The sequence below is a fragment of the Balaenoptera musculus genome, chromosome 5 (genome assembly GCF_009873245.2).
Source record: "Balaenoptera musculus isolate JJ_BM4_2016_0621 chromosome 5, mBalMus1.pri.v3, whole genome shotgun sequence".
NCBI classification, from domain to species: Eukaryota; Metazoa; Chordata; class Mammalia; order Artiodactyla; family Balaenopteridae; genus Balaenoptera; species Balaenoptera musculus.
Genome location: NC_045789.1, coordinates 38,532,549 through 39,094,520, shown reverse-complemented (window position 1 = coordinate 39,094,520; position 561,972 = coordinate 38,532,549). Strand labels below are relative to the sequence as shown.

At 37.9% G+C, this 561,972-nt stretch overlaps 3 protein-coding genes, 1 non-coding gene and 2 pseudogenes across 9 annotated transcripts; 4 read left to right on the top strand and 2 right to left on the bottom strand.

Annotated features, from left to right (window-relative positions):
* The first annotated feature begins 137,688 nt into the window (after window positions 1-137,688).
* Window positions 137,689-137,761, top strand: TRNAG-UCC. The gene has a single exon. It is a non-coding gene; the product is annotated as a tRNA-Gly (tRNA).
* Window positions 137,762-213,271: 75,510 nt separating this feature from the next.
* On the top strand, window positions 213,272-443,995 carry PTPN13 (protein tyrosine phosphatase non-receptor type 13). Its single transcript, XM_036853016.1, has 49 exons — window positions 213,272-213,757; window positions 272,059-272,178; window positions 297,155-297,333; window positions 305,295-305,360; window positions 307,478-307,663; window positions 311,363-311,450; window positions 322,272-322,838; window positions 337,896-337,991; window positions 338,704-338,797; window positions 345,046-345,268; window positions 349,972-350,046; window positions 350,168-350,342; window positions 352,544-352,697; window positions 353,114-353,252; window positions 354,200-354,352; window positions 357,320-357,502; window position 359,012; window positions 360,162-360,323; window positions 365,950-366,367; window positions 366,510-366,607; window positions 368,205-368,261; window positions 385,541-385,630; window positions 386,185-386,292; window positions 386,473-386,604; window positions 387,981-388,444; window positions 389,487-389,618; window positions 391,269-391,362; window positions 393,845-393,930; window positions 394,654-394,816; window positions 396,178-396,392; window positions 396,507-396,605; window positions 397,989-398,353; window positions 399,293-399,473; window positions 400,742-400,900; window positions 401,383-401,554; window positions 401,656-401,866; window positions 405,176-405,246; window positions 407,604-407,665; window positions 410,476-410,569; window positions 411,273-411,410; window positions 411,510-411,598; window positions 427,199-427,254; window positions 431,449-431,555; window positions 433,122-433,270; window positions 435,110-435,200; window positions 437,795-438,132; window positions 439,582-439,797; window positions 440,614-440,676; window positions 443,069-443,995. The coding sequence occupies exons 2-49, from the start codon at window positions 272,064-272,066 to the stop codon at window positions 443,162-443,164; spliced, it is 7,470 nt and encodes a 2,489-aa protein (XP_036708911.1). The 5' UTR covers window positions 213,272-213,757; window positions 272,059-272,063; the 3' UTR covers window positions 443,165-443,995.
* On the top strand, window positions 424,455-425,205 carry LOC118895634 (annotated as a pseudogene).
* Window positions 443,996-453,814: 9,819 nt separating the features above from the next.
* On the bottom strand, window positions 453,815-476,327 carry SLC10A6 (solute carrier family 10 member 6). Of its 2 annotated transcripts, XM_036853735.1 has the most exons (7): window positions 475,874-476,327; window positions 464,388-464,506; window positions 462,731-462,819; window positions 459,399-459,574; window positions 456,326-456,483; window positions 455,072-455,193; window positions 453,815-454,719 (listed from the first exon to the last, which is right to left on the bottom strand). In XM_036853735.1, the coding sequence occupies exons 1-7, from the start codon at window positions 476,284-476,286 to the stop codon at window positions 454,717-454,719; spliced, it is 1,080 nt and encodes a 359-aa protein (XP_036709630.1). In that variant the 5' UTR covers window positions 476,287-476,327; the 3' UTR covers window positions 453,815-454,716. The 2 variants fall into 2 exon arrangements, with proteins under 2 accessions (XP_036709630.1, XP_036709629.1); XM_036853734.1 differs by having other exon boundaries at window positions 453,815-455,193.
* Window positions 476,328-483,363: 7,036 nt separating this feature from the next.
* LOC118895696 lies at window positions 483,364-483,798 on the top strand (annotated as a pseudogene).
* A 30,047-nt stretch (window positions 483,799-513,845) lies between these two features.
* On the bottom strand, window positions 513,846-520,881 carry C5H4orf36 (chromosome 5 C4orf36 homolog). 5 transcript variants are annotated; one of them, XM_036853333.1, is made up of 4 exons: window positions 520,730-520,881; window positions 519,673-519,804; window positions 514,625-514,779; window positions 513,846-514,029 (listed from the first exon to the last, which is right to left on the bottom strand). In XM_036853333.1, exons 2-4 carry the CDS (start codon window positions 519,735-519,737, stop codon window positions 514,007-514,009), a joined length of 243 nt encoding a protein of 80 aa, XP_036709228.1. In that variant the 5' UTR covers window positions 519,738-519,804; window positions 520,730-520,881; the 3' UTR covers window positions 513,846-514,006. The 5 variants fall into 5 exon arrangements, with proteins under 5 accessions (XP_036709228.1, XP_036709225.1, XP_036709230.1 ...); XM_036853330.1 differs by lacking the exon at window positions 520,730-520,881 and adding an exon at window positions 520,198-520,465; XM_036853335.1 differs by lacking the exon at window positions 520,730-520,881 and adding an exon at window positions 520,198-520,465 and having other exon boundaries at window positions 513,846-514,207; window positions 514,627-514,779.
* Between the last annotated feature and the right edge of the window lie 41,091 nt (window positions 520,882-561,972).

The window sequence follows — 561,972 nt, the reverse complement described above, 5'->3', positions numbered from 1 at the left end:
AGTCATCTGTTAATTACTTATTCTTCATTTCTACTTCATTGATCTACAGAAAGAACTGACAAGTTAGGCAAGGTATTGTGTGATTAAAAGATTTGAAAGGTGTGCTAGGGCCGGAGATGTATAGAGCTTGGGGGTGACTGGTTTAAGGTTAGTGACAAGACAAAAGGGTGCCTCCTGCAGAGAGCGCTTTCCTGCCAAAAGCTGCTCACAAATCCCTACTTGTCAGAACATTATTCCATTTCTCTGGGGTCATGGGCAAAGGTCCGTCTTCTGTAACTTCTTCATGCTAACACAGGGCACTGAATCCTCAGAGTTGAAGATATCAACATGTGTCTGTAGCATTTCTTTGCTGACAGTTGTACTTGCCCATTTACATATATAGGCAGAACAAGCTACAATTACTTCGATGCCCACAAAGACATAGATTACTCTAAGCAATAGTGTTAATCCCATTCTCTTAAGGTCAGTTCCTGGAACTATGCCAGCCATAGACTCAGTATTGCTCAAGAAGGAGCAGTTTATGTCATGGCTGCAGTCTGGTCATCGTGCAGTTAGCTTTTCCCCTCTGGTGGTAGTTACAGTATCTATAAAACAACTCAGGAATATGCATCAGACATTATTGTCCTAATCATTAGCTGCTTGAGCCTGCTCTTTTGTGACTCAGGGAGGCCTGGGAGACTACAGCTTTTCTGTAAACAAGAAGCAAGAGACATGGAAGGGTCTTTGTACTTGGGGTGGGGGACGTGCTCAGGGTCCTGCTCAGTTTTAGAAGGAAGATGATGTGAAATGGCCCTGGGAAAATATGGCTATCTACAAGCCAAGGAGAGAGGCCTGGAATAGACTGTTTCCTCACAACCTCAGAAGGAACCAGTCCTGCCAGCACCTTGATTTTGGACTTCTAGCTCCAGAACCATGAGACAATAAATTTCTATTGCTTAAGCCACTCAATTTGTGGTGTTTTGCTACAGCAGCCCTAGCAAAACTAAACAATCTTCCAGCTTCTCTTCCTGCTCCCGTACAGTCTATTCTCCCCAGAGCAACCACAGTGATCAATTATACCATGTCTCTTCCGCATGCAAAACACACAATTGCTTCCACCACACTGAGAATAAAATGCAAATTCCTTATAGTGGCCTACCAGGCTCTGACTACTGGCTCCCTCACTGACTTTATTCTCTGCCCTTCTCTCCTTAGCTCCTTTCTGCCTCCAGCCAGCACTGGCCTCTTTGCTGTTTTTCAAAAAAGTCAAGAATGCTTCCACCTCATGGCTTTCGCACTTCTTGCTCCTCTCTAAAACACTCTTCCTTAGTATGTGCGTTATCTGTACCTCAATTCATTCAGAACTCATAGAAAGGGCTTCTAGGAGGACTTTTTGACAAGCCTCTCTAAAATAGCCACCCACATCACCTCTATCTCTTATCTGGTGGCTGTGTTTTTCTTTACAGCAGTTACCCCTTCCTGATATAGTAAATGTTTATGTGTTCATTTTCTGTCTTCCCCTCTAAAACATATGAGGATGGGGACAATGTTTTGTTTACTGGTATAGCCTCAGCATCCAGAACAATGCCTGACACATAGTAGGTACACTAGATAAATATTTGGTGAATTACTGAGTGCAACAATCTTACACATTTTCTCTGACATCCTTGAAAATGCTACAAAAAGCAGATATCATTCAGTCACTAAACATCTATTTGGCATTTCTTTTGTACCTGGGACTGGAATAGGCACCAGAGAGATACATATAAATCTGTCATGGACCCAGCCCTCAAGAAGCTTTTAAGCATGAGAAGAATGTAAGCATATTCCATGAATTAAAAGGAGAAAACAGTCAGTTCTACCTTACAGGTAAGAAATTCTTCATGGAGTAAGTAACAAGTAAATGTAAGCTTAAAAGAACTTTCCATAAAAAATAAGCAACAGAGGTAGACCTTCAAGATGGCGGAAGAGTAAGACATGGAGACCACCTTCCTCCCCACAAATACATCAGAAAACATCAAAAATACATCTACATGTGGAACAACTCCTACAGAACACCTACTGAATGCTGGCAGAAGACCTCAGACTTCCCAAAAGGCAAGAAAATCCCCATGTACCTGGAAGCCTGAGGGTAACCTACACACAGAGTTGGGGCCAAAACCAAAGCTGAACCCCAGGAGCTGTGTGAACAAAGAAGAGAAAGGGAAATTTCTTCGTGCAGCCTCAGGAACAGTAGATTAAATCCTCACAATCAACTTGAGGTACCCTGCATCTGTGGAATACCTGAATATATAACAAATCAACCCAAAACTGAGGCAGTGGACTTTGGGAGCAACTGTAGACTTGGGGTTTGCTGCCTGCAACTGACTTATTTCTGATTTTTATATTTATCTTACTATAGATTTTAGCGCTTGTTATCATTGATGGATTTGTTAATTGGTTTGGTTGCTCTCTTCTTTTTCTTTTTCTTTTTTTTATTACTTTCTTATTTTTTAATTTTAATTATTTTACTTTATTTTTTTTTTAATTATTTTTTTTTTTCTTTCTTTTCTCTGCCTTTTCTTCTGAGCTGTATGGCTGACAGGGTCTTGGTGTGCTGGCATGGTGTCAGGCCTTAGCCACTGAAGTGGGAGAGCTGAGTTCAGGACATTGGACCACCAGAGACCTCCCGGAACCATGTAATATCAATCGTCGGGAGCTCTCGCAGAGACCTCTGTCTCACCACTAAAACCGAGCTCCACCCAATGGCCAGCAGGCTCCACGGCTGGACACCCCATGACAAACAACTAGCAAGACAGGAACACAACCCCACTGATTAGCAGAGGCTGCTGAAAATCATACTAAGTTCACAGACACCCCAAAACACACCACTGATGCAGCCCTGACCACCAGAAAGACAAGATCCCGCCCCACCCACCAGAACACAGGCACCAGTCCCCTCCACCAGGAAGCCTACACAACTCACTGAAACAACCTTACCCACTGGGGGCAGACACCAAAAATAACAGGAACTATGAACCTACAGCCTACGAAAAGGAGACCCCAAACACAGTAAGTAAAGCAAAATGAGAAGACAGAGAAATATGCAGCAGATGAAGGAGCAAGGTAAAAATCCACAAGACCAAACTAATGAAGAGGAAATAGGCAGTCTACCTGAAAGAATTCAGAGTAATGATAGTGAAGATGATCCAAAATCTTGGAAATAGAATGGAGAAAATACAAGAAACATTTAAAAAGGACCTAGAAGAGCTAAAGAGCAAGCAGACAATGATGAACAACACAATAAATGAAATTTAAAATTCTCTAGAAGGAAACAATAGCAGAATAACTGAGGCAGAAGAACGGATAAGTGATCTGGAAGATAAAATAGTGGAAATAACTACCACAGAGCAAAATAAAGAAAAAAGAATGAAAAGAATTGAGGACAGTCTCAGAGACCTCTGGGACAACATTAAATGCACCAACATTTGAATTATAGGGGTCCCATAAGAAGAAGAGAAAAAGAAAGGGACTGAGAAAATATTTGAAGAGATTATATTTGAAAACTTCCCTAACTTGGGAAAGGAAGTAGTCAGTCAAGTCGAGGAAGTGCAGAGAGTCCCATACAGGATAAATCCAAGGAGAAACATGCCAAGACACATATTAATCAAACTATCAAAACTTAAATACAAAGAAGAAATTTTAAAAGCAGCAAGGGAAAAGCAACAAATAGCATACAAGGGAATCCCAAAAAGGTTAACAGCTGATCTTCCAGCAGAAACTCTGCAAGGAGAAGGCAAGTGTCAGGACATATTTAAAGTGATGAAAGGGAAAAACCTACAACCAAGATTACTCTACCCAGCAAATATCTCATTCAGATTTGACAGAGAAATTAATACCTTTACAGACAAGCAAAAGCTAAGACAATTCAGCACCACCAAGCCAGCTTTACAACAAATGCTAAAGGAACTTCTCTAGGCAGGAAATACAAGAGAAGTAAAACACCTACAAAAACAAATCCAAAGCAATTAAGAAAAAGGTAATAGGAACATACGTACCAATAATTACCTTAAATGTAAATGGATTAAATGCTCCAACCAAAAGACACAGACTGGCTGAATGGATACAAAAACAAGACCTATATATATGCTGTCTACAAGAGACCCACTTCAGACCTAGGGACACATACAGACTGAAAGTGAGGGGATGGAAAAAGATATTCCATGCAAATGGAAATCAAAAGAAAACTGGAGTAGCCATTCTCATATCAGACAAAATTGACTTTAAAATAAAGACTATTACAAGAGACAAAGAAGGACACTACATAATGATCAAAGGATCAACCCAAGACGAAGATATAACAATTGTAAATATTTATGCACCAAACACAGGAGCACCTCAATACATAAGGCAAATGCTAACAGCCATAAAAGGGGAAATCAACAGTAACACAATCATAGTATAGGACTTTAACACCCACTTTCACCAATGGACAGATCATCCAAAATGAAAATAAATCAGGAAACACAAGATTTAAATGATACATTTAACAAGATGGACTTAATTGATTTTTATAGGACATTCCATTCAAAAACAACAGAATACACTTTCTTCTCAAGTGCTCATGGAACATTCTCCAGGATAGATCATATCTTGAGTTACAAATCAAGCCTTGGTAAATTTAAGAAAATTGAAACCATATCAAGTATCTTTTCCAACAACAACACTATGAGACTAGACATCAATTACAGGAAAAAATCTGTAAAAACTACAAACACATGGAGGCTAAACAGTACACTGCTAAATAACCAAGAGATCACTGAAGAAATCATAGAGGAAATCAAAAAATACCTAGAAACAAATGACAGTGAAAACACAGCAACCCAAAACCTTTGGGATGCAGCAAAAGCAGTTCTAAGAGGGAAATTTATAGCAAATACAATACTACCACAAGAAACAATAAAAATCTCAAATAAACAACCTAACCTTACACCTAAAACAGAAGAACAAAAAAACGCCAAAGTTAGCAGAAGGAAAGAAATCATAAAGATCAGATCAGAAACAAATGAAAAAAAATGAAGGAAACAAAAGCAAAGATCAATAAAACTAAAACCTGGTTCTTTGAGAAGATAAACAAAATTGATAAACCACTAGCCAGACTCAGCAAGAAAAAAAAGGGAGAAGACTCAAATCAACAGAATTAGAAATGAAAAAGAAGAAGCAACAACTGACCCCACAGAAATACAAAGGATCATGAGCAATTACTACAAGTAACTATATGCCAATAAAATGAACAACCTGAAAGAAATGGACAAATTCTTAGAAAAGGACAACCTTCCAAAAGTGAACCAGGAAGAAACAGAAAATGTAAACAGACCAATCACAAGCACAGAAATTGAGAATGTGATTAAAAATCTTCCAACAAACAAAAGCCCAGGACCAGATGCCTTCACAGGCAAATTCTATCAAACATTTAAAGGAGAGCTACCACTATCCTTCTCAAACTCCTACAAAATATAGCAGAGGGAGGAACACTCCCAAACTCATTCTACGAAGCCACAATCACCCTGATACCAAAACCAGACAAAGATGTCACAAAAAAAGAAAACTATAGGCCAACATCACTGATGAACATAGATGCAAAAATCCTCAACAAAATACTAGCAAACAGAATCTAACAGCACATTAAAAGGATCATACACCATGATCATGTGGGGTTTATCCCAGGAATGCAAGGATTCTTCAATATATGCACATCAATCAATGTGATATGCCATATTAACAAACTGAAGGATAAAAACCATGTGATTGCAAGAAGGAAGAGATATGGGGACATATGTACATGTATAACTGATTCACTTTGTTATAAAGCAGAAACTAACACACCATTGTAAAGCAATTATACTCCAATAAAGGTGTTTAAAAAAAAAACAAACATATGATCATCTCAATAAATGCAGAAAAAGCTTTTGACAAAATTCAACACCCATTTATGAAAATAAACTCTACAGAAAGTAGGCATAGAGGGAAGCTACCTCAACACAATAAAGGCCATATATGACAAACCCACAGCAAACATCGTTCCCAGTGGTGAAAAACTGAAACCATTTTCTCTAAAATCAGGAACAAGGCTAGGATGCACACTCTCACCACTATTATTCAACATAGTTTTGGAATTTTTAGCCACAACAATCAGAGAAGAAAAAGAAATAAAAGGAATGCAAATCAGAAAAGAAGAAATAAAACTGTCACTGTTTGCAGATGACATGATACTATACATAGAGAATTCTAAAGATGATACCAGAAAACTATTAGAGTTAATCAATGAATTAGGTAAAGTAGCAGGATACAAAACTAATGCACAGAAATCTCTTGCATTCCTATACACGAATGATGAAAAATCTGAAAGAGAAATTAAGGAAACACTCTCATTTACCACTGCAACAAAAAGAAAAAAATATCTAGGAATAAACCTACCTAAGGAGACAAAAGACTTGAATGTAGGAAACTATAAGACACGGATGAAAGAAATTAAAGATGATACAAATAGATGGAGACATATACCATGTTCTTGGATTGGAAGAATCAACATTGTGAAAATGACTATACTACCCAAAGCAATCTACAGATTCAATGCACCCCAATCAAACTACCAATGGCATTTTCCACAGAACTAGAACAAAAAATTTCACAATTTGTATGGTAACAGAAAAGACCCCAAATAGCCAAAGCAATCTTGAGAACGAAAAATGGAGCTGGAGGAATCAGGCTCCCTGACTTCAGACTATACTACAAAGCTACAGTAATCAAGACAGTATGGTACTGGCAGAAAAACAGAAATATAGATCAATGGAACAGGATAGAAAGCCCAGAGAGAAACCCACACACATATGGTCACCTTATTTTTGATAAAGGTGGCAAGAACATACAATGGAGAAAAGACAGCCTCTTCAATAAGTGGTGCTGCAAAACTGGGCAGCTACATGTAAAAGACTGAAATTAGAACACTTCCTAGCACCATACACAAAAATAAACTCAAGATGGATTAAAGACCTCAATGTAAGGCCAGACACTATAAAACAGAGGAAAACATAGGCAGAACACTCTATGACATAAATCACAGCAAGATCCTTTTTGACCCAACTCCTAGAGAAATGGAAATAAAAACAAAAATAAACAAATGGGACCTAATGAAACTTAAAAGCTTTTGTACAGCAAAGGAGACCATAAACAAGAAAAAAAGACAACGCTCAGAATGGGAGAAATTATTTGCAAACGAAGCAACTGACAAAGGATTAATCTCCAAAATTTACAACCAGCTCATGCAGCTCAATATCAAAAAAACAAATAGCCCAATCCAAAACTGGGCAGAAGACCTAAACAGACATTTCTCCAAAGAAGATATACAGATTGCCAGCAAACACGTGAAAGAATGCTCAACATCACTAATCATTAGATAAATGCAAATCAAAACTACAATGAAGTATCACCTCACACCAGTCAGAATGGCCGTCATCAAAAAATCCACAAACAATAAATGCTGGAGAGGGTGTGGAGAAAAGGGAACCCTCTTGTACTGTTGGTGGGAATGTAAATTGATACAGCCACTATGGAGAACAGTATGGAGGTTCCTGAAAAAACTACAAATAGAACTACCATACGACCCAGCAATCCCACTACTGGGCATATACCATGAGAAAACCATAATTCAAAAAGAGTCATGTACCGCAATGTTCATTGCAGCTCTATTTACAATAGCCAAGACATGGAAGCAAGCTAAGTGTCCATCGACAGATGAATGGATAAAGAAGATGTGACACATGTATACAATGGAATATTACTCAGCCATAAAAAGAAATGAAATGGAGGTATTTGTAGTGAGGTGGATGGACATAGAGTCTGTCATACAGAGTGAAGTAATTCAGAAAGAGAAAATCAAATACTGTATGTTAACACATATATATGGAATCTAAGAAGAAAAAAAAAAAAGATGGTTCTGATGAACTTAGGGGCAGGACAGGAATAAAGACACAGATGTAGAGAACAGACTTGAGGACACAGGGAGGGGGAAGGGCAAGCTGGGACGAAGTGAGAGAGTAGCATTGACATATATACACTACCAAATGTAAAATAGATAGCTAGTGGGAAACAGCTGCATCGTACGGGGAGATCAGTTCAGTGCTTTGTGACCAACCAGAGGGGTGAGATAGGGAGGGTGGGAGGCAGACTCAAAAGGGAGGGGATATGGGGATATATGTATATGTGTAGCTGATTCACTTTGTTATAAAGTGGAAACTAACACACCATTGTAAAGCAATTATACTCCAATAAAGATGTTTAAAAAAAAAAAAAAAGGCAACATAAACATGCCCAGGGTAGCATGGTACAGGCTGGTGGTGTCAGACAACAGAAAGTACTTAAGTACTGTTGGAGCACAGAGCTCAGGGGCACAAGAACACAGTGTTTGCACGATGAGAATCAAGGTTCGATGGAAAAGCAGGGGACAGATAGCTTATTTAAGGAATTGGGAGTTTATCCTAGTGCCCAAAGTATTTTCCTAAGACCCAGCCTAATGGACACATTACTACCTTAAAGTCTGAAAGGGATGAAACCTAAATCTCTAACAATATGTATCACAACTCTGCTACCAGCAATACCATATTGCAAAAACCATTTTGCAATAACAGCTAAAAAGGAACCCCAAAACATGAAAACAATTTGATTGGTTGGGGATGGGAGCTTTTGGGTTGTTGTTGTTTGGTTTCTTTTAATTTTTCTATTAAAGTGTGGTTTGGTCAAGGTCTATTACATGTTGGCTTGGAGTCTCCAATTTTATATTTCCCAATCTTCTATGTAGGTCTGATTTCCCTGGCATCAACACATCTCTGGAGATAGCATGTCACAATTATTCGTTGACTTTTTTTGTTGTTGTTTATTGAATTTTTGTATCTTATTTAATTTATTTTTTTATACGGCAGGTTCTTATTAGTTATCCATTTTATACATATTAGTGTATATATGTCCTATATGTTGACTTTGCTTGGAGTAATTTAGCCCTAAACTATGCATTAGCCCCAGTTTTAACAAACAGAACAGGCCAATCATACTTAAGGACTGCCACTGACAGATTGATTTTTCTATTTTAGTCCTGAGCTTCAGGCCTTCTGCTTATCAGTTTTCCAATCACAAACCTTAGTGCATTTATCTAGTCTACTTGTTTTCAATTTTTTTAATGAAACCCTTTTTTCTTTTCCTCAGAAAAATCTCACACAGAGCCCAGTGTATAAAATCTGTAAAGCAATGTTTAATTCATTATAACTACATTATGCAGATTTAAATTTGTACCATTTGTTTATAGTAAAAGTGATCAATAAGCACAATGTGGCTTTTTTGATGAACCAGACATTTTCAGTCCTGACCTATGGAAAGACAGTTGCAGACCAGTCAATATCAGCATGAAATTTGGTTCTATAATTTTTTTTGTTGGAAAACACATTTCTTTGATGGAACTGACTCATAGATCCTGAGTTTAAAAAAAAATTAAAAATAGAGAATAGAGATCAAAGCAGAGCTAGAAACTTTATCCTATATCTCATTTACAATTAGCTTATGTAGGTTGGAGGTTGTAAACTCATCATTCTAGACTCCAGAGTCCACTTTAGTTGATAGTATGTGTTTTTTAATTAATTGCCATTGTTTAAAAATTGAAAGATTTTGCTTAAAAATCTGGATTTTTGGTTTCTTTTGAAATCTCTGAGGATCTGGAAATACTGGGACCATATTCCTACCTATGACTACTTTAGATGGTTTGCTCTTTCCAGATGGGCTTACACACAAACACACACACACACACATACACACTCAATCCCCACCTGGGTCCTATAGCATTTAAGTTTGTGTTCCCTGAGCATGTCCAAAGATGGTGGGAGAAGTTGTATTCCCTTCTCTCTGTCTCTACTCCATCACCGTAGTTCATCACCCCAATCCAGGCCACCATCAGGCTCCTCGTGGGCCACAGCAATAACCTCCTAATGTTCTTGTTCTAGGGCTACTGTCTCTGTGTAAGCCTATTAGTATTTACCCTTGGATCCATTCCTTATCCTTCAGCGACTCCTGTAGTCTGCATTTCCCAAACACACATGTTAGCTGTCTTCTGATTGTGTTCAGCCAATGGGAGACACTACAGGAGACTGGGTGGTGGAATAAAAGGAAAAGCCACTGTACTTGTGTCCCTCCTTTCTGCCTTATGCAGCATCTCTAACAGAAGTATCTTTCTCCCATGGCTCTGTCTCATGAATTTCTCACACAGGTTATCTCTTCTATTGGGAATAGTCTTGGGGTTCCAACAGGAAATAGATGGCACATTTGAAAAGGATAATTCAAAGTGGATTTACTTACAAAGGGGTTATTTACAAAGATGTAGGTATAGAGGAGCCACAGGGGATAGTGCTTAGCACTCCTAGACTCAATGATAAGAAGAGAATCAAGCAGAGTTTCCATTTCATAAGGAGCAGGCACCTTCAGGCAAGAGATACAGCCACCTGAAGATAACTCTACAGGTAAAGAGCCAGAGGGATAAAATCTCTGACATTGCTTTCCTCCCTCCACCGGGTTTCTCTACCGTGGCACTATTGATGTCATTTCGGGCCAGTAATTCTGTGTGGGGAGGCAGGGCTGTCTTGTGCATTGTAGGGTCTTTAGTGGCATTCCATTAGATACTGTGACAACTGAAAACGTCTCCAGACACTGTCACATGTCCCCTGGGGATCAAAATCACTCCCCAGTTGAGAACCACTGAAGTTCAACTACCTGTTGGTAGTCCATTCAGGTCAGCCTCCCAGAGCAAAGAGAAAGGTAGAGAAAGGGGGAGAGTGGATCCGGAGGGTCAAACAAAAGATATTCAGCACAACTCTTTGCTCTACATCGCCTGACCTGCCATTAACCCCCCACTCATTCTTCACTCCAGGTTTACACGACACCTACGCAGAAAGCCCTCTCCTAGCCAGCCCCACCACTTGCTAAATAAAGCTCTCACTCATTATTCTAACTAACTATTCCCTGTTTTTTACTCTCAGAACTTATCACAGTTTGCAATGATGGATTTTATGTGTCTGTTTATTTTTAATATCTGCCTCACCTGTGGACTGAAAACCTTTTAAGGATATGGACCATGACTGCTAATTCAACTACCACCTAGCACAGTGGCGGCATAAAGTTGGAGATCAATAAACATATGATGAATAACTGAATTTTGAATGAGTGTGTTAACTTGACAGCATATGTTAATGTGCTGGTGATTTTTGTTATGTTAAGTTTGTTTTGGATCACATTTGAGTGTTCTTGTTGTTAAACAAACAAAATATATTTAAAATACAGTCAAGAAATAAAATCTGACTCAAATATTCGTACAACTCTTACCTCATATTCATGAAAAATATTACGAAAATCTCTTATCTGGTAGAACTTCCTTATTTTATATATGAAACTAAGTTAAACAAATGAAACAGGCAAACCAGGCACACTAATAGTAATAATAAAAGTATTCACCAAAAAAAATGCAAAAGTTTCTGTAACAAATGTAATTTGAACTATGGAAAAATTTTAAACAGAGAAAAATTTAAAAGGTAGAAATAAAAAGTAATTATTGGGCATACTAATCTAGTTAATAAAATTAAAATAGTGTTTAAAATAAATAAGCTTACTTGTATACCCACAATAATAGCAGAATTATTCACAATAGCCAAAAGATGGAAGGAACAAAGTAATGTAGCAACAAAATGTGGTACCCATGCATATACATAGAATGAATATTATTCAGCCTTACAAGGGAAGAAAATTCTGACACGTTACAATATGGATGAACCTTGAGGACATTATGCTAAGTGAAATAAGCCAGTCACAAAAGGGCAAATTCTATATGATTCCATTTATGTGAGGTACCTAAATTAATCACATTCATAGAGACATAAAGTACAATGGTGGTTGCCAGGGCCCAGAGGAAGGGAGTTGTTTAATGGGTATAGAGTTTCAGTTTTGCAAGGTGAAAAAGTTCTGGAGATTGATTCCACAGAAATGTAAATATACTTAACACTATTGAACTTTAAATGGTTTAAATAGTGCATTTTATGTTATGTGTATTTTATGACAAAAATAAATGTTTAAAAAGGCAAAAAGTAAGTAAATATATAAATAAATGATATCACTCAAGATACTAAAATAAAAATAAGCAGTAACTACAGCAGTACAAAGACCATGGATTATCATTACCAAGACAGGCATACATTTCATCTGAGTCTATGACCCATCTAATTCCTGTCATGGTGATTCTGCTGCTCGCTAATGTCCGAGAACCACACTTTTAGGTCAATGTGGGAAGCAACAGAGAGTAGTGTTAAGGGCATGAATCCAGAGACAGATTGCCTTCAAATCCCTGCATCTTATACTTCTTACTTGCTGTGTGACCTTGAGCAAACTGCTTAACCTCTCTGTGCTTTATTTTTCTCATCAGTAAAATAAGGACAATGATACTACATATTTCATAAAATTGTTATAGAATTAAATTCAGTTAAGAATTTTTAAGTACTTAGAAGATACTCATATCCTGTGACTTAAATAAAATAAATGTAGTCTCAGACATACATCAGACTTCCTTTCCACAAAGGCCTGTTCCTTTATTTTCCTTCCCTTTGGGTACAAGACTGGAAGAATGCAAGCTTCTTTCAATAAACTGCTCCCTTAAGAGGTACTGAGTATTTACCTTAGGCCAAGCAGCCAGCAAGTGGCAAATCCATTAGCCTTCCCATGGTGCCTCTGTGCTGTGTGACCTGGGCAACAATGGCTGTCAGGATCTCCCTGCTGTCTGAGCAAGCTTTCCCCAGGCAAGGGTAGAACCTAACCACCTATTCTCTTGTTAACCCTTCAAGCCCTCTTTTTCCACGCAGCATAAGCTGGGCAGGTAGCTAAATGATTTATAAACTAACTTCCTTCCTGGTTTTTATTTTTACATTTTTCCATGGAGCATCTTAATGTTGGAAAGGCAACAGTTATTAATTTCATGAAGAATATGACCTAAGTGTGACCCAGTAAGATAAAATAAACACTGTACTTTCATGTCAATTCCAGATGAAATATTAACCACAAATAAGTAAACTAAAACACCTAGACATGACTTCAAAACCATGAAATTTTGCTTGTTTTCAATAGAGAATAAAATAATAAGTATTCCCTTCTTCAACTGTATTTTATCCTTTGAACACAGATTTAATATAGGAAGAAGATGCAGGAAATTTACTTTGCAAAAACTTTAAATATCTTTACAAAGAACTGGGTGAAGTACCAAAAATATAAATAATAAAAAAAGAAAACTTAGACAATCATAAATAGAGATGACATAATGTAGCTTACCCATAGTTGAAAGGCGAAAGAGCAAATATGTATGACAAAAGTGCATAACAGTTGTAAAGACTTAAACGGCCTTGTTTATCTTCTTTGATTAATTTTTAATCTTCACATCTCTTTGCTCTCATTTTTCAACAATCTAAAAGACATCATTTCTTTCACCATTGTAGCCAAAGTTTCATGGACTATTTAGTACTCACTAGTTTCTACAATACACTTAAACATTACAAGCATTGGAGAAACATGAAAGCTCTCCTGACATATCACAATTACTGTCTTTTATCTGGGTCATCTTTAAAATATAGAATGTTACCTTTGATTTTGTCTTCAGCCTGTTTATTCATTTAGCAATTTTTATTGAGTGCCTCCTATGTGCCAGGTGCTATATACCAGGAGCTGGGAAATAGCAAGAAGTTCCTGCTACATAAAGGTGACATTACAATAGCAGGAACAGAACAGTCAGGCCTTTAAGAAGAGAACTTCACATATTCAAGGCAGAAAGAATAACAAGTGCAAGAACCCTAAGATTGGACAGAGCTTGGTATATTCAAAAAACAACAAGGAGGCCGGGAAGGAAAGGGAGAACAGTAGGAAATGAGGCCAGAGGGGTAGCCAGGAGGAGGGGTAGCCAGGAGACGTGGTAGGGACTTAGAATTCTGTGTAATGGGAAGCCATGGAGAACTGAAGCCGGGATGTCGCGGGCCCTGGTTCACACCTACGGACCACTCTGGGAGCAGGAAGTACATGGAAACCACAGTGTAGATGAAAAAGCAGAGACAAAGAAACAAATTAGGTTGCTATTAGTTGAGGCAAGAGATGACAGTGAGTTGGATGAGGATAACAGGGGCAGATAAGAAGAGAAGTGGTTGGATTCAGAATATATTTTGAATGTGGAGACAGCAGATTTGCTGATTGTAGGAATGGATGCACGGGATAACAATAAATGAGTACTTTTTTTTTAAATGCGTACTTTTTATTTATGAATGTTTCATAAAAATTCTGACAGCTTATCTTGCAAAGTTTTAGTAGAGCAAGAAATGGTCATGCACACTTAAAAGTCATGTACTAAAAGAAAACACTAAAATTTTAACACCTTCCACCTAAGCTAAAGAGAAGGAAAAACAGATTTCTAAATAATTCCATCTAAATTGTTTTCTTATACATGTAATGCTCTTGGCATAACATTAGCATGGCAGGATTTATTTGGAATTTTAAAGTACATAAAAACAAAATTGTTCATACTTTGATTTTCAATCACTTTTCCTTTACAACTTATCTTTCTGAATTTTAGGTAAACAATAAGTTTCAATGTAACATAAACATTTCTATAATTAATGAATAGAAATATCGCCAAGCTGCTGATTAGCTACTGTGGAAACAATTGGCAAATTCCTATTTATTATTCAACCATTTTACTCTACCAGTCACTGTTGATTATTTTTACCATTCTAACAACCATTGTTAATCTACCATTTTAAAATCTAATGAAGCAAGAGTCAGCATTAGAAATGGCACAAGCTTTCCAAAGGATGTCCTCACACTTAGTGAAATTTCAAAAAAAAAAAAATTCTGTGTTTGACTTCAGCAGTGTTATTTCCTTCATCTCACTACTTTGATAACACTTCCTATATGCTTTGCCTTTTCTTTATAGTATGAACTATATAATCATTGGTCCTTTACAAATTAATCATATATCTTAATATGAACTGATAGAGGATAGTTATTTCTGAAAATCAATTTGGTTTCCACGAATTGTTGCTAACAAATTTTAAAATAACAAAAACAAATCTGAGATTTAAACTTGTACAAATCCACACACAATGAATATGATGAGCTCCCAAGAGGAGTAAGTTAAGAGATTGTAAATACAAAACTGAAAAGTTTGGAACACCCAACACTCCACTAGCATTACTGGGGTGTAATCTCCATGATGTCAGACTGAAAAGTGGTTATAACTTAGTAAAATGAGACAATCAATTGTATTATGTCTAATGTAAGGAAAGACTATGAGTAGAAACAGGATATTTAGACTAAAGCACACAAAGAGAAAGCCTTAGGGTCATAACATTTATCCAGCCTTAACCAGGTGAAGAGAGACAAAAGGATTGATAAAGAAAAAATATTTTTAAAATCCGCAATTCATCACTCAAGTTCTGCCCCCTGAAAGTACCATGCACAAAAGAATTGCATCCCACTTCATCATTTGTAATTGCATGTTTAATATCTGTCTTCCCCTGCTGGATTATAAACCCCATGAGGGGAGGGACCATGTCTGTGCACCACTGTGTCCGTAGTACATTCAGTCAGAAGGGAATTCCATTACCCCATTCCTGGCTGACATGGAATATATTTCCCCAAGCATAATTACGGCATCTCTCTGTCCCTTTACACACTCCTCATGTAAGAGAAATGAAAAATTGGGAAGAACAATTGGGCATTCTCCGTTGCACTGTTCTCTCTCTTGGGAGCTGCCTGCCTGCAAGAGGACGTTTTTCATTTCACCTCTAGGACCTAAGTCCCTGTGCAGGAAAGGTCTACCCTGGTCTAGCACTGCAGGGACCATGTGGGTAGGTATTTTTAAATCTGAGATTCAGTTCATTAGCCCACTTGGTTCTCTCACGAATCTACGTCCTCAATCTTGTTCTATGAGCAACAGAGGTGATACTTCGTTTCCATCTGCCTTGCTATTTTTTTTTCTTAAATTATTCAGATTCCAGACAGGGAGGAAAAAGCTCTTGAATCCCTACACATAGCACTATATCTGATTTACTGTAGTTGCTTAGCAAATATTTGTTGATTGACTGTAGAAATTACCAAAAAAGGTTGATTCTGCAATTTAAGTTCTCTGCAAGCAGGAAGAATTAGTATACCACAGGTTGAAAGTTGAAGGCTTAAGTATCCGCTATTGAAAGCCCACTTTTCAGATAAGATAACAGAATGGTCTGAGGCCCTGAGATCTAGGTTGGGCTAGGATACCGTATTGGGGTACAGGGAGATAGAGACTGACATATCTCCTAGGAGATCCTAGGAGATCCTATTAGGCTAGGAGACTGGTTTGGATATGGAACATCGCTTGACTCAGGACTTCAATAGACAGAAAAAGTGGGCTGTCTAAAAAGACTACTCAGTTAAAAGGAGGTACAGAAATTAAAAATCTAGGCATGAGGCCAATAGGATAAAAACCAGGGATGTGGAAGAGAATGGATTAGAATAAAAGCCTATGCAGAGGACAAGTTCTGGAGAAATAGTCTGATCAGACTTGCATATAGCTGCAGTGTATTTTATTTATTATAAATTCTATGACTGGAGCTGAGGTAGGGAGGGACAAGGAGGGAGTTGATTCAGTTGTACTTGTTTGGCTGACTTTTGGGGGGGTAGCAGTAATGGTCTGAGACAGGGAGGATGTCTCTCAAGCTTAAACAAAGAACTAAATTGCATTTTGCTTGAACAAGAAAAGATAATTTCCGGCCTGATTCAACTTAATTTTGCCAATAATTTTCTGCTCTGGCATATCATTACCAAAATACACTCATTAAAACAGCCACGTATTAAACTCAAAACAATAAATTAGGACTTCGTTTCACAATGAACAGCTATTTAGGTGCAAGCCTTTACCAAATCACACAGTATCTAATTTAATCAATTCACCCAGAATCTTGACTTTTAAAAAAGCATTTCCTGATATTTGTTCTGGAGGTTCAACTTTGGACCAGAGTGAGGCTCTGAGCACTTATCTCCAGACAGCTGACACTGCCTCTGCCACAGTGTTCTAGTCAATCTCTGCACATTATTCAATGAAAGTAAAGAAAAAGCCTTGGTCACCTTGTTTGAAAGCTATTATTTTATATGAGGAGAATATGGTGAAAGAAAAGTAAAAGAAAAAAGGCAGCTACATAGTTCATGTTGACATGAAAAGAGTAGACTGAACTGACTTTCTTCTCCACTTAGTGTTTTTCTAAGTTATTTTTTAGATTCTCCTAATACCAGTTGTTTATGTTTTTAAGTAGATCTAGCTGGTTCTTATCTACATGAAATACAATGTACAACTTGAGTATAACTAATGTTTAAGGCAGTTACTTAACATAGTGAGAAAGTCTTTTCTTTAAAAATTATTTTTAATATACACACAAATATGCAAAAAAGTTTAAAATTAAAAAATAATAAAGCTACTAAACAAATGGTAAGTTACCAATGTAAATTTGTGACGCTGACAACTATACTATAATCATGTTAGAAAACTCACACTATTTAAAGAGCCATAATGTACAATGTAACTTGTAATTTATCTCAAGCAGTTCAGAAAAGAAATGTGTTGGTGGAATACACACATGATTTATATAGAATATGCCACAGCTACCATATGGCATTGTACACTACTTATTTTTGTCTCTTAATGTGTATACATATTATAACTCTGACCAAGGATATAAAAGTGTGTATGAGTATTAACTTTTCCACATAACTCTAAAATAAATAACTACCAAATATTAACACCAAATACTACAAATAAAAAAGTGAACACAAGAAGAATCAAGCAGATTATGACAGAGTCAATTCAGTTATCTGGCAAATGACAGATGAGGTAACTTTTATTTATTGGTCTTTATGGGAATTTGGATTAAAAGAGCAAGAAACATAGTGTCTGGACAAGCCTCTTAGATAGCCTCATACAACAGAGGGCAGACAGCAAAGCAAGAAGAACTAAAATCCTGCAGCCTGTGGAACAAAAACCACATTCACAAAAAGATAGACAAGATGAAAAGGCAGAGGGCTATGTACCAGATGAAGGAAGAACATAAAATCCCAGAAAAACAACTAAATGAAGTGGAGATAGGCAACCTTCCAGAAAAAGAATTCAGAATAATGATACTGAAGATGATCCAGGACCTCAGAAAAAGAATGGAGGCAAAGATCGAGAAGATGCAAGAAATGTTTAACAAAGACCTAGAAGAATTAAAGAACAAACAGCTAGAAGAATTAAAGAACAAAAAAACAGAGATGAACAATACAATAACTGAAATGAAAACTACACTAGAAGGAATCAACAGCAGAATAACTGAGCCAGAAGAACGGATAAGTGACCTGTAAGACAGAATGGTGGAATTCACTGCTCTAGAACAGAATAAAGAAAAAAGAAAGAAAAGAAATGAAGGCAACCGAAGAGACCTCTGGGACAACATTAAATGCAGCAACATTTGCATTATAGGGGTCCCAGAAGGAGAAGAAAGACAGAAAGGACCAGAGAAAATATTTGGAGAGATTATAATCGAAAACTTCCTAACATGGGAAAGGAAATAGCCACCCAAGTCCAGGAAGCACAGAGAGTACCAGGCAGGATAAACCCAAGGTGAAACACACCAAGACACATAGTAATCAAATTGACAAAAATGAAAGGCAAAGAAAAATTATTGAAAGCAACAAGTGAAAAACAACAAATAACATACAAGGGAACTCCCATAAGGTTAACAGCTGATTTCTCAGCAGAAACTCTACAAGCTAGAAGGGAGTGGCATGATATACTTAAAGTGATGAAAGGGAAGAACGTACAACCAAGATTACTCTACCCCGCAAGGATCTCATTCAGATTCAACGGAGAAATCAAAAGCTTTACAGACAAGCAAAAGTTAAGAGAATTCAGCACCACTAAGCCAGCTCTACAACAAATGCTAAAGCAACTTCTCTAAGTGGGAAACACAAGAGAAGAAAAGGACCTACAAAAACAGCCCATAACAATTAAGAAAATGGTAATAGGAACATACGTATCAATAATTACCTTAAACATGAATGGATTAAATGCTCCAACTAAAACACATAGACTGGATGAATGGATACAAAAACAAGACCCATATATATGGTGTTTACAAGAGACCCAATTCAGACCTAGGGACACATACAGACTGAAAGTGAGGGGATGGAAAAAGATATTCCATGCAAATGGAAATCAAAAGAAAGCTGGAGTAGCAATACTCATATCAGATAAAATGGACTTTAAAATAAAGAATGTTACAAGAGACAAGGAAGGACACTACATAATGATCAAGGGATCAATCCAAGAAGAAGATATAACAATTATAAATATATATGCACCCAACATAGGAACACCTCAATACATAAGGCAACTGCTAACAGCTATAAAAGAGGAAATCGACAGTAACACAATAATAGTAGGGGACTTTAACACCTCATTTACACCAATGGACAGATCATCCAAACAGAAAATTAATAAGGAAACACAAGCTTTAAATGACACAATAGACCAGATAGATTTAATTGATATTTATAGGACATTCCATCCAAAAACAGCAGATTACACTTTCTTCTCAAGTGCGCATGGGACATTCTCCAGGATAGATCACATCTTGGGTCACAAATCAAGCCTCAGTAAATTTAAGAAAATTGAAATCATATCAAGCATCTTTTCAGACCACAATGCTATGAGATTAGAAATCAATCACAGGGAAAAAAACGTAAAAAACATGAACACATGGAGGCTAAACAATACATTACTAAATAACTAAGAGATCACTGAAGAAATCAAAGAGGAAATCAAAAAATACCTAGAGACAAATTACAATGAAAACACGATGATCCAAAACCTATGAGATGCAGCAAAAGCAGTTCTAAGAGGGAAGTTTATAGCAATACAAGCCTAACTCAAGAAACAAGAAAAATCTCAAAAAAACAATCTAATATTACAACTACAGGTACTAGAGAAAGGACAAACAAAACCCAAAGTTAGTAGAAGGAAAGAAATCATAAAGATCAGAGCAGAAATAAATGAAATAGAAACAAAGAAAACAATAGCAAACATCAATAAAACTAAAAGCTGGTTCTTTGAGAAGATAAACAAAATTGATAAACCATTAGCCAGACTCACCAAGTAAAAGAGGGAGAGGACTCAAATCAATAAAATTAGAAATGAAAAAGCAGATGTTAACCAGACACCACAGAAATACAAAGCATCCTAAGAGACTACAACAAGCAATTCTATGCCAATAAAATGGACAGCCTGGAAGAAATGGACAAATTTTTTAAAGGTATAACCTTCCAAGACTGAACCAGGAAGAAATAGAATATATAAACAGACCAATCACAAATAATGAAATTGAAACCATGATTAAAAATCTTCCAACAAACAAAAGTCCAGGACCAGATGGCTTCACAGGTGAATTCTATCAAACATTTAGAGAAGAGCTAACACCCATCCTTCTCAAACTCTTCCAAATAATTGCAGAGGAAGGAACAATCCCAAACTCATTCTATGAGGCTACCATCACCCTGATACCAAAACCAGAGAAAGAGACTACAAAAAAAGAAAATTACAGACCAATATCACTGATGAATATAGATGCAAGAATCCTTAACAAAATACTAGCAAACAGAATTCAACAGCAAATTAAAAGGATCATACACCATGATCAAGTGGGATTTATCCCAGGGATGTGAGAATTCTTCAATATATGCAAATCCATCAATGTGATACACCATATTAACACCTTGAAGAATAAAAACCATATGATCATCTCCATAGATGCAGAGAAAGCTTTTGACAAAATTCAACACCCATTTATGATAAAAACTCTCCAGAAAGTGAGCATAGAGGGACCTACCTCAACATAATAAAGGCCATATACAACAAACACACAGCAAACATCATTCTCAATGGTGAAAAACTGTAAGCATTTCCTCTAAGATCAGGAATAAGACAAGGATGTCCACTCTCACCACTATTATTCAACATAGCTTTGGAAGTCCTAGCCACGGCAAACAAAAAAGAAAAAGAAATAAAAGGAATACAAATTGGAAAAGAAGAAGTAAAACTGTCACTGTTTGCAGATGACATGATACTATACATAGAGAATCCTAAGGATGCCACCAGAAAACTACTAGAGCTAATCAATGAATTTGGTAAAGTTGCAGGATGCAAAATTAATGTAGAAAAATCTCTTGCATTCCTATACACTAATGATGAAAAATCTGAAAGAGAAATTAAGGAAACACTCCCATTTACCATTGTAACAAAAAGAATAAAATACCTAGGAATAAACCTACCTAAGGAGACAAAAGACCTGTATGCAGAAAACCATAAGACACTGATGAAAGAAATTAAAGATGATAGCAACAGATGGAGAGATATACCATGGTCTTGGAATGGAAGAATCAATATTATGAAAATGACTATAATACCCAAAGCAATGTACAGATTCAATGCAATCCCTATCAAATTACCAATGGCATTTTTTACAGAACTAAAGCAAAAAATCTTAAAATTTGTATACAGACACAAAAGACCCCGAATAGCCAAAGCTACTGAGGGAAAAAAACGGAGTTGGAGAAATCAGACTCCCTGACTTCAGACTATACTACAAAGCTACAGTAATCAAGAAAATATGGTACTGGCACAAAAACAGAAATATAGATCAATGGAACAGGATACAAAGCCCAGAGATAAACCCATGCACCTATGGTCAACTAACCTATGACAAAGGAGGCAAGGGTATACAATGGAGAAAAGACAGTCTCTTCAATAAGTAGTGCTGGGAAAACTGGACAGCTACATGTAAAAGAATGAAATTAGAAGACTCCATAACACCATATACATAAATAAACTCAAAACGGATTAGAGACCTAAATGTAAGACTGGACAGTATAAGACTCTTAGTGGAAAACATAGGAAGAACACTCTTTGACATAAATCACAGCAAGATCTTTTTTGATCCACCTCCTAGAGTAATGGAAATAAAAACAAAAGTAAACAAATGGGACTTAATGAAACTAAAAAATTTTTGCACAGCAAAGGAAACCATAAACAAGACGAAAAGACAACCCCAGAATGGAAGAAAATATTTGCAAACGAATCAACAAAGAATTAATCACCAAAATATATAAACAGCTCATGCAGCTCAATATTAAAAAAACAAACAATCCAATCCAAAAATGGGCAGAAGACCTAAACAGACATTTCTCCAAAGAACACACACAGATGGCCAAGAAGCACATGAAAAGTTGCTCAACATCACTAATTATTAGAGAAATACAAATCAAAACTACAATGAGGTATCACCTCACACCAGTTAGAATGGGCATCATCAGAAAATCTACAAACAACAGATGCTGGAGAGGGTGTGGAGAAAAGGGAACCCTCTTGCACTGTTGGTGGGAATGTAAATTGTTACAGCCACTGTGGAGAACAGTATGGAGGTTCCTTAAAAAACTAAGAATAGAATTACCATATGACCCAGCAATCCCACTACTGGGCATATACCCAGAGAAAATTATAATTCAAAAAGCCACATGCACCCCAATATTCATTGCAGCACTAGTTACAATAGCCAGGTCCTGGAAACCACCTAAATGCCCATTGACAGAAGAATGGATAAAGAAGAAGTAGTACATATATACAATGGAATATTACTCAGCCATGAAAAGGAAAGAAACTGGGTCATTTGTAGAGATGTGGATGGATCTAGAGACTGTCATACAGAGTGAAGTAAGTCAGAAAGAGAACAACAAATACTGTATATTAACGCATATATGTGGAACCTAGAAAAATGGTACAGATGAACTGGTTTGCAGGGCAGAAATAGAGACACAGATGTAGAGAACAAACGTATGGACACCAAGGGGGAAAGTGGCAGGGGGATGGTGGTGGTGTGATGAATTGGGAGATTGGTATTGACATATATACACTAATATGTATAAAATGGATAACTAATAAGAACCTGTTGTATAAAAAAATAGTAAATAAAATAAAATTTAAAACTTTAAAAAAAAACTAAAAGAAACATAGTGTCTGTGACTTACTGCCCCTGGAAATCCTGACCACTGACTTGATGTCACAAAAACTTGCCTAGTTTTCTTTGCATTTCCAATGTTATTGTTTAATAAGTCAATAAAATGACGGCCACAAAATCAGTGTAACAAAGCATTCAAATGATTTTTCATTATGTAACCTTAATGTAAGTACAAATATAAACACAGATAAATAGTAATAAATAATACAAATTATACCCATGACATTTCTGTTTTCAAAAGGAAACATAGATGAATGAAGTGTATGCAGTACAATGGCTCACCATTTTACTTCTAGCCCCAAGAACACTGTCTGGCACGAGGTAGACACATAATATATTTTTCTTAAGTGAATTAATGAATGAATAAAATGATAAAATATATGTAATATTCTTAGTGCAAAAATTAAAATATAGAACTCAATATGCTAACCCTTAACAACAAACATCCAACTATTTATTAATAATACTACATTGTTGTTAGTATGCACTATATTAAATAGATATTTGTTCTCCTATGAATGCAGTCTGAAGATGGGCTATTCTTCAAACAATGAGAATAGTTTCAAAATTGACAGAGACATATGTATGTCTGTATGTACACATATAGCATACACACACACACAAGCACAATTCCTCCAAGTTTTAAAAGTATTAAGGTCATACTTTTAAAATACTAATGTTGGAAAAGTACAAGCAAAGCCTTGAATTGTAAAGGTATAGTGAAACCCTTTACTTCCTTTTAACTTTGAACTTATTCTAGGTATTTCTAAAAGCAAGAAATAGTAATACTAGCTAATATTTATAAAGCACTTAATGTGACTCATATTTAATTTAATCCTGTCAGGTAGATGCTATTAATTCTCCTGATTTTACAAATGAAAAAATCAGGGCAAACTGCTCAAGATCACACCGCCAGAATGCAGCAGAATCAGCCTCGATTTCAGGTTCATAACTGTTATGCTATTCTGCATCTCAGTGGCAGATGAGATTCAGGTGATATGATAGTGAGAGACAAAGGATGATACCACTATGCATAAGGAGAGCTATGCTGCCTTCATACAAGCTCCCCAAGCAGAATAGACTATTGATACTGCACAGACTTTCAGAAAGCATGGAGTTCACAGACTTGCAAATTTACAGCCGTGGAAGTGGGTTGACAATTGTGGAAGCATGGCTACTTGGGTTACACTGTTGCTGATAGTTTGATCTTCAAAAGCATGTTCATTGGAGTGAGTCTGGCTGACTTTCAGTAGTAAGGAGCTGTCACTGGTTGGTTGGCCCATAGAAGTATATTCACCCAGGTGAGTTGTCATTGATTGATTAAACAGGTTTAAAACCAGTTCTGGTGGTTACTTGTTACCATGTCTAAAAAAACAGCTAGTCTTTTGCTAGAGGCATGGGAACTATAATTTTTAAACCTCCCTTTCAGTCCTCCCTCAGCCAAAGAAGCAGAAGAAACCGTCAAGAATTGTCCAGATCTTCATCACTGTTGTTCATGCACCGTAAAGACAACATTTTGTTGGTAGAGATGTGGTTTTCAGTTTGACTGTGAATCAGCATGATTTCTTTTTGTTTTATCTTTTAATCATCTAAGAAGACAGTGGTTGCATAGAAGCATTTAAGGTCCTAAGAGATATGGAACAACAGTGAAACAAACAAGAAATATTGAAAATATTATAAGAAGAGATGAGAAGGCACTCTGAAAATATAACCCTAGATTTCCCAGGCTTAACCAAGTAAACAAGTTCTTCCTGTGGAAAGTTGCCAGTGGAAACAACCTTGATTTGAGTGATGGAACTTTCAGCCCCATCCCCAAGCTCCCCAACCTCCCACGAGGGGAGAGGGGCTGGAGGTAGAGTTAAGTCACCAATGGCTAATGATTTAATCAACCACACCTAAGTAATGAAGCCTTCATTTAAAAAAAAACAAAAATTGACAGGGCTCTGAGAGCTTCCAGGCTGGTGAATATGTGGAGGTTCAGGGAGAGTGGTGTGCCCAGGGAGGGCGTGCAAGCTCCGTGCTCCTTCCCCCACACCTTGCTCTATCCATCTCTTCAATCTGGCTGTTCCTTAATTATATCATTTTATAATAAATAGTAATCTAGTAAGTAAACTATCTTCCTGAGTTCCATGAGCTGCGCTAGCAAATCAATCGAACCCAGGAAGGGGTCATGGGAACCTCCAACTTATAGTTAGTGGGTTGGAAGCAGGGGTAACAACCTGTATTGGGATTGATGTCTGAAATGTGTTTGGGGGGGGAATGGGGGGCAGTGTTGTGGGACTGGGTCCTTACCCTGTGGGATCTGATGCTATCTCCAGACAGTGTCAGGTTGACTTAAATTGTAGGACACCCAGCTAGTGTCACAGAATTGCTTGATGTGTGGAAAACCCACACGTCTGGTATCAGAAGTGAAGTAGTGATGTGGCAGAGCATTGAGAGTAGAGGGGACACACAGCAGGGTGTTGTTTCTTTGCAGTAGAATATAATTTTTCATCATTAAGGCTTGCTTGTATATTGATGGAGTAAGTCCATTTTCAAACAGCTCTTCTACTTTCTGAAAAGGAGACTAAAAATCCTTCAACATGAGGCAGGTTTTTTCTTCTATAGTTACAGAGACTGGAAGCACAAACACGCTGACACAATTTCACACAGTACAGTGTAAATGACAAATACAAGGACATCATCTGAGAGGAGATAGAGACAACACGTATGAGCCCTTTCAGAAGAATAAGGGTAAAGGGAAGAACTATACCTCAAGCATGATTTTACCTAATTTATTACACAACTTGTGGCAAGTTACCAAGCATTTGTGCCCTGAGACTCCCCTTAAAATTTGTTCAGTGGGAGAAGTTTCTCCTTTGCACCTAGGTGAAATCTACATCTCAGTTAGCTCTTGTTGCTTGTTGACTCACTCCTACATAATCAATGGTCAATATAGTCACTTTTAAGTAAAGAAAGTCTCAATTCAGAATTAGAAAGTCCAACCCGGTATAATCATCAATGCTTGAGTCTTCACTCCAAAAAGACAGTTCTCTTCATCCTCCCCCAGCACAGGCCTGTGGTTTGACTGTCTAAGGGAAGGAGTACGGGTTGGCTTCTGTCCTCTGTCCCCACTTACTTCCTCCCTCACTCTCAAGCCCCAGATTAGAATAGAGGAGGGAGATAAATAAAGGAGTTAGGACATTACCTGCTGATTGGCAGCCCAAACGCTGGGCTTGCCAGTTCTTTAAGGCTGACTCTCTCTCTTGGGCACAGTTGTGGGCTCCATGGAGCTTCTTTGACAGGGACAAATCCATTGCTTTTGGCTCACAACTCCCCACCCTCCCCCTAGCCCTTAGACACCATTCACGATCCACTCCACATAGACCCTCACCTGCTGGAATCCTATTGTCCTCCTCAGTGATCCTCTAGGCTGAGGTAGGACATGAAATGATGCTCTGTTGGCTCTCTCTCCCTGTGTGCCCATATCTGTGCATGTATCCATTAACCTCACCAACCACGAGAATGCAAGTCAACCAAAACACAGGAACTTCTGTCCTGCTGACAGTCTCCTCCAATTCCTCGAATGTTCTCAGACCTGAGGAAGGATACATGTCTCCAACTGTAGGGAACGTGTTTCAAGCACTCTAAGTGGTCTCTTGGAAGCTTCCTACCCTGGGCTGAAAGTGGAGGTAGCATGCTACCCAAGTCACCCAGGGAAAGGGATTGGAGAGTGGGGGCCTAAAGGCTATAGTTCTCTTCAAAGACATCTTTTTTTTAAATAAATTCTGTCTCGTCTCTCCACATTCTGATTCCTTTCAAATTCTTGCAACAACAAAGGTGTCAAAAAGTATTGCAAATCTTTTTTTTTCTTTGAAAATTCTGCATTTTTTTGGCTTATCACTTTGATAGGCAGATCTATTGCAGAAGTTTTCAATCCTATCCAACCCAATACGCACTTTTAATAACAAATCTTTTTATCACCCTCCTTTATTACCATGGAGTAAAATTTATAAATAACACAACCTACTTACATATATAATTTCAAAGAATCAATGCAATGTATCAACTGTGAAATAAAAAAGAAAGAAACTTTTATGTATACATATACTAAAATAATATACATTTCAGTATTTAAAAGTTCAGGCATGGCTCCACTAGAAAAGAAAAGGAAGAAGCCAGATGTTTGCCCTCACTTTAATGAATAAACTCAGATTTAAGAAACGGCAATGTTCAATTGAATATTGTCAACATTTCTTCTCTGTATTTCTCATTTTAAAATACAGGATAAATAAATATATTCCAAGTTGGATAGATGAGAGAGAAAGGTTCTTTCAACATGGATTCAACAGCTATAAATGCAGAATGATCCGTTTTAACAATTCGAATTCCACAAGTGACACGGCCTTCAGTAACATATTTTGAATTCCTTACCAACTCTTAGGAACTCTGAAAACATAAAAAGATTGTATAAAATCTTTCCTCTACTTACACAGTAATTGCATTCCTAGAAAATTCAGTATATATGAAAATCATGACAAAATATAAAGGTTTGTCCCTTGTGAGATATTGGAAAGTCTCACAGAATATGGGACAATTCTTCATGGTGTGCGCCTGTCTCCCACACTGCCAAACACCTAACCCTCTTCTTCCCAGAGAATTAAAGGCCAACTGGACCCCCAATCATTGTAACAACCAACAAAGACAAAAAAATCCAAAACCTCCATAACTTCTCCTGGGGAAGGGTGACATATCTTCTCCCATTAAAAATCACTAATCTGTTGTCTCATGAAGCCTAGAACAAAACTTAAATGTTACATCTCTTACATCCTGATGCAAGAAAAAGGAAGTATAAAATCCTTTGAGGAGAGTAAAGGAAGAAAACGTCTTGACCCAGAGAACAACTTTGCGTAGTTAACTGTGACTAAATGCTACCACCAGTTTTCAGCTAAATCAAGATAATTCTCCTCTCACTTAGCATATACCTGATATCTTACTTAAACTTTATTTAAACCCTTTGTTTCCAAAGGATAGAGGGTGCTGATTAAGTTGATGAGAAAAAGCAACTTTAAAATATATATATATAAAATGATGCTTTTATAACATTTCTCTACAACCTAATGTGACCAAAAATGCTAAATGTCTGAGTTAATAATGTCTCTGCTATTGATTTTCAGATATTAATATTTTTCTTGGCCCGATTTCCAATATTAGCTTTCATCATGTAGAAGAAATGTCTAGACAGGTGCTTAAAGCTGAAAACATATTTATAAAGAGCGGTACTCACTATTAGGAGAGGAAAAACATACCCCTTTGTGTACCTGTTTTATGCAATTCAGGAAAACAAAGTTCAAGTGATGAATGGTTTGACTTGAAATAGAAATAGAAATATATATTGCAGCATAACCTTAACAGCACATTATAAGGCAAGCAGATATATGTCTCTTAACAGGCTTCCTCTCCCTGACAATCAGCTACTGTGAGCTATTTTTCAAGAAGCTGCATTATGGGTGAACAGATAAAAGCTAATCTCTGCCCTTACATAAATTTCCTGCAGTATGAAGGCAAGGGTTAAAACAGTGCTTCTTGCAGAGTTATCCCTGGGCCTAGTCCTCTAATTCCAACTTTGACTTCAGTATAACCCTAGGGAAATCATTTAATCTCTTAGTTCCATCTGGAACTAGTGATTGTACTACTTTAGCTTTGTTATCCAAAAGCACTGGCAACTCAGCATTGTTTGATGTACATGAATAGCAGCTGCTGTATGTGTGTTAAGGCCCTTCTAGCTCCTCCCAAGCAGTCCAACGTTTAGTGCCTTCCAAAACACGTAGGGCCTGAAAATCAAGTTACCAATCTCTGTCACTGTGACTCTATGAGACACTGGCTCTCAGAGCATGTGCCCCACAATTGCTATCTGAGAAGTTTCATTATTCTATTTGCATTACCAGTGCAACCTTTTTGAAAATATTACAATATTGATTAGGAAAGACCCCTTTTTTCCACTTTTGGCTTCATTCTCAGACATGAAAGCCTATATACAAATCAGATATGAAATTGAGGAAGATGAAACTAGACATGTATAATTTGCATTCATGACTATTTGTATATTTCGTGGCTTCTTCCTTAAGCACAATTTTAGTACATAAAATTATATTTAAATTTCTTAAACTTGCATGTCATCAGAATGCAAGGCTCTATAAATATTATCATAGATCACCACTCTGATTGTAGTAAAAAGCTCTGCTTGAATAATTATCCTTTCAAATAAGAGCAAATGGAAACAATTTAGATTTTTATCTTCTGGTTATATTAGCCAGAGTAGTTCAATCTTTAGTAATACCATGCATATGTCTACATGCAAGTTTTTCAAGTATATTATGATTGAAGAATAATAGAACTATCTACTCTAAGCATTCACAACTTTTTTTGTAACTCCACATCAAGCCAAGTATGGAGTGGAAAATGAGCAGAGGCCCAATTCTATCGCTTAGAGAATCAGGCCAACTCTCTAGCCAATGAACTCTCTCTTTGGTGATCCTCAAATGAAGGTTTGAGTTTCTTAGGGATATAGAAGAAATTCCTGCATTGGATGTGAAATCGGACTGGATGAAGCTTAAAATTCATATGGAACAAGATAGATGGCACTGTTTATTAACATGGGGAGGGGAGATTGGGTCCTCTAGGGGAAAGCAATAAGAGCTGTGGCATGGACTGTTGTCTTTTGAATAACCTGAATGCATTCATATTCACCTCCTTCCAGGGCAACCATCCCTTCCACATTCTCAGCCCAATTTGCTTCAACTAAAACAAACTCTACTTCTGGGATCCAGGAACAAAACAGCCGTAGGCTGAGCCAAGCAGCACAGTCCATCTCTTGGCCACATTGGTGATTTTTTAGAGTGGGCACCAGATAAAAACTGGCCAGTCAGGACCAGTAAGCTCAATTCAAAAATTTTCTTTGCAGCATCACGAAAGTGGAGTATCTCTTAGCCCGGAATGAGTATTATCATGCTGTGAGACAGAAGCTCTGCAAGGCCAGCCAGCAGAGCCTGAAAATGGAGCCAATCTAGAGGGGAAGCAGAGTAGAAAAGTGGACTCTTAGGATATCTTTTGGGTTCTGAATCATGTCTGTTCGGTTATATAAATCATTAGAGTCTTCTTTGTCTATTGGAGTTGGATCTTTCATAATCTGGAAAAAGAAACAGTTTAACAGATAAAATAGGGATTATAATTCTCTACTCTGTCCTAGTACTAAGGATGGTGTCAGACACACAGGAGGTGCTCAATAAATATCTGCTGAATGAATGAACAAATTCCCTGAGCAGCAGGAAGGACCACAGTTTGGCTCAGAAGAGGAAAGGGGTGAAAAAGAAGTGGACAGGGACAATATGTTTGTGAGGGGATTGTATAGAAGGACAGGAGAGGTTTCTAGCAGTTATTATTGTAGGCAGAGAGAATAGGGGGTTCTCAGAGGAAGACAACCAGACATAGCCTTCTTGACATAAGAGAAGCCATTTTAGGCCTAAGCCATTTTGTGATCTAAGCCTGGCCACAATGTTTGCCCATGCAGAAGAGCAGGTCTCAGTAATTAATGATTTTAAGAGAACAATAGAATGTAAGAACAAACAGTTATTACCAGACTAGGGAAATAACCATATCGGAGACAAAAAATCAGTTAAGTCTCCTAGTCTTAACTGTTTCAAAGGTCAAGATTAGTCTAATGCACATACTTGAGCTGTTTTGCAGGATTCAAACCCTCTTGAGCACTCAACCACCAAACTACCTTGAGGCAGAGAATTGATAATGCTGGCCCTTACTGGTCCTCATCATTCCAATCAACTAGGACCTGGGCTTTGTCAATCTGTGATGACTTTTGCTCCAATTCTATGCTGAATTCTTCTTTGCACAAGCCCCTTCATGAATATGAAGGCACCCTTAGCTTAAAGCAAACTTTACTTGGAAACTAAGCTAAAAAACTTCCCTAATTTTGTTTTTCGGAGAGACATTGCTTTGGGAAATATCTCTGATGTTCTCCTTTCTTGTTGCAAGTAATAAAATCCTTCCTTCTCCTGCTCTTTGACTTGGTTGTATCATTTGGCTTGACACCCACCAAGAAGCAAACCCGGTTTTCAGGTAACATGAGTCTGAAACTTGGGGAGATGGAGGGAGGTATAAAGAGAACTTTTAGGAAGTTGTGCTCTATGATAAGCTACATATAAGAGTCCTATACAAAGCAAATATAACCTAAGTTTCTGTAGTCCATTGTTCAAGGTTTTTGGAGTTAGACTTATGTCTTTGACCGTGAGTTCTTGCAGAGGCTGACTTCAAGACAAAGCACACGCACCAGGTTTAATGAGGATTACCCATATGTATTCAAATTCTTTAAGTAGAAATTAAATTCAAATGTAGTGAGAAAAACAGGCATATTTTGATCTTTCATCAAGAGAAAAAAATAAAAGAAACTTTTTCCCCTTCAAGAACAACTTTGATTGGAAAGTTAGGATCATTTAACAAGATAATTCGAAATGCTTACCCAATAAGCCTATGGTTATTTACTTCAATAAATTCAACTCAAATTTTTGGCCATCTAAGTTCATTTCTTATAGGTTCCTCTTTTATATCAAATTTGCTTCTTTTCTTAAAGGAATAATTTACTAACCTTTGCAAATAAGAAAAAGAGGTAAATTAGAGAATCAAGAAATTGTATTTTATGTAAATTGACTTTGACAGTGCTACAGTTTTTATAATTGAGAAAAATATTCATGATTATCTATAACTAAATAATTTTTATGATCAAAAATAAAGTAATGTTTCTGATAGAACTACTACCAGGCAAACATTAACAAACTGAGTACTTTAAATACTGCCATTATAGCTTTTGTTCCATTAAGTAAAAACTTACTTCTGAAGGAATCAAGAAATATTTTTAGCTTCTTTAAAAATAACCTATCTATGTTGTGATGCTAATATGAGCATCCTTTATTTAATCTCTGTGAGACACTATCATTAAATCTGTGGGTCTGGTCATACTCAAAGGCTTTAAGCAGAATGATGGAAAATGAAAACTAATTTGAAGGCTCTCCATGACACCACAGAAAACAATAGAAACATGACTCTAAGTTCCATAGTAACTCTCTATTTGACCTTAAATGTCTTTTTACCCTCTTTATGTCTCACTAAGTCACATAGGTGAAGGACCTCTTTAAGGGTATTAAAGATCCACTCTATTATTTCAACATTAAGAGCATAACACTTAAAAACATGTGAGTGAAAAATGAGAACATCAGATAACTAAGAAGAAATAGGAATTGATGATATTTGGAGTACTTCTCTTTGAGCAAATAATAATATGCCATTTGTTCATACTTGCTTTATCAATATTTCAAAACTAAAATATTTTTTAGTGATTTATTTTTTTAGAGAGGATATATCCCAAAGAAATATATCAAAATTGGAAAACATGTATATTTTGAAAATAAATAACTATTTACCCTTTGTTTTGACTGATATTTTTACATTTAAAATGCTTTTTATCTCAAATAATATTTTAAAAGATTTGTAATTATTAACAGTGTATGAGTTTTACAAGTTGGGAAACCAAACCTAGTAGGTTTAAGGAGAATCACAAGATAAAGCAAACTTTACTTGGAAACTTGCAAACTCAGGAAACACAATTACCTATGGAAAGGGATATTGGGGGAAAATACTATAATTTTTTGACATTCTAACACATTTTCTACCTTGAGTAGAATCTCATGTATTTTAAAAAGGAAGTGAAATTTGGATCTACTATGAGAGAGCTTCCCAAACTTTACCAAATCTTGGCTCACATAGAAAACAATATTTACACAGTACTCTGGGATAATGGATGAGGTTGCTCCAAACTGAGATGAAACCAAAGGCTCTGGGCTACCCCAGGCACAACCCAGCTGCTCTAGTGGCTGAGGGGATTAATATCTCCACACATCTGTGTCCACTGTTGTGTGATCTGTGGGGAAACTTTGCTCTCCAAAATGAAAGGGCATATAAATCTTCCACAACTTCTGGAAAACAGCTCAAAGTGCACCCATTCACAATAATGAGTCAGTAAAAATCCACTACATTATTGCAACATTAAGTATTCTATACAAGCTAAAAACAAGGGCTGTTACCTTCATTTTATAATCATACCAAAAAAGAAGCACTCAATATTACAGCCAAGTCTAAATCCATATCTTTTGGTTAATACCCAATGTATTTAAAATTCAACTATCTTATATTTGGACAATTAACCAAAATTAATCTCTAGCTAGAAAGCAGATGCTTTCTCCTTATCATTTCTATTTTTCAGTTAGCCATTTTGAATAATGTAAGTATTAGCTAACATGTGTCAACATTTTCTAAAAGCATACTCTCATGTAGCAACCAAGAAGTAAGAAGTGTTAATGTTAATAACAAAAAATGCCAAGAGGAGGAACAAAAAAATACAAGATGAAGAAGAAGATGGTTAGACATTAAAACACCAGAAAATGGTAGTTGTAGAGGTTGGAGGAGATATAGCTGGAGAGAGATGAAGTTGCCACAGAGTGGAGTTAATGTTTCACTGTATGCATTATATTCTTTATATCTGTACATTGCAAGCATTTTTAGGGCAAACCTAAGTAAGCAATCCTTCCAACATGGAAGGCCTGGAGCTCCTCATCCAATATGGTAGGCTGAAATGTGGTTAGACCAAATTGTGATGAACCATATAAGTGTACAATACACATTGTATTTTAAAGACCTAGTGCCCAAAAATATCAAGGATCTCAACAGTAATTTTTATATTGATTACATATTGAAATTAAAATATTTTGGATATACTGAGTTAAATAAACTATACTATTAAAATTAATTTTACCTCTTTATTTTTTAACAAGGCTTCAAGAAAATTTAAAATTATAGATATGGCTCATATTATACTTGTATTGGACAATGCTGGTCTAGAGCATAAACTATGTAAGAGAAGAAAAAGATGAAATGAGCACACAAATAGAAAAAGAAGATGCTCTGGAATAGAGCAAGAAAGAGACACTTCCAATAAACACACCTAAAGAGTTTCTAATAATTCCTCAGCAAGAAGGAATTATAAATTAGGATGCCCACTGTGGTTGGCCTAACAACTTAACTGTGTGTGGTTCTCAGTCTGTAACATGGATTTAGTTATTCTAAATGAAATCTTTTGTTGTCACTTTTATAAATTCCTCCTTTAAGTATTGTGATAGATATTTAGATGATAGATAGATAGAGAGATAGATAGATACATAGATGATAGATAGATAGATAGATAGATAGATAGATAGATAGATAGATAGACAGATAGATAGATAGATAAGATAGATAGATCTCTACTCCATGGAGACAAACTGACAATTGCAAAAAAGATTCTGATGAAGAAGACTAGGCTAGGCACATCCCACCGCTGTCATCTTAGATTGAGTGTCATGTGCACGGTCTGCACATGGACTGCCCACCGAGCTGAGGTGTCAGGCACAGCCCCTGGCCATGGGAACACTGTCTGAAGTGCCAGGTGAGAGGCCTCTGCTTGAGGCACCCTTTGAGCAAGTGACACCAGACTAATCACAAAGGAAAAGAGAAGGGGAAAAAAGGTTAGACTTGGAGACCTTCAAGATGGTGGAGGAGTGAGACGTGGAGATTACTTTCCTCCCCGGAAATACATCTACATGTGGAACAACTCCTACAGAACACCTACTGAACACTGGCAGAAGACCTCAGACCTCCCGAAAGGCAAGAAACTCCCCCACATACCTGGGTAGGGCAAAAGAAAAAAGTAAAAACAGAGACAAAAGAATAGGGATGGGACCTGCACCAGTGGGAGGGAGCCGTGAAGGAGGAAAGGTTTCCACACACTAGGAAGCCCCTTCGCTGGCAGAGACTGCGGGTGGCAGAGGGGGGAAGCTTGGGAGCCACGGAGGAGAGCGCAGCAACAGGGGTGCGGAGGGCAAAGCGGAGAGATTCCCGCACAGAGGATCGGTGCCAACCTGCCCTCACCAGCCCGAGAGGCTTGTCTGCTCACCCGCCGGGGTGGGCGGGGGCTGGGTGCTGAGGCTCCGGCTTCGGTCGGATCGCAGGGAGAGGACTGGGGTTGGCTGCGTGAACACAGCCTGAAGGGGGCTAGTGTGCAACAGCTAGCCAAGAGGGAGTCCGGGAAAAAGTCTGGAGCTGCCGAAGAGGCAAGAAACCATTGTTTCGGGGTGCGCAAGGAAAGGGGATTCAGAGCACTGCCTAAACGAGCTCCAGAGACGAGTGTGAGCTGCAGCTATCAGCGCGGACGCCAGAGACAGGCATGAGACACTAAGGCTGCTGCTGCCGCCACCAAGAAGCCTGTGTGCGAGCACAGGTCACTCTCCACACCTCTCCTCCCAGAAGCCTGTGCAGTCCACCACTGCCAGGGTCCCATGATCCAGGGACAACTTCCCCGGGAGAATGCACGGCACGCCTCAGGCTGTTGCAACGTCACTCCAGCCTCTGCCGCCGCAGTCTCGCCCCACATTCCATACCTCTCCCTCCCCCCGGCCTGAGTGAGCCAGAGCCCCCTAATCAGCTGCGACTTTTACCCCGTCCTGTCTAAGCAAAGAAAAGATGCCCTCACGTGACCTACACACAGAGGCAGGGCCAAATCCAAAGCTGAACCCCAGGAGCTGAGCAAACAAAGAGAAAGGAAAATCTCTCCAAATCCAAAGCTGAACCCCAGGAGCTGTGCAAAGAGAAAGGGAAATCTGTCTCTCCACTGCCTCAGGAGCAGTGGATTAAATCTCCACAGTCAACTTGATGTACCCTGCATCTGTGGAATACCTGAATAGACAACGAATCATCCCAAAATTGAGGTGGTGATGTTTGGGGGCAATGATATATTTTTTTTTTCTTTTTTTCTTTTTGTAAGGGTGTATGTGTATGCTTCTAAGTGTGATTTTCCCTGTATAGCTTTGCTTTTACCATTTGTCGTGGGTTCTGTCAGTCCTTTTTTTTTTTTTTAGTATAGCTTTTAGCACTTGTGGATTTGTTTTTTGATTTGGTTGCTCTTTTCTTCCTTTTTTACTTTTTTTTATTTTTAATAATTATTTTCTATTTTTTATTTTAATAACTACATTTTATTATTTTTTTTCCTTCTTTTGTTCTTTTTTACTCTGTTTTCTTCTGAGCCGTGTGGCTGACAGGGTCTTTGTGCTCTGGCCGGCTGTAAGGTCTGTGTCTCTAAGGTGAGAGAGCCGACTTCAGGACATTGGTCCACCAGAGACCTCCCAGCTCCATGTAATATTAAACAGCAAAAGCTCTCCCAGAGACCTCCATCTCCAGGCTAAGGCCCAGCTCCACTCAACAACTGGCAAACTACAGTGCTGGACACCCTATGCCAAACCACTAGCAAGACAGGAACACAACCCCACCCAGTAGCAGACAGGCTGCCTAAAATCATAATAAGGTCACAGACACCCCAAAACACACCACAAACGTGGTCCTGCCCATCAGAAAGATGAGATCCAGCCTCATCCACCACAACACAGGTACAAGTCCCCTCCACCAGGAAGCCTACACAACCAACTGAACAAACCTTAGCCACTGGGGGCACACATCAAAAACAATGGGAACTACAAACCTGCAGCCTGTGAAAAGGAGACACCAAACACAGTAACTTATGCAAAATGAGAAGACAGAGAAACACACAGTAGGTGAAGTAGCAAGGTAAAAACCCATCAGACCAACAAATGAAGAGGAAATAGGCAGTCTACGTGAAAAAGAATTCAGACTAATGATGCTAAAGATGATCCAAAATCTTGGAAATAGAATGGAGGAAATACAAGAAACTTTTAACAAAGACCTAGAAAAACTAAAGAGCAAATAAAAACTGATGAACAACACAATAAATGAAATTTAAAATTCTCTAGAAGGAATCAATAGCAGAATAACTGAGGCAGAAAAATGGTAAATGACATGGAAGATAAAATAGTGGAAATACCTGCCACAGAGCAGAATAAAGAAAAAAAGAATGCAAAGAATTGAGGACAGTCTCAGAGACCTCCAGGACAACATTAAACGCACCAACATTTGAATTATAGGGGTCCCATAAGAAGAAGAGTAAAAGAAAGGAACTGAGAAAATATTTCAAGACATTATAGTTGAAAACTTCCCTAACACAGGAAAGGAAATAGTTAATCAAGTCCAGGAAGCGCAGAGAGTCCCATACAGGATAAATCCAAGGAGAAACATGCCAAGACACATATTAATCAAACTATCAAAATTTAAATACAAAGAAAAAATATTAAAAGCAGCAAGGGAAAAACAGCAAATAACATACAAGATAACTCCCATAAGATTAACAGGTGATCTTTCAGCAGAAACTCTGCAAGCCAAAAGAGACTGGCAAGACATATTTAAAGTGATGAAAGGGAAGAACCTACAACCAAGATTACTCTACCTAGCAAGGATCTCATTCAGATTCTACAGAGAAATTAAAACCTTTACAGACAAGCAAAAGCTAAGAGAATTCAGCACCACCAAACCAGCTCTACAACAAATGCTAAAGGAACTTCTCTAGGCAGGAAACACAAGAGAAGGAAAACACCTACAATAACAAACCCAAAACAATTAAGAAAATGGTAATAGGAAGATATATTTTGATAATTACCTTAAATGTAAATGGATTAAATCCTCCAACCAAAAGACACAGACTGGCTGAATGGATACAAAAACAAGGCCCGTATATTGCTGTCTACAAGAGACCCCACTTCAGACTAGGGACAACATACAGACTGAAAGTGAGGGATGGAAAAAGATATTCCATGCAAATGGAAATACAAAAGAGCTGGAGTAGCATTCTCATACCAGACAAAATAGACTTTAAAATAAAGACTATTACAGGAGACAAAAGAAGGACACTACATAATGATCAAGGAATCAATCCAAGAAGAAAAATATAACAATTGTAAAATTTGTGCATGCAACACAGGACACCTCAATACATAAGGAAATGTTAACAGCCATTAAAGGGAAATTGACAGTCACACATCATAGCAGGGGACTTTAACACCCCACTTTCACCAAAAGACAGACCATCCAAAATGAAAATAAATAAGGAAACACAAGCTTTAAATGACACATTAAACAAGATGAGCTTAACTGTTATTTATAGGACATTCCAACCAATACAACAGAACACACTTTCATCTCAAGTGCTCATGGAACAATCTCCAGGATAGATCATATCTTGGGTCACAAATCAAGCCTTGGTAAATTTAAGATAATTAAAATTGTATCAAGTATCTTTTCCGACCACAATGTTATGAGACTAGATATCAATTACAGGAAAAAATCAGTAAAAAATACAAATACATGGAGGCTAAACAATATACTTCTTAATAACCAAGAGATTACCAAAGAAATCAAAGAGGAAATCAAAAAATACTTAGAAACAAATGACAATGAAAACACAATGACCCAAAACCTATGGGATGCCTCAAAAGCAATTCTAAGAGGGAAGTTTATAACAACACAATCCTACCTCAAGAAACAAGAAAAATCTCAAATAAACAATCTAAAACAAGAAAAATCTCAAATAAACAATCTAACCTTACACCTAAAGGAACCAGAGAAAGAAGAGTAAAGAAAACCCAAAGGTAGTAGAAGGAAAGAAATCATAAAGATCAGAGTGGAAATAAATGAAATAGAAACAAAGAAAACAATAGCAAAGCTCAATAAAACTAAAAGCTGGTTCTTTGAGAAGATAAATAAAATTGATAAACCATTAGCCATACTCATCAAGAAAAAGAGGGAGAGGACTCAAATCAATAAAATTAGAAATGTAAAAGGAGAAATTACAACGGACACTGCAGAAATACAAAGCATCATAAGAGACTACTACAAGCAACCCTGTGCCATTAAAATGGACAACCTGGAAGAAATGGACAAATTCTTAGAAAGGTATAACATTCTAAGACTGAACCAGGAAGAAATAGAAAATATGAACAGACCAACCACAAGCACTGAAATTGAAACTGTGATTTAAAACCTTACAACAAAAAAAACCCAGGACCAGATGGCTTCACAGGTGAATTCTACCAAACATTTAGAGAAGAGATAACACCCATCCTTCTCAAACTCTTCCAAAATATTGCAGAGGAAGGAACACTCCCAAACTCATTCTATGAGGCCACCAACAACCTGATACCAGAACCAGACAAAGATACTACAAAAAAAGAAAATTACAGACCAATATCACTGATGAATACAGATGCAAAAATCCTCAACAAAATACTAGCAAACAGAATCCAACAGCAAATTAAAAGGATCATACACCATGATCAACTGGGATTTATGCCAGGGATGCAAGGATTCTTCAATATACGCAAATTAATCAATGTGATACACCATATTAACAAATTAAGGAATAAAAACCATACAATCATCTCAGTAGATGCAGAAAAAGCTTTTGACAAAATTCAACACTCATTTATGATAAAAACCCTCCAGAAGGTAGGCATAGAAGGAACTTACCTCAACATAATAAAGGCCATACATGACAAACCCACAGCAAACATCTTTCTCAATGGTAAAAAACTGAAACCATTTCCACTAAGATCAGGAACAAGACAAGGTTGCCCACTCTCACTGCTATTATTCAACATAGTTTAGGAAGTTTTAGCCACAGCAATCAGAGAAGAAAAACAAATATAAAGAATCCAAATCGGAAAAGAAGAAGTAAAGCTGTCACTGTTTGTAGATGACATGATACTATACATAGAGAATCCTAAAGATGCTACCAGAAAACTACTAGAGCTAATCAATGAATTTGGTAAAGTAGCAAGATACAAAATTAATGCACAGAAATCTCTTGCATTCCTATACACTAATGATGAAAAATCTGAAAGAGAAATTATGGAAACACTCCCATTTACCATTGCAACAAAAAGAATAAAATACCTAGGAATAAACCTACCTAAGGAGACAAAAGACCTGTATGCAGAAAACTATAAGACACTGATGAAAGAAATTAAAGATGATACCAACAGATGGAGAGATATACCATGTTCTTGGACTGGAAGAATGAACATTGTGAAAATGACTATACTACCCAAAGCAATCTACAGATTCAATGCAATCCCTATCAAACTACCAATGGCATTTTTCACAGAACTAGAACAAAAAATTTCACAATTTGTATGGAAACACAAAAGACCCCGAATAGCCAAAGCAATCTTGAGAGAGAAAAACGGAGCTGGAGGAATCAGGTTCCCTGACTTCAGACTATACTGCAAAGCTACAGTAATCAAAACAGTATGGTACAGGCACAAAAACAGAAATATAGATCAATGGAACAGGATAGAAAGCCCAGAGATAAACCCAAGCACATATGGTCACCTTATCTTTGATAAAGGAGGCAAGAATATACAGTGGAGAAAAGACAGCCTCTTCAATCAGTGGTGCTGGGAAAACTGGACAGCTACATGTAAAAGAATGAAATTAGATCACTTCCTAACACCATACACAAAAATAAACTCAAAATGGATTAAAGACCTAAATGTAAGGCCAGACACTATAAAACTCTTAGAGGAAAACATAGGCAGAACACTCTATGACATAAATCACAGCAAGTTCCTTTTTACCCACCTCCTAGAGAAATGGAAATAAAAACAAAAATAAACAAATGAGACCTAATGAAATTTAAAAGCTTTTGCACAGCGAAGGAAACCATAAACAAGATGAAAATACAACCCTCAGAATGGGAGAAAATATTTGTAAATGAAGCAACTGACAAAAGATTAATCTCCAAAATATACAAGCAGCTCATGCAGGTCAATATCAAAAAAAACAACAACAACCCAATCCAAAAATGGGTGGAAGACCTAAATAGACATTTCTCCAAAGAAGATATACAGATTGCCAACAAACACTTGAAAGAATGCTCAACATCACTAATCATTAGAGAAATGCAAATCAAAACCACATTGAGGTATGACCTCACACCAGTCAGAATGGCCATCATCAAAAAACCTACAAACAATAAATGCTGGAGAGGGTGTGGAGAAAAGGGAACCCTCTTGCACTGTTGGTGGGAATGTAAATTGATACAGCCACTATGGAGAACAGTATGGAAGTTCCTTAAAAAACTAAAAATAGAACTACCATATGACCTAGCAATCCCACTACTCGGCATATACCCTGAGAAAACCATAATTCAAAAACAGACATATACTACAATGTTCATTGCAGCACTATTTACAATAGCCAGGACATGGAAGCAACCTAAGTATCCATGGCTAGATGAATGGATAAAGAAGATGTGACACATATATACAATAGAATATTACTCAGCCATAAAAAGAAACGACACTGAGTTATTTGTAGTGAGGTGAATGGACCTAGAGTCTGTCACAAAGGGTGAAGTCAGAAAGAGAAAAACAAATATCATATGCTAACACGTACATATGTAATCTAAAAAAAAATAAAAGGTTCTGAAGAACCTAGGGGGAGGACAGGAATAAAGACGCAGACATAGAGAATGGACTTGAGGACACGGGGAGGGGGAAGGGTAAGTTGGGACGAAGTGAGAGAGTGGCATGGAGATATATACACTACCAACTGTAAAACAGATAGCTAGTGGGAAACATCTGCATAGCACAGGGAGATCAGCTCGGTGCTTTGCATCCACCTAGAGGGGTGGGATAGGGAGGGTGGGAGGGAGACACAAGAGAGAGGGGATATGGGGATATATGTATACGTATAGTTGATTCATTTTGTTATACAGCAGAAACCAACACAACATTGTAAAGCAGTTATACTAGTTATACTCCAATAAAGGTGTTAAAAAATAAAATATAAAAAAAAAAAGTATCTCACTAAAGACTAGATAGGCCTTTTTTCAGCTGACCTTTTTTATTTCTTTTTTTTTTTGTCTTATTTTTTTTCAGTTTTATTACCCAGGAATGTCTTTCTCAAGTACCTGGGAGCCATCTTTTTCAAATGTACACATCAAGGAAATAGCTCCTCCCTCTAACAGTTCCCACGGGTCGGTAGGAGTCTAACCTCAGTGGGCACCTTGTTCCAATTTGCAAAACTCCGTCCTGTCATAAAGGTATGAGAAGTTTGTTATTCCTCTGGATGAAGCCCATAAGCTAACAGATAGTCACCCCAATTACCAAGTGAAGTTAGGATGAACTATGTGTGACAATTGGTACTATCAAGTCCTCTTGAGGACTAGTCATTGTTTATCTTGATAACTTGTATGTAATGGGTTATATCTGCTTGGCTACATAGAAAGGAGAAATTTTTTTTCTGTTTTGCAATGTCTTAGCATATTGCTTGTGATTCACATCACACTCTGGTTTAACACTTATTCAATAATACAAGTGTTTCTGTCTCTAGTTTAAAAAAAGAAAATCTGGAGGCTTATATTCACGAAAAAAATTGCAGATGTTATTTTGTGTGAAGGGAATCATACAGGGAGAGAGAGAATGGTGTGGGGCTTCACCTGTTGTGGAGTATAAGTATTAAGTAGCCTGGTTTTCCTGGAATGCAGACCCATATAAGAAGTGGGTAAAAGTGTGGGAGACTTCCATTGCCAGGCAAAGAATTCTATCCCATGCGAAAAAGAGAGTTAATAAAATTTTGCACAGGGAAGAGGCATGGGTAAAGAGATCATTTTAAGGAAAGTAACCTAAAAGTAGTATACAAGATGTATTAAAAAGGTGAAGACTTGAGAGATCCACAAACAAATTAGGAGACTGTTGTAATATTCATATAAAGGAAGTGCATCTAAGACTACTTTTCCCTTTATGAGGCTGAAGATACCTTATAAAAATAGCTATGGTGGAACTTCTCTGGTGGCGCAGTGGTTAAGAATTAACCTGCCAATGCAGGGGACACGGGTTCAAGCCCTGGTCCAGGAAGACGCCACATGTTGCGGAGTAACTAAGCCCGTGTGCCACAACTACTGAGCACGTGGGACACAACTACTGAAGCCTGAAGCCCACATGCCTAGAGCCCGTGCTCCACAATGAGAGAAGCCACCCACAATGAGAAACCTGTGCACCGCAATGAAGAGTAGCCCTTGCTCACTGCAACTAGAGAAAGCCCACACACAGCAACAAAGACCCAATGTGGCCAAAAATTAATTAATTAATTAATTAATTATTTTAAAATTACCTATGGTGATATTCTGACAGCTTGTGGAATTCCACCAAACTTCACTTCCCTCCCTCCACTTTAGACCCATTTCTTCAGGTCTTACGTCCTCTGTTTCCACCGCTTTGTCTCTACTTAGAGTCTCACACTCTGCCTAGCATCTTTGTGAAGGAGTGCTCGTCAGGTTGGCTGCCTGCTCTCACTTTGGGTCTCACCACTGGAAGCTACCTACTGAATCATGCTTGGCCACCTGCACCAGCCCATCTTATCCTTCTGTTTAAAAAACCTGCCTGAATCCAGAGAAGATGAATCCGAAAAGAGAAATTGTGACTAATTTGATTCGGAGAAGTGGAGAGAGAAAAACTAAAGCTGACTTCAGTGACTCAGCATAACTGGCCATAAGAAATATGTCCGGCTGGCAGACTGAGGCGAAGAAATAAATCTCAGGGAAAAGTGTCACGGCCAGGGTAGGAGATTGAGGAATATCTCAGCGAGCCTCCTAAAGAAAGACTCTTGTGAGGAAATGGCAAAGTGTCAAGGACTAAGCCCACATTCGGGGTGAGGAGGAAGAAGCATAACCAGCAAGAAGATAGAGGATTGACAAAGACAAGAAGCATTTAGATAGTGAAAGCCAAGAAAAGAAAGAATCAACACTTAGAGGCACTGAAAACCGCAAAGAGGTCAATAAGAAGGACTGATAAAATCCCTCTTTTTCCTAATAGAATTTAATTTCCCAAAACATTGCTTGTTGTGTTAACAGTAGATAATACAAGTGGTAATCTTAAAATAAAATGACTATTAGTTCCAACATTACTTCTAATATGGAAATGTGTCTCTACTGGAAGCTACATGTGTTAGTTTAGCTCATTTTTAAAAGCTTATATATATATATACACAAAATGACTCCAAGTATTTTTCTATTTTCCAAATAAAAAGAAATTTACACTTTAGTATTTTCACTAAACTACTAAAAATATATCTCTTTTGTCTGTTGGAGATTTCAGTTTTTGTAAGATCTTTCTGCAAACGACCCAGTTTTATGACTTAAGCACCCTGCCTAACCTATGGCTTCCCTTCTCTTCTTGAACTCATTTCTTCCACAGCAATGTCACAGAGAGCTATATGTTAAATATATGTCACAAATAAAGATTTCTTCCTAGACTCAGTCTAAACTAAGCCATGCTAAAAATTCCTGCATTTCAAATATTTCTTTCAAAAAGTCTTTGTATATCTTTCCTTTTCAGTATTTTAGCCTCTTGTGGTTTAATCTAAAAGAATAAATAAATTTTAGTTATTCTTATTTATGGTATATTACTGTCAAGTTTGCCTTCTATACTATTTATCAAATATAATCCTAAAATTTCCCTTTTCTCTAAATGCAATGTATTTACATTCCCTTCCTTTTTTTTTTAAATTTATTTTGGCCACGCCGCATGTGGGATCTTAGTTCCCGAACCAGGGATCAAACCCACGCCCCCTGCAGTGGAAGCATGGAGTCTTAACCACTGGACCGCCACCATTGGACAGCCAGGGAATTCCCTCCCTTTTCTTTATTATTTTTTTAAATTTATTTATTTTATTTTATTTTTTATTTTTGGCTGTGTTGGGTCTTTGTTGCTGCACGCGGGCTTTCTCTAGTTGCAGTGAGCGGGGGCTGCTCTTTATTGCGGTGCGTGGGCTTCTCACTGTGGTGACTCCTCTTGTTGCAGAGCATGGGCTCTAGGCGCACAGGCTTCAGCAGGTGTGGCGTGGGCTCAGTAGTTGTGGCTCACGGGCTCTAGAGCGCAGGCTCACTAGTTGTGGTGCTCGGGTTTAGTTGCTCCGTGGCATGTGGGATCTTCCCAGGCCAGGGCTCAAACCTGTGTCCCCTGCATTGGCAGGTGGATTCTTAACCACTGTGCCACCAGGGAAGCCCCCTCCCTTGTCTTTAAATGTATATTTTTATTATGATTAAAGGACTTGTATTCAGAATAATTGGTCAGCCACTGTGGACTGGATTTTTAAGTCTTTTTCAAAATAAAAATGCCGGAACAGTAAGAACTTTGCCCAACACCCAAATTCCCACTTTCTCTTTAAATTCTCTTAAAACCTTAGACAGACACGAAGCCAGAACACATCAAATTCGACACTGTCTCTTGGTAAATAACAAGAATAATTACCATTTGTTGGGGGTCACTATGTGCCAGGCAATAGGCAAAGGCTTTACATACACTGTTTTATTTAATCCTCACTACTTCTTAATAGAGTGGGTAACATCATCCTTATGCAGAAAAGGTAGCTGAAGTTCAAAGAGGTTAACGCGAGCCCAATTATATCACTATAGTTGGGAATCTATATTGGAATCTATATTCAACCTAGCTTTGCCTGACTTCAGAGTGCATGCTTTCAAATATACACATGCCCTCCCTTGCAAATCATCCTAAAATTTGAAAAATAGTTATAAATATCCAATGTAAATGTGTTTGAACTTTGTTGTAGTTTTAAGTACCAAATTATATTGGTGGATGATACTAAAATGGCAATGATTATTAACCTGAATTCACCTAAGTAAACATTTTTTAAAAGCTGCATTAAAAATTGTATAGTTCATAAGACCCTCAAAGATGCAATTTAAATATTTGAACTAATTTTTCAAATTGTTTATTTAAAACAAAAAATTTGCTCTACCATCCAGTTAAGCAGATATTTTCATTATGTTTGCTGTAACTTATCCTCTCTATGATGAGATTACAAAGTCACTTAAAGACTATCTATGTCCTACTGTAATCTGCATGATATTCTGCTCAATGTTGGCATTCTGTTAATATTAACTAATAAAGGGATTTAAACCACAGAAACAAGCAGAGGGAACTAACTAGTTCTCAAACTAGAACAACATTACCAAAAAGCATTCAGCAGAAAATTAGTGCGTGAGAATGGTCCAAGAAAAAAGATGGAGAATGGATGGACCAAGATGCAGTTTCAATGAAAATAATCAGGAATCAATTTTATGATTTCAAAATATTCTTACCCACAAAGGAGATTTTTCTGCATGTCATCAATTCTAGTACTCATTTCTTTCACCTTTCAACATTTCTGAAATTAGATATGTCTTACACTTGACTTCAATCATAATCCTCAACGTTTTTTTTTCTTTCCTAGTGGTGCATAAAATAAATGGTACATTTACAATAGATAGTATGGTAGCCAGCATCCAAGATGGCTCCCAGTGACCCCAACCTCCTAGCATTCACAACCTCAGGTAGACATCTCCAACACCGTACCAGGGTGCTCTATGTAACCAATAGAATATGGTAGAAGTGATAGTATGTCATTTCCAAGATTAAGTTATAAAAGACACTGCTGCTTTTGTCTTGGTATCTCCTCTCACATCAGTCACTTTGCACTTTGAGGAAGTCCGCTGCTATGTCATGAACACTGCCACGGAGAGCTCACATGGCAAGGAACTGAGACCTTTTGTTAACAGCCAGCAAGGAACTGAAGCCTCTTGCCAACAAACTAATGAGTAAGCCATATTGGAAGCGGATCTTCCAGCCCTGGTGAAAGTATCAGGTGACCGCTGCATGGCTGACACCTTGACTACCACCTCATGACAGACCCTGAACGAGAACCACCTTATGTTGCTCCAGGTTTCCTGACCCTTAGACACTGTGTGTATTAATAAATGTCTGCTAATTTGGGGAATAATTTGTTAGGCAGCAATAGATAACTAATATAGATACTCTCTTAGATTCAATGAAATAGAATAAAGAAGATTTGTGGGAGGGATTTATTTAGAGAGACCTTAAGAGTACTGTGGGTCCAACCCCCCCACCCCATCATCACCAAAGAGAACTGAGAAGGATGGAGAGGTGCTTGTCCTTCATTTCACATCTATGAAAGGGGTTTTAATAGTACTAGCCAGAGGGCATGTAACTACTGCAGTTGGGCACACAAAGTGAACTGGACGGTGATTCCCACTTGAAGAGCCAATAAGCATGAAACCATGCTTGGCTGCTGTGGCAGGAAAGAGGGAAAAGTGGCTACCTTGGCTTGGCCTCAAGACCTCAAGCTTGTCAGGCCAAAAGATAGGTTGATACACTCCAAGGTATAGAGGAATTCCGGAAGTGGGCCACCTGAAAAAAAGAAGTGGCCTGCAGCCAATTAAACTTGGCAGGAGGACCAGCTGCAAGAGTCATAGGGCTCAACAGAGTGAGTATATATAAAGCAGATCAGCAGAAAACCAAGGCTGAGAGGGAAACTGCAGCAGGAAAAATAGAGCCTCACTGCCTGTGTCAGAAAAGATGCAAGGAAACTTCCAAATCACTCAGGAGAGGAAGATCCAGCATCAGACATCTGCCAAACCTAGAAAGCATAAAGCCATGCTATGGCAAGGTAAATTAAGAATTTTCAGTCCCCCTTTCCTTCCCTCCTTCCCTCCTCCTGCTCCTACTGAAGATCTTGTAAAAGCAGCTAGCTAGAGAGAGAGAGAGAGAGATACTTCCCCACAGCTAGCCCAAGCTAGAGGAGGGAAAAAGATTTTAATAACTGACCTAAGATACTGTTTCCAACTTAAAGTAAATCAATTATTTTACTACTGAGTAACCAGAAAATCTAGCTCTGTCCAGTTTTCATCCAGGGGCTAGGGAAGCACATTCCCCCCTGAAAAAATTGTAAAGAGATGGTGGGAGACAAAAATAAATTTGCATTTGTATTGCATCCCACAGGTTGTGCTGGTCAAACATACCAGCTCCACAAGTTTGGGAAATGTTGCATATTACAGCTCCCCTTTAGGGACACGTAACATATCTGAAAAACATATCAGTAAAGTTGCATGCTTAGCTTTCTTAAACCTGTATACCCCAAACTTGTTTGAGCATGGATCCCTTTCTGTTCACTTACAATCTAGGTTCTAGAATCAGTTCTTGTGCAAGTCACTTTGCTCAGTTCAGCCTGGATTTACCCATCTTTGAAATAGAGAGAGTAATAGTACCTATTTCATATATCATTTGAGAGCATGAAATAGTTCACTGTATATAAAGTACTTAGCATATAATAAGTATCCTATAAATGCTAAGGAGGGGGGAAATCTGCAGAAAGTTGGTACCTAGTTTTTTTCATTTTTTCAACTTGATCACTTCTGTCAAGGAAAATATTAAAGTTACATTAAATGATCAAATGTGGTTTCCAAGTCAATAAACACTGTCTATATCACCCTCGTAACTCTGCAACTCAGAGCTGTGTTGGTAGCTCAGGGTCTTGTACCCTCCTGATCTCTTGTTTCTCATAGTTGCCCTCCTTGTAGCTACACTCATGTTCCCATGGATCAAAATTACTTCTTTGTTTCATCAGGATATTCCTTCCTTCAGAGAGTAGGTGGTCTTTGAACTGCTAAAAACAAAGGCTTTGTCTTATTTATCTCTGAATTCACAGCACCTACCTAAGTCCTATTACATACAAGATATCCAAAGAATAATTAAGGAGAGAAAAAAGAAAAGGAGAGAGAAAAAGAAGAAAAGAAAGAGGGTTAAAATATTTTGCCTTAATATGTGAAAGACAGATTGCACAAAGTTCTCTAGCATACATTAACAGCTTAAACAAGTTGAACTAATTCACATAAATATAGCTCTCATTTTATATTTCTCCCTTGAATATGTTGGAAATTTTATACTCTAATTCGTTATTTTGGTGATTACCCTAAAATATAAAATGGATATTTATCTTAATATCAGATGATATAACACTCTTCCCTTCCTCTCACTTATTATAAGGACTATGAATACTTTAACTCAAGCTATACCTTCTCATCTTGAAAGCTACTGTTTTCCAGTATTTTAACTTACCTTCATCTTTTTTACCTCACAAACTAGGTATCGTTCCTGATGTCTAACATGCTCAATGGTTATTTAAATTTATGTACATGTTTACAATTTCTTTGCTCACGTTTTCTTCTCAGCTCTTCCTTCTGAAATTATTTTGCTTCTTCTTGAAGTAAATGTTCTAGAATTTCCTCTAATGAGCATTTAGTATACAATCGTTCTTGAGAGAGTTTTACATGGCATAGAATTCTAGATTAATAAAAATTTTATCTCAGCTGCTTAAAAGTTGTATTACAATGTCTTCTGGCTCTTACTGTTGCTGTGTAGAAATTAACTGTAAGTAATTATCATTCAGCTTTTAAGATCTTCACTTGCCTTTGAGGTTCTACATTTGCACTAGGATAGATCTCAGTGTGGATTCGTCTTTAAAGATTCTTCTTGGGCTTCCCTGGTGGCGCAGTGGTTGAGAATCTGCCTGCTAATGCAGGGGACACGGGTTCGAGCTCTGGTCTGGGAAGATCCCACATGCCGCAGAGCAACTAGACCCGTGAGCCACAACTACTGAGCCTGCGCGTCTGGAGCCTGTGCTCCGCAACAAGAGAGGCCACGATAGTGAGAGGCCCGTGCACCGCGATGAAGAGTGGCCCCCACTTGCCGCTACTAGAGAAAGTCCTAGCACAGAAACGAAGACCCAACATAGCAATCAATCAATCAATAAATAAAATAAATCTTAAAAAAAAAAAGATTCTTCTAGGGGTTCATTCTAGAATTTGAGTTTCATACCCTTCATCATTTTGTATAATCATATTATTTCTTTAAAATATTGTTTCTTCCCCATTTTCTCTAGTCTCTCTCTGGTACTCCAATTAGATATATATTATGCCATCTTACTCTATCTTACATATCATGTACCTCTCTTTCATAGTTTCCAACTTTACAACTCTATTCTTCAAGATATGTTACAGTTCATTATTCCTTTCCTTATCATGTCAAATCTGCTGTGTAAACAGCCTTTTGGGTTTCTCACAAACTTTTATATATACTTCATTTCCAGAAGCCCTTCTTGTTCTTTTCTTAAATCTAATTGGCTAGTTTTGGTAGACTATTGTTTTCTATGGTATTTATGATAGTATCCTGCATCTTCTTTAAAAATATTAAATATTCATACTTGCATTTAGTATCTGATAACTTCCAATACCCAGTCTTTGCTGGTCTGATTCTGTAGTTTGATATTTTTACTGGTCTTTGCTCATGGTTCCACATATATTTTATGATTTTTATTGCCTGCTTATATGCAGAGGAATTTTATCTGAAGGACAGCACTGAAGCTTGAGTTTACAATGAATTCCTCCAGAGAGATTTGCCTTTGATTTTGCTTAGGGTGTAGGAACACCCAAAGCCTGAGAGTACATAAGTCTTCAGCCAAAGGTTCTTCAATCCTCAATAGTACAGATTTGGGCCCCCCACCCCAACAACAAAAAAAAAACTATGTTAGGGCAGGCCTCATGGAGACTTCTCAGGAGACCTGTTTTCTCCTGCTTTTCCAAGAGCCATGGCAGAGATAGGCAAGAATCCCTACATACCCGCCAGGAGACAGAAATTTTTCTGGTCCATCCACTGAGGATATGGAGGATCTAGCTTTATGGCTCAATCTTTCACTTTGCATAAGTCCCAAGATTGGTCTCCCATAGCCCTTTCATAGCTTATTAAAGTGTCTCTGACTCTCCCTTGCCTTCTGATTCATGTCTTCTTTTCATTTCTCCAATAATTTCCCTTATTTTCCTAATGGATCATCTAAGCATTAATTTAAAAATATTTTATACTGGACTTATAGATGTTCTTTACAAGAAGAGTTACTCCAGATATCTAGTACACCATATTATCAGAAAAAGAAGTTCCTGAATCTATAAATAGTGATATTTCTGGCACTTTTACACAATATCAGCCAGTGTAGAAGGAACTGTCCTCACTGAACAAAAATACCATCAACCAGGCCCCCTCCTTTTTTATTTTTGAATGGGGATGGCTTTTCTTCTAAACACAGTGGAACACAGTATTGAGGAGATAATAGATAGATCAATAGATAACCTTTTCTCATTTTTTCAGTAACAATTATGACTTGTCTCTCTGCCATGAAAAAAGAGAAAAAAGTGCTATGATTTTCCAAAAATAGAAATGGCATATTTATGAGTCCTTCCACAATGTAAGGCTAAGGAGTTACTTCCTAACAATATTTTATAATTTATTTTTTAACACAAATTCTCCTCACAAAAAATTTCTTCATGAAGAAGGTATATTAATAGTAACCAGAATGCAGCCCAATACTACTATGTATGTACCAAATGATAAGGAAATGGCTGTGCATTATTGTTATCTCCAAATAGACTGTGGCTTCTTTTTCATTTGGCAAGATGCAAATTCAACCAACTCATTGCATTGATTCTGTACATTAAACAGCATTTTGTGGTTTGGGGTTTTTGTTTTTGTTTTAGCTTTAGAGAACTTCTGAGGAGAAAAACACTATATGTGAATAATGATATTATCATTCAACAAGAATGAAAAACTGCTTTCCTCTGTTTTGTATATTACTAGTATTCTTTTTTTTTTTTTTTTTTGGAAGATTATCTGGGCCTGTCACTTGCTTCCTCAGCACAATTGAACACATAATTACTATGTAAATTTGGATTTCCACATGCTTCCAGAGGAACATAGACCATTTGGTATTGGAGATTTTAAAACAGTAATCACTTGGAATACGGTACATTTGACTTAATCTGTAAAATGAAGATAATTCTTATCTGCCTTGCATGGTCTAGTATTAGGATTAATTACTTAATTTTGGATAAGTAATTTGAACATGAAAAGCATTACATAAATGAGAGTAAGTACTAATATTAAAACAGAAATTACTGAGCCATTCTGTAAAGAAGCACAGACATATATTCTGCTTATTATTATTCCATTATTATTATTATCATGTGTATTATTTGATCATTATCTAATAATTTCTGGATTTAAAAATATAAGACAACAAATAGATCTTTTTTCTTTAAGACCTGACACTCACATAGGTATTTTCCTTCTTTCACAAAAGTAGCATTGAACATGTTATTACCACTTAAATCGGTGATTCCCTAGTACAGTGATGTTGACCTGCTTCATAAAACATTGTTATATGGTTTGGCCCACTGCAATTTTCTTTTTTTTTTTTTTTTTTTTGGTTGGGAGAGCATTGAGAAGAAATAACAAGTCTCTTTTAAAAATTACTTGCTTAAAATAAAATAAAATTTAAAAATCAAATATATATAGATATTGCTATAACTTTAAAATCCATTCCCTAAACCAATGGAGAAAAAATACATTCCATTTTAATTAAAGAATTACAGATGTCCTACTATCTACCCATGCAGATTCCTGGTCATATTAAAAAAAAAAAAAACCCAAGAAATAATTATTGATTGAAAATCTAACATTCTGTAAGAAGAGAGGGAAGAACAGAACAAACATAAAACTGATCTGTTATTAAATGTTTCAATGACTCTTCATTTTCCATAGCATAAACTATAACTTTATCAGCACAGTACTAAAATCTTCATCATTTTTCCTACTGCCTAATTCTCAAACCTCAATCATTCTTTCCTTCAAAAGTTTTTAAATAGTTATTTACTGAGAATGTACTCTGTGCCAGGCTCTTTGTTAAGTGTTGGGAATACAAAAAGAGGGCAAGGGGGAGAGAGAGAGAATTCCTGACAGCACAGAGATAAAACTCTAGCGGGAGATACAAAAAGTTAACTAAACAAATGGTTAATTGTACATACTGTGTAGTTGGGTCAGGGACTACAAAGGTTATTACAGGATGCCACAAGGGCATATGATAGAGACCTAATCTGAGGGGTAGAAAAACTGTTCCTACAGAAATGCCACTTAAGCTAAGGTCTGAAAAACAAGAAATTATCCAGGCAAAGTTGCAGGGACATGAAGAGGGGCAGCTGACATTATGTGTGAAGGCTCTGAGGGGAACGAGGCCTGACACACTAGAGGAAAAGAAAGGAAGTGGCTAGAGATGGGGCTACAGGAGTAGGTGAGGGCCCAGATTAGAGAATACTTGTAACCAACTTAGTACACTATTTTAAGAGCAATGAGAAACCGCTGATGTATTTGAAGTAGTAGGTGTGAAATATTCACAAGTGTGTTTTTTAAAAAATCATTCTGGGGCTTCCCTGGTGGCTCAGTGGTTGAGAATCTTCCTGCCAATGCAGGGGACACGGGTTCGAGCCCTGGTCTGGGAAGATCCCACATGCCGCGGAGCAACTGGGCCCGTGAGCCACAACTACTGAGCCTGCACGTCTGGAGCCTGTGCTCCGCAACAAGAGAGGCCACGATAGTGAGAGGCCCGCGCACCGCGATGAAGAGTGGCCCCCGCTCGCCGCAACTAGAGAAAGCCCTCGCACAGAAACGAAGACCCAACACAGCCAAAAATAAACAAACAAATAAATAAATAATTTTTAAAAATTAAAAAAAAAATCATTCTGGCTGTTGTATGAAGAAAAAACTGACAGGGACAGGAATGAAAGCTAGGCTATTATTGTTAGAAGGTTATTGCAGTGGCTTAGGATAGAAAAGATGATAGGAAATAAAGAAAGAAAGGAGGAATAAAAGGAGGGAGTGTGAGAGGAAAGGAGAAAGGAAAGAGAGAAAAGAAGAAAGTAAACTCTTAACTTCAAATGTCAAGTAACAATAAAGAAAAAATATTTTCTATCATATTAAGCAAAAAACTAATTCCCACCACATATACACAACTTCTACAAATCAATAAAAGACTAACAACTCAATTTTTAAAATGAACAATGGACAGTTTATAAAAAAGAAAATACAAGTATTATAAAAATGATATGAAAACATGCTTATAATTAGAGAATTAAAAGTTAAAATAATATTTTGAGATTTTTTTCATCTATAATATTAGTAACATTGAGTAACATCAGTAACATTGAATGTCAGTTTGGGAGTTTAAGAAGTGTCGCATGACAAAATCGTTAAACAGGGTTTTTATTCAAAATGTTATATACTGTTCGTGGAAATTCACATTCCACTCTCACATAAGACATTTAAAAACCCTTCAGTAAAGAAATTACATTTAATTTGGCTTAACCCAGTGTTGCAGGCTGAGTCTTCAGAGAGCAAACTCTCTTAGGAAGCTTACTGGGGACTGGTCGTCTTCCAAGAGCTACAGCTGATAACAGGAGGTGCTGCTACAGAACTGCACTCACTCTTGCAGTGGGATGATAGGATCCCAGAAGAGCAAATGTCTGAGGGTGGCACCCAGATGCAAGGACAGGATGGCTTGACTCACAGGGATCAATGGAGATAGCAAATAAAACATAGGGTTCCTAGGGGGAAACAAATGGACAGCCAGTTAGGATAATCCTTAATTTATATAGTCAAGGAGATCGTAAATGGATGAGCAGAAGGCTGAACTCAGACCTCCAACAGGAAAGTCACGATCCTTTGCCCAATCTCCAGACCTGAGGCATTCTCAGACCCAGAACTCACTCACTTAAGTAGCAGCTGGGATTACATTAGGAAAGACTGTAAAAGACCATGGAAAATGTATGTAGTAATTCCCCAATCTTTCCCCCAGGGGACCATAGCAATTCACTCAGTTCATGATACACTGGAAAAAGAGAATACCCAGATCTTTTGAGGGCTGTTGTACACAGGGTCTGAGTTGATGCTGATACTTGGTGTCATTATGGAAATGAGATAATAAACGGAGTTCTGGCCAAGTCTGTCTCATGGTTTTCATTCACATGAGACAGACAAAAATATTAATTCATTGTCTCGATGTAGGGCTATACACCTCCTGCTCCCTGTTATAACGAAGGCACCTGCACCATCTGGACATTCTATAGAGCATCACATTAATTCACTATATTGATGATATCATATAAATCAGACCTGATTAACAAGAAGTAGCTAGTATTCTGGGTGCCATAGTGAAATTAATGTGCTCCAGAGGGTAGGAGATAAACCTTACAAAGATTCCAGGGCCTCACTGATCTGGGTCATGCTCAACCATCCTCTTCAAATTAAAGAGCAAGTTATTTACCTTGTATATCTTAGTATGAAAGAAGAATCACAACACGAGGTAGGACAAATTGGAATTATTTTTTTTTTTTTAAAGGTATTCCCTCAACTAAATTTGGACTTTATTTTTTTCATCTCCCCTTGCCTGGAGCAATCTATCATTGGTTTGGAGTATGTTGTTTCTTTCTTTCTTTTTTTTTTTTTTAAATTAATTAATTTATTTATTTTTGGCTGTGTTGGGTCTTTGTTTCTGTGTGAGGGCTTTCTCTAGTTGCAGCGAGCGGGGGCCACTCTTCATCACGGTGCACGGGCCTCTCACTGTCGCGGCCTCTCTTGTTGCGGAGCACAGGCTCCAGACGGGCAGGCTCAGTAGTTGTGGCTCATGGGCCTAGTTGCTCTGCGGCATGTGGGATCTTCCCAGACCAGGGCTTGAACCCGTGTCCCCTGCATTGGCAGGCAGATTCTCAACCACTGCGCCACCAGGGAAGCCCAACAATTTGGAATTTTAATGTAACATATTTTGTTTGGAATATAGCACCAACCCATTTATTGGGTGATAAGAGAGACTGCTAGATTAGAGTTGACCCCAGAGTAAAACATAAAAAATAAAAAGGTTTTTATTGAAGGTCCAAGCTGTGGTATAAGCAGTTCTTCAGTTTGGGCCAGATAACCTAGCAAATCTTGTGGCAGTAGACGCATCTTTGGTAAAGAAAGACACCAAGCAGAATTTGTGGCAAGCCCCCGTAGGGGAATTGCAGCACAGAGCCTTGGGTTCTAGAGTAAGAGTATATCATCTGTAGCATAGAATTAGGCACCATTTACAAACAGTTTCTGGCATGTTCCTGAGCTCTGGTGGAGTCTGAGCATCTGATCATGGGACATGAAGTCGTAACTGCAGATGATGAGCTGGATACGGTCAGACCTATCCCATTGGGTCATTAGATTAGGCTGGCTGAGACAGATATGGAGCCCCTCAAAGGAAGACTTGCCAACCAACAGTAGGAAGTACAGACAACTTCCAACTATCTGCTCCTTTAGGGTCTGCCTCAGCAGCAGAGAGACACTCAACCCAAGGTTATACTGTTCCCAGTGCCCATACCTAGTGACTGAGAGAGACAAGGGAGACAAGGCCTGGCTCTGGCAGCCTGTTGCAGGACACCCCAATGATACCACTTGCTGCAGAGCTCCCAACCAGGTCAGCCCAGGCCTTGGTGGACTGGGTGGAAGTTTGACTTCCTCCTCTGCCCAGTCTTGCTTCCTTCCACTTCATTTCACAAACACAATTCTTTTTTTTTTTAACTATTTATTTATTTATGTATTTATGTATTTATTTATCTATTTGGCTGTGCCGGCTCTTAGTTGTGGCATGCAGAATCTTCATCGCAGCACGTGAGATCTTTAGTAGCAGCATGCAGGATCTTTTAGTTGCAGCATGCGAACTCTTAGTTGTGGCATGTGAGATCTAGTTCCCTGACCAGGGATCAAACCCAGGCCCCCTGCACTGGGAGTGCAGAATCTTAGCCACTGGACCACCAGGGAAGTCCCAAATGCAGATTCTTTAAAAAACATCTTGCACCCCAAATTTTTCCTAGAGTCTGCTTCCAGAGAAACAATTCTGAAAATACTTATAAAATGGAAGTGATGTATCTATCTGGTTCAGAGGGCACAAGAAAGCTGCACAAACATGTGGCCCAGATTCCCATGTCATTCACCACTGCTGTTCCAAAGCCTCTCCCTCAGCTCACACCTAGGACCTCACTGGGGCTTGAGCGGCGGTAGGTTTCCCTGTGACCAGCTAGTGAAGAACAAAAACTAAACTTAATTCACAGATGGGTCAGCTTAGTATGTTGGTGCAAGCTGATAAGAGACAGTTGCTAGTTTACAGTGCTACTCAAGTTGATTCTAAAAGAGAGCAGTGAGAGGAAACACCCCCAGTAGGTAGAGCTCTAGGCAGTACATCTGGCCATCCGTTTTGCATGGAGAGAGGAGTGACCAGTGTAAGAATACACATAGTCTGTGTGAGGCAAATTGCTTACCTGTTGATCAGAGCCTCCCTCTAACCAAAGCTGATCTAGCTGCTATCACTGTGGACTGTCCAGTATGTTAGCAGCAGAGACAAATCTAAGCCTCCAATACAGAAGCATCCCTCATAGACACCAACCAGCCTATTGATGTGACATGGATAAAAGGGCAATGATTTATTTTGATCAGGATTGACAAATATTCCCAATATGGGTTGAGATCCCTCATAACATTGTTTGATAACAGATCAAGGGACCCAATTTTTAGCAAAGGAGGTTTAGTAGTAAGCCCATGATAATAAAATCCACTGGTCTAACACACACCTCACCATCCAAAGCTGCTGAGCTGATAGAACCATGAAATGGCTTCTTGAAGATACAGCTAAGGACCAGTTTAGAGATGACACCCTGTGAGGACAGAAGACTATCATCTAGGATGTAATATACTCATTAAACCAATACCCTTTATTTGGTTCTGTGTCTCCAAAAGGTAGAATATATGGGAACAAAGGAGTAGAAGTAGGAGTTTTCCTGCTCATGATCATCATTCCAGTAACAAACTTGAGGAATTTTTGCTTCCTATCCTTGAATCTTTAGGACCCATGGGTCTAGATATCCTGACTCTCAGTAAGTACTCACTCTCACCAGGGGGTACATTGAGTCCCACTGAACTTAAAGCTATAGTGGCTGTCTGGTCACCTTGTATTCCTTGTTCTGGTAGACTAGCAAAAGGAAGTTAATATACTGGCAGAGATAATAACTCTGGTCATCAGGAGGATAAAGGACTATTGCTACATAGTGGGGGCAGTAGAATTATGATTGATACTCAGATATCAATCATAATTGATATCTCTTAGTATTCCTATGCCAGTTTCAACTCTAAATGGGTAAATTCAGGAACTTTGGTCTGATAAAGACATGGTAGGCCTTCCCTGGTGGCGCAGTGGTTGAGAATCCGCCTGCCAACGCAGGGGACACGGGTTCGAGCCCTGGTCCAGGAAGATCCCACATGCCGCGGAGCAACTAAGCCCGTGTGCCACAACTACTGAGACTGCGCTCTAGAGCCCACGAGCCACAACTACTGAGCCCGCGTGCCACAACTACTGAAGCCCGCGCACCCTAGAGCCCGTGCTCCACAATAAGAGAAGCCACCACAAGGAGAGGCCTGCGCACTGTAACAAAGAGTAGCCCCCGCTCACCGCAACTAGAGAAAGCCAGTGCACAGCAATGAAGACCCAACACAGCCAAAAATAAAATAAAATAAAAAATAAAATAAAATAAATTAAAAAAAAAAAAAAAAAGACATGGTAATCAGGGGCCTAGACTTTCCAGGACTGAGAGTCTTGATCACTCTAGCATGCAGGCTATTAGAACTGGAGAAGTGCTAACCAGCAGGGAGAGAAGATGGAATGGAAGGTAAAAGCAGAAGATAATGAGTGAAAGTTATGATCTCAGGATCTACTGTAGCAACAGGGGCTGTAGTTTTTCCTACTAATCCTCCTCTTAGGTTTTCCAGAAATTGTGACCAACCAGAATCCCAGGGAAGCAACACTTGTACAGAGTGAGCTTAATGTGGGAAGCAAGTGGATTTCATCACTGCAAGGGGAGGACTGTTGATGCCCACCCAGATCCCTTTACTCCATTGGTGCCCCCAGCCCTCAGCTGTTGTAATTGCTCTTACTGGCTCACATTTGTCCCTTTCTCGAGAGAATTGCCCTTTAGCAACAGGAGCTCTTCCCCCATAGGATGTTAGGTACTCCAGAAACCTCAGCTGCAGCCAATCCACAGCTAATAACTGCCTAATACAGGAATACCAAAGGCTTCCTCAAGGTAGGACTAACCTTTTGGTGCAACTAATACTCTAGAACTCCCCATAGGATCAGGTTGAAGCTAGACTTCAGCTGAGAGCATATTCTGGCTTAGCTTTTTTCCCTTCTCCTATCCTGATTCTGTCACTCCCTTTCTCCTGAGAGTGTTCCCATAATAAATCACTTGCATAAGAATCCCCACCTTAGGTTCTGCTCCCAGGGAACCCAAACCAAGTCACTGCACCTCAGCTTCCTCATCCATATCTACTACTATTGACCTTTTGTTACAGAGAAGGAAACTGAGGTGTAATTATAAAATCCTTTTAAAAATGCTTAGAACATGCCTGACACATTAAATGTTCAGTAAGTGCTAACTATTACTCATACTCTGCAAACCTTTTGAAAAAACAATACGCACTTGCAAAATTTAGTTTGCTCCATTTTGACAAATTAGAGTCATAATCCCCTATCAGGCTCAAAGAAAGAAATTATCTCTCATTGCTTTCTCATAAAGAGAAATTTAAAAATTGCTCATCCACAGGTCCTTTGCACTGTGCAATACAGACCTACCCCCAAGTACTAGCTATGATATTTGTGTCTCACTTATCCAACATGTAGTTCTATGTAAGGGACCCTCATTAATCAAGGGTAAAGATTCCTCCTGATTTACAAACTTTCAACAAACTCAATTTTGTCTTAAATAGTTTTGTTTTGGGTATATATGTATAGTGATCTGGAAATGAGATAAACACAAAGAGAGAGCAATAATAAGCCAAATAACTTTCTAAAATGTTGTCCACCTAATCCTAAGAAATAAATCTCAGTACTTTAAAAGGATTACCTTTGAAATTGTACTTCAAAATTAAATTTACCCTGCCCTCAAGAGGCGAGGGTTTATGGCCATTTACTGAACACTCATGACAAATCTATCATTTATCTAACCTGTCTCATAAACTATTCCAAATCAGAGTAGCTTAAAATAACACACAACGTTTTTTGTTTATGTTTCTGTGGATCAACAGTTTGTGCTGGGTTCAGCTGGGTGATTCTTCACTGGTCTCACATGGAATTACTCTACAGCTACAGGAATAGACAGGTTTGACTGGAGTCTTAGTTTATTTGAGCTGCTATAACAAAACATCATAGGCTGGGTGACTTGAACAACATACATTTCTCCTAGTTCTGGAGTCTGGAAGTCCAAGATCAGGACACCTGCAGATATGGTATCTGGGGAGAACTTACTTCCTGATTCATGGATGGGCTGTCTTCTGTGTCCTCACACAGCAGAAGAGACAAGGGATCTCTCTGGAACCAGGGCACCAATCCCATTCATGAAGGTTCCACCCTCACAACCTAATCACCTCCTAAAGGCCCACCTCCAAATACCATTATACTATATTGGGTACTGGGATTTAACATATGAATTGGGCAGGAGGGACACAAAATTTGGTCTATAGCAACTGGGCTGGTTGGGCTAGCATGGCCTTCCTCCCATGTCTGGTGATTGGTATGGGCTATAGGGCCTCTCTCTACCTGGTCTCTCATTCTCAAGAAGCCTTCTTCACATGGAAGTCTAGGAGTTTCAAGAAGATAAGAACAAAAACTCATGGCCTCCTGGTGCCTAAGCACAGAAGCACCACAACATCATTTCAACCACCTTTTTTTTTTTTTTTTTGGCTGCCTTGGGTCTTCGTTGTTGCACGCGGGCTTTCTCTAGTTGTGGTGAGTGGGGGCTACTCTTTCGTTGCGGTGCGCGGGCTTCTCACTGTGGTGGCTTCTCTTGTTGCAGAGCTTGGGCTCTAGGCACGCGGGCTTCAGTAGCTGTGGTGCATGGGCTCGGTAGTTGTGGTTCGCAAGCTCTAGAGCACAGGCTCAATAGTTGTGGTGCACAGGCTTAGTTGCTCCACGGCATGTGGTATCTTCCCAGACCAGGGCTCAAACCCATGTCCCCCTGCATTGGCAGGCAGATTCTCAACCACTGTGCCACCAGGGAAGTCCCTACATTTACCACTTTAAAAGTAGAAAGCAGACTAATAAATAGAGCTTTGTGAACAAAGATAGATGGCAGCACTAATTACACATCATCTCATTTTCCCATCTGTGATCCAGGGTGAAAATATTCTCAAAGTCTGAGCCTTCTATTGTCAGGATGTATAGCTGATGGGATTGAGGATTGATAACCACTAGACTATGACTGGGCTGGGCTGGGCCCAGTGCCAAGGCTCCAGTTCAAGGAGTATCAAAAGAATAAGATTGATCTTGCTGTCATATAAATTAGTGTTTTTCAGATCATATAAATGAGCAATGAAATCAATTTAGGGAGCTACCACTAGTATTTCTTAAATGAAATGAACAAATTACAATAGAATAGAAACTATCTGTAATGTCACCACAGCACCCACAGGCTATGACTAGAGCTCAAATATTTAGTTATGTAGCCAGTCCCACTAGCTCCTGTCAACCAGAGAAGACTAGCTCTTCACTAGTCCCTTTTGCTCCATCTGTTAGATTACTACAGAGATTCAATGTTTATTGGATTACATCCTTCTAAAACCCAACTTTTGGAGTGGGGTCCTGATGATATATTGGCTTATTTGGTTAATAGTATTTATTTGGTTATAATCTTACTTACTAAGCTGAGCCAAATTCAACTAATATTAGAAACAAAGCCTTCTTAAAGCCAGTGCAACATTATCTAAGAGTCATTGTGCTTTTTAAATCACATCAGAGTCAATAACTAATCTCAAACTTAGTGATAAGATTTATACTAAATTCTTACCTTAAAGGAAATAATCAAAATATTTTGTTTAAAATTCCTGTACAGAAGTTGAAACCAACTTTCCTTTTTCTTTACCTTTCAAGATGAAATAATCCCATAGAACATGGCAAAAAAGGTCCTATTTAAGTAAGGAACTAGGGAATTCGTCAGTCCCTTCTACCATCTAAAGAGATATGGATACAGAATAATATCCCTCTTCCCTGGAGTTTGCACTTCTGGCAATCTCAGTCACTTTAAGCAAAACTAGACCCTAGATATAAATGTAAAGGCTCTAAGTAACTTCTAGATGGCCAAAATAAAAGTCACAAAATCTACGTGCTAAAATTCTTTCAGTTTAGTAAATAATTTTTACCTATTTTACATTTTTATTGATTTTCCAATCATAGCACACTTAAGGCAAAAAATGACGAAAAGGGGCTTCCCTGGTGGCGCAGTGGTTGAGAATCTGCCTGCCAATGCAGGGGACACAGGTTCGAGCCCTGGTCTGGGAAGATCCCACATGCCGCAGAGCAACTGGGCCCGTGAGCCACAATTACTGAGCCTGCGCGTCTGGAGCCTGTGCTCCGCAACAAGAGAGGCCGCGATAGTGAGAGGCCCGCGCACCGCGATGAAGAGTGGCCCCCGCTTGCAGCAACTAGAGAAAGCCCTCGCACAGAAACGAAGACCCAACACAGCCATAAATAAATAAATAAATAAATAAATAAATTAAATTAAATTAAAAAAAAGAATAAAAAAAAAAAAAAAACTATTAAAAAAAAAAATGACGAAAAGAAGTTGCAGTTAGAGATAAGCATAGTGATAGCAACAGAAATGGTAGCTAACAACCCACTAAGTTGAGAGATAGGAAAATTGTCAAAACTCTGGTAAGAGGACACCAAAAGGATAGCAGTGTATGGTCATTTAGTATAAGCACCAATGTAGCCTTACATATCTAGCCTACATACATACCATCACGAATGATTCTCACAAACATAATAATAATTGAAAGGAACCAGACCAAAATAAAAGTATATGCTGAGGGCTTCCCTGGTGGCGCAGTGGTTGGGAGTCTGCCTGCCGATGCAGGGGACACGGGTTCGAGCCCTGGTCTGGGAGGATCCCACATGCCGCGGAGCGGCTAGGCCCGTGAGCCACAATTACTGAGCCTGCGTGTCTGGAGCCTGTGCTCCGCAACAAGAGAGGCCGCGATAGTGAGAGGCCCGCGCACCGCGATGAAGAGTGGCCCCCACTTGCCGCAACTGGAGAAAGCCCTCGCACAGAAACGAAGACCCAACACAGCCAAAACTAAATAAATAAATAATTAATTAATTTTTAAAAAAAAAAGTATATGCTGAGTGATGCCACTTATTTAAAATTAAAAGATAGGCAAAACAGATCTATGGTGTTGTTAGGAATTCAGGTCACGGATTACCTTTGAGATGGAATCAGTGTGGGAGAGGACATAAGTTGGGGGGGGTGGGGGTGCTTCTGAATTACTAGTAATGTTCTTATTCTTGATCTGGGTAATATTTTCACTTTGTGAAAATTCATAGACCTGTACACTTACATTTTGTATGTTTTTCTTTATGTATACTATAGTCAATAAATTATGTATAAAAGAGGTGATTAGGTAAAAGTAAGTTAAAAATGTGATTATGCATTTTATCTCTGTGGTGATCATATTATAGAGCATAAAATTGGAAGTTGTGTTGGTTCAGGTCCCACAAAAAGCAGCTGGCAAGACAAGATTAAATATGTAAGGATTTTATTCAGGGAAATGCTTGTGTGGGAGACCTTGAGAAGAGAGCCAGTGAGGCTGGGAGAGCCATAACCACCATGCATTCTGTCTTGAGTGAAGAAGGAAAGGAGGTTGGGTGGAAGTGTCCTACACTGTGGTGTAGCCTAAGGAAGGTTCAGCGAGGCCATTGGAGAGACCCATGGCCCCCAGGAATGTGCCTGCCTTAATATCCCTTGCATGTTCAGTCACTGGCAAATGCAGCAAAGAATTTCAAGCACAGAAGCTGACCCTTTGGTCAAGCTCTTTGTGTTAGATGTATGCAATGTCTACTTTTATGACCACTACAGACACTTTGGCAAGGTATTTTCTTTTTTTTATTAAAATAGAATTTTTTTAGTTTCTAAATTTTTATTCACTTTTTAAATTTACATACAGTAAAATTAACTCATTTTTAGGGACATTTCTATGAGCTTTGACAAATGCATACAGTCATATAGCCACAACCACTGTTAAGAAATTTATCAATTCCCTCAGCCTAAAAATTCCCTCATGGTATAATTTTAAAGTGATCCTCTCATCCCATCCCCAGGCCCTGGCAACAACTGATCTGTTTTCTGTCCCTACAATTTTTCCTTTTCTAAACTATAAGTGAAATCATATGTTATGTAGCCTATTGAGTCAATGTTTTTGAAACTAATTCATATTCTTACATGCATCAATACTCTCTTTTTTATTTCTTTTTTTACATCTTTTTTATTTCTGAGCAGTATTCCACTGCACTGATGTACAACAATTTGTATCCATCTATCAGTTGTGAATATTTAGTTTGTTTCCCATTTGGGGCAATTACAGATAAAGCCACTGTAAGTATTTGCATATATGTTTTTGTGTAAACAGAGTTTTTTTCTCTCTTGGGTAAATATCTAGAAGTAGAATTGCAGGGTCATGTAGTAAGTGTATGTTTAATATTAAAAGAACTGTCAAACAGTTTTCCAAGTGGCTATATCATTTTTACATTTCCATGCACAATGTTGTTCCACATTCTTATAATCACTTGGTATTTGTCGGGGTTTTTTGTTTTTTATGTTTTGTTATAGCAATTCTAATAGGTGTGTGGTACTATCTCATCTTGGATTTAATTTATATTTCTCAGGTGACTAATGATGTGGAGCACCTTCTCATGTCTTTAGTTACTATTCACATATCTTTGGTGAATGTCTGCTTAAGTCTTTTCAAGTATTGCATATTTTAATCCATGGGGAAAAAATCTGCCTTCCAGCCCCAAAATTTCTATGCCCAAACATTTTCTGAGGTTCAAGTGTTTATTTTATATGAGAATAAAAACAAAACCTTTAAGGGAGATCACCTCATCTCCCTTTAAAATATGAATTGTTGACCGGAAACAAATAGACTGCTGACTATTTCCCTAGCAAAGATGAGTTCATTGGGGATCAGCAGAGAATTGCAATTTCGGGTCTGCAACCATGGCAAGCTACATACAAGTCCCTGCACTACAAGGAAAGGAGAATGTTTTTATAAGGAGGAAAATGAAGTTGGGAGGCTTACAGTAAACAAAGCAACCACGATTTTTCATTAGTTGAGTCCTTGCCAGGAAAGGAGTCTTTCTTTTTCCTGTTGGGCTCTGCTATCATCACAGAGTGTGAGCGCTCCTTCTTCTGGTCTCCCAACTGTATTTAATTGAGGTTTCTGTTTATTAATTGTTATATTTCCCTCTTTTGATCAAGATCTTTCTCTGAAAGCATCGCTGATGAAGAGTCAGGCTTTCCAGTTTCAGAAGCTTTTTCCCTCAATTGTCAAGAAAGACCGTTCCTGGTTGCTGTGTCTCACGCTGGAGGGAAAGTGCACAAATTGAAAACCTATTAATGTCACACTCAAGTAACAATGAGGAGTAGGAGGGAGAACTCTCAGGTACTTTTTATCTACATTTTTATCAAGATGATAGACTTTATGATCATCCGAAGCATTACATCAACATAAAAGATTTAGCAACAAATTCCCAGCAGGCCTGGTCAGGATGTCCTGGGAATGCTGTCTCATCAGATGTTGTCTACTTCAATTCCAGGAAATATTTATTTTCAGGTTATCAGATAATGTGCAGGTTCAGACAGGATTTGACATTTTTTTTAGCTGTGTCACATGGATCCAAGAGTCTATTCCTTGGAGTTTGTCAGCACAAGAGTTGGTTAGCAGTACCTAATTGGGTCTTTCCAGTGAGGCTGAAGAGAGTTCTTCGGGTGTTGTCTTTTCCAATAGGTGAAATCTCCAGGTTGCAAGGTGTGATGCTTAAGGTCTGCCTCACAATAGCACACCGTGAAAAGACTGCTCTACCAATACATGGTTATAGAAGCAATTAGGCCTTGCAATATTGGAGTATCTCTCCTTTCATCAGTTGTGAGTCAAAAGAAGAAGGAGTCAAGGCATCCAGTGACTGTCTCAAAGGATGAGAGCTTATGAGTTCCAAAAGGGGTGGATCTGAGATTTAGAGGGACCAATGGCAATGTTTTTGGCCACATTATTTGCAGGGCCTCTATAAATTTTGCCAGTTGAGTCTTAATAATGCCATTACTGCATTTGACTAAACCAGAGGTTTGAGGGTGGTAAGCACAGTGAAAGTGTTGTAAAACGAGCCAAACAACACAGACTTGTTGAAACACTGGGCCAGTAAAATGGGTTCCTCAATTACCATGAAGTTTGAGAGGCGTTCTCCAGGTAGGGGTAATCTTTCCCAAAAGGACTTTAGCCATAGAAGAAGCAGTAGCAGCCTGTCTGCAAGCGAAGACTTCAGTCCAGTGTGAAAACATACAGACTATGACTAAAACATATTTATACCCACTCAGTAAAAGAATCCATTTGCCAGACCTTTAATGGTCCATTTAGTTAGAAATGCACATGAGGAAGAAACATGGTTTTTTTTTTTTAGAAACATGGTTTTTAAACATAAAATCAGCCAGAGTCATCTGGGGGTAGAAGCGCCCTCAAAATACCTAGATAACTGGGATCCCATTTTCTAGAGGTTTTTCCTCTAGAGTAAAGAACAATTTTCAAAAGCTCAAACAATTTACAGCACAATGGCTCAATTCAAACAGCTTTCAAGCCAATAGCAGCTGGTCTTAAGGAGGCAGCTTGGTCCTGGAGGATCCAGGCTGAAGGCTTTTTTTAGCCAGTCTCCAGAAGACAGAAGTCTTCCAAAAGAATAGGCTAAAGGCTGAAAAACCTGAGAAACCATTTCAGAGAAACAACTCCTGTTCCTGAAGGAAGGTATGTATTCTTTGAACTATAAATTCAAAGAATATGTAATTCTAATAATTTATCATAAGGATATGTATAAATATATATATTTGTACACATATACATACCAACAAACACATGTACATTAAATACAGTGTTGTCTGTGATATAAGAATGTTGAAAATAATATAACTTCAACAATATGGGATTGTTGAAATAAAATATAATAAGTCCATATAATGGAGTATCATGTGGTCATTTAAAATGATGTTTCAGGTATAGATCTACAGATATGAAAAAAAGTATTCATGACAAATCACTATGAGAAGAAGGCAGATCACAAAAGATATTATTGTATGTTCCTTTTTGTTTTAGTATATGTGTGCCTATAAGTGTGCATTTGAAAATACACAAAGAGTTTTCATTGGTTATCTCTGGATAAATGCAATAACTGATGTTTTCCTCTATGTATTTCTGATTTTCTGTAATGAGTATTGCTTCAGTAATGGGCAAGGGGAGGGAATAAAACAAAACATACAGAGAATAAAAACATCATATTTATTATTAATAGTGATGGATGAATCATCAAGAAAAAGTTTAAATGTGTTTGGTATACTTATTAAGGAAGGCAGATTCATATTAAATATTAAAGTTTTTTTTCTTTATTGGGAGTATAATGGCTTTACAATGGTGTGTTAGGTTCTGCTTTATAACAAAGTGAATCAGCACTACATATACATATCCCCATACTCCTCCGCTCTGGTGTCTCCTCCCACCCTCCTTATCACCATCCCTCTAGGTGGTCACAAAGCACCGAGCTGATCTCCCTATGCTATGCTGTGCCTTCCCACTAGCTATCTATTTTACAGTGGGTAGTGTATATATGTCCATGCCACTCTCTCATTTCGTCCCACACTTACCCTTCCCCCTCCCATGTCCTCAAGTCCATTCTCTATGTCTGCGTCTTTATTCCTGTCCTGCCCCTAGGTTCTTCATAACCATTTTTTAAAATTCCATATATATGTGTTAGCATACGGTATTTGTTTTTCTCTTTCTGACTTAACTTCACTCTGTATGACAGACTCTAGGTCCATCCACCTTAGTTTAGTAAGTTTCATTTGTATAGAGAAAACCTCATTCTTATGAAGAAAAAGGAGATGAGGTGTATCTGTGTGTGCATATTTGCATGTATATGCCATGAATGTGTGCGTGCCTGTCTGTGTATTCTACAAAGTAAACCTGGGACTCCCTAGCCTTTTCCACGTAGTCATAGAGAATATGTGACACAGAGGGCAATGTTCTGATTCACCCCAAAGCCTGCACCAGCATTGGTAAAATATCTTTATTCTTATTTTAATACAAGCATTGAATTCACAGAGGAACTCGTACTTCAATAGTTTCCCTCAGTTTGGGTCAAAGAGACCTACTTTTGCATTACATAGTTACAGAAACCATATGAACCTTTTTTTGTTTTGTGTAAAGATTTTATTGAATTGATGCTATGTTGGGTCTTCGTTGCTGTGCGAGGGCTTTCTGTAGTTGCGGGCAAGCAGGGGCCACTCTTCAGCGGCGGTGCGCGGGCCTCTCACTATCGTGGCCTCTCCTGTTGCGGAGCACAGGCTCCAGATGCGCAGAGCTCAGTAGGTTGTGGCTCAGGCCCTAGTTGCTCCGCAGCATGTGGATCTTCCCAGACCAGGGCACAACCGTGTCCCGCGGCATTGGCATGGCAGATTCTCAACCACCTTGTTGCCACCAGGGAAGCCGCATATGAACCTTTTAGCCACAAAGCAGTGTCCCAAGACATGATAATTCACAACAGAAATTTTCAAGCTTCTAACTGTGGCTTTCATAGCTCATATGGTTGTGTAGATTTCTTTTCACTTAAAGCTAGAAAGATGATTCCTGGAATACTTTATCTTCTTTACCTTTTTAAAATAATCTCAGCCTAACTGAAACCAGAACACAAGCATTTTCTAAACAGAAGGTAGTTCCAAGTCGTTCGAAAACACTGTACTTTTCAAAGCAGTCTCAATGAAAGTCACAGTACTCTGATATGCCATGAAGCTCTAGTGATTTAGAAAACATGGACCAAGGTGTCAATCAGATCAGAGACACCACCCACAATAGAGGAGCAAAGAAGACCATACAAGCAGCGTATTCTAGGATGATTCTGGTCCCTCTATTGCCCCCTTTGAAGAGCTCTCCTGCTGCTTTCTGGTATTTGTTAATGAATAGAACAGTAGTAAATTCCATTAGGAGCTCGAAAACATTTTTATTTCATTCTAGGGCACAAAAAGGAGGTCTCCTTGGGAGTTATTAAAGTATGGAGACAAAATCAAAGAAGCTCAGCAAAAATTTCATATCCCCAGGGAATGATGATGGAAACCAAATCAGTCTCTGACCTGCTCCAAACAAATAAAACTAATGCTTGGTTTGTCCATTTTACCCTTGATCAGTATATCACCAAAAGCAGAAGCATCAGTGGCATTTTTCAAATTAAAACAACAGCTAGAGTAAGGAGTGCTAACAGATAATATTTGTTCTAATTTGAGTCAATACGGTAGAACTTGTTACAGTAATAACCCACACAATGTCATTTTTAAGTTCATCAAATTCTTAATATTTCAGTCATCTTTCATAGTAACTTTTATTTCATTTTTATTATAAAAATTTTAATGTATTAGAAATATATGTATATAATCAATTCAACCCTCACACTGTGTCTATGTCAAGAAAGAAAACTAAAGTACTGGGAAGTAATGAGCTTTCCTAAGGTCACACATAATTAACAGGTGTTAACACCTTTTGTTGCATTTGCTTTAAATCTTTTGTTCTTTCATAAATAAAATATTACACACATAGGCTGAAAGTCCCTGTTTTATTCCTCGGTGAATCTACTCCTTGAATTCCCAGAAGAAATCACTATCCTAAAGCTATGTACCTTTCTGTTACATTACTGTACTTTTATTACACCACATATGTATTCATAAAACAATATATAGAATTGTTTCTGTGTATCATTCTGCATTTGCTTTGTTTACTCTGTTTCTGTGACATAGCCACTTTAAATCATATAAATCCAATGCATTCATTTAGCTGCATTATAGTAGTCCATTATATGAATGTTCCACAGTCAAATTATTCTTTCTCCTATTGACAGATATTTAGGATGTTTCAAATTTTTCAATACTAAAAGCAATGCCACTGAGCAGACTTCTCATTTTCAGTCAGTCCTACCAGTGAGCTTGGAAGTTGGCAATCCACCCTAACAACAGGTAAAAAGTTGAAAATCAACAACTCTTCTGAGATCCATCAAAGAAGTGAGGTCAAAGGGCAAACTGCTGCCCCCAAAATTGGAGAAATGCATACAGAGAATTACAATTTACCAGAGCAGAAATCCATGAGCAGAAACTTCCATGAGAACCCGTGCTGGGTAGGAAAACCTGAACTGTAATTGAAGAATTGCTGGAGGCTCAGTGTGGACAAGCCCAAGAGTTAAAAATTGCAAGGGGCCTCCCTTCGGGTTCCCCACACTTTTATGAGTTTTACCATCAGGACCTCTACCAAGTTCTCACAGTGAAGAATGAAGGAAAAACCCCCTTGTGCTTCTTGCAGTGGGGAGAAGAAAAGTAACCATTTTTAAATCACTAGAGCATTCTGTTTTGGGGGGTTTTTTTTAATTTATTTATTTTATTTATTGATTTTTGGCTGCATTGGGTCTTCGTAGCTGCGCACGGGCTTTCTCTAGTTGCAGTGAGCGGGGGCTACTCTTCATTGCAGTGCATGGGCTTCTCATTGCGATGGCTTCTGTTGTTGCAGCACACAGGCTCTAGGTATGCGGGCTTCAGTAGTTGTGGCACACGGGTTTCATTAGTTGTGGCTCACGGGCTCTAGAACACAGGCTCAGTAGTTGTGGCACACGGGCTTAGCTGGTCCGTGGCATGTGGGATCTTCCCAAACCAGGGCTCAAACCCATGTCCCCTGCATTGGCAGGCAGATTCTTAACCACTGCACCACCAGGGAAGCCCCAAGCATTCTGTTCTTAACAAAGCTTGCCCTGCAAGAAACTATTTTACAAGACCCTAAACTACTGGGGTTTTATCAGAGCCTAATCTACTTGATGGAAAGGAACTCCAGCCATTCAACCCCAACTCCAGCCTCCTTTAGCCATCCTGTCCCCCACCTAAGGCAGGGGAAAAACTGAGAAGTACTTGTGAAGTTCACAGAGCAGGGGTGCAGGCTCACTAGACGACTGAGACCAAATCATAGGACTATAGAACACGTCCCCTCCCCCAACACCCTACCACCACACCCCTAAAGGCCTATTTACATAAGTTCCTTTTACCCCATACATCATATCTGGCTTTTAACAGAAAATTACAAGGCGTACTAAAAGGCAAAAAACACAGTTTGAAGAGAATGAACTAGAATCAGAACCAGATTCAGATATGGCAGGAAAGTTGGAATTATCAGACCATGAATTTAAAACAACTATGATTAATGTGCTAAGAGCTCTAATGGGAAAAGTAGACACATGAAAGAACAGATAGGCAATATAAGCAGAAATGGAAATTCTAAGAAAGTATCAAAAAGAAGTGCTAGAAATCAAAAACACTATAACAAAAATAATGTCTTCACTAGGCTCATTAGTATACTAGACACAGCTACGAAAAGTATCTCTGAGCTTGAGGATATGTCAGTAGAAACTGAAAGCAAAAATAAAAATACTGAAAAAGGGACTTCCTTAGTGGCGCAGTGGTTAAGGATCCACCTGCCAATGCAGGGGACACAGGTTCGAGCCCTGGTCCAGGAAGATCCCACACACCGAGGAACAACTAAGCCCTTATGCCACAACTACTGAGCCTGTGCCCTAGAGCCCGTGAGCCACAACTACTGAGCCCATGTGCCACAACTACTGAAGCCCACGTGCCTAGAGCCCGTGCTCTACAACAGAGAAGCTGCTGCAATGAGAAGCCCATGCACTGCAATGAAGAGTAGCCCCCACTCACTGCAACTAGAGAAAGCCTGCGCACTGCAACGAAGACCCAACACAGCCAAAAAATAAATAAATGAATAAATTTATTAAAAACAAAAAACAGAACAGAATATCCAAGTACTGTGGGACAACTACAAAAGGTGTAACATACATACAATGGAATACCAGAAGGAAAACAAAGAGAGAGGGGAACAAAAGCAATATCTGAAGCAATAATGACTGAGAATTTCCCCAAACTAATGTCTGACACCAAAGCACAGATCCAAGAAGTTCAGCAAACACCAAGAAAGATGAATGCCAAAATAAACAAACAAAACCCCCACTATGCCTAGGCATATCATATTCAAGCTGCAGAAAATCAAAGATAAAGAAAAAATCTTGAGACTTCGCTAGTGGTCCGGTGGTTAAGACTCCACACTCCCAACACAGGGGGCCCAGGTTCAATCCTTGGTCAGGGAACTAGATCCCACATGCCACAACTAAGAGCCCACATGCTGCAACTAAAAGAGCCCGCATGCTGCAAAGAAGATCCTGCACATGGCAACGAAGATCCCGCATGCCACAACTAAGACCCAGCACAGCCAAATAAATAAATAAATATTTTTTTTGAAAAAAATCTTGTTATATGTCAATTATATCTCAATTTTTTTAAAAAAGAAAAGAAAAAGAAAAAATCTTGAAAGAAGCCAGAGGGAAAAAATACCTCAGCTATAGAGGAGCAAAGATAAGAATTACATCTGACTTCTCTTCAGAAACCATGCAAGCAAGAAGAAAGTGGATTGAAATATTTCAAGTATTGAGAGAAAAAAAACGCCACCAAAATAGAATTCTGTATCCTCTGAAATTATCCTTCAAAAGTAAAGGCGAAATAAAGATTTTCTCAGACAAACAAAAATTAAGGGAATTTGTTGCCAGTAGATCTGCTTTGCAAGAAATTTTTTAAAAAGTTCTTCAGAGAGAAGGAAAATAATATAAGGTCTGAAACTCAGATCTACATAAAGAAAGGAAGAAGCGCTTCCCTGGTGGCTCAGTGGTTGAGAATCTGCCTGCTAATGCAGGGAACACGGGTTCGAGCCCTGGTCTGGGAAGATCCCACATGCCGCACAGCAACTAGGCCCGTGAGCCACAACTACTGAGCCTGTGCGTCTGGAGCCTATGCTCCACAACAAGAGAGGCCGCGATAGTGAGAGGCCCGTGCACCGCGATGAAGAGTGGCCCCCGCTTGCTGCAACTAGAGAAAGCCCTCACACAGAAACGAAGACCCAACACAGCCAAAAATTAATTAATTAATTAATTAATTTTAAAAAAATAAATAAAGGAAGAAGATCAGAGAGAATGAATAAGTGAAGGTATATAAAAACATTTATTTTTCTTATTCTTAGTTGATCTAACAGATAACAGTTTGTTCAACATAATAATAGCAACAATATATTTGATGATTATTGCTTATGTATAAGTGAAATGAATGACAGCAATGATACAAGGGATGGGATAGAGGAATTAGGATTACTTGATGTATTAGGGTTCTCCAGAAACAGAACCAGTAGTGTGTGTGTGTGTGTGTGTGTGTGTGTGTGTGTGTATAATGAGGAATTGGCGTATCCAATTATGGAGGTTGAGAAATCCCAAGATGTTATCTGTAAGCTGGAGACTCAGCAGAACCCGTGGTGCAATTTAGTCTGAGTCCTTAAGGCCTGAGAACTAGGGAAGCTGCTTGTGTAAATCCCAGTCAAAGGCAGAAGAAAATATGTTAAGTTGTCCTAGCCCAATCAGTGAGGCAGGGAAAAAAGGGGTGAATTGCTCATTCTTCTGCCTTTTGCTCAGTTCAAGCTCTCAACAGATCGAATGATGCCCACTCGTACTGGGGAGGGCAATTACTTTATTGAGCCACCAATCAAATATTAATCTCATCCAGAAATACCCTCACAGACACACTCAGAAAAAATGTTTAGTCTGACCACCTCTTGGCCAATCAAGCTGACACAAAATTAACCATCATGCTTGGTTATTATAAAGTACTTGCAATACCCATGAAGTGGTACAATGTTATTTGGATTGGTTGTCAATGTGCATTGCAAATTCTAGAGCCACCACTAAAAAAAGTAAAAACATGGTAGCAATGCCAGTTTCATAGATGCCATGGGTATTATTTGCCAAATGCTTTAGAAATTCTAAGATAAAATATATGAGAATTACATTACCTAACATATCCAGTAAAATTTTTATTTAAAAAAAAAATGCTACTGTGAACATCCTTGCATGGTTCTCCCTAAGCAGATATGGATGGAACTGCTGAGTCACATGGTCTTTAGGGGCATCTTCCACTCTGCTAAGCATTACCACATTATTCCCAAAGTGGCTCTACCAATTTGCACTCCACCAGCAGTTCTTGCTATTGTTCTCCATCCTTGTTGATACTTCTTACTGTCAAACTTTTAAATTTGGGAGTGTGAAATGATATACCTCATTTTAATTTGCCTTCCCATATTTATTAAATGTGGTTGATCGTCTTTTCATGTGTTTGTTAGCATAAACTTGCTCTTCTATGAATTACCTGTTCATATCTTTGTTCATTTTTTCTATTAGTTTGTTTTTCTTTTTCTTACTGAAGTGTAAGATTCCTTTATATGTCTTAGATAATAATCCTTTGTTGGTTCTATGTGTTATAACTAAATATCTCTTCTCAGTTCTTAGAACTCATCTTTCCACTTATTTATGGTGCATGTTAAATTTTTATAACATAAACTGTCCTTATAAGTGGAAGTAAGATACTTACAAAAACATGCTATATAAACCAGGCCTCTGAATTACTCTTTCCTGTGTTTACTGCTTTTGTTATTATTATTTATTTTATTTTTCTTTAATAAATAGTATGTGTGCATAGCACAAAATTCAAAATACACAAAATGATAAACATAAACAATAAATTGTCTTCCATCCTCTGTTCCCCAAGATACTTAGTTCCTCTCCCCTGATGCAAACACTAGTGCTAATTTTTTTGTATCTGTGAAGACTGACCATGTATTTATAAACATTTATCAATATAGTCTTTTTTCCACAAAATGATAATATGCTACACCATTCCATTCCTTGCAGTTTTCTTATAAAATACGTATCTTAGAAATACACAAATATTTGTATTTCTAGACAGTCTAGGATATCAGTACAGTACATAGAGTGGCTTCTTTCTTTTTCAAACCTTCCTAGAATTAGAATTCCACATGTATGGGAGAAACTGTAGCCTAGTAAGACTATGTCAACTCAAGAGCCTCAGTTTGAGTCCCCTCTATTTATTAGGAGCAAGTTAGTTGTCCTCTCTGTGTCTCAGTTTCCCATTTTGTAAAAAGAGGATAATAATTATTCTTACCTCATATATTTGTTGTGAGAGTTAGATTGTATATGTAAAGTGCATACTATAGTACTTGGCACACACTAATATCCAAAGAAAGCTCTTATTATCCTCACGAACCATATTTTATTTAAACAACATTCTATTAAAGGCCATTTAGGTCACTTCCAAATGTTTCTATTATAAACGATACTATCATGAATGTCTATACACATTCATTTTGCTCATGTATGAGTATACTTTAGGATCAATACATAGAAAATATATAGCAGGATCAAAGGCTATCTGAATTTCTCAGCTAGATATTGTTAAGTTATCCTCCAAAGAGTCTGTATCAAATTACACTCTCACAGGACTTCCCTGGTGGTCCAGTGGTAAAGAATCTGCCTTCCAATGCAGGGGACACGGATTCGATCCCTGGTCAGGGAACTAAGATCCCACATGCCGCTGGGCAACTAAGCCCGCATGCCACAACTACTGAGCTCGCACGCCTCAACGAGAGAGCCCACGTGCCACAAACTACAGAGCCCAAGCGCCCTGGAGTCCGTGCCTCACAACTAGAAAGAAGCCCATGCGCCACAACTAGAGAGAAGCCCACGCGCCGCAAGGAAAGATCCCACATGCTGCAACTAAGACCCGGCACAACCAAGAAAATAAATAAATAAAATAAATATTAAATAAATAAAGTCCTAAAATAAATATTAAATAAATAAAGTCCTTCTGTCAAAGACAAAGAAATCACTCCCATTTATTTTTAAAAAATTACACTCTCACCAGTAATGTAAGAGACTAAGTCTCCCTATGTCTGGTTAACCATGTATTATCAAACTTTTCTTTGCCAACTTAATATAGTGAAAATAAGTGGTATATTATTATGGTTATATATTTGTCTTTATCTTGAGTGAAGTGTTTTATCTGTTTGAGTCATTTTTATTTCCTTAGTAAAATTTCCTCACTTTTCTGTTAGCTCACAGTCTTTTTCTTTATTGATTTATAGGCTACTTTACATATTAAAAACAGTATTTTTATACAGTATATTTCAAATATTTTTCCAGTTTTATAATTTTCTATGTTTACAATATTTTCTATTATATTTATTTTTATGAAAGTAAATTAAATCATTGTAATGGATTTCAGAAGGGTTGTGTCATTTGTAGAAAGGCCTTCCAAACACCAAGTTTATAAAACCATCTTGCACAATTCCTCTGCTACATAATCATTCTAATATTTTAATATTTATGCCTTTGACCCATCTGGATTTACTTGGGGGTTGGGGGGAGATAGGGATCATGCTTTATGCTTTCTTTCAAAAAGCTATCCAATTGTCCCATGAGAATTTATTGAATAAAGCATCTTTTCTCCATTGATTTGAAATACCACTTTTACATTAAAATTCCATATATATTTGAGTCTATTTCACAACTTTGTATTCTTTCTATTCATATACCAGTACTACACTTAAATAATGTAGCTTTATTGTAGCATATACATATTAATATGTGATTGGCAAGTCCTGCCTAAATCATCTCTTTCTCTTTTAGTGTAGCTAGAATTTTCCACACTACAGTTTCTGGATCATTTTTCCACATGAATTTCAGAGTAAACTTGTTAGTTAAGACAAAACAGAACAAAAATTCTGTTAGTATTTTAGCTTAGATTTATAGATTAACTAAGGGAGAAATATCAGCTTTATAATATTAAATCTTCCTTTCCATGAACATGAAATGCCTCAGCATATTCTTTGTGTTCTTTAGTAATATTTTAATTTTTTTCACGTAGATCTTGTGAATTTTTGTTAATTTTATTTCTAGGTATTTCACCTTTTATCACTATTATAAATGAGCGTTTTTGTACTGCATCTTCTAACTGGCTGTTGTTTATTGTTCTTGGAGTATCATTTTGTTATCGCCAGATCTAATCCTCTATGAAATTTTTCTACCCCTGTAATCCATCAAAATCTTCTGAAGCTCTGGGCTGACCAAGAAGTACTAATCACAAGTACAAATGTCATCACAGTCATGAGGGTAACATATACCTCTTATTTATTTTATGAACTTAGAAAACAAATTTAAGACAAAGAATGCTTTATTCAAGACCATCAGTGATTTCAGTGACTCATGTGTTTCCATAATGTAATAATTTTAAAATTATATCTTAATTTACCATACTATGACATGAAATGGAAAAACTACCAGACACTAGTTCAACTTTAATGTGATAATATGACCTATTTACACAGCTTTGGGTATACCAAGAACAGTGGGCTCTCCCTAACATGACCTCCAATGAGTAATGCATGCCTTTACATAATCCCCTTCAGTGCAGAAGAAACTATGACCTGCTTCTTAGTCAACAGAATACAGCAAGGGTAATAGGATAATGACTCCCTTGGTTAGGTTACATTATATGGCAAAAATGATAGTATAGCCACTCCTGTGATTATGTTACATTATATAAGAATGTCTTTCAGACTGGAGGGAGAGATTCTCCTGCCGGCCTTGAAGAGGTATGCAGCCATGTTGTAAGAAGGCCACGTGCCAAACACTATGTGAGACCTCTAGGAGCTAAAATTACCCTGGCTAATTGCCAGCAAGAAAATGAGGTCCTCAGTCCTATTGTCTCAGAGACCTGAATTCTGCCAACAATCACAGGAGCTTGAAAAAGGACCCTGAGTTTCAGAAAGAAATGCAGCCCAGCTGGCACTTTGCAATCTTGTGAAGCCCTGAGAAAAGGACTTAGCTAAATTGTACCTGAACTCCTAATCTATGGAAACTGTGAGACAATAAATAATGTTGTTTTAAGCCTCTATGTTTGTGGTAATTTGTTGCAGCAGCAATAGAAAACTAATACACTATGTCAAATCCTGTCCCTGAACAGTACAACTACAAACAGTAAATATCTCTTATAGTTTAGCAAATTTATGGTGAGGTTAGTTCTGAGTGAAAAATCAGTATAGTATAGTTTCATTCTCTCTCTAAATTTACCATTCTGTAAGGAATTCCAGAATAACCCCAGATGCTCCAAACTCAAAACTTTGACATAACTCCTTCATACCACATACTTCAAAACCTAAGCTAAATATTATTCATCAGCATTCAGAACTTGTCTAAATTGTAATCTCTTATAAGTGCAAGAGTCTATTTGAAAATTAAAGTATATTAATTTATAACTGACAATGGGGGGGCGGAAACAGTCTTATTTTAGAATAACTGAAATGCTTCATTTATCTTTGCCTCTTCAGTTACCCCTGGGGTATAAATTTCAGTGCTTTTTTTATGGTCAGAAACAAAACCACAATAGCCTACCCATGGTTACAGCTATAATAACATTTCCATGGCAAACCCAATTTTCTAGAATTTCACATAATACAGCTATTTGAACACTTACAATCTAGCATATGGGTTCAGACTTGACATTTACTGTCTCAAGTCTTAAAACAAACTGTTCCATCTCTTTCAAAAAGAACATTAAAATGTTGGCTTACAAAACAATACATTGGCTGACCAAACCCTTTTAATGCTTGCAGTCCTTGAATTCAAAACTGTTTTTTTTTCATTAAAAGTTTTTTCTTTTTCTTCTCCCAATATTGTAAAAGGCTACAAAATTAGTGTCTGACATGTTATATGGATATAAATCCTGGTATATTATTCACATGTTATATGGATATAAATCATATACTAATTACTAATCAGTCACTCAAAAAAAAGGATCATATCCAAAGTCACAGTTTAGAAAGATCCTGTGAGTAGACAGAGTTTTCTGAAGAGTATGGGGCTTTACATCACAAAGACTTAAAGGAGCTTGCCCCTCGCTCAGGATCAGAGAGAAGTATAGACCACCGGTGAAGAAGGCAAGGCCAGACTCTATTTATTTGTAGAGTCCTCTTAACAAATAAGTTGTATTCATCATCCAGTTTTAACTTTTTATGTCCTCTACTGTTATTCCCAAACCTTCTGGAAAGCTGGTACATAACAACCTTGCATAATCTTAGCAGTCCTTTTGTGAATTACTAGGTATAATAAGATATATATTCTAGGGATAAGGCAGTGAGGAAAAGGGGACCTTCACCAAACCATCCTGCATTCGACCAGCATAGTAATAGCATGAATAATAAAGCTAACACTTACGTGACATCCTATGTGCAAAGCACCCTATGTAGATAGTAAGTCAAATAAACTGCTTTAAGTTGACTTCCCCTGAACCAGACTCTGAGGCAAGGATTTGTGTGCAAGTGATTTAATAAAAGTGTTTTCAGGAGAAGTGGCAGTGGTGAAGTGGGACCAGAAAGTGAAGGAGGCCAAGCAAAGATGTGAGCCATGTCAGAGGGAAGATAACTCAATCCCACAGCAGCTCTGATGTAAAACATACCTCAGAGTTATGTCACCCAGTGTGTCTGATGGTTAGGGGGCAAGGATGATGGAGTTATTTACACTCTACAAGTGTCAGTCATTGTTTAAAAGGCTGGGGTGGGGGGACACAAACAAATTGCCAAGTACCTTTGGAAATTTACAAAGCAGGTTCTGACAGCCAAGGGCAGTTGACAATAAAGACACCCAGTGCTAGCTCGGGAGTGACAGCTCATCTGGAACATGTGTGCACAGAAATGGAAACAAAATCTGAGGGTATTGGACAAGCCACTTACTATATAACCCTCACGACAACCCCAGGAGGTAGCTATACATTTTATACCCATTTTATAGGTGAGAAGACTGAAATACAGAAAGATTAAGTCAGAGACCCAAGATCCTACAGCTGATAAATGTCAAGCCAGGATTTGACACCAGATCATCTGTCTCCAGAATCTGCACACTTATGCATTATATTATTAAGTCAAGTGCTAGAGCAGGGCATGCAGGGGCCAAAGGCAGAACAAAACCATGGTTAGGAACTAAGCAGTAATAGAGAACAGGTAGAACCAGGAATGACTAAGATGCAGCCCAAATATACGAGAGCAAGGTGATCCTTGTTTGAGAAGGGTGGGTAATAAGATCTTTCTGTTACGTGGTTAGAGCCTATACAGACACCAGACACTTGGGTTACACATAACATTCACTTTCACTCTAAGCTTGCAGGGGAGAGAAATTGTTGCAGGCAGGAAAGTAGCTGTGGGGAGAGGGAAGGAACAAAAGAAAATTTTCCCTCCCTCTTCCTTTTCCCTCTCTAATCCCCACTTTCTCCTTCCCTTCTGCACACACTCTCATGCACATGTGCATGTACACACACACACACACACAAATACACACACTGAAATCTGCAAGCTTCTTTCAGTGTGCTTCTGATATTTATTGAAAATAGAGATAATTGGCAGAGACATTAAATTCAACACACTATAGCAAGGAACAAAGTCAGAGAATTTCCTATAAGCTAAGCTTGGCTATCAAAATGGCTTGGGTAACAGATAGCTTTTTAATTAATTTTAAAAGCTCGTTGCTTCAATACATAATCTGAGACTCCCTGGGAAGGCTTGTGATCCATAATATATTTCTTTTGTCAACCAAGTTATTATTAAATCTACCATTAGATCTTCCCTCATTTGAATATTGTAGATTCTCAACTTTTAAAAAGTCTCCTATGGGTTTCAGCAACAGGACAGACTGAGCTGTATAGACTCCCCTCATGTTACCAAAATAACAAAATGCTGGATAAAATATAACCCCCAAAGTAGTTTTCAAAGCTGAGAAATAATAATAAATTAGAAAGGTAAATCTCAAGTGCCAGAAATGAAGCAGGAACTCAAAGCCAGAGATGTGACAAAAGCAGCCAATGTCATGGATATGGAGGGTAGGGCCAGGAAAAAAGGCAAGGAAACCAAGTCCTGGAAGAGGCTGTCTCCAAGACAGGAAACCTAAATGGTAAAAAATCTCCACCTGACATGGAGAAAGTCTTCCTTGAGTAAGTAAAGCCCCATGGCTGAACCATGCTTGGATATATTTCTAAAGTTATATATATATATATATTTTAATATATTTATATATATACATATATATGGAAAGAGACCGACAGAGAAAGAGTAATTAGCATAGGCATACACAAATAGACAAATAGAACCTATTTGGAGACACCGGAAAGAGACCGCATATACCTGGGAACTGGATATATGGCACAGATCACATTAAAAATATCAGAGGAAAAGGGACGGAATGGCTGATGAATGCTGGTAGGCATATTTGATTATCCATAAAAATAAAATAAACTTAGATATCTATCTCACACCATACCCCAAATAAATTCCAGATAGATCAAAAACACAAATGTAAAAATCAAGTCTTCCAAAGACTATATAGAAGAATATTTTTATGACATTAGGTAGGGAATTATTTCAACAGGGCATGAAAAGCACAAACCACAAAGAAAGGGATTGGGGAACGTGGCGCGGCAGACTGTATCACTCTGAACAGATTTGCTACCCCTCCCTACCAGTTTCACCTATGGGAGATTATATACCCTCACCTCTTGTCACTTGCTTTGGCTAATAAAATGTGGGTATAAAGTGATATGTGCCGCTTGCAAACAGAAGCTTTAAGAGCCTTTCTGTGGGTCTGCAATCTCTCTCTTCTCTCTGCTACAAGACTGGCATGTCTAAGATAAGAGCTGCATCTTCAGCTATGATCCCTGGAGTGAAAAATATGTGGAGCAGGGCCTGTCAACCCATGTGAATGTGAGTAAAAAAATAAACTTTTGTTGCTGTAAACCCTGAGGTTTGGGAGTTCTGTTACCATGGCATGATCTACCTTAAGCTAACTGAAACACTTAGCTACATTCAAATATAAAAACTATGAAAGCAAACAGATTAGGTACTGGTCTTTTTGATGTATATGATCAACAAAGAAATTGGTATATAGAAACCATGAAGAATATCTACAAATCAATAAGAAAAGAAAAACAACTCGAGGAAAGTGGGCAAAGAATACAAATAGCTATATTGCAAAAATTAAAAACCAAATGATCTATAAATGTAAAAATAAACCCAACCTCATTACTAATCAGGAACTAAAACTTAACACAAAAAGATACAACAGTTCATGCTTAACAATATGGCAAGAATTTTATTCTGACACTACAAAATACTGTAAGAATGTGGAGCACAAGGAGTTGTCATAGACTGCTAGAGAGAGGTGGGTACAAATTTGTACAACTGCTTTAGGGAAAAATTTGACGGTATCTAGTAAAGTTTCAGAAACTCCACTTCTAGGTATACACCTTAAAAAAACTTTTTTACATGGACGCAAGTTCAAAGATACACAAAAAAAAATTGAGTGAAAAAAAGTGAGATATAGATATAGGAGAGATAGAGATAGAGGATAGGTTAGAGATAGATACATATGGATATATTGTATGATACCACTTAGCAAACTGAGAGCACATCAAACAATACTCTCTGTGTGTGTGTGTGTGTGTGTGTGTATGTGTGTTTGATGGATCATATATAAGCAGCAAAGTCTATAAAAGAGATATATATGTACCTCGGTGTACTGGTTAACTCTGGGGAGAAAAATAAGGAAACGAAATAGGTTGCATAGGTTCACTATATCTGTAGTATGTATTTCTTTAAAAAATGTTTTTGGAGCAAATATGGCCCAAAATGTTGACATTTGTGAAGTCCAGTGGTGAATAGTAACAACGTTGAGTTTTATTAGAGCCCTGAGATCCTGGAAAACAGCAATGTTTAAAGAAATCCCCCCACTCACTCTTTTGCGTTCCGGAAAATGGCGTACTGCAAAGAACCACTAGTCCCCATGTAAATTAGATAAGATTCATGGATAACACCCTTGTTTACCTTAAGCATGACCAGGTACAGACCAAATTCCCATTCTTTGCCTCATGTATGATTAGCTGAACTGCTTGTCCCTACGGATCTGTCGGGACAAAGTGCTTGTTAAACTATGGTTAACTTCTCTCCTACCCCCAGGTCTCTCTGGCCAGCAGACAGCTCCTCCTTTATAAACCTGTGGAGAATAGACTGGCCTTAGGTTAGAACATTCTTTAATCTACTATCCCATCTTCCTACCCTTTCATCCCACTTCCCTACACCATTCTCGCTAGCCTTGTTACTCTTTCTATTAAAGAAAATCCCTTTTTGCATAATGTTTGAAATGCTTGCAGATCTTATGGTCAAAGTGTTCTACTTAACTGCAATAGTCCCTTTCCCCATCGTGCAATAATCTCCTCAAATAAAGTCTTTCTTTCCTAAGTCTGGATTTGCTTTTTCTATTTGAAAACCAGGTACTTTTACTTTTTTGCATTTTGAATATTTCATAATATAAAATAGATTTTAAAGAGGGTCTTATTAAATAGAAAAATAAATAGTTGTTTAAAAAGTTAGAATAGTTTTCAAAATGTCTTGATAAAAACAACAGAGGGCTTCCCTGGTGGCGCAGTGGTTAAGAATCCGCCTGCCAATGCAGGGGACACGGGTTCGATCCCTGGTCCAGGAAGATCCCACATGCCGTGGAGCAAATGAGCCCGTGCACCACAACTGCTGAGCCTGCACTCTAGAGCCTGCGAGCCACAACTACTGAGCCCACGTGCCACAACTACTGAAGCCCACGTGCCTAGAGCCTGTGCTCCGCAACGAAGAGTAGCCCCCACTCGCTGCAACTAGAGAAAGCCTGCATGCAGCAACGAAGACGCAACACAGCCAAAAATAAATAAATTAAAAAAAAAAAAAAAACAGCAACAGAACTCAAGTCATATCAACTTTCTAGCAGAGATCGTATTAGAGTTTCTTTTTTTTTTTTTTTTTAAAGAAATTCACGTTCTTTTATTTATTTATTTATTTATTTATTTATGACTGTGTTGGGTCTTCGTTTCTGTGCGAGGGCTTTCTCTAGTTGTGGCAAGCGGGAGCCACTCTTCATCGCGGTGCGCGGGTCTCTCACCATCGCGGCCTCCCCTGCTGCGGAGCACAGGCTCCAGATGTGCAGGCTCAGCAACTGTGGCTCACGGGCCCAGTTGCTCCGTGGCATGTGGGATCTTCCCAGACCAGGGCTCGAACCTGTGTCCCCTGCATTGGCAGGCAGATTCTCAACCACTGCGCCACCAGGGAAGCCCCGTATTAGAGTTTCTGATTGACCAGGCTGGTCAGGGGACTCCTATGAAATACAAGTGAAGGAACTGGGAAAGAAAAGACTCAAATGGGCAAAACAGCTGATGGGTTGTTATGCGAGAAATGGAAGGAAGTTTCTATATGTTGCCATTAGCTAGAATTGTGATCAATAAATGGAAGCTTCAGGAAGACTTCAGAACAATCTAATGAAGAATTGTCTGACAGAGTGGTCCAAAGGAGGAATGGGCTCCTCACCTGTGCCAGTGTCCAGACATGATGTGTATGAACCCCTAGACCAAGAGCATTAGACAGGTTGTTGGACCAGCTAAACAGTCAGCTTCTGGATTCCATGGTTCTGTTCACTGGATAATGCAGAGAGCACCTGAGTAAACTTTAATAAGCAGGCAATCACTTACTGCCAAGGTTTTCCAATTGCCAATAATTTCCAACTCATTAGTCATAAGCAACAGAATAAGGACAGTAAATACCACCCACTGGAAGATACACGCTTTAAGATTATTTTTAAGAAAGAGGGGAAAGAGTAAAATCAGAATAATCAATAAGCAAAAGAAGTCATTCTTTAACCAGAATGTGCACATTAGAAAGAAACAAAAAGAACTCTAACCCCCAAACACCAGATGTAGCTTATGCTTCTGATTTTAATGGTACTGCATCCATTTTAAATATGAGACTAAGAAAATTGTAAAACATGTAAATTCTCCACCAAATAAGTATTTGACGGCTGAAAGTTGAATAGAGCAATGAGACGCTTTTCTAGAAGCCATAACAGGAAACTCTGAATGGGTATATCAATCAATCCAACATAATCTACACAATACAAGGTTCTGGAATAGCCAACGAAAATGATAGCTGATTGGATTTAAGCAACTGCTTTAGGAAAAAAAAAAAAAACTTCTTTGCAGATTTATTTGTCAATTACTTTCATATTCCAGCCTCCATGACCATGAAAGCCACACAAGGGGTATAATTATATTTCACAGAAGCTGTTCTTGTTTTAAATCGGCCCCCTAATATAAAGCAGCCAACAGAGGAAATTATATTTAATAAGACATCTGGCTTCTAAATGAAGATGCATCCCATTTTTATTCTAAAATAATTTTAATTTGGTTTGTAATTGAAACACGAAGTTGATGGAGTTTCCTGTCCCAGAAAATTGTTTACAAAAGAAAGATATCAGAATATTTTCATGGTGCAAGATTATGCTTTTATCTAAAGTATGACAAGCCTGAATAGATATTTTGACATTAATATCTTCCAGGAGAATTAAACTTCTTTTTATTCATGAGATTATATTTCCTTTAACTAAAATGAATAACATAGGATATTTGCTTTATCCTATGCTTTTTGTTTTAATACTTATCTACTCACTCATTCATCCCATCCATTCATTTTCTCCAAAGTTAATGGTTTTACTTATACCTCCTTCTGTTAAATAAAATTCTTCACCTGTTCCCATTTTATCTCCTTTATTTTTCCACTCCTTTCCTTTTCTCTCTTCCTGTGTCTTGTTCCTTCTTTATTCTACCTTTGCAACCAAAAGAATTCATAACTGTTCAGTACCAAGGGAAAGAAGTGAATGTTAATGGAAGGAATTACTTTGCATACAGAAGACCCTCCTATAGAAAGACACCTCTAAAAGAATGTTATCGTAGAAGAAAGTAAAATGTGAAGTGAAAAAATAATAAAAGAATGCCAAAATAAACCAAAAGTCAGACTACTCAAAATCTAGAAATTAAGATTAGTGGCTATTACAGTTACCAGAACAAAGCCAGTTATAAGTTCTATTCTTACTAAAATATTTATTGACATTTTATTACTAACTAAAAATTAATAATTTAGTTCTTATAGTACAACTGCAATAAAATTTGATACTATAAAGAATTTATCATTAAGAAAAAAATTTTATTTCATAAATATTCTACTGATCTATTCTTGCAAAATAAAAAAATAAATCCATGAAAACTGAATCTAGTGGAAGCCTGCACCCAAATCCATCTCTTCTCAAAATAACTGGCCTCTCGTGTCTTCTTTAAATTATACATAGTTATTCCTGAGTTTATTTGAAAAGTAGAAATTTACATTTTAAAATAAGATTATATGAAAAAGGTTGTTTCCTCAAAATGTAAAGCAATTTACCACATTATTCGTGATTATGTATGTTATAATATGTATTTTGTGAAGATCGAATGGAGAATATTTGTTAGCATGCTGAAAACACCACTGGCTTAATTAAAATGCCTGAAAGATGCTTTTTGCCTGCAGCAGAAATTGTCATATAATTACTATAATGCATCTGCTATGTTTTCACTTTTTTTTTTTAAACAAAGATGAACCCAGGTGATTTCTGGGTAACTCCAATATGAATCAAGAGGGATAACTGTAGAAAATGAAGTGTAAATAAAATATGTGGACCTCAGAGTAATTCAAGAATTTTGCCTTTGAATAAAATTACAGTCATTTGCTTTTTAAGAGTGTAGGGGTGGGGGGGGACTTCCTTGGTGGCACAGTGGTTAGGAATCCACCTGCCAGTGCAGGGGACACGGGTTCAAGCCCTGGTCCCGGAAGATCCCACATGCCGCTGAGCAACTAAGCCCATGCGCCACAACTAGAGCCTGCGCTCTAGAGCCCACAAGGCCACAACTACTGAGCCCGCGTGCCTACAGCCTGCGCTCCACAACAAGAGACGCCACCACAATGAGAAGCTCGCGCACTGCAACTAAGAGTAGCCCCCGCTTGCAGCAACTAGAGAAAGCCCACGCGCAGCAACGAAGACCCGATGCAGCCAAAAGTTAATTAATTATTTTTTTTTAAAAAGAGTTTACGGGGGTTGTTGTGGTTATTGAGAAATTTTCATAGCAACATTCATCAGAAATAAACCAATTGTCATAATAAACTTGTATGTATCGAAGTGAGTTACAGTACAGCAGGCTGAGTGAATCATATATCAAATTCTAATTTCAGCTGTTTTTAATCTTTAAATTGATGAATGTTCCAAGTTCAAGAGTTCTCCTTTTTAGAAAAAATAGAACTCTGAGAAGTACACAAACTTATCTTGTTAATAGAAGTTTACTTTGGTTCATTTAAATACATTTTTTTCAGTAGACTAATATGTCTTCTACAATTTTGTTTTCTCACAATGTTTTTATACTAGTAAAAAACAATTCTAAATGCCATTTATGGATCTTGTTAAGATATCTTCAAGTACTTATGGCTTAATAGGTTTATTCAATTATACATTTGCGAACATCAGAGAGGAATGGTTTGACATTTTACTTATACAAGGCAAAAAAAAACCTATAAACTACTGCAGATAAAAGATAAAGTTGCAGACTGAATACACAGGGTAAGATTCAGAAATATGTTAAAGCATTATACGGACAACCATATAGGGAGAAAATATTCCCTGGCATTTTTCAGGGGAAATAATGTCATTTCTGATTCACTTATATTTGGCAATGAAAATGCTGTTTCTTTAGAAGTTCTGTCCAGGACCTGTGAAAACCTTGAAGTCTTTCTAAAAATTTTTGCTTAGAAATAACAGTCTTAAAATATGTTGAAACCACAAATGTGTTTCTATTTGGAGAGGGTCAAAACCAGCCATATTTGAATAGATACCACATATCAACCTTAGTAGATGCTATCTTAGAGCAGTAGGAGTTTTTCAAAAAGAGTAAATGTGTGAACTCTGTGAAGGTTTGCCAAGAATTCCACTCAAACTGGATAAGTATAGAGAGGTTTTTTACTTAAAAAGAAAAAATATATATCCAAGGTATCTCAAGGGCCTCAAAGGCAGAAAGTACACTCAGAATCACATAGCTGAATCTTAGAATTGGAAAGCGACCAGGAAATAAACTCTCTCTCTTCCTCCACTCCCTGCTCCTTCACACCCGTGACCCAAACACAGCCACACCCTGCCAGCTCCAGCAAATGTATCAACTCATCTGCATTTGTAACTGTTTCCCAGTTACAAATCCCCATTAGAGAGCTCTAAAGGGGTTCTGTCAGGCCCTGCTTTGGCTCTCCTTGGCGCTGATGTCCACCCCCTGCCCATTATAAAACTGTAGGAACTCATCCTCTGTTTGGGAAAGGAAATTTCCAGAGAAGTGAAGTGATTTGAGGTGATTTGCTATTCTCCAGAGCTAAGAACAATTAACTACTTGTTCCTACATAGGTTTAACTTTATAGTGTATCTTGTGTATATTTCCATTAGGAATTCAATTTCATTCATCTCTGAATGCTTTTGGCATATCACAGATGTTCAATTTTTATTTGTTAGAGATGAATGAAGTAGCCACAAACAAACTGTTAAAAGATAAACTGAGGGGGCTTCCCTGGTGGCGCAGTGGTTGAGAATCTGCCTGCCAATGCAGGGGACACAGGTTCGAGCCCTGGTCTGGGAAGATCCCACATGCCACGGAGCAACTGGGCCCGTGAGCCACAGCTACTGAGCCTGTGCGTCTGGAGCCCGTGCTCCGCAACAAGAGAGGCCGCGATAGTGAGAGGCCCGCACATCGCGATGAAGAGTGGCTCCTGCTTGCCACAACTAGAGAAAGCCCTCGCACAGAAATGAAGACCCAACACAGCCAAAAATAAATAATAAATAAATAATAATAAATAAAAAATTTTTTTAAAAAGATAAACTGAGGCATATTTTATTTTTTTATTATTTTTTTAAATTTAGTCAAATCTCATTCATTCATTTCTCTTTTTTAATTAATTAATTAATTTATTTCTTAACATCTTTATTGAGGTATAATTGCTATACAGTGGTGTGTTAGTTTCTGTTGTATAACAAAGTGAATCAGCTATACGTGTACATATATCCCCATATCTCCTCCCTCTTGCATCTCCCTCCCACCCTCCCCCTCCCACCCCTCTAGGTGGTCACAAAGCACCGAGCTGATCTCCCTGTGCTATGCGGCTGCTTCTCACTAGCTATCTATTTTACACTTGGTAGTGTATGTATGTCCATGCCACTCTCTCACTTTGTCCCAGCTTACGCTTCCCCCTCCCCATGTCTTTAAATGTTAAGAGTCTGAGCAAAAATTGACTCAAATGAGGCAGCACCAAATGGAAAATGGTTAAGAGTACTCGGCAGACAGGAGCCAAGGGAAAGACTTATATAAAGTACAGAAATAAAAAAAGGAAATTATTTGATTGCCTGTAGCTTAAAGCCTAGTTGGCTGGTTTGTGATTGTTGTCCTTAGCTTTTTGATTTTGTAACCTTGAGGCATCTGCAGGCTTAGATTGTGTTTTGCTTATGTAAGCCACCATGGCATTAGCGCCTCCGCAGTGGAATGGTCCCTTGTTTAACCAATTTAACACTACATTTGGTTATTTTTCTGGTTAATATGGAAAGTCCTACAGATTGTTGGAGAGTAATCTCTGGCAGAGGTTAATCAGTGTTAAAATAGCTTGTATATATAATAATTGACACATCCCGAGGCTGAATCCATAATGTTGGAATCAATACACAGCTTTTAAAAACAATACAAATTAATTTAGCTATTATTATATAATGAAATGAAACCCAAGCAAAATATTTAAATTGGAGTTATTATTAACAGAGACTCAACAGTTGTCCTTCAAAAGTGTAGCTATGTCTAAATGTTATTCAGCAATTTCTATTCTCTATTGTCTCTAGCAGAATAGACTGAGAATATTTTCTTGTACCAAATATCATACTCATCCTTGAAACTGTTTCTTCTCTTCTTTCATCATCACCCTTGACCACCTCACCTCACTGCACCCCAGTTCAGTTCACAAAGCTAGAAAGTGTGCTGAAGGCAAAGTATTGACTAATACAGTACTTGACAGCAAGTGAATATTCCAAAGAAGCCTGACCAGACATATAAATGAAGGAATAAATAAGTGAGTGAACACATTTTGACAGTTATTCAGGAACCTTTGTCTGCAAATACTCCCTTCTACTCTGGCACAGGATGAAGAAAACAAACATTTGGAAATGAAAGTGATCAAATTTATAGCCATGGGCATTAACATCCAGTCGCCATAATCCCTGCCTGAGTTCAGTTTGTTGGTGACAGCTTTGAAGCCAGAGAATTTTTACTTATGAAAGTTATGGAGTGGAGGAATAAAAACCTTTAACACTATTATTCCCACCTCTAAAATTCTATTTCTACAACTTGCAGCTAAAGTTCCTCTTGCTCATCCCCTAATTAGTCTCCTTTAAAAATATGTGGTGTAGGGACTTCCCTGGAGGTCCGGTGGTTAAGACGCCGCCCTTCCAATGCAGGGGGCGTGGGTTTGAACCCTGGTTGGGGAAGTAAGATCCCACATGCCGCACAGTCAAAAAAAAAAATTGGTGTTGTTCTCGCCCATTATGAATGTTGTCCCTAGCTGTGACACAAAATGAACCTTTCCGGAAGTCTCTCCCCAAGAGGGAGTTAAGTGCTTAAGGAGGCTTGTTTATTCTCAAGGCTGAGCAACCGCTTAGTCCATTACAATGGAAAGAGCGATTTCAAGGCAAGTAGGTACCACTAGAAACAGGTGCCTAACAATGTGGCTGTCTTACAAGCATAAGAAGGCAAGAAATTCAAATTAATCCCATGAAGCCTTCTGTTGGAAACTACCACTCTGACAAGCAAAGCAATAAGCACCTTCTGTCCAACTCTGGACTGCTTGATTCTCTAGGTTCTTGGCACTTTCAGTTGTTTTCTTTTACTACATCAAAGCAAAGAGGAAGTAAATCATGAAGTTTTAGTAATTCGAAACGAAAAGCCACAGGAAAGAAAAACAGTAATGAAAGAGGAGGAGGAAGTACTGCAGTTTATTAGAAATCAAACTTTTCCCAAAATTTAAAATTTATTTCACAGTACAATGTTTCAATCTAGGCGAAAATTCATTTTAAATGATTTAATTCTGGCCTTGTTTATTCACAAAAACTCCTACTAGCTTAATAAATTATAAAATAGACATTTTTGTTTGATGAATTACACACTCCTGCCTAGCTCATTTATAGGGATAGAGGGCAGATGGACATTGTTTTATTGCTCTTAAATTCTCCAACGTGCCTAACACAGCGGTAGATGATTGTGAATTGTGAGTTGAAATTGAATAACACTACCCAAAGCCTAGTGCTACTGGATTTCATTTCAAACAGTAGTCAGTCCAACAACATAAATTCTGCTTGTAGAATGAAATGCTATATGAAGCCATGTCCCAAATACCACATTCCGCTTTTCCTTTACTCCTCTTTCCCCATGTCAACTGAAAAAAAAAAAATGCACAACGTAAAAGCTGAGTTATGTTTTATTCAGCAGACAAAACTGAGAACTTAAGATAGCCCTAAGGGAACTGCTCTGAAGAGTTACGGAAGGAGCCAGGATATACAGGAGGTTTTGCAACGAAGACCAGGTAGTCAGAACATCAAAAGATTCCTGTTAATTAAAGAAAACCAGACATCTCAAGTTAAAGAATTTAGCGCTCTTCTATATGCGGGAAGATGCAAGAGTCTGAGCTCACTGAAATCATTCCTTTGATAAGCACCTCAGCTATCTGGGGCCAGTATCCTTGTGCTTTTTCATCCAGTCTCCTCAGGATGTATCGCTGTGGGTGGATGCGGTGACTGAGGGCTTGGCAGCGGGCAGCCTCAGGGCTCACCGTCTGGGCTGGTTGTAGTGGCTGGATGACTGCAACATCCCTTGTTTACTGATAAGGCAGGCAACACTTTCTCATTGACACCCATTCCTAGTTATGCACCCTGATGAGAGAGAGAGAGAGAGAGAGAGAAAGGAAAAAGAGGGAGACGGAGAATAGAAAGTTTCTGCCATCCTAAAAGACCACACCTTCTCCCAACAATGAGAAGCTTATTGTGGATTGACTTGCCTCTTCCGACAAGCATTGTTTTGACAAAAGAAATGACCTGAAGCAACTGCGAATTTCAAAGGACTAATTCAGTCAACTTTGGAACTAAATCATAGTGGGCTTTTTAATTCCTTACCATTAAATCTGCTCATCCTGTCAGAATGTGTTGTTGAAATTTTACACATGGGGCCCAAGAGAATAAGGCACAGTGCTCTAGCACTCTTGGTTATATCTGGGATAACAATCTAATGAAAGATGAAAATAAGAAAATTAAAATACAGTAAATTACTGCTATCTAACAGAGACACGTGTACTCAATTTCTTGCTTACCTGATATTTTTCACTTCTTTTTTTTTTTTTTTTTTTTTTTTGTGGCAGGCAGGAGACAGTCAGTTTTCCAAAGAGCTGATTCTTGGATTTAGATAGTGCAAAAAAGAATTCTAGCTGTTACGGCAGGGGTTAAAATGTGCAGTTGCCTGCAGCAATTCACTCTCTTTGACTATGCTGTCAAAACATTTAAATTGTGTCCCTGTCATTCCTCCCTCCCTCCTCCACCTTCTCCCCAGCAGGGGGTCCCAGCACTGAATCTTCGTCAAAAGAGAAGAGTCAGATTGGCAAACTGTATCTTTCTAAAAGGATCTCCAAACTTCTTTGTGTTGCTTGTCATGTTTATTTCTTTATGTCATTTTTTCATTAATCCTTGCTGATTCTTTTCAGTTTTATTTAATGGAAATGCCCTTATTTTAGGTCAGTTAACAGCCTAACAAAAGACATTACACTTGGTTAATGAACGTGCTTAAAAAATAATAATAATAATTGGAGACTTTCACTGTGTCTGGACAATGAGGAAAATAAGCAGTCTGCAGAACCACTTTATAATTACTTCAACTGATAATAAACTGTAGCAGAAAGACTTCACTAAACATGTTGCTTAAATTCTGAAATGTGTACAAGGGAACAAAGGCACAAGCATCACCCTCATATTATAAATAATTAAATAAATATTATTAATAGTCTATATTGGGTAATAAATGTATAAAATTACTAAAATGTTGAAAAATATTTATTATTAAATACCTGCCCTCTATACTTCTGATTATTGCATTTAATCCTCACACATCAGGCATTCACTGAGCAGTCACACTGTGCTAAGTCTTGGAATACTGATGAGAAAGACACAATCTTTGCCCTCTGATAGCTCACGGTCTAGTGAGGAAAAATGACCAGTAAACAATTGTGAAATGAGATTCAATGGATGCCCACTTACAAAGGCATCTGAGAAAGGTCATTCAAGTATAATTGGGAGAGTTGAAGATGTTAACCAAACATGGTTTTGTAAAACAAGGGGGGATGGGTGGAGGTCATCCAAGTATTGAAGAATGAGAGTTAGACAAAAGATAACATATTGGGGTGGGAGCAAGAGAAGGAGGGGCAGTTTTCCAGGCCAAGAAGGCAGCCTTAAAAAAGGCAGTGAGTTATACGAAAGCAATGCATGTTTGGAAGAACAGCAAGTGATCATTATTAAACCTCGGGGTGGAAGATGAGGGAAAGAGGCATTAATGCACGGCTTAGTGGGCCATGCTGAAGATGGTAGACTTTGTCTTGACGACGCAGAGGGACAGCAACACGATTTTTAAACAGAGTAGCTAAATAACTGTATTTTTAAGCTAGAAATAATGATAATCATAGATATTCTTTACTGAGTGATATTACATGCCATTTACTTTATATAATTCAATCTTACTTAACTCTCTTTACAATGTTGTAGGTATATATTCTCATTTCACAGATAAAATAACTGATGCTCAAAATCTTTAAGAAACTTGTCCAAGTTTATCCAGCAGCTAAGAACCGAAGCTAAGTTTCACAATGTTCTCACTTTCCCACCCTATCTCTCATAATAGCTGTAGTTGTGTGGTTAAGAGCAGGTGTTTTGGAGGCTAACTGACTGAGCATGAATTCCTCACCACTTTATTTGCTGTGTGACTTTGTGCAAATTGTGCCTTATTTCATCATCTGGAAAATATAAATGCGGTAGTGCACATAAAGCAGTTAGTACAATGCCCAGCCCTTGGTTTAATGCTAACCGTTAGTAGTATGACACTAGATAATGCTTGAGCACATTTTACATTCAAGAACCAAGTACGGGTAATATTATCTTCATTTTACAGTTTTTTTTTTTAATGCTGAAACTTAAAGAAGTTAAGTCACTTGCAGAAAGACATATAACTGTATGGCAGAGCTTGTTCTGCTCCAAAGCCCACACTCTTTCTGTTAATGCAGAATATAATATACCAGAGACTGTCTCTGGTGCACTATAGAGGATAAATTAAAAGGAGATAAGACAGGAGGCAGAGGGTAGAATATTTAAAGAGGTTTTTGTAGAAATCTAAGAGAGAGATGTCAAGAGTCTGAAATAAGTAGTTAAATGGAGTAAAAAAAAGTCAGTTAAAAGATATCGACAAGGTTGAATGAACAAGAGTGGATGGCAAATTCGATGTTGGGAAGTAAGGGGGCTGGAGAGATAGCACCGAACTCACCAGCATATGGGGCAATTAGTATGTAGGGTATTCTCACATAACACAGCTTCTATTTGCTGTGTGTTAGGAAAATTCATTCATAGGAGGTAATGGGCAAGGTTGCTCAAGGAAACTTGGCCAGGTTTGAATTAGCTTTTGAGCAGCAACGATAGAAAGAGAATTGCCCAGAGACACAGAAACGTCAGCACACAGGCTGCTATTACTGGAGATAATGAATCTGCAGTGGAGCTAATCCACATAAAGGTGTGACTTACAGCAACACTATTCTATAGGTGGTTGAACTAATACCCTGCTGGAGATGGGAAAAGTGAACAATGCAGGACTATTGGCAAAGGATCTGATGGTATTGGTGCAGATTATTAAAATGATAGTCCTTAGGGTATTTTGTTCCCTTGCCAGGAACCATCAGTTCCCTATTATACCACCTCCCCTTCTCCTTTATTTCTCTTTCTCCAGTTAACTCTTGGCATTTCATTAAATCCAGCATGAATATCATTTTACTGGAGAAGCTTTCCCTGACTACACCAAATACACCAATTCCCTCCTTTTAAACTTTCTTATATATTCTTTGGAGCACAACTGCATTGTAATCTTACATGTTTAAGAAATTAAAATACAATCGTTATTTGGATGACTCTTTGATCAATGTCAGACTCCCCCAGTTGGCTATAAACTCTTGGGACTTATCTTTGTTCTGTTTTCCTCCTCACCATTATATCTCCTATGTCTAGCAGAGTGCCTTATGCTTAGTAGGTGTTCAATAAATAGTTTTCGAATGAGCAAATTATTCAAAAAACGAATGATTGGATGAATTGTGAAAAGAATAAATAAGGAAGCATATAAACAGGTGAACAAGGAAGGAACTGAATCAAAAGGAGTCAGCCGCCTCAATGAATTTCAAAAGCAGTATCAAGAGCTTCATGGGAGAGCCAAAGTCTAGTGGGTATAACAGACTGAATTGTGTACCCTCCAAAATTCATATGTTGAACCACTAACCCTCAATATCACTTGTGGAAGGGACTTTTAGGATGTAACCAAGTTTAAATGAGGTCAAAGGATGAGGTACTAATCAAATAGAACCAGTGTCATTATAAGAGGAAGAGACTCCAGGGTTGCTTAAGTACAGCGGAAAGGTCATGCAAGGACACCGGGAGAAGGTGGCCATCTGTAAACCAGGAGGAGAAACCAACCCTACCAGCACCTTGATTTTGGACTCCCAGCATCCAGAACTATGAAAAAAATTAATTTATGTTGTTCAAGCTACCCAGTCTATGGTATTCTGTTATGGCATCCCTGGGAGACTAAAACAGTAGGCTATAGATTTTAGGTTTGAAAGGATGGAGTGGAGATGGGAAAGAAAACTAAAACTTAATAGACACAGAAACAAATTAACACACTGTAGTTTAAATTAATAACCATGATACTGGGGGGGCGGGAGTTAGGATAGGATAAATACCACATAGAAGGGGGGAAAAAAAGAACCAATCCAAATAACTTTTGAGCACAGCATTTTGACATTATACACACAATCTAGGGAATAAAAGAACTACAAAAAGTCTTGAGGTTTTCCTGGTGGGTTTGTTTTTCATCATGATATCGGTGTAGCTATTCTAAAACTATTTGGTGGGTAATGTAAGACTGAGAAAATAAATAATTTGATGATAATGTTGGGAACCAAGTTTCAACTGTGGAAAAGAAAGATAAAGTTATGGAATGAGGTAAGAAAAGAAAACCCTGCAACTATCATAATAAAGACTCATTCAAACAAGAATTATCATTGCATCCACGGGGGAAAAGCTCGATGAGGAGCAGGATATGTGCGTAGTCCCAAAGTGTCTCCCCACAGGTCGCTTAGCATTGAAAGAGAAAAATAGTAACTGTACAGCGGAGAAACCAGACAACACCCTTATTACGTGATTGAATTAACATCACCAGTGAGGGCAGATGCACTCTGTGTGCCACCGGATGTAGTACTTTGAGAGGCACAACGCATTGATTTTGGGTACAGGTCGGAACACATGATCTAAGTCTAATCACCAGGAAACACCAGACAAACCCGAAGTGATGAACCATCTGTAAAATAACTATCTTGTATTTTTTGAAAATATCAATTTTTTATTAAAGATTTTTTTAAAAGCTGAGGAAATCTATTTGGACACTACAGAGATAGGACAACCAATTGCAATACAGGATCTTGAATTGGACCTTGGAGAGAAAAAAGACATTATTGGGATAATTGACAAACTGGATTATGAACTGTAGACTGGAAAAAGTATTGTTTCAATATTAAATTTCCTAAATGTGACAACTATACTATGATAATGTTAAGAAAATATCATTTTTCTTAGGAAACACAAAATAAAGTATTGAGGTCAGAGGGAATAATAATACAATCTGCTCTCAAATGATTTTATATATATATATGTGTGTGTATATATATGTGTGTGTGTGTGTGTGTGTATATATATATATATATATATATACACACACACACACACACATAGAGAGAGAGAGAGAGGGAAAGGGAGAATACAAAAAAGCAAATGCGGCAAAACATTAAGAATTGTTAAATCTGTATAAAGGGTATATGGGAGCCCTCTATTATTCTTTCCACCTTTCTATAAGTTTGAAATTATTTCAAAATAAAGCTTTTTTAAAAAAAATCGAACAAACATGCACTCTGGTGGGAGATATTGATAATGGGAGAGGCTATGTATGAGTGAAGGCAGGTGTTATACAGGAAATCTCTATACCTCCCCCTCAATTTTGTTGTGGACCTAAAACTTCTCTAAAAAAAATATCAATTAAAGAAAATCAGATGAACAAGCACAAAGACAAAAGAGGCAGAGGAGTTTTGGATGATGTAAAGTCCCCGCCTTGATTTTACGGTAGATTCCTGAGTAAGACTACTTAGGAATAATAACATCCTCAATTTACTGAGAGGAAGTTGGAACTTAGAGGCCTCAAGATCTGAGGCTACCTAGAGAAGATAAGGCCCAGATGAGGAGAAAATGAGCCAAGTTCTTCCCTTGGCTCCACTTGCTGTCTTAATTTAGTCCCTTGATAGATGAGCTCACTGAAGGAAAAGCAGCTCCCTCACACCATTCCCCACCTCCTCCCATTTCTGAAATGATGCGCTGCTCAGATCATTAATCGTCTCATTAAGGCTCCAGCATGCACAATTCAGTAATGCCACAAACACTGTCCTTTTATTTTCTTGACACAGCTGATAATAAAGAAACTATTGTAAGATGTCTACCCTTACCTCAGTTTTCCACAACAATAAGGAAAATGATACTCTTTAATCAGTGTCTAGTTTCAGCTTTAATAAGTATGATTCCTGGTTTTTTCAAGCTTCTTGCACACAATTTTATGAGTTTGGTAACATCCCGTAATCCAGTTTTCCTATCCAGATAAAGGTAGAGTAATACAAGATCTAGATTACTGGACTGAGTACTATCTAAGTATTATCTAAGTAATATCTAATATCTAAGTAATACCTAATAATATCTAAGGCTGAGTCCTGTGAACATTTAATTTTAAAATGTTTTTGCAATATGTATCCTGTAATTAACCATACTACTTTCCTCTACTAGTTTTCCCTTTCCCAATAATTTTTGGTATGAACTTTAGTTTCCGAGTCTGCCAGATTTCTTTTTACCACACAATGGCATTTAGCCCAAGTTAGGGGCAGTCCCAGGAAAAGCTTTGAAGTAGACAAAGATCATCTTTACCCTTCCCCTTCTCCAGACCCCTCTCTTCCTTTCTCTCCAACCTGCAGCCTTCCCAGCAACCTAGAGTCCTGTAGTAGATGGTAAAAATGGCATCAAATCCCTCCCCTCCCTGTGGCAATATAGAGCCTCCCATCGAGAGAGAGTCTATTTCTCCACTCTTTTAATTGAGTTTGGCCACGTGACCTGCCAAGTGGGACATTAGCAAACATGAGGTACAGCAGAGGCTTAAAAGTGCTGGTGCTTGCTCCCTTGCTGCACCTGGAAACTGAAACCATCTCTTTACAGGCCTGTTGCCACCTGCTAGAGGGTAAGAGGTCACTGGAGGAGAACTGAGATACCCTAGCTAACAGCCAGCCAACTACCACACATGTGAGGGAGGCCAACTGAGAACAGCCAATTCCCCAGCTGACCCACCATCTTATCTACAAGCAGCAGGTGACCAGAGATTCATGAGTAAGCCCAGCTAAGACCAGCAGGAAAACTACCAAGCTGATCCCATACCCTAACCATGAGCTAAATAACGACTGTTGTTTTAAGCCACTAAATCTTGGGGTAGTTGTTTACAGGGCAATAGATTATTAATTTAAGCTCAAATACCTCCAAGAAGGTACCGCTGTCCCCCTGCCTCCTGGCTCCCCATCTTTACTCCACTGTCACCCACTACCAACCCAACAGCTGATCTTTTCGTCCACCATCAAAATTCATTTGTTTCATGTGTTTAAGGACCTCAAAATCCTTGACTAAGTTGATAAACTAATATGAATTAATTTATAAATATGAATTAACCCTAATTAATGTAATTAGAGTATAAGAAATAAGATAACACACACACACAGAGTCCCCAAAAAAGGCCCAAAAATAAGCCTTCTCACTTCTTCTATCATTCTCTTGTGTAACATTCTGACTGGTATCTCCTCTGAAGCAGCAACTTGAGAATTCATAGGGATATCTCTTTTTTCACTTCCAAGGAATAAAAGTTAACTCTCATTATATCCACTAGAGATAGAGTCTTTTCAAATGTACCTAAGCTGAGAAATCGTTGCTCTTACTCCTTATCTCCTCTCCCTCTAGTCAAATTTGAATGGTTTCCAAATGAGTTGATTAATCTTTCTCCACCAAAATCGACTTTCCAACTCACTCCCTGAACAGTTAAGCCCTTCAAAAGGCCCTTTTTCTGTTCCTTTATCAATAGTCAATCCCCCCACCTCCAACGTCAAGGGTTAACAAAAACCCTCCAGATAACAAGCCAAGTATGGTTTACATACTCCTGATATATTAGCAAGTCACAAAACATTCATTTAAGGGACTTCCCTGGTGGTCCAGTGGTTAAGACTCTGTGCTTCCACTGCATCCCCTGCAGGGGGCACGGGTTCGATCCCTGGTCAGGGAACTAAGACCCCACATGCTGCGCAGCACGCACCACCCCCCCCCCCAAAAAAAATTCATTTAAGCCACAAAATTTGCCTCCTAACTATTCTACCATTGTTCTTTCTTAACTACATTTATGCAATAAACTTCATATCTGTCTCTTCTTAAAATGTATTCACTCATTCAGGAAACATTATTCTGAGTACTATGTTCCTGAGAACCTCCTTTCTCCTGGTCTCATGATTCCATGAGTAAGAACTTCTGCAACAATAATTCCCATGGCTTCTTTCCCACCTCCTCACTCATTCCACCCACGGAAAAGAAAGGAAGTATACTATTGTGGACTTTGGGAGAAAGTGTTTCCAAACCAAACATGGGGCCACTTGCCTGATGCACAGTAAAGCCAATCTACTGACACCAGGTTGTGGGGAAGGAAAGTACAGCGTTTATTGCAAGGAGAACAGGCTGCTGATGCTCAAAAGACCCAAACTCCCCGATGACTTTGAGGGAAGGGTTTTGAAAGACAGTGTGAGGGAGAGGGTCACAGGGTATGTCATCAGCTTGTACTCAATTCTGTGATCGGTTGATGGTGAGATAACATGCTGATGCTTTGGGGAATCTCACTCACCAACTCTCTGGTTCCAACCCACCATGAGGTATCCATGCTGGTGGTCAGCATGCAGTTAACTTCTTCCACTTGAGGGGATTTTAGTATCTGCAAAACAACTCAAGGATATGGCCATTGAGGAGGACTTTGTTGTATGGGTAAACTTATTATTTTGTCCTGCTTGACTGTTCTCCTTTTTTCTGCATTTTCTCACTTCTCTGATTAAATTTCCTCTTTGAAACTCAGGGACAGCCTAGGAGGCTAAAGCTTTTCTGCAAACAAAAGGTGGAAGACACAAGGAGTGTGTCCCCAGGAAGGCCCTGCAGAGCCCAACCTGCAGGGCTGGTTTCAAAAGCCCTGAGCAAACTTGGCAGATCCTCTTCTGAGCCTCAGGTTTATATATACCAGTGTAGGGAGGGCAGAGCCTGGTTGGCCCTCTGCTATGTGATTAGTATAGTGGCCCAGGTTCTATTCCTAAAAGGAGAACCCTACTATTTTGAATGGTAAATTCAATTAACGATAGATTTTTTAATTTTTGTTTGTTTTTTTTTCACACACACACACTGTATTTTATTGTTACAAGAGATAAATAGACTGACACCAAGCATTGTAAATGGATGACCACAACAAAAGCAACAATGATTGCAATTACCAAACACAAAAGACACTCATACTATGTCATAATATTGATATTCAGTCCAGTAATCCTCCACTGTAACAGTTCCTTTACTTTGCAGTGAAAATTGATTTGTATATTTTTTGCCTCTGAGTCCTTGTGGGTTTTTTTTTTTTAATTCAAACAGAAAGTCACAAAAATTATAACCATCCTCATCAGTTCACTCAGTCCCATGTAATTAATTTTTTTTTCATCTTGATCTTTTGTTAGCACTTTTATGAGTTCATCAGTTTTTCATTAGAGTTCTGAAAATGCTTATTCATTCAGTTCAGCAGTACAGTCAGTTACCAGAAACCTGTACTTGTCAAAGTCTTTTTCATGAATTCCTTGAAGATGAAACCCTTTTATAGGAACATATTTGCAAAAGCATCAGAGTACACTCAGAACTGTTTTGTTTTGGCCATGAGGCTTGTGGGATCTTAGTTACCCAATCAGGGATTGAAACTGGGCAGTGAAAGCACTGAGTTCTAACCACTGGACCACCAGGTAATTTCCAATGATAGATTATTAGAAAGCCCATCGTGGTGGTGTATCTATGCGATATGCTGTCATTCAACTTTTACTATTAAAAAACAAAACAAAAATATAAAACATCCTCCTGCTTTGATCTCCAGAGGCACCTGCACAAAGGCACTGGTCCTGGGACAAGCAGGCACTAAATCCAGCCCAGCTTCCGCACACCAAGCCAGTTCCCCTCACCTTTCTTCTAACTTATCCACCCAGAGGCAGTCCGTCTTTACAATCATCTCCCAGGAGTGGGTGTTTTCTTCTAACTCATATGTCCAAAGGAAGGAAAAGATGCCTTTTTCTACTCTGAACAAAGGCAACTTATGTGCTAACAGCAGTCTGTTGATTTCCAGCTGTCTGACTCCTCTGTCTAGTTTTCAGTTGGTTCCCAACTTAAGAAGGAAAGCAAGAAGTGTAATTAATTTAGCTCCTAAAATTCACACTACTACGTACCAGATACTGTGCTAGGCATTGGAGGAGTGGGAGGAGAACATAAGTAAGATAGAGTCCCTGACTTCAAAAAGCTCACTGTCTAGCTAAATTCCCTAGGTTCTCAAAACAAGTGTTTGTTTTTGTACAGAGAGAAAAATCTACAACCCGGTGTAGACCAGTCCCTGTGAATGTCTGCATTCTTGGCTCCCATCTCAGGGTCTTGAGGGATCTCTCAGGCATGAGTTGAGTTGTATGAACCAGGGACTGGAAACGGGTACAGTGGTCACAAGGGTGACAGTACTGTGATTGATGAAAACGGACACAAGCAAAGAATACAAGTCCCTCAAATGTAGGTGCATGACAAAGTTTACTTTACACACTAACAGTGACTCAGGGCAGGACAGACAGTGGCATAACCTAAGTGAGGGGCACACATCCCTGCCAGACGGAGGAACCCACCTGGTTGATGATCGCTAAGCACCTGCTCAGGGAAAGATCCGCTGTGTCCCTCAGGAAGCTCCTTTTCTGCCACTGCCGTGGAAAAAGATTTGAAACCCTGGTGGGCAGGCAGATTCTTAGAGTCTCCAGAACTGGGGTGGGATCACGAGGAAAACACCAGACACTGCTAACTGATAACCTGTGAGACACTGCTGCTTAGTGCCAGGCTGGGTGAATCAAAGGTCTGTGGTCCCAGGAGAGGTCTCCCAGCAGCTCTGGCTCAGGGCAGCCAAGGTCTACTCCTGCAATTAGCAAGGAGACCCTATAACCAACAGGATGAGAAAAGCTGAGACATGGTGCAGGTGCTAAGACCCAAAATGACAGAAAGGCTGTGTCTCAAAGGTTATCAAATCGGAAACAGCCAGAAGCAAATTTCAAAGTGATGCCAAATCCTAGAATCCAGGGCCAGGCAAAAGGGAGGCCAACTAAAATCTGGGAACAATGAATGGGGAAAGGGAAATAAAAGAGAGAAGAGGATCCTGAGCAACTACCTAGAATATGTAGAGACTATAAAGAGAGCTTTGTTAAACTTTTGTGTGTGTGTGTGTGTGTGCAAATAGGTTGATCCAGTGTAAAAGGTTAAGATCAATTGGACAGATAATAACTTATTTTGACACCCCTCATAGATAACATTTCTTTTTAAACTGTAGTTTTCATGTGCCTTCATCTTAGAAGTAACAGATATTGTGATATATTTCCTGAACCAAAAAAACAAAACATATGATCTTACAGTGTATCCAAATTGCTTAAAAATCAAGTGACCTTGGGAAATTTGACTCCCATGATAATTTTAGATATATAGAGAGCACATACCTTTACTGAGCACCTCTAATGTTCCCAGCATTTTGTTAAGCACTTTACATTAATTATCTCATTCAATCCTCAACCAAGGAAGAAAAATACTGAAATCAAGTGACTTGCCAAAGTCATGTGTATGGTGATACAAGAATCAACTTGTGAAATCTGGGTCCAAAGTCTACACACTGAACTACACCACCTCACCACAGAGCTAACAAGGGTAGAGGAGTATTTTTATTTGGCCAGGGAAAGAGGGAAGAGTATTCTGCCCATAGAGGATGCTTGGGAATCAGGTACTTACTTAGGGAATAGAAGAGGAGAAGAGAAAGAGTTGGCCACAGCTCCTGATGTTAAATGTTTCCTTATAACTCTGCTCTCCATAACACTGCACTGCCTGCTGATGTCACAAGATCCCAACCCTCATTGTTTCTTCTCAGGACCTACTGAAGGGTAATTTGCACACCTAGAGTCTGCTGAAGTATTCTTACTACTCTTACCCTCAGAAATAAGCTCACATACCATGACTTCATGAATCAATTCCATCAATTTCATATCTGAAAATCTAAATAAAACTTCTCTATTATTAAGAAAAAAGAGAGGTGCCTGCCATTAACAAACCACTATGTGCAAAAAATAGAATAACTCACTGGGACTACATTACTTTGTTTTCTTTTGGGTTAAGAATCCTTGCTGGAAAGGAAGCAGTTAGAGACCCATATCAGAAGCTGAAGAGGACATTCACACCTAGTCACAATTCCTAGCCACACTCTATGTGTAAGGTAAATAACAGACCACTTCTCACCTTTAAGAAAAAATAAAAATACTGTATGTGCTTGGAAAATATAGAATAAAATTATAAGGAATCGGCCTAAACAACAACATACAAAAAGCTTTTTAAAGTCTAAGCATTAAAGTGACATACCGTCCTACCGAGAAATAAAAACAGATTATTAACTGATCCCCTACATGCATCTACATGCTTCAATTTAGGGTCATTCTTGCCAGATAATAAGGCCTAAGGGGAAAGAATCCCATATTAAAGTCCTGCTCACTCTCCCCCTTCACTCCAACCCTGCCCAGAAGGAAACCATGGTTAGGAAACCGCATCTCCTCGTGACCTTCTCTTCAGTACTAAGTATCTACCTATAATGGTTGGTTGCTATGGATTTATGAAGATACAGTTTTATGGGCCACCCTGCTTGACTGGAGATTTTGAAATTGTTGAAAAGGGGCCATGTATTGATATATGTGTTTGTAGTCCCTTCTACCTCTCTTCCTCAAAACCCAAGAGAAATGAAGGTATGGTCCCCAGCCTGTCCTTCCTGAGACAGCCCACCACCTCCCACTCCACATGCTTTCCACTGGCAGGCTCATGTTCTCTATTTCTCTCTCTGGGCTCTCTGGCTTCTTTCTCCACGGGACTCGGTAATGGACATGCAGCCTAGACCAGCTCCCCACTAGGTTCTGAGACAAATTCTCTCTAGTTCCTTCCCTTCTATCTTGTGCTCACTTCAGCCTCTTGTTGGCAGATGTGGAGTAATAGGAATAAGACTCAGATCCAGGGACTTCCCTGGTGGTGCAGTGGTTAAGAATCCACCTGCCAATGCAGGGAACTCGGGTTCGATCCCTGATCTGGGAAGATCCCACATGGTGCGGAGCAACTAAGCCCATGCGTCACAACTACTGAGCCTGCACTCTAGAGCCCACAAGCCACATCTACTGAGCCTGAGCGCCATAACTACTGAAGCCTGTGCGCCTAGAGCCCATGCTCCACAACGAGAAGCCCTCGCAATGAGAAGCCCATGAACCCCAAAGAAGAGTAGTCCCCGCTCGCCACAACTAGAGAAAGCCCGCGCACAGCAATGAAGACCCAATGCAGCCATAAATAAATAAATAAATAAATTTATTTTTTTTTAAAAAAGATTCAGATCCAGGCTGTGGAGTAGAAGTAAGCAGAGCAGGTATTTAACCCCTTTTAGTCCCTAGCTTCTCAGGCTTATGTAAAGAGTTCCTGGTGGGGTCCTTTCTAACTCACTGAAATTCTTCACTGGGGATACACACACATCAGAGAAACATGGTGTATTTTATTACTATTTTTTTTTATTCTTTTCCATTATGGTTTATTACAGGATATTGAATGTAGTTCCCTGTGCTATTCAGTAGGATCTGGTTGTTTCTCTATTTTGTGTATCATAGTTTATATCTGCTAATCCCAAACTCCTAATTTATCCCTCCCCCAGCCCCTCTCCCCTTTGGTAACCACAAATTTGCTTTCTATGTCTGTGAGTCTGTTTCTGTTTTGAATTCTTACTATTTTCTCCACACACTTTTTTTTTCGGGCTCTGGTAAAGAAGATTGCTAGTGAGAGGCTGGATCCATTTATTCCTGGATCCCAGATCTAATATGATCAAAATGCCATCTTAATCACAACACAGAAACCAAATACCCTATTTCAAGAAGAAATTTTAAGAGCTGGTGTACAGTGTTTATATTCTCTTATTTCCTCAACCATGGTAATTGGCAAAGTTTCAGATGGTGGCTATTCCATCAACATGGATTCCAGAGGGAGGGGACTTGAGCAGAACTTCAGCCAATCCATGGTAGGAATGTAGTGTAAAGTGAGAAGCAAATTTTGTTGTCCCAGACCACTAGGATTTCACAGTTGTTTGTTACCCAGCATAATTTAACATGTTGATTGATGGTGGTGGTGGTAGTGGTGGTGTTGGTTGTGTTTCAGGAGGATCCAGACCTAAGTGGCACATCAAATTTGGTGTGTTAAACTCTATAATTGGCAACATAGCCAGTATCATCCCCTTGAGAATGGCCTAAGATATGACTCAAACTATCCTAGATGTCTTCAGGCCTCCTAGTGGATACCAGCACTTTGGAAGCTGCAGCAAAAACTGCTTTCATCGAAGATTCTGCTCAAGTCTCTTCTGAGAATGTAAGGCCTGCAGCAAATGGGTTCACCACTGTTCCCACAATCTAGGGCCAGTGCCCCATCTACTGACACATATTCTGATGCCTAAACTTTTGTCTATACCCATCTTACATATAAGCTGTAAATGGAAAATATCTCTGCCCTGATATTACTCTCCTTTCCAGATGTTACAGTGCCTTTAATATTCCCACTTTCATTGTTCAAAGAATCAAGTGTTAGTCCTTAAATAGGAGTTTTCACAGCCTTGACAAAATAGTCATCCTACCTGTTTACATTTCCAAGTGAAACAGGAGGGAAGGGGGCAGAGCACAACCTTTAAAAGAATGACATACCACAGTACATGACAAAAAGTAGTGAGAACCAACTAGGTCCAAGATGGCGGAAGATTCAACTTCCAGTAGAGCTTGTGCCTCATTATAAGCTCATTGTAATACATTAGCATGTTAAATGACACACCCACCAGTGCCATGACAGTTTTGAGGCCAACCATAAAAGGTCAAAAAATGGGTGGTGGCCCAATTCCTGGAAATCCCTGCCCCTTCCCCCAAATAATTGGAATAATCCTCCCACTCATTAGCCTATGAAATTACCCAGCCCATAAAAATTAACCACGCCGTATTTCGAAGTTTCTTGCTTCTTGCCTTCTGAGATGGCCGATACTCTGTCAGTGGAGTGTGTTTCTCTCTAAATAAATCTGATTCTTACCTATCCCTTCATCTCTGAATTCTTTCACGACAAAGAAAGAACCTTAAATTCACCGGGAACACAAGGACAACATCACAAGGTGACTTCCTTCATTTTGAACATCAAAAATTGTTAGAAAATTCTTCCTTATAAAAGGTTGAAACTTGCCTCCACATGCTTTTCTTTTATTCTAACTTTTAAAGTTTTGATCATTCTGTCTTGAAATTCTATTTTTTTCTAAGTTTCCTGGGGGAAGGTTAATCCTGGCAAGAAATGAGGATTTAAGGAAGTAGATTTAAAAGAGTTTGTAAAGCAATTTGGTCATTTTGGGAAAGTTAACACAGATATACATTTATGCACTTTTCTGAATATTTGTTGTAATTTTTAACAGTTCAAAAAATACGTAAGATGACTGATAAATGACAGTGATGGGTGGATGTCTAGTTGAAGTATATGAAAATGTTATGTATAAGGCTTTGCTCTCATACTTGTTTTCTCACTTGTAGAACTATGTTCTCAGAGGAACTACTTGCTCAGATAGAATGTACCTCGACGATCAGTAAGTTTTTCTTCTTTGGGAAGACAGTGAGTTTGTTGCAATGTGTTGAACCTGAGGTACCTGTGGAGAATTAAGTATTCAGGATATTAGAGATGTGGAACTTGGAAAAAGCTTGGAATGCAGATATCTATATCATATGTGTCATTCTATAAATGGTGTGCTTAGAAAAAAAAAAAAAAAAAGAGTTTGTAGAAAAATATTCTCTCTCTGGGTCCCTGGAGTTTGTCCTGGATTCTGAGTCATGTAATGGTCCATAATAATTCCAGTGGTGGAGAAAAAACTACCCCTACACAAATGGAATTAGACCAAGAGAAGCCGAGGCAGGAAGCCAGCCTGGGCTGGTGCAGAAGGTATTTTCTGTGTACTGCTCTCTTTCCTTTATCTTTCTACCTTCAGTAAAGACTTGTTACAAATAACAGTCTTATCTTGGATCATTAAAACCCATTAGTCTGCAAACTCAATGAAGGCAAGGACCATGGTCTTTTTTGCTTACCTTTCTATCTGCATTGCCTAGCCCTGAGCCTAGCATATATTAGGCACTCAATAGCTATTTGTTGAATGAATGATGAAATAGCTATGTAGGAGATTAGGAAGTGGTCTGGGCTTATCTTGGGGCTTCCAGGGGGAAATAATTTAACTTAACATTTGCAAAGGGTCATGCCTTATTTCAGACTGATATCAGGGCGCAGGCAGGCTCAATCTTGTGTGTTCGTGAGTAGAGAGAAGGAACATTATATCAGAAGAGGCAGTGATGGAAGCCTGGCAGGATGGCAGCATCCTGGGTCCGCATGGACAGTGTGTTCAGAGCAAGAATCCAGGGAAGCACTAGGTAGGAAAGCAGTACTCAGCCTCCTTAGAACAAGTAGGGGAGTGGTTTTCCACATGCACTGAGGTTAGGGTCAGGTGGGTGGAAGAGGGAAGATAGTTAGGGAAGAGGTATATAAGCAAGTCTCAAACCCTGAAGCCAAGTGGCATTTGAACAACAGGGTCAGTCAATGTCTTACTCTTCGGGTAATTTGAGCTTATTACATTGTCTCTTCCCAAAAGAAGTCCTTACTCCTGATCTTTAGTCCACGATCCCCTTTGATTTAATTTGGAGTTAGAGTCCAGATAAAACTAACCTAATTTCTTAGCGGTCCAAGAAATCAAGGTTCACTTTGGTCTGAGCCAGACTTCTCAGGGCTGCTCTAACAACTTTAGGATGTACCTCCAATACAAAATGAAGTTCAAAGTGAGCTTATCTTAGGACTTCCCTGGTGGCGCAGCGGTTAAGAATCCGCCTGCCAATGCAGGGGACACGGGTTCGAGCCCTGGTCTGGGAAGATGCCACATGCAACGGAGCAACTAAGCCCTTGCACCACAACTACTGAGCCTGCGCTCTAGAGCCCGCAAGACACAACTACTGAAGCCTGCACGCCTAGAGCCTGTGCTCCACAACAAGAGAAGCCATCGCAATGAGAAGTCCGTGCACCGCAACAAAGAGTAGCCCCCACTCGCTGCAACTAGAGAAAGCCCACGCGCAGCACCGAAGACCCAACGCAGACAAAAATAAATGAATTAATTAATTTAAAAAAAAAAGAATTAAGGGAACAAGGAAAAAAAAAAACTGAGCTTATCTTGTGTTAAGGAGGGTGAAGGGAATTTTTTAGTAGTCCGACAGCCTGTATTCATTTACACAGCTGTTACTAAAAGAACTGTAACAAATGTATTGATATTATTGTCTTATTATGGAGAATTTCAAATACACTCAAAAGCAGATAAAATGATATAATGAATTCCCAGGTATCCATCCGGTGCAAATAACCATAAGCCCATGGCCAATTGTGCTATATCTTCACCTCCATCTGTTCCTTCCCCTCCACTATATTGAAGCAGATCCCAGATATCATATGATTTCATCTATAAATATTTCAGTGTGAATCTCTAAAAGATAATAACTTGTCTTTAAACATAACTAAAATACCATTATCACACCTAAAAATAATTAGTTAATATCAAAATGTACTTTCAATTATTCGTCTCATAAATTTTACAGATAGGTTTTCTTCCCCTTGCTTATTTTAATCAGGAGTGAAATTAGAGCCACCTATGGTAAATGATGGTAGTCTTTTGATTTTCTTTTAATTTTGAGATTCCGCTTTCATCTTTTTTTTTTCTCTTGCAATTTATTTGTTGAAGAATTGTGCTTTTATGTCCTATAGAATTTCTCAGTCTGAGTTTGATTACATCTCCTCGGTATAGTCTAACATGTTCTTCTGTCCCATGGATTCCCTGTAAATCAGTAGTTGGATCTAGAGGTTTGATCAGATTCAAGTTTAGTATTTTTTTTGTAATATATTAATTTCTACCAAAAAAAAACAAAGTTCACCAGAATAATCTCAGTTTTGGCCAAAAGCTTACTGACAAATTTATTTTTCTATAATTTGTACTAGAAGATATTGCACAAAGCATCAAAAAATTTAGAATTTATAACTAGACATCAGACGCTGGGTTCTGTGGGATAGAATACACACACACACACACACACACACACACACACAGACTACCACCAAAAATAAACACAAGAAAAATTCAAGTAACAACAACAACACTTAGTATCTAAGAAATGCCAAAACCTAAATTAATTACATGCCCTTTAAATTGAAGGCTTAAATATTCAATACCCTATTTTATATTCAGAGCTGAGCTTTTATCCCTCAGGTTTTGGTTCAGTTTGCCTCAGTTACCACTAGAGGGAAGCCAAGATACATCTAAAAAACCCACTTTAAAAAACAGCACTCAAACCTGAAAGATGTAAATTTTCTTTGTTTCTTTAATATATCAAAATTCAATATTAAAAATTATTTATTTTGCATTTTACAGGGAAACATTATACTAAAGCAGTTTCATATCTGAGCTCTGCCTGTAGTGTGGAGAAAAAAAACAGCCTTATGTGTTCTGTACAAAGTATTATATAGGACACAAAATGTCCTATAAGACAGTCCTTTTAAAGACAAGGAAAAGTATAAGAACCTAAGTAAAAATTATTTCATGGTGGCTGAATTAAGGTGTTTTTAAGAAATTTAAGTACTTTTAAAGAATGCAATACCCCTTCCAAATTATAATTTTAATTATAACAAACTCCCTTCCAAATTATAATTTTAAAACAAACTATAAAAGAAGCATAAAGAAATCCAATAAATTTCTATTTTTCCAATGATGATTAATTTATTTGGGAGGGATTGAGGAAGATATATCAAATTCTTTCCCTCCAAAAAGTAAGTCAATACTCCTTTGCTGTAGGGCTAAGCACATGCTTCGTTAACTTTGGGATAATCCAGCTCTGCCTCATGTCCTCCAAATAATTAGCTAAAATGTCAGAACTAACTAACCTCTCCTTTTACCGCAATAATGCTTACATTAACGTAGCTCTTTGATTTATAACTCATTTTCACATGCTATTTCATTTATCCTCAAAACTTTATAAGTGAAGATTATTAATCCCACTTTAAAATAAACCAACACTGGGCTTCCCTGGTGGCGCAGTGGTTGAGAATCTGCCTGCCAATGCAGGGAACACGGGTTCGAGCCCCGGTCTGGGAAGATCCCACATGCCGCGGAGCGACTGGGCCCGTGAGCCACAATTACTGAGCCTGCACGTCTGGAGCCTGTGCTCCGCAACAAGAGAGGCCGCGATAGTGAGAGGCCCGCGCACCGCGATGAAGAGTGGCCCCCACTTGCCGCAACTAGAGAAAGCCCTCGCACAGAAACGAAGACCCAACACAAGCCATAAATAAATAAATAAAATTTAAATAAATAAATAAATAAAAAATTTTTAAAAATAAACCAACACTGCAGGCAGTGAAATATTTTTTGCAAATTTCCAAAATTGTAATCTGCATAAACAGGACTCAAATCCAGAACTTCTAACTTCTAAAACTCAGGTACTTTGGGACTCCACTGAGAAAACGATTACTAACAATTTCAGTTCCCCCATGAAGTAGCCTGTGTCCTGATATCAATGCCTGTAAGACTCTTAAAAGCATCAAAGTGACTCTTATGCTTTCCATCTCAATACATTTGGCAAGGGACTATAGATGCCTGCACTGAATGACCAGTCTTAGTGCCAATGGAAGACACATCCCCGGCTCCTTGGCTCTTTCAAGACAGAGGACTCAGAGCACAGACTGCCCTGGGGGCATGCCCAATGGAGTACCTCTCTGAGAGGCAAACAGGTGGTGCAAAAGCTGGAGTTTTTTCATGGCAATCATAAATGTGCCTTTAATCACTGATAATGAACATCTCCACTAGATGATGGGGGCAGAGAGAACTATCAACCATAAACCCACGGAATTAAAACTCCAGTCTAGGGCCAAGTGGTGTGCTGATGGATTTTTAACAACCAGCTCTACCAGAGGAGAGGAAAGAAAGGCCCTAATTTGTAGTTTGCCATTTCCTGTGGTGTAAGTACTCCCATTACAGCCAATTTCAATCTACCAAGCATCACTGAATGTGGAGTTGAGAAGCAATGCTAACAATCAGCTCTGCACACCACTCCCCCACCCCTATGCTTAGAGCACCCACTCTGGCCTTCCTCTGGTTGTGTAAATATTAGAGACAGGCCTGATGGGAAAAACCTCTTTTCCTCCTATGGATTCTATGAGGATGGCTTTTCCTTGAGCATAACTGGCTTCCTGGGCCATCCCTCCCTTCTCTTGGTTGGGGAAGAGATGATTTATCTAATTGGGGTACTGAGGAGAAGAAACTCAGTGTGCTGGTCTTCTTCCCCTTCTCTCGGATCTGCCTGCCTGAAGACAGTGTGCTTTCTGCTTTGCCGTCATGAGATAAAAGTCAGTGACCTTATGTCATAGTTTGCCCAGAACAGTCTTGGCATTTCAACCTACTAGCTCCTCCTTTATCTCTCAAAAGTGTCTTGGTTTGGACTATAAATTATGTCACCCTAGGTAAAAGGGACTGCCCCTGAAGAGCAAGGCCTGGAGAAAGGTTACCCATTTCTGGGTGCAGTTCTAGGAAACCCTTTGTTACCACAAAATTGAGCCACATTTTTATTTCCATCTTCTTGACACTATTCTCTAGCGCTAATTATATTCCAAACCAAGGAAGTAACAACAGGCATCATTTGGGGAGATTTTTAAAACATTAACAAACTGAGTGCCCTGAAAATTGAATGGCTGTGGCTCCTGGACAAGAATGAAGTCCACTCACATAGATACAAAGGAGACCAGGTTCCCTCAACAAGGACCCACAAGCTCCCAAATCTACATTAAGTAAACAAAGGATAAGAAGTTTTAGTGATAACTTACCCATCAACAACACTGTTACATTAGAAGTTTAGAATTAAATAGGGATGACATTCTAAGGTATAAGTCACAACCACAGATATGTAGGACACATCATACTCTTTGTCATTGCCTAAGTGGATTTATGCTAGCTACCGTTAGAGGGACCTGCTGATCTCCAAATATCATTTTTTCCCAACCTTAGCTGTCCTTTCACCCTACAAATAAACTCCACTTTCTTCAGCCCCCCATCTGTGTATCTACATAGATGAAGCTGTGGAACACCCAAGTGGCTCTCAGAGTAAAATTACAAAGCTTTTAGTATTTGTGAAGCACTTAAATTGTACTATTTCAGAATGTATCCCTAAACTACCTTCTCATCTTAAATCAAAGTCCACCTGACCATATATTTAGATCAAACATGGAATTGATCATTTACTTTTTAAAGGTCACACCCAATTACAAAGAATCACAACTGACTCATACAGCTCAATAGCAAAAACCCCAAATAACCCAATTAAAAAATGAACAACCTGACTAAACATTTTTCCAAAAAAGATATATGAATGGCCAACAGGTATATGAAAAGGTGCTCAACATCACTAATCATCAGGGAAGTGCAAATCAAAATCACAATGAGATATCACCTCATACCTGTTAGGAGGTCTATCATCTTTTTAAAACTAATTTAAAAATTTCAGTAAAGTTGCAGCATACAAAAATCAGTTACAGGCTAGGCCCGTGAGCCACAACTACTGAGCCTGCGCGTCTGGAGCCCGTGCTCCGCAACAAGAGAGGCCGCGATAGTGAGAGGCCCACGCACCGCGATGAAGAGTGGCCCCCACTTGCCGCAACTAGAGAAAGCCCTCGCACAAAAACAAAGACCCAACACAGCCAAAAATAAATAAATAAATAAACAATTAAAAAAAAAAAAAAAAATCAGTTACAGGGACTTCCTCAGTGGTCCAGTGGTAAACAATCTGCCTTCTAATGCAGGGGACTTGGGTTCAATCCCTGGTTGGAGAACAAAGGTCCCACATGCCAAGGGGCAACTAAGCCCGTGCACCACAACTACTGAGCTCTCACGCCTCAATGAGAGAGCCCGTGTGCCGCAAACTACAGAGCCCACTCGCTCTGGAGCCCACACACCACAACTACAGAGCCCACGCACCCTAGAGAGAGAAAACCTGCACACCACAACTAGAGAGAGGCCTGTGCGCCGCAACGAAGAGCCCACGCACCGCAACAAAAAAGATCCCGCATACCTCAACGAAGATCCCACATGCTGCAAGTAAGACCCAACGCAGCCAAAAAAATAAAATAAAATAAATAAGAAAAGAAAAGAAAAAAAATCAGTTTATTTTTTTAATGAACTACTATCATACACTAATAATGAACTATCATAAAGAGAATGCATTATGAATAATGAACTATCATAAAGAGATAATGAACATTATCATATTCATACTCACATTATGAATAATGAACTATCATAAAGAGAAATAAGAAAAAAATCTTATTTACAATTGCATTAACAATAATAAAATACTTAGGTATAAACTTAACCAAGGATATGAAAGGTCTGTATGCTGAAATCTATAAGATGTTGATGAAAGAAATCAAAGAAGACACAAACAAATGGAAAGATATTCTATGCTCCTGGATTGAAAGAATTAATATTTTTTTAATATCCCTACCTACCCAAAGCGATCTACAGATTCAATGCAATCCCTATCGAACTTCCAATGTCATTTTTCAGAAAAAGGAAAAATAATCCTAAAATTTGTATGGAAGCACAAAAGGCCCCAAATAGACAAAGCAATCTTGAAGCAGAAGAACAAAGCTGGAGGCATCACACTTACTGATTTCAAACTATATTACAGAGCTATAGTAATCATAACAGTATGGTATTGGCAAAAAAAATAGACACATAGATCAATGGAAAAGAATAGAGAGCCCAGAAATAAACCTATGCATATACGGTCAATTAACTTATGACAAAGGAGGCAAGACTATACAAAGGGCAAAGGATAATCTCTTCAATAAATGGTGTTGGGAAAACTGGACAACCACATGCAAGAGAATGAAACTGGACCACTACCTTACACCATACACTAAAATAAACTCAAAATGGATTAAAGACTTAAATTTAAGACCTGAAATTGTAAAACTCCTAAAGAAAACATAGAGGGTAATCTCCTCAACATGGGTCTAGGCAATGATTTCTTTGGACTTGACACCAAAAGCAAAGGCTACAAAAGCAAAAATGAACAAGTGGGACTGTATTAAACTAAAAAGCTTCTGCACAGCAAAGAAAACCATCAACAAAATGAAAAGACAACCTATGGAATGGGAAGAAATATTTGCAAATAACGTATCTGATAAAGGGTTAATATTCAAAATATATAAAAGTCTCACACAACTCCATGGCAAAAAAAAAAAAAAGACAATTCCACTTTAAGATGGGCAGAGGAACTGAATAGACATTTTCCAAAGAAGATACACAAATGGCCAACAGATACATAGAAAGATGCTCAAAGTCACTAATCATCAGAGAAATGCAAATGAAAACCACAATGAGATATCACCTCACACCTGTCAGAATGGCCATATCAAGAAGACACAAATAACAAGTGTTGTTGAGGGTGTGGAGAAAAGGGAACCCTCTTGCACTGTTGGTGGGAATGTAAATTGATACAGCCACTATGGAGAACAGTATGGAGGTTCCTCAAAAAACTAAAAATAGAACTACCACTCAACCCAGCAATCCCACTTGTGAATGTATATACAAAGGAAATGAGAACAGAATATCAAAGAGATATCTGTACTCCCATGTTCATTGCAGCATTATTCACAATGGCGCCAAGATATGGAAACAAATTAAGTGTCCATCAGTGAATGAATGGATAAATCAGATGTAAGATACACACATACACACACACACACACACACACACACACACATATACTGGAGTAGCATTCGACCTTAAAAAAAAAATCAAAGGAAATCCTGCCATTTGCAACAACATGGATGGACCTGGAAGGCATTATGCTAAGTAAAATAAGTTAGACAGAGAAAGACAAAGTGAAACAAGCCAAACAGCATGATATCACTTATATGTGGAATCTTTTTTAAAAAAGGTCAAACTCATAGAAACAAAGAGTAGAACAGTAGTTGCCAGGAGCTGGGGGAAGTAGAAGAAATGGGGAGAAATTGGTAAAAGAGTACAAACTTTCAGTTTCAAGTTCTAAGTACAGCATGGTGACTATAGTCAATAATACTGTATTATATAATTGAAATTTGCTAAGAAAGTAGTCCTGAGGCTTTCTCAGAAAGATAGCAAGGAAGGAAGGAAAGAGGGAGGGAGGAAGGGAGAGAGAAAGAGAAAGGGAGGGAGGGAGGGAGGAAGGAAGGAAGGGAGGGAGGGAGGACAGAAGGAAGGAAGGGAGGAAGAGGGGAGGGAGGGAGGGAGGGAAGGAAAGAAGGGAGGGAAGGAGGAAGGAAGGAAGAAAGGGAGGGAGGAAGGAAGGGAGGGAAGAAGAGGGGAAGGAAGAAGGGAGGGAGGGGGGAGGAAGAGGGGAGGGAGGGAGGGAGGAAGGGAGGGAGGGAGGGAGAAAGAAAGAAGAAAGGGAGAAAGAAATTACTACTGGATGTCCACACCCTTTTGCAATTAGAATTTTAAGTGAAATATTCCTTTCAAGAAAGTTAGCTGCCACCTATGGTTTTGAACTCCTCCCAATCAATGTCTGGAGAGTGTGGAGTAGCTGGACCTCAGGGTAACACATACAGAGACAGACACACTTATAGAAGGCACAGTGCAGAAAGTTGCACAAAAGAAATGTGGCTCTGTGTCCCAGATTATTGTAATCAATCATTAAAGGGGAGATTTATTCTATCCTGGCTCTGCCTACCTGTGGTCAGCAGCAGCTGAGTTGTAAGTGCACCAGGAAACCAGACTTAAGTTCATGACCAAAGGCAGGGTGGGGAGGAATTCAGCAAGAACATTTCCAAACAACTCTGCTGATGCACTTGTTGGTTCGGTTACGTTCTTGCCAGGGCCACACATACACACCCATAGGCGGAGACTCCAAATCACGAAATGCAGTGGAAATGTGTCAGTTGTTCAGTCAATATCAGCAAGACAAAAGGCCACCCATATAATTCACTGTCCAAAGAGGATTTTTTTTTTGCTTTAATAATTGATTTTGGTTTCTTGCTATAAACCACTAGTTACCTATCTAACATATAGTCTCTTCTTTTTCCTTAATAACAGAACTTTGATTTTATTCCAAGCAGTGGTGTGTCCACCAAATGACTGCATTTACTAACATCTGCAGTTAGGGTTGGTTGAAGAACAGTAAGTGGGCCTTTAGAGAAAACTCCTTAAGACAGACAGCTGGAGTATGCCTTTTTGTCCTTCCTGCTTCCTGCATGGAACATGCATATGATGTCTCAAACCCTAGCAACTATCTTAGACCATAAGATAACCTTGGGGATGGAAACCACATGCTACGGATGGTGGAGAAATAAGAGAAAGAGCCTGGGTCCTTGATGCCACTTTAGATGCCCCATCTAAAGCCTGGGGTATCTCTCTTCAGCCTTCCTTTATGAAAGAAAAAAATAAAAGTCCATCTTGTTAAATTCCTATCTGCGTTAACCAGCAACTGAATGAAATTTACAGCTAATATGCCAGCTCTACAAATCACCCAAGTTACCTGAAAACCGCTCAATATCCATTTCATTTTGGGATACAGAAACAAAGCTTTAAAAGTAACCATGATAGTTAAGGCGATTTGATTCGCAAACCAAAAATTAGGTCACACAATAAGAACAGTTTGCATCTACTTACGGGAGAAGCAGATCATCAGCTCATTTGAAATCAGGGCTGTGCTAGAACACTCAGATCATATGATTCTACTTGAGTTACTAAATTCAAGCATGTTGCAGTAATCCTGACCTGATTTTCCACTTCATCAGGAAAAAGATAAGTTTGGGTACTGGGTGATACACACTATTTTAACCAGGAGCTTCAGTTTAATACATAATCTCCAAAAGTAATTTCACAAAGGGTCTGGGCCTCCTGAAACTCACATCCCCCCATAAACTTTGGTAATTTTATACTAATTACACCTATGCTTCTCTCTCTGTACCCAGGGAGAAGCATTATTGGCACCTTATCCTATAGAACTCAGTTCTATACATTTAATATTTGCCTTACTTAAGCCCTCTATATCTGTTTCCCCATAGAAGGATAATAATACTTACCTTTCCTCCAAGGTGTGTTGTGATGTTTAATTAATGTTTACAAAGTATGTAGTAAGCTGCAGATGAAAGATGCTACTGAAGCATAAAGTAGTGTCATTAGTCCAACTCATCAGTTACCCTTATTAGGTATGCAAAATGAAAGTCATGTTGCTACAACTAAAATAGTTATAAATACATATTAGGTCAAATATAAATCCCAGAGAAACTTAAATCTATATACCACATCTACAAAGCAAACACCTGAAGCTCCTTATTATTAGAGCATTGTGCTTTTTTTCTCTAACACTTGAAACCCCTTAAGTTTTAAGAATAGAAACTGATTAGAATGCTAGGGTAATGATGAAAATACGATATCTTTGGTAAACATCTGAAGTTCTTTATACCTTAATATGAATATAAAGTTTCAGTCTGAAGTTATGTGAAACTCTATACAACTTGGAAAAACTTTTGATTCTTCTGCAATTGAAACTAGCAAGAATACTCTGAATTTCACAGGAAATTTAAACAATAAAATGATAACCTTGAAAGTTTAGTACAACCGACGTTTCTTGAGTTCAAATGTGCACTATGTTGAGGTGCATGCTATTTTATGTGGTCTCAACAATTTTCAACTAAATATACAACTATATATAATAAGTACATACTAAGATTTTACATATTTCCAAACCAAGGAATCATTTACACTATATACTCTGTTTTGGCATATAAAACTAAAATATTTTATTGTGTGACATGGGGCTCTTTTTCAAGCTCTATATCCTAATGCCCCCTTGCTGTGCAGCAGAAAGAGAATTAGGAAATAGGAAGAGCACTATGATAAGATGATAAGAAAGGTTCATTCTCCTACAGTTATTTAGGGTAAATCCATACTATCCATCCATAGCTTACCCTGGGTGTACGTTCCAAAGAGAACTAATAGTCTTGAGAGAAAACACCACACAAACACACACACACATGCACATGTACATATATATTACTGTGCAAAGAATGAACTCCATTTGGTTCTGAAAGACATTGCAACAGAATTCATCATTATATTGTGTCAGAGAATTAAATGACTGTCTTTCACTCAGAAAGTACATAGTTGAACTTTTCTTCCAACTTCCACAAAATTTGTTCAGTTTGGAAACTTATGATCTAGTTAGGTTTACATGGAAGGTAAAAAGACTCACATCTGGGGCTTCTCTGGCAGTCCAGTGGTTAAGACTCCATGCTCCCAATGCAGGGGGCACGGGTTGGATCCCTGGTATGGGACCTAAGATCCCACATGCTGCATGGCACACCCATTTCATCCCCCCAAAAGCACGAAGTTAATATTCTCCTGAGTTGAAAGCAAAAACTTTTTGGAGTCGCTTAACCCCTTATAAGAAAAAAAAATTTTTTTTTTTAAAGAGATTCATATTTTAGCTACTCACTTTTTTTTTTTTTTTAATAATTCTTTATTTATTTATTTTTGGCTGTGTTGGGTCTTCGTTTCTGTGCGAGGGCTTTCTCTAGTTGCGGCGAGCGGGGGCCACTCTTCATCACGGTGCGCGGGCCTCTCACTATCGCGGCCTCTCTTATTGCGGAGCACAGGCTCCAGACGCGCAGGCTCACTAATTGTGGCTCACGGACCCCGTTGCTCCGCGGCATGTGGGATCTTCCCAGACCAGGGCTCGAACCAGTGTCCCCTGCATTGGCAGGCAGACTCTCAACCACTGTGCCACCAGGGAAGCCCTCAATTTTTGAAAATGTTTTAAATTGAGATATAATTGACATATAACATCGCATAAGTTTAAAGTATATAACATGTTGATTTGATAAATTTATATATTGCAAGATGATTACCACCACAGCATTAGCTAACACCTTTATCACATCAAGTAATTATCATTTCTTTCTTGTGAGAACATTTAAGATCTCAATAGCTTTTAAATGTACATGTCCTCCCACCACCCCATCAATTTTTCAAATTAACTTTCTTACTACATAGATATCTTCCTGCACCTGTAATTAATATTCTTCTCTTTTTACATTCTTTCCCTTGGGATTCTTACCCAGTTGGATAGCAAATGGCTCCCACCTTTCAATCTTCAACTTTTATTTCTCTTTCATATTCTGGACTTACATCTCCATTCTGAAGGATATCTTCACCAAAACTTACCACACAGACCTCAAAGTTAGCACATAATCAAAGGAAAATAAGGAATCTTTTGTGAGGCTCTTATTCCATGTGGATCATCAATATGGACTACAGAGTAAAGTAACAAAGGTTTACTCTAGGAAGAAGACTGGGATCCAGGTGTCAAGGGCCCCAAGGATGTGAAGTGACTTTCTGCCAGTCAAAAGATCATGGTTTATCAGATGCCTCTGAAGTCTCAAAGCAGGACTGCTGATAGAGGATTGTAGAACAGTAATTTAAAGGTGAGCATTGAAATCGACCTAGATGTCTACAACTTCAAAGTCATGATACGCAAAATTAAAGGCATCATCTTCTGTTCCTGACTTTTCCATTTCTGTTAATGGAACTCTTATTTTTCTGGTTACACAATTTCAAAGAATTTAGCTTTGACTCTTCTGTCTTGATCTTACCCTATATTCCTTCAATTGTCTAGTTCTTTCACTTCAGACTCTAAAATGTCCTTTCCCTTTGCTACCTCATAATCTTTCAATAAAATGGGCACCTACAATTTCTCTCTATCCTCAGATTTTTTTTTCATTTAATCCAATCCTTCCCATCTACTGCTACTAGTAAACAGATTTTCATAAAGTACAATGCTTATGATATCACTTCCCTATAAAATCTTTGAAGGTTCTTGTACACACTCCATAGTAAATTCCCTGTTGCCAAATCCAAGGGTCGATTCTCAGTCTTTATTTTATTCAACCAGTCAAAACCATTTGACAATTAATCTCTAATTTGGATTTCTGCAATTGGTCTCCTGTTTCAATCCTTACTTAATAATTTATTTCATAAACAGCTATGGTGATACTTTAAAACATGAGTCAGATTATGTCACTATTCTAATACAGTCCTCCAATGGCTTATTTCTATCTCACTTGGGGTGAAATTCAAAGCACTTACAATGGTCTGCAAGACCCTATATGATGTGGTTGGCTACTCACTACCTCTCTGCCTCATCCTCTACCACGACCCTTCATCTTTTTTAACCCTAATTCTAGGTTCCTAATTCTAGATTCCATTCTAATTCCATACCTGTAGTCTTACTAAAGGACAACAAAATGCTCTCACCTCTGGGGCTTTGCAATAGCAGTTCCCTTGACCTGAGTGTCACATGCTCTCTCTGACTCACTCAAATGTCTATTCAAATATCGCTTCTCTCTCCACTCTGTTTAACATTCCCACAGCCTACCCAGGCACTCCCTATTCTCCGTAACACTTAGCACCATTTGAAATATTATATTTGTGTAATATTCTATATTGTCTGTTTCTTCCCACTAGAATATAAGCTTCGTGACAGGAAGATCTTTGTTTCTTTTACGGCTGTAGTCCCTGAGACTAAAAGAGTGCCTTGTACTTAGTAGATATCCAATAAATATATGCTGAATGAATGAATGAATCTGTCACAGAAAGACCCTTCCAACAGAAACCTCATGCTAGCACGGTGGAGCCCAACCTGTTGGCCAAGTACCTGGGAGGTATTGGAATAATGTAAAGGGGTCTGAGAGTTCACGTAAGTCCAATTATTCTCTGTAAACTAAACAAATTTCTGCTATGTATATATGTTAACTTAAAAACAATTGTTAAAAAGTATATTTTATCATCGTGTATTTTCTGAATCAAAGGCACTAACAATGCAGTCACTGTTACGTAAGGGCCTATTGATTTATTTCTTATTAACAGGAAATTTTCATACTCAAAAACATTAGGAACCCTACTGCGTTGGCCAAATGAAACCCCTGTCTTTTCTCCAGGTTGTCCATTAACCTTCACACCTGTGCCTTTGCTCACATTTGTATCTTAACTAGAAAAACCTTTTCCTCTCTTCCTCCTCTTCCCACCCCACCCTTTAATTGCTTTGCCTTTCCAAATCTTAAATCATCATCATTTACTTCTAAATGAGCATGTTCCTCAGTGAGAGCTGGCAATGAGACCCATGATGACTGCCTGTGGTGAGGGATGGGTAGGAAGGAAGTGCTAGTTTGTCTAGAGTCCCCCCTGATTAAATGTCCCAAACAGAGCCTTCCCACCAGCAAAGCCCATCCACTCAGTGTTCCCCCATGACACAACATGCTAATTCTTGACCCTGTACTATTTTTTCATACCAACCAAAGTTCTCTGCCCACTGCTCTCTGCCAAATATCTCCTACCACATCCTCATTTTGATTCAACCTTCACATATTTCTGTAAGCTTTCCTGGTTAACCAACACCACGTTCTTATCATTCCTCTATGGTCTTCAACAATGAACAATTTTCAAATAAATTTTCTACTCCGGTAACTTATTTTGTAACAGTTTCCTTTTTATCATTTGTTCTCTTAAATGTGAATTCCTGCCTGAGATATAAGTGCCTCATAAATTTCTTTTCTTTCATAGGTCTCTTCCCATTATACCATAGTGCCTAGTACTATACTAGATACAGAAGAGATATTGAAAACTATGCTGTGAACCCACTGTTCCACTAAAAGTTTTTCTATAACAAACATGGGCAAAGTTTTAAAGTATCAACAGACTGAAAGAAAAAAATTATGTATGTATGTGTGTTTGTTTGCACACACAGTTTAGACACCTGTGTATAAATTGTAAGGTCCAAGGGGATATGGTTGAGGACCTGACCACACTTGCTACAATATACATAAAAATATGAGAATCTGTATGCATGAGAATATATAACAAATACATATCAGGAAAAGATTGATAATTTAGACTGATAAATAAAAACTTATGCATTATAAATAATATCACTGGCAATGTTTTTAAAAGGAGCACAATGAAATATCAGCCATAAAAAAGAATGAAATCTTGCCATTTGCAACAATATGGATGGAGCTAGAGGGTACTATGCTAAGTGAAAAAAGTCAGACAGAAAAAGACAAAAACCGAGGCTTGCCTGGTGGCACAGTGGTTAAGAATCCGCCTGCCAATGCAGGGGACACGGGTTCGAGCCCTGTTCTGGGAAGATCCCACATGCCGCAGAGCAACTAAGCCCATGTGCCCGCATGCCTAGAGCCTGTGCTCCGCAACAAGAGAAGCCACCACAGTGAGAAGCCCGCATACCACAATGAGAAGCCCGTGCACCACAACGAAGAGTAGCCCCCGCTTGCTGCAACTAAAAGAAAGCCCATGTGCAGCAACAAGGACCCAATGCAGCCATAAATAAATAAATAAATAAATTTATAAAAAAAAGAAAAAAGACAAAAACCATATGTTTAATTTATATGTGGAATCTAAAAAACAAAACAAATGAACAAACAAAACAAAACGGAAACATACATACAGAGAGCAAACTGGTGGTTGCCAGAGGGAAGGGGGTTGGGGGAATGGGCGAAATAGGTGAAGGGGATTAAAGGGTACAAACTTCCAGTCATAAAATAAATAAGTCATGGGGATGTAATACACAGCATAGAGAATATAGCTGATACTATTGTAATAACTTTCTATGGTGACAGATGGTAACTAGACTCATAGTGGTGATCATTTCATAATGTAAGTTTCGAGCCACTATGTTGCACACCTGAAACTAATATAAGATTGTATGTCAACTATACTCTAATAAAAAATAAAGTAAAATAAAATAAAGTAAAGGAGAAATAATCCAGAAAGAATATTTTCCATATATATAACAAATTATTATCCTTAATATACCAAGAATTCCTACATATCCAATAATAAACAAAACAACCCAATAAAAATGGGTAAAGGATAGAAGCACAGAAAGAATAAGAGGCAGTTCCCAAAAGAAAAGATAAAACGGTCAATAAGCATAAAAGGATGAACAAGCAGAAAATGAAAGTAAAAACAATAATAAAATACCAGTTCTTAGCTATCAGAATGACCAAAAAAATAAAGAGTTTGATTATATCAAGTGCTGGCAGACATGCAGACAAGGAAATGTGGAAAAACAGCCCTTTCATTACATTGGCCCCTTCAGAGGGCAATAATCAGTGTGTATCAAACCAAAAATACACATACCCCATGGCCCAATAATCCCACTTCTCAGTATCTCCTCTAGACAAATACCCATGTGCATAAGAATCTTTATAAGCATTGCTTATAACTCTGCAAACAAGCCTAAAAAGGAGACAGGCTAAGTATTATGAAATATTATGTCACTATTAAAAAGAATAAACTAGATATGTACGTAATATCACAGGTAAATCCCCCAAGATGTGTTGCATCTTGGGGTAAAAGGCAACTGCATACAGTGGTACTACAGTATTTTACTATTTTTGTAAAACACACTCATACATACATATGCCCCTACTCAAGTTCACAAGAAGTACCAAATGACTTCTATGTGTGCATTTACATATATATGACAGTTTAAATAACATCCACAAACCTGCAACTGTGGTTACTGGTGAGAGGAAGAGAGGATTATGGCTGGGGTGCCAGTCAAAGGAAAATTTAGCCATTTCTGTCAAGTTTTAATTTGGGGAGAGAAGCATTATCCATGAACTACTTGTGTAGCATTATCCATGTACTATTTGTGTAGTTTACTAAATGTAAAATAACCAAAGTGTTTGTTGATGGCATGCAAATAAAAGCGTCATCCCTTAAGCAGGTGCCAAGACTGATGGGTTTGCACTTCCCAAGGAGCCCAGCCAGTACTGTTTACCTGGTAGGCTCAAGTACATGCTTGTTAAAATGGGTGAATGAATGGGGATGAAACAGGAGGTTGGAGCCAGATCATGAAGATCCTTAATTTCTGAGTTCAAGAGCTTGTAATTTGTTTGAGATAACAGATAAATTAAATGAGATAATACATTTAACACAGTTTCTGTTGATACATTTTAGCTTTTATGATTAACATCACATTTCAGGTCTATCTTGTTTCATGACCAGAAGATGGAGCTCCAAGCATTTAAACTTTTTTTTTTTTCTTCTTCTTTTTTTCTTTTTTCTCTTTTCTCTTGTTTTGTTGGGGTCTTCATAGAGGTTGTGGTTTTGTTTCTTTCATTCTGGTTCCCATTTAAACCCTTCCATTTGTATTTAGTTCTCAGATTATCAAAATCCAATTGCTGACAGAGAGCAGATGGGAGGAGTAACCTATAGGGGAAGCTCACCCTTTAGTTTGATTTTCCTACCTCTGGGGACTTCTTTGTTTCATGCACTAGTTCATACATTTTTATCCAACTGCTCCCATTTGGAACTCCTCAAAATGGAAAAGCCCACTGTAAACAGGTGCTGACATCCCATGCTGTCCTCATGGGATGGAAAATTCCAATCCTGCTACACAAAGACTTTGTCACTGTGTGCAGCCAGGAACTTGTGCATTGAGGGAAGAGAACCTGGCAGGGCTGGAATCGACACTTTGGACTGTTCTCCACTTTCTATGCTTTTCTAACATAATTCCACAGAATTCTTCCTTGAGACCTCCTCTAAAGACTCATGGGAAATAATGAATTTTCTAAATTTCCATAATATCTACTCTATTACCATTATTTCAATGTTATTAATACAGCTGTATCTCTAGCTATTTATTGAAGATTCATTCATTTGTTCACTCTTTTTTTTCAATAAATATTTATTGATCACCACTGCAAAACTGCAGAAGGGTTATGGTAGGACATAGACGCACACATGCACATGCACACACACCCCCTACTCTAAGTCCTCAGTGTATTTATCCAAGAACACACAATCTGAGAAAGCCAGGAGAGACTCAAACAGGAGCAGCATCACCTATTAAGATTTTTCCTTGCCTTTTGTTCCTTACCCTGAGGGCAAAACTGTCAGTGACTCTGGTAAGGTTCTGCAAGAAAAATTTCTTGCTTCACCAACTGCCCTGTTATACTCAGGCTTACATAGCTGTTTTGAAAACAAAACAAAACAAAAAACACTAACAATGTATACAGCATGGTTTAATGGAATGTTTATATACATTTGGTTCCTCTGTTTCTGGATCCAAATTCAGCATCAGGAGACACATGTCTTCCGCTGGTCCACAACCAGGTATACTACAGTAAAATCTTTCTACCCACTGCTTCCCAGAATCCTTCCTGAAAGGCTCTTGTGTCTGTACTTACCAAAATTCTCCCTGGTTCTAAACCAGTATTTCTAAATATCTTCTGGTCATTTTCAATTGTAAATTCAAAAAGGTTTAAATTGAACTTACTTTCTTTCTCAGTCCTTTTCCTCTCCCCATACAAACCTGGTCTCCTTTCAGTTTTCTGGAGATTACTTTTCTGCATTCATCGACTTGGTAGTCTAAATTTAAAACCTTGCAGAAATCACTTTGGATTTCACTTCTCCCTCACCTCCCACATGCAGTCAGCAAGTTCTGCCCATTCTACCTCCACAGTGTGCCCCAAATCCAGTCCTTGCATATCCATTGTCAGCAACCTTCTCTCCCACAATAATTTCAGTAGTCCCCTAGCTATCTCTATTCTGTTTCTACTCAATCTATTCAGGAGATATGTATAATTTTTACACATATATACATTCTTTTTTTCATATTCTTTTCCACGATGGTTTATCCCAGGAGATTGGATATAGTTCCCTGTGCTGTACAGTAGGACCTTGTTGTTTATCCATTCCAAATGTAATAGTTTGCATCTGCTAACCCCAAACTCCCAGTCCATCCTTCTCCCTCCTCCCCTCCCCGTTCCCCTTTGGCAACCGCAAGTTTATTCTCTATGTCTGTGAGTCTGTTTCTAAAAAGGCTATATTAACACCATATCAGAGGTACCAGATAAATACAGGTACCTCTGTATTTTTATTTGCTAAATCTGGTAGCCCTGTACCATACTCACCTTTCTAAACACATTTCTGGTCATGTAATGCTCCTATTTAAACTCTCCCTCCTTTCTATTACTGAATTAGTTATTTTAGTTTCTGGTTTTTGCTGTTGTTTTAGTTCCCTATCCATTACTGAATTAAAGCAAAACTCCTTAGCCCATCACTCTACAAATATTTTATTAATCACCCACGATGCACAAAACACTCTGATTGGTGTTGTAAAGTACACAAAGTAAATAATTTACAGTCTCTGTCCTTAAGGAGCTTACACGCTAAAGAATGATCATTGACATGAAGAAAAAGCAAACATAGAGTGGTTAAATCCAATTTAGTTTGAGGGATGAGAGTTGAGGAGGTTTCTAGGTTTATAATCTTGTTACCTAGATTTTAATTTGGCCTTAGGCCAATGAAAGCTTTTTTAACCCCACCCACACCCTAGTTCTAAAAACCAGTCACTAAAACAAGTCAACTTCTTGACATTCACCCTTGCCCTGTGACAAAGCCAGTCCTGGCTAATGAAGATTTTCCCCACCATATAAAGCAGAAGAAAGCAAGCTGTCTTTATTGAGTTCCATAGCTGAGAAAACCAAGCATAGAGGTTTCATGACTTAGAATCCTGAATGATTAGAGGAGGCAAAAATGGAAGGAACAATTAGCATTCCTTCTGAAGCTAAATAAGACTTAAAACCTTTGATGAATAAAGAGATTTCATTTGAATAAGCAAACTATAGACAGTGACATAGGAATAAGCAAATCAATAAGACATAATTAATATAGGAATAGCTGTTTCAAAGATTCAAAATTAAAAAGCAAAAACTTGAGGATATTGTAAACATCTGCTTCTGGAGAATTTCAAACACTGAGATCCACTGGGTCACAAAGAAATAATGAGGACAAGATGATGCTGTCTGGCAACAGCTTCCAAAAAATAACCCTAGAATGTGGAAATGTACCTAGCCCATATATTTCTTATATACGTTCATCAGTGCTATAGAATTGATGTAGAGTTATACGACTATTTTTGGAAACTTTAATATAAAGCAATTCTGTGATATTTTAAGAAAGAAACATAAGAACTACAAGACTGGGGGAGAGGAAAGGGGAAGAAAACTTATCTTCTACTTTTTTTTTTTAAGAATCAATTTTATTTATTTTTGGTTGTGTTGGGTCTTTGTTGCTGCGCACGGACTTTCTCTAGTTGCGGTGAGCAGGGGCTACTCTTCATCGCGATGCGTGGGCTTCTCATTGCGGTGGCTTCTCTTGTTGTGGAACACTGGCTCTAGGCGTGCGGGCTTCAGTAGTTGTGACTCGCGGGCTCTAGAGCGCAGTCTCAGTACTTGTGGCGCACAGGCTTAGTTGCTCTCCGGAATGTGGGATCTTCCCGAACCAGGGCTCGAACCCGTGTCCCCTGCATTGGCAGGCAGATTCTTAACCACTGCGCCACCAGGGAAGTCCCCTTATCTTCTACTTTTACCTTTTTATATCTTTTGAATTCTGTAACATGGGCATATATAATTATTCAAAAAACATTAAACAAAAACTTTTTGTTTATTAAAGAATATCAGCTTATTATGGATATATAATGGTTTTACTTTTCCAATAAGTTTCCAAACACACACCATTTTCCTGCTGAACAGCAGCTCCCCAAATACATCTTGCCTATTTATGTGCTTTTCAAACAAATCTGGTTATTACAACAATCTCATTCAGCTATTTCAGATTCAATCTTGTTCACTTAAACACTTCAATTGTATTTTCTATCAGAACTTTACTTGTCCCATGACCCAGAAGAGTTCAGACTTTCAGTTTTGGACTAAAAGCTGAGGGAGTTTGGTGGGGCAGAGAAGAGAGGGGCTTCAGGTAGTATAGGGAGAATGAGTTCTGGCTCTTTGTCACCTCCACCCCCTCCTTCTTCTAGGTGTGAGCTCCTTTGGAATTGGGTCAGGGAGGAAGCAGGAGCATCTCCTCTTGTGATTGAGCAAACTTTCGTCCCTCTCCTCGGTTGACTCTAGCTACTAGCCTGGACTATCGTCTATGGGCTCAGGGAGGAACAGTGGTGGCTCCAAGATTCTCCTCTGGAGAGATTTGGTTACATCCTTTAGCAGACACTGCCCTGGTGGCCTTCCCCCATACATGGGTCCCTCTTTGCCCCCATACTGCATCAATCTTGGGACATCTGTGGCTCCCAGTCTCATATACTTCTCAGAGCCAATTCTCAGGTCTGCAGGCATGTAAGGACTTCCTCATTTCCACTTTGAAGAAGGAGACCCCCTCTCCACCTGGATTTTGTTCCACTCATGCCATTTCCACTCAGTTCTCTTTCCCCACATTCCCAGAGCACACGAGGTGCATCAGCAAGTCTGCTACTTAAGCAGGTCATACAGCCAGGGAACAAAATGTCTGTTTACTTTTCTTCTCAAGTGATTTACTTCAGCTCCCCTCCCTCACACACTTGACTTGAGAGAAGGAATGACTCTGTACCTCTACTCCCTAAAAGGCTGTCTTCCTCTCTCCCAAAGTCCCCTGGGAGTCACGGGTGGTTGAGCCCATTCTCTAACTGTGGGCCTCTCAGTGAGTTCTACAGGAGGGTGCCTGACCCCAACTGCTAGTGACTCTATAAATTTAGGATATGGACCACATTGTGCCTTCTGTCTTCAGTTTGGGTCTTAACAGTAGTCATGCCTCAAAAAGAAAATTCCTACTTGACATCCTATAATACTTGTCAATGGTTTCCATCATCCATATTTGGTTCAGACACCACCACAATTTCAAATCTAAATGATTAGAATGTTTTTGATAATAACAGTTCTCAAACCTAGCTCACATCAAACTACCAAGAAGGCTTTTTTTTTTTTTTAATACAGATATCCATTCTAGATCCACTTGATCAGAATGTCCAGGGCTAGGGTCAGGGAATCTGCAATTGATTCAAATACAAGCAGCCCAATGTTTAGAAACTGCTGGGTGAGAACTCAAAAAAAAAAAAAAACGAGGGAGAGAGATTTAGACAAAAGGTCAAGAAATGACTTGGGTTAATTTATAAGCCCCATGGACAGAAACCATATTTACCTGATTCATTTTTGTAGCTCCAACACTTAGAGCAGTGCCTAGCACATACCAGACTTTCAGTAAATATTTGTTGCATGAATGAATGGATGAGTGGAACATTTCCATTTTATGGGAAAAACAATTATCAATCTCACCAATGTGTACCACAACACCCAGTGGGAAACCAAGAATCTACCAAAAGTATATGTATTTTTTTTTTCTGTAGTGATCATAATAGAAATAAAGAGGTCTTTTTTGAACTTGGATGTAGCTAAACTAGGTGAGATGAGAAATGCTACTTAGGCTGACTGGCCACTGGGGTGAGACTTCTCAGGGCTGCCTCACCACCATGGCAAGATCTCAGCCATGCAGGATCTGGAACTGACGAGGAGGGAGGAAATCAGAACAAAGGTAGGGAGTTGGAAGAGCTCCATGACTGCCAAGCTAACAATTGGTGCATCCTTTTCCATCATAACAAAATAAATATGTAATGTAACCTGCCAACATGATCAAACAATTTAAATTAAAGAGTGCCGGACTAGAAGCCTGCTGAGCTCCCAGACCTATCCCCCGCCCTCCAAAACCCCCTCCAGGCCACGTGGGTCCGTGGGGGCACAGGAGAAAGGCCAGGGAGATCAGGAGAGGCAGGGCGGAGGGGCCCTGTGCGAGGAGCAGGAGAGGAGGGGAGGGTGATTGCCCCACTCACTCGGGCACAGGGAGCCTGCTGAGCTCCCAGGCAGGTCCCCTGCCATACAAGGCCCCCCCTTCCCCCCACACCACCCCACTGGCCGCATTCGTCCTGGGGGCATAGGAGGGAGGCTGGGGCGATCAGGAGAGGCAGGTGGGAGGGGCCCTCCCAGACCCCAGACCGGAGGAGCAGGAAAGGAGAAGAGGGTGCTTACCCCATCCACTCAAGCCCAGGAAGCCTGCTAGGCTCCCAGGTGAGGTGCCCCGCCCTCTGAGACCAGGGTGGAGGGCACACCTGGGCCCCTTCTGTTCCTTGAGACTAAGCCCCACCCCCCACAGCCCCCAGGGCCTTTTCCAGCCCTGTGGGTCCTGAGCATTGGCCCCACCCACCACCCAAACCTCCCCCTTGCTTAGGCCCTGTTCTCCACAGCCAAGGCCTTCCGCACCCTTTTTTTTTTTCCTTTTTCCCTCCTCCTCTTTCTTATTATTGTGGTACTGATGTACCTTCTGGTTGTTGATTCATCTGTATTTTTATTTTTACATTCTTTCTAACATATCTGTTAGTTTCCTAGTCTAATTTTATTTTTTACTTTGTTATTTTTCTCTCTCTTTTTTTTTTTTGCCACCCCATGCGGCTTGCGGGATCTTGATTCATGAGTCCGGGGTCGGTGGGGAGGCTCCTGCAGTGGGAGTTCTGAGTCCGAGCTACTGGACTAACAGAGAACCTCAGACCCCAGGGAATATTCACTGGAGTGAGGTGTCACAGAGTTCCACATCTCAGCACCAAGACCCAGCTCTACCCAATAGCCTACAAATTCCAGTGTTGGAAGCCTCAGGCCAAACAACCAGTAAAACAGGAACACAATCCCACTCATAAAAAAAAAAAACAAAAATGAGACAGCAAAAAATATGTCACAGATGAAGGAGCAAGGTAAAAACCTACAGGACCAACCAAATAAATGAAGTGGAAATAGTCAATCTACCCAAAAAAGAATTCAGAGTAATGATAGTAAAGATGATCCAGAATCTCGGAAATAGAATGGAAGCACAGATTGAGAAAATACAAGAAATGTTTAACAAAGATCTAGAAGAATTAAAGAACAAACAAACAGAGATGAACAACACAATAACTGAAATGAAAAATACAATAGAAGAAATCAAAAACAGAATAAAGGAGGCAGAAGAATGAATAAGTGAGCTGGAAGACAAAATGGTGGAAATAACTGCCGAGGAGCAGAATAAAGAAAAAAGAATGAAAAGAATTGAAGACAATCTCCAAGACTTCTGGGACAATACTAAACGCACCAACATTCGAACTATAGGGGTCCCAGAAGAAGAAGAGAAAAAGAAAGGATCTGAGAAAATATTTGAAGAGAATATAGTGGAAAACTTCCCTAACATGGGAAAGGAAATAGTCACCCAAGTCCAGGAAGCATAAAGAGTCCCATACAGGATAAACCCTAGGAAAAACACACCAAGACACATATTAATCAAACTAACAAAAATTAAATTCAAAGAAAAAATATTAAAAGCAGCAAGAGAAAAACAAAAAATAACATACAAAGGAATCCCCATAAGGTTATCAGCTGATTTTCCAGTGGAAACTCTGCAGGTCAGAAGGGAGTGGCAGGATATACTTAAAGTGATGAAAGAGAAAAATCTACAACCAAGATTACTCTTCCCAGCAAGGATCTCATTCACATTTGATGGAGAAGTCAAAAGCTTTTCAGACAAGCAAAAGCTAAGAGAATTCAGCACCACCAAACCAGCTTTACAACAAATGCTAAAGAAACTTCTCTAAGCGGGAAACACAAAAGAAGAAAAAGACCCACAAAAACAAACCCAAAACAATTAAGAAAATGGTAATAAGAACATACATACTCATAATAACCTTGAATATAAATAGATTAAATGCCCCAACCAAAAGACGCAGACTGGCTGAATGGATACAGAAGCAAGACCCCTCTATATGCTGTCTACAAGAGACCCACTTCAGACCTAGGGACATGTACAGACTGAAAGTGAAGGGATGGAAGAAGATATTCTATGCAAATGGAAATCAAAAGAAAGCTGGAGTAGCAATACTCATATCAGATAAAACAGACTTTATAGTAAAGACTGTTACAAGATATAAGGAGGGACACTACATAATGATCAAAGGATCAATCCAAGAAGAAGATATAACAATTATAAATGTTTATGCACCCAACATAGGAGCATCCCAATACATAAGACAAATGCTATCAACCATGAAAGGAGAAGTCAACAGTAACACAATAATAATAGGGGACTTTAACACCCCACTTACACCAATGGACAGATCATCCAAACAGAAAATAAATAAGGAAACACAAGCTTTAAATGACACAATAGACCAGATAGATCTAATTGATATTTATAGAATATTCCACCCAAAAGTGGCAGAATACACTTTCTTCTCAAGTGCACATGGAACATTTCCAGGATAGATCACATCTTGGGTCAAAATCAAGCCTCAGAAAATTTAAGAAAATTGAAATTGTATCAAGCATCTTTTCTGACCACAATGCTATGAGACTAGATATTAATTACAGGAAAAAAACTGTAAAAACACAAATACATGAAGGCTAAACAGTGCACTACTAAGTAACCAAGAGATCCCTGTAGAAATCAAAGAAGAAATTTAAAAAATAAATAGAAACAAATGACAACGAAAACACAATGGTCCAAAACCTATGGATGCAGCAAAAGCAGTTCTAAGAGGGAAGTTTATAACAATTCAATCTCATCTCAAGAAACAAGAAAAATCTCAAATAAACAACCAAACCCTACACTTAAAACAACTAGAGAAAGAAGAACAAAGAAAACCCAAAGTCAGTAGAAGGAAAGAAATCATAAAGATCAGAGCAGAAATAAATGAAATAGAAACGAAGAAGACAATAGCAAAGATCAATAAATCTAAAATCTGGTTCTTTGAGAAGATAAACAAAATTGATAAACCCTTAGCCAGCCTCATCAAGAAAAAACGGGAGAGGATGCAAATGAAGAAAATTAGAAATGAAAAAGGAGAAATCACAACTGACACTGCAGAAATATGAAGGATTATAAGAGACTACTACAAACAACTATATGCCAATAAAACACAAAGAAATGGACAAATTCTTGGAAAGGTACAATTTTCCAAGACTGAACCAGGAAGAATTAGAAAATATAAACAGACCTATCACAAGTAATGAAATTGAAACCATAATTAAAAATCTTCCAACAAACAAAAGTCCAGGACCAGATGGCTTCACAGGCTAATACTATCAAATATTTAGAGGAGAGCTAACACCAATCCTTCTCAAAGTCTTCCAAAAAATTGCAGAGGGAGAAACACTCCCAAATTCAGTCTACAAAGCCACCATCACCCTGATACCAAAACCAGAAAAAGATATCACAAAAAAAGAAAATTATAGACCAATATCATTGATGAACATAGACACAAAAATCCTGAACAAAATACTAGCAAACAGAATCCAACAGCACATTAAAAGGATCATACACCATGATCAAGTGGGATTTATCCCAGGGATGCAAGGGTTCTTCAATATACTCAAATCAATCAATGTGATACACCACATTAACAAATTAAGGAATAAAAACCATATGATCATCTCAATAGATGCAGAAAAAGCTTTTGACAAAATTCAACACCCATTTATGATAAAAACTCTCCAGAAAGTGGGCATAGAGGGAACCTACCTCAACATAATAAAGGCCATATACGACAAACCCACAGCGAGCATCATACTCAATGGTGAAAAACTGAAACCATTTCCACTAGGATCAGGAAGAAGACAAGGATGTCCACTCTCACCACTCTTATTCAACATAGTTTTGGAAGTCCTAGCCATAGCAATCAGAGAAAAAAAAGGAATACAAATTGGAAAAGAAGAAGTAAAACTGTCACTATTTGCTGATGACATGACACTATACATAGAAAATCCTAAAGATGCCACCAGAAAACTACTAGAACTAATCAATGAATTTGGTAAGGTTGCAGGATACAAATTTAATATACAGAAATCTCTGGCATTTCTATACACCAACAACGAAAAATCAGAAAGAGAAATTAAGGAAATAGTCCCATTTACCACTGCAACAAAAAGAATAAAATACCTAGGAATAAACCTGCCTAAGGAGGCGAAAGACTTGTACTCAGAAAACTATAAAACACTGATGAAAGAAATCAAAAATGACATAAACAGATGGAGAAATATACCATGTTCTTCGATTGGAAGAATCAATACTGTGAAAATGACTATACTTCCCAAAGCAATCTACAGATTCAGTGCAATCCCTATCAAACTACCAATGGCATTCTTCACAGAATTAGAACAAAAAATCTTACAATTCGTATGGAAACACAAAAGACCCCGAATAGCCAAAGCAAACCTGAGAAAGAAAAGCGGAGTTGGAGGAATCAGGCTCCCCAACTTCAAACTATACCACAAAGCTACAGTAATCAAGACAGTATGGTACTGGCACAAAAATAAATATAGATCAATGGTACAGGATAGAATGCCCAGAGATAAACCCACGCACATATGGGCACCTAATTTATGACAAAGGAGACAAGGATATACAATGCAGAAAAGACAGTCTCTTCAATAAGTGGTGCTGGGAAAACTGGACAGCTACATGTAAAAGAATGAAATTAAAACACTACCTGACACCATACACAAAAATAAACTCCAAATACATTAAAGACTTAAATGTAAGACCAGACACTATAAAACTTTTAGAGGAAAACATAGGAAAAACACTCTTTGACATAAACCACAGCAAGATCTTTTTTGACCCACCTCCTAGAGTAACAGAAATAAAAACATAAATAAACAAATGGGACTTAATTAAACTTAAAAGCTTTTGCACAGCAAAGGAAACCATAAACAGGACAAAAAGACAACCCTCTGTATGGGAGAAAATATTTGCAAATGAAACAACAGACAAAGGATTAATCTCCAAAATATACAAACAGCTTATGGAGCTCAATATGAAAAAAACAATCCAGGTAAAAAATGGGCAGAAGACCTAAATAGACATTTCACCAAGGAAGACATACAGATGGCCATGAGGCACATGAAAAGATGCTCAACACCACTAATTATTAGAGAAATGAAAATCAAAACTACAGTGAGGTATCACCTCACCCCAGTCAGAACGGCCCTTATCAAAAAAGCCAGAAACAATAAATGCTGGAAAGGGTGTGGTGAAAAGGGAACCCTCCTACACCGTTGGTGGGAATGTAAATTGATACAACCACTATGGAGAACAGTATGATGGTTCCTTAAAAAACTAAAAATAGAATTACCATATGACCCAGCAATCCCACTGCTGGGCATATACCCTGAGAAAACCATAATTCACAAAGAGACATGCACCAAAATGTTCATTGCAGCACTATTTACAATAGCCAGGACATGGAACCAACCTATGTGCATCGACAGGTGAATGGATGAAGAAGATGTGGCACATATATACAATGGAATATAACTCAACCATAAAAAGAAATGAAGTTTAACTATTTGTAGTGAGGTGGATGGACCTAGAGTCTGTCATACAGAGTGAAGTCAGTCAGAAAGAGAAAAATAAATACCGTATGCTAACACATATATATGGAATCTAAAAAAAATGGTACTGATGAACCTAGTGGCAGGGCAGGAATAAAGATGTAGACATAGAGAATGGACTTGAGGACATGGGGTGGGGGGAAACCTGGGGCAAAGTAAGAGTAGCATGGACATATATACACTACCAAATGTAAAATAGCTAGTGGGAAGCAGCAGCATAGCACAGGGAGATGAGCTCCGTGCTTTGCGAGGACCTAGAGGGGTGGGATAGGGAGGGTGGGAGAGAGACTCAAGAGCGACGGGATATGGGGATATATGTATGCATATGGCTGATTCAGTTTGCTGTAAAACAGAAACTAACACAACATTGTAAAGCAATTATACTCCAATAAAGATCTATTTAAAAAAAAAAAAGTGCTGGAAATTTACAAAAAAATTCTCGCTCATTGGCTACCTTTTCTCCAGATTCCATTCTGTTTATCAGGTTCAGAGGTTAACCAGTCTTTGTCTAAGCAAGTTACAAAGAAATTGATTCTATTTGAGCCTATTACATTACAGTCATGTTTAAGACCCCTTACTCTGAGAATACACTCAGATCCCCTTGATTACAGTGTGTGGTGTGTAATCAGATGAGTTAACACAAGAAAATAACTGATGCTTCGGGGGATTGTTTTGAGGTGGTGGTTGCTGTCATCGGTTATTTTACTGCAGTTGTTGATATTGTTATCACCGCTATAGACTCACCAAGGAGAGATAGCAATCTCTTTTCCCCACCCCACTGCAGGAAAGAGGAAGCATTGGTTTCTAAAAGTTTAGCTCCTTGCTTCCCTCACCGGGAAGGAAGTAAACAGCTTGTGTTTGAGGTAGATTGGAAGAGATTCAGCTTAATTCCCCAGTGGCAGTTCTGTGGAGGAAAGATGGTAGAAGTTGCCACCAGGGAGGGGGAAGCATCTCCAACATGGAATGGGGACAGGATTTGGGGTTGTCACAGATGCCGAGCCATGGGCCCTCCCAGCACAAAGCACCCAGGGTTGGGGGAGGCTGGAGCTGCATGGCACAAGAAGGAGGCTCGACACCAGACCGAGATCCCACTGACCAGTGAGAAACAGTGAGAGGAGACACATCTTCAAAATGGATCCCAGGGGCTTAGATAACAAGCTTCTGGGCAGTTACTGAAGATAAACCCTTAGGAATGGGGAGGAGCCCTCAACACTGATTGACATTTGGCATCTCACCACCAGCCCCCTCTTATGAGGGGGCTTGGAGCCAGACTTCATTAGATTTGGAAAATGAAGTACTGTGATTTTTCTTGTGCCAAAGCATTGCAGAGAAATTTGTATGCCCTAAAGTTTGTCCAAACTCTTTAGATCCATATTTACAGGCAATCTCTCATCGGTTTACTTGTACAGGTGGCTAATCTGTGGGTGAATTTTGTAGGCTTAACTCTCAGCAAATAATCTTATTCTATATAACTAGGAAACACTTCACTGTGCTTCCATGTGCAACAAAAAATCTTGCCAAATATAATATTTTTTCTACTGTTCATAGACAGGAGGAAACACATTTATAAAAAAACCCACAAGGGACTTCCCTGGTGGCCCAGTGGTTAGGATTCTGCACTTCCACTGCAGGGGGCTCAGGTTCGATCCCTGGTCAGGGAACTAAGATCCTACAAGCTGCGTGATGCAGCCAAAAAAAAAAAAAAAAATGAGGCAGAGAACCCACAAGGTCACCAACTAGTCAGACAAGTCCAAATAGAAAATGAGAACACCTAGATTAATTTTACTTTCTGACTAATAGAGACGGAGTTTTCTATGGAAGTACCAGCTTCTGTGATTTCTGAGAAAAAGAAATGATATTTGTTGGCCTTATGTTAAATAACTTGTTCAGGATTCCACAGGAGAAAATATGCAGCAGGAATAACTGACGATTCATTCCTCAGCTTGCTTGCTTTCTTTCTTCCTAACCTCTGTTTTGAGCTGCCACTGAAAGGCTACTGGCATGTTTCTCTTCAATCCTTCCCGTCTTGTCCAGGCCTAGAAGAGAATGCCTTCAGGTACCTCACCACTTCACTGTGGTAAAAGCTTCCCCACCAGTCAACCTCTCCAATTTCTCTATACATTCTCATCAGATTAATCTTCCTAAATTAGAGCCTTGACCATTGTACCCCATTCTCCCATCAAAACCCCGTAATTTAATACCATTCCATTCAGAGAATGCTTACTGAGGAACTAGGAAGTTTAAGACATTGTGCTTAATACTCTGAGAGACATGAACTTAAATAAAACAGCTCTGCCTTCAGGCAGTTTATATTCCCATAGGAGATGTAGACATTTCCCAACCTACTATAAGGCAAAGTATGCTAACCTACTATAAGGCTAATGTATTCTAATTAAGGTCAAGATTAAGGCTATGGCAGTCAAGGCAAAGGAAAGGATAAATTTGGTTCATTTTCTGATGATGCCCATTGCTTACAAAAGAATCCGACTCATTTATCTAGTGTACTTCATAAGCCAGCACCATCAACCTACTCCTATCTTCTTCTGCATTCCTTACAAACCCTCTGCAGACTGGGTCGAATTGGACTATTCAGCTCCGAAAGCATCTTGCAGTGTCCTCCTCCCCTATCTCTCCTAATGCTACTTCTTCTGAGTAGATCATCATCCCAGGCCTCTCTGCCTGTCCAAATTCTACCCACTTTATATACCAACTTTTCTATAAAAACTTTCCTGCATCAACCAGCCAGAGTGGCCTCCCCCTCCTCAGTACCTGAGTCACTCACTGGAGTCTTTCCCTTCACCTTTAGTGACTGTGGAGTCACCTCCACATGCACTACAACTCCAGGACTCACAGGATTCCAGGTTCTTCTCGTCTAATATCTCTGCCCCAGTCCAGCATCCTAGCCTCAAATCACCAGCCTCAGCCTTGTGATTTGGTCTTTCATTGCCCACATCCCTAGTGCTATGCCTGGTCCTCAATCTTCAACTCTATCTCTGGTAGCTAAGGGATCTGGGGCCTCAATATCCTGCCCCTACTATTGATGCCTCACACTCTTCCCCTCCAATGTGTGTTTCATGTGTCTTCCTATTTACCTCAGGCTATGAAATTGCCTCAGGAAAAAAGCAAAGACTCAGCAGAATTTGACTATGACTACCTTCGGAATAAAGGACAGCATCACAACACGGATGAAACTTGAAAGACGTTATGCTAAGTGAAATAAGCCTTACACTAAAGGACATATATTATTCTGCTTCGATGAGGTACCTAAAGTAGTCAGATACATAGAGACAGAAGGTAGAATGGTGGTTACCAAGGGCTGGAGGGAGAGAGGCATGGGAGGTAATTGTTTATTGAGTACAGGTTTCAGTATGGAATGAAGAATAAGTTCTAGATATGAATAGTGGTGACAGTTGCACAATAATATGAATGTACTTAGTGCCACTCAAATGTATACTTAAAAACGATTAAAATGGTAACTTTTATGTTATGCATATTTTATCACGATAAATAAAATTTTAAAATGAATTATTCACATGAAAAAAAAGTAAGGCACTGAGAGTTTAGTGGAAAATCAAAATAGAGAACTCCATCAGCACTCATTCTGTTGAGATTCCTAACTAGCTGGCTAAATATCTCCCCTACTAAGATTTCATAAGACTGAATATTTGCTCTGGATATACCTTTGTTCTTTCTAGTTCTTGGTTCTAGTTTCTTCTGAGCCACTTTGTGGCCTGACTCTGAATGATATATTTTAAAATAAAGTGTGTGAGCGATTTACAGCCAAGGATTTCTAAACAAATATATTTCACCAAAGTATTGCTTCCTGCTCATGGTCCTGCTGTTTGATTTTCCCACCCTCTTCAGACTTCATGTCCCATGGACTCAATCTCATTTGCTCCCTGACTAGTGAGTATATTTCTCCCATGAGAAAGAGAGGAACCAATCTCTTTCACTATCTCAGTTTCCCTCCCCCTCTCACAGATACACCACAACCATCTGCCTAGAATCATGGGTTCTTGGTGCCTCTAAAGATACAGCCCTCTGCTGCCTCCACAGGGATCCCATTGCCATAGCCACTGAATTTATTTACCGTACAGCTCCCAAGGCTCTTCATTAATACTTGTCTTTTCCACCACACAGTGTTTCCTTGTATTATTTACCTCCCTGGAAGGCAGAAGTACTTTCTCATATGTCTTTATACTCTTTGTAGTGACTTTGACTATGCAAGCCACATTTTTTTGAAATATAACTAGAATGTCAGACACATTTAGGAATCACATCAAAATTAATGTCACAATCATATCACAATTAATATCACATATTAATCCAGAAAAAAAAGTTTTAAAATTAACCATAGAATTTCTTTTAAGCATGAATCTATGTATTACTTTTAGATTTTGCTCCTGTTTACCTAAGTTCCAACAAAGTTTATGCAAGCTGTTCTCAGAGTCCACTGAATTCCACTGCAACGCCCCTCAGGTATGAATCATAGAGATTTAATATACTGTCAGTTTAATAAATCCTGCTCACTTTAATGAAAATTTCCAAGATGATATAATATGAGTACTGTTCTTCAATCCTATAATTCACTTAAATGCCTTTGGTGGAATTTTCATAAAATTCTTCAGTAGGGTGGTTTCCGGTAAAATTCCTAGACTTTGGATGATGCCTTTGATCACTATTGTGAAAACTGTCTGAGTTCTAGCTAAGTCTACCTAGGCTATAACCCACTATAAAATTTCACCCAGGGGCTTCCCTGGTGGCACAGTGGTTGAGAGTCTGCCTGCCAACGCAGGGGACACGGGTTCGAGCCCTGGTCTGGGAAGATCCCACATGCCGCGGAGCGACTGGGCCCGTGAGCCACAATTACTGAGCCTGCGCATCTGGAGCCTGTGCACCACAACAAGAGAGGCCACGATAGTGAAAGGCCAGTGCACCGTGATGAAGAGTGGCCCCCGATTGCCACAACTAGAGAAAGCCCTCGCACGGAAACGAAGACCCAACACAGCCATAAATTAATTAATTAATTTTTTTTTTTAAGTGCAAATTCCTGGAATTATCCCCAGAGATTCTGAGTAGATTTAGAGTGGAACCCAGGAGTTAGCAGTTTTAAAAAAATTTCACCCAAATATCATTCTCCAATAAAGGAATGAGGACTTCTTAGAGAAATGTTGATTCTAGGGCTAGAGTGGGACAAATATATGAGGAGCCCAGAGCATCTTGTGGTGCCAGAAAGCTCAAAACACAAATAGAGGCATGCCAAAGGTACTTAGAAGCCAACCTGAAAGAGTTCCCAATGGCCAAAGCTAGAAAAATTTAAGCAACAAAATAAAAAATGTGGCAGGGAATTACAATCCAAAGTACAAAAGAAATACACATGAGTCCATATAATATAAATGAATGAGTGAATAAATAAACAAACAAACAAATAAGGGAGAGCAAATAAAATTTTCTTACAGATGACTTCCAAAAATATATGTATGTAGATACTCCCCTTTCCAGGAAGTGAAAATTAATTCCCCACACGCCCTCTCCCTCTTGAGTGTGAGGTAGACTTAGGGACTTGCTTCCAAAGAATAGGGTTTGGAAATGGAAAAATAGTAACTTTCCAATGGGGGAAGCTGGCAAACAAAAACTGATATGGTTAACAACACCAGGATTAGTCATGTTGATAGCATGTACTCCTAATATGGTGTGATGAGAAGGGTGCTTCACCTCTGTGATATTCTTTCCAAAAACCTGTAACCTCACTCTAATCATGAGAAAAACATTAGACAAATCAAAGTTAAGGAATATTCTACAAAATACCTGACCAGTACACCACAAAACTGTCCATGTCATGAAAAACAAGGAAATATTGAGAAACTGTCACGAACTAGAGAAGATTAACGAGACGTGATGACTAAATGTTAACGTGGTATCCCAGATTGGATCCTGGAACAGAAAAAGGACATTAGTGGGAAAACTGGTGAAATCCAAATAAAGTATGAAGTTCAGTGAATAGCAATGTACCAATGCTGGCTTCTTAGTTATGACAAATGTACAATGGTATTGTAAGGATCTCATTAACGGAAACTGATGAGGAGTATATGGAAACTCTGTACTACCTTTACAACTTTCTGTGAATTAAAATTATTCCAAAATAAAAAGCTAATTTTAAAAAATCCATTAATACAAAAAAAGAAATCCATAATACTTTCTCCAGTCATCTTTAGAAGCAGATGGAAAAGTACTCCCCTGCTCATGGAAGAGGCCCCTTTTCTATCCTGGGACTTAAAAAAATCAATACTATAGACTCATGTCCATCTGTATATATGGCTTAATACTTTTTCTCAACCTTGTCGTAACTGAATTTTTGGGTCTTATTTCCATTTTGGGTTTTGTTGGCGACAAGAAAGAAATGGCCCCTCGAACTCTGTTTCTGAGAAGTGAGCACCTGAGATTCTTCTGCCAAAGCCAGCAAATTCCAGAATAAGTTTACAAAATTCTAAAATTTACTACAAAACAATTCAAGTTAACTACTACTGCCAAACAGAGTTAACAATTTATTTAAAATGGACAACCCAAGAATCACATGAAGACAGAGCCTAAATTAACTATATTCTTTTCTATCAACAATATACTTAATTAGGGGGAATTCCCCTGTGGTCCAGTAGTTAGGACTCCACGCTCTCACTGCTGAGGGCCCGGGTTCAACCCCTTACTTAATATACTTAATTAATATAAGAATATATTTAAATGTATGTACTCTTTATGCTATGAGATAGCTATGTCGTCATAAACTCTTTTATCTACTTTGGGTAGTTAAAAATTCTCAAAAGGGAGGGCTTCCCTGGTGGCGCAGTGGTTGAGAATCTGCCTGCTAATGCAGGGGACCCGGGTTCGGGCCCTGGTCTGGGAGGATCCCACATGCCATGGAGCAACTAGGCCCGTGAGCCACAATTACTGAGCCTGCGCGTCTGGAGCCTGTGCTCCGCAACAAGAGAGGCCGCGATAGTGAAAAGGCCCGAGTACCGCGATGAAGAGTGGCCCCCGCTTGACGCAACTGGTGAAGGCCCTTGCACAGAAACAAAGACCCAACACAGCCAAGAATAAAAATTTAAAAAAAAAAAAAAAAATTCTCAAAGGGAAAAATGCAAAACAAAGCTGAGTTAAAACAATTTGATCTACCAAAATTCCACAGCTGAAATTTTGAAACGTTTGTTTGTCTGCTGTAATATAGTACAGGAGGATACTTCAAAACATGTTATCAGCTGTGATGCAAATAATCCCACAAAATTTCGATGAAGTCTATGGCCATTGTACTCTTGGGGATTAAGTAGACCCAAGAGAATTATAGGAAGTATCACAGAGGAAGTTCACAGTGAGTCTATAGTAATATAATAAGGAAGAAATGTAATGGGGACATTTTATTTCCCTGTGTCCCCAGATACTGACAACTTTGAGGTTCTAATCAATTGAAAATTGATAGAGGAAAACTAGAAAAGATAGTCTGTCTCGAGGCAAAACTAAGGGAATAACAGTATCTACTAAAGATTTAGTGGTAAAAAGAAGAGCACAATCTAACAGCAAAAACACTCAACAGGCAGTCTTTACAGTAATACCTATAATAGTAATATGCTGATATAAATCCATGCTTTCTTTGGATAGTTTTTGGTTTCAGTGTTTAATTTTACTTGACATATTCAAAGAAGTGGAGCCAAGGGTAAGAAAGGGCTTTTTTGTTTGTTTTCTAGATAGAAAACAGATGTGTATTAGAGAACAATCCCTTATGAGCAACAAATGTACTGCAGTCACAGAGCCCAGACATTACATCTATTCATCCTGAGGCTTCACATTTTAGGGAATAGCTTTCTCTATTTAATTTTAATTTTAAAACTTTCCTGAGTTGTACTTACATACTGTCTTCTTAAAGGAAGAATTCAGCCTTGTTAAATTCAACTTTATTTTTCTTCTTTAAGTTGTAGATGAAATCTCAAATTTGCTTCTTGTTCCCAGGGTTGTCTTCTACCACTTTCTTCGAAAATAAAACTGTCATTTATTTCAACACTGTATATTATACTAATCAAAAATATTTGCATGGGAATATAAATAATTATTTAGTAAATAACAGTTTAAGTAAAATTATCTTTAAATACATACCATATTCCCATAGATTAAAGAGATAATTATAGAGATCTAGAGAGAGCTCTTCCTTTCCACTTTCTCTTCTCTTCTTTTCCAAAACAACTAAGTCAAAAAGCCATTAGGTGGAGACAAGCAGGATAGGCATTTGCCACCAGGAATAGGGAAAGCCATGGTGACCCTGAATGAGGTAATAGGAGCATCTATCTGCATAGAAGAAGACCTAGCATGGATGTTGGAGACTGAGCAGGGTGAGGAAAATGCCCATGCACGAGGGTGCCTGACTCAGGTTATCGGAGACTGGGTAGGTGAAAAGGGAATCAACTTGGTGGTGTCCAGTTGCAGGAGCCCTGCAGTCAATGAGGGGACTGTCCCCCTTCCTGGGTAGAAATTCAGGATGGACACTTGTGCTCCAAATAGGTTTCAGGATCTGAGACGGGAAAAAGGTACTTTTGTTCTACTTCCTCCGTGAAATCAGGGAGAAGCCACTTTCAGAATACCCACTGACAACACAGGGTGGCTGCAGAGGGGTATAAATGGCAGCACATCAGGACTAGAGACAGAGGCGGCCTAAGAGAGCCACTGGCCCCAGTAAGCCCTATGGTTCCTGGAGAGGAAAATGGAAGGGAGCTGGGGATAATAAGACAGCCAGCTTGCAAGTGAGTTGGGGTAGGGAATAACCACAGCACAGGATAAGGAGTCCCCATACTAGAGCCAGGGGCAATGAGCTTTCAGCAGCAGCAGGGGAAGATGCTAAAACTCCTGGCAGCAATTGCTCTGTACTGTACTACCCATGGCCAGAACATAAAGGATGTGCTACATACTCAGCAGATCAGTGAGGCCAGGGGCCCACAGGCAAAATTTACACAAGGCAAGACACTGCGAGAAAGGACTGGAGGGTAACACAAGGACCAGATACCCTATTCCCTGCCAGCAGGATGGTAGCATGAGCTTCCTCTGTTCCCAGAGGCCATTGCACTGGCAGAGGAAGGTGGGATGGAAAGGAGAAATACTGAGAGGGAGTCTGAACTTTGAACGTAATAATGACCTGGAGGAGAGAATTACTCTGAATTACTCAGAATTACTCTGGCAACAAATTGACTTCGGTTACAAAGAAATTTAAACTTACTCATTTATTCATCTAAGATGTGACTGTAAATTTCAAAACTAGGACATCCATATCCAATGCTATTTTGGCCTATCCAGTGTTTAATCTCTCTTTTGATAAAAGCAGCTGAGTTTCCTGGGTACTATTTTTCCAAGGCCTAGGTGTTTCTTTGATTTTGTACCCTGCCAAGAAATTCCTTTCTTTCTTTAAATTTGAAACTAGGTCTGTTTGTTATTTGCAACTAAAGGATACCAGCTATTATAAAATATATAACCCCAATTTTGTAAATGCACACACACACACACACACACACATCTACACATGGAAACGATAACAAAGAAATCAACAAAATGTTAATAGTGATCATCTCTGGGTAACAGGATTATAAAATATCATTATTTTTTTCTCCCTTTGTTTCTAAATTTTCTATTCTCCACAATGAGTACACATTATATTTTTATTCAGAATACGGATAGAGAAGTATTATTCCTAAGTAAACATTAAGAAGCCCAATTTATTAAAAAGACATGTCATAGGTCTTTGTCTCTTGGCATCCTGGGCCAGCCAGCAGCTGCAAGCGTAAGACCTGTAGGGCAGCACTAGATAGAGAGCCTCAGACCTGAGTTTTAGCTCTGGCTGTGAACCTTCAATAAGTCTTTCAACCTCCCTGAGCCTCAAGTATCTTCATCTGTGGAATGAAGGTTTAAACTCTCTATAAGACCACAGAGGTCACTGACCTGTCAACCAGACCTAAGCTCAGGTTCCAATTCCCAACACTGCTCAGATACAAGTGGACAACACAAAACGTCCCTGTTTGCCAGCCAAAGTTTGAACTTTCAGAATACTTACAAGAGAGCTCTACAGACCCCACTTGTTTTGCTTCTGAGACCAAACCTAACATACCACTTTGATGTTTTCCATCTTGTTTTCATGCTATCTATCCGAAGGAACCCTTACAACCCAGCATTGCCTGCCACCAGAATGAGAATGCAGCTAGCGCTTGGCCTGACGTCAGCCCCAGCTCAGCCTAGAACCCGGATGGTGCCATATCTCTCCCTACGCCTGGCACACTGCCTTATCATGCAGTCAGTTATCAGAGGCAGCAGGCAGCAGGGAAGGGCTTATGGAGGGATCTAGGAGAGGCAGATTTGCTACTGCTGCTTCAATCTGGGAAATCACGAAGCGAAGGAAGCCCACAGCGATGTGTGTGCCATATCTCACACCACATCCTCAGTTAGTGGGGGTCTGACCAGGCAGGGCACCTAGATGAAGCCCAGATGAAGTAGATGCACATAGAAGAGTGCAGCAAGGATGAAGCTTGTAGGAATAACAAAGACCAAACTACCAACTTTTACCCCTGTTCTAAACTAACCATGACTTCATTAACTAATTTCTCAGCTATTTTTTCTTCTTCCATTCTTATATCCATGTCTTGCAACTTCCTCTGGGATTTGCTTCCTCTTTTTATACACGTCTAAAAGTCCTCTTTGGCTTGCTGGGGACGAACTTCCCATGCACCACAGTGATGCATGACCTGAGACTCTCCACCATGTCTCAGGGGACAACCAAACTCTCAGGGCTCTAAGAAAATAGAAGCCCTGAACCCTTTATTCTGTACAGTAAAAACCTACTGTCCTTTTTCTGTACATCTTAATTCCAATCTAAGAGAAGAAAATAGACTGGAACTGGACTGGGTAATCTTTCTAAGAAAAACTTGAATATTTTTAAACACTAAAGGAGAAGAAGTAAAATTTCAATGCAGATAAATACAATTAGCACACTTGCAACCTTGGCAAGTACATTAAGGGGAGTGTAAAGGGAATCTGACTGCGTGGGAGTCAGGTTCAGTCCAAAGAAAACAGGCGCAGGAATGTTGCAAGATGGGATCTAAAGAGATGGACTGAGTCACTAAGTGAAGAAGGGAAAGACCAACAAACCCAAAAGACACAGTCATTCAGTGAAAGAAACCCTGTTACCAGCAATGGGGAAGTTAAAGGGTAGAAATGGTTATTTTAAACTAAAACTGAAGAAAAGCAAAGAGGGAGAAATAGCAATTTGTCTCTTTGCCAGTTCAGTGTTGCTGACGCAGAGGGGAAAGACTGAGGAATGTGGGAGGGATTGAGGAATTCCAATAAGAAGGTTATCTCCCCCAAAGAATGCCTGCGAAGGGTTTTTTCCACAAGAGATTAAGTCATTATTCTTAAATAACCCAAGAGGTCATGCATTGACTTTCTGGGGCTTACTAGTATAATAGCTGAGCAGAAAAAAATCTATGTGAAGTAGGGGAGCAGGAGGTAACACAGAAAGGATAAAGATCCTCAAAACTAAAAATAAGAGGAGGCACTTCAATGGTTTATGGTTTTAAAAAATGTTTTTGGAGAAAAACTTCTGACTCTGCAGACAAGGCTGACATTACAGACTGCATCATAGTTAACTGCCTACCAACTATTCTTACTGAAAATGCAGTAGGATAGGAAGCCACAAACATCTTCTAAATAGTCCTTTATCCCTCTCTCGTAAATCTGCTTCAAGTCACAAACGTAGTTTTAATTCAGTGAATCAAAGTGTCACCTATTTAAGTTCTCCACTTTCAAATCTATCACCAAAATTAAGCTAATTTAATAAACAAAGAAAATATAAGTAAAATAAAATGTAGCCACTTTGAGAGAAGTAGAGTTCCTTGATTATAAAAAAGGATCATTTCTATTTTGTTGCCTGTGGGGATTTCTAGTAGTGGGTCTATCTGATAAGCTTCAAAGACAATAGTTCTATTGAACTGTTAGAAAGGAAGTTGTTATGACCAGATTGCTTCCTGTGGTGAACAAAGGGCTTTTGCTGACATGGCAACTTCATGGTTACAGAGACAAGCCTGCAAATTCTGTCCTTCAAAAGTGAAAGTTGTTGATGTTGGCTTTTTTTTTTAAAATAAATTTATTTATTTATTTATGTTTGGCTGCATTAGTTCCTTCATTGCTTCAGATGGGCTTTCTTTAGTTGCGTTGAGCAGGGGCTACTCTTCGTTGTGGTGCGCGGGCTTCTCATTGTGGTGGCTTCTCTTGTTGCGGAGCACGGGCTCTAGGCTCGCAGGCTGCAGTAGTTGTGGCGCACGGGCTTATTAGTTGCTCCACCGCATGTGGGATCTTCCCAGACCAGGGCTCGAACCCGTGTCCTCTGTATTGGTAGACGGATTCTTATCCACTGTGCCACCAGGGAAACCCCACGTTGTTGTTTTAATTTCACTATTTCAAGAGGTAACAACATCTTTAGATTTGCTTCCTAACTGACAAATGTTACAAAGCCCATGTGGGTATCATCTTAAGGCTGAGAATACAGGCAAAGCCCACAGGGCCAAGGATGCAGGGTTTTGAAATAGGTGCATGGATTTGTTCACCTGAAGACTTTTTAAGGAGTAGAATCGATGTTTCAGGTTAAAAGGCTGAGTCTTGGGAATGAATGCATGAAAAAATAGGATACTTTCTCCCTCATGTCCTTCATTTCTCTCCCTTTGTCCTTGGTGTGGAGTGCACCACTGGTAAGACAGAATAAAAGGGGCCACTTCTGTGAGGATCAGGGAAGTCCTAAAGCAGGTATGCTCTCCCCTGAGCATTTTCTCCGTAACAGACCCCTTTCCCGTAGTGGTTTAGGCCATGATGAAAAGACCTCGGAGGAATTAGTAAAATACCATCTGAGGCTGCGTTCCAGTGGCACAGTCTAGATCTGTGTGGTACTGGAAGAGAAAGGAAGTATGTCTTGATAGGTATGTCTCTAAATGAAAAATATATATGCTTGTTGCATTTTTCATGGTGGGACAGCAGGAAGAAGACCTGAGGGAAGTCCAGGAAGGAGCATAAAGACCCTGATGGACCGGAAAGAGAAGAGAGGTGTTAATGGGAAGAAGGAATAGAGTTTAGTACTTTAAATATTTATTCAACTTCAACTCTGACTAGGCACATTTTGCCTTAGTGCCTAAATATACCCAAATAGAATAAACACCAACATCAGATTTAAAAAAAGAAGTTAGTCATACATTAGACATACATTAGAAAGTAACTACATCATTCTTCCTTTGAAAATAAAAGCAAATCATTGCAACAGAACTGGTTATATAATTTGTAAGGTCCAGGGCAGAATGAAAATGCAGAGCTCATTCCAAGAGGGCAAGAGCAGAGTATTAAACCAAGCAAGGAGCCCTTCTGAGCACAGGCTCTGTGTGACTGCCCAGGACCTACACCCAAGAAGCCAGCCCTGCCCAACAGTTAAGATCAGATTTGGACAGGTTCAATAAAGCATTTGGGGAGAAAAAAATCACAGATGTAAACTCCCTCTGTAAAAATTCAAGAGGGAAAGCTTGATTACTGAAATCAGACCAGTTACCCTCTGCTTTTCTCTGAGCTGTAGTAGGTCTAGATGCCCTCAATGCTACTTCCCAATAGTAGTATTTTCTATTCCACTAGACCACAACCTGCTCACTATGAACAATGAGAACTCAGAAGGACATCATATACAGCTCTCAGATATGGAAAAGGCTGAAAACATGTTCTGCATAGTTTTAGTTCTCTTTACATACCTTTATAATCTTGTAACACTGTGAGGCCCAACTAAATCTATGCTTTCATTGTTACGGGTTAGTGGTTTCAGTCTGGAGCAAAGTGGAAATTCACTGTTTATAAACTGGTAATTCACTGTTTTATTTCATGTAATGCTAACATACCAGTATAATGCTAGCATTTTATTTTAAAGTTTAATATCAGTGAACTAAATATTTAATACATTTAAAATATAAAAGTTTATAAATATATTATAAATCAAAAATGAAAATTATAAAATATTAATGTTAACCATCATTGTCAATGTGATAGAAATTTTCCATAAATTATCAAAATATTTCTAAATGTATATAAACACTGTTTGAATTAAGATAATTGAATTAACCATGAAAAGTCAGAAATAAAGCATACACTTTTTAAATAAAATGCAGTATAAAACAAAGGCATCAATTATTATGTCATGATTAATCCTTGAGCAAAGTTTTCTACAATTTTTTTCAGTTGCTGCAAAAGTGCTCTGACTATATATTAGTTGGAAGAATGGGGAAGAATAATTACATGTGCCAACTCCAAATAATTCTCTCTGGCCCTTAATTTTCAATTAATAATATTTATTATTGATACTTTGAGATAAACTTTGGAAGGAACTTTTCTTCAGGGACTACAATGTTTTGATTGATAACGATTGTCTTGTTTTACTGATATTTTAAAGGGAAGAATTTTAAGTGCATTTCATTTTCTTTAATTTCATTATGTAGAAGTGAAGACTCCCAAACAGAGTTAACTATATCACTTCAAAAGTATTATTCTTATATTCCACCTGTACAGAAAATCTTTGCACTGGAGTAAAAATTAATTTTGGCAGTAGAGGCTTTCCACTACCCACAGTATGGTTACTTACTGAGACTCTCATAAACATAAACCTGTCTGCAGTAGTTATCTTTCTGTGTAAATTGAGTTTTGGGGTCATTGTTCTTGATCTCCAATGATAAATGATTCAGACATTAATTTTTTTTAAACAGTGAAATAATTGTATTACATGAACAAAAATATCAGTATGTAGGGGGTTGCAAATATCACTGCATAGAAAAGTAGCAGTTACCAAACACCAGTTTTGCCATCATTGTTATGATTCATTTGCTTTTGTAATCCAATCCCTCACATATATACAAAAGTTAATTTTATTTTGAGAATTTCAAGGTTATCCTTGAGAAAAATAGAAATACGCTATAGTATCAAAAACCTGAGGTTAGAATTATCGTAATGAAATTTCAGATCAATGAACAATTAATAAATATTTCCATTTTAAGACAGGCACAGGGACTTCCCTGGTGGCGCAGTGGTTAAGAATCCACCTGCCAATGCAGGGGACATGGGTTTGAGCCCTGGTCCGGGAAGATCCCACATGCCATGGAGCAACAAAGCCTGTGCACCACAACTAATGAGCCTGTGCTCTAGAGCCTGCGAACCACAACTACTGAGCCCATTTGCCACAACTACTGAAGCCCACGCACCTAGAGCCCATGATCCGCAACAAAAGAAGCCACCACAATGAGAAGCCCACGCACCACAATGAAGAGTAGCCCCCGCTCGCCGCAACTAGAGAAAGCCCGCGCACAGCAACGAAGACCCAGCGCAGCCAAAAAAAAAAAAAAGGCACAGTATGACAAAGAGCATATCATCATCAACATAACATCTCCATCATCAACTCATTTATCATTCTTTGACAGCAGCCAGCTTGGGTTATGAGGTAAACTTGGGAATGGAGGTTCACCACAATAGAACAAGATAGAAGGACCCTGGATCCCTGACACAGTGGAGTGCCAAACCAGCCTTGTATTAACTACTTCAAGACATTTACAAGAGAGAAAAAACATTTTCTAGGTCACTATTATTTGAGATTTTCTGCCACTCAGCGTCAAACTAATACTCACTAATATAAAATTCTGTGTACAAAGTGGGCTGCTCCAAATACAGCACCTGAAATATGTGGCACTGTCTCAGTGAAAGTACTTGGAATACTTTCCTATGGGCTGGAAAGGTAGCAACCCTTCATATGTCTTAGAAAATATTTAATAAAACTGTTACCTATGATAACTCGGAACGTAGACCACTTGCTAATTAAGAATGCAGTACTTGGAAAATGGTTAGAAAAAATCAGAATACTTGTTGGCCATGTCAAATTCTTACAAGCTTGAGCTAGAGCTAGCCAGACTCCAAGCAAAGGCGGAAAGAACTTCAGCTCTGCTGAGAAAGAGCTACTCTGCCGACAGCCTGCAAACAAAAGAAACTGAAAATCTGACAAAGTAGAGCCTCCCAAGATTTAAAAAGCCAAGCCTTCTCTCCCCCAACTGAAATAGTTTTAAGCAATGTCTTAGAAACTGCAATCTTAACAGTACATATGCCCTATCTTACCAAAGTTGCTTAAAGAGATGGATTTAAGATTTTTGCCTTCTCCAACCAGCCCATTGCTTTAGTTGACTTCATAGCCACCATTAAGCTGAGCGACGGGAATGAGCAGAACTCAAAGGCTACCAAGAAAGACCAGAGTTTTCATGTAAAAAAAAATTAAGTCTAGGCAAGTATTTTGGCTGTAGTTACTTACATATGAAACTGACCAGTAGCAAATAGACTGGAAGTCTACTAAATTATTGAGCATTTTATTGCCAAAGAATTCCCACAAGTCTAGGCTATAAAAGGCTGTGATTACTCAAGTCCTATAACACATTGGACACCTAAATCTGAACCAGCAGAAAGTAATGGATATAGTGCAGAATCTCCCAGAGGGCAGTGACAGGGCTACAGAAGATGATGAGCAAGGGACTTCCTCCAGGGGAGGAGAACCAGGGCTTCCAAAGGGGCTGTGGAGAGGAAGGGCTAACCCAGAACTTACCCTTCTCCCAGAGAAGACAATCTTTCTTATTTCTGTATATTGGGATTTGAGTGTTGCCCATTCTCCCCTTTCCCAAATGGGTGTTTCTATCTTAGCTACCCTGCTCCTATACCACCATAGTACAGGAAAAGAGAAGCAAATAACTTATCCTTTAGTTTATGGATCACTGAACCAAGAGGAGCCAAATTTAGACCTGGTGGAAAAGACTGTATATCATTCAGATCCTAGACTTCATGACTTTGATCTGACTGAGACTTTGGAATTGTCTCTCTTAGAAAGACAGCAGCAAATGCATTATTTACATAGGAGGAAGGGTGTACAGAGAAGACACTGGCAAAGACTGATGATTGTTCCCCAACAGGTTCTGTAGCAATAGAATCTTGATTTGTATCTAGTCACGTGGCCACCTGAAATAAAAGCTACATTTTCCAAACTTCCCTGTAGTTAAGTACATGGCCTTCAAGTCATGTGACTAAATTTTGACCAAAAGGATGTAGATAAAAGTGGTATACACATTTCCAAGAAGTAACCTTAAAGGGAAAAGACATGCTTTTCTCTTTCCTTGTCTTCCTCCCTATTAGTGGAATGCAGACCTGATGAATGGAGCTGCATCAGCTCTTCTGGACTAATAAGTGAACTTGTAAATGGAGGTCATGCAGAAGAAGCCTGGGTCTCTGACACTATAAAGTGTTATATCATCTCCAGACCTCCTACCTCTAGACCTGCATTGTTCCATACACTACTCTTTAGCCATATGTGGCTACTGAGCATTTGAAATATAGCTAGTCCAACCTGAGCTGTAAGTATAAAATATGTATCAGGGCTTCCCTGGTGGCACAGTGGTTGAGAATCTGCCTGCCAATGCAGGGGACACGGGTTCGAGCCCTGGTCTGGGAAGATCCCACATGCCGCGGAGCAGCTGGGCCCGTGAGCCACGATTACTGAGCCTGCACGTCTGGAGCCTGTGCTCCGCAACGGGAGAGGCCGCAATAGTGGGAGGCCCGCGCACCGCGATGAAGAGTGGCCCCCGCTTGCCACAACTAGAGAAAGCCCTCGCACAGAAACGAAGACCCAACACAGCCATAAATAAAATAAATAAATAAAATTTTTAAAAAATTAAAAAAAAAATACGTATCAGACTTTGAAGACAGTATGAAAAAAAGAATGTAAAATACAGTGTATCTTGATAATTTTATATTGATTACATGTCTAATTACAACATTTTGGATATACTGGATGAGTATTATTAAAATTAATTACTACTGTTTCTTTTTGCCTTTTTAACATGGCTACTAGAAAATTTTTAATTACATACATGACTTACATTGTATTTCTATTGAACAGCCCTGTACTAAACTTTTACATAGGAAAAATCGTCTTTCTTTTTTTTTTTTTTTTTTAGCAGAATTATTTATTTATTTATTTTTTATATTTATTTTTGGCTGTGTTGGGTCTTCGTTTCTGTGCAAGGGCTTTCTCTAGTTGCGGCAAGCGGGGGCCACTCTTCATCGCGGTGTGCGGGCCTCTTCACTATCGCGGCCTCTTGTTGCAGAGCACAGGCTCCAGACGCGCAGGCTCAGCAGTCGTGACTCACGGGCCTAGGAGCTCCGCGGCATGTGGGATCCTCCCAGACCAGGGCTCGAACCCGTGTTCCCTGAATTAGCAGGCAGATTCTCAACCACTGCGCTACCAGGGAAGCCCTAAATCCTCTTTCTTAAGCCCTTGTTATTTTGGATTTTCTGTCACTCACAGTTCAAGTTAATCTTAACAAATTATCTACAAATACACTTTTTAAAATTCTATCTCAAGTCTCAGACTTCTTATCTGAATTCCAGATATATAGTCTCAAATGTCTACTTAAAATTTCCCCTTGGCTATCTCAAAGGCATTTCAAACCTACAAGTCTTATACCAAATTCATGATCCTTTCCTACATACACCCACATTCAAACCAGTTTCTCTTCCACTGTAATCTAAATGAAATCACACCATCCAGTTACGCAAGCCAGGGAACTAGGTGTAGTATTCCTTGACATCCATCTTTCCGTCACCCAGCATACCCAATCCATCATGAAGTCCTAGAAACTGAATCCAAAGTATCTCTCTAGTAGCCACTTTACTCCACCACCATGGCCACTACTCCAGTCTTAACTACCTTCCTTTCTTCTCTGGCCTACTATGACAGTCTCATCCAGTCTGGACTCCTTCCAATACATTTTTCATGCTGCCACCAGAGTGTTCTTTTCAAAACCTTAATCTGGTCACATAAGCCTCAGGTTTAAAATCTTTTAATGGCTTCTTATTGCTCTTAAGATAAAGACCAATCTCCATTAAAAGGACCATAAAACTACATAATCTGATACACTCTTCCCTTACTCTCTGTATTACTGCCGTAGGGAATGTCCATGCTCCCTCATGTCAGAGAGCCTTTGCTTATGCTGTTCTCCCCATCTAGAACTTGCTTCAGTGCCTTCCCTTCATCTTCTATTTGCCTAGTTGACTCCCATTCATACTTTGAAAATCAGGAAAACTTTTTCTGACCTCCAGTATAGGTTAGTTTTCATTATATGTTCTCAGAGAATTATATTTCTCTCAGACTATAACCTTAGTTTATAACTATATATTCACTTTATTTATTTATGTCTGACTATGAAAATTGCAACTGTGCCTGTTTTTGTTCTCTGTTGTATTCTCAGTGCTTAGCACAATTTTTGGCTGAAAATAGGCACTCAGTAGAGACTGGTGAAGGGTTAATGAATTTGTATTTATTTTTTTCATTTGTAAATATTTTATTTTAAATACTTAGGATACAAAAAGAATCAGAAGCATTATAACATGGCATTTTTTTTTTTTTTTTTTATAGCTACTTTATTTATTTATTTTATTTTTTTGGCTGTGTTGGGTCTTCGGTTCGTGCGAGGGCTTTCTCTAGTTGCGGCAAGTGGGGGCCACTCTTCATCGCGGTGCGGGGACCGCTCTTCATCGCGGTGCGCGGGCCTGCGGGCCTTTCACTATCGCGGCCCCTCCCGTTGCGGGGCACAGGCTCCAGACGCGCAGGCTCAGTAGTTGTGGCTCACGGGCCCAGCTGCTCCGTGGCATGTGGGATCTTCCCAGACCAGGGCTCGAACCCGTGTCCCCTGCATTAGCAGGCAGATTCTCAACCACTGCGCCACCAGGGAAGCCCCAACATGGCATTTTAAGTTCACTTAAATTTATTTAAATAAAATAGTTTCCTCAAAAACTATATCCTATCAAGGAAGAGCACATTAAAAAAAAAAAAAGGCATAAGACATATTATACCCTAAAAGGCAGGCCTCTCAAAACTTCTCAGGGCAGAAAGTAAATAAATCTCACAAGTGATCTGTAAGTTATTATGTATTATTATCAGTACCTTTCAAGGATAGCTTTTAAGTCACCACAACTGCCTGATATATAGATTTAACATCTACTTCAAGGACAAAAACTTCTCCGTGTAAGTATATACTAAGAGACGTCTTTCTGACAAACATTCTGAGTTTGGCCCAAAGTGAACTAGTTCATTCAGGACTCAAGAGCACACACATACAGAACTACTATCCATACCACTGAGTCCGGATCTCACAGTGAGATCCAGTGGCATTAAAGTATGACAATGGACAATTTGGGGGGTGGGGGTGGGGATGGCTGTGGATGTGTTAGATCTACAAGGCTCATGTAGCATTCAATATGCATCAGAATTCAGAATAAAAAAGATGCAGTAGCAACATTGTAAAGCAGAGGTTCAGTTAAGAAGAAATAAAAAGAAAAGCAAAACTTCAGATGTCAGGGGTTTAACTGAATTAAAGTTTAATTCTTGCTCACATGAAGTCCTTTAAGACTTGCTTTCCTTTGTGGTCCACTTTCTAGACTCTGCTTTGGTATTATGACACCTCCTTATCAGCACATGCTTCCACAACACTGGTAATAAATGTCGCCTCCTGAAAGTGACATACATTACTTCTACACACATTACATAAGCCAAAGTTCGCCACATGGCTATACCTCATTTCAAGGAAGCAGGTAAGTGCAATCCTCTTGTTTGCCTAAAAATAGAGGGGAAGAAGAGCTAAGTGAACAGCAATAATGCTATCCGTAGTGTATTACAGTCATCCAGATTTGTGGCAATTTGTATAGTTTGACCCCAATCTTCTAACATTTACAGTAAAAATTATATATATATGTGTGTGTGTGTGTGTGAGTCCATCAAATGAAGCTACTTCATTGATATTATCTTATAGAAATGTATGTTTTCTACTATTTAATGATCATAACACATATGCTAAATGCAGTAAATATTTTTTGTTGTTTTGCTTTTGCCTGTGAATTTTCTAACTACGTAAAAACAGGTAAAATAATTTTGTTGTGATTTTATTTTTTATTTATTGTCATACTCATTTTATTATTGGAAATGAATTGAAGTGTCACAATAATACAAATCAACTACAGCAATAACCTTAACAAGTACACTTGAGCATCTACTGCATGGCAGACTTTTACACCTCTTACTTACACTCATTTTAAAAGTTGATTTATTAATTTCATTAATCAGTTTTTTATTGAACATAGTTGATTTACAGTATTATATTAGTTTCAGGTGTACAACATAGTGATTCAATATTTTTATAGATTATACTCCATTTAAAGTTATTATAAACTATTGGCTATGTTCCCTGTGCTATACAATACATCCCTGTAGTTTATGTATTTTATACATAGTAGTTTGTATCTCTAAGTTCCCTATGCCTATCTTGCCCCACCCACTTCCTTCTACCCACTGGTAACCACTAGTTTGTTCTCTATCTATGTGTGTGAGTCTGTTTCTGTTTCGTTATATTTATTCATTTGTTTTAATTGTTAGATTCCAGATTTAGATATAATTGATAACATACAGTATTTGTCTCCAGAACTTAGTTTTGGTTGAGCCATGAGCAGTCACTGGTCACTCCAAATGGAAAGCAAATGTGCTTTGCTTACTGGAAGAGCCACTCTCTTCCTACACACCTCCAGATTCCTCCTTTCATCTCTTCTACTCCTAACTCAGCTGCTTTCAAGAGCAAGGTAATTGGAGGTGGGGGTGAAGTCTCCCTGTCCCCAAGGGGGAACAAAAACTAGATGCACACTTCCAAGTATGCTGGAGAATTTATGGGAACTGAAGGACTCAAACTTCTATGGCTCTGCTCTGTTGGACACAGGCACCTAAGTCATCCATTCTATGCAGTTCCCTGAGGGAAGGCAGTGCCCAGATTTGATTTACACAGTTTGGTCAGGGTTTGCAAGTAGAGATGTGACGCTAATGTGACCTTGTCTCCTAAAAGTCACCACCACTTCTGATTTTCCCTCTACGTCTCTAAGAACCCCTCAGCTTTCTTCAGTGGGCCCTTCTGCTCTAATTCTTCAACTAGAAATTCTTAAAAGAAATAGTTAGAGGAGAGGAGAGTACAAGGAATCAGGGACTATCATGGGTGTTTAAGGGGAAATATATGAATTGCCATGGTTAGAGGTAAGCTGATAATTTTATATTTTCAAAGGGAGGAATGGTTGAAAATGAATGTGGAACACTGTCTTAAGCACTGATGTTTTCCACAGTTTCAACTTTGGTGGCCTTTCATTCTACACTTAGATATATGCTTTCATCCACATTCTAGAAGCTTTTTTATATGTTCATGGTTCCCATGTCTGTATCTCCAGTTCTATCCTATCTTCAAGTTCCAGACCAGCTTTTTCAAATGCTTGTCAACTTGGCTATCCCAACAGGCCCTTCAACCTAATACATTAAAAAAACTGAAATAATTATATCTCTTTAAACGTTCCCTCCTTTCCTATCATGGTTAATGGAATCAACATCCTCAAGTCTCTTAATTAAAAAACTGACTCTGGAGTCCCTCCTCTTCTTAACCATCTACACCCAAATCCTATCTATTTTCTTTCAGAAATATACTCAAAGTAGGACCATTATCCCCCTTTTCTACTGCCACTAATTAATTCAGGCTTTTCTGATTTCTATCCTAGACTAATGACATGGTGCCCTATCTGGCCTCTCCCCCATCAATCTCTCCTATGCTGCATTTTTACACTCCTGCCATAATTATCTTCTTACCAAATATGATTACACCCTTCCCTTTGTTTAACGATTTCCCCTGATTTCCCACTAGCTTCTCTATAAAAGCCAAATTCTTTTGTCTGGGTATGATGCCCTTCGTGATGTAAACCCAATACACTGTTCCAATTTCATTTCCTTCCACTCCCCACCACAACCTCAAACTCCAAACCACAATGAACTTCTCACATATCTTTTCAAAACTCGATGCCTTTGCACATTTTGTTCTTTGCCTGAAATGCCCTTTCTTCCTCTTCTCTATGTAGCAAATTCCCATTCTGTCTTCAAGAGTAATGAGAGGCCACCTCTTCTCTCAAGCCATCCCTGATGTTTCTAGCATCTACCATAGCACTTATTTCTGTGTATTCAATCTACTTCCTCATGCAATCGCCTCTTCCACTAGACTGAATTCTTTAAGAGTAAGAATCACAGGTTTGTTTTTCATTTTTGAGTCCTGAATGCCTATGCAGAATGTCTTGAATATGGCTGAATAAATGCTTATTGGCTTAATAACAATTTCTTATGTCAAGTCAGGATACAATGAATGCCTTAGCCTGGAATCAATTATTGAGCAGCCAAATACTGGTATTTTACATATTTTACATATTCTATATTACATAAATTTTATTCTTTGAACCCTTCATTCCTTGACTAACTTCATTTAGGTTATTTAAATAAACATAATTAACTATCACATAGGGGAAAAAACACATTTAAATTTTATTCCTTATTAAAAGTTTAAGAAGTTTGGTAAAGGAAAATATAGAAACTATTAGCTAAATTAGCATCTATGAATTATCCTTGCATCCCTTTGGGTCATGAAAAATCAAGAATGTGGCAATTTGACTAGATACAAATGTATTACTAATCACATCATTCCTTGTAATATCCAGAATTTCATTAATAAGATAAAAGAGTTTAATGTGAAGATCCCAAGAGATTATTCCAGCTACTAAAATTATATTCTGTTCAGAGTGTGGATTTCATTGGTTTGGACCATAGCATTTTACAGGCTATTGCATTATAGTTGGTCATTTTATCAAACTGATCAAACTCCTCCTGTACTATCTCAGAAACACGTCAATTCCTTAAGGACAGAGAGCTTATACTTATCCCTCCTCCTCTCCAGGTAAAACATTCTGTGTACACCTTTGTTGAATTGTATTAAATGGAATGCTTTAGTCTTTCTTTACAAAATTCTAGATGATATTCTAATAAAGCGTACTCATCTATTATCTGATATAATAAAATGGAACACATGTGCATCAAAAAGAATAAAAAGACTTGCTTTTACTCTTGTGTAATATTTAGCAGAAATAGAGATATATTTTTAAACATTCTTCGGGCAGAGGAAACTGAAAAGTAATTGCTGACTCAGTCACTGGAGATGAAAACAGTTTATTTCTGTCAACTAAAAGAGATAGTACATAACAGACCCAGGAAAAGGAGAAATATTTTTTTTCACAGAATACAGGACTGTGATTGCAAAAAAAAAAAAAAAAAATTAGATGCTGAGCAAAGCAAAAATATTGTGTTTATTTATTATGGAGACTTTTTAAAAGAATTTTTTTTATTTTATTAATTAATTTATTTTATTTTGGCTGTGTTGGGTCTTCGTTTCTGTGCGAGGGCTTTCTCTAGTTGCGGTGAGTGGGGGCCACTCTTCATCGCGGTGCGCAGGCCTCTCAACTATCGTGGCCTCTCTTGTTGCGGAGCACAGGCTCCAGACGCGCAGGCTCAGTAATTGTGGCTCACGAGCCCAGTTGCTCCGCGGCATGTGGGATCTTCCCAGACCAGGGCTCGAACCCGTGTCCCATGCATTGGCAGGCAGACTCTCAACCACTGCGCCACCAGGGAAACCCTATTATGGAGACTTTTAAGTCTTGAGATGCAAAACAAATAACTAAACCAAAAGATAACTTGGACAATATTTCCTAATGCCTGAAAATCCTTAAAATTTTAAATTTAACAATGTGAAAAATGAAAACCATTCTTTTTTTTTTTTTAAATAAGATATGTGAGGTACATCCTTAACTTTTTTTTTTTAATTTTATTTATTTATTTATGGCTGTGTTGGGTCTTCGTTTCTGTGCGAGGGCTTTCTCTAGTTGTGGCAAGCGGGGGCCACTCTTCATCGCGGTGCGCGGGCCTCTCACTATCGCGGCCTCTCTTGTTGCGGAGCACAGGCTCCAGACACGCAGGCTCAGTAATTGTGGCTCACGGGCCCAGTTGCTCCGCGGCATGTGGGATCTTCCCAGACCAGGGCTCGAACCCGTGTCCCCTGCACTGGCAGGCAGATTCTCACCCACTGCGCCACCAGGGAAGCCCCGAAAACCATTCTTATAACACTGGCAAGATAATCAAGTTATAAGATACCCTTACAATTTCATGCTTAGTCAGTACTCAGCTGTATTTTTTTCTGAGTGGGCTGGGCAGTGAAACCCATAAGATTTGCCCTCTGGGACAGAGCCATTTAAAATACAGTGCTCTGCCCACTCATCAGACACAAGCAAGTGAATCATTCATCTTCTAGCCAAAATTAAGCTGGTTAATTGCATGGCTATCAACCTTGACAGTTAATGTTTACATTCAAAATTTGGGGTAAAGGATAAATGAGTTTTTAACAACAACAAAAATTATATGAAGTGGACCATTAATGAAACTCTAACTGGAGAGAAACTAAATAATTTTTTTTTTTTTGGCAGTAGTATATAGTTAACTTTTTTTGTTTTTGTTTTTTTAACAGCAGTAGTAAATGTTTCAAAAGATATATTACTTGTTTTCCAGCCTGTCTTTTTCTTGACCACAACCAGCATAGGATATAATAATTCTAAAATAACAACCTCCTAAGTTATGTTATTGTAGAGTAGTTTTACAGCCCAGCCCAAAGCAAAATAAACATCAGTAATGAATTGTTCCCATGAATCGACCTAAGGAAAGACTGTCACTAAAGACTCATACTACATTTTTAAAAGCCTAAGAAAGGTCGAACTCTGAGGTATGACAGTTTCATTGCTAATTTATGGCATCCCAGATTTCATCCAATTGAGCAATTATTTAATTAGGAAATAGTATCTCAAGAATCTTACTGGCTCTAGTTGTAATCATTTACAAACTACTGATATACTTAATGATATTTCAAAGGGTAAAACTGTTCATTTACTTAGTGCTACCTGTTGAAATTTAATGAAACCAAAATGCTGGTTTGTTTCATCTAAAAGTAGGGGACAAATATTTTTTCTTATTACAGAACACAGAGGTAACTGATTCATCATGTTTTGTTTTGTTTTTTCATATTAGTCATTTGGCATCCAAGAAACTCAATACATCATGGGAAGGGGGTGCAATAGGAGTCATATTTCTGAAAATGAAAATGCTATTTTCATACACTCTTGCTGTTGGCTCCTAAATTCAGGCATTTAGAGAAACATATTTCCCTTAGTTAAATGTCCTGACTCAGGCAGAATTTATTTATTTATTTTTATTTAATATCTTTTTTTTTAACATCTTTATTGGAGTATAACTGCTTTACAATGTTGTGTTAGTTTCTGCTGTAAAACAAAGTGAATCAGCTCTATGTATACATATATCCCCATATCCCCTCCCTCTTGCATCTCCCTTCCACCCTCCCTATCGCACCCCTCTAGGTGGTCACAAAGCAGCGAGCTGATCTCCCTGTGCTATGCAGCTGCTTCCCACTAGCTATCTATTTTACATTTGGTTGTGTATATATGTCAATGCCACTCTCTCACTTCGTCCCAGCTTACCCTTCCCCCTACCCGTGTCCTCAAGTCCTTATTCCCGTCCTGCCTCTAGGTTCATCAGAACTTTTTTTTTTTTTAGATTCCATATATATGTGTTAGCATACGGTAAGTCAGGCAGAATTTAAAAACAACTTTATTCTAAGCTGAATCATTGTTACCTTGATGCTAAATGGTAGCAACAGATTAAATGTTTCATTCTTTCATTTACCCCCCAAGAAGATCTTCTAGACTCAGTCATTCTTTGGAAACAAGCACCTGATTAGCTTATTGATAAAAATACAGAGGTGAAGCAAAAAGTAAATAAAATATATTTTTAAAATTCTAACTGGCTGTAATTACTATTTTCAAACTAGTATTCTCTTCTATTATTTGATTAGTCTAGGTTGAAAAATTAAATATAAAGCACCTAAATAAAAGACACTTATGAATCAGTTCATAAATTTAAGTCACATAAATCTAGGAAAGTGTATTCTTATTTCAGAATTCTTATTTGAAAATTTAGATGCTTCAGAATTTTGCCAACAATAAATGAGTTTTTATATTCCATCAACTGCAAGGGTTTGTACTTAGTATGGTGTCTTTCATCTTTGGCCTTTGAAACACTTTATGGGCCTTAATTAATTCTCACCACACCCCTTGAGACAGGTTGGTATTATTATCCCCTTTTTATAGGAAATGAAGACAAAATGAGATTAGTATGAGATTTGCCTAGTGACATAGAATAAATCAGGAACTCATTTAGTGTGACTACAGAACTCCTCACAGATAACCATGTTGTTGGCCGCTTCATTTCCCCTTCCTATCAGTATCAATGTTTTAACATTTGCCACAGAAAAAGTTTCTCACTTAGCAACACAGTTAAGTTGAATTACTTTCTCATTCTGAAAAATTTACATTGCCTCTTTGAAGATTTATTTTATTGCTTTCTTTTTGCTACAAAGTGTATTGACATTTTGCAAATAAATGTACAACTTGGTACCCTGAGAAAATTATTGAGTATGCCTTACTTACAATGAGATATAAAACTTTCAGGAAATGTCTAGCATACAGTTTGGATCATTTGTAGGGATATTTCAGAGTCCACAGAGGCCATTCACCAGAAACCTTTATGTAATATTATTATGATACAACCACATGAGTGACTCACGTTGGCTTGTTCAGCCTTGTGCTCTTTGTGAACTGAAGACCTGCCATAAACCCAGTTATGACTAGTTTCTCTGCCTACTGCATTATGCCTCACATTGACTGTGAAAGTAAAATCTGTGTATCCATTTTTCTATTAGAGTTCGATAGCAAACGTCTGCTACTGAAGAGAAATGAAAAAAGAAAACTGACACTTTTTCCTTCCTTTTTTTTGTTGAGACATTCCAAAAAGTTTATCTTCAGGCTTAACCAAATCTAATAGCTTTGCTTTTCTATCCCTTACATGACTAGCATCTCTTATTAAGAGAGATAATGCCCATCTTTCAAAACAAAAATATCTTGTCTACGTAGAAATGCTTATTGGGAGATATCTCTATTATTAGATTCATTCCAAGTTTGGTTTGCTTATGCTGTTTGGTTTTCTTTTCTTTTTTTTTTTTTTTTTACACACACACACACTGTATTATTTTTACAAGAGATAAATAGACTGACACCAAGCATTGTACATGGATGACCACAACAAAAGCAGCAATGATTGCAATTACCAAACATGAAACACACTCATACTATGTCATAATATTGACATTCAGTCCAGTAATCCTCCACTGTAACAGTTCCTTTACTTTGCAGTGAAAATTGATTTGTATGTTCTTTGCCTCTGAGTCCTTGTGGGATTTTTTTTTTAATTCAGACAGAAAGTCACAAAAATTATACTCATCATCATCAGTTCACTCAGTCCCATGTAATTAATTTTTTTTATCTTGATCTTTTGTTAGCACTTTTATGAGTTCATCAGTTTTTCATTAGAGTTCTGAAAATGCTTATTCATTCAGTTCAGCAGTACAGTCAGTTACCAAAAACCTGTACTTGTCAGAGTCTTTTCCATGAATTTCTTGAAGATGAAACCCTTTTATAGGAACATATTTGCAAAAGCATCAGAGTACACCCAGAACTGTCTGTAAATGACAAAAGACTTAAAAATGACCACAGTTAAAGATTTGATGAAAGTTCATAATAATGCAGTTGACAAGAAAGTTAGTTATTTCTGAGATATACATTTTAAAGTAATAACTAGGATTATGACTTATAACATTATACCAGAACATATAAGATTTTTAGAAATTTCATGCAATGTCTGAAACATTTATATTAACATATTTCCATACAAATGACCCAATGAAAGTTTAGTATTAGTTGTTTTGTTTGTTTGTTTGTTTTATACTGCATGTTCTTATTAGGCATCAATTTTATACACATCAGTGTATACATGTCAATCCCAATCGCCCAATTCAGCACACCACCATCCCCAGCTCACCGCAGTTTTCCCCCCTTGGTGTCCATATGTCCATTCTATACATCTGTGTCTCAACTTCTGCCCTGCAAACCAGCTCATCTGTACCATTTTTCTAGGTTCCACATACATGCGTTAATATACGATATTTGTTTTTCTCTTTCTGACTTACTTCACTCTGTATGACAGTCTCTAGATCCATCCACGTCTCAACAAATGACTCAATTTCGTTCCTTTTTATGGCTGAGTAATATTCCATTGTATATATGTACCACAACTTCTTTATCCATTCGTCTGTTGATGGGCATTTAGGTTGCTTCCATGACCTGGCTATTGTAAATAGTGCTGCAATGAACATTCGGGTGCATGTGTCTTTTTGAATTATGGTTTTCTCTGGGTAAATGCCCAGTAGTGGGATTGCTGGGTCATATGGTAATTCTATTTTTAGTTTTTTAAGGAACCTCCATATTGTTCTCCAGCTGTTTGGTTTTCTTGTGATGTCCTTCTACCCCATTAAATCATGTCAGATCATGCTACCAACATATGGTCTCTCTTCACATTGAACTCTTTCTTCTTCCCCTGCTCAACTTTGGATAATTTGTATAAAATACAATGCAATGATTACTGTTAAGGAAAAAGAGAGAAATGGCAAAAACACACCATTTTTAAAAAATTTTTCCCTTATTTTAATTACCAAATCATTTTGTAAGATTTTGGACTATAATATTTGAAGGAAAATAAAAAACCACAATTTTATTTTTGAAATTTTTGAAACTACACTATTCAAATATTTTATGCTTTACCTTTCACGCCCACTCACTTTTCTTACATAAAGCCACCAATTTTTAAGTTTAGGATATTATTAGTCATATAATTTTAGTAGTAAACATGTTGTTTTAAAATTCTGCTGTACTACACAGGGAACTCTGCTTAATATTCTGTAGTAACCTAAATGGGAAAAGAATTTTAAAAAGAATAGATACAGGTATATGTATAACTGAATCACTTTGCCATACACCTGAAACTAACACAACATTGTTAATCAACTATACTCCAGTATAAAGTAAAAATTAAAAAGAGTAAAAAAAAATTCTGCTATACTAAATCATAGTAAATTAAAGTTCACCATATTGCGTATACATATATAGTATACATATATTATATATATATATATATTTTTTTTTATTAAGGAAAATCACAAGACTTTTCAATATGAATGAATAATTTAAGTCTCACGTTTGATAGAACCCTGTTGTTAGCAAATCTCAATTGCTGGATATTTTAAATATTTTCCAAAGTCCACCAGTGTGTGCCCATATAGTGGATACGTTATAAAATAATCTTTTCCTCTTAAAATAGAAATATGTTCTATTTCCTCAGAGAGCTTTCAAAAGAAGGACACATCTTCTTTCAATATTTATTGCAACTTATAATGGAATTCTTACTCTAAGGTTTGGATAGAATCAGTTATACTTACTTGTCAAATACTCCCAAATATTTATTTTAGGGAGTAGTTGATAAACCTGCCTGTTCTATCTGGTAGCTTAAACTAGGTCAATTTCACCATTTGGAGCTAAGCACCATTCAGCACCCTTATCTCTCTAACAGCTAATCTGAAGTAGTTAAGTAGTAATATACTGGCATTCCTCTTTTTAACTGAGGCAGCAAGCATACAGAACAAAACAAAACAAACAAACAAAAAAAAACTGTGCAATAATCCTTGCTGATTTGGTGGTAGAAAGCTTGGTAAACTATTTTAAATTCAAACTAAAGAAACTTAAAACCATTTTCACACAGTTGGTGGATTCTTCCCTGTGCAGGACTAAGACATCATGGAATATATTTAATGAACTGTACAAGGAATGAAGCCTTTTTGCTCTTATAGACTTCATGTCAGAAATAGAGCAAAGTCGGTGCTTTGTGACCACCTAGAGGGGTGGGATAGGGAGGAGGGTGGGAGGGAGGGAGACGCAAGACGGAAGAGATATGGGAACATATGTATATGTATAACTGATTCACTTTGTTATGAAGCAGAAACTAACACACCATTGTAAAGAATTATACTCCAATAAAGATGTTAAAAAAAATAAATTAAAACAAAAAAAAAAGAAAAAGAAATAGAGCAAAGCACATTAAGTTCTTCTCTCAGTGTAGTAAAAGCCCTGTTCGATTTCCTACATGACTGCCTGTTGCTGTATATCATGAATTTTTATGATATAATGTGAATAATATGATGCTTATTAGTAGTAGTGGTAGTCTTTCTAATAATCGTTCTATCATGCCTTAATAAACCAGACTCACATGTGCTCCAGACATATGAGTTCAGTTTCAAAAGCTCTTTTATTTTTCACTGAGAGCAACTGACCAAAACCTCCTCCCTCTTTTCCAGAATCAACTCTTCATTGTTGCTTCCCTTTTGATTTACAGTGAATGAAAAACTGTTCTAATATTATTGAGGTCTGTTTTTTATAGAAAATTAGCTCTGCTGAAAAAAAATACATATGCATTAATTAGTAGCCTATGCAAGACATAATTATTTGAAAGTAGACAATATGAAAGTGGATGAAGTAGATAATAAAGGAGGATATTTATTCATCATAAAACATTTCTGTGTGTCAAGCAATGTACCAGGCACTGGGGAGACAAGATGCAGACACAGCTTTGCTCTCAGAAACTGACAATCTAGTTAGATTAAATAGAAACTGTTTCTTCCTTTGTAATTCATGATGAATCTTTCATTTTTCCCCCATTCAAATATTTATCATCTTAGTTTGGGCACTTATCACTTCCTGTTTAGATCACTGCAATGGTCTCCTCTAAAAAGAGGCTAAAATGATTTAGCCTCTGGTAAATCTCCCCAACTTGATCCTTCCTGGATTGACTATTCATTCTATCTTCTATTTTGATTATATTCATGCAGGTTTGTGTAATCCTGCTCAAAAAGCTTAAGAACTAATGCCTTTGGAATAAAGTTTTAATTTCTTAGTCTAGCCTCAGTGCTTCTAAAATCAGATGCCAATCTACTCATCAATTTTAACTGCTGCAATATCCCTATACATACTATAAGTTAAACTATACTGTATATCAAACCATTCCCTATGTATGACCCATACTTTCCCATATTTCCATATTTCTATCTTGGATAACACTGTTCCTTTGTTTAGAATTCCCTCTGTTAAAATCCTACACATCTGAGGTCAAGTTCATGTGCCACTTCTTCCGTAAAGCCTACCTAGAATTCCTCCAGCCAAAACTACTCGCAGGCACTCCCACACCCTTCCTCCCTCTCTCTCTCTCATCTAAATGCTTTCACTTCTTTGTGTCACTCTTATGGCACCAGTCAAATACTACCTTGTATTGTTATGTTTATTTCTTTCTTCCTTACAAGCATATTAAAAACGCCCACATAACTCTTGGCATATGTCATGTACATTGAGCACTTAGTAAATATTTGTGCGGTGTTGAATGAATATAGTGAGAGGAACAAGTGTGCAGAGATGAGAGCAAATACATTGGTGGAGATAAATGTCATGGAAAGCTTTGTAAAGAATAAAAGAAGTGGAGCTTAAATTTAATATTGAAGAAAGGAATTTTATTCACAATTGTGTGTTGATTTACAGTTTCCTTACAAGAAAGTTCCAATTTCTCACATAAGCATTTCATTCATTTATAAAATATGGGGGAGGTACAAAAAAGTGTTGAAGTCAATAGGTGAAATCATCGTGAAAATTTCAGAAAAGAGAGGAAATTCAAAATATCTAAAAGAGAGCTTGTTCATGGTAGCAGAATTATTTGTAGCCCAAGCGATTTAGATGACCAGATTTTATGTGCTAAAATATCTATTTACTTTTGTCCTCTCTATATTTATGGTGTCATCATGGTAAGTAGGCCCATCTGGGATAGGAGTAACTTTTTTGATTATTTGATACATATAACCTACTTCCTTCTGGCTCACATAGCTTTAAGGTGAACAGTCTCCTGACCACTAAAAGGTTTTGGATGCATAGTGTTTTGAAAAAGGAACACAAGGAGAGAAGAGGAAAGGGATTGCAACTCTTAGAAGTAGCACAGGAGTTGCCTCCCCTCAAAGCCGCTGGTTTCAGAGCCCCTTGCTTGCTTCTCCACTGCAGTCTTTCTCCCTTCTCTCCCTTAAGATATAGTACTTGATTCAAAAGGAATGCTAGCTGACTACTGAAAGAAGATGAGAAATAGTTGTGTAAAGCATTTATTTGCCTATGGATGAAGAAACGCTGAGACACCACCAAATGAACCCGTTCTTCCCACTCTGCGTGATCCCACGCAGGCAAGGAGCTGTCGGGAGGTATCGTTTCCCCTCTTCCACTACTATTTTAAAGAGATGAAACAGGCAAATGTTCTTCAGGCTGGATTTAGACCTCAAAGCTCTGAAAAGGGTGAATTTCCGGTAGGGCAAGATAGTCTTGGGGAGGAATTCTTCAAACATACAAGGTCAAACTACTCTGGAGAATAACACAATAGAGTATTTGCCTAGGCTTGCGGAACAATCTGCATTCATTCAAGCCAGAGATAGTGGGGGAGGTTCACGGGCCTCCCACACACTGGAAAGTGTGCTTAATGATTTGGCATCCTGAGAACTTATCCAGACTAGCGGGAGGAAGTCTAACTCTACAAATGTGCTTCTGTGAGAATTCTTCTTTCATTTCCCACTCCTGTTGAGAATGCAACTGGCTGCACATGTGGTAACCAGATGGCTCCCCAGTTCACTCAGAATATGAGGTGGTGGGGAGTCAACAGGACAGAGGGAAGATGGGTCAGCCTCTTACTGTACACCAACAACACATTCTTCAAATCAAGCTCATCTATGTACAACTTTTTGTTTTTTAATAGCTCGGAGCAACATTTTTATCGATCAATCCAGAGTATATTTTCAAATTACACATATAACTGATTTCTCACTTTGCTCAGAAGAATAAATCCATACTAAAATAAACTAAAAGTTTTAATTCCCAGTATTTCTATTACTTTGTAATGATATTAAAAAAAAAAAAAGTACACAGGATATAAAAATCTTAAATGTATAAGATGTTAAGTATTTCCTAACACTATGATAGGCTATTAAGATGCTCTCAGGCACACAAATTTTCTTGAAAGCTAGCACTTCAGCTCATCCACAATATCATAATTGATCCCCAAATTGGACACATAGTTGAAGCACTGAAAGGCCTTCAAGTTCCTTTTGAATGGTTGCAGATAAAATTGTGTTTAGCTTTTTGAAATCAACTCAGATATAAAGCACATGAAAAATAAAGACATAGATGTAGCATTTTTATGTAGCACATGCTTATGTAGCAAAAATAATCCAGTATTCAGTTCTTTAGCGCAGGATCAGATAAGATTCAGCTTGCTTACAATACTTGTTACCTATGCCATCCCCATCTTCCTGTTTAAATTTTGTTGACAGCTGACCATTTCCTACATTAAACTTTCAAACTCCTTTCTTTGGCCTTTCTCCTCACATTCCTCCCTAACATTTCAGATGTACTCCAACTACTTCCTTACATAAAAGTCCTGATCAAGACAAACTGGTCTATTTATTGTTTCCTGAACACATCATTCACATTCTTTCTACCTTCATGGTTTCTGCTCAGCACTTCCGCATGTTTTTTACCCCTTCCCTATTACCTTTCTTGAAGATGCAGTTTAAGTGCTACCTCTTCCAGGAAGCCTTTCCCAACTCTCTCCCTACCAACAGAGCCGCACACATTCACACTCTTGTGGAACACCCCCTTTCCTGTACTCTGACAAGTATTAGCAGGACTACCTTTTGGTCTTTACTTCATGCCTCCATCCATTGCTATACTGCCTATATTTATTCCCGCATCCCAAGATCAAGGATCAGGTCTACTGTCTATTTTTATGCACAGAAACTGGAACTAAAAATTACTCAATAATACTGTCGCAGATAATAATCTTGATGTGATGATAATGGACATATGACAAACAAAGACTAGCCTGGAATCTCTTAGGAAATTATTGGCCACAAAAACATGAAAACACCCTGTTCCTTTGCTAAATTCGCTAGATATAAAAGTAACTTATACCATGTTTTGACAATAATCACCTATTTCCTCATTTCTTTATGGTAATTATATTCATTTTGGTATACCTCTTTCAGGACTGCATTTTAAAATTACATACTATATATAAAAATATTATTCAAAAGTATGATGTCTCACACTTGAAAACTCATACAGAATATTATTTCTAGAGATTTTATTTAAGTTGTAGTTGGATTTTTTAGTGTTTCTCTCCCTAAGTGCTATAGTAATTTCCTTATCTATACCAGCCCATGCTGGTTTACTTACACCTCTGAATTTTCTGATAATTGATAATTCTTGAAATAGACAAGAGACATATATACCTGAGAATGTACTGTAATCCTCTGAAAACTTTCTATAACTGAGAATCAGAATTGTTAATTCTAGTCTTGGCTATACTACTGTGTCACTTTTCTATCAGTAAAATGTGAATAATAATAGCAATCCTTTTCTTATTGCATATTAGATAATAGATATGAGATAACAGATCTGAAAATCCTTACAGGAACGGTAATACATAAAGTCAAATTATTATCCATCAAGATAAAAGTCAGATCTCTTCACTGTCTGAAAAAAAAATATTTTTTTTAAGTTACTAAACACCTATAATGTGCCAGGCAGTTCGTTGCCTGGGAACTCAAAGATAAATAAGACCAAGGACAGGTTCTAGATCTCAAAATACAGTAGAGACAAGGAGTTAAATAAATAGAACAGAGGTCAGGAAACCTCACAGCCTGTTTTCACAAGGCTTGTGAGTTAAGAATGGTTTTTACAGATAAACATTTGCAATCAATTTGATAAATGAGAACACTAACTTTGAACCACAATTAAGAGAAATGTTATCCCCTCCAAAAGAATTCCATTGTTCTGGTAAGTTTATCTGTATTACAAAAAAAATGTGTACTCAATTGTTTTTATTTTTGTCAATAAAAACGATTAAAATTTGTTTTCTCTCTTATTATATAAGTACCTACATAATATCTTTGGGTTTACCTCTTGGTCTGAAGGCTTAAAATATTTACAACTGTAGACTTTACAGAAAAAGTGTGTTGAATCCTGAAATAATTAAACATATAATGTGGTAAATACAGTGATAGAGAATACAACTTGAGAATTTAAGTTATTGTGAAAACATTGGGAAGGAACACCCAAATCAGTCTGGTGTCATGCTTTTAGGGTAGACTTCTGGGAGAAGAACATTGGACTGAGTCTGAAAAAGTAAGTAGGAGCAAACAAAACAAAAGGGATGATGGGCAGAAGGATCATCAAGGATAGTTGGTGGGTTAATTCAGGTCCTCAGGTAAGCAGATGCCCAGATGTGATTCAATGTGATTAGTTAAGAGGTGATGATGTTTAACTGGATATCCCTACCATGGACTAGATTCCAGTTATAACCAGCTGCCTGATGGTGTGTATAACCAGCTGTGGAAGAGCTCTGTGAGTGGGAGTAGGGATCTCTACTGAGAAGACACTGTAATCTCTATTCCTCCTATGGACATGGTCCTTGTTACATGTTCTCTTATCAGTGTGTTCACTGTTCATTTTTTAAAGTTGCACTGTTTTATACAAAAAGTAAAATAATTTTTTTTACTGAGAGAAGTTATTGAAAATAAAATGAATTTTAAAAAATAAAGTCTTTGCAGTGACCTCCAAATTTTAAATACCTACAGTAACAGATAGTGAATAGAACACATGTATATACTTATCCCGCTCTCTCACAAAACATCACAAAAGTAACGGCAGAAGAGGAGTGTTTAAAGATATAAAACCTCAAAGAAAAGAAGACCTGGAGAGAAAATAGCAGAGAGAACTGTCAAAAATAAGTTAGCACAGGGCAGACAGAAGAAGCAAGAAGAACTACAATTCTGCAGCCTGTGGAAGGAAAACATTCACAGAAAGACAGACAAAATGAAAAGGCAGAGGACTTTGTACCACATGAAGGAACAAGATAAAACCCCAGAAAAGCAACTAGATGAAGTGGAGATAGGCAACCTTCCAGAAAAAGAATTCAGAATAATGATACTGAAGATGATCCAGGACCTCGGAAAAAGAATGGAGGCAACGATCAAGAAGATGCAAGAAATGTTTAACAAAGACAGAATTTAAAAACTTAGAAGAATTAAAGAAAAAACAGAGATGAACAATACAATAACTGAAATGAAAAATACACTAGAAAGAATCAATAGCAGAATAATTGATGGAGAAGAACAGATAAGTGACCTGGAAAACAGAAAGGTGGAATTCACTGCCACGGACGAGAATAAAGAAAACAGAATGAAGAGAAATGAGGACAGGCTAAGAGACCTCTGGGACAACATTAAATACAACAACATTCGCATTATAGGGGTCCCAGAAGGAAAAGAGAGAGAGAAAGGACCCGAGAAAATATTTGAAGAGATTATAGTCAAAAACTTCCCTAACATGGGAAAGGAAATAGCCACCCAAGTCCAGGAAGCACAGAGAGTCCCATACAGCATAAACCCAAGGAGAAACACGCCGAGACATATAGTAATCAAATTGGCAAAAATTAAAGACAAAGAAAAATTATTGAAAGCAACAAGGGAAAAACGACGAATAACATACAAGGGAAATCCCATAAGGTTAACAGCTGATTTCTCAGCAGAAACTCTACAAGCCAGAAGGGAGTGGCATGATATATTTAAAGTGATGAAAGGGAAGAACCTACAACCAACATTACTCTACCCAGCAAGGAGGATCTCATTCAGATTCGATGGAGAAATCACAAGCTTTACAGACATACAAAAGCTAAGCGAATTCTGCACCACCAAACCAGCTCTACAACAAATGCTAAAGGAACTTCTCTAAGTGGGAAACAGAAGAGAAGAAAAGGACCTACAAAAACAAACCCAAAACAATTAAGAATATGTTAATAGGAACATACATATTGATAACTCCCTTAAACATGAATGGATTAAATGCTCCAACCAAAAGACACAGGCTTGCTGAATGACACAAAAACAAGACCCATTTATATGCTGTCTACATGAGACCCACTTCAGACCTAGGGACACATATAGACTGAAACTGAGGGGATGGAAAAAGATGTTCCATGCAAATAGAAATCAAAAGAAAGGTGGAGTAGCAATACTCATATCAGATAAAATAGACTTTAAAATAAAGAATGTTACAAGAGACAAGGAAGGACACTACATAATGATCAAGAGATCAATCCAAGAAGAAGATATAACAATTATAAATATATATGCACCCAACATAGGAGCACCTCAATGCATATGGCAAGTGCTAACAGCTATAAAAGAGGAAATTGACAGTAACACAAAAATAGTGGGGGACTTTAACACCTCACTTACACCAATGGACAGATCATTCAGACAGAAAATTAATAAGGAAACACAAGCTTTAAATGACACAATAGACCAGATAGACTGAATTGATATTTATAGGGCATTCCATCCCAAAACAGCAGATTACGCTTTTTTCTCAAGTGCACATGGAACATTCCCCAGGATAGATCACATCTAGGGTCACAAATCAAGCCTCAGTAAATATAAGAAAATTGAAGTCATATCAAGCCTCTTTTCTGACCACAATGCTATGAGATTAGAAATGAATCACAGGGAAAAAAACGTAAAAAACACAAACACATGGAGGCTAAAAAATACGTTACTAAATAACCAAGAGATCACTGAGGAAATCAAAGAGGAAATCAGAAAATACCCAGAGACAAATTACAATGAAAACACGACGATCCAAAACTTATGGGATGCAACAAAAGAAGTTCTAAGAGGGAAGTTTATAGCAATACAAGCCTAACTCAAGAAACAAGAAAAATCTCAATAAACAATCTAACCATACATTTAAAGGAATTAGAGAAAGAAGAACAAACAAAACCCAAAGTTAGTAGAAGGTAAGAAGTCCTAAAGATCAGAGCAGAAATAAATGAAATAGAAACAAAGAAAACAATAGAAAAGATCAATAAAACTAAAAGCTGGTTCTTTGAGCAGATAAACAAAATTGATAAACCTTTAACCAGACTCATCAAGAAAAAGTGGGAGAGGACTCAAATCAATAAAATTAGAAATGAAAAAGGATAAGTTACAACAGACACCGCAAAAGACAAAGCATCCTAAGAGACTACTACAAGCAATGCTATGCCAATAAAATGGACAACCTGGAAGAAATGGACAAATACTTAGAAAGGTATAACCTCCCAAGACTGAACCAGGAAGAAATAGAAAATATGAACAGACCAATCACAAGTAATGAAATTGAAACTGTGATTTAAAATATTCCAACAAACAAAAGTCCAGGACCAGATGGCTTCAGAGGTGAATTCTATCAAACATTTAGAGAAGAGCTAACACCTATTCTTCTCAAACTCTTCCAAAAAATTGGAGAGGAAAGAACACTCCCAAACTCATTCTATGAGGCCACCATCACTCTGATACCAAAAGCAGACATAGGTACTACAAAAAAAGAAAATTATAGACCAATATCACTGATGAATATAGATGCAAATATCCTCAACCAAATACTAGCAAACAGAATCCAACAACACATTTAAAGGATCATACACCATGATCAAGTGGGATTTATCCCAGGGATGCAAGGATTCTTCAATATACACAAATCAATCAATGTGATACACCATATGAACAAATTGAAGAATAAAAACCATGTGATCATCTCAATAGATGCAGAAAAAGCTTTTGACAAAATTCAACACCCAGGTATGATAAAAACTCTCCAGAAAATGGGCATAGATGGAACCTACCTCAATATAATAAAGGCCATATATGACAAACCCACAGCAAACATCATTCTCAATGGTGAAAAGCTGAAAGCATTTCTTCTAAGATCAGGAAGAAGACAAGGATGTCCACTCTCACCACTATTATTCAACATAGTTTTGGAAGTCCTAGCCATGGCAATCAGAGAAGAAAAAGAAATAAAAGGAATACAAATTGGAAAAGAAGAAGTAAAACTGTCACTGTTTGCAGATGACATGATAGTATACATAGAGAATCCTAAAGATGCCAGAAAACTACTAGAGCTAATCAGTGATTTTGGTAAAGTTGCAGGATACGAAATTAATGCACAGAAATCTCTTGCATTCCTATATACTAACAATGAAATATCAGAAAGAGAAATTAAGGAAACAATCCCATTAACCACTGCAACAAAAAGAATAAAATACCTAGGAATAAACCTACCTAAGGAGGTAAAACAGCTGTACTCAGAAAACTATAAGACACTGATGAAAGAAATCAAAGATGACACAAACAGATGGAGAGATATACCATGCTCTTGGACTGGAACAATCAATATTGTGAAAATGACTATACTACCCAAAGCAATCTACAGATTCAATGCAATCCCTATCAAATTACCAGTGGCATTTTTTACAGAACTAAAACAAAAAATCTTAAAATTTGTATGGACACACAAAAGACCCCAAATAGCCAAAGCAATCTTGAGGGAAAAAAACGGAGCTGGAGGAATCAGACGCCCTGATTTCAGACTATACTACAAAGCTACAGAAATCAAGACAATATGGTACTGGCACAAAAACAGAAATATAGATCAATGGAACAGGATAGAAAGCCCAGGGAGAACAGGGGCAAGATGGCGGAAGAGTAAGACGCAGAGATCACCTTCCTTCCCACAGATACAGTAGAAATACCTCTACACGTGGAACTGCTCCTACAGAACACCCACTGAACGCTGGCAGAAGATGTCAGACCTCCCAAAAGGCAAGAAACTCCCCACGTACTTGGGTAGGGCAAAAGAAAAAAGAAATAACAGAGACAAAAGAATAGGGACGGGACCTGCACCAGTGGGAGGGAGCTGTGAAGGAGGAAAGGTTTCCACACACTAGGATCCCCTTCACGGGCAGCGACTGCGGGTGGCAGAGGGGGGAAGCTTCGGAGCCACGGAGGAGAGCGCAGCCACAGGGGTGCGGAGGGCAAAGCGGAGAGATTCCCGCACAGAGGCTCGGCGCCGAGCAGCACTCACCAGCCTGAGAGGCTTGTCTGCTCACCCGCCGGGGTGGGCGGGGGCTGGGAGCTGAGGCTCGGGCTTCGGTGCTAGCCAGGAGGGAGTCCGGGAAAAAGTCTGCAGCTGCCGAAGAGGCAAGAGACTTTTTCCTGCCGCTTTGTTTCGCGGCGCGCAAGGAGAGGGGATTCAGAGCGCCGCCTAAACGAACTCCAGAGACGGGCGCGAGCCGTGGCTATCAGCGTGGACCCCAGAGGCGGGTGGGAGCCGTGGCTATCAGCGCGGATCCCACAGCAACAGGGGCGCAGAGGGAAAAACGGAGAGATTCCCGCACAGAGGCTCGGCGCCAAGCAGCGCTAACCAGCCCGAGAGGCTTGTCTGCTCACCCACCGGGGCGGGCGGGGGCTGGGAGCTGAGGCTCGGGCTTCGGTGCTAGCCGGGAGGGAGTCCGGGAAAAAGTCTGCAGCTGCCGAAGAGGCAAGAGACTTTTTCCTGCCTCTTTGTTTCGCGGCGCGCAAGGAGAGGGGATTCAGAGCGCCACCTAAATGAACTCCAGAGACGGGCACGAGCCGCGGCTATCAGCGCGGACCCCAGAGGCGGGTGCGAGCCGCAGCTATCAGCGTGGATCCCACAGCAACAGGGGCGCAGAGGGAAAAACGGAGAGATTCCCGCACAGAGGCTCGGCGCCGAGCAGCGCTAACCAGCCCGAGAGGCTTGTCTGCTCACCCGCCGGGGCGGGCGGGGGCTGGGAGCTGAGGCTCAGGCTTCCGTGCTAGCCGGGAGGGAGTCCGGGAAAAAGTCTGCAACTGCCAAAGAGGCAAGAGACTTTTTCCTGCCTCTTTGTTTCGCGGCGCGCAAGGAGAGGGGATTCAGAGCGCCGCCTAAATGAACTCCAGAAACGGGCGTGAGCCGCGGCTATCAGCGCGGACCCCAGCGACGGGCAGGAGACGCTAAGGCTGCTGCTGCCTCCACCAGGAAGCCTGTGTGCGAGCACAGGTCACTCTCCACACCGCCCCTCTCGGGAGCCGGTGCAGCTCGCCACTGCCGGGCTCCCATGGTCCGGGGACAACTTCCCCGCGAGAACGCACAGCACGCCTCAGGCTGTTGCAACGTCACACCGGCCTCTGCTGCCGCAGGCTTGCCCCGCCTCCTCCGTACCGCTCCCTCCCCCCAGCCTGAGTGAGCCAGAGCCCCCGAAGCAGCTGCTCCTTTAACCCCGTCCTGTCTGGGCGGGGAACAGACGCCCTCAGGAGACCTACATGCAGAGGCGGGTCCAAATCCAAAGCTGAACGCCAGGAGCTGTACGAACAAAGAAGAGAAAGGGAAATCTCTCCCAGCAGCCTCAGAAGCAGCAAATTAAAGCTCCACAAACAACTTGATGTGCCTGCATCTGTTGAATACCTGAATAGACAACAAATCATCCCAAATTCAAGAGGTGGACTTTGGGAGCAGGATATATTAATTTTTCCCCTTTTCCTTTTTTTGTGAGTGTATAGGTGTATGCTTCTGGGTGAGATTTTGTCTGTATAGCTTTGCTTTCACCATTAGTCCTGGGGTTAGGTCCGTCTGTGTTTTTTTTGTTTGTTTGTTTTGTTTTTTTTAACTTAAAAAAATTTTTTTTCCTAATAAATGTTTTCTTAATAATTTTTTCCTTATTTTCTATTTTTAGAAAGGAAAAAAAATTTTTTAATAAGTTTTTTCATATTTTTTATTTTAAAAAATTAAAAAAATTTTTTTCTTAATAATTCTTTTCTTATTTTTTACTATAAAAAATTAATAAATCTATTTTTAAAAATTAAAAAAAAAATTTTTTTTCTGAATACATTTATTCTTAATAATTTTTTTTCTTATTTTTTATTATAATAGCTTTATTTTATTTTATTTTATCCTCTTTCTTTCTTTCTTTCTATTTTTTTCTCCCTTTTATTCTGAGCCATGTGGATGAAAGGCTCTTGGTGCTCCAACCAGGCATCAGGGCTGTGCCTCTGAGGTGGGAGAGCCAACTTCAGGACACTGGTCCACAAGAGACCTCCCAGCTCCACGTAATACCAAACAGCGAAAATCTCTCAGAGATCTCCATCTCAACATCAAGACCCAGCTTCACTCAACGACCAGCAAGCTACAGTGCTGAACACCCTATGCCAAACAACTAGCAAGACAGGAACACAGCCCCATCCATTAGCAGAGAGGCTGCCTAAAATCATAGTAAAGCCACAGACACCCCAAAACACACCACCAGACGTGGACGTGCCCAACAGAAAGACAAGATCCAACCTCATCCACCAGAACACAGGCACTAGTCCCCTCCACCAGGAAGCCTACACAACCCACTGAACCAACCTTAGCCACTGGGGACAGATACCAAAAACAACGGGAACTACGAACCTGCAGCCTGTGAAAAGGAGACCCCAAACACAGTAAGATAAACAAAATGAGATGACAAAAAACCACACAGCAGGTGAAGGAGCAGGGTCAAAACACACCAGACCTAACAAATGAAGAGGAAATAGGCAGTCTACCTGAAAAAGAATTCAGAATAATGATAGTAAAGATGATCCAAAATCTTGGAAATAGAATAGACAAAATGCAAGAAACATTTAACAAGGATGTAGAAGAACTAAAGAGGAACCAAGCAACGATGAAAAACACAATAAATGAAATTAAAAATACTCTAGACGGGATCAATAGCAGAATAACTGAGGCAGAAGAACGGATAAGTGACCTGGAAGATAAAATAGTGGAAATAACTACTGCAGAGCAGAATAAAGAAAAAAGAATGAAAAGAACTGAGGACAGTCTCAGAGACCTCTGGGACAACATTAAACACACCAACATTCGAATGATAGGGGTCCCAGATGTAGAAGAGAAAAAGAAAGGGACTGAGAAAATATTTGAAGAGATTATAGTTGAAAACTTCCCTAATATGGGAAAGGAAATAGTTAATCAAGTCCTGGAAGCACAGAGAGTCCCATACAGGATAAATCCAAAGAGAAACACGCCAAGACACATATTAATCAAACTATCAAAAATTAAATATAAAGAAAACATATTAAAAGCAGCAAGGGAAAAACAACAAATAACACACAAGGGAATCCCCATAAGGTTAACAGCTGACCTTTCAGCAGAAACTCTGCAAGCCAGAAGGGAGTGGCAGGATATACTTAAAGTCATGAAGGAGAAAAACCTACAACCAAGGTTACTCTACCCAGCAAGGATCTCATTCAGATTTGATGGAGAAATTAAAACCTTTACAAACAAGCAAAAGCTGAGAGAGTTCAGCACCACCAAACCAGCTTTACAACAAATGCTAAAGGAACTTCTCTAGGCAAGAAACACAAGAGAAGGAAAACACCTACAATAACAAACACAAAATATCTAAGAAAATGGGAATAGGAACATACATATCGATAATTACCTTAAATGTAAATGGATTAAATGCTCCCACCAAAAGACACAGACTGGTTGAATGGATACAAAAGCAAGATCCATGTATATGCTGTCTACAAGAGACCCACTTCAGACCTAGAGACACATACAGACTGAAAGTGAGGGGATGGAAAAAGATATTCCATGCAAATGGAAATCAAAAGAAAGCTGGAGTAGCAATTCTCATATCAGACAAAATAGACTTTAAAATAAAGACTATTACAAGAGACAAAGAAGGACACTACATAATGATCAAGGGATCGATCCAAGAGGAAAGTATAACAATTGTAAATATTTATGCACCCAACATAGGAGCACCTCAATACATAAGGCAAATACTAACAGCCATAAAAGGGGAAATAGACAGTAACACAATCATAGTAGGGGACTTTAACACCCCACTTTCACCAATGGACAGATCATCCAAAATGAAAATAAATAAGGAAACACAAGCTTTAAATGATATGTTAAACAAGATGGACTTAATTGATATTTATAGGACATTCCACCCAAAAACAACAGAATACACATTTTTCTCAAGTGCTCATGGAACATTCTCCAGGATAGATCATATCTTGGGTCACAAATCAAGCCTTGGTAAATTTAAGAAAATTGAAATCGTATCAAGTATCTTTTCCGACCACAATGCTATGAGACTAGATATCAATTACAGGAAAAGATGTGTAAAAAAAACAAACACATGGAGGCTACACAATACACTACTTAATAACGAAGTGATCACTGAAGAAATCAAAGGGGAAATCAAAAAATACCTAGAAACAAATGACAATGGAGACACAACGACCCAAAACCTATGGGATGCAGCAAAAGCAGTGCTAAGAGGGAAGTTTATAGCAATACAAGCCTACATCAAGAAACAGGAAACATCTCAAATAAACAACCTAACCTTGCACCTAAAGCAATTAGAGATAGAAGAGCAAAAAAACCCCAAAGCTAGCAGAAGGAAAGAAATCATAAAGATCAGATCAGAAATAAATGAAAAAGAAATGAAGGAAACAATAGCAAAAATCAATGAAACTAAAAGCTGGTTCTTCGAGAAGATAAACAAGATTGATAAATCATTAGCCAGACTCATCAAGAGAAAAAGGGAGAAGATTCAAATCAATAGAATTAGAAATGAGAAAGGAGAACTAACAACTGACACTGTAGAAATACAAACGATCATGAGAGATTACTACAAGCAACTCTATGCCAATAAAATGGACAACCTGGAAGAAATGGACAGATTCTTAGAAATGCACAACCTACCGAGACTGAACTAGGAAGAAATAGAAAATATGAACAGACCAATCACAAGCACTGAAATTGAAACTGTGATTTAAATCTTCCAACAAACAAAAGCCCAGGACCAGATGGCTTCACAGGAGAATTCTATCAAACATTTAGAGAAGAGCTAACACATATCCTTCTCAAACTCTTCCAAAATATTGCAGAGGGAGGAACACTCCCCAACTCATTCTACTAGGCCACCATCACCCTGATACCAAAACCAGACAAAGATGTCACAAAGAAAGAAAACTACAGGCCAATATCACTGATGAACATAGATGCAAAAATCCTCAACAAAATACTAGCAAACAGAATCCAACAGCACATTAAAATGATTATACACCATGATCAAGTGGGGTTTATTCCAGGAAGGCAAGGATTCTTCAATATACGCAAATCAATCAACGTGATACATCATATTAACAAACTGAAGGATAAAAACCATATGATCATCTCAATAGATGCAGAGAAAGCTTTCGACAAAATTCAACACCCATTTATGATAAAAGCCCTGCAGTAAGTAGGCATAGAGGGAACTTTCCTCAACATAATAAAGGCCATATATGACAAACCCACAGCCAACATTGTCCTCAATGGTGAAAAACTGAAACCATTTCCACTAAGATCAGGAACAAGACAAGGTTGCCCACTCTCACCACTATTATTCAACATAGTTTTGGAAGTGTTAGCCACAGCAATCAGAGAAGAAAAAGAAATAAAAGGAATCCAAATCGGAAAAGAAGAAGTAAAGCTGTCACTGTTTGCAGATGACATGATACTATACATAGAGAATCCTAAAACTGCCACCAGAAAACTACTAGAGCTAATCAATGAATTTGGTGAAGTAGCAGGATACAAAATTAATGCACAGAAATCTCTTGCATTCCTATATACTAATGATGAAAAATCTGAAAGTGAATTTAAGAAAACACTCCCGTTTACCATTGCAACAAAAAGAATAAAATATCTAGGAATAAACCTACCTAAGGAGACAAAAGACCTGTATGCAGAAAATTATAGGACACTGATGAAAGAAATTAAAGATGATACAAATAGATGGAGAGATATACCATGTTCTTGGATTGGAAGAATCAACATTGTGAAAATGACTCTACTACCCAAAGCAATCTACAGATTCAGTGCAATCCCTATCAAACTACCACTGGCGTTTTTCACAGAACTAGAACAAAAAATTTCACAATTTGTATGGAGACACAAAAGACCCCGAATAGCCAAAGCAATCTTGAGAACGAAAAATGGAGCTGGAGGAATCAGGCTCCCTGACTTCAGACTATATTACAAAGCTACAGTAATCAAGACAGTTTGGTACTGGCACAAAAACAGAAATATAGATCAATGGAACAGGATAGAAAACCCAGAGATAAACCCACGCACATATGGTCACCTTACCTTTGATAAAGGAGGCAAGCATATACAGTGGAGAAAAGACAGCCTCTTCAATAAGTGGTGCTGGGAAAATTGGACTGGTACATGTAAAAGTATGAAATTAGAACACTCCCTGACACCATACACAAAAATAAACTCAAAATGGATTAAAGACCTAAGTGTAAAGCCAGACACTATCAAACTCTTAGAGGAAAACATAGGCAGAATACTGTATGACATAAATCACAGCAAGATCCTTTTTGACCCAGCTCCTAGAGAAATGGAAATAAAAACACAAATAAACAAATGGGACCTAATGAAACTTAAAAGCTTTTGCACAGCAAAGGAAACCATAAACAAGACCAAAAGACAACCCTCAGAATGGGAGAAAATATTTGCAAATGAAGCAACTGACAAAGGATTAATCTCCAAGATTTACAAGCAGCTCATACAGCTCAATAACAAAAAAACAAACAACCCAATCCAAAAATGGGCAGAAGACCTAAATAGACATTTCTCCAAAGAAGATATACAGATGGTCAACAGACACATGAAAGAATGCTCAACATCATTAATCATTAGAGAAATGCAAATCAAAACTACAATGAGGTATCACCTCACACCGGTCAGAATGGCCATCATCAAAAAATCTACAAACAATAAATGCTGGAGAGGGTGTGGAGAAAAGGGAACACTCTTGCACTGTTGGTGGGAATGTAAATTGATACAGCCACTATGGAGAACAGTATGGAGGTTCCTTAAAAAACTAAAAATAGAACTACCATACGACCCAGCAATCCCACTACTGGGCATATACCCTGAGAAAACCATAATTCAAAAAGAGTCATGTACCCAAATGTTCATTGCAGCTCTATTTACAATAGCCAGGACATGGAAGCAACCTAAATGAATGCCCGTCAACAGAAGAATGGATAAAGAAGTTGTGGTACATATATACAATGGAATATTACTCAGCCATAAAAAGGAACGAAATTGGGTCATTTGTGGTAACGTGGATGGACCTAGAGACTGTCATACAGAGTGAAGTAAGTCAGATAGAAAAAAACAAATATTGTATATTAACGCATATATGTGGAACCTAGAAAAATGGTACAGATGAATCCATCTGCAGGGCAGAAATAGAGACACAGGTGTAGAGAACAAACGTATGGACACCAAGGCAGGAAAGTGGTGGTAGGTGGGTGGTGGTGGGATGAATTGGGAGATTGGGATTGATATATATACACTAATATGAATAAAATAGATAACTAATAAGAACCTACTGTATAAAAAAAATAAAATTCAAAAATTCAAAAAAAAATAACAGTATCTGGAAAGCATATGATCAGGTAAGTGGTAACTGACTTCTTAGCCGACCAGAGGAAGCTGAAAAGTAAGTGCCTATAGCTGGGAACATCAAGAAGCAGACTCATTCATTTGGCAAAACCTTGGAAAGCCTCAGGAATTGGAGGTGCCAGTGGGAGTCACAAATAGGAGGCTTTGTTAAAAGTTCAAATAAGAAACAGGCCCCTCCCCTCTATCCCCCCCAGCTCCTAACAACTGCATGAAGCAAGGTGACCATCTTCCCCAACTCAAAAGAAGACTAGACGTTTTTCCTTTGTAGATTTTGAACCAGAGGGACTCTGGACTTGCAGTTACTAAGCACAGATAAGGGCTAGAGTGCCATACTAAAAACAGGTGAATTAAATTAAAAATCTGTATTCTGAATAATAAGAATTAACCTGTTCTCCTATGTAGCTCTGAGAACACTGTCCATAGCATTCTAGGATATCTGGCTGGATATCTTCTGATAACTCTTCGTTGAAGCCCAACAAATGATTTCTTGATCATATAGTAAATGTATAATTTAATTCATAAATTTTTAAATGTATAATTTTTACATGGTCATCTATGCCATGTGTCAGGCCCCCTATTCAAAAAGCAGGGGAAAAAAAGAGTCACTAAAAATGTTAAAATATAAAGTTTTTTCCTATCTTTCTCAGTCTCTCTTTCAACTTGTTATGGTGTTTTTATTTGCTATTTAACACTTTCTAAGGAAAGAAAATTTTTTAATTTAAATTATTAGCTTGATTTTCACCATTCATCTTTGTATTGTACAGTACCAGTTTTAAATGCAAATATGAGAACATTTAATTCATATACAGAATCACCAAAATTATTCAATTTGTATTTTGTAGCTCATACATGCATACATATTTTGTTCTTACCAAAACAGTGGAACCAATACATAAAACTAACTCAATTATTTATTTCAAGTCTTGATATGCATACATTCTACCAACACTCTCTACTTTTGGCTTATTGGTATCATCACTTTTACCATAAGTGTTTCACAAATACTGCAAAGTAACAGGAGTAAGAAAGACTATGACAGGGTTCCATGCTCATTTGTGTTACTTAGAATATCACTGCCTTCTTTCTGCATTAGAAACAATTCTGGTTCAAACAGAAAATGTGGCTTCTAGGGGTTGTCTGTCCCCACTTGGTCATAGACATTAACTTGCTTACTTCTACCACATTTGAGTCTCACTAAATTCTCACGCACTGGAATTATGTTTATGGGGCATCTTGAACACTGTATGTGAATGGGCAGCAAGTAATGGCAGATATATTGCACATATTCCAGTGTTTCCACAGACTTTAACTACAATACACAAGTTCAGAGATAAAATTATTAAGAATTTTGGGGACTTCCCTGGTGGCTCAGTGGTTAAGAATCCACCTGCCAATGCAGGGGACACGGGTTCAAGCCCTGGCCCGGGAAGATCCCACGTGCCGTGAAGCAACTAAGCTTGTGCACCACAATTACTGAGCTTGTGCTCTAGAGCCCACGAGCTACGACTACTGAGCCCGCATGCCACAACTACTGAAGCCCACATGCCTAGAGCCCATGCTCCACAATAAGAGAAGCCACTGCAATAAGAAGCCTGCGCACCGCAGCAAAGAGTAACCCCTGCTGGCTGCAACTAGAGGAAGCCCAAGTGCAGCAACAAAGACCCAACGCAGCCAAAAATTAATAAATTAATTTTTTAAATTATTAAGAATTTCAAGATAGGGCTTCCCTGGTGGTGCAGTGGTTAGGAATCTGCCTGCCAATGCAAGGGACACAGTTTCGAGCCCTGGCCCGGGAAGATCCCACATGCCATGGAGCAACTAGGCCCATGCACCGCAACTACTGAGCCTGAGCTCCAGAGCCTGCAAGCCACAACTACTGAGCCCACGTGCCACAACTACTGAAGCCTGTGTGCCTAGAGCCTGTGCTCCACAACAAGAGAGGCCACGACAATGAGAAGCCCGCGCACCACAATGAAGAGTAGCCCCCACTCACCGCAACTAGAGAAAGCATGCACACAGCAACAAAGACCCAACACAGCCAAAAATAAGTAAATAAATTTATTAAAAAAAAAAAAAAGAATTTCAAGATAACAACAGAACATTAAACCAAGTGAACAATTGTGTTAATTATTCACTAATCAATGAATTATTCATTCATAAGTCATGAATAATTATGTACTTTGCCTTCTGGATATCTTCCTTAGTGAAATGTTTCTTAACAACTTTTGCTCATTTTTAAAAGATGTTTGTTTTCTCATTATTGAGTTTTAAGAGTTCTTTATATATTCTGTATATAAATTCTTAATCAGATGTCTTTTTAACAACTATTTTCTCCTGATGTGTGGCTTGTTTTTTTCATTTTTGCAAGAGGGTCTTTTGAAGAACACAAGGTTTTAATTTTGATAAAATTTAACAATTTTTTTCTTTTATGGTTCATGCTTTTTATGTCCTAAGAAATCTCTGCTAACCAAAGGTCACAAGAATCTTCTTCTATGTTTTCTTCTAAAATTTTTATAGGTTTCAAATTTTGGTCTATGATCCATTTCAAGTTAACTTTTTTATATAATAGAGGTAAGTTTCAGGTTCAACTTTTTGCATATGATGTTCAATTGTGTTAGCACCATTTGTTGAAAATCTGTTACACCATTGAATCACCCTGTCATCTTTGTTGAAAACCATTTGACCATGGTTATGCAGGCATCTTTTTGTGTTTATTTATTTATTTATTTATTTATTTATTTTGGCTGTGCCGGGTCTTAGTTGTGGCACATAGGATCTTGGTTGCAGCATGTTTTTTTTAGCTGCAGCATGCATGTGGGATCTAGTTCCCTGACCAGGGATCAAACCCGGGCGCCCTGCATTGAGAGCACAGAGTCGTACCCACTGGACCACCAGGGAAGTCCCTGTGTTCTCTTTATCTGTATGTCTATCTTTACTCTAAAACTGCACTGTCTTGAATACTGTAGCTTTATAAGTATTGAAACCAGGTAGTGTGAGACTTTTCACTTTTTCTATTTCAAAATAATTTTTCCTGTACTAGATCCTTTGCATTTCCAAACAAATTTTAGAGTATGCCTGTCAATTTCTACCTGAAAAGTTGCCTCAATTTTTATTTGAATTGCATTGATTCTATGACAAACGTGAGATTAATTTATATCTTAAAAAAGAGCAAGTCTGTCAATCTATGAACATGGCATATCTCTCAATTTATTAGGTCTTCTTTCATTTCTCTCACCAATGTTTTATAGTTTTCAGTGTATAAATCTTCCACATTTTTCATAGATTTATTCCATAATATTCATGTTTTGATGCTGTTGTGATACTTTTAATGTTCCAATTTCTAATTGCTTATGGCAAATATACAGAAATATAACTGATTTCTTATCCGGTGACCCACCTAAACACACTCATTAATTTGGTAGATTTTTTTTTGTGGCATTTTGGGTTTTGAGGGAGACAATAATGCTATCTGAAAATATGAGTTTTATTTCTTGCTTTCTGTTTTGTATGCATTTTATTTATTTTCGTGCCTTACTGCTCTGACCAGCATGTCCAATACAATATTTAACATAAGTAGTTTGAGCTGAGACCTATTTGCTATTCCTGATCTTAGAAGTAAACATCTTTCACCATTAAGTATGACGTTAGCTCTAGTTTTTTTCTAGTGTATCAGGTTGTGGACATTATCTTCATAATTTGCTGAGTGTTTTTTTTTAATCATGAATGACTATTAAAGTTTTTTCAAACTCTTTTTCATATACTAAGATGATCATATGTTTTTTTCTTTTTTTGCCTGTTAATATGGTGAATTACATTGATTGCTTTTCAAATTGCAAACTCTGCATTTCTGGATTAATCCCCACTTGGTTAAGGTGTAGTAATTCATTCAAACATAAAAATATAGACAAGGATTGCAAGACATTTGAGAAGAGACTCTAACATGAAAGATAAGACCAAAATAAACAGGAAAAAAAAAGACACTTGGAAAAAAGAGAGTACAATGAACAGAGAAAATATTCAAAAGTAGCATTGGTACCTTCAGTGAGGTAAACTACCCTAGGAGAAATAACACAACACTGTATATTTTTAAAAGAATTATTCAAAGAACTTAAAAGAGTTCCTGTAGTTAAAAAAAAATTTTTAAATGACATTAAAAAATTTTCCAGAAAATAGAGGAAAAAAGAGCAGAAAATTAAGAAGGGGGTGGGGGGAGAACATAAGAAAATTAGAGGATCAGCATGTGATTGATGGTAGTTCCACAAAGAGAGAGCAGAGATATGGGGCAGTGGGGGTGGATAGGCAGAGGAATTAATAGAGTGACATTACAAGAAATTTTCTCTAAACTAAAAAGCCAGAATTTCCAGTTCCCAGCAGAATGATATTAAAAAGACTTATATTATGCTCATCGTGAAATTTCAGAGCACCATGGACAAAATGAACAAAGATCCCAAATGTTCCACTGAGGAAACACAATTTACATACAATGACTCAGAAATTGGAATGGTCTCAAACTTTACAACTATAACCCTGAAAGTAAGAGACAATGGAACAGTGCCTTTAATATTTTGATGGGAAATAATTTCCAACATTATATTTAGAATAAATATATTTTTAGACATTCAAGGGTCTACTGGAGGATGTATTCCATTAAATTAAAAGAGTAAACTAGAAAGAAAAAGGCATAAATCCAAAAATAGGAGATCAAACACACAATAAAGATAAGAGGAATCCCAAGACAATGTTGCAAAGAAATTGCAGATGCTATCTACACAGCAGGCCTAGAAAGCAGAAAGTCCACATTGGAGCAGAAGAATGGAAAGCTCTAGGAAGAATGTTTCGGGCGGGATTTTTTTTTTTTTTTGAAGGTAACCTGGGTTTTATTGTAGAAAATTAACAACAATCCATGGATAATGTTAAATATTTTAAGAATAGTTTAAAAATATATAGCAATTTGTCATTCCATAGGCCAGACATACTAAATAACTTATGTTTTTAATTGTTGTGGTCATCTTTAAAAAACAAAATATCTTGAGGGACTTCCCTGATGGTCCAGTGGTTAAGACTCTGTGCTCCCAATGCAGCGGGCCCGGGTTCAATCCCTGGTCAGAGAACTAGATCCTGCATGCCACAACTAAAGGAGACCGCATGCTGCAACTAAAAAAAAAAGATCCCGCATGCTGCAGCTAAGACCCGGCACAGCCAAATAAACAAATAAATAAAAAATTCTAAAAACATAAAACAAAAAACCAGAATACCTTGGAATAGTTGTCACAAGGCGTTAATTAGCATATGTAGGAATTACAAGATAAAATGTGAAATTAACAAGGACAATTTTTAAAATTAGCATTTCAACTAGAAATTAAAAGTCTTTAGAGTGTTCAATTTTCATCACCATCATTGTTATATAGCCCTTGAAATGAACTGAATTCGATTCTGGATCAATTGCAGCAGAAAACATTTCTTCCATTTCCTCCTGAGAAAAAGGCTCACCTTCTGCAGTCATATACTTGATCAGTTATTCCTTAGAAACCCATCTTTAGCTGGATCTAATACCTCAAAAGCTTGAAGTAGGATATCTTTTGGAATTGGTCTGTATCTTCTTTCCAGTAGCACTTCAGTCATCACCGGAAGAAATCTTTTGAATCAAATGTATCCAGTGGGTTCTTCTTTCTTTACCTCTGCTATCAGATCAGGTAGCTCTCCAGAAAATTAGTTAATTTGCCTAATGTGTCCAATCTTATTGAGAGCAGATTTGTGTTTCTAATAGACAATTTAGAGATATTTAGCTACATAGAAAACTGGGCAGATAAACAAAAAAGAGGCAATTATTTACTCTAAGAGGAAAAGAAAATAGTACAAGAAAAGGAATATTCTGAATATAAATGAATATACTACTACACTATGTGGCTCAGTTTTGAGCAATGACATGGTCATAATCATTATAAAGGTGGAATATTTTTTTTAAAACGCATATCTGATACTGTAACACCCAAGCTTCATTTTGTTTAATATTTATTTATTTGGCTGCGTCAGGTCTTAGTTGCAGCCCTCGGATCTTCGTTGTGGTGCAAGGGCTTCTCTCCAGTTGTGGTGCACAGGCTCTAGAGCGCATGGGCTCTGTAGTTGCGGTGCAGGCTTAGTTGCCCCGTGGCATGTGGGATCTTAGTTCCCCGACCAGGGATCGAACCCATAACCCCTGCATTGGAAGGCAGATTCTTAACCACTAGACCACCAGAGAAGACCCATAAAGGTTGAATATTAACATAAGCAAAAATAATGATAATTGTATACGCAAAATGGGAGGAATAAAAGTCTAATGGATGAAACATAAAGCTGAAAAATTTTTACTGTAATTGCATTTATTTAGCAAATGTTTATAGAATACTTACTATGTGCTAGGCAGTAAATGCTTCACAAATGCTATTCATTTAATCCTCATATTGGCTCTATGAGTTGGTACTATTACTTTTTTTTTTTTTTTTGGCCGCACTACACCACGGCTTGTGGGATCTTAGTTCCCTGACCAGGGATTGAACCTGGACGCTGGGCAGTGAGAGTGCAGAGTCCTAACCACTGGACTGCCAGGGAATTACCAGGTTGGTACTATCATTAATTCCAATTTGCTGATGAGGGAACAAAGTCACAGAAAACTTAGTTAACTTCTCCAAGACCAGACCAGTGGTTCTCAGCTGGGGGTTACATTTGGCAATGCCTGAAGACATTTTTAGTCATTCTAGGTGGGGTGAGGGTGCTACTGGCATCTAATGGGTAGAGACCAGGGATACTGCTACACATCCTACAATGCACAGGATAGCTCCACACAACAAAAAATTATCTGGCACAAAATGTCAATTGTGCCTGTTAAGAGACACTGACAAGATGAACAGAAATGGTGAGTAGCAGAGCTGGGATTTGAATCCTAGCAGCTCTTGCCACCTTACTACGTTGCCTGTCAATAGCAGCCCAAACATGTTATTTAGAAACATGAAGGTAATATCAGAAGAAAGAGCCAGAAAAGTTGAAAGTAGTTGCCTGTATGGAGAGATAACCTTGGGTGGGGAATAAAGGCCAATAGAATATTTTTGTATGTGTTGTTAGTTGTTGGTTATTGGGTTTTGTTGTTCTTGTAAAAGGTCTGAAGAACTACTTGAATTATATTTATTTTTAAATGTTAAAATGATTATGAACATTCAAACCATAGACTAACTTTAACTTAATCATTGTTTCTCATATTTTCGAAGTGTTTAGTAATACGCAGTTTATAAGAGCTGTCTCTCAGTAAATTTTGGTTGAATAAATGAAAAGAAGGAAAAATATTCATGAAGGACAGAATACACAAAAAGAGAACTTTCATCTTGATTGACATCTTGCATATCAAGTTCTAACTTGCAACATAATGAAGCATTTCAGACAGAAAACCCTGACGATCCAGATTCCTAATGGAAAAGCTATTTCAAACCTAATTATAAGCAAATAAGAAAAAACAGCTTTACTAGATAATGATAGATTAGCAACTCTATCATTACATATATAAAAGCATCCATAATAGAGGAACAATGAAGTTATTTTTAAAAAAACAAACAAACATTGAAAGCAAGTGAAATAAGGATGAATGTTATTATTCCTTTTTTTTTTTTTTTGGCCATGACACGTGGCTTGCAGGATCGAACCCAGGGCCCAGCAGTGAAAGCACCGAGGGATGACTTATTTTTAATAACTATTTTTAAATTCATAAATATCATGCAATCTTTAAAAATCCGTATAGAAAATACAAATCTAACTTGGAAGCTCACCAAACCCCCCAATATCTTGTACCAGTAACAATACATCTTTAACTTAACAGGATATACTGCAGAGAAAAGGAAGATGCCAAGTTCATGTCACTACTAGAGCAATAGATTGGATCAATAGATTATCTCATTCTTTATTCTCAGAGAAAACAAAAGCCATCTGCAAGAATCTTCCCCATCTCTATTTCCTCCCCCACAACTCTATTTTCTTTCTTTGGCTATCTCTGTTTAAGGTTCTGTATGTGTGCCTGTTTTTCTCCCTGACTATGTAATTTCACATTTTCAAAAAGCAAAAAAGACATCAAAATGTATACAGTAATTAGTCCTGCTTCTGCTGCTGTCCACATTCAGTCCATTCCTCCCTGTCCCCTAGAGGTAACCATTTGTAACAGCATGGATTCTCTTAGTATTTCTTCATGTAAATACAAGCAAATTGAGATATGTACATATATATATATATATTTCCTTATATTTCCCATATGCACTGTTCTATTTCTTGCTTTATTTCACATAAAAATACTCTGAATAAAATTTAATTATGTTAGCTAAAGTCTGGCCATCTTAGAGACACTCATTGTATAACAAATGAGAAAATTTAAGTCCAGGGAGATTATGTCTCTATTAAAGAGATGTAATTATTATTTAACAATTATTTAACAACTATTAAATAATTATTTAACAATTTTAAAAAGTTTTTCAGTTCTCAGGTACACTAAAAGAAAAATATTTTTAAAATCAAGTGTACACTTTCTATGTTTTTAGAAGTTACTAGGTGGGCTTCCCGGGTGTCGCAGTGGTTAAGAATCCGCCTGCCAATGCAGGGGACACAGGTTTGAGCCCTGGTCCAGGAAGATCCCACATGCCACGGAGCAACTAAGCCTGTGCGCCACAACTACTGAGCCTGCACTCTAGAGCCCATGAGCCACAACTACTGAGCCTGTGTGCCACAAGTACTGAAGCCTGCGTACCTAGAGCCCGTGCTCCGCAACAAGAGAAGCCACCGCAATGAGAAGCCCGTGCACTGCAAGAAACAGTAGTCCCAGCTCGCTGCAACCAGAGAAAAGCCTGCGTGCAGCAATGAAGACCCAACACAGCCAAAAAAACAAACAAAAAAAAGTTACTAGTTAAGCCAACTCAATAAAAATTTGTACCTAAACAAATAGTATGTTTGGAAACAAAGTCACAATTAGACCTAACAATATCCCTTGTATTAAATAAAAATAAATCAGTGGTTTTAAAAATTGGCTAAATTTTGTATCATTTTCTGTACTGCTAAATAGTAATTACTTAAAATTTCAATAATATGCTTCTTTATCAAAGATTTTAATCTCATATTAAAAAATCATTCTTGATATAGTCAAAGATCATAAAACAAATGCTAAAAGCTTAAGTAAACACACTGAATTCAAATGTTTTTCAACAAGATTTTAATGGGAAATTAAGGGGCTTAGAACTGTGTAAATAATTAAACCCTCCCACCTTCTTTCTACTATCTATTTCCCATCCCCCAACCCCATGCAACTTGGACTGCTCAGTTGGAAACATATTTCTTTGAGTGGAGCTCAGAATGGGGACTTGGTAGAGGAGAGAAAGAAAAATGCACATAACAACCATCCACCAAGTTAACTCGGGAATACTAATCTTCACACTGCTCCAGTAAGGCTGATTTGGCCTGGAGCTGTGAAATCAAAGGAGAGTGAGTTTCTCTGTGGCCCTTCCAAGATTCTTCCCAAGACCAAAGCCTATTTTATACTCTCAGTAAAACCACTATTCTATGGCCAATGGTATTTGAATGAATGGTTTTCTATTCCAATGCAAATTAATACTATCTTTGGAATATATATTAAATTCATGAGTCCCTTTTATTTCAAGTGAGAAAAGAAATTACTTTGAAAATAGAGAGATGACCCAGCAGATAGTCAGAAGTCATTGCACCACGTCTGCTTGAATTTTTTAAGGCATATAGGCATACCGTTGTCTCAAATAAAATACTATTGAAAGAAAGGAGAAGATCAGCTGAACGCCTTAAAACAGGGAACGATGTGACTTCCCTGGCAGTCCAGTCGTGAAGACACTACAGGGGGCGAGGGTTCCACCCCTGGTCAGGGAACTAAGATCCCGCATACTGCTTGGTGTGGCCACAAAAAAACAAACAAAAAAAAAACCCCAGAAAACAGGGAAAGAAAAAATTTCAACATATATAAAATAATTAGAAGAAATTAAAACAGAAATTAAATAAGCAAAGAAGGCATTTACCCCTTACAACTATCCAGAGGTTAAAAAAGAATAAGGTGCTATCAAAAATATGACAGACCACATTCACAGAAAGATAGACAAGATGAAAAGGCAGAGGACTATGTACCAGATGAAGGAACAAGATAAAACCCCAGAAAAACAACTAAATGAAGTGGAGATAGGCAACCTTCCAGAAAAAGAATTCAGTATAATGATACTGAAAATGATCCAGGACCTTGGAAAAGAATGGAGGCAAAGATCAAGAAGATGCAAGAAATGTTTAACAAAGACCTAGAAGAATTAAAGAACAAACAAACAGAGATGAACAATACAATAACTGAAATGAAAACTACACTAGAAGGAATCAATAGCAGAATAACTGAGGCAGAATGGATAAGTGACCTGGAAGACAGAAGGAATTCACTGCTGCAGAACAAAGTAAAGAAAAAAGAATGAAAAGAAATGAAGACACCCTAAGAGACCTCCGGGACAACATTAAACGCAACAACATTCGCATTATAGGGGTCCCAGAAGGAGAAGAGAGAGAGAAAAGACCCGAGAAAATATTTGAACACATTAGGGTCGAAAACTTCCCTAACATGGGAAAGGAAATAGCCACCCAAGTCCAGGAATCACAGAGAGTCCCATACAGCATAAACCCAAGGAGAAACACGCCAAGACACATAGTAATCAAACTGACAAAAATTAAAGACAAAGAAAAATTAATGAAAGCAACAAGAGAAAAATGACAAATAACATACAAGGGAAATCCCAAAAGGTTAACAGCTGATTTCTCAGCAGAAACTCTACAGTCCAGAAGGGAGTGGCATGATATACTTAAAGTGATGAAAGGGAAGAACCTACAACCAACATTACTCTACCCAGCAAGGATCTCATTCAGATTTGATGGAGAAATCAAAAGCTTTACAGACAAGCAAACGCTAAGAGAATTCAGCACCACCAAACCAGCTCTACAACAAAAGCTAAAGGAACTTCTCTAAGTGGGAAACACAAGAGAAGAAAAAGAGCTACAAAACCAAACGCAAAACAATTAAGAAAATGGTCATAGGAACATACATATCGATAATTCCCTTAAACGTGAATGGATTGAATGCTCCAACCAAAAGACACAGGCTCGCTTAATGACACAAAAACAAGACCCATATATATGCTGTCTACATGAGACCCACTTCAAACCTAGGGACACAGAGACTGAAACTGAGGGGATGGAAAAAGATATTCCATGCAAATGGAAATCAAAAGAAAGCTGGAGTAGCAATACTCATATCAGATGAAATAGACTTTAAAATAAAGAATGTTACAAGAGACAAAGAAGGACACTACATAATGATCAAGAGATCAATCCAAGAAGAAGATATAACAATTATAAATATATATGCACCCGACATAGGAGCACCTCAATACATAAGGCAACTGCTAACAGCTATAAAAGAGGAAATCGACAGTAACACAATAATAGTGGGGGACTTTAACACCTCACTTACACCAATGGACAGATCATCCAAAATGAAAATAAATAAGGAAACACAAGCTTTAAATGACACAATAGACCTGATAGATTTAATTGATATTTATATGACATTCCATCCAAAAACAGCAGATTACGCTTTCTTCTCAAGTGCGCATGGAACATTCTCCAGGATAGATCACATCTTGGGTCACAAATCAAGCCTCAGTAAATTTAAGAAAATTGAAATCATATCAAGCATCTTTTCTGACCACAACGCTATGAGATTAGAAATGAATTACAGGGAAAAAAACGTAAAAAACACAAACACATGGAGGCTAAACAATACGTTACTAAATAACCAAGAGATCACTAAAGAAATCAAAAAGGAAATCAAAAAATACCTAGAGACAAATGACAATGAAAACACGATGATCTAAAACCTATGGGATGCAGCAAAAACAGTTCTAAGAGGGAAGTTTATAGCTATACAAGCCTACCTCAAGAAACAAGAAAAATCTCAGATAAACAATCTAACCTTACACCTAAAGGAACTAGAGAAAGAAGAACAAACAAAACCCAAAGTTAGCAGAAGGAAAGAAATCATAAAGACCAGAGCAGAAATAAATGAAACAGAAACAAAGAAAACAATAGCAAAGATCAATAAAACTAAAAGCTGGTTCTTTGAGAAGATAAAAAAAATTGAAAAACCATTAGCCAGACTCATCAAGAAAAAGAGGGAGAGGACTCAAATCAATAAAATTAAAAATGAAAAAGGAGAAGTTACAACAGATACCGCAGAAATAAAAAGCACCCTAAGAGACTACTACAAGCAAATCTATGCCAATAAAATGGACAACCTGGAAGAAATGGACAAATTCTTAGAAAGGTATCACCTTCCAAGACTGAACCAGGAAGAAATAGAAAATATGAACAGACCAATCACAAGTAATGAAATTGAAACTGAAATGAAATCTTCCAACAAACAGAAGTCCAGGACCAGATGTCTTCACAGGTGAATTCTATCAAACATTTAGAGACGAGCTAACACCCATCCTTCTCAAACTCTTCCAAAAATTGCAGAGGAAGGAACACTCCCAAATTCATTCTATGAGGCCACTATCACCCTGATACCAAAAGCAGACAAAGACACTACAAAGAAAGAAAATTACAGACCAATATCACTGATGAATATAGATGCAAAAATCCTCAATCAAATACTAGCAAACAGAATCCAACAACACATTAAAAGGATCATACACCACGATCAAGTGGGATTTATCCCAGGGATGCAAGGATTCTTCAATATACACAAATCAATCAATGTGATACACCATATTAACAAATTGAAGAATAAAAACCATGTGATCATCTCAATAGATGCAGAAAAAGCTTTTGACAAAATTCAACACCCATGTATGATAAAAACTCTCCAGAAAATGAGCATAGAGGGAACCTACCTCAACATAATAGAAGCCATATACGACAAACTCACAGCAAACATCATTCTCAATAGTGAAAAGCTGAAAGCATTTCTTCTAAGATCAGGAACAAGACAAGGTTGCCCACTCTCACCACTATTATTCAACATAGTTCTGGAAGTCCTAGCCATGGCAATCAGAGAAGAAAAAGAAATAAAAGGAATACAAATTGGAAAAGAAGAAGTAAAACTGTCACTGTTTGCAGATGACATGATACTATACATAGAGAATCCTAAAGATGCCACCAGAAAACTACTAGAGCTAATCAATGAATCTGGTAAAGTTGCAGGATATAAAATTAATGCACAGAAATCTCTTGCATTCCTATACACTAATGATGTAAAATCTGAAAGAGAAATTAAGGAAACACTCCCATTTACCATTGCAACAAAAAGAATAAAATATCTAGGAATAAACCTACCTAGGGAGACAAAAGACCTGTATGCAGAAAAGTATAAGATGCTGATGAAAGAAATTAAAGATGACACAAACAGATGGAGAGATATACCATGTTCTTGGATTGGAAGAATCAATATTGTGAAAATGACTATACTACCCAAAGCGATCTACAGATTCAATGCAATCCCTATTAAATTACCAATGGCATTTTTTACAGAACTAAAACAAAAAATCTTAAAATTTGTATGGAGACACAAAAGACCCTGAATAGCCAAAGCAGTCTTGAGGGAAAAAAACAGAGCTGGAGGAATCAGACGCCCTGACTTCAGACTATACTACAAAGCTACAGTAATCAAGACAATATGGTACTGGCAGAAAAACAGAAACATAGATCAGTGGAACAAGATAGAAAGCCCAGATATAAACCCACGCACCTATGGTCAACTGATCTATGACAAAGGAGGCAAGGATATACAATGGAGAAAAGACAGTCTCTTCGATAAGTGGTGCTGGGAAAACTGGACAGCTACATGTAAAAGAATGAAATTAGAACATTCCCTAACACCATACACAAAAATAAACTCAAAATGGATTAGAAACCTAAATGTAAGACCGGACACTATAAAACTCTTAGAGGAAAACATAGGAAGAACACTCTTTGACATAAATCACAGCAAGATCTTTTTGATCCAGCTCCTAGAGTAATGGAAATAAAAACAAAAATAAACAAATGGGACCTAATGAAACTTCAAAGCTTTTGCACAGCAAAGGAAACCATAAACAAGATGAAAAGACAACCCTCAGAATGGGAGAAAATATTTCCAAACGAATCAATGGACAAAGGATTAATCTCCAAAATATATAAACAGCTCATGCAGCTCAATATTTAAAAAACAAACAACCCAATCCAAAAATGGGCAGAAGACCTAAATGGACATTTCTCCAAAGAAGACATACAGATGGCCTAGAAGCACATGATAAGCTGCTCAACATCACTAATTATTAGAGAAATGCAAATCAAAAGCACAATGAGGTATCACCTCACACCAGTTAGAATGGGCATCATCAGAAAATCTACAAACAACAAATGCTGGAGAGGGTGTGGAGAAAAGGGTACCCTCTTGCACTGTTGGTGGGAATGTAAATTGATACAGCCATTATGGAGAACAGTATGGAGGTTCCTTAAAATACTAAAAATAGAATTACCATATGACACAGCAATCCCACTACTGGGTATATACCCAGAGAAAACCATAATTCAAAAAGACACATGCACCCCAATGTTCATTGCAGCAGTATTTACAATAGCCAGGTCATGGAAGCAACCTAAATGCCCATTGACAGAAGAATGGATAAAGAAGAAGTGGTACATATATACAATGGAATATTACTCAGCCATGAAAAGGATCGAAATTGGGTCATTTGTTGAGACGTGGATGGATCTAGAGACTGTCATACAGAGTGAAGTAAGTCAGAAAGAGAAAAACAAACATTGTATATTAACGCATCTATGTGGAACCTAGAAAAATGGTAAAGATGAACCGGTTTGTAGGGCAGAAATTGAGACTCAGATATAGAGGACAAACGTATGGACACCAAGCAGGGAAAGCTGCGGGGGTGGGGGTGGTGGTGTGATGAATTGGGTGATTGCGATTGACATGTATACACTGATGTGTATAAAATTGATGAGTAATAAGAAATTGCTGCATAAAAAAATAAATAAAATAAAATTCAAAAATTCCAAAAAAAAAAAAAGTGTATTTAAAGTAAAGAGATGATGTGCTTCCCTGGTGGCGCAGTGGTTAAGAATCCTCCTGCTAATGCAGGGGACATGGGTTTGAGCCCTGGTCCCGGAAGATCCCACATGCCGCGTAGCAACTAAGCCTGTGGGCCACAACTACTGAACCTGTGCTCTAGACTCAGCGAGCCATGTGCCTAGAGCCTGTGCTCCAGAACAAGAGAGGATGCGCAATGAGAAGCCCACGCACCGCAATGAAGAATAGCCACTCCTGCAACTAGAGAAAGCCCCCACGCAGCAACGAAGACCCAACGCCGTCATAAATAAATTAAAAAAAAAATGTAAAGAGATGATGTTGAGTTACTATGCCTATATATATGAACACCATAAGAATGGTTTGTATATAACAACTGTTGTCATATTTTTAGCATGTGAATCACAAAATAATCACTTTCAAAATGCGTGAATAAAGAGATTCATTTTTTTGTTTAATTTATTAAATTTATTTATTTTTGGCTGTATCGGGTCTTCCTTGCTGCACACGGTAGGGCTACTCTTCGTTGTGGTGCACGGGCTTCTCATTGCGGTGGGTTCTCTTGTTGTGGAGCACGGGCTGTAGGTGCACAGGCTCAGTAGTTGTGGCGCAAGGGCTTAGTTGCTCCGCGGCATGTGGGATCTTCCCGGACCAGGGCTCGAACCCGTGTCCCCTGCATTGGCAGGTGGATTCTTAACCACAGCCCCACCAGGGAAGTCCCGAGATTCATTTTGAAGTCTGTAAAAAAAAAAAAAACAAATGGTAAGAACTGTAAAATATAGATTTTATCAGCTCTCTAATTAAGAAAATTAAATCAAGATTCTTCCGTGAAAATTATGTATATTCACCAGCAGGAAATTAAAAACAAAGAAAAACAGTAAGCACTTTATCAAAACTCCATCAATGATATTTCAGTCACATGAAATCCCCCCAAATGGGTGTTCTGTCTGAACAAATTTGTATGTTCATTCTTGTTCAGTTTTGTGTAGCCAACTTATCTTTCTTTGAGTTTTTGTCATCATGTGTATGTGTGCTATTTTGGTGAAGATTGAGATGTAAGAATTTGAAATTCTTTATACAATCTATATCTGTAGCTTTGAAGAGACTATCAATTTTAAAAAAACATTATTAATAGGACTAAAAGCATAACATAACAGTTGAACTGAATGTTCTTGTGTGTTACTAGTTGGCACTGATAAGTTTCTAGAAATTATGAAAACATGGTAAATCGCTCTTCAAACACTGAAGTGGAGTGTGAACCAAAAGATTTGCAAAACTGATGCCCAAATAGAAATTAATTTTCTGTTAAAATATCATTAATCAGGTGTCAAGTATAATAGGAATTCTCAGGAGCATCATAGTAAATCTGAAAGTTTTTTCCTTTCTCTTCAAAAGTACAAGAAATATTTATCATCTGTGAAAGTGAAAGTAATAACAAATATTCAATCCATTTATGAAAAAATAGAAAAATAAGCCAAAAGTAATCTCTAGCTCTTTCAAAGTCAAAAACAATCCCTATTGGGGAGAACAAACTTAAATGTCCAAGGCAAAATAGCTAATACATATTTGTTTATGTTGTTAGAAGTACATTATAAAATTATATTATTTTCAAGGGCTAGATGCCATATTACTAATATAAACATAGGATTTTCAATATATGATTTACAATAGTCGTATGAAACAGACAAAATTAAGCAACAGTTTTTGCACATATAGTGCAAATATTATCAAGACTTTGGTTTTACCAAAACTATACAAACTTTAACTTCATTCATGAGAATATCAAATTAATTACCCTGGCTCTTTGTTTTGCCCTCCAAAACAGGCCTCTTGTGCCTCAAAGCTATTACGGTTTACTTAGCTTAATCTATAACTAGAGCAAGACTGAAATAATCATCTATGTCGTCTAAAAAATCCCCATTTACATGACACTGTGGGGGAAGAGAGAGGCAGTGGTCTGGCACTGATGACCATCTAACAGAAATTGGGAACTAAACCTATAGACCCTGAAAGACTAATAATTTGATAGGAAATTTTCTATACTAACTGAGAAACCAAGGATACTTTAAAACACTTTTAAAACCAAAAATAAAATTTTTAAATTTAATCTCTTTTATATTTTTGCATTTTAGTTAATAACTTACATTTATATTTTGATTTTACTACTGTGGTTATAGTTGAACATGTTATTAATACAATTGTTGAGGTGATATAAAAATTAATATATTATTTTATTAAAATATTGCATTATTAAAATACAAATAATTCATTTAAACTTTGTTTTAGATTGAAATAGCTCATAAAGTTCTTACTTGTTTACTTAAAGATTCATGGAAAATCTCATTGTTAATACTTCTGTATGACTTGCTCGCCCTGCTCTCACCAGCCACTAAACCTTAACTCTGACTGTAGTACCCCCATGCTGGGGATACTAAAGTAGCAGACACTGATGATTGCCTTAATAAACCAATATTCGTTTCCAAACCCTGTTTCCCATGCTTGTCTTATCTTGAGGGTAGAAAAGCTAAGTACTTACTTCCCTGCTTTCTTTGTAGTTAGGAGGACACAATTATGGCCAATATTATGTAGGTGAAAAAAGAGTACTGGAGCAAAGTCTTTTGGGAAAAGCTTTTAATTTTCTGTGTATAAATATATATAAAAGGAACAACCAGGGCTGGGCCCACCATTTTCCATCCTTCTTTTGGCCTTGAAAGAGGATCATACATCTGGAGTTACAGCAGTCCTCTTACAATTGGAAGAGGAAAACAAATAGAATTGCAGTGACCCTGGCTTGAACATCAGAAGCAGTTGCCTACCACCTGGTTTCTTATGTGAGAAAAATAACCCTTTTTGTTTAAGCCACTTCTTATCAGATATTCTATTACTTGGAGCCAATTGATTTTTGATGCACTACCCTCAAAGAGTTCATATTTTATGGAGAAAAACATGGTCAGATGCCCAAAATTAATGACTAGGCTTTAACTATAAGACAGCTCTCTTATCTTAATTAAAGAGAATGATACTGATCCTCATCGAATCCTCCTGCAGTATTTTGATTATCAGAGTCTGGCTGTTTGCTGAAAGGGAGGGCTGGTGATCTCTCAAAGCGTCTATTTGAATGAGTTTATGCACAGAAGTGCTTTTACTTTTGGTTGAAGGGAAAGAGTAGTATGTGTGTGAGTGCATGTATGTGTAGGGTGATGACAGTAAAGGGAAAGGCATGGCATGGTGACTACCTCCCTTTGCCCCCATCCACATAAAGTAATTAATTTCATCAGAGACCTTGTGATATAATGAACATAAGCAATGCTGCTTCAAGAACCAAGTGATGAAGTATGGCACAATGGTGTCCTTGCTTCTGCAGTTGAGCCCAGACCAGCTCTTGTTCATTGGTGAGCAGCTTTGGGAGCACTGAGAGATAATCCCCTTGACACCAGAATGGATTCTCTTCTGGAGATATCAGCAGCAGTGGAAGCGGCAAGCTCCCTACTGCAAGTGATGCTCAGGCATGTTCAGGAGAAGGTTTGAGGAAAAGAACAAAGACAAACATTACAGAGCACATATGAACTATCTCTTGCAGAATCCTGGAAATATGGGAAGTAGGTGAGATGTTTTCAGGAGTCTGGGGGCCCTGTGGGAGCAGAAGGGGCTAAATTTGTACTATTAATGTAACTGGAATCCAGTCCATACCCCAAGCTGGTGAGAGTTTTTTTTTTTTTTTTTTTTTAATAAAGTCTCTTTATTCCTTTTTTTTTTAAAATTAATTAATTAATTTATGGTTGTGTTGGGTCTTCGTTTCTGTGCGAGGGCTTCCTCTAGTTGTGGCAAGTGGGGTCCACTCTTCATCGCGGTGCACGGGCCTCTCACTATCGCGGCCTCTCTTGTTGGGGAGCACAGGCTCCAGACGCGCAGGCTCAGCAATTGTGGCTTACGGGCCTAGTCGCTCCACGGCATGTGGGATCTTCCCAGACCAGGGCTCGAACCCGTGTCCCCTGCATTGGCAGGCAGATTCTCAACCACTGCGCCACCAGGGAAGCCCCATGGTGAGAGTTTTAAAGAATGATTTTTGGCTAACAGGTTGTTAGCTAACAGATACTTTAACTTTTCATCTAATTCAAATCGCCATTGGTGGTACTGAGAAGACTTCCCATTAAGAGAACTGGACAAGGGAAAGGAAGATCATTCAAAGTACAATGAAGCAAGAGAATGCTTATTGAAACCTGAGTAATTGGAGTATATTCTCTTATCAAAGGCAATAAAGTTCATTCTTCTTTGAGTTCATATTAATGGCAAAGTTTAGCAACTGTTTTGAGAGAGTAGAAAAGTCTCTTTCCCTCTCCACACTCCAAGACTATATATGCAATATTATTATTATTTTTTTAACATCTTTATTGGAGTATAATTGCTTTACAATGGTGTGTTAGTTTCTGCTGTATAACAAAGTGAATTAGCTATACATATATACATATCCCCATATCTCCTCCCTCTTGCGTCTCCCTCCCACTATATGCAATATTAATGTCTCTTCTATTTGCCCTTCTCCCTTTTTCTCTCTCCCTCCCTCAGTAGAATGATATCAACCAACAATCAACAAAGATTAATATTTTCTGAAGACATTGTGTATAAGATACTGTGCTCAGCATTACACGGGAATTTTTCAAAGTAAAATAGAAGTGCTATTAAATGACCTTCACTTAGTCAAACCATGAGATTAATGTTCTCCATTCCCTCTGTAAGACACACAGACTGAGGTCTGTGGCCTTTGAAGGTTTACTAATGAGCTATATCATTGTATACACACATATATCCTTCCTCTAGCTGTTACAACTACCAAGAGCCATTCATTCATTCCCTTAATAGTGTCTGAGTACCTACTATGTGACAGGCATCGTTCTAGCAGTTAGGGACACAGGAGTGAATAAAACAGACAAAAATCCTGCCTTTATGAAGTTTACATAAAAATCAATTGTTTTAGTTTTCCAAACTCTTAACGTTAGTTATTCTTGCTAATGTAATTAGGTAATTTAAATTTTATATACTTTATTAAGTATAAGTGTAAAAGATATTTTTCCTATTGAAAATGAAGTTGAAAGTGGTAAATTTTATGTTATGTATATTTTACAACAATTTTAAAAAGTTGAATGCTACAGAAAGGAGTTTGAAACATTGCTGAAAGAAATAAAGAAGATTCAAATAAGTGGAAAGACATCTCATGTTCATGGATTGGAAGGCATTAAAAAATTAAAATGTCCATACTATTCAAAGCAGTCTACAGATTTGATGCAAATCCCATGAAAATTGAAATGACATGTTTACAGAAATAAGAATACCCATCCTTAAAAGAAGGTAAAAAATATAATAAAACAAAACAAAAAGAAATAATTATAAACAATAAAAAAAAAGAAAAGAAAGACAAATTACTGCCACAAATTACCAGAAGCAAGAAAACTGGAATATACAGAAACGAAGACCCAACACAGCCAAAATAAGTAAATTAATTAATTAATTAATTAAAAAAGAAAACTGGAATATATTATACAAATATAGAAATACTCTAAGTCATATTATTTCATGAGTATCCTTAGGTTCTACGTTTCCTTTAACAAAAAACAAAACAGAAAATTGTAGATTTTGCATTTGAGAAGGGTTTATGTAAAAAAGACAACTTGGAACTCTAAACAGCAGATTCATGGTCAGAAAGGCCTTGACCCAGCAACAAAAGATTTGCTAATGAATGCATAATGCCAGGTTTTTAGTAAAAGTAAAATGCCTAAGTTATATATGTATAATTTTTTACAGTTCCCTACTTTAACTTTTTAGATGAACCAAAGGACTGCTTAACTTCAGTTCTCCAGGACAAATTTCCTCTCTTCATGTGGTTGTAAAGTGTGGCAGGTTCAACATTTCTCCCATTTATATGATATCATAAGCCTGGATTTGGCCCTAAACTGATAACCAGTTTCCATAAATAAGACCATTTTCCTCCTAAGTTTTCTTTTAGACATTACAGGGGAGAATGCAAAAATCAAGGCAATCAACTTTTGAGAAATTTTTTACAAAATGATCCTTTATTTTATTAAACATTCCAATTCCACCTAACAAAGCCTTTTCTTGTGCAGTAGCTCACTCTCATCAGACAGTGTAAAATCACCCTCTTTAAGACAAAACATAAACTAGAAAGCTTAACTTCTGGTTTGGTTTCCATTTCTGGGAACACACAAAAAAATCAAGATTAACAGTCATGAACCCTAAGGCAAGTCCGAATAGGTCAGATTTAGGTGACAGCATATTCACATTAAATTACTTTGTGTATGTTAAGACATGGCTAAATTTCAAAAAGCAGAAGGGCTGTGCGTATTTGCCATACTCCCTTCAACCAAAGTGAAGAGGCAGTTACATAACTTGCCAGGACAAGTAGTAGAAATGAGTCAGACAGGACCAGCCCTAGAAAAAATTGTGAATTAGGCAGTTTGACTTCAGTGTCACACCCCTTTAGTACTACATATACTTCTCTAATCCCCTCCCTTGGTATCATCAGCCCTAAGGGCCACCCTCATACCACATACCTCTTCCCCACCAAATTCCTTTCTCTCATTCTTTCTTTTCCACTCATAATGAAACTAGCTTCCCCTCATTCCTCCTTCCCCTTCATTAATTAAAATTTACCTCTCCAGTATCTCTCGCCCTCCGGGTTTAAAGTGACAACTACCTAATCTGATAAATCAATCATACTAATATGCAAACAGAGAAAGCTGGAAGGTAAATCTTCGAACTTTTGAAGGTAAAACTTCAAACTTTTAAAGTTAACACCTTGTAGTTTAACTCATTAGTGACTAAAAGTGAGAATTACCAACTGAGGCATTCAGGGGAGAGAAATATTTTGAGTCAGGTAGAGCACTTGGCAAATCAAGCAGGAGTAAGATGAATGCTTTTAACCTAACAGGGTGCCAGCCCTAATCAGAGTAACTAATAAGCCCTGGTCAGTTTGGGGCCAGTAGGGGGAAATTGGAAAAGAGCCAAGAATCTGGCTGGCAAAGAAAAGCAGAAGATACAGAAGCACCACAATTAAATTTTTCTGACTTAACCTTTCATAGGACTGGCTAGCCCTGGCACCTAGTAAATATTTTCTAAAGTTCGTCTTCAGAATGAAAGAGATTATTTAAAATTTCTTTCTCATTTAGACTAAAACACTAATTCCAAAAATCTGTACAGCTTTGGTTATTGCTGTCATTTGATTTTTTAAAACAGTGCTTTAAAGTTCACAAATCGTTTTCATACGTGGATTTCATGTAATCCTATTGAATATTGAAAGAACATTACAGGCTATTATATGTGGAACATATCAGCTATTCTTATTTCCTTCACTTTATAAAAGAGGAAAATGATGCTCAAAGAAGTTAGGTGACTTGCCAAGATTTGTACTTAGGTCTTCTGAGTGCAAATGCTGTGCTCTTTCAGTGTACTGAGCTACAAGGCTGCCTCCCAATGTTTAGAGTTATCTTTGCCATTGCTGTCATGTAACTCTACATCCTAGGGGAATTCTCACATTTTAAAGAGAGTTCAGCTACCACCAAAAGAAAATAGCCTGCTTATTCAATGGACCTGAGGGTAACTGTAGTCCTATCTGGTTTCCATTGCTGCATTTTCTCCCTAGCTAATTCTTGGTTCACTTGAAAGTGTTAGTACTGCCTCACAAAGTCTTCCTTAAGCACTGTCAGAGTTTGTGCTCCAATTACCTGCTCATGTTTTGGTGGATTACTTATCTTGCTTCTGATTCTCACCTGGGCAAAGTTCCCATCACAGTCCTTACTCTGTAAGCAAGAAAGGATAATGTGTTTATGGGCTTAAAGGTGGAAAAAAACACTAGCATACTTAGTACAAGCCAGAATACAAATATTTTATATTCAGATGAACATAAGAAGCCAGCTGGAAAAAGACTGCTATTCACAGATTTAGATTAGCCTAGAATTCATTTCAACTTTTGAGGCACCCCCAGGGAAGTCCCTGAATTTTTAATTTAATTTAAATTTAATTAATTTACAAAAATTTTTTTCTCATGATGAAAACTTTTAAGATCTACTCTCTTAGCAACTTTCAAATGTACAATAGAGTATTATTAACTTTGCTGTACGCTTCATCCCCATGACTAATTTATTTTCCAGCTGGCAGTTTGTCTTTTAACCCCCTTGGCTTTTTATGCAAAAGTAAACATGAGACTTCCCTGGTGGCACAGTGGTTAAGAATCCACCTGCCAATGCAGTGGACACGGGTTCGAGCCCTGGTCCGGGAAGATCCCAAATGCCGTGGAGCAACTAAGCCCGTGCACCACAACTACTGAGCCTGCGGTCTAGAGCCTGAAAGCCACAACTACTGAGCCCGTGTGCCACAACTACTGAAGCCCACACAACTAGAGCCCGTGCTCCACAACACGAGAAACCACCTCAGTGAGAAGCCTGCGCACCACAATGAAGAGTAGCTCCCGCTCGCCACAACTACTAGAGAAAGCCCACACCCAGCAACGAAGACCCAAGCAGCCATAAATAAATAAATAAATAAACAAACAAAGAAACAAATAAATAAATAAAAGAAATGGATTGTGAATTAAAAAAAACAAAAACCAAAAGTAAACATGCTTGTTGTGAAGATTTTAAATAAAAATCCTCATAGAAACCGCTGTTAACAGTATAAATATCGTCATATACATAGATAAAAGTACTTTTGAACAGGAATCAGATCATTCTGTATGGCCACTTGATTTTGTCACTAGGTAATATATGTGGGTGACCATAGCTGATTTAAGCAATCCACCATTATGGACATTTACTTTGTTTTTAATTTTATTTATTTATTTTTTATACAGCAGGTTCTTATTAATCTATTTTATACATATTAGTGTATACATGTCAATCCCAATTTCCCAGTTCATCCCACCACCCACCCACCCCCACTCTCCCTGCTTGGTGTCCATACGTTTGTTCTTTACCTCTGTGTCTATATTTCTGCCTTGCAAACTGGTTCATCTGCACCATTTTTCTAGATTCCACATATATGTGTTAATATACAATATTTGTTTTTCTCTTTCTGACTTACTTCAGTCTGTATGACAGTCTCCAGGTCCATCCATGTCTCTACAAATGACCCAATTTCGTTCCTTTTTATGGCTGAGTAATATTCCATTGTATATATGTACCACATCTTCTCTATCCATTTTTCTGCTGATAGGCATTTAGGTTGCTTCTGTGTCCTGGCTATTGTAAATAGTGCTGCAATGAACATTGGGGTGCATGTGTCTTTTTGAATTATGGTTTTCTCTGGGTATATGCCCAGTAGTGGGATTGCTGGGTCCTATGATAATTCTATTTTTAGTTTTTTAAGGAAACTCCATACTGTTCTCCATAGTGGTTGTATCAATTTACATTCCCACCAACAGTGCAAGAGGGTTCCCTTTTCTCCACACCCTCTCCAGTTGTTTTTAATTTTATGACTATCAACAATACTGCAAAGAATATTCTTGATCATATCTCTGGTCATGTGTATAAATATTTCTATAGGATAAATTTCCAAAATGGAGTAAGTTAAAGGATATAAACATTATAAATTGGGCTTCCCTGGTGGTGCAGTGGTTGAGAATCTGCCTGCCAGTGCAGGGGACACGGGTTCAAGCCCTGGTCTGGGAAGATCCCACATGCCACGGAGCAGCTGGGTCCGTGAGCCACAATTACTGAGCCTGCGCGGCTGGAGCCTGTGTTCCGCAACAAGAGAGGCCGCGATAGGGAAAGGCCCGCGCACCGCGATGAAGAGTGGCCCCCACTCACCGCAACTAGAGGAAGCCCTCACACAGAAATGAAGACCCAACACAGCCAAAAATAAATAAATAAATTAATTAATTAATTAATTTAAAAAAATTATAAATTATGAAAGACACTGCAGTTGCACTCCCAAATGGAATAAGCCAACTTATAATCCTACCAACAATGATGAGACAATATCTATTTCACATATTTTCACCAATATCAGATATGTCTTTAAAAGTATTTTTCTAATTTGATAGTATTTTTCTAATTTGATAGTTATAAATATCTCATTTTGTTTTAATTTTTATTTATACTGTTGTTTTATTTTTAAATATTCATTGCTTTTCTGAATTTCTTCTTTTGTAAATTTCTTATTCATTGTCATTTTATTACTCTATGGAAGATTTACATGTTATGTAGTAAAATTTACAAATTCTTTTAAGGTTTTGGGGGACAAATGGATAGCTGCTGCTGCCACCAAAATAAATTCCATATGGATCAAAGAATAAACTGTGAAGGCTATAAAAGTTCTAGAAGAAAACATGGGATAATATTTTTTTTTTTTTTAAGTTTTTTTTAATAAATTTATTTATTTATTTATTTATGGCTGTGTTGGGTCTTCGTTTCTGTGCGAGGGCTTTCTCCAGCTGCGGCGAGCGAGGGCCACTCTTCATCGCGGTGCGCGGGCCTCTCACTATCGTGGCCTCTCTTGTTGCAGAGCACAGGCTCCAGACGCGCAGGCTCAGTAATTGTGGCTCACGGGCCTAGTTGCTCCGCGGCATGTGGGATCTTCCCAGACCAGGGCTCGAACCCGTGTGCCCTGCATTGGCAGGCGGATTCTCAACCACTGCGCCACCAGGGAAGCCCTGGGATAATATTTTTTGATAACAGAAAATAGAATGGCTTGTAAGCATATAAAAAGATGCTCATAAGAGAATGGAAATTATAGCTGTAATGTGGTAGCATTTTGTATCTATTAGACTGGCAAAGATCAGAAAGTTTGATGATACTGTGTTGGTGAGGGTGTGAAGAAACAGAGTGCACTATCAAACTTTCCATCTGTATTAGGATGACTGTAACTTGTACCACTTCTTGGTTTTGTCTACCAAAATGTAAAATGTTACTCTAACTCATCTTTTATTGCTTCTAAAAGGTTTTCTATTGATCCCTGGAGTTTTCATATAATTTGCAAACAGATGACAATCCTAACATTTTCAGTATTTAATTTCTTGTTTGTATTCCATATCTAATTTCATTGGCTGTCATTGCCTTACATGGTGTGATGGTGGGCATTCATGGCCTTGTTCCTGACTTCAGCAGGAATAGGTACAGTGTTTCATTATTCAGCAAGTTTCTGGCTTTGATATAAAATATACATTGTTTAAAAATTTTTATTAAGGAATGATGCTGGATTTTACAAAATCCTTTTCAATATCAATTAAGACACATACAGCTTTTCTCCTTTGACTTATTAATATAGTCAACTATATGAATAAGTTTTTTATTATTGAATTATTCTTATATACCTGGCATAATTCCCCTTAACTTTGGCATATCATTTGTAATGTAGTTCTAGTTTCTATTGTTAATATTGTATTTTAATTTTATATTATATCCAAAAGGAGGTTAACCTATAGATATCTCTTTTGTGTACTCTTTATCAGATTTTGGTATCACAGCCATTTATTTTAAAACCAGCCTTTCAGCTCATACAAAACAGGATTACTGGTGAAAAAGGCTTGAGGGCAATCACCTGAAATGGTCTTAATGCGAGAGAAAAAAAAAAAAAAAAAGGAAAAAAGCTCACAACACTGTGGTTTGTCTACTTTTGTGAAAATTTCCAACACTATACTTTCTTTCTGACATGAATTCACAAGTTATTCCAAGTATTGTGGATGTTGCTTTTCTTTCTAATAAATACATGAACTTTCTTTCAGTGGCAAACAGAGGCAGATGTTCCATGAAGGTTTTTATTCTCACTAAACTACCTCTCCCTCTCTACCTTACCACCCCGATACTTCAAACAGAACATTTAAAAACTACTTCAGAAAATGGGGGAAAGGCTGGGGAAAGGGCTCCAATCCTTCATTTCTGTCTCTAGTTCAACTTGGCTGATCTCACTGTTATTTACTTTCACCACTCTATTCCTGCTGCTGCACTTTGGTTTTACTTTGTTTCCTTCAAATGTCTTTCTTCATCTTTGCTTCCTTCATCCCACTCCCTACCCTTCAAAGCCCAGTTTAAATTCCTTTCCTCCTTAATCTGACTAATCCAGCCCTTTCTACATACCACAGACTTTCTCTCATTGACTACCGCACTCAGTGTTTGGCTGCACATTCTAACTATAATCTCAAATTGTTTCAAGAATGCTAGTTTTCTTTCTTAGGCTCTGTGGTTATCTCCTTGAGGGCAGGACCCTTATCTTAAAATTCTGCTGTGCATTTTCTATTGTTTAGCGCTGTGAGTAATCACATTCAGTGCACATTTGCAAGGCATATTTGACTGAACACATCCATCACAGATATTCATTTAGTAAATGAGATAATGAAAACTCAAGGCTCGCCAAAGGTAAACCATTACTATTAATTCCCTCATTCATCATACGTGTACAGCAGCCTCAGGGGCTAGGGTTGTAGCTCTAACTTTGCCTCAGATTCCATTTTGGAACCAGCCATGAAGTTAAGTTTCACCTAGGGCTCAACATTAGGGGTCCAAGACTAAATTAACTCCCAGGTCCCCTTGTACCAGGTTTACCTCATACTTCGGAGAATAAACCCAAACTTTTGAAACTCAAATGACAAGATACCATTCGCTCAAGTAAGACTTCCTTGTAAATTGTTGAAACCCAAATCTTTTAGCTTGCAGGAGGGTCACAGCTGCTAGGACATACTTCTGCCAAGTTGTAATGTGTAGTCCTATAGAAAAATGGATGCCTTTATTTTATTCCATTTTGTCAAACATTTTACTTATTTTTTTTAACTTTAGGATTATCTGAGCTTCAGAAGGAAAATTACAAGAATTTATATACTTTTTTTTTTTTTACAAATATGAGAATGTGAGTTTTCCTGAGGGCATTTGGGGTTGACCAAGTGTTGCCACCACACCTTTGAAGATCACTTTACAACTGTGCGAAGACTCACCGAGATGTTTTCATTGACCCCGCCATTTCCTAGTCGCTACATTGCTGCAGGGAGCTGGCACAGCCCTGCTCTTTCTCTCATTCTTCTTCTCCTCACCCTTTCAAAGCCCAAATCCGCCCGGTGGGAATATGGAAACAAGGCTGGAGGCAAGGGAGGGCAAGGGGGGGAGGGGTTATTTCGATTGACAGGGGAAGAGCAGGGCATTTTTTACTCTCCCTCGTACTCCGCTGAGCCACAAAGTTCTGTTTCTGAAGTTGGAAGCGTGGGGGCGGTCGGCTGCATTTTCAACTTGGCCAGAAATTAGGAGCCCACCCCGCAGGGGCTACGAACTTCGCTGCCAGGCCATCAACCTGAGCGTCTGGCAAGCCAGAAGAACGCGAAAAGCCAGGCCCAAGATTCCAGTTGTCATGGGAACCTGGGCGCCTGTCTCCCCGGCGACCTTGTCCCTAGGGAGGGGGCGGGGCTGGAGGGCCGTCGGGCCAATGAGGCCGAGGGGACGGCGGGGTCGAAGATCCGCTGTGCTCCGGGAATCCGGGGAGGGTTGATTGACAGGAACTGGGCGGAGCCGGTGCGGACGCCTGAGGTGTAGCCGGAGTGGAGCGAGTAGCTCCGGCAGCCGCGGCGCGGCGAAGGTGACACACCATGATTACAACCCCTAGAGACCGTCTTGCTGGCGAGCAGCACTCCCTGGCTTCCCGGTCCGCCTCTGCCGCCTCGGCAGCGCTCGGAGCCGGCTGCAGGAGTTGAGCCGTTCCGCACCAGAGGGTTTGGCGAAGCCCTTGGAGGCGTACGAGGCAGCAGAGGGCCGGGAAGGGTGCGCGAGCGCTCGAGGGTCAGGCGGTCGGCCGGGGTCGCGGCTGGAGGGGCGTTTCGGAGGCGTGGAGGAGGAGGAGATGCTGCTCCTCTTTTCCCCCTCCCCAGGCTCCTTCTCCAGCTCCTTCGGCCCACGCTCGCAGCCGCTTGGGGAAGAAGAGGTGGAGGCTTTCGGCGCCCGCGGGGGCTGCCGGCTGCCCACCCCGACGCCGCGTCCCCGCAGCCCTCGTCCCGCGCTCCAGTAGTAGGACCGGGTCTCCGGAAGAGCGGGTAAGGACGAGAGCTGCCTTGGGCTCTGGACTGCGTGTGCGGAAAGTGCCCAACAAAGTGCACCGCGCTCGCTCTCTTTCTCCTCTCTCTGCTTTTGCCCCAGCCCCTAAAATCAACCCTGCTGCCCTGGTGGAAGGAACTTTTTTTGGTTGGAGTGTTTTGGTGTGTTAGGTGGGGGTGGGGTTACCGGGGTGGGGAGGGATGAGATGATGTTTTATTGTGAGTTAGGTAGATCCACCTTCTCCGCGGAGGAAAGTCGGATTCTCGGGAATTAAACCCCAGAGGGGGTAAGAGATTGTGGGGTAATAGAGAGTGACATTGCCCCATCATGCTACTACATCTCTGCTCTGTGCGTGCTAAGGGAAGGGCTCCCAGAGTCTGTTTCTAATTTCTGTAAATGATTGTGGACATGGTGTGGTTAGAGGCCGCCGAGAAGAATGTGTATATGTAAGGGCTCGGAGAAGAGGGGGTTGGGTGGTAGGGAAGAGGGGGCAGAGGGAGAGACACTGCCTGATGCAAGCTCTTTTATTGCTTTTCTCTGAGTGGAGCTAACCACCCCTCTCCCCCTCGCCTTTACTCATTACAAGATACTGTAGTACCGAAAGCCGGAAAGCTAAAGTTTGGTAGAGGCAAGAAAGTTTTTACAAAGTTTAATTTCCCTCTGTTGTGAATACATTGGAGAAGGGGGAATGGGGAGAAATATTACCACTAAAATAGATTAACAGCAATACAGTTTTCAATGGCCTTACACATATATGATCGACACCTCCACACACTTCCAACTAATCTCTTGGACAGCCTTGTGTCATTTTCGTTTAGTTGCATCTTTGAAATAACAAACGCGGTGACTTAATGGGGAGCTGCCTGGAACTGAGTTTACCTCTCAGAAAATGGGGCAATCGGGTTTGTTTTCAAGGCGGGGACCTAAACGAAATGTAGGACACCTGATCTGTGGGTTGAAGAGTGCAGGTAACTAATTAGAAAGATTTTAAAATTTAGATCTACAGAGTTTACTAAAGGATGGGGAAAAAATGGAAGTCGTTGTATTATGAAACAAGCGTTGGTATTTTCCCAAATTCTTGTTGACTGGGTTGGGAGGGTCAACATGAAAACTTGCTTCCTGCTCATTGGTTGTTTGTGTTGGTGCTATGATACAAATTATTTCTTATGTTAATATCATTAGCATTATTTATTAAGTTCATGCATGTATTGATTCAGTAAATTAGTACAGAGGCGAATTGACTGCTTTATTGTCCAATCTTAAGTTTATTATACTTTCTTCATAATAACTTTGTATTCTAACTTTGTTCTAGAGGCCTTGTGGAAGTATGTGTCGGGGAGGTGGTAGGATGGAAGCTGGAATTAAAAATAGAAAAAATATCTAGGGTTAGTTATTAAGAAAAGGAACTAATTTGAAGTGTGTTTCACTTTTACATGAACTTTTTAAAATTTTTATTTATTTAATTTTTATTGGAATATAGTTGATACAATAACTTTTTTGAAAAATCTATTATGTAGGTTTGAATTTACACTTGTCCCACCAAAACTTTTACTTGCATGTAAAGCCTGCTGTTTTTCGGAGGGTGATTACCAGCATCTGAAAATATTTATAAATAGCTTATGTCACAAGAAACACACATACACAAACTATTAAAACCAGTGTCAGTTGCAAGGATGGATTTTGATACTATGGTGGGGTCAAAAGTTGTAAAACTTACATTATGTTTTTCTGGAAGCATGCCTCAAATGCAGGAAGTGAATGTGAGAATTGGCTAATTGTTTTTTTTTTTTTTAATAAATTTATTTATTTATTTATTTTTGGCTGTGTTGGGTCTTCGTTGCTGTGCGCCAGCTTTCTCTAGTTACAGTGAGTGGGGGCTACTGTTCGTTGCGGTGCTCAGGCTTCTCATTGTCGTGGCTTCTCTTGTTGCGGAGCACGGGCTCTAGGCGCGCAGGCTTCAGTAGTTGTGGCACGTGGGCTCAGTAGTTGTGGCTCGCGGGCTCTAGAACGCAGGCTCAGTAGTTGTGGCGCATGGGCTTAGTGGCTCCGTGGCATGTGGGATCTTCCCGGGCCAGGGCTCGAACCCGTGTCCCTTGCATTGGCAGGCGGATTCTTAACCACTGCGCCACCAGGGAAGCCCTGGCTAATTGTTTTTGGTAGATGATAGGTATCAATCTTGAAATGAATGGAATTTATGTATTTTTTTATTAAGAAAAACAGGTCAAATCCTTGCTTTATTCTGCTTTTAATAGGTCAGGGATTGGATGAGGGGCATTGTAGCTTCCCTTATATCAATTGAGTATGTATTTTTCCAGCTCATCTTATTGCCCATTCCAAATGAGCTAGAGAAAGGGACTACTAAGAATAAGCTGCTGCAGCTTCTTCCTCTTTTTTTTTTTTAACATCTTTGTTGGAGTATAAATGCTTTACAGTGGTCTCTCTTTTTTTTGACAAGAGTTTGTAATTTTTAAATAAACTACAAAATGTTTTTTGTGGTATAATTAAATTGTAATTAATACCAATTGAAATCGAAAGGAAACACTGCCATACTCCAAGCCTGTGCATGTAGGAGTTACTCCTGTCAACATTTTCTTATTTTGGAATATGCTTTGGGAGAAGTCTGTGCCATTAATTAGAATAGAGAGTTGAAGGTTTTCTCCTCTCAGGCCTCTGATGTAACCAAGTGTGACTCATTTGAGTTAATGTCCCTTTACACTGCTGGAGCCTGAAAAAGGAGACAGGATATTGGGTCTCAGAATAGAAGGATTAGTGCTGATGGGAAGGGTGAGGGTCTGTTGCTCTGGATTTCCAATTTTTTCCACTGACAACTTTTCTTAATTTGAAAATTAAGATGGGTTGAACAACCCAGGAACTGGATTTAAAAAGCTTTTAATGAGTAATTAATATAGATCATCAATGATCTAAGCTAAAGTTACATAGTCACTGTAAGCATGTCACATCAAAACTGTGGTCTGTAAACTGCTCCACGAGGAGTAATTCCAGTAATCCTGTGAGTCTAGGGGGCAAAATGAAAACATCTTTAAGACCCTTGTCTTATTCTTGTTTAATGTCAGTCACTGTGAATAAGCATCCTGTTCTATCCTGTATGAAGAATGTATGACTGTAGCTAATAGCTTGTGAGGCAGTAGGAGACCAATTATTTAACTTCTTAGGATAGAAAGGCAGCAACTTCTAAATGGTCTAGTGTTGAGGCTGCTGTAGATTTGAACCACAGACGAACATGTTTTTTTCCCCAGGTTTGCTATCAGGTGCTTAGGAAATACAGGAACTGGTTTAAGCACCTGTTTAAGCGTGTTTGCCTTATCCTGTGCTCCACCACTGAATCCTGCTTTTTCTTTATTTTTCTTTGATTCCAGTATGAAAATTTATTGAAACAAACTTCCTCAGAGAGAATTCTGCTGTAGTATAAAGAATGTGGGCTTTACTGTCAGAGAAACATGTGTCCAAATCCTAGAGAACATCTTTAAATTTACTTTCCACATCTGTAAATAATTTAATAATATCTACTTCCCAAGGTATGTTGGGGATGAAATTAAATAATATAAGCAAAAGTGGCAAGTGCAAATTGACACTCAGTATTTAGTTTATTTCCTTCCCTTCTAATCTCTTTTACGTAATTGAATAACATTCAATAATAGCAAAAACTTATGATTGTACACCCAAATCATTCCTAAATGTTTAGAACATGTAACTCACAATAGCCCTCAGGGGTTTTGACTTGAATCTGTGTTGTTGGAAGGCCCTCTTTGCCTACCAGCAAAGAAATGTCTTTAGTTGCACACTGCATCTGTACTTAACAGTTTATTTTCTTTCTAATTTAGTGATACTCTGGCTGCATGTTAGAATCACCTGGGTAGGTTTTAAAAATCTTTATGCCCAGGACTCAGTTCAGACCAATTAAACCAGAATCTTTGGGGGTAAGACCCAGACATCCTTATTTTTGGAAGTGCCCTAAGAAATTACAACATGGAGCCAACTTACAAACCAATATTCTAGTCCTCTCTAGAAGGTGAGTATAGAAAATTTGATTCCCACAAATGCAGCAACATTTTTATGTTGTGTTTTGGTATTTTCCTCTACATAAATCACAAGAATTTTTTAAAAATAAATATGTTTCAGAAGCAACTATGTATCTGCCCATCTACAGGATTTTTACTCTTTGAATCAGAATTTAAGGTATAAATATTTCCCTCCAGTTCCTTAGAGCTGCATATGTGGTTAAATTTAAATTAATTTAATTAGCTATCATTTAAAATTCAGTTCCTTATTCCCACTAGCCAAATTTTTTAGAAAATTTTATTGAAGTATAGTTGATTTTCAATGTTGTGTTTAATTTCTGCTCTATAGCAAAGTGACTCAGTTATACATATACATATATATATTCTTTTTCATATTCTTTTTCCATTATGGTTTATCACTGGATATTGAATATAGTTCCCTGTGCTAAACAGTATGACCTTGTTGTTTATCCATCCTATATATAATAGTTTGCATCTGCTAATCCCAAATTCCCAGTCCTTCTCTCCCCCCACTAGCCAAATTTTAAGTGCTCAGTAGCCACTTGTGGCTAGTAACTCCTGTTTTGAACAGCTCAGATATGGAATATTTCTATCATCACAGAAAGTTCTGTATTACCTAAAGGTTTTGAAATTTGTATTACAGTTTCCCATCATCTGAAATGAGATAAATATGATATATATAGTCATTTCCTTTAGATGTATAATTTAAAATATATAATTTTTTATAGTTTTTTTTAAGTGAGGAGAAATATCACATTTTTAACGCTTTCCTCAATTCCTTGTACCTAGTTGTGAGGTTTTCCTTTTCCAAGTTAACTGAGAGGAGGAACTTGAGTGTCCTTATGTTTATCATTTATATCATATGCTCTGAATCCAACCAACGGCTTAATTGCTCTTGGGTACTACAACAGTTTCAGGAAATAGAGAAAGTCATCATTTCAACTTAAGTGTTGGAATTTGATTCAAGGTTTTTCTATCTGGGGAAGCTTTTTTTTTTCTTTTACAAATGGAGACTGTTAGTTGCCATATGGTACGATTGAATTTTCCAACAGAAAACTGTCTTATTAGTTTTAACATGAACATAGAGTTGCACGAGGGACTTTCTTTCCTTTTTAAAAAAATATATTTATTTTATTTATTTATTTTTGGCTGCGTTGGGTCTTTGTTGCTGCATGTGGGCTTTCTCTACTTGCGGTGAGCGGGGGGCTACTCTTCGTTGCGGTGCATTGGCCTCTCATCGAGGTGGCTTCTCTTGTTGCGGAGCATGGGATCCAGGCGTGTGGGCTTCAGTAGTTGCGGGACACGGGCTCAGTAGTTGTGGCTATCGGGCTCTAGAGCGCAGGCTCAGTAGTTGTGGTGCACAGACTTAGTTGCTCCGCGGCATGTGAGATCTTCCCGGACCTGGGCTCGAACCTGTGTCCCCTGCATTGGCAGGCGGATTCTTAACCACTGTGCCACCAAGGAAGTTCTGAGACTATTTCTTCCCACAAGAAAGCATTCCCTTCAACAAAAATGAGGTTCCTAAACAGTTTGAGATGGTTGAAAGCTAACACTATGTCGTGAATTTTAATGGTGTTTGTCACTCGTTAACTACTGATGCACAGCTTAGAAGAAACTGTACATGTAGTTCATCTCAGCTGCACCACCCCCCTTAGCACCTTAAAAAAAAAAAATCAAAGTTTTCTTTATTGGTTTATTGTGTTGTGAGTAGAAACACACTGAAGTGGGTAGAAATGGAAACATTATTTTTAATTAAGTGTTCCTTGTTTTCCTTATCGGTAGATTGTTCATTTCTTTTAACATAAACACATGCTTTTTTAACTACTCAGTTCAGAAAAATTTGCATCCAAGATGTTGAGAGTTATTTTGTTGAAAGGATGTCTGATGGAATGTTTTGTATTCTATATCATTTTCATACTTTAATGCTTTTCCTCTTATTTCTCATGTAGTTGTGGAACAAAAATGAAACATTCTTGTTGAATAACTTAAATTAAGGTTAGAATGATTATATAATCTGAGAATGTGTTAAAAATATTCTAAGTTGGTGTATTTTTTTTTTTTTTTTAGGAAGAAAGGTAAAGCCTGAGAATTTTTTAAAAGAAGAGAACCCTTTTAAGAAACTTAGTTACTCTTAGCACTGCTTAAGTATTACTTAAGCACTTTTTCTAGAAAAGTGTAATTGTTAAAATAAACATTTAAACTATTAAGGGATTATTTATTTTAGGTCTTAGTGTAGTCATATATCTCTTCTGGAAAATATAATGTTGAAGTGAAAAGAAATAATCAGTGTTTTGACAGAGGAGTTTCCCTTATTTGTAAGGTTTTGAATGATAAATTCATTCTCTCAATGTCTTTCATATTCTTGACTTTGCTGAGATGTAATTTCATAGGATTATTTGAACATAATATTGATTAAATTCATTCTTCAAACAGTCTATTTTGATTTGACTCTGATGCTAGTTTCTAGAAGTGAAGGAATGAGCTTCACGCGATGATTCAGATGCTACATATACCAGTTTTCTAAGTACTGTGCGAAAATTTACAGAAGCTAAAATGTATCCTTATGGCTGTACTTCATGAAAGCTGAAATCGGTGTTTCATTTTTTAAAAAAATGATCAACTATACTTCAATTAAAAAAAAACTCTTAGGGACTTCCCTGGTGGTGCAGTGGTTAAACTGCGAGCTCCCAGTGCAGGGGGCCTGGGTTCGATCCCTGGTCAGGAAACTAGATCCCACATACATGCTGCAACTAAGAGTTTGCATGCCACAAATAAGACCCGGTGCAACCAAATTAAATAAATAAATAAAATATTAAAAAAAAACCCAAAAAACTCTTAGATTAGAAAAAGCAAAATAACTTATAATTTTTAAAAATATATAATAAATATAATTTAGTTTAGGAATATTCAATTATCAGATCAAAACTAGCTAAAACTATATTGTAGATATGTACCAGTCAGTTGAATTCAATCAGAACTTTGAAATTCTGGCACTGCTTTGAGGTATACAGAAATAAATAACGGATAGTATATGTGTTATTACACAGTACCTGGCAGTATTGCTGTTTTATTTGTAATTCAAGCCAACATATCCTTCAGTGTTCATAGTTATATAATTCTTACACTTACAAAGAAAAAACTAGACTATATTATTTTCCATTATTAAAATTTAATAGGAATTTCCTTCAATTTTTAAATAAAAGAAAATATTTTAATGTGATCACATAATATATCATACTCATTATATAGCTGAAGACCAAACAGAGCTACATTTTTAAAATAAGATTTCATCTTAATCTTTCTCTATGTTTATGTGTGTACATCAAGACTTCATCTAACTTCAAGGGTGTTTTAAGATTGTACTGAGATACTGAGATTTAATTTAAAAATAGATGATATTGTTCTTCTACCTAAAGGGATATTAAAGAATCAGTTGGTAAACCAAGCCAGTTGAGTGTTTTTCTAGTAGCCGTAATGATGAATCTGGACTGATCTAACCATGTTCTGATGGCCAGCCCCCCCTTTTTTAAAATATATTTATTTATTTTATTTTATTTATTTATTTTTGGCTGCGTTGGGTCTTCCTTGCTGCGTGCGTGCTTTCTCTAGTTGCGGCGAGCGGGGGGCTACTCTTCGTTGTGTGCGTGGGCTTCTCATTGTGTTGGCTTCTCATGTTGTGGAGCAGGGACTCTAGGCACGCGGGCATCCGTAGTTGTGGCTCGCGAGCTCTAGAGTGCAGGCTCAGTAGTTGTGGCGCATGGGCTTCATTGCTCTGCGGCGTGTGGGAACTTCCCGGACCAGGGCTTGAACCCTTGTCCCCTGCATTGGCAGGTGGATTCTTAACAACTGCGCCACCAGGGAAACCCTGGTCAGCCCCCCCCCACCCCCCACCCCCTTTTAATTGTTCTGTATTCAGTAAATGTACATTGAATTCCTGTTCTCTGCCGGGCGCTCTACTAGGCACTGGTGGTACACAGAGGGCACATTTCCAAGATAGCAGATAAATGGAATAGTCTGTGGCCACATATATTTAATCATCTGAGTTCGTGCCAAGTAAACCAATCTATTGACAGGATATATTGACACAGAACAGCTGTGAAGATAAAAATTAAATCATATGTAAAAACTTTACAAACATGTGGGTACTGATCTGAATATATATGAATTGTTTTTGGATGCAGCTGTGCATTGTGTTGACCATTCCTCTTTGATTTAGAGACAACAGTATAGCATGGGATTTAGACCCTAGACTTTGGAGCCAGGCTGCCTGAGTTTTAATTTCTGACTCTGATATATAAGCTCTGTGACCTTGTGGAAATTTTCCCTGTGCCTTAGTTTTTTCATCTACAAAATAAGGATAATTACCAGGCCTCTTTTATGGGATTGTTGTAAGGACTAAATGATTAATTCATTAAAACATGTAAAGCAGTTGGAGCAGTGCCTAATGCATACTAAGTATTTAATAAATATTAGCTATTATTATTTTTGGTATACTTTTATTTATAACAGTTTTACTTATTTATCTATATTTATTTATTTATTTATTTATTTAATACCCTGGGTAAAGGTAATATATGAACTTAAATATGTTTTTTTGTTTCAAAGTTTATGGCCCTACTTTGTTTCTTGAGCTGCATGTTTCTGTTTCTTCCACTCATTACTTGGGCTTGTTGATATATGTAACCTGTGCCTAATTTTCACACACTTCGTGGAACTTGTGAAAATAAATGTCATCCTCTTCAGACTACCCTTTTTTTTTTTGGCCATGCTGCGCGGCTTGTGGGATCTTAGTTCCCTGACCAGGGATTGAACCTGGGCTATGGCAGTGAAAGTGCCAAGTCCTAACCACTGGACCGCCAGGGAATTCCCAAAACTACTCATTTTCAGAACCCTACACATCTCCTGTTTTGGAGTTACTTTTAGAGCATATGGCATGTTGTTTTTTTTTGTTTGTTTGTTTGTTTTTTTTTAGAAATTCACGTTCTTTTATTTATTTATTTATTTATTTATGACTGTGTTGAGTCTTCGTTTCTGTGCGAGGGCTTTCTCTAGTTGCGGCAAGTGGGAACCACTCTTCATCGCGGTGTGCGGGCATCTCACCATCGCGGCCTCTCTTGTTGCGGAGCACAGGCTCCAGACGCGCAGGCTCAGTAATTGTGGCTCACGGGCCCAGTTGCTCCGTGGCATGTGGGATCTTCCCAGACCAGGGCTGGAACCCGTGTCCCCTGCATTGGCAGGCAGATTCTCAACCACTGCGCCACCAGGGAAGCCCTGGCATGTTGTTTTTGAACATCCTTTGTAGTGGCACATCTCTTCTTTGAGAATAGGTTTGATTCAATTAAATGATATATTCATGTTCTAGAAAGGTGAATGATTTAGGAGGATTTAATAATTTCAATTAAAATGAAAAATGATTATAAAGTAAAAGGAGTGATTTTTAAAAATTTATTTATTTATTTATTTATTTATTTATTTATGGCTGTGTTGGGTCTTCGTTTCTGTGCGAGGGCTTTCTCTAGTTGTGGCAAGTGGGGACCACTCTTCATCGCGGTGCGCGGGCCTCATTATCGCGGCCTCTCTTGTTGCGGAGCACAGGCTCCAGACGCGCAGGCTCAGTAATTGTGGCTCACGGGTCTAGTTGCTCCGTGGCATGTGGCATTTCCCAGACCAGGGCTCGAACCCGTGTCCCCTGCATTGGCAGACAGATTCTCAACCACTGCGCCACCAAGGAAGCCCCAAAGGAGTGACTTTTAAATTAGGACTGTAAACATGATTAGAAAGACAGTCCCAGAAATATCTCTGATAATATTGTGTTTGAGGACAAAGGTATCTATCCTCCCAAAGTGTCTATTTTGAAAGTTAACACTCTCAGGTACATAAATTCTGGTATGTTTAAATGTACATTGTTCACAGCCAAACAGAGATATTACTTAGTATTTGTGAATGTTATGTTGCTATGCCCCTAGGAGTGTTGTGTAACATAACCTAAAATTCTTTTCTTTTTCTTTTAAAGGGTAGGGGTTTTGTTTTTTTTTTAATTTAATTAATTAATTTACTTTTGGCTGCATTGGGTCTTTGTTGCTGCGTGCGGACTTTTAGTTGAAGCGAGCAGGGGCTACTGTTCGTTGCGGTGCGCGCGCTTCTTATTGCCGTGGCTTCTCTTGTTGTGGAGCACAGGCTCTAGCGTGGGCTCGGTAGTTGTGGCTCGTCAGCTCTAGAGCGCAGGCTCAGTAGTTGTGGCGCACGGGCTTAGTTGCTCTGAGGCATGTGGGATCTTCCCGGAGCAGGGCTCGAACCCGTGTCCCCTGCATTGGCAGGAGGTTTCTCAACCACTGTACCACCAGGGAAGCCTATAACCTAAAATTCTTTAGTAAGTTTTTGTAGACGTTTATCCTGACTGATTTTGTGCACCCTTTTAGAACCTTTAATATACTAATATACCTTATGAATCTCCAAGATGATTATGTATACAGTCGTCCCTCAGTATTCTCCATGGGATTGATTCCAGGACCCCCATGGATATAAAAGCTGTGGATACTCAAGTTCCTTATATAAAATGGCATAGTATTTGCATATTACCTACACAAATCCTCCCATATACTTTAAATCATCTTCAAATTATTTATACTATCTAATACAATATAAATACTTCATAAATCATTGTAAATACAATGTAAATACTATATAAATAGTTGCCAGCTGCAGCAAATTCAAGTTTTGCTTTTTGGAACTTTCTGTAATTTTTGTTTTCCCGCATATTTTCCATCCGAGGTTGGTTGAATCTGTGGTTGTGGAACCTGTGGTTACAGATGGCCAACTGTTTATCATTTTAATTTATTTGACAATTTAACTACAGAATCCACAGTACATCTCTTAGCATCTTTCATAATAGGAGCAGTGATTTGGGAAATATTCTTTGTGTTTGCCCTATACGAGACCACTGCAATGAATTATTTGTTTTGCTTCTTCCAATGAGAAGTTGCTTTGGGTTGCTAGTGCAAGAGACCCTGGCATAACAATGACCTAAGAAGATAGGGATTTCCTTTTCTCTAATATAAAGTCCAGGCATACGACTCCAGAGCTGCTCTGGCTGTTTTAGGACATGGCAATGAACCCAGACATCTTTTTTTTCTTCTGTACCTCCTTACTGCATGGCTTTCATCCTCAAGATGCCCTCTTGGTTACAAAATGGCTGCTAGCATTCTATAAAAATGTTGTCCTTCTAGTCAGAATATATGGAAGAAATGGGGGAAATGGCAAAAAAGGGTGTGCCTTCCAGCTGAGTCAGATCCTTTTAAAGAATTTTCTTGAAAGTCTTACCCAATGACTGTTTATATTGGCCATCTGTACATAAAGGGACGCTGGGAATTGTAGTCTTTTGCTGGGCACTTGGCTATCCCAAAACAAACTGAAGAGAGTAGATATTGGGGATCCAATTATTATTTTCTTCAGACTGCCTAACATCTGATCGCTGTTTGTTTCCAGTTTAATGGGATTTGGTTGTAGTACCTCTGAATAAATTATAGATCCTATGCTAGGTTTTTGGGGGGGATAGGAGGCTTGGTTTTATTGACTTATCACTTGATAGCTAACACACACATTATGCTAATTAAAGTGACTTGACCTAGAAGATAATTAAGAAACTAGATTTACTTTCTGTGGAGGCTGGTTCACAGCCATTAAGATTGTTTAGTACTTTATACTTTGCATTGTTTCATAGTTAATTCCTTGTAGTAAGTATGTATGTATCATTCATATAATTTTTAAAATTTAACCTACCATTGAAATATTTAATTATTATTAACCTTTAACAAGACAAAATTAATATATTTATGTCTGTTCTTAAATGTTTAGCTTTTGTGAAAACTAAATCTAGGCAGTGTTATAATTTATTAACATTCAAACATAAATTTGGAAGTATAGTATAGTAGAAAGAGCACAGATTTTGAATTTAGGTAGTCCTCGGTTTGCATTTTAGCTCTTTTAGTAACTAGAGTCATTTTGGATAAGTAATTTAATCTTTCTGTGTCTGATCTGTAAAATGGAAATAATAATGTCTACCTCAGAAAGTTGCATGAGCTTTATTCCTAGTCATTACATATATAAAATGATTGGGCACAGCCCACGGATTCAGTTTACAAGAATTCTTTACCTTTCACTTCCCTTTTCATCTATATATACTGGGCAAAACAGCAACCTAAGAAATATGATTAATTATACTGAGAAAAAAGCTTGGCTTATCTCTTCATCCACCCATATTTTAGCCTCTCTAGTATGTTTTTTTTTTTTAATTAATTAATTAATTTATTTATTTTTGGTTGTGTTGGGTCTTCGTTTCTGTGCGAGGGCTTTCTCTAGTTGCGGCAAACGGGGCCACTCCTCATCGCGGTGCGCGAGCCTCTCACTATCGTGGCCTCTCTTGTTGCGGAGCACAGGCTCCAGACGCGCAGGCTCAGTAGTTGTGGCTCACGGGCTTAGTTGCTCCATGGCATGTGGGATCTTCCCAGACCAGGGCTCGAACCTGTGTCCCCTGCATTAGCAGGCAGATTCTCAACCACTGCGCCACCAGGGAAGCCCTCTAGTATGTTTTGATTAGGTCACTGACTATGCTTTGGTTATCAGATGTTTTACATGAAAGATCTTTTTAGACATAGTAGCTACATATTTACTTTAAAACTAAAATGGTTGACATCTTAAAAGAAATAAAATGGGCAAATTGGCCATGCCCCCGTGAATATGTGAAAAATATGGAAATTGGTAGGAAAAAATACCCACAGGATTATTTGACTACAGTTAAAATAGCAACAATTATAAATGTTTTACAAGTAATATAAATTAATTTTTGTTGTAATGTCTTTTGTTTCTTAGATAAACTAATTATACAGCTGTAGAGTATTTGACTGACTGCTCTGTGTTCAGAATTGTTTTCAGTATATTGAGAAATATTAAAAAATAAAAGGAAAAGGTTCCTACCAAAAAACTTAAAATCTAGGTTTAAAAAAAACACAGGAAAGATAGGAAACCATTATATATTAGAAAACAATGAATAAATGCTCTAAAATTTTGAGGAGGAAAGTGTGGCTTAGTCACAGGATTCACTTGGGTAGAGCTTGAGCTGTCTTGAAGATGTTATTAATGTCTGGGAAAGAGCATGGTGTATCACAGGGCAGAATAAAAGATATGATTGAGTCAGTTCAGGAGAGAGGAAGTGTTAAGGAGTGCTGAAGGTGGCATGTGAAAATGAGAAGAGTAGGGGGACAGAGAAGGAAGTGCCTAAAGAGTAAAAGAACTAGGAAAGTGTTATGTTAAAGATAATGCATTAGGAGAGTCTGTCAAGGAGTATGTGACCAGTTGCAACAGATGCCATAGGGAGCCAGCAAAAGATGATGGAAGAAAAGTAGAAGAAAAAGAGCAGTGTGATCAGTTGAGTGTTATTACCTTCAACACCATTTTACTATACTGATAAGGAGAGGAATAGGAAGGAAGTTGAAATGGAGGATGGTATTTGGTGGCAAAATAGATGAGATTCAGATGATCTGAATGATTTCATGAGTCAGAAAAAATTTCTTTGTAAAATTGATGGTGAAAGAACAGATTCTATGAGATTAAGAGATTTAAAGTTCCAGAAAGGTGAAAAAGACTCTCTCTTTATGAGGCTTTGTCTGGATGGGAAGGAGTGAACTCTAGGTAGAGTTGTTAGCTTTGGTCAGGAGGAGAGCAGCTTTTTCTGTAAGATTGAAGGGAGTGTTACAAAGATAGACGTGGGCCTGTTGAAGAATAGAAATGAAAATAAGAGAATTCTGTAAGAGAATTTACACTTAATGCAGTTATCTTCAGAAAGTGCCGTCAGAAGAGGCAAGCTTGTCTGCTTTTAACTATGATTCGGTAGTGGTGAAAAATTGGAAGTTTGAAGAGAGATGTAAAGGTTAGAAATCATCGCTGTTGGGAGAGTAATGGGAGATCGATAAATGATTTATAGGCTTTATCACTTTGAAGTTGAAAATTTGAACATTGATGGCCTAAATCCACATCTGCAGAAAACAAAGGGTAAGGTATAGGGGTTACTGCAATCTGCAGTGGTCAAGTGAAATATGGGGCCTAGAGTAATGAGGAAACTCAGTGAGGCTGGGAAGATTGGTTGAAATGGAAAGTGATTTTACTCAGCACTTTCTGAATTTGCTCAATAAGCCAACTACTGACTGAATCAAAGATATTTATCATTTGCTGCTATCTGCCACTTGTTAGAACAAGCTGACGAAGGATCTTGACTCCGAGTAAAGTGTGTATGTTGTTTGTTCAGTTTATGTGGATTAGTTACTGCTTGGGACACTTAACCTGCAGTTGGGGATTGTATTTAAAAGGGGCCATATAAACCATAAATTCAGAAAAAGTGTTTAAATAAAAATCTCATCCTGTTTTTTAATATTGTGCTATAGTAGTTGGGTTTTTTATGTGCCACTAGTGTGACTTTACTGTCAGTCTTTGTACTTATTTATTATTATGATAGTTATCACTAGGATTCAAAATTGTTAATTAATTGGGAATCTCTTCTGCAAATTGCTTTGGCTACAAAAAAATTTTCTATCCTTTTCTTAGATGTTAGCATTATACTTGGCAGATAGATCAACTCCTAAAAAAGTTTTGAAACTCATTTTTCCATTTTTAATTCAGATAAATGTTTTATCTGCTATACCAAATGTGATGTAAAAAGTAAAATTCAAAAATATATTCAGTATTTTACCAACTCAGGACTTGATTTATTTTTGAATTCCTGAAACAACATATTACAAAACTTCTTGGCTATCTACAGATACTTGGTTGATTGCCTGAAGTCACCTAGTTGATTGTTAAGTAACAGCAAAATTCAGTGTAGGCCTCTACAAATAGTGTCTTAGCTGGCCAAATCATCTAAAGGATTAATTGCCATTGCTTTGATTAATAAAGTGTATATAATGGTGGCTGGTGCATTTTCCTTTTCTGCTTTTTGTATTACCAAATAGTTCTAAAAAAAAAAATCTAGAGGAAATAATGTTACTCTAGCTTATAAATTACTCTTGGTTCACTTAGACAGCATCTTTTAAAATATATTTCACCTCCTAATCATGTGAAAAAGACCTAATCAGGAATTTATTGTCTCAAGAGAAACAGTTTCAATGGTATATGCTATAAACAGCAAAATTCATGTTTATGATACCTTTAAAACTATTAATCTTTTAAGAAGTTATTTAAATCCTCTTTTACTACCCTAATGAGGGCCATCGTAAAGGTTTTCATTTCTCTATATTGTGACAATTAGCTTTTTAGACTGAATAATACTTTAAAAGCTAATTATATGATGCAGCAGTTTGTAAATATGCACCCGTGCCATTATAACCTGTAGATTAAGCCAAAAATTTATACACAAACCACACATGTATGTTTATGATATCTTTCAGATCACCTAAAGGAACAGTGAAAATGGTTACAATGATGAGATACTATTTGTGTATTTACTATAAGAATTTAAAATAGGATATTATTTATCTTTACAACGAATCTGTGAGATAGATGTTATTATTCTTATTTTACAGATGCGAAAACTGAATCTTAGAGAGGCTCGATGAGTTGCCATAGGTCACACAGCTGGTTGGTAGTGGAGTAGGGATTTTGAATCCATGTCTGTCTGACTCCAGTCAATTGTCTTAACCATAACTTCTCATGTGAATAGTATCTTTTATTTAGTTATTTAGTTATTGATTGATTGATTGTATCTTTTAAAACAAGCAGAATCAAGGAGAGGCAAAAAATTACCTCAGTTTACATAGAAAGTGTGAAAGAGAACTCCATAGTCTGTTGGAATCTAAGTTTATGCAGTCGTTCAGAAGCTTTCAAACAGTTGTTCTTGCATTGGTAGTGTATTTTACTTTCAGCTTGTTTTACCCCCAAGGTCTTCACCCTACTATCCTGTGGTTTTTCTAGCATCAAGTTCCTATAAACTGTTAAATAAAGACAAAAATGTGTCCTTTTGAAAATCTTTTTAAAATGTTTATATGCTCATCACAGTATTATTTGTAATGGTATAAAATTGGAAACAACATAAATAGCTTACAGAGGAGGCATGGTTTAAAGTACTATTCTAAATCCTTATAATGGAATTTTGTGATCATCAAAAATTAGGTTGATAAGAGGTTTTTAATAACATGAAAATATAATGTTAAATAGAAAAAAGATAAAATTTAGTAAACAAAGCATGATTATAGACATAGTTTTCATTTTCTTTACTTTTTATGAAAACTTTCAATGTTAAAAAGGCCAGGGAGAAAACCCAAAATGCCCCAAATAGTGATATATAAGGGAAAACCAACCTGTTTTAGAAGTAGAAAGATTAGAATGTGAAGAATTAATGATACATAAAATTTGTTCTGTTGAGTTGAGAAATATTTTGTCTGGTGATTTTTTTCTAATATGGAAGGAGTTTACTGATTTTAATACATCGAATTATCTTAGCCAATGCTTTAGGCAAACTAGAAGATGTAGTTGAGGCTGGGTTACTTTTTATAAGGATGTTTAGATAATAATGATAATACACACTAATAAAATGTACTGTTTAGTAAAAAATTAATTCCTCCAAACAACCTTAAGGTAGATACTACTAATATCTCCATTTTTTCAGGTAAGGAAACCGAGGTAGAGTTAGATTCATTTGCCCAGAGTAATTAAGCAGAAGAGCCAGCATTTTGAATCTAGGTAGTCTGGTCCCAATGCCTGTGCACTTAATTGCTACACACTAGATAATTTTAATAGTGAAAATCATTTGTAACTTTTAGTTCAGGGTTAGGACTAATGATCTTATTAAGGTGTGAACAGTTTATGACCAACTCTCCATTCCATTCTTAGTGCATTTAAAAATTGTCCTTTGGTTTGGTTGACAGCTGTATTTACAGAGCCCCAAACTGTTGGTGACTGCTAACAAAGTTTCTTTTCTTCTCCTTTGAATCAACTCTTTCAGTAGGCTTGCATGCTTTGTATGTGGTGGTGTAGAAAGTGTCTGACAGGAGAACTCCAAAAGTTTCTAAATTTTAGTTTATCATACGGTTTTAAAACTCATTCACAATATAAATTGACTGACATTTGCTCTTATTTGGAGAAGTGGAATTATATCCTGGAGTTCTTTTTTTTTTTTTTTTTACCTGGAGTTCTTTGAAACATAAAAATCTCTATTAACCCTTTCCCTTAACTGTCTTCACGTCCTTTTTTCTCTTCTACTTACGAATTGTATACTAATTCTTATGCAAGTAGTTAGATGATCTTTTATTAAATGAACAGTTTTCTTGCCCACAGACTTTAATTCTTTTAGCAGGTAAAATTTGTTTTATTATTTTAAAGTATCTTATATTTTAGAATAGATAAAACGTGTATTGTACAAGATTGAAAAGTACAAAAATTGAAATTGTCTTTTTATTCGTATCTCCAGGTCCCCTCCAGGGGTGCTATTCTGTAGCCTTCATTTTCAGTAATGTCACCAGAGCCAGGAGAAAACATTAATGAACAATACACCAAACTGATGTTTTAGTCTTCTTTAACAGGAAACTTTACATGTACCCTCTTAGTATGCTAAAAAGCTCTTTGCTATTGAAAATAATTTATACAAAATCTTCCTTTTTTATATATTAAACAATATATCTTTATTTTTCTGGTTTTCTTTTTCTCCCCCCCTCAAATTACCTCATTAGTCAGACATTTCTCACACTTTTGACCTGTTAATCCCCATTCTTTTGTTACCAGTTAGAAATCTGTTAGTAGTAAAAGCAAACTTGAATGTCTTACCATTAATATACTGTTTTGTTTGTTAAGTTGAACATTTTCTTTTAACTGAGGTTGATAAATATTTGGTACAGCTGAACTTGGATCATTTTACAGTTGAAAGGGGAACTTAGATCTATTTCAGTTCTCTTATAGAGCATTGAGTTACAAAGAAACTCCAATATATAGAAATTTTTGGTATGTAGAAATTCGGTATATAACAATTTTTTTAATGTGCTTGCTCTTCTGGTTTTCTTGTTGAAGCATGAAAACTGAAGACTATGTATGGAGTTACTCTCACTGTATACCCAAAGTTCAGATTTATTTCCTGCTTAAATAGAGTGCATTGGGAGGAAAAGTATGCCAGAGCATACTTTTCTAATAACATTGTTTTTGGTTCTTTGTAATTGTGCTTCCTTTTACGTGTACCTTTTGAAATGTAAGCAAAAGGTAGGGTAGATTGTAGGTTCCAAACATGAGCTGTAGCTGAATTATCTATGAATTGGTTAAAAATAAACATTTTGGGATACTTCCTAGACCCTCAGGAATTTATAGTTTTAAAATGTGCCCCACATGCAGCTTTCCTAAAATTGGTGGAAAATAAGTACACTTTTTATTGTATCTTTCTAGGAATCCTATCTCTCCTTTTAAAAAAATAGATATTTCCGTCATGCTTTTATAAATTTGTTCTGTAAGTTAAAAAAATATAAGTTAATTTGTTGGGATAATATTATACATACCCTTGAGCAGATGTCACTAGCCTCAGTACCTGTAGGGGCAAGAAGGGCCAAAGATAGTTGAGGGTAGAGGAAAACAATGAATGATGGATATTGTAAAGAACTAAAGGGCTCGGACTGTAGCTAAAGTGGACATCTGCTACCCACCTTGAGTGCTCCTTTTTTCCCAAGATTTTTATGTGAAATCTCTCTAATATGTGAAATCTTTCAATTTATAAATATTGGCACAAATTCACACTTTTGTAAAATATGGTGTTGGGCCATTGCTCTCTCTATAAGCCAAACACGTCTGCAGGCCAAATAAAGCCCATGGGCCACCAGTACACAACCCATGCCCTGAACTACCTTACACTTGTATGAACTACCTTACACTCGTATGAACTTGACATATTTTGTTTTGACATTTATTAAGGGATAATAATGATGATAATGCTTCCAGCTGTCTGCCTTGATTAATATTTCACTTTAGCATATTAGTTGTATAAACATTGGATTTTTGTGTAGGAGGAAAGAAAAGAATAAGACTATTTTCTAAAATATATAGAGGATAATGTCTGATGTGTAAATGTATCAGAGACTTGGTTCCATGATTTTTCTTAGAGAAATTTTGTTCTCAATCCCTTTCTTTCTCAAAGTCTGTCATTCTTCCTTTTTCCTGCTTGTACATTCAGTATCTCCATGCTCTTCCCATGAATGTTCTTTTCATTTGCAAGAGTTACTAAAGAAAAATCTTTTGTACAGAAACTCTATAGAATGAAAATCACTTTGTGACTGACTTAGCTGCACAAACTTTGAGACATTCTTCACCATAGCATTAAAATTCCTTAGCCCTAGTACTATTTCTTTCAAATGTGCTTTCTAAACAGAAGAATGACTGCCTTTAAAGCAGTTAGTGAAAAGACTCACACAGAAACAATCTAAGGAGGCAGCCTCATAACCATGTAAGATTTGACCCCAATCCATCAGGAGGGATGATTGAACTGAGATGCCATTTACAGTGGCTCAATACAGAGAAATAAACATAATAAACTAGCAAAACTTCCTCTTCTAGCCAAGATGGAGTAACAGGGACAAGATTTATCCTTCTGTCCACAACAGCTAAAAAATGGACAAAATATTGGAAACAGCAGTTCTCAAGCCACTGGACATCAGGCAGTGAAAGACAGTGATATCTCTGAGTGACGGAAATAAGATGAGCCTTACGATTGCTCAGGTTGCTAACTTGAGAGAGTTTCTAGACTGTGGTGCAAGGTGTGGGAAACCAGGTGGAAAATGGTACAGAACCCTGAATTGAGGACATACTGCTGAAAGTCTGGGGAGATTAAGACAGCCAGAGTTAACAGGACAGAGTAGTAGAGAGGTGAGAATACACACAGAAAGAACCCCAGAGGTCTACAGAGGGTCCCCTTCACGTATTCACCTGAGTACTCAATACGTACATGCATGTAAGGAAACTTGCTGAGCTGGAGGGGAACCATACAAAAGGGTTAGAAGGGACAATATTTGTGTATGCTGGCATGGCTGGGAATAGTGCCTGTTTCCACAGACCAGATTGGAGAACCTCAAGATTCACAAGACATTAGGTACAGTACACGAAAGAATCTTGCCCCATCAATGAGCCTTAGATTGAGCATTGCTCTGGGCCAGACTAACAAATCTTCAGAGCTAGACCCAAAAGGATCAAATTTACAAGTTTTCAAGTAATTTAACTTCATCCCCAAGCAAAACTCAAGAATACGTATAAACATATTCAGCATCCAACAAGATAAAATTCACAATATATGGCATCTAATCAAAAATGTCCAGGCATGCAAAGAAACAGGAAAATATGACCTATAATGAGAAGATAAATTGATCAAACTAACTCAGAACTGACACAGAGGTTAGAATTAGCAGATAAGTGCATTAAAGTAGTTTTTATAACTGTACTCCATATGTGCAAAAGTTAGTAGGAACACATTGAACTTCTAAATATGAAAACTATAATGTCTGAGATGAAAAATACATGGGATGGGATTAATGACAGGTTAAACATTATAGAAGAAGAGATTAGTAAACTTGAAGACATGCCAATATAAATTATTCAAAGTGAAACACAGAAAGGAAAATAATTTTTGAAAATGAACAGAGCATCAGTGAGTTGTGAGATAACTTCAGGTGGCCTAATATACATGGAATTTGAGTCCCTAAAGGAGAGGAGAAAGAAGGCCATGATGAAAAAATACTTGAATAAATAATGGCTGAAACTTTTCCAAATTTGATGAAATCTATAAACACCCAGTTCAGAATCTTAATGAACTCCAAGCATAAGGAACATGAAGAAGATTACTCCAAGGCACATCATATTCAAACTGTTCAAAATGTATAATAGAGACAGCCTTAAAGGCAGCCAAAGAAAAAAAGAGGAATAAAAATAAGGATAACAGTATGTTTCTTGTCAGAAACAGTGCAAACAAGAAGACAGTGCAGCAACATCTTTAAAGTACTGAAAGAAACTGTCAACCTAGAGTTCTCTACCCAATGAAAATCTTTAAAAAAAAAGAGGTGAAATAAAGACTTTTTCAGAGATACAATAGCTAAAAGAATCCATCACCAGCAGACCAAGAAATGTTGAAGTCCTTCAGGCAGATCAGGCAGAAGGCAAGTGATACCAAATGTATAGCAAATAAAATGCTAACTACACTGGTAAAATATATATGATATTTTTCTTGTTATTTAAATGTCTTTAAAAGGTAATCTATCAAAAGCTGAGAAAAGTAGAATTCATAGATTCACTCTATAAAAATCCCAAAATGCAGTAATGAAATAATAATGGCTAACATTTTGACCACTTACTATGGGCAAGGAGTTTTACCTGTATCATTTGATTTAATCCATCTAACAGTCCTTTAAGTACCATTGTTGTTACTTTGAGGAAAGTAAGCTATACGAGGGTGCAATAACTTGTCCAAGATTACACAACTATTAAATGGATGAGCAAGGACTTAAACTCATTCTGACTCTAAAGCTTAGATACTTTACCATTTTTCTACATTGCCTTCCCAGGGAAGGAGCAAATAGTATAGAACATGTGATCAAAGGTCAAAGAGGATCAAGGAAAGAGTCAAGGAGGAAGGAATAAAGAGGAGCTGGCAGACAGCTTGGCAGATATCATCAATTCCTATCATCACCGATTATTTCTAGTTGGATGGTCAAGGCCACTCAAGATGACACTTTTAACTCTAATTTTTAAAAATTCATTAATTAATTTATTTATTTTTGGCTGTGTTGGGTCTTCGTTGCGCGCAGGCTTTCTCTAGTTGCAGCGAGCGGGGGCTACTCTTTGTTGCAGTGCATGGGCTTCTCATTGCGATGGCATTTCTTGTTGCAGAGCACGGGCTCTAGGCGTGCGGGCTTCAGTAGTTGCAGCAGACAGGCTCAGTAGTTGTGTTGCACAGGCTTAGTTGCTCCACGGCATGTGGGATCTTCCCAGACCAGGGCTTGAACCCGTGTCCCAGGCATTGGCAGGCAGATTTTTTTTTTAAGGTATTCTTTTTTTTTTTTTTAACATCATTATTGGAGTATAATTGCTTTACAATGTGTGTTAGTTTCTGCTTTATAACAAAGTGAATCAGCTATACATATACATATATCCCCATATCTCCTCCCTCTTGTGTCTCCCTTCCATCCTCCCTATTCCACCCCTCTAGGTGGTCACAGAGCACTGAGCTGATCTCCCCATGTGGCACAGCTGCTTCCCACTAGCTATCTATTTTACATTTGGTAGTGTATATATGTGAATGCTACTCTCACACTTCGTCCCAGCTTACCCTTTCCCTTCCCATGTCCTCAGGTCCATTCTCTACATCTGCATCTTTATTCCTGTCTTGCCCCTAGGTTCATCAGAACCTTTTTTTTTTTTTTTTAGATTCCATATGTATGTGTTAGCGTACGGTATTTGTTTTTCTCTCTCTGACTTACTTCACTCTGTATGGCAGACTCAAGTTCCATCCACCTCACTACAAATGACTTAATTTTGTTTCTTTTTATGGCTGAGTAATATTCCATTGTATATATGTGCCACATCTTCTTTATCCATTCATCTGTCGATGGACACTTAGGTTGCTTCCATGTTCTGGCTATTGTAAATAGAGCTGCAGTGAACATTGTGGTACATGACTCTTTTTGAATTATGGTTTTCTCAGGGTATATGCCCAGTAGGGGGATTGCTGGGTCGTATGGTAGTTCTATTTTTAGTTTTTTAAGGAACCTCCATACTGTTCTCCATAGTGGCTTTATCAATTTACATTCCAACCAACAAGGCAAGAGGGTTCCCTTTTCTCCACACCCTTTCCAGCATTTATTGTTTATAGATTTTTTGATGATGGCTGTTCTTACTGGTGTGAGGTGATATCTCATTGTAGTTTTCATTTACATTTCTCTAATGATTAGTGATGTTGAGCATTCTTTCATGTGTTTGTTGGCAATCTGTATATCTTCTTTGGAGAAATGTCTATTTATGTCTTCTGCCCATTTTTGGATTGGGTTGTTTGTTTTTTTGATATTGAGCTGCATGAGCTGCTTGTAAATTTTGGAGATTGGCAGGTGGATTCTTAACCACTGCACCACCAGGGAAGTCCCCTCTAATAGTTTTTTAAATATAAAATTTACACAGATGTGGGAGCCAGTGAGTTCAGATATCTTGTTTTTAGCTTCACATAGTTCAGAATGTGCTCTCTGGACTTATGGAAGGGAGAGAAACATAACCCTTGTCTGTCCAGGGAGGTGGTGAACCTCTCTGTTCAGGGAGCCAGCTCTTGTATCACCTCAGCTAGTTCTCTCACCAACTGAGTGGACTACAAGCCTAAGTTATTAAATATTTTTCTCTTTCATTTTTAAATAACAATTGTAACATTTTACAACATTACTTACAAGATCAGCTAACCAGAAGAAAAAGTGATTTGACTTGTACTAATAATAACAGTGTTGAAGTCACATGGGAATGGTTTAAAAATACCTATGGATAAAGATTGGTGCTTTTTAATGTGCTTGTATTTTCTTATGTTTAATAAACTTTTTCTTGTTTTAAAAAATAATTTATTTTAAACAAAAATAACAGTGTAGTATGGAGGTTACAACACATGTAAAAATAAAATGCATGGTGTCGGCACAAAAGTTGGGAGTAGAGCAATGAAAGTACAGTTGACCCTTGAATAACACCAGTTTGAACTGCATGGGTCTACTTATATGCCAGTTTTTTCAACAGTAAATACTATAGCACTTTGTGATCTGTGGTTGGTTGAATCTGTAGATATGGGGGAACCACGTATATGGAGGGATGACTATAAGTTATACACAGATTTTCAACTGCACAGAAGGTCAGTTCCCCTAATCCCTGTGTTGTTCAAGGGTTAACTATATACAATTGTGGGTTCTTATATGAAATGGTATAATATCATGTCAAGGTAGACTGGGATAATTTAAAGATGTGTACTGTAAACTGTATAGCAATGACTAAAATAACAAAAAGAGTTATAGCTAAAAGCTAACGAAAGATATAAAATGGAATCATGAAAAATATTGTTAATCCAAAGGCAGGAAAATAAAAAAAGAGGTGAGAGGAAAAACAGATGGGACAAGTAAAAAAAAATAACGAAACAATAAATACAACTATATTAATAATCACATTTAATGTAAATGGCTTAAACACCTCAATTAAAAGGCAGAGCTTGTCAGATTGCTTACAGTTTGGTCTTGATTTTTAAATCCAATCTTAATTGAAAGTAAAAGAATGGGAATTCCCTGGCAGTCCAGTGGTTAGAACTCGGCACTTTCACTGCTGTGGCCCAGATTCAATCCCTGATTGGGGAACTAAGATCCTGCAAGCTGCATGGCATGGCCAAAAAAAATAAAAAAAGAAAAGAAGGTAAAAGGATGGAAAAGATATACCACGTTAATACTAATTAAAAGAAAATTGACTAAATTAGTATGAGACAAAGTAGATCTCAGAATGAAGAATGTGACCAGGGTGAAAAAATATCATTTCATAATGACAAGAGAGTCCATTCATTAAGAAGATGTAAGAGTTCTAAACATTTATGCACCTAATAACAGAGCCTCAAAATACTCAAAGCAAAAACAGAGCTGCAAGTAAAAATTGACAAATCCACAATTGTAGCTACAGATTTCAATATGCCTCTCTCAGGAGCTGACAAAACATACAGTCATACCTTGGAGATATTGTGGGTTCAGTTTCAGACCACCACGATAAATCGATCCTTACAAATATTTTGGTTTCCCAGTGCATATAAAAGTTATGTTTACACTATACTGTAGCCTATTAAGTATGCAGTAGCATTATCTCTAGAAAAACAATGTACTTATCTTAATTAAAAAATAATCAGCTTGCTTGATGCAGGGTTGCCACAAACCTTCAATTTGTAAAAACTCAAAATCTGTGAAGTAATAAAGTGAAGCTCAATAAAACAAGGTATGCCTGTAGAAAATCAGTAAGGTATAGAAGAGTTTAATAACATAACCAACTAACTTAACATTTATAGAACACACCACCCAACAACAACAGAATGCACATTCTTTTCTAGTGGACACAGAATAATTACCAAGGTAGTTCATGTTCTGGGCCACAAAACAAGTTTTAATGCATTTAAATGTATTCAAGTCATATCAAGTGTCTCTGGGAAATTCTCAAAAAGTTGAAAACTAACACACTTCTAAATAACCCATGGCTCAAAAAAGGAAATGAGAAAGTATATTGTTTGGGACACAAATGAAAACACAATATATAAAAATGTGTGGGATGTAAACTCCTAAAGCAAGACTTGGGGGAAAATTTATAGCACTAAATACCAATAGCAGAAAAGAAAATATGTCTCCAACCAGCTTTCTCTTAGAAAAAGAAGCAAAGTAATAAGTAGTAGAAAAGTAAGTAGAAGAAAGGAAAGAATGAAGATCAGAGGAGAAATCAAACAGAAAAGAGAAAGGAAAAAAAAATGCAAAAAAAAAAAAAAAAAACAAAGAAACCTAAAGTTGATTCTTTGAGAAGAGCAAGTAAATGTATAAACCCCTAGCCAGACTGATCAGGAAAAAGAGAAGACACTAACTACCAATGTAAGGAATGAGAGAGGTGACATTGCAACAGATTCTGCACTTATTAAAAGAATAGTAAGGGAATATTATCAGTGATTTTATGCCAATAAATTCAACAACTTAAAATGAAATAGACAATGAGAGCTACCAAAGTATAGGCACTCTCCAACTTAGATATTACTGTATCTTCTGTTAGGAAATGAAAAATCTTCCTACCATGTTTCGTTTATTTTTTGCTTTTCTGGAGAAATTAAAATTATAAAACCCCAAAGAGTCTTCAGATAACTCTATTTTACTTTTACAGAATCAATTCTTTAGAAGGCTTGGAAAAGTACTTACAAAGATTCTTTCCGATACAAATGATAAAATTTTTTTATTTTAAAATACTGAACATAGCCTGGAGGTAGAAGGTTCAAATGTTTGTTCAGCAGCTCAGTCATGCATTTTATAAGGTTCTCTTTTGTTTGTTTGTTTGTTTTTGGCCTACTGTTCTTCTGAATATTATCTTGAATCCTTAGGCTTTTACTCTAGTAGTTGCAATACATATAGCTGCCACAGTTCCAGATACCGCCTATAGACACTTCACAACTCAGTTTCCATGATTTGCTAGGAGGACTCACAGGACTCTTCACAATAGAGTTATTACAACAAAAGGGTGCAAAGCAAAATCGACAGAGGGGGAAAAAGGCAGTGTGGCAAAGCCTGGAGGAAACCAGGAGCAAACTTCTAAGAGCCCTCTCTCAAGGGAATCACACAGGATTCATTAGTTTAAAGGAATTGCTCTTTATTGTAATGCAAATTTATTTTCACACAGGAGTCTTTGTCTACACTATTATATGGTTGATTTTCCAAATTGATGAGATATTTTTCAAAAAGGATCACCTTATTTACCATAAGAACTTTCATCATTTCTCAATGAAGTTATTATTTTTTGGTTTGACTTTTAAGAATTTCCTTTACGTTTGACAAAATGCTTTTATCATAGTCAATTAAATTGTCAAGTCAAGTAAAAAACCGGTTGGAATTATCAGATAAATGTAATCACCTTGGGCTTTTACAGTGGAACAAAAGCCATCAGAATTCATTTCCTGATATGAAAGTTGTGCCGTGTTGGCCATGGATTAAAACAGAACAGTCCTGTAATGAAGAATGTAAAACTTGTTTATCTAAAATTCTCCATAATAAAAGAATGGTACCAATTCCAATAAGGTATTTTTTGTTTTTTGTTTTTGTTTTTTATTTTTTGGCTGCGTTGGGTCTTCGTTGCTGTGCACGGGCTTTTTGTAGTTGCAGCAAGCGGGGGCTTCTCACTGCAGTGGCTTCTCTTGTTGTGGAGCACGGGCTCTAGGTGCATGGCTTCAGTAGTTGCAGCATGTGGGCTCAGTAGTTGCGGCGCACGGGCTTAGTTGCTCTGTGGCATGTGGGATCTTCCCGGACCAGGGATCGAACCCGTGTCCGCTGCATTGGCAGGCAGATTCTTAACCACTGCGCCACCAGGGAAGTCCCCAATAAGGTATTGTTGGTTTTGGAAATACCTCTGACATTAGACTGTTAACATGTAGAGGAAGGTTTAAGAAAGCTGAAATGCCCTTCATAAAACAGGCTTAAAAATTATGCTTCATTTTTGAATGAAGAAAAAAACCTGTTAGGAATATAATTGCACTGCTTACTTAAGATTTAATTATTAATGGAAGTAAGAGATTGTCATCCAGGTTCTGATTTTTCACTAACAAGTTTGAATATGCTACTGAACTACATGTTAATGCTAACATATGTTTTAGTACACAGTTTGTTTTTAGCTTTTCCCCCTAAGATCTTAAGGATTAAATGGTCTACTGACTGGAACTAAGAACTTATGTTTTGTTAGTCTAAGTGAAATTTTGGAAGGCATATGCTATTGAGTTGATTTTGTTTTCCTTAACTGAATACTTCTAAGTTATGACTTGACTGACTTCCTAATAGTGCAGATGCAGAAATTACATAGTAACTATGCTAATAAAGTCTGGCAAGTCATTTTTTAAGTTGAACCACAAAAGTGGTCAAATACTGTCAATTTCTTATGATTCAGCCTGATAATTGGGTATATTTCTATAATACAGGTACAAAGTGTTTTTAATTATTCAGTGGAATATTTGTGTAACTCTGCTTTGATTCTCATTTTCATTCCTTGCTGTCTATCAAACTTGAGACTTACTGCTTGTAACAAGCAGGAAGCAACTTGTCAGAAAATGACGGATGTATTAACTTGCATTTGTTATAGCACTTTATAGACAATATAATGTTAGACTTGGAAAACATGTTAGAGGTCACCTAAGGCCACCCCACTCACCTAATATAGTAAGATTTGACAGCCCTATATGTAGTTATTTCCCTCTTTTTGACCACTTTAAGACATCACCTCAAAAGTTTTTCTGTATTGTTAGAAAGTCTATGTTTTGAACTGTAAACTACCTAATTTTAACTCATTGGTTTCAATTCTGCATTCTGTGAGGAATACTCTAAAAAGACTACTCCTTCCAGATGGCAAATGTTTTAACATTAGAGGATAGGCATGCTCTATACTCCTACTCTCATCCCCAAGAGAAACAGTCTCAACTACTTCCAGCTGAGGTCATAGACTCAAAATTTTAAGATTTAAGGAACTTAGAGGATAATTCCACTGATTATCCGATTTACAAGGTCTGGGTGTTGTCAGTTTGAATTCCCCACATTGTCTGATACAGTGCCGTATAAATAATGAATACTAAATAAATGTTTATTATTTAAATGTGAGACTGAGAGGGTAAATGGAATTTAAGTTTATTCGATCATTCAATAAATACTTATTGAGAATCTACTTTGTGCCAGGCACTATTCTAGACATCTGGGGATACACCAGTTAACAAAAGAGACTGAAATGTCTGTCCTCTTCCTTTTTGTATTTGTATGTGAGAGACATTCAATAAAAATTAAATTATAATATATTGTCAGGTATTGTAAATGCTATGAAGTATTACAAAATTGGATAAGGATGTGAGAGAAAGTTAGGGGCTGGGTGATCAGGTAAAACCTTTCTGTGAGGTCAAGAGCTTAATAAAGAGGTTTATCCATGTGGTTATTTGAGGCAAGAGTGGTGTAGACAACTGCAAGGGCTTGAGTCACTGTGGCTGGAGTTGAGTGTGTCAGGACTGAAGGGAAAAGTGAGTAGTTAAAGTGTAGAGGTAGCCTGGGGAAAAATCATGTAAGGAACTGTAAGCCTGAGTAGGGATCTGAGATTTCATTCCAAGTGGTGGGAAACCATGAAGCAGAAAAGTGACCTGATTAGGTTGCATTTGAAAAGGGTCATTACAGCGACTGTATTGGGAATAGACTACAAGGGGGCAAGAGAGGAAGCAAAAAGACCCGTTACAACCATATTGTTATAGGTTTCTAGACTTTCCCTGTCCATTATGGTAGCCACAAGTTACAGGTGACCATTTAAATTTAAGTTAGTTAAAATTAAATAAAATTTAAAAATTCAGTTCCTCTCTTGCCCTGGCCACATTTCAAGGGCTCAGTAGTCATGTGTGGCTATTGACTTTAACCATCCTGGACAGCACAAATGTAAGATATATCCATCATCACAGAAAGTTCTGTTGGAGAGCACTGTTCTAGACAATATAGAGTAGACAATAGAGGTCTTGAAACTTATCAGATATATTCAAGATATATTTTGAAAGAAGAGCTAACAGGATTTTCTAACTGATTGGATATGGGATATTAGGGAAAGAAAGAAATCAGGTGACTCCAAAGCTTGTTGCCTGAATAAATAGCTCAGTTCCATTTCAAAATGGGGAATGCTGGAGGAGAGATTTAGTAGTTGAAATACAGTTTTTGATTTGATAAATGACATGCCTATTAGAGAGACTGAATATAAGAGATTGAATCACTGAATTTGACAACATGGACATTACTGCTCTTTAAAATTTTTTTCAAAATACTCATTTTTCTATTTTTATTATTTGCCCTGTGATTCTTAGGTCTGAGTACTATGTACTTTTCCTATAAATAAGGATACAGTTGTTTAGGGTGTTAACATCAGAAAAGTATTCAAACTTCCAATTTCAGAAGGTTAACAGATTTATCAACTTAATTTCTTAAGTCTCTGCTTAAATGATAGTAAAGGAATAAAAATGCTAAAAACTCACAATAAAGAAGAGAACAGATGAGTGGCCATCTGTTTCTAGAAAAAAATTCAAAAATTTTTAAATGATCGTAGGAGCAAAGGTACCTGAGGAAGCAAAGTGGAAGAAATCAAGCACCAAAAATGAAGAACGGGATAGAAAAGGGTGGACCCATTTTTATCCCACTGAACCCTGGAGAGACCTAGGACTCAGAAACATTAGATATGAAGGGGAGCAGGAGTGCGATGTGCTATGGAAACAAAGATGTGAACTGAAATATTTAATATGTATTATTAGTGCTTCAGTTTCTAAAATTCTATTAAATTATTAGTATTTTAAGGAATATTTAACATCAATCAGTGAAGATTCAAAGTGTACACAGTATATCATTTTTTCTGTTTATATTTTTCAAAGCATTAAACAAAAATTCAAGGCATTCCATTTCTTGACCGTGTACTCCTCGTATGCTGAACCCCTATTTATCTTTAATTTTGAGGGGGAAAACCCAGATACATGTCTCACATAATTAGAAAGGAATGGAGGGAATTACAGTGGAATATTAAATATGAAAGACCCATTTTCAGGTTCTTCCTCTCCCATTTCTTTCCCTTTGCCTCAGAAACAAGGGGGAATTAGGAAGAATTACCTCTTAGCTACATGATAGGGCAAATTCAATACAATTAAATCCACCGCCTCACTCTTGTGCACCCCGCCCCAGTTCTCTCTGTAATTCCCAGAAGTGAAACTGCTCTACCTGAATTTAGACCCATTAGAAAGAGGAGAGAGTTATGCACTGATTTAGGGAAAACCATCTTGTAAAAATACTGTTTCTTTTGTTAAATAGGGATTTACTTATATAATGTATATAAATAAATACATTTTGTGATATAACTGGAATATTAAATTTAATTGAGGTATATTGTATGTTTCATTGTATTAGCAATGTTGGCTATTTAGACAGGCGGTTCTGAGGTTTAGTGATGAGTCATGAAATTTGGAGAAAGAGGTTCTAGAATGTTTTTGCTCTGTTCTCCTGCACAAATAGCCCGTTAAGTGTTAATGAGCCCATTAATTGAACCATCTTGCTAAGTCATCCATTTTTCCTTAAGAATAGAATTTCCTTAAGCTTGTGTTTCCTATACTTTATTCACGATTTATTCCTATACTTTATTCATCATAATCTTTGCCATATCCTAATGCTATTTACTTAATATTTTTAAATATCTCATTTTTATGTTTAATTTTATTTATTTAAAAAGGAAATCTTAGCTCAGGATTATTTTCCTATATGGAAAACTAGTGCAGTGTTCTGTAAGTAGAAGGTAAATGCAAAAGTGAGTATCATTTTGAAACATAAAAAAATAATAATGTTATTAAATGCGAGCTATGATAGAGTGGCCTACCTGTGCAGCAGTGCTCCAAGCTTAGGACATGTCTCTATTTGTTGAAAGGGGAGCATTAGCAAATAAAACTAACTAGCACTAAACTGGAACTTTCTCCATGACCTAATCAGGAGTATTGAAAGAGAACTTAAAACAGAGTAACTTGCTTATTGTGAAATTCAGTTTTCTAAAATTTAGCTGCAGAAATTCTCTCTCACCATTAGCATTACTCTTAGAAAAGCTTCACCTTAAGCCAAATGTAATAATCAGGGATGTTAGAAAAGACTTTTAGAGATATAGAAATGTGTTGTGGTGATAGGAGTTAAATTTTGGGTCTCTTCCTACAGCCCCTTTCCACTCCTCCTAAGAAATGAAAGACCTCAGGCTATGGAAGGCTTCCAGAATTGTCTCTCTTCCCTTTCTGGATTTTAATGCAGTTTCAGCATGTTTGCTTACTAAAAAAGCAAGCAATGCCTTTTCCTCTTTTAAGTTAAATTTTTCCTTTGTACTAGATATTTAAAAGATCAAAGAACTTGAATTTTCTTTCTTCATCTGTAGGTTAAGCCCATCTCAGGCTAGTGTGCTTGCAAATGTAATCTACATTCTCCTTTTCTTTATCAAATTTCCATCTGTGAACTGCCAGAAAGACTGAAAAATCCAGTTTGTTTTTTGTATTTCTTCATTGAAATCTCTCACTAATCTAATTTTTAATAATAATAGTTAACATTTATTAAGCAATTATGTGCCAGGCACATGTTCAAAGCCTGTTGCATGTATTAACTCAGAAGTCCCCATTTTTTAGATGAAGAAATTCACAGTGCTTGAGTTCACATCCCAGCTCCACAGTTTACTCGCTGTATGATCTTGGGCAATTTATTTAATCTCTGTGCCTCAGCTCCTCATTTGTAACATGGAATAATCATAGTATCTACCTCATGGAATTGTTGCAGTAACACAGTAATTTCCTGTGCTACCCAACAGATTTGTTAAAGGGCTAAGTGTCTCTTGCTTAATATACTCAGTCTGCCCGTTAACTCATTTCAGAAGCCAAATCTTTCTTGGTTTGTTTTTTGTTTGTTTGCTTGTTTGTTTTGTGGGGTTTTTTTTGTTTTTTGTTTTGTTTGTTTGTTTGTAGTTTGGCATTAGAGAAAAAAAGATATTCTAAAACTTGTAAAGTTCTTACAACAGGACTAAAGACACTTCCCTTTCCTGTTCTTGGAGATGCTGAAAAAGGTTTCCTTATTGGCCGTTTTGACAAGTTCCTTATTCTGTAAAGTTATGAGTAGAAAGAACCAAAATTTAGTGATGGTTTTCTTATGAGTATATAATATTTGAAATTTGAGTTGATACATTTTTTTTTTAACAGTGTCAGTAATTTAGTGTGTGTTCTTAGATAAACCATTTCATAAAGTTGTCTCTTTAACCAAAGCCCAGTTTCAAATGAGGTGTTTGGAAATTAAGAACTCTAAAAAGAAAAAAGAAAACGATACCTCTTGAGCCCTGTAGTGGAATGATCTCTTATGGTATTTGTGTAGTACCCCTAATTTAAAAGTTAGCTTCTTAAAAAAAAAAAAAAAAAAAAAAGTGAAAATGGAACTGTTCTGGGAGGATACTGAAAGTTGAGAACATGATCAGAGATTTCATCCATTTAGATACATGAAATCTTTTGTTTACATGATTACAACAGAGGTGTTTTTGAGAGTGTTCAATCCATATAGGCTATGATGTCACTAACATTACATATGATATAATATAAATAACAGAAAACAAGATGTTATGCATCATATTCTCTGAATCATAATGTTCATATATACTGGGTCACATTCTCCTTGAGTAACAAACACAGAACATAATTAACTCACTACTGTGCTCATTAATCAGATGCCAATTCTTCAGTCTTGTTTGTGCAATCCAGATTACTGGGGTGCTAGCCGTCTGCAGTTACTCTTAGATATTGTCAAATAGATAGTCTCTACTCTGGAGGTAATTTTAGAAATAAATGTCAAATAACTTTACTTTGCAGTTCCAGCTCTTTCCGTCTCATTACCTGAGTGTTTACAACTAACTGATTACTGCTGAAGATTCCCCTATTTTCGTTTAGGTGTCCGTTGTCTTTGGAAGCCTCTCCTGTGTTTCTCTTGAATCCTTTCCTGTTTCTCCCTAAAACACAGATTTACAATGTAACCCTCTGTCACAGAGGCTACCCACTACCTCTAACTGGACCTTGTGTCTTGGACCTTGTGTTTCCAGTTTCTCACTGGCATATTGAATTCCTTACACTCAGAAGGCAGACAAAGCCTAGGCAGGAGTGCACATGTGCTACTGCTCCTGTGTCATTCATCCTTTCCTTTCCCTCTCTTGCTGTCCTTCTCCCTCTCCTCTTCCTCCTTCCTAACATCAATAGCTATGACCCAACTAGCAAAATCAGATGTGCTAAGAGTTTTTCCTTAAAACATTTTTTTTTTTTTTTTAAATTTATGGCTGTGTTGGGTCTTCGTTTCTGTGCGAGGGCTTTCTCTAGTTGTGGCAAGCGGGGGCCACTCTTCATCGCAGTGCGCGGGCCTCTCACTGTCGCGGCCTCTCTTGTTGTGGAGCACAGGCTCCAGACGCGCAGGCTCAGCAGTTGTGGCTCACGGGCCCAGTCGCTCCGCGGCATGTGGGATCCTCCCAGACCAGGGCTCAAACCCGTGTCCCCTGCATTGGCAGGCAGACTCTCAACCACTGTGCCACCAGGGAAGCCCTCCTTAAAACATTTTAATTGACCTTAATAAGTTCTGTTATTCATCATTTGTAATAGAATCCATAACGGACAGAACCTTAAACAAACAGTATTCTTTCTTTTTTTTATTTTTTATCTTATACATCTTTATTGGAGTATAATTGCTTTACTGTGTTGTGTTAGTTTCTGTTTTACAACAAACTGAAACAGCCATATGCATACATATATCCCCATATCCCCTCCCTCTTGAGCCTCTCTCCCACCCTCCCTATCCCACCCCTCTAGGTCCTCGCAAAGCACGGAGCTCATCTCCCTGTGCTATGCTGCTGCTTCCCACTAGCTATCTGCTTTACATTTGGTAGTGTATATATGTCCATGCCACTCTTACTTCGCCCCAGCTTCCCCCCGACCCCATGTCCTCAAGTCCATTCTCTATGTCTACATCTTTATTCCTGCCCTGCCACTGGGTTCATCAGTACCATTTTTTTAAATTAATTAATTAATTAATTTATTTTTGGCTGTGTTGGGTCTTCGTTTCTGTGAGAGGGCTTTCTCTAGTTGCGGCAAGCAGGGGCCACTCTTCATCGCGGTGCGCGGGCCTCTCACTATCGCAGCCTCTCTTGTTGCGGAGCACAGGCTCCAGACGCGCAGGCTCAGTAGTTGTGGCTCACGGGCCCAGTTGCTCTGCGGCATGTGGGATCTTCCCAGACCAGGGCTCGAACCCGTGTCCCCTGCATTGGCAGGCAGATTCTCAACCACTGTGCCACCAGGGAAGCCCCATCAGTACCATTTTTTTTTTAGATTCCGTATATATGTGTTAGCATACGGTATTTGTTTTTCTCTTTCTGACTGACTTCACTCTGTATGACAGACTCTAGGTCCATCCACCTCACTACAGATAGTTCAACTTCATTTCTTTTTATGGCTGAGTTATATTCCATTGTATATATGTGCCACATCTTCTTCATCCATTCACCTGTCGATGGACATAGGTTGGTTCCATGTCCTGGCTATTGTAAATAGTGCTGCAATGAACATTGTGGTGCATGTCTCTCTTTGAATTATGTTTTTCTCAGGGTATATGCCCAGGAGTGGGATTGCTGGGTCATATGGTAATTCTATATTTTGCTTTTTAAGGAACCTCCCTACTGTTCTCCATAGTGGTTGTATGAATTTACATTCCCACCAACGGTGTAGGAGGGTTCCCTTTTCACCACACCCTCCCCAACATTTACTGTTTCTAGCTTTTTTGATAATGGCCATTCTGACTGGTGTGAGGTGATACCTCACTGTAGTATTGATTTGCATTTCTCTAATGATTAGTGATGTTGAGCATCTTTTCATGTGCCTCTTGGCCATCTGTATGTCTACTTTGGTGAAATGTCTATTTAGGTCTTCCGCACATTTTTTAACTGGATTGTTTGTTTTTTTGATATTGAGTTCCATAAGCTGTTTGTGTATTTTGGAGATTAATCCTCTGTCTGTTGTTTCATTTGCAAATATTTTCTCCCATTCTGAGGGTTGTCTTTTTGTCTTGTTTATGGTTTCTTTTGCTGTGCAAAAGCTTTTAAATTTAAGTCCCTAAATAAATAAATAAATAAATAAATAAATAAATTTAAGTCCCATTTGTTTATTTATTTTCTATTTTATTTTTTAAAAATATCTACTTGGTTGTGCATTTTTTAAAATTTTATTTATTTATGTATTTGGCTGCGTTGGGTCTTTGTTGCTGTTCATGGGCTTTCTCTAGTTGCGGTGATCAGGGGCTACTCTTCGTTGCAGTGCTCAGGCTTCTCACTGCGGTGGCTTCCCTTGTTGCGGAGCACAGGCTCTAGGCACAGGGCTTCAGTAGTTGTGGCACACCGGCTCAGTAGTTGTGGTTCATGGGCTCCAGAGCACAGGCTCAGTATTTGTGGCGCACAGACTTAGTTGCTCTGCGGCACGTGGGATCTTCCCGGAGCAGGGCTCGAACACATGTCCCCTGCATTGGCAGGCGGATTCTTAACCACTGAGCCACCAGGGAAGTCCCCATTTGTTTATTTTTGTTTTTATTTCTGTTACTCTAGGAGGTGAGTCAAAAAAGATCTTGCTGTGGTTTATATCAAAGAGTGTTTTTCCTATGTTTTTCTCTAGAAGTTTTATAGTGTCTGGTCTTACATTTAAGTCTTTAATCTGTTTGGAGTTTATTTTTGTGTATGGTGTTAGGTAGTGTTCTAATTTCATTCTTTTACATGTAGCTGTCCAGTTTTCCCAGCACCACTTATTGAAGAAGCTGTCTTTTCTCCATTGTATGTTCTTGCCTCCTTTGTCATAAATTAGGTGCCCATGTGTGCATGGGTTTATCTCTGGGCATTCTATCCTGTACCATTGATGTATATTTCTGTTTTCGTGTCAGTACCATACTGTCTTGATTACTGTAGCTTTGTAGTATAGTTTGAAGTCAGGGAGCCTGATTTCTCCAGCTCCGTTTTTCATTCTCAACATTGCTTTGGCTATTTGCGATCTTTTGTGTTTCCATACAAATTGTAAATTTTTTTGTCCTAATTCTGTGAAGAATGCCATTGGTAGTTTGATAGGGATTGCATTGAATCTGTAGACTGCTTTGGGTAGTTTATCATTTTCACAATATTGGTTCTTCCAATCCAAGAAAATGGTATATTTCTCCCTCTGTTTATGTTATCTTTGATTTCTTTCATCAGTGTTTTATAGTTTTCTGAGTACAAGTCTTTCGCCTCCTTAGGTAGGTTTATTCCTAGGTATTTTATTCTTTTTGTTGTGATGGTAAATGGGATTGTTTCTTAATTTCTCTTTCTGATTTTTCATTGTTAGTGTATAGGAATGCCAGAGATTTCTGAGAGTTAATTTTTTTTTTGAGAGTTAATTTTGTATCCTGCAACCTTACCAGATTCATTGATTAGTTCTAGTAGTTTTCTGGTGGCATCTTTAGGATTTTCTATGTATAGTATCATGTCATCTGCAAACAGTGACAGCTTTACTTCTTTCTTTTTCTATTCCTTTTATTTCTTTTTTCTTCTCTGATTGCTGTGGCTAGAACTTCCAAAACTATGTTGAATAAGAGTGGTGAGAGTGGACATCTTGTCTTGTTCCTGATCTTAGTGGAAATGCTTTCAGTGTTTCACCATTGAGTACGATGTTGGGCATGTGTTTGTCATATATGACCTTTATTATGTTGAGGTAGGTTCCCTCTATGCACATTTTCTGGAGAGTTTTTATCATAAATGGGTATCGAATTTTGTCAAAAACTTTTTCTGCATCTATTGAGACGACCATATGGTTTTTAGTCCTTAATTTGTTAATATGGTGTATCACATTGATTGATTTGCGTATATTGAAGAATCCTTGCATCCCTGGGATAAATCCCACTTGATCATGGTGTATGATCCTTTTAATGTGTTGTTGGATTCTGTTTGCTAGTATTTTGGTCAGGACTTTTACGTCTATGTTCATCAGTGATATTGGTCTATCATTTTCTTTTTTTGTGATATCTTTTTCTGGTTTTGGTATTAGGGTGATGGTGGCATCATAGAATGAATTTGGGAGTGTTTCTTCCTCTGCAGTTTTTTGGAAGAGTTTGAGAAGGATGGGTGTTAGCTCTTCTCTAAATGTTTGATAGTATTTGCCTGTGAAACCATCTGGTCCTGGACTTTTGTTTGTTGGAAGGTTTTTAATTACAGTTTCAATTTCATTACTTGTGATAGGTCTGTTTGTATTTTCTAATTCTTTCTGGTTCAGTCATAGAAAATTGTACCTTTCCAAGCATTTTTTCATTTCTTCGTGGTTGTCCATTTTATTGCCAAAAGTTGCTTGTAGTAATCTCTCATGATTCTTTGTATTTCTGCAGTGTCAGTTGTTACTTCTTCTTCATTTCTAGTTCTGTTGATTTGAGTCTTTTCCTTTTTTTTTTTTTTTGATGAGTCTGGCTACTGGTTTATCCATTTTGTTTATCTTCTCAAAGAACCAGCTTTTAGTTTTATTGATCTTTGCTATTGTTTCCATCATTTCTTTTTCATTTATTTCTGATCTGATCTGTTTATCTCTTTCCTTCTGCTAACTTTGGGGTTTTTGGTTCTTCTTTCTCTAGTTGCTTTAAGTGTAGGGTTAGGTTGTTTATTTGAGATTTTTCTTGTTTCTTGTGGTAGGATTGTATTGCTGTAAAATTCCCTCTTAGAACTGCTTTTGCTGCATCCCATAGGTTTTGGGTTGTCGTGTGTTCATTGTCATTTGTTTCTAGGTATTTTTTTATTTCTTCTTTGATTTCTTCAGTGATCTTTTGGTTATTTAGTAGCGCACTGGTTAGCCTCCATGTATTTATTTTTTTCAGTTTTTTTCCTGTAATTGATTTCCAATCTCATAGCCTGTGGTCAGAAAAGATGCTTGATACGACTTCAATTTTTGAAATTTTCCAACGCTTGATTTATGACCCAAGATGTGATATGTCCTGGAGAATGTTTCATGTGCACTTGAGAAGAAAGTGTATTCTGCCACTGTCAGGTGGAATGTTCTATAAATATCAATTAAATCTATCTGGTCTATTGTGTCATTTAAAGCTTGTGTTTCCTTATTTATTTTCTGTTTGGATGATCTGTCCATTGGTGTAAGTGGGGTGTTAAAGTCCCCTACTATTATTGTGTTACTGTCGATTTTCCCTTTCATGGTCGTCAGCATTTGCCTTACATATATTAAGGTGCTCCTATGTTGGGTGCATAAACATTTCTTTTTTTTTTTTTTAATTTATGGCTGTGTTGGGTCTTCGTTTCTGTGCGAGGACTTTCTCTAGTTGTGGCAAGAGGGGGCCACTCTTCATCGTGGTGCGCGGGCCTCTCACTATCATGGCCTCTCTTGTTGCGGAGCACAGGCTCCAGACGTGCAGGCTCAGTAATTGTGGCTCACGGGCCCAGTTGCTCCACAGCATGTGGGATCCTCCCAGACCAGGGCTCGAACCCGTGTCCCCTGCATTGGCAGGCAGATTCTCAACCACTGCGCCACCAGGGAAGCCCGGGTGCATAAACATTTCTAATTGTTATATCTTCTTCTTGCATTGATCCCTTGAGCATTATGTAGTGTCCTTCCTTATTTCTTGTAACAGTCTTTATTTTTAAGTCTATTTTATCTGTTATGAGTATTGCTACTCCAGCTTTCTTTTGATTTCCATTTGCATGGAATATCTTTTTCCATCCCTTCACTTTCAGTCTGTATGTGTCCCTAGGTCTGAAGTGGGTCTCTTGTACACAGCATATATGTGGGTCTTGTTTTTGTATCCATTCAGCAAGCCTGTGTCCTTTGGTTGGAGCATTTAATCTATTCACATTTAAGGTAATTATTGATATGTATGTTCCTATGACCATTTTCTTAATTGTTTTGGGTTTGTTTTCACAGGTCCTTTTATTCTCTTGTGTTTCCCACTTAAAGAAGTTCCTTAGCATTTGTTGTAGAGCTGGTTTGGTGGTGCTGAATTCACTTAGCTTTTGCTTGTCTGAAAAGCTTTTGATTTCTCTGCCATATCTGAATGAGATCCTTGCTAGGTAGAGTAATCTTGGTTGTAGGTTTTTCTTTTTCATCACTGCCACTCCCTTCTGGCCTGCAGAATTTCTGCTGAAAAATCAGCTGATAATTTTATGGGGATTTCTTTGTATGTTATTTTTTGCTTTTCTCTTGCTGCTTTTAATATTTTTTCTTTGGATTTAATTTTTGTTAGCTTGATTAATATATGTCTTGGTGTGTTTCTCCTAGGGTTTATCCTGCATGGCACTCTCTGCACTTCCTGGCTTGGGTGACTATTTCCTTTCCCTTGTTAGGGAAGTTTTCTACTATAATCTCTTCAAATATTTTCTCAGACACTTTCTTTTTCTCTTTGTCTTCTGGGACCCCTATAGTTTGAATGTTGGTGCATTTAGTGTTGTCCCAAAAGTCTCTGCGATCGTCTTCAATTCTTTTAATTATTTTTTCTTTATTCTCCTCCTTGGCAGTTATTTCCACCATTCTGTCTTCCAGCTCACTTATTCGTTATTCTGCCTCAGTTATTCTGTTATTGATTTCTTCTAGTGTATTTTTCATTTCACTTATTGTGTTGTTCATCTCTGTTTGTTTGTTCTTTAGTTCTTCTAGATCTTTGTTAAACATTTCTTGTATTTTCTCAATCTGTGTCTCCATTCTATTTCTGAGATTCTGGATCATCTTTACTATCATTACTCAATTCTTTTTCAGGTAGGTTGCCTATTTCCTCTTCGTTTATTTGGTCTTGTAGGTTTTTACCTTGCTCCTTCATCTGTGACATATTTTTTTGCCGTCTCTTTTTTTTTTTTTTTTGGTGGGTGGGATTGTGTTCCTGTCTTACTTGTTGTTTGGCCTAAGGCTTCCAACAATGGAGTTTGTAGGCTGTTGGGTAGAGCTGGTTCTTGGTGCCGAGGTGAGGACCTCTGGGAGACCTCACTCCGATGAATATTCACTGATTTCTGAGGTTCTCTGTTAATCCAGTGGTTCAGACTCGGAACGCCCACTGCAGGAGCTTTGGCCAAACCCCTGGCTTGTGAACCAGGATCCTACAAGCCACGTGGGGTGGCAAAAAAAAAAAAAAAAGGAGAAAAATAACAAAGAGTAAGAAATAAAATTAGACTAGGAAATGGTTCTCTTGGGGGTTCCTCCCATCTTGCTGGGCTTCAAGGTCCCCCACCAGCGTCCAACAGGTGCCCTCGTTGTGGGGGAGACGCAAACCCCGCATCTTCCCACGCTGCCATCTTGGCTCTGCCCTCAACACTATTCTTTCTTAAAATCCTCTCTGTTTTGTGCCTCCAAAAGGTCATTTGAGTTAATATTGCAACCCTGTCATTTGGTCATTTTATTTTCTGTCTTCAAATTGCACATTAAATAATTGCACAGCTTTTGTAAAATTCTATTGCATTTATCTTCAGACTAGTATAGTATAGAAAATAGGACCATTGCTCTATTCCATGTCCTATATACCTGTCTGAACATTAATTATGAGTTTTACTTTTTATCATGTATTTTAGCTTAGATTTTTCTGGTAATGTTAATAAAGACTAATTCTTCAAAAACAGATACTGTAGTTTTGAAAGCGATAATTGCCAAATATGTAATGTAGGCTTACAGAGAATCTTTGCTAATATCAAAATAAATACATAAAATCCTTTTCAAAGTAAGGAAATGGGGCTTCCCTGGTGGCACGCAGTGGTTGAGAATCCACCTGCCAATGCTGGGGACATAGGTTCAATCCCTGGTCCGGGAAGATCCCACATGCTGCGGAGCAACTGAGCCCGTGCACCACAACTACTGAGTCTGTGCTCTAGAGCCTGTGAGCCACAACTACTGAGTCCACGTGCTGCAATTACTGAAGCCCACGTGCCTATAGCCCGTGCTCCGCAAAAAGAGAAGCCACTGCAATGAGAAGCCTGTGCACCACAACGAAGAGTAGGCCCCACTTGCCACAACTGGAGAAAGCCTGCATGCGAGAACGAAGACCCAACACAGCCAAAAATAAATAAATAAATTAAAAAAAAAATAAAGTAAGCAAATGAAGGCTAGAAAAAACTTACCTACTTGCTGTCCATTTAATTCACTTGCTTCTAGGGTTTAAGATGAGAGGAAAAAATTGGACTTTAAAAGGATAACCAGTTTGTGTTAAACAAATTAATGGTGTAAGGGATTACTGTTTTAGATTAAAGAGACACACTCCTACTCAGTCTCCTTTTCTTATTCATCCTCATTCTTCTGTCCTTGGGTATCTCTTCTGTCTGCATGTATTGCCTTAGAGATCACATGAAATTTCAGGGCTTTAGAATACCATCTGTATGCTGACAATCTCTACATGTGTATCTTCATCCCAGACTTCTCCCATAAACTCCAGACTCATGTATGCCAGCTATCTACTTGGCATCTTCACTGGAATGTCTAATCAGCACTGCAAAATTAACATGTACAAACTGAACTCTGAAACTGCTTCCAAACCAACTCCTCACAGTCTTCTCTATCTTAATAACAACTCCATCTTGCCACTTTCTCAGGGCACAGAGTGTCCATATCAGGACATCCTTTTGGCCCTTCCTTCAAAATATTTCCAAAATTTGATCACTTCCTAGATGTCTCACAGCTACCATCTTGGGTTAAGCTACCAATGTTTCTTGCCTGGATTATTGCCACAGCCTCCTAATTGTCTCCTTGCTTCTACCCTTGCCCTTCTATAGTCAGTTCTCAAAATAGCAGCCAGAGTGATCCTTTTAAAACAGCTCAGATCACATCTCTCAAAACCTTCCCATAAGCTTTCCATTTCAGTGTACATGTTAGAGTTTCTTCAGTGGCCTGGAAGATCCTATATAGTTTATCTTCAATTTTTTCTTCCTCTCACTCAGTTTGTTTCTCCTTGCTGTTCCTGGGACATCCTCTTGCCTCAGGGATTTTTCAGTTTCTGCACAGAATGTTCTTTCCCAGATATCTCTGCTCTACTTACCCTCTTACCTCCTTTAGATCTTTGCTCAAATGACAAATTCTCACTAAGGACTTTTCTTGACTATTTTATTTTAAATGTGTACTCTCTAACCTGCTGGGTATTCATTAGCCATCCTTGTGGAGTTATTTTCCTCTATAGCTTTTATAACTATATGCTCTTCTATTTACTTATTTATTTATTGTCTTTCTCTTCTAATAGAATGTAAACTCCGTGGGACTTGGTGTTTTTGTCTGGTTTGTTCACTGATGTATCTTCAGTGTCTAAAAGAGTGTCTGGCTTATAGTGGGTATTAAATATTTGTTGATTTAATGAATAAAAATCTAGTACCTATCAATGCCAAGCACACAATAGAGTTTTAATAAATATTTAAATGAATGAATGAATGAGTGGTTAAATAATATAGTTGATGGATCATCTTATTCTCTCCTAATCTCTTTGACTCTCTTCTAGCTTTCTTTTCTTTTTTAAATTGAGGTTTGTCGACATATTATATAAGTTTCAGGTGTACAACATAGTGATTCACAATTTTTAAAAGTTATACTCCATTTATAGTTATTATAAATTATTGGCTATAGTCCCTGTGTTATATAATACATCTTTGTAGCTAATTATTTTATACATAGTAGTTTGTACCTCTTAATCTCCTACCCCTATCGTGCCCCTTCCCCCCTCCCTCGCCCCACTGGTAACCACTAGTTTGTTCTCTGTATCCGTGAGTGTGTTTCTTTTTTGTTATATTCACTAGTTTGTTGAGGAACTGACTTCCGTCCGACTCCAGGGGCAACCATGAAATAGACCAACTGGGGACCTGTATTCTCATTGTGATATGATATATAATTCTATGGTTATATGCTGCAACTCCAGTAGTCTCTTTGCTTTGGTTTTCTAGTTTTCTATACTGAAAGAGTACCACTTAAAATAGCCCTTTATCATCAGTTAGTTTAAGAGCCTCTAATTGCTAGAAATCAAGGATGAGCATGATAAGGAAGTACTCAACTGGCTGATCTCTGATTCACAGGGAAAGTCTGACATTGATTGCTCCTCTTTTAGAATTGATTAATATCAAGATGATCATAGGAGTTATTGGAATTGAGAGGTAAAGTTTTATCCGAAGATGTTTAGAGCAATAATTCTTTAACATTATTGTGTATGAGAATTACCAGGGGAGCCATGGATTCCTGAATACACACTGAAAGAAAGTCAGTTTTTGCACTATGTAAGCAAATGGACATGTGTACCAGTCGTTTTGAAACATGTCACAGGGACTACATCACTCAGCCAATGAGGCCTTTAGGCAAGAAGTCCTCTTCCTGACTTTTCTCCATCTGCTCACATGCTTCTTTCCCTTTGACTTCAGTGGACCTGATGAAACATCTGAAGGGTAATCAATTCCTTTGTGACCTTGCCTACTGATCGCCCACCTCCTCCTGTACCTTCAACCTCTTTACTGGCTCTTTCCCTCAGCATATACACAGAGTCCCTTATATATTTAAAATCAAAGCAAACATTATCCACCCTCACCTTTAAATTTATCCTCCTAACTTTACTCCTTCTGTTACCAACCAAGTTTCAAAAATTAATCAGCACTTACAATTCAGCATCAATTTGCTTCCTCTCCTACTTGACTAAAATTTCTTTGAATAAAGTTACCTATAACATCCAGAGAGCCAAATATGTATGCTGTCATATTGCATGACTTCTCTATGTTGTTTGAGAATGATAAAGATAAATAACAATTATTGATATTCTCTATCAGGTCCTGAACTGTATGTATCTCTTTTAATTCTTGCCAATTTCCCATAAGATAGGAACTGTTAATAACTTGCTTTAAGAAGAAGACTGAGCCTAGAAATATTAATTTGCCGAAAGTCACAGAGCTAGTGATCTGAACCTGGGCAACGTGGCACAAAACTCCACATTCTTAATCTTGCGTTCTACCAATCTCCTGTTTGAAACTTCTCTTTCATTCTCTCTAACATAGTAATCTTACGGTTTTCTTCTTATTTCTCTGGCTATTCCTTTGCAGGTGCCTTTGCAGGCTCTTTTCCCTCCTCTAACTTTTAAATGCTTCTTTAGTGCCTCTAGGTCTCTGTACTTGACTTTTTTTCTTTATATGCTCTTCCTGAGTGACTTTATCCAAACTCATGATTTTGTCCATCATTTACATACTAATCACTTCCAAATCTATAGTTCAAGACCTCTATTAGTTCCACTCTATAATTAAAATGAGCCTTTAAAAATACAAATTTTGTCACTTTATGCCTCACCCTGAAATTTGTCAATGCCTCTTCATAGGTTTCAGTATAAAATTCAAACTACTTAGCAAATCACAAAAACACCTTACATGATCTGGCACCTACTCATTGCTATAGCCTCATCTCTTGTCTCCCCTCCCCCTTCTCTAGACAATCTACAGAATTGAACACCTCCTACTGTTTTATATCTCAGTTTTCAGGTTTACAGGTATTCCTTTGCCTGGAAGACCTTAACTCTAACTCTTCTGTATCCTCTTCATCTGCCTTACTCCTCTGTTTGAGACTTGAAACAAAGATTAATTTGAGAGATTAAGAATGAATAAGCAACAGTTCTTATTGACAAGACTAAGGCAAAAGAAAGGAAAAAAGAAGTCAAAGAAGAGGGACTTTGAGCCTGATAGCTAGCTATAGGAATAGTAGTTGCATTAATCTGTTTGGAATGGTGAGAGTGGCTGATTTGGAGGAAAATACTGTTGTTTTTTTTTTGGCCACGCGGCTTGTGGGATCTCAGTTTCCTGACCAGGGACTGAACCCGGGTCATGGCAGTGAAAACCCGGAATCCTAACCACTGGACCACCAGGGAGCTCCCTAGATGTATTGAATTTGATACAAGAGGACAGTATCTACCCAGGCAAAAAAGTACAGTACGTAGTTAAATTTAAAAATCTAGAATTTGGAACAAGGTTTTCTCAAGGTTGGAGATAAATTTAGGAATAATCTGCCCCAAGGTGATTAGGTGAAGTCTTGGCAGTGGATGCATTCTCCAATAAAAACTGGATATAGAGAACACTTCTAGCTTTATGAGAGTAGATGGAGATTATATGAGTTAAAATTAATTTTGATGTTGAGTGGCATTGATTAGAGTTAAAAGAGATAATGTGATGTAATCTGAAATTAAACTCAGAATTTTGACAAGTGAATTGTAGAGGGGAGTGCATTATTCCAGTTGTTCTAATCTGTAATACATTAATATTCAATTTGAATAATTTATCCAAAGTGATTTTACCATTATTTGTCTATAAGCCAGAATTCTTTTATCTTCTCATGTAAAAAGGGCTCCTTTGCTTTTGCATATTAATCATTCTTATTTATAACAGTTGCACAAGGGTACCTTATAGTTAATTAAAATAAAAATTAGATATGAATACTATACTTTGAAAAACACATCTTTATAGATTTAGTTGGATTGCCACAAAGTAAGGGAGTGGCCCAAACCACATGGTTTGAAATTGGGTTCATGAGTTCTTGCAAGTCATGTCATTATTTAAATTACAAGTAATAATCTAATTTAGTTGTCACAATTATATTAGATAAAATAAAAATGGCAAAATGAACAGCAATATTCAGTATGAATATCTCTTGTGTCACTGCTTAGTATTTTTAGATTTGGGTTTTAGATTTATTGAATTTATTGTTTAGGTATAAAAAGTAGATGTTTTACACAACATTTCCATTTTTAAAATATTTCAGAATGGAAATTGGTAATATCAAAATCACTTTTAGAACAGAGCAGTTTGAGTAGAATTTTGGCTGTCTCCAAATATCAAGTTGAAATTACTCTTGTAATTACTGGAGCATGCCTAGGTTTGTTATGCTTCATCTGTGACTTGTGAAGTTATTGGGGCTTACTCTTTTCATTGATTTTTGTCTAGAGTCAGAGTTGATTTGTCCACATTAATACAGAACGACACCTACTACCTTATTTTACTACAGTATAAATTTACAGTATAAATTTGGGGGTAAATTTACTACAGTATAAATTTACCCCCAAATTTTTAGGTTTAGAAGATTTGTATAGATTTGTAAGAAAGGACAAGAGGAGAAGACAAATATCACTTTCTCCTTCAATATTCAACTTTTAGTATTGGGTTGGCCACAAAGTTCTTTTGCGTTTTCCCATAACATCTTACAGAAAAACCTGAATGAACTTTTTGGCCAACCCAGTATCTGCCAGGTGAGTAGTGTTTGTTGCCTTCTGCCTTCTAACACCTCTAATAGCTGGCTTCTTGCTTCTCAGTTAGATCATAACTGTAGAAGTATTGCCTGATCTTGAGAATGCTAAATGTTAGAAAATCAGGAAAGTAGCAAGAGCCTCTTTAATAGACTGTCGCTGTTTGTCTTGCTTATGCTAGTTACTTCACTTCTGAGTTAAGTGAGCTTTGGTCAACTTTTCTGGACCATCTAACATTACATCCCAAACAGTATATGATACAAGCAGCTCAGTGCAAATTGCTTTGTCAATTAAAACATGAAGTAAGAAGTTTGTAAAAAACTTGATGTCTAGAAAGACAAGATTAACTTACTCAGAATGTTCCCTCTCTTACAAGATCCACTTTAATGGTCTGAAAGCATTATCCTCAATCTTCAGAAGTATAATAAGGGGACTTACTTTGTTACATTTTCTTCAGAATCTATACCCAGGTTGTATTAGTTTTCTATTGTTGTATAATAAATTACCACGAGGTTAGTAGCTTCAGACAACGCATTTATTTTCTTACAGTTCCTGTGGGTCAGGAGTCCAGGTACAGGCTAACTGGGTCCCCTGCTCAGGGTCACACCAGGCTGAAATCTCATCTGAATCTTGGAGGTCTTCTTCTAATCCCACTGGTTGTTTGGCAGGATTCAATTACTTGTAGCTGTAGATCTAAATTTATCATTTTCTTGCTGGCTGTCAGCTGGGGTCTGCTCTCTGCTCAACAGTGTTACCATGAGGTCATTGCCATGTGGTCCCCTCCATAGGCAGTTGACAGCATGGTTGTTTGCATCATCAAGGCCAGTAGGGGAAATCTCCCTGTCTTTGAATCTCTTTCCAGTCTGCCCCAACAGAGTCTTCTATATCATAACCTAATCAAGTTGGCTGCTGTCGCTTGGTATTTGTTGGTCCCACCCATACGCAAGGAAGGAAGATTATACAGGTCTGGTATACCGGGGGGAGGCACAAATTTCGGGAGCCATATCAGGATTCTGCCTACCATAGTCTTCCCTCTGGCCCTCAGATATTCATGCCCTCTGACCCCATACACACACAAACAAAATACATCCCTTCCCACGGTTCCCAGAGTTCTCATCCTATTAAAGCATCAGCTCAGAGTCCAAGGGCGCATCTAAATCATCTACATTAGGTTTAGATGAGGCTCCTATGTGTTATTTATCTGTGAACCTGTAAAACTAAGGAGACTATCCCAACATTCCCAACATAAAATGATGGGACAAGCATGGAATAACTATTGTAGACATTCTTGTTCAAAAAGGAGAAGCGCAGAATGGAAAGTCAAAAAGGAATCACTTGGTCCATCACAGTTCTGAGATTCAGATTGGCAGATGCCAGGTGGAGTTTTTTTGGTTAGGTTTCAAAGCCTGGGAATAATCCTTCATGGCTGTCAACTCTGCCCTCTGAGTCTCCATTCTGCCTTCTGAATCTCCATTCTGCCTTCTGAATCATTCTTCCTTTTTCTAGGATGGTAGCATATGTTTGCAGCTGAGTGGTTTTAACCAGCCTTATTCCTGACTATAGAATCGAGGGCACCTCCAACAGCCTCTTTTGATTTTATATTCTTCCTCTTTTAGTCCAACCTGGCAGTGTTTATGCTGGAACAATTTTCTCAGGAACTCTGGGTTTTATGTGGGTTTCACAGGGATTCACTACATTAGACAAAAGCTACACCTGCAAATTTTTTTTTTTTTTCAAAATAATGCTTTTCCTGTCTTTGCCTCCTGCTGAGATGGCTAAGGGACAACTCTAGAGCTTACCAGAGACCCTTAAAATCTTGAAAGGACCCTTTATGTGACTGAATCCTCTGACCTTCTGATCTTTCTGAAATTTTAGCAGAGGATCTTTTTTCTTTTTTTTTATCTATTGTATTTTTGGCAACCATTTCTGACTTTTAGCATCTTTTGCTATCTGGAGAGGCTGGGCATTTTCAGAATCATCTAGTCTTGGTTCCTTCCTCTTTAATAGGACTTTCCTCAATTTATCTCTCTCTTCTTGCATTTTACTATGAGGAGCAAGAGTAAACCAGACAACACATTTAACACCTCACCTGGAAATCTCCTTCCCATATGCCCAGTTTTGCCACTTGTAAGTTCTGCTTTCCATATAACTGCAGGACACAATGTCACCAAGTTTTCTTCCACTATTTAACAAGGATTCCCCTTCCTCCAGTTTCCAGTAACATGTTCCTTGTTTCCTTCTGAGCCCTCACCAACAGTATTCAAAGTCCAGATATCTATTAAAAATCTGTTCAAGGCAAGTTAGGCTTTCTCAGAATTCTTTCAGCTTCTGCTCACTATCCAATTCCAAAGCTGCTCCCACATTTTTAGTTCTTGTTACAGCCGAATCCCACTTTCAGTTACCACAAATTTAGCGCCTTAAAGAAACACACATTTATTATCTTGTACTTCTTGTTTGTCAGGATGCTGGGTACAGATGATCTGTTTCCCCTTTTCAGGATATCACCAGACTTAAATCAGGGTGTCAACTGGGAATATGATATCATCTGAGGCTCAGCGTCCTATGCCAAGTTCACTGGTTGCTGGTAGAACGTGCCTCGTGGTTGTAAGACCATTTCCTTGCTGGTAGTTGGCTGGGGTACACCATCAGCACCTAGAGGCCACCCTCAGGTCCTTGTCATGTATCCCTCTGTATAGTCAGTTCACCACATGAAAGGGATGTTAAGGGTAATCTGCCTACCACAGAATTCTGCCTACCACATTAATTTGTTTATTACAATATAGAGGACAAATAAGATTTTTTTCTTGGACTTCTGTGCTTTGTACATATTTGTTTCCTTTAGTGGCTGCTTACTCAGACATTTTAATCTAGATTTCTTGAAGACCAACCATAAGTATTCTGAAGCGATGATCTTAACAAAAGTCAGCGGGTAGGGAGGAGGAGTGATGTAGAAAGAAAATACTCGAAACCAAAGTTCTGTCAATACCATTCCATTGTTTTCTGTTAGTACCTCACAATTGGTGAGGAAAAATATAACACATGTGAAATTAGGGATTTTCCCCTCCATTTACTTTTCTCCTAAGTTTAAATGATACAGGGAGAGATTAAAGGATTCCAGAATTTTTCTTCTGGTTTTTTGAAGCTGTCCTTTGAAAAGCAGGGAATAGGCATATATGATTTCTATTTAGATAAGTAGTTGACCTGAGCCAGAGGCCCAGAAAGGCAATTTAGACTTGTGTCTGTTTTAGTTTCTCTTCTCTCACTGGGAAAAGTATAACGGAAAAGTTGACAAATATTAATCATTGCTCCAACTTCAATAAAGATGTTTGGTCACATGCTATTTTCTACCTTGAGGCAACGTTCAATTAAAATTTCACTGACTTTTATCTCTTTTTTTTCTTAAAATCCCAATTCTTTCTTAGGCTTTTCTAACTATACTAGGCAATAATATTTTTTCTCTACTACTTTTCTGTACCTACCCTCCTAATGGAAAAGAAATATTAGTTGTTTTTTTTTTTTTAATTAGAGAGATTAGCTTTTAGTCTTCAAGAGCTCTAATAGTGCTTTTATTTCTACTTTGTATACATCTGTCTTGATGTTGACCATTTTTGGATCAACAGATAAAAGGTAGAAATAATTCCACATTATTTAAAATGTCCTGTAATTATTGTAATTATCATTTCAGTTTTAAATGCTTTAGGAAATTAGAAGTTAAACAAGACATGGCTATCTTGAATAATGGTTTTTAAAAAATGATTGCGTTATCAAGCTACACATTCTAACTTTAGTAACATAAGTTACATGGCATCTTAGATATGCTTTGGCTGTTTAAGGAGGGAAGATCTCAGACCTTTGCCGTGGATTTTGATTTCTTTAGTCTTACGGATTTTTATTTTAATGGGAGAAATTAACTTTTAGAAAACTTTTTTTCTTTTTAAAGCATATGTTACCTCATGTTGGGGCTTCACAGGACAAAGAAAAGGAATGCTGTCCTGGCTTTGATCAAGTTTAGTTAGTTTGTTTGTTTTCTCTTTTTAACAGCTTTATTGAGGAATAATTGACATATAATAAGCTGTACATATTGTGTACAACTGGATGAGTTTTGACATATGTATGCACCTGCAAACCATCATCACAATCAAGATAACGAACATATCCATTATCCCCAAATGTTTTCTCATGCCCCCTTGTAATCAACTCCCATCTGCCTCTCCATAGGTCAGTGCCATCCTCAAGCAACAGCTATTTTTTGTAACTGTAGTTGGCATTTTTTATAATTTTGTACAAATGTAATCATAAAGTATATACTCCCTCTCTCTCTTTTTTTTTTTTTTTTTGGTCTAGCTTCCTTTACTCAGTATAATTATTTTGAGATTCAAGTTGTTGCATGTATCAATAATAGTTCATTCCTTTTATTGCTGACTAATATTCCATTGTGAGAATATACTAAAATCAGTTTATCCATTCACTTGTTGATAGACATTTGCTTGTTTCCATTTTTCGGACGTTACAGATAAAGCTGATACGAACATTTGTATATGTCTTTTTTTTTTTTAAGAAATGGAAAATTTTATTTGAGCCAAATTTGAGGATTATAACCTGGGAGGAGCATCTCAGAAAGCTCTGAGAACTGTTCCCTGTATGAGTCTTTGTGTAAATATAAGCTTTAATTTATTTTGGGTAAATACTTAAAGTGGAATGGCCAGATCATCTGGTAGGCTTATATTTAACTTTTTATGAAACTGTCAGTTTCCCAAAGGGTACCATTTTACATTCCCATTAGTAATGTATGAGCGTTTAGTTCCTCCACATCCTTGACTACACTTAGTATGGTGAGTCATTTACATTTTAGTAATTGTGATAGCTATGTGGCAGTATCTCATTTTAATTTTCATTTTCCGAACGACTGTTGAAGTTGAGCATCTTTTCACGTGCTCATTTGCTATCCATGTGTTTTGTGTTTTTTTTTAATTTATTTTTATATTTATTTTTGGCTGTGTTGGGTCTTCGTTTCTGTGCGAGGGCTTTCTCTTGTTGCGGCAAGCGGGGGCCACTCTTCATCGCGGTGCGCAGGCCTCTCACTATCGCGGCCTCTCTTGTTGCGGACCACAGGCTCCAGACGTGCAGGCTCAGTAGTTGTGGCTCACGGGCCTAGTTGCTCCGCGGCATGTGGCATCTTCCCAGACCAGGGCTCGAACTCGTGTCCCCTGCATTGGCAGGCAGATTCTCAACCACTGCGCCACCAGGGAAGCCCCATGTGTTTTCTTTAATGAAATACCTATTCAAATCTTTTGCCCATTTGATAAAAAAAAATTTGCATTGTTTGTTTTCCTATTACTGAGTTTTGACAGTTCTTTATATATTCTGAATATAAATCCTTTATCAGTTATGTGATCTGTAAATATTTTCCTTTAATTTGTGGCTTTTCTTTTTATTCTTTGGGCAGTTATTTTCAAAGAGCAGAAGTTTTAATTTTGATGAAGTCTTAACCTTTTTTTTATTTTATGGTTCACATATTTGATGTTGTATCTAAGAAAAATTGGTCTCATCCAGGATCACAATGATTTTCTCCTAACTTAAAAAAAAAATGGCATCCAAGGTATTCCTGTATATAGAAAAGCTTACTGAAAATTATTTTTAAATGAATATTCGTATTAAATTACAAATTCTAAAACCTAGTTCTTAAGTTTCTAAGGTCAATTATTTTATTTTACTTGTAGAAAAGATTGATAGTCACTTTTAAGGGACCTTTTGATTGAGTGTATAATACCATTGTTCAAACTTTATTAATTAAAATCCTTTAACTGTTTTAAACTGCATTCATACAATTAAAAGTTGACTTCTCTGTGCTTCCACTGCAGGGGCCACAGGTTCAATCCCTGGTCAGGGGAACTAAGATCCCACATGCCACGCGGTATGGCCAAAAAAAAATCTTCCTGAGTACTTAAATAAGTCTCTAATGAACGAAAACTTATAAGTATGCTAAGACTTAAGTTCTCTTATATGTTCCAGTGGTATTTCATACAAGCCTGAACTCATTTTCTCAATTACATTATTTAAATTGGAATCACAAGGCAAATCTGTTATTCTAACTGACCTATTTCTCTTAAACTTTTTTTTTTATTATTATTTTATTTATTTATTTTTGGCTGCGTTGGGTCTTTGTTGCTGCGTGCAGGCTTTCTCTAGTCGTGGCGAGCAGGGGCTACTCTTCGCTGCGGTGCACAAGCTTCTCATTGTGGTGGCTTCTCTTGTTGCGGAGCACGGGCTCTAGGTGCACAGGCTTCAGTAGTTGTGGCACGTGGGCTCAGTAGTTGTGGCGTGCGGGCTCTAGAGCTCAGGCTCAGTAGTTGTGGTGCACGGGCTTAGTGGCTCCGCGGCATGTGGGATCTTCCCGGACCAGGGCTCGAACCCCATGTCCCCTGCATTGGCAGGTGGATTCTTAACCACTGCGCCACCAGGGAACCCCATCTCTTAAACTTTATAAACAGCTAAAATACCAAATACTTACAGATTCTTTAACTTAAAAAAATGCTAATATATGGGCTTGCTTCTCTTAAACTTTTATAAAATTCATTGTAAATCATCCTGGGTTAAAGATGCTTGTAACTTTGGGGATTGATTTCTCAAGTCATTATGATTTCTTAATGACCAGAGATGTCTTTAGCCAGGATGATGAGTGTGTCTCTGCCCCAGACTCGTGGCACACCTAGAGCTCTATTTTATAGTTGCTTTGTTCCTGAAACAGGGTACTCTTATAGTCCTATTTCTTTAGAATCTATTTTAACATTCCTAATTCATTAGTCCACCCCCAGGTGGGTCGTGGTATCACTTGTTTGGATTTAGTTAAACTGTTTACTGTTTCATTCTTTTTGGAATCACTTTTATGTGCTTCCTATTTGCGAGTGCCACAAATCCTTCAGGATTAAAATGACATCTGTTAGAATCCTTTTGTGGTTTTATCTGACTCTGTGGGCACAGTTTTAAGGTCTTGACAATAATACCTATGTTAACCAAAGACATAATAATGATTCTGGTTATGTAATATAATTATTCTTATTTGAAAGTCTTTCCAAAAGCGTAGTTATCATGTATTCTACCACTTTCAAGGAAATAAAAGTGAATAATATGGTTATGTTTATTGTAAAGCAGGACCTTATTGACAGTAAAATAATGCCAGTCATATATCTACACTCCAAGTTATCTAGTACTGTGTCTAAAGGAAACAACTGAAGTAATAAACTCTTTAGAATTTTCATAACTGTTCCCTCATCTAATGGTTGAATTCAAGCTTTTTTATTTTTTTCTTCACTTCCTTTTTGTTGCATCTCTCTTCCACTTCTGCATTTCTTTTGTTCCCTTCTCTTCTCTTTCCTTTCAGATCTACTGATCTGGAGAGCTATAGTAAAGGTGAATAAAAATAACAGAGAGAGAGATGGTGATGATAGGCAATCACCAAACTTGGTGATGGTAGACAATTTATAAGGTATAGGTATGTTGTTACTTGTTTGAATTTTAGAAAGCTGCTTTAACATTACATTGTCTTGAGATTGGGTGGTTAGGGGGTTGAGGCAGTTTTTTAAAATCTTAAACCTCTTTTCTAGCAAAGTTATACATATAAAATGTCTAATCTCTTCTGTTAGCTAGATGATATTGCTTTTAAAAACAGATGTTCCGTCTATGTTTTGGTGGTCTAACAAGTTCCAACCAGAGATGCATAGAGATCCTGCACTAAGTAGGCAAAAAATATTTTAAATAAAAATTAAAAGAGGATTAATAACATAAATCAGACCTGACTGAATCAAGCAATAGAGGTGTAATTAGTAATCTTTGTAGACAGAACAATCAAGTGCTGAAAAAATTCTGTTGTGTTGAAGTTACTTTTACTTTTTCATTTTCTTACTTATAGGAAAAATTTATTTTAAAAACCAATCTCTTTAAAAAATAAGTGAAAACCAGTATCTTAAGATTTAACACTTTGTGTGTGTGAATGTAACATTTGCTTTATAATAGATAATCATAAGCATCTTACTGTGCCCATCACTTTTCTTTCTTTCTGCCCTCCTTCTTTCCCTCCCCCCTTCCCTCCCTCCCTCCTTCCTCTTTTTCTCTCTTTTTCTTTTTCCTTCTTTCTCCTTCATGTGGGGAAGTTATTCTCTTGCCTCTATAAGAAAACTCAAGTCCCTAACTCTCTCCTTATTCTTTGATAGTAATAACTACAGTCACGTTGCAAATACAATGTCAATTCCATAAATAAAAGTGCTTAGTCAATATATTAAGCACCATTTCAGTCTTCATTCAAAACTAAAACGCTTCCCTTCCCCAGCTAGGATTAACAGTAAGTAGGAGGCAGTGTGGTTGGCTTCTCTTTTTATTGCTTATCTCTTCCATTTGCAAGTTGCTGTATTTGACTGCTTCAGGATTTAAACTGGTGGCAGGAAGAAAGGTAGAGAAGCAAACAGTTTTTTACCTGACTCTTGTTATAACATGGCTTCACTGTCTTTGAGCTTGTTATATGCTTAAGTCTGACCCTTTCTTTTGAGTGTACTTTTATGGGTTCTTCTGAGTCCTTCACTGGAACTATACTTCCTGTGATACTTCAAAAAAATTTTCCTCCCACTAGCCAACACCTAATTATTCTTCCTCCTCCTCCTCTTCTCCCTCCCCTCATACTTCCTCTTCTTCCCCCTCCACCTCCCCTCACTTCCTTCTCCTTCTGGTTAGTACTGTGGGAACCTCAGGTGGTACTCTGGGGAGAATTTTTTTAACAGCTTTATTGAGATATACTTGACATACCATAAAGTTTACCCTTTAAAAATATACTTTAGAGCAGGGGTCCCCAACCCCTGGCCACGGTAGCAGTCCGTGGCCTGTTAGGAACCGGGCCGCACAGCAGGAGGTGAGCAGCTGGGCCAGCAAGTGAAGCTTCATCTGTATTTACAGCCGCTCCCCATTGCTCGCATTACCGCCTGAGATCCGCCTCCTGTCAGATCAGCGGCAGCGTTAGATTCTCATAGGAGCGCAAACTCTACTGTGAACTGCGCGTGTGAGGATCTAGGTTGCACACTCCTTATGAGAATCTAATGCCCTATGATCTGAGGTGGAGCTCAGGTGGAGGTGATGCGAGCGCTGGGGAGCAGCTGCAAATACAGATTATCATTAGCAGAGGGTTTGACTGCACAGAGACCATAATAAATCAGTCGCTTGCAGACAGTATCAAAACCCTATCAGTGAGTGGCAAGTGACAATCAAGCTGCATCTTACAGAGTAGACTGGACATAAGCAACACACTTCGAGTGTCACTGTCTCCCATCAGACCCCAGATGGGACCATCTAGTTGCAGGAAAACAAGTGCAGGGCTCCCACTGATTCTGCATTATGGTGAGTTGTATAATGATTTCATTATATATTACAGTATAATAATAGAGATAAAGTGCACAATAAATGTAATGCACTTGAATCGTCCCGAACCACCCCCCCCCACCCCCTGTCCCCGGTCCGTGAAAAGATTGTCTTCCACAAAACTGGTCCCTGGTGCCAAAAAGGTTGGGGACCGCTGCTTTAGAGTTCTGCTACCATCACCACAATCTAAATTTGGGGACATTTTCACCTTCTGGGTAGGATTTCATTAACTCGAGGCTGTGTGGCCCTGCTCCTTGCCCACCTTACCCTCTGCCCCCCCCCCCCAACCAATGGAAGAGTAGCTAGCTCCCAATACAGCATGCTTCCTCACTCCAACTCTCTGTTTGCCCTCTCCTCCCTTTGGCTGCTGCCTCAGAGTGATAGTCAAAGACTTTAGATCCCTAAAGTATCAGACATGAGTCTGTGGTGTCCTCCCTAAATTCCAGGGAACATATACCAAGCACTCTAAGGCACCTTCCCACACCCCTCCTGCTTTGGAGGAGGCATGAAAATCAGTACAACTCTCTTCAAAGAAATTCTCCTTATGCAGTTTTCTCCCTACTCTTTATACCCTGTGTGTAGGCTTTAGAGCTGTCTAACCGGTTCTCATCTCATTCATATTACTTCGGAAATTTGCTACAGAGTAGTCTTTCTCACAAGTCACTTTGGTATCTGATTGCTAATAGTATCTTCTGTTAAAACTTCCAATTTAACATAGTGTTTTGTGTAGAAGATTACTCAGATATCTTTCAGAAAGGAATGAAGCTTCTATTTTTTTTAAATTTAATAACTGGGCTATTACAGTGCTATCATATAATAAAGTACATGAGAAACTTAGAGAGTTGGGGTGGGGGGAGCGGTCTGAATAATAATCTCTTGTACAAGCTAAATAAAAACCCCTTCGGCTTTTTCAAAGCAATATCTTACATCTTCCCTTTTAACTACCACATTCTGCATTTAAGTAGACACCCCTCAAGGCAGACTCTAAGAATAAAATGCTATAGTAAACATTTGAAAAGGAAAGTAACAGGACAAGGCTGGCCTCATTTGTAGAGCTGTAGTTGCTTTTTTTTTCCATCTGGGTTAAAGTACCATTTTTTCCATCTGGATTAAAGTACCATAAATGTAAATTAAAAGAAAATATTAGCTTTTCTTTTAATTAAATATTGTTAGCTGACTAAACAAAGTCGACTTTTATCTGAAAGAGATGTTTTTATAAGTTAATTTTAAAATTTAATGAAGGATATAATTACAGAAAATAAGTATTTAACATTTTGTTCCCCTTTTGGTTTCTTTTCCAAACCCACTGCTTCTGCCTAGCAGTAGATATACATTATTCTTAAATTAGTTTGGTTTGTGTAAAAATCTTAGTAATCACTACAAAGAGCAATTTTCTTTTCAAGGAGGGTCAATTGAGGAAAATTTATATAGGAGGATTTTGACTAGCTGCATTTCCCTCTTCCAAAATGTAAATAGGATTATTGAGCCCCATAGAAAATCTTAAATTTTATCAATATATCACCTACTTAATTGAATGCTTTAAGAAAAAAAAAAAAAGCTGACCCTACAGAAATGTCACCACAGAGGCACCTTTCTGATTTTTTATTAATTCAACTTCAATACGTCTTAGATTACAAAGCATGTTTACATGCATAACTTCTTTCTTTGTCATAGCCACCTCAAGATGGCATTATTGTTACTATTATTATTATTCCCATGTCACAGATGGGAAATTGAGGTTTAGAGGTAAAATGACTTTCCCAGGGGCAAATGGTAAGTTGACAGCAAAGCTGGATCTAGAAATAGTTAATTTCATTCAGTGCAAAATTTATAGTTATAGTGTATATATTAGAAATGTAGAAATGAATTAGTGAATGGAAAAAATGTGTTCCATCTTACTCCCAACTTCTTCCACCATGGCTGTAGGGTCTCCTCTCTATTCTTTTTACCTGGGATGAATAGAATGAAACCTGGTACTTCAGTCTGGCTGCTTTGATTTAATTACCTGCACTTTGGTGTCTCTGGTACCCTGAGGTCTCTGTCTTCTCCCATGAAGTAGTCACCACCACTATGGCTATTCTCCAATTCTGTCTCTGAAGTTGACCCTATTGGGCTAGGGCAAGTGGTCGTTTTGAGAGTTCTTTAACTCCTTTACCCTCTATGACTTTAAGCTGTAGGACTATATTATATTTACATTGAAGGCCATATTGAGAACTTAGGTGGACAGGGACCTCATAGTCTCATTACTGATGCAGAACTTTCACTACTGCAAGTGCAGTAAAGTGGCTGATGTGTAGACCATCTGTTACCCTTGTTTCCTAGGTAATATGCATGTGACACTAGCTGAGGCCCTGGAGGTTCGGGGTGGACCACTGCAGGAGGAAGAGATATGGGCTGTATTAAATCAAAGTGCCGAAAGTCTCCAAGAATTATTCAGAAAAGGTAAGGCCTTTTGCGTGTGTGCGGGGTTGTGGGGGTAGCTGAAAAGCAGCTAGGGTGGCAGACTATAGGAAGGAATGCTTTCTTTTATCTCTCTTAGGGCTGAAAAAGCTCTGATCTTGTCTGCCCACATTGGAACATCTTCTGTGTGTCTGATATTGTGCTAGGCACTGAAAATATCATGATGATCAAAAGCAAAAACGTTCCCTGTCTTTCTGGAGCTTACAGTCCAGCATGGAAGATAGCTATTAATAAAATATTTATGTAAACAAATGTAAAAAATGCAATCATGACAAGGGCTACCAGGGAGGGGAATCAGTTGACTCTGTGAGAACCCGTAGTAGGAGGATTTGATCTGGTGAAGAGGACGGAAAAGAAGTCTTCCCTGTATAAGTCTCCCCTGAGCTAAGACCTGAAAGAAGAAGAGAAGTTAATCTGGTAAGAGGGAGGGAAAAACATTCCTGGCAGAGAGAATTGTATGCACATCCCTGGGATAATGCAAACTGAATAACTAGTTTGATGCTTCCCTGCAGAGGTGGTTACCTGGTCCAAATGGTTGTGTAACATTTTGGAGCTAGAAAAGTTAGAGAATCAGTCACCCTTTGGTTGTCTAAAAACATTTGCTATCATGCTGAAAAGCTCCACATGAAGATGGTGTTTGCTATTCACACCACATGTCCAACACCTATTTAGCATAGTAAAGAAACCACGCTTCATCTTAAGGAAGAATTAAACTTTAAAATTGATTTGAATTAATTAATCAAGCACAATAAGCATGACAGAAATAGGGGAGGATTTGAGGGTAGTAAGAGTTCTCAAAGGGGGTCCCTGGATGAGTAGCGCCAGTATCACCTAAAACCTTGTTAGAAATGCAGACTCTTAGGCCCACCCTAGACCCACTGAATAAGAAACCCTAGGGGTGGAGCAGCAATTTGTGTGTTAGCAAGTCTTTAAGGATATCCTGATGCATGTTAAAGTTTGAGAACCATTATACAATAGAATTGCTGAAGACCAGGAGCCATGGGAACCTTTTAGAAGGTGTAGAGGTGACCACTGATTAAGGAAAGTCTAGAGCACAAGGGAAGAGTGGGGATAGATGGTAGTGTTTTGGTGTTGCTGCTGTTTTCTAATCCAGAGGCAGGAACCTAGATATTTGAAGATCTTTGATTAGAGTTAGGATTAATTTAAAGAAAACTTACTCATTTTATCTAATGCCACTTACCTAAAATCTAGTTATTTTAAGTAGACCTCGTTGTTTTGTTTGCTTCATTTTAATTTTTCAGAGAATTTTTAGAAAGTATAGGCACTCTGGAGTACAGAGCAGGTAGCCATGCTGCAGAGGTGTTGTTGAAGGAAGGATATGTTGGTGGCATTATTACTCAGTTAATTAACAACAGTCAATATTTAAAAAGCATCTCCTTCTTGTGAGGTGTTGTGTGGAAGATGCCAGTAAGTAGAAGGTGTCACAGTTGCTTGCCCTTAAGGGATACACTCAGATCAGTCACGTGTATATGAAAAGTTTACTACTTCAAAACAGTGTGCCAGGTGTGTGAGAGAAACAGTAAGTGCTAGGGATGTTCAGAGGAGGGAGAGATAATACCTTTTTTCATTATGCTAATAGTGAGATCACTGCCCTGGCCATGACTCATAGAATATAAAGCGTTTCGCACACTGTGAGTACCTAAGTGTTTTTCTTCTTTCAAATTTTGTAATGTTAACAGAGATCGAATGTCTGAATGTTAAGTCCTTGTCATTGAGATGGAATTATTGCATAACATATTGGCACATTACAATAAAGAGATTTACTGGATGTGTTCATAGAATTAATTGTGAGGCAGCTCTATCTTAAACACTGTCCAGTGGGAGCTGGTTACCATAGGCCTTCAGTCCAGTTCACAGCCTAACATCAGTAATATAGAGAAATTGAATTTGGCTTATTTGGCAGTCGAGATTACCAACTATCGTGATTGCCAATTGGAAATTTCTATTTATTTGGAGGAAACTCAGGCTTATTTTATTTAGTTTACCTAAAATCTATGGTTTTTCATTCCTTTTATTTGATAGCACAATGTCTTTTTGCCGCAAGTTCTTCTCCTGACTATTTTAACAAACTGAAATAAAATAACTATTTTGTTTGCTTATTTTGTGGATGAAAGGTGTTGGTCTTGGTTCTCTACTACATACCCTTATGAATAACACTAGAAGTGTTATGGGGAAAACAGCAGGTAAAATACAGTGATTTTCTTTGTCTTTCTGTGTCTGTTACAAAAATCTTTTAGTTCTTATGGATTTTTTTTTCCCCTTATCTTCTTGAACTTGTATGTTGTTCCTGTGTCTTTTTCAGTGCAAATTGACATTCCTATAAATAGAAGGCTGGAAGTAAGCATTTCTACTAGGGGATTATTGAGCACAGATCAAGAAAATTATCTATTTTTTCGTCTTTTTGAGCCTCCTAGAAATTTAAGTCCTTTTTAAAGACAAAATTGTTGTGGTTAGTATTCATAGAATAATGATACCTAAGCATGACCTTGTTGAAAGATATCATTTTCAAATGAATTTCTCTTCAGAGAAGAAGAAAAGTAAAAGTTTAAAAAAATATATGATTCCAAACATTTAGATGATGGTAATGATGATACGTGGTTCTCCTTTTGTTATAAGTTCCTTAGTGTTACTGTCTTGTGGATATTAAAACGCGATTGGTGTGATTACTTTTTAGAATTTTTGAGATTTTTGTCGTGGCCTTGCACATGGTTTAGTTTTGTAATATTCTGTGGGAGTTTGAAAATAATGTGGTTTTTTTTTTCTATTTCTAAGGTATAACTTAAGCTTGTTAATGTTTGTGCTTTTAAATTTTTTTCTATATCCTTATTACTTTGTATACTTGCTCTGTCAGATTCTTAGGGATAGTTTAAATTTTTTACTATAATGATGTCTTTGTCTTCTTACTACTGTCATGTGTTTGTGCTATTTTATGATACATATAATGGCTAATGACTAATTTAAATGGACTGGATCTTCTATTACTATAAAGTAAGCCCTTCCCCCCCTTTTTACTACTCATTTCCTTAAATTCTGTCCCTCTGCTCTTAATATTGCCACCTCTGCTTCCTTGCCATTTACCTAGTATATTTTTTATCCTTCCTTAATTTTCAAATCATCTGTATTGTAATTTAGATATCTCTTTTAAATAGTAGATAGCTGGATTTTACTTTTTTGCCTCACTAAGGAGATGGCTATTCTTTAATTAGGAAATTAAACGTGGCCATTGAAATAAAAGTTCTGGAGGAATTTCATTAAGGGTCCTCTCATATCATGACTTCTAACTATATGTTTCTCAGTCCCTCTTATTAACTGATTGGGAAAGCGTAGCTGATGTCCAAAAATGTATACACACTTAAGATTTTAGCTTTTACATCGTGGATGAACTCATGCAGGGACTCAGTGGTCCTGGATAATAAAAGAACAATGCTATTCTCACGTGCATTCTGGATAATCTTTAGAAATGAAATTATTACTGCCTTGGAAAATTTAGCTTACAATTATATTAGTTGCCCAAAGCAGTGATTTCTTTTTTTAAGTTATGAAACTCTTGCTCTTGGCAGAAAACAGATCTTCTCACTCTGTGGGATTTTAAGGTATTAGAATGGTTGATTGGTTGTTGCTAAAATTGCCCCTTCATAACTAATCAGAGGAAAAGACCCAATCTTCCTTACTTAGGTAAGGATATAAATCCCATAAAAATCCCTTTATGTATACTCATTTCTGATTCCCTGTTTAATAAATAAAACAATAATAAAATTAGTAAATTAAACAGTTAAAAAAATTTTTATTTTTTTATAAAAATAAGCATTTTGATAAATAGAAGTGCTAAAAAACAATCAAGATTCATTGTCAAAATAAAAACATTCAAAGAGTTACTAGCAAGTGTCCTTGAAAAATTGAGAAGACGTTGCATTTCTTAATGTTTTTGGAAAACAGATTTGTATAAGATTGCAGAGAGCAGGGCATATAGAATCTGTATTTTATTATAAACACTTGCTTATTATATGCATGAGTGAAAACAACAAATTACTGCAGATAGCTGGGTAAATATCAAATAAACTTCTGCTCTTCCCTCCTTGAAAAGTGTTTAAAAATTAGAATTTGTAGGTATCTGTTTAAAAAAACAATCTTACTAGAGAATGAATGATCTATTATTTTATCAGCAAAATTAAGTGAAAGAGTAAGTTCTTTTTTTGTTTTGTAGAATTGCTTTCATTGAATAAATACTTTCAGGGAAATTCCCTTGCTACTGAAAGGAAAAAATATATAAGAAATATATAACCTCAGAACCCCACACACATATATGTTTTTATTTATGGAATCAAACTCCTTGAGCTGGAAAGATCTTAATCCATTTCACCTAACTAATCATTTTTAGAGATAAGGAAACAAGGCCCAACTTCAGTGACTTATAAGAATTAATGTTAGCAGAGCAGAAATAATATAACTATTTTAAAGTCATGAGCAGTACCTTTTTAGAGCTATAGAATCACTTTATATATACAGGACAATAAAGTTTTAAAATTGATTGCTCTCCTGTGAGCATAGCAACAAGATGTTTAAAAAACCAGTATCAGGTGACAAAAGTGACATTGCTTCAGATTCTACACATATTAAGAGTAATAATGGAAAATTGTGAACAAAGTTCTTGAAAAAATTCAACCATTTACATGGACACTTTAAAAGACACAATCTACCAAAGCTCATTCAAGAAAAAGTGGACTACCTAAATTGCCCTGTATCTACTAAGATGATTGAATATATATTTTTTAATGTGCCACAAAGAAGACTTCAGGCCCATATTGCTTCACTAGGGAATTCTGAAATTTTAAGGAAGAAATAATAGCAATACTATACCAAACATTTGAAGAAAATTGAAGAGGAGGAAATACTTCCCAACTTTTTCTGTGAAGCTAAAATTTCTGTAATATTAAAACCAAACAAAGACACTAGAGAAGATAAAACAATAAACCAATATACTTTATGCACATAGATGCAAAAATTCTTAACAAAATTTTAACAAATCAAGTCCAACAGTATATAAAAGTTATAATACATCATGATCAAGTAGACCTCAGGAATACAAGATTGGTTTAACATTCAGAAATCAATCATTATAATTCACCATATTTACCTGATTTGAAAATATTTGTCTCCCAACCTGTGACTTCTCCTTTCATTCTCCTAATAATGTGTTAAGAGCAGTAGATGTTTTAAACTCTGATGAAGACTACTTTATCATTTTTTCTTTTATGAATCATGCATTCAATATCATATCTAAGAAATCTTTGTAGCTCAGGGTTACAATGATTGTCTCCTATGCTTTCTTCTAGAACTTTTACACTTTTAAGGAATCAAATTTTTTTTCTGCATCTACTGAAATGAACATATGGTTTTGCTTCTTTAGTATGTAATAAAAAAAAAAAGAAAGAAGTAAAAACAAAAATAAACAAATGAGGCCTAATCAAATAATTATAAGCTTTTGCACAGCAAAGGAAACCATAAACAAAATGAAAAGACAACCTACAGACTGAGAGAAAATATTTGCAAAAGATGTGACCAACAAGGGCTTAATTTCCAAAATATACAAACAGTTTATACAGCTCAATATCAAAAAAACAGACAACCCAATCAAAAAATGGGCAGAAGACCTAAATAGACATTTCTCCAAAGAAGACATACAGATAGCCAATAGACACATGAAAAGATGCTCAACATTGCTAATTATTAGAGAAATGCAAATCAAAACTACAATGAGGTACTACCTCACACCGTTCAGAATGACCATTGTCAAAAGTCTATAAATAACAAATGCTGGAAAGGGTGTGGAGAGCAGGGAACCCTCTACACTGTTGGTGGGAATGTAAATTGGTACAGTCACTATGGAAAACAGTATGGAGGTTCCTTAAAAAACTAAAAAGAGAGTTGTCATATGATCCAGCAATCCTACTCCTAAGCATATGTCTGGAGAAAACTCTAATTCAAAAATATACATGCACTCCAATGTTCGTTGCAGCATTATTTACAATAGCCAAGACATGGAAGCAACCTAAATGTCCTTGGACAGAGTAATGGATAAAGACAATGTGGTACATATAAACAATGGAATATTACTCAGCTATGAAAAAGAATGCAGTGATGCCATTTGCAGCTACATGGCTGGACCTAGAGATTATCATACTAAGTGAAGTAAGTCAGAAAGAGAAAGACAAATACCATATGATATCACTTATATGTGGAATCTAAAATATGACACAAACCTATCTACAAAACAGAACAGACTCACAGACGTAGAGAACAGACTTATAGTTGCCAAATGGGAGGGTTGGATGGGGAGTTTGGGACTAGCAGTTGCCAACTATTATATATAGGATGGATAAACAAGGTCCTACTGTATAGCACAGGGAACTATCTTGTAATAAACCATATATATATGGTATGTGGTACCCCAGAAACTAACATAACATTGTACATCAACTATACTTCAATAAAAAATAAATAAAATAAAATACAATAAGTTTAAAATTCAGTTCCTCACTTATCTTAGCCACATTTCAAGTTCTTTCTTAAACGTCATATGTGGCTAGTGGCTACTAAAATGTTCAGTTAGAATTTACTGTCCTCCTAAACTGTGGTTCAAGAAAAACATCAGTTTTGGACGAAAAATACATTTTCAGTGTATTTACCGTCAACAAACCCTTATTGAGGAAATTACTAAAAGATGTATTTCTGGAAGAAGGAAATTTCACTCAGAAGGAAGAAGAAACCTTCAAAAAGGAATGAAAGCAAAAGAATTAGTCAACTTGATGGTAAATCTAAATAAGCATTGGCTGTATAAAATATCGATAATAATGATGTCAAATTTAAAATTATAAATAAAATAATAAGACTTAGATTGGGATAGATGACAGGAGTAAAACAGCTTAAGGGTTTGATTCTATTCATGAGAATGGTAGGTTTCTTGACTTTAGAATTTGCATAGTCAAATATCCTTAAAGTTTGTAATATAGTAATCACAAAACAAAAAGAGAGAAAATGTAAAACTTCCAATCTGGTGGAACCAAAGGAGAGTAAGTAACTCAATGCATGAAAAAGGAGACAAAGCACTGAACTTCAAATAGACTTACTGGTTGTTTTGTTTTGTTTTAAGCCTTTATAAGAAATATGGAAAGTTTTTGTGGATTAAAAGCTTTTGAGTAAATCTTTGTATAGTCTATGCAGGTTTTAAAGACCAAATCCTAACTAGTCTCATTATATTACATTCCTAATTATTTATAATAGTAATTTTCTTGATTAACAGGGTGTATTAGTTGTCTTTGACATGCTACATCTTGCCCTGCCTACATAAGTCCAGAATTAACAGGTCCTTCAAGTTAAATGTATTTGAACCAGGTAAAGTTACCCCATATGTTCCCTGGAAACAAGCTATAAAACATGAAATTAATTTAATATCTAACATTCTTACAATGAATAATGTGGGTTGTTTAACAAGTGTATGAAGCACTTGTAGTAAACCACCCCTCCCCTACAACTATTGTCAGTATACCGTGTTTCGATTTGAAATTCTTTTGGCTCTAGATGTGACAAATAGGCCATTTTATAAATTTAAAGAGTCATACGTTTAGAGGGGAAAGTAGCTACAGGTCATGCTCTCTAGCCCCATCTTTGCTGACAAATGTAATTTTACTGTATTTATTGTTTTAATTTAATACTTAACAGGAATTTTTTTAAATGAGATATATATAGTAAAGAGCATTATTAATTGTACTGCCTGATAAATTTTATAAATGTGCACATTCATATAACCACTGCCTAGATCATTTCTAACACCCGGGAAGGCTTCTCTCCTGCTTCCTCCTAATCAATTCTTGGTTACCAAGAGTAATCATTATTATGAGTTATCACATAAATAAGTTTTTAAACAATCTTAAATTTTTTTTTTTTTTACAGTACAGTAACTAATTTATTATCTTGGGTAATGAAACAGCTAGAAATGGAGCTGAGTACAATAATCGAGCTTTTCCCGCAGGGTGTTGGGCGCATTTAAACCTTATAAATCAATTTTAACAGAAGTCACTAGAAAGGCTTTTTGGGGAACCTTGCAACCAATGTCTTCTAGGCCGATGGCAGACTCTGTAAACAACTGTGCAAAAAATCTTAAATTTTAAACATCGTATAAATAGAATCATAACAATGTGAACACTTTTGTGTCTGACTTCTTTTATTCAACACTCTGACCGAGATTTTTCCATATTATGTAACTAAGCTTTTTAAAGAAAACGTTTTGCAATTCTCATGTTTCTTTTCTCAAATATAGAAATTAGAAGGGGGCTTTATGCTTTGTATCATTTAGTAACAGGTTAAGATTTTTCTTGGGGTGATGTGTGTCAGTCATGGTTAACATTTTTACAAGAAATATATCGTTATATTTCTTTTTGAAAAATAGAATAGTTTACCATTCAAATAAGCCCCCTCCCTCCTTTTTCCTTTGAGAAGGAAAATTTCTTTAAAATGTAAAATAGGAGGATGGTAATCTGAAGAGCAGCAGAGAATAGCATTAGTGAGCACAAAAATGTTTTTCATAAGCAGCTACAGATCATGGTTATGTGGAAGCCTGTCATCATAAATCAAGCCAGTTTCTTTCTGGAATACTATTTCCTTCCTCTGCAAACTGAAAATATACACTAATCTTCATTGACCTTTTCATCTAGTTCCTCAAAAATGAAATAAATGACAGTCACCCTTGATATTATTGGTTTTTCAGTCTTTGTATAAATTCCAGGTCCTTCAAAGTGAAGAGAAGTTGGTGAGTTCACTTTTAAAATTTTGTGTTCTTTTTTCCCCCAGCTTCATGCAGGTAGCAAGGGTGGAGGAAGATCTCCTTTAACCTGAAACTTTGTCTATATTGGGGTGGGGGGAAACCCCAAACCCACTGCTTTATAAAGGGCCTTTACTGTAAAAGGTATTTCTATTGCTAATTACCTCAGTTATAATTTATTTTGTCTGGCAAAATATAATGTGGCAGTTGTGTGATCTACAGGGGCTGTCATGAAGTTGTTAGGTGGCAACAGAAATGCCAGTGCTTTAAGAAGCTTAGCACTTGGTTCCAAGATTGCTTAGACAAAATTGTTAAACTAGCAATAAAATCAAGTTTTTAAATAGACTTTACCATTCAAGATTAACATTTTTGCAACTGCTTGAATGGAATACTCAAATAAGATATGATTTGTGCATTTTAAGAAAGAAACCACCTTCAAGCAAATTTGTCCATTGGAAGTCTACAGCCTAAAATATGATAGACGTAAGAAACAGTTTTGCTCTCAAAGTTTAGGCCCTCCTTGGGGAAATAAAAAATTGGTATTAATCCCAGGATGTTTTCCACATACTGGTTGTATGCTTAATACCACATTGACATATCAGGATAGAAGAGATCAAAGGTGCTCACCTCAAGGTTTGAAGAGATACAATGTAGATATTCATTGGATTTTAGAAAGTGTCAGAAAAGAAGCAAAGTGCATTGGAAGTTCATTTGCAGTTTGCTTTCCTTTGGGAACAAGATAGAAAAAAAAGCCAAATAAAGATAATTTTATCAGCTGCATGAGGGAATTCATTTCTAAATGCACAGTCAACAATATCCTCAGTTTGGTGCCATTTATTCACCTTCCCTCTTACAGAGAAGAGCTGTTTAGGTCTCACTTCTAGTCTAAAATTATTTCTGGTAGTCATTCTGCCTTTCTAATACAAAATGACTTTATTATAATTTGATAAAATAGTTTCTTGTAACACTTTCTAGCTTACCATATCTCTTATTAAATGCCTCATTCATGGCTTTATAAAGTGAAAAAAAATTTTTAAGCTTTAAGGAAGGATATAAAGCCATACATATTCCATTTCATGATATCCTTAGTATTAGTTAATTGACATAGAGATGGAGCAAGTACAAGGTCAAGACGCAACTTAATTGAGCTATGATGCTATTTTATTGCCCAAGGGCATTGGTTCCTGTTTGTGTGTCGGGTAGATTTGTGTGCCCATCTGAATCCCCAGGAAGCTTTTTTTTTTTAATATACAATTTGATATCGTTTTAAAATTAATTAATTAATTAATTAATTAGGCTGTGCTAGATCTTCATTGCTGCACTTTGTTATGGTGCGCGGGCTTCTCATTGCGGTGGCTTCTCTTGTTGTGGAGCACAGGCTCTAGGCGTGGGCTTCAGTAGTTGCAGCACGCAGGCCCCAGAGTGTGCGGGCTTCAGTAGTTGCGGCGCGCAGGCTCAGTAGTTGCGGCACATGGGCTTAGTTGCCCTGTGGCATGTGGAATCTTCCCGGACCAGAAATCAAGCCCGTGTCCCCTGCATTGGCAGGCGGATTCTTAACCACTGAACCACCAGGGAAGTCCCCCAGGAAACTCTTAGAAAATACTGTATAGAATCCTGTGCCCTGTCTCCAGAATTCACACAAAAATCCTGTGAGTTAGGAGACAGGAGGACTCTGCTTTCTCAATTACCCCTAAGCCCTCAAAATCAGATACTTTGTAAATAAGTTTGTTTTAGTATTCCAGTTAAAAAAGCTGACACTTCCTTTGAATCATACTTGAAAATGTAACTACAAGTAATAAAGATTGGTGAATAAAATGAAGATCCAGAATATTCCCTCAGTGAATAATTTAGAGTTCCTGGTGTTCGAAAGTTGAAAGAAAACTTTTTCTTCATAATAGCGATTCAAAATAAAATTTTTTTGTGACCAGCAGAATGTAAATTGATAAGTTATTGTCATAGGTCAGGGCAGAGGACACCTTTAAAAGGTGTGGACTGGTGGTCTAGAGTTAGCATTGTAAACAAATTCATTTTTTTCAAGTATTGCAATTACCTTATCATAATGGTGTTGTACTTGATCGTTAGGAAATTCATATTTCCTATTCTTAAACCACTTATATTGTAGAAGAAATGTGTGAAAACAGAGTTACAGAAGCATTTTGTTCAGTATTTTGTCATATAATTTTGAGGTGTGCAGTTTTTTTTGGTTTGTTTTGTTTTTTTAATTAATTTATTTATTTATGGCTGTGTTGGGTCTTCGTTTCTGTGCGAGGGCTTTCTCTAGTTGTGGCAAGTGGGGACCACTCTTCATTGCGGTGCGCGGGCCTCATTATCGTGGCCTCTCTTGTTGCGGAGCACAGGCTCTAGATGCACAGGCTCAGTAGTTGTGGCTCACGGGCCTAGTTGCTCCGCGGCACGTGGGATCCTCCCAGACCAGGGATCGAACCTGTGTCCCCTGCATTGGCAGGCAGATTCTCAACCACTGCGCCACCAGGGAAACCCCTGAGGTGTGCAGTTTTTATTGATGTGAGTAAAGAACATTGGTGGAAAAGGTGAACACTAAAGAAAAATCAGAGAAGAGGAACTTAATATGCTAAAGGAACAAAGTGGGCAGTTTCTTCAGAATATGATAAGAACGGAAGGGAGAAATATTTCTACAACAGTTTCTTTAATGCTGATCAGGTGGCCAAGGAGGTTTGCTGAAAAGGAGGGCAAAGGGTAAGAGACCTGCTGCCTTCTATCCATATTGTCCAGGTATTTAAACCCTATTGCTTTTAATAATCATAACCAATTTAGTTTTACTAATATAGATTACATACATATATCACTTTTGTTAAACTCAGATCTCATTTAGTGTTTTGTTATGAAGATACATGGTTTGGAATTACCTCAAGAGTCTTGCAAGTACGTAACAAAACAAAACTACTAAAAGCCTAATTGATGCATAAGTCATACCAAGATTCCAGTGGTTGTGGTTTGGATAGGTGGCTTGCTTGTGTTTAGTGTTTAAAAAAAAGAAAAAGAAAAGAATGTGTGTGTTTGTGTGATTAAATGTCATCAGTAAGAGATAAAAATGTCTTTTCCTATTCTAGTGAAGAAAAGCTCATATATATCAATTTAGACTGACGAGTTTGCATAATTTTGTGTTATCAGAATGCTGTAAATTCTATTACAAATAAAAATTTCTAAAACTGTATGTTCTTACTATAGTTGATATGTGTACATTCAGATAATTTTTTATTAACATGAATCTAATAATTCATGTTATAGCTGAAGATAATGACTAGGTACACTAAAACCAATTTCACATGTGTAGTTAGTTACTCAGTAAGTACAGAGTTCCTTGCTTGTAAAATTTTAAACTAGTTTTTCTAAATTTGGGATCTATGCTAACTAGAAATGCCATGCAATAAATAGAACACTTATAGAAGATATATTCCCCAAGGAATTAAAGAAAAAAACAGTATTTTAGGATACTTTGTATCTTAAATCATCTGTATTTCTAGTATGACTTTTAGGTAAGAAATGCCCCCCAAATCCCCAAAGATCTAAAATAGAGCAATCTGAGCAGTTTGTTATTCTGAAACAGTACTTGTTATGTATGGTATGCTCCTTGTCTTCCATTGTGGGGGAAAAAGCTAAATAGATGATTGAAGATGAACTTAAGTAGAGACTTTTCTTAGATATACTGTCTGCATCTGGTATCTTCAGAGTTTTATTAAATAATAATAGCTACTACTTTTGTATTGCATTTTCTGTGTGCGAGAAACAGTTCTAAGTGCTTTTTGCATTAATCCCCACAGCAGCCTTATCTATTCAGATGAGGAAATTGAGGCACAGAGAGGCCAAGTAACTTATTTAAGATCACAATGTAAGCTACAAATGTCAAACCTAGGATCTGAACCCCGGGATTCTGGCTTTAGTCCTAACCATTACACCTTACTGTCTCTCTTAATTAAATGAGACTATATACTAAATTAATGAAGTCAGATAATAAAAGGAATGATATGAAGCTGACAGTTTGTCTTATATATTTTTAAATCTCCTAGGTGAGTTTAGAGATTTGGATGCTTAGCAAAGTCTGGGACATACTATAACAGAACATAAGTTCTTGAGGACCAAAGGCTTATAGGAGTTTATTAAATGCTGTTGAATGATTGGCTACATCAAGAAAATTTACATGATGTAAAATGTCTTTGAAGAGATGATCATTATCAATTTATATTATACAGATTTTTTTTTTTTAGATTTTTTTTTAATTAATGTTTTTAAATTTATTATTTTATTTTATTTTAACTGTGTTGGGTATTCATTGCTGCGTGTGGAATTTCTCCGGTTGCTGCAAGCAGGGCTACTTTTTGTTGTGGTGTGCGGGCTTCTCGTTGTCGTGGCTTTTCTTGTTGCAGAGCACAGGCTCTAGGCACGTGGGCTTCAGTAGTTGCAGCACGCGGGCCCTAGAACATGCGGGCTTCAGTAGTTGCAGCGCGTGAGCTCAGTAGTTGCAGTGTGCGGGCTTTAGGGCACACAGGCTTCAGTCGTTGTGGCACATGGGCTCAGTAATTGTGGCTCACGGGCTCTAGAGTGCAGGCTCAGTAGTTGTGGTGCATGGGCTTAAGTTGCTCCACGGCATGTGGGATCTTCCGGGACCAGGGATCGAACCCGTGTCTCCTGCATTGGCAGGCACATTCTTAACCACTGCACCACCAGGGAAGTCCCTATACAGATGTCTTAATTCCAATTGTAATGCATAATTTTATTTTCAAAAAGGGGTTGCTATTCTGTTGTTTCATATTAGAGAAACTGAAGTTTTAAAAGTTAGTAACAAAATTTATGAGGAAATAATAAATTTTTAATTGGGAATCAATTTGGAGCATAGACTGTAATTTCCCATGAATCTTTTTTTTTTTTTTTGGAGTATAGTTGATTTACTAATCTTGTGTTAGTTTCAGGTGTACAGCAAAGTGATTCAGTTATACACGCACATACATTCATTCTTTTTTAGATTCCTTTGTCATATAGGTTACCACAAAATATTGAGTAGAGTTCCCTGTGCTATACAGTAGGCCCTTGTTGGTTATCTATCATATATAGTAGTGTGTGTGTGTGTGTGTGTGTGTGTGTGTGTGTGTGTGTTCAACCCAGGCTTATGATTTATCCCTCCCCACCATGTTTCCCCTTCAGTAACCATATGTTTCTTTTCGATATCTGTAAGTCTGTTTCTGTTTTGTAAATAAGTTCATTTGTGTGTTTCTTTTTTTTAAATTAGATTCCACACAAGTGATATCATTTGGTATTTGTCTTTCTCTGTCTGAGTTACTTCACTTAGTCTGAGAATCTCTAGGTCCATCCATGTTGCTGTGAATGGCATTATTTCATTCTTTGTTATGGTTGACTAATATTACATTGTATATATGTACTACATCTTCTTTATCCATTCCTCTGTCCAAGGACATTTAGGTTGCTTCCATGTCTTGGCTATTGTACATAGTGCTGCAGTGAACACTGGGGTGCATGCATCCTTTCAGATTATGGTTTTCTCTGGATATATGCCCAGGAGTGGGATTGCTGGATCATATGGTAGTTCTGTTTTTAGTTTTTTAAGGAACCTCCATACTGTTCTCCGTAGTGGTTGTACCAATTGACAGTCCCACCAACAGTGTAGGAGGATTTCCTTTTCTCCACACCCTCTCCAGCATTTATTGTCTATAGACTTTTTTTTTTTAATTATTTATTTTATTTATTTATTTTGGCTGTTTTGGGTCCTTCTTGCTGCACGCGGGCTTTCTCTAGTTGCGGCAAGCGGGGGCTACTCTTCATTGCAGTGCGCGGGCTTCTCATTGCGGTGGCTTCTCTTGCTGCAGAGCACGGGCTCTAGGCACGTGGGCTTCAGTAGTTGCAGCACGGGGGCTCAGTAGTTGTGTCTCACGGGCTCTAGAGCACAGGCTCAGTAGTTGTGGCACACAGGCTTAGTTGCTCTGTGGCATGTGGGATCTTCCCCGACCAGGGATCGAACCTGTGTTCCCTGCACTGGCAGGTGGATTCTCAACCACTGCGCCACCAGGGAAGCCTCTGTCTATAGACTTTTTGATGATGGCCATTCTGACTGGTGTGAGGTGATACCTCGCTGTAGTTTTGATTTGCATTTCTCTGATAATTAGTGATGTTGAGCATCTTTTCACATGCTTTTTGGCCATCTGTATGTTTTCTTTGGAGAAATGTCTATTTAGATCTTCTGTCCATTTTTTTTTTTTTGATTGGGTTGTTTGTTTTCTTGACACAGATCTGCATGAGCTGTTTGTATATTTTGGAGACTAATCCCTTGTCGCTTGCTTAATTTGCAAGTATTTACTCCCATTCTGTGGGCCATCTTTTCATTTTGTTTATGGTTTCCTTTGCTGTGCAGAAGCATTTAAGTTTAATTAGGTCCCATTTGTTTATTTTTATATTCATTACTGTAGGAGGTGGGTCACAAAAGATATTGCTGTGATTTACGTCAAAAAGTGTTCTGCCTATGTTTTCCTCTAAGAGTTTTACAGTAACCGGCCTTACATTTAGCTCTTTGATCCATTTGGAGTTTATTTTTGTGTGTGGTGTTAGAGAGTATTCTAATTCCATTCTTTTACAGGTAGCTGTCCAGTTTTCCCAGCACCACTTATTGAAGAGACTGTTTTTTCTCCATTATGTATTCTTGCCCCCTTTGTCATAGATTAATTGACAATGGGTATGTGAGTTTATTTCTGGGCTTTCTCTCCTGTTCCATTGATCTATATTTCTGCTTTTGCATCATCTGTATCATGATGTTTTGATTGCTGTAGCTTTGTAGTATAGTCTGAAGTCAGGGAGTCTGATTTCTCCAACTCTGTTTTTCTTTCTGAGGATTGCTTTGGCTATTTGGGGTCTTTGTGTTTCCATATAAATTTTAGAATTTTTTATTCTAGTTGTGTGAAAAATGCCATTGGTAATTTGATAGGGATTGCATTGAATCTGTAGATTGCCTTAGATAGTATAGTCATTTTGACAATATTGGGTCTTCCAGTACAAGAACATGGTATATATCCTTGCATCTGTTGGTGTCATCTCCAATTTCTTTCATCAGCATTTTATAGTTTTCAGAGTAGAAGTCTTTTGTCTCCGTAGGTAGGTTTATTCCTCAGTATTTTATTCTTTTTGATGCAATGGTAAATGGGATTATTTCCTTAATTTCTCTTTCTGATCTTTTGTTATTAGTATGTAGGAATACAAGAGATTTTTGTGTATTAATTTTGTATCTTGCAACTTTACCGAATTTACTGATGAGCTCTAGTAGTTTTCTGGTAACATCTTTAGGATTTTCTTTGTATAGTACCATGCCATCTGCAAATATTTGACAGTTTTACTTCCAATTTGTATTCCTTTTATTTCTTTCTTTTAAATTTATTTTTATTTATTTATTTTTGGCTGTGTTGGGCCTTTGTTGCTGCATGCAGGCTTTCTCTAGTTGCGGCAAGCGGGGGCTACTCTTCATTGCAGTGCACAGACTTCTCATTGCGATGGCTTCTCTTGTTGCGGAGCACGGGCTCTAAGCATGCGGGCTTCAGTAGTTATGGCTCACAGGCTCTAGAGCGCAGCCTCAGTAGTTATGGCACATGGGCTTAGTTGCTCCACAGCATGTGGGAGCTTCCTGGATCAGGGCTCGAACCCGTGTCCCCTGTATTGGCGGGCGGATTTTTAACCACTGCAACACCAGGCAAGTCCTCCTTTTATTTCTTTTCCTTCTCTGATTGCCGTGGCAAGGACTTCCAAAACTGTGTTGAATAAAAGTGGTGACAATGGATGTCCTTGCCTTGTTCCTGATCTTAGAGGGAATGCTTTCAGCTTTTCACTGTTGAGAATGATGTTAGCTGTGGGTTTGTCACATATGCCTTTTATTATGTTGAAGTAAGTTCCCTCTATTCCCACTTTCTGGAGACCTTTTATCATAAATCGGTGTTGAATTTTGTCAGAAGCTTTTCCTATATGTATTGAGATGATCATATGGTTTTTATTCTTCAGTTTGTTAATGTGGTGTATCACACTGATTTGCAGATTTTGAAGAATCCTTGCATCTCTAGGATAAATCCTACTTGATCATGGTGTATGATCCTTTTAATGTATTGTTGGATTTGGTTTGCTAGTATTTTGTTGAGTATTTATGCATCTATGTTCATCAGTGATATTGGCCTGTAGTTTTCTTTCTTTGTGACATCTTTCTCTGGTTTTGGTATCAGGGTGATGGTGGCCTCATAGAATGGGCCTGGGAGTGTTCCTCCCTCTGCAATTTTTTGAAAGAGTTTGAGAAAGATAGGTGTTAGCTCTTCTCTAAATGTTTGATAGAATTCACCTGTGAAGCCATCTGGTCCTGGACTTTTGTTTGTTGGGAGTTTTTTAATTACAGTTTCAATTTCAGTACTTGTGATTGGTCTGTTCATATTTTCTATTTCTTCCTAGTCTGGTCTTGGAAGGTTGTATCTTTCTAAGAACTTGTCCATTTCTTCTTGGTTGTCCATTTTATTGGCATATAGTTGTTTGTAGCAATCTCTTATGATCCTTTGTATTTCTGTGGTGTCCGTTGTAACTTCTCCTTTTTCATTTCTAATTTTATTGATTTGAGTCCTCTCCTTTTTTCTTGGTGAGTTGCAGTGAACCTGAAACAGTTTATCACAAAGCTTTACTATCAAGAAAATGTTAAAATATCGGGGAAATATTCTAAACCATATTTTTTTCTCTTTGTGCATTGTTACACCAGATGATTGATTTAACACTGTGTGTGTGTGTGTGTGTGTGTGTATTTTTATGCACACATGAACTGAATTTTTGAGAGAATTCTGTATGATAGAATGACTTCATCAGATCCTCCAGAGTTTGAAACAGTGGCCTCTGCATAGATTTTTGCCAAGTACTATAATAGAACATATATGTGCTTAGATAGGCAAAGGGACTTTTCAGGTCAAAATGGTTTCGTTGTTGTTCGAAGTGTTTTAGATGATTTGCTGATACTTTCGATTGTTTTGCCTTATCATGTTTGTTACCCAGTTATGATCATTTCTCTAATTTTTATACTGTAACTGGAAGGCCAAGAAAATTAAATGAAGGGGACAATCTAAAGGAAATGGTAAGACCCCTCAGTGGGGGGGAAATATATAGGTATGGGGCTTAGTTTAAGGGAATATTGGTAAGAAGCTCTAAGATGTTTCTTTGCATATCAAATTTCTGCTTATTTATAACTTTGCCTCTAACTGCTTGAAATTTTGATTAAGCAACTTTCTCTGTGGAATGTTTGGAAAAGTCTTTAAATAGAATCATTTGAGTCCTGGAATCAGTTCACATCAGATTTACTTTTAAACAATAATAGCATTCTTGAGGACAGTCATCACACAACTAAAACATTATGGGACACCAAATTACAAGCTTCTGGAATTCCATTTTTAAATATTCTTTTGTTAGCATTCTTTGAAGGATTTTGAATACATTTGCTTTAAATTCTTTTCTTTTAGTTAGAGAAGGAGGGTGAATTAGACTGATTGTAGCCATGACTCTAAATTTCCTCACTTGAAGGTTTGCATAACCCTTTACAGTTATTGAAAAATATATTTTGTGGTTTGTTTTCTGAAGAATGGAGCACTTAAATGTCGTGTGTGTGCTTTGGGAATTTGACAACAATGTAGTTTGTTGTCACAGCTGCTTTAGCTTTATTACAAGACACTTAAAAATCACATTTGAAAACAACAAAAATATTTGTGTCATTTATTTGTATGTGTGTTTTTTAACAAGTAAAAATATGACCCACGTTGGTAATTCTGTTTTTCACTGCTCTCTACCATTCCGGTGCTCCAAATTCTTGGAGTTTGTTCCTTGTACAAACTTAATAATTTCCGGACCATATGCCTTTGCTTTGGCTGTTTCTTTTCTTTGGAATCTCCCTCTTAACCATGGTCAAATCTTACTCATCTTAAAGGACCACATATTTTAAAAAATTAATTCTCTCTTCTTTGTAACTGAAGTAATTTCGTCTAAATTTCCTTTTGTTTTGTCTTTTAAATACCTTATACTTTTTATCTTGTATTTATTTATGAATACATTTTATCTCCCCAATAAAACTATGGACTCTATGAGCAAATGACTTGTAATTTTGAGAATATTATGTTTAAATATATAGTACTTAAAATAAGGGTATACTTTAGATGTTCAGTAAAGACAAAGAAACAAAAACCTGTTGTATAAAGCAAAAGTTGAAAGATACAGTTCTTGTCAGAGTATTAGTTTTGCTGATCTTCATTGTGCTGATAAGTGAGTAGACCTCTTAATTTCAAAGTGATAAGCAATTATAGATTACTTTCACCTTCAACAGTTTCTGTTCTATGCTACCCTGTCAAGGAGAGGGTAGGGTCAGTCTGTTGCCTGGGATGAGGAGGAGGAGTGCAGCAAGCTCTTTTCAGGTCTGAGTGGATACCATTACCAAGAATGGCAGGACAAGACATAGCATTTAGACTTCTGGATGGCATTCATGCTTCTGTGTTAGCTGTGATCCCTAATAATTTATAAATTCAAATAGTAATAGATATACTAGAAACCATAATTCTGTCCCCAAATAAGGATGACAGGAATTAGGCATGAGAGTTAGAATTCCATCCTCCTCTCTTAGGTTCAGCAAGCTGGAAGAAAAGACTGAGAAGGAGCAGTTGGTCTTAAAGCTGGAGTACCCCACAGCACTGTCCAATGTCCTTGATTTCTTTTCTATCTTAACTCACTTTTTGGTCATCTCATCCAGTTACAAGGCTTTCAGTACCATCTATTAGACCAGTGACTCCCCAATTCAGACTATTCTCCCAAACTTGAGATGCAACTGCATATTTGACACCTCCATTTGAATATCTAACAGATATCTTAAACTTAATAGGTCCCAAAGTAAAGTTCTAATTCCTACCACTATCTCCCAGCCCTTACCTCAGCAACCTATGCTAGTCTTACAGTCTTCTTACTCTCAGTTGATGACACTCCATCCTTCCTGTTCCTGAGACCAAACTCTTGGAGTCATCCTGATTCCCCTCTTTCTCTCACTCCACATCCAGTCTGTCAGGAAATTTTGTTGTCACTACCTCTAAGATACATTTGCATTCCAACAGGTTCTCACTACCACTGTGGTTCCAGTTCATCATCATCTCATAACAGATATTAGTGCATTGCCTTCTGAATTGGTCTCCTAGTGTTTGTTCCCTTTAGTTGCTAATTTGAAAAGAATTGATTATAGACTATTTTATTATGTCCGTGACATGTGAAATCTCAATATTTTGAATAGCATTCTTTGGCAAAGAAAATATTCTTCTGCCTTGTTTGAGTTCTTCTCTGGCTGGATTCTGTGGTATTTGTGCATGAGATACCCAAGAAGAAGCTTTTAAAAGACTGTGTGGGGGCAGATCTTCAAGATGGCGGAGGAGTAAGATGTGGAGATCACCTTCCTCCCCACAAATACATCAAAAATATATCTGCATGTGGAACAGCCCCTACAGAACATCTACTGAACGCTGGCAGAAGACCTCAGACTTCCCAAAAGGCAAGAAAATCCCCACATACCTGGCTGTGAGGCTGACAGGGTCTTGGTGCTCTGGCTGGGTGTCAGGACTGAGCCTCTGAGGTAGGAGAGCCGAGTTCAGGACGTTGGACTACCAGAGACCTCCAGGCCCCACGTAATATCAGTTGGTGAGAGCTCTCCCAGAGATCTCCATCTCAACACTAAGACCCAGCTCCACTCAACGACCAGCAAGCTGCAGTGCTGGACACCCCATGCCAAACAACTAGCAAGACAGGAACACAACCCCACCCATTAGCAGAGAGGCTGCCTAAAATCAAAATAAGGTCACAGACACCCCAAAACACACCACCAGATGTGGTCCTGCCCACCAGAAAGACAGGATCCAGCCTCATCCACCAGAACACAGGCACCAGTCCCCTCCACCAGGATGCCTACACAGCCCACTGAACCAACCTCACCCACTGGGGGCAGACACCAAAAACAACAGGAACTACAAACCTGCATCCTGCGAAAAGGAGACCCCAAACACAGTAAGTTAAACAAAATGAGAAGACAGAGAAATATGCATCAGATGAAGGAGCAAGGTAAAAACCCACCAGACCAAACTAATGAAGAGGAAATAGGCAGTCTACCTGAAAAAGAATTCAGAGTAATGATAGTAAAGATGATCCAAAATCTTGGAAATAGAATGGAGAAAATACAAGAAAGGATTAACAAGGGCCTAGAAGAACTAAAGAGCAAACAAACAATGATGAACAACACAATAAATGAAATTAAAAATTCTCTAGAAGGAATCAGTAACAGAATAACTGAGGCAGAAGAATGGATAAGTGAGCTTGAAGATAAAATAGTGGAAATAACTACTGCAGAGCAGAATAAAGAAAGAAGAATGAAAAGAATTGAGGGCAGTCTCAGAGACCTCTGGGGCAACATTAAACGCACCAATGTTCGAATTATTGGGGTCCCAGAAGAAGAAGAGAAAAAGAAAGGGACTGAGAAAATATTTGAAGAGATTATAGTTGAAAATTTCCCTAATCTGGGAAAGGAAATAGTCAATCAAGTCCAGGAAGCACAGAGAGTCCCATACAGGATAAATCCAAGGAGAAACACGCCAAGACACATATTAATCAAACTATCAAAAATTAAATACAAAGAAAAAATATTAAAAGCAGCAAGGGAAAAGCAACAATAGCATACAAGGGAATCCCCATAAGGTTAACAGCTGATCTTTCTGCAGAAACTCTGCAAGCCAGAAGGGAGTGGCAGGACATACTTAAAGTGATGAAAGGGAAAAACCTACAACCAAGATTACTCTACCCAGCAAGGATCTCATTCAGATTCGACAGAGAAATTAAAACCTTTACAGACAAGCAAAATCTAAGAGAATTCAGCACCACCAAGCTAGCTTTACAACAAATGTTCAAGGAACTTCTCTAGACAGGAAACACAAGAGAAGGAAAAGACCTACAAAAACAATCCTGAAACAATTAAGAAAATGGTAATAGGAGCATACATATTGATAATTACCTTAAATGTAAATGGATTAAATGCTCCAACCAAAAGATATAGACTGGCTGAATGGATACAAACACAAGACCCGTGTATATGCTGTCTACAAGAGACCCACTTCAGACCTAGGGACACATACCGTATGAAAATGAGGGGATTGAAAAAGATATTCCATGCAAATGGAAATCAAAAGAAAGCTGGAGTAGCAATTCTCATATCAGACAAAATAGACTTTAAAAGAAAGACTATTACAAGAGACAAAGAAGGACACTACATAATGATCAAGGGCTCAATCCAAGAAGAAGATACAACAATTGTAAATACTTATGCACTCAACACAGGAGCACCTCAAAACATAAGGCAAATGCTAACAGCCATAAAAGGGGAAGTCGACAGTAACACAATCATAGTAGGGGACTTTAACACTCCACTTTCACCAATGGACAAATCATCCAAAATGAAAATAAATAAGGAAACACAAGCTTTAAATGACACATTAAACAAGATGGACTTAATGGATATTTATAGGACATTCCATCCAAAAACAACAGAATACACTTTTTTCTCAAGTGCTCATGAAACATTCTCCAGGATAGATCATATCTTGGGTCACAAATCAAGCCTTGGTAAATTTTAAAAAATTAAAATCGTACCATGTATCTTTTCCGACCATAGCACTATGAGACTAGATATCAATTACAGGAAAAAAACTAAAAAATACAAACACATGGAGGCTAAACAATACACTACTCAGTAACCAAGAGATCACTGAAGAAATCAAAAAAATACCTAGAAACAAATGGCAATGAAAACACGATGACCCAAACCTAGAGGGAAGTCTATAGCAATACAGTCCTACCTCAAGAAACAAGAAAAATCTCAAGTAAAAGACAGTGTGTAAAGTGGCTGTGAAAGGCAACAGTATACCTAAGCTTAACAGCTATGATGATTCATTGAAACATATTTTGCCATGAGAATTCTGAGTCATGTTGTTAGCAACCTGATATGTGGTTAAGTAGGAATGTGAGGACCACTGGTCTGTAACTCGGCCTCAGGGCCACATAAGATATGCTGACTGATTAAAGATGCATTCAAACACATTTTTCTTCCTTGACACAGTTGTTAAAGACATGTTTCAGGGCTTCCCTGGTGGCGCAGTGGTTGAGAATCTGCCTGCCAATGCAGGGAACACGGGTTCGAGCCCTGATCTGGGAAGATCCCACATGCCGCGGAGCGACTAAGCCCGTGAGCCACAATTGCTGAGCCTGCGCATCTGGAGCCTGTGCTCCGCAACGGGAGAGGCCACGATAGTGAGAGGCCCGCGCACCGCGATGAAGAGTGGCCCCCACTTGCCGCAACTAGAGAAAGCCCTCACACAGAAATGAAGACCCAACACAGCCATAAATAAATAAATAAATAAATAAATAAAATTAAAAAAAAAAAAAAAAAAAAGACATGTTTCAAATTCATAAGAATGCAGGAGGATGTACAGTTGGCTTTTTAATCTTCAAAGGAGAAATGAATTTTAATAGTTTACTTTTTAATCAGCGTAAGTCAAGTTCTGATGATCAGAATCTTGACCATAGGTAGAGTTTAAAAAGTCAGAAAGGATGGATGATTCAATTCTAATGAAAGTTGTTTTTAGGAAAGCATAGATAGTGTATGTTTGATAAACTATTCCATAGACTTCTGTCAGTTTCTTATGATTTGACTTAGAGAGCAGTGTAACACATTCAGATTGAATAATCATGGCATTGGCAGGCAACGGCCTTCTGTGACCTTCCTATAGAGATTTCTTGCGTCTGTAACTCAGTTTTATTTAACATTTACCTTAAAACCTATTTTAATTTCCTTTTGAAATGGGAGGTCAAATAATATTCCTTCTAGTAAGTCTGTTTTGTTGAGCCTAATGTATAGCTTTACTTGAAATCTAAGGACTTTTTTTTTAATACTCTTAAACTGAGCTCTTAGGCACCCATAAAGACAAACATCAAAACATAGCAAAATTAGAGGCCACATTGATCACATTTGGTAGCACAGAGCTGCCTGAAATTCTACTGAAATAATGAATAAATGCATACAAGACTATATACATCTTGATGCAAAAAGGAGGCTTTCATTGTAGTTGGAAACTATTAATTCTAAATCTGATGAATTATCAAAGGAATTATTTTCTATCAGTTTCAGAACACTGTAGTCTAGATCAGAGAATCTTAACCTGGGGTCCATAAATGAGTTCTAAGGAGATCCATGAACACCTATATATATATATATATATATATATATAATTTACTTATTCATTCATTTATGGCTGCCTTGGGTCTTCGTTGCTGCACGCGGGCTTTCTCTAGTTGCGGCGAGTGGGGGCTACTCTTCATTGCGGTGCACGGGCTTCTCATTGCAGTGGCTTCTCCTGTTGCAGAGCACGGGCTCTGGGCACACGGGCTCAGTAGTTGTGGCTTGCAGGCCCTAGAGCACAGGCTCAGTAGTTGTGGCCCATGGGCTTAGTTGCTCCACGGCATGTGGGATCTTCCCGGACCAGGGCTCGAACCCATGTCCCCTGCATTGGCAGGTGGATTCTTAACCACTGCACCACCAGGGAAGTCCCCGAACACCTTTTGTTTACAAAGGTATTTATGGGCAGTTTTCTTGAAATGGTCTCTCAACCATAGTTTTTACCAAATCCTCAAAGGAATCCACGAACCACCCTCCACCCAACAAAATGTAAGAACTGTTGATTCTTATTCATATCTCTGTATCACTGTGATAAGTATTTGAACCAAGTATAGTCTTATGACTGACAATGAAAGTTCTCTATTTCTAGTTTCTAAGATCTGCCATCTAGTCTAAGTTTGAAAGACTAAGCCAAATCAAGGCGTTGTTGTTAATAATGCTAGCAGTATTAGGTGTATGAAACCCACTCTCATTTTGTAGCATGTTGATTTGGTGTATGTAACTGCACATATATATGAATATGCTGGGGTATTGATTTACGTGATCTATAATCACTTAATTTTAAGCATTTATCTTTCTTTTTTCTTTTCATTCGTATGGTTACAAACCAGTAAGCATAGCTGATCTTGCTGCTCTTGGCTTCATCATTTCTCCATGGTCTCTGCTATTGCTGCCATCTGGTAGCGTGTCATTTACAGATGAAAATATTTCCAGTCAGGATCTTCGAGCATTCACTGCACCAGAGGTTCTTCAGAATCAATCACTAACTTCCCTCTCCGATGTTGAAAAGGTAACATTACGTCTTTTTTGCTTTATTTTGTTTTTTGTTTTGGTGGGGGTAGGAAAAGTAGACACTGGGCTACCTTCAACCCTCTGAAAAACATCCATTGAATTTAAAATGATCATGTTATCACTTACGTGTGGAATCTAAAAAATACAACAAACTAGTGAATATAACAAAAAAAAATCAAACTCACAGATATAGAGAACAAATTGGTAGTTACCAGTGGGGAGAGGGAAAGGGAGAGGGGAGTAAGAGGTGCAAACTATTAGGTATAAAATAGGCTACAAGGATATATTGTACAACATGAGGAATATAGCCAAATATTTTATAATAACTATAAATGGAGCCTAACCTTTGAAAATTGTGAATCACTGTATTGTACACCTGTAACTTATGTAATATTGTACAGTAACTATACTTCAATTAAAAAATAAAATAAAATAAAATGATCATGTATTCCAAGAAGTTCATATTTAAAAATTCAAAGTAGTTTTATAAAAATGTATGGATCTAAGAAAAAATATGAAAAAATGTGAGCCATTATTAATTCATGTTTTAAAATACTTATTAAATGCCTGCTGTGTATAAAACACTGTGCTTGGGAGGAAGATACAAAAATAACTGGACCTTCCTTCCTTCCTTCCTTCCTTCCTTCCTTCCTTCCTTCCTTCTTTCCTCCCTCCCTTCCTCCCTCCTTCCTTCCTTCCTTCCTTCCCTCCCCTCCCTCCCTCACTTCTTTCCTACTTCCCTCCTTCTCTTTTTTTCTTTCTCTCTCTCTTATTATTTGTCAACTTGATGGTTTTACAGTAGCAACTATCTGGTTAACGTTTGTTTATTAATTAAATAGATCTAATATATTTATAGCCTTTTTTTGTGAGTTTTTCTAAGATGCTTAAAGAATTTTAAGATTTATTTTTCAGTCTTTGTATTTTATGTCAACACTTTCTCATGTGTGGAAAATATCTTAAAAATTTGTTAATGATTATATATATATATACATATATGTATATCTATAATATAAGGCAAATTGAAATGAATGCTATATAGAGGGATAAAGTAGTTTGGAAGTTTCAAAGAGAAACAATTTCTAATTTAGAATGATACCACAGAGAAGGTAGCATTTGTGTTGAGCTACGAAGAGTAAGTAGAATTTAGAAAATTGAAAATAGGTAGAAATGGGGATTCCCCTCAGGGTTGCTATGATGTGTAATGCTAAGGGGTAGGAAATTGTCCACTGTGATAGGGGAATGTTTGGTCAGACTGGCTGGGCTGGAGCATTAGCTACCTGGAAGGCTGTGGTTAAAGGGAGACTATAGGTCAGAATGAAGAACACTTTGAATGCCAGAACTTGAGACTTTCTTCTGGGGCATATTTTTAGGAGAGTGATATGATATAATTTGTTATTTCAAAGGGTAAGTTTGATGAAAGTGGATAACTAGGTGAGATGAAAGATTATTTAAGAATCTAACTGGGACACTTTAATAATCTGGGGGAAAGATCTAAAACTCGTGCAATGCTTTGGAACTATAGAGGGTGAGGATAATGGGGTTATAGTGGAAGCAAACCTGACAGAGTTTCGACAGTTGATTTGATGAAACAATGAAGATGGAAATGTTTATGATAGGAATATCCAGTCTGAGAATAGTAATGCCATTAACATCAGAAGATCTAATTTCATTATCAAGGCTATGAAAAGAAATTTTGGAACAAATATATATATTGTGTGTAGCAAGCTGTGATAATTTAGATAGGGAACTTTGGAGAATTCAGAATTTGCTATGGATATCATTTCCCATAATCAATGCATGTAAGTTCAAAAATTAACCTAATAATTTCCTAATAGTAAAATTGTGAAATCAAAAAGTATGTGCATTTAAATTTTTGACATATGGTTGACCCTTGAACAATGCCAGTTTGAACTGCATGGGCCCACTTACTCAGTTAAGTACAGATTCCTTAACAAAACATAGAAAACCTCTCCAGAGTCTGATTCCAACCATATTTCAACTCCTCTCTTTCAGAGGCACAAGTTGTAGTCAGTGATTATTAAACAGGTCCTATGCTTTGTGGCTTCACTCTTTTGTATAACAATGCTCTTCTGCATTTCTACATGTCCACATCCTATGTACCAACCTTTCTTTCAATCAGCATCTATTGAGAACTTATATATTCTACACTATATTAGGCCATAGGGTTACAAAGATGAATAAGAAATAGTCCTGGGACTTCCCTGGTGGCGCAGTGGTTAAGAATCTGCCTGCCAATGCAGGGGACACAGGTTCGAACCCTGGTCCGGGAAGATCCCACATGCCGCGGAGCAACTAAGCCCGTGCACCACAACTACTGAGCCTGCGCTCTAGAGCCCATGTTCCGCAGCAAGAGAAGCCACCGCAATGAGAAGCCCGCACACCGCCATGAACAGTAGCCCCTCCTCACCGCCTGCATGCAGCACTGAAGACCGAATGCAGCCAAAAATAAATAGATATATTAAAAAAAAAGAAAGAAAAGAAATAGTCCTTAACCTCAAAGGGCCAGCAGTGTAATGGACAGATAGACAAAAAGAAATTAATGATAGTAATAATAATAGTAATGGAAATATATACAATAATAGTGGATCTGTACAAAATATTAAGAGAGCACAGAGAGGGGACACATAACCTACATTCAAACCTCAGCTTAAACTCCCCCTGCTTTACATTTCTTCTATAATCATAAGTAATCTTGTCCTTTTGAATTTCCTTAGCACACATTTACCACTTCTACTTTGTTTAATAGATGCATACATGTATATTCATATAGCTTTCTTTACTTAGAGTTCTGATTCTAGGAAAGGTACAACAGATTAAAGCCGTGGTTTTGAATCAGAGGCCGCTTTATCTTCCAGCGGACAGTTGGCAATGTCTTGAGACATTTTTAGTTGTCGTAACCGGTGGGGGGGCAGGGGGAGGAGGAGGAAGGTAGTTCTTCTGGCATCTAGTGAGTAGAGGCCAGGGGTACTACTGTTATCCTACACAGGATAAATATCCACAGACTGCTGTCCACAGCAAAGATCCCAAATGTCAGTAGTACAGAGGAGTATAAGCCCTGGTTTAGAGGTTAAGAATATGGCTGTGGAGCCAGAATTTGAATCCTGCCCCTAGCACTTAACTACCTGTGTGACCTTGGACAAAAGTTACTTTCTCTCTCTGTAGTACTGAATAAGCTGAAGTATAAACTAAGCTTGACACACAGTAAACGTTATGTACATGCTTGCTGTTGATATTCTTATGTATTAGTATATGGTAGTATTATTGATCCAGAATGAGATATTTATATTTTACCACCATCCCGAGCTTAGTGACTTTCAGAAAAAATGTTGAACGACTAAATGGATAGTTAATTAGCTCTTCTATAAATGCTATCTTCTAGAACCAGTTCCTTTATCGTTTAACCCTGTGTATGAATCATCATTATCAAAAGCAGCCACTTCTACAAGAAACCATCCTGGCTTGCTATTACACTAAGGGAAGGGAATAGATTTTCTCTGTGCTATCCATCAGGAACAGATAGGTACTGAGATCTTTGATACAAATAGGGCCTTGGCAAAGATCACAAAGCAAAAAATTCCCTTGGAAGCTAAATAAATATGCAGTAGAAGTGAGAGGCAGATCAAAACCTTTTTTTAAAAAAAAACTTCTAATGCCTGACTTCTTTTAATCCCTGGGCTTACTAATCTTTAATAGAAGATATTCGTTAGTTGTATTATGTGGGCCATCGTATTCTCCTTTTTTTCTGCTTATGTAAAAACCATAAGAAACATATGAAGGCCAAATACTTGCCTGTTTTTGAATAATCACTACTTGTATGACCTTCTCCTTTCCATATAATGACTGTAACTAAACTATAACCCATCCGTTGCTATTTATCAACCAGGTGAACTAAGTGCTCTCAGTGGTATTGCAGCGTTACTGTGTTAATTTAGTTACACCTTAGTATCACTGATCTTCTTTCTGCCTGTATCTTTTCAGGTTGCATCAACAATAGAAACTCTTAGCTTATGAATAATGTATATGGAAGTATTATCCATATTTACTTTACAGATTATTTTGGAATAAATGTAAAAGTAAAGCATTTTTCTTTGTATACTGTACAAACTTTTTCTCAAATATTAATAATATTTCTCTGATGTTAGATACCAGATATTATTATACATTACTTTAACAAAGATCTGATGTACCTGGAGTTATTTATTTAACAAAATTTTAAATGATTCTTAAAATATTAAAAATTTTGAACCCATAAAGCACTATTCTAATAAAATAGCAACTATCATTTCTGCATGTTTTTTCTATATATAGATATTTCATATCTATATGTATTAAGCAGGGGTCTCCACAGAAACCGGATCAATAGGATATGTGTGTTTGTGTGCGTGCGCGCGCGTGTGTGTATATAAAGAGAGGCTTATTAGCTCATGTAATTATGGAGGCAGACAAGTCCCAAGATCTGCAAGGTAAGCCAGCAAGCTGGAGACCCAGGAAAGCCAATGGTGTAGTTCCGGTCTGAGAACCAGGTGAACTGAGGGTGTAGTTCCACTCTGAAGGCCAACAGGCTCAGGACCCAGGAAGAGCTGGTATTTCGGATCAAATCCAAAGGTAACAAAAAGTTGATGTCCTAGTTTGAAGGCAGTCAGAAAGAAAGAGTTCTTTCTTACCTGCGGGTGGGTAAACTATTTTGTTCTATTCAGGCCTTCAAATAATTGGATGAGGACCACCTATATTGGGGAGAGCAGTCTGCCTTGCTCAGTTTACTTGCTTCCAAAAACACTCTCACAGAAGCACCCAGAATAATGTTTTTTTAAAATTTATTTATTTATTTATTTTTGGCTATGTTGGGTCTTCGTTTCTGTGCGAGGGCTTTCTCTAGTTGCGGCAAGTGGGGGCCACTCTTCATTGCGGTGCGCAGGCCTCTCACTATCTTGGCCTCTCTTGTTGCGGAGCACAGGCTCCAGACGTGCAGGCTCAGTAGTTGTGGCTCACGTGCCCAGTTGCTCCGCGGCATGTGGGATCTTCCCAGACCAGGGCTCGAACCCGTGTCCCCTTCATTGGTAGGCAGATTCTCAACCACTGCGCCACCAGGGAAGCCCCAGAATAATGTTTGACCAAATATCTAGGTATCCCATGGTCAAGTCAAGTTGACACATAAAATTAATCATTATACTATATACATAAATGATCAACAGATGTATAATTTTATAATCTAGTTTTTAAAATAATGTTAATAATTTTATATAATCTTGTATAAAAATTATTAAAATAAAATAACTCAATTAGCCTCCTGACAAGTAAATGTAGTAAAGAATTTTAAAATACTACCAGTATCTCAAAGGATCACAAATCCAAATTAATATATTAAGAGAAATATATTTGAGTATGCAATTAGTCATTTTTGCTAAAGGTATGAAAAATGTTTTTCACATATGAGACTCTTTGAAAAGGTGTTCCCATGTGAGATTCTTTGAATTCTAAACAGAAATATGATACAAATAGCCTACATCATGCTGCCTTGAACTTTATGCACATTTAATTGAATTCAGTAGGCATGTATTGAATATCTATTATGTACAAGCTCTGTGTTAACTGCTAAGAGGGATATTAAGATGTGTTAAAAAGGCTTTCTCAAGGAAGACAAACAAGGACACATCTTAACTATGTTACAGGTAGTATTAGTTAACTGTTTCATTAGAGATACAAATGAAATAATAACTATCATATAAGAGAGAATGCTTTATCCTGTTTGAGAAGATTTATATAGCATACATAATAGATAACATCATCTCTGGACTATCAATAATTGGTGGAACTTTTATTGACAGATGAAAAAAATTTTTGGTAGGAAGAACTGCTCAAGAAATGCTGGGAAAGAGAAAGATTTATTTTGCCAACAGAGAATTATATAGTAGTTCTGAAGTGTCAAGTGTGATAGAGGAAGGAATGATAATTGAAGGAAAACTTAAAAACCTGTCTGGGGGCTTCCCTGGTGGCTCAGTGGTTAAGAATCCGCCTGCCAATGCAGGGAACACGGGTTCGAGCCCTGGTCCGGGAAGATCCCACATGCCACGGAGCAACTAAGCCCGTGCACCACAACTACTGAGCCTGTGCTCTAGAGCCCGCGTGCCACGACTGCTGAGGCCTGCGTGCCTAGAGCCGGTGCTCCGCAACAAGAGAAGACACGACAATGAGAAGCCTGCGCACCGTAATGAAGAGTAGCCCCCCCTCGCCGCAACTAGAGAAAGCCCGCACGCAGCAACGAAGACCCAACACAGCCAAAAATAAATAAATAAACTTATAAAAAAATTTTTAAAAAAAATCTGCCTGGAAAATGGAGGTAGAGGCAGGTCAGAGTGAGCCTTGCATATCATCATGAAGAATTTGGATTTTTGCAAATTGGGAACCATGAAAATATTTGAAAAGAGGAACAACTAATCTGTAATTTAGGAATAATTTAGGAGGCAATACTAGGAATAGATTAAAATGCTGTGAGATTGTAAGGATACCCAGTTTTATTTGTATTTACCTCATCTATATCTAAAGAGGATTCGAGACAGTTTGTATAATTAAAAAATACAGGTGAGAAAATAAGGGCAAAATGAAAAGAAAAAATAAAGACAAGAAAATAAGATGGCCCTGGAGTAAGATTGGTGCAAAAAATGCTCGTGGTAAGATTATTCAGTACTGGTAGAGATGGGCTAAAAGTCTAGCTCTGAAATTGCTTAACAGGAGAACTGGAAAATGATTACTTATAAGGATTAACTGTCCTCACTTCAGGCTGATAATCTTGCTCCCTGTTTCACAGGGGAAAAAAGTAGAAGCGATCAGGAGACTTCTCCCAAGATCCCACAACTGGACTACCTACATAAATTTTCATATTCTTTGCTTCCCTACTTCAGAAGAACTGTGACAGAGGTGTCAAGCCAACTCCTTCCTTTGTGCATTAGCTTCCGCTTCCTCCCGCTTACTCAGCAGTGTTCTCCCAACAGTCTAGTCTCTCTCCTGCAGTTCCAGTTTTCCCTGTTGGATCATTCCTACCAGCATAAAAATATGTTGTCCTTTTTTCAGTCTTTAAGAAGCAAACAAACAATGAAAAAGGAATCTTTTCTGACCCAACTTTTTTCTCTGTCTACTACTACCCCATCCATTCTTAGTAAGAAAAATGCTAATCAGAACTGCAATGAGATTTTTCTTCTCTTTTCAGTTTGGTAAAAATCCAAATCTTCATAACACATTCTATGGATAAGGCTTGTGAAAAAATCATATGTTGCTGGTAGAAATGCAAAATGATAAAACGTCTGTGGGGGAAATCTGACAAAATGTATCAAAACTATAGATGATTTACTCTTTTATTCATAATCTAAGGGAGTCAATTCAAGAGGAATACCTGCATGTACAAAATGACATCACAAGGCTGTTTGCTAAAACATTTTTTATAATAGCAAAAGTTTAGGAAAATTCTAATTGCCCATTAATAACAGATCAGTTAAGTAAACAATGCTATAGCCACAAAATGGAGTTCTATGCAGCAGTAAAAAGAATGAGATCTCTAAACATTGATATGGAAATGCCTGTCTTGTTAAATTAAAACTGCAAGGTGTCGAGTAATTTTTTAAATTTCTGGCCTTTTGTAAAAGAAGGGGAAAGTAAGACTATTCATATTTGCTTGAGCTTTCATAAAGAAACTTTAAGTAAGAACTAATAAAAATGATTACTCATAGCAGACAGTCTAGAAAGTTGGCGGAAAAAAAAAGTCTGTTCTCATCATTTCCAGTCCTATTTTCTATTTTAAACTCTCACATACTTTAATGCAAAATATGAAATGATGATTTTCTCAAATCATGTGTTACACTTTCTTTGGAGCAAAGTCATGAATATATAGTACTTGCTAAATTAAGTTTTTACATAAAATGATTTTTTTTAAAATTCTATTCCTAGATCCATATTTATTCTCTTGGAATGACATTGTATTGGGGGGCTGATCATGAAGTACCTCAGAGCCAAGTAAGTCAAGTTGTCACATTTGTACAACTTTACACTTTTTAAGAAGTTCTGTGTATTTATGTGTTCTACAGTGTGTTGTCAGGCATACCAGTGTTTCTATACTGGTTGTTCACATTAATAATGTCACACCCTCAGAATGAAATAATAAAGTACTAAAGAAATTATTTTTCTTAGACTGTTCTTAGAATTATAGCAGTCACTACCTGTTTCAACAGTTCACTCTGTGAAATATAGTAGCCTCTTCAAAATTATAGCGAGAGAAATGGGAGTCCACTTTATTTCTTTTAATTTAATGACTGATAAAGGGGAATTGTAAATTTCTTTGATGATTCATTCTTGAACAGAAAGTGATAACCTTTTTTGATGCAAAAACTGTAGGAATAATAGTAGCTCTAACTATGTCTCAGAGTTTATACTTCATTACTTTTTCTCTTGTCACTTCAAAATCATACTTCACTACTCCTGCAGCAGCAGACACAGATATTAAAGTAACACTTTGTGGGGTCTTAGGCTCTGATGATCATTGGTCTGCTTCTAGTCTTTATTTTCTAAAATAACTGATTTCCTGAAGACACAATAATAAACATAGTAATAAATATAATCAAAAATTTTAAAATAACTGTATTTCATCAAAGATGTAGCATACAGAATTGTGTCATTTTAGGCATTTAGAACTCCAAACAAAAGTAACTAGGTGTGTTTTGGTTTTTTTTTTTTATCAAATTAAGAAGCAGTAAGTATTTTAGGCTTTTATTCTAAAATTCAGACATCTTAAGATCCATGAAAAACGAATGATGGTCTTCAACTTGGTTTGGTTTCATTTTACATCATGAAAAATACTGTATATTTACTTTCCTCAGTTTCAATTCTATAAATATAATTGAGAAAGTTAAATTATTACTGGAAATAATAGGGTCATTTTACAGAACCTAACTTACACGTAAAATGTGATCACAGCCTATAATTTAACACTTTCTCTTTTCTGGTAACTGAAAATAAAGTCAATATATCTATAATGTGTAAATTGGAAGGGAAGTATAAACATTTACTTCTATTTTACTGTCAGATATCGTAACTGTTTTGGAAATATTTAATATTAATTCAGAAGTATTTATTAAGCACCTACCTTATGTCAGACACTGTACCAGACACTAGGAATATAATGTCCCACGTCTGTGGAGTCCTACCACAGGTACAGACAACCAAAATAACCAATTACAACGCAATGTGACCAATGCTATGTTAGGGAAAATGGAGGGTGCTACGGAAAACCAAGCGTTGGAGCCTCTAACTAGACTTGGAGGGTTAGGATAGGTTTATTAAAGGACATTGCTGCTAAGCTGAGCTCTAAAAGATGCAATATAATACCCAGATGGATGAGAAGTGGAAGGGAAGGGTCACAGGTAAAGCATATGTTTAAACCAAAGTGGATGCACCAGTTCAAACACCCATAAGCAATGCTTTTCTCCTCACCACTACTTCGTATTATCAGTCTTTTATTTTAACCATTCTAGTGAGCGTATATATAGTGACTTCTTTCTATGGTTTTAATTTGCATTTCTTGGTATGATTATTGGACATTTAGATAAAATATTCTATAAATTATGTCAACTAATTTAAAAAAAAAAAACTCACATTTTGGCTTCTGTTTCACCAGCATAATGAGAACTTATATTTAAATGACCTTGAGTCATTGCAATATTTGAAATCTCTTCTAAGTTATCATGAGTGTCAAATTACATTAAATATATATCAAATATGTTCCTTTTTTGAAATGTTAGGAAATTGTTTATTCCCCCCAAGTAGTGTATATATATAAACTGCTTACCAAAATACTTGGATAACCAAAACATTCCATTTCTTAATCATACCAAAACACCCCGGAGTTTTTCTATAATACCTCCTATCTTAGGAGATGTCTGTTAACCAACTTCTGCTAATAAAATTTTTGGATTATAAAAATGTAAAATGTAGTCAAATAGACATGCTACTAGATAAGAAATTTATTTCCTCCAGGTGTGTTTGGTGTGGTTCCTGTGACTCTTGGAATGGTTTGTCTTGTGTTAGTTAGATTTACTCACACTTGCCAACATGACTTTTTCTTTCTTTATATGCAGCCTATCAAGCTTGGAGATCATCTCAACAGTATACTGCTTGGAATGTGTGAGGATGTTATTTATGCTCGGGTTTCTGTTCGGACTGTCCTGGACGCTTGCAGTGCCCACATTAGGAATAGCAATTGTGCACCCTCATTTTCCTATGTGAAGCAGTTGGTAAAACTGGTTCTGGGAAATCTTTCTGGGGTAAGCCACAGTTCCAATTGGTTCCTATAGTCGTACTTTAAAATTTAGTAGCATTTCACAAAATTTTCTTTAAATATGGATAGCATTTTCTCAGTGAAGACTAGGAACAGGAGATTGAATTTCAGGTTCTAATGTTAATTGTTTATTTGAAACAGTACTGAAAAATCTAGAAGCCCATTGCAATAATTTAGTCTCCTAGATTTTATGGGAGTTAGTCTTTTTTTAGAACTTTATTCTAGCAGGTATTATAGAATCACAGCATATTAGAGCTGAGAAGTCTTCTTGCCTCTTTTCTTATATCTTTTCCTATGGAGCTTTCAGTAAGTGATTCTATCTACTGTGAAAGTCGTATGGACATGCAAAATGGGTTTTAGAATTACTTAAATGCACTTTCTGTTGCTTTATACCTCTTTCTTGCCCACTTATTAGTCTGGACCTCTTAGGTATTCTCAAACCCTCCCTACCTTCTTTGGACATCGGCACCTGGTATGTAAGGGGGATGCATGCTTGTATCCCTACTAGATTGCCCCAAAACTGAGACTCCTTTATTTTCTCTCTTGTCTTAGATATGAAGAATCCCAAGACTAACAATCTCTATATCTAATAGTCCCATTGCTGCATTTCTTAAGCTATATTCTATCCTATTTGCTCTAGTTTGGACCCCCACCTTGGTTTTTGATATTTGATGTAGGTCTAAACTTTATCTGCTCTTACCCTTTAGGTTATGATGCCTGAGTCCTCCTCCTTTATGTAGGCTTTGGATAGATTTACCACTGTCACACAGGGTTCTTGCTGGCTTCCTCTTAATTCCTCATCCCTAAGGGTTTAGTTCTGCCATCTTAACCAGGATGTCGTATGGCTGGCAGGGGTATATCCAAATTCCACATGCTTTACCAGTTGATAAGAAACAGGCTCATGAAGTCTTCTAGGCAAATGGTTTGTAAACTGTACCCTGAGGAGCCTTTGCGATTCTGTAGTCAGAGGAAGGGAGGTAGTAGAGGCTAAGTGAAGAGAGTTCTCGGCTGCTTATTTCCCCTCCTTAACTAGAGCTGATTTATTTGTTTATATTCCTGTATGTGATTTTTTTTTTGGAACAAAGATAAAGCTACTAAAACTTTGGTCCTCTATTCAGACCAAAGTTTCCCAGATATTTTGAAATATATTTTTGTTTAAAAAATTTCTCTATGGTCAAATGAAGTTGAGGAAAAATTATTTTAGGAAAATTAAGTATATTTTCACTGTAGAACTTCCCAGAGCCTTTAATACACTAAGTTGTATTACTAACCCTCAAGAGGGATAGGCACATAGGTGAAACATTTCCCAAACTTATATTGGCCTTTTTTCACAGATCTTCTCATAATACTGATGTTCTGTAAAAACTCGCTCTGAGGAACGTTGATCTGTACTAACTCCTTCACTTTATGGGACTTATGTTTCCTATTAATCAGCCAGGGATTTAAAAGCTATGAGATTTTGAGGGGAAAGGATACAAGTAATGACTGCGTTGAAAGATAGCGCTTTGAGCTAGATCCTATAGACTAGATAGAAAGGGTAATCCAGGCAGAGGGAAGTAAACTTGGACAAATGCTGTGAGATGGGAAAGAGCAGGATGTCTGAGGAACAGTAATAAGTCTGATATGGGGTGTGCTGTGGGGTTGTTTAGTGGGAGAGAGGAATAGAAAGGTCAGTTGGAATCAGCATGTAGAGAGCCTGCCTTTCTAAGTAGAAATAATAACGCTCCCCTCATCCATTGCTCTTGGCCAGTCTCCTGGACATCACTGGGCAGAAGTAACTCTCACAGCTACCATTTTTTAAGTGTTTACTTTGTGCCAGGCACTGTGCTGAATGACTTATGTGCTTTTTCACATCTATTCATCACAACCCCAGGTTACAAGAGATAATTTCATCCTCATTTTAGAGATAATGAAACTGGGGCTCAAATAGATTAAATAACTTGCCCATGGCCACACACACGGTAAATGACAGAGACACTATTGGAATCTGGATCTCTCTGACCCCAAAGCCATTAGCTGTCAGCCATTATGCTCCTTGGAAGCTGTCGTTGCCTCCAGTTGCTGATAGAACGAGTTAGTCTTTCACTCAGTGTGAAATTCACTACAAGTGACCATAATTCTTACTTACTTAAAATTAACTAGCATAGAGTAAAAGTCAGTAGTCCAGCTTAGTTGTCCTGGTTTTTCCACTGATTTATATAGCATGCTTGACCTCAATTTTACTTACCTGTAAAATAGGAATAATGGTACATACCATCCACCCATATTACTGAACAGTTTTGAAAATAATTATTTCAATGTTGATGAGCTGCTTCAAGGTCCTTAGAACTTTTCCTTCTATTTCTCCCTTTATTGTAATATGAAGATAATAATAATATATACCACATGAGGTTTTTGGATAATTGAGTAACAAAGTATGTAAAGCACTTAAGGTAGTGCCTGCTTTATAGTAATTGCTCAGTAAATGACAACTATTATTAATAGTAGTGTCAATGCAGGAATTCACGAAGATGATACAGGATTTTATCTCTTCATTTACTGCCAATATAGTGCAATGTGGACCAGTATTATTTATATAATTTAAATGATAACATCATTTCAGAAATAGTTCCATTTAAGTCTTCTTATAGGTAGGAAGCATAATACCTCGAATACTACCTTAAATGGATTTTTAATTCATACTTAAATAAGTTTCACTCATGGAGGAATATTAAAATGTATGTGTGTGTGTGTGTGTGTGTAAACAGGTAAGTGTGCATGTTCTTGGTGCCAGAGTTAAGTAATTTCTCTTCACCGTTCTCTCTCCTTACATTTATTTCTTGAAGTTTCTACTCTAATTGATCAGATGGATAAACTCAGTATTCTAACATTTCACCCCTTGTAATGTGGAATTTGATGTGCTTTATTTTAAACAAGTGCCCTCGGTTGAAGTTATTAAAGTTTAAGACTGCTTAAACATTTTGTTCTAAAGGGTCTCAAAAGAGCATTGATTTAAATTTAATTGTCATCCCTCAATATGTCCATTTAGTTTAAAATATTTCTCAAATGTAATTTCTGGCAGGCAAAATCTAGAAAATTATTTTTGAAAATAATTTAAATCAGCACCCTCAGTGCATAGTTAGAATTAGGAGAGAGCTTTATCATACCAGAATTAATATGGTTTTAAAATTATCATCACACTTGAGAGGTGAAAGTAGTTATCAGTTTGGAAAAAAAAAGAACACTTCAGGTGTGTTGTTTTGAAATGGAACTCATTTTAACTTCTTTAATTTGGCTAATTTTGTTCCCTAGTTAGCAGATTACTCTTTTTTTTTTTTTTAACATCTTTATTGGAGTATAATTGCTTTACAATGGTGTGTTAGTTTTTTCTTTATAACAAAGTGAATCAGTTATACATATACATATGTTCCCATATCTCTTCCCTCTTGCGTCTCCCTCCCTCCCAAGCAGATTAGTCTTTGATAGATGTTTCTTGGCTTTTATTTCCTGAAGATGAATTGGCCAGAACTAAGCTACATAAATCTTATCCAAGGAATATATATTAACAATAGCAGACGTGGAGTGTTTTTACTTAAATGTTATACTCTCCAAAAATTATCTAACTGGTGTCATTCTGTAGACAATTACCATGAAAATAAAAGGGAGATTCTATTGTCAAACTTGACTTTTGATTACCTATGTACAGACGGATCAGCTTTCCCGTAACAGTGAGCAAAAGCCTGATCGAAGCCAGACTATCCGAGACCGATTGAGAGGAAAAGGATTACCAACAGGTAAGAGTATATTAATAGGAAATTTTTAGGCTTTAACCTTAGTTATTGTTTCCTTTACAAAATCATACTTAACCTAGCTTGGAAATCTGGTAATTGTGACCATAATCATAACATAAGTGTGCAAAGTGGAGGCAGTGTACAGATAGGAATGCTAGGTGTATTAATATATGTGTATTAATATATAAATCCATGATAGTTATGCAGAAAATGTTAATACAATCAGGACACCATGGTAAATAATTTCTTTCCCAGTATTGTTATTGTAGCAATAATATCATTTATTTACTTTATCATGGTATTTTGTATTAGAAATACATTTTAAAGTACGACAAAACTCACATATTTATGAACATAAATGCTACTAAAACAAAAGTTTCAGAAAGCAACATTATTCTTGTTGCACACTGTTATTTTCTATTCTGTTTCTTTTTTTAATGCTAATCGCAGCCCACTAAATTGATTTTATGACCAACGAATTTCATGACTTAGAGTTACCAAATACTAACTTAGGTTATATGATGCTGACTAAGTAAAGACTGATGAAGAGTGGTTTTGCTATTTGCCAATAGCATTAGATAATTATAGGTTCTACATAGTTATTAAATTGATTTTTTAAGGAAATGAATAGAAATTCAAAACACAAGAAATGGAAGTAGAAAAACTAAATTTTTATGTGAAAGTTTATTTTTCAGTGATAAGTTTCAAGCTTGGCTTATTTATAAAATGAACTTTTGTTTTTGTTGATTATCTTTGTTCTCTTTTCATCAAGCAATATTGATAATTATAATTTAAACGTTGACAAAAATATTTTGTGGGTGAAATATTTTATTGTCTTAAGTCTTGAAGCTGGGGTTAAAGTAAATGTAAATATTGCTTAAATATATTCTAATAAAACATTCTAATTGATATAGTCAGATTAAAATGTTAAGATGTTTAACTGCTTAATTAGATAATCAGAGCTAATAGATAATCAGCTATCTTATTTAAAACCTATGAGAAACTCTCATTGTGAAAACTAAATATAGACATTTGATTATCCGGACTAAATGTTTTGCAGAATTCAGAACTCTCATGTCTGAGAGGGAAGGATGTGCCCTAAGCAAGTATACTGCTTATCTTAAGAAGTCAAAGAAAAGCAATAAAATCATTTCTAATGGAGTGATTCTGTAATAATGCAGTTAGTTCCGTGTCTGTTTTGGTACTTTCATTTTACTTGTTGAGAATAAGGATTGTTTTTCTGAAACGGTATCTTAGCTTTCATATCATCAATATAGTCAATTTACTTCGGGTTACATAAAGTTCTGTTTCTAATACATATATTATTAGTTTATGCGTGGGTCAGAAAAGAAGGCAGACTTTGTTTAACTTAGTTTTTACAATGCTTTGATGGCAATTTAAAAAAAAGTATTTTTAACCCTTCCTTGTGTTTTCTTACTATACTTACGTCCTTATATATATAGACACCTTCCTCTCATAGGTAAAAATCTGTTTTCTTTTATCTTAAAACAATACTAGGATTTGAGGTAAGATATCATGTGAACCTTGGTGCTAAGAATAGCAACACTTTGTTAATCTATCAAATTTTGAATCAATTCCCTGCTTTAGAACGAGTCTTTTTCAAGGAGACACAATGAATTTTTTTTTTTTTTTGGCTGCATTGGGTCTTCGTTGCTGTGCGCAGGCTTTCTGTAGTTGCGGAGAGTGGGAGCTACTCTTTGTTGCGGTGCTCGGGCTTCTCATTGCGGTGGCTTCTCTTGTTGTGGAGCACGGGCTCTAGGCGCACGGGCTTCAGTAGTTGCAGCACGCAGGCTCAGTAGTTGCAGCACGCGAGCCCTAGAGTATGAGGACTTCAGTAGTTGCGGCGCATGGGCTCAGTAGTTGCGGCACGCAGGCTCTAGAGCACAGGCTCAGTAGTTGTGGCACATGGGCTTAGTTGCTCCACGGCATGTAGGATCTTCCTGGACCAGGGATCGAACCCATGTCCCCTGCATTGGCAGGCAGATTCTTAACCACTGTGCCACCAGGGAGGTCCACAGTGAATACTTTAATAAGTAAACATTAGATTTAAAAGAAATGATTTGTTTCCCTTATTTATCATCTTTCTATTTCTTCCTCCCTTCTTATTCTCCTCTTATCTCCCTTTCTCCCCTCCTCCTTGCTTCCTTATTTCTCTTTCCTGTTCTTTCTCTCTTTTCGTAGTTCCCTTCTGTCATCTCCTGCTGTCATTAAGTGGCCAGGATATGAAATTGAAGTTTGTATGCTTGGTTGTTACTTGTTGATTTAGTAAATATGTTATATTATTGTTAATTTTTAGAGATAGTTTTTTCTAAGAATAAAAAATGTTCCCAAATATATGAGACCCCCCATTCTATCCCCCTTCATCATGAATCTACAGAATCTGCAGAAAAAGATCACCCCGCCATATTTAGTTTATCAAATTTTAAAGACTCACAAGTGTTAACATAGTTTAGATTATATTACTTTCAATGATTCAGAGTCTTATTGTTTCAGACATCAATTGTTATGTAATATTTTAGAGGTAGCAATAGAGATTGAACTGAATCTATGCCAACTCTATAACATACTTTTTTTTTACTGGTAAGTTATTTTATTTTATTTTATTTCTTTTATTTTCATTTTGTATTGGAGTATAGTTGATTAACAATGTTGTGTTAGTTTCAGGTGTACAGCAAAGTGATTCAGTTATATCAATTCATACACATGTATCTATTCTTTTACAAATTCTTTTCCCATTTAGGTTATTACAGAGTATTGAGCAGAGTTCCCTGTGATATACAGTAATTCCTTGTTGGTTATATGTTTTATCTATAGCGTACTTTAAATAGCAGGTTATTTACTTGTCATTTACATATGTACATATATTTGTGAAAGCCATATACAAAATTAAGCTTTCTGGACACATAGATGCTAGAGATGGGGAAAATCTACTATTAAGCATGTTAGTTTCTGTGTTAAATGAATATTTGTTGATTGAATGAGTATGAGAAAAAGTTTTATAAAAATATTAGATATAGTAGTACATTTGTAATAAAATGTTAATGGTTCTGAAAAGAAATATATGAGACTATGATTTAATTTTTTAGATAGCCTATTTTAAGCATTAAGTTGTGTGCAGAGTAAAAAATAAACTGTAGTTCACCATCTTGGCTCATGTTAGTAGACTATTTTATTATAACAACAAATGTATCAGAAGTTTTAAACCAAGTATTAATGCCTTTTATTTATGACTTTGTTTTTGTAATATTAAGACTTAGTATTACTGTCTAATAGTGCTCTAGAATTCTTATGACTAATAGACTGTGAAGTGACTGCAGTAACTTAAGTCAGAAGTGACTTAAGTGACTTAAGTGAAGAAGTGACTGTAGTAACTTAAGAAAATTAACAGAGAAATCTTTAAATAGACTGTACATAGATTTTAATTTTCTAATAATCCTATCTCCTTATTGGAGAGTACAATCTCCCCAATATCTAAACTCAAGAGAATTTGTAAGGAATTACAATTTGTCACTCAGGATAAACCTGAATTAGTTCCTGTAGTTGGGGTAGAACTAGAGGTCCTTATACTTAAAGAAACAATAGCCTTTTGGATCCTCAGCCCGTCTTAGCCGTTGCTTACCATAATATTACTGCTCAACGTCTCTTTTAATTTATCTTTAATAAATTTGTAAAACCACATCTCAAGGACAGAATCCACATAGTATACTAATTATAGACATTACCAGACAGAAGCAATTAGGAACTAATAGTCAGTGGCACACGCTTATTAATATAACTCTTAAGATTAAAAAAATTAACTCATGAAGAAGAAATATTCTACTAGGACACTGGTGTTACCTTTGGACAGTGCCAGTTCTTAACTGTCAGTGGTCACTTGCAGCAAAGCAACATTGTTGTATTACATTAGTAGTAAAGCATTCTCTTTGATGCAGACCAACCTAAAGCCTATATATAGTGATAACTTAGTTTATTAGATTCCTGACCACTGTTCTCAATAAATAAAATGTCAAGATGGGCAGTGAGATACAGAATTAGATTAAAAGAAGTAAGCAATTTTAGACATAATGCCTCGTATCTAAGTGATCTGATTGTTCAACTAAAACTTAAGAATAAAATTTTTCATCTATGAGTAAATGACCATAAAAGGTCTCTCCTTACATCTTACCTCTGAGATCTGTTACAGAAGCTAAGGCCTAAACTAGTGGGCTGTTCGCCTCCACTCTGTTATATAATACTGTCAATGCTGATAAAAGGCTTCACTAAGCAGAAAGAAATCAAACGTTTCCTGCCAAGAAAGCTTAAGGTGGAAACCTACACCTTGATCAGATCAGCATGATAGTGCTTCAGAACTTGGGCGTACTGATAATATCATGTTTCTTTCTTTATGTACCTGAACACATTTGTGAAGACAGATGGGGAATCGGGGAGCCTCTTTTAATACTGAAATGTCATTTTGAAGTTACCTTCTAAGAGATGCTGTGAATTTTTTGAGTCTCAGTGTGAGGAGAAAGATGAATGATGATATCCCATTAAGGATGATGTTCATCATAAATAACAAAAATAGTTAAAACACAATGTACTTTGCAAGGAAGATTTTTTCAATTTAATTTAATAAATGGAATATGTTATATTATGAATACTCTTTATGATCTTAAAATCTTTTATTCATAGCTCTTCAACGTTTACTTATTGTTTGCCATTTACTTTTTAGCAAACTAGCGCACCCTCCGAAAGGAAAATGTTTGTGGTTTCATTTTATTTTATTTATTTATTTTTTTTATTTTTTATTTTTTAATTTTTTAAAATTTTATTTATTTATTTATTTATGGCTGCGTTGGGTCTTCGTTTCTGTGCGAGGGCTTTCTCCAGTTGCGGCGAGCGGGGACCACTATTCATCGCGGTGCGCGGGCCTCTCACTGTCGCGGCCTCTCTTGTTGCGGAGCACAGGCTTCGGACGCGCAGGCTCAGCAGTTGTGGCTCACGGGCCTAGTCGCTCCGTGGCATGTGGGATCTTCCCGGACCGGGGCACGAACCCGTGTCCCCTGCATCGGCAGGCAGACTCCCAACCACTGCGCCACCAGGGAAGCCCTGTGGTTTCATTTTAAATTTGAATACTTATAATTGTATGTAATATAATCTTGTCTGTAAACTGTTTCTGAACTCAGAGCATCCTTAAAGGTGGAAAAATCTACCTATAGTCACTAATTGTTCTGTTGTGAATAACTTGATTTTTTAGATTATAGAATCTAAAACTTTTCCAGGAGATCTTTTGATTTCTGGTTTTATGACTTTCTCTCAAAAGAACTTAAATTCTCCCTCAGTAGTTAATTATATGCTGAGAAAAATAAAATAGAAACAAAAAAGAAGCAAAATTTAGAACTTTATGTTGCTACTTGTTCAGAAGAGCTCATAATAGTTCAAATGGGTTAGTTCGTTTATCCTGTCACCTCTAAGAAGAAGACATAACAAATTATTTTCAATTTTGTAGATGAAGGAAGTGAGAAACAAATTAAGTGGCTTGCCCCAGCTCATGGATTGAATGACAAAGCTAGTTAAAACCCCATCTTTTGACAGTAATCTTTCTGGTAGATTATGCTACCTAAATTGACTTTAAAAGGTTTCAAAAGTTATATAACCAGTCCATTCTGCAAGCATTTTTTTGGAATTTCTTTTATCAGGAACGGTAAATAGAAAAATGAGTAAGACATGATCCCTTATGTTATTGTTCGAGTTGGGGGTGGGGGTGAGGAAATGAGTAGCAGTGATGACAGATATATAATAAAATGGATAATTTTAATACAGTTAGAGAATGTCTTCATAGAGGCCCAGCATGCTCTGTGAGTTTAGATGAAGGAGCTTCTAACTCTGCCAGGATAGGAAAATACCATGGAAAGCTCCACCTGAAATCTTTTAAAAAGTAGCTACAATGGCATTGCTTTCAGAAATACCATTAGTTTAATTTCCTGTGATCAAAATGAGTAGTGAGCATAGCTATTAGGTGAACTTAATTAATGATTTCAGTGCTGTTTTTTGCTTGTTTAATAAAGTAATTATAATAGCCTGGGTACATGTTTGGAAAGATATGGAAAGCATCTGAAGAAATTGCATTTTGTCTAGTCTCAAATATAGTTATTTGAGATGACACTGGTATTAACAGTAGATGGTTTTCACTTGTTTACTAGACTGAAGCATCTAATAAGAGGGCCTAGAATTCCATGTTTTTCCTCATTTATATGGCCAAATGCTATATTTGAACTCTAATATTGAGTTCCCAGATTAGTGAAATTTTTTCCCTAGTGCTTTAGCAACACAAAGGAACCATGATACTGTATTGCTGTGTATGATGCCATATGTATTTTATCCACCTGTGAAGTGTTAATCAGGCAATTACATATCTTGTTGTGTAGTTGAAGACAGTGAGCATCATTGACATGACAAAACGCATTGAGACTCCTGCCGGTTAGGAATATGTGATTTAAGAATAGTATGTTTATAACCAGCTGAAATCCACCTCTCTGTGTCTCTACCTAAAGCTATGTCTCCTTTTTATTCCCAAAATCAAACAAAAGCAGTCCTAGGCTAGAAGATCTACTGGAGAAACCACCTAGCTCAAAACATCTCTTTCCTACCACTGCCTTTCTTTTCCTTCAAAAGGTCATCCACACTCAGTTTCCCCATTTAATGCTTTTGTAGCTCATAGCTCTTACAATTTTACTTTAGAGCATTTGTAACAAGTATATACGTACCATTTTGAACCTTGTTTCACACTTCCACAATTTTTTTGCCATTTTCCTGAAGAGTATCACTGCCCCCTCCCTTACCTCCCCCCCATCTTACTTTCTCACTCCTCTTCCTATGTCACCATGCCTTTCTTTGTCCTGTTGGCTACTAGAAGAGAATTGTGGTTCAAAATCATTACTTTATAAGTCATAGTCATGAGATTTTAAGTTAGCTATCATAATATGATTTCCAAACATATAAAGCAAAATGAGCCATATTTTGTAGAAACAGAGTAGGAAGTTAATATAAACCTTTAAATGAATTATTTTCATTATAATTTTGTTCTACCCTGCAGAATTTAAAATAACTTTCTGAAGTTTTTAATAACCATGAACTGAAATATTTTATATCTACTAATTTTTATAAAGACAATAAAAACCTAGCATTTATAAAGCCGTAGTTGTCCAAGAGCCACCTTATTAGCAATTAGTTTTAAGCTTCATATGACTAGTGAGAAGACATGGCTCTTTACCATGGCCCAGTAACAGATAGCTAGTAAATACTAATGACCTAAAAGAGAATAATTTACCTGTTCCACATGTAATAGACTCATGACACATTTGGAAAGTGATCTATTTCAATAGTGGTCAGCTTCACTGAAGAAGTCATATTTAAAATAAAACTATAGAATAAGAAACAACTAACCATAAGAAAGGTCCCAACATTTAAGAGACCTTAACGGAGAAAAACCTGTGGCCTGGATGGAATAAGGAAAGTGGATATGAGACTAAAAAGGATTCAAGTGGCACGCCCAGAAGGAGTCTAGATTTTATTTGGAGTGCAATAATATGCCTTTGAGACTTATTAAGCAGGATGGTGACATCATGGAACGTGTTTTTAAAAGTTAGTTCTGGCTGCTGGGTGGAGGGTAGTTGGATGAAAAAAGAAGCAGGGAGGCCATTGCCGTTATCTAGTCAAGTGATAATGTTAATTAGGAATAGGGTGATGCCAGTGGAATTGGAAATAACGGAGTAACATATCTTTGAGAATTTAGATAGCCAGCACTTTCTGATGGGTTTGATATGGGGAATTAGGAAGATGAAGGGTTTCAGGAGGGTGCCCGTATTTCTGTTCTGAGCTGTCAGTTGGATAATGGTGCCACTTATTCAAGTTGGAAAGACCAGGGTAAATGGACATCTCTGGGTATGGGAAGCAAAAGATCAGTTTTAAGCATGTTCAGTTTGTGGTGCTTCTGAGATACATTAGTAGAAGGTCCAGTTGTTTCAGACTGGAGCTCCCAGAAGAGATCAGTGCCAAGAAAATTAATTGGGGAGTTGTCAGTATGTAGATAATATTTAAAGCCTTGTTAATAGTTGAAAGTATATAAGGAAAGAGTGAAAATATAGGGTTCTAAAACTGACATCTGAGGAAAGCCAACATTTGGATATCCAGTAGAGGAAGAGGAAAAAGCAGACTTAGAATGAGCAGTCTGAGAAGTAGGAAGAAACCAAGCTTGTAAAGAGAGGAAAGTGATTCGTTAAGGGATTGTCATCACTATTAGTTGTTGCTGAGAGGTAGGTAAGATATGGATGCAGAAGTGTCCATTGGATTTGGTAATATGGATATCATCAGTGATACATGATGAGAGTTGCCAAGGTGTAGAGGAATGGGAAGTTGACTAAAGTGGGTAGAATAATGAATGGGAAGTGAGAAATTGGAGACAGCAGTAGCTAGAGGGGAAATGTGGTAATAGGGGAGAGGTTTTGTTTAGTTTGGTTTTGTTATAGAGATATTAGAGCACGTTTTGTGTACTAATGGGAATGACTCAGTAGAAATGGGGGATAATGAAGATGGAAGCAGAGAGGGCAGAAGATAACCAAAGAAATAAAATCTTTGATAAAGTAAGAGGAGGGGGGAATTGAACACATATCGGGAATTGGCCTTTGGTAAGAAATTTCATCCTTTGAGACAGTAGGGAAAAGATTGCAGACACGGGTGGATATGTAGAATTAGTCATGGAAAAATGAGTTGTATTCTGACAACTATTTTCTTGGTGGAATATGAGACCAGCTCATCAGCTAAAGAGAGATGAGAGTTAAGGTGGGAAATTTGAAGAATGAGGAAAAATGAATCAGTTGTGGAAAGTGAGTGAACTTACTGTTAGCACATGATGTTGAGTGTCCGAAGTGGTTGACCGTGAATTTATGTGCTGCCAAAATACCCACTTGTTTGATTTTCTCCAAGTTTTGACTACTTGTTGGTAGTCAAGATAGTAAAAGAAGGCAGATTGTTGAGTTCATCTGTGATTCTATGATCTGTAAATCCTTTCGATTCTTATTTTTTATCTATTGTATTCTATCAATTTTTGAGTATCTTTGTTCTCTATTTTTAATACAATTTTAAATTAATGAGTTTCAACACGTGGTTTAAGAATGTAATTCACCCCTGAAATACTGTAAGATAGACATATTTATCAATTTAAAATTATTTTATATTAGAATCTAAAGTCTGTGGCAATCTGTGTGTCTAGATGTGGTGTGGTATATTTCCCAGTATTCTGTAGATCAGGGATCCCCAACCCCCGGGGCCACGGGCAGGTACCGGTCCATGGCCTGTTAGGAACTGGGCTGCACAGCAGGAGGTGAGTGGTGGGCGAGCGAGCGAAGCTTCATGTGCTGCTCCCCTTTGCTCCCCAGCACTCACATTACCCCCTGAACCATCATCCCCCTCCCCCAGTATGTGGAAAAATTGTTTCCGTGAAACCAGTCCCTGGTGCCAAAAAGGTTGGGGACCGCTGCTATAGATGATGTGCCCCAAATAGGCGATGTTATCCTTATTTGCATTTGAGTGGATCCATGTTCAGGGGGAAGATAAGTTCCAAGAAAACATTTGAATCTAATTTTCAAGCAATTATGTGTTGCCATCCTGAAATTAATTTACTTTTCTATAATTATTAAGGTAAAATTTGTGGTCAGGGAATTATAGCTTATAGTTGTTACCCTGAAGAAGCAATTGACTTCTTCAAATGAGTTAATAAGCAATTTATTATTATCGGGAAGGTTTTAGTCATCATTTTACATTGTATCCATAGCAAATAGGTTATCAAAGAGGGATCACAGAAGGTCACGCAGGAAATCTTCAGTGTTTATGGGCTATTGGGTTAGTAACTATATTTTTCTACATTTCTCTTTTTAATAGTGGAGCCATATATATGTGTGATTTTTTTTGTTGTTGAATCTATGAATTCAAAAAAATGTCTGGTTGGACATTTTTGCTGCGCCTCAATGCATTTAGACTGCTGCCTTAAAAAAAAAATTAGAATGGCATACTGGTTTTAACTACATCAAAGACTAAAGCATAAATAAGAATGGGTAATTTCTTCCAGTTGACAAATATTGATACATTGTGTTCGAGAGGAAAAACTATTTCAGTACATGATGGTCTGCCGTGGAAAAATTGTTTCTTACATAATTTAAACACAGTCAAGTTGTCTGGATTTCAAACATAATCAAATTTTCTGAAAACATATCTAATCATAATAAAACTTTGATACTTAAGAATTCCAAATACTACAATCTTTTTTCCATTCAGAATATAGCAAGAATTCTTTGTTTCTTCTTTGAACATGTTTATTTAAATGACCAGAAAATGGCAGGGCTTTATATTGAAATAATACCTATTTGAACTATATCTTTAGAAGTTAAAGGAGTATACTACATATTCTATTATTACCCCAAATCGTTTCATGAATAATTAATATTCTACCAAACTGGTTAGTATCAGAAACTCTTATCTATTTTTTAAAACCAAATCATTCACCTTTGAATATAAAATAATGCTACTTTAAGAAGTAAGTTCAATATATTATTGATATCATTAGGTAAGAAACATTGGACTATGAAAAGTTATACAAACATAACATCTCTTTCCACTTCCCTTATCATCACCACCATCCCATTTCATCTCTCTTCCTCCATTCGGAGAATTAGGAAATTGCCACCACTTTGATTGTCAATAGTAAGGTTACATTCCAGTTATTTTCTAAAAATTCTGTGCATACATGATAGATTCTTATCATTCCAGGAAGAAGCTCTACTTCTGATGTACTAGATACATACAAGTCTCCGTTCTCTCATCAGACCTTTCTTAACAAAGGGCTTAGTAAATCTATGGGATTTCTGTCCATAAGAGACACACAATATGAAGAAGATTATTTCAAGGACATTTCATCAGATAATAATTCTGGACATGAAGATTCTGAAAATTCTTGCTCTCCTTACCGGTTCAAAACTAGTGGCCCAGAAAAAAAAGCTCTCCCTGGCATTGATGCACTTCCCAAGAAGAAGATTTGGGCTTCATCCATGGACTTGCTTTGCACAGGTGACAGAGACGTCTCTTCTGGGGAGACTGACAGACACCAACACTGTCTGCCTGAGGCGGTAACAGTACGGACTTCAACTACTCCTAGGAAAAAGGAGGCAAGATACTCAGATGGAAGCATAGCCTTGGATATCTTTGGCCCTCAGAAAATGGATCCAGTGTTTCACACACGAGAATTGCCCACCTCCTCAGCAATATCAAGTGCTTTGGACCGAATCCGAGAAAGACAAAAGAAACTTCAGGTTCTGAGAGAAGCCATGAATGAAGAAGGTTAGTAATTTCGTGTGTGTTTGAGAGAGAATTGAAGTATTTAAAATTGTGTTTTGAAATAAAGAAGGGTTAGTAAACCATTCCATAAGTCTTATTTCCACTGCAAAACCTTTGTAGCCAAGTTAAGCTCGCTCTTCCCTGTCAATTTCTGTTCTTCCTTCCACAAAAACCCTAATCAAAGTACAGTGCTACCACAAAGTCATCCCTACTAAACACACCCAGTCCAGCCACCATATAAGTCTCTCAATATTTTAGGTAGGCAGGAGCCATGTTTTCTACCTCTTTTTAATCCTCCACAGCACCGGCTATCATGCACTATCTTGTGGGAGGCTTCTGTAAAGGACTGGTTCGTGGAAATGAGATGCAGTTAATCAAAATCAGCAATCCCAGGGAGGCAGTGTAGACTGGTGACAGTGCAGTGGTTCCCAAACCACCAGCTTCAAGAAACACGTTTTGGGACACGACTCCTGGAGATTATAATTTCTTTGGTCTGGAATGAAGTTTTAAATCTACATTTTTAAAATCATAGTGTTTAGGTTTATGGATTTAGAGTCAGACAGCCTAGGCTTGAATTATTTACCCCACTCAGTAGCTATGTGATCCTTATTAGTTCAGCAGCTGGGCTTAATCACTCCGTCTTAAGTTACCCTATGTGTAAAATGGGCTTAACACAAATAAATTAATTGGGTAGTGAATGTAAAGTGATTAATAAGTCAAATTATTACAATCCTAGTATGGGGGCATAAAATAACTTTATAAATTATCAGTTATTATTTGCAGGGGAAAGCTCTGTTTCAAAAGTACCTATTCACACACAAAGCACAATATATTGAACAGAATAAAATTATGTTCTAGACATATGGATAGAGGCTCTTTTTAGTATAGATAAGTGGAAGAGAGGGCAAAATAAGAGTTTTCAATCTAATCCTCTACATTTTAAAAAAGATTTATTTATTTATTTTATTTATTTTTGGCTGCATCGGGTCTTAGTTGCGGCACACGGAATCTTTGTTGAGGTGTGCGGGCTCCTCTCTAGTTGTGGTGTGCAGGCTCCGGGGCACGTGGGGTCTGTAGTTGTGGCGCGCAGGTTCCAGAGTGTGTGGGCTCTGCACACATGGGCTCTCTAGTAAAGGCGCGCAAGCTCAGTAGTTGTGGCACGAGGGCTTAGTTGCCCTGTGGCATGTGGGATCCTAGTTCCCTGACCAGGGGTTGAACCTGTGTCCCCTGCATTGGAAGGCGGATTCTTTACCACTGGACCACCAGGGAAGTCCCTAATCCTCTACATTTTTGAAGATTAAAGTTTTATAACTGCCGCTTCTAGACCCCTGGAACATAGGCGATTAAAGGGAGCTTTAAGGTGCTTCTAGTTCAGTGAGAGTAGTAACATAATCAAGGGTCATATTCATTTTTAAGATCATTGTCCTAGTGAATATTTTTGATTCATAGGTTGCCTTTACAGTACTCTGCTAAAGGTTTGGTCTGTTACTTAAGTTTTAAGCAAAGTTCTAGGACTGAAAATAGACCCCACATTGTGCTTTACTTCTCATAAATGAAGTTTTGCACTTTTTTTTTTCAATTCAGGAGTTGCAAATTAGTGGGGAAATTGAAATTATGGAGGAAATTATTGAACACTTAATTAATATTATGGGTTTGTATATAATTGCATTTTTAAAAACATTAGCCAGCACTATGAGATGGTCGAATATAACCTAGATCTAAAAACTTTCAAAGACTTAAAAAGACTTTTATTTTTCAAAGAAAATAAAAACTTAGAAATTTGTTTTATACATGATTTCACTGTTTTTAACTCTGATCAGTAAACTTTTAGAGTTGTGACAGCAAAAAGCAGTCACTTTGTAGCTTAAAATAAAGTCTCTCCTTTCAGAAGTTGTATTTCATGACTATTTAGTGTTGCACAACAGCTAACATATGAATATAATTTAGCCTGACATTCTTATGAGCATTCCCTCATGGAGACATTTATGTAAAGAAATTCTGCCCATTGTGGAAAAAAAAAATCCCTCAATGATTCAAATAGATAAAACCATGATTGTCTCAGAATATAAATAGTGAAGATACACACCAATTTAGATGACTGTTTCTAACATTTAAAAGCTTGACTGGTATATTTTCTTAACATGTAAATATTAAGATATTAATTTATAATGTTTTCAGGTGTACGTTTCAAAAGATTATCTGACTTACTATTTGGTAAATTAATAGTAGTTTGGATTAGTGAAGTGAGGAGAGTGTTTTTTACGCTTGAACCTTGCTTGAGAGTCAAATAGTAAAGCATCAAAACTTTAGTGAAAATATTTTTAATTTGTTAAATTATGCTACAATAAATAGTCTGTTTAATATGTTTTGTTTGAATAGGTGATTTATGGGGATTTCCTATAAAGTGAGTATTAAGTCAAATTATGTCTTAGTTTGCAGAGAAGTCTTTTATCTTCTTGGGAAACATGTGCATGCATGTGTGTGTAAGTGTATTATGGAAACTCAAATAGACCAACTTGTTTTCAGATATGCATATATATATCTGCAAAGAATGATATATAATCTCTGTAAACTCTTATTTTTTCAAAATGGTAACTTGTTACAAAAAAAATTTCCATATTTAGAAATTTTAGGTTTATTATAAGAGATAAAAGAAAAGGAAAAGATTTCTTTTTAAAAATAAATATGCTTTCAATTATTTGATATAGGACAATTTCTATCCTGAAATCTTTCTTTGGTATTAAAGAGTTTTCAAAAACATTTGCTCCCACAAAGAACCTACCCATTTTCCCCCCAGAGTATATTTTATAACCAATTTAAGGAAAACAGAACACCTTGAAAATGTTGATTTATTATGGAAATATACCACCTTAAATAAACTCCATTATTATATAGTAACTTGCAAGTAGTAATAAATTATATTTGCTTTAGACTAAAAGCATTGTTTGAAAGGAACGTTTGAGGTTTGGAATTCAAAAGCAATAATTTTATTAGTTATTTAGTTGAATAACTTACTGGTTTTATGCTGTGCTGTCTTTTTCTAAAGGTAAGATAATTTATGTTAGCCGAGCAAAGTACAGATTGCCAGTATGAAGATTTCAGCTAGTATACAAAGAAGAAAAAAGAATGGAAAATAATATAAACCCATTTATCTCATTTAATTCTTATGAATAGTAGGCTTCATAGATCCCTTTTCTGTGTGACTAAAGCATTTAAAAATATTAATACTCTGTACAGTTTTTGTGATCTTTACAACTGGAAGTTGCTACTGGGTATCAGTAATTTTAGAATTAGAAGAGGTCTTAAAGCACATATGCTTGGGCTTGTGAAGATTTAATAATGTACCCAAGATCACATAACTGGTTAATGATAAAGTTTCCATTATTATGGGAGATTGTAGATTTCCATGAGAGATTTCAGCATTCCAGTCTAAGAATTTCCCACTACATGTTACCTCTTAATTTTTAAAAAAGGATGTGTTACAGTGTTCACTGGGATAATACAACAGTCAGAAGAAAAGAAATTGCTAAATTGCAGTTTGTTCTTTGGGGCACATGAGGAGATTCATTGAACTAATGGGAAAGACAATTGTCTCCTTCAGCCTCAAATGTATAGCCCTTACCTTAGCCCAGGCCCCATCCTCTTGAAAGGAGCCTGTACCTAGATCACCTCCATGGCATCTCCTCAGCTGACAGCATCAACCAGCCAACTAGCACAAGGGAGATCAGACTTTAAAATCACGGAGTTTGGTTTTGGAAGGAATTTGGATATCATTTCAATCAAACATCTCATTTTCAGAGACCCAGAGTAGACTAGTTTGCCAAAGGAAAGACAAAATTCATAAATCATAACAGAGCTGAATTTAGAATCCAGGTCTCTGAAGCCCCAGAATAAGATTTTTTCCATTCTGCCATTCTGATTTCAAGCAGAAACCAGAAACATTTCAGATATATTGTTGGGAAAATATTTTACTGCCTGGGAAGTTGGACGTTCAACTGACCACCTAAACAAACCCCTTAGGTCTCTTCCTAGTAAAATTATATAATTTTTAATACAGTAAAACAAGATATTATTATGAAAGAAAGGCTCATTTGGTTCTTCCTTCAATAAACCACACTGGATGTGGGTTAAGATGGAGCTCCATTGTGTCATATCCTCTATTGTGGCAGATAGTGGGATTTTGTTTTGCTTTGTTTTGGATAGTGTTTTGATGGGGCTTTACTATGGTAGGATCTGTAAGATGGTTATCCTGTACCTGATGACATAAGAGAGTAAACTATCAAAAAGCAGTGGTTGGTATCGAGTGCTCTAATTTCTTTGGGAACAAAATAAAGTTAGGAACAAAAAAGATCCCAAGAAAGAAATTGTAGTTGAAGTTTAAAAATCATAAGATTATTATGATGATTATTAATAGTTTTCTACATTCATAAAGCAGTGAGGGAGGGGCAGGAAGAAACATAACAGCTTTCTCTCGTGGAAACTAGTTTTAAAGTTTGATGTCATTCCCTTTTTTTGCTTTATTCTTTTCATTTCACTCTTTTCACCTCAGCATAGGACTGTCCTATTCTACTCTTTCCCTTTCTTCCCTGTTCCCAGTATTTTCTTTTCCACCTGTCTCTACTCCATCTCAAGATCTGAGAAATTGTCTGTTTTCTAATGAGAGTATCTGTTGCCGTGCCGTTTGTGGTGTAATTACCGCACACTCCCTATCCATTGCTCTGTGGGTTGGCAGCACATTCCTGATTATGAGAGATTGACTTGGAACCAGTACTGTGAGTATAGTATGAACAGCACTCCACACCCTGGGTGGGGACTATGAATAGAATTTTGCTTCCAGCAGTCAATCTACTTTATGTCTAAATTAAGTATCGTTTCCTTTCTTTCAGTGCTGTGGCCTCTGGTCTAGCCTAGTTTTTGCTGTTCTGTGACTGTTGGGTGAATACAGCTTAAACTCTGTTGTGCAGCTAGAGTATGGAAACACTCAAATATGTGAGCCTGTTGTCATTATTAAGGCACCTTAATGTTTCATTTCCATTCACATTCATTCCATTGAACTTGAAAGTGCATATACTTTTTTTTTTTTTTTTTTGGCTGTGTTGGGTCTTCGTTTCTGTGCGAGGGCTTTCTCTAGTTGTGGCGAGCGGGGGCCACTCTTCATCGCGGTGCGCGGGCCTCTCACTATCGCGGCCTCTCTTGTTGCAGAGCACAGGCTCCAGACACGCAGCCTCAGTAGTTGTGGCGCACGGGCTTAGTTGCTCCGCGGCATGTGGGATCTTCCCAGACCAGGGCACGAACCCATGTCCCCTGCATTGGCAGGCAGATTCTCAACCACTGCGCCACCAGGGAAGCCCGCATATACTTTTATAGTTACATTTCAGAAGAGTAGGAGGATGGAATCATAAATGTTACAGTTCATCATAGAGGATGCTACTAGTGACATTTTATGGAGAGAGAAATATTTTCAAAACTTATCTTTCTTTTCTAAGAGCCAAAACTGGTAAAGATGAACTACTCAGTTTTTATTTTTACCTTATTTCCCTTAGAATAGCAAACCCCCCCCCCCCACCGCAAAAAAGAAAAAAAAAAGATTGAGTCGTTATTTGGATTACTCCATGAACTTAAATAATTTAAATAATCAGTTTCCACAGAAGTACATATGAATAAGCTGGGATTTTATGTGATATTGGTCAAGTATCACATGTACTTAGGTATTAATGACTTTATTATTATACTACTAAGATACAATATATTTTGTATCTCTGAAGAGCACACTATTATAGATGGATTCAACATCTTAACCAGAAAGAATCAAGTGGGTACTATGTTTCCAGGGCGGAAATTTAAGGAGATTTATGTTTTAGACCAGCATTGTCCAATAGAACTTCAATGGAGGAAATGTCCTATATCTACAAAGTCCAGCTCTGTAGTTAAAAGCCACGTGTGACTGTTGAGCACTTGCATTGTAGCTAGTGCAACTAAGGAACTGAATATTTTATTTAAAATTACCTAGCCATTGAGTGCAGCTTCAAACCATTCTCACACAGTTAGTCCAGTAAAAAATACCAAAGATTGGTTTGAAAAGCATTTGAGAAGAAGTATGCAGTAAGTCATTCTTTAGCTTAAAAACAACTGAGCATAGACATTTACTTCTCTTGTTTGATTTATCCAAGTGAAAAAAAAATGAAGTTGCGTTTTTAAATGCTAAGGAAAGTTAAAAGTGAAACCAAAACGAGCTTTCCAGTGTCTATAATCATAGTAATATAATACTGGTTTTGGAGTCCACAGAAATCAGAGGGTACTTTATCAGAAATTAGGGACCTAATTTAAATCTAACTCATACATAGTTAACATAGACCCAGTTTGGCTTTGATATAGAAACCTTCTGAAAAGCATGGATCGATATGTTTATGATTTAAAATGGATCTTACTAGTAATGAGTATCATCACAAGGTTTAAGACCCAACAGTTTTAACCTCCAAAATATTTCTTCATTTCATTCCAGTCTCTCAGTTCCTTCTGTTGCCCATGGACTATAGAACTAGCTTTCTAAATTGATCTCTCAGCTATAATTTGTCCTCTGTTTACCTGCCATGCAAATTTGAATACATTTCTTCTCTGCCTCCAGCCATTTAATAACTTTTTATCAGCTGAGCAGGATAAAATTCAGGCTTCTTAGATTATGGTAGTTAAGGCTTTCCATTATTGTGTCTCTCCAGTCTCACCCTTTAGCATTTCCCATCTCACAAGTCATTCCAACACCACGTGTATTCGCACGCTCTCTCTCTCTCCTCCTCTCCCACTCCTCTTGCCCTCCCTCACCAACTTCCCTCCATACAGGCTATTTTATATTTTCATGCTTTTATTCATGCAGCTTTCTGCCTTAAAAGACTGTCTAAGCTTTCAGGTATTGCATAGCTCAGGAAGCTTTCTCTCATCTTCCCACTTCCAGATGTTGACCTATATTTTTCATTGAAATTATTTGTTTTAAAGAGCTTTTTTCTCCTCTTATAGACACCAGAAATTTGCCCTGGTCTAATTCATGGCTACATCCTTAGTTTCTACGACTGTGCCTGACATATAAAGATAGTCAGTAAGTGTTTGTTAATCTAAACTGAATATTGCAACATGGCTATTAATATTAAATGTTTAGTATATTCAGTGGTGCTATTTCAGATATGGAATACAACAATATTCTCTGATGAATTATGCTATATAGTGAGGAGAAATCCCACCTCCTTCTCCTCTGTTTTGTCCAACTCTAAGAGAAAATCACATACTTGTCAGTCACAGCCTGACCAACCAACAGCAAATGCAGTCACTTTCCTTTAGAACTCTGTACCGTTTGAAAGCTTTAGAAGGGGCAGTTGAAGTCATAACAACAAAGGATCCTGGAGGATGCTAGAAGGGTGGTACAGCTGGCCCAGACTTATGGCTACTGCATTACAGAAGACCATCATAGAGGAGCTGTTCACTCTTGTTGCCTTCCTACTCTGCACAAATTCTACATCTATAAAGTAATTTATACTTCACAGAGTATTTCTCCATATACCTTTCCTCGTTTATATATATTCATACTTGCATGTGTTCTGTTTCTCTTGGTTAAAAATTCTATTGATCACGTCTAGCTCTCAAAGGATTTTAGAATATATTCTATTCATGTATCATGCAGCATGGTGTAATATAGAATACAGTGGACTCTAGTGATCATAAACAAGGTACAATCTCTAATGTCCAGAAATTAACCCCCTCAAAAGAAAGCATAGAGAAAAACACTTCATACATGAATACATAATGTTGCTACTTTTGTTTCTCTGCTTTATTTGAAGGTTGAAATATTTTATTTGTTAGGACCTATAACTATAAAAATGCAGGGTTTTGAATATTTTTTTACAGTTCTGAACTACAAAACCCGTCATTTTAGTGCATTTCTCTTTGAAACTTTTATCTATAATTTGGGTCATGTATTAAAGGTAAAGAAATGCCAAGCTAAAAGTGGTTATTTAATTCCTGATGTTGCAATTGCCTGAGTCTCATTTCCTTCATGTTACTTGTCTGAGCTTGAATATGTGTCACTTGTAAAACGTGTTTTTAGATTATAGTTTGCGCTGGCTTAGATACATTTTAATGTGAAGATTGTAGATTTGAACGTTTCATCTAAAATAGCTCTACATAAGCTCAGAATATCATGCAAGTCTTCATAATTCCCTAACCATTAAAAGTATAGTGTTCATGACCACATGCCACAACTTCATATGTTTAAAGTGTTAAGTGTGTTAAGTAAGTGTTGGTGGAAATTGTGACTCTCAGTCATCAAGAATTTATGACAAAACACTAGCCTATTGAAAAGCTGCCTTTTAATGTTGCTATATAAATGTGGAGTCAATACCATGTTAGAGTTGCAGTTTAGAGGATCAGGTTACAGTTAAAGGATAATAAAATATTTGTTAGATTTTTTTTTTTTCTTTTTTTTTGGCTGCATTGGGTCTTCATTGCTGCGCCTGGGCTTTCTCTAGTTGTGGCAAGCAGTGGCTACTCTTCTTTGCAGTGCACGGGCTTCTCATTGAGGTGGCTTCTCTTGTTGTGGAGCATGGGCTTTAGGCGCGCAAGCTTCAGTAGCTGTGATGCGGGGGCTCAGTAGTTGTGGCTCGTAGGCTCTAGAGCGCAGGCTCAGTAGTTGTGGCGCACGGGCTTAGTTGCTCTGCGGCATGTGGGATCTTCCCGGACCAGAGCTCAAACCCATGTTCCCTGCATTGGCAGGCAGATTCTTAACCACTGCGCCACCAGGGAAGTCCTGTCAGATTTTTATACCTTGTAATCTGACCAAAAAAATAGTACACTCTTAATTATGGTAAAGTAATACTAGAAATTAAAATATATCTTTAATTGTCAGAGTATGTATGATTACAGAATCTCTATAACTAGACTTCTATCCAGATGTTAATTCTTTAAGCCATTATTCTCTAGTCCCTATTCTTCTCGTTCTCTCACCACTATTCTACAAAATGTTTTTTGGAGAGACTATATTCCTATGTGTTTTATGTGTTTCACATACATATATTCACACACTCAATTTGATGTACTGCTTTTTTGGTGACATGTATTCAGGCTAATTTTATTCTGCCATTTTTTCTTTTTCACTCGTTATTATTTCTATGCTAAGATTGTTAACTACAACTTTATTTTCCATGTCTGAAAACTAAATACATATAGGAAGTCAAAGAGAAGAAAATCATCTAGTGAAATGAGGAATACTCATGATCCTAAATGAACTCTAGTACACTGATTTACACAATGTAGGTTTCATTTAAATATTTACTAGCTGAGAAAAGAAATTTGCAAACCAACAAATTAGATACTGAGTCTAATTTTATCCCACAGAAGGCAAATAAATTCAGTTCTCCAATTGTAATGGTGACAGCTTAAAATTTTGCTATTGCAGTTTTAACATTGCAATGAAAGTAGCCACATGTGTATTTTATAAAATGTGTATTTGAATATTCTTAATAGGTCCATTGCACATGATTCAAAAATTTTGGCATTCAGGAAACTTTGTAATATTCTATAAATACTTAAGAGCATCTCTTTGTTTAAAAAAAAAAGTCTGACACTTTCTAATTAAAATAACAATCACTAGGTTTTGTTGATGTGGGGAGATGGGTACATATGAGGACTTGTACTCTCTGTTTTTGTGTCTGTTTAGAAGTTTTCATAATAAAAAATTGTGTGTGTTTTTTTAATCACTCAGTTAATACTACATTCCTGGGATCTGGACCAAATCTAAAGTGCTAATATTATACATTTAAATATAGATAGAAAACATATCTGTTGTCTGGATCCTCCAAAAAAAGTCATCAATAATGGTAGGACACCTTGTGGAAAATTAGGGATTACCCTTCTTTTGCAGACCAGACAGAGGAAGAAAGCTACTACCTATCTAGTTAGTGTCTACTGGGTACCTTTTGTGTAGGTCATCAGAAAGCCAAGAAGTGTTTCTATCTGTCAGCATGGAAAACATGCCTCTGTTATACAACAATGCAGATTCTCTTGGTAAAAGACATGTAATTTTATAGTAATTCCTGAAACTGTTACATTTATTATTTAATTCAGAAATGGAAAGCTTATAAGGGCTAACCTTTCTTGTAAGCACAACTGAGTAGTAAATTTTGGCTGAGAACTTTAGTCTGATTCTAACCTTTTTATAACCATGACTGTGTAGTAAATATTGCCTGGGAACTTGACTCTGGTTATATCTGCCATGCCATTAAGTGAAAGGAACATGGTTAACAACGTTTTTTTTAAAAGATGCATTCTGGAATACAAGAAGCTCACAAAAGTTTCCTACCACTTTAATTAACATAAACACCCCACCCCTACCCCAGCCTTCGAAGGGAAAAGTTCTTCCTGCCCCTTAATTGTCCTGCTAAGCTAGTCATCCAGTTTGTGTTTCCAGAGTGTTTGTGCCCTAATACTCTGAAGCGGTAAAGCATCATAAGGCAATGTCCTCCCTCCCCCCTGGGTGTGGTACTGAGAACATTTACAGACAGTAGTTCATCACGGGAAGATGATTTATTGTTATATATATTTTTGTGTGTGTAAATTTATTTGTTTGTTTGTTTATTTAGGCTGTGTTGGGTTTTCATTGCTGCACACGGGCTTTCTCTAGTTGCGGCGAGCGAGGGCTACTCATCATTGCGGTGCACGGGCTTCTCATTGCAGGTGGCTTCTCTTCTTGCGGAGCATGGGCTCTAGGCGTGCAGGCTTCAATAGTTGTGGCACGTGGGCTCAGTAGTTGTGGCTCGCAGGCTCTAGAGCACAGGCTCAGTAGTTGTGGTGCACAGGCTTAGTTGCTCCACGGCATGTGGGATCTTCCCAGACGAGGGCTTGAACCCATGTCCCCTGCATTGGCAGGCGGATTCTCAACCACTGTGCCACCAGGGAAGTCCTGGTGTTATATTTTTAAGAAGAGTTTGTCAAAGTTACATTAATTTGTCTTACAGAGGAACGCAAGGACTGAAAAAAGTTTACTAGTGTTGTCAGAGTAAAGGAAACAAAACATAGGCGAGCAAAAGACAGGGAATGTGGACACTGTGAAATATTGTAAGAATAGTTATAAAGCACCACCAGAGAATGGAAATTAAAATTAAAATTTATTTACTCTCATACAGCCACTTTGCAGAAATAGTTATGAAGCAGTAAATTCAATTAATATGGGGTGTGAAATTGTTATTGCAGGCGTAACATCCAAGTGACTGAAGTTCTCTCCTCTGTCTACTGAATAGGTTTGCTGCAAGTTTCTACTTTTCATTGTGAGGTAAAACCATATTGCCTCCATACATTTGGGTCTTTCCCTTGGCCTTGTTGGTTTTACTGTCCTGTGGGTTACAATGCCAGGTTTGTAATTTGGTCAAGTTACCTTGGGAAAATCCCTCAAAACTTTAACGTGGACGTTCTGTACAATAAAACAAAAAGTTCTTTGGTGCCCCTTGAAAATAGCAGTTCTTCTTACATAAGCAGTTAACTATGTTCATTACATTTAAATTAGATAAAACTAATAAATAAATTAGATAAAACTGTTGTTTGACATCTTCTACAATCCTTTCAAATCACATTCATCTTAAACCAGAGGAATTTTTTTTATGCATTTTTATTTTTTTTTAAATTTTTACTTTTTGCTGCATTGGGTCTTTGTTGCTGTGCATGGGCTTTTCTTTAGTCATGGCGAGCGGGGGCCACTCTTCGTTGCAGTGCACAGGCTTCTCATTGCGGTGGCTTCTCTTATTGCAAAGCATGGGCTCTAGGCGCGTGGGCTCAGTAGTTGTGACTCATGGGCTCTAGAGAGCAGGCTCAGTAGTTGTGGCGCACGGGCTTAGTTGCTCCGCGGCATGTGGGATCTTCCCGGACCGGGGCTCGAACCCATGTCCCCTGCATTGGCAGGTGGGTTCTTAACTACTGCGCCACCAGGGAAGCCCACTTTTTTTTTTTTTTGGCTACGTCGGGTCTTTGTTGCCGCGCTTGAGCTTTTCTCTAGTTGCAGCGAGCAGGAGCTACTCTTCCCTGCGGTGCACAGGCTTCTCATTGTGGTGGCTTCTCTTATTGCAAAGCACGGGCTCTAGGTGCATGGGCTCAGTAGTTGTGGCGTGTGGGTTTCAGTAGTTGTGGCTCACGGGCTCTAGAGAGCAGGCTCAGTAGTTGTGGCGCACGGGCTTAGTTGCTCCGCGGCACGTGGGATCTTCCCGGACCGGGGCTCAAACCTGAGTCCCCTGCATTGCCAGGCTGCGGCACCAGGGAAGTCCCAGAGAGGAGGGTTTTTTTAATCATTTATTTTACCATGAGACTTCCCTGTGGTAGAATGGAATCATTTTTTTTAAAGTTCTGGTACATACTTGGATTTTCAATTCCAAAACTCTTTTTATTAATTATAGTATTATTTTATACTTATGTTCACTGTATACAAAGCTGGACAAAGTAGGAGTCTTCTATATTGTGCATGCTTCTCCTGGTAAACATTGTTATAAGAACAGTACACAACTTCCTGTCCATCAAGTCCATGGCCAGTCATTTAACCTTCAACTCTTCCCAGCATTACTCCTATCCTTTGCCTCAGCATGAGCTCCCAATTTTTCCAGCCCATCATTTCCATCCTGGTTTCCAACCTGGTTTCTGTGGTGCCATTTAACTATTTCGTTCATTTATTCATCTCTTTTTCTTTTAACAATCTCTGTTAAACACCTCCTAGCACAAGGGAATAATTCATTTTGTGAAGTACCTGTCCTCAAGTTTGTAAACTAGTAAAAAAGAAACCCTCACATACCTTGATTATCTGCTACCATGCATCCCATATCACTCCTCAGTTCTAGGTATTTCCCATGGTCTGCTTTCTCTAGTGCCTAGAAAAAGCCACAAAACCATTCTGATTGGTTCCAATAAAATTCATGCATTCCAGCCTAATCTAAACTCTCACTGTAACATGAAAGCTTTCATGGTTTTTTTTGCTGACTCAACACTTTCTTCACAGCAGAATTTCTTTACTCTTCTCCGGAAGTGATTTACTTTTATTACCAGGAGTGTGGCAAATTTCTGATGAGTATCTTGGAATTCCCTCTGTATTTTCACTCTTTCCTTTGTTCATCACTTCTTTCTCTTAAGAAGGAAAGGTTCTTCCTCCCTGCTAAATTAACCATCCCATGTATGTTGTTTTTTTCCCATCTCCTCCTCCTGGTTCCTTCACATTTTTCCATCAGTTTTTCCCACTATCATTTGCAATCTCCTCCAATCTACAGATTTATTATCCACTGCCTAAAAACATCCTCAGATATTTCACTCTTCCAAAAAGACCCTAATAACTCATCTAGTCTCATTTAGTTTATTTTTTAAAATCTTTTTTCTTTCTCAAACCCTCAAACTTCTTGAAAGAATAGTGTTACTCATTTTCTCAATTTACTGTCATTTAGTCTGATTTGGTCTCTCACCTGTCTGTGCAATGGAAATAGTCCTCTTAAAGGTCATCAGTGACCTTTGTGTATCACATATATTCATCTTTTCATTCATTCATTCATGTTTACTCAGAAAATATTTATTTTGTGCTTGCTATGCATCAGACACTTGCTAGATACTAGAGGTATATCTGAAAAAGACACAATCCTTTTTGTCAGAGTTTATAATTTTGGTAGAGGAAACAAACAAGTAGAGAGAGAACTATCAATATTAGGCAGTGGAAGAGTCACAATTCTTTAAGCATAAGGCAATATGAAAGTACAAGAAGCAATATCTAACTCAGCCTTTAGGTGGTCATGAAAGCTTTTGTGGACATGAAAGATTTTTTTCCTTTAAGGCTTCCCTTAAAGAAAAAAGAAAAAGTATTCAAAAGAAAAGGGGAGGAAAGGTATTTCTAGCAGGGAAAGTATCTTTCAGGAAAGAATCTAAAAGTTTATATGCTTTTGGTTATCTGTAAATTCAGTAACACAAGTGCAAAATTTGGAGAAGTGGATGGTGAAGATGCCCTGGAACAAGGGTTCTACCTGGATTGAGTTTTTAAAGTTCTGTTTCAATGTTTGTGTATTTCAGTGTGCTTTGGGCGGGCAGGCAGAGAAGAGAGGTCTATGCCTTTCATCTGATTCTAGCAAGTAAGAACCTATGACTTCAGAATATGAAGAGCCACTGCTATAAATGTAGTCAGGGACCAGCTTATGGAAAGGCTTTGAATACTAAGCTAAGGAGATACTAAACTGTATCTTGAAGACTCTAGTTTGAAGAACTTTAAGAAATACAGTATTATGCTCAGATTTTCATTTCTGGAAAGTTCACTCTTTGTAATGTGCATTATAATATGAGACAAGCAAGAAAGCAAGACTGCAGAGAGGGGAATCTAGGACACATGAAGTAGTCCAGGCTTGAGCTGAATAGTCATCTATGATAGTGATCATGAGTACAAAGAAGAGGGGTGAGTCAGAAACATTTAGAAGGTAGAATTTAGATTTTAGTGAGGTTCTGCCCCCCTCATACAGAGCACACACCGTACATCCCTACACAGCTCCCCACCCCCACCCCCCGTCCCCACATGTCCCGTCTTAAGTATTTTGTACTTCTACATTTTAAATTATTTGAGCTTGGGACTGTGTCTTTGGATTTTCCGTCCCTCATAGCACCTAGTGCAAAGAATGATGTTTCTATAGCATACACTGTGTTCTAAGAGCTCTGCATATATTAATTCATTTAATGCTCACAACAACCCTATGAGATGCACACTACTATTATACCCTCTTTTCAGTTGAAGAAGAGTCGCAGGAAGGTTAAATACCTTCCTAAAGTCATGCACCTGGTAAGTACTGGAGCTGAGATTCAAACCCTGACAAATCTAGCTTCGGAGTCCAGGCTGTTAACCAGTATGCCAAACTGCCTCAAAACTGTAGTCACATTTTTGAATACCACCTATCCATTCTTAAATTTAAAGCAATGTAGAAAAATGTTCTAGTCTCACAAGACTAAATTTAGTGCCTTATTTGATTTGTGTGGAACAGCTAATGATTTTGCTTTCTAATGTTTATGTTTTAATCCTTTCAGAACCAATCCGAAGATACAAAACTTACCACAGTGATGTCTTTAGTACCTCCAGTGAAAGTCCATCTATTATTTCCTCTGAATCAGATTTCAGACAAGGTGAGAGGGATCTGAACAAGCAAAATGTTCTTAAGAAACCATGATTGTTCTTCTCTTTCAGTAGTGTTGAGATATAAGGTGTCAAAAGAATAATTCTTTTTTTTTTTTTTTTTTTTAAATTTATTTATTTATTTATTTATTTTTGGCTGTGTTGGGTCTTCGTTTCTGTGCCAGGGCTTTCTCTAGATGCGGCGAGCGGGGGCCACTCTTCATCGCGGTGCGCGGGCCTCTCACTATCGCAGCCTCTCTTGTTGCGGAGCATAGGCTCCAGACGCGCAGGCTCAGTAATTGTGGTTCACGGGCCCAGTTGTTCTGCGGCATGTGGGATCTTCCCAGACCAGGGCTCGAACCCGTGTCCCCTGCATTGGCAGGCGGATTCTCAACCACTGCACCACCAGGGAAGCCCCAAGAATAATTCTATATAAAATTTTTTAATTGTAAAAAACTTCCAGTTACTCATTTTAACAGTATTATAGGAACTTGATAGCAGTTTCATCAAATAGCAGTGTAGTCATTTTCGTAGTAGAGAAAATAATTGTTTTCAAAATAACATGACTTACCTCTAAAGAGTTTATTGACATTATGTCACTAATTTGATTACATGAATATGATTTGTAAAAATTATCTTATGTGTCTGCTGAATTCTTGAGTTTTAAATAAGATAACTTGATATTTTTATCACTTGTACTATTTTTGTTTCATTCACAATCAGTGAGAAAAAGTGAAGCGTCAAAGAGATTTGAGTCCAACAGTGGTCTCCCAGGGGTAGATGAAACCCCAAGTCAAGGCCAGTCACAGAGACCAAGGTATGTAATATGAAAAAATGATAATATGTTTCCTGTTGCTGGTGTTTTTTTTTTTCTTTGTTAGAATCAAGGTGAATTTTTTTTTTTCCAAGGTGAATTTTTAAAAATTATTCTTTTTCCTCTATTTTCTCCATTTTCCTTTTCCTTTTCCTCCTCTTTAAGTTCTTGCAAATTCATTCAATTATGTAAAAGATGTTATAGTAGTTTGAGTTATTGGAATCTTTTAAAATTAGAATTGGCCCTGATTATTTCTAGTTTGTGCTTGATTCTTTAAATTAACATGAATATAAAATAACTTATTAACAGTAAGGAAGTTCTGAAGGCACGGCATTAAACATCTGTGAGAAGATAGTAAACTTTGATTTCTAAGAGAATAATACTTCTTTCGAGGTTGAATGGGCTCAACAAGCAGGCTTTCAGTGAGTATTATTTGTTGAATGAATAATTAATAGGTTACTACTGAATAACCTATTATGTAAAAAGTTAATTTTTCACTACATCTTTCCTGGCTTAAAAGAGGTCATCTTGTATTTTTTAAAGCCCACTTCGGGCTGTTTAGAGTTCACTTTCATACTGAAATACTCAGGTTTCTTATAAAGTGTCGTGTATTATTCTTGTGCTAGGGTTAGAATGGTGGTATTATAGGCATGGATTGATTTACTTTGTTTGAACTGAAAAGTGTCAAATCAGTAGTGAATATATTAATGTGTATCTTTTGCAGGTGTGTACAGGTTCCTTACATGAACAGAAGCATGTTATTAATGTTAAGCATTAATTTGAAATTCATAATGTGATAGAGAACCAGAGGTTGCTTCCAAATTTACTCCCAAACGACAGGAATCCTCTTAAATTTGATATCAGTTCATTTAGTTCAAGTGCCATTATACACAAAAGAATCATTTGAAAATTAACAAAAACTTGCCCCTGAGTTGATTAATTCTGGCAGACACTGTTTCATACCTGTAAACTATTAATAGACCAGGTAACCCTAGCCATGTGATTAAAGCAGACAATTTATCCAGGGTTTAGACTCCAAGTAATTACATGGCACTAAAATTATTCCTTAATATTCCAGTTTTTATGAAATTTGTGTGTTTTTCTCTTCCCTCTTGTTCCTTTTAAAATAGTCTATGAGGGACTTCCCTGGCAGTCCAATGGTTAAGACTTCGCCTTCCAACACAGGGGGTACAGGTTCAATTCCTGGTTGGGGAGCTAAGATCCCACATGCCTGGAGGCCAGAAAACGAAAACATAAAATAGAAGCAACATTGTAACAAATTCAGTAAAGACTTTAAAAATGGTCCACATCCAAAAAAAGTCTTCTAAAAAAAAAAAAAGTAGTCTATGATACTTTCTTTGAGGAAAGCTCAAATAAGTATTCATTTACCTAAAGTGGTATGTATGATCTTTGCATAATAGCATTTTCTATTTTTATGACCCCATTGTGGTAGTAGTATTTGTGATTACTATTTTGGTAATTTTGAGCAAGGAGGTAAGAGACAAAGACAGATCTATGCTTGATATTACATTTTGTTAAAGAAGCAAAGCTGTTTTGGGATGACCAGCAATACGAAGCAAACGTTGAATTGCACTAAGCTCTGTGTTGAATCGAGGAAGTCACTCTTCTCTATATATGTAATTTGGAGAAAACTTATAAATAGTTAATATGATGCCCTTTTAACTTAATCAGAAGTAGGAGTAAAGATAACAACTGGAAGAATTGTTGGGATTATGTGTTGATTGATTGTTTTTCTGTTTTTTTCTTTACAGTAGGTCCTTGTTGGTTATCTATTTTAAATATAGCAGTGTGTACATGTCAATCCCAAACTCCCAGTCTGATTGATTGATTTTATAGTCAATTTGCTAGTTATTTAAAATACATATTCCTCCAAACAAAATTGAACCATTTTGTGAGTCTTATTTCAATTTTCTTGATAAGGTACCTCAAAAGCGTCAGGATTATAAGAGAATCTTAGTTTTGACTGTTTCCAGTTTAATTTTAGGAAACATTAACATTGAGGCCTTAGCTCATCAAATCGTAATTTAGTGATAAACTACCTTTTATTTCACACTTTAAGAGGGTAAAAAACACAACATAGTGTTCATAGCATCTGCATTAGATAAAGTTATAGGTGAAAAAAAAATATTTCAAGGAGAAGTAGATTGTTAGGTCTGTGTATTTATTACATTTAATATAAGGTGCTAAAACTCTACTTCTTTTAGAGTACCCCATCTCTTCTTTCTGCCCAAGGAAAAACACATTAACTAAGGTATTGTCTAGATTCCTTATTCAAGTGCAGAGTTTTCTGTATGTGTACAAAGGCTTCTGATAATATCCTTAACATGCTGGTACTTAATCGGGAGGTTCTGTTTGTTCTTTAGGTCACATATTTGTGACATCTATAAATAGTTCTGTATTTAGACATGCTGCCTGCTTCTTTATAAAATTTCCATTTCTTTAGCTAGAATGAAATGGAAAAACAGATCCAGACAGTGCTATTGATTTGTATCATAGTGGGTGGGGGGAGATTAACAGGAAGTTATGAGTCAGATCCAGAAGAATGAGTAATTTTTGGATTTTGAGCTATCAAAAGTGTCTTTCAGTGACCAAAAAAGATATTCAAAGCTGTTTTCCCAAAGAGCAACACTAAGTTTTTTTTCTGTGTTAACTTTTGAAGTACAATTTTTACATAGTGCAATTCCCACTGCTTCTGTGCCTATCTGCTTAATGATGTAACCATTTTTTCTGTCTCAAAAGAACCTATTTATTCATTCCTAAATCATCTAGGTTTTCTGAGTTTTTTGTTTGTTTTTCTTTTTCTTTCTTTCTTTCCTTCTTTCCTTCCTTCTTCCTTCTTTCCTTCCTCCCTCCTTCCCTTCCTTTCCTTCCTTCATTGGGTCTTTGTTGCTGCGCGTGGGCTTTCTCTAGTTGCGGTGAGCAGGGGCTACTCTTCCTTGCGGTGCGTGGGCTTCTCATTGCAGTGGCTTCTCTTGTTGTGGAGCACAGGCTCTGGAGCGCAGGCTCAGTAGTTGTGGTGCATGGGCCTAGTTCCGCAGCGTGTGGGATCTTCCCGGACCAGGGCTCGAACCTGTGTCCCCTGCATTGGCAGGGGGATTCTTAACCACTGCGCCACCAGGGAAGTCCCTGTTCATTTGTTTTGTCTGTTTAGTTTGTTTGTTTTTTGCCTCTCAAACGTTTCAGTCTTTATAGGAATTTCTACCAGATACTGTGTTGGGCCAGATAAAGTGATGATCAGTCATTTTTTGCTACCTGTTTGTAGCTCTGGTATAAAATAATTTGAACAAGAAGGCTAATATATTTGATGAAAATGACAGGTGTGAGTTAAAATGTATAGATTCAAATTCTTACCATTTTCCTTGACCCCATTAAGTGAGAGTGAGCCATAAAATCATGTTCAATCATTTGCGCAACAAATGATTATTGAGTACCTGCCAGGTACTGGGTACTTATAGGTACTGGAGATGGAGTCATGAACAAGATCAAGAAGTCCCTCAAGAGATTTTCTAGTGCTGAGGGATAGCCAGTAAACCACTGAAAAAACAAGTAAGTAATGCACCATCAGAGTGTGATGGTGCTTGGAAGAAAAATAAATCAGGCTAAAGGGATAGAAACTACAGGGGTGTGATGTCCAAATTCTAGTTTACATAGGTAGGGTGATCAGAGGAGGCCTCTCCCAAGGGGCGACATTTGAAAAGAAAACTATTTGCAACAAGGAAGTAAAACATGCAGATATCAGGGGGAAGAGGGTTCCAGACAAAAGGAACAGCAAGAGCAGAGGCCCTGAGGTAGGGGAGATGTGTCCATGTTAGAGGAATAGCAGGAAGGGCAGCATAACACAGAAGGCAGCAGAATGAGTGAAGGGCAGAGTGGATGGTAACCAGGACCCAAATCATATCAGACCTCAAAAGCTAAGGTGAGCACTTCAGATGTTATTCTAAGTGTAATGGGAAGCCATTGGATGGTTGAGAGCATAGAGAGCCATGATCTAATTTACATTTTAATGGGATTGATCTGTTCTGTGAAGAACAGATTGCAGGAGTAAAAGACCAGTTAGGAGGCAATTACAGTACCCCATTTGAGCTGCATACCACACAGACTAGGTTGCTAGTGGTAGAGAAGATTCAAATATAGATTTCTTCAAGGTTGTGCCCTGCAGGATTTGCTGGTCATTCAGATGTGGGATTTGTAAGAGGAATCAAGAATGACTCCAAGTTGTGTCCTAAGCAACCAGTGAGTGATTGAGAGAAGGTTGCATGTAAGGAAAAAGTATCAAGAATTTGGTTTTAGACATGTTAGGTTAAAGATACCTGTTAACATCCAAGTAGAACACTCACCTAGGCAGGTGAGTAGAATTAGAATTCAGGGGAGAGCCTGGAGTTATGGGAATATAAGATAATTAAGACTAGGTGACTACATGAGATCAGGTAGATATGAAGACTGTGGAGACTAGAAAAATCTGGAGGTCTGAGCACTGTTGTAGTCTAACATTAAGAGATTAGAAATGAAGGAGGATCCAGTAAAAGACACTAAGAAGGAGGAGCCAGTGAAGTAGAAGGAAAATAAAAAGAGCATGGTTTTCCAGAAGTCAGATGTTTAAGAAGAGGAATGATTAAGCAGCTATGTTATATGATGCTTAGAGGTCAAGTAAGATGCAAACTAAGAATTGCTTAGAGGTCAAGTAAGATGCAAACTAAGAATTATCCTTTGGCTCTGATAACACAGAAGGTAGTCATTTTTGTGACTAGTTTTGGTGAAATGGTAAGGACTCAAACTATTGGTCTGAGTCCAAGAGAGAGTGGGAGATGAAGTGGAGATAAAATTTAAAGGACAGTTTTGAAGAAATTTACTCTAAAAGACAGCAGAAAAATGAGACAGAATCTGAAAGGAGATGTGGAACGAAAGGAGGATTTTTTTGTTCTAAGTAGAAAATAGTACAGCATGTTTGTATGCTAATGAGAATAACCTAGTGCATGAGACTAGTGATGCATGTGAGAGGGTAATTGCAGGAGCAAAGTCTTTGGGTGGGGGAGAGGGCTAGAATCCCATGCACAGTAGAGGTTTGACGCCTGTATAAGTGTTCAGGAGATCCATCCGTTGTAACAGAAAAAGACAGCAGAACATACGGATGTAGATTTGGAAAGTCCAGTGGTAGAAGGATAAGGAAATTATTTCCTGATTGCTCCTTATTTCACCAAGAAAACTGAGGAAAATTCATCAGTTGAGAGGAGACGAGGGAGAAAGTATTGGAGCTTTGAAAAGAAAAGACAAGGAAGAAAATATGAAATAGTTCTCGAAGAAAACTAATCACCAGGCAGTACTAAGAACCCACTGAGATCAGTCAGCATGGTTCTGCAGTTTCATGAGAGTTGAGGTCGTATGCAAAGGAATGATTTTAATGATGGGCCTTAGAATTCAAGTAGTGTAAGGGCAAGAGAGGGTTAATAGAGAGAAAGTGGTAGAGTCAATGGACTAAAATTCCTGATAGAGTCGGTGAATTATTTGAAGGGGAGTGTAAGAGGAAGTAAGCTAGAAAAAATAAGGAGATTAGATAGAGAGGGAATTGAAAGGTAGAAATAGGAAATTGTAGAGGTGGTGCAGTTATTGTTAATAGCCAGCATAACCATGGGTGTAGATTGCTGGCTGAGGTGGAGGAGGCCAGGGTGTTGGAGCACTCTTCAATCTCTGTCACACCACCACGAATGATGACAGCAGTAGTGGTGAAGACCACTGAGTCAGCCACTTAAATCTTTCATGAATAAGGGGGAGTTGACCACAGGACAATGTCTAGAGCAAAGCAGAGCAGTGGATGGTGTGAGTTCATAGCATGTACTTCAGGAAAGCTGGGGGCTCTTGGAGGAGGGGTCAGTAATGATCTGGAAGCTGAAATAAAAATCACGGGGCCTCTCTGTCGCATGTCCCGGCCCACTGGTGCAGGATTATGAGAATAAAACAGCCCTGATCTGAGAGGAACTGCAGGGGAAGCAGTTTTCAGAAGATGCTGGGATGTTAAGAGAAGAGGTGAAGGATGTAGATCTACCCACTGAAAGTGGGACACCATACTATATTAATATATTAAAAATAGGACTGAAATGTTACTGCAAGGGTTCTTCTGAAATGAAAAAATAAAATTTGTTTACATTCTTGATACCTTACTTAACATGACTTTTTCTTGATTAGACTTAAAATAATTGTTTTCTTCCCAACCCTTACTTTTCTCTTCTATATAGCAGACAATATGAAACACCCCTTGAAGGCAACTTAATTAATCAAGAGATTATGCTAAAACGGCAAGAAGAAGAAATGATGCAGCTGCAAGCCAGAATGGCCCTTAGACAGTCTCGACTGAACCTGTATCCAGGAGACACACTCAAAGCTTCCATGCTTGACATCACCAGGGATCCCTTAAGAGAAATGGCCCTAGAAACAGCCATGACCCAAAGAAAACTAAGAGTAAGTTGATTCTCAGGTTACTGCACCTAAACTTGGCCTCACAGGGAAATGTTATACAAAGTACTTTAAAAAATTCTATAGGTATCCTATAGGTTGCCTGTAGTTAAAATTGAAATCTCATATTAGTTTCCATTGGTGTTAAATATCTTGTTGGTTGATACTAAAATAAATATTTAGCTGTTTTCATGATTTCTTTTTTTTTTTCCACACACACACAACTGTATTTTATTTTTACAAGAGATAGACTGACACCAAGCATTGTAAATGGATGACCACAACAAAAGCAACAATGATTGCAATTACCAAACACGAAACACACTCATACTATGTCATAATATAGACATTCAGTCCAGTAATCCTCCACTGTAACAGCTCCTTTACTTTGCAGTGAAAATTGATTTGTATATTCTTTGCCTCTGAGTCCTTGTGGGATTTTTTTTTTTAATTCAAACAGAAAGTCACAAAAATTATAATCATCCTCATCAGTTCACTCAGTCCCATGTAATTAATTTTTTTTTCATCTTGATCTTTTGTTAGCACTTTTATGAATTCATCAGTTTTCCATTAGAGTTCTGAAAATGCTTATTCATTCAGTTCAGCAGTACAATCAGTTACCAGAAACCTGTACTTGTCAGAGTCTTTTCCATGAATTCCTTGAAGATGAAACCCTTTTATAGGAACATATTTGCAAAAGCATCAGAGTACACCCAGAACTGTCTGTAAATGACAAAAGACTTAAAAATGACCACAGTTAAAGATTTGATGAAAGTTCATAATAATTCAATTGACAAGGAAATTTAGTTATTTCTGAGAGATACATTTTAAAGTAATAACTAGAATTATGACTTATAACATTATACCAGAACATATAAGATTTTTAGAAATTTCATGTAATGTCTGAAACATTTATATTAACATATTTCCATACAAATAACCCAATGAAACTTTAATATTAGTTGTTTTGTTTGTTTTTTTATACTGCAGGTTCTTATTAGTCATCACTTTTATACACATCAGTGTATACATGTCAATCCCAATCGCCCAATTCAGCACACCACCATCCCCACCCCACCGCAGTTTTCCCCCCTTGGTGTCCATATGTCTGTTCTCTACATCTGTGTCTCAACTTCTGCCCTGCAAAGCGGCTCATCTGTACCATTTTTCTAGGTTCCACATACATGCGTTAATATACGATATTTGTTTTTCTCTTTCTGACTTACTTCACTCTGTATGACAGTCTCTAGATCCATCCACGTCTCAACAGATGACTCAATTTCGTTCCTTTTTATGGCTGAGTAATATTCCACTGTATATATGTACCACATCTTTATCCATTCATCTGTCAATGGGCATTTAGGTTGCTTCCATGACCTGGCTATTGTAAATAGTGCTGCAGTGAACATTGGGGTGCATGTGTCTTTTTGACTTATGGTTTTCTCTGGGTATACGCCTAGTAGTGGGATTGCTGGATCATATGGTAAATCTATTTTTAGTTTTTAAGGAACCTCCATACTGTTCTCATGATTTCCTTTCTAAAAAAACATTAGATGGAGTTAGAGTATCTTAACTGTATATTTTAAAAGTATATTCATGAACCTAAAGTCAACTGGCTTTATCCAGTATTGTGGGAGATTGTTTTTTAATATTAAGAAATTTTTTATCCCACAAACCAAGAAGATCAGAGATAGAGAGTTCAGAGGTGGTTCAGAAGCTCAAGAATGCTATCAAGCACATTCCACCTTTCTGCTCTGCCATTCTCAGAATTTTGACAGTAATTCTCTTTATAGTTAAAGGATGACTGCATTATCTCCAAGCATCATATCCTCATATTACAATATCCAAAGATAAGAAAGAACAAATCTTGTATCTGTGGGGGATTTTTCTTTTATGTGTTTAGTTGGTTTATTTTTCTTTCATCATATATCCTCTATATTTTTATAAGCATAAGCTCAAAATGAACGTAGTCTTTTCTCATATAAAATATCATGAACATTTTACAACTTTTATAATACTATTGTTAAGGGCTGTAAAGTACTCCCATTATGTGAACGTACTGTGTACCATAATTTATTTAATCAGTTTCCAGCTATTGGACGTTTAAAACGTTTCTAATTTGTAATTGCTATAAACATCCTTATAGCTAAATCTTTGCAGATAACTTCCTCCAAGTAGAATAGCCAAGTCAAAGGCAAATACCTTTTAAGACATTTTATACATATTGTCAAATTGCCCTTTAAAAGTTTCTTCCAATTTATGTTTCCTCTGATGATGCCTGTTTTCACCATATTCTTACCAACTCTGATATTATCATTCTTTTTTTTATTATTATCACCAATTTGATAGATGAGGCAGTATCTAATTTGTATTGTTCCTTTACAAATAATTCTTCAAAAGCAAAATAAATGTTAGGAAAGTGATAAAATCTAGAATGATTTTTTTCTTTTTAGTCCTACACTAAGAAAGTATATTATCTTATTCTGTTTCGCGTTTTCTTGCTTATTTCAAAGAATCTTCTTAAAAGCATATTTGTATACCCTGAAATTGATAGAATTCAAATTTTCCTCATAGTTTTCTAAGGAGAAGAAACAGTATTGCATGGTGAAAATTACACTGAACTACAAATTAGAAGACTTGGATTCAGTTGCTAATAATTCAATTTCTAATAATATGTCTTTATGTACATTTTTAAACCACTTTGTGTCACATTATGCTGATTTTTAAAATGTGGAATTGGGTTGTAATTTATAAGACAATGTCTAATTTTAAAGTTATTAGATTCCAATAAAATACAACTGAATTTATTTCAAGCCAAAGGGAAGAAATTCAATAAGGCTTCATCAATTTATCATTATAACCAATACATTTGTCAAAATTAAGCAGTAGGCAGGATAGCATGGGCTTCCAATAATTAAAGGCCCACATAAAGCATAAAAGGTACTATATATACACATCTTTTTCTAAAATCATAGTTTCAGAGAGCTAATGCAGAACTTTGGCTCATTAGAGAGTCTGTACCTTTATAGTATGCCACTGTTATGTGTCATCTCACTAAAAACCTGTGTTTCCTTTCAGTCAGTCGGTGTCTGCTTTCTTCATCAGAGACATGCTATATCAATGACTAGAGAATTTGAACTATTGGTCATTGAAGGACCACATAGTGTTGTTTCTAAAAAAAAAAAAAAAAAAAAACAGCAGGAAGGGGGAAGGGGAATTCCCTAGAGGTCCAGTGGCTGGGACTCTGCGCTTCTACTGCAGGGGGCCCAGGTTCGATCCCTAGTGGGGGAACTAAGATCCTGAGAGCCGTGCAGTGCAGCCAAATAAATAAATAAGTAAATAAAATAAAAAGAGTAGGAAGGTTATATTTTTGAGGCTGAAAATAGTACTAGTATTAGGAGGAACAATTTCACAATTGAACTAATGTTATTTCCCCAAACATAAGTTTTTAGTTCTTTTTTTTTTCTGTATTATTTTTGATGCAAACAAATTTTTAATGTTCATACTCTATTGCCTTATTTGATCTGTATCAAATTCTGTGTTTCCCATGGGAGACTATTGTCGTTTCTTCTACTCTGTTTCTATTCTCATTTAAAATGTGTCCTACTGGTTCGTTGAGTATTAACAAATGCTTACTGTTAAACTTTTACTTAAATGTTACCTGTCACATGTTCCACACCTGGCTGTTGGATAGAATTCCCACATCAAGCAACCAAATGAACTGTACAGTGAAATGCAAAGAAGAAACCAACAAAAATAAAACTCCAGTTACCCCCCATTAGTTCAAACACATGCATGCACGAAAGCTCGCCGCCCCCTGCACACACCACCTGCCTTTGGCCTCAAAATTAGCCCTGCATTCATTCTACCTTTTGCCCATTTGGACATAATTTTTCCGTCTATTCTGAATGCTGCTCCCTCCTGGAGTCTAACTTGTTTTAAGTTATCTCTTCAACCAATTCTCCCCTCTAGGCAGAAAACCCTGGATATACAAGACATAAAGGGAAAGAGTAGCTTGAAAAGAAGTAAATGCACAATGTGGACTCTACTTTCCCCAGCTCCTGAGATATTATTTTCTTACTAGAAGCAGAAATAGGGAGCAGAGACTGTGATACTTATAATATCCCTAGTTGTCACTAATTAGAACAAAAAAGTACAGGATTCCAAGAACTTGATTACAGATGGATGTGTCTTTTGTAATATCAAAATAGATGTCCAATAACTAAGACTTGTTTTAGGACAAATTGAATATCACTGTCTGAAATAATGAAGTTCTCTTCCATAACTTTACACATTAACATTATTAAACCAAATCCTTATGTGAACTTGACAACTCTATATTACTTCAATAATTGAGACTGCTATTTTTTTATTTTGGGGAGTTTGAGTCTACCTGGAGTCCAAAAAATGAAAACCTTTATTTATGTAAAACAGTATAAAGCCAGGCTTTATATTTTACGTTGCTGGTAGAAAATGAAGCTGATAAAACTTCTATTCACACTTAGTGTAAGGCACATTCCATTCCCGTTCTTGGCAAATTCCACCATACTTCTTTATTGAAAGTTTTTACATTTGTTTCAGATCACTAGTTCTAATATGGTGGCCTTACATGTAGTTGTTTATTATTATTATTATTACATTATTTTCCTTTCAAGGAAAGAGCTTGAATAAATGATAAAAACTATTGATTCTACTTCTGTGATTCACAGAATTTCTTTGGCCCTGAGTTTGTGAAAATGACGATTGAACCATTTATATCTTTGGATTTGCCGCGGTCTATCCTTGTAAGTAATAAAACCACTTTGTGTCACTTTTAGAAAATAATTTTAGTAATAATTTTTTTAAAACAGTAAAATTCTTATAATGTTTACATTGATAACTTCCATTCATTTTTTTCAATTGTAGACCAAGAAAGGGAAGAATGAGGATAACCGAAGAAAAGTAAACATAATGCTTCTGAGTGGACAGAAACTGGAACTGACTTGTGATACCAAAACTATATGTAAAGATGTGTTTGATATGCTTGTGGCCCATATTGGCTTAGTGGAACATCATTTGTTCGCTTTAGCTACCCTCAAAGGTACCAAGGCATTTTAAATTCAGGGTATAGTATGGAAACTTGGCAACAACGACTTCCTATATCTGTTCTGCCTAACCTTCTTTTGGGAAATATTAACTACATGGATATGTCAGCATTGAGAAGTAGGAGGAGTTCCTTTTCCTAACTAGGTACATTGTTTTAATAGCCATGTCTTTTTAGCATCTTCTGTACCTTATCATGAAGATTTTTCTCTGGCATTGGCTATATAAACATAGATTTTAATTGTTATATTTTGTGGACCATAATTTTGCCTACATATGTACTCTAGAAATTAGTATTCTGCTAATATGAGTTTGAATATATAGCAGGACCCTATTTCTGAATTTCCATATCAACTTCTTCAGCTTAGTATCCTAGAAACAGTGTCTTCCTAAATGTTGTCAGTTGATGACGGAAAATAAGTCATTTCACATTTTTTAAGCATTACATCCACTGACCTGTGACGTTCACAACCACGGTGGTCTCAGAACACAGATTCAGTAGAAGCTGCTGCTATTTATCAATTAGAATTGTCATAGCAATAAGAAACCCCTTGGGGACTTCCCTGATGGCACAGAGGTTAAGAATCCGCCTGCCAGTGCAGGGGACATGGGCTTGAGCCCCGGTCTGGGAGATCCCACATGCAGCGGAGCAACTAAGCCCATGCACCACAACTACCGAGGCTGTGCTCTAGAGCCCGTGAGCCACAACTACTGAAGCCCATGCGCCTAGAGCCCATGCTCTGCAACAAGAGAAGCCACTGCAATGAGAGGCCCATGCACTGCATCGAAGAGTAGCCCCTGCTTGCCGCAACTAGAGAAAGCCCACACGCGGCAACAAAGACCCAATGCAGCCAAAAATAAAAATAAGTAAATTTTTAAAAAAAGAATTAGTTTTTTTTTTTTAAAAAGAAACGCTTTAGAGCTGGGTTTAAATAAATATTTCTTTAATATTACTATATTTATAAATTACTCTTCAATATTTCAGATTCCTGTTTACCTCAAAATTTAACTTAAAAAGCTTTGACAACAAAGTACAATAAATTATAACTGAAGGATCAAATCACTCTGAAACCCTACAAGATCAGGATAACACCATCTTTGTCATACAAGAAATATGTCTTTCAACTTAGTTTATTGAATTCTTGTTCCTTAAACACTAATAATTCATTTTGTAGAGTCATCCAATAAATATTCGATTAGTGCCTGTTGATGTTCTATCAGTTTACTAATTACAGTTTTAAGACTAATCATGTAATACTATCTGTATAAAAATATTCAATTAGTCAGAATTTTTTTTTCTTTTTTTTTTTAAATTTATTTATTTATGGCTGTGTTGGGTCTTCGTTTCTGTGCGAGGGCTTTCTCTAGCTGTGGCAAGTGGGGGCCACTCTTCATCGCGGTGTGCGGGCCTCTCACTATCGCAGCCTCTCTTGTTGCGGAGCACAGGCTCCACACGCACAGGCTCAGTAGTTGTGGCTCACGGGCCCAGTTGCTCCGCGGCACGTGGCATCTTCCCAGACCAGAGCTTGAACCCGTGTCCCCTGCATTGGCAGGCAGATTCTTAACCACTGCGCCACCAGGGAAGCCCAATTAGTCAGAATTTTGTATCGAATTTTGTATCTAATTTCTTAAACATTCTAGATAAGTCAGATTTTACTGACTAATCTTTTATTTGGAGAGAATTAAGAATTAAATGATGACATTAAAACTAAAAATAAAATGATGATTATTGTTCCTTCTAGGTTTCAATGGTAGCTCAACTATAACAAATATAGCTAATATTTATTGAATACTTACCATGTGCCACGTGCTTTAAACTACCAAGTATTTTATAACCATTATGTCATTTGATCTCTACAACAACCCTAAAAAGCAGGAATTAGTACCATCCTGATTTTACAGACAAGAAAATTGGTGTCTAGATAGGTTACATAATTTATTCAGTATCACACAGGTAGTAAATGATGTGACCAGGAGTTGAATCCATGTCTGTCTGTCTTCAGAGCCCTCATTTATAAAAGACTGAGCCATACTGCCTTCCATCCATATGCAGTGCCTCAGAATTCCCTGCCATACTTCTTAACAATCCTGTTTTATTCTGGTGTAAAACTGTTCTGTGTAAGTCTGACCGAAAAATGAAGAAATTAAAAGAAAACAAGGTATTTTTATTTTATCTGAATATTTCTCATTCTGTTCTAGATAATGAATATTTCTTTGTTGATCCTGATCTAAAATTAACCAAAGTGGCCCCAGAGGGATGGAAAGAAGAACCAAAGAAAAAGAGCAAAGCCTCCGTTAATTTTACTTTGTTTTTTCGAATTAAATTTTTCATGGATGATGTTAATCTAATACAGTGAGTACACAAGAGTTTCTATGTTTCTCTTTTTGGCCCCTGGTCTTTTGACCCTTTAGTTTACTGATTTATTTTATTCTGAATTATTTTGAATTATTTCAAATAATTATTGAAATAATTATTTTCAATAATTATTTTATTATTGAATTATTGAATTCTGATCAATGATATTATTTTATTCTGATCAATGATAAAGTCTTATTTATCATTGCTTATTATTTTATTCTGAATTATTTTATTCTGATCAATGATAAAGTCTTCTTTATCATAAAAGAAGTATTTCCTTCAATATAGTTTATTAATTTCTTATACTTAATCATAAGCCATCTTGGCAACTAAACTTCTATGCCAATAAAAAAAATCACCCCAAGATTCAAGATCAAAAGCCTAGATGTTTTGTGTATTTGTTTTCCCAGACATTCTCTGACCTGTCATCAGTATTATCTTCAGCTGCGAAAAGATATCTTGGAGGAGAGGATGCACTGTGATGATGAGACTTCTTTATTACTAGCATCCTTGGCTCTACAAGCTGAGTATGGAGATTATCAACCAGAGGTAGGATTTATTTTTTTCTCCAGGACAAATTTTACATTGGTGTTCTTATAATCAGCATGATTAAAGACTAAACCTGGTTGAAGTGTTTGCTGTTTATATCTGGAGATTTTTGAGGCTAGTTTGGTGCCTCAGAATGACCGAGTTCCCCGTGTATATTGGTTATTTCAAATCATGCAGTGTGGGATTTCTTTCTTTCTTTCTTTCTTTCTTTCTTTCTTTCTTTCTTTCTTTCTTCTTTCTTTCTTCTTTTTCTTCTTCCTTCTTCTTTCCTTCCTTCTTCTTCCTTCCTTCCTTTCTTTTCTTTCTCTCTCTCTCTTTCTTTTCTTTCTTTCTTTCTCTCTTCTTTCTTTCTCTCTTTCTTCTTTTCTCTCTCTCTCCACCCCCCCCCCCCCCTCCCTCCCTTCCTTCCTTCTTTTCTTTTTTTTCTGTTTAAAAATTATCCTGTTTCAGAGTTTTGGGATATCTAACACTTACCCTTCCTTCTCCCTATTTCTAACTAACAGATACTAGACATAAGGGTTACCAGCCAAATCTGGATCAAAGGGGTCTTCCACCTTCCACATGGATCCATGCAGTGATAGGCTGAGAACCCAGCAGAGCTCACTGTATGGAGGACACATGTTCAAGGCCAAATGCACCTGAATACAAGTGGACCTAAGAGGAAGCAGGGAGCAAGAAGAGACTCTGCCACTCAAGCAGCATCCTTCACAACATTAATCCTTAACTATAGTGACATTTGGCCTTTGATTGTCAGTCTCTTCTCAAGCTTGCTGATCAGTTCAGTCATTTTACTTCACTGAATAAAACAGAAAGAGATGCACTTTCTCTAAAACTCATTCCTCAGAGAGAAGTATAAATAGGAGTACCTTATCTCTTGTTGAGGCAAGAACTTTAAGATAGGAGGAAGAGGGCAAACAGAATTTCTTACAAAAACACTCTCCTTCTAGGTTCACGGTGTGTCTTATTTTAGACTGGAGCATTATTTACCTCCCAGAGTGATGGAGAAACTTGATTTATCCTATATTAAAGAAGAGTTACCGAAATTGCATAATACCTATGTGGGAGCTTCTGAAAAAGAGACAGAGTTAGAATTTTTAAAGGTAAGCATGCAAGATTACAAATGATGAACTTTTTATCTTTTTCAAAGTAAGGAAGAAGTGTTGGAAGACATACATCTAAAAGCTCAGGTGCCAATAACTGATGCTGTATGCTTTATCTCAGCTCATTTATTCCTGACTAAAACCATGGTATTTTAATTCTCATTTTGTAAAAGAGAGAACTGAGGCTCAAAGAGGAAATGTAATTTTCCCAAAGTCAGTGGCTGATATGTGGAGCAAAACTATGATTTGAACCCGTATCTATCTGGCTATGGATTATATGCTTTTATCCTATTTCATACTCTCAAAATCAAGATATATTATAAAGAAGAAACAATTGGATTTTGTGACTGTCTGGATAAGAAAGGCAAGTTGAAACTAATTCTAGGGTTGTTTTGCTTTGTTTTTTCTTAAAAAGCTTAAGATTCAATTATATCTTCTAAAAATAGTCTTTCCATTAATGCCAACTAATTCACACAGGGGAAGGGGGTTAGAAAAATTGATTTATAGTTTCAGTTCTGCCACCATGTTCCTATAAGACCTTAGGTGAATAACAGTGCATTTATGATCAGAAAAGACAGTACTATGCAAACTTCCAATGTGAACAGCAAATATGTGAAAATATTCTATTGAGAAGAGAAAATTCAGAATATTCTCCTCTTGGGGGGACTTCCCCAGTGGTCCAGTGGTTAAGACTCCCTGCTTCCACTGCAGGGGGTGCAGGTTCGATTCTGGTTGGGGAACTAAGATCCCATATGCCCTGTGGCGTGGCCGACAAAAAAATAAAATAAAATAAAAGAATATTCTCCTCTCAGTAATTAAAAATAAAAGAATATTCTCCTCTCAGTAATTATTCTCTAATTACTGTTAGCTCCCCAGGATGTAAGAGCATGCCTTAAATTTGCTGCTCCATAATAAGGGAAGGGAGCCAAGTTTCCCAGCCCTACAAATATCTATAAAGGGGTTTCATTCACAGACTTATACCACCTTTAATCTAGAATCCATGGTAAGAAAGGCAGGGTGGTTTGTTTTAAGTTGACTCTACTTTTAAAGACATTACCTTATGTACTTATTTTTTTCCTTGGTTATTACATGTTTATACTTGTAGGAAGTAAATATCAAGTTATATTTTTATTAATAAAGGTAGAAGACAGATTAACACAGCAGAAAGAATTTGCATGGGGATTTTCAGACAGTCTTGCATTTGAATTCTTGTTTCAACCAGCTGGGTAAACTTGGACAATGTACTTTAACCTCTCTGAGCTTCAGTTTTCCCCATATAAGTAGTGTGCTTAATGCATAGTAGGCTGCCCTTCTCCTTCTAATAATGTATCCTGTTACTCCTTTTCTCTTCAGCTTGAGCATCTTTCTTCTAACCTAAGAATTTTTTTAAAAATCTCATTAATATACCCTTCCAAGGTTACCCTTCTGCTGTATATCATATTGCCTCTGAAAAACTTCATATCTTTTGTAAATCTGCTTTATTGAGGTATAATTTACATACAATAAAATTGACCACTTTTAAATGTTCAATTCAGTGAGTTTTGAAAATATATATACAGTTGAGCAACCATTTCCACAACCATGATGAAGAACAAGGGTTAGCAAACTGTGGTCTGCCTATTTTATAAGTAAACTTTTACTGGAACTTGGCCATGCTCATTTGTTTCCCTGTTGTCTGTATCTGCTTTCACACTACAACAGCAGGGTTAAGTAGTTACAACAGAGATCATATGACCCACAAAGCCGAAAATGTTTCCTATCTAGCCCTTTAAATAAAAAGTTTGCCAAAAATATAACACACTTCCAACACCAAAAATTTCCCTCATGTCCCTTTCCATTCAGTCCCTTCCCCCCTATTCCTAACTTCTGGCAAATACTGATCTGCTTTCTATCACCATAATTTTTTCTTCTCTAGAATTTCATTTAAAGAATCATATATTGCATAGTCTTCTGTGTCTGGTTCTTTTCACTTAGAATAATGCTTTTGAGATTCATCCATGTGTGGTGTGTATAGTAGTTTGTTTATTATGGCTGAATAGTTTTCTGTTGTACAGATATGCAACGATTTGTTTATTTTTTCTTTAGTTGATGGATATAAAGCTGCTTTAAACACTCAAATACACATTTTTGCGTGAACATATGATTTTTCTTTTTCTTGAGTAAATACCTACCATTAGGTTTGCTGGGATCTATGGTAAGTGTATGTGTTACTTCTGCAGAACTGCCAAATTGTTCTCAAGTGGTTGTACAGTTTTACAGTACTACCAGTAACGTATGGGATTTCCAGTTGCTCTACACCCTTAACAACACTTGGTATGTTTAGTTTTGTTTTTTTTTTTTTTTTTTTATTTTAGCTATTGAAATAAGGTAAGTAGTGGTTTATGATTGTGGTTTTAATTTGTATTTCCCTAGTTACTGTTATTTTGAGCATCTTTTCATATGTTTATTTGTCGTTCATATATCTTCTTTGTTGATGTGTCTAATAAAATCTTTTGCCCATTTTTGTATCTGGTTATTTTGTATCTGAGAAGTACGTATTCTTTATGTATTCTAGATACGATTCCTTATCTCCCAGTCTGTGACTTGCCTTTGTTTTCCTATCATTGACTTTTGAAGCGCAAAAGTTTCTGATGTTAATGAAGCTTCAATTTACCAATTTTTCCTTCTGTGGTTCCTGCTTTTTATGTCCCGTCTAAGATATCTTTGTCTAACCCACAGTCAAATATTTTCTAAATTTTCTAGTTTTAGTTCCTGTATTTAAGTCTGTTATTGTTTTTGGTATAATTTTCATATATTGGCTAAAGTAAGGGTCAAGATTTATTTTCTTGGCATATGAATATCCAGTTGTTCCAGCAACATTTGTTTAAGAGACTATCCTTTCCATATTAAACGACATTGGTACAACTTCTGTATCTTTAAGTCACCTTTTCCAAGGTGCATTGTTATGTTATGGTATTGTTCCAACAGGTCTGCCAAAGACTGACAGAATATGGAGTTCATTTTCACCGGGTGCACCCTGAGAAAAAGTCACAAACAGGAATACTGCTTGGAGTCTGTTCTAAAGGTGTCCTTGTGTTTGAGGTTCACAATGGAGTTCGCACATTGGTCCTTCGCTTTCCATGGAGGGAAACCAAGAAGATTTCTTTTTCCGTATGTCCATTTTAACCTCTCTTGATTCTACATTTAAATTGGTGTTGTCGATTTCAAATGTAACGTGTTAATTGACTTTCCTTAAGCGAACTTTAAACCCTGGCATTTAGTAGAGCTTATATGTCTTAATACTATTTAACTCTTCTTTCTTCGTTGTGGGAAGTATTATTGAGATTTTGTTTTTGGTTTTCTCAGAAGGTGATTTTTAAAAGAATTCTTAGCTGGTTATATGCTCAATTAACTTTAGTTAAATTACAACCAAGTTGACTTCTCTGTTAATTCAGAACTTATTCCAGGGTACTAATACTTCTCACATGGAGAAAACCCTCTAATGTATTTAAGATTGATAATTATCTTAACCCCAGTGAACTTTGTCTAGTTTAGTAATAGGTCCCTCACAGAACTGTATTTGAATCTCAGTGGTCCAGAGATTTACTGACTTTTATGAACTAGCCTCAGGACTTTCTACAGTTTTAAGTTTTAGTGTGTAGTCTCTGGAGATAAAGTTAGGAAAGCAATTTTTAGAAAATCATGTTTATGAAAGATAATGAACTATAAAGGCATATTTTGATTTTGGAAGTAGGTGGAAAATCTGAACATTGAAGTGTGATTGGCAAACCCCAGAGGTAAATCAAAAATCTGTTCAGGTATTTGTTTTCCTAATGGTATTCAGGGACTACTGACATCTTTAGTTTATATTTGGGCTGAAATATGGTCTCACCAGAACCAACAATATTTTTAAGGTTATAATATCAAAGTCCCAACTGACTGTGGATAATCTTCAACCTAGAGACCTTTGGAATCATTTCTAGACCTGAGGGTTAGTTGGTTGGTTTCCCCTGAAACCCAGAGGTACCACTAAGATTACCACATAATAATGTATTCTCTCAGGAAATCCCAGACCATCCTCATCTTCCCAAGATTGTCAAGATCAGGAAATTACCTAGGTTACCTACCTTCCCCAATGAAAATGCTGGCAGAGCAAGTGCCTAGAGGAAACCTTGATGAATTAAATACAAATCTAATTTGGACCAGTTTTAAAAGGGCAACAAATCAAATAATCATCCAGCATTCAGCCATCGTTTGCCAGCTATCACATCAGCCCTGCAATAAAAATAGAACTAGCTATGATTAGCTCATTTTTAAAGATCTCCAGTAATAAAGAATAGCCCACATTTCCCTGCAAACTATTCCCGTCTTTAACAGAACTTGTTTATCCTGTAGTTCTTTCTCTAACACAGAACTCTCTTTTTTAAACTCTCCTTTTTTCTTCCACTGGCCTCTGGGGAGATGGAAAAGTTACCCTTCGCCCTTCTCATCTCTAACAACTGAATTTCCTTAGGCACATTTCTTGTCCAGTCCGTCAGTTAACACTTAGGATCAATTATCCTTATGATTTGTTTCAAACCTGTACAGCTTTACAACTGTGGAGTTCAACATCCTTGGGAATTACTTGATAGTGGTTAAGTGCAGTGTTTGTTGGGAGAAAAATTCCCCAACTATTTGAAGAGTTACTAGGAATGCTACTGGTAGTCAGGATACTAGTTTGGTGCTACTATAGCTTTAACTCCTCTCTAATACTTGCTGATTTCCTTTTCTTAAGAAAGAGAGAACAGGGTTCCTGAGATTTCACTGGTAACAACATCTAGCAAGAATTTAATAGTCTTATTTTGTTTTTAAGACCAGGAATTATGAAGGTGGCACCTGCATGATTGAAGTTTGAGTCATACTCTGTTATCATATCTTTTGTGAGTCTACGAAATTTGACTTGTCTGAGCCTATTTCTGCATTTGACAGCAAGACCAGGGACATGATATAGAGGAACTAATTTGTACAGTAGAGAAGCCAAGAGCTACAGTAGAATCTAGCTGGGCTTGAGCAATTCTCCAGAGACATTAGTCTTGGATCCCTGACATGTTGAATGCTAGTCTTTTAAGGCATATGGATCACTGCAAGCCTTACCACATAGGTCGCAATATTTCAGGATGTCCTCTTACATAAGAAACATTTCGTTTTTAAGAAACAGGGAGATAAAACTGATTAATGATTCTCTTTCTTTCCCAGAATTTGGCAAGAATCACTGTCTCTAAATATTGATGTGTTCCATCTCTCAGCCCAGCAGTTATGTTATCCGGTGTTTCTGCATTCCAACATTTTCCTTAACTTCCCACATCTTCCATCCCAGCCTTCATGCCACCAGAATTTTTCTTGACTGAATCACAGTGCTTATTATTGCATATTAATATCAGTTTTTGTTGAACTTCATTTTCTTTATCTAAGGCGGTAGAACATATATTTCTTGTAATTTCTTTTTTAAATAGTTTTGGTGTTTGTAAACATTGCAGTAAACTCAAAATATCAGTAATCTTTAAAGGAAACTATCTCCCTTGCTGGTGGCTGGTATACAGTCTATACAATCTGATTTAGGCTACAATTTCTAAAAGTGGCAAATAATATTAATTTCATTTATTTCCTAAATTTCTAATAATACAGAGTTATATTTTTCTATATTTATATTAGATATAAGTCAATGAGTATTCATGCCTAATAATGTGAAGTAAAAATAATATCTGTACTTACTCATTGTTTCTAAAATTTGGTCATGCAATGAAGTGATAGGAAAATATCCTAATTTTAAATACCCTTGATTAATATGTAGAAAAGAAAATCACATTGCAAAATACATCAGATGGAATAAAACACGCCTTCCAGGCAGACAACAGTAAGATATGCCAGTACCTGCTGCACCTCTGCTCTTCCCAGCATAAGTTCCAGCTGCAAATGAGAGCAAGACAGAGCAACCAAGATGCCCAGGATATCGGTAAGGAGAAGCAAACTGTGTCAGATGACTCCAGGGTCGATGCATGATTTTTGCCACAAACTTTAAAAGAACTTCCACTTTTAGGATGAAAATGACAAGGTATGTAGATGTTAAATGACTAAGTCAAGTTCATAAAGGTGTCATAAATGAAGCTGAGATGTCAACTTCATGTTTATTTTGAAAACAGCACCTCTCATCAGTCAGGGAGTACCTGTTGAACTATCTTGTGCCGATTGTTAGGCTAGCTGATGTATATATTGTAAAAGTTTCAGACACATTCTCTACCCGTAGTAAACTTACACACTGGGAGATAAGACCAACAAACATGAAACAGTAATACACAATAGAGGGTCAAGGTTTCAATAACAGGTTATATTGTACAGTCTCTATAATATACACTGCAGGAGGAAAGGGAGATCAGAGGATAGAGTATGTGAGTGGTGGCACTTGAATTGGAATTTGAAGGACAAAAATAATTAAGTAGGTTGACGATAAATGGAAGGGCTTTCCAGATAAGGGAAGAACATGGGAAACAAGGCAGGGGGCTCTGCACCCAGAATGGGGAAGTCATGTACCATAACAGTTTTGGGGGTGACAGATTTCAGTTTTACTTGGTCATGTCCCTGTTCTGACACTGACGTGAGTAACCATAGTACCAATATAAGTGCTCAGGAGAGTGGTTTCAGTTCCTTTTGAAAAGGAACCAACAGAAGAAACCAATTTAGCTCTGAAGAAAATCTCAATCGGAACTGAAATATTTAAAGCTTACTCTGCAAGACCACATGTAGAGATTAAAGTTGTAGAAAGTCTGGTTCTGCATATTAAATTCTTATAGACTTCAGTGAAACACTTTTTTAATCAAGAATTTGATTAAAAAATTAAATGTAATAGCACTGATGATTGTGCAGCAGAGCCCTATGAATTCTTTATCCGAACCTTCCCCTGTAGGATCAGACTGAGGTTATGGCAACCTATGAATAAATGTTTCTCAGCCATTCAGAATCAAGATGGTAGGGGCTGTATACTGATTAAAAATGAAGATTCCAGAAACCTATGTGACACTCAGTGAATCACAGTCTTTGGGAATTGGGTCCCTGGAATCTGCATTTTAACAGGCTTTCCTCAGGAGTGATTTTATGCATGCTACAATATGATAACTGTTGCTGTAATCACATTATTCCTTTTCTTTCCCTGCTTTGCTCTGCTAAAAAATTTGTATGCTCTTATATATTTTCAAAGTATAGTGAAATATACAGAATGAAGTAAGTCAGAAAGAGAAGAACAAATATCGTATGCTAACACATATATATGGAATCTAAAAAACAAACAAAAAAAAATGGTCATGAAGAACCTAGGGGCAAGACAGGAATAAAGACGCAGACCTACTAGAGAATGGACTTGAGGATACGGGGAGGCGGAAGGGTAAGATGGGACAAAGTGAGAGAGTGGCATGGACATATATACACTACCAAACGTAAAATAGATAGCTAGTGGGAAGCAGCTAGTGGGAAGCAGCTGCATAGCACAGGGAGATCAGCTTGGTGCTTTGTGCCACCTAGAGGGGTGGGATAGGGAGGGTGGGAGGGAGGGAGACACAAAAGGGAAGAGATATGGGGATATATGTATAGGTATAACTGATTCACTTTGTTATAAAGCAGAAACTAACATACCATTGTAAAGCAATTATACTCCAATAAAGATGTTAAAAAAAAAAAAAGAGGGCTTCCCTGGTGGCGCAGTGGTTGAGAATCTGCCTGCCAATGCAGGGGACACGGGTTCAAGCCCTGGTCTGGGAAGATCCCACATGCCACGGAGCAACTGGGCCCGTGAGCCACAATCACTGAGCCTGCGCGTCTGGAGCTTGTGCTCCGCAACAAGAGAGGCCGCGACAGTGAGAGGCCCGCGCACCGCGATGAAGAGTGGCCCCTGCTTGCCGCAAGTGGAGAAAGCCCTCGCACAGAAACGAAGACCCAACACAGCCATAAATAAATTAATTAATTAATTAATCTAAAAAAAAAAAAAAAGAGAAGCCACCACAATGAGAAGCCTGCGCACCACAAGGAGGAGTAGCCCCCGCTCGCTGCAACTAGAGAAAGCCTGCACGCAGCAACAAAGGCCCAACACAGCCAAAAATAAGTAAATAAAATAAATAAATTTAAAAAAAAATAGTATAGTGAAATAATCAAACTTATGAGAGCCATTGATATGCCTACTTAGATTAATATTCTATTCAAGTCAGAATTGAAAAATTGAAGGTTACATTATTATAGATGTGGTATAGGGTGCTATAGTGAAGAGTCAGAAGACACAACTATGAACCAGCCTTCCACCCTCAACATTTCAATGATATATTGTGGTAGTTAAGAACATGAACTGTGGGGCAAGACTGCCAGTGTTCAAACCACGCTGTCTTACTTGCAAGCTCTGAAACCGTGGGCAGGCGACTCAAACTCTCTGCCTTAGTTCCCCATCTGGTAAAATGATTATCATAATGATAATACCAACATGATAAGGTTATTGTGAAGATGAAATGAATTCATACATGTAAAAGTGCCGGCACAAAATAAGTATTGAATAAATATTCATTATCCTTATTATCATCATCATCAACATTGTTTTACCACGACTACCACTAGTTATAGTAGTAGTAGGATGACCTTAGGAAAGTAACTGACGTTTTGAGGTCTCATTTTCTTCACCAATGAAGTGGGAATGTTCTACATTTCTCAGTTTTCCCCCTAAGAACACACTATGTATCCTTAAATTCATATGTAAAAGGACTTTAAGATGGTATTATCTACATCTATTCCCTGATTTTGTTAAGCCTTGAAAGGAATTATTTTCTGCTTGGAAGCAGCATAGAAGTAACTACCTGCCTACTTAACTGTCTGTACTAGACAAGTGAAAATAACAGGTGTTATCTATTGGAGGTTGATGGACTCACAAGTGTATGTTGCTTCTTTAGAGTCATAGAATATGGGTGCTAGAGAAAACCTTAGAGGCCATTAAGTCCAAAATTTTACTGATGAGGAAACAGGTTCAGAGAAAAGAGTGTCTCACTTAACCTCATAGTTAGAGGTCAAAGGAGACTAGAACCTGATCTCTTAATTCCTAATCCAGTAGTCTTTCTATTTGATAAGTTTCCAGAGAACTAATTTGCATGGAATTAAGTTAAGATTAATAATCATTTACTGAGCACTTGCTACATGCTAGGTGCTATGGGTTACAAAAATAAATGAAGCCCATCTCCTCAAAAGAGCATACAATTTAGTTGATGAAATAAGGAAATACAAAACAAGTACGAGACTGAATAATAGCACAGCGTGGATTGCAGACTGAGTATGGAACTAACAAAGGCTTTGAGTTCAAATTTGAAACATTAGTAATAGGATGTAGGTTCATTCTAATGTCCTTCCCCATGCTGGTGGTCCATGTTGGAGTCCTTTCCAGGTGAAAGGCAGTAGGACAGTAGATAAGTGGGTGGTTTATTATTCTGTCCCATGGATATGTGCAACACTTTAAGTTCTACCCAGGAATGATCTATGAATGGATTTGAATAGCATAATCCTTGGTATGTTTACAAAATTGATATAACCTAAGCTGAACTGGTGGTCCCTATGCCTGCCAAAGTTTGGTCTACATTTTCCTTTAGGGTGAAGAAAACTTTTGGGTATGGAGGCATTTCCCAGTAGTTGAATCTGTTTAAGACTCAGTTTTTGCATCTTTGAATAAAGTCTCCTCTCAAAGTAAAAGAAAATAGAATTAATGTTATCTGCTCTCATAAAAACTCTATTTGAAGCTAAAGATTATACTGGGAATTTTAAAACAAAAGTTTTTTTTTTTAATTGTCATGTTTTAACTTGGTGTCCACTTCTACTTCAGAGAAAGAATGTTGAATTTTCCTGGTGATGAGACGTGTTTATTTTTTTTTTATATCTTTATTGGAGTATAATTGCTTTACAATGTTGTGTTAGTTTCTGCTGTACAACAAAGTGAATCAGCTATATGTATACATGTATCCCCATATCCCCTCCCACTTGAGCCTCCCTCCCACCCTCCCTGTCCCACCCCTCTAGGTCGTCACAAAGCGTCGAACTGATCTCCCTGTGCTATGCAGCAGCTTCCCACTAGCCATCCATTTTACATTTGGTAGTGTATATATGTCAATGCTACTCTCTCACTTCGTCCCAGCTTCCCCTTCCCTCCCTGTGTCCTCAAGAGACATGTTTATTTAAACTTCATTCTGATGCATGAATATGAAAGAGTTGCATTGTTTTCCTATCTGTTTATGCCTGAGATGAAATATTGATTATTAATCTTCCTAGGAATTAGAAGATAAATGAAACAGAATCTTAAGATCTAAATCAGCAACATTTGACATTCTCTTTTTAAAAAAACAAGTTTTCGCAGCTGTTTTACATAGTGGTCAAGCTGTATTGGTACTTTCCATAGGGAGACCAATTGGGGTGCCTTGTGATGTGGATTATTAATGCATGAACAACAAAACCATTTGAAATTCTATGCTTCTGGTCCTTTATATACATGAAAGGATCTTGATGCCAAAATTCTGTGGTGCAGTGCTTTCATTTATAGCCTCAAATGTTCCAATACTGACATGACATTGGTTCTCACAAAACAGAATAGCCAATCACTTGTTATAAGGTATTTCTAAATTTGACCACTAAAAGAATACTTTGGATATGTATTTAGGAGTGAAAGGAATTTAAGCATAAAGAGGACCTCAGCTCCTTAATCATGTTAATTAACAGAAACAAAAAAGACAAGTAATGTGTGATTCTCTTGTGGCCCCTTGGCCTCAGTTAAATCAGGAAAAGTCTACGAGGTGGGGAGGTGGTATTGGCATAGTAATGAAATGACAGAAAATTTGACATAAAAGGCTTTTGTTTTGGTTTGGGGGTTTGGGGTTTTGGGGGTTTTGTTTGTTTTTTAGTAGTAGTTTTATTGAGACCTAATTCACATACCATACAATTTACCCCCTTACAGTGCACAATTCAATGATTTTTAGTATATCCACATTGTTAACAGAGTTGTGCAAACATCACCACAATCTGCCATAAGCTTTTTTTTTTTTTTTTTTTTTTTTTTGCCATAAGCTTTTAAAAATATAATAAGAACTTTTTCTCTGGGCAAAACTCTCCTCTACACAGCTTTTTTCAGGCATGATCTCACTATATTGGCCTATCCAGGTTTTATCTCTCCCTCTCCCCATCCTTGGTTTGCTGGTATTTTAGCAGAGACACTACTAGCGTTAAAATTTTCTCTGTCAAATGTCATTCTCCTTTCTAACTGAAAACTGTATTGGGGTCAGCAAGCCTGAATGAACCCCAAACATTATTAGATCCAGGAAAATCACTAGATGAAGTAAGGCAATGCTGCCCAGGCCCTGGCTGTGAGAAAGCTACAAGGATGGAGAGATGGTATGAAAACCAGAATCTTCCAACCTCCTTTTTAAAATCCTCGATTGCCACTCTTTGAAAGCTACCTACTTCTGATGGCGATCAAAATGATTAAAAATTGCATGCTGTTTTTTATTTATTAAAATAGCTCTTCTCATAAAAGGTTCTATGGTGTTTCCGTCATGTAAAGCAATCCTATTTCCTTGTAGAGAAAGCTTCATTTAGGAGCCTGAATCTCCAAGCAGAGTCCGTTAGAGGATTTAATATGGGACGAGCAATCAGCACCGGTAGTCTGGCCAGCAGCACCCTGAACAAACTTGCCGTTCGACCTCTGTCGGTTCAAGCTGAGATTCTGAAGAGGCTATCCTGCTCAGAGCTGTCGCTTTACCAGCCATTGCAAAACAGCGCAAAAGAGAAGAGTGACAAAGCTTCTTGGGAGGAAAAGCCTAGAGGGATGAGTAAATCATACCACGATCTGAGTCAGGCCTCTCTCTATCCTCATCGGAAAAATGTCATTGTTAACATGGAATCCCAACCACAAACCACTGCGGAGTTGGTAGGAAAGCCATTTCACCAGATGGCGAGATCTGATACGGAATCTTTGGCAGGATTCACAAAACTTAATAAGTAAGAACATACTTAACTAACCCAAACTACATATTTGTAAATTCTGCATTTCCTACTTTTGCTTCTGTTTTGACAATTTATTATTTTCATCATACTTTTTTACATTGACACTTCCCCCCCCACCTTCCTTTTCCCTCTTTAGTTCAAAGTCTGTTGCAAGTTTAAATAGAAGTCCTGAAAGGAGGAAACAGGAATCAGACTCCTCATCCTTTGAAGACCCTGGTCAAGCATATGTTATAGGTCAGCATAAACGAACTTACCTTCTTTCTCCCTTACCTCACGCTCATAATGAAGTGAATGAGACAGTGTTAATTACCAGGAAATTATTTTTGGTTGTATGTCCTAATTACCAAAACTTTTTGTGAATATAAAATTTTAGGCTACTTAAAAAGTACCAAGTCAAATCAAAAATTGATTTAACAAGTGATTGCCTCATGGCACAGACTGTTAGCTTTCTCTTGGTCACAGTTAAAGGCCATGATATTCTGACCAAGAGAACCCAAGTAGTCTGGTGCCATGGCTTTGGATAGCCTTCCTTTGGATTTTCCTTACAGTCTTTGAGAGTGGACTCCACTAATGCTATATTTATTTTTAAGAAAAGTTTATTGAGGGTACTTTCAGAATGGAATTGTGTCTAGAAAGAGATAGTTTTATGAAATGTGCTATGGTTTTAGGTAGAAATTCTTAGTTGATTTAAGGTTTCTCAATTTCTCCCAGCTAGCTGGGGCCTATGAACTATTTAAGTATAGACAGAAGTTGTTTGTGTTTATAAATACACACTACCTTATAAGGTAAACAGAAGGATTCCTGTTGTTTTGTGCATCTTAAAAGCTAACTGCATGGGAATCAATCTTTTAGAAAAGTAGATGTTTAAGCACAGAGGTCTGAATGACTACTCAAAATAGGAAACAGCTGGGCAGACAAGCGGTCAACAAGGATACCCTTTTTTACGGTTGTTTTACTAAATAATGCTAATTAACTCTCCCTTGGAACTAAGTGTGATCATAACTATACAAAGTTTAAAAGAATTTTCTCACCCTGTGATTGGATTGGGGATATGTGGAGTAAATGAAGTCAAAGAGAACTACACTATAATTGATAAATATTTATGGAAGGTCACATTACTTTATTAATATAGGTTTCCACAGCTTTCAGAGATTATACTATCATCAGTTTAAATTGAATTGGTTAAAAAAAACTTTAAACAGATGAAAGACAAGACTCCATCTTATAGGTCACCCTATGCGTTGAAAATAGCCTAAAAAGACACTGATTTAATCTTTCAGAAAATAATTTTCAAAGTGTATTCATATATAATGGGATCTCATATAGATTCTAAGCTATTTTCATTAGGAAGGCTTTGTTCTACATAAAAATTCATCACATATCAGATATAGAGTAGTGAATAATATTCCATAGAAAAACACAAGTAAAATAAAATTCAACCATAAAAAAAATTATTTTCTGCATTTGTTTTTGATTGATTATTCATTCCTATCGAATATTGAACTTTCTTTTAACATTTGAACAGATACTTTTAAAACTCATTTTAGTTTCATCATTTCATATATGACATCAAAATGTCATTGTCAGAAACGATACATTTGTGTTTAAATTTATTCTGCAAAACAAGTTGATATGCTTAACTTGGACATTAAAAGTAGTAAAAAAAAAAAAAAAGCCCATTGTGGGGAGACATATTTTTCTGAGTGTAAATGAAAGAAATTGTTGCTATCTTAATGTTTTGTTGATTTTTATGAATTTATCAGAAGAAATTACTTCTGTATATAGTATCTGACCATTTTTAAACTGTCTAATAATTTAATTTATACCACAGGAATGACTTTGCATAGTTCTGGAAATTCTTCATCCCAAGTACCCTTAAAAGAAAATGGTAGGTTTACAAAATGTTTTTCCCCTCATTTCCATCATAATTTTTCTCTTATACCTTGTAAGATAGTCATGGGCCTACTAATAAAGAGCTTTCAATTCCATGTCAAGGATTTTAGGAGTCAAAAGAGACTTGTGGTTTTCAGCATCTCAGTGATGTGATGGGACCTGTAATTTAGACTAATGTTGATGAACTAGAGAAATGTCAAATTCGAGATAAGGACACTAATTGGGGAGCTAAGGTAGCTTAGGTGGGAGATAATTTTGATTGAAAAGAGTTTTAACTGAGGGATGCTTCAACTGAATCTTGAAATAAAAGGAGTGTGTATTCAGGCAGAATGGTGTGGATAAATATTCCAGACCAAGGGCATAGTGTGAGCAAAGACATGCAGACATGTGAGAAGATAACAGATTCAGGGAGATGTAAGAATCTCAGTATGGAGGTATGCTGGGGCCAGAGTGAAGGTCAAAAACTAAATGGCGACCAGCTTTGAGTCTTATCATAAACCTTTTGGGAAGAATTTGAAGACTTTAAATGTAGAGATTACTAGTTTAGAAAGAATCTAAGAAGAAACAAAATTGTAGGAAAAAAACTTTGTGCAATGACTTGAAGGTCAGTGGGTTCACAGTTTTTATAATTTAGGTTACAAAATACTTTCATGTACATTATTTGATTTTTCTAACAACCTTCATGGGTATAAAGAATATTATTATCACTATGTATATACTACTTCCCTCCAAAAATGTTTAAGATTTACCCTCAAATTCTTAAAGTTGAAATAACCAGAAGCCTGAAGAGAAGGAAGAAAATATGCTGATCACAAGTATTAATATAGTTAAACTTGATGAAGCTTTAAGTTTAGTTCTCATTTTCCTGAGAGCCAAGGCAAAAATGAAGGCATGAAAATTAGTTGAACCATATGAAACCGTTGTTTTTGTAGGTCAAAACTGTCAGACATCAGTAAGCTATTTTGTATAATTCTCATTCTCTGATAGAAATACACATACCAATTCTTCAAGAGAGGAACATTTTTCTTGGAAGCAAAATTGTGTCCAAAAGTAAATCTTTTTACTTTTATAATATCTTAAATACTCATAGCAAATGAAAGATTTTTTCATCTCCAATTTTTTAATGTATTAATCCTTAAAAAATCTGAGGGCATACCATTAAAGAAAAAGTCAATTTATACTTAGACCTAAGTTACTAAGACCTTGTTATATAGCTTTTTGATGACCAAATGTCTTACATGGACTGAAGTTAGAACACCTCTGTACCTAAAATAGGTCAGTTATTAACATGTCCATAACGGTTGTACTTACTGACTGACAGTTATTTAGTGCTTACTGTGTGCCAAACACTGTTCTAAGCACATTATGTTTCTCTCTCAATCCCCACAACAATCCTATGAGCCAGAACTAATGTTATTTCTTTTCACAAATGAGAAGCCAAAACACAGAAAGGTAGAGTTGCACAGTAGGTCATGGAGCTGGCAAAAGCTGGGGCCATGATTTGAATGCAGGATGTCTGTTTCCAGAGCCTATGCTCTATTCCACTCTTTAGACCGTCTCCTAGTATAATAATGCCTAATTATTTTTAGGTATTATTTCTCCCAGATAAACTTTTGAAATAAGCTGGATAATAATCTATTCAAGGATGAGAGCCTGAAATGTGTTTTTACCTAGGTTCTAACGGAAAAGAATATGAATTTACATTGGGTACCAGATGAACATCATGTGCAGGGTAGGGTCTATGTTTAAACCTCCAAGCACTCATCTTCCCACCTGCTCCCTACAGAGGGGCCAACCCACCTTCCCATGGAGGTGTTCCCCAGTTGGCTTATAGACAAGTTTATATTTTCTTCAAAATTCTCCTTCAATCTGTCCAAGTAGCCCTGAATTAGTGCTTTGTTGTGAATTGAGTTTTGACATAATAGAGCATGGCAAACATGTTTTTCCACATAAGGTAACTGAAGATTAAAAAGTTAAATTACTTGCCCGTTGGTCAAATATAGGACTTTTTATTCTAATTTCAGTGTTTTTTGTTGCTGAACAAGATTATTAAGAGAAAATTAGAAATGAGCATTAGTTAATACTGAATTATTTATCACTTAATACAAGGACCAATGAATAAAATTCAGTCTTAACCTTTTACAACTTTCAGAGACCCATAAAGAGTGTGAAACTTAGAAGATAAAAGAAGAAAGGCAGGAGTCTTCCAATCTCATGAAACAAATATGGAAAGGATTCCAATCCTTTGATTAATTGTGATTTCCAAAAAGAAATAAAGGTTGCTTACCCTTTCAAAAAATGGCACATCTTATAACAGTTCTTTTTTTCTTTTTTTTAAATTATAGTTGATTTACAATATTATATTAGCTTCCAGTGTTCAACATAGTGATTCAGTATTTTATACTCCATTAAAAGTTACAGTGGCTATAATTCCCTGCGCTGTACAGTATATCCTTGTTGCTTATCTATTTTATACATGGTAGTTTATACCTCTTAATCCCATACCCCTATCTTGACCCTCCCCACGTCCGTCTCCCCACTGGTGACTAGTGGTTTGTTTTCTATATCTATGAGTCTGTTTCTGTTTTGCTATAGACATTTATTTGTTTTATTTTTTAGATTCCACGTATAACTGACATCATACGGTATTTGTATTTTCTGTCAGACTTATTTCGCTAAGCACAATATTCTCTAGGCCCATCCAATTTGCTGCAAATGGCAGAATTACATTCTTTTTTTATGGCTGACCAATATTGCACTGTGTATAGGTATATATACCACATCTTCTTTATCCATTCATCTGTTGATGGACAGTTGGGTTGCTTCTGTCTCTTAGCTACTTGTAAATAGTGTTGCTATGAACCTTGGGGTGCATGTATATTTTTGAATTAGTGGTTTTGTTTTTTCTGGATATATACCCAGTAGTGGAATTGCTGGGTCATATGGTAGTTCTGTTTTTAGTTTTTTGAGAAACATCCATACTGTTTTCCATAGTGGCTGCACCATTTTACATTCCCACCAACAGTGTACAAGGATTCCCTTTTCGCCACACTCTCAACATTTATTATTTGTAGACTTTTTGATTTTAGGTAGCCATTCTGACAGATGTGAGGTGATAGCTCGTTGTGGTTTTGATTTGCATTTCTGATGATTACTGATTTCAGGCATCTTTTCATGTGCCTGTTGACCATTTGTATGTCTTCTTTGGAAAAATGTCTATTTAGATCTTCTGCCCATGTTTTTTATTTGGTTGTTTTTTTTTTAATATTGAATTGTATGTGTTATTTATTTATTTTGGTTATTACCCCTTGTTGGTCATATCATTTGCAAATATTTTCTCCCATTCAGTAGGTTGTCTTTTCATTTTGTCAATGGTTTCCTTTGCTTTGCAAAAGTTTTTAAGTTTAATTAGGTCCTATTTGTTTATTTTGGCTTTTATTTCTTCTGCCTTAGGAGGCAGATCCAAAAAAATATTGCTACAATTTATGTCAAAGTATGTTCTGCCTATGTTCTCATCTAGGAGTTTTATGGTTTCCAGGTCTTACATTTAGGTATTTGATCCATTTGGGGTTTATTTTTGTATATGGTATGAGGAAATGTTCTAATCTCATTCTTTTACATGTAGCATTCCAGTTTTTTCAGCAACACTTATTGAAGAGACTTGTCTTTTCTCAATTGTATATTCTTGCCTCTTTTGCCATAGAGTAATTGATCATAGGTGCATGGGTTTATTTCTGGGTTCTCTATTCTGTTCCATTGATCTATGTGTCTGCTTTTGTGCCAGTATCATGGTATTTTGATTACTATAGCTTTGTAGTATAATCTGAAGTCTGGGAAGATGATGTCTCCAGCTTTGTTATTTTTTCCCAAAATTGCTTTGGCAATTCAGGGTCTTTTGTGGTTCCATATAAATTCTAGGATTATTTCTTCTAGTTCTGTGAAAAATGTCATGGGTATTTTGCTACAGATTTCATTAAATCTGTAAAGTGCTTTGGGTAGTATGGCCATTTTAACAATATTAATTCTTCCAATCCAAGAGCACGGGATATCTTTCCATTTCTTTGGATAATCTTCAGTTTCCTTTATTAGTGTTTTATAGTTTTCAGAGTGTAGGTCATTCACCTCCTTGGTTAAGTTTGTTCCTAGTTTATTCTTTTTGACTTGATTTTAAACAGAATTTTTTGTTTCTTTGGTTGGTTTTTGGGGTTTTTTTATTTTAACTTTCTCTTCCTGATAGTTCATTACTAGAGTATAGAAAAGCAACCGATTTCTGTGTATTAATCTTCTGTCCTGCAACTTTACTGAATTCATTTATTAGTTTTTTGGTGGAGACTTTAGGATTTTCTATTTAAAGTATCATGTCATCTGCAAATAGTGACAGTTTTACTTCTTCCCTTCCAATATATAGATGCCTTTTATTTCTTTTTTCTCTGATTGTTGTGGCTAGGACGTCACTGCTATGTTGAATAGAAGCGGCAAGAGTGGTCATCCTTGTCTTGTTCCTGAATTTACAGGAAAGGCTTTCAGCTTTTCACTGTTGAGTATCATGTTAGCTGTGAGTTTGTCATAACTGACTTTTATTATGTTGAGATATGTTCCCTCTATACCAAATTTGATGAGAGTTTTTATCATGAAAGGATGTTGAATTTTGTCAAATGCTTTTTCTGTGTCTATTGAGATGATCTTGTGAATTTTATCCTTCCTTCTGCTAATGTGGTGTGTCACATTGATTGATTCGTGAAAGTTGAACAATCCCTGTGTCCCTGGAATAAATCCAACTTGATCATGATGCACAGTCCTTTTTATATATTGTTGCATTTGGTTTGCTAATATTTTGTTGAGGATTTTTGCATCTGTATTGGATGCAAATGCTATAATGGATGGTGGCCTCATAGAATGAATTTGGGAGTGTTCTGTCCTCTTCAATTTTGGGGAATACTATAGGTATAATTTCTTCTTTATGTTTGGTAGAATTTCCCTGTGAACTGTCCAGTCCTGAACGTTTGTTTGCTGGGAGGTATTTTGTTGTTGTGGTTTTAATTATAAATTCAGTTTTACTACTACTGATCAATGTGTTCAATTTATCCACTTCTTCTTGACTCAGTCTTGGCAGGCTGTATGTTTCTAGAAGTTTGTCCATTTCTTCTAGGTTGTCCAGTTTGTTGGCATGTAACTGTAATATTCTCTTATGATTTTTTATATCTCTGTGGTATTGGTTGTAATTTCTCCTCTTTCATTTCTTATTTTGTTTATTGGTTCTTCTCTCTTTTCTTCTTGGTTAGCCTGGCTAAAGGTTTTTTTTTTTTTTTTTTTTGTAACATCTTTATTGGAGTATAATTGCTTTACAATGTTGTGTTACTTTCTGCTGTATAACAAATTGAACCAACTATATGTATACATATATCCCCATATCACCTCCCTCTTGCGTCTCCCTCCCACCCTCCCTATCCCACCCCTCTAGTTGGTCACAAAACACCGAGCTGATCTTCCTGTGCTGTGCGGCTGCTTCCCACTAGCTATCTATTTTACATTTGGTTGTGTATGTATGTGCATGCTACTCTCACACTTCATCTCAGCTTACCCTTCCCCCTTCCCGTGTTCTCAAGTGCATTCTCTACATCTACGTCTTTATTCCTGTCCTGCCCCTAGGTTCATCAGAACCTTTTTTTTTTTTAAGATTCCATATATATGTGTTAGCATATGGTATTTGTTTTTCTCTTTCTGATTTACTTCACTCTGTATGACAGACTCTAGGTCCAACCACCTCACTACAATTAGTTCAAATTCGTTTCTTTTTATGGCTGAGAAATATTCCATTGTATATATATGCCACATCTTCTTTATCCATTCGTCTGTAGATGGACACTTAGGTTGCTTCAATGTCCTGGCTTTTGTAATGAACATTGTACATGACTCTTTTTTTTTTCTTTCTTTCTTTTCTTTTTCTTCCTTTTATTGGCTGCGTTGGGTCTTCGTTGCTGCGCACAGGTTTTCTCTAGTTGTGGCAAGCAGGGACTACTCTTTGTTGCGGTGCGTGGGCTTCTCACTGCAGTGGCTTGTCTTTGTTGTGGAGCACAGGTTCTAGGCACACAGGCTTCAGTAGTTGCGGTGCATGGGCTCAGTAGTTGTGGGTCACGGGCTCTAGAGCGCAGGCTCAGTAGTTGTGGCACACGTGCTTAGTTGCTCCATGGCATATGGGATCTTCCTGGACCAGGGCTCAAACCTGCATCCCCTGCATTGGCAGGCAGATTCTTAACCACTGTGCCACCAGGGAAGTCCCAACATGACTATTTTTGAATTATGGTTTTCTCAAGGTATATGCCCATTAGTGGGATAGCTAGGTCATATAGTAGTCCTATTTTTGGTTTTTTAAGGAACCTCCATACTGTTCTCCATAGTCACTGTATCAATTTATATTCCCACCAACACTGCAAGAGGGTTCCCTTTTCTCCACACCCTCTCCAGCATTTATTGTTTGTAGATTTTTTGATGATGGCCATTCTGACTGGTGTGAGGTGATACCTCACTGTAGTTTTGATTTGCACTTCTCTAATGATTAGTGATGTTGAGCATCCTTTCATGTGTTTTGTTGGCAATATGTATATCTTCTTTGGAGAAATGTCTGTTTAGGTCTTCTGCCCAGTTTTGGATTGGGATGTTTTTTATATTGAGCTGCATGAGCTGCTTGTATATTTTGGAGATTAATCCTTTGTCAGTTGCATCGTTCGCAAATATTTTCTCCCATTCTGAAGGTTGTCTTTTCATCTTTTTTATGGTTTCCTTTGCTGTGCAAAAGCTTTTAAGTTTCATTAGGTCCCATTTGTTTATTTTTGTTTTTATTTCCCTTACTCTAGGAGGTGAGTCAAAAAGGATCTTGCTGTGATTTATGTCATAGAGTGTTCTGCCTATGTTTTCCTCTGAGAGTTTTATAGTGTCAGGCCTTACGTTTAGGTCCTTAATCCATTTTGAGTTTATTTTTGTATATGGTGTTAGGGAGTGTTCTAATTTCATTCCTTTACATGTAGCTGTCCAGTTTTCCCAGCACCACTTATTGAAGAGGCTGTCTTTTTTCCATTGTATATTCCTGCCTCCTTTATCAAAGATAAGGTGACCATATGTGCATGGGTTTATCTCTGGGCTTTCTATCCTGTTCCATTGATCTATATTTCTCTTTTTGTGCCAGTACCATACTGTCTTGACTACTGTAGCTTTCTACTATAGTCTGAAGTCAGGGACCCTGATTCCTCCAGCTCCGTTTTTCTTTCTGAGGATTGCTTTGGCTATTTGGGGTCTTTTGTGTTTCCATACAAATTGTGAAACTTTTTCTTCTGGTTCTCTGAATACCATTGGTAGTTTGATAGGGATTGCATTGAATCTGTAGATTGCTTTGGGTAGTATAGTCATTTTCACAATATTGATTCTTCCAGTCCAAGAACATGGTATATCTCTCCATCTGTTTGTATCATCTTTAATTTCTTTCATCAGTGTCTTATAGTTTTCTGCATACAGGTCTTTTGTCTCCCTAGGTAGGTTTATTCCTAGGTATTTTATTCTTTTTGTTGCAGTGGTAAATGGGAGTGTTTCCTTAATTTCTCTTTCAGATTTTTCATCAGTGTATAGGAATGCAAGAGATTTCTGTACATTAATTTTGTATCCTGCTACTTTACCAAATTCATTGATTAGCTCTAGTGGTTTTCTGGTAGCATCCTTAGGATTCTCTATGTATAGTATCGTCATCTGCAAACAGTGACAGTTTTACTTCTTCTTTTCCGATTTGGATTCCTTTTTTTTCTTTTTCTTCTCTGATTGCTGTGGCTAAAAGTTCCAAAACTATGTTGAATAATAGTGGTGAGAGTGAGCAACCTTGTCTTGTTCTGATCTTAGAGGAAATGGTTTCGGTTTTTCACCATTGAGAACGATGTTGGTGGTGGGTTTTTCATATATGGCCTTTATTATGTTGAGGTAAGTTCCCTCTATGCCTACTTTCTGGAGAGTTTGTATCATAAATAGGTGTTGAATTTTGTCAAAAGCTTTCTCTCCATCTATTGAGATGATCATATGATTTTTCTCCTTCAGTTTGTTAATATGGTTTATCACATTGATTGATTTGCGTATATTGAAGAATCCTTGCATTCCTGGGATAAACCCCACTTGATCATGGTGTATGATCCTTTTAATGAGCTGTTGGATTCTGTTTGCTAGTATTTTGTTGAGGATTTTTGCATCTATGTTCATCAGTGATACTGGCCTGTAGTCTTCTTTTTTTGTGACATCTTTTTCTGGCTTTGGTATCAGGGTGATGGTGGCCTTGTAGAATGAGTTTGAGAGTGTTCCTCCCTCTGCTATATTTTGGAAGAGTTTGAGAAGGATAGGTGTTAGCTCTTCTCTAAATGTTTGATAGAATTCACCTGTGAAGCCATCTGGTCCTGGGCTTTTGTTTGTTGGAAGATTTTTAATCACAGTTTCAATTTCAGTGCTTGTGATTGGTCTGTTTATATTTTCTATTTCTTCATGGTTAAGTCTCAGAAGGTTGTGCTTTTCTAAGAATTTGTCCATTTCTTCCATGTTGTCCATTTTATTGGCCTATAGTTGCTTGTAGTAATCTCTCATGATCCTTTGTATTTCTGCAGTGTCGGTTGTTACTTCTCCTTTTTCATTCCTAATTCTTTTGATTTGAGTCTTCTCCCTTTTTTTCTTGATGAGTCTGGCTAACGGTTTATCAATTTTGTTTATCTTCTCAAAGAACCAGCTTTTAGTTTTATTGATCTTTGCTATTGTTTTCTTTGTTTCTATTTCATTTATTTCTGATCTGATTTTTATGATTTCTTTCCTTCTGCTAACTTTGGGGTTTTTTTGTTCTTCTTTCTCTAATTGCATTAGGTGTAAGGTTAGGTTGTTTATTTGAGATTTTTCTTGTTTCTTGAGGTAGTATTGTGTTTGCTGTAGAATTCCCTCTTAGAACTGCTTTTGCTACATCCCGTAGGGTTTGGGTCATCGTGTTTTCATTGTCATTTGTTTCTAGGTATTTTTTTATTTCCTCTTTGATTTCTTCAGTGATCTCTTCGTTATTGAGTAGTGTATTGTTTAGCCTCCATGTGTTTGTATTTTTTACACTGTTTTTCCTGTAATTGATATCTAGTCTCATAGCATTGTAGTCAGAAAAGATACGTGATACAATTTCAATTTTCTTAAATTTACCAAGGCTTAATTTGTGACCCAAGTTATGGTCTATCCTGGAGAATGTTCCATGAGCACTTGAGAAGAAAGTGTATTGTGTTGTTTTTGGATGGAATGTCCTATAAATATCAATTAATTCCATCTTGTTTAATGTATCATTTAAAGCTTGTGTTTCCTTATTTATTTTCATTTTGGATGATCTGTCCATTGGTGAAAGTGGGGTGTAAAAGTCCCCTACTCTTATTGTGTTATTGTCAATTTCCCCTCTTATGACTGTTAATATTTGCCTTATGTATTGAGGTGCTCCTATGTTGGGTGCATAAATATTTACAATTGTTATATCTTCTTCTTGGATTGATTCCTTAATCATTATGTAGTGTCCTTCTTCATCTCTTGTAATAGTCTTTATTTTAAAGTATGTTTTGTCTGACACGAGGATTGCTACTCCAGCTTTCTTTTGATTTCCATTTGCATGGAATATCTTTTTCTATCCCCTCACTTTCAGTCTGTATGTGTCCCTTGGTCTGAAGTGTGTCTCTTGTAGACAGCATATATACAGGTCTTGTTTTTGTATCCATTCAGTGAGCCTGTGTCTTTTGGTTGAAGCATTTAATCCATTTACATTTAAGGTAATTATCGATATGTATGTTTCTATTACCATTTTCTTAATTGTTTTGGGTTTGTTTTTGTAGCTCCTTTTCTTCTCTTTTTTTTTTTTTAATTTTTTAATTTATTATTTATTTATTATTTTTATTTTTGGCTGTGTTGGGTCTTCGTTTCTGTGTGAGGGCTTTCTCCAGTTGCAGCGAGTGGGGGCCACTCTTCATCGCGGTGCGCGGGCCTCTCACTATCGCGGCCTCTCTTGTTGCGGAGCAGAGGCTCCAGACGCTCAGGCTCAGTAGTTGTGGCTCACGGGCCCAGTTGCTCCGCGGCATGTGGGATCTTCCCAGACCAGGGCTCGAACCCGTGTCCCCTGCATTGGCAGGCAGATTCTCAACCACTGCGCCACCAGGGAAGCCCCCTTTTCTTCTCTTTTGTTTCCTGCCTAGATAAGTTCCTTTAGCATTTGTTGTAAAGCTGGTTTAATGGTGCTGAATTCTCTTAGCTTTTGCTTGTCTGTAAAGGTTTTAATTTCTCTGAAAATTAAACAAATCAGTTGCAGACAGCAAACCCCAAGTCTACAGTTGCTCCCAAAGTCCACTGTCTCAATATTGGGATGATTCATTGTTTATTCAGGTATTCCACAGATGCAGGGTACATCAAGTTGATTGTGAGGATTTAATCCGCTGCTCCTGAGGCTGCACGGAGAAATTTCCCTTTCTCTTCTTTGTTCGCACAGCTCCTGGGCTTCACCTTTGGTTTTGGGCCCACCTCTGCATGTAGGTCACCCTCAGGCATCTGTTCCCACCCAGGCAGGACAGGGTTAATGCAGCGGCTGATTAGGGGGCTCTGGCTTACTCATGCCCAGGGGAGGGAGGGGTATGGTAGTTATAATTGGAATGCGGGCCGAGCCTGTGGCAGCAGAGGCCAGCATGACACTGCAACAGCCTGAGGTGTACCGTGTGTTCTCCCAGCCAACTTGTCCCTGGATCACAGGCCCTGGCCGTGGCATGTTGCACAGGCTCCCAGGGCTGTGTGGATAGTGACCTGTGCTTGCACACAGGATTCTTGGTGGCTGCAGCAGCAGCGTTAGTGTTTCATGCCTGTCTCTGGGATCTGAGCTGATAGCCATGGCCCGTGCCCATCTCTGGAGCTTGTTTAGGCGGTGCTCTGCCTTCTGTGGGCAGACAGGGAAGAAATCCCCTCCAGTCGCGCACCCTGAAACAATGGTCTCTTGCCTCTTTGGCAACTCCAGCCTCTTTCCCGGACTCCCTCCCAGCTAGCTGTGGCGCACTAGCCCCCTTCAGGCTGTGTTCACACAGCCAGCCCCAGTCCTCTCCCTGGGATCTGACCTCTGACGCCTGAGCCTCAGCTCCCAGCTGCCACCTGCTCTGGCGGGTGAGCAGACAAGCCTCTCAGGCTGGTGAGTGCTGGTCGGCACTGATCTTCTGTGTGGGAATCTCTCTGCTTTGCCCTCTGCACCCCTGTTGCTGCGCTCTCCTCCGTGGCTCCGAAGCTTCCCACCCCCATCTCTGCCAGTGAAGGGGCTTCCTAGTGTGTGGAAACTTTTCCTCCTTCACAGCTCCCTCCCAGAGGTGCAGGTCCCATCCCTATTCTTTTGTCTCTGTTTTTTCTTTTGCCCTACCCAGGTATGTGGGGAGTTTCTTGCCTTTTGGTCAGTCTCAGGTCTTCTGCCAGCATTCAGTAGGCGTTCTGTAGGAGTTGTTCCACATGTTGTTGTATTTTTGATGTATTTGCGGGGAGGAAGGTGATCTCCACGTCTTACTCCTCCACCATCTTGAAGGTCCTCCTGATGTTGGCTAGAGGTTTATCAGTTTTGTTTATCTTTCAAAAAACTAGCTCTTGGTTTCATTGATCTTTTCTATTGTTTTTTTTTGGTCTGTATTTTTTCTTAATTTCCTCTCTGATCTTTATTATTTCCTTCCTTCAGCTGACTTTGGGCTTTGTTCTTTTTCTCTTTCCTTTAGTTGGTAGGTTAGTTTGCTTATTTGATATTTTTCTTGTTCTTGAGGAAGGCCTGTATGACTCTAAACTTCCCTCTTAGAACTGCTTTTGCTACATCTCATAATTTTGGAGAATTGTGTTTCCATTTTCATTTGTCTTGAGGTATTTTCTGATTTCCTCTTTGATTTCTTCATTGACCCATTGGTTTTTTCAGTAGCATGTTGTTTAGTCTCCACATATTTGTTCTTTTCCCATTTTTCTTTCTGTAATTGATTTCTAGTTTCATACCATTGTGGTAGGTCTAAATGCTTGACATAATTTCTGTCGTCTTAAATTTGTTGGGACTTGTTTTGTTGAGACTTTGTCTATCCTGGAGAATGTTCCATGTGTACTTGAAAAGAATATGTATTTTGCTGTTTTGGGATGGAATTTCCTGTAGATATCTGTTAAATCCAACTGGCCTGTTGTATTATGTAAGACCACTGTTGGCTTATTGATTTCCTGTCTGGATGATCTGTCCATTGATGTCAGTGGGGTATTAAAGTCCTCCAACCATCCAAGGGGGCTCATGTCCACTTTGCAGGACCCCAGGACTAGAGCACCCAGTCTGCGGCTCTCACCACTTACTCCCCAAAGCTGGTCTCTGCCCATGTATTTTTCCTTTTCCTCTGAGTCCTCTTCCAGGGGCACAGGTCCTGACCTGATCATTTTTGTTTCCTTCCTACCTGACTACATGTGAGTCTTTCTTACAGCCTTGGTTGTACAGGAGTCTTTCTGCCAGTTTCTAGTAAGAATTGTTCCACATGTAGACTTATTTTGATGTATTCGTTGGGGTGGGGGTGAGTTCCATTTCTTCTTATTCCACCATCGTGATCAACCCCTCTAATATTCCTTATTAAGAGAGTCAAAAAGTAAAAACATTTTAAAAATGTGTAGAACTTATGCAAGGCTTGTGTAAAATTGGTTTGCAGTTTTTCTTGTTTTATTATAATTCAGGAATACTGTACAACTGAAAAGTAACTTTTAGCTGGATTTGTCACCTTCCTTCCTGTTCAAACCACAAAATGGGGTCAAACACCAAACTCTTAACAAAAACAAAATGCAAAAAGCAAAAAAACTCACGTGAAAAAGCTTATTCTGGTGCAAAGTAACTTGTACGGACAGTTAAGTAAACTTTTTCCCCAATATTAGAACTGATTATTGTCTTTATGAACATTCTTAATTCGTAGTAATAAAATGTTGTATAGAAGATTAGTTTTTAGTCAGATGTCAAGGACCAGTGTAACTTTAAATGCTAGGGGGGTTTTTTTCACCTAAAGTTTAATTAGAATACATACAAAGTTGAAAATTATAATAAAAAATAAAAGTCCAAAGTGCTCACAAAGGATTCAACAGATATGAGAATTAACCAGAAACAAAAGATAGAGTCAAATAAATTGAGAACTGAAAGGAACTAAAAAGTTTATCTAAACCAAACCTTTCCATTCTATGAATGAGTTAAATGAGTCCCAGAAATGTTATATGGCTCAAGTTCACGCAGCTAATTCATGCTAGCACAGAAATAAAACACCAAATTTCCATTATGATCCTCCTTACGTACCACCTGAGCAGTTAGTGTATTAAGTAATATAACAATGAAAAATACCTCTCTTTGTTTTTATACCAATGTGGTGTTACTGACCCATCATCCCCGAGTTTGAATTGGGTCTTTTTCCCTAGAGTGAGCGATGAATTTATCCAGAGCCTCCTCTACCTATATAGTCCAGTTCCTCTTAGAATCAGTGGCATGGAGCTGCCTGATAGTTGACAAGGGTGTAGATCTATAACCAAGAAAATGAATTTTTCTTGCAAAAAGATTGTTGACTCACTTAAATTGATTATATGACTTTGCCCTTATCAGAAACATGCTTTTACTAGGAAATTCAAATAGTTTACTCGTAGATGTATCTATCATTAGTATCCACAGTTATTCTAGTTGGGGACTGAATATGTCCACGTGAACCTTGTGAGAGATGAGAAAGGCAACATTGGAACAACAATCTCAAATGCAGAGAGGGTGTACATTTAATTTCTAAATTACACATTTATCAATTATTCTTAAGATATTTCCCAGGTAAACATTATTGGGAATGACACCAGCATGTATTAATTAAAGAAATGGAAATTTCTATTTGAGCCTCTTTTACACGTTAAAATATCTGCAGAATTTGCTGTGGTCATAAAGTATATTAATGGGAAAAGAAAATTCTTTTAAAGATGTAAAAATATGTATTCCTTGAATATTAATGCTTGTTTCCATACAGTAATTAAAATAACTCAGAAATGTCTTGGTACTTGAAATATCTAGCTCCTCACTTTCAATGATTCATAAATTCTACTTAATCCTCATTGAATTCTATATCTTTAAATTTAGTTGGGTTCTTATGTACTATATACCCTCAGATACTTCCTTCTCTTTTTTTTTATTTTTAGCCAATGGGAAAGTATTTTGAACATCTATGTGAATATAATACCAGAAAAATAGAAACTCAACATGTGCACAGTAGTGTCTAGTAACATGTAGGTCTACACCAACATCCTTCCTTCCTCTATCCCCACATTAATAAGTCACTTTATATCAGGGTGGCAGAAGGGAGGGTTCCCTATTAAAAAGAGTAGGTTAGCAAAGCTTCCCTTTCCAAAATAATATTCAGCTCCACCCGACTCAAACCTTGTACTCCAGCCAAGCTGAACTGTGACGTTTTTGCAGAACCTTTTCTGCCTTTTTTCCATCTCAGCTTTTGTTAATGCCTTACTTGTTGTGTATAACCATCTCCCTAATCCACTTATTAAAACTCTGCCTCATGTCCTTGAAGTGTTCTTTATTTCTGGCAAGAAGAAACCTCTCCTCTCTTACAGCTCTGACTCATGCCTTCATAATACAACTGTTTCTCTGAAGTCTTAACATTCTGTTTATCAGTCGGACTAAATCTTTGCTCTTCTAGCCTGATCTGATTGCGCTTACATTTATTATGCTAGCAGCTTTCATATTATCTCTTTTTATTTTCCCCAATTGCCTAATGTGGGACTTTCACAGGAAAATTATTCAGCAAACATCTGAAAGGTGAAAGTATAATTGAATGAATTAATATTCAAATCTCACTGATGAGTCCTTGAAAACAGAGCCTAATCTATTACTTCTAGTTAGGGAAATAAATAACATAAAAATATTGCACATTTTGTGTGTGTGGGGGTCTATACACATATTCCAATATTGTTTACCTGGGAAATGTTTTAATATACATACACACACACACACATACATTTATTAGCCAAATAAGTAACATAAATAACCAATCTTGTTTTTATTCTTTGAATCAATACCTTTGACTTGTAACAGATGCTCCTTAGGAACATTCAGAATATTGATCACTTTTATAATTGAAGGCAGAAACACTCTGTCTAAAGCAGATGGACTCTGTCTTCAGAATGGTGATAAAAGTTTACATTTAATACCTAACATGACCTCATCCCTTATTTGTTTTATTTTATGGGTTCATTCTGTTGTATTTTTTATTTGGTTCTGGCTGAAAATTAGACCTAATTGTCTATTTTAGGCTAAAAGTATCTTGGATACCTAAATAATATTAAGTTAGGCAATAACTAATTCATGAACTTTATGCTTGTTTATATAAACCAAATAAGGCTCTTCACACCATTGTCCAGTGATCTTTTTTTTTGGAATCTCGTTAATTAATTAGAAATACTGAACTACTACTACTATTGATTATAACTAAGTTTATAACTAAGTTTTGGTCAAAAAGAAACAACAGAATAGGGACGTGTATACTACAGGGAGCTAGCAAACTTGCTCTAGTGCTTGATGTTTAAGGGACAAGGTTAATTGACTCCAGAGAGCAAATGGTTGTTATTGTTTTCTGAAATTAACGGAGTTTATTTCTAGAATATGAAGTATCACATTTTCATCATTTAAGCATTAATATATGTTGTGTAACAAAGTTACTATTTATAACATTAATACAATTTTAAATCCATGGGTAGTCATATGTTGGCAGATAATCTCTAGTTTTCAAAAAGCTTCAATATGCTTAAGAACTATATAGAGGTGAATTTGCAGATTTAGTTTAAACAAATATCTTTCTGAGTGTGTTGAACTCATTTACCACCACGTCACACACAGACCAGTGTAAACTATTAAATTACAGTTGATGTTAAGAAGTGTATTAATTTGCTGGAGCTGCCATAACAGGATCCCACAGATTGGGTGCCTTAAACAACATAAATTTATGTTCTCACAGTTCTGGAGGCTAGAAGTCTGAGATCAAGATGTCAGCAGCATTGATTTCTTCTGAGACCTCTCTCCTTGGCTTTGTAGGTGGAGCTATTCCTCTTTCTTCACATGGTCTTCCCTCTGTGCGCACACACATCTGTATCCAAATTCCCTCTTCTTATAAGGATATCAGTCATATTGGATTAGGCCACCCTAAAGACCTCATTTTAACTTACCTTTTTAAAAACCTATCTCCAAATATGGTTAAATTCTGAGGTACTAGGAGTTAGGGTTTCAACATATTTATTTGGAGGAAAGGGAGGAGCAACACATTTCAGCCCATAACAAGAAGTGTGTGTATGTGTGTGTGTTTTCACATGCTCTGATTATTAAGTAAATGAAGTAATTTTATTAAGATGACAGTTAAGTGGTATATTTATTGGTTTTATTTAGGAGATATTTGTGAATGATCAGCTTACTTTAAAAAAAAAACCCAAGTAGAAATAAGAAAAAGTAAATTTTAGTTCTGATGCCAACATTCACTCAATGTATTTAGCTAGCATTTATCAAGTACTTAAGGCATTTTGCTGGCCAGTGATACTAGCTGATAATGTTGAGCAAGTCATGAACTATTATTCCTCATCTGCAAAACAATGATTAGAAATCTCTTTGCTTACCTCATGAGATTGTTCCACAAATAAAATAAGAAACGGAAGTCCTTTGAGAATGTGCCAGCCAAGTCCTTATTAATGGGATTTAAAAGAATAAATCCTGTTTCTTCGTGTTGCTCTTTTACCCTAGAACTTACATGAATGTTTTACACATTATAAGTAGAAATGCCAACCACTTATTAGTGGGAAATTCTTAACATATTGAGCATTATCAAATTCAGGAAGTCAGCTGTCATATAACAGAAAGACATGAAGTCTGACAACCTAAGTTTAAGGTTCACCTCTTGCCTGTACTAGCTGAGTAAACCTGCTCAAATCATTTAACCTCTTGAGATCTATTTATGCATTTGTAACTGAAATATATCAATACTTATTTCACAGGGAACCATTTATAAGGAATAAATGTGATAACATAATCATTTGGTAAACTATAACTCACTATCAACATATGAGATAATGGTATATTATTTAAAATATGATTTTAAAGTGACTGAGCAATCTGTTAGTGAGCTTTATTTAAATTAGAACAAGCAGTCTCAATACCCAAGCATGTTATGTTTATTTTATCTTAAAATTGTACATTTCCAATAGATGTGCTACACAAAAGATGGAGCATGGTATCTTCACCAGAAAGGGAAATCACCCTGGTTAACCTGAAAAAAGATACAAAGTATGGCTTAGGTAAGTCACTGAGATTCTTAAAGGTCTGTGAAATTCAAAGAGAAAAAGTCAGTTGCATAGCATTGGCATTGAGGCCCCAGCCCACTTCTGCCTACCTGCATCCCCTTTACCCAACCTGCCCAGTCAGGAAATGTCAAAGATGAAATGCTTACAAGCAATATTTCCACCAAATTTAAGTCCCATCTCACATGTGTTACCTATTAAATCATATTTGATATGAGACTGTACACTTCTATTTGTTACGCAGGCTAACCATTAGTCCTTGAAAGCACCAGTATCATGAAGATCCTTTTATTTTTATTTCTATTTATTTTTTATTGAGATATAGTTGATTTATAATATCATGTAAGTTTCAGGTGTACAACATAGTGATTCACAATTTTTAAAGGTTATACTCCATTTATAGTTATTATAAAATATTGGCTATATTCCTGTGCTATATAATATATTCTTGTAGCTTATTTATTTTATACATAGTAGTTTGTACCTCTTAATCCCCTACCCCTATCTTGCCCCTCCCCATGAAGATCTTTTTAAAATGTGATATTTCACAGGATTTCAAATTATTGGTGGAGAAAAGATGGGAAGACTGGATCTAGGTATATTTATTAGTTCAATCACCCCTGGAGGACCAGCTGACTTGGATGGATGCTTAAAGCCAGGTATTTATTTTTAGGTAATTTAGGTAATTTCCTAAGTACTTAGCTGACAGGCATGAATTTGCACAGATGGCAAAAGTAGAACTTGGGCAAAACAAAAATAATGAGGGGCAGGTAACATTTCTAAGATTTAGCATGAATTTCTCTTTGATATAGAAAATATTGGATTGTCTGTTTTTACAGGAGACCGTTTGATATCTGTGAATAGTGTGAGTCTGGAGGGGGTCAGCCACCATGCTGCAATTGAAATTTTGCAAAATGCACCTGAAGACGTGACACTTGTTATCTCTCAGCCAAAAGAAAAGATATCCAAAGGTAATGTTCTGAATGTCTCTTAGCTGTGTGTTCTGTTTCATTTTCCACAAAAATTTCAATACCTTGAACAATAAATTAGATTTAAACTTATTTCCTTTCTGGAAATTTAATATGTGTAGTTCTGATTGCTTTAATTTTATGCATCAGTATAACTTTTTCATTCATCACTTCTAAGATTTTCTGTCTTATTCCTCTTTAGTAATACATGCATAAAAATGGATTTGTTGTGCAAAATCAATATCACTTAATTAAATTCTGAGTACTCGGTGTGTTCCATCACTTCTTAGGCCAAATCAGAAGTAAAATTCTTAATCATTGCCTAATTAATATAGTTATATAGCAGTTACCTATGAAGTCCTGTCGTGAACCCGATTATAAAAGGAAAAGGATACCAACACACCAGAAATGTAGAAGCAAGACCATGTCGTTTTGTCTCATAATCCCTGCCATTAGCATGCTGTGACAAAAAAGGCACTTGACAAAGATCAGATGACTTGAGTTCAAGCCATACCTGAGCCACTTATTAGCTGTATGACTTAAGTCCTCTTGAGCTATGGTTGTTTTTCTTTCTTTAAAGCGGATACAGTGACCTGGCCCTGCCTTGTCTGTCTTGCACAGAGTGGTCACGAGGATCAAGTGGTGGGGCAACGTTAGAAAGCAGCACACACAGCACGTGCAGTGAGCAGTGGGAAGGGCTCAGAGTTCAGGGGCAGATTCTGTCTCACTGCTTAACACTGTATACTTCTTACTGACTTTTAGGAATTCTTTGTATATTATTTAAGTTTTCCTTGATTTCGCTTGCCATGTAAGACTTTTCATTTCTAATGAACTTGCATCTGTAATTCTTTTACGCATGTCACCTGTGGATTGTGTCTTAGGAAAGCTTTCCTAAGTGGCTTTTTGAAAGAACTATGTATGTAAGGAATTTGGAGTTGCCTTCCTTGATAATTACTTGGAGTCCAAAAAATGCAGTCTGATAGGACAATATAAAACAAGTAAATATATAACCATTAAATAAGGATCAAGGATTTTTGGAGACTCAAGTTATCTCTAGTTAGGGAATTGAGAAAGTCTTCACAGGGGAGACTCACTAGAAATAGGTCTTGGAGAATGGAAATGAGGAGTTAAGGCAAAGAGGGTCCACGTTTCCATAGAAGCTGCGGAAAGAAAGACCCAAAGAGGAAGCAAAGGAAACAGAAAGCATTTGCTACATTTGTTGAGTCCTTGTCATGGTTCCAAGCCCTGGCTCAGGTGTCGTACATGTGTTATCCTGTGTAAAATCCTCCCAACAATCACCAGGGAACATTGTGCATGTATGTAAGCACAAACATGTGTCACTAACCTGTTATCCTCATTGATGAATTTTGACCTTTCAGTGCCTTCTACTCCTGTGCACATTGGCATTGGCATGAAAAACTACATGAAGAAAGCTTCCTACATGCAAGACAGTGCTGTAAATTCTTCTGAGGATCACTGCTGGCCACGTGGCACCCAAAGGCACATCTCAGATAGCTCATTTGGGCTGTCTGGGGGCCTGCGGGAGGGAAGCCTGAGTTCTCAAGATTCCAGGACTGAGAGTGCCAGCTTGTCCCAGAGCCAGGTCAATGGTTTCTTTGTCAGCCATGTAGGTGACAGAAGCAGGCAGGAATCACAGCACGGCAGCCCTTCCCCATCTGTGATATCCAAAGCCATTGAGAAAAAGGGGACTTCTACTGACAGTAACCAAAGCAAAGCTAAAAAAGCAGGCATTTATGATGCAACAGATTACTCTGACCGTGGAGATTCAGACATGGATGAAGCCACTTATTCCAGCAGTCAGGATCATCAAACGCCAAAAAAGGCATTGTTTAATTTGAATCTTTGTTTTTTTCACTTAACAAAGCAAACAACAGCAAATATATTACGGAGCAGAATAATCTACTGTAAACTGAGTACATTGTTCTGGAAAGGACAAATAGTTTATATATTATGCTACTAACTGCTACTGCATTTGATGCTAACTTGCAGAGAAATTAGCAGCTTTGAATACTAACTCCAAAATGGCTGTCATTCTGGGAACTTGCTACATGATTACACAAAGGAATGAATAATCAGATTATGATTGTTTTCTATAAATTGTTTATCTATTGATATTTATATTAATAAGAGAATTTAATATCTGAAAAAATTGTTCCTAAATAGTTCATATAATGGACAGTTGACTTTACTATTGATAGCCTAAATTATTCTGAAGTTCTGAATGTATGATAATAAGAGCAACAATATAGAAAATTGTTCATTTCCTAGAAATTTTAGAAATGATATAAATTTATACTCATATTCACAAGCGGGTTCAGAAAAGAACCTTAAGCCCTTTGTTCACTGAAAAACATTCCTCTTAATGTCTCTAACATTCCTCATAAGAGAGTTATGTCCTTATCAACTGGGCTTAGCTGTTGTGTCTGTTTATAGTGGATTTGTAAACATTAGCAAAGTAAACATGAGGCCTACTCATCTTAAAGGCCCAAGTTAAAAGCTACTGCTTGATATGTATTGTTTTTTAAATGAAATGGAAATACTTTCTAAATTTGAGTGTATAAAAAGCATTGGATAAGGATTATATAAAAGCCAGGTTTGAAGTGGGTTCTGGGCTTCCCTCTGCCATATCTGTTTGACCTGAAGAAAGCCCTTTAATCTCTAGACCTCAATTTCCTCAACCATAAACTATGAAGGCATTGGATTAGATGATCCCTAAGATCTCTTCCAAACTTCATGATCTTCAGATCTACTCTGTCCCTTAATATCTTACTTTTTCTTAATTTAAAAAAAAAAACACATATTGATCTTCCATTAATAATTCAGTTTGACTCTAACAAGAAATCCTTTTGTTTTTCTTTGTTAAGGAATCTTCCTCCTCAATGAATACATCCAACAAAATGAATTTTAAAACTTTTCCTTCATCACCTCCTAAACCTGGAGATATCTTTGAGGTTGAACTGGCTAAAAATGAAAACAGCTTGGGGATAAGTGTCACGGTACTGTTTGACAAGGTTTTCAAATGTTTTCTCTTCTCCATTTCCAGCAACCTATTGTATGTCAATTTATTAATTGAATTACTTTGCTTCAAAAGGGAAACTTGTCAAATATTTCCAAAATTAAAAATTTAATTATATCTTAAGACTTCTTTTAAAAAACTTGAGTGTGCTACTCACTTTTTCCTGTGGTTTAAAAGAAATAGACAAATGCTGTTTTCCCCCATAGATCTCATACTTGCTTAATCTGAATACCAGACTTGAAAAATATAAAATTAATAAGTATGTTTTGTATACATTTGACGTCTTCTGCATTAGCATGGAATAATACATTTTAACCTACATTATAAATAATTAAAGTCTAATAAATATTTATATGGCCTTTCACTTCATAATACATCTTAACATGTAATTATGATTAGTATCTTAATATTAGAAGTTCCCAAGAATATATGTAGTACTTTTAAAGTAGTTAAAATATGAGCATAGGCTATTTGATGAAATTACTTTAGAATTCTATTAATGAATACACTGTACCCTAAGTGTAACATTATCATTTATGGCATTTGAAGGATATTGTTAGTTATGAAAAGCCATTTAGAAGTAAGGTAGAAATAGCACGCTTAACATATAGAGATCAAAAAGAAAACCCACTTTTCTTTCAGTTTTAATAATACTGTAACCCTTTCCCCCTTGTTTGTAACTTCTTTGGAATTTTATTATCTTCCTATTGTGAAGGGAAATAAAAGCTAAATATCCACAAGAGATGGAGAATCTACTCATTAGATCTCATCTACACTGTAACAAAACTTCTATACCAACACCTTTTAAAATGAAAAGAAAATTTTCCCTTGATTCATGAGATTTGCTTTCAGATTAGCAAATATGATCTGAGGTATATTAGTCTATATGCTGTTTTTTCTGACAGTTATATTCTCACACTAATTTTGCATGGATGGATTTTTGCTTGCTGCTTGTAGGTAATGCATGGTATAGACTTATAAAAGGAAGAGCAACTCCTCATACAGTCAAGATCTGGCATGTTGTTATTTTCTGAATAAAGAATTTTTCTAGGGCTTCCCTGGTGGCGCAGTGGTTGAGAATCCGTCTGCCAGTGCAGGGGACACGGGTTCGAGTCCTGGTCTGGGAAGATCCCACATGCCGCGGAGCAACTAGGCCCATGAGCCACAATTACTGAGCCTGCGCGTCTGAGCCTGCGCGTCTGGAGCCTGTGCTCCGCAACAGGAGAGGCCGCGATAGTGAGAGGCCCGCGCACCGCGATGAAGAGTGGGCCCCGCTTGCCACAACTAGAGAAAGCCCTCGCACAGAAACGAAGACCCAACACAGCCATAAATAAATAAATAAATAATTTTTTTTTAAAAAAAGGAAAAGGAGAGGCAATATATCACTGGAGAGACTTCTTTAAATTACCTCTAAAAAAAAAAAAAAAAGAATTTTACTAAAAAAGTAACTGCTTTAACATTTGGAAAACCTACTAGAAATATACTTGGGTATTGAAGTAATTGCACGTGCTGATGGAATGCTGTTGCTTTGGCCGATGCATTGAATGCTTTCTATGTCTCAGATTTGAAAGATAGAGTGGGAAATTTTTCGTATTACAAAATGCTATTTTGTTTGTCTTTTTCGGCTTAGGGAGGTGTGAATACCAGTGTCAGACATGGTGGCATTTATGTGAAAGCTGTTATTCCCAAGGGAGCAGCGGAGTCCGATGGCAGAATTCACAAAGGTAGAGTGTTTGTGTGTACGGGAATTACATATAGGATTATCACTTCAATAAATAAAGAAGAAATTGGAAAGTTGATACAGACGTTCAAATTATTCATAATATGAAATAAGAACATATCAATTATTTTAAGACTACGGCATTAAAAAACTCCTTGATATAATTCCAAAAAAAAATTTTTTTTTTGGAGTATAATTGCTTTACAATGTTGTGTTAGTTTCTGGTGTAGAACAAAGTGAATCAGCTACATGTATACATATATCCCCTCCCTCTTGAGCCTCGCTCCCACCACCAACCCCCACCCCCACCCGTATCCCACCCCTCTAGGTCATCACAGAGCACCGAGCTGAGCTCCCTGTGCTATACGGAGCTATAGCAGCAGCTTCGCACTAGCCATCTGTTTTACACATGGTAGTGTATATATGTCAGTGCTACTCTCTCAATTTGTCCCACCCTCCCCTCCCCGCGCTGTGTCCACAAGTCCATTCTCTACCTCTGTGTCTCTTTTCCTGCCCTGCAAATAGGTTCATCAGTACCATTTTTCTAGATTCCATATATATGTGTTAATATATGATATTTGTTTTTCTCTTTCTGACTTACTTCACTCTGTATGACAGACTGACTCTAGGTTCATCCAAATCACTACAAATGACCCAGTTTTGTTCCTTTTTATGGCTGAGTAATATTCCATGGATATATGTACCACGTCTTCTTTATCCATTCATCCGTCGATGGACATTTAGCTTGCTTCCATGTCCTGGCTATTGTAAATAGTGCTGCAGTGAAAATTGGGGTACATGTATCTTTTTGAATTATGTTTTTCTCAGGGTATATGCCCAGTAGTGGGATTGCTGGGTCATATAGTAGTTCTATTTTTAGTTTTTGTTTTTTGTTGGGTTTTTTTTTTAACATCTTTATAGGAGTATAATTGCTTTACAGTAGTGTGTTAGTTTTTGCTGTATAACAAAGTGAATCAGCTATACGTATACATATATCCCCATATCCCCTTCCTCTTGCATCTCCCTCCCACTCTCCCTATCCCACCCCTCTAGATGGTCACAAAGCACCGAGCTGATCTCCCTGTGCTATGCAGCTGCTTCCCACTAGCTATCTGTTTTACATTTGGTAGTGTATATGTGTCCATGCTGCTCTCTCACTTCATCCCAGCTTGCCCTTCCCCCTCCCCGTGTCCTCAAGTCCATTCTCTACGTCTGCGTCTTTATTCCTGTCCTGCCCCTAGGTTCTTCAGAACCTTTTTTTTTTTTTTCAGATTCCATATATAGGTCCATCACCTCACTACTAATAACTCAATTTTGTTTCTTTTTATAGCTGAGTAATATTCCACTGTATATATGTGCCACATCTTCTTTACCCATTCATCTGTTGATGGACACTTAGGTTGCTTCCATGTCCTGGCTGTTGTAAATAGAGCTGCAGTGAACATTGTGGTACATGACTTTTTGCATTATGGTTTTCTCAGGGTATATGCCCAGTAGTGGGATTGCTGGGTCGTATGGTAGTTCTATTTTTGTTTTTTAAGGAATCTCCTTACTGTTCTCCAAAGCAGCTCTACCAATGACATTCCCACCAACAGTGCAATAGGGTTCCCTTTTCTCCACACCCTCTCCAGCATTTATTGCTTGTAGAATTTTTGTTGATGGCTATTCTGACCATTGTAAGGTGATACCTCATTGTGGTTTTGATTTTCATTTCTCTAATAATTAATGATGTTGAGCATCTTTTCATGTGTTTGTTGGCAATCTGTGTGTCTTCTTTGGAGAAATGTCTGTTTAGGTCTTCTGCCCATTTTTGGATTGGGTTGTTTGTTTTTTTGATGTTGAGCTGCATGAGCTGCTTGTATATTTTGGAGATTAATCCTTTGTCAGTTGCTTTGTTTGAAAATATTTTCTCCCATTCTGAGGGTTGTCTTTTGGTCTTGTTTATGGTTTCCTCTGCTGTGCAAAAGCTTTTAAGTTTAATTAGGTCCCATTTATTTATTTTTGTTTTTAATTTCATTACTCTAGGAGGTGGGCCAAAAACTCTTATTTTAAGCTTATTCTCTCGTATCAGAAAATATCTCGACAGTGTTTTAGTTCATGTTTTGTATTGATACTTTCTAAGAAGCAAATTGCCAGAGATTGCGAAACGGATAGTGCCCTTGCAAAAACACTGACATCTGCATTTCTAATAAGAACTAACTAGGTTAGTTCCCTCCAGTCTCTCTACATTTGTAGTTCAGTTTATCTTTTTTCCCTAATTTAAACTGATTTTATAATATATACAATATCCTGTTCTAAAATGATTAGCCATAGAATTGAGAAAGGAATTAAGAACGTGTTAAAGAAACACTGTGACACAGTTTTGTCCAGAATTTGTCTGTCTTTCCTCAAGCAAATTAGTACAAAACGAGACCATAAGGTATTAAAGAACATGTAGAATCTTTATTTTATGATTGCTTCTTTCAACATTACTGCCTAATTTGTAGGTGATCGTGTCCTAGCTGTCAATGGAGTTAGTCTGGAAGGAGCTACTCATAAGCAAGCTGTGGAGACACTGAGAAATACAGGACAGGTAATAGATCATTATACCAACCTTTTCTAGATACCATAGAACATAATAATGTGTGAATAATACTAATTTCACTGAGATCTCCAAATTTATTAGTCAAGAAACAAAGCCTGATTCGTGTAAACATGCTTGTATTTTTCCTTCCAAACTGGGAAGCAAGTATTATGATGAGGATTTTTATTTAGGAAGCTGGCTTTCTCTATCACATTTAGCCCTTATATTACCAGAGATCTGACAGGAGGAAGGAGGCAGATTGCATTAAATTTTTTTTCATAAATAGCTACAAATATCTAGTGATTTTCACTTCTAGTTATTTCAGCCCAGAGGCGAAATTCACATTGGTCTAATACATTTTGAGTCAGGAAGTTTACCAAATTATTTATAAAGGTCTTTATATTATTAGGTTAGTGGTGATTTTATTTTAATACCTGAATTTTCTATAAGATGTTTATATTATTTTTATAATAGAATTTTTTTCTTTCTAATAGTTTATCTTTTTATACAGTTTTCAAAACCTTGATTTTGAAATTTTCAGTCCCTTGCTTTTTCCCTTGCTTTTTCCCTCTATTTTTCCCTCTATTTTTCTCTCCCTCTACTTGTATTTTGTTAGACCAGGTAGTTACTTTAAATGATTTTATACCATCAACTATACAAAGTCCTGAAAACTTACCTACTTTCTTATAAAACTTTCTTCTTAGTTAATGAAGTACTGTTCTATTTGTCCAGGTGGTTCATCTGTTGTTAGAAAAGGGACAGTCTCCAGCATCCAAAGAACATGTCCCTGTAACCCCACAGTGTACCCTCTCAGATCCAGATGCCCAAGGTCAAGCCCCAGAAAAAATGATGAACAAAATGACTCACGTCAAAGACTACAGCTTTGTTACTGAAGGTCAGACCTTGGGAGACTGTCACCTCACATTAAACTTATTCCTGGATTATTTAAAATTTGATTTTTACATGTTGGATCACAATTCATACCTGGGTCTCTTTATTTATTCTTGTCAAGTGTAAATAATAATCTGATGCAGCACTATACTAAATTAAAAAAACAAAAAGACATGTTTGTAGCTGTTGAAGTCTGAAAGGCTTTGGATAATGAAATCATGCACAAAACAAATTATGGTCATTTAATAGTGCCTTAAATAGTTGTAAAATTCAAAATAAAATTTGTATAGGAAAAAGATAAATATAAATAATTGCTGAGAATGGTTTCAAACCCATGTGAAACCTTGACTCTTAAACATTTTTTATATTTCTGTTTAATTGTATGGACTTATGAAGCTAAGCCTGGGCAGAAATTCACTAACAGTTCCCAGATACTGGTTTTTCTTACAAACTTTGCTAGCCTTTGGACATACCACTAATTGGAAGTAAAATAAGGAAATTAAGACTGATGTGGCAGTGAGTTTTTCATAAGGCTAAATGTGTTCATAATACGGAAGTGCCCTCTGAGTCCATCTATCTTCCTTTTGAGGTTATAAACGTCCTTTATAAATGGTGGTGGTGGTATATAGTCATTGTTTTGTCTTTATTTTAAATTTTTCTTTGATTATACAAATGTTAGCAACTCTGAATTAGTCTCCAAAATAAAAAGAAAATATCAGCCCAACCTATATTATTTTTCCTGATTATGATAATAAAATTAGTGTATCCACTTAATCTCACTGCCTTATGTTGTTTATTTCTTCCATTACTCTTTCTCTAAATATGTTTTTCATGCTTTCCGGGTTATTGTTCTTTTAATTTCTTTTGTTGATGAGAATTTTATCACAACGCTTTGCAGTTCACTGGATTAAATTGTACCTCACCTAAATATTAGAAGGTCACCTCACTTGCCCTTAACCCTTCTCTATCATTTGTTTTGCTCTTCTTACCATCTCTTTCCCACTGTATACCTGAATTTCTCTTATTCTTCTCCTTTCTTGTTTTTTTCCCTCTTTTTCTCTGTCATTGTACAGTTCTATAAAACATATGGAATTAAAACATAATTTCATTTTCAGAACCCTTATTTCAGAACCCACTTTTCTGTTCAAACAGCATATTAGTTCATGCAGCTTAAGTTTTCTTAATAATAGAGAGTGTGAAATAGGATTTAAATATAGAATAAGCATACAATAATTGCATATAAAGCTGTAAATATGGTGGAAATGGGCTTTTTAAAATGTATCTAAAAGTATATATGTTTATATGTTCATATGTATACACAGCCTGTTAAGAATATTTACTTTCTTTATATTTTTTTTTCTCCAGAGAATACATTTGAGGTGAAATTGTTTAAAAATAGCTCAGGCCTAGGGTTCAGTTTTTCTCGAGAAGATAATCTTATACCCGAGCAAATGAACGTCAGCATAGTAAGGGTTAAAAAGCTCTTTCCGGGACAGCCAGCAGCAGAAAGTGGACAAATTGATGTGGGAGACGTTATCTTGAAAGTGAATGGAGCCTCTTTGAAAGGACTGTCTCAGCAGGTGAGCCCCCAGCATGTGGAGTGCAGCATTTTTGATGAGTTGGATTGGCTTTTCAGAATGATTTCATAATGCTGGTTTAACTGTATCTTCATTTCTCACTCATGGTACCCACAGGAAGTCATATCTGCTCTCAGGGGAACATCTCCAGAAGTATCCTTGCTTCTCTGTAGACCACCACCTGGTGTGCTACCAGAAATCGACCCTGCTCCTTTGGTGAGACTTAGGAAAAGTAATTTCTGTATTTACAGAGTATCAATTGAATGATTAATTCAGTTGTAGTGGTTTCATCATAGTTTGATCTCCTGGGTTTCATCCTAGTTACTTCTTTAGCTAGGAGTATTATCTTGTGTGGGTCACATAATCTCTTGAGGGTAATCTATGTTTGTAATATAAAGTAATTTAGTTCACTTTCTCTTCTCTCCCTTCCAATTCAAAGATTCTAGGATTCTAGGATTTTAGGAATTTATTTTCCAAACATAAATAGAAAAAAACAAAACAATGGTTACAAAAACCTTTTGTCCATTTCTTCATTGAACCAAATTTGGAAATGTAATCCTCATTCTGAGCTAGTTTAGATGAAAATGAGAATTATTTAAGATTTTTTGCCTTAAATTTTAATACTAGAAATCACATAGTAGGCAATATATTTGTCCATTTCCTTTCTTATGTTAAGGAATAGCTAAAGGATCCAAAATCTATTTTGATGGTTATTTATACATTGCACACTGATAGGTGGGAATCCATACATAGATGAATAATAATCTAATTGAAAGACAGCCTCTGGCCTGTCTACTTAAAATAGTGTTCCATTACCAGTGAACATGATCCCTGTGTATGAAAGGCAGGAGTGTCTGGCCCCAGAAACTTTAACCCTTATATCCGGGAGAAGGAGGGAGTATTATAAGGACATTAACGGGAAAGTAACATTTCTGTAAGGTGCATTATAAATAGCATTTTAAGAGACTACATTGATTTTGGGAACCAGATAGGAAGAACTGAGTGGAAATTTCTTGAGTATGTAAATTGATACAATCTTTCTGGAAAGCAATCTGGAAATATTTAACAAGGCCTTTAAAAACATCTTACGTGCTGAACATAGAAAATTCTATTTCTTTTACAGGAAATTACAAGGAAATAATGAGAAACTCAGGTGAAAATCTACATACAAAGAAGTTCTAGATTTCTATTTATAGTGAAAAGCTAGAAACAACTCTGTATCCAATAAAAGAATTCTGAAATAAATTAAAGCTATAGCCATCTGTAAGATTATTATACGGTTTATGCAGTTGTTTTCAAAGCATATTTAAGGATCTCAGAAGATACTCATGGTAGAAACCTAAATTTTGAAAGCAGGATGCAAAGTATGATATTAATATATACTGTAACTCTAATTATGAATGAAAGTATAAGTTGTACAATATTAACAGTTGTTACTTTTATATATGATTTTTTCTCTAATGAGCATAAATTACTTTTGTTATCAAAAAAATGAATTGAATATTTTAATAGGAAGTGCTTATGTTTAACAAGTTCATTTTCAACCAAATGAAAATATAAGTTATCACACTCTGATCTCTTTAAATGTGTCCATTACAGACCCCACTGCACTCTCCAGCACAAGTACCTCCAAACAACAGTAAAGACCCTCTTCAGACAGCATGTGTGGAGCAAGGCACCAGCTCAGATGAAAATGAAATGTCTGACAAAAGCAAGAAACCACGCACGTCCCCATCCAGGAGAGACAGTTATAGTGACAGCAGTGGGAGTGGAGAAGATGACTTAGTGAAAGCTCCAGCAAAGATACCAAATTTGAGCTGGAGTTCAGCTTTGCATCAGACTCTAAGCAACATGGTGTCACAGGCACAAAGTCAACACGACGCACTCAGGAGTCAAGAAAATACCATTTGTACCATGTTTTACTATCCTCAGAAAACACCTAATAAACCAGAACTTGAGGACAGGTATTGTCAATATTATGTGTAGCCCTCAAAGCAGCTGGTTGGTGTTAGAAACGAGAGCAACCACCTCCATTTCTCTAAGAATGAAATGTGTCTATCTGTGAACTTCACAATCGTGAGGCAGCAGGTGACTCTATTGGATATCTAGCTATTGTGTCTCACAGTTTTAGTTAGCACACTCTCTACCCATTTGACCTGAGCCTTGCTGCTCTTTTGAGCATATTTACTAGTAATTAAGAAAGTTTTTTGTATTTCACCATCATTCATATTACTTATCAGAAGGAGAACAGACCTATTTTGATAATGATGGGATAGAAGAGTAAGGAGTAGACATATAAAGGGAAGCGGTAGGGAGGAAGTGGGTAGAGAGTTTGCAAAAGGTAGGACATAAAAGAGTACTGAAGAGGGGGACAGAAGAAATGAGTGAAAGCATAGAGGAATACAAACGGAAAGACTACATCTATACCTATGAGAGTTATTCAGACATTTTATGGTTTAGCTACAACTTTGGGTATATTCAGGTCCAACTATCTATATGTTCAAGGTTTTTTTTGTTTTTTTCCTATTGTGTCATCCAAAATAACTACAAGAATAAGACTTACTCTTTTCTTATTTCTTCCTTTTTCTTATGTTGAAACACACATTAGGCTTCTGATAACATTAGCTTCAGCCTTGAATTAACAACTAGGAGTCAAAAGTATACTTATTTAACTTTTCTTACTGATTTATGCAGCTTAAAGAGGTGGACAGAGAATAAGAATCAGTAATGTTAGCACAGAACAGATGTGAAATAAATTCATAGTCCAGAATCAGACAAAAAGTAGCTTAGGATCTCAATAAAAAGCAAACATAAATATTTGTTGAGCATTTTCTGTTTGTGGCACATACTTACTACATTGACATTGCAATGTGTTTGAAAATAGTCTTACTTTGTCTCTGTAGTAATCTTTCCCCTCGACCACCCGATGTAACTCCTGGGCAGAGTTGTCAATCTCAGTCAGAATCTGCTTCCACTAATTCAATGGATAAATATCATATATGTCACACTTCTGAGCCAACTAGACAGGAAAGCTTGACGTCTTTGAAAAATGACTTGGAAAACCACCTTGAAGACTTTGAACTGGTGAGTTATTTCCTTTGTATGAAGAAAATTCCATATTTTCTCAAGTAAAATGTAGTCCTCCACAGTTTCCCTTTAGGGAAAAGGCTATCTTTTAGATTAGCCTCATATCTATGTCCAGTAAATAGATAACATATCTGGCTGGTATGTTTCTCTGCTGAGAATTAGGGAAAAAGGCAAAAAGACCTGGGTACAAATCCTGACTCTACCACTGACTTGCTGCAATTTGGCAGGTGCCTATGGACAAATTACTTAATCCTTCTGAGTCTTAGTAGTTTTAGCTCTAAAATGAGACTAGTAACCTCATAGTATTGTGGTGAGGATTAAATGAAATAACATATGTAGAGCACCTAGCACAGTACCTGTTATTTTCCAAATTCTGATGTTACCTGTTTACTTTTTAATCAAGTTTGAATGTAGTTTTATTCTCCTCCACACTGTTTTATGGGTGCCTAAATGGAATCCTTTTCTTTACTAATAACCCTAGAACTTCTAAAGCTACAAATTCAGTTTGGAAGCCAAATTTCCAAGAATAATATCTTTAACACTGATTCGAAATCACCCTTTTTTTTTTTTATTACCTAAGTAAATCACCTTTTTTTTTTTATTACCTATGTAATAAATATTTATTATAGGAAAATTAGAAAACAAAGATTAAAACCGCCTATAATCCCACCACTCAAAAACCATAAACATTTTGGAGTTAATCTTTCCAGATACTTCATTTTCCTATAATTGCGTGTGTGTGTGTGTGTAGCATCTACGTCTTCAATTTCATTCTCAGCAACAGAGTGAAAATAATCTTTGAACGATTTCCTTAGAAGTCTGTCATCATGCCTGTAAGCTGTAAGCAACCTTGTGTCTCAATTGAAATCTTAAAAAAAAAAAAAATTATACAACTAAATACATCAAGTTGTGATATTTAGTCACCCAGACTTCATGTTTTTACCCCCCAGAAAACTTTCTTTTGTTGCTCTTGGCATGGGTGTTTGTCCCTGTTTGTTCTGAAAATACAAGAATTGAAGCATGAGTAAGTTCGGTCTCAGCTATCTCTAGACAAGCACATAATGTTGAATTTAAACTCAACTCTTCCATGGGCAGGGAGGCATTTTCTAGAATTGGACAAACCTGGCTTCTTCACTTGGGCAAGTTAAGTAACCTTTTAAGGTTTAGTGTCCTCCTGTGTTAATCAATGGAAATAATATTTGTCTTTCTCTTTGCCTTTACAGCAAAATAGACAACCTAAAAGAATCACTGTTTTCTTCCCTTAGGAGATAGAACTCCACATTACCCTAATTAAGTCGGAAAAAGGAAGCCTGGGTTTTACAGTAACCAAAGGCAATCAGAGTATTGGTTGTTATGTTCATGATGTCATTCAGGATCCAGCCAAAAGTGACGGAAGGCTAAGACCTGGGGACCGGCTCATAAAGGTGAGACATTGAAGCAGACTCTATTTGTGCAAATGTGGCCAAAGAGCAAGCCAGGGCTGAAGAAGGAAAAGCAAGAAGGTTGAGTTAATATAATACTCTATTTCTCTGCTTGGTTTATATTTTCCTTCTCCACCTCTTAAAAGTAAAGGCCTTTATATAGTAATAATTTGGAAAATGCTTAATCTCAGTTAAGGCATTAAACAGACTATCTTGGGTCTCAGGGAGAGAAAGTTTCTTAAATTGCTATAAGAATAAATTTTCTGTATTAGCAAAGTAATGACATTTGTTAGGTATTTTACATTATTATTTCATTTATAATTACTTGGTGGGGATTACCAATAAACTAGAGACCACTCTTTATTGTGAATCTCCTACTGGCTAAAATAAATTATATAAAAAGTTAGGGAAATTACTGTATTCTGTTGGCAACTTCTGTGTTCCGGTAATTGTAATCCTACTTTGCCCCATTCTCATTTTTATAGGTTAATGATACAGATGTTACAAAAATGACTCACACAGATGCAGTGAATCTACTCCGAGCTGCGCCCAAGACAGTCAGATTAGTTCTTGGCCGAGTTCTAGAATTACCCAGGATGCTAGTGCTGCCTCATTTGCTACCTGACATTACATTTACATGCAACAAAGAGGAGCTGGGTAATGCAAATTCACGCTTTGTGCAGTGTGATTTTTCTTGCCTAGATTAAAAGTAAGTACTGTTAAGACTAAGGAAACAAATATTTTTCTGTTCCCTGAAGGTTTTTCCTTATCTGGAGGTCACGACAGCCTTCATCAAGTGGTATATGTTAGTGATATCAATCCGAGGTCAGTTGCAGCCACTGAGGGTAATCTCCAGCTCTTAGACATCATCCACTATGTGAACGGAGTCAGCACACAAGGAATGACTTTGGAAGAAGCTAAGAGAGCATTAGACATGTCACTTCCTTCAGTGGTGCTGAAAGCAACAAGGTACTCTGCAATTATTCACGGATTTTGTTTGTGTGTGCACATGCATTTCAGGCCATTAAAAGATACTAGGTTTTCTTAAAGATATTCCTGAATTAGTAATTCACAGACTAAGTGAATGGGGGTTAGTAATTTATGTGTTTCCTTCATAGTAGTCAAATGTCTGTGTCAGTTTTCATGCCTCACACCTGCATCCCACACTATCCAGAGCAATCCTCAAACAGGTCTCACCAATCACCGTAGTAAAGCAAAGGCTGTGTGCTGATTGCTTAGACCTAAATTAAGACCAGCCCTGATGAGGAAAAGGGATAAGAATATATTGACTCTCCCAGGCCAGTCCTGGCCGATTCCCAGAGCTGGGACATGGTCAGTCCTACCTGAACCTCATGTCTACAACCAATGGGAAATAGACTATCACATTCACTATACCTCATGACAATTTCACGTTATAAAAAATGCTAATAGCAACTTTTCTTTCACTTAATAATGGAAATAAATTGAAAAAAAATATGTATTAATTTCTTTTTTTTTAATGTTTTTATTTATTTATTTGGCTGCGTCAGGTCTTCATTGCAGCACGTGGGATCTTTTTATTGCGGCACTCGTTGAGGTGCTCATTGCGGTGCATGGGCTCTTTGTTGTGGTGCGCAGGCTTCTCTAGTTGTGGCATGCGGGTTTTCTCTTCTCTAGTTGTGGTGCAGGCTCCAGGGTGCATGGGCTCTGTAGTGTGCAGCAGGTGGGCTCTCTAGTTGAGGTGTGCGAGCTCGGTAGTTGTGACACAGGGGCTTAGTTGCTCCGCGGCATGTGGGATCTTAGTTCCCCAACCAGTGATTGAACCCGTGTCACCTGCACTGGAAGGTGGATTCTTTACCACTGGACCACCAGGGAAGTCCCTATGTATTAGTTTCTGACTACTGTTAAATTACTACAAATTCTTTGTGCTAAAATCAAGGTGTTGGCAGGCTCCCTTCCATAGGCTCCAGGAGAAAATCCATTTCCTTGCTTTTCCAACTTTTAGACATTGCCCATATTCCTTGGCTCATAGCCCTTTGCCATCTTTAAAGCCAGCAATCACAGCACTCTTTGCTTTGGTCGTCACATCTTTCTGACTCTGACATTCCTACCTCTCTGTTTAACTTATAAGGACCCCTGTGATTACACTGGGCCCAGCCAGATAATCCAGAATAATCTCCTCATCTCTAGATCCTTAATTTACTCACATCTGCAAAATTCCTTTTGCCATGCAAGGTAACATATTCAAAGGTTCTGGGGATTATAATGCAGACATCTTTGGGGGGCCATTACTCTGCCTGCCACATATACATGAACCCAGGCTTTCTAGATTACAGTCTTATGTTACATAAGAGAAAACTTCACATTTGTATCTGCGATACATGGTGAGTTTTATATAGTATGTCTTCCAAAATATAGAAACTGTTAATTAAATCATTTGATCATAAACCCATTTTTCCTTCTGAACTTTTAAGTTAGATTGTACACTTTTTCCCTTGAACATAACCCCTGACCGGTTTTCCTCAATATTTCTAAAAATTAGATTGGCATACAGTTATTTTCATAGGTGTACCTGAATGTTAATTAGTGGAGGAGGAAAGTGTTCAAACAACCTGGAAAATGTCTTTATGAAAACATTTCTGCTAACCATAGATCTAGATGAATTTTTTGCCTCCAAATCACTAGAGCAGCCCTTACCCTAGGTCTAAAATCAGTTTCCTTTTCTCTTTCTACTTTTATCTTTGCTGAAGTCACTAAAGATACAGTAATAGCAGTCATAGTTACCTTACCCTTCATTCTTCCAGCTCTCTCTCCTCTGTTGTTTTATTTCTGCCCTCTTTTAAGTCCACAGGGGGGCTTCCCTGGTGGCGCAGTGGTTAAGAATCCGCCTGCCAATGCAGGGGACATGGGTTCGAGCCCTGGTCCAGGAAGATCCCACATGCCACGGAACAACTGAGCCCGTGCGCCACAACTGCTGAGCCTATGTGCTGCAACTACGGAAGCCCACATGCCTAGAGCTTGTGCTCCACAACGAGAGAAGCCACCACAATGAGAAGCCCGCGCACCGCAAGGAAGAGTAGCCCCCACTCGCCACAAATAGAGAAAAGACTGCACACAGCAACAAAGACCTAACGCAGCCAAAAATAAAATAAATAAATTTATTTTAAAATTAAAGAAATAAATAAAGTCCACAGGGTAACAGTAATGGAGGGTTGTATTCTTGTGATAATTATCTGTCAAGAGCTGTAAAGTGTCTGTAATTTTACCCTATTTGCAAGCTAATAAACTAGCCAGTTATTGTTTTATGAATGCTGGTAGAAGATATGAAACTCCTGTATCAGAAACAAAAGACCTTATTACTAAAGGCACAGCAGGCAGCATGAGCATGGTATTGGTGTCGGTTCCCATGTCCTCCAAGTCCCATGGAGATGACATATGTGAGCCTCATGGGTTTCTGTACATGCAGTGGGTTATAGTACAGGAGAAGAGTACTGTAAGAAGAGCCAGGGGACCCACCACTTCATGGCAGCCTGTAAGAAAGCTTGCATTTTGTTTGGGGAGAGATTACATAATTCCTCAAGCTTGCTCACCGTGAACATAGCCTTGAGAACTGGCCCAGATAAAAAGTGGTTAGAGCCTTGCATCTCTGAGGTACCCAGCAAGAACATACAGGGATGCTTAGGACCCATGGCTGATTGCCTCTCCCAACACTGTATACCTTAGGCAACCTCCCTTTTCTTTGAAGTATTAGCAACAATAAAATCACATTCTAATCCTCTTCCAAGGTGCTGTCCCTTGACAGTTTTTCATGCTGGGTGGTACTATTCTTATAATGCTTTGAATATATGTATTTTGTCTAGATTTTCACTTTAAGTAATTCCAAAGAAAAACACATATCAGGGGCTTTAGGTAGGCAAAACTTAGTGATCTGTGACTTCTGAGTGTAGTTATCTTTGAACTCTCACCTGAGTGACAGTGAACTAAGTTATTAGATCATGAATATCACCAGTGTTTTAAATGAGAGGGGAAATATGGTGATGTATTGAACTGAAACCCAAGAAGATTATGTAAAGAAGTGATTCTTAATCTTTTTTCAGTCAAGAATGTCTCCCTCAAGCATGTATAGATGAACCCTAATAAAATTTTGTCTGCAGCTTCAGGAAGTACCTAGACCCCCTGAAGCCCATCTAAAATAAAACTCCTGAGGCTAAATAGTTAACAGATGGCTTGAAGGATATTTAAACAAACATCTTAAATAATTTGCAATTGCGTTTTGTTTTGTTTTTTTAAACAACACAGAGATGGTCATCCAGTGGTTCCCAGTTCTAAGAGGTCTGCTGTTTCAGCTCCAAAGTCAGCCAAAGCCAATGGTAAGGATAAAGTCATTTTATGACAGCAAGTAGTTATAGAGAGGTAACAGTTTTTTTCCCCAAAAGCAAGTTTGGATACTATCACTAAAATGTTTTTATTGCCCCTCCAGACTGTTTTGCAGGATCTGAGTGAAAAAATTACACTTAAATAAAAGCATCTCTAATATTCTGTGCATAATAGGAAAGAGTAGAGCAGCATGGCATTTAAAGCCAGATAGAACTGAGTTTATAAGTCCTGTGTAACCTTAGCAAGTTACTTGATCTGTATCTAAGCCTCTATTTTCTACCAGTAAAATAAGAACATTAATAGTATCTACCTGTTAAGGTTATAATGAGACATAAATACAATAATATACTTACAATGATTGTCACATAATAATTTATTCAGACAGTTACTAAATTTCTTCTCTATGCCAGGCAGTGTTCTGGGCATTGTGAATATAGCAATGAGTAAACAAAGTATCTGTCTTATATTCTAGCATAGTAATAGAAATTGTAATCTTAATAGTTGTGGCAGCAAACATTAATTTAATGCTTTTTCTGGACTAAGTATTCTTTTAGGTGCTTAAATCCTCACAGCAACCCTGTGAGACTAGTATTACTATTATCCTCCTTTTATAGAAGGGGAAACCAAGGCACAGAAAAGTTTGATAACTTGCCCAAGCTACAGGGTTAATAAATAGTCAAGCCAGAATTTAAACCTAGGATGTCTGACTCCATGCTCTCATTTACATAATCAAGCTCAGTAAATGTAGCTTTTATTGATAATATTCATATAAGAATGTTAGGTACAGGGGAATGTGGTTGAACTTAAAGAGTATTTGAAATGTAAATCCAGTACGTCTTATGTAACTAAACTTTTAGGTTATCAGGCAGTAGTATCTAAATACCAAAATAGCTAAAAGAAATCTGCCAATTGCAGTTGTAGTTTGATTATCTTCGTTCTCTGTTGTTATCTGAATGCCTTAGGGGTCCTTCTTGCTGCTTTCTAATAGTTCTGGTTCACATTAGAGTCAAACTACCTCACAAAACAGTCAGGAGAGCATTTTTCTAGTGACCTCTGAGAAGACTCCTGTTTGTAACTTTCCAGGCAGAGGAGGGTAGCTGTGCCCTGCCCCCTTGTAGAAACTGCCTAGTAATCTGTCTTTATGGGATTCTCTGACCTAATTTCTTTATGAATTCTGAAAATCACATAGTATCAATAATAGGAACTCTCTTGTAGTGATGAAAATGTAAAATGGTACAACCACTGTGGAAAACAGTTTGACAGTTTCTTAAAAATTTAAACATATGCCCACCATACGATCCAGCCGTTCCACTCCTGTTTGTTTACTAAAGAGAAAACAAAGCATATATTCATACACAAAAACTTGTATAGGAATTTTTTAGCAGTGTTCTTTGTAATAACCAAAATCTGAAACCACTCAAATGTCTAAAATCTGTTGAATGAATAACCATTTGTAATATATCCAAGCAATAGAATACTACTCAGCAATAAAAATGAATAGATTGTTGATACATGCAACAACATTATTAAAATAAAATAGGTATGCTGAATGAAAGAAGCCAGACAAAAAAAGAATCCATATTGTATTATTCAATTTATACAAGATTGTACAAAAGTGCAAATTAATCTGTAGTGACAAAGGAAATCAGCGGTTGCCTGGGGACAGAGGGGGAGAGAGGAACAGGGGGAACAGGGGGGAGAGATTACAAATAATAAACTATTGTGCTTTATACTCTTCCAATATGAGTCTTTTGAACCAGTGGTTCATTTTTGGATACTTTTTAATTATTTTTCCTGGCAGTTTAATAAGGTATCTCCTGGAAATAATGAATCTAATTTTTAACTGTAGGGGAAACAATATCATTTTTAATATATGTATTGAATTTTTGTGCTGATGTCTAAGAGTTAAAATCCACATTTGGTTTATAAATATACTAAAAGTCCTTTCCAGTTGTATCCATACTTATTTTCCTGTGTTAAATTGATAGTCTTTGTGAAATGAGATAAAGGGCCTGCTATCTTTCCAGTGACTATATAGTTCAGCACCTGTAATGTCTCTTCCATTTAGTTGGGAAAATCTATATTTAGTATCTCACACTAGAAACATTTAGCCCAAACTGAGCTTTTATGTAAACTATTTTCTTTTAAGAAATTGGCTTTGTCCTTGGAATAAACCCTTCTCTAATATTTGATTCCGTTTAGTTGATTTTAAGTCACTTTGTGATATGACCTCTCTTAGTGTATTAATAAAAATAAGAACATGCACAGAAATATGGGTTTTCTTTCACTATTTTGTTGTCCCTAATGTGGTTCTGAGTGGCTCATCCTTTTCTTTCTGTTCTTCCTTCAGGTCATCACATCGTGGAGCCTTGTGGCAAACCGGCACTCACACCTAATAACTCATTCTCCAAGGTAAGTGAAAAGCCACCTTCTTTGTGTCCTACTTCCTTATCTAAATAAGTAGCTTGTTTGTATTTTGAACCAAACATTTCATATTTAAATATTTGCCTTTTTTAGACACATGTATTGATTTTTAGATACATGTACTTAGTGAACTAATAGGACTTACTAAGTAACACACAATGAAAAGCCCACACACAAGTAACCCTACATCATCGGGCACACATTCAGCTCTTAAATAGGCTAATTACTTATATAGATAGCTTTAGTGCTGCGATTTTTTATTAATGTGCACAATTCTTTTGGTTGTCTCTTAGATACCCAGAAGAGAAAAATGTAATTAAGAGTGGGTTAACATTGACCAGCAGTGACTCTCAAATGACAGATCTCTGCTACTAGTGAGGCAAAACTGTAGTGGCAAAAGAAATAGGCTTACTTGCTTTTTTAAAGACATAGAAAATGCTTTAATACGTAATAAAATGAAAGAACCTAAATCATTTAAGATTATCGCAGGGAAATCTGGAGGTGTTTTAACAAAAATATTTTAATACGTAACTAAATTCCACTTTCAAGCTCTTTATTTAAGGCTACATTTATACCCATTTGTTTGGCTAACATTTCTTTTTACTTTCTGGCATGTAATATACACAGCTTGCAGCTGGATCTTCATTTCATGGAACTGTTTTATCTCACACATATCTCATACAATCTATTCTGAACCTCACTACTCAAATATCTTTCCATGTAAAATCCAGAGCTGAGGCATTTCCCTCCTAGTAATCTGAAAATCTTATCAGCTCAACACGATTTCTGGACGTGAGCTGGGTTTAGTGTAGGAGGAGAAAATGAATTAATTGACCAGAAGCCCCAAATTCTATGCCTTTCATTTCACTGTGTTATCTCAAACTTGTGAAATGGTTTAGCATGTCTTGAAAAGATATTGCAACAGAAGAATTATAAGGCAGAAATGATTGGGACACAAAAATAAAAATTTCTTGGTGTCTGTATGTTTGTAGATTGAGATATAGCTACACGTTTTGTTCTGTTTATTCATAAAGTCTCCAATTTCACATAGCTGAAGTAACTGAATTTGCATGTGTTTCTAGTGTTAGTCGTGCTGTAAAGTGCTTATTTTCTTTGTAAATATCACCATGTTGTTGAAAGGGAGAAAAAGTAGAGTTTCTGTTTAAATTAACATAAAACCCTAGAAATTAGACGCAAGAGGGAGGAGATAGGGGGATGTATGTGTATGTATAGCTGATTCACTTTGTTATACAGCAGAAACTAACACACCATTGTAAAGCAATTATACTCCAATAAGGATGTTAAAAAGAAAAAAAAAAAGAAATTAGAACTTCTGTTATTCGTGATTGCAAACATTTTTTGTTGGAGTTAAAATCTTCCAGGAAGTCTCCCAAACAATATTCTGTCCTTGAATACTAATGTCTGTACTATGAATTCCTCATGAAGAGTGGAATTTTACAATCCAGTGAAATTTTTTGACATTACGTAACCACTATTTATGAAGAGATAATTTCATTGCATCTACTATCTCTACCTTTTATCTTTTTTTTTTAACATCTTTATTGGAGTATAACTGCTTTACGATGGTGTGTTAGTTTCTGCTTTATAACAAAGTGAATCAGTTATACATATACATATATCTCTATATCTCTTCCCTCTTGCGTCTCCCTCCCTCCCATCCTCCCTATCCCACCCCTCTAGGTGGTCACAGAGCACCGAGCTGATCTCCCTGTGCTATGCGGCTGCTTCCCACTAGCTAGCTATTTTACATTTGATAGTGTATATATGTCCATGCCACTCTCTCACTTTGTCCCATCTTACCCTTCCCCCTCCCCGTATCCTCAAGTCCATTCTCTAGTAGGTCTGCGTCTTTATTCCCGTCTTGCCCCTAGGTTCTTCATGACCATTTTTGTTTTGTTTTTTAGATTCCATATATATGTGTTAGCATACGGTATTTGTTTTTCTCTTTCTGACTTACTTCACACTGTATGACAGACTCTAGGTCTACCTTTTATCTTAATAAAAAAAGTAAAATCTTTAAAGCAAACCACCCTTTATTTGTATAAAATTATTTTAATTTATTCTAATCATTTAATATTGCATTTTGCCCTAATCATCTTTCTTTTAATACGCTACGTGCCATGAAGTGCTTCATTCATAACCACTGAATTTAAAAGTTACATTCCATTTAATTATTACTTTATAGTTATGAATCCATTGCTATTTTCCTTAAATTGAGATGAGGTTTAGACTAGATTTGAAAATCTTTATAGCCAACAGTTGATCAGACTGCTAAACTGAAGACTATGTCCATGTAACAACTTCACAAATACTTAAAAGATTGACTTTTTTTTCATTTCCCTGGACCTCTAAGTTTAGTAGGTCTATTTAACTTTTCTAAAAAGTTCTGTGGAAGACAGATCCCATAGAGTATGCCTTAAAAAGAGATTTCTGCAGTCAAATAAATTTAGGAAATACTACATAATACATTTCTCTTTTGACAACTCAAAATTTATATTAGTAAGCATTGTGAGAATTCTTGGAATAAAAATATTGATTTAATGTTGCTTAATCTAGTGTTTCCAAGCATATGCGATGATGGAAAGTCCCATACCCTTTGCATATTTCATTGCACTGGTATCTCCTAGAAGCACTGATCCAAGGAGGGGAAATATAAAAAGGATATTGTACCGAGAAAGAAGGGGAGAAGGACATGGAGGGACAGTGTGCAGTCCCTCCCTAATCCTGGATGTTAGTAAAATAGTAAACTAATGATTTGCTTTGATTTTATACTTTAGGTTAATGGGGAAGAAATAATTGAAATTTTGTACGCTGAAGGAAAATGTTCTACTTATCAGATGAAGGAATCAACAAACCTGGTTCTGTCCAAAGGTAGTTTCCCAAATGAGTCATCCAGTTACTCTAAATGCCCTAATAATTCAAGTAATAAAGAAATGTTGGCAGCCTTTCTTATTTGCCTTACATGTTCCTATAGCTTTAAAAGGAAAGATTATTGTTCAGAGAAATAAAAGAACAGCGTAAAATTAATATTAGCTGCACTACTGTACGAATGTCCAGTATTCATTCTCATCTCTAAGATTAAAATGATTGAAGAGATAGCAGTTTTGTTTGATAATTGTTTCTTGTATTTTTCTGAAGCAGCAATTCACTGGCTACCTAATAACTGAGACATTTTTTCTTGGGGATGTTTGGGCTGCCCTATTATATCCTTAATCTTTGTAACATAACTTCTTTGGTTGAAACTTCTTTAGTTTCTTTTATAAATTAACAATTTGGGATTAAGTTAGAGAAATAAACATTAAATTATTACTGTCCTTTGAAAAGGTGTATCACAGAGATTGATTTTGGTTTACTCAGTTGCATTTATGTGGTCTTTCGTCATAACAGCCAAAGTAGTTCTAGAACTAAAAATGCCTGGGTCCCATTAGTGTAAACTACTTTTCCTTTCATGGCTGCTTTTTCAAAGTGGATGCTTAAAATTTGAAAGACCTGGCATATTATATTTGACACATTGTCTCTTTCTCATATCAATATTTTTTAAAGTAAAACCCCATGTAAATTACTGTTTTTCAAGAATCTGATGTACAAGAAGATGATATTTATGATGATCCTCAAGAAGCTGAAGTTATCCAGTCTCTGCTGGATGTTGTGGATGAGGAAGCTCAGAATCTTTTAAACCAAAATAATGCAGCACGAGATGCCTGTGCTCCAGGTAGATGAACCAGAATGAGTAAGTTGGTACACTAAAGGAGTACAGGAAGGCCTCTACAGAGCATTTTAATTCCTCTTGGCCTATTTCGTTCTTTCCCAGGTGCATTGAAAACCAGTGGGAAGTTATCTGAAGAGAGAGCAGAAGATACAGACTATGATGGTTCACCTTTACCTGAAGAGTTTACGGAGGTAAGGATAATACCTAGGTAAACACTCTATGATGCTATATCTCGTTAGAATTCTCTGATGAGGCCTTACCTCTCCCTACCTATCAGTTTCCCTTCTGAGTATTAAAGATAATATCCTGATGGCTGGTTAGTAACTTCAGTAAGAATTAGAACTGATGTCATTTACTCATTTTGGAGAAAGAACTTGCCTTTAAATCATTTAACCTCTTTTGGTGAAGGTTTCCATTCAGGAAAAAAGTGCCCAAAAACCTTTTTTTTTTTTTTTTTTTTTTTTTTTTTTGCATCTTCATTATTATTACACCAAATAAAAGTTGGTAATTCCAAGATCCCATTCCAGTTAATACCTAACCTAGTTAGAAAACTTGATTTTTATCCTTGAATGCTTGTTTTCTTCTGCCCCTCATGGATCCTTGGTCTTAATTATCATGGAAACATCTCATTCTTTCATTTATTCCATGGCTTTTGCTCTGATTGCTCTGCAATTTCAGTTGAGACATGTTTCAAAAGATTTAGACAGCTGACATTCATAATACATTAAACTAGTTGGATGCAAACTAGTAAAAATAAGCTGTACAGGAATTAGTGCTTAATATATAGTATATACGTTTGTTAAAATATTAAAAAAAATAAAACCCCAAAGTTGGAATCATCTGAGATTAATTTTATTTTTTGCATTTAAGAGTCATCCTATGCCAGGGAAAGAATTACTATTCAAGTTTCCCCAAGCCAAAAAAAAAAAGAAGAAGGAAGAGAAAGAAACAATTAATTTTCAAAAATGTAATCATAGACTTATTTAAGACTTCAGATCTTCTGGGACATTGAGCTGACTAAGAAAAAAGCATGAAATAGTAGATAAATAATATGTATGCCAGCTCAAACTAGGCAACACCCTATTTATATGAATCTGATCTTGCCCATTGTTCTAGGATAATTTCCCTCACAAGTCCTGATTCTTCCTATTGAACACCTTCAAAATTGTCAAAACTAAACTGGTGTCGATTCTTACCATGCATGTACCCACACACAATCTCATATACACAAGATTATTTTCATTAAATACTTATATATAATTAATGTGTGTAAATACAAGGAAGCTTATATCTGTTTTAGTATGTATTTCCTAATCTAGAAAAATGGTTACACAAATATTGAATAGCTCACAATGTATCATGCTGTAGTGTTTTTACTTAAGTTATTGTTCTTTTGTACTATCTGAATATTAATAATTATAACAATAAGCTCTTTGAAAAAGGTTTTCTGAACATTTTAAATCATACTATAATCATATTTTTATTAATACTATTTAAAATACCCCTTAAAATGTATGTTCTGAAGTCTCTTAACTAAGACAATAAATAAAAATCTTTAATTTCCATTTCAAAATCCAATGCCTTTTCTTTAAAAAAAAAAAGCTTAACATAATATAGATTCTCTTTTACACTGAGCTATTATAACAAAAGTTTATAGCAGAAAACTTCATTCAGGTTGCTTTTTTTATTTTGATAACGAAGACATTACATCCTCACTGTAAAAAAAATATTTTAAACAGAATCATTTAAAAATGCAAGCTCCTTTTTTCACCCACTCCTCATCTTCATCTGAGATAGCTATTGTTAAAATATTGGTTTTTACCCTTCTATTATGCATATGAAAACATGTAATTTTTTTTTTCACACACACACACTGTATTTTATTTTTACAAGAGATAAATAGACTGACACCAAGCATTGTACATGGATGACCACAACAAAAGCAACAATGATTGCAATTACCAAACATGAAACACACTCATACTATGTCATAATATTGACATTCAGTCCAGTAATCCTCCACTGTAACAGCTCCTTTACTTTGCAGTGAAAATTGATTTGTATATTCTTTGCCTCTGAGTCCTTGTGGGATTTTTTTTTTTTTAATTCAGACAGAAAGTCACAAAAATTATACTCATCCTCATCAGTTCACTCAGTCCCATGTAATTACTTTTTTTTTTCATCTTGATCTTTTGTTAGCACTTTTATGAGTTCATCAGTTTTTCATTAGAGTTCTGAAAATGCTTATTCATTCAGTTTAGCAGTACAGTCAGTTACCAGAAACCTGTACTTGTCAGTCTTTTCCATGAATTTCTTGAAGATGAAAGCCTTTTATAGGAACATATTTGCAAAAGCATCAGAGTATACCCAGAACTCTCTGTAAATGATAAAAGACTTAAAAATGACCACTGTTTCATAATAATGCAGTTGACAAGAAAATTCGTTATTTCTGAGATATACATTTTAAAGTAATAACTAGGATTATGACTTATAACATTATACCAGAACATATAAGATTTTTAGAAATTTCATATAATGTCTGAAACATTTATATTAACATATTTCCCTACATATTTCCATACAAATACAAATATAAGATTTTTAGAAATTTCATATAATATCTGAAACATTTATATTAACATATTTCCATATATATTTCCATACAAATACAAATATAAGATTTTTAGAAATTTCATGTAATGTCTGAAACATTTATATTAACATATTTCCATACAAATAACCCAATGAAAGTTTAGTATTAGTTGTTTTGTTTGTTTGTTTTTTTATACTGCAGATTCTTATTAGCCATCAATTTTATACACATCAGTGTATACATGTCAATCCCAATCGCCCAATTCAGCACACCACCATCCCCACCCCACCGCAGTTTTCCCCCCTTGGTGTCCATATGTCCATTCTCTACATCTGTGTCTCAACTTCTGCCCTGCAAACCGGCTCATCTGTACCATTTTTCTAGGTTCCACATACATGCGTTAATATACGATATTTGTTTTTCTCTTTCTGACTTACTTCACTCTGTATGACAGTCTCTAGATCCATCCACTTCTCAACAAATGACTCAATTTCGTTCCTTTTTATGGCTGAGTAATATTCCATTGTATATATGTACCACATCTTCTTTATCCATTCGTCTGTCGATGGGCATTTAGGTTGCTTCCATGACCTGGCTATTGTAAATAGTGCTGCAATGAACATTCGGGTGCATGAGTCTTTTTGAATTACGGTTTTCTCTGGGTATATGCCCAGTAGTGGGATTGCTGGGTCATATGGTAATTCTATTTTTAGTTTTTTAAGGAACCTCCATACTGTTCTCCATAGTGGCTATATCAATTTACATTCCCACCAACAGTGCAAGAGGGTTCCCTTTTCTCCACACCCTCTCCAGCATTTGTTGTTTGTAGATTTTCTGATGATGCCCATTCTAACAGGAGTGAGGTGATACCTCATTGTACTTTTGATTTGCATTTCTCTAATAATTAGTGATGTTGAGCATCTTTTCATGTGCTTTGTGGCCGTCTGTATGTCTTCTTTGGAGAAATGTCTATTTAGGTCTTCTGCCCATTTTTGCTTTGGGGTGTTTGTTTCTTTAATATTGAGCTGAATGAGCTGTTTATATATTTTGGAGATTAATCCTTTGTCCGTTGATTCGTTTGCAAATATTTTCTCCCATTCTGAGGGTTGTCTTTTCGTCTTGTTTATGGTTTCCTTTGCTGTGCAAAAGCTTTGAAGTTTCATTAGGTCCCATTTGTTTATTTTTGTTTTTATTTCCATTACTCTAGGAGGTGGATCAAAAAAGATCTTGCTGTGATTTATGTCAAAGAGTGTTCTTCCTATGTTTTCCTCTAAGAGTTTTATAGTGTCCAGTCTTACATGTAGGTCTCTAATCCATTTTGAGTTTATTTTTGTGTACGGTGTTAGGGAGTATTCTAATTTCATTCTTTTACATGTAGCTGTCCAGTTTTCCCAGCACCACTTATTGAAGAGACTGTCTTTTCTCCATTGTATATCCTTGCCTCCTTTGTCATAGATTAGTTGACCATAGGTGCGTGGGTTAATCTCTGGGCTTTCTATCTTGTTCCATTGATCTATGTTTCTGTTTTTGTGCCAGTACCATATTGTCTTGATTACTGTAGCTTTGTAGTATAGTCTGAAGTCAGGGAGTCTGATTCCTCCAGCTCCATTTTTTTCCCTCAAGACTGCTTTGGCTATTCGGGGTCTTTTGTGTCTCCATACAAATTTTAAGATTTTTTATTCTAGTTCTGTAAAAAATGCCATTGGTAATTTGATAGGGGTTGCATTGAATCTGTAGATTGCTTTGGGTAGTATAGTCATTTTCACAATATTGATTCTTCCAATCCAAGAACATGGCATATCTCTCCATCTGTTGGGTATCATCTTTAATTTCTTTCCTCAGTGTCTTATAGTTTTCTGCATACAGGTCTTTTGTTTCCCTAGGTAGGTTTATTCCTAGGTATTTTATTCTTTTTGTTGCAGTGGTAGATGGGAGTGTCTCCTTAATTTCTCTTTCAGATTTTTCATTATTAGTGTATAGGAATGCAAGTGATTTCTGTGCATTAATTTTATATCCTGCAACTTTACCAAATTCATTGATTAGGTCTAGTAGTTTTCTGGTGGCATTTTTAGGATTCTCTATGTATAGTATCATGTCATCTGCAAACAGTGACAGTTTTACTTCTTCTTTTCCAATTTGTATTCCTTTTATTTCTTTTTCTTCTCTGATTTCTGTGGCTAGGACTTCCAAAACTGTGTTGAATAATAGTGGTGAGAGTGGCCATCCTTGTCTTGTTCCTGATCTTAGAGGAAATGCTTTCAGTTTTTCACCATTGAGAATGATGTTTGCTGTGGGTTTGTTGTATATGGCCTTTATTATGTTGAGGTAGGTTCCCTCTATGCCCACTTTCTGAAGAGTTTTTATCATAAATGGGTGTTGAATTTTGTCAAAAGCTTTTTCTGCATCTATTGAGATGATCATATGGTTTTTATTCTTCAATTTGTTAATATGGTGTATCACATTGATTGATTTGTGTATATTGAAGAATCCTTGCATCCCTGGGATAAATCCCACTTGATCATGGTGTATGATCCTTTTAATGTGTTGTTGGATTCTGTTTGCTAGTATTTGGTTGAGGATTTTTGCATCTATATTCATCAATGATATTGGTCTGTAGTTTTCTTTTTTTGTAGTATCTTTGTCTGCTTTTGGTATCAGGGTGATGGTGGCCTCATAGAATGAGTTTGGGAGTGTTCCTTCCTCTGCAGTTTTTTGGAAGAGTTTGAGAAGGATGGGTGTTAGCTCTTCTCTAAATGTTTGATAGAATTCACCTGTGAAGCCATCTGATCCTGGACTTTTGTTTGTTGGAAGATTTTTAATCACAGTTTCAATTTCATTACTTGTAATTGGTCTGTTCATATTTTCTATTTCTTTCTGGTTCAGTCTTGGAAGGTTATACCTTTCTAAGGATTTGTCCATTTCTTCCAGGTTATCCATTAAGTTGGCATAGAGTTGCTTGTAGTAGTCTCTTAGGATGCTTTGTATTTCTGCGGTGTCTGTTGTAACTTCTCCTTTTTCATTTCTAATTTTATTGACTTGAGTCCTGTCCCTCATTTTTTTGATGAGTCTGGCTAATGGTTTATCAATTTTGTTTATCTTCTCAAAGAATCAGCTTTTAGTTTTATTGATCTTTGCTATTGTTTTCTTTGTTTCTATTTCATTTATTTCTGCTCTGATCTGTATGGTTTCTTTCCTTCTGCTAACTTTGGGTTTTGTTTGTTCTTCTTTCTCTAGTTCCTTTAGGTGTAAGGTTAGATTGTTTATTTGAGATTTTTCTTGTTTCTTGAGGTAGGATTGTATTGCTCTAAACTTCCCTCTTAGAACTGCTTTTGCTGCATCCCATAGGTTTTGGATCGTCGTGTTTTCATCGTCATTTGTCTCTAGGTATTTTTTTATTTCCTCTTTGATTTCTTCAGTGATCTCTTGGTTATTTAGTAACGTATTCTTTAGCCTCCATGTGTTTGTGTTTTTTATGGTTTTTTCCCTGTAATTCATTTCTAATCTCATAGTGTTGTGGTCAGAAAAGATGCTTGATATGATTTCAATTTTCTTAAATTTAGTGAGGCTTGATTTGTGACCCAAGATATGATCTATCCTGGAGAATGTTCCATGCGCACTTGAGAAGAAAGTGTAATCTGCTGTTTTTGGATACAATGTCCTATAATATCAATTAAATCTATCTGGTCTATTGTGTCATTTAAAGCTTCTGTTTCCTTATTTATTTTCATTTTGGATGATCTGTCCATTGGTGTAAGTTAGCTGTTAACATCCCCCACTATTATTGTGTTACTGTCGATTTCCTCTTTTATAGCTGTTAGCAGTTGCCTTATATATTGAGGTGCTCCTATGTTGGGTGCATATATATTTATAATTGTTAAATCTTCTTCTTGGATTGATCCCTTGATCATTATGTAGTGTCCTTCCTTGTCTCTTGTAACATTCTGTATTTTAAAGTCTATTTTATCTGATATGAGTATTGCTACTCCAGCTTTCTTTTGATTTCCATTTGCATGGAATATCTTTTTCCATCCCCTCACTTTCAGGGTGTATATGTCCCTAGGTCTGAAGTGGGTCTCTTGTAGGCAGCATATTATGGGTCTTCTTTTTGTATCCATTCAGCAAGCCTGTGTCTTTTGGTTGGAGCATTTAATCCATTCATGTTTAAGGTAATTATCGATATGTATGTTCCTATGATCATTTTCTTAATTGTTTTGGGTTTGTTTTTGTAGGTCCTTTTCTTCTCTTGTGTTTCCCACTTAGAGAAGTTCCTTTAGCATTTGTAGAGCTGGTTTGGTGGTGTGGAATTCTCTTAGCTTTTGCTTGTCTGTAAAGCTTTTGATTTCTCCATCAAATCTGAATGAGATCCTTGCCAGGTAGAGTAATCTTGGTTGTAGGTTCTTCCCTTTCATCACTTAAAGTATATCATGCCACTCCCTTCTGGCTTGTAAAGTTTCTGTTGAGAAATCAGCTGTTAACCTTACGGGAGTTCCCTTGTATGTTATTTGTCATTTTTCCCTTGCTGCTTTCAATAATTCCTTTAATTTTTGCCAATTTGATTACTATGTGTCTCAGCGTGTTTATCCTTGGGTTTATCCTGTATGGGACTCGCTGCACTTCCTGGACTTGGGTGGCTATTTCCTTTCCCATGTTAGGGAAGTTTTCGACTATAATCTCTTCAAATATTTTCTCTGGTCCTTTCTCTCTCTCTTCTCCTTCTGGGACCCCTATAATGCGAATGTTGTTGCGTTTAATGTTGTCCCAGAGGTCTCTTAGGCTGTCTTCATTTCTTTTCATTCTTTTTTCTTTAGTCTGTTCCGCAGCAGTGAATTCCACCATTCTGTCTTCCAGGTCACTTATCCGTTCTTCTGCCTCAGTTATTCTGCTATTGATTCCTTCTAGTGTAGTTTTCATTTCCAGTTATTGTATTGTTCATCTCTGTTTGTTTGTTCTTTAATTCTTCTAGGTCTTTGTTAAACATTTCTTGCATCTTCTCGATCTTTGCCTCCATTGTTTTTCCGAGGTCCTGGATCATCTTGACTATCATTATTCTGAATTCTTTTTCTGGAAGGTTGCCTATCTCCACTTCATTTAGTTGTTTTTCTGGGGTTTTATCTTGTTCCTTCATCTGGTACATAGCCCTCTGCCTTTTCATCTTGTCTATCTTTCTGCGAATGTGGTTTTTGTTCCACAGTCTGCAGGATTGTAGTTCCTCTTGCTTCTGCTGTCTGCCCTCTCTGTCTCATACTTTCTAATGCTTCCCTATTATTCTCTTGCATAGATATACCATAATTTATTAAATTGGCTATCTATTGATGAGTATTAAATTTATTATAAACAGTAATGCAGCAAAGATTCCTATTTCTTTATAATGTAAATTCTCGGGTCTCACAAGACAGAATTATGCCCTCAACCCCAGCATTTCAAAGGTTTATATTATTTTTCTGATTCCTGAAGGCATTTGAGTTTGTAGTCTGTTCTAGTTTGCTTGGGCTGCCATAACAAAACACCACAACCTGAGTGGCTTAAAAAAAGAGAGAAAATTTATCTTTTCACAGTTCTGGAGGCTGGACATCTACGATCAAGGTGTTAGCAGTTTTGGTTTCTGGCAAGACCTCTCTCCTTGGCTTGCAGGCAGCCTTCTTCTAGCTGTGTCCTCACATGGTCTTTCCTTTGTGTGCACACATGCCTGGTGTCTCTTCCTCTTCTTATAAGGACACCAATCCTATTGGGTTAGAGCCCTATCCTCATGACCTCATTTAGCCTCAATTATCTCCATAAAGACCCTATTTCCAAATACAGTCCCATTGGGGGTTAGGGCTTCAACCTGTGAACTTTGGGGGGACACAGGTCAGTTCATAACACAGTCTTTGCCTTAACCACTTATAAAATATAATCAAGGGCTTCCTGAGTGGCACAGTGGTTGAGAATCCGCCTGCCAGTGCAGGGGACACAGGTTCGATCCCTGGTCTGGAAGGATCCCACGTGCCGTGGAGCAACTGAGCCCGTGTGCCACAACTACTGAGCCTGCGTGCCACAGCTACTGAAGCCCAGATGCCTAGAGCCCGTGCTTTGCAACAAGAGAAGCCACCACAGTGAGAAGCCCATGCACCGCAACAAAGAGTAGCCCCTGCTTGCCGCAACTAGAGAAAGTCCATGCACAGCAATGAAGACCCAATGCAGCCAAAAATAAATAAATAAAATAAATAAATTTTTTAAAAGAAGAAAAAAAGAACACTCATGTGCACGTCTTTGTGTGGATATGTAAAATTTAAATATGTATAATCAAATAAAATTTTATTCACAATAGTTACAAAACAAGAGCTCTAGGCATAAATTCAACCAAAAATGTACATATTTATATTATGAAAACTTTAAAACTCTACAGAGAAGCACAAAAGAAGTATTAAAGGAAAACATTCCTTGTTCTTTGATAGAAAAAAATCTAAAATTTAAGTTCTCCCTAGATTCACCCCTCAATTAAATATGGTCCCATAAAATATTTTGAGGTTTCTGTTTTGTTTCGTTGTTTGTTTTAATGAGAGGCAGGGTGGCTTTGTGACATGATTCTAAAGTTTACATAGTAGAATTAGGATGTAAAACTATCCAGAACAAATCTAAAAATTAAGGTTTGTAGGGGGAGAATATTCCTACCAGTTATTAGGAAATATTATGTAAATAATACATAAGTTGTCCTGCCACCAAAGTATAGATAGAGCCCACAAATTTGTGTCTTGAGAATTCAAGATGTTTAAGACCAAGTATTTTGGGCCAGTCCATCCTTAAAAACAATAAATTAGCGCTTGAATAGATAAGACTTCTGCTTTAGAAGAGATTTTGACTAATGGTAAGCAAAACAAAGAAAGCAAAAAACAAATTTAGGAGAAGAGGATGCAAGGTACTGAAATAAAAACATGAAAATGTTTCATGTGTTTCAAAATCTAAATGTGTTAAAGTCACAATGGTAATTATTTTCATAAGAAGACAAATTCAAAAGAGACAAATATGACATCTCCATCCAAGAAAGAAAGACTGAACCAGTATTCTAGAAAAGTTTTGTTTCATCTTAATGTTTCTCGAATATTACCTACATTTGAGTAATTCTAAGAGTTCCTTAGAGTTTTTTTAAATATTCAGAAATTTGTAAGTGTGCCATGTTGGGAATCACCCTAAACAAATGATTATTTACTGAATTTGTTCTTAACAGTATATTTTGCAACCCTGAAAATTTTATCATGTGCCAAAAGTTAAGCTGCTATCCAATGGTACTATAAAAAGTAGAGGAATGTCCTTTTTAAAAAGAAAGATTGTCCCTCTGATAGCTACTTGTGCAAATCATTGCATTTGTCCCTCTGCTCCAATTAACTGTCTCTATACTTGACTACAGTAGCCCCTGCCCCCCATCTACAGTTTCACTTTCAGGGGTTTCAGTTACTTACAGTCAACTACAGTCAGAAAATGTTAAATGGAAAATTCCAGAAATAAACAATTCGTAAGTTTTAAATGGTGTGCCATTCTAAGTAGTGAGATGAAATTCTGCACCTTCTCACTCCGTCCCACCCAGGACATAAATCATCCCTTTGTCCAGTGTATCTCGCCCATTAGTCACTTAGTAGCCATCTTGGTTATCGGAGCAGTCATTGCAGTATCGAAGTGTTTGTGTTCATGTAACTCTTATTCAATGATGGCCCTGCAGTACAAGAGTAGTGATGCTGGCAATCTGGATGTTGCCAAAGAGAAGCCATAAGTGCTTCCTTTAAGTGAAAAGGTGAAAGTTCTCTACTTCATAAGGAAAGAGAAAAATCGTATGCTGAAGTTTGTTGCTAAGATCTACGGTAAGAACAAATCTATCTGCGAAATTGTGAAAAAGGAAAAAGAAATTTGTGCTAGTTTTGCTGTTGCACCTCAAACTGCAAAAGTTAAGGCCACAGTGCATGAAAAATGCTTAGTTAAGATGGAAAACGCATTTAATTTGTGAGTGGAAGACATGAACAGAAAACAGTTCAGCACTCTCCGTGGTTTCAGGCATTCACTGGGTGTCTTGGAACATATCACCCCTCAGATAAAGGGGTACTACTGTACCTCTTAGTGAAGTACTTCAGGCCAATGTCTGTGTGTTATTTGTGAATGAAGGAATGAATGCCAGTCATATACATTATTGTAAATTACTACCTAAAGTTTCAAAACTCTTCACTTCAGCTGTTGCTGAACTTGTTTGATTATTTTGGGGATAACAGGGTAAGAAGGGACGTCAGGGTTTCTGTCCTAAATTTGCTTGTACAGTCTAGCAGTCAATTTGGGAGATGTACACATGCAAATAAGTAAATTTTCTTCCTCCATGGAAGCTCTGATTTCCCACAAATAAATTGAAATTAATATCAGAATAACTTAATTTTACTTTCAACTCTACAAAAAGCTATAGTAAAAAAACATATCCTGCTTTTTTATGGAGTGTCGGTGTGGAGTTCAGAGAGGATTATAAAGAATTAGGGAATATAGAGGCTATACAGGAGTATGTGGGTATGGTTATTAAAGCCTCCTAGAGAATTAGCATTTTAAAGATTTTGATAGGTGAGATAAAACGGGAAAGAGCATTCCATACCGAGGAGCTTCTCAGCAAAGGTATGAAGGTCTGGATCAACATGGAAAATTCAGAGCACTAAATCATTGCTATTAGGGTATCACATGGTGTCTTGAAAGCTAAGGCTTAAGGGATAGGCAGGGATGAGTTCATGAAATGACTTACATGCCATGCCAAGGAAAGAGCCAATATTTTCATCTCACACTGGGGACTACAAATTATGTAGCTGGTCCTAGATCCAGCAGATGCCTCCTCTACTCTTCAAGTTGCTGGATCTGGATTCTTTGATCAGTGGGACTACAAACTAACCTTCAAACAGGCTGGCCATGATAAAAACCTTAAATCTTTTCCCTGAGGCAGTACTACAGCCTCCTCCTCTTCCAAAGAGCCTACAATCCAGAATGAGAAGAGAGACTGACCTACCCCCAAACCATACATAGGTAAACTTTGCAAAAATAGTGAAAAATTGGTTAATACAAGTATTGCTCTAGTGTATTTCCAATTGGGCTTTATCTCATTATTTTAATGTTAATAATAACACTTTACTCTTTTTTTAAATTATTTTATTTATTTATTTTTGGCTGCATTGGGTCTTCGTTGCTGCGCGTGGGCTTTCTCTTTGTCGTGGTCTGCGGGCTTCTCATTGTGGTGGCTTCTCTTGTTGCAGAGCGCAGGCTCTAGGTGCGTGGGCTTCAGTAGTTGTGGCCCACAGGCTCTAGAGGGCAGGCTCAGTAGCTGTGGCACACGGGCTTTAGTTGCTCCACGGCATGTGGGATCTTCCAGACCCAGGGCTCGAACCCATGCCCCCTGCATTGGCAGGCGGATTCTTAACCACTGCACCACCAGGGAAGCCCAATAACACTTTACTCTTATAAAAGGCTGTATACTTTGCAAAATGATTGCACACATGATGATTCCTAGATCAGTATTATGATGGGGAATAGGAAATCCAAATGACTTTACTTGGAAAAAAGTTTTAACCCAGACTAAAATTATCAACTTCTAAAAACGGATAAGGGGGGCTTCCCTGGTGGTGCAGTTGTTAAGAATCCGCTTGCCAAGGCAGGGGACATGGGTTCAAACCCTGGTCCGGGAAGATCCCACATGCCGCAGAGCAAATAAGCCTGTGTGCTGCAACTGCTGAAGCCCGTGCACCTAGAGCCTGTGCTCCGCAACAAGAGAAGCCACCGCAATGAGAAACCTGCACGCTGCAACGGAGAGCAGCCCCCGCTCGCTGTAACTAAAGAAAGCCCGCACGCAGCAACGAAGACCCAACGCAGCGAAAAACAAATAATTTTTTTAAAAAAACAGATAAGGTCTAAGAAGCTTTTTTTTCAGTTGTCAGTGGATAAAAGCAATCTACTTTATTTCTTCCGCCATAGAAGTTCTGTGTTTCCCTCAGATAAACTGAAATTGATATCAGAGTAACTTAACTTTTTAACTCTACAGAGTCTGTACCTAAAAGATCAAAAAAACATGCAATTACAAGTTGTGATAAGGTCTCTGAAGTTTAAAAAAGCACTACAAAAGAGAATACCAAGGAGACCCACTTTTAGACTGGGTGGTTAGGAACATCCTCAGAAGGTAAAGACACTTAGATTAAACAAGGAAAAAGTGAAAAAAAGAGCGATTTTGAAGAGCTAAAAGAAAGGCCCATCCGTTTGAAGCCTTCAGTTAGTGAAGAGGAGAGTAAAGCCAGATGGATTGTAGAGGTAGACAGAGGCCAGATAATGCAGGATCTTGAAATGGAAAGAATTTCCCGTTTAAGATAATTTGTCCTAATGAAGATTTAAATGTAAGATTAACCATGTAAGAATGCAACTTGACATCTCTTTCTGATTGTAGCAAACTGCTTCTGCAGGACTTGGGTCTCTGTGACACCATACTCAGTTAAAGTACGAACTGATTGATCTCAGTTTCCTAGGGAGACACCCCTCCCTTTAAAAAATAAAAGGGCAAATATGATAGCCCTTATATGTGGAATCTAAAATATGATACAAGCCCTGGAGGTGGCTGGCTGCTGGGATGGCAGATGAAGAAGAAGACCCCACCTTTGAGGAAGAAAATGAAGAAATTGGAGGAGGTGCAGAAGGTGGACAGGGTAAAAGAGACTTTTTTCTAAAGAATTACGGTGTATGATGTATGGGTTTGGGGATGACCAGAATCCTTTTGCTGAGTCAGTAGATATTCTTGAAGACCTTGTCATAGAGTTCATCACCGAAATGACTCACAAGGCAATGTCAATTGGAAGACAAGATCGGGTACAAGTTGAAGATATCGTCTTCTTGATTCGAAAGGACCCAAGAAAATTTGCTAGGGTTAAAGACTTGCTTACTATGAATGAAGAATTGAAACGAGCTAGAAAAGCATTTGATGAAGCAAACTATGGATCTTGACACCTTTTGTACTTTCTGAAGCTTCATTATTTTCTGGGGAAACCATATTTAATAACTATGTTTTCCACAGTCAGGTTCTGATATCTAGCCATGTGAATGAAAGAGAACCACAATGTTTTCAGTCTTTATTTTCATGTCTTCAATTTTAGAGTGATATTTGAGCCTTTAATTGCCTGCCATTATATTACCATACTTTGAATTAATTACTGGATTTTAATGACCACATGTAAGTCAAAGTACCTTGCAAACCATTCAGTTCCTTCTGACTTTTGACCATCTAAATGACGAATTAATAATTATGTATTAGGTGTACTTGTGCCATTGTAGGCTGTACTGTAGCTGTTTATTATGTGAAATCTAAATGGTACCTTTGATAGCTAAGACATGTGTTTCATGTATTCTAAAGTTTTTAGATTACAGCAGTCTTAAGTTATTAAAAGATAGTGAACTGGTTTGTGTTTCTTTTAAGGAGAAAATGATAGAAAATACAACCTTTTTTAAGAGTGTTTATTTGTCTTAAGATAATTTGTTTTAATACTTTCTTCTATAGATAACAAGAGTGATTTTTTTCATTTTAATTTTTTATTTTTTGAGAAACTAGAACTTTCCTATGAATGCTTCTGTGTTGGAAGACTTATTTGATTTAAAATCTTCAGGGCTTATACTATTTGTCAGTTTTTAAGAGAACTCATTTTCCCAGATCAAAGCTTCTAAAAATAAGTGCTTTCAGTAGCAGGAATGGCATTGCTGAAAAAGCTGATGGCAGGATAAGCATTTGGGGTAGTGTTTTATTAACTTATTTGTTAGTACTTGTTCATTGTGGAAATGTGTACTTGACTAAGACCATGTGTGGCTATGGGAAACCACTTTTGTAGTTCAGCATATACAGGTTTTGTGTGTATTTAGCTTATTGTATTATTCTTGCACTTAGCTTAAAGTAAGGATTAAAATTGCATTTACGGGGATCATTGGATATTACTGTTTGTGAAACTGAATGTTTTGTGTCCCGCTTATAAACATTATTTATGAATCAGTACTTAGGAAAATTTTACTTTCTTAACCTATCAGTATAAGGAATAAAGTATGAAAAAGAAAAAAGAAAAAAATATGATACAAATGAACTTATTTACAAAACAGAAACAGACTCACATATATAGAAAACTTTATGGTTACCAAAGGGGAAAAGGGGTGGGAGAGGGATAAATTAGGAGTTTGGTATCAGCATATACAAACTACTATAAATAAAACAGATAAACAACAAGGTCCTACTGTATAGCACAGGGAACTATATTCAATATTCTGTAATAAACCATAATGGAAAAGAACATGAAAAAGAATATACATGTGTGTGTATATATATGTGTGTGTGTGTATGTGAATCACTTTGCTGTACACCAGAAACTAACAAAACATTGTAAATCAACTATACTTCAATTAAAAATTTTTAAAATTAAATAAATGGGCAAGATAATTTAACACATTGGAAATTTTAGATTTTAAAATTGAAGTAGTGTAAAAACACATGCCATGTATGCACATCTAAATAATTGTTACTTTAGATTTTCCTTTTTCTTTTTCCTTACCTCTATACATTCATATCCCTTATATAAGAAATGAAAGGGACTTCCCTCGTGGTTAGGAATCCGCCTGCTGATGCAGGGGACACGGGTTCGAGCCCTGGTCTGGGAAGATCCCATATGCCGCAGAGCAACTAAGCCCGTGCACCACAACTACTGAGCCTGCGCTCTAGAGCCCACGAGCCACAACTACTGAAGCCCACGCGCCTAGAGCTCGTGCTGCGCAACAAGAGAAGCCACCGCAATGAGAGACCCACGCACCACAAGGAAGAGTAGCCCCCACTCGCCACAACTAGAGAAAGCCTGCGTGCAGCAATGAAGACCCAACACAGCCAATAAATAAATAAATAAATAAATAAATAAATAAATAAATAAATAAAATTTATATATATAAAAAAAGAAATGAATGAAAAGCCAGGATGAGTGTGAGGTGAATAAGTGGAGCCAGCCAAAACTCTTGTGCCACTGCAGATGCCTTAGCCACAGTTTGGCATGCATTAATTGAATGTCGTGTGTCTTTGTAACATGATGATGAACAATAACAGTAAATATAGGAAATAAAATTGAACATTATATAAGATTGTTTTTGGTTTTTTTTTTTTTTTGGTACAATGGGCTAATTTGATTTTGGTTTCTCTTTGTTGTAGTCAACCAAAATGAATGGCTGTGGAGAATATTGTGAAGAAAAAGTAAAAACTGAAAGGTAAAAAAATAATTTTTCAAATATTTATAACACTTTCATTCTCTTTTTTAGAAGTGCTCTCAAGATTTCCATTTAGATGTTGATTTTTAAATTAATGTGTCTTTTCCAGTAAAATGAGACTTATTGAGTAGATTATGGAACTATGGTTGAATATTAAAAATGTTTCTGAATGTTGTTACAAGGAGGTTCTAGTGACATGTGACAATGTGTTTGTTATGACATTGCTCAAAAAAAGCAATGTATTCTCTTGACCATCAGAAAAAATGCAAGAAAAGTCTAAAAGGAAATGTGCCAGCAATGATGATAGTACCTTCTCCTGGTGTGATTATAGGTAACCTATTTTTCTGTTTCTCTAAATTTTTCTATACTTCACAAATTTCATTCTTTAATAAGAAAATAAAACCAAAGAAGGTAAGAAACATTTTAAACCCCCACAAATGTTTTTCTTTTTGAAAATGGTTTCTAACATAAAATAAGATTTTTTTGTAACACTAAATGATGTATCAGGAAGAGTTTATATATATTGTTGGCCAACAAACTGGTTGTACATAAATTTTGCTTCATATTAAATGATAACCAAACAGTCAAAGGGAGCTATTTCCATTTTCCTAGAAAAGCAAATTGACACTGAATTTTCACTAAGTAAAGTTAGACAGTGGGTACATATTGTTAACATAGAAATGCATAGTTTTATATTTAAAAGATCAGCAAGTATCTGGGCCAGCCACCAATAGTAATAAGATACAGGCTCTTCCCTGTCAACAGGGGAAGGGAGGAAGAATAAATTAGTGTAAATTCTTTGGTTGGCAAATTGAAAACACTATTAACATACAGATTTTATTAACATGTTACTGATTCTTGGAAACACTTTTTAAGAATTTTAACATCTCATGAAGGATCATAAAATTATAGTCTGATATTATTTCTTTCTTAATGTAAGCAAAGTAATAGCATATCTTTTATTATTATTATTATTCTCCAGATATTTATTGAGCACCTAATATAAACCAGACAATGTGCTTGAAATACACTGTTAACAAGACAAAGAAGCTCCTTAACCCAAGGAACTCACAGTCTAGCATAAAGGCAAATATTAATCAAATAATCCCACAAATAAATCATCATAGACCATGATAAATGCTGTTTATTGTAAAAAGTCATGACAGACTGTGAGAGGATATCACCTGGGGGCTTGATGTTCTCAGACAGTAAGTAGTAGGTGAGGTTTCTCCATGAAGAGACATTTACGTTCCGAAGAATGAACAGGAGTCACCTAGGACAGGGGTAGGGGTAGGGGAAGGATGGCGTGGAATTGTCCAAGCAGAGGAATAGCGTCTACAAAGACCCCAGGGCACCTGAGGGCCTGAACTAGACCAGAGTGGCTGAGCAAACAGGAGAGTGGCCCAAGATGAGGAGGGAGCAGGATAAGGACCTTGGCCTTTATCCCAAGAGAAATGGGGGCCATGGAGTTTTTTAAGCAGGGGACTGACATGATAAGATGTGTACTGTGGAGAATGAACTGGAGAGGGCCAGAGGGGAAGTGCAGAGGCCAACATGGGAGATAAATAGAAGGAAAAGAGAGAAAATGAGAGGGTGTGAGCAACCCCATGTCAGCTGGGAGGCAAACTGGTAGAGATTAAGAACATGGGCTTGGAATCAAGCTGCCCAGTTTGTGTCCTGGCTTTGTCACTTACTCTGTGATCTTGAGCAAATTACCTGAGCTCATCTCTAAAACAGGGATAGTATCTGTCTACCTCCTAGATTGTGTGAGGATTAAATGTCCAATACACCTCAAGAGCTTAGAGTGGTGTCTGGCACGCAGGAACGTGCTGTGGCCCAAGGCCACACAGCTACTACTAGAAACAGACAAATACTGGACTGCTCTGATGAAAGCTGGGGGTGGGTGGGCCGGGCCCCGAGCCTCATCCACTTATTCACCCCTAACCACCACCTTGTCCTAGTCCCACCCACGCAGCCCTAAATGCCTGGGACTTCACAGACTCCCTCTCTGCCAAAGAAGGTTGGCCTCAGAGTGGCCTGTTGGGAGCCTGTCTCCTGGGCACTGTGTGAAAAAATGGGGTGATGGCAGCTGACCTGTTTAAGAGTTCCGGCACGCAGGGCCACGCTCAACTTTATAACATGACTAGACTAGAACCTCAGAAGGCTTTCGCTTCCCATACTTCATCTACCAAAAAGAAAAAAAGTCTAAACACTCTTCTGCTTGCTGACGTATATATAAACTATTTTATTTTTTAAATAACAATGAAGGGGAAAAAGGCCACAAAACAGACAAAAACAGCCTCGAAGGAACTCGAAGGACATGTAGATCTCAGAAGGGTACGGTTAACAGAAATGCCTTTGAAGGAACTCCTGCGAAGTTTATGGTGGCCCTCACGACCTGCCTGCTTTATTATTCACTCTGTCTCCCCTCTCTGCCCCTGCTAAGCCATGGTTGTGACCTGGTTTCAAGCAGAGACTTAGTCAACTCTGGGTTCTAACCTCCTAGAGATTTGCTTGGGGACAAGGAAGTCCATGTATCAACCACAGGCCCCACTGCAGGAATGGCCCCCTGAGACCTCACGGCCTGTGGCTGGTCAGGGTCACTGTGGGGTGAAGACAGGGTCTATGAACCCACAACCCAGCCAGCTGTTCCAGGTGTTTGGCACATAGGTAGTCCAAGTATCTCTCATTGTGACCTAATTCAGAATAGCGTATCTTACAATGATACGTGTCATAGGTTCAAAGAACTGTAGTACATTCCCTTCAACCTAGCAATTTTATTTCTAAGAATTGATCCTACTACCATATGTATGCAGACATTTATATAAGAATATTCATGGCAACATTGTTTATAGTAGTAAAAAACCATAATAGACACAAAATAAATTAGGGTGTACTCATACAATGAAATACTAAGTAGCTGTTCAAAAGAATGAGAAAGAAAGGAGGATCCTTATGGGAGGATCTCCAAAACATATCCTTCCAAACAAAGCATACTTGCTAGAAGACCAAAAAGACCTCATGGATGCAGAACTTGCAAATTACATGTTAATTGTGATGTACAATTAGTTGGAGCAGAGGAAAGCATCCACCATAAAAGCAGCATAATTGCTGTCCTGTTACAATGTTTTGGGAGCATTAGTGCATGTCCTGCCTTAATGGTGTATAATAATGTCATCAGACAAAATGTACTGTGCTTTGTTCCCCTGAGTATCAGAAAGTTAAAAATGTATTCAGGCCTTTGCATTATCCTTTTTCATCTCATCTTATCACTAAATGTTATTCTTCTACCTAGTTTCTCTTTTCTAGCCACCCACCTTACCCAAGAGCTGGCATCTGCTGTGCACCCCTAGAATAATGAGAACTTGTACTGAGTTTTATTACATTAAGTGAGTGCCCAGATACCAGAGTGTCCTTTTCACCCCCAATTGTAGTGAAAGACTGATGTCCATCAGTAGGGACTTCTGTAATTAAATGAAGAATCATTCATACAGTACAATAGTAGACAGCTGTTAAAAAAAACAAAAGAGGGCTTCCCTGGTGGCGCAGTGGTTGAGAATCTGCCTGCCAATGCAGGGGACACGGGTTCGAGCCCTGGTCTGGGAAGATCCCACATGCCGCGGAGCAACTGGGCCCGTGAGCCACAACTACTGAGCCTGAGCGTCTGGAGCCTCTGCTCCGCAACAAGAGAGGCCGCGATAGTGACAGGCCCGCGCACCGCGATGAAGAGTGGCCCCCACTCGCTGCAACTGGAGAAAGCCCTCACACAGAAACGAAGACCCAACACAGCCAAAAATAAACATAATAAATAAATAATAAATAAAAGTTTAAAAAAAAAAAAAAAAAAACAAAAGAGAGCTCTACTTACACAGTTGTAATCATTCATCCAAGTGGAAGGGTGGAAACAAACCACCACCTTCTCCATCCCCAAGAGGACTCCTTCAACCTAAGGTTCAAAGACTTGGGATTTGTTTGAGGACAAAATTTAAACTATATTAAACAATTCTGTACCTCAGTTTAATTTATATCTACCAATAAATTTTAGGAATTGTGGATTTAAGGTTTTTTTAATCAGATAATCTATTTTTAAATACCATAATAATTGTAGTGGAAATATGTAGTTCAAGGACATAATATTTCAATTTATTTTGGACACATAACTGAAGAAAATATAAATGTGTTTTGTTGTCATAGCTTAATTCACAAGTCAGCAGAAAAGAAGACTGATGATGATGATGAAATAACATGGGGAAGTGATGAATTGCCAATAGAAATGACAAACCACGAAGATTCCAATAAAGGCAAGAAATTTATTAGCAACTTTTAAAATCAAAAACAATAGGTAGAAAAAATAAGTTTGAAAATTACAGTTTTCAGAATATATGGATATGTTATTTCACCATATGTCTACATTATTAAGTTCTATACATAAAGTTAAATCACATAGACAAACATCAACATTCATTTATTGACCAGATATTTGCACAGTTATTAGGCTAAAATTCTCAGTGACTTGGAGTAAAACATGTAAATAGATGTATAAATACTTTAAATGGAAACACAGAGTCACAATTTTGCCATCTTGGAATAAGAAGTCGAGGAGCACATTTTATTTATAGTAAAGTAAGAAGAATAGCTCAAAGATAGGAAAATTTTTAAGAGCAAGAGTAAGTTGGTCTGTCCTCACTATTACTGCCTCTCTTGTTTTATACTGAGCCAGTAGATAAATGAAGTTCTATTCAGCGTTTTATTTCTCTTTTTTCATATAAGGAAATGTTATATTAATGCAGTAAAAGAACACAGTTTTGTAATTTGAAGTCATTGTTGAAAGAAATTAAAGGAGTCGAATTAACACTTTTTTGATTTAGTTGGATTGTTGGTGTCAATGGAAATGCTCAAATCCTGTAACCCAGGTTCATCTCGCCAGCCTCTGAGCTCCTGTTGCATTCACACTCAGTTCTGTAAAAGTTTACAGTTATTTCATATGATTGGATTTTGTATTCACAACTAGTCTTCGCCCCAGACAGACCTTAAGCTTCTTGAGATCCCCCAGTGCCTGGAATTACTGTTGCGTGCATAGTAGCTGCATCATCAAAATGCTTTTATCAACTGATTGATGTAATTAAAGCTACACTTGTGCAGACTATAGCAAGAAGTCTCTCCTACTTTTTTCCAGTATAACAGTTGCCTTCTGTTATCAGCACTTTCCATAGATAGAGCAGGTGCTAAGTTAGACACATATCTCTTCTTAGACATTGATAGCACTTGTTTGATAAACTCCTAAAGACCCTTAGGATTTCATTTGCATGGAGAAAACTATCAAATGACAGAGATAGTGGCACTGAGTACCAAGGGTGGGTAGAGAGGGGAGAAATCAGTGTTTCTAGTGCAATGTCCCCTTGTAAGGAATTTCTGAAGCATTTCCCTTCATCTTTTCTCCATGTGCTTGGAGGCTAATTTAAATGCAAAATAAAAACAGGACTAAATACATTCTCATCAAGTAAACAGTGCATTTGGGTCCAGAGAAGCAAAGAGAAACAACTTAAACTCCTTTAGAAGCTGTAAGAAGTTGACAGCCAAGAGCCTTAAGAACTCTGAACAGTCAGTGAGGTGTTCCCTTAAAAGTTGGGTACAAGGATCTTGCTATGGCCAGGATTTTCCTTTGATGATTGTAGTTATCTGCCTACTTATTAGTTCTATTGCCTTATTAATTCAAAGACTCTCACTTTTGTAAAAAATAGATGAGGTGAGAATAGGATCAAATTGGTTCTCTTACTGGCTAAAATTAGCTCTCTTATTGGCTAAATCAATTCTGGGGGGAATTTTTTTTTTTTTTTTTTTTTAATCAACTGCCGTCTTCTTGTTAGGTCATCCCTTTCTGACAGATGAGGAGCTCACCACACTCCCCATTGTCAAAGTGCTTCCCTCCAGTAAATACACCGGTTTGGAGTTGAAATCAGTCATTCGAATGTTGCGGGGTTTACTAGATCAAGGAATTCCGTCTAAGGAGCTAGAGGTAAGGGGCTTTTGACAATGGTTCTTTCTCCAACAAAGTTTTCTGCAAGGTTAGGAGAAATTTTAAGAATCTTGAAAATGTCTATTACTTTACAACTTCCAACTATAAAAGCACCATCTTGTCATTTCTAGCAGTAAATTAATTTTTCTAATTAGGATCCTAATAGTATTGATTTAAAGGGATCTCTTTAGCAGCTTCGGAGCTTGATAAATCTCCCTGAAGATTATCCTCATATGTAAGGCTAAAGAGTTTTTTTAAAAAGTCAAGTGTCAATTCCAACCATCCACTAAACTTCATAGTTAATACACTAAAGATGTGATTCATCGTTAGCAACAGTTTTTATTTTAATACAGCTCCAAGAATGTGCCCCCCAGTTCAAAGCAGCAGTGCTTCAGAGGCCTTGTTCCTGTGGTCTTGCTGGCCCCATCCATTACTTACCACTAGGCCGAAGAATAATGTAGCACCACTGTGGTTTGGGGGTCTACCTTGCCCATCTCCCTCAAACCATCTGCTTACTTGCCCACATCCTGAGCTTTTCGTAGACCCTGAAGTGAAAGGAGATAACTTCTACTGAGAGCTTCAACAGTGTGCTAGATGCTTTGTGTATAATGCTCAAAATATTTTAAATCCCATTGTATGGATTTGGAAACAGGTTCACAATGTTAAGTTATACTCTTTCTCTCCATTTTGCAGACGTGATTTCTTCTTTAAGGTCTTAAGTTTAAATATTACCATCTCAGAGACCTTCCATCACAACCCTTTATAAAGCAGATGTTTATTTTTCTGTTTCACAGCAGCTTGTTAATTTCTTCAAAGCATATATCGCAATATTTGTTTGTTTACTCTTTTACTGCCTCTTTCTCCCAGTAGCCTGTGGTCTCCAGGACAGCCCAAATCGCATCTTCTTTCTCTCTAGTGTATTCCCAGCACTTATTACAGTGCCTTGCTTATAGTAGGCATTTTCAATGTATATTGGTTGACTTGGATGGCTAGATGGATGGATGGATTAATTAATGAGTGAATGAAAAGTGAGAAAAGAGTTGACTTTAGAATTTAGGACTGTCTTATCACAATTCTACCACGTGGAATATTCTGTGACCCCAGAGACAATAATGCAAGAAATTCTGCTCCAGCTCATTACTTTAAGCCAAAATTGTTTTCATGAATTGTGGGGTTTTTTTCTAAAATGAAATTATAGACATCTTTAAGCTGAAATTTAAAATTAAGATACAAACTGCTGCCTCACGAAGTTAGTTGACTACAACATGTTAAAGATATTTGCAACAATATATTTCAACAACTGGTATATTGAATTAGTATTGGGATTGCAGGCTTATTTGTCTTGACAGGATATATCTGTTTCTTAACGGTCAAATTTGCCCTGATCAATAGTCAGTTTTGCACCCTGCACATTTAAAGCATTTGCAGGGGCTTCCCTGGTGGCTCAGTGGTTAAGAATCCACCTGCCAATGCAGGGGACACGGGTTCGAGCCCTGGTCCGGGAGATCCCACATGCCGCGGGACAACTAAGCCTGTGCACCACAACTACTGAGCCTGTGCTCTAGAACCACGAGCCACAACTACTCAAGCCCAAGTGCCTAGAGCCCGTGCTCCACAACAAGAGAAGCCACCACAATGAGAAGCCCGCACACCGCAACGAAGAGCAGCCCCCGCTCGCTGCAACTAGAGAAAGCCCACGCGCAGCAACGAAGACCCAAGGCAGCCAAAAATAAAAATAAATAAAATAAATAAATTTATTTTTTAAAAAAGCATTTGCAATCATTACTGAATTACTATTTATCTCAACAAATTTAATTTTATTTCCACTTTTGCTTACAGAATCTTCAAGAATTAAAACCTTTGGATCAGTGTCTAATTGGACAGACTAAGGAAAACAGAAGGAAGAACCGATATAAAAATATACTTCCCTGTAAGTTCCAATTTGGCTTCAAATCAAATATATGTTTAATATAATTTAAACTGATTTAAAACTTATGTGCTAGTTTACCTTATCTCTCACGTAAGTGTGCACACATGCAGGCACACACATTCAGAGATTTACATCAGTAACAAATAAATTTATATATACAACCTGAATTCTTTTAAAATTATCTGTGGGGCTTCCCTGGTGGCGCAGTGGTTAAGAATCCACCTGCCAATGCAGGGGACACAGATTCAAGCCCTGGTCCGGGAAGATCCCACATGCTGCAGAGCAACTAAGCCCGTGTGCCACAACTACTGAGCGTGCGCTCTAGAGCCCGCGAGCCACAGCTACTGAGCCCGTGCACCTAGAGCCAGTGCTCTGCAACAAGAGAAGCCACCGCAGTGAGAAGCCTGCGCACCGCAATGAAGAGTAGCCCCCGCTCACCGCAACTAGAGAAAGCCCGTGCACAGCAACAAAGACCCAATGCAGCCAAAAATAAATAAATAAAATAAATAAATTTATAAAATTATCTGTGTATTCTGAAATTTGATTAGAGGCATCTTAAACATTTCTTCAGCCATTGATGAATTTTTAAAGTCTTTTTAAAAATAGGAATTGGCTTCTAGATAAGCAATTTCTTAGTTCATGTGTCACAATCAAATCTATTCTACTACTTTAAGTTTAGAGAAATGTCTGTGGTAAATAACAGCTGTATACGTGTGTGTGGCCACCATGGGACTACCAAGTTACATTGTACTTTGAATTGTTTAAGATAACAGGAAGAAAAAAATAGCAATTCTTTTTACCCATATTTCACCCATTTCACCAATCAATGTGGTTTTAAAAAAATATATATATGTACACTACCAAATGTAAAATAGATAGCTAGTGGGAAGCAGCTGCATAGCACAGGGAGATCAGCTTGGTGCTTTGTGACCACCTAGAGGGGTGGGATAGGGAGGGTGGGAGAGAGGGAGGGAGACACAAGAGGGCAGAGATATGGGAACTTATGTATATGTATAACTGATTCACTTTGTTATAAAGCAGAAACTAACACACCATTGTAAAGCAATTATACTCCAATAAAGATGTTAAAATATATATATATATATGAATATATGTATATGGCTAAAATATTAACATCTAGCAACTTCTTATAATAATCACAAGCCACATTTACATATATAATCATGTTGGATTACATGATATGACATACTGACCTTATCTTTTCCAGGAAGTCATAAATTCAAAGATAAATAGCATAACCAATAGTGACAAATCATGCAATAAATAATAATACAATTGAATTTTTTCAATTAAGGTGGAAGACACAAAATTCATTTTAGAAAACTTCCTTTAAGAATTGAATCTTAGGGCTTCCCTGGTGGCGCAATGGTTAAGAGTCCGCCTGCCAATGCAGGGGACACGGGTTCGTGCCCCGGTCCAGGAAGATCCCACGTGCCACGGAGCGGCTAGGCCCGTGAGCCACAACTGCTGAGCCTGCGCGTCTGGAGCCTGTGCTCCGCAACGGGAGAGGCCCGCACACCGCGATGAAGAGTGGCCCCCGCTCGCCGCAACTGGAGAAAGCCCTTGCACAGAAACGAAGACCCACCACAGCCTAAATAAATAAATAAATAAATAAATTTTAAAAAAAGAATTGAATCTTAGACAGGCTTTTTAAAATGGAATAGATCATGGTTTGGCATAAAGTAGGTGCTAATTTTTTCGGGCAAAAAAAATGGCAGACTAGTATCTCAAAGCAGAATGGGATAAGCCATAAATCCAAAACTACTGAGTAGATTTGTTTCCGTGGATCAAGAGATAGAAGTCAAATAATAGAAGGGCAATTGATGGAGGATTTTGAAATCTATTACTAAATGTCATAATTTGGTAATCACAGAAATAACCAGTTATATTTGAGATTGAAATGACTTCTAATGTATAAGTACATACAGATTAATTCTCTTGGATGAGATGGTTTATATACACTTTTTACTGGGGGAGCTTGGTTTGAAAATGTGTATTTTGACTATATGAAATTACAATGCCTGGAGAATAAAGTGAGCTACCTTTTTATTTACTGAGTTAGTTTATTATTTTGGCTGCTTACTCAAAAGACTATAATTAGATAAGCAAGAATTAATTGTGCCAATTATATTTGTAATAAGTAATAGTTTCACTGTAATACTAATTTTTATGAAATCATTTTCAAAATTTTCATTCATATTAAATTTACTATTGTCATCATTATTAAAATAACAATGGAGAAGTAGCAAAGTTGTGTTTCCCTAGTTATTAAGACGTTCTAAATGCATTCATTAATTTATTAATTTTGATTTTTTCCAACCAAATCTATGTGAACAATATCTAATTTTTTCCGAAACTGAGTTGACATCTTAAATATACTTATAATATGAGGGAAATGTGCAAAATGATTTGACTGTACTGCAGTTTGAAAATATGCGTTTATTAAAATGTTTTTGTGATTTCATCTATGGTTATGAGGAAATTCTAATAATCTTTGACTCACCTTGTCTATAGGACTCTTGTTTAAAAATGCATGATATAGATGGCTCTGTTTTGTGGTTGGAAATTCACAGACGATGCTACAAGAGTGCCTCTTGGAGATGAAGGTGGATATATCAACGCCAGCTTCATTAAGATACCAGTGGGGAGAGAAGAATTCGTCTACATTGCCTGCCAAGGACCTCTCCCTACAACCGTTGGAGATTTCTGGCAGATGATTTGGGAGCAAAAATCCACAGTGATAGCCATGATGACCCAAGAAGTAGAAGGGGAAAAAATCAAATGCCAGCGCTATTGGCCTAATGTCCTAGGCAAAACAACAATGGTCAGCGACAGGCTTCGACTGGCTCTTGTGAGAGTGCAGCAGCTAAAGGGCTTTGTAGTAAGGGCAATGACCCTAGAAGACATTCAGGTACGTGGATTAAATCTTTCCATGATTATATCAATGTGTTTCTGAATAAAAGCCAGTGACTTCTTGGGTCCCATTTCAGTGGAACTAATTCCATCTACTATCCTTAATCTAATATAAGCTTAAATGTGACCCTCTTCATGAATTCTGCCAAATAGTTTCCTCCAGTATGTACTGTATTAAATGAAAATGATAATACAGGACTTTTACAGGATCAACCATCATCCTTTGCTTTGTGATAGATAGCACAGAATGGCTCAGAAGCTATGTGCTGGAAACATTTTTCAGGTCAGACCTCTAAGTAGACTCAATAAAACTGTTTTTTAAAAACCTCTAAGTAGCAAATATTCCTCCATAAAGACAACGTATTTGGTGATACAGGAACAAATGTAGCATAAATGTTTGTTATTCAGGTAATTCCTATTGCAGCCACCTAAGCACTGAATAAATTTAGCTTGAATTAGATAAGTGGGTATACCTTAAGTAAAGCTGCTACTGTTTCCTCACCTCCACACCCCCTCACTTTATTTCCTTCCTCCACCCAGTAATACTTAGTTTGAGTAATGTGTTTCCTATTGGCGTTTTAACTTTGTTAAAGAAACAGAATAATTTTACTTTCATAGAAACAAAACTTACTGACTCAGTGTTATTGGTGGCATGTAAACACAGCCTGAGAAATTCCTTCATGATTTTTGATTTGTGATTTTACAAAGAATTAAAGATTATACTTCCTTATTCATTTACACCAGCCTACCCATTACTTATGCTAGCACAATTGTTCAATATTCCTTAAATGACTTGTTTATTTAATCAACACATGTTTATAGAGCTTAGGCCCTGTTATGGAATATAGGGATTCAGAAGTTAACAACACAAACAAAAGGAAATCCCTGACCTCATGGACCTTACTTTCTAATGAAAAGATACTGGTGTTGATGATGAAAAACATCATCACAGGGATATCTCGGGGGAGGGAAGAATTTCAGTCAGAAAGAGCAAGTGCAAAGGCCCTGAGACTGAACTGTGCCTGCTGTTTTTAAGGAACCAGAGAGGTCCCTATGGCTGGAGCAAAGTGGCCAGGAGCAAGAGGTTTGGTCTGAGAGGTAGCTGGGCCACATCATGTAGCGCATTTAAGCCACTGCAATGACTGTGGCTTTTATCTAAGGTGAATTTGAAATGGGATCATTAAAAAAGGTTGCTATTCATATCAAAACGTAAATTTGCTTTTAGGGTTTCCAAAAAGTCGTTTTTACCAATATTTAAAGTGTGGATCTAGTAACCTCCTTGATAAAGGCCCTCAGTGTGTTGTTTGATGGAGTCTGTCTTTCACTTTTCCTTGGATCTAATCCAATGGCCAAGTCAAAATTTAAAAGGACAAAATAATAAGAAGAACTAATTATATGTGAACAACATAGTATGCCTTTATCTACTTATTCTGTTGTACAATTTCAGACAGGAGAGGTGCGACATATTTCTCATCTGAATTTCACTGCCTGGCCAGACCACGATACACCTTCTCAGCCAGACGACTTGCTCACTTTTATCTCTTACATGAGACACATTCATAGATCGGGCCCAATCACCACACACTGCAGCGCCGGCATTGGACGTTCAGGGACCCTGATATGCATAGATGTGGTTCTAGGATTAATCAGTCAAGATCTTGAAGTGAGTACTCGGAATTTTTTTTATTTATCAGTTTGTATGAATGACAATTTTCTTACTACATAGAACTGTATTTTAGTAAACGTTCAAAACTGCATAGGCCATAATCAAGAAGAAATAATACTTCAAACTTATATTTATTTTACTGGGTTTTTTGTTATTGTTACCTATAGGTGGGAAATACTTTGTTATGCAAATTGATGCTAAATAGTCTATCTCTAAACAATTACTCCCAATTTTTTAAATTATTACTAATTAAAGCTAATAAGAGTATAATCTTACTTAAAACCTAAATTAGTATAAATCATGCTTAGAATGTTAGAATATCTTAGTACACAGAATATGTAATTAAAATCATTACCTCTTGAAGAATTTGCTAAAAACAGTTCTGTCTTGCTCTTCACACTCTCATGATAATTTAAGTAAGACAAATGAAATAGTCTGTTTCTCCCTTGGGAAAATAAAAAGATCAGGAATTTTATTCTGAGCTGCAAAATGTAGGAAAAATACTTTGCCTTTTTTTTTTTTTTAATGGAGATATTAGAAATTAGTCAGATTTCAGAGGGAAGAGCATTTCTGTTGGGGATTTTCAAATAGAATAACCTTCCTAATTCTTAAAAAAAATCATAAATAAAATTATCAAATGATGGCAAAGTCAGTTCACCAACTTAATTTTGTCCAGAACAGTTTCTCAAGACTGCTAGAAGGGGAAGGAGATTGGGGTGCAGAAATCTATGTAAGCCACTCCTTAGTGAATCTTTGGGGTTCAAATTCAGTTATCCTTTTTATTTAACATACAGATTCTGTTTCCTTTGGCAGTTTGACATCTCTGATTTAGTGCGCTGCATGAGACTACAAAGACATGGAATGGTTCAGACAGAGGTGAGTGTTGGCTGGTGCCTTCTGATGAAGATTTTTGTGAAAACATTTCTAGACTATCTTTTTTAAATGTTGCCTTTTAGTTTAAAAAATGAGGAAATGCAATATCTACAATGAATAGATTACAGAAAATAGGATGGTATATTGGGGGCAAAAATTTGGGGTGGAACAAAATAGCATGTAATTAGTGGCATTCCTTCCCCATTTCCAACCTAAAAAAGAGATAAAAGGTAATCTTCTTGCTACAGAAATTTCCTGAGAGGGAATGGATTCAACAGCATTGACCAGAAGGCAGGAAGGGAGGACGGAGCTGCTTAGCTTGGAGAAGGCACCCTTGGGAAAGTGTTCATTTATCCTCTGTTTTGATCATTTTCATTTCTCTTACCTAAAGTCAAAACATGGGTTAAATCACCCACTGACCTACAGACTTCGGTCCTTCCCAGGGACTGCATTACTTAGACCGTCTGTCTGCTCTTCATAGCTCCATTACCCTTTTTGTCTGTATTGGGGGAGGGATGTGGAAGCTAGTTTCATATATCTATAAATTCATTTATCTCTACCTCTTGAAGAATATAGAAGTTTACTATTTTTAAAATTTAAATTTGCCTACTTTCCCTTCATATACCTTTTTAATTCAAATTAAGTCTCCTAAATATTAAGCTGATTCACAGTCATATTTTTCTAGGTAACAAAAGCATACTGATTTGTATAAGCAGTTCTTTAGACCCAGGAAGTTCACTTGTTTAACAGATGTTTATTAAGTGCCTACTATATGCCAGGCACTCTTCTAGATGCTTGGAGCATATCAGTGAATAAGATGAAGATCCCTGATGGAATAACAAAGATCTTCTAGTGGATGGTGATGAGGAAGGCAGATAATAAACCTGAGTTTATTATTATTTATTATTATTATTAGTTTATTATTATTATTATTTATTTTTATTATTATTATTTAACTGAGTAAACAATATAGGATCTTTGAAAGTGATAAGTGCTTTAGAGGGAAAAAGAGTAGGGTAAAGAGGATGAGTCATGGCAGGTTGGGGTGCTACTTTAAATAGAGTGGCACCACTGAGGACGTAACCCTTGAGCAAAGATTTGAATGACGTGAAGCAGGTGGTCATGCAGATGTCTGGGGGTAAGAGCCTTTCAGGCAGACAGAACCACCTGCGAGGAGGTCCAAGGTGGGAGTGGGTCTTGTGTGTTCGAGAATAATCATGGCCAGTGTGTCTGAGGTGGAGGCAGCCGGAGGGGAAGTGCGAGAGGAGGTGACAGGGCCAGGGCCTGGGCTTTCCTCTGAGTGAGATGGAGCCATCGCAGAATTGTCTGTATAGAATGACATGATCTGACTCCCATTTTAAAGGACCACTCTGGCTGCTGTGTTAAAACAAGACCAAATTGAATTGGGAAGGAGGGTGCAGGGTTAGAAGCGGGAGGTTGGTTAGGTGGCAAGCAGTGGTGGCCCAGATTGGAGGGGTGAGTGTGGATGTAGGGAGAAAAGGGCATTATGTGAAGTGTTTGCTAATGGATTGTTTGTGGCGTGAGAGAAAGTCAAGGATAAATGTGTGGAAAATGTGGGCAAATTAAAATTCAAATGGGCAAAAGGAAATGAAAGGGTTACTTGTATTCCTCTTCTTCAGAGTTGTTAACATTTTAGGCAACATTCCGAACATTCTTTAGTGCACAGTGTGTGTGCTCACATGCACACAACTGTTTTAAATGAGATTCAACTGTAGTTATTACTGTTACTTTCCACTTAGTATACTGTGAATTTTTCCCATTTATTTTCAGGCTCATTAATTCCTTGCCAAATAACAGGAAAACTCAGATCCCTGCACTGTCAACTTAATAGAGAGTTCATTTCACTGAAAAAGTTAATTTTCAAAAAAACATTGATTTTTGAAATCAAAAATATTCTTTTGTTCCAAAATATTTAAAGACAGTTATTTTGTGTAGTTCCTTGGGTATTAATTTCTTGACATTTCAAAACATCAAGATGAGTTCAATAAGTCTAGAGGAAATTTTGTAGGAAGTTTATTTTTCCATTATAAAAGCAAATCATAAAAATCACCAAAGCACAAAAAAATAGAAGTGGGCCACCCATCAGAGACAACTTCAGTTAGCACTCACCACCCACCCCCAAGGCTTCTTCCCTCCACATTTTGTCAATCTGGTTTCTGTTTCTTATAATTTTTGTGACAGTGCACAATTCTATACCCTGCTTCTTACATTCAACCCTATAACACAAGTTTTCATATTTTCAAAATTACTCAAGCATCACTTCCAGTAGTGGTGAAGCTATATGTATATATATATATTCACATTATACATCTAAAGTCTTCTCTCCCTCTCTTTTTTTTTCCTCTTTTTTTTGGGGGTGGGGGGGCGGCTATAGGATCAGTATATTTTCTGCTATCAAGTCATCCTTTATGTCCTGACACGTCTTCAAGCTGAAGAAGAGGAGAAAGAGCAGGCCCTGCCTCTGAAATGACATGACAAGAACAGCCTTCTGGATGTCTGTCCATTTCTCTGCTAACTTCCAGCAGACGCTCCTGCTGTCCATTTAAAATAAAGATCACAGGGCAGTAAGTCCATAAAACATCATTATGCTTATTCTCCTCTACCTTAGAGGGGCATTCTTAATAACAATAAATAATGGTAAATGCTGTATGTTTACAGCTACTTTAACCTGTGATAATTATCAAAGATTTTTTTAACACTAACTGAATAATGCAGATCTTAGGGATGATTAAGGCAGCATTTGACTCTAGTTGACATTGTTACAAGGACACACTGAGTCTATTTTTAACGCACCAATCTTGTTTATAGCGAAATTATTTTCCAGTATTTTTTTAAAACTAGAGCTATTTTATAGGGGATACTTGAAACCAGTATTTAAGCTTTAAATGACAGTAATATTGGCATAGAAAAAAAGGTAGCAAATGTTTACTATATCAATTTCTAATGTTTACTATCTAGAACTTCCTGTAATATATTTATATACTTTTTCATGAAAATGGACATATCCAATGTTTGTAACTGCATCATGTTATACATCATCTCACTTTGTAAATAAAAATGCACATTAAAACATGAACAAGCCAAAAGTGTGTGCAGACAAGTTAAACATTTTCAGTGTGCTATTTTTTAACATTCCAGGCCTCTGGGAAGGCAGGAACTTCTGGACCCCAACTTCCATATCCCTACTGGGTCCCGGTTGTGCCAGCCACAGGCCCTGGGATTGTTGTCAGAACCCCTGGTAGATCTTCCAGGCTCTGATGGTGAGGATCAAGTACTGACTAACAGTGGCTAAGAAATTCATTCTCCCTTCCTGCTGCCTTCCCGTGAGCCTGACCTGTACATGAGTCAGAATTTTCAAGTCTTACTTGTTGTAAAACTCAGACTATCTCATGAAAGAAAACAATATCACACTACCTGGGAGGTTTATATTTGATTCTGCCTAAAGGGAAGAGATCGGCTTCAAAGAACCTGCTTCTGATTCTCAATACTGAACGTATTTCACTAACTCCTAATTGTGACAGCATTCCTCCACTCAGTCGTGATTGATGCCATCCCAAGACCCCAGAAATTGCGTGGTTCCTTCTCATAAGATTGACTAATTCTGAGCTAGTTAACTGGAGTTTCTGATCTTACCCAAGTGCAATGATTTTCTGGGACCTACTCCTGAAGAGCTGAGGCTATTTAAGGGCAGAAGACAGTGTCAGGAAATGCACAAAACCCCACAGGGATGTGTGTGACTCCTCACCAGGTGGCAAGTTTGAATCCTACCTCAGAAGTGGCTCTGAATCTGGCAAGAGAAGTATCACCACCATCACTTCCACTTCAATCAGAACAGTTTCTACAGATTGAGTTGTAGCTAAAGATTTGGAAAAAAGGTTTCTACTGCTTTAAAAGATTTTTAGAAACTACTGAGTGAGTTGGAATCATGAGACCTTGTTTTCCTGTCATAAGCACAGGAAACAAGGCCAGCAGGGTCTAGGAGCCAGTACAGCTGGAGGTGATTAGCTACCATCTGAAGTCAACAGAAATGGAGGGGGAAAGCTGGAGAAGGATCCTTTGTCTGGAAAGAATGTAGCTAGGAAATGGAAACTGTGGGAAGAAAATGTGGGTTTCGATTTACAAACCCTGAATGGAAACTTTTTTTTTTTTTAATAAATTTATTTATTTTTGGCAGTGTTAGGTCTTTGTTGCGTGCGCGGGCTTCTCATTGCGGTGGCTTCTCTTGTTGTGGAGCACGGGCTCTAGGCACGCGGGCTCCAGTAGTTGTGGCACTCAGGCTCAGTAGTTGTGGCTTGCGGGCTCTAGAGCGCAGGCTCAGTAGTTGTGGCACACGGGCTTAGTCGCTCCGCGGCATGTGGGATCTTCCCGGACCAGGGCTTGAACCCGTGTCCCCTGCATTGGCAGGCGGATCCTTAACCACTGCACCAACAGGGAAGCTCTGGAAACTTAATTACAGTAAAAATGTTACTGCCCTCATCTGGGACGTGGCTCCACTTCCATGGAATAGAGTGAGCCATTTGCTAGGGCCACACTGGTTAGAAACCATGGCGAAGCCACAGATCCAGGGTGGCACATGGAGACACTCCAATAGCCAATGAATGAGTAAATACTACTTGGCTCCTAACGCACATTAGATAGCTAAGTACTATAAAATATACACCCAAACGTATAATGGCTCATACATAATAGAAGTTTATGTAAGAGATCTGGGCAAGAGAACAGCTCAGCAGGGCAGCTCTCCTCCCTCTGACTGGTAGGAACCCAGGCTGATGGAGTTTCTGTAATCAACACATACCTTCCAAGGTCATCCTGGGAATCGTTTCCATTTCCCCAGCCAGAAAGGGGGGAAAGAGTAGGGACACCTGTGGGGGATTTTTTGAGCTGGGCAGGCCTGGAAACAAAGCACATCACTGCCATTCATTCTATCAGCAAGGACTGGCCAAACAGTGCCCTTAAGCACAAGGAAGCTGGGAAATGAGTTGGTTGAGCAGCTGATTCCCAGTGACAGACAACTCTCTGCTATAGAAGGAGAAGCATAAGTCGTGATGGAATCTATTTATAAAGCTGAACTAAAGTTGTATATTTTAAAAGAATGTATCTTAATATAGTCACTGCAAGATTGGATACATCATTTTGTCCCCAAGTTTGGTATATGTCATTAGTAGAAATATTTCTGTATTATGATAAAAAGAAGAGAAATGGCTATTGAGAAAAGGTCAGGTGTTCACATCTGTGGTTCCAAACAGCCTGCTAGATCTCTTGGTTTTAAGTCTGTTTGGGACTTCCCTGGTGGTGCAGTGGTTAAGAATCTGCCTGCCAATGCAGGGGACACAGTTTTGGTCCCTGGAGCGGGAAGATCCCACATGCTGTGGAGCAACTAAGCCCATGTGCCACAACTACTGAGCCTGCACTCTAGAGCCTGTGAGCCACAACTACTGAGCCCACACACCACAACTACTACTGAAGCCCATGTGCCCTAGAGCCCGTGCACCACAACTACTGAGCCCACACGCCACAACTACCGAAGCCCGCTCACTCTAGGGCCTGTGTGCCGCAGCTACTGAAGCCCGTGTGCCTAGAGCCTGTGCTCCACAACAAGAGAAGCCACTGCAATGAGAAACTCGCACACCACAACAAAGAGTAGCCCCTGCTTGCCACAACTAGAGAAAGCCCACGCACAGCAACAGAGATACAAGGAGGCCAAAACAAAAAAATGTCTAGTTATCTAAATGCAATGTGATACATCCAAGAAATTAACAAATCACCAAAGCAGTCCTTCAGTCAGATGTCTTGACGGTGGACAATGTGTTCACATTTTACATAATTCAAGGTACCTTGTTATGGAGGAGATAAATGTAACAAATATTCCATTGACCTGCATAATATTTTAAATCCAATCTAAATTTTAATATATCAATTTGGAATTGCACTTGACTGCAAGTAAGCAAAAACTAGCCCTACAGACTTACACAAATTAGAGGTTTCTTTCTTTAAGAAAACAAGTTCAGAAGTAGACAGTTGCTGGGATTGATTCTACAGTTCGATAATGTCAGATATAGTCCCACTTGTTTATTTCTGCTTTTGTTTCCTTTCCTGAGGAGACATAGCCAAAACATTATTGCTAAGACCCATGTCAAAGAGCATACCACCTATGTCTTCTTCTAGAATTTTTATGGTTTCAGGTCTTATATTTAAGTCTTTAATCCATTTTGAGTTTATTTTTGTATATGGCATGAGAAATAGTCTAGCTTGATTCTTTTGCATTTAGCTGTCCAGTTTTCCCAACACCATTTATTGAAGAGGCTGTCTTTTTCCCATTGTATGTTCTTGCCTCATTTGTTGTAGATTAATGCCACATATGAGTGTGGGATCGTTTCTGAGCTCTCTGTTCTGTTCCATTGATCTATGTCTGTTTTTGTGCCAGTACCATACTGTTTTATTACTGTAGCTTTGTAGTATAGTTTGAAATCAAAGTGTGTGATGCTTTCACCTCTGTTCTTTCTCAGTATTGTTTTGGCTATTCAGGTTCTTTTGAGTTTAATACAAACTTTAGAATTATTTGTTCTAGTTCAGTGAAAAATTCCATTGGTATTTTGATAAGGATTGCCTTTGGGTAGTACAGTCACTTTAACAATAATAATTTTTCCAATCCATGAGTACAGTATATCTTTCCATTTGTTTGTGTCATCTTCACTTTCTTTCATCAGTATCTTACAGTTTTCTGAGTTACAGGTCTTTCACCTCCTTAGATTTATACCTAAGTATTTTACTCTTTTTTGATGTGATTGTAAATGGAATTATTTTCTTAATTTCTCCTTCTGATAGTTTGTTGTTGGTTTATAGAAACACAACAGATTTCTATATATTAATTTTGTATCCTGCAACTTTACTGAATTCATTGATGAGCTCTAGTTCTAGAAACACCAGTTGTTTTCTGGTGTTGACTTTAGGATTTTCTACGTATAGTATCATGTTATCGGCAAACAGTGACAGTTTTACTTCTTCCTTTCCAAGTTGGATTTCTTTTATTTCTTTTTCTTGTCTGATTTTTATGACTAGGACTTCCAATACTATGTTGAATGAAAGTGGCAAGAGTGGGCATCCTTGTCTTGTTCCTGATCTTAGAGGAAATACTTTCAGCTTTTTACCATTGAGTATTATGATAGCCATGTGCTTGTCATATATGGCCTTTATTATGTTGAGGTATGTTCCCTCTATACCCACTTTCTGGAGAGTTTTTATCATAAATAGATGTTGAATTTTGTCAAAAGCTTTTTCTGCATTTATTGAAATAGATCATATGATTTTTATTCTTCAGTTTGTTAATGTGGTGTATCACATTGATTGATTTCCGGATATTGAACCATCCTTGCATCTCTGGAATAAATCCCACTTGATCATGGTGTATGATCCTTTAATGTACTGTTGAATTTGGTTGAGGATTTTTGCATTTATGGTCATCCGTAATAGTGGCCTGTAATGTTTGTGTTTGTGTGTGTGTGGAGGGGGCGTATCTTTGTCTGGTTTTAGTACAAGGGGACACTGGCCTTGTAGAATGAGTTCAGAAGTGTTCCTTCCACTGTAATTTTTTGGACAAGTTTGAGAAGGATAGGTGTTAACTCCTCTTTTTTTTTTTTTTTTAATATTTATTTATTTATTTGGTTGCACCAGGTCTTAGTTGTGGCACGTGGGCTCCTTAGTTGTGGCCTGCAAACTCTTAGTTGCAGCATGCATGTGGGATCTAGTTCTCTGACCAGGGATCAAACCTAGGCCCCCTGCATTGGGAGCGTGGAGTCTTAACCATTGTGCCACCAGGGAAGTCTCTTAACTCTTCTTTAAATGTTTAGTAGAACTCACCTGTGAAGCTGTCTGGCTCTGGACTTTTGTTTGTTGGGATTTTTAAAATACTGATTCAATTTCATTGATAATTGAGATAATTTAGATAATTGGGCTGTTCATATTTTCTATTTTTTCCTGATTCAGTCTTGAGATATTGTGCATTTCTAGGGCTTTGTCGGTTTCTTCTAGGTTGTCCATTTTATTGGTGTGTAATTATTCTTAGTAATCTCTCATGATCCTTTTTTTTTTTTTTTGGCCACACTGCATGGCGTGTGGGATCTTAGTTCCCCAACCAGAGATCGAACTTGTACCCCCTGCAGTGGAAGCGCAGAGTCTTAACCACTCGACTGCCAGGGAATTCCCACTTATGATCCTTTGTATTTCTGTGGTGTTGGTTGTAACTTCTTTTTCATTTCTGATTTGGGCTCTCTTTTTTTCTTGATGAATCTAGCTAAAGTTTTATCAATTTTGTTTATCCTTTCAAAGAAACAGCTTTTAGTTTCATTGAGCTTTTCTATTTTTTTAAGTCTCTAGTTCATTTATATCTGCTCTGATTTTTATTATTTCCTTCCTCCTACTAACTTTGGGTTATGTTGGTCTTTTTTTTTTTTTTTCCTTTAGGAATGAGGTTAGGTTGTTTGAGATTTTACTTGTTTACTGAGGTAGGCTTGTATCACCATAAACTTCCCTCTTAGAACTGCTTTTGCTAAAAGATTTTGGATCATTGTGTTATTTTCATTTGTCTCCAGGTATTATTTCATTTCCTCTTTGATTTCTTCAGTGACCCATTGGCTGTTTAGTAGCACATTGTTTAATCTCCACATTTGTGGGTTTTGCAGGTTTTGTTTTTTTTTTCTTGTAGTTAATTTCTAGTCTCATAGCAGTGTGGTCAAAAAAGATATTTGATATGATTTCAATTTTCTTAAATTTACTGAGACTTGTTTTGTGGCCTAGCATTTGATCTATCCTGGAGAATGTTCCATGTATGTGCCCTTGAAAAGACTGTATTCTGCCTTTGGATGGAATGTTCTATATAAATATCTATTAAGTCCATCTTGTCTAATGCATTATTTAAAGCCAGTGTTTCCTTATTGATATTCCATCTGGATGATCTATCCATTGAGGTAAGGTGTTAAAGTCCCCTACTATTATTGTGTAACTGTCAATTTCTCCCTTAATGTTTGTTAATATTTGCTGTAAGTATTTAGGTGCTCCTATGTTGGGTACATATATACTTACAATTGTTATATCTTCCTGTGGGATTGATCCCTTTATCATTATGTAGTGTTCTTCTTTGTCTCTTGTTACAGTCTTTGTTTTAAAGTCTATCTTGTCTGATATAAATATTGGTACTCCAACTTTCTTTTGTTTTCCATTTGCATGCAATACCTTTTTCAGTCCCCTCACTTTCAGTCTGTGTGTGTCTTTAGATCTGAAGTGAGTCTCTTGTAGGCAGCATATATATGTGTCTTTTTTCTTTTTAAATCCATTCAGCCACTTTATGTCTTTTGCTTGAAGCATTTAGTCCATTTATATTTAAAGTAATTATTAATAGGTATATACTTACTGGCATTTTGTTCATTGTTTTCTGGTTGTTTTGAAGCTCTTTTTTGTTCCTTTCTTCTTCTTTTGTTTTCTTCCCTTAGGATTTGATGATTATCTTTAATGTTTGGACTCCTTTATCTTTTGTGTGTGTGTATCTATTTTGGATTTTTGGTTTTGTCGTTACCATGAGGTTTAAATATAACAAGCTCTGTACACACATACATATATAAACATATATATATATATATAAATTTAAGTTGATTCAAGTTCAAATGCATTGTAACAGCCTTGCATATTTGCTCCCTCTCCCCACATTTAATGTGTTTGACATCATATTTCACATCTTTTTGTTTTGTGTATCCCTTAACTAATTATTTTGGATATAGATGATTTTAATACTTTTGTCTTTTAACTTTCCTACTAGCTTCATAAGTAGTTGATCTACTACCTTTAATGTATATTTGCCTTTACCAATGAGATTTTTCCTTTTGTAATTTTCATATTTCTACTGTGGCCTTTTCTTTTCCACTTAGAGACATCTCTTCAACATTTCTTGTACAGCTGATTTAGTTGTGCTGAACTCTCTTAGCTTTTAAAGCTTCTCTGTAAAACTCTTTCTCTCGCCTTCAAATCGGAATGATAGCCTTGCTGGGTAGGGTATTCTTGGTTGTAGGTTTTCTCCATCACTTTGAATATATCGTGCCACTCCCTTCTGGCCTGCAGAGTGTCTACTAAAATGTCAGCTGACAGTCTTATGGGAATTTCCTTGTACATAACTAGTTGCTTTTCCCTTGCTGTTTTTAAGATTCTCACTTTAATTTCTGTCATTTTACTTACAATGTGTCTTAATGTGGACCTCTTTAGGTTGATCTTGTTTGGGACTCTTTGTGATTCCTGAACCTGAATGCCTGTTTTTTTCTTCCCAGGTTAGGGAAATTTTCAGCTATTATGTCTTCAAATATGTTCTCTGCCCCTTTCTCTCTCTCTCTCCTCCTCTGTGACCCCTATAATGTGAATGTTAGCATGCTCGATGTTGTCCTGGAGGTCTCTTAAACTGTTTTTTTGTTTGTTTGTTTTTGTTTTTCTTTTCAGCTTGAGTGATTTCCTCTGCTGTCTTCCAGTTCACTGATCCATTCTTCCATATCATCTAATCTACTGTTGATTCCTTCTAGTATATTTTTTTATTTCTGTTCTTGTACTCTTCAGCTCTGTTTGGTTCTTTATATTTTCTAGCTCTTTGTTAAACTTCTCACTGTGTTCATCCATTTTTCTCTTGAGTTTGTTGAGCATCTTTATGATCGTTACCTTAAACTTTATTGGGTACATTGCTTATCTCCACTTAGTTTTTCTGGGATTTTGTCTTGTTCCTCATTTGGAACATATATCTTTGTCTCTTCATTTTGCCTAATTCTCTGTGTTTGTATGTATTAGGTAGGTTGGTTATGTTTCCCAATCTTAGAGAAGTGCCCTTATGTCGGAGACATTCTATGGGTCTGAGCAGCACACTCCTCTCTGTTCACCAGAGCTATATGCTCTAGGGGTTCCCCCTATGTTGGCTGCATGGGCCCTTTTTTTATGCCAGGGCTGACTACAGTGGGCACGCTGTTAGGCGAGGCTGGCGCTGGCCTTGTTGCCTGCCAGGCCCTGCCTAGTGTGGTGGCTGCTGGCCCACTGGTGGGCAGTGTTAGGTCCCAGTGTGGTTGGCTGCACAGCCTAGAGGCTCCCAAAACCAGTGCCAGCCCGTTGGTAGACTGGGCAGGGTCTCAGGGCAGCTGGCTGCAGAGCCCAGGGCATCCCAGGACTGGTTCCAACCCGCTAGTGGGCAGCATATCATCCTTTTTAAGAAAGGAAACTGAAGTCCAGGGGGATTATCACTTGCTCAAGGTTGTCCAAATAACAGAGCTGGGATTCAATTCTAGGACTACCTGACTTCAACCCACAAGTCCTGAAGCGTCCTAGCTCTTTAAGTGGATCACAACAAGTATCCCTGGCAAAGCCCGTGTTCTTTACACTCTGCTACCCAAATATCCACCTGGCTCTTTTCCAGACACAGAGCTGGACTCATTCTGCTTAACATTATTTCTCTGGCCCCCCTCCTGAGCTTCATATAGGCCCTGCTTTTATGAATGCATGATTATTGAGATCAGTTAGAATAAAATTTATTCAGTTAGAGCTTTTATTTAGTTACATTCTTCTTTTTAAAGATAATGTGTGGCCTCCTGGACAACTTGACTACTTCTAGTTCTTCTCAGTAACATGTTTACAAACCATCTCTGGAAATGGCAGTCTTCCAATGTGACTACTTTCAAACCCTTACATTGATTTGTGTTGTTTCTGTCTTAATGGATGGCTTTTGGTAGACTTCTCTCCAGACCTGTCCTGATTGTGGTAAATACTGACCATGCAGTTAATACTTCAGAATGGAGCACTGGAATTTACCATTTTATGTTAGGTGCCTATGTAGAGGAACAATTTAGAAATTCCTTTTTTGTGGATCCTTTAAAACTCATGGTAATGCTTATTTTAGAACTGGGGCTCTCTGAACATATAATTCTACTATGTTCACTGCAGCAGTTGAGAATTGACAATCATGTCACACATGTGTGTACTTCTTTTCCATATAAATATACTTGTGACACCCAATGGGGCTCTTTCTGTACTACCACAAAGATGTCCTTACTTGTGAAAATACCATAATAATCATTGTCATTATATATATATAACCCACAAGTTCTTGAGTATACTTACAAAATAAAATTGTAAAGCACTAAATCTCAGACAATACACTTTCTCACACTCCAAAATTTACAAATAGAAAAAATGGAACCAAATGGAGTCCAACAAAAACACATTATATAGGAAGTTATGTGATGAAGGTGGCATTTCATATCAGTAGAGAAAAGATGAATCATTCAATGTATGATGTTAGGACAATTAGATTCTTAACACACCATAGAGAAAAATAAATTCAAAATGGAATAAACATGTACATATTTAGTCCAAAGTTATAGAAAAATATATGGGACATATTTTTAATAATGTCACAATAGAGAAGGAGGATGGGTTTAATCTACTGACAGTATACACAGCAGCTAGTAAATATGTGTATTAACCCCCAAAAAGAACTCCCTGAAAAGGAACCAAATACATTCTCAAAGAGGGGTCCTTTTCCAAGTCACAATCCACACAAAAGTATAAATAGTCTAACATTTGACAGATATTAAGGTCAAAAAACATTTTTTAAAAGACTAATAAAGTGGTATATATAAAAAATATAAAACTTCTGTACAGCAAAAGAAATTATACAAAAATAAAAAGACAAACGGGTAGGTAAAATATTGACAAAACATAGAACAAAGGGTCACTGTCTGTAATGTGTTAAAATTTATCAGTCAAAAGGGAAAAAATACAATAGAAAAGCAGGCAAAGGGACTTCCCTGGTGGCACAGTGGTTAAGAATCTGCTTGCCAATGCAGGGGACATGGGTTTGAGCCCTCGTCCAGGAAGATCCCACATGCCGTGGAACAACTAAGCCCACGAGCCACAACTACTGAGCCTGTGAGCCACAACTACTGAAGCCCACGCGCCCTAGAGCCCGTGCTCTGCAACAAGAGAAGCCTCCGCCATGAGAAGCCCGCGCACCGTAAGGAAGAGCAGCCCCCCCTTGCCACAACTAGAGAAAGCCCGCACGCAGCAACGAAGACCCAAGGCAGCCAAAAAATTAATTAATTAACTAATTAATCAATCAAAGGCCATTTCTTTAAAAAAAAAAAAAGCAGGCAAAGTACATGAACAAGCAAGCATCCATGAAAAATACTCTGCTTCACTTCATTGTATAATTTTAACAATGCAATTTTAAATGAGGTATTTCCACAAAGCAGAATGATCATTCTTAAGACTGGTGTGGCTGTGGAAAACCAGACACTCTCAGGCACTGCTGTACAGTGTTGCCAGAGAGCTCGCCGCCCAACATTTTAATGTGCCATCAGCCTGGTTGCACATTTTCAAATCTAGAAAATGATCCTACAGAAACACTTGCATGAAAGCACAAGTGTTTGTAGCAACACTGTAACGCCAAGTTGACAGCTATCTAAATGTCCATGACTAAGGGACGGTTAAATAAATTACATGCCTTTCATGCACTGGAATACTTCTGTGAAGCCACTGTTCTAAGGAATGAGGTAGGTCAACATAGACTGACATGTAAAGATGCTTCACAATATTTCATGAAGTGACTTACAAAACAGTATATGTGGAATGATCTCAATGTTTTTAAAATGACATAATGCATAAATGTATATTAGAAGAATATACATTGTGCCTATCTCTAGGGAGTAAAAATATTAACTTCAAGTGTTCATTAAATTCCCTCTAGGCTCGTGATTACATCTATAAATCTAAAAAGATTTTCAAGCCCTTAAAAAAGCAACACTCATTTGAGAAAAGACCCAATTTTTATAAGAGCTGTATGCTTCCTCCCCAATGCCCCAAAGGACTTGCCCAAAGTCGAGAAGTCAAGTGGGTCCAGACTCTGTCCTTGCCCTGCAGTATGAGGTGACATCTCCTCTACACAGAGTTCTAACTCTTGTGAGATTAAAATTCACAGCTTGATGACTTCACATAACAATGGGGATCACTTCACTGTATGGGAAGACAAGAACACACAAAGCAACTAGTAAATCTGTTGTGTAAACCCCCAAAGAAAGAACCTGAAATAGGCAGAGCATATTCTCAAAAGGGGATCCTATGACAAATTACAGTCCACACAGAAATATAAATATGTTAGCAGTTGACACGCAAACATTCCCATAAGCCCTGCCAACGAGATTCACCCATCAGCTCTGCTCTGTCTTTACTGCTGCTGAGGAAGACAGGGACCAGTCAAGCCGGCAAACCCCTACTTCGCACATGAGATCCGGCCAGTTGGCATGAGAGCCCTGTGGAGAGCCATGGGCCCTGATGGCCCAGGAGTTAGAGCAGCTTCTTCATTCACCTCCAAGAAAGCACTGGTCTCTTTGGGAGAAGTGGATTTCTTCTTAAAGCGGGCTTCTACCCTTAAAGCGGGGTTCTTTATTCTGTGTTTGTTCTTCAGTGTCCTCTTGTACATCTTATATGCTAGGTGTTAAAACATACCAGTATTAAAAATCACGTTAGCAAGGACTATAATCTGGTGACATTGTGCACTTGTCAATACTTTGGGGGTTTGTTTGCTTTGGATCAAATATGTATAAACACACAGGAAAAAGAAGGGGAAAAAGGAAAAAACTACAGAGCAAAATAATTCAGTGTATCAAGATGGTTATTTCTGTCTGGAATGGACCTTTTGCGATTGAGACATTCATCAGGTGGCTGACAGCTTGTCCGCCCATCTGTCCGTCTGTCCATCCATCCATCCAGTCAGCTAGCAACTCCTGTGGAGGGCTTACTATGGGTCAGGTGACCCCCCCCCCCCACCGGGTGCTGGGAGGTAGCTGGGAATGGGCCAAGCATACTCCTTCCATCACAGTCTCACCATGAGAAGGAATTAAAACCTGGATCTAAGACCAGGAGTTTTATTCTGCTAGACTTTATCTTGTGGGAAAATTAAACCCCAAGTGTTCCTTATATTAATTGTCTGTAATCAGTATATAATTAGTTATATCAGTAATCATTGAGCCTTACGTTCTGTGACAACAATAAAAAATTTACAATGGCCAAGATTAAAATATACATATGTTTGTGTACATATCTATCTATATATTTTAAATTTACCTTCTGTGAACCTACATAATGACTGCCTGCAAAATGATGTATTTTTGGCTGTAGGGATAGATAAGCATATATATATTTTAATATCTGTATGTATTATACTTCATAGTTAAAAAACATTTCACAGACATTCAGCACAATTCTTAGTCACAGAAGTACTGTGAAATAACATTTGGAAGACTTTCAAGGCTCTTAATAAAACAAAACAAACGTCATTTTTGAGATAAATAATTGTTCATGGAGAGTTCTGATAGTGCATTGTTTTTGTGAAGATTATTTGTTTATAATTATAAGCTCACTTTCACAGGTTTTTTAAAATATTTTTCTGTGACACTTCCACTTGTGGCAAAGGATCTTGTTTATACATTTTATTTTCCCCAGAAATGTCAGGCTAAAAATGTATCACAAGGGCAGCACATGTATATTCAGATTGAAAAAGGAGTTAGTAAGCTGGGTGAACAATTTTCAGTCAAGTCCACTCAATGGGGGCTTTACCTACCTGCAACAATGAGAAACCCGTCCAACAGCTGGAAGAGTCCATAGGCCAGTGGGAAGCTAAGCATCTGGACTAATTGCTCGGCAGTGAAAGATAAGTGCAACATGGTGATGCACATCTGAATATTCTGAGCTCCAGTTTCTAAGGAAATCGTCCTGCACCTACCAATGGAAAAATTTTACATACTAGCAATAAGGAATAAGGAGTATTTTTAAATTTTACGTATAGCGATAAGTGCAAGCTATGAGCTGAGACCACTAAAAATGTTTACTCATTCAATAATTATTTGCTGAGTGCCTACTCTGTAGGTGGCCTCTTGAGAGGCACCTCCGAATAGGGCCCTACGAACCCTGCCCTGAGAATCTGGGTGAAAAGACAAGATATACACGTAGAAACAGCACAAGACAAAGTATGATCGAAGGTCAGGGAGATGCTGTAGAAATTCAGAAAAGTGGCATAAATGGTTAGAGAAGGCTTCACAGAGGAAGGGTGAAACTAAAGAATGGAAAGAGTGAAAGAGGCATTTAATGTGGGGAAGTGATTGAAATTAAAGTTCTGGGGACACGTATGAGCTTGGCCTATTCAGTAAGCATTGCTTATGCTCTAAGCCAACCTGCGGGGAGTGGAGGATTGAAGGAGATGAGAATGGAAAGTTGAGTCAGATACAAAACAGTATAAACTAAACAACACTTGAAAATAAACATAAAAACCCTACATGAAAACAAAATGTCTAAAATGGTTTCTTTGGTGAAATGGTTTAGTAATAAGTTTTTTCTACTTTCTACTTTTCTATATTTTATTCATTTTCTAATTACAAAAAAAGAAAAAAAGAAAAGAACAGAAGAGAAAAGGAAAATAAACCTCACTTGAAAAAGAAAAAGCAGGAGGGAGAAGAAGGAAAACCTAGGCAGGACCTTGGAGGCTGGGTTAGGCAGTTTCATCTTCTCCAATTTATTGAATACAAAAGGCGTCTTGAGGTTTTTACAGATGGCAGAAGAGAGGAAAGAGACGTTTGATAAACTGGCTTCTCTTTGCAGACTGGACTGGTATGTGGAGGTAACAAGGGTGTGGAATGTGGGAGTGAAAATATCGTCACTAGTACAGGGCAAATTCAGTGGCTCTTATTTTATTTCTAGTCACCCTGTTGCCTGCTATGCTTTCTCCAGACCACCCTCACTTCTTTCAGAGCCCTGTCCATAACCTGACAAGATTAAGTTACACAGCTGGACCTCACACCTGGACCATTCACAAGGCAAATACAGTATCTCAGTCCTGATCTCTCTCAAGCCATCAGGTGTGGAAAAAACAAGATTGTTGACTACACTTTGCCATAGGAATACCTTCTCTCCAGATCCAATTATATTTCAACTCCTCAACAGTCTGTGTTCCTAATTACAGTCGTCCCTCTGTATCCGCAGGTTCTATATCCACGGATTCAACCAACCTCGGATCAAAATTATTTGGGAAAAGAAAAATTCTGCAAGGTTCCAGAAAGCAAAACTTAAATTTGCCATGCAGGCAACTATTTATATAGCATTACATTAGGTATTATAAGTAATCTAGAGATGATTTAAAGCATATGGAGGATGTACGTAGGTTATATGCAAATACTATGCCATTTTATAATAGGGAGTTGAGCATCCTTGGAGTCTGGTATCTGCAGGGGGCTCTGGAACCAATGCCCTGCGGATATGACTGTACTGACCTAAGGCCCAAATCTTAAGTCCACCACATTCTGGCTCTATGAACTTGGTCAGGTTACTTAAGTTCCCTGAAGGGTTTGCTCATCTGTAGAATGTAGAATGAGATACCCAGAGTATCTGCCCCTCAGACTTGTAGTAAGAAGGAAATGAGATACCCTTGGCAGAGCCTCACCAAGTACTTGGTTACCACCCTAAATGTTCCCCAAGTGGACAACAGTGTAAAGCCATTAAAAATTTCCCAAATGCCACCTTGGGAATTCAACTGCATGGTTTATTTTTCTTCAATAATTCTTTTCTGATTTTAAAAGCAGTATGTACTCATTGAAAAACTTAGAAAATATATAAAGGAAATATTAAGAAACTAAAGTTACTCTTAATCCCACTACTCAAAATTAAACAGTATTAGTCTATGGTATATTTCTTGCAGTATTTTTCTAAGCATAAAATTTTTTTTCTTCTACAAAATGGCAATCAAAATGCATAGTTTTCTGTTCTTTTTTAACTTAATTTCAAGTATTTTCCAAAAGCATTAAAACTAGTGGATCATGTTCCGTCACATAGACACAGTCGTGAATTAAATATCTCCCTTTTGTCAGATATTTAAATTGTTTCTATTTTTATATTTATAAAAACCACTGCAGTTAACATCCTTGCACATCAGTATTCGTGTGCTTATCTGATAGTGCTAGCTTCAGGACAGATTTTTAGGAGTAAAATCACTGAATTAATAGCTATAAATATTTATAAAGCTATTGATATGCCTTAATTTCCTTCCAGAGAGTTTATGCCAATTTATGTTCCCTCCAACACTGTATACTAATGCTCATCTCATCAACAGGCATAGCAATATGGAGGATTATCATTTTTAATATTTTATAGTATTTATATATTATATGCCCTACCTTGTAATGATAATATTTAAGATAAATTCCTATCATATTTCTCAAGCTTTTCCTTTCTCTTCTTATCCTTTATAATTAGAACTTTTTAAAAATTTGACACAGTGCATAAATGCCTAATCTCTTAAATCTTGCTCATGCTCTAGAATAATCTCTATATTTAGTGAAACCATCTCACTCATCCTATTTCACTCTTAGAATAAGAAGTGTGTCCAGATTACAACAAGTGGTGTTAATACCCCAATCCTAATTTCACAAATTACAACTTCCCATCAATTTGGCCTTGGCTTTCATTTACATAAAGAATTACTATGATCTTTCCACTCTCTCTCTTTATGACGAGTTGTCCTGTTCCACCCACCTTGTAAGTCAAAACTCTTTGTGCTTCCAGACATAGCCAGGTGGCAAAACCTGCCAATGGCAGTGTGTTTAATTTGTCCTCCTTATAAAAGTTTATGGATAATTTAACTGTACCTCTGCCAAGATTGGTGGGTAAGAAGTGCCAGGAGAAAGCCTGTGACATGGCCAATCAAAGGAAAGATGAAGCTGATGATCAGAAGAATGATGTCTGAATTCCAAGATCCTTTCGCCAGCACCACACCAGCAACTGCGACCACCAAAAGGAGGACCCCACCAACAATGGCTCCAACCTAAGGCAAACCAATAAAAGAGGTACAGGTAAACATCACAGTCTTTTTGCAAAGTCCATCACTGCTCCAAAAGCCTTGGAACCTAGAAGCTTTTAGAACAAAGAGAGGACTTAGCGACCATCAAATCCAATCTCATTTTACAGAGAAGAAACCTGAGGTCCAAAGTGGTCAAGTGACTTGACTGAGCTAGATTTGATGAAGCTCAACACAAATCTAAGTAAGTCTTCTTATTTTATGATCAGTATCTTTTCCTCTCAAGTGGAGCATTCTGCTAGAAGGATTAGGTAGTGGAGTTTTTCGTGGATAGGACAAATTTGTGAAATAAGTGAAAAATCTGATAATAAGCATCCAACACCTCTATACACAACCTTGCAGGCCCCGCGCTGGTAACCTCTTGCCTGAGATCTGCCCTGCCTGACCATCCAGCACTCTCTCCCTACCACCCCTTCAACCACCAATGACTTCTTGACTGCTTTGCTCCCTGTTCTTCTCTCCTCCAAATGAAATGTACCCATTCTTCATTAGACAACCTGAGCTAATATTAATGTAAAATGAGATACTATTGAAGATACTGATATCTTCTCCCAAATGAATACTGTCTCTTGCTTTTGTTGTTTAATAGAAACAAAAAAAAAATCAACAAAAATTTTTCCCAGTGGTCTGAGTTTTAAAACAGATAGAGAGGAAGCAAGACCCAGAATATGTGGGGGAAAGTCAGGATCTTGGCAAGCTCCCATTCACATCATGTAAACAGCAAACTATGCACCCAATTCAGCATCAACCTTGATTTGAAGTGATTCAGTGTGTGGAGGAAGACGGTCATGGGGAACCGAAACAAAATAAAAACAACCCAATGTACCAGAGATGTGTTCTGGGATCATTTTTACTGCTCAAATACAGGGAAAGACTGGGCCTCTGCCTAATGGGAAGATGCTGGAACACACAAAGGCCTCTGATTGTAAAAAAATCCTCCGTCAACTTTCTACCAAGAAGGGATTTCAATGTTTAAAATTTACCAAAAGCAACTGAATCAGAAAATGATCAGATCTAAAATTAGAAGAGGGACTAGGAACAGAAAAGGAAGACATCCAAAATAATGATAAAGTGTCCTAGTTTTAACTTAGGTGCTCTAGACTATTTATACATATTATTAAATATTTTCTGCCACGGCACCTATGGAATAGCCAAATGGTTTTTTGGTTTTTTTTGTTTTTTTATTTGGGCTGGGCTCAGCTGGGTAGTTCTTTGGGGGGGGGGGGGTTATTTATTTATTTATTTATTTATTTATTTTGGCTGTGTTGGGTCTTCGTTGCTGCACGTGGGCTTTTCTCTAGTTGCAGTGAGCAGGGGCTACTCTTCGTTGCGGTGCGTGGTCTTCTCATTGCGGTGGCTTCTCTTGTTGCGGAGCACAGGCTGTAGGTGCACGGGCTTCAGTAGTTGTCACACGTGGGCTCAGTAGTTGTGGCGCACGGGCTTAGTTGCTCCGCGGCATGTGGGATCTTCCCGGACCAGGGCTCGAACCCGTGTCCCCTGCACTGGCAGGCCACCAGGGAGTCCAGCCAAATGGTTTTTTAATTTGCTCTTTACAGACATACAGAAATGTATCTGATTTCTCCACTGACACTGATGGCCTAGTAGAGGATCCGGAAACACCAAAGTAATTATTTTTTGTTAAGATGCCCTTTTTAAGAAAGTAATCCAAGATACAGTACTTGAAAAGTAAGAGGTTCCCATGATCATACTCTCTCCTCCTGTTTTGTAAACAAAATTATAACCACACGCTGCCACACTGGAAATTTTCTCCTACTGAAATAACAGTAAAGTCACCATGTGCAATCCAGATGCACAGCATCTAAGCCCTCCTCCAGCTCCCTGTGCCCAGCTAATTTGTCTGCTTGTCAACCCCTCTTCTCGTTCTCCATCTCATTGGAGGACTAGCGGGAGTTGTTCAGTCTTATGCCAAACTGGGGAAGTGGCATCCATTCGTACAGGCAAATGGAGTGGCATGTTCTGTCAGGTAGAGCCAAACATCAAGAGCTTAAACTGAACCAAACCATAAACCCCAAACTAAAATGAACTGACATTTATTTGCCGAACCTCCAATTAGCTCCAAGTGTCTTTCTTTACAAATGTAAAAAATAACTAAAACATTTTTTAAATCTTCATGAAAGCAGTATATATTAAAAGTATATATCTTCTAAAACAATACATAATCGGAAAAATGGACAACACCCTAGGAGATGGACACCATTGTTGAGAACACCTCCTCTCAAGCCACATAACTTTTTTTTTTCCATCTTTAAAACCCTCTTTTATTTATTTATTTTTTTAAACATCTTTATTGGAGTATAATTGCTTTACAATGGTGTGTTAGTTTCTGCTTTATAACAAAGTGAATCAGCTATACATATACATATATCCCCATATCTCTTCCCTCTGGCATCTCCCTCCCACCCTCCCTATCCCACCCCTCTAGGTGGTCACAAAGCACCGAGCTGACCTCCCTGTGCTATGTAAGCCACATAATTTTAAAAGCCATTTAACAAGGACATTGGCTTGTTTCCCCAGCAGACAAAAGACAACTCTGGAAAGTCAAGAGGAGGCAGAGGGTTCCAGCTCCCATCATTCCAGGGCCAGACTCCTCAGTGCGTTCTGGATGATTTCATGCTGACAGTTACTCGTGTGGGTAGCAGCCCTTGTTCGTGTGTACAAACTCCATCTTTAGAGGCTCAACCAGGAATGCTTCTGAAAGACAGCCCTTCATCCCGCTGTTCCAGGAAAGCAGCCACACTCATAAACATTGGGCCCCATTTCATGCAGACTTGAAGAGCCCTCACTTGAGAGCACCTGTGTGAAGCCTTGTGAACAAATGGGTGCTCTCTGGCCACACGCAGGCCTAAGCTTTTCCGTCACTAAAGCACGAGTTCCATGCTTTGCACGGTGTCATAAGCCTCAGTGTAGGGGCCCATGGGAGTGACAAAGCAAGGCTTAGAGTGGAGGAAATATGGTGGCTGGATCCAAAAATGCAGGACATGTAAAGAAAATTGCTATGTGTGGGGCCATGTCTGACTGGCCCCTTTGTTCTGGTCATTGCCCAGGTCTATTTGTGAAGTCTCTGATTCTGAAATGTGCTAACTGTCCCATGGAGTTGCTTACCTTAAGAATAATTTTGGATTGTTTTGGCCACCTATAATTCATATAGACACCAAAGGCCACAGGAATGGTCAGGCACACAAGGGTAATTCCTGAAGAGAAGAAAAATCTGTCAGATGGTATCCCCTCTCACCCTGACCACCCATTTCTCAACAATTTATGTCTATTTCAATTAGATAAAAGCTTTAATTAAAGATGCATTTTATTTCTGCATCCATCTCCAAAAAAATGTTTTTCAATGTTTAGAAGACAATCTTTGAAGGGTATATGATACCACTGAATGCCATCACAAACAGTCTCTCATTTCTCTCAGAATCCCTCAACAATCACACGGAATTTTAGAGACAACTGAAAATGTAAAGATTAGAAAACAGGAGGACCCTTTTATGTCTGCAAAATTCTTTGGTTGCTATGTATGGGGTCACCACTCTACAACTATAGCTATTATTTCTCTATGTGAAGCCAATGGGTGATTTGCTTCACAAGGTAAAGAATATCTATTACAAGACAAAAACAGCATTTGTTACAGAAACCAAAGGAAGTTCTCATATTTACAAGTGTAGCCAGGTAACCCAAAGGCAGGTAGAGAAATACATCTTTTAATTAACACAAGTGACTAAAGACAGGCTCAACAGAGCAGAGGTCTACTTGCCAATAGGATCCACACACTGACATTTTCCAGTGCCACTTTCCAAATCTGCTCACTTGCAATACTAGCTCCAAAGTCATGTGAGTTGCTCATATTTGGGGCTTTAATTGTTTACAAGTACCTTTTAGAGTATATTATTAAAACAGAATATATTAAATAATTTAGTGATAAGAAAAAGTTGCACATAAAATCATGATTTCTAAATTAAGATTTCACTCAAATTTTACAAATTCAATGGGCTTCACCTCTTATCAGGACATGGCTCTATTCATGGTTCTGAACTATGGGCCATGGGTTGTAAGCTCTCCAAGTAATTACTTGAGACCTCCAGATTGACACTTTGGAGTTTACGAATCATAGTTTCTACCAATTCTCCAAAGACTCTGATCAACCAGAATAGACATATCATCTCACCAAGTTTTTCTTCCAAGCCTAGTGAGTCCACAGAGCTCTCAGAGTTTAAGGAGATAATGAAAGAGATATGGGTGTGGTTGTGACATGTGGATATGCTTTAATACTCAATAGGAATCATTTATGTTGATCAGTAAAGAAGTCGAGGCCACAGGTGATATAAAAGGTGGGGCTGAGGGAACTAAGGTCTCATTAGAGCCACTGTGATTCAGTTCACCTGTGGGTCATAATGAGTCTGCTTTCTAGTGAATTATATAAGGATTGTTTGTTTTTTTTAATAAGTAAGTTTTCTGGCTTTGTTTTCAAAAGTGAACCGTTGTAGGGGTTAAGAGCTTGGACTTTGCAGTCAGATTCGCGAGTCAGAATTCCAGTCTGCACTTACCAGCTGCATGACCTAGGTCGAGTTACTTCACTGCCCTAATTCTGAAAATACAGGATATGGGACTGGTAATAGAATCTATACTGTAGGGTTATTTGGAGAATTAAATTAGATAACATATTTATAAACACCTGTATAAAGGAGACACATAGTAAACAACAGCTATTATTATTACCATCACCATTACTATTACTATTTCATGTCACAAGCCCAATACAGACCTATGTTCTGATATGGAATGGTGAGATTCTGCTCAAGATTCCAGGACAAGGTGTAGAGATAAAGGCAGAGTGGCATCATTCCCAGGGCAACCACTGTGGAACAAGTTGTCATACTGATGCTGAAAGTAAAATTAAACTAGATGGTTAAGAGGGAAAGTTTGAAATGAAGAATTTAGTCCTTACCAAAAACAACTCCTGGGGTACAACTTCTTAGAGATTATGTAGGGTAAGTTACTTGAAACTGCCTCCTGTTTTATTATTCAACAAATGATGACTATATTTGTGGTCTAGAAAAAGATTTCCTGCAGTTCTTGCCATCTATCAATTAACTCATATTTTATGAGCATTTACTTGTCCTCAACATTCTGCTAGTCTCTGTAAGGATTCATTTTTTTCCTTATACAGTTCTTCTTTATTGATATATAATTCATAGACCATAAAATTTATTCATTTTAAAGTATCTTTAGTATATGTGACTGTACTATTCTATTTCCAGAATATTTTCATCACCCCAAAAAGAAGCTCCACCCCATTAGCAGTCCCTCCCCATTCGCTTCTCCCCCCAGCCCCTGACAACCAGGAATCTATTTTCTGTCTTTATAGGATTTTGTCCTATCTGGGTGATAAACCAGCAACAAAATCAATCAGTAAAATTAGGGGAAATAAGGTAAATGGAATGAGATATTCTTCAGGCCAACAAAATACTTTATGTTTAAATCACTGGGAAAAATTACACAATCTGTTTAAGCACATACAAACTGTTTATAGACACGATTAATGTTGCTCTACAGATGAGGTGAGGCACAGGGAACATTATACAACACAACCCAGGGGTAAAGCCAGAGTTTATTCCTTCAACAACTAGGCTTCAAGAGTCTTGGAATGTTTTAATATTCACAGTTTAAATTCTCACAGCAGACTATGCCTTGCACATAGTATATGCTCAACCTGTGTTAATGGTACAAATGGCCTAGAGACTGAGGCTCACTACATCCCAGCCCAGCGAGGAGGGGAAGGAGACCCTTTGTAGGACTAAGGTCTGCTGCAGAGATAGCAAGGGTCCTCCAGCACTTGATCAGGCCTGCAAGTTATACATCATTCTTCCTCATAATATGAATCACCAATGTTTCCATCTACCCTGTCTATAAAATAATCTGTCTGTGATAACTTTGACATTTTCTATCAGAAGAATGTTTATATTCCCAGCAAAGCAGCAACCATTATACTTCAATGATATTAAAAATACTCCTTCTGTACTCTCAATCACTGCTGGTGAAATGAGCACTTCCCTGGTGGCGCAGTGGGTTAACAATCTGCCTGCCAATGCAGGGGACACGGGTTCAAAGCCCTGGTCCGGGAAGATCCCACATGCTGCGGAGCAACTAAGCCTGTGCGCCACAACTACTGAGCCTGCACTCTAGACCCCGCGCACATAGAGCCTGTGGCTCCGCAACAAGAGAAGCCACCGCAATGAGAAGCTCGCACACCGCAAAGAAGTGCGGCCCCACTCGCCACAACTAGAGAAAGCCTGCGTGCAGCAACGAGACCCAACGCAGCCTAAAATAAATAAATAAATTTATTTTTTTTAAAAATGCAAAATGGCACAACCCCTGGAGGGAGTTTGGTAATATCTTAGGCAAAATTACACATGTTTTACTCTTTGACCCAACAATCGCCCATCTGGGAATCCAGTCCAAAGATGCACTGTCAAATATTTAACATAATTGGTGACCCTTTCAGAAAACCCGACTTAGGTAATTCACAAGTATTTGTATATATCCCTTCTCCTCTTTGTTTCATTTAAATAATCCTGTTCATAGCTGCTGTTCAGAGAACAGAGGCTTTGCTGTTTTGTTTTCTTTTTAAAGCAATCTCACAGTACAACTTACTCTGCAGCTTGGTTGCTTTTGTTTTTTTCTCCACTTAATATAATAGGCATTTTTCAGGGCAACAGATATACAAACTCATTTTCTTTTAAAGAACTGCAGAGTACAACATAAATATGCCATAATTTCTTCAATCACTCCATTAATGCTGAAAAAATTGTTTGAGTTTTCTTCCATTATAAGCAATGTATTAATAACATTCTTACACATATTTCACTTGAAATAATTCTTCTCTTTCTGTAAAAATGGATTCTCCAAGTGGAATCCAAAGTGTCAAAAGTTTATGTTTTTTATTTTAATAGATGCTTCCAGATTATTTTCAAAAAAAGCCTGTTGCATTTCACAATCTTGCCTGCACTGGAGGCCAATCCCTTTTAATTCTCATGAGAACATTGAAAACTGCATCTCACTCTTCTTTTGTTATACACCTGACTCTCTACAAGGTTGTGCTTCTTTCAGGTTTATTAACCTCTTGGATACCACCTCTCAACAGCCTTTCTTGTCTGATTTTTCTTTCTCAACCTGTAGGAGCTACTTTAAAATTAGGGTACATATCATCAAATGTAATACAAATATTTTTGCCAAGGTTATTTTATATTTTTACTATGCTTATGACTTTTGCCATAATAAATAACACTGAGATAGTCAAATCTGTCCATCTGTCCTTTTTTTTTTTCTGGCTTCTGAGTTCCTTGCCTCGTTAAAGATTTCCCCGTCTCCTGAGGTTATTCAAATATTGCCCCCACTTTTTACTTTTTCATAGGTTTATGTTTTACATTTATATCTTTAACATATCTAAAATTTATATTTTATATTGTATAAGGTATGAAACTAATCTATTGTCTTCTATATTGAGAGGCAAGTGTGTTAAATTTTCCAAATAAACAATTTTTCACTAAACTGAAGTGCCAACTTCATTATATATTATATATATGTTTCAAGTGTGTTCAAATGTCCTTTTTTCCTAAGCAAATATCAGACTGTGTTTGGGGGTTTTTTTAACATCTTTATTGGAGTATAATTGCTTTACAATGGTGTGTTAGTTTCTGCTTTATAACAAAGTGAATCAGTTATACATATACATATGTTCCCATATCTCCCATATCTCTTCCCTCTTGCGTCTCCCTCCCTCTCACCCTCCCTATCCCACCGCTCTAGGTGGTCACAAAGCACCGAGCTGATCTCCCTGTGCTATGCAGCTGCTTCCCACTAGCTATCTATTTTACATTTGGTAGTGTATATATGTCCACGCCACTCTCTCACCCTGTCACATCTTACCCCTCCCCCTCCCCATATCCTCAAGTCCATTCTTTAGTAGGTCTGTGTCTTTATTCCCGTCTTGCCACTAGGTTCTTCATGACCTTTTTTTTTTTTTTTCCTTAGATTCCATATATATGTGTTAGCATACTGTATTTGTTTTTCTCTTTCTGACTTACTTCACTCTGTATGACAGACTCTAACTCCATCCAACTCACTACAAATACCTCCATTTCGTTTCTTTTTATGGCTGAGTAATATTCCATTGTATATATGTGCCACATCTTCTTTATCCATTCATCCAATGATGGACACTTAGGTTGCTTCCATGTCCTGGCTATTGCAAATAGAGCTGCAATGAACATTTTGGTACATGACTCTTTTTGAATTATGGTTTTCTCAGGGTATATGCCCAGTAGTGGGATTGCTGGGTCATATGGTAGTTCTATTTTTAGTTTTTTTAAGGAACCTCCATACTGTTCTCCATAGTGGCTGTATCAATTTACATTCCCACCAACAGTGCAAGAGTGTTCCCTTTTCTCCACACCCTCTCCAGCATTTATTGTTTCTAGATTTTTTGATGATGGCCATTCTGACCGGTGTGAGATGATATCTCATTGTAGTTTTGATTTGCATTTCTCTAATGATTAATGATGTTGAGCATTCTTTCATGTGTCTGTTGGCAATCTGTATATCTTCTTCGGAGAAATATCTATTTAGGTCTTCTGCCCATTTTTGGATTGGGTTGAAATTAGAACACTCCCTAACACCATACACAAAAATAAACTCAAAATGGATTAAAGACCTAAGTGTAAGGCCAGACACTATCAAACTCTTAGAGGAAAACATAGGCAGAACACTCTATGACATAAATCACAGCAAGATCCTTTTTGACCCAACTCCTAGAGAAATGGAAATAAAAACACAAATAAACAAATGGGACCTAATGAAACTTAAAAGCTTTTGCACAGCAAAGGAAACCATAAACAAGACCAAAAGACAACCCTCAGAATGGGAGAAAATTTTTGCAAATGAAGCAACTGACAAAGGATTAATCTCCAAGATTTACAAGCAGCTCATGCAGCTCAATAACAGACTGTTTTAATTACGGTGTTTTCATAGTGTATTTTTGTATACGACAGAGCAGACACTTCCACATAAGTCTTTCTTTTCAAACTTTTCTGAGCAGTTCTTGCATATATTTTACTCCATATGAGATTTAAAATTATCTTATCCTATTAAGAATGCTTACTTTGAGCAAAGTCTTCTTCCTAACTAGAGAGCAGATTAAGGAAGAAAAGCAGCTTGCCACAGCTCTCAAACCTTTGTATTCATGAAAAGTGTGTGTCTGGAACATTTTTCCAAATTCCTAGTCTATGATAGTGCTATATTCCTGGCTCTTCATATCACCACATCCTGAAAGGAATTCCATATTACATCACTTTGATCTTGAACTTCTGGAGAACTAGCAGAGCATTTTCCTCCTCTATGGCTATGGCTCAAACACCAGAAAGGTAAGATTCATGACTGTGGGAAGCAAAGTGTGAGATTATATCAGACTGATTCTATATCCTTGATTACATAGGCTAGTACTTCCACCCTTTACACAACTTCACACCCATAATGTTCACAGTAATGGTCAAGGAAGGCAACAGATGACCCTGGTGCTCTGCCAAGCTGGAAAAGCACAAGTGAACGTGTCTGAATGCATTGGATAGTCACACCTTTTGTTTTACTGCCATGAACTTCCAATGTAGCATAAACAGAGGATGTGGTCAACTGGGTCTCTTGGCTGTTCACATATATGGAAATTGTTGGCAAGATCTGATTTCAGTATAACAAGATTCCACTTGCACTAAGAAGAATGGCATCACCATCTGCAAACTATTACAGAGAATAATGGGACAGATTCAGCAAGTCTGGAAAAACAGGTAAATCCTGAACCTCCTTTAAAACATGGAAATTACATATATATGCATTATATTAAAATGTAGTGTCGATGAGTATACCCTTTTGCAATTGGGGTTTAAATTATACACGTTGTTTTAGTTTGAAACCAATAAACTCAGGAACTCTGACACTCAGAAAACTATGAAAGTACACGCTTGCTTCCCCACTGAAAAAAAACTTTTAAATTATCTAGGTAGTCAGATGGACATGGAATATGCTATAAGATCAGATCAACAGACTTGGCCCCAGAGAAGAGTTCAAGGCCAGGTTTTCCATCCCCAAATATAAATGTTACTCCCGTCCACTGCTTCTCAAGAATGGTAACCAGCATTGATTGAGCATCACCTGCTAAGTATCAGGCCTCATTACATACATTTTCTCTTTTCGTCTATAAAACAACCCTATGGGTAGGTATTATTTTCATTTTATAGACAAGGAAATTAAGGTACATAGCATTATAGAAACACACTAAGTCACATGGATTCAATCTAAGTTCTGTCTCTCAAGATGATCTTCAGTTCTCCACCAGGCCCTGTCAGACAGATCTGAAGAATCTGAAGTCCTATTTTCAGGGTTTCTGCTGAAGGATCAGGAGCTCCTTTAAAGTTCAAAAGTCAAAATTGGCCACTGAATCCCTGAGGCTCTACCACCACCAGTGGTCAGAATCCTTTCTCTGCCGCTGAGGACACAACAGCCGTCCTCACGAAAGAGTAGACCTCGTATATCAAAAGTTATCAAACTAGAGTTCCCTGGTGGCCTAGTGGTTAGGATTCCAGGCTTTCAATGCTGGGGCCAGGGTTCAATCCATGGTCAGGGAACTGAGATCCCAAAGCCACACGGTTATGGCCAAAAAAAAAAAAGTTATCAAACTAAAGACAGTGGGAACTGTCCTGAGTTGTACCAATAAACTGATTGCATTTCAAGAGAAGTTTTCGTAACACACACGAGCAATCAGAAACTTTCCTTCAGTCATTCACCCTCATCTATCAAGCCCCTACCACCACCAGGCTGGCTCTAAGCACGCAGAGGAACAAGCCCTGGAGGAGCTCAGAGACCTAGTGAGGCTGAAAGTAGCCCAGCTACTGCAGTGTCCTCTGATAGATGACAAGAAAGCATTGCATATTTAGTGCTATGTGACAGAGGAGGGGCATCTCTGTCAAACAGTTTCCAGAGAAACACTAAAAACTGGCGTGGGAGAGGGGGATGCTTAGACTTTATAATTTGCTTTTCTTTTCCTATTGTCACAAAATACTCAAAACTTAAAAGAGCCTCAGATCCATTTCTGGTTTATACCCAAAAGAACTGAAAGCAAGGACTCCAACAGATATTTGCACACCCACGTTCATGGAAGCATTATTTACAATAGCCAAAAGGAAGAAGCAACCCAAGTGTCCATCAATGGATAAATGGATAAATAAAATGTCTTATATGCATACAATAGATTATTATTCAGCCTTAAAAAGAAAGGAAATTCTGACACAAGCTACAACATAGCTGCACTTTGAAAACATTATGCTAAGTGAAATAGGCCAGACACAAAAGGACAAATATTTTATGACTTCACTAATATGAGATACCTAAAGTAGTCAAATTCATAGAAACAGAAAGTAGAATGGTGGTTGCCAGGGCCTAAAGGGAAAGAGGAATTATTGTTTAATGGATACAGAGTTTCAATTTGGGAAGATGAAAAAGTTCTAGAGGTGGATGGTGGTGATGATTGTACAACAATGTGAATGTACTTAATGCCACTGAACTGTACACTTAAAAATGTTAAAATGGTAAATGCTATGTTATGTATATTTTACCACAATAGAAAAAAGACACATGACACAAAATGAACTTATCTACGAACAGAAACAGACTCACAAACATAGAGAACACACATTGTGATTGGCAAGGTGGGGGGAAGCAGGCAGGGAGATGGGATGGATTGGGACAGTTTGGGATTAGCAGATGCAAACTATTACATGTAGAATGGATTAAACAATAAGGTCCTACTGTATAGCACAGGGAACTATATTCAATAACCTGTAATAAACCATAATGGAAAAGGGAAACGAAAAAGGGACCTCAGAAAGTCTAACCCAATGATTTTACAAATGAGGAACAGGTCCAGAAAGGTATGTTCAAAGAACACACGGCTCCTGAGCAGAGACTAAACACAGGCCCCTGACACAGTGCTCTTTGCCTGACCCATATAATAATAATAATAACTCATACAGCATTTTGTGCCAGTAAGACTCTAAGCACTTTATATATATTAACTCCATTCAATCCTTACCAACAATCCATGAGGGTCGGTAATTATGTTTCTCCCTATTTTAGAAGTGAGGAAACTAAAGCATAGAGAATTTACATAACCTGCCAAGATGACCCAGTTAGTAAGGGATGGATCATACTTTCTGGTTCCAGACTGGTGCACTTACTACGACACTGTACTGCCAGTATCTCAGTTTTCATGTCCTACTGTCCAAGCAAGAATTCTGTCCATCCTTAGTATAGTAGATTGCAAAAATTCCCCAGTTCATTTCTCCCCTCTTTTCCATGCCCTCTGCCCTATGACCTTGCAGCTCACCCCATTGAGAGGCCGAATCTACTTCTCCAGTCCTTGTATCTGGGCTAGCGCCTTGCAATCTGCATTAGCCACTGGAATGTGGTGAAGTGATGATGAACTGCTTTCAAGCTCAGGCCTCAAGAGACCTTGTAAGGTTCCCAGACACTGTCATGTCGTTAGGTCTAGGCCTAGCCTGCTGGAGAATGAGAGGCCAACAGGGAGGGAGAGCCCAAATTGTCCAGCTGAGGCCATCCAGATCATCCACATTTAGCCAGTCCCCGGACATGTGAGAGAGCCCTGCCAAGATCAGCGGAGCTCAGTCCAGGGGCAAGATAATTTTAAGGCTCTTCATACGTGTAGGCCAACTGTTTTCCAGAACAGTTATAATGGATGATTGGAGGAGACCAGATCAGGCCAGTTGTCGTTGCAGGCTGTGAAGACAATGGGCAGCAAAGAAAGTTGGAAAAGTTGCCGGTGGGGTATGTTTAAAGAACAGTTAATAGGGACTTCCCTGGTGGTCCAGTGGGTAAGACTCTGTGCTCCCAATGCAGGGGGGCTGGGGTTCAATCCCTGGTCAGCGAACTAGATCCCCACATGCTGCAACGAAGATCCCGCGTGCCGCAACTAAGACCCAGCGCAAGCCTAAATAAATAAATATAAAAGTCTTTAAAAAACAAAACAAAACAGTTAATAGTCCATTTTGACCAAAGACCAGTTATGCTTAAGGGGTTAATGGTAAATAACCTGCAGGAGTCAGTTAGACCCGGCTTAGGTTTCACCCAACTTAACAGGTGTTGAGAACCTTTACATGTATAATATGTTCCTTTTCTCCTCACAACACCATAAAGGAAGTACTATGATTTCCAGGTACAGAAAGTAGGTCCCAAGTTCAGGATATAAAGACAGGCAGTCTGACCCCAGAGCCTGCCTTATCCACTTACTACACAACCCATGAAGGAAGAGACTGAAAGGTAGAGAACATTGGTGAAGATACTGCAATTGGCCAAGAAAGAAATTGTGGTGCCTGACCTGAGGTATGGCGGTGGACAGATAGGAGCAATAGCTATGGGCGACATCAAGAGGGGTGGGCTACAGTACTAGCCAGAGGACTGACTAAAGAAAGTGAAGCATAAGGGGAGTCACGGGGCGGGGAGGGACTGCTAAGAAGATGAGTCCCGGTGACTTGGGAGGATGACTGGTGTCCAGGCATCAGATACTCAGAATGCAGAAATGGTTCAAAATGTTGATTCTGAAACTCCTTGTTTGGTGGTGAACGCATGGCGAACTGCAAGTAAATTGAATGAAGCACGGAGTTAAGACATGAGAAACACATTTAGGTTAGCGCTCATCTCAAGAGCACTGAATCTAAATTTCCTCATTTGTAAAATGAAGATGTTGTACTAAATGCTCTTGGATTTATCCAGTATGAAAAACAAAATTTCTATCAATGACTGCCTAGTGAGTTTTGCTTAAAAGTTATTTTTGTGGGTAAATCAAGTAAGAAAACAAAATGAACTTGGAGATTGTTTCACTTTATAATACTGAATTTCCTATTTGCAATTTTTACTGAGAATTAAGATTTATTACTCTTGTATCTATAAGCTTTTGAAAATCTAATATTTAGTCCCCATTTTAAAATTTCATTTCTTAGAATTTAAATTTATGCTTGTTTTTTGTTTTGTTTTTTGTTTGTGAGGCTCAAAAATCAAAATTTTATAAGAAAAATGGGAAAGTAGCTAATATTTACTACATACCTACTATGTGCCTGGCATCCTGCATACATATTTCCTCCTTAAAATACATCTTTGTGGGGAATAGGTAATTTTAACCTGTTTTATAAATGAAGCTTATTGGTTAAATAATTAGACCAAAGTTTAAAAGCTAATTAAGGGAAGTAAAAACGAGCTTTATCTTTTATAGACTTCCTATTAATTGGTTGTTTTTTATTATAATTTTGGCTAATAAGAGATGAAGGTAATAAATGTTCTCTTTCCCAGAACAGAGGTGCTTGAGAACACTGCTTAAAGATTTATGTTCCTGCTCAGAAGATCTAGTTGCGTTAATAAATGGCATTGAAGAAAGCGCCTAAATTGCAGACTGATGAGAAACAGATGTGCTTTTAAATCTGCGTTCTGCCATACTCATTTGTAGCATTTGGCAACATACTTAACCAATCTGAGACACAATTTTCTCAGCTGTAAAATTCAGAATAATAAAAGGCCATTTACAAGGTTATTTTGAGAGCCAAGAAAGAAGGGAAAGAAAATACATGAAAGCATAGACCCCATGCCTGTCAGGGTACTTAATAACTGTGTTTCCTTTTTCTTTCCAAAAACTTTCAGGCCCTGGAATTTATCACTGTTATATGGACTTTGTGTAAAGAATATTTTTCATTACCCAATTATTACGTTAATGGTCAACTTCATTGAATTTGAATTAGCAGTGCACGTTAGGGGTTTTTTTAAATTTAATTTTATTTATTTTTTTATACAGCAGGTTCTTATTAGTTATCCATTTTATACATATTAGTGTATACATGTCAATCCCAATCTCCCAATTCATCACACCACCACCCCCCCACCCTCCGCCACTTTCCCTAGGGGGGTTTTTTAAATTAGCGATGCAAGTGATTCATTTCAAATCTTTGATAAGTGGGTAACTAGAAACATAACCATATGAAAATTAATTATTGGTCTGTTTGGCATGAACCCATTAAAATTTATAGGTGAAATAAGTTCCACATGCTAAACATTCAGCACATGCAGGAAACTAGAAACCCATACCTGCAGCTGACTCACTAACGTCAACTCCCAGCACGGTCAGCACCTCTGATTCATTCATTGTATAATAAATCTCAACTAAATGACATACACATCGAACAGAGATTTAAATTTATAAGTAGTTCTTTCCCTGGGCAAAAGGTGAAACAGTTTGTTCAGAAGTAAGCAAAGATTCTAGAAAGACCACTGTTTTTAGCCCTGTCATTTTCTCCAATTGTGACTCCTCTATTTTCTCCTCAAATGCTCTTTTCCCCATCAAAACAAGTACTCCAAAATACATGTGATTAATTCAATCTCATTAAAATGTAAATGAATGATAAAGCTTAATGCTTCCCGGGGTGTTTATCTACACCATAATTGGAAATAAGGTCACTGGCTTAAATGAAAGGAATGAGATTCTAGTAATGAATGTTAAACATCTGCAAAACAACAAGAAAGAACAGTTTTAGTCATAAGTCTTTGTGTTGCTCCCCAAGTCAACTCAATAGCCACTTAAAACAGGATACATCTATCAATCACATACCCCTAAAGCTCCCTTATCCAGTCCCCCAAACTACTGATCTCATAAAGTAGGTGCTCGGGCATCACTTGCTGATTAGAGCCATGAGGCCCTCATTCTGGTTATGCCGCTGCCACCACCACCACTACAATAGCTACCAACCAGTATCCTTAGCTTCCTGGGATTCTGAACCTATGTCCTGGGAGACTGTGAAACCAGGACTGTTGTTAAAGCCGTCAGTGTGGGTGAGAATGAGTTCACGCCTAGGAAGGGCCGTGAGGAAGGAGACCTGCTTTCACTGTTGCATATGAATCCAACCCCTCCACTCAGAAAAGTAGTTGCCAGTAAAACAGAGGACAATCACAGCAAAGTAAATTTTAAGTTCAGAAAGGAAAGTCCTTCTGGGACCGAACAAGTCTGTATAAAATGTTTCCCAATGGAATGTCTACCTAGATTGGCAGAGTTTTTAACGCGAAGGTGTCAGTCCCCCCCATCCCCACCCCCATCCCTGGCAGAGTGCTATCAGGGGAAGACAGCTGAGCTTCCCTAGTGTAACTTACCTGAGATCCATATCTCCATCAACCCAGTAGGTGAAAATGTTCGAGATGGTTCCCCCTGGGCAGCACCCCATGATGAGGATAGCCATAGCTTGGACTGGCTTCAGAGAGAAGTTGATGACCAGGAGATAGGCAGTAAGAGGCATGAGCCCAAACTGGCAGAGCAGTCCCACAGCAATGCCCCAGGGTCTCCTGATGTGCGACCAGAGCCTCCGGATCTCCACAGAGCAGCCCAAGGAGAACATGAGCAGGCCGATCATCACGGCTGACACCACTGTGAAAACAAGTTCCAGGTTCCCATAGACCTCCAGCCCCACTGGCAACTCCTCCTCTGAACTGTTGGCAGGGCAGGCTGAGCTGCTGGAACAATTTGCTCTCATCTCCTTATTCCTTAAGGCAGCATTACAAATGAACATCTGCCGCGATGGCTGGGCAGGTCTATCCTGCCACGTTTTGTAATAATTCCAAGTCACACATGGAGGATCATTCCAATAGCTGTTGGCCAGTCAGGTGATTCATCCTAATCTGATCAATTTATTCACGAGTGGCATTATAAAAGTAATTATCATGGGCATGAAACATATAATAAACTGTGGTAAGTAAGGCTTTCCACTTCTGTTCTTACTCACCAGTGAATATTCAAGTGAAATGAGACAAGCAAACACTGTCAAGTGGAGCAACTGGTATGCCGTCAGAAATCACACTGTGTTCCAGGAGAGAGGTTGGATGGCAAGGCATAATTTTTTCAAGTTCAGTGGGGATTTCCAAAAGCTAGGATGCAATGTTCTGCAGAGACAAAGGCTAACTCTGGAAAAAACAAAGGCAGCTAAGCCAAAGCCACACCTCACAGCATTAGAAAAACTTTTCTGTTGAAGACATTAAAACAAAAGGCCAGTTAAGGAAATGTCAGGAGGGACTAAGGATAATTTCAAGAGAGCTTTGGAATTAGTCTCACTTTTTCTTCTTTCTATTTCTATTAGAATTTGTGTCTAAAGCCAATAATGAAACACCTGTAAAAATAATGATATTAAGCACCTGATTTGTCTCATGAAACATGTGGAAACTCACTTCTGAACCCAAAATAATTCAAGGGAGCTGTCACTTTCTTTTTGTGATGCCTCACCCTAGGTCTTGTAGTGAGGTCTGGGAATTCAGCAATAAAATGTAGTAAAGAGCTTGTCCGGAAGGCTGAAGACAGAGTCTGAGGTCAGCCTCTGACTGCAATGGCCTGGGGCCCCTCTGTGTGCCTTAACCACATGGACACATGTTTTGTTGGCAAAACCAGACAAGGAAAATATAGTTCCATGAAACTGAAGCTCCAAAACAGCAGATGCCACACCCCTTCTCACAGAAAGCAGGAAGTGTATTGTGGGACAAAGAGGGATACTAGCTATGCATTGTTTATTTTTGGATTAGCAAATTATTTTCCATGACAAAATGCTCCAGGCATCTTTGCTGTATTAAAAACAAGTTGAATACAAATGTAAAATGAAATCTAACTATTTGCAGGAAGTATAAACTGCCTGAGGCAAACCCCCCTAAAAGTAGCTCTGAAGGTAGAACCTTGCTGGAGGTCATCAGAGGTCAGCATGAGGACCTGCTGCCACCAATTCTTGTTTTATGCCCGAGAACAAGCCAACGTCTACACCAAGCTTGGTAAGCCTGTCAGGAGGCAACCCAGAACCATCTATATTGTGCAGAGCCAAGCAGAGAAATGGACACTTAGGAGTGGGTTAGGTCTCTGGAAAGCTACATGTTCCCAGCTAAATGATGCTGAGGGGTGGTCAAGCTGAGGAGAAATGGAAGAAGGAGAGAACTAACATTTTTTGAGCACCTACTAAGTGACAGAGGCATGCTAGATACTTTACACATATGTGGCTGTGTCTGGTGAAGCAGAAGTTTTTTTTAACCTTATTTAGTAAGAAGGTATCAGATTATTTCTGTCTGGATAATGTCAAAAAGTCCCTTGGCAGTCCTTCTTTGTTCCCAAAATAATCACTTGAATGACCCTTCTTAATTACACAAATTTAGGTTTAGTAAGCCATTCCTGATAGATGATGAAGTGATAGGAACTTTGGTGATTTGCTTGGTACTCAGCTCTAATAGCTTGGAGGAGGGGGCTAAATTTGCAAAGTGGACTTAAGGAGTCTCCAAAGGAGAAGGTGTCCTTGGCCACTTGCCTTTTGAAATTCAGTGTTAGCAGAATTTCTCAAATGAATTAGGATGATTACAACTGAGGTCCACTGGTAGAAAATAAAATCTAATTACACATCCAGAAAGGAAGGGCTGTCTGGACGGGTGACAAGTTCCTCTGGATCCAGTTGTCTTGGCACAGATGTCACAGGGTAATACAGGACACAACTGAGTATGTGGATGTAACCAGAAGAGAAGTAACCTTGAGAGGCCAAGCTTGGGCGCCACCAAGTTGTGTGCAAGGATCTGGACCAGAAGGGGCATGGCAGCAGTGGGTGAGGACCCACTGGCCTCAGTAGTACCAATTTATTCAAAAGGTCCCAACCAAACAACAGCAGCTGAGACCAGGGCCTACCAGTGGACTGGTCGGGCTTTTCTGAGTTTCTCTCCATTTGGGGTTGAGAAGGAGCCTCCTTCGGAAGAGTAAGCACCTAGAGTTCTTAGTAAATTTGTAAAGGAGATTTTAAATAGGGGACCCCAAACATATTGACATGTAGAGATTCTAGTGATTAATTAGAAAATTTTAAAAGCCAAACTTACACCCCGTGCTAGCAAGGTGGATCATGAGATCCCACTGAATCTTCACATCCAAACTAAGAGGTATGTACTATCATTCCCCACTTCACAGATAAGGAAACAAAGGACTAGTGAGGCCTTTGTGATTTGTCCAAGGTTATTAAGCAAGTAAGTTGTAACCCTGGGATATTAAATCCCAGTCTAATTCTCAGCTTGTCCTCATTTCCCTGGAGCACAGCAAAGTGGAAACAATGAAAGTAGTTGGCAGCATGATCATGTTGAAAAGACTGGCAACACTTAGACATAGCTCAGGGATAAAACACCACTATTTGGCATAAAGATGGAGAAAGAAACCAATTAATCCCTAATCTCTAAATTTATCTCATATGCTCACAAGCTTAAAATGCACCTGAATATGTTTAACATATATGCACCTTAATTTTGAGATCCAGTTCTACAAACCACAGGAAATGCTTCATGTATTTCTATTCTCTGCAGATAGAATTAGAGGTTAAAGGTATTCTTCAGGAAAACCAACTGAAAAGCCTGGCTTCTTCAGGTTGAGAATGTAAAGGCAGAAGGGAAAGTGCCAAAAAGAAAGGTGATTAAATATGGCTAAGGAATTGTTTGCCAAACTCTGAGAATTAGCACAACAGGAAACTTCTAGAAGCTTGAAGAACTAAAAAATCCACCTCCTATACTGTGGTGGGAATGTAAATTGGTGCAGCCACTATGGAAAATAGTATGGAGGTTCCTCAAAAAACTAAAAATAGAGTTATCATATGATCCAGCAATCCCACTCCTGGGCATATATCTGGACAAAACCATAATTTGAAAAGATACAGGCACCCTTGTGTTCATAGCAGTACTATTTACAATAGCCAAGACATGGAAACAACCTAAATGTCCACTGACAGATGAATGGATAAAGAAGATGTGGTACATATATACAATGGAATATTACTCAGCCATATAAAAAGAATGAAATAATGCCATTTGCAGCAACATGATGGCCCTAGAGATTATCATACTAAGTCAGTCAGAAAGAGAAAGACAAATACCATATGGTATCACATATGTGGAATCTAGAATATGACACAAGTGAGCTTACCTATGAAATAGAAATATAGATCAATGGAACAGGATAGAAAGTCCAGAGATAAACCCACGTACATATGGCCACCTAATCTATGACCAAGGAAGCAAGAATATACGATGGAAAAAAGACAGTCTCTTCAATAACTGGTGCTGGGAAAACAAGACAACTACATGTAAAAGAATGAAATTAGAATACTCCCTCACACCACACACAAAAATAAACTCAAAATGAATTAAAGACCTAAATGTAAGCCCGGATACTGTAAAACTCTTAGAGAAAAATATAGGAAGAACACTCTTTGACATAAATCGCAGCAAGATCTTTTTCGATCCACTGCCTAGAGTAATGAAAATAAAAACAAAAATAAACAAATGGGACCTAATGAAACTTTAAAGCTTTTGCACAGCAAAGGAAACCATAAACAAAACAAAAAGACAACCCTCAGAATGGGAGAAAATATTTGCAAATGAAGCAACTGATTAATATCCCAAATATACAAACAGCTCATGCAGCTCAATATCAAAAAAACAAACAACCCAATCAAAAAATGGGTGGAAGACCTAAATAGACATTTCTCCAAAGAAGACATAGTGATGGCCAAGAGGCACATGAAAAGATGCTCAACATCACTAATTATTAGAGAAATGCAAATCAAAACTACAATGAAGTATCACCTTACACCAGTCAGAATGGCCATCATCAAAAATTCTACAATAAATGCTGGAGAGGGTGTGGAGAAAAGGGAACCCTCTTGCACTGTTGGTGGGAAGGTAAATTGGTACAGCCACTATGGAGAACAGTATGGAGGTTCCTTAAAAATTTAAAAATAGAGCTACCATATGACCCAGCAATCCCACTCCTAGGCATATATCCAGAGAAAACCATAATTCAAAAGGATGCATGCACCCCGATGTTTATTGCAGCACTATTTACAATAGCCAGGACATGGAAGCAACCTAAATGTCCATCAACAGAAGAATGGATAAAGAAGATGTGGGGGTTTCCCTTGTGGCGCAGTGGTTGAGAGTCTGCCTGCCAATGCAGGCAGGGGTTCGAGCCCTGGTCTGGGATAGATCCCACATGCCGCGGAGCAACTAAGCCCGTGAGCCACAGCTACTGAGCCTGCGCGTCTGGAGCCTGTGCTCCGCAACAAGAGAGGCCGCAACAGTGAGAGGCCCGCGTACCGCGATGAAGAGTGGCCCCCGCTCGCCGCAAGTGAAGAAAGCCCTCACACAGAAACGAAGACCCAACACAGCCATAAATAAATAAATTAATTAATTAATTTAAAAAAAAAAAAAGAAGATGTGGTACATATATACAATGGAATATTACTCAGCCTTAAAAAGGAATGAAATAGTGCCATTTGCAGAGACGTGGATGGATCTAGAGATTGTCATACAGAGTGAGATAAGTCAGAAAGAGAAAAACAAATATCATATAACATTGCTTACATGTGGAATCTAGAAAAATGGTAAAGATGAACTTATTTGCAAAGCAGAAGTAGAGTCACAGATGTAGAGAACAAACGAATGGTTACCAAGGGGGTAAGGGGGTGGGATGAATTGGGAGACTGGGACTGACATATATACACTGCTATGTATAAACTAGATAACTAATGAGAACAGTACAGCACAGGGAACTCTACTCAGTGCTCTGTGGTGACCTAAATGGGAAGGAAATATAAAAAAAGAGTGGGGGCTTTCCCTGGTGGCGCAGTGGTTAAGAATTCTCCTGCCAATGCAGGGGACACGGGTTCGAGTCCTGGTCTGGGAAGATCCCACATGCTGCAGAGCAACTAAACCCGTGTGCCACAACTACCAAGCCTGCACTCTAGAGCCCGCGAGCCACAACTACTGAAGCCCGCGTGCCTAGAGCCCATGCTCCGCAACAAGAGAAGCCACCACAAGGAGAAGCCTGCGCACCACAATGAAGAATAGCCCCCGCTCACCACAACTAGAGAAAGCCCGCGTGCAGCAACAAAGACCCAGCGCAGCCAAAAATAAATAAATTTTTTAAAAAAAGATCCTTTCCCAGAATTGAGGAAATGGCAGCCACATTAAAAAAAATAATAAAAAAATAAAATAAATTAAAAACAAATTTAAAAAGAGTGGATATATGTATACGTATGACTGATTCACTTTGCTGCACAGCAAGAAACTAACACAACATTGTAAAGCAACTATATTCCAATAAAGATTAATTTTTAAAAAAAACTAAAAATAGAGTTACCATATGATCCAGCAATCCCACTCCTGGGCATATATCTGGATAAAACCATAATTTGAAAAGATACAGGCACCCCTGTGTTCATAGTAGTACTATTTACAATAGCCAAGACATGGAAACAACCTAAATGTCCATTGACAAATGAATGGATAAAGAAGATGTGGTACATATATACGATGGAATATTACTCAGCCATAAAAAAACAATGAAATAATGCCATTTGCAGCAACATGGATGGCCCTAGAGATTATCCTACTAATTAAAGTCAGTCAGAAAGAGTAAGACAAATACTATATGATATCACTTATATGTGAAATCTAAAATATGACACAAATGAACTTATCTATGAAACAGACCCACAGACATGGAGAACAGACTTGTGGTTGCCAAGGGGGAGGGGGAATGGGGGAGGGATGGATTGGGAGTTGGGATTAGTCTTACTATATAGCACAGGCAACTATATTCAATATCCTGTAATTAAACCATAATGGAAAAGAATATGAAAAAGAATATATATATTATGTATATATATAACTGAATCACTTTTCTGTACATCAGAGACCAACACAACATTGTAAATCAACTATAGTTTAATAAAATCAATTTGGGAGACTTCCCCGGTGGTCCAGTTAAGACTCCGTGCTTCCACTGCAGGGGGCATGGGTTCCATCCCCGGTTGGGGAATTAAGATCCCACATGCTGTGTGCAGCGCAGACAAAAAAATGAAATGAAATGAAATGAAATGAAATGAAAATAAATAAAATAAAATAAAAATCCTATAGGGAGTTCCCTGGTGGCCTAGTGGTTAGGATTCCAGGCCCCGGTTCAATCCCTGGTCAGGGAACTGCGATCCCACAAGCCATGGTGCAGTGTGGCCAAAAAAAAGAATCCTACAGGTTCCAAAAGAGTTTAGGGAAACTCATGAGAGATAGATCCAAAACAAAAGAAAATAAGAAAATTATTTATTTAATCCAAATCATTTATTTAATCCAAAATTAAAATAAATTGGTGGTAAGGAAATAGACGGTTACATGACACAAGATAAAAAGCCTAATTCTATATTTTTAAAAAAAATCAAACCTTGGGAAATCCCTCATGGTCCAGTGGTTAGGACTCTGCCCAAGGCCCGGGTTCAATCCCTGGTTGGGGAACTAAGATCCCACAAGCTGCCGGGTGCAACCAAAAAAAAAAAACAAACCTTTTGATAGTATTGAAAAATACTCTCACCTCGTGTCATGTGCATGAGCACCGCAGGGTCAGGGATGCAGCAGCTGTCAGCTGGGCGGGGAAGAGACTGAGGCCACAGCGTGAGGGACGCCCCAGCCCGTCTACGTCTATGTCTGGCAGAACCAGTGTGAGATAAAGAGGCAACCCTTCCCAGCAGCCCAGAAAATCAAGAGTTTGGGCTGGACCTTTGAGCACACACCAAGATAGTGAGGAGCCAGACGAAAAGCAGACTATGGCGCTGAAACGAATTAATAAGGAACTTAGCGATTTGGCCCATGACCCTCCGGCACAATGTTCTGCAGGTCCAGTTGGGGATGATGTTTCATTGACAAGTCACAATTATGGGACTTAATGACAACCCATATCAAGGTGGTGTATTCTTTTTGACAATTCATCTTCCTACAGACTACTCCTTCAAACCAGGTTGCATTTACCATAAGAATTTATCATCAAAATAGCAACAGGAATGGCTACATTTGTTTTGATATTCTAAGATCACAGTGGTCACCTGCTTTAACAATTTTTAAAGTTCTTTTATCTATTTGTTCACTGCTGGGTGATCCAAACCCAGATGACCCCCTAATACCAGAGACTGCATGGATCTATAAGACAGACAGATAAGTACAACAGAATATCTCAGGAATGGACTCAGAAGTATGCCATGTGATGCTGCCTTAAGGTCAGAATAACCCACATTATAGCTGGAACAAACTTGAAATTACTGTTCCTTTTTTGATTTTCTTATCCAGCTGCTCCCCTATCAGACCTTGTCTTTTTAAATTTTATTTTTTGTTTACCTCCCTCCATTCATTCATATGCTCATCTGAGAAGACTTAAGCTCTTCCAGCTTTGGACAATAACTGCTTTTAAAAACTGTAAAGTAGCTACAAGAGAACAGTTGCCAACTAGCAAGACAGGAACACAGCCCCATCCATTAGCAGAGAGGCTGCCTAAAATCATAATAAGGCCACAGACACCCCAAAATACACCACCAGACGTGGACGTGCCCACCAGAAAGACAAGATCCAGCCTCATCCACCAGAGCTCAGGCACTAGTTCCCTCCACCAGGAAGCCTACACAACCCACTGAACCAACCTTAGCCACTGGGGACAGATACCAAAAACAACGGGAACTACAAACCTGCAACCTGTGATAAGGAGACCCCAAACACAGTAAGATAAGCAAAATGAGACGACAGAAAAACACACAGCAGATGAAGGAGCAGGGTCAAAAGACACTAGACTTAACAAATGAAGAGGAAATAGGTAGTCTACCTGAAAAAGAATTCAGAATAATGATAGTGAGGATGATCCAAAATCTTGGAAATAGAATAGACAAAATGCAAGAAACATTTAACAAGGACGTAGAAGAACTAAAGAGGAATCAAGCAATGATGAAAAACACAATAAATGAAATTAAAAATACTCTAGATGGGATCAATAGCAGAATAACTGAGGCAGAAGAAAGGATAAGTGACCTGGAAGATAAAATGGTGGAAATAACTACTGCAGAGCAGGATAAAGAAAAAGAATGAAAAGAACTGAGGACAGTCTCAGAGACCTCTGGGACAACATTAAACGCACCAACATTCGAATTATAGGGGTCCCAGAAGAAGAAGAGAAAAAGAAAGGGACTGAGAAAATATTTGAAGAGATTATAGTTGAAAACTTCCCTAATATGGGAAAGGAAATAGTTAATCAAGTCCTGGAAGCACAGAGAGTCCCATACAGGATAAACCCAAGGAGAAACACACCAAGACACATATTAATCAAACTGTCAAAAATTAAATATAAGGAAAACATATTAAAGGCAGCAAGGGAAAAAAAACAAATAACACACAAGGGAATCCCCATAAGGTTAACATCTGATCTTTCAGCAGAAACTCTGCAAGCCAGAAGGGAGTGGCAGGATATACTTAAAGTGATGAAGGAGAAGAACCTACAACCAAGATTACTCTACCCAGCAAGGATCTCATTCAAATGTGATAGAGAAATTAAAACCTTTACAGACAAGCAAAAGCTGAGAGAGTTCAGCACTACCAAACCAGCTTTACAACAAATGCTAAAGGAACTTCTCTAGGCAAGAAACACAAGAGAAGGAAAACACCTACAATAACAAACCCAAAACATTTAAGAAAATGGGAATAGGAACATACATATCGATAATTACCTTGAATGTAAATGGATTAAATGCTCCCACCAAAAGACACAGGCTGGCTGAATGGATACAAAAACAAGACCCATATATATGCTGTCTACAAGAGACCCACTTCAGACCTAGAGACACATACAGACTGAAAGTGAGGGGATGGAAAAAGATATTCCATGCAAATGGAAATCAAAAGAAAGCTGGAGTAGCAATTCTCATATCAGACAAAATAGACTTTAAAATAAAGAATATTACAAGAGACAAAGAAGGACACTATATAATGATCAAGGGATCGATCCAAGAGGAAGGTATAACAATTGTAAATATTTATGCACCCAACATAGGAGCACCTCAATACATAAGGCAAGTACTAACAGCCATAAAAGGGGAAATCGACAGCAACACAATCATAGTAGGGGACTTTAACACCCCACTTTCACCAATGGACAGATCATCCAAAATGAAAATAAGTAAGGAAACACAAGCTTTAAATGATACATTAAACAAGATGGACTTAATTGATATTTATAGGACATTCCACCCAAAAACAACAGAATACACATTTTTCTCAAGTGCTCATGGAACATTCTCCAGGATAGATCATATCTTGGGTCACAAATCAAGCCTTCGTAAATTTAAGAAAATTGAAATCGTATCAAGTATCTTTTCCGACCACAACGCTATGAGACTCGATATCAATTACAGGAAAAGATCTGTAAAAAATACAAACACATGGAGGCTACACAATACATTACTTAATAATGAAGTGATTACTGAAGAAATCAAAGGGGAAATCAAAAAATACCTAGAAATAAATGACAATGGAGATACGACGACCCAAAACCTATGGGACGCAGCAAAAGCAGTGCTAAGAGGGAAGTTTATAGCAATACAAGCCTACCTCAAGAAACAGGAAACATCTCGAATAAACAACCTAACCTTGCACCTAAAGCAATTAGAGAAAGAAGAACAAAAAAACCCCAAAGCCAGCAGAAGGAAAGAAATTATAAAGATCAGGTCAGAAATAAATGAAAAAGAAATGAAGGAAACAATAGCAAAAATCAATGAAACTAAAAGCTGGTTCTTTGAGAAGATAAACAAAATTGATAAACCATTAGCCAGACTCATCAAGAGAAAAAGGGAGAAGACTCAGATCAATAGAATTAGAAATGAAAAAGGAGAAATAACCACTGACACTGCAGAAATACAAAAGATCATGAGAGATTACTACAAGCAACTCTATGCCAATAAAATGGACAACCTGGAAGAAATGGACAGATTCTTAGAAATGCACAAACTGCCGAGACTGAACCAGGAAGAAATAGAAAATATGAACAGACCAATCACAAGCACTGAAATTGAAACTGTGATTAAAAACCTTCCAACAAACAAAAGCCCAGGACCAGATGGCTTCACAGGTGAATTCTATCAAACATTTAGAGAAGAGCTAACACCTATCCTTCTCAAACTCTTCCAAAATATTGCAGAGGGAGGAACACTCCCAAACTCATTCTACGAGGCCACCATCACCCTGATACCAAAACCAGACAAAGATGTCACAAAGAAAGAAAACTACAGGCCAATATCACTGATGAACATAGATGCAAAAATCCTCAACAAAATACTAGCAAACAGAATCCAACAGCACATTAAAAGGATCATACACCATGACCAAGTGGGGTTTATCCCAGGAATGCAAGGATTCTTCAATATACGCAAATCAATCAATGTGATACACCATATTAACAAATTGAAGGAGAAAAACCATATGATTATCTCAATAGATGCAGAGAAAGCTTTCGACAAAATTCAACAGCCATTTATGATAAAAGCCCTGCAGAAAGTAGGCATAGAGGGAACTTTCCTCAACATAATAAAGGCCATATATGACAAACCCACAGCCAACATTGTCCTCAATGGTGAAAAACTGAAACCATTTCCACTAAGATCAGGAACAAGACAAGGTTGCCCACTCTCACCACTGTTATTCAACATAGTTTTGGAAGTGTTAGCCACAGCAATCAGAGAAGACAAAGAAATAAAAGGAATCCAAATCGGAAAAGAAGAAGTAAAGCTGTCACTATTTGCAGATGACATGATACTATACATAGAGAATCCTAAAGATGCTACCAGAAAACTCCTAGAGCTAATCAATGAATTTGGTAAAGTAGCAGGATACAAAATTAATGCACAGAAATCGCTTGCATTTCTATACACTAATGACGAAAAATCTGAAAGTGAAATTAAGAAAACACTCCCGTTTACCATTGCAACAAAAAGAATAAGATATCTAGGAATAAACCTACCTAAGGAGACAAAAGACCTGTATGCAGAAAATTATAAGACACTGATGAAAGAAATTAAAGACGATACAAATAGATGGAGAGATATACCATGTTCCTGGATTGGAAGAATCAACATTGTGAAAATGACTCTACTACCCAAAGCAATCTACAGATTCAATGCAATCCCTATCAAACTACCACTGGCATTTTTCACAGAACTAGAACAAAAAATTTCACAATTTGTATGGAAACACAAAAGACCCCGAATAGCCAAAGCAATCTTGAGAACGAAAAATGGAGCTGGGGGAATCAGGCTCCCTGACTTCAGACTATACTACAAAGCTTCAGTAATCAAGACAGTTTGGTACTGGCACAAAAACAGAAATTTAGATCAATGGAACAGGATAGAAAGCCCAGAGATAAACACACACACATATGGTCACCTTATCTTTGATAAAGGAGGCAAGCATATACAGTGGAGAAAAGACAGCCTCTTCAATAAGTGGTGCTGGGAAAATTGGACAGCTACATGTAAAAGTATGAAATTAGAACACTCCCTGACACCATGCACAAAAATAAACTCCAAATGGATTAAAGACCTAAGTGTAAGGCCAGACACTATCAAACGCTTAGAGGAAAACATAGGCAGAACACTCTATGACATACATCACAGCAAGATTCTTTTTGACCCAGCTCCCAGAGAAATGGAAATAAGAACACAAATAAACAAATGGGACCTAATGAAACTTAAAAGCTTTTGCACAGCAAAGGAAACCATAAACAAGACCAAAAGACAACCATCAGAATGGGAGAAAATATTTGCAAATGAAGCAACTGACAAAGGATTAATCTCCAAGATTTACAAGCAGCTCATGCAGCTCAATAACAAAAAAACGAACAACCCAATCCAAAAATGGGCAGAAGACCTAAATAGACATTTCTCCAAAGAAGATATACAGATGGCCTACAGACACATGAAAGAATGCTCAACATCATTAATCATTAGAGAAATGCAAATCAAAACTACAATGAGATATCATCTCACACCGGTCAGAATGGCCATCATCAAAAAATCTAGAAACAATAAATGCTGGAGAGGGTGTGGAGGAAAGGGAACACTCTTGCACTGTTGGTGGGAATGTAAATTGATACAGCCACTATGGAGAACAGTATGGAGGTTCCTTAAAAAACTACAAATAGAACTACCATACGACCCAGCAATCCCACTACTGGGTATATACCCTGAGAAAACCATAGGTCAAAAAGTGTCATGTACCACAATGTTCATTGCAGCTCTATTTACAATAGCCAGGACCTGGAAGCAACCTAAATGTCCATCGACAGATGAATGGATAAAGAAGATGTGGCACATATATACAATGGAATATTACTCAGCCATAAAAAGAAATGAAATGGAGGTATTTGTAATGAGGTGGATGGAGTTAGAGTCTGTCATACAGAGTGAAGTAAGTCAGAAAGAGAAAAACAAATACAGTATGCTAACACATATATACGGAATCTAAGGAAAAAAAAAAAAAAGGCCATGAAGAACCTAGTGGCAAGACGGGAATAAAGACACAGACCTACTAGAGAATGGACTTGAGGATATGGGGAGGGGGTGGGGTGAGATGGGACAGGGTAAGAGAGTGTCATGGACATATATACACTACCAAATGTAAAATAGATAGCTAGTGGGAAGCAGCCACATAGCACAGGGAGATCAGCTCGGTGCTTTGTGACCACCTAGAGGGGTGGGATGGGGAGGGTGGGAGGGAGGGAGATGCAAGAGGGAAGAGAAATGGGAACATATTGTATATGTATAACTGATTCACTTTGTTATAAAGCAGAAGCTAACACACCATTGTAAGGCAATTATACTTCAATAAAGATGTTTAAAAAAAAAAAAAAAAAAAAAAAAAAAAAAAAAAGAGAACAGTTGCCCAAGATTCAAAATTTTTTAAAAAATGGAGCATGTATATTATATGGCCAAAGTCTTCACTCTAATTTGGTTACAAGACTAAAACCATTCCTCACAGCTCTAACATACTGAAGAAGCATTTGAGGGGGAGGGAGATGGATGCTTAGTTGTCACGTCAAAGGAAACAGCATTATTCTAGCAGCATCCATTCTTGTTTAAGCCTTCCACTGTTAGAGATTTGAGGTTACATGATATACTTTATGCTCATAACTGATGTGGCTAGAGGATTGGTATTGAATTGGTAGGATCAGCAGAACAGAAAATGTGATGTATTTTATGCATGTCAATAAAGGAATGGCCTGTTCTTGTTCTACAGAGAATGGAAATTGGAAGTCAAACACCCTTTATATTCCAAAATGGGGCCTCAAACATCTTGTAATTTTCATTTAAATTGTTAGGTGGCTTGAAGCTATTAGTTAATCTATTTTCCAATAATATACTGTTTAATATAGCCCTGAATAAATGATGCAAGTTGTCAATGGATGAGTGATCAACTAATAGCTCTGCTGGTAACTGATTTATTTTTCTTCATTAAAGTTGCACAAACTGATGAAAAAGAAAAATACTATCACCTCACAGAAAAAAAGAACCCAATACTTGAACAGAAAATTCACAAAACAGTTAACAAGGCTCGTAATCAACATCACTAATAATTTTTTAGATACATTAAGATAACGTGTTTCCTATAAATAAGAATGAAACAATTTTAAGGTGAATATCACTTGTTAGTAAATAAGAGTTGAGTGAAAGAGACATTCTCATATGCTGCAGGTAGGAGTGAAAATTCACACAACCTTTCTGGAAAAAGTCTGGCAATATGCACTGATAACCTTGTCACTATAAGTCTAAGAAGCTGTCATAATAAATAAGCTGCAATACTTGCAAAAATTTTATTATTATTATAAATGTTCCTGTTTATAATAGCACTGTTATTTATAAGCACATTCTTATTTATAACAGCATTATTATTTATAAAAGCAGAAAACTGGGAACAACTTAAATGCCCAAAGTGAGTCTAATTTTAAGTAAATTATGGTACCATGAGATATGGGAGTTCTTTAAAATGTAAACATGTTAACAGTGAGAAATGCTTATGTTAGAAGGTTAAGCAAAAGAAATCAAGATCAAATGGCATAGATAGACTGCTCCCAGCCATGTTAAAGTAGCCCAGGAAGAGACCAAATCGAAAGGCTCCAAAGTTCTCATAGTGACTGCTTCTGTATGTAGGACTATGGATGATTTTTTTTTCCTTCTTTATATGTTTCGTACTGTCTTTGAAATGGCTATCAATGACTATTTTTGTAATCAAGAAAAGGGGAACTGAAAAAAAAAAGGAGTAAAGATAGAGTAAGTTGTGGTTATTTCAAGCAGCTCCCTAAAAGTTGTTAACAACCTCCTGATGACTCCAGGAGGAGCCAGACTGTTGAGATGATTCACCCGTTGTCTTTGTTCATAGGTTCCTATAAGAAAGGCTAACAAATACCGAAGCTTCCAGGTAAGAGATACCTGCAGAACGTGGAATGCATGGGCATGGGAAGGACTAGAGATGGGCTGAGTAGGACCTAGAGAAGAGGGGTAATGGGCTCGCAAAGGGGTTATCCTGAAACAGCACGTGCTCCACCTTCAGGATAAAATAGCCAGAAGGGAAAATGAAGCAGCTCATCAACAAAACCAGCTGGAAAGACCTGTTTACCCTGCACTGGTGCCTTGCTATTTATAATAGCACTTGCAGTCCTTTTCCCAGGACCTTTTCTGGCCTCAGCTCATCCGATCAGATGTAGTTAAGATTATAGCCATAAATTCTCATAGCCTGTCTAAATCCTAGAATTATGAGAACATCCACAAATTGTAACAAGTGTGATCATGGGGTTTGGTAGCCATGAAAGCAAACAGCTGATTCTGATTTTCTGTGATAATAACAGTAACAACAACTACCATTTACTGAGTTCTTCCTAAAAGTGCCAGGCCTTGTGATAGTTCCCTTATATATGAAGGGTAACAGAATCTGCCACCCTAAAATATGCCACTTTGGCATAAGGATTATTTTGAGCCGAAGGCAATTAAGAAGAAGCAGATACAAGAAGAGTTCCTTACCCTCCCCCTATTTGCCTAAAAGCAGGACATAAATATGTAAAAGTGTCTCCTCTCCCCTCTCTACCAGGAAGGACAGCAGTTAATCACTGGAGACAACTCTAGACTGGTTTCCCCATATATTTGCCTTCTCACCCCTAGAAACTCAAAGTCCTTTTCCTTTGTCTTGTCACGTCTTTAAAAATGTGTTGCTCTGGACTTCCCTGGTGGCACAGTGGTTAAGAATCCGCCTGCCAATGCAGGGGACATGGGTTCGAGCCCTGGTCCGGGAAGATCCCACATGCCGCGGAGCAACTAAGCCCATGTGCCACAACTACTGAGACTGCACTCTAGACCCTGCGAGCCACAACTACTGAAGCCCACGTGCCTAGAGCCCATGCTCCGCAACAAGAGAAGCCACCGCAATAAGCCCGCGCACCACAACGAAGAGTAGCCCCCCCTCACTGCAACTAGAGAAAGCCCGCGAGCAGCAACGAAGACCCAATGCAGCCAAAAATTAATTAATTAATTATTTTTTTAAATGTACTGTTCTTTTAAGATGGTATATAAGGTGAAGTTCTAACCACCTCTTTGAGTCACTCATTTCTGAGTGCTCCCATGTATATGTGTGACGCATATGTTAATAAACTTGTTTTTCTCTTATTAATCTGTCTGTAGTCTAACTTACAAGGTCCCAGCTGGAGAACCCAAGACGGAGAGAGAAAAAGATTTTTTTCTCCCCTACACATATTTAATCTGTCCGACAACCCTGTCATGCAGGTACCATTATTACCCTCATTTACCTGTGAATGTTGAGAGGCTTATAGAGGTTAAACAACCTGCCATGGGCTAAGCTAGTAAATGACAAGGCAAGATGATGGGAATCAACTCCAGGGCTCATACTATATATGAAAAATAAATAAAATAATAAAAGTTCATAAGTTTCCCTTGTATAAAATATTATTCTTGCTACTCAAACTAAATATCACGTCCTGGTCGCTATTATTCACCTTCCTAAACCCCTAACTCATGTGCTTTATCAGGTGCTGAATACAGGTGCACAGTAAACATGTGTTAACTGACATTATGAAAGAATAATATCCATGCTAAAAAGGTAATATCCTAATTTACATGTCTGAATAACTCTTTTATTTTGAAGTAATTACCTGATTCAAACATTCATGATCTTAAATACAAAGAATATTTCCCAGCATTCACTGTGGGTTATAAGCTACTTTATAGTGGCCTCTCTAAAAAAATACATAAGCAAAATAGATCCTTGACCTCAACAATCAACTACCAAAAATGGGTGGAACCAGGCAAGTCAGACATTTTACAGTCATGATGAAAGTGGCCATTTATCCCTTCTTTATATACTTTCAACAGAGGTTAAACCCCAAAGCTATGGCTATTTTTTCTCTGCTCTCAATTCCTAGGCCAGGAGGTCACGTACCTAGTACAATAGCCAAAATTAATCAAAATAAAGAGTGCTACTGAGCTCAGGTATTTCATAAGAAAATTAGGGATCAATCTCAAGCATCTGGTACAAATTTCTAGGTTTTTGATCTGACCATTTCTAGCTACTATGCCTGGGACATTTAAGTGTTCAACAAATATCAGCTATTGTGTTGTTATTATTAGCTATTATTATTAATAACATCTGTTACATATAACCCAAAAAAATAACTATGTCAGTATCAAAAATAAATAAAATCTTCTTTGCTCCTGCTTCCAATTTTCTGATTTGCTTTTCAAAGACTTTTGTTAGTAAAATTTAGTAATTTCTTTCAAATGCTAAAGAGTCATGCAATTCCATAATGAAAGGAGATCACCATTATAAAACAGTCCTCCTCTTCTCTTGAAGGAAATGAAGTCAGCTATTTCCACTATGTATGTAAAGTAATTTTGATACTGTTAAACTGCAGTGATCAAGTTCTGACAGTTACTCTCGTGGGAACACCCAAGGTCTGATGCAGCAGAGCTCCTGGGAAAGGAGGTGGTGCAGGTAATGAAGCCCAGGAAATGTTTGGTCATTTGTTAGGTTCAGGTCATTCTTTTCTTAGCTGCTCTACATAAGTGGTGAGAGAAAGAAACTAAGTTCCAACAGGAAATATCCATATGGTGAGCAATCACTAAAACAATGAGAGAGAGAGTTTGTTTTTGGCATTTGGAAGAAGTTACTTTGACAGAGTTGATTCAATGTAGGAAAAATGACACCTACACTTGCAGTGCATGAAGGAGGTTACACCTACATTCCAATACTGTGGAAGTCTCAAAGTGAAAAACAAGTCTTTAGAGTGGAGGTAGATGCTTTGAAGAGAAGGAGAGGGATTGAAACTAAAAGGAGCACATGAATGGAGGGTAGGAGCCTATCAGTAGAAAATTCCAAAATAGACTGAGATGCCTGGTACATTGGCAACTTTTTCCTTCTCTAGGGATCAATTAAGGCTAATAGATTATGCCCATAATTATAAATAAAGTAAGCCAAGGTCACTAGGTTCTTTTCATAGGTTATATCTGTTCTGAGGGACAATGAAAACATCTCTAAGCCTCCCTGTCAATGCCTTTATTGTCTTGTTTCCTACCCCTTTAACTCCCAAATGAAGCAAAAGAAAATTATAATTGGATTTCACCTTGGGCTCCGTAATGGTGGATTGGTGGCTCAGTGAAGTCTGAATAGATTCAGCAACTCCTCTGCTGTCTGCCCCCAAATACCAAGGAAGGAATAGTAGCTTCGTGACCTAAGACCATCTATCTGCAAGATGGTCTTGTATGTAGTTATCTTGTTCTCTCTCCATCATGGTATAACAATTGTGTTAGAGTTAATGGCATATTATTTAGCTATTGGTTGCAAGATCCAGACTAAAGACAAGGACTGTGTATCACCCTGAAATCCTGGACTTGGAACTGATGCAGTAGCTGGATATGATTTTGAGGAATAAGTGAGTGGGTTTATATATGGAAAGAGGGTGTGAATGAATATGAGTAGTCAAAAAGGTACTGGAGACATCTATTCACTGCTGCCCAGCATTCATTCTCCTCCTGCCATGGTAAAATAGCATGGCATTTCTTTTGGGGAAATACCCCACCTCATGATTCTCAGCCATGCAGTTTGACCCAAACTTCTGTTTCAGCAGTGTATCCCGAGTAGCTTAAACCGATCAGCTAAATCAGGGTTTCAGCCTTGGAACTATTGACATTTGGGGCTCTATGTTATGAGCGGCTGTCCCGTGTATTGTAGAATATTTAGCAGTATCGCTGGGCTCCACCCACTAGATGCCTTTACAATACCCTACAGTTAAGATAACCAAAAATATTCCTAGGCATTGCCAAATGTCCCCTGAGGGGGAGAGGGAGGAGGGAAAAAATCACCCCTCATAGAGAACCACTGAGCTAAACTCACCCCTCATTTTACTAATCAGGGTTCTTGATTTCAAAAAATTAATAACAGGTATACCTGATTTAGTATTTATTATACATGAGGAATTGCTCAAATAATCCTCAGCAGCTCCATGAGATTGTGTACTAGTCAGGGTAAAGATAAGATTTATATAACAAAGAGATCCCAAAATGCAATGGCTTAGAGAACAAAGACATTTCTCTCATATTCAATGGTCTTGATGTAAGTAGCACATGTTGGTGGAATTCTACAGTCATTTAAGGACCCAAGCCCCTTCCATTTTGTTGTCTATTTGGTCTACATTATCATTGTCTACATGGCCAAAGCTGGATGACCACCACATCAGGGTTCCACCCACCAAGAAAAGGAAAAGGTAATGGAGGAAGTATACACAATGCCTTTCAAGGTTCAGATTTGAAAGTGGTACACATTACTGTCATACATTCCATTGGCAAGAACTTAGCTGCATCCCCACACTTAATTATAAGTCAACCAGCAAATATGGCCTTGCTGCACTGTCATGTTCTCAGCTACAACACAACAGTGGATTGAATGTTTGTGTTCCCCAAAATTCATGTTGAAGCCCTAATCCTCACTGTGATATTATTTGGAGGTAGGGCCTTTGGGAGGTATTTAGGTCATGATGGTGGAGCCCTCATGAATGAGATTAGTACCCTTATGAGAAACAGGAGAGATGATCTCTTTCTCTGTCATGTGAGGACAGAGCAAAAGGTGACCATCTGTAAACCAGGAAATGGGCACTCAGTAAGAATCTGACAATGCTGGCACCCTGATCTTGGACTTCCAGCTTCCAGAACTGTGAGAAATAAACGTTCGTTGTTTAAGCCACCCAGTCTTTGGTATTCTGTTACAGCAGCTTGAACTGACTTTAAAAATACCCTAGCTTTGAAAGAAGGGGAAATAATTTTGGTGGAAAACTAGCAGTCTCTACATATTACCATGTTACAAATGAGGAAAGCAAGGTACGGAGCTAAGGTAACTTGACCAATGCCATATGGCTGGCAAGTGGCCCTGGAACACAAGCAGCTAATTCCAGAGCCCATGATCTTAAACACTATATCACTACTTTTCAAATCTCTGAATGATAACCTAAAATAAGAAAAGCACTTTACTTAGCAACTTAGTACACATATGTGTGTATCTGTACATGTTTACATGTGTGTATGTTTCATGAAACAATCCCTACCCTTACCACAGTCAATGAACACTAATGTTTCTATTCGATTCTATACTATTTCATTTTTTACATGTTGGTCATACCCACTAAATTGATTTCATAACCCTCCAATGTACTGTGACTAACAGTATGAAAACAGTACACTACACTCAATTCTAGTAGGAGAATTAGAATTTGTTGGAAGGCTATTGGAGAGCTCACAGTATGAACTGTATGAATAAGAAGGCTAGAAAATAAGATTCAGAAAACAGGTAGGTCCAGGGACTTCAGGAAACCCAGAATCACACCTAAAATCTTGTCATGGGAAGGGTCTGTTAAGATGCACCTGACACCACTGTTGATGTTACTTCCACCTCTGCCTCTGGACACAGGATGCCTGACACTGTCACTGAAATCAATGCCAAACCAGCCTGGCTTCTGTGTCTCTCTCACTCCAGATTCAATATCCCAGAAGGAAGCATCCAGTTGGCATAGTTTGGCCACATGCTTATCCCCAGGCTCTTGGGATCGGGTAGAGCAAGAACCTGGCTTTTCAGCTCACAAAACCACAGAAATAAGGTTAGATTCTGGGCAGCCCAAAAATGAACAAACAAAAAGGCAAATGTCCAATATACTCATAAACCACTAGAATACGCATATATTGGTACAGCCACTTGGAGAGCAATTTGGCATTATGTTGTAGAACTAAAGTATGTATCCTATGATGCAGAAATTCCATTTCTAGGCATAGGGTCTGGATTGAAATTCCCACACAATGTGCATAAAGAGATATGTTTAAGTATGTTCACTGAAGCATTATCTATAATAATGAAAACTGGAAACAAGCTAAAGGTTTATCATTTTAAAAATGGACAAGACTGGGTCTTGCTCATCTTTAAATCCTAGCACCGAGCACTGCTGACAGATTATCAGAATCAAATAAATATTTATTGAAATGAACAACAGTTGAATGAACTGCCAATCAGAAATTATCCAGTGAGTGATATGCAGGGCTGGACCAAAATATTCACAGATCCTTTAGAAGAAAGCATCATGTGGTGCAAAAAAGTGTGGGTTTTAGGTTATGAAAAAGCTTGGTGTGACACCAAGTTCTGCTTGTGCAACCTAGGACAAGGTGCTTAACCCCTGGGCCTCAATTTCCTTGTCCATAAATGAGAGGATTAATGGGATAAGGGATCCTGGATATGTAGTGCAGGGCTTCCCAACCATTGGGTGCAATGCTGCACTGTGACTAAATGATGCTCATGGCAAGGAGGTGATCCCTCAGCCTTTGGGTTGCCTAGAGCCCCTGGGCCAGTCACCTCTGGCCTTGAGCAACCTCATTCATCCCTTACTCCAGGATAAAATATTATAAGTTTCTACATGTGCCATGACATGAAAACTGTTCAGAAGCACTAGCACTTTGCAGTCCCCGGCTCATAGAATATATTCAGTGAATGTTGGTTCGCACCACTTTCTGATGGAATGTGAGGCTCTCTCAGGATTTATTATCTACCAGAGTCATATGAGATCTAAAATGATGTGGGTCTTGCCAGATCTCCTGGAAGTGGCTCTCCTAAAAATCACAAAGGATTTAAGAATGGTCTCAATATGTTCTTCATACAGAAGACCACCTGGGAACTGTCCAAATATACAGAACAAAAGTCATGGGGTCTAGAGTGAGCCAAATGAAGGAAGGCAAAGAAATGTCCTTCAATCTTACCTCCTAAATTTCACCTTGACTCAGACCATCTTTTTTCCTACTCTGTCTCAAGAAGATCTTATCTGTCTTGTATGTTATCACATATAAAGGTGCTGAGAAGGAACACTTTTCTATTCTGGGTGTTTCCTTCCATGTGAAGAGGGTTCCAACAGTATTATACTCCTGGCCTCTTTCTGCCCCCTATTCACTCCACCCCAAGGGAAGAGGAGCTAACTGATAAGTTTGGAGGGAGAAAGTGGGCACATGTGGCCCAACTTCTTCATTCTTTCTTCCCCTTGGAAGTTAAATCCTAGAGAAACCATATGTTCTTAACTCGGCACACAGTACGCTTATTGGAAATCACCCTGCTGCCCAGAAGGCCTGCTGTGGCCCAGGGCTGCCAGTAATGAAATGAAGAAATCTGTCTCATTCCAAATTCCTACTTGCCCCATACCAGCCATATTCTCTGATATGAGCTTTCTCAATAGGTCATACAGGCAGCCAGGCCAAACTGGATCAAGCAGATGGCTTAACAGCACAGGTTTCTGGAAAAGGTTGGACTTTGAATTCACACAGACCTAAAATCGCATCTCAGTTCCACTCCTTGAAAAGCTGTGTCACCTTGGGGAAGTTACATATCCTTCATCTAGCTCCCTGATTCCTTCAAAACTAAAATAGGGATTTGAAAATGGGCCAGTTAAACATACACCTACTATACAACCCAGCCATTCCTCTCCTTGAAGTATCCACCCAAGAGAAATTAAAACATATGTCCATACAATGCTCAGAGCAGCTTCATTTGTAAGCACTCAACTGGAAACAACACACATCTTTTTTTTTTTTAATTTTTATTTATTTAATTAATTAAATTAATTAATTAATTAATTAATTTATTATTTATAGCTGTGCTGGGTCTTCGTTTCTGTGCGAGGGCTTTCTCTAGCTGCGGCAAGCAGGGGCCACTCTTCATCGCGGTGCGCGGGCCTCTCACTATCGCGGCCTCTCTTGTTGCGGAGCACAGGCTCCAGACGCGCAGGCTCAGTAATTGTGGCTCACGGGCCCAGTCGCTCTGCAGCATGTGGGATCTTCCCAGACCAGGGCGCGAACCCGTGTCTCCTGCATTGGCAGGCAGATTCTCAACCACTGCGCCACCAGGAAAGCCCCAACACACATCTTTATCAATGAGTTCATGGATAAACAAAGTGGTATATTCATACAATAGAATACCACTCAGCAATAAAAAGGAACATATACGCAACAACATGGATAACTCTTAAAATAATTATGCTGAGCAAAAGAAGCCAGACTAAAAAAAAAAAAGTACGTATTGTATTATTGCATTTATATAAAATTTTCAAAATTACAAATCAATCTATAATCTATAGTACCAGGAAGCAGCTAGATCAGTGGTTCCCTGGGGGAGGCTGGGGATGGGAGAAGAGCAATGAGAAAGGATGAATTAAGAGGGGTACAAGGAAACTCTTGAGGGGATGGATATGTTCATTATCTTAATTGTTATGATGATCCTACAGGTGTGAAAGCTCATCAAATTGTACTTTAAATATGTGCAGTTTATGGTATAGCCAATGACACCCCAATAAAACTGAGGGAAAAATGTGTGTCAAAGCATATATAGGGAAGAAACAGCAAGAATCAAATCCCCTGATCACTCTTCAAAAGTGGCACATTTTCAATCAGCTATACTTCAGTAAAAAAAAATGTTTTTTTTTTAATCAAAAAACTTCCAGCCAGGCTCACCAAGAAGAAAAGAGAGAGGACCCAAACAAATAAAATAAGAAATAAAAGGTGAGAAATAACAAGCAATACCACAGAAATATAAAAAATCATAAGAAAATACTATGAACAGTTATATGTCAACAAAATGGACAACCAAGAAGAAGTGGACAGGTTTCTAGAAACATACAGCCCACCAAAACTGAATCAAGAAGAAATAGATAATCTGAACACACCAATCAATCACTAGAAGTGATATAGAATCTGCAATTTTAAAACTCCCTACAAACAAAAGCCCAGGACCATATGGTTTCACAGGCAAATTCTACCAAACATACAGAGAAGAACTTACACCTATCCTTCTCAAACTCTTCCAAAAGATTGAAGAGTAGGGAGCACTCCCAAAGTCATTCTATGAAGCTATCATCACCCTAATACTAAAACCAGACAAAGACACTACCAAAAAAGAAAAGTACAGGCCAATATCTTTGATGAATATAAATGCAAAAATCCTCAACAAAATATTAGCAAACATGAGGACACGGGGAAGGGTAAGCTGGGACAAAGTGAGAGAGTGGCATGTACATATATACACTACCAAATGTAAAATCGATAGCTAGTGGGAAGCAGCCACATAGCACAGGGAGATCAGCTCAGTGCTTTGTGACCACCTAGAGGGGCGGGATAGGGAGGATGGGAGGGAGGGAGACGCAAGAGGGAAGAGTATGGGGATATATGTATATGTATAGCTGATTCACTTTGTTATAAAGCAGAAACTAACACACCACTGTAAAGCAATTATACTCCAATAAAGATGTTAAAAAATAAAAAATTTTAAAAATTAGCAAACAGAATCCAACCACACATAAAAAGGATCATACATCATGATCAAGTTGGATTCATTGCAGGGTCACAAGGATGGTTCAAAGTATGCAAATCAATCAATGTGATACACCACATCAACAAAAGAAAAGACAAAAACCACATGATTGTCTCAATAGATGTAGAAAAAGCTTTTGAAAAAATTCAGAATCCATTCATAATAAAAACTCTCACCAAAGTGGGTACAGCAGGAACATATCTCAACAAAATAAAAATCATTTATGACAAACCAACAGCCAACATAATACTCAAGGGTGAAAAGCTGAAAGCCTTCCCACTAAATTCTGGAACAAGACAAGGATGCCCACTCTCACCACTTCTATTCAACATAACATTGGAAGTCCTAGTCACAGTTATCAGATAAGAAAAAGAAATAAAAGGTATCTGAGTTGGAAGAGAAGAGGTAAAACTGTCATTATATGCAGATGACATGATACTCTATTTAGAAAACCCTAATGACTCCACACAAAAATTATTAGAACTGATAAATGAATTCAGAAAGGTAGCAGGATACAAAATTAATATACAAAAATCTGTTGCATTTCTTTACACTAACAATGAAATATCAGAAAGAGAAAGTTTAAAAAATTCGATTTAAAACTCACATCAAAAAAAATAAAATACCTAAGAATAAATGTAACCAAGGAGTTGAAAGATTTATATGCTGAGAATTATAAAACACTGATAAGTGAAACTGAAGATGATTCAAAGAAATAGAAAGATATCCCATGCTCTTGGATTGGAAGAATTAACATTGTTAAAATGGCCATACTATTTGGCAATATTTTCTTAGATCAGTCTCCCAAAGCAAAAGAAATAAAAGAAAAAATAAACAAATGGGACCTAATCAAACTTATAAGCTTTTGCACAGCAAAGGAAACCATAAACAAAACAAAAAGACAACCTATGGATTGGGAGAAAAAATTTGCAAACAGTGTGACCAACAATGGACTAACTTCCAAAATATACAAACAGCTCATACAGCTAAATATCAAAAACAAAACAACAACAACAAAAAACAAACAAACAACCCAATCAAAAAAATGGGCAGAAGACCGAAACAGACATTTCTCCAAAGAAGACATACAGATGGCCAACAGGAACATGAAAAGATGCTCAACATCACTAATTATTAGAGAAATGCAAACCAAAACTACAGTGAGGTATCACCATCATTGTAGTCACAAAGGCCATCATTAAAAAGTCAACAAATAACAAATGCTGGAGAGGGTGTGGAGAAGAGGGAACACTCCTACACTCTTGGTAGGAATGTAAATTGGTACAGCCTCTATGGAAAACAGTATGGAGGTTCCTTTAAAAACTAGAAATAGAGTTACCATATGATCCAGCAATCCCACTCCTGGCCATATATCCAGAAAAGATGAAAACACTAATTTGAAAAGATACATGCACCTCAATGTTCATAGCATCACTATTTACAATAGCCAAGAAATGAAAGCAACCTAAGTGCCCATCAACAGATGAATGGATAAAGAACATGTGGTATATATATATATATATATATATATGCATATATATACATTGAATATTACTCAGCCATAAAAAAGAATGAAATACTGCTATTTGCAGCAACATGGATGGACCTAGGGATTATCATATTAAGTGAAGTAAGTCAAAGACAAATATTATATGATATCACATATATGTGGAATCTAAAAAATAATACAAATGAACTTATTTACAAAGCAGAAACAGACTCACAGACATAGAAAACAAATTTATTGTTACCAAAGGGGAAAGGAGGGGAGGGATAAATTAGGGTTTGGGATTAACAGATACACACTACTGTATATAAAGCAGATAAACAACAAAGACCTACGGTATAGCAGAGGGAACTATATTCAATACCTTGTAATAACCTATAATGGAAAAGAATCTGAAAATATATATATATGTATATATAACTGAGTCACTTTGCTGTACACCTGAAACTAACACAACATTGTAAGTCAACTGTACTTCAATTAAAAAAAGAAATTGTACTAGATGTACAATGGAATACTACATAGCAGTGAAAATGAACAAGTCGCAGCTGCATGCAACAATGTGGAACCATCTCACAGACACGATTGTTGAGCAAAATTAAAGAGACACTAAAGAGTACATACTGTATGACTCCACTTATATAAAGTTCAAAAACAGGTTAAACTACACTAGTCCCTGATGGTCTAGTGGCTAGGATTTAGCACTCTCACCACCGAGGCCTGGATTTGATTCCCAGTCAGGAAACAGATCCTGCTTCAAGCCACCGCAAAAGATCAAAACCACATTAGAAAATGCAACAGCACTGAAGTCTTTCACAAAATAAAAAAATGAAAGTTTCAGAAGGAAAAAGTATTAACTGGGAAGGGGCATGAGGGAGACTGCTAGGTGCTGGGAATGTTCTATATCTTGATCTGGATGGTGGTTACATGAGTGTACACATACGTAAAAATCTAGGGCTTCTCTGGTGGCTTAGTGGTTAAGAATACGCCTGCCAATGCAGGGGACACGGGTTCAAGCCCTGGTCTGGGAAGATCCCACATGCCGTGGAGCAACTAAGCCCGTGCACCACAACTACTGAGCCCGCGTGCCACGACTACTGAAGCCCGCACGCCTAGAGTCCATGCTCCATAACAAGAGAAGCCACCACAATGAGAAACCCGCGCACTGCAACAGAGTAGCGCCAGCTCGCTGCAACTAGAGAAAGCCCGTGCACAGCAATGAAGACCCAACACAGCCAAAAATAATAAATAAATAATTAATAAATAAATTTATTTTAAAAAAATCTATCACTTAAGATTTGTGCACTTCATGTATGTTATACTTTGATTTAAAATTTTAATTAAAAAAACTTTTGTTTAAAGCATTAGAAACACTGATTTTAAAAAGTGGTACCTTGGGACTTCCCTGAGTCCAGTGGTTAAGAGTACACGCTTCAAATGCAGGGGGCACGGGTTCTATCCCTGGTCAGGGAACTAGGATCCCACATTCGGGGCGTGGCAAAAAAAAAAAAGAAGTGGTACCTTCTCAACAATTTTTAAGGTAATACATTCATTCACTCAACAAATACTGATAGAGTGGCTACTATAGGTAGATACTATTATAGACAGTAGAGCCACCACAGAGAAATAATATAGGTAAATAAATAAGTAAGCAAATAAATAATTGCAGATACTGAGTGCTATAAAGGAATTAAAGCAGAACGCTATCATTGTAAGTGAGTAAAAGGAAAGGCCAATTTATCTAGCGTGGTCACAGGAGGCCTCCCTCAGGAGATGTCATTTGAGCTAAGTCCTAAATAACTAGGAGACATCACTATGAAAATCTGAGGGAAGAGAATTTGGGGAAAAGTAAACAGTAAGGTCAAATGTTCCAAGGCAGAAACAAGTCTGATATGTCAGAGAACAAGAAATAGGTTAATATGCTTGCACCCAGTAGGGCTGGATGATGAGTGGGAGAAATGAGGTCAAAGAGGAAGGCAAGTGTCAGATAATATAGAGCCTCATGGTCCATGGGAAAGGATGTTACTCAGGGGAGGGACATGATCTTTTTGGCAATGACACGGTTGCCATTTTTTAAAGATCGCTATGGCAGCTGAGCATAGACTACAGTAGGAAGGCAAGAATGGAAGCAACGAGGTCAGTTAAGCAGCTTTCTCCATATTCCAAACAAGAGACAATGGAGTTTCAGACAAGGGTGATAGAGGTGGAGAAAGAAGTAGTACATTTGGAACATATTCCGAAGGTAGAGCCAACAAGAGTTGCTGATGGATTGGATTGGGAGGGAAGAGGAGATGAGGAACACAGAGGAGTCACAGATGATTCCTGGGCTTCTGAACTACACAAAGGAATGGAAATGGTGCCATTTACTGGAACAGAAAAGAAGATAATTGTTCTTAAGACTCTGATGAAAAGACGTTAGAGAAACTGAGTGAAAACAAGACATACTTAGAGACTAAGGTACTTAGAGACTGTGAGAAAAAGGAGAAGCCTTTGTTTCCTCCTCCATATTTGCTGCCCTGTCAACTGTCAGCATAAGTTCTGCTTCATCAAAACCCTGACCCAGTTCTGTCCCTAGACTTTCTTCCCCTGATGCTAGAACTCTGCTCTGCTCTGTTCTTGCCCTTTCTTCCTTGCAGGGCTGTTGTGAGGACTACAGGGTATGAATAGAGCACTTAAAAGAATTTTTGCATCTAAGTTCTTATTAAATTTTTTTTTCTCTTTCCTCTCTTGCCTTCTGTCTTCCTCCTCTGACCCTGATTAAATGTTCTCACTGAAGAAATTTCATTGAGGAACCTTCATCAACTGAAAAAAAATATTCTCTCCAAAAATTTCAATTATTTACTATTAAATTTCTATGCCAGAATATTTTTCATTAAAAATAAAATGTAGTATGCAATTCACTTAGGATTCAGGTATCTAGTCCAATTTTTCCCCTAAAGTTCTGCCTCTTCTGCAGTGCCAACCATTTTTTTCCCTAAAGTTCTGCCTCTTCTGCACTGCCAACCAAAGTTTCAGAATGTTCACTATCTCTCCTCTTTTGTTCTACGTACTCCCCCTGGATGAGCTTAAAGATATCTACGGTTTCGCCTTTCATCTCTACACAATCTCCTTCCTGAGCAGCACACCTGTAAAGCCCACTACTACTGGCAATCTCCACTCAAATGTCTCCCAAGAACTTCAGACACCAACATATCTAAGACTAAATGTATCTCCTACACACCCAAGACAATTCTTCCTTTCCCAAGCTCACAATCTGGAAGTCATCCTAAATTCTCATATTTCACTCAGACACATCCAATCAATGACATTATCCTATGGTTTCTACTTCTTCCATGACTCCTGAGCCAGACCTGTATTATCTATCCCACCATTATTTCCTTAAGTTACACTGTTCATCACGCCTGGACTACTGTGAGAGCCTTTAACATAAAAAGATAGAAATAAAAGTAAACAAACAAACAAACAAAAACAGTGTTGAGGAAATGCGTAGAATGCAGGGAGAAGAAATCTATTTTGTGTTCTCAGAGAGATAAGAGAAGATAAGCCATTATGAATAGAACAGGTTACTTTTTTAAAAGGAGAGAGGCAAGCCTTCAGAGGGAAAATAATATGATAGCAGAAATGAAAACCTTATAATGGTTAGAAGATAAACCAGAGTTTCTCTCAGAAATGGGAGCAAAAGACAAAGGGATGGAAAACAGGAGAAAAAAGATTTAAAAATTAGAAGGCCAGTACGGAAGGTATAGTATATGAATAACAGTAATCTAAAAAGTATATAGAAAATGAAAAGATGGAAAGATCCATGAAATAATTTAAAGTAATTTCCCAGAACTGTGGGACATGAATTTCTGAGAGAAACTCTGTTTTATCTTCTAACATTTATAAGTTCTCATTTCAGCTACCACATTTATTTTACTCTCAGAGTATGCCATAGTTTCCAGAGAGGGAAAAAAAAAAAAAAAAGCAGGTCTCTAGGAAAGGATCCAGAGTAAAAATGGCTTTAGGAATGTTCACTAACAATACAAAAAACCAAAAAGAATAAACAAGGCCTTCAAAATGTTAGAGGAACATATGTTCAACCTAGAATTCCATACCCAGCCAATCTATCAATGAAGTCTGAGAGTAAAATAAAGACTTTGGACAATAAGACCTCAAAAAATTTTCCTCACGTACACCCTTTCTCAGGTAACTACTGGAGGATATGCTCTACTATGATAAAGGAATAAAGCAAGAAAGAGGGTGATTAGACATACGAGAAACAGAAGTACCTACACTAAAGAGTATGAAGTGGATTCCCAAGATGGTAATGTAGAAATCACAGGACAGCTAGTTCTGAGTGAAGAAATAAACAGTTCAGGTTAGAGCAAGTCCTTCTCAGAGGACTTCCTAGGAAGATGAAATGATAGAATATATAGAAATGTTTTGAGAACACTGACAACTGGAAAAGAGCTTGGGGTTGATTTAGCAATAAATACATTGAAAACTAAGCAATTACTAATTCAATTACTAAATACTGCACACATACACATATATAAGTGGCAGGAATGGAAAAGTAATCATAGTTTACTACATGGTTCAGCTGTGAAGAGTTTACACATAATAATGTCAACACTTAATATTGAGCTAGGAGACTTCCCTGGCGGTCCAGTGTTTAAGACTCCATGCTCCCAATGCAGGGGGCACAGGTTTGATCCCTGGTTGGGGAGCTAAGATCCCACATGCTGCATGCCATGGCTATATATATATATATATATATATATATATAAAATAATTTTGCTTTTATCTATATATATATATCTTTATCTATATATATACAGATCTAAGCAAAATTATAATCTATATTTAGAGGGAGATGGAAATGTTATGTATGTGTGGTGAGGATGGAGGAAAGAAAAGAAACAAAATGCTATCTTCAACGTTGGGAAGTCAATAGATTATGCCTAAAAAGGCATAATTATGCCTAAAAAGGAAAAACCAAGAAGTAGCAAAATAAAAGTGTTATTTAGAGACATGGAGGTAAAAAACAAAATAGGTGAAACAGGTAAAATTAGTTGCCTCTGAGAAGTGGAAATGAGTGTTGGGGATACACAGAACTACTGCTTTTGAAAACAAATCTTTATTTTACCCTTTAAAATACATTTAAAACTGATAATTTTTTTAAAGAGAAATGAACTGAGTTCCATTGAAATTAAGAAATTTTCTCAAGGATACATAATGAATCAGGGAAAGGAGGGAGGGGACTAGAACTCAGACCTGTTAACTAAAACCTAGAGTTTTCTTTCTACCACTGTCTTACATATCCGATTTTTAAGAAATTAAAACTTACTAATACAACAGCATTAGATACATTGTACAATATATTTTTGGACTTTAAATAAAAAGATATTTACAGTTCTCAAGGAAACTGTTGGAGGATTAGTGACAATGACCCTAAAAGGGAAGAGTATAAGCTACTTGGTGGGATGTGAACTACAAAAATAAACACAAAATTAATCCCACTACTGTCCAAAATATATGTTGATGCAGCTGGATGTGATTTTTTTTTTTAAAGAAAACAGCAAATTGGTTTTGATTTCTAAAGAAATAGAAACACACTGAATTTTTGCTAAAGACTGATCTTTGGTTGTACAATCATAAAATGGTATTTTCCACATTTTAAGCAGTTAACAACCTGGCTGCCATATTAATGATAATAACCTAGGTGGAGGAAAAAAAAACTAGTCAAATGGGAGAAAGAACAATTGGAGGGGACAGATGTGGAAAGAAGAGGTAGAATTGTGTAACAGAGTGAAAGTCCCAATTCCCAGACTTTCAGCCAAGAAACTTTGGGAGTGGTTCTGGTTGGCAGATAAGCATCTTTTTTTTTTTTTTTTTTTTTTGGCCGTGCACCTCACAGCTTGTGGGATCTTAGTTCCCCAATCAGGGATCAAACCCACACCCCCTGCAGTGGAAGCACAGAGTCTTAACGGCTGGTCTGCCAGGGAAGTCCCGGCAGATAAACATCTTACACAAAGCACATCTGAATTTTATAAAGGCAAACTTGAACTAGGAATGTGGAAGTTCCACCTCCTCAAAGTTATACAACCAAGGCTGCATACAGACCCTAAGTTCCTGACAACTTTTCCCAGGTCTGAGGATCACCAAGTCAAATGGGTCACTCACATAAAAACTCTTAAGAGCAACAATCTCCATTTGAGCCATTATGTCACAGATAGAAGAAAGTATCTCAAGATAATTCAGACAATAACTTCTAAATATTTTAATTCAGACAATAGCTTCTAAATATTTTAAAGCACCAACCACCAGATACAACTCCCTAATAAGAAACCAAACTGTGGACCCACAGGTGGATTATGGCCCCCTTATGTATGCTTTGATTGGTCTATCCTTTATAAAATTGGAAATGTTCACATTTATAAAATCTACATTTCTGTAACTACAGATGAACTGATATGATATCTAGAAATTACTTCAAAATAACCCAGTTATGGGGACTTGGGATGGTGTGGAAAGTGAGAGAGCATAAGTGAAATAAAATTGGCCATGAGCTGATAAGTGCTGCTGGATGATGGAAACATGGAAGTTCATTTTCTTACTCTTACTACTTTTGTATGTTTGAAATTTTCCACAATAACAAGTTGTGCTCTTCTTCATCTTTATTTCCATTTTCTCTTGAAAAATTGGAAGATTTACCCTCTGAGGAAAATTGAATTGGAAGATTTTCCCCCTGGTGCCATTCTAGAATGGCATCAATAGGCAAGAGCTAAGAAGCTGCTGCCCCTTTGAAGGAGATGCATGCTCTCCACTTCTGTCTCTGGATTCCCTTATGGCTTCACTGGCCCATTTTGTTCATTTATGTTACCTACTTGATATTGGGATGCATGGGTTTGCAACCTCATCCTTATACATAACCCTAAAATCCCAGTGTACTATCAACATAACAGAAATCGCATATTTGTAGAGTGATGTCAGCAAGATCATAGAATAGGAAGCCCTAGGCTCTCGATCCCTCAGAAGACACTGACTTAACAATAGACAGACCAAATTGCCCTTGTGGGAACTCCAGAAACCAGTTAAGATGTTGTACCACCTCAGGTGAACACAAAGCCAAGAAAGATGCATCAAAGGAAGTAGGAGAACTCATGACATTTACCCACCCTAGCCACTCCCTCTCCCTGGCACAGTATGGGATGATCAAAAGAAAAATCCCAACTCCCAGCTTCTCCCTCAGGAAGGAAAGAGAAGAGTAAACTGTGTATCCAATGTTCTTTTCAGGGGCTCCTCACGGGATTCTGTCTCACCTGACTCAGAACACTGATGGGAACAGCAGTTTGGATACCAGGTTGGGGGCCATAGCGAACAAACACAAGCACTGCAGTTTGTTACAGCACCAGAGATAGTGTACTATCACAGACAGACAACAGTGGGAGCAAGAGATTACAGGCTCCAGTGAGGAAGTGGACAAACCTCTTCTACCTGGAAATTATACACACAAACCCAGAGAAGATGCATCTCTAGAAAGGTTTGAGAGGTCCACAAAATCTCTAGCCAGGCTGATTGTTGAAGTTCTTCCCCCATATGTTGAAGTTCTTCCCCCATACAAAGTCAGTCTGTAAAGACTGGCTTTTCAAATGCCAAAATCTCACCAAAGATCACAAAGCCTACAAAAGAAACAAGTAAACATGGCCCATTCAAATAAACAAAATAAATCTCCAGAAACTGATCCTAAAAAAATTGCAGATCTATGAATTACCTGACAAAGAATTCAAAATAACCACCTTAAAGATGTTCAATGAGCTAAAAAGGGAACACAGATAGACAACCAAACCAAATTAGGAAAGTGATGCATGAACAAAATGAGAATATCAACAAAGAAAAACTACACAAAAGGAAAGAAAACAAATGCTGGAGCTGAAGAATACAATAACTGAGCTGAAAAATTCACTAGAGAGGTACAACAACAGAGTTGATCAAGCATAAGAAAGAATCACTAAATTTGAAGAAAGATCATTTGAAATTACTGAGTCAGAGGAGTAAAAAGAAAAAAGAAGAAAAGTAAAGAGAGTCTAAGAGACTTTGTGGGGTACCAGAAGACCAACTTGATATACATTATGGGAGTTCCAGAAGAAGAAAGCCTACTTGAAGAAATAATGACCAAAAACTTCCCAACTTTGAGAAAGAAAATTGATATTCAACTTCAAAAAGCTCAAAAAACTCCATCTAGGATCAACCAAAGAGATTTCCATTGAGATGCATTATAATAAAACTGTTAAAAGTCACAAAGAGAGAATCTTGAAAGTAGTGAGAGAAAAGCAACTCATCATGTATAAAGGAGCTCCTATTAAATTATTAGCAGATTTCTCAGCAGAAACCTTGCAGGCCAGAAGGGAATGGGATAATATATTCAAAGTGCTGAAAAGAAAAAAACTACCAGCTGGGAATTCTATATCTGGCAAAACTGACCTTCAAAAATTAAGGAGAAATTAAGACTTTCCCAGATAAACAGAACTAAGGGAGTCCAACACCACTAGACCTGCCCTACAAGAAATGCTAGAGGGAGTCCTTCAAGTTGAAACAAAATGACACTAGATAGTAACATGAAAGCATCTGAAAGTATAAATGTCACTGGTGAAAGTAAATATATAGACAAACACAAAACACTGTGATACTGTAATGGTGGTGCTCTTTGAATGCTGGTATAGAATTTAAAAGACAAAGCATAAAAAGTAACTATAAATCTATACTAATGGGTATACAATATAAAAATATGTAACTTGTGACATCAATAACAAAGTGGAAGGGGTCAGAGATGTAAAGGAGCAAAATTTTAGTATGCAAATAAAATTGTTACAGTTTAAAACAAATTTTTATAACTTTAACACGTTTTATGTAAAATTTTGTATTTGTTCATTCTTATCTTTGTCTTGAACTGTTTGAGCCCATATTCAATCACACCATGGCTACCTCTCCATAAAAATTATCCTACTGCAAAAAGTAAGAATAGGGCTTCCCTGGTGGTGCAGTGGTTGAGAATCCGCCTGCCAATGCAGGGGACACGGGTTCAAGCCCTGGTCTGGGAAGATCCCACATGCCGCGGAGCGACTGGGCCCGTGAGCCACAACTACTGAGCCTGCGTGTCTGGAGCCTGTGCTCCGCAACAAGAGAGGCCGCGACAGTGAGAGGCCCGCGCACCGTGATGAAGAGTGGCCCCCGCTCGCCGCAACTAGAGAAAGCCCTCGCACAGAAACGAAGACCCAACACAGCCAAAAATAAATAAATAACTAAATAAAAATTTTTTTTAAAAAAAGTAAGAATACAACTATGAAGTACTTTCTATTATGAAACTTTGACCATATGGAAATTTTCAGTCAACGATCAATAAATGTTTATTAAGGGGCTACATGAGTTAGGCATCAAGATAAGGCACCAGAGTACAAACGTAAGTAAGAAACTGTTCCTCTTCTTATGTCATTTCAGGAGAGATGTACATACACATATTACATATAGTTTGTGATGTAATTTTACTTAAATATGTACAGTTTAAAGCAGGCTCAGAAATATATACATAAAAACACAATTAGAAGAATCTTAAAGCTGCAAGCAGAGATCTTTCTCCCAAGAGAATGATGGGAAACTAAAGTTTTCTCAAATCCCACCTTTTCCCAAGGAATATTAAAATGTTTAATTCCGGAAAGCTTTTTGCAAACAGATACATATTTCATCCATTTTCACAATGGCTCTGAAGAAGGATGGAAGCATGTAACTCATACCCCCAATTAATGTTTCTAACTAGGGGTGTAAGGCTCTGAGGTGAGGAATAAGATGCTTAAGGTCCCCTGGTGGCTCCTAAGAGCAGACATAAACCAACACGTATGTTTCTGAGTTACACAGTGGCTTTTTTCACACAAATTTTCCATGCTTCTTTTAAGAGAAAGACGTAAGTGACAAGCTGATTATCAGAGATGGTTGTTTATAAACAGAAAGATCAGGATATGCCAGATTTTGAACTAAAATGTCACGCTGGAATGAAATAATGCCACTTGCAACAACATGGATGGACCTAGAGATTATCATACTAAGTGAAGTCAGACAGAGAAAGACAATTATCATATGATTTCGCTTATATGTGGAATCTAAAAAAATGGTACAAATGAACCTATTTACAAAACAGAAATAGAGTCACAGATGTAGAAACAAACTTATGGTTACCAAGGGGGAAGGGAGGGAGAGATAAATTGGGAGTTTGGGATTGACATATATACACTACTATATATAAAATATATAACTAATAAGAGCCTACTGTATAGCACAGGGAACTCTATTCAGTACTCTGTAATAACCTACATGGGAAAATAATCTGAAAAAAAATGGATCTATGTAGATGTATAACTGAATGACTTTGCTGTACACCTGAAACTAACACAACATTGTAAATCAACTATACTCCAATATAAAATAAAAATTAAATTTTAAAAAATCAGGTCATACGGTCTGGCAAGTACATATACATTGACAAGAATAAAACCAAATTTTTGAAAATTCAAGGTTTCTGGTCTCCACAAAGGTCAACAGTCAGCCCAATGTCATACATCTTTGATACTAATATTACAGCAGTACAAAGGAAGTGTTGATCACACTAATAGCTAACACTAGAGTAATTCTCATTGTGTACCAGGCAGTTTTCATTTAATCATGACAATTCTATGAAGTAGTACCAGTATTACTCTTATCTTATATGATGTAAGATAACTGGAGCTCAGGACATAAGGTAACTCACCCCAGGTCACACCACTATCAGCAGCCAAGCTGGGATTTGAAGAAGGCAGCCAGGTCTAAAGTATGTACTCTTAAACACTATGCCATAATGCCTTTCATAATGAGGCTAAAATACCAGATCATAAAATGCCTACCGGATCATCTAACACTAAATTGTGCTTAAATATAACTTTCACATCCAAGTGTGCTTTACTGGATTCGAATTCTGGGAAAATTTGTTCATGCAAATCCAGTTCTTTCCAGTTAATTCCCCATTCTCCAACCACTCTGTACAAATAAGAGTTTTCCTCACAGATGCTGTCTTTGTATTTTCATATCATTTTCACACAGGTATGTGTGTTCCACATGCTCCAGAGGGTATTCCAGAAAGACAATATGAAATTAGGCAAAAGGAAAAAAGACGGTTTTTTAGAAGAACAAAAACAAAGTAAGTTCTACTTGCCACTTTAAAGTACCACATGAGTTGAGAACAAGACTTGAGGACACAGAGGGCGGAGGGGAGGCTAGGACATAGTGAGAGAGTAGCATTGACATATATACACAGCTAGTGGGAAGCTGCTGCATAACACAGGGAGATCAGCTCGGTGCTTTGTGACCACCTAGAGGGGTGGGATGGGGAGGATACGAGGGAGGCTCAAGAGGGAGGGGATATGGGGATATACGTATATGTATAGCTGATTCACTTTGTTGTACAGCAGAAACTAACACAACATTGTAAAGCAACATTACTCCAATAAAGATGTTTTAAAAAAATAAAGTACCACATGAGAATAGTAAATGATGTTTCATTGAAAACTGGAAACTAGAGAGTTACTAAAATGAAACCTACAGTTTTTCTTAATCAAACAAAATTTTTCACAGTTAATCATTTTATCAATAATTTCCCTCTCTCCTTTCTTCGTACCTCCTTGGGGTCTCAAAGATGAAAATTCAAAATATTCTTCAAAATAATGTCTCTTGGTGGGGGGATGCCTCTGACAAGGAGTTTCCTCTTTCCTTAGTGCAACTTTACAAAAATCAAAATGAATATCACAAATGACTCGATGCCAGCTACATTTTCATTTATTTACAGTACTGTTGCTGTGATACAAAGGTGCAAATATGGGACTGGGACCCAGAAGATCTGTTCAGAGCTGTCAACTAACCCACGGGAGCTGGCTCATCCACCAGGGGGCTGTCCATTCAGATGACTGCACCAAACTTCACACAGTGGAAGGTCAGAGCCCTTCATCCTCTTTGGCTGCAGAAAGCACAGAGTACAGATTCAACTATGAGATGACTGTCACTTAGGTGGGAGAGGTCTTCTCAAACCAACTGGCCTTTCCCTTAGGGAAAACTGAATTTCCTCGGCTGCATTTTCCTCACATTTCAGGTTATTCAAGCGCTTCATTTCATACTCCCTTTCAAGTTGGATGGATGAAAAATAAAATACATGAAGCAATCCAACTGACATTTTTCACCAGGCATAATTTAGTCAAAACTGAATATTTAGCACACAGAAAAATTCACAATCTTGAATACTAAACAAGACAGGGCTACATAGATAGGGAGTATGGGTGTGAATGATCAGATTTAAACATTTGTCTAATAATCAAAATAACACACAAAATTTGCAATTTATTAAAATAGTTCCTACAGAAACGTCTGGACACCAAGGGGGGAAAGCCCAGAGGGAGGGGCTGGGTGGTGATGGGATGAACTGGGAGATTGGGATCGATATATATACACTAATATGTATAAAATAGATAACTAATAAGAAGTTGCTGTATAAAAATAAATAAGTAAAATAAAATTCAAATAAAAAAATATAATAAAGTAGTTCCCTCAGAACTTACATTCTGCTGAAGGGAGCAGACCATCCTTAATGGTTTTACATTTTTTGAGGTGTATAGAACTACCAAATGCAATTTCTTCCAAGAAAGGCAACTTGATGTTGGCTAGGCTTGTGTACCAGGTCTTTGTGAGTAATACAAGTTCCCAGGGTTCCTGTCTAGGGCAAAAATTCATTAATTCATTCAATAAATATTTATTGACATCTACTGCAGGATATAGAAAAGACATTTGAATTCTCAGTTCTATTTTCCACTAGACATTTTGGTTTACAGGAGAGTATTCAGGATTTTCCAGAGTTGCAAACCTAGTCAGGAGAAGGAGCCTTATATTAACTAATGTAGAGATATACTGAAAATGACCATAAATTATAATGACGGAAATTTTTGCTCAAAAAACAGCCTCTTTGGAGTCAATCCAATCTTTACATGTCCTTAAAGAGGATGTAGTTAAAAACTGTAAGCTTGGGACTCCCCTGGTGGCACAGTGGTTAAGAATCTGCCTGCCAATGCAGGGGACATGGGTTCGAGCCCTGGTCCGGGAAGACCCCACATGCTAGAGCCCGCGAGCCACAACTACTGAAGCCCATGCTCCTGGAGCCCATGGTCCGCAACAAAGAGAAGCCACTGCAATGAGAAGCCCGCGCACCGCAGCAAAGAGTAGCCCCTGCTTGCCGCAACTAGAGAAAGCCTGCGTGCAGCAATGAAGACCCAACGCGGCCAAAAATTAATTAATTAATTAATTAATTAAAAAAAGAAAAAAAAAACTAAGCTCCAAGTCTTTTTTGGCTGATCAAAAATATGAACACATTAGGGAAGGAACAAAGGGAATACTCACACGTTGAGCAGAGTGCTTGGCACACACTAAGGCTTTGAGTGTGTGATCTGATTTTAATCTTTACAACTACCATGGAGGTAGAAAAGGAAAACAAAGACTCAGAAGTTAACAGAGAACCAGAGCTGGGATGTAACCTAGGTGTATATAGAAGCACTAGTACCAAGAGAATCCTTAGAAAACTGGAGAAGGGAATGAAACCCCAAACTACAATATTTAAAAATAATCACAGGGCTTCCCTGGTGGCGCAGTGGTTGAGAGTCCACCTGCCAATGCAGGGGACACAGGTTCGAGCCCTGGTCTGGGAGGATCCCACATGCCGCGGAGCAGCTGGGCCCGTGAGCCACAATTACTGAGCCTGTGCGTCTGAAGCCTGTGCTCCGCAACAAGAGAGGCCGCGATAGTGAGAGGTCCGCGCACCGCGATGAAGAGTGGCCCCCGCTCGCCGCAACTAGAGAAAGCCCTGGCACAGAAACGAAGACCCAACACAGCCAAAAATAAATAAATAAATTTAAAAAAAATAATCATAATAATCACAATGAAATTTTAATGGATTGTTTTATGTATCCTAATTTGGAACTTTAAAATATCAGCTATGCTTCTCATCTACAGTCAACGTGAGTTCATATGCATGAGGAAAGATGAAAGACCTGCTGTGGTCCAAGTAGGGGAAGTGAGTGTATTACACACATGCCATCTGTTTTCCTCCTCCAGCTTACTTCTTATTTTATCATCTAACTTTAAGGAGTGACTTGAAGTCTATAATTCTTATAAATGCACTTGAACAAATACACAAAGATGTATTTACAAGAATGCTCATTGAAGCATTGTTTGTCCCCAAAAAAACCTCACAAAATAACCTTAATATCTATCAAGAAGAGCCTGGTTCAAGAATATACAATGGAGACAAGACAGCCTCTTCAATAAATGGTGCTGGGAAAACTGGACAACTACATGTAAAAGAATGAAATTAGAACACTACCTAACCCCATACACAAAAATAAACTCAAAATGGATTAAAGACCTCAATGTAAGACCAGACACTATAAAACTCTTAGACGAAAATACAGGAAAAACACTCTGACATAAATCACAGCAAGATCTTTTATGACCCACTTCCTAGAGTAATGAAAATAAAAAGAAAAATAAGTGAATGGGACCTAATTAAGCTTTTGTACAGCAAAGGAAAACATAAACAAGACCAAAAGACAACCCATAGAATGGGAGAAAATATTTGCAAACGAAGCAACAGACAAAACATTAATCTCCAAAATATACAAACAGCTCATGCAGCTCAATATCAAAAAAACAACCCAATCAGAAAATGGGTGGAAGACCTAAATAGACATTTCTCCAAAGACGACATACAGATGGCCAAGAAGCACATGAAAAGATGCTCAACAGCACTAATTATTAAAGAAATGCAAATCAAAACTACAATGAGGTATCACCTCACACCGGTCAGAATGGCCATCATCAAAAAATCTACAAACAACAAATGCTGGAGAGGGTGTGGAGAAAAGGGAACCCTCTTGCACTGTTGGTGGAAATGTAAATTGATACAGCCACTATGGAGAACAGTATGGAGGTTCCTTAAAAAACTAAAAATAGAACTACCATATGGCCCAGCAATCCCACTACTGGGCATATATCCTGAGAAAACCATAATTCAAAAAGACACATGTACTCCAATGTTCATTGTAGCACTATTTACAATAGCCAGGACATGGAAACAACCTAAATGTCCATTGACAGATGAATGGATAAAGAAGAGGTGGTAGGTATATATAATGGAATATTACTCAGCCATAAAAAGAAATGAAATTGAGTCATTTGTACAGATGTGGACGGACCTAGAGTCTGCATACAGAGTGAATTAAGTCAGAAAGAGAAAAACAAATATCGTATATTAATGCATATATGTGGAATCTAGAAAAATGGTACAGATGAACCTATTTGCAGGGCAGGACTAGAAAGGCAGATGTAGAGAACGGACTTGTGGACACAGTGGGGGAAGGGGAGGGTGGGATGAATTGGGAGATTAGGTTTGACATAAATACACTACCGTGTGTAAAATAGATAGCTAGTGGGAACCTGCTGTATAGCACAGGGAGCTCAGCTCGGTGCTCTGTGATGGCCTAGCTGGGTGGGATGGGGGGGATAGAAGAGGGAGGGGATGTGTGTATGCATATGGCTGATTCACTTCGCTGTGTGGATGAAACTAACACAGCACTGTAAAGCAATTATACTCCCCCCCAATAAAAGAGCAGCCTGGTTAAACAAACTGTAGCACATACATGTAATGAAAGAATGAGATTTACCCTTATATATTGATTTGGAAAGATGAGCAATAAAACAGCTAATGCTGGGAATTCCCTGGCGGTCCATTAGTTAGGACTCCACTCTCTCACTGCTGAGGGCCGGGATTCAATCCCTGGTCGGGGAACTAAAATCCCACAACCCGCATGGCGCGATGAAAAAAAAAAAAGAAAAAAAAAACAGCTAATGCTTACCTAGCACCTACTACATGCAAGACACTGTTTTAATCAGTATACACATATAAACACATTTAATTACCACAGTAACCCTATGAAGTAGGCAGATGCTATTGTTATGCTCATTTTACAGATTAGGAAATAAGAACAGACACCAACTTGCTCAAGGTCACAAGGCTTGGGTTTGAAATTTCAACCCAGAAAGTCAGACTGTAGAATCTGTGCTCTTAACCACTAGGCTACACACGATATAGGTGGGGAGGGAGCAATATAATCCCATGTGTAAAAACATGTGTGTGTATATACATACGTGTGTGTGTATCTTATATAACAGACAGAAATTCTAAAAAATATATAAAACATTTTACCTGAGCGGGATTGGGCGGGTAGGGCAGGGATGGCAATGCAGATGTGAGAGGTAACATTTTAATTTTCCTTTCAAATGCTTCCATATTGTTCAAATGTTTTTAGCATATTTTTTTATAATCTTCTAAAAATACTTAACCAAAAAAAGCCCAAGGTGAGGAGCTGCCTGAGCTAGTGAACTCCAAAGACTGCTACTACCATTCTATTCCTCTTAATTTAGCTGCTCTTATAAATAGAATATCAAATACTTTCTTGTGAGAATGATAGAGAAGACACTGGTTTTGCAGATATTATTCGTGACATAAAATGTTATATAGCCAAAACCACAGAATCAGTGCTTTAAATCATTCTCCAGATACAGGAATATCTTCGTTATAAAAATTATGTTTACAATAATGACTACAGTGGTATTTGTCTATAGTTCAATGTCTAAATACATACTGAACTAACAAATCTAAATAGAATGCAATGATGAGTTTTCTCTGGTTTTCCCATATCTCTCGTCTTACAACCCCGTGGGGTGTCTCCATTTACTTCTTAGAACACTGTCAAAAAGTAAAATTCAATTGACTCACCACGGTAATATGTCATACATTGTGGCAGAGAGGTTTAAAAAAACAAGTCCAAAAATTAAAAACAAGGTAGCACAGAGTGAAACTACCATGTAGTAGCAACCCATGTTTATTATGGGTTTACTATTATGTCAGGCAACATGCAAGTACCTGACATACATTACTTCATTTGTATTCCACACCATATAGGTAGGTATTGATATGTCCATTTCACAGATGTGGAGGCCAAGGTACAGAGAAGTTAAGTAATTTGCTCAAGGCAGCATAGGGAGCCAGTGGCAGGGCCAGGCTTTGAGCCCAGGTCTTCTTGATGTCCACACATCACCTGACAAAATGTACAGGATGCAAAACTAACTCTCTGTACCAGCTAATGAAGTGTTCTGTTAAGATATATCTGACACCAAGGCATTTTTAGGTAGATTTACACTATCTAAAGAGGGATTTTAAAGTGGTTGTCTGCATTGGAAAATGTTGCTTTGGAGTAAAGAAGACTCAGACTTCTAACCCTGTCACTTCCTTACTACATGACTGTGGGACCTGGATCATACCACTTCTTCAAACCTCAGTTTCCTCATTTCACAGTGTAGTTTTGTTATGAAAACCAAGTAAGAAAATTTATAAATCCTTATAAAAGCATTTTCCTTTTAAAAACATCAGTACCCAGACACCTGAGAATGCCTCATATAGTCCGGTATCTCATGGGGAACGTAAGGGTGTCCAATACTTTTATTTTAACAAGGACACTCCCCAGCCCAAGTCAACGCTTACCAGGATAAATATACTTACACTTTATAACAATTGCACCTCAAAATGGTTTCCACTGCGTTCTTTCTTGGCAAGCCATAAGCCATGGTGAATTATTACAGTCCAATTTCCTAATTGTCTGATGTAATGACTCAGATATTCTGTTCACTTTGTCTGAAATGATTGCAATGCACCTAATTAATATTAAAATAAAATATTCACTTGAATATTTTTAATACCCAAATAATAAAAAAGCTTCAGAAAAAAATTTTCTGAATGTAAGAACGTCCCTAATCAACGTTCACTGAACTGAATTCCTAATGTAGAACTGTGTTCTCTTTTATTTTCCACGAACTCATTTTATCATGTCTTGCCATGTAAGGAGAAGATGCCAGGTGAACAGCATCGGCATTCCGGCCCGGTAAATTGTCATTGCCTAAGTCTACCAAACTGGCTCAAATACCTCATCACCAAAAGGTGTCTGACTGTGGCAATGTTAAGCGACAAATAGCTCTGCGGACACAGGAACTTCCCGTCCTCCGCCCGAGCCCTTTAAAGGATGCAAACCTTCCCAGGTTTTTCCTTTTTCAAAAATCTGAACTTAAACCAAAAAAAAAAAACCTCTGAACTTAAAACGTGGCCGACTTCAAGCACCACTCCCACTTCCCTTCCAGCGCACGCTTCTTCGGGACGAGCCTCCTCCCCGCGGGACGCGGAGACCCCGGGAGGAACCCGCGGCCTGCAGGGCCCGGAGCGAGGAGCGGGGGAATTAAGGGGATGGGGAAAGTAGGGGGAAGGGGAGGAGAGGCGAGGGGTGAGGGAGAAGAAGGGGAGAGGGAGAAAAGGGGGAGGGAGGAAAAGGGGAGGGAGAAAAAGGGGAGGGAGAAAAAGGGGAGGGAGAAAAAGGGGAGGGAGAAAAAGGGGAGGGAGAAAAAGGGGAGGGAGGAAAAGGGGAGGGAGAAAAAGGGGAGGGCGGGCCCTCGCCGTCCGCGCCTCAAACCACTCCCCCTCCCAGCCGCACCGCGCACGCGGCGGGCGCGTCCACTCCGCCCGGGCCTCGCGAGAGGGGTCCTGGGAGAGGCCGCCGACGCCCGGTTACCGGCGCTCTGGGGTCCGGGAGGGTCGCGGTCCCCTGGGGATCGAGGGCAGAGCGCGCGCCCATCTAGTCGCCCATGGCCGCGCACACGCCGCGGTCCCGCTCCTCCTTCCTGCTCGCGCCGGGAGCTGCGGGCGGCCCTGCGTCAAGCCCCAGCCTCAATAAAGGGCTTTGTGGTGCCGGCCCCGACCGCGAGGAGGCCGGGGCGCCGGGCCCGGGACAAGCGCCCCGAGGGGTTCCCTCGGGGCGGGGCCTCCGCGTCCCACAGCCGAGGGCTGGCTCACGCTTGATGGGACAAAGCCCACAGCGACAGAAAGGGCTGTAAGCGAGGCCTTTCCCTAGAAACGACGCTTCTGAATGTGAGGGGGTTGTGTGAAGCCACCTGAGGAGTTGGTTTGGGGGCAGCACTTATAGAAACGCGCCCGGTTCTGACGTGCTGACCATGCGTGAGTCTCACGGGTACCCTGCAGGAGCGGAAGCGCTGTTAGTGCCCGCGGGCCCCGGTGCGTCAGGGCCGCTTTAAACCCTAAAGCTCGAAACACCTCATGTGTGTTAAGGGCAAAATAGGATCTGAAAACGTGGCCTGATGGACTGGTTTCTGAAGTCACTACACTGTGGTGATTCAGGATGAACCTATATTTTAGTACGTCAGGTGGTCACCACTTAACATCAAATGAAAATAGTCATAGTTTACCTCTGTTTTGTGTGACGGCTTTGGAGTCAGAACTGGTTTGGAATTCTAGTTCTGCCACTTGCTGACTTTAAGATCTTGCCTACGTAAATTCTCTAAGCCTTAATTTCTTCACCTGTAAAACAAGTATAATATTCTATATCTTACGGGGTTGTTGTGAGGTTCAAAGATCCGGTCTGTAAATTCTCTGCCACAGGGTAAGTGCCCAATTATCTAATTTTGAGCCTAGTAACAACTTTATGGAATAGGCGAGGGATTACTAATTCCAGTTGTAGAGAGGAGGGATGAACTAGAGAGGTTAAAGGACTGCCCAAGGTCAGATAGCTAGTGAGTTACAGGGCCAACTTTTGAAGCTAAATGCAGTACCCTTTCCACCCTGGCAAGCTACTTCTGATACTAGCTCCTGCCTAATTAGAGCTGGCTGGTAGTGTTGACCCACCTGTAGAGGATACTTTTCTGCCTCCCAGAAACAAGAAGATGAGGACTCGCTTGATTTCTGTTCTAGTACCAATGGAAAAGGAGCAGCCAGGAGTGAAAGGGGGTGTTAGTATTTTAACACAAGGAATGGTGAAGCCATTAATGGATTGTGAAATCAAAGTAGTAGATTTTCACCCGAATTTTTTTAATGGACTAACGTAGAATGGCGGGAAGGGGTAATGAGAATACAACATGCAAATAAGTGTTTTTAAGTATCATGTTGGGGAACTTTCATTTCTGTTATACATACGTACTCATACACATACCTGTGTGTATGTGAAGTTTCAGTGTAAAATACAGTTCTCTCAGTGGATCTAAAAAGTTTGAAATCCACCATCTAGGATCATTTCATTTTAGAGACAAAACAAGAGACCAAGTTGTTAACCGAGGTCACACCCAGATGGGGCAGAGATAGGCCACCTTACAGCTGAAGTGGCCATGGTTTCGTGGCCTGTTTTCATAGATGAAGAAACGAAGACGCAGGGAGAGAATGTGGTGGGTCCAGGGTCACACTGAGAGAGATCAGTCTGTGATTTCTCCATTTGGGAACTCCATTTCCTGTATACATATATTATTCCTGACAATTGTGTTTAGTTATCTCCTATGTGACTCACTTTGAATAAATGTGGTGGAAGTTAGAGCATGACTTCTCAAACTAGCTCATAAAAGGTATTGTGGCTTCCTTCTTGCCGTCTCTCTTAGATCACTAACCCTGGAAGAGGTCGACTGCCGTGTTGGGAGGACACTCAAGTCAGCTTATTGACATGCAAAGGAATCAAGGCCTCTAACCAACAATTGGTGAGGAGCTGAGGCCTCTTGCCACCAACCATGTGAGTGAAACATCTTGGAAGCAGGTCCTCCAAGGCTCAGGCAAGCCTTCAGATGACTGTAGTCCCAGCTGATGTCCTCACTGAAACTTCATGGGAGATCCTAAGCCAGAACCACTTAACTAAGCCACTTCAGGATTCCTGGCCCTGAGAAAAAACAAGATAACAAATGTTCATCATTTTAAGCCACCAACCTTAGGGATATTTGTTACAGAGCAATAGATAACTAATATACCATTAAGTATCTTATTGTAAAAGGAATATTCTACATAGAGGAAAATAGCCATATTTTTATAATTGAGATTAATGGTTTGATTAAAATGAACAGTAAAACACATTATGCTTTACTGACATTTACTGGGCAGCTGACTTTGCTAAATCTCACCTAGGACCAGTGTAGATCCTTAAAAACCATCAGCAGAGAAAATACACTTGACCCTTGAACAACATGGGTTTGAACTGTGCAGGTCCACTTATATGTGGATTTTTTCAGTAGTGAGTACTACAGTACTACATGATCCAAGGATGGATAAATCTTTGGATACAGAGGAACCACAGATATGGAGGGCCGACTATAAGTTATACTCAGGTTTTTGACTGTGCAGGGGTCAGTACCCCTGAGCCCTGCATTGTTCAAGGGTCAACAGTGTATGGTAACCACCACTCCCCCACATGGATTTATAAACAAAAATAACACTAAATCCTATACAATGTGGAAGGATATCCAATATGGATCTAGTTCTACCCCCACCCCATTATCACTATTTCAGTATTTTCTTTTGAAATATCAAATTATTTCTAAACATCTCTCTCACTCTCTCTCCCTCTCTGTCTTTCCCTCTCCCTCTTCCTCCTTTCCCTTCCTCCCTCCCTCCCTCCTCCCCTCCCTCCTTTTCTCACTCTGTCTCTATCTCTATCTATGACCTCTCTCTCCCTGTTTTTCTGGTGCCCTACACACATCTTCCTGTTGGATAAGCCTTCACTGATCTCATCTATTCCAGAAAGTTGCCACTTTTCATTTAAACTGGTTAAGAGAGCATTGCTGCCACCTAGTGATAAGATTAAAGTACAAGGAGGACTGTAAAGGAGACATAATAATCATAACACAAAAACAATACTAGTGTGATAACATTTACTGTACTTTGGGCACTGTTCTAGGTACTTCATATACATTGTCTCATTTAATTATCACAACAATAGATGCTGTTATTTAGTGATGTAATTTTCCGGTTCTTAGAGAAGAAAAAACAGACACCTCAAGCAGGTCACAGGATTTGATCCAAGACTATGATTCTGATTTTCTGCTCTCTCTACCGCACTATACATTCTCCCAGGATTGTAATTAGGGCAAAGTGTTAGTGTATATACTTGTAAATATTTTTGCAACTTCTCTTTTCGAATATTCTGTTAATTTCTCATCATGTATACAGTGTATATGTGTCTGTTCTACTTTCAAAGAGCAATGTTTTATTTCCTTTAACTTAATATGTAAATCACAGATGCAGCCTACACTTCTTTCATGGCTACACCCAAAACTTCTCTAGGAATGATACCAACTCAAAGACAGTGATAAAGTAATTCATCTGCAAAAACTTTACAATCACCAAAGAACTTAACAGCACTGAAAACCCTAAATGTTCTCAACCCTTCTGTACTAGCACCTTCCTAATTCTCTCACTTCTCTAGCTACTCCCTCCCGTGTTTCCCTCTTTGTTCCTCCACTTAAATTGGTTTATGCCCGTAGTTGTGATGCCCTTCTTCCTCTATTTGTTCTACCCAGTACTCTCAGTGGCTCTACTCTCAGTAATGTAATTATCACTTCTCTTTGGATGGACCCCAAATCTGATCTCTAGCCAGCCTTGCCTTCTTTCTGAATTCATATCCTGCATTTCCATTGGCTTGTGGGAACTTCCTACCTGAATATCCTGTTCAGCTGAAAATTTCAGCATATCCAAAATGTAATTCATCACCTACTCCCTAAACCATCTCTTCTGTTTCTATTTCTGGGGATGCCCCAGGAGTCTCCCATGAGCCACACTTAGAGCATCAAGCCATTTTAAAGCATATTGTTGGGCAGCTACTCCATGCCAGCCATCATTCTTGGCCATCTTACATGACATCTGATCCTCACAGCTTAGGAGGGAAGAAGACAATAGTTTCCCTATACAGTAAAGGGGGAAAGAGTTTATAGGGTTACAAGTTGACTTGCTTACAATAACACAACTAGTAAGTTGCAGAGTCAAATTTAACCCAGGTCATTTTCACTCCTGACCTACCTCCTTGAGTTCTCCGGATCTTATGACTGGACTCTATGTCCTTTTGTCCATCATTGTATCCTTACAACATTCACTACCCACCCATTTTATTTGAGGTCAATGGAGTATGTTTCTGTACCTTAAACACATGATTTTCTGACCAGAACAAAGAATAATAGCCTCAGCTAGTGTCTTCTTTGCTCTGCTTAGAGGCAGAAGTTACAATTTTCTAGGTACCGAATTCTCGTGTTCTTTGGGAGTCAAAGCAGATCAGAATCCATTATCCTGATCCAAGACTATGACATGTGATTTACAGCCCAGGATTCTCCCCAGGACGAAATCTGGAGCAGTGAGGATCCCTCGCTGGCTCTCAGGAGGGCACCACAAACTGCATCTACCATGGAGCTGTTTACACCAGAAGAGCTCAGCCCCTGACAGCAGCACTTGAATTCCTCCATTGCACAAGCATAAAACATTTGTTGTAAGAATGGGAAGAAAGGTCTTTCTTTGCACAGCTTAATATATGAGACCTTTGGGATGTTATAGCATCACCCTGTAAGGTTCAAATTAAAACAAAGAATTTATCTGCTTCAGTCCAATTGACATTTCAATTTCATGCTAATTTATGTTACTTCAAGAGTAAGTAGGAAATTAGGAGCAATCAGAAAACAATAGATGAGCTCTCTCGTTATTCATTAAATATTTGTTAAAATGATTCACAGTTTGTTGACTTTTCAAATATATTATAAATCACATCAATTGAACTCCTTTCCTGAGGAGGTAGAGACCATCTGAAGAGGTGGTATGCTCTGATAGAAAGGGTCTAACTAGGAATCGAAAACACCTGGGCTGTAGACTCTGTTCATAAATATGAATGGTTTCTAAGCCTTTGTATCATTTATGAAACCTAATGTGTAGCTCTCAGAAATAGTTTTATGATTGAGTCCATGAATTTGTCTAAATCCTTCACATAAATATTTCAGTGCTAAGTCATTAATAAGTTAGTAAAGGACAATAATTTTACCTATTTTATATTTTGGCGTATTTGTGTAAAGAATTCATTAAAGTTAGTGTATAAAAGGATATAAATTTTGTTTGTCCTAAAACTTTGTCTTTTGAAGATTAATATCCCAGGTTTACCGTATCCATAAACTCTTTAACTTTATTCATTTCAGTGATTCATATTTCATCTTAAGCTTTAATTCAGTTAAACTTAAGGCAATTTAACACATATCTATTGAGCACTTTCTGTATGCAGGGTTCTGTGATTGGCCCCTACAGTTTAAACGTTGTCCTCCCTTTCCTCCCTCCCCCCATGTGTAAGAAAAGCTCTCTTTTCCCTTGAAGATTTAAGTCAGTTATGAAAAAGATACATTCTCAGCTTGGAGAAATATGGAAAAAAGAAATCATTGCCTCTCTTTCTGTCAGTTGTGAAAGTTGTCTTGAAATAATTAAGATTCCTTTTTTAAGACAAAATCTAAAATTAGAATGCATATAAGCTCCCATAGGCAATAAATATCAATCTACTAAAATTCTGGATTTTAAAAAAAGGAATTATTTCAAAGCATAGAATTTCTTATACTTGCTCAAACACTGACTTCCTAATGTTAAAACTATCTGTGAATTTTACTCCTTAATTTTTTGTCATCTGCTTGAACCTCTAAGACAAATTCTTTTTTTGAAACTTTATCATGGGATAATTGACAAATACAATTGTATGTATTTAAGGTGTACCAAGTGATGATTTTGATATGCATATACATCATAAAAGGATTGCCAAGATCAAGAAAATTAACACATCCATCACCCCACATAGTTAACACATTAACTCTGTGTGTGTGTGTGTGTGTGTGTGTGTTTGTTTAGAATGCTTAAGATCCATTCTCAGCAACTTTCAAGTATACAATACTGTATTACTAACTATAATCACCAATTCTTTTTTTTTTCATTTTTTCACTTTGAATTTGGAAGCTTTACCTACAATCACTGTTTCAGTCCACTGCAATAGCTTTTACGTGCTCAGATTATCCTATCTTTTTTTTTTTTTACTTTATTTATTTGTTTAATTTTTGGCTGCGTTGGGTCTTCGTTGCTGCGCTCAGGCTTTTCTCTAGTTGCAGTGAGCGGGGGCTACTCCTCGCCGTGGTGCACCGGCTTCTCATTGCGGTGGCTTCTCTTGTTGCAGAGCATGGGCTGTAGGCGTGCATGCTTCGGTAGTTATGGCACGTGGGCTCAGTAGTTGTGGCTCACAGGCTCTAGAGCACAGGCTCAGTAGTTGTGGCTCACGGGCTTAGTTGCTCCGCGGCATGTGGGATCTTCCCGGACCAGGGCTCGAACCCGTGTCCCCTGCATTGGCAAGTGGACTCTCAACCACTGCTCCACCAGGGAAGCCCCTATAGTCACAAATTCTTATATTTATTTTTTTATTGAAGTATAGTTGATTTACAATGATGTATTAATTACTGCTGTACAGGAAAGCAATTCAGTTATACATATACATACATTCTTTTTTTTTAATATTCTTTTCCATTATGGTTTATCATAGAATATTGAATATAGTTCTCTGTGCTATAACAGTAGGACCTTGCTGTTTATCCATTCTGTGTACAAAAGCTTACATCTGCTAACCCCAACCTCCCTTTCTATCCCTCCCCCAACCCCCTCCCCTTGGCAACCACCAGTCTGTTCTCTATGTCTGTAGTCACCAATTCTTAATTGTTTCTCAGCTTCCACTTCTACTTTCAATGTACTAACAATAAGTCAAAGGACACCCCCTGCAGCTCATTAGTAGGCACTGCACCCTAACATGATGCTTTTTTTTTTTTAACATCTTTATTGGAGTATAATTGCTTTACAATGGTGTGTTAGTTTCTGCTCTATAACAAAATGAATCAGCTATACATATACATATATCCCCATATCTCCTCCCTCTGGCATCTCCCTCCCACCCTCCCTATCCCACCCCTCTAGGTGGTCACAAAGCACAGAGCTGATCTCCCTGTGCTATGTGGCTGCTTCCCACAAGCTGTCTATTTTACATTTGGTAGTATATATATGTCCATGCCACTCTCTCACTTTGTCTCAGCTTACCCTCCCCCCTCCCCATGTCCTCAAGTCCATTCTCTAGTAGGTCTGTGTCTTTATTCCTGTCTTGCCCCTAGGTTCTTCGTGACCTTTTTTTTTTTTTTTTTTTTTAGATTCTATATATATATGTTAGCATACGGTATTTGTTTTTCTCTTTCTGACTTACTTCACTCTGTATGACAGACTCTAGGTCCATCCACCTCACTACAAATAACTCAATTTCATTAAAAAACTAAAAATAGAACTACCATACGACCCAGCCATCCCACTACCAGGCATATACCCTGAGAAAGCCATAATTCAAAAACAGTCATGTACCACAATGTTCATTGCAGCTCTATTTATAATAGCCAGGCCATGGAAGCAACCTAAGTGTCAATCGACAGTTGAATGGATAAAGAAGATGTGGCACATATATACAATGGAATATTACTCAGCCATAAAAAAGAACAAAATAATACCATTTGCAGCAACATGGATGGACCTAGAGATTATCATACTAAGTAAAGCAAGTCAGAGAAAGACAAATATCGTATGACATCACTTCTATGTGGAATCTTAAAAAAAGGTACAAATGAACTTATTTACAAAACAGAAATAGAGTCACAGGTGTAGAAAACAAACTTATGGGTACCAGGGGGAAAGGTGGGGGAGGGATAGATTGGGAGTTAGGGACTGACATATACACAATACTATATATAAAATAGATAACTAATAAGGACCTACTGTATAGCACAGGGAACTCTACTCAATACTCTGTAATGACCTATATGGGAAGAGAATCTAAAAAAGAGTGGATATGTGTATATGTACTGATTCACTTTGCTGTACAGCAGAAACTAACACAACATTGTAAATCAACTATACTCCAATAAAAAAAAATTTTTAATAAAATAAAATGATCCCTGTAATGGGCAGAATTGTGTTTCCCTAAAATTCATATGTTGAAGTTCTAACACCTAGTACCTTAGAATGACTGTATTTAGAGATAGGGCCTTTTAAAAAGGTAATTAAGGTAAATTGAGGTTATATGAGTCAGCCTTAATCCAATGTGACCAGTGTCCTTATAAGAAGAGAATATTAGAACACAGACATGCACAGAGGGAAAACAATGTGTGAACACAGGGAGGAGAAGATGACCATAAAAAAGCAAAGGAGAAAAGTCTCAAAATGAAAACCAGCCCTGCTGACAGCTTGATTTCAGAATTCTAGCCTCTAGAAATGACAAGGAAGTAAATTTATGTTGTTTAAGCCACATAGGCTGCGGTACTTCGTTATGGCAGATCTAGCAAACTAATACAGCTCCCAAAATTCCCACCTACCTATGTACACACTCTGTATAAGCTGCCATGGAAGTGAGCTGCCATGTTGTGGCTAGAACGTAAGGCTGGCCTCTAAGAGTCAAGAGTAACTACTGCTGACAGCTAGCAAGATAACGGGGACCCCAATCTTAAACTACAAGGAACTCAATTCTGCCAACAGCCTCTGTGAGCTTGGAAGAGGCTCTGAAGAGCCTCTGATAGAAAGGGTCTATCAGATGAGAATGTGGCCTAGCTGACACCTTCATTTCAGCCTTGTGAAGTTCTAAGCAGAGAACCAGCTGTGCCAAGCCCAAGCTTCTGATCTGTGAGATAATAATTGGGTGGTCTTTTAGACTGCTAAAGTTTTGTAGTACTGATTTGCAGCACAGAAAACCAACATGGTGTGAATGCAACTGCAAACCCAGGAGTTCGGTCATCACTGTGTGTGATTCAAGGTCACTTAATTTATAACACCTCAGAGAAGACAAGGTGCCCAGGAGGATCTCTCTTTTTCCCATGGTGTCTTAATAAGTCCCTGATATTTTTTTATTAGAATTCTAAGTTGAAATTTCCCCTTCCTGTTTCAAGTACTACACTGTTCATTCAGAATTAATAGTGGATAGTTTTCATTTTGTTGGCTGCCCAAGATGTGCTCTACTTCCTTTATTGAAGAATGTGCCTGTATGAGTTTTGAGGGGAAATAGGGCTTACCTTGCACTACAAAAAGACCAAACTCCTCCCTCTCTGGCCCCATTGGTCAGGACACAACCTCTCCCCTGTTCTTGGCTCCCTCCTGGATTTTGGAATCTAAAGCAGGTAGTATGTATAGATGCAGAGCTTAATTTCCATCCCGTTGAGTGTGGGCTGGACTTAGTGACTCTCTTCTAACAAATAGAAGACAGTAGAAGTGACTGTGTGTGACTCAGAGACTCCATCATAAAAGGCACTGTGGCTGCCTGCATGTCCTTCTTCTCAGATCACTTGCTTTGGGGGAAGCCAGCCACCCTGTTGAGCAGTCCTATGGAGAGACCATGGAATGAAACACTGAGGCCTCAAGTCAACAGCCGTATGAGTGAGCCATCTTAGGAAGTGGATCCTCCGGCCCCAGTCAAGCTTTCAGATGACTACAGCCCTTGCCAACATCTTGACTGCCATCTCATCAGAGACCCTGGGCCAGAAACATCCAACTAAGCTGCTCTCAAATTCCTAACCCACAGCAACTGTGAGATAACATGTCAATTTTAAGCCACTAAATTTGGAGTAGGGACTTCCCTGGTGGCACAGTGGTTAAGAATCCACCTGGCAATACAGGGCACATGGGTTTGAGTCCTGGTCCGGGAAGATCCCACATGCCGCGGAGCAACTAAGCCCGTGTGCCACAACTACTGAGCCTGGGCTCTAGAGCCCACGAGCCACAACTACTGAGCCTGCATGCCACAACTACTGAAGCCCACGTGCCTAGAGCCCATGCTCCGCAACAAGAGAAGCTACTGCAATGAGAAGCCCATGCACCACAACAAAGAGTAGCCCCCGCTCGCTGCAACTAGAGAATACACGCATGCAGCAACAAAGACCCGATGCAGCCAAAAATATAAATAAATAAATAAATAAATAAATTTATTTTTTTTTAATTTGGAGTAATTTGTTACTCCAGTAGATAACTAACACAATAGACTAGATTACTCTTACATGAAAAAGAAATAAACACAGAAGGAAAGAGCTGGAAATGAGAAGGAGTTAAGAGGAGAAAGAAGGGACTTCCCTGGTGGCACAGTGATTAAGAATCCGCCTGGCAATGCAGGGGACATGGGTTCGAGACCTGGTCTGGGAAGATCCCACATGCCACGGAGCAACTAAGCCCATGCACCACAACTACTGAGCCTGCACTCTAGAGCCTGCGAGCCACAACTACTGAGCCCACGCACCACAACTACTGAAACCTGCACATCTAGAGTCCATGCTCCACAACAAGAGAAGCCACTGCAATGAGAAGCCCACGCACTGCAACGAAGAGTAGCCCCCACTCACCACAACTAGAGAAAGCTCGTGCACAGCAATGAAGACCCAACGCAGGCAAAAATAAATAAATAAATTAATTTATTTATTTAAAAAAAAAGAGGAGAAAGAAGTAGAAAGAGGGTGTAGTGGGGAGAATTTCAAAGGTGTTCACTCTTTTGGAAAGACAGGATGAGATGAAGGCAACTGATATAAAAGGTGGGACTTTGGGGACACAGAAATGTTAAAAGGTATATTTAGAAAATTTTGCTTGGCTATGTGGTATAAGTCTCTCCCCTGTGTTCCTGAAAAACTTTAAGTAAAGATCTATATATTTATAAAAATAATAATAAATAATACTAATCTAACACTGACCAGTGATTTAGTGTCCCCAGGCTCATGAACCACTTATTTAAGTCAACCCTCATAATTTTATCCTACATCCTCAACATCCCAGTTTTCCTTATAACTCAGGGGGCCACAGTCAAAGCTCTGGCCAATGAGACATGGGAGGAAGTCTGCTGGGAGTTTCTGGGAAATATTTTGTTTTCTGCTGAGGAAAGAAACACACTTAAGAATTTGCTAGCACTGCTCCTGACTTTTCTTCCTGTCTTAGGTGTCTTGAAAGGTTGTAAGAGGCCTCCATCTTGTGCCAAGAAGCCTAAAGTTTGGAAAGGTATCAAGCAGAGGGTGGCTGAACATCAGGACAGAAAGCGGCTGGAACCCTGGAGCCATGACTGACCACACAAGCTACGACTAGTATGGTCTTCTGTCACTTGTGGTAAAACCATTCCTAACTGATACTAAGATGAACATTTGCTTAAAGGTGGTGCCCTCCAGCGGGTCAACATACTATGTGTGGGCATGAGACGAACTGAGTTCAAAATCTCCTTCCACAGCAGCAAGGAGCCCTGCAGTTAGGAAGGTACCTCGTCGGTGCCTCCATTTTCCATCCATAAGGTGGAGATAATTATATTTCCATCACAGGACTGTCAGGGTCATTAGCTGAGAACACATATTACTTAAAAGACTGCCTTGCCCATATTATATAATAAATACAAATTCTCATTATTTTGAGAGTTTAAAAAGTAAAAACTTCGTATTCAAAATCTTGAAAAACAAGAGCATCCTCACAAAATGTGAAGCCTATCAACTACCAATTTAGGGCCTACAGGTAATCTGCTGCTGTAATTAGTAGATCTTGGGCAGATGTAGAATGAATTTAGTTCTTAACTCTTAAGTGAAAAAAATTTCAAACAGATACAAAAGCAAAGAGACTCAAATACTGAACCTACATTACCCAGTGTCAGCAGCTATCAACACATCTCCAATCTTGTTTAACCTATCACTTTCCCAGTAAATACTGGGTAAGTTTTTTGAAGTCATTGATAAGTCACTGTAATTTCACCTGAATAATTAAATATGTGTATATATCTCCAAAACTAGCATATTTTTAAAGTTTTCCTATATTTATTCTGAACGTAACTCAGACTGAGGTCTTAATAATTGCAGTTGAAAAGTATGGATTTGGAGCCATCTCTAGACTGGGTTTTTTTAATCCCAGTTCCACCACTTCCTAGCTATGTGATCAGGAGCAAATTACTTAACTTTCTCTGAGCCCCAGTTTTTTCACCGGCAAAGAGGAGCAGATCAGCAGTCAGGACCCATTCTCCAGGGTCACTGTGAGAAATGAATAGCAAAACAGTGGTGAATAATAGCTATAATTACTAAAGCCGCCAAGCCCTTCCTCTAAGCACTTTTCCTGCAGTATCTTTAATCCTCCGCTTTTGGCACATGCGCAGCGCTCAGTAAACGTTCCCTTCCAGTCCTAGGAGGTATTCCAGCGGTAAAGATGACGAAGTGGCGGCCCTGGTTATGAGAGGTTGGTGAGAAAAAGTAGTGCCTTATGGGGCAGAGTCCTCCACAAAGCGGGGAGGGGGCGGAGGTGGCTCAAGGAAGCGTTCTCAAATTTGCAGATGAGTCCGGGAGCCGGGAGAGTGAAGAGTGGACTGAAGAGATAAGCGTGAGGTCGAAAGGAAGTGTGGAGTCAGGAAGAGAGGCAAGTACCCTGCGGCTCTCGGCGCTTTCTGGTGATTCACACAGCCCCTCCCAGCAGTTAGCACTCTGCACTTAGCCTTGGGGCTCCGTAGCTGGTCCAAACTCAGGCTAGTACTGGATGAGGTCAAGATTCAAACCCACAGCCACCTCGGGATCCTTGTTCTGTTCCACACAGCCGCATCGTGCCCTTTGCAAATGATCTGAATAAGAGTTATTTTTTACAAAACTGGCATGTGGTATGACGTGTTAGACACGGCTTTGGGAATGGGGGATGCCAGGGGGTGGGGTGGGAGACAGACTGGTGACCGGAGGTTGGCCCCAGAAAGATCACGGCCCCCATTATCCAGGAAGGCAGTTCCCAACACCCCCTAGGCTTCTGAGGTTCCCATTACTGTTTGATGGGCCTGCAGATAATATTTCGTCTGCAAATCAGGGCTAGCTGGGATGGGCCCCTCAGCAGTCCTGACCACCCCGGAGGGTGTGAGTGCTGCCTGACCTTGGGAGCCCAGCCACTTCCCAGGAAATGCTCAGATCAGTAATAAGCTGGGAACAGATTCTAAGAGTTAAGAAAGGATGAATCTAAGATCAATGTTTATTAGAGAGGAAGGCCTTCCCTCTTTTTTCTGTTTCTCCCTCCAGAGGATTTTGTGTCTAAATTGGCCTTTAAATGTAGACTGGGAGATCTAACAATACTTCTCAAAGGGGGAATCTGTGGACCCATAAGAATCAAGTGGAGAATTAATTTAATATGCATAGTCCAGTCCTTGCTGCCAAAATTCTAATTCAGATGGTGTGGGGGGTAGGGATCAAGAATTAGCTTTTCAAAACTAAGCTCCCAGGTGATTCTCTTTCAGGTGTTTTTGCACATTTCTCCAAAAGTGGCCTGAAGACGACTGTGTCAGATGAGCACCTGGTGTCTTGTGAAAAATACAAATTTCATGGATATCCTGAATTTTCAATCTGCAGGGGCAGGGTTGGAGGGGGAAAGTGAGGAAAGAAGCCCAGCCATCTGCATTTTAAAGAGGCTACCCAGGTGAAGGTTTACTGGTGAATTTTAAGAACCACTGGCCTAGGGAATAACAAAATGTTCTCTTAGATGGGCCAAGGGCTGGAAGACCTATTTCGGCTGAATGTTATTAAGCTACTTTGGGTGTATGTTCATGAGGAAACCACAACCCCAAGACTCAAATGATGAATGAGAAAAAGACACAGTACTGAGAATAGGAATTAAGTAATAACCTACAATGGTTCCACGTCAAATAATTTTTTGTCAAGTTTCTCCAGCAGGAACAGCACACCACATTTGCCCTCTTATTCATCATTACTTTGCCTGTAGAGCAAGTTTTCTTACATCAGGATGCTCAATAAATACCCATTAAATTGACTTGAATGTATTCCCCTTTGGAGAGCCATACTTTCAACAAGTACTTTTGTTTATTTTTTAGTGCTGGCATTTGGACAAGTATACACGTGTATATGGGCAAGGGGCAGAAGAGGTGGTGGTGCACAAAAGCGGACTGGATAAAGGAAGGGAGATAAAACTCAGTGGGTTGCTAAGTAGACTTAAGTTGTAGTTAGGGAGAACATAAGTATCAACACAAGTTCTAATTTTGGTTTATTTCCTCTCTTGCCCTGGGATCTTAAGCAAGCTACTTTCATTTCTCTATTGCTTTTTTAAAAATATTTTTAAAAATATTTATTTTATTTATTTTCCTCATATATATATTTTTTTTTGGCTGCGTCGGGTCTTAGTTGCAGCACACGGGATCTTTGTTGAGACATGCAGGATCTTTTTCATTACGGCATGCAGTCTGGTTGGGTTTCTCTCTAGTTGAGGCGTGCGGGTTTTCTCTCTCTAGTTGTGGTGTGCGGGCTCCAGGGCGCATGGGCTCTGTCATTTGTGGCATGTGGGCTCTCTCGTTGAGGCACGCGAGCTCAGTAGTTGTGGGGCACAGGCTTAGTTGCCCCACTGCATGTGGGATCTTAGTTCCCCGACCAGGGATCGAACCCACGTTCCTTGCATTGGAAGGCAGGTTCTCTACCACTGGACCACCAGGGGAGTCCCTCATTTCTCTATTTCAACCGTGCCTTTTTAATTTATTTTAAAGGAATATGACTGTGGAATTATTTTAAGAAGTAAGAAGAGATTGGAAAGCACCTTTTCCTCATAGCCAAAATTATGCAGACGAGAATTGGACCAGTTCAATGTCAGAAATAGTTTCTTTCTGGGCTTCCATGGTGGCGCAGTGGTTAAGAATCTGCCTGCCAATGCAGGGGATGCGGGTTTGAGCCCTAGTCAGGGAACTAAGATCCCACATGCCATGGAGCAACTAAGCCCGTGCGCCACAACTACTGAGCCTGCACTCTAGAGCCCATGAGCCACAACTACTGAGTCTGTGCACCTAGAGCCCGTGCTCCGCAACAAGAGAAGCCACCTCAATGAGAAGCCCACGCACCACAATGAAGAGTAGCCCCTGCTCGTCGCAACTAGAGAAAGCCTGTGCACAGCAATGAAGACCCAACGCAGCCAAAAATTAATTAATTAATTAATTAATTTTAAAGAAAAGAAATAATTTCTTTTTCTTTTTTCTTTCTTTCCTTCTTTCTGTAAACTAAAGATCATTCATTTAGTAAATGTCTACTGAGGATTCATTATATGCCAGAAGGTATGATGACTTCTGGGATAGCAAACAAGACATAGTTACTACCCACTATTGTTGGAGAAGCTGGGAAATTAAGTGTCTGAAAGCAGAAGCTGAAGGATCAGAGAAAAGTCACTAAACAGCCCTCCTTTAGCGCTGGCACAGGTGGGCAAGATGGAGCTCGTCAACTCGTCTGGAAAGCCAGGCACTTCAGTCATTAGAGTGGAACCACCCAACCTGGAGTTACTGGTGATCAGCGGGGCCTGCACTTGAGAGAAGAGCTGGGTGTGGAGCAAGGGAGAGCAAGGACCTATGGAACCTGCACCAGTACGGTGGAGAGTAGGGACCAGCTGGGACATGCCAACCTCTCTGCGTGCTTCTCCCAGCGCATGGCTGCTGTTTCACTTCTACCTACCAAATCTCATACCAGCTTCTTTTTCTCCAACTCTAACACAAGTCACACAAGGAAAGGGACTCTGGGAACCATAGTTCCAACTTGTCCAAAACACCATGTATAAGAAGAGTCGGGTCAAGAAGTGATGGAAGTTGGCCGGAAGGCAAACACATATCCAAGGTGACACAATCAATGCCAAGATTCTGAGCAAAAGTGCTTGTTCAAGTGGGTCCCAAGCTGTTGGTAACTCCTCAGGACTTCTCTCAGTGGTCTCCTGTGTCAGCCCTATAATTGTCCTACCCACAGCAAACTGGCTGCATAACATGTAGATGGAAGTCAGCTGGTAAAGGCAAGGCTGATACCTCAACACAGTGACCACAGGTGCAACAATTAAGGATGGTTGCTGAGTTTTTATATGGTGTTTAATAGCAACAGCTATTAACAATCAGTTTAAAATTTAATCTTTTATCAAATTCAGATTTATGAGGTATCAAATGCTCATCTGTTCAAATATTTATTAATGTTTACTGTATGCCTGCCACATGAAAGAAAAGTGAGGAACTTCCCTGGTGGTCCAGTGGTTAAGAATCCACCTTCCTGCAGTGGTTAAGAATCTGCCTGCCAGTGCAGAGGAGACAGGTTCCAGCCCTGGTCCAGGAAGATCCCACATGCTGTGGAGCAACTAAGCCCGTGCGCCACAACTGCTGAGCCTGTACTCTAGAGCCCGCAAGCCACAACTACTGAGCCCACATGCCTAGAGCCCATGCTCTGCAACAAAGAGAAGCCACCTCAATGAGAAGCACCACAACGAAGAGTAGCCCCCGCTCACTGCAACTAGAGAAAGCCCGCGTGCAGCAACGAAGACCCAACGCAGCCAAAGATTAATTAATTAATTAATTAATTAATTATTTTAAAAAAGAATCCGCTTTCCGTTGCAGGGAACCTGGGGTTGATCCCTTGTTGGGGAACTAAGATCCCACATGCTGCAGGGCAACTAAGCCTGCGTGCCACAACTAGAGAGCCCATGTGCCGCAATTACTGAGCCCATGTGCTCTGGAGCCTGTGTGCCACAACTAGAGAGAAGACCTTGCACCACAACGAAGAGCCCACATGCTGCAACTAAGACCCGACTCAGCCAAATAATAAATAAATAAATACATATTTTTAAAAAGAAAAGTGAAACATCCTACTAGTCTCTGCATGAACCAGACACACACCCTCTCTACCAGTTCTTGTTTACAACACCTCAGATCCCCTTCCCGACCATACCAAATTCCCCACAAGGTACACCAATAAATAAAACCTGGCGATAAGGCAGAGAGAAAGAGGCCCTGAGCCACATGATAAAGTCACAAGCTCTGAAGTTTTATTGCCTTAGTCCAGAAGGACTGGTCATAATCCCCTTAGTTGTAATTTGGTTAAAAATAGCAGAACTTCCAGGGAACTAGTTTAAATGGAAAGGGGGATGGGGATACTGGCTTATCTCATGAAACCCAAGGGTAGGAATGCAGCCAGCCCTCAGGCAGGGACTGAAATCAAGAAGTGGGAAGCCAGGAGCACTCCACTCCATCTCATTTCTGCTTCTCTCTGTGCCTTTGCTGATTTTTTGCAAGCTGATTTTTCTAGTCCTCAAAGCACAAGATGAAATACAGCTGCCTCTCTTGAGTTTGAAGTTATAGTTTGAAGCAAATGGAGACTGACTTTCTTTCCATTCTGATACCAAATACAGAGAGAATCTGATTGGTTAAACTTGGGTTCAGTGTCCTCTCCTTGGCCCAATTAGCCTTGGTGGTGATGGGAGTAGGGGGGAGCTTCAGTACAAACCTGCAGCCAGGGCCCCATCTCAGGGAATAGGGGAGCCCCCAATATCAACACTGTAACTTTAGTTATAGGGGATACAAGGTTAATCTAATGACAGTCAAGTGCACAGAGATAAATGATTTCCTAGGAAGACTCCAAAAATCAAGCCTACTCTTCAGCTTTCTATAGACAGTGGCAGAAACAGCAGGAGTCAATCCAAAGTCAGAGCCTAAAAATATGAGCATTGAAGGAACTGTAATAAAGTCAGGATCAATTAAACAAAGTATGTCCAGGAGTGCAGTAGACGTTGTTGATTGCCTTCCAAAACAATTTCCCCTTCTTCCTTGCTGTTACAGCTCCGGTTTTGTTCAGGCATCTACTTCCTCCACTTGGTCATGTGCTTGCTCCTGAGGGTGAATCCTGATTAATCTAAAACAGTCAAGGTAATACCATTCCCTTTATTATAGATATTTTTAGGCTTGGGCAGGTGATACATTCTCACCAAAGAAACATGAAGTAAAATTGACTAGGGGTCTCTAGAAAAGGTTTCTTCACTCCTAGAGAAGATACATTATGAAGCAATTATCTTTTTCTCCCTTGCACCCTCTTGTGTCTGGATATTTGATACACTTAGAATTGCTGCAGCCATCTCGTGACCATAACGAGAGCTAATGTAAGGAAAAAAGACAAGAGGGAAAAGCTGGAAAATGGAAAGATTAAGGTTAATGATAAAGCCATTTATCACTGAGTTAAGTATCCTGGGAGCCATCCTACTTTGGACTTCTTAAATGAGATAAATTTTCTTATTTTTTAAGCCACCTAGAGTTGATTTCCATTCACTTGCTGCTGAAGGCATCCTAACTAAAGCAGAGGATATGGTGGGAATTAAGCCCTTAAAGGCAAGTAAATTGATCCTACGTACAGAATCAAGAGTCAGAATGGAATCAGACTTCTCAGCAACAACCCTGAAAGCTAGATGATGAGATTGTGAAGGAAAATATTTTTCAGTATAAAATTTTCTGCTCAGCCAAATTATCATTCAAGTATGAAATGGAATGAGAATATTTTAGTACACACAAGGTCTCAAAAAATATGCGTACACTGAATTCTCTCTAGGAAACTAGAAAGAATGTGCTTCTCCAAAATGAGGGAGTAAACCAAAAAAGAAGATGACATGGGATTCAGTAGACAAGACCTCCATCATGAGAAGTGAAGAGAGGTCCCATAACAACAACTGTAGACAGACTTCAAGGGTACTTCTACAAGAGACAAAGCAGAAGGAAGTGAAATGATTTTTTTTTTAATTGATGCCTCTGAATATGGTGGGAGGAGTTCTATAAAACTGACAGGAAATTAAGGAAATGGGGGAATTAAGCAGAAAAGGAAAAGTTGTCATAATATACTACGTCTCAAATTGGATTAGCATTTGCATGAACATGTATTTGTGCAAAATTATTATATAATTTTACTGGCAAGATGTGTGCACAGCAAGGGTGTGTGAGTGTGTGTGTGTATAAAAGAGCAAAATCTTCAGTAGTAGAAAGTTTAAATTTTAAAATTGAGTAGCAACCATATGGAGGAAGATACGAAAATAATCAACAAGAGTGAAAGATGTAACCTCTGAGGAGAGGGAAGTTGTGATGGGCAGGGGCAGGGGACTGATGTTTACACAGCAATCTTTTAGACTCTTTGTTTTTTTTGTTTTTTGTTTGTTTTACTTTTATATTAGAGTATAGTTGATTAACAATATTGTGTTAGTCTCAGTTGTGCAACAAAGTCCAGATTCAGTTATACATTTACATGTATCTAATTCTTTTGCAAATTTTTTTCCCATTTAGGTTGTTACAAAATATTGAGCAGAGTTCCTGGGGCTATATAGTAGGTCCTTGCTGGTTATCTATTTTAAATATAGCAGTGTGTACATGTCAAACCCAAACTCCCTAACTATCCTTCCCCCTTCCTTCCCTCCTGGTAACCGTAAGTTCATTCTCTAAGCCTGTGTAGACTCTTTGTTTTTCTATGGGCATTTAAAAATGTGATTAAAAATATTTTAACAGCAGGATATAAAAAGAAACTATCATTGCAAAAAGGAAAAGGAAGGCTTAGGTAAAAAGTTTAGGTAGAAATGTGAGAACACCATCCCAAAGGACAGGGAATAAATGGTCTCTATTGGTTTTAGCTGACTGTATGGCAGGAGGTCCTTGAATGACATCTAAGAAGTGCAAAATTTTATCCTGCAAGAAAGGATTCAGGGAGTTTTGTGGGCGTGACATAATCAGATTAATGCTTGGAAAAAGGGAAATCACTACATGGCAGGATGAAGAACGGTTTGGAGAACATCAAAACTAGGGGCAGGATGGCCAGTTAGAAACTTTTGCACAAATTAATCAAGTCAGAACTGAGGGCTGGAACCAAAGAGGGGAGGTGAAGAGAAACAGAACAGCTGTGGGAAATTGGGAAGGATGTCTTGGTGACTCATCGGATGTAAGCACTGCTGGGAGAGGGAGGAAACTTAGAATACTCTGGTTTGAGCAGTAGTGAGATCCCAGTGGCTGCCCATTTTCATAGGAATTTCCCCAGCTCATTAGTTTTGTGGAACAAAATCAAAGTGGCATAATTCCTCTCATCCCACCCCCATCCAACACCCCACTCTTGGGAATATCCAACACACAGGTCAGATCTCTTACCACAAATTTTATTAATAGGCTTAATTAACATGAAAATGTTACATATTAATTTCAAGGCTGGTATATGGAACTGGAAAGCCCCTGGAACTCCACCAAGTTCCTGGCCTTCTGAGCTAAGATGAAGATTTTGGAAAGTTTTCACAGAGTTTTTATTTCTTTGATTTTTGCTGCTGCAGCACGCCTTCCTGGTGTTCCCAAGAATTCTGAGTGCTCACAACATGCCAGGCATTTGACTTAATTGTCCCTTTCTACCATTGTACTATCCTGTTTACAAATGAAAAGCTGAGGCTCAGAAATGTTAAGGAACCTGATGCTGATACGTCCCTTAGCTAGCAAATCCAGGGCCGGGGTTCCTACTCACTCTTGGTGTAGACCCAAGCTTGGTCCTGAAACCACTGCAGGACCCTGTACTCTCACTGTATGTGGCTCCACTCTCTGCCTTCCTGGAATTGACAGGTCTGCCAGTAGTCAATGCCTGCCTTCATTTATGAGCCAACTTCTTTGCCTGCTCTCAAAACGGTATTCAGAAATCAATATCTGGGCACCAGTTTTGCTCATTGCTACTGAGATGTCACTACTCCCAGGTTCTTTGAGAGGACAGGTCTAATCAATACATGTGTGTATATGTGTATTTATGTATATATGGACACATGTATGAATACATATATGTAAATGTGTGTATACCTGTATACGTTACATCTGTATTTCTGTATATCTCTATATTAAAAACCATGAGTTCACACCAATACCTCCAATTCTAATTCACGACCATAAGGTTCAGTCTAGTTTTCTTCCTTTCTATACTTTTAATCCTTTCTCCAATAGTGAGAAACCTGGCCCTCATTATCCTTAATATTTGATCATTCCTCCTAATATAATCGATCTCCCATCACCTCTGCTGTCCTCTTCCGCATGCAGAAACCCTCCTCATCTCACCTATATCCCAGTACTCTAGGCCTGACCACCCCACCCCCTGTATGAAAGCCCTCTCACTCCATTTGGTCTCTCACATGCCCAGAGCTGTCCCCTGCGTGAACTCACAGCTCATTCAGAGTCTGACTCCCTAGCCAAGGCTGCTCCCATAGGTGGATGCCTTCCTCCCTTTTTTGGGCTCCAACACCCAGAGCTGGGCCATCCTCATGCATGGATGTCCTCCTAGCCCCATGTGGGTTCTGATCCTTCACATCACATCACCCCCGTGTGTATGTCCTCCTCACCTTATTCAGGCTCTGATGTCCCATGCTGGTGAGTCATATTTTTTAAAAAACATTCCTAGGATTCGCCTAAAGTGCTTGTGAGGTTTTTATGTATAAAATAAACAGAGATAAACTTTTGTATAAAGTACCAGGTTTAGAAGCAGCAAGGGTGGCATTTAAAAAAAATCAAACAATGAAAGAAAAAAATGGATTAATTGGACTTCATCGAAATTTTTAAATTTGTGCTTCAAAGGACACTATCCAGAAAGTAAAAAGACAACCCACAGAATGGGAAAAAAATATTTGCAAATAATGTATAATCTGAGAAGACCTTCTTCCAATGGAGATATACGAATGGCCCATAAGTACTTTAAAAGATGCTCAACGTCATTAGCCATTAGGGAAATACAAATCAGAACCACGAGATACACTACCTAACATTTACTAGGATGGCTGTAATTTTAAAAAAGACAGGGGCTTCCCTGGTGGTGCAGTGGTTGAGAGTCTGCCTGCCAATGCAGGGGACACGGGTTTGAGCCCTGGTCTGGGAAGATCCCGCGTGCCGCGGAGCGGCTAGGCCCGTGAGCCACAATTGCTGAGCCTGCGCGTCTGGAGCCTGTGCTCCGCAACAAGAGAGGCCGCAATAGTGAGAGGCCCGCGCACCGCGATGAAGAGTGGCCCCCAGTTGCCACAACTGGAGAAAGCCCTCGCACAGAAACGAAGACCCAACACAGCCATAAATAAATAAATAAATAAAATTAAAAAAAAAAAATGGTCCACATCAAAAAAAATCTTTAATAAAAAAAAAAAAAAAAAAGACAGACAATAAAAAGATCCAGCTAGGATGTGCAGAAATTGGAACTTTCATACACCCTTATTGTGAGTGTAAAGTGGTACAGCCACTTGTTTTTTGTTTTTGGTGGGTTTTTTCCCCTAATAAATTAATTAATTTATTTATTTTTGGCTGCTTTGGGTCTTCCTTGCTGCGCTTGGGCTTTCTCTAGTTGCTGCGAGCGGGGGCTACATTTCGTTGTGGTGCACAGGCTTCTCATTGCGATGGCTTCTCTTGTTGTGGAGCACAGGCTCTAGGCGTGCAGGCTTCAGTAGTTGTGGCTCTCGGTCTCAGTAGTTGTGGCTTGTGGGCTCTAGAGCACAGGCTCAGTAGTTGTTGTGCACTGGTTTAGTTGCTCCACGGCATGTGGGACCTTCCCGGACCAGGGCTCGAACCCATGTCCTCTGCATTGGCAGGCAGATTCTTAACCACTGCGCCACCAGGGAAGTCCTGGTGTTCTTTTTTTTCTTTCTTTTTTTTTTTTTTTTAAATATGTGTTATCCTTTTGATATTCTTTTTATTTATTTATTTATTTATTTTTGGCTGTGTTGGGTCTTCGTTTCTGTGCGAGGGCTTTCTCCAGTTGTGGCAACTGGGGGCCACTCTTCATCGCGGTGCGCGGGCCTCTCACTATTGCGGCCTCTCTTGTTGTGGAGCACAGGCTCCAGACGCGCAGGCTCAGTAGTTGTGGCTCACGGGCCTAGTTGCTCCACGGCATGTGGGATCTTCCCAGACCAGGGCTCGAGCCCGTGTCCCCTGCATTGGCAGGCAGATTCTCAACCACTGCGCCACCAGGGAAGCCCCCTTTTTTTTTTTAACATAATTTGTATTATGGAAATCTGCTTTCAAGCCAATTTTTGTTTTAATTTGGCTGTGGCAGGCCTTAGTTGCAGCACGCGGGATCGTCAGTTGCGGCATGTGGGGATCTTCAGTTGCAGCATGCAGGATCTTTAGTTGTGGCATGCGAACTCAGTTGTGGCATGTGGGACCTAGTTCCCTGACCAGGGATCGAACCTGGGCCCCTGCATTGGGAGCACGGAGGCTTAGCCACTGGACCACCAAGGAAGTCCGGTACAGCCACTTTGGAAAACAGTCTAGCAGTTCCTCAAAAAGTTAAACATAGTGTTACCATTTTTTTTTTTTTTTTAATTTTTATTTTATTTATTTATGGCTGTGTTGGGTCTTCGTTTCTGTGCGAGGGCTTTCTCTAGTTGTGGCAAGCGGGGGCCACTCTTCATCGCGGTGCGCGGGCCTCTCACTATCGCGGCCTCTCTTGTTGCGGAGCACAGGCTCCAGACGCGCAGGCTCAGTAATTGTGGCTCACGGGCCCAGTTGCTCCGCGGCATGTGGGATCTTCCCAGACCAGGGCTCGAACCCGTGTCCCCTGCATTGGCAGGCAGATTCTCAACCACTGCGCCACCAGGGAAGCCCTAGTGTTACCATTTGACCCAGAAATTCCACCCTTAGGTATATCCCAAAGAGAAATGAAAACACATTTCCACCCAAAACCATACCCAAAGGTGGAAACAACCCATATGTTCATAAACTAAAGAATGGGATTTTTAAAAGCGTGTTGTATCTACATAATGGAATATTCAGCCATAAAAAGGAATGAAGGGGCTTCCCTGGTGGCGCAGTGGTTGAGAATCTGCCTGCCAATGCAGGGGACACGGGCTCGAGCCCTGGTCTGGGAAGATCCCACATGCCGCGGAGCAACTAGGCCCGTGAGCCACAACTACTGAGCCTGTGCGTCTGGAGCCTGTGCTCCGCAACAAGAGAGGCCGCGAGAGTGAGAGGCCTGCGCACCGCGATGAAGAGTGGCCCCCACCTGCCGCAATTAGAGAAAGCCCTCGCATAGAAACGAAGACCCAACACAGCCAAAAATAAATATAAAAATAAATTAAAAAAAAAAAAGAGGAATGAAGTACTGATATATGCTACAATACAGATGAACCTTGAAAATATTATACTAAGTGAAAGATCTAGTTACAAAAGATCACATATTATATTATTCCATTTGTATTAAATATCCAGAATAGAAGAATCTATAGAGACAAAAAGTAGATTAATGGTTGCTAAGGCTGGTGGGGATGAGGAAATTAAGGGAGGAGAAATGATAGCTAAAGGGTACATGGATGATGAAATGTTCTAAAATTGATTGTGATGATATTTGCACAACTCTATGAATTACAAAAAGCTATTGAATTGTGCATTGTAAATGGACGAATTGTATGGCGTGAACTATATCTCAATAAAGTTTTTTTTTTAAAAAAATGCCCTCTGGGGACTTCCCTGGTGGCACAGTGGTTAAGAATCTGCCTGTGAATATAGGAGACACGGGTTCGAGCCCTGGCCTGGGAAGATCCCACATGCCGCTGAGCAGCTGAGCCCGAGCACCACAACTACTGAGCCTGCGCTCTAGAGCCCATGAGCCACAACTACTGAAGCCCACATGCCTAGAGCCCGTGCTCCGCAACGAAGAGTGGCCCCTACTCACCACAACTAGAGAAAGCCCACGCTCAGCAACAAAGACCCAACACAGCCAAAAATAAATAAATAAATTTTATAAATAAAATTAAAAAGCCCTCTGGGGACTTCCCTGGTGGTCTAGTGGTTAAGACTTCACCTTCCAATGCAGGGGGTGCGGGTTCGATCCCTGGTCGGGGAGCTAAGATCCCACATGCCTTGCAGCCAAAAAACCAAAACATACAACAAAAGTAATATTGTAACATATTCAATAAAGACTTTAAAACTGGTTCACATTTAAAAAAATTTTTTTTAATAAAAATAAAAGTAAAAAAGCCCTCTGATTGTGTGATAAGGAGGCGAGGAAGTGGCTCTACCAATTTCCAAGTTACTCTTCCTACACAGCCCAGTGTCTTATATATCCAGCCATCCTTGAATTTAAGTCAAGGTCCTCCCTAAGGACTAATCACCAGGTCTCTGGTTCCTGCAATGGTTTCATATATGTGTTCTCTTGTCAGAATGAACAATAAAGACAAAGGAAAGGGAAGAGATATAATAAATATCTATTGTTTTTCTCTGCCAAGCACCTCCTTCTCTCCCTTTTTATTACAGAATCCCATGTTCCTTGGCAAACTACCCCAACCCACCTTTAGTACTCATAGTTTGGGTGCACCTGACTCCAAGAATGATCATGTGACACTGGCTTAAGCTAATCAAAACAAGTGCCACTTGCCTGGCTACAGTGATTGGCTCAAGGATGAAAAAAGGAATAAATTTAACCCAACCAGCATATGTATATCCAGAACTTCTGTGAGAGTTTACAGCAAAAGAAGCTCTTCTTGGAACTGTGAAGGTATAAGCGTGAAACCACTGGGAACACAGGCCAGGGCACACCTGGTCCATGATGAATTGAGCCAGGAGGTGGAGAGAGACAGCTTTCTTTTTTTCAGTCTTTTTTTTTTTTGGCTGCATTGGTTCTTCATTGCTGTGAGTGAGCTTTCTCTGTTTGCGGCAAGCGAGGGCTACTCCTCGTTGCAGTGCATGGGCTTCTCATTGCAGTGGCTTCTCTTGTTGCAGAGCACGGGCTCTAGGTGAGCGGGCTTCAATAGTTGTGGTTTGCGGGCTTCAATAGTTGTGGTTTGCGGGCTCTAGAGCGCAGGCGCAGTAGTTGTGGCACGTGGGCTTAGCTGCTCCGCGGCATGTGGGATCTTCCCGGACCAGGGCTGGAACCCGTGTCCTCTGCATTTGCAGGCAGATTCTTAATCACTGCACCACCAGGGAAGCCCTGAGAGACAGCTTTCTGAAACACGTTTTGAGCACCTGAATTCAGCCATGCTAGAAGTTAGATCTATCTACCCATGGACTTTACATCTACAAGAGCTAATAATTCCCCCTCCTCTTTTTGTTTTGCTGTTTGGTTTAATCCTGTTTGAACTGGCCTATCTATAATGTGTGAATGAAAGAATACTCCCAGATACAGACATAGACCAAAGACCAACTATAACAGGAAGAAGGCTGTGCAAGTGGGAAAAACAGGTATTGGTAGGGTTGAGCTCTATATTTAGTACTGTACATTGCAAGTTTTATCTTTTTTGACCATGCGATCTATGGAGATAAGAAAACTAAGGCTCATGGTCACACTTAGTAAGTGAAAGAGCCATGACTTAAACTCAGGTCTTCTGACTCCAAATTTTATCCCCTTATTTTATCCCCTTTATAACACTGTGCCACAAAATTATCATAAGTAACTACATAATGTAAAGCAATGTATGTGCATTTTATACCCATTTCACCTATCTCCTCTAAACTTTGAGACAGCAGTACAAAGGAAAGTTAAGGAGTCTGTCAGTGTTAACCTCCTAAATATCTTCCATCTGAAGATATTTAGGAAATATCTTCCTTCATCCTTACTGTCACTGTCTGTATTTAGCTTTCACCCTCCAAGTTCCTTGCTCAAAAAAAAAAAAAAATCTACATTTTCTTCTATTAATATAGAGTTTTGTCATTCACATTTATGCTCTTAGATCATCTGTAGTTTACCTTTGTACATAATATTAGGAAGGGATCCAGTTTTATTGTCTCCATATGGCGATCCAGTTTTCCATTTATTTATTTATTTATTTGGCTGCGTGGCTTGTGGGATCTTAGTTCCCCGACCAGGGATCGAACCCTGGCCCTTGTCGGTGAAAGTGCAGAGTCCTAACCACTGGACTGCCAGGAAATTCCCCCACTTATCTATTTGTCTATTCCTGTGCCAACAACATCCAGTATTTATTACTATATTTTCGTAATATGCCCTAATATCTGATGGGGCAAGACCTACTTTTTATTCTACTTTTCCAAGGTTGACTTAGCTATTTATAGATTTTTACTCCTCTCTGTGAGTTACTCAAGTTCCTAAAATTTTTCAACTAAAATTTTGATGGGGCTTATATTGAATTTATAGATTAATTTGGGAAAATTAATATCTTTGTAATATTAAGTTATCTCACCCCAAAGCAAGGAATGTCCTCTCATTTGTTCAGATCATCCTCTATGCTCTCTGTTGCAGTTTTACATTTTTCTTCACAGATGTATTGTTGCTATTTTGAATTGTGTCTTTTCTTTTTTTTTTATAAATTTATTTATTTACTTATTTATCTATTTATGGCTGCGTTGGGTCTTTGTTGCTGCACGCAGGCTTTCTCTAGTTGCAGCGAGCGGGGGCTACTCTGCATTGCAGGGCTTGGGCTTCTCATTGCAGTGGCTTCTCTTGTTGTGGAGGAGGGGCTCTAGGCACACAGGCTTCAGTAGTTGTGGCACACGGGCTCAGTAGTTGTGGCTTGCCGGCTCTAGAGCACAGGCTAAGTAGTTGTGGCACATGGGCTTAGTTGCTCTGCGACATGTGGGATCTTCCCGGACTAGGGCTCAAACCCGTGTCCCCTGCATTGGCAGGCGGATTCTTAACCACTGCACCACCAGGGAAGTCCCTAGCCCTTCAACTTTTAAAAAATTTCCTAATACCATTGGCCAAGACCAGTTATTCTATACTAAATATCACCAGTAGTATTGGACACATTTTTCCTTTTCCTGATCTCAAAGATATACATTTAAGATTTCTCCATTTGTTTTCATGTTTGCTGCTGAGAATATACTACACATTAATTATACATTAAAACTTGGGTAGAAATTGTCTGTATAACCATCTAGGCCTTGAGGTTTTATTTTGTTTTGTTTAATCTTTATTGATCTATTCAAGTTCTTTCTCCTTGAAATATTTTTGCAGTTTTGTATTTCTTCTTGAGTTTTGTCCATTTAATTTAGGTTTTCATATTTATTTACACACAGTTATTCATAATACTGTTTGCTAAGTTTTAATTTCTGTTGAGACTGTAGTTAATTTCCCTCTTTTCACATTGTTATTTATTTGCATTTTCTCTCTGTCTCTCTCTCTTTTCATCAATCTTGCCATAGATTTGCCTTTCTTATCTATTATTTCATTACTATTTTCTGTCTTTTAAAAAATGTTGTTGCTTTTATTTCTTCCCTTTATTTTTAGTGCTTATTTTTATTTTTTGCTTCCTTCTTGTTTCTTTAGATATTACTTTTATTCAAATACCATAGTTAAATGCTTAGCTGCTTTGTTTTAAAACTATCTTGTTTCTTAATAAATATATGTATTCACATGTATTGTTTTCATTGCTATTTATTTCTAAGTATCAATTTACTTTGCACTTTTTTTTCTTTTCTTTTTTTCTTGCACTTTCTTTTTTAACATACAGGTTATTCAGTATTACATAACTTAATTTTCAAATGTGTGAAATTTTATCTATCCTTTTGTAATTAAATTTTAACTTCATTGCAATGTGCTTAGGGCCAGAAATGACCCTAATGGACAGTGGCAAAGGGAAATCTTCCAAGCAGGATTATCCGCTGTACTGGGTTCAGTAGTGTTCTCCCCCAAAATGCATGTCCACCCAGAACCTGTGAATGTGACTTTATTTGGAAATGGCATCTTTGCAGATGTAGTCAAGTTAAGATAAGGTCATATTGGATTAAGGTGGGCCCTAACGCAGTGACTGGTGTCCTTATAAGATGGAAATTTGGACACAATACACAGGGAAAACGCCATGGGGCAGCAGAGGCAGAGATTGGAGTGATGCATCTACAAGTCAAGGAACGCTAAGGATTGCCAGCAACCACCAGAAGCTAGGAAGAGGCAAGACATAGTCCTCCCCTAGAGCCTTCAGAGACAGAGCACGGCCCTGCTGACACTCTGATTTCAGACTCCTAGCCTCCAGAACTATGAGACAATAAACTTCTCTTGTTCTAAGGCACCTGATTTGTGGTAATTTGTTTTGGAAGACCTAGGAAACTAATATATCTGCTTTGTCTGATGTGAGAAGACAGATGTATGTACACTAATTCATGTGTGGTTGTTAATAGTTTGGTTGGATGGTTAGGGAAGGGAGCAGATTGAAAGGTGGGCGACAAAGACATACAGAGAAGAGGAATGTCGATGATCTTGGAAAGGACACAGACTGTAAAGATATTTGAATGCTCCCCAAAGGGGATTCACTGCAGAAGAGGCTCTTAATAATCAAGTGGAAACGATAGGCTCTGTGGATGTCAAACAACCTCTTTCCCCAGACACCCAGTGATGGGCCCATGAACAAAATGGTCATGTTAGAGATGGAGGCTAGCCATGGACTCTACAACACAGACTTCTCCTTACCAAGGCTGACCTGGCTAATGCTGTTGCTGAGTGCCTTATCTGCCAACAGCAGAGACCATCACTGGCCCTCCCTGATAAGGTACCATGTCTCAGGGTGATGAGCAACCACCTAGTAGCAGGCTGATTACATTGGAACTTTTCCATTGTTGAGAGGGTGGAAAAATCTTCCTCATTAGAATAGACACATATTCTGAGTATAGATGCCTTCTCTACTTGTAATAATTCTGCCAGGACCTCTTATCAATAGACTCACAGAATGCCTTATCCACCATTGTGGTATTCCCCACAGCATTGCTTCTGATCAAGAAACTCATCTCACAGCAATAGAAATGCAGCAGTGAACTTATACCTATGGAATTAACTGGTCTTACCATATACTCCATCATCTAGAAGTGGCTGCTCTAGCTTAAAGGTGGAATTGCTTACTGAAAACTAAGTTATGGTGCCAGTTATGAGAAAACAATTTTAAAGACAGAACCCTGCAAGATGCTGTATATGCTTTGAATCAGAGATCAATATGTAGTAGTATCACCTCCACATCCCAGAACACATGGGTTCAGGAATCAAGGGGTGTAAGTAGGAGTGGCTTCTCTCACTATTGTATCAAATAGCCCACTCACAAATTTTTGCTTCCCATCCTGGCATCTCTGAGATTTGCTGCTTTAAAGGTCTTTGTTTCCAAAGGAGAAATGCTTCCACCAGGGAACACAACAGTGCATGCACTGAATTGGAAGATGAGCTGCCACCTGGCCATCTTGAACTTATTATGTCACAAAGTAACAGGCAGTAAAAGGGGTCTCTGTACTGCTGCAGTTATTGATCCCAACTACCAAGGGGAAACTTAGATTGCTGCTAACCACTGAGTACAAACAGGACTATATCTGGAGCCCAGGGCATTTCCTGGGGTATCTCTTAATACTTCCATGCCCAATAGTAAGCATTAATTAAGGAAATGTAACCAAAAAGAGGCAGGAATATCAAAGGCTGATAATGCTTCAAGATTGAAGGTTAGGTCACTCTACTAGGAAACTGACCAGCTAAGCTTCTAGCTGAGAGCAAAGGAAATATGAAATAGGTAATGAAAGAAGGGGGTCATAAATATCAACTATAGCTCATGACCCATTACAAAAACAAGGACTATAGTAGCTTTGCGAATTTTCTCTTTGCTTGTATGTGTATGTGTTTATTTGTAAATATTAAATATTTTCTTCTTTTTCCCATTATTTCACATACAAGTTGTTGGTGGCTAACTTTACAATTTAATCTTTAGGTAATAGAATATTTAGCAGAACTGTGAGTGAATTTGAGAAGCAATTAATATAGCCGATGTTAAAGTATAATTTTTAATTTTAAAAATTGTGGTAAAATATGCATAACACAAAATTTACCATTTTAACCATTTAAAAACATACAGTTCAGTGGCATTAAGCATTCACATTTTTTGTGCAACCATCACCACTATCCATCTGCAGAACTTTTTCATCTTCTCCAACTGATACTTGGTACCAGTTAAATAATAACTCCCCATGCCCTCCTTCCCCCAGGTGTGGCAAACACTATTCTACCTTTTATCTTGATGAACTTGACTACTCTAGTACTGGCTTATTTAAGATATAATTTTTTTGAAAGTTAAGATCATAACTCACATACAAATATAAAATGAATATGTGTCAGAGGTTTTACTTCTCTCATTAATTAATGAGGAAACCAGTAAAATGTTACAACTAGATCAAAGGATAACTCAGTCACACATATATAGGCAACTAGGAATGCTAGAATGAATTTACAAAAAGATACAAAATGGTCTAACCATAGGAAAATAATCAATTGTATTTCACTGGACACAATTCATTTCCATTTCTACAGGCTAAAATTGTTTGCATTATTATTCATTTTCTACAACTTACAGAACTGTAAAACAGTCCAAAAACAATGGAAGGAAAAGATAACCAGGAAGTGTGCTCAAGGCATACTATACACATAGAACATGGATGAATATTGACAATATAGCACTGAGCGGGGAAAAAATGGGGGAGGACTGTGCCAGGTATCAATGTCTTGTTTGTCAGCTCCAGCGCCACCTAGAACTGGACCCTGTGAACATTCTCATTTGCCAGCTGATACAATGTTAGGCCTTATCAGCAGAGGGCACTGGAGGGACACTGCAAGGCAGAGCAGAGAAGGTGGCTTCCCTTCCTGGATCTTCCGGTTTCTGTGACGTCTCCTGTGGAGAGCCAGTGGCACTCACTCTCCAGCAAATTTCATCGCCACCCTAGTGGACGCCTTCCAGCTGGCCACCCCTGGCCTGCAGGCTGCACCCCAGCTCGGAGCTGCAGCTCTCCAGTGAAATTCTGTCATCTAGTGAGCTCCTTGTCCTCTCCAAGGAGGTCTGAATCTCAGCCTTGAGGATGGGGCCTCTTCCAAGTTTGTTCCTCCCTTGGTTATTCTTCCTTAACTTTAGTGGTAGTAGTGCTGCTTCCATTTGCTATTCTATAGTTGTCTGTTACCTCTCTCAATAGTTTTATTAACTTTGTTAAAAGTTGAACCACCTTCTGTTAGATCATAACTATTACATTAAATGTTCCCTGATAAATTACTGATGTGGTTTCTGTGTCCTGACCGATACAACCATAACCTTAGTTATTTTCTCCTTATTTATTTCTTAAACATGTCACAACCAAATTATTACCCTAAGAAAAGAAATATATATTAGCATGGTCTCCTGTCCCTTTCACTTTCTCCCAAAGCATCCATCATATTAATAATATCCAGAATTTGAGTTTTGCATTGTAGTGGATATATTTTCTCTTTCTCTTTTCTTTGGCCCTAGTTGCTTTTTCTTTTTTAAGTTTACAACAAAGTTTACTTAAGTATATAGTATTCTTACTTCTGATATCTTGTAAAACACATCAAGATCCACCCCACCCCCCCACCCCCGCCCAGGGAGTTTAGAAAGGATTTTTTTTTCTTCTTATTTCTGTACTTCCTCAAATATATTTTCAATGTGGGTCTTTGTGTGGTATATTTTCTGAGAACTTGTATGCCTGGGGCTGAGTATCACTTTTCCTATGCTTTTATTTCTGAATGACACTTTGGCTGAATACAACATTCTAGGCTCAAGTTTTTTTCAGTATTTAGTATATATTACTCCTTTGTCTTCCTGCAGCCAGGGTGCTGTTGAGAGGTCTAATATCAATATGATTCTTGTTCCTTTGTAGATCACATGCCCTCTCTTTCTAGAAAGTTTCAAAGCTTTCTCTTTATGTCTTGGTCTGCTTTTTCCTTATCTCTTCTCTTTGGCACTTTATGATCTGAAAGCATTCATCTTTCATTAGTTATGAGAAATTTTATTTTTTCTTCAAATATATCACCCTCTTCCGTATTCTTTTTAATTTTGTCATTTGAAGCTCCTCTTACATAGATGCTGGCACTTGTACTTCTTTTCTCCACATCCCTTCTCTATTTTTTATTCATTATCATTTCCTGCTAGCTTTCCCATTTGCTTTGATGTGAGTTTCTAGAGGAGAGGTCAGCAAACTACAGCACATGGGCCAAATCCAGCTTGCCACCTTTTTTTGTAAATAAAGTTTTATTGGTATAGCCATACTCATTTATGTACTATCCTTTGTGCTACAATGGCAGAGGCAGAGTTCAGTAGTTGCAAAGGAGATCATGTGACCCACAAAGCTTAAAATATTTACCATCTGGGGGCTTCCCTGGCGGCTAAGTGGTTAAGAATCCACCTGCCAGTGCAGGGGACATGGCTTTGAGCTGTGGTCTGGGAAGATCCCACATGCTGCGGAGCAACTAAGCCCGTGCACCACAACTACTGAGCCTGTGCTCTAGAGCCCACGAGCCACAACTACTGAGCCCGCATGCCACAACTACTGAAGCCCGCGTGCCTAGAGCCCGTGCTCCACAACAAGAGAAGCCACCGCAATGAGAAGCCCGTGCACCTCAACGAAGAGTAGCCCCTGCTCTCCACAACTAGAGAAAGCCCGCGTGCAGCAACAAAGACCCAACGCAGCCAAATATTAATTAATTAATTAATTAATTAAAAAAAAATTACCATCTGGCCCCCTGCAGAAAACATTTGCCAGCACCTATTCTAGAGGGTAGGAATAATTTTGTTCTTCTTTCTATCCTGAAGACCTAGAATGTAACTTGCCCAGGTTTGTTGAATGAATGAAGAGATGAATAACCCTTGAAGGGCAGATATTTCAGAAGGTAGAACAGAGAAAGATTATTTCAAAAGGTAGAAATAGAGCATTCTAGCTAAAGGGAACAGAAACAGTATAAGCAAAGACAAAGAAGTGAAAATCAGGGGTAGATTTTCAGTAGAGCAAAATATTTAACAAAAGTGAGGCCAAAAAGACTGATTTAAGAACTATTCTAGGGGGCTTCCCTGGTGGCGCAGTGGTTGAGAATCTGCCTGCCAATGCAGGGGACACGGGTTCGAGCCCTGGTCTGGGAAGATCCCACATGCCACGGAGCAACTGGGCCCGTGAGCCACAATTACTGAGCCTGCGCGTCTGGAGCCTGTGCTCCGCAACAAGAGAGGCCGCGATAGTGAGAGGCCCGCGCACCGCGATGAAGAGTGGTCCCCACTTGCCGCAACTAGAGAAAGCCCTCGCACAGAAACGAAGACTCAACACAGTCATAAATAAATAAATAAATAAATAAAAGAACGTGAATTTCTTTAAAAAAAAAAAAAAAGAACTATTCTAGAGAGTCTTGAGTCTAGAATGGGGGAGTTGGTGCTTACTTCTCTTTGCAGTTGCCAGATATGTCACATGACCAGAGATATGCTTAAAGAGGACTCATGTGGCAGCACTGTGGAGAACACATTAGAGAGAGAGGAGGGAGGAGAGATGGAGAACGGTTCAGAGGCTACTGTAACAGTGAAATGAAAAGGAGCTGACTCGATACGGTGATGATGGTAAATTCAGAGACACAAGGCAGCTTGTTAGAAAGCGATATACTTCAGAGTCACAGACTTGCTCTACGTTGTTGAGCCCCACAATATCCTAAACTGTGAGTTATTAGGCAATTTGTTCAGTCTTTCTGAGTTCTTTCATATGTAAAGCATGGTGATTCAGTAAGATGCAATTAGGAAAATAACCCTCCTGCCAGGTGGTAATTCAATAGAGAGAATTTAGTAAGGGAACTGGTTAAAAGGTACAGACTGGAGAGCTGTTAGAGCAAACAGGGGAAGGTGAGACTACCCAGGGATTAAGCAACTGCAGGAAGCAACTAACAGCCACACCCCAGGCTGGGACTAAGGGGAAGACATAATATTCCTGGAGCCCAGGAGGCAGAGCCACTCATCAGGGTCTGTGGGAGCTAGCCTAGGGAGGAGGTGCAGCCACTGGGCCAGAGCCACTGCCCAGAGCAGAGAGAGAAGAGAAGCACCCTGGAGTCTCCTCTCTTCCTGCCTCCAGTCTCCTCCCAGTGCCATCCATTGGCTCAACCCAGGCAAAAGCCCGTTGCCCAGCAAGAAGTCTGGAAAAGGTAGTTTCAAGAATCAACCCCTTGTGATTCACAGCACAGTAGAGGAAGAGCAGGGACTGGATTTGAGGCAAATGAGCAACACACCAGCACACACAGGGTTACTGTGAACACCTCAGTTGAGGTTAGCACTGAACTACTACATAGTATACAATTAGTAAATGGTGTTATTTTTTTATTACCCTATCTTACATCTCTATCCTTGCTCTATACTCTGGGACTTGTGCATATTAACTCCCTCTGCGCACACAGCACTCTGCCCTCCCCAGTCATACATCCCCCAACTCCGTCTTTCCCTTTGTGATTCATCCTAGGTTCTAACTCTGGCAGAATGCCTTCCCTGAGTTCATTAGTGTTTGTTAGATGCCTCTGTCTAGGCTCTGAGAGCATCCTTGTGCGTGCCTGTACCATAGCACTAAGCAGGCTGTGTGACAGTGATCTATTTATTCTTTGATCTCTCTGTATTAGTTTTCTATTGCTGCATAACAAATTACCACAAATTGAGCAGTCTAAAACAACACCCATTTATTACCTCACAGCTTCTGTAAGTCAGAAGGCCGGCATGTTTTACCTGGGTTACTGCTCGGGATCTTACCAGGCTGAAGTCAAGGTGTTGTCCAGGTGTATCTTCATTTGGAGTCTTAACTAGGGAAAGATCTATTTCCAAGTTCCTTGGCAGAATTCATTTCCTTGCAGTTGTCTGACTGAGGTTCCTATTTTTTTGCCAACTGGAGGCCAAAGACCACTCCCAGTTCCCAGAGGCCTCTCTCAGGTCCTTGTTATATGGCCCTCTACACAAGATAGTAATTTGTTCCTTCAAGGCCAAAGGCGAGCATCTGCTGTAGCTTTGAATCTCTCTGACTTCCTCCTTCTTTGACCCCTAGATCTTCTTTTTAAAGAAGAGCTCACCTGGTTAGATCAGACTCACCCACACTCAAAGAGAAGAAATTAAACAGCAGATACACACCAGGAGTGGAAATCTTCAGGGCCATCTTAGAATTCTGCCTTCGACACTCTCCTTCCAGATGTGAACTCTCCAAGGATGAGGAGAGTCTCATATTTGTCTTTATATCTCTGTAATTGATCAGAATTAGTACCTGACACTTAGTAGCTATTCAGTGAAAGAATGGAGAAATGAAACAAAAACAAGAAGGGAACTTGTAGGGCAGGGAGATATATAAAAGGAAAGTTAAGTATGACTTGGTAGGTAATGGACTTTTTTTTGTAATTAATAAACTTTAATTTCATCAATGTAATAATGGCAGTTTTCTATAGTTTGTATTTGTGTGTGTTCATATATTTTTATTTTTTTAATTGAAGTATAGTTGTATTACAATGTTGTATTAGTTTCAGGTATACAGCAAAGTGATTCAGTTATATATGTATATGTTCTTTTTCAGTTTCTTTTCCAGTATAGGTTATTACAAGATATTGAATATGGTTCCCTGTGCTATTCCTTGTTGTTTATCTATTTTATATATAGTCATGTGTATCTGTTAATCTCAAACTCCTAATTTATTCCTCCCTCCTCCCCTTTCCCCTTTGGTAACCATACGTTTGTTTTCTATGTCTGTGAGTCTTTCTGTTTTGTAAATAAGTTCATTTGTATCAGTTTTTCAGATTCTACATATAAGTGATATCATATGATATTTGTCTTTCTCTGTCTGACTTCACTTAGTATGATAATCTCTAGGTCCATCCATGTTGCTGCAAGTGGCATTATTTCATTCTTTTTAATGGCTGAGTAATATTCCAGTGTGTGTGTGTGTGTGTGTGTGTGTGTGTGTGTGTGTGTGTGTGTGTGTGTACCACATCCTCTTTATCCATTCCTCTGTCGATGGACATTTAGGTTGTTTCCATGTCCTGGCTATTGTGAGTAGTGCTGCTATGAACATTGGGGTGCATGTGTCTTTTTGAGTTAGAGTTTTCGTCTTTTCCAGATATGTGCCCAGGAGTGGAGTTGCTGGATCATATGGTAACTCTATCTTTAGTTATTTAAGGAACCTCTATACTGTTCTCCATAGTGGCCGCACCAATTTACATTCCCACCAATAGTGTAGGAGGGTTCCCTTGGTAATGGACATTTGAACCTGAATCCTGGGTCTATAATGGTACCAGCAACAAAATTTGGAGACCAAACAGGAGGAATTGGGTTGGGTGGGTTGTGAAAGAATGAGTGGACAGTGAAAAACCATGAGCTTCATACTAGATGTGCTGAGTATGTTTTGCCGATGGGACAGCCCTGTGGAAATTTCCTGCAAACAAATGAGGGTGATAGTTTGGAACTTAGAAGAGAGATATGGATTGAGGTGAACCATAGTATTGAGTATTGCGTTCTTAAAGTTGTGCCATAATCTTTAGGGTGCTTTTACCCCTCAATCTCGCTCCCACTGGGAGCTCACCACCCAGTGGTGCCCCACTGGGGCACCATAACTTGGTTCTTGTATTCTGGCTGTCTGTTATTTCTTTCCCTTTTTCATTTTCCAAATATTTGGTTTTCCCATAATCTCTCAGCTTACTTATCCACTTCCTATTTAACCCTCCGGATGTAACCGTCAGATTGAAAACCCATTGCGAACTCCCTCAGGCTTGCTGATGTAAATTTAACTGTAACAGACATTAGTTGGGATATTTATACTAATCTAATTCTGATAGTGGTAAGAACATGACCTTGAGCCATAGAAAAGCTGAGTTCAAATACTGTCTCTGCTATTTATGTGCTGTATAATCATGATAGAGATGAATAATCTCTCTGAGTTTATTTCTTCTTTATACATGAACTAGAACTATACACATGTTTTCAAGGGGATTAAAAAAAACTATGTGGGTGAAATGTCTGGTAAATTGTAGAAATTTAGTTAAATCCCTACATTTATTTCTTCAGAGAAAAATATGGATCTGTGCTCATATTCTTTTTCTCCAGATTCATTGGGATTTTCCAAATTACAATTTTAAATACTAAATTAATTTAACAATACTCTCACGTGACTCAAAAATATTCATAATCCCACTGGGATTGGGAAGTATTGTGTAGTAGCAATAGGTAAAAACTCACACAGCTGGGCTTCCCTGGCGGCGCAGCGCAGTGGTTAAGAATCCGCCTGCCAATGCAGGGGACACAGGTTTGAGCCCTGGTCCAGGAAGATCCCGCATGCGGTGGAGCAACTAAGCCCGTGCGCAACAACTACTGAGCCTGTGCTCTAGCGCCAGCAAGCCACAACTACTGAAGCCTGCGTGCCACAACTACTGAAGCCTGCACGCCTAGAGCCCGTGCTCTGCAAGGAGAAGCCACCGCAATGAGAAGGCCGTGCACTACAACGAAGAGTAGCCACCACTCAATGCAACTAAAGAAAGCCCGCGAGCAGCAATGTAGACCCAAAGCAACCAAAAATAAATAAATAAATAAATTTATTAAAAAAAAACACACACAATATAAAACTCATATGTACTTGTTAGAAAAAATGAGGTAAGAAAAAAAAAAGTGATGTCTGGTCACTAGGAACCATGTTTTATGCAAAGTGTTCAAGATAAAATACAGTTATTTTAATTACAATAATTGTACACTTAGTTCTTCTTGCAGCAAAAGACAGCAGGTTTACATCTGCATACCTGCCTCCCAGGTAGAGATGTAAAGCTGGGAATTTCTATATCTGCCTGCAATCTATGCCCAGCTCTCAGTACACTTTCTTCCATGGCCTCGGGGATTATGACTACAGCCTTACTGTCTCCTATTCATTTTCATTTTCGTATGGCAACCACAGTAGTCTTTCTAAAATGCAACCTGATCAAATCAATCTCCTACCCACTGCGCTTAGGATGAAAAGAAAACTCCCTAGGCTGGCATGTAGGGCCTTTCACCATCAGTTTGCCATTGACCTTTCCTATATTTCTCATCACTGCCCCTCAAAATCTTTGCCCGGAGGTCCTACTCCCCCTCCTCCTTTGTGTTCTTTTTTGGAAACAGGCTCTATCTCCACTGCCCTTTACCTGGCGTAGGCCAACCCTTCCTCCTTCCTCCTCACTGTCACCGCTCCTCATCTATACCACCTTCCCCCCAACTCTGGGTTGGTTGGTCGGTTGTTGTTGTTGTTATCAACAACAGGTGTATGCTCAGGTTAGGACTTAGTTAGGATTTATTTGCCAGTTTGGTTAGGAATTTTTTACACTTTGAAGAAATTCATTCCCTTTGAAATATACAGGCAGTAATTTTTGGAGTAACATAATTTAAACTGCTGGTTTAAAATACTCAGGTCTTGCTGACTGCAGAGTTTAGGAATACTCCAGTCTGCCCAAGCAAGCAGCCTCGGGGTTGGGATGCAGGCACATTTCCCCCCAGTCTTAAGGAACACCTTAACATGTGTTCCTGCCCCCTTGTACAGTTCAGGAGCTCTGAGAATATCACCTATGAGCTTCTGTGAGTCCCTGGGGGTTCACTTGTTTGTCTTCAAAATTTAAGTAGAATCGTGACTGAAAATTGTCAGGTAACATCTCAGGAGTCCTTACATGAAGAGGTAGCTGATAAAGTACCATAGTTGTATTAAAAAGGAAAAAAAATTTTTTTCAGTTCTGTTGTAAAAAAGATCACTGATGTCAGAGAAATGCTTCACCTTAGCAGAAACATAATCAGAAATAAAAGTGACTAGGTTGTCAAGATGAAGAAAGTGCTAGAATTTCATTGAGTGAGCTAAAAATGTAACTAAAGAATTCCTATAATGAAGAAGATAGAGGAAAGTGTAGCTAATAAAGTGAAATATCTGCATCTCTCTTGCATAATTACTTTTCTTTTATGTCATAAATATTTTAGAAATTTGGATATGGTATAATCACTATTTAAAATAGCCTGCTTATTAACTGGTTATACAATGTGACCTGGAGAAAAGGCAGAAAAGCAACTTTTAAAAAAAACTCACTAGAATGACTAACTGCTTTTTCTTTATTTATTATGAGAAAATTAGTTTTTATTTAAGTGTTTTAAAATAACCTATTTCCACTTTCAGAAATTAATCAATAGAAGCATGCATTGGAATTGTTTATTTACTTGCTTGTATCTGCAAGGCACTGGAATCTCATGAAAACAGGTGCACTGTCTTTGTCACTGATATGGCCTATCACCTAGCACATTGCCTTAAAAATATTCCTATAAATGAACTATTCTCTGAACCAAAGCTACATCATCTTCAACAAAAAATTTTTGCAAAATTACATCCCTCAGCTCCAAAAGCAGTAAAATAATATTATCAAACTTGCACTGTCAACATCATTTACTAAATTGACTACAGTTTGAAGGTATTAGGAGGTGTCATGGGATTAGGAACACAACAAAGGAAAAAGTTTTAGATTGGCAAAAACCTTCAGATTATAAATTATGACCAGGCTTATATATATTTTACAATGAAATATATTAATTCCATAACAAAAAGGTTAACATATTTGTTATGATTAAAATAGATATCAATCTCTGTTAGAAACATTTAAGAAGTGCACAAACTCGCATCTGTCAGGGGTGACTGCTGTCCCACCCCGCCCAGGGAAGACCTCCAAAGCTTTCATCTAGAGGCACACTAGATCTCATCAGGGGCACCTTAATTATTTTAGCTGTTAAGGTAAATCAAATCAATATCATCATGGGAGCATAGGGAGTAGGGAGAAGAGTTATATTTTGGAAGACAGTCCATGGGAAATTAAGTCAAGCAGCCCAGAGTTTAATTTGGAAATGCAAGTATCTATCACTTAGGTTTTCAAATACTGTTCATATTGACAATGAGGGACACGAGGGACAAAGCAACAACAACAAAGGAGGGGAGAACAGAGAGGGCACGGAAGGGGGATATTTTCATACATTATATTAATTTACATTTACATTATATTACATATGAATAAGATGATTTTCTTCATCCAAATAATTTCACTCATTTAAACCATTAAGATATTGGGAAAAAGCCTGTCTGGGCCATTTGATACAATCTTCCTGCATCTCTTTCAGGGAGGAAGGCGAGATGATGCAAAGAACTCAGCGTGATGCTTTCCTTGGTATGTTCAAAGAAGGGATCGGGTAGTAACTAGACATAAGCTTTTGGATCTATTTGACAAAGCCCCAATACCCAGTAGAATTTTCTGGGGTTGGGCTGCTGAAGGGCAAGAACCGGGAGGCTGGATTCGGGAGACCTGGTTTCTCGTGCCACTTTTGAGCTTGTGACATTGGGCACAATACTTATTTTCAGCTCTTCGGTTTCATTATTTGGGAAACGGCAGCAATAATGTGTCTGTTTTATAAGGCTGTTACGAAGATGAGACAGGCCTGTGTGTGAAGAGCCCTTTA

Coding starts and splice junctions, on each gene's coding strand:
- SLC10A6 (XM_036853734.1), bottom strand. CDS start 476,286: ATGTTCATTTGTAATGCTGCCTTAAGGAATAAGGAGATGAGAGCAAAT. Junction 464,507..475,873: donor GATGGAGATATGGATCTCAG/GTAAGTTACACT, acceptor TTTTACTTTCAG/CATCAGTATGACAACTTGTT. Junction 459,575..462,730: donor AATCCAAAATTATTCTTAAG/GTAAGCAACTCC, acceptor GGTTTGCCTTAG/GTTGGAGCCATTGTTGGTGG.
- C5H4orf36 (XM_036853335.1), bottom strand. CDS start 519,737: ATGGCTTATGGCTTGCCAAGAAAGAACGCAGTGGAAACCATTTTGAGG. Junction 514,780..519,672: donor AGGTGCAATTGTTATAAAGT/GTAAGTATATTT, acceptor TTTTTGCCCTAG/ACAGGAACCCTGGGAACTTG. Junction 514,208..514,626: donor GGTCTGCTCCCTTCAGCAGA/ATGTAAGTTCTG, acceptor ATTTTATTTTTC/ATCCATCCAACTTGAAAGGG.
- PTPN13 (XM_036853016.1), top strand. CDS start 272,064: ATGCATGTGACACTAGCTGAGGCCCTGGAGGTTCGGGGTGGACCACTG. Junction 411,411..411,509: donor ACGAGATGCCTGTGCTCCAG/GTAGATGAACCA, acceptor GTTCTTTCCCAG/GTGCATTGAAAACCAGTGGG. Junction 427,255..431,448: donor GAAAAAGTAAAAACTGAAAG/GTAAAAAAATAA, acceptor TTGTTGTCATAG/CTTAATTCACAAGTCAGCAG.